The 576,716-nt window shown below is 38.6% G+C and overlaps 1 pseudogene; it reads left to right on the top strand.

Moving 5' to 3' along the window:
* Positions 1-477,869: 477,869 nt before the first annotated feature.
* Positions 477,870-478,715, top strand: LOC118831510 (annotated as a pseudogene).
* Positions 478,716-576,716: the final 98,001 nt, after the last annotated feature.

The following is a 576,716-nucleotide window of genomic DNA, read 5'->3' as shown; positions in this document are numbered from 1 at the left end:
AGTCTATTTTTTAAGGTATTGTTTTCTTCAGTATTTTTTTAGGTCTCCTTTAGCAAGTCATTGACTTGTTTTTCATGGTTTTCTCACATCATTCTCATTTCTCATCCCAATTTGTCCTTTACTTCTCTTACGTGCTTTTCCAACTCCTTTTTGAGCTCTTCCATGACCTGAGACCATTTCATGTTTTCCTTGGAGGCTTTTGATGTAGGCTCTTTGACTTTGTTGACGTCTTCTGGCTGTATGATTTTCGTCTGAGTCTGAATCTGAGTCTGTTTTCACTGCCTGGCCATATTCCCAGCCAACTACTTGACCCTTGAGTTTTTCATCGGGGTATGACTGCTTGTAGAGCAGAGAGTACTTTGTTCCAAGCTTGAGGGGATGCACTGTTCTTTTCAGAGTTATTTCTCACAGCAAGTTCTGCCACACCAGCACTCCTCCTCCCCCAAGAACCACCAACCCGGACCTGACACAGAGCTTAAGCAGGCTCTGCACTCCTGCTCTGATCCACCACTTAATTCCTCCCACCAGGTGGGCCTCGGGCCAGAAGCAACTGCAGCTGTAGTTCTGTAGCTGCACCCCCTGCACTACCCCTAGGGTGGTGGCTGAACCACAAACTCCTTTCACTCTGTACCTCGCAGCTTTTCCCACTAACCTTCTCTGTTGTCTTTGGTGTTTTGGGGTTGAGAAGTCTGGTAACTGCCACAGCTCACTGATTCATGGTGCTAGGGCTTGTTCCACCCGGCTCCCAGTCTGGTTGGTCTGGTCGCAGCCCATGCTATGCTCCCAGCTTCATGCGCGATAGACCTTACCCCATGACTGTCCAGGCAGTCCTGGGCTGGAGCCCTGCTTCCCTCTGCTATTTCGTGGGTTCTTCAGTTCTAGAATTTGTTTAGAGCCATTTTTGTAGGTGTTTGGAGGGACCTGGAGGGGGTAGCTCATGCAAGTCCCTGCTTTCCAGCTGCCATCTCGGCTCCGCTCCCCTGAGTTTGTATTTTGATCTTCCCTGTCACCGTAGTAACTTTCTATGGTCACGATCTTTATTTTTTTGTCATTTGCTCATTTTATATACAATTTCTTGACTTTTAATTTTAAGTTAAAGTTGAACTCTACTCCAGGAGTAGAAAGGGCACTGTCCCAATCTTCAGGGGTTTTTTGTGCAGCTAGTTTCAGAGCTAGTTCAGGGGCTGCAAATTTTCAGTTCTTCTAAGATGGTGTGATCTAAGGAGATGTATGTTAACTATTGTCCTGGTCTGTGCTTTGATCTGTGAGAAACCACAAGCATTCTTTTCAGCCCTAGACCTGTGGCGTGGGTCCCTGCTCCCCTACAGAGGCAAATGCTGGTATGCTAGTGCTCCTTGTCACCCTGGAACTGAGACCGAGGACTGTTACCTGTGAACCACCTCCACATATGAGCAACGCTACAGAGTCCTCTACCCTGTGCCAACAAAGGGAGCCCTGTAATCTCCTTCTGGCCAGTTGTCTGATCTTCTTGCTCTCTATGGGCCTAGAGCTCTGGAAGTTGCTGCTGCTCGTGCTGATTCAGTTATCCACAAACCCCAATGCCATCTTGCTGGGGTGTTGCCTGCACTGGACTATGCTCCACTCTGACCCTGGTGGGATAGACATTTCCTGCCAACCTTTAAAGTTGTCTTGGGCTGGAAAATTGTTTTACCCCATCCTTGTGCCAGTTCTGCTGCTCCAAAACTCATTTTGAGGCATTAATTTTAAAATGTTTGGAAGGGAATTTGGGAGAGCTCAGGTGACTCCCTGTCTTTTCTCCATCATCTTGACTCTACACCCTGAGATTTTTCTAAAGTGTTAGGTTTGACTGTGTCATCCTTCTGCTCAAAGAGCTCCTCTGGCCCTCTACTATGTCCATAATCAAATGCAAACTCTTCTGTTTGTTATTTAAACCTCTTCATAATATTGTTCCTCTCTACCTTTCCAGTCTTCTTTCAATTGACTCCCCGCTATACACTCTACAATTCTGGATCCAACTACATTAGCCTGCTTACTTGTTCTTGAACATGACACTCCATCTCCCAACTCATTTTTCTCTTTTTGTACTGGCTGTCTCCTCTACCTGCAATGCTCTGTTTCTTCTCCATTTGCTCCTGAGTTTCCCTGGATTCCTTCAAGGTTTACTTCAAATCTACCTTCTGCAGGAGGCTTCTTGGTCCTTTTCCCTTCCCAACCCCAGTTCTTTATGCCTTTCCCCTTCAGAATATTTTCCATCAATTTTATATAGTGATCTATAAATATCAGTTCCTAAGTTTCAGATAGATATTCAGATAGATAGTTCCACTATTGGATGTTTGTTCATTTTTTTAAAAGTAAAAACTAAGATGGCTGTGCCTAATCTTGTCTCTACATCTGACTGTGTACCTTTGGTCAAGTTGCTAGCTTGACTTTTTTTGGGGGGATGGGGAGGGTGCAGTGGAGGTGGTGGCAGGGAGCTCTAGACCTGTAATTTCATTGGTGTGAGTCCTTCCCTTTCCTTATGTTAGCAACTTCTCTGTAACTAATAGCTGTAGACAGGTTCCTGGTTTCTGAGTGGCCCATGCTCACACAACTAGTGTTTCTCAGAAGCCCACACTGGTCTTCCTGCCTCCCAGGACTGATTCTATTTGTCTCACCAGACTTCCTCTCACCTCTGGTATAGATAGTTCCCTCCCCTCCTCCCACCTTTTCTACCCATGAGTGAGAGCTGAGATAAAGAGACTACAGACTATTGATATCTTCAAAAAAAAGTTCTTTCTATGCACAGAGTAGTGCTATATTCAACTCTGGGCATTACTATTCCCCGTAACTAGTAAAAATAGCGATGAAAGAACATGTTTTGCTTCCTGACATTCCTGGGCTTGGACTTTCCGACCACATTTGAAAGTTTTGATGTTGGGATTCTTAACTGGCCAGCATTCCAGAGTCTCACAGGGCTCCTGAAATATGAGAACTCTGCTCTCCAAGTGACATGTTGATCAGCTAGCTATGTGAAGTCTGAGCTGGAGGCTCACAGCTGGGGCTGCAACCTGACTGACTGGACCAAACCAGGAGAATCCTGGTACAAAATTGGCATCACAGAATTTAGAGCAGCAAGAGGTGTTAGAGATCACCTCCTATAATCCATTCATTTTACTGATTGGAGGTCTAGACAGAGGAAATAAATGCCTTGGTCAAGGTCACCCAGGTAGAAGGGGGCAGAGCCAGGATTCAAAGCTGAGATTTTAGACTGTAATTCCAGTGTTCCCCTTAATGCAACATGCCACCTCCTCCCATGAACAACACTCCTCACTTTTCTGCCCTTGGTTTCCTGGTCCACTTCAATTCTAGATAATCCTGCCATAATTTGTATCCTCTGAGAAAACTTATGCACCAAGCGAAGTCTCTGATCTCCATTGGATTTTTGTGATGACTGGGCCTAAGGCATCACCAGGGCTGATTCATCTTCTGGGTCCCGGCCCCATGATGGTGGCAGCCATAATAGCAGTTCTTTGACTGTGGAAATCACAGCTGGAGGAAAGACCAGCCTGCAGATAAATCTCTCACAGCTTGCTTATTCTTCTCCACAGCTCTGTGAGGGGAATGATCAATGCAGGCCTGCCAGGGTGTGCTGCTCAGTGAACCACAGAGTGAGAGCTATTACAAAGGGCCCATTTAAATACCCAAATCCCCTCTCCCCATTCCCCCAGAGGCAGGAGAGCCTGGGCTCACTCTTTAATTTTCAACTGGCACATCAACAAGGACCTATCCCGAGTGGGTGTTCAGCCCCCACCGGAAATATTATTACAGATCCAAGATCTGTAATGGAGAAGCTGCCCCAAAGTGGAGAGCTGTGGGCATTTTGGTAAGAGAACCTCTCCCTACATAATTACGTCCATTTCAGTTGTCCTGCTGGATGTGAAGCGTGCACAGGGCCAAACAAAAGAAGAGATTATGAAGGAACAACCATGGATGGCTCTCCACCCTGCCAAGCAAGAGAAAACATCAGAAAAAAAATGCTTTAGCTCAAGATTCCCTTATCCTATTATAGCAGACCCTTGTCTGGCAATAATCATATCTCACCAAGAAGCAGACTATTTTACACAATCTGGAATGCTGGATGACTTTCCTCCCCTCTGGCATTTTCCTCTGCGTCTTTAATTCGCAACCACATTCCAGTAGTCATCCTGTCTCTAAGGCAACTGGTCACTAATCAGGTCTGCCTTTTCTTTGTGGATAGTAGACAGGCCTAGAAGGGAGGGGAGGTGAGTTCCCCATGCATTGCATGCACCCACCAGTTTCTGTATAGCCTCAGAGTAATCTTCTAAGTGGGATTCTCATTATCTAGCCTTTCCATAACCCTGGACAGAATCAGAGTTCCTTTAAATCATTAGATCTATTGTAAACTCCTTGGAGTGGAAATAGCATTAGCTTGGGAATGGAGACACCTTGGTTCTAGTCCTGGAATTGCCAGAGATTAGTTCATGACATTGGCAAGTCTTTCGTAACCCCCCTGGCTCTCAGTAATCTTACCAATGAAAAGAGGGGATAGAGTGAGATCATTTCTATGACCCCTTCCAGGTCCATGGTTCTGTTACCCATGCTCTCTCTGAAGTCCTTGAATCAACACCTCCAAGAACATTAATAGTAACTGAAATAACAAGAACTCTCCATTTAAGTCATGATAGGAAAGGTGACCTTGCATTCTTAAAGGCTACACTGGTCAATACAAGCTCATGCAGGCTCTACCACGTAAAAATCATTTGGAGTAAGTACTCAGGGACAATCCTAGCTAAATTCAGAGGCTCATCCCTTACAAGTTGGCCACCAGGCGATGATTATTTTTAGTTGCTGCAATTCTTAAAGGTTACCTACTAAGGCATGGAGGAGCTGTGTTCTAACAGAGGGACTACCCAGCCTGATGAAATGTATATTCTTAAAGAGCTAGCAAAATTAATAACCACTGAGATTCATCTAATATTTTGCCATTTACAAAAGCGGTTTTCAATTTTTTTGAGCTTTCATACCTTAGAACTTCACTAAGACTTTTGAGATGTCTTATCTATATTAAATGATATAACTATCATTGATGTAGTACTTTAGGGTTTTCGAAGTGTTTTAGAACAGTATTATTAATGTCATTTTATCTTCTTACCAACTCTAGGAGGTAGTTACTAGCATTAACTCCATCTTACAGAAGAGGAAATTGAGGCCAGCAGATGTTAAGGGATTTGCTTATGGTCACACAACTAACAAGTCTATGAGTCAGATCTTCCTTACTCTAACTATACCATTTAGCTAGTACATAATATTTTTATGTGTAAATATAGTATATTCATGTATTATATATTTATATTCACATATAAATATTTAATCTATTATATACTTACATAGAAATATATACTTTCTTATATATCAATATAATATATTGTTTATTATATATTTATACATAAACATATGATTTATTATATATTTACATATACATAAAATTTTTATATAATATATAAACATAAAATTTATGCATTTTTCTGTACAGTCAGCCAAGAAATATTTATTAAGCACCTACTATAAGCAAGATGCTGGAGATGCAAAGAAAGGCAAAAGACAGGCCTTGATCTTAAGAGGCTCACAGTCTAATGGGAGGAGACAACATGCAAACAACTACATTCACCAAAGATATTTATTGAATAAACTGGAAATATAATCAAAAGAAGGAAGACAGGAAAATTAAGGGGCGTCTGGAAAGGCTTCTTTGCATACATATCACATGTGCTTGGTCCAGACTTGCGATTTTACTAGTAGGGGCAACTCCTGGTTAGAAAACTCCCTTTATTCATCAGCAATATGAAAGCTTAATGTCTTCCTTGGAGGCACTAAGTGTTCTGGTGACTTTCCTAAGCTCACACATACATTTTGTGTCAGAAGCTAGATGTGAACCTGGGTTTTCTCACTTTGGGACCAGGACTCCCTGTCCTATGCCATGCTGCTTCTCAATAAATTGATAGATGGTGGCAGCTAGGTGGTGCAGTAGATAGAGCACCAGTCCTGAAGTCAGGAGGATCTGAGTTCAAATCCAGGTTCAGACACTTACTAGCTGTGCGACCCTGGACACCTTCGATAAATCTCCAATAAATAAATAAATAAACATGATCACTGCCAATAAATAAATAAACATAAATTTATAGATGGATTGGTGGATAGGTAGATAGATAGATAGATACAATGAACCAATAGAGATTTATGAATATAATAATTGTTATAAGTATCAGAATTGTTGAATCAAGTTGGTTTATAATTTGGGATGAGAACCTGACCCTGTTGCAGTCAAACAGGAGACTTTGATTTGAGAACTCCTCTCAAGATGACAAAAAGAAGTATTTTTAAATTCTCAGATCACTCCTCTTTCTTGATAACTCACTGATTCATCCACAGGAATTTGTTAGGCATGTCACATCATCTTCTTATGCCTCAAATCTAATCATATCATTCCTCTACTCAATAAAAGTGACTCCCTGTTTCCTCCAAAATCAAACGTGGATTTTTTTTTGGAGGGGAGAAGGCAGGGCAATTGGGGTTAAGTGACTTGCCCAAGGTCACACAGCTAGGCAGAGCATCAAGTGTCTGAGTCCGGATTTAAACTCAGGTCCTGACTCCAGGGCTGGCGCTCTACTCACTGCGCCACCTAGCTGCCCCCAAACATGGAATTTTTGTTAGGCTTTTAAAGTCCTTTATAACCTGACCCTTTCCAGTCTTCTTATAGCTTACTACTATTCTCCCCCAAAGGCTGTGAGATCAAGTGACACTGGTCTTCTTTCTACTTCAGAGACGTGATATGCCATCTTTGGACTCCTGGCATTTTGACTGGCTATCCCCTATGCCTTGAATACTCTTTCCACGTCTCCACCTCCTAGCTTCCCTGTCTTTCTTCAAATCTCACCTGACGGCCTACCTTCTGCAAGAAGTCTCTTCCTAATCTTAGTGCCTTCTCTCTGAGGCTACTCCCGATTTATCCTATATGTATGTTATTTGTGCAAATTGATTGCATGCTGTCTCCCCAATTAGACTGCCAGCTCCTTGAGAGCAGGGACTATTTTTGTTTGTTTGTTTATTTTGCCTTCTTTGTATCCCCAATACTTAGCACAGATATTGGCATGAAGAAGGTGCTTAGTAAATGCTAGCTGACTGTCTCTGTTCAACGGAGCAGGGAGTAGGAGGGAAAGCAAAGTTTAAGAATCACAGTGCTATAGAAATTTTGGAACTGGAAGCAACCTCAAGAGAACATATAGCCCAACATCCTCATATTACATATAAGGAAATTGAGACCCAGATAAAGGCATGGCCCATCCCCTCTAGGACCTTGCCATCTAAATAAACATTCAAGAGTTTAACTGAAAATCAGAATGACTGGAAACTAGCAATGAATCAAGGCAGTATTTTTAATTTCAAAATAAATGAGTTGAAAGACTCCTTTAGTGTTGTCCTCCAATCAGGGGCTGCTTGGGCTATAACTTTATCTGTTTTTGAGACCATGGCCCCCCTTGCTGCTGAAGACAACAAGCTGAGGATTTCTTAGGGCCTTTGAACCCTGTGCGTTGGTCAGTGACCTTGGAATCAGTAGACTTGCTTTCCAAGTCTAGATCTGCTACCTGTGTGACTTTGACAAGTACCTTAATGTCACCGTCTCCATCTTTTCATCTGTAAAATGAGGAGGTTGGACTACGTGATCTCTGAATACCCTTCCAGCTCCAAATTCTTATGCTATGACTTTGTTGCCATGCACGCACCTCCTTCCCTTGAAGACTAGAGGTGTCACATATGCAATAGAACGGATTCTTGCTCAGTTGTAGATTGCACTCTGGATGGCCTCTGAGGGCTTTCTAACTGAAGTTGCTGTGATTCAGGGGATTCTTGAAAAATTCAGATGCATTTTATAAAGTGCAAAGGTTACCCTACTGAGAGTTGCTTGGTGCATGTGCCAAACATCACTAAATGTTTTACTCCCTGAATAGAACCTGGACAAAACCTCTTGCAAAATTTTTGATAGAGGTAAGATGGGAAGTTGACCTAAGTTGTCCTGCTCTATTATATAAAGAACCCTAACTACTATGGGTCAATGGATGATTTTATAAGGAAATTTTATAAAAATTGTATATTAAAAATATGTATCATGCAAAATGTGCCTGTAGATTCACCCTAATGGATATAATGCCCTTGGCAGCTGCCTGTCTTCTCCTAGACCTGGCTTCATTCGTACAGACAAATTTCAAAGATGAAACACAAGTTTTAGAGGAACCTCGTTTAGCTCTACTTTTCTGTAGTCCATTTTGAGACCCACAATTATGTCAGGGCAAAATTGCCTATGGAAATAATTGTGCCTTTAATTAGCTAATTGCAGGTACAATTGGCCACTTGCACCATGAAATGAAGGGCAAGTGGTTAATTGGGTCCACAAGTGACCTATTCAATCATAATTAGCCAATTGTATGTCAAATTAAATGCAGGCCAAATTTTGTGTCTGCAAATAACAGCATGAGTAAAACATGCACACATCATCAGCCAAGTTGCCTTCTGAGCATAATACCCTGGAGATATTAAATATTAGGAAAGAAATCAACATCAGAGAAAGTCCTCAGAGTGCTGTGATCCCTGGGGAACTCAGGAGGGAAGGTGTTATACAGACTAATTCTGATGAAATTATGTTGGCCATGAAGATAGACCACTCCATGCTGTCTCCAACGACACCAACATCTACAGCACCAGCCAGGGAACTTTGAGACTTTTCTCAAAATTCAAGTATTTGTTAACTGTCTATTACGTGTCAGGCACTGTGGTAGATACTGGGCCTACAAAGGCAAAAATAAAATATTCTCTGTTTCAAGGGTCTACCAGATTGTTACAATCAAGAAATTGACCACTTTGGGCCAGTTTTCTCATCTGTGAAATGATGGGATTGAACTCGATTGTGTCCCTTTCAGATCTGACATTCTAGGATTCTGTGAATATGTCAGAAAGGCCTGCTCGCTGTAGCAGGGGTCTTTTGGATAGTATACAAGAAGTATACTTTTCGTCTCGATTCTTTGAAGTTGTTAGCAATCGTCAATCTTGACAACCACCTCTTGTGGCTTACATCTATGAATCAGGGGTAAACTGCCGGGATCACAAGAACAGTTATATTATCCAACATTTGATGTGTGAAACTCTAGAAAGGAACATTGCTCATACTCTCCATATGCGTGTTGAGTCCCGTAATCAGGCTAATCACTTATAATGTCACATAATTTGAAAGATATTTGGTATAATGAAATTTAAATAAATTCCTATATTTTAGTTAAGCAAAATCAATGTAGAATGCAAGCCTTTTGATGGTAGCAAACGCTGCATTTTTGTCTTCATATCACACAGTAATTAATAAGTAGCAAGCATTTAAAATGCGTATTGAATTGAACTGAACTACATGTTTTACTAAAACTCTGTAGCACTGTGTAATGTTAGCATTGGAATTATAATTCTTGTTTTATATATATATGTATATATAATATACATATAGACACATATATGCACACACATACATACATATACATATATGTATATGTATACATATGTGTGTATAATATATACACATATACGCACACACAGACATACATAAATATATACGTATATGTATGTGTGTATATATGTATGTGTGTATATATAATATATATGCACACATATATGCACACACATACATACATAATACATACATATATTTATGTGTGTATATATGTATGTGCGTGTGTATATATAGTATATATACACACACATATTATATCTATATCTATATCTATATAGATATAGATATGAATGAGTGAATTCAACAAGCACTAATTAATTGTGTACAATGTTCCAGACACTGTCCTAGAAAATGGGGATAGAAGGAGAATACCAAACAGACCCTGTCCTCAAGGAGATCATATTCTACTCAGGGAAATGAAAGCTACAAAGATAAATAAATAAAAACACAAAGTAAGGAGAAATCCATTGGTGGGAAATCAGTGGGATTGTTAATAATTGGAACTTTCAGGAAAGCCCTCCTTAAATCCTTAATTGGCAATCTGGATTCCAAAAAATAGAGAGAGGTGAAGGATGAGTGTTCTTTTCCTCCCCCTTTTGCATAGGGTCAGAAGACAGAATGCCAAGTGTAGAAAGTAGCAAGTTTGGCTAGGATGTAGAATATGTGAGGTGGGGAGTAATGGAAAATTTTTTGGAAAGATATAACAATAACAATAACCATATTAAGGATTTTTAAAAATAGTCCCACATTGTAATTACTGAACAGTAATGTTTGCATTTTATCTTAGAAGCAATGAGTAGCCATGGAAGACTCTTGAGTATGATCAGATCTGTGTTTTAGGAGTAAGGATTTTGCAGCTATGTGAAGGATGGAATGGAGAGAAAGTGGGAACAGTTAATAGGCTTTTAAAGTGACCTGGGCAAGAGGTGATGAGGATGTTGCATAAAATGCTAGCTTTGTGAATGGAAAGAAGGAGATGGAGATGGAGATGACAGGCTGTAGAGATAGAATTGACCAGATTTGCCAACTGATTGGATTTGAAGGATGCAGAAGAGGTAAGAATCAAGGATGACTCCCAATTTAAAAACTTGGGTGACTAGTGGAAGTGTTGCCCAAAAAAATTGAAAAGTTAGGGAGAGGGGTAGGTTTTTCAGAAAGCTAATGTTATACGTTGGATATGTTGAGTTCAAGGTATCTATCGAACTTCTAGGAAGAGACCTCTACCAGCCAGTTTACAAGGTAGAATGACAGCTCAGAAGAGAGATGCTGAAATATGTCTATTTAGGGATCATCTTCTCTAAGATGATAATTAAACCAATAGAAGCTGTTGAAATCATCATGAGAAATATTGAGTGGAGAGAGTCCAAGACAGAACCAGTGGGTATACCCACACATAGGGCATACCTGATACATTGACGATGATTCTGCAAAGAAGATGGAGAAGTATTGGACAGATATGGAGGAGGAAAACTGGATAAGACCAATGTCAGGGAAAAAATAGAGAGAAGAAATTATCCAACAAGACTGAGTGGTCAACAGCATCAGAGGTTTCAGAGAGGTCAAGAACAATGAAAACTTAGAAAAGGCCACTGATTTTGTAAATAGGAAATCCCTTATAACCTTAGTGAGCAATTTTAATCAGGTGGTGGTATAGGAAGCTAGAATGCAGGGGGTTGGTTACTTAGTCTGAGGTGAAGAAATGGAAGTAATGAGTACAGAAGGCATTTTCTAGGAGTTTTGCACCTAGAAATAGAGGGCAATAGCTGGAAACAGGATATCTGATATTCCAAAAAAGAAAAAAAAATGAAAGATAAAGGAGAAGGTATTGTGACAGAGGCTTAGGGAATGTCCACAGTGATGAGAGGAAGAAAGTGAATAAGCAAAGAAGACCAAGAATAAAAATATAGGAGGAATCATAAAAGTTAGAGTTGTAAGGGATCTTAGCTATTGAGTCTGACCATTTCATTTTTGATATATGAGAAAATGGAGACCAGAAAGATAAAGACATTTGCCCAAGGTCACACAGCTAAGTAATTGGCAAAGCCAAGAATCAAATAGAGATCTCTATTCTGGGTTTAGGACTCTTGAATATAGCACATTGCATCTCTGCCCCACAGGTAGGAAACAAAAATTCAAAAAACATAAAATGGCAACATTTTTTAAAATTAAGTTTGCTGAGAAATGTAAGTACAGAATGGTGGTTTGGACAAATAATGGAGCAATTGGAAACTATCATTCCAGTAATCAGGCTCAGAAAAGTAATGAGATAAAGTTGCCTCTGGCTCACTTAGCTGGCAGAATGAACCTAGTCTAGTGGTTGGATGCATTTTTCCCCCCTCAGATAAAAACCGCAATTTTTATTGATTGAAAGCACAGAGGTAAAAAGAAGCTTCCAAAGTTCTTGGGAAATGATAGCTAAATGGGCCAACAGTCTAGCATTCACTAATTTACCCTCCCTTGGCCTCTTCCTCCTATTTTCCATCTTTGGCTGCATCATCCCATCACTTCTGTCCTGGGGAGTGTTATGTGAGAGTGAATGGGTGTGTAGGGAGGGGGAGGATGGCCAGTGAATGACACAGTTAAATTATGTGAACACATTTTAGAAGGCATAAAATGGGAGAGGAAGAGATATAGAAGATAGTATGCAATCCAAAAACCAAGAGAGATGAAATGTTGTGTAGAATGCCAAGCAGAGAGCGAGTAGGAGAGAGTCTAGAGAAAGGACATGGTGGTCTGGTGGAAAGGTATTGGATTTAGAATGAAAAAAAATTGGGCTTTGCCTCTTCCTGATTCTGTGACCTTGGGCAAGTCACTTAACTTCTCTGTGCCTCAATTTTCTCATCCATAAGCTAGAGTTACTATTATTTGCATGACCTACCTCATAGTTCTATAGTGAGGATCCAATGAGCTAATAATGTGAAAAGTGCTTTTTAACCTTAAAATGCTATATACACGTAACCTCTTTACAACTCTGTACAATTAAATGGGAATGTGTTCAGCCAGATTCTTGAGAAAATAGGCTGTATCTCCTTTTTCTTTTTTGTCTACCTAAAGCCAAAAAGAGTACTCTACACGTAGTTGGTTGGTTGGTTGCTGTCCAAAATGACATCACTATGTTGGAATCAAGGAAGAGTGTGTCTGATCAAATCAATATGAGCTCACGAGCTCTACTATAGGTTGGGCACAAGCGAAAATTTGGAGTAAAGACGTCTCTAAATTTGTGCTTCTCACATTTCTTTTGAACTCCTTCATTCTGCTTCACTCACAGAGCACAGAACCTTCTTCGATGTGGGCACATCATGTTAGATGGTCTTTTGTCAGCCTCTCCCATGCTACCTAATCAATTCCAAAGTTCTTCAGAGAAACCTTGAAAGTATCTTTGCATCCCTTCTTTTGACCTCCAAGTAAGCTTGCCTCATATGAGTTCTCTGTAAAATAGTCTTTTAGGCAAAGCTATGTTTGACATTTGAGCAACATGGTCAGCCTATTGGAGTTATATTCTCTGCAGTAGTTTGAATGCCTGGCAGTTGAGCATGAGAAAGGACCTCAGTGACTGGTACCTTATCTTGCCAGGTGATCCTCATTACCTTCCTAAGACAATTCAAATGGAAGTGATTTAGTTTCTTGGCATTTCCAAACACTGAGCTGGCTCTGGCAACATGTGCATCAACCATATCATCTATGTGTGCATCCCTGGAAAGTATATTGCCAAGGTAGGTGAACTTATCCACTGTATTCAAAATGTCTAAATTCAGAAAATGTAATAAATGACTTGTTGGACAAATATTTAAATATACAGTATGTTTAAAGTTTATGATGTGTTTTTCCCCCAACAACCTGAGATGTTGTTAGTAAAAATATTAGTAACCCTGTTTGGCAGACAGGGAAACTGAGGGCCTGAGAGAGAAAATGAAAGTAAGCAATGGCAGAATCAAGGTTCATTGACTCCCAGACTAGCATTTTTCCAACTATACCACATTGGTGCGGAAGAGTTAATGAAGTTTGGTCTTTAGGCCTCAAATTGAACTTTTAATTTCAACTTGCTTTCCCTGGCTTATGTTTTCCAGTGCTCCTACCAGATGTAAATACCACTGCTGGCTCTTGATGTGTTTTCCTCTGCACCATATAGAAATCAAGATTGCTAGGTAACTGCATCACATGTTCTTTTCTTAAAATTAACTTATTTTTAGTTTTCAATATTCACTTCCATAAGATTTTGAGTTCCAAATTTTCTCCTCCTCCCTTTCTTTCCTCCTGCCCAAGACAGCATGCAATCTGATATAGGCTCTCCTTATGCATTCATATTAAACATATTTTCACATTAGCCATGATGTAAAGAAGAATTATAATGGGAGGAACCATAAGAAAGAAGAAACAAAACAAAACAACAAAATAAAAGGACAGTAAATAGTATGTTTCCATCTGTATTCAGACTCCAAAGTTCTTTCTCTGAACGTGGATAGCATTTTCCATCATGAGTCTTTTGGAGTTGTCTTAGATTCTTGCATTGCTGAGAAAGCTAAGTCTATCAAAGTCAGTCACCATACAATGTGGCTGCTACTGTGTACAATGCTCTCTTGGTTCTGCTCATTTCACTCAGTATCAGTTCCTATAAGTCTTTCCAGGTTTTTCTGAGGCCCACTTGCTCACTATTTCTTGTAGCACAATGGTATCCTGTGACATTCATATACCATACCTTGTTTAGCCATTCCTCAATTGATGGACATCCTCTCAATTTCCAATTCTTTGCCACAACAAAAAGAGCTGCTATAAATATTTTTGTACACGTGGGTCCTTTCCCTGTTTTTATGATCTCTTTGAGATACAGACCCAGAAGTGGGATTGCTAGGTCAAAAGGTATGCATAGTTTTATAATCCTTTGGGCATAATTCCAAATTACTCTTGAGAATGGTTGGATGGGTTCACAACTCCACCAAAATGCATTAGTGTTTCAATTTTCCCACATCTTTGCCAGTATTTATCATTTTCTTGTTTTGTCATGTTCGCCAATCCAATAGGTGTGATGTGATACCTCAGAGTTGTTTTTATTTGCTTTTCTCTAATCAATATGAGCTTAGAGTATTTTTTTCCTGTGACTATAGATAGTTTTGATTTCTTCATTTGAAAACTGCCTGTTCATATCCTTTGACCATTTATTAATTGGGGAATGCCTTGTATTCTTATAAATTTGCTTCAGTTCTCTGTATGTTTTAGAAATGAGGTCTTTATCAGAGACCCTGTTTGTAAAAATTCTTTCTGAGCTCTCAGCTTCCCTCCTAATCTTGGTTGCATTGGCTTTGTTTGTGCAAAAACTTTTCAATTCAATGTAATCAAAATTATCCATTTTGCATTTCATAATCACATCACATGTTTCTAGAGTGACTCAAGTTTTATAAAGGACTGTGCTCATAACAGTTCTTTCCAATAGGCAAATGGTAGGATAGGTATTATGATCCCTATTTTTCCTATGAAGAAATTGAGGTTCACTCACCAGGACTTTTCAATGGAGGTCTCCTTATACCAGTACAGAGTTCTTTTCATATGTCATGCTTCCCTGCTTACTCAATGCTAGTTTTCAGTAAGTTCCTCCTTGTTGCTGATTCTTAAAATAATTTGATCCATACTTTTAGTTTTTAGTTTCTTGAATTTCAAATTGTAACTTTAATAGAAATATCCTGGGTTAATGTCCCATTGCTATCTCCTATCCCTGATCTAAGGTGTTAAAACTCATTCTCTCTAATTTGTAGCCTGAGCCTGTGGCAAACAAAGGTCATGCAAATCTTGGTTGTCCTAATATGTTACTATTCATATGAAGGGCATATCACTATCCCCCATGTCTGACTTTGAGGATACATTGAATGGGGATGATATCCCTGGGGAGTCACTCTACTTCCGTGAATTTCCATACCCACATCCAAAAATTGGGGATAATCATACTTACAATTCAGGTCAAGTTAACAAACATTTAGTAAGCACCTACTGACTCAATGGAAGCTCTCCATCCTGACACATTATGTTATAGCACCTAATGGCTTCATTTGGGTTCTTATGCCTTGGGCCCATTAGCTGCATTTCCTCAACTTCCAGAGAACTGTTTTCTTCCTTCTTTCAAAGAAGATCATTTCCTTTAATAAAAAGGCATCTATTTCTAGGTAGTAAGTCCAAAAAGAAAAGTCTTTGTAGACACTTGTACAAATTTCACAAACAGTTATTTTTACTAAAAAAAAAAAAAACTGATAGCATAAATACCTGACTCTGCCTACCCATTAATCATAAGTTTTATTTTTATATACAGTATGTATGCACATATAAGGATACACATACATACACACACACACTGTACATATATATATGTATATATATACACACACACACACATACAAATGTGCATATATACAGCACACAAATATTTTGGTGTGTATGTATATAATATGTATATATTTTTGAGTGTATGTATATGTATACAATTCTAGTGCTTGCTCTAACCCTATTTTTTTCTTCCACTTCATAAGACACACAATGAACACAGAGTAGATTAGTCTGACTCCTTTATTGAAGAATAGATGGAAAGATTTCCCCTATGAATACGTTAGGTGCTGGAAATACAAAGACAAAAAGAAAACAATCCCCTCCATCAAGGACCTTCCATTCTCCTGGAAAGAAAAAGCACATATACAGATAAGTTAATACAAAACATATATAAAGTAAACACAAGGTAATTTGAGAAGGGAAGAAGAAATGATTCAGCACTTGAAGGCAACTGGAAATTCCAAGATGGGGAGTTGGGAAGGGAGGTATCCATGTATGGGAGATAGCCAATGCAAAAGTATGGAGATGGGAGATGAATATTATGTATAGGAAAAAGCAAGTAGTCCAGTTTGTTCTAGTTAACTCATAGGGTGGTTGAGAAGATTATCACATTCTAAACTTTGAAGCACTACAAAATTGTAAGTAATTATAATCTGCTTCTCCTTGGCCCAAGAATGGATGGGTGAAATGATGGGTCCATATTTAATTGGGACTTGGGGAAAAAAGCTGGTACAGGAGACAGAGTCCTGATCTCGAGGTCAGGAAGATTTATCCTGTCTCAGACAGTCACTGTGTGACCCTGGGCAAGTCCCTTAACCCCTCTGTGTCAAAGTGTCCTCATCTGTAAGATGGGGGGCTTGTACTCAATGACCTCTAAGGTCTCTTCCAATTCTAAATCTTCAACTTTATTAATGATACAGGCTAAATCAACAGTAGTTCTGATTAAAGTTCAATATACTGATTAAGAGTCCAGGGTAGGTAATAAGATTTCTGAATGTGTAAACATAGCCTGAAGTACATTATTCAAGGGTGAATAGGTGGGGACCGGAATCCAAAAAGTCCATCTGCAACAAGAAATCTATCCAAGAAGGCAAAGAATTAATTTGACGTGAATATCATTGGATAAGCTCCAAAGCAGGATTCATAGTGCCCATCTAAGCAGGGGCAGAACAAGTGATTGGCAGAAGTCCAAAATCCAGAAAAATGGAAAGTGTCCAAGGGTGCAGGTGGTCACTGTTGGGGGATACCTAGCAACAGGTAGTAGGAAAGACCAAGATGGAGGAGCAGATGTCCAGTCACAAAAAAATACAAAGCAGGTAACTCAACTACTAGACACTGGGTATAAGGGGTAATACTAGACACCTCCAGTCACTGGGGAAACAGTTATCCATAACAAAATCAGAGAAAGATCAACAGCAAGGCCAAACTGGTGATTTCTTTACATAAGGTGCCCATAGTCCTTCACTTTCTCTACGGCCAGATTAGTTCTAGAATCTGAGGCTAAACTAAGAACAAATGAAGCCTCAGTTGCCAGGATCAGGGGGCTTTAAAGGCAAGAATCCAGGAAAGCTATTAGATATGCTCCCCGAATGTCTAATAGGAATGGATTTTCAGTTAAAATCTGTTTGAAAGCGAAGGACAAATTTTTTGGTTCCAAAATTTTGGGGTTGGATTGTATTCATATTAAGATTTTCCATGTTTATCTAGCATGTAAGCTAGAGACAACTGTTGTTGGAACTCACAGAGGATTACATGCTCTGTAGGTGTGTACCAGATTCATTGCTAGAGGAGCCTCACTTATCCTGGGGGAGTGGACTCCTCACTCTCACATTCATTGGTTCATCACTTCCACCCTGGCTACTCAGGGGCAATTCTATTTTTAGTTCTAGGTTCTAAGTTCGGTTCTAAGGTTTCCCCCAAAAGGGAGAAAATAAAAGAGGTACTCAACATACAAACATGAATTGGGTAAAGGAAAAGTCATTTATTCTTTCTCAAAAAAAAGCAATGAAAGGCAAAAGAAAATTATAGCACACTTTAAAGAATGACCAGAACAGACTTTAATAGCTCACTTATTACTACTACTTCTACTGGGTTTGCTATAGCTGGCTGGTAGGCCAAATTCCAATCTCAGTTGGACAAAATCAGTTTTTGAAAGGCTTCTCATTAGCCTTGTTATATTTCTACCCTCATTAGCTTTATCTGATCAGTCTGCTGAACTTGACCATTCTGGTCACATCTTTCTCATTCTAACTTCTCCCTTGATATCAGGCCACTCCTGAGCCCCTGCTTAGGTATTCTCTCCTGGTCAAACTCCCTAAGCTGTCAGCTAATGGTACTCCAGGGGATGCCACTCCACTGCCTTGCTAGAGGCCACCACAGATCTTTAGACTTTTTGAGTTTTCAAAAGGCCTTGTACCCATGGAAAGAAGACACATAAGGAAGTTAGCCCTATTCCAGGCATAAGCCTGTGTTAGCAGGACATGTGCTCCCAACTTGAAGCCAGGTGGGTGGAAGGCCACCCCCAATTGACTGCCTGCGTTGGTCAGAGTAATCCTCACACTTTGAATTCAGAAGGAAGAAGAACAGCTGAGGGATAGGTCCTCCCTTTAGTAAGTCCACAGAGTTCCAGTTTCAACAGCCAATTAAGGGTATCAACCCAGTAATGAGTCATACATGGCAGGAAGCCAGCCGCAGAGCTCCCACATGGTCCACTGAACACAGGCAGAGAACAACTGTGCATGTTCTTTGGCAGGAAGAAGGGCCTCGTTACATTTATACAATTTATTACCAAATGATATTTCTTCCATATTTCAAGGATCAATGATTGAATCAACGTGGAAGCTTGAGATACCACTATAGGCTGCAACACTTCCACTACTAAGCAGGTGGTTTAATGAATTGTTGTGACCAAGAAATGCATAACCAAGTGGCTAGGTCTCTGATGATAATCCTCTCTAAACTTATCTAGGCTTTATCTTCAAATGACATACACATCCATCATACATACTGTACTGAATGCTTTTCCAGCTTACTTAAACCTTTTAGATCCTGCATGCCAATGACAGAGCCATCCATAATTGCAAGTATTATTTGGTTCATATCTTTGATTTCATTGGTGTAGGGAGTTTGAAATTTTTGGTGAGGAAGATTCTACTCTCAATATAGCTCAGCAATTCTTTAGCAACTTATCATCCTAGAGAGTTGTTTGGGACCCTGAGCTGTTTCATGTTGCTTATCTCCATAGTTAGGCTTTCTACGGATCATTGGCACTGAGCCAAAATACAATAAGAATTAAGTGGTTTGGCTGGAGTCAGGCAGAAAGTATGTGCCGTAGGTTGGACTTGAACTCAGATCTTTAGGACTCCAAGGTCAAAACTCTATGCATCATTCTGTGTTTACTCTAAACAATAATAAATAGAATTATAATTAGTTAATAATAAATATCAGAATAAGTTATAACACTTTGGAGCAACATAACACTTTGACACACATAACACTTTGAAGAGGTTACATAGTGTATTGGAGAGTGAGTTAGGAAAACTTGAACACAAGCCCTAGCTCAGACAAATGAAGGTTGTATATGAACTTTGGCTAATCACTTAAGCTGTATATGCTCAACTCTCATGCTATAAGTTGTGAAACTGTTACAAAACTGCATTGGTAGAGAGTTTCTTCACTGGCAGCTCCATTACAAACAAAATTACAGATATAAATTGAAAAAAGCATATATAATTCATTAAGATTTGGGAAGCAGATGTATGCATCTATGTATGTGTGTGTGTACATACAAAAGTGAAATTTAACTCTGTGAGAAAAGCGCTACAGTTGGTACTCCCATTTTAATGATGAAGAAACTGAGGCTCAGATATTTGTCCATGGTCACACAGCTGGGAAATATCTAAGGTAGGATTTGAAGCCAAGTCTTCCTGAGTCCAGGCCTGGTGTTCTTATTCGTTATAATGAGGCCTTTTGACCTTAGCACCATGATACAAAAAAAGCATTGGTGGAGGACTTCAGTGAAGGCACCAACTTATAGATTAACTTAAAGAAATTATAAAATAATTTAAACAAATGAATTCTCAGTATGAGATCAAATATGATAGTATAAGTAAAACAAAACATAAAAGCTTTCAGCTCATAGTAGTTGCTATATAAATAATATAAATACTTATTCCCTTCCCCTCAATAAACTAGTTAGTATCTTTCCTGATATGAAGAACTACCAAGGAATGTGCTTTTCTGGAAATTTATATGGAACCTAATAAACTGAGGTCTTGCAGATCACATTTTTATAGACAGAGGAGGTAAAAAGGGAACCAGAATGTTTGTTAATTCACTGATTCTAATCACCACTCCTCTCCTCTAACCACTAGGGTCAGTCTTTTCCAAAGGCAGCCACACGCATGGGCGTTAGGAAGGCTCAGCTACTCACACAGGACCTCTTTTACCTGAAAGCTGCTGCCTAAAATATCTTTTTAAAAATGAAAGACAAAGCCATTTAGAGAGAAAGTTAAGATTACAAATACTTCTAGGAGAGATAACAGGAACTCAAATTCACATAGGTGTAAGTGAATGGCATCTAATCATTTCCTGCAAGTAAATCTGCAAAGAAAAGAAATCAGAAAAAACACACTATGTGAAGAAAGAAGGATATGGAGAGAAGAGCCAAATAAAGACAAAGAAAGAAAAGAAGTCGATAAAGTTCACCTCAGGCAGCTGGGTCATCAAGGTATATAGAGGGCATGGAATCAGGGAGACCTGAGTTCAAATCCAGCCTCTACCACTAGCTGTGTGTCCCTGGGCAAATCACTTAACCCTGTTTGCCTCAGCTTCTTCGTCTGTAAAATGAGCAGGAGAAGGGAATGGCAAATCATTCCAGTATCTCTGCCAAGGAACCCCCACATGGGGTCACAAAGAGCTGAACACGACTGAAATGACTGAGGAACAGCGGCAACTACGGAGTCCACCTACTTCACAACTTCACTTGGGGCCGACATTGCAGTTGGTCTTTCTTTGACCCTTTACAGACTTTAAGAAGGAGAGAGGGCAATTGTAGGGGAAGAAAATAGGGTGGGGGTGGGGAAAGGAAGGAAGAAGAAAGGAGAGGAAACAAACCTTGGCAATCTAGAGCCATTTCTCTCTGTTCAAAAATGAGGGAAAGGGAAAGGAAGGATAGAATTAAAACCAAGAAGAAAAGAGGATAGCACTCCTCTTCTCAGCACCCGGACAGATCACTATGAGTATAAATCTTTGAATCATTAACCCATCAAAATCATTACAGGACTATATATGAAAGTTTTTTTATTGAAATAATGTGGAAAAGGGAATTCTAATGTAGTTCCCTACAACAGAATAATGGTAAAGATGGCTTTATTTCTTTTACCTTATTTATTCCTTTCAATAGTTATATCAACTTTAATGACATCAGATCTTTTTGTAATCTCCTTGCCATGGTCCAGCTCTCTGATCCCCCCTACTTCTAGATCAGCTTTTTGCCATATCTTGCCCAGAACCGGGCCACAAGGCCACCATGCCACTTCACCCAATCTCCTCAAATTCCCTGCGTGCTCCCCCTATGCTTTTACAATCCTCATTTATGTAAGGTTTTTTCCCCATGAGATTATAAGTTCCTTGAGCACTGGGACTGTCTTGTTTGATTTCATTTTTCATTCAAACGTATTTAGTATAGTGCCTGGGACATAGTAAACATTTAGTAAATGCTTTATCTGTCTATGAGTATTTGTTTCTATCTACCTAATACCTACAGACAACTATAATTTTGATTCAAAATTGAGTGGAAGGTGTTAATTACAAGATGACTGAGTCTCTAGTGACAAGCCACAGGGTGATGGATTTGACTTCCCCAGTTCAGCATTTTATCAATGACTTGGATGAAGATATCAGAAGCAAGCTTTTAGCAATTGCGTCGGTAAAATAATATGCCATAGTGAAAAGAGTTTCAATTCAGTTTCAATTCAATTCAAAAGGGTTTGAACTCAGGGGACTTGGTTTTGAGCCAAGGCTCTGACCCTAGCTATATGACCACAGTAAATCATGTCATGTCTGTGTCCCTCAATTTCCTCCCATGTAAAATGAATATAATAATTCTTACTCAATCTACCTCATAGGGGTGTAAGGAGAAAACTGTTTTGTCAGTCTTAAAAACACACTGAAATGTGAGTTATTAGTAACATGATACAAAGCTGGGAAAGAGAGCTAATATGTTGTACAGTATAACACAGTTAAGATTCAAAAGATCTCAGCAGGCTACAACTACAAGATAAAACTAGCTAGATGAAATTTAACAAAGATGAATGTAAAGTGCTCCATTTCAGTTCAACGAATTAATTGAACAAGTACAGAGTGGGAGAGTCCTTGCTTAATAATATTTCATGTGAAAAAGGCATGGAGATTTTAGTGAATTACAATATCAATATATCAAAAGTGTGACATAGCTGTTTAAAAAGTCGATGCAATTTTAGACTACATTAAATATACTGTTAGAAGTGATCAGCTTACATCTGGAATATTGTGCTCAATTCTGGGTTCCACATTTTAGGAAGGATATTAATAATCTAGAGCATGTTCAGAAAGGACAGACAGATTACTGAAAGGTCTGGAAACTGTACGACAGGAGAAGGAGTTAAAAGAGATGGGATGAAGAATAAGACTAGAATAAAGGAAGATGCAGACTTTCTGCCTACCTCTAGTGAGCAGACAAGGACCAGCGCCGGAGAGTTAAGGGAGGAAAATGTCAGCTCAGCTTAAGAAAGAACTTTTTAATCATTAGTACTACCAAAAGATAGAATTGGTTGTACAAGGCAGTCACTGGAAATGTTCAAGTTAGTTGGTTGGTTGTTGTCATTCATTCTGGAAGAGGACCAAAATGACATCGCTATGCTAGAGTCAAGTTACAATGCATCTGACTGCAGCTGATCAGACCCTTATGAGCTTGGAAGGCTCTACCACAGGTTGAGCACAAATAGCCCATGCAAACATTTGGAGTGGATTCTCTAAATTCATGCATCTTGCATTTCTTTTGGCCTACTTCAATTCTGTTTTGCTCATAGAGTACAGCACCTTCTCTGATGGGGGCACCCCATGCTGGGCAATCCTGGGCCAGTGTCTCCCATGTCACACAGTCATTTCCAAAGTGTTTAAGAGAGATCTTGAAAGTGCCCTTGTATTGCTTCTTCTGACCACCATGTGAGTGCTTGCCCTGTGTTAGTTCTACATAAAATAATCTTTTTGGCAAGCATATGTTTGGCATTCGAACAATGTGGCCAGCTTATAAGACTTGCATCCTCCATAGCAGAGTTTGAATGCTTAGCAGTATAGTTTGAGAAAGAACCTCAGTGTCTAGTATTTTATCCTGCCAGGTGATCTTCAGAATCTTCCCAAGACAATTTAAATGGAAATGATTTGATTTCCTGGCAAGGTGCTGGTAGACTGTCCAGGTTTCACAGGTATACAACAACGAGGTCATCATAATGGCTCTGTAGACCTTCAGCTTGGTAATCAGTTTAATACCTCTTCTCTCCCACACTTTCCTTCAGAGCCTCCTAAACACTGAGCTAGGTCTGGCAATCTGTGCATCAGTTTCATTATCAATGTGTACTTCCCCTGGAAGGTATTCTACTAAGGTAAGTGAACTTATCCACAGCATTCAAAACTTCTCCATTTGTTGTAGTTGATGGTTTCGTGTATGGATGGTGTGGTGGTGGTGGGTGGAACACCGGTGTTTTCTTGGTGTTAATTGTTAGGTCAAAATTAGCATGAGCAACAAAGAACCAATCATACTTTGTTGCATATTTTCTTCAGAGGCTGCACTGAGTGTGCAATCATCTGCAAACAAAAAGTCATGCACCAGCACGCCCTCCACTTTGTTCTGGGCTTGTAGCCTTTTAGAGTGTAAGAATTTACCATAGGTGCGAGACCTGATCTTGGTGCCATTTTTGTCCTCTTGTAAAGCATTTAACCACCTGACTGAAAACATTATGCTGAAAAACATGGGAGGAAGCACTTGTTTCACTCCATTGGTGACTGGGAAAACATGAGAGTGTTGTCTATTATCCAGAACCCAGGCAAGCATGCCATCGTGAAATTGACGTACAATGCTGATGAACTTCTCCAGGCAACCAAATTTTGACAAAATTTTCCATAAGCCCTCATGACTGACAGTATCACAATCCTTGGTCAGCTCTATAAACATTGTCTACAGACTTCTGTCCTGCACTTTACATTTCTGCTGGAGTTGCCAGGCAGCAACTACCACATAGACTGTTCCTTGGTATTTTCTGAAGCCACACTGGCTCTCAGGTAGATGACCATCTTCCAGGTAAAGGATCTGCCTATTAAGGAGGACTCTGGTGAGAATTTTTCTAGCAATGACTGAGAGACCCCATGTGATTGTCACAGGACAATCTATTTCCTTTGCCTTTATAGAGATGGACAAGGAAGGCACCCTTGAACTCGTGGGGGATAACCTACACTTGCCACATAACCCAGAAAATTTCGGTCAGCTTTTGTATGAGCAATGGACCTCCTACCTTGTGAATCTCAGATGGAAAAGAATCAGCACCAGGTGCTTTGCCACATGATAGGAGCTTAATGGCATTCAAAAACCTCTTCTTCAGTTGGAATGTCAGTTAGGGAGGGATTGACTTCAATCTGAGGTAAATGGTCAGTGGCTTCAGCATTGATTGATAACACTCTGTTGAACACACTATGGAAGTGTTCAACCCATCTCTCCAGGATCATTTCTCTATCACTAATCAATGTGGCTCCATCAGCACTAAGTTGTTGAGATGCATCATATGTCTTTGGCGTATAAATAGCCTTCAGGACATCATAAAAGCACTTTTAGTTGTTACTATAAGCATAAAATGAAATTTCATCTGCCTTATTACTGAGCCAAGAATCCTACATCTCTCTAAGCTTCACTTTTGCTTTACCTTTGATGGAATTAAATGCTGCCTTCTTAGAGATGGATGAACTATACTGTTGATAAACCCTGTGGAGTTCCCATTTTTCATTTAGCAGTTGCTGAATTTCCCCATCGTTTTCATCACATCAATCCTGATGTTTGTGAGTGTTCTGACTCAGATGAGCAAATTAAGTGCTGTACACAAAATCTCTGAAAGGCACCCACTCCTTTACCGCTCCACTGTTGTCAACTGTATCTTGGCTCGACTTTCCCCCCAAGTTAGCACCAAACTGCTCCCACTCAGAGAAGTGCTCTAACCTGTTGACATTAATTCTTCTGGTAGTCATTTTGCCTTAGAGCTGCTGCTTTTGTTGAATATGAAAATTTAGCTTGGAGAGGATAAGTCTATGATCAGTCCAGCACTCTGAACCCCACATTGCTGTGACTCTCACATCCTGTCTCTTCTCTTTACAATCACATAGTCTATTAAATGGCAACATTTGCTATGAGGGAGCATCCATGAAATTTTGTTGTGTTTAGGTAAGCAAAAGACAGTGTTGGTGATGAGAAGGTGATGAAAAGCACTAATCTTAACAAGTAAGTGACCACCGATGTTGCTGTTTCCAAGTCCATTACTCTCTAGACTCCCTGCCAAGTCTGGCAATTTGAGCCTACTCTAGCATTAAAATCACCCAGAAATATAAGCTTGTCATCTTTTGGCACATTGATAAGGGTCTCCAAGTCTTCATACAATTTTCCTCTGACCTCATCAGGGTTCATCATAGTGGAAGCGTAGGCATTGATGATGGTGCTGTGATATTTTCCCGCAAGTGGCAATCACATTTTCATGAACCTGTCATTCACTCCTTTTGATAGGCATACAAGCTTATTGACTAGATTAGTTTTGATTTCAAAACCTACACCAGTTTCATGGCACTCCTCTGCACTGTGGCAACTCCAGAAAAATGTGTATCCAGTTCCAACTTCAGTAAGCTGGCCTTCACTTGTCAGCCTTATTTCACTCAGGGCTGCTATTTGCATGTAATACCTACTGAGTTCTCTCGCAACAAGAGTTGTTCATCTTTCAGGTCTACTGGATTTTGTATTGTTTATAAGTGTGTACACATTCCATGTATTTATGGTAAGTGGAATTGTCTTTGCAGATATTTTGGTACTTTTTTTTGCATGTTTCAACCACAGGGTGGGATCCCTACCTGCTGTGGTAATCAGGCCAAGGTTGGATAAACAGACAATTTTTAGGGTACCTTTTCTAGCTCCTTACTCACACCAGGAGGTGAGCAGTGCGATCCTTAAAAGGCTACTCCAACACCCAGGGTGCTGCTGAATTCCACTGCTGCTTCCAGTGAGAAGACAACCCTGTGGCCTGGGCTGCCTCTATGCGGGGTTGTGACTAAGGCTACCAGTATAGTCACACCTGCTGCTTTGTCATTTGCCTGTTGCCACAGGACTTTGAGATAGGTAAAATGGTAAAATGGTATGGGTGATTTTTTTTTGATTTATGCATGAATTGGATTTAAGTGAGGCAGAGTTGCACAAAGTTGTTGGCTTCACTGTCTCCTCCAGATTCATCACAGTCCAGTGGCAGGACAGAGTCAAGATGGCGCCAGATGCAGTGGATGACCTTGGTGTCTTTGATGTCTAACCAAGCTCTAAGTGTGCCATAGCATCTAATTCAGGTGCCTCCATGGCCATTGGAACAAATTATTCTCATTCACCCATTCCACCAGGGAAAGTTTTCACATGTTTCAGGGTAGATACCCCCCTAACTCACCAATGGGTTTGAGACCCCTCCATTACCCTCAACCTGGTTTAGCCTACCTGACTAAATTATTTACCAGTATGTATCTGCTGTGTATTTCATAGTTTCTTGGAGCCATAGGTGAGAGTGAGATGGAATAGGTGTATACCAAAAGTGGAAAGTAGCCCTGAAAAGGGCTCAGCAGCCTTGAAACCAGAGGTACCAGTCTTTCCTGAACACACCCTACACCCCAAATGTTCAAGTAGAGCCTGGATGGTCACCTAACACCTACCAGGGCTATTGAGAGGATTTCTAAATTGGAAAAATTTGATCAAAATGATTATGTGTCAATGTATGTATGTATGTGTATGTGCATGTGAATGTGTATGTATACATGTGCGTATATACATATATATGCTCATGTTTATGCATGTACATATGTGAGGGGCCATCTCCAGTCATCCTGATCTATATCTTTCCACTGGACCCAGATGGCTCTGGAGGAGGAAGTGAGGTTGATAACCTTGTACAGCCCTCCCTCATTTAAATCTTGCAAGTTATGGCATCATCTTCCTGATGAATGTAATGGCAAACAAAGTAGGATTTTTTGCTGGATTGAGTTCTAGCCAGTCGGAGACTGGTATGTGGGCTCTAGCCAATCAGATTTGTGTATTGAGTCCTAGCCAATCAGACTTGTGGAGTGAGTTTCAGACAATCAGATGCTGACTAGAACTGTATAAAGAGAGCCAACTTTGAGAGAAGGAAGACGTTGGGAGAGTCAGTATCGAGAGGGTGAGCCAGAGTTGAGAAGAAGAGAATGAAGAGAAGAGACAAAGAAGAAGAAGAATGAGCATTGAGTTGAGAGGAAACCTCTGAGAGCTGGGAGGAGACCTCTAAGAGCAAAGAGAAGACCTTTGATTGCAGAGACTTGCTGAAGGAGCTTCTGAACTGTAAAAGCAAATAGAGCTGCAGGGAAGAAGCCTGCCTATGGGAAGGAGGCTTAGCTTAAACTCCTTTTGAGAGCTGTTAAAGTGAGCTGAGCTGTTATCACAGAGTCTCTGGACTTTGGAGGTGAATTGAGATGGTGGTGCTGGTAGTGTTTGTTGTTGCTCTGTCAAGCTTTGTTTTCCCAGAGGCAGAAGCTATAGGCAGGAGCCCCTGGAGCCTGCTGTTGGGCAGGAGCAGGAAGAGCTTGAAGTGGAGCAGTCCCCATGAGCTGAGACCTGGAGCAGGAGCAGAGGCCTGCCTGCATGTGAATCCAGGTGAGTGTTGGGAGTAGTCAGCCCACAGAGGAAGAGCCCTGGGACTTGGAAATCAACCTCGAGTCAAGATGAAAGAGGACTTTACTTGAATACCTGGTATAGATTAAGAAGATTGTTCTTATTGTGACCTAGGGGTGGATGGTGTGGTATTTTCTGCTACCCCTTAAGGATGTGTCATGCTAGAGAAGACCCTAGCTTGGGACCCCCTGATCGTATAAACAAGTATTTTGGGGAGTGCTATTTAATGCAATGATATATACTATGTGCCATATGATGTACTGAGGGTTGTGATATATATACATATATATGCATATATATTAGATGATCTCTTTTGCTTAAGGATGTTGTTATGAATATTATGCTTTACTTTATTGAACAATGCTTTAGTTTATTGTTGAATAAATAGAGAGGTCATTATATTGTGTGATTAGACCCTTGAAATTATTCACAGCAGCAGTCCTCAGGGGTGCTGCCATGATTGGAGTTATATGTCATGGTCCTCCTCAAGAATGAAGGACAAACAATAACATATATACACAGATACATGTGCATATGAATATATGTGTTGTTGTTCAGTTATTTCAGTCATGTTCAACTCTTTGTGATGCAATTTGGGGTTTTCTTGGCAAAGATACTAGAGTGCTTTTCTATTTCCTTCTCCAGCTCATTTTACAGATGAGAAAACTGAAGCAAACTGTTTAAGTGACTTGCCCAGGGTCACATAGCTGGTAAATATCTGAAGCCAGATTTGAACTCAGGAAAATGGGTCTTCCTAACTCTAGATCCAATACTCTATCAACTTATCCACTGTTCCACCAAGCTGCCCATGAGTATATATACATATATATGTATGTATGTATACATATATTCACATAAATGTGTGTGTTTATGTGTATATGTGTATGCATGTGTATATAAATATATGTGTATGTATGTATAAACAAAGTTTTCCAAAAATCTTAATGCGATTTTATGGTATTAAAGTTTAAAACTGTTCTAAGACTTTTGGTGTTCCCTATACATATCCTAGTCTAGAATCTAAGGATTTGTAGGGATTTTAGAAACCATTTAATTCTAGTTATTTAGAAACCATTTAATTCTAGTTCTTTCATTTCTATATATTTCTCAGTTTTCATATTGATTCTTCAGAAAGAAAAGAATTGGCACATGGTGGTTATTACTCTCAAATACTTAGATGGATCAATAATAATCTCTTTAATGTTAGTTTTCCCTCCAACATTGAAGACTGCATTCTATCCATTCCTGTCCATCCTATGAAACTTTTGTGCATATCATCCATGAAGCTCACTACAGAGAGCGTACCTAATGTGTTAAAGGACTTTCTCAATTTCTTCTGCCAAAGAAACAACCAAAATATACAAGTTGTCTCACCCTTACCACATGACTAACTCATATTTTTCAAGCATGCATTTCTCTGATCAATCAAAAGTCAGTTAATAAACATTTGTAAAGTACCTACTCTGTGCTTAGTACTATGCTAAGTGCTGGAGATACAAAGAAAGGCTAGAGACAATCCCTGTTCTCAAGGAGCCCACAATCTAATGGGGGAGACAATATGCAAACAACTATGTATGAAAAGGTTACACATAGGATAAACTGGAAGTAATCAATATTAGAATTAAGTGGTATTGGAAGAGGGTTCCTGTAGAAGGTAGGACTTTGGTTGGGACTTGTAGGAAGCCTGAGAAAACAGGAAATAGAGATGAGAAGGACAGTATTCTAGGTATGAGAGATGGCCAGTGAAAATTTCCAGAGTTGGGAGATGTATTATCTTGTTCAAGGAACAGCAAGGAGGCCAGTGTCACTGGATAGCAAAGTATATGGAGGGAGGGGAGAGAGAAGAAGATAAGGTATAAAAAGACTGGGAAGGGGTGCAGACAACTTAAGAAGGGTTTTAAATACCAGAGGATTTAAATTTGATAGGAAGCTACTGGAGTTTATTGAGTGTGGGAAGGAGGGATATGGTCATATTTGTGCTTTAGGGAGATTACTCTGACAGCTGAGTGAAGGATGGACTGGAATGGAAAGAGACTTGTGGTAATCAGACCAACCAGGCTATCGCAATAGATAATATGTTGAGAGTCTGTACCGGGGTGCTGGAAGTATCAAAAGAAAGAAAGGAGTGTATGCAAGAGTTGTTATGAAAGTAATGACATACAGATTGGACATGGGGGCGAGAGTGAGGAATGGAGGATGGTGCCCAAATTTCAAGTGTGGGTGACTGGTACCCTCAACAGTAATGGGGAAGTTAGGAAGAAAGGAGGATTGGAGGAAAAGATAATGAGTTCATTTTTGGATATGTTGAGTTTAAGATGTCTTCAGGACAACCACCTTGGGATGTCTAATAGGCAGTAGGAGATGTAAGACTGGAGGTCAGCAAAGAGGTTTGCCCTCTATAAGTATATTTAAGAATTATCAATAAGTACGTAAGTGCATTCACGCTTACCATTGAGATTACAAAATCTCAGGATCTCAGGCCTCAGGATAGAGTGCTGGCATCCTTTGCTCAATTTCTTAATAGTTTCTTGTTTGTTATGTGTTGCAGCCTACTTCCAGTCACCATGTACCTCTCCATTGTCCAGTAGTGTTCCACAACCCGGGTGGTAATTACTACTACTATAAAATATGGTCAAATAGTTTTCTTCTGACTTCTTCCCTTCAGGCTAAAGAAAGTAAATCCTTAGTCTGTTCAAAATGATTTCTCCATCTCTTGAGATCCAGTAGAAGTTATTATCTCTCCCATCCATTTGGCACTTTTCATATACTGCCTTCTGTAATTTGTTACCTCTCTGTCTACAAAAATTTGTCAGTCTAGCTATGTATAAGACTCATATATATGCCAGGAAGATCAAAGTTAAACACCACAAGGGTGACTATTCCAAGAACATTTTTTATGGCCCAAAGTGAAATGATTCAAAAGCTGTCTATCCAGAGAATCATAAAAAAACAGAAGAAACCTCAAATTGCTTTGCTTTCCAAAAGCCACCAAAAAAGGAAGAGAAAACTAAGTCTTAAGAACAGCACTAAGTTTCTTAGCTTATAGAGAAATTGCCCCCAGAGCCTTCTCATAGTTCAGAAAAAAGAAAAAAAAAACATACCTAGGTTCTTCCTGTTCTATAATTGTGTAACTTATTTTGGTATGGTTTGTGGTAGGTACATAGAAGTTATCGATTGACTGATGTCCCAACAACAACAATTCTAACTTTTTAGAATTAAAGAATCTCTAACTTGAAAGTTCTCCTATACAATTTGTATCCAGTCAAGAATCTCTTCTACAACTTTCCAACAAAGGGCCAATTGATATTTACTTAAATGTGTGCGTAAGTGTTTGTGTATGTGTGTGTGTGTGTTGGGTTGGGGGAAACATCTTACAATGTAGTACATTCCACTTTTGAATAATTCTATTTATTAGACTACTCTGAAATAAAATTACTAAATTGTTCAACTATCCCTCATCTCAAAAGATTCTTAGAATTCTGATATTTTCACTATTTATACTTTTTATTGCTAGAAAAAACATGTTGATTGGGTTGAGTAGGAAAGATAAAGTGGCAAAATCTATCCCAATAGGATTAAAAGAGAGCATCAAGGCTAAATCTAAGCTAAAATATTTTGGATCTTAAAAAATACCAATGTTATCACAAATGGAAATTAATACAAAGAGTTTACCTTAGAAAAAAAAAGAACTAAAAGAAAGGAACTAAAAAAAATAAGAAGTGAAAAAAGTGAACACTGCTAGACGGCATTTCTACTTTCCTACTAGCAATGATCAAGTACAAATTTATGTGCAAACCTGTATTACTCTGAGATGGTCTTCATTCTCGAGGCTCTATAGGCACACATGAAAAGATATTCCACAAGCACAGTGGAAATATTGACAACTAAGAAAAGGTCTTGTGTCTCTGCTTTAGGATTTCCCTGATCAAATTATGATTCTATTGAAACCAACACCATTCTTCCTCACTTTTAGGAATATATACTATGACTTTCAAAATACATACTCAAGGAGAAGCCACCCTAAATAGCCACCCAAAACATGATCAGTAAAGAGAGGGTTGACAGCCCTTTCATTCTTCAACCTTCAACTGCTGTAAAGGGGACAAGTATTGTTACATTTCCTGTAACCACCATCAAGTTCTTTCTGTAGGTCATCAGCACTGAGCCAAAACAAAACAAGAAATTGCCAAAGTCAAGTAGCCAGACCAGCTTTGTTGAACTTATAAAAGTTAAACATATTGCTTTGACTCATGAAAATGTTTTCTGAAGTCTAATTGGGAGATGTATAGATTCAGCATGGTATATGGCATAGAGTGCTGGGTTTAGAACCATGAAGACCTGGGTTTAAGCCTAGCTTTGTTACCTACTGTCCATGTGACCCTTGGCAAGTTACCTAACCTCTACGTGTTTGAAGCTATTTCTTAGGACTCATCTGCTAAGTCATAGATGGACTTTGACATGCACTGGTAGAGGAAATTCCTCACACTGACAATTCCTTTGTGTAGTCCCATAATTTGGTGGATATAGGGTTTGGGGGAATCTGTTTCCTATTTTGTTTCTAAGTTGTAGTAATGTCTTCCTGGATGATCAAGGAAAAGATTAGTAGTCACTGGTTAATCTCAGTTCCACTCGTGACAAAATGGAGAAGGTAGTGTATCACAATATAGGGTAAAGAATATTTTGGCCTAACAACAAATACCAAGCAAACTCAGGTACTCCATCAGCCAGCACCACACTACCCATACATGGAAACATTGGTTACAGCAAACGGAGACGTTTCGAATGCTATGGATAAGTTCACTTACCTTGGTAGTGTACTTTCCAGGGATGTACACATTGATAATGAAGTTGACACATGCGTTGCCAGAGCTAGCTCAGTGGGAGGCTCCGAAAGAAAGTGTGGGAAAGAAGAGGTTTTAGACTGACTATCAAACTGGAGATCCACAGAGCTGTTGTGCTGACCTCATTGCTGAATGCCTATGAAACCTGGACAGTCTACCAGTGTCATGCCAGGAAACCGAATTGCTTCCACTTAAATTGTCTTAAGAAGATTCTGAAGATTAGGTGCCAAACACTGAGGTCTTTCCTCCAACCAAAGTGCCAAGCATTCAAACTTTACTGCAGAGAGCACAACTACAATGGGCTGGCCATGTTATTTAAATGCCAAGTGTCTACTTACTTAAAAGACTATTTTATGGAGAACTCACACAGGGCAAGCACTAACGTGGTGGCCAGAAGAAGCAACACAAGGTTACACGCTAGGTCTTTCTCAAGAACTTTGGAATTGATTGCATGATGTGGGAGACACGGCACAGGACTGCCCAGCATGGAATCCCCTTGTCAGAAAAGGTGATGTGCTCTATGAGCAAAGCAAAATTGAAATAGCTCAAAAGAAATGCTAGATGTGCAAATTTAGAGAATCTACCCCACGTGTTCACTTGGACTAATTGTGCCCTACTAGTGGTAGAACATTCCAAGCTTGTATTGGTCAGCCACAGTAGGACGCATTGAAACTTGACTCTAACACAGTGATGTCATTTTGGCCTTCTTTGAAAATTAAGGACAACAAGCAAGCAACAACCATTGGAGGGACAGACGGCATTGACTCTTGTCCAGATTCAACCCTTGTGTGACCTTGAGCAGGTCACAAACATATTTTGGTTATATTTTTCTCAATTATGAAATGAGGAGTTTGGACTAATTTATCTACAGAATGTTAATATTTGATGATCATATTTCACTAAAAAAAACCCATGGTTATTAGTAACTTTTGACAATGATGATACAATCACAGATTTAAAGCTGGATCTATAGAGATCATCTAATCCAACCCCTCATTCTCTCATTTTATAAACAAGGAAACCAAAACCTAAATTAAGTGACTAGCCCAAAGTCATACGACTCATAATTGGCAATACTGGGATTTGAACCCAGATCCACTGACTTCAAATCCAACACTGTCTCCATTGCCCTATGTTTCTATAAAATACACGAGTGTTTATGGGAAGAGCAAAATTAATTCTAAGTACCACTTATATTAAAGTCAAGAAGAATTCAGTTGAATGCAAAGTGACTTAGAAACCCTAAATAAATGTATGCCTGCTTAATGAAATATTGTGTATGCACTTAGCGAGTTCTGAAGATCCTTTAATTAATGCTTCTCAAAATTCTAAAATCTTCAAATGAAAATTATAATTGTGGTTCTATATGTTATCTTACGTTTTATAATGTCAGTGTTTGAAAACAGAAACGACTCTGCCCTACAAATCATTTATACTACATCAGCCTTTTGAATGCCACTCAGATATTTATTAGTCACCTACTGGGTGCAAGGTGTCATGTCTGGTGTTACAAGGACAAAGACAAGAGCAAAACAACCCTTCCCCTCAAGGAGTTAACATTCTTCTGGTGGTTAAAACGATTAGTCAGAGCTGAGAGATGTTCGAACCCGGGTCTCCTGATTCCAAGTCCAGTGTTCTTCTCACTCCACTGGTCTGTCCATCAGAGCAAAGGAGATGAAGAGAGCTTGATCAGGAATGTAGGGGATGGAAGCTAATAGAGATTATTGATGTTTACAAAGCCAGTTGCAACTGTCTTTGACATGTTTACTCAGCTGCATGAGTCTGAGTTGCAGTTATATTTTATATGTATATATACATACAAATATATACATATATGCACAAATAGATATATGTGTGTATGTGTATATGGTATCCCAAAAGTGTTAGTGTTCTGAGACTTTTAGAATACCATGTATATATAAGTTTTATATTTACATATATATTTACCTGAGTGTGAAGCTATAGCATAGGGTACATTTATGTATCCTTTATTATAGTAAAGTGTATCCTTTATGTATAGTAAAAAGTGTAAAGGATACACATGTGTATATATGTGAATATATGCATTTATGCACATATATGTATCCTTTACTATAGCTTCCCACACAGATAGATAAATAGATGTGGGTATACATACATCTACATATATGCATGTTTATAAACGTGTGTCCATATATATACATACATATATTCTTTACTATAGTTCCTTTACTACTACAGTAATATCATATTACTCTCTATATACATATATACCTACAATATATACATGCATACACATATAATATATACACATGTGTGTGTATATATATATATATATATATAATACATATACGTATATGTGCATGTGTGTGTGTGTATCCTATAAGTGTTTAGGAGTTGTAGAAAAGATACCAACCTATATTGGTGCAGTTTCCTCATCTCAGAGTTCCTTATAACAATGAAATCATAGACCTGATCCCTATCCATGATTAATTTGATAAGCCTTCTGGAAGGAGCTATTGTAAAGGACACATATACATACATATACATGTGTAAGATCATACACAATTTATATGTACACATATGTATATGAATATGTGGGTATATGCATTACACACACACACACACAGACACACACACACATATATATATATATATATATATACATCTCCTTCACTATAGCTTCCCTTTTCAGTCTCTTTACAACTAAATTTCATCTGAAAAGCATTCATAAGAATTGTTAGAAAGTCATAATAATTGACATATATAACGCTTTAAGATTTACAAGGCAGTTTACACATATCTCATTTGGTTTTCACAATAAGCAGGGGCATACTGGTTGATATTTAACAATCAGCTCTCTGAAAATGCACGACAAACACACATTTAAGTTTAACCTCCATCGTTGACATTCTCACCATCATTTTTTTAAGTCTAGACAATCAATGAAACAATAAGTCAAGTTCTGATGTGTAGCATTAGCAGGTGCCTGAAGTATATAAATACTCAAACTGAAAACGTAACAAGTAAGCTCTTGGGAGCCTGTATAAACTGGCTCTAGCACGCTTCTGACAGCAGCCTTATGAGATAAGTGTTTACATCTTATAAATATGGAACATGAGGCTGAGAGGTTAGGTGACTTACCCAGGGTCACATAGTTAACAAAGGCCTGAGGTAGAATCCCTGCCCATGTATTTTCCTGATACCTAGTCCAGCACTCTTACCAACAGGCCATGCTGCTTCTCTAACACATTTTATTTCATTTTGTTTTGGCTTATACTTATGATTTCCTCAATGTAGGATTCTACAGATGTGGAAACTCCCTCCACTGATCCATATTTGCACCTTCTAAATAACTTGTAGTTTTAAATAGTTGTTGGGACACTAAGAGGTTAAATGATTTATCCATTGCCCCAATTAGTATGTATCAGAGGCATGACTTGAATCTCGATTATCCTAATGACAAGGGCAGCCCTATGTCCACTACAAAATGCTGCTGACTTATGTTATGTTAGCCAAATCAATTTCCCTCTTTTGATCACTAAATATGGCACTAAGCCCTATTCTTGTGGGCACTGAGCAGTGACTAATGGCCAAGGAGCATTTAGATCAAAACCCTACTGACTTGTGTTCCCAATTGGCTCTTGAAAAACAAGATAATGTTTGTAAAATATTTTAGCTATCCTTGATGTAAGTACTATCTAAATATAATAAATGGTTCAGAAAAAAATCTAGCAGTATTGATTTCACTGTATCTAAAAATAATGGTTCAATTTCATGAACCCTTAGAAAAAGATGTAAGATAAAGTCATTTTCATAGGAGATAGCTGGTCACCTACTCTCCTCCCCAGCTTGGCTTCCTACCAATATCGCCTCTTTCCTCGGTCCTCCATAGCTGAGAACAAGACATTAAAAACCCATCATTTCTTCTTAGGCAATGGACTTTTCCAAATGCTGAAAATCGGTGGCTGCTCATCCTAGCCCTGGCTAGTCAAATCAGAGCAAACCCTGTGCTGTGTCCAAGGAGCATTTGTAAGGTTACCAAAAGTGCTGATTTGTCTAAGAGCTTTTGGACCTTACTGATGGATTGCCTGGGCTCATGGCTGCAAGATGAATTAGCATTCACCCTGGAGTGGAGTGGAACCCCTCTGACAGGCGAATGGTTGTGGTGAGTCCCAGCAGCTCTCTCCATGGAAAAGCTGACCCAAACTTTAAAAGGAAATTGAGCATTTCTACATGAAGGAAATATTCCCTCTAGAATTGCTTTTTCATGTCCTGTGGCAAAATTATTGCTGCTTGGGGAAAACAATAACTTTAACTTCTTCCTTCCTCTCCTCTCCCCCAGACTCACAATATTAATCCATTGTCCAGGATTAAAATGTGGAAAAATGAACTAATATCCAAAGAAACAATTCCAGGATAGGTTTTTATTGCCAACTATGGCCTAGTTCAGTCTTTTACCCACTACAACACAGCCATCTTTTTTTTCAGCAATATTTATAACCTATAAATTCTAGATTCAGTTGTCCCTACTCAAACAGTGAGTAGCAAACGCACATACATATACATGGATATGTATCTATAGGTATGCATATATATATATGTATATATTATACTTACATATGTATAATATGCATATAAGGTGTTTGAGTGTGTGCATGTTCTTAAACACTCAATCATACAAAAATACATTTATATTGAGCTTTGGAATGAATTATATTAATTTTCCAGAAGGTTTATCAAATTAATTAGGTATAGGGACCGGATGTGTGATTTCTTTGGAATAAAGGACTCCCAGGTGAGAAAAGTCTCTCCAGCAATGCAGGTTAAATGGCAGGCTAAGTGGCAGATTTCTGCCACTTATAGTCTCAGAGAGCTACCTGGACCACTTTCTCTTAAGCTCTATCTAGGTAGCTCTCTGAGACTATAAGTCAATTAATTAAGTCAACTAATGGAGCCAGCATGCATCAAAAGTGGGATTTGATCTCAAGTCTTCATGGCCAGCTTTCTATCCACTGTGCCATGGTGTCTTATGATTTATTTAAGTTGCTATTAAAATTAGTCAGCTGGTTCCTAAACACCTGCTAACTGATGAGAGGAAGCAACTTAGCTGTGCGCGAATTGAAATCTACACAGCTGTGACTCTGGGCAAATTATTTAACCTCTTATCTGCCTCAATTTCCCCAACTGTAAAATGGAGATAAGAATAGCATCTACCTCCCAAGGTTGGTGTGAGACTCAAAAGAACTAATGACTGTAAAGTGCTTTGCAAAGCATAAAGAATTACATGAATGCTTGCAATCACTATTATTAAAAATATGTTTCCGTTAATAAGTGCACTGGATACTTTCCATACCGTAAGCTCTTTGAGGACAGGGTCAAAATCTTGACTAAGTTTTGTGTCTCCCCCAGAGTCCATAGCACAATACTCTGCACACGGAGTAGCTGTTTACTCAATTCTAATTCATGTGCTCAATTTTCATTTTTTTTGGATACTTGAGAAGTTATTTTCATTTATTGCAATAAAAGGTCTCGATACTGGTATTTGTCATTCATAGTTCTGGTCAGGCCAAATTAGATTCAGGCTTCTTCTGTCCCTGGAGACTATATAGTGGCATGAAATTCCTGATCTTTGAATTCTAGGAGATTTTTTTCCTACAAGGGAAATCATTCTTAGCAATGAAAGAAAGCATGCAAATGTTTAATATTCTACAATTCTATCATTGCTGAAGACACCATAACTGATTGGTGTCTTCAGCAATGATAGAATTGTAGAATATTAAAGATTGGGGGACTTTGGAATCTAAGAAATCCAACCCTATTTTATACAGGTAGCAACTGAGGCCAAGAGAGGAGAAATGATTTACTCACCCACTTAGTGATAGAACCAGAGCTAACCTGGCTTCCAATTTTTCTTTCCTCCACCTCTCCTGCCCTCACACTAGAGGATTTCACCATACATATTGATTCTCCCTCAAATACCCTAACCACTCAGTTCCTCCACCTATCCTCCTCCCCTAAACTCCTCCTTTACTCACAAAGATGGCTATACCCTTAACCTTGCCATCTCCCACAAATGTATCACTTCCATGTTCAAGAATTCTGAAGTTCCTTATCTGACCATCATCTACTGGTTTTTCACCTCTCCCTCTGCCTTCCCTAACATAACCCTACTCTTCATCCTCACCATGACCTCCAATTCTCTCCCAGGCCATGTCCCTTGCACTATCCACTCTGTCCTCTTCTCTCCATCTTCATTCCTTGGCTAACCAATTCAATTTTATTCTGTCCTCCTCTCTTGAATTCTTAGACCTCTTATCATACTGCCAATTATGCCCAGCCAAACCTCAGTCTTGATCATTCCCACCATTTGTTTCCATCATGCTTACACACGTGCTGCTGAATGAAAGTAGAGAAAATCATACAACAGTTCCGACAGGGTCCAACCCACTACAAATTTATGATTTTTTGTTGTTCAGTCATTTTCAGTCATGTTTGGTGCTTCATGACCCCATTTGGAGTTTTCTTGGCAAAGATAATGGAGTGATTTCCTTCTCTAGTTCATTTTAAAGATGAGGAAACTGAGGCAAACAGGATTGTGACTTGCCCCAGGTCACACAGCTAATTAGTGTCTGAGATCAACTCAGAAGATGAATCTTCTTGAATTCAGTCCTTGCACTCTATCTAATGTGCCACCTAGCTACTCTTACAGATCTATGTTATCCATCTTTGGTGTCCACCTTTCACCTGTCACCTGTGACTCCAAGAAGCTGTAGCATCACCACAGCCACACTCCAGTAAAACCCTCTAGGCAGATGGGCTAAACAGGTTGAGGGTAACCAACAGACCTAAAACTGAGTTAGGGGGATGTCTACCCCAAGCATGTGAAGACTTTCCCCAGTAGAATGGGCAATTGAGAACAATTTGTTCCAACAGCCATAAAGGCAGCTGAAATAAGTGCTGTGGAGTGCTTAGAGCTTGGTCAGACATCAAAGACACCAAGGTCATCCACTGCATGCCAGGCTATCACCAGTCATCTTGACTTTTGTCTTGCCACTAGACTTTCATGACTCTGGAAGAAAGAGGGAGGCTGACAACTTTATCAACTCTTCTTCACTTAAATCTCATTCACATGCAAGTCAACACATCACCTGTAATGTCTCTGGTCCTCTTTGAAAATGAAGGACAAACAACAATACAACCTTAAATCACTGCTGTTAGATAATCCTACTATACCTCCCTTATGACATCATTATCACAACCTCCACAGGTTCCCCACCTTTCCATCCCTTCTCAGATAGGAGCTCTTCTTCCCCCAGATCTCAATTGAGAACCTCACCTCATATTTTACTGAAAAAATTGAGGCCATTCACAATGAGCTCACTTTTCTCTCTTCTTCCTCATCTCCCATCACTCAGACACTTTCTGCCATTCTCTCTTCCTTCACTCCTGTCTCACACAATGAAGGGGTCTCACTCCTTATCAACATTAACCCCTCGACTTATTCAAGTGATCTCATTCCATCCCGTCTCCTCCAACAGATTTTCCCCTCAGCCCTCTCTGCTTTTTACTTATTTTTAATCTCTCCCTCTCTATTGGTTCCTTTCTTACTGCCTACAAACATGCCCATGTCACTCCTATCCTGAAAAAAACCTCACTTGACCCTTTCATCCCTACTAACTATAATCCCATTTCTATTCTGTCCGTCATAGCTGTACTCCCTGAAAGGACCCTTCTCTCCTCTGTCACTGCTACTACTCCAGTGCAGGCTCTCATTTCCTCACACACCTATGGCCTGCTGGTGGATCTGTCTCAAGTCTCTCCCCACTCCAATCAATTCTCCATTTAGCCATTAATGTGTTTTTCCTAAAATGCAGGTCTGACCATGTTATACATACACCCCACCCCTACTCAATAAACTCCAGTCACTCCCAATTGCTTCTGGAAGCACATAAGTCCTTTATAACCTACCTTTCCAGTCTACTTACACCATACTCTCATGCCACTGTATTCTTCAATTCAGTGACACTGGTCTCCTGGCTATTGTGTGAATGAGCAATTCCAACTCCAGGCTCCAGGCATTTCTCTGGCCCTCTCAACCCCCATGCCTTGAATGCTCTTCCTCCTCCATTTTGACTACAGACCTTCCTGGTTTTCTTTAAGTCCCAACTGAAATTTCACCTCTAGAGGAAGCCTTCCTTAGCCTCTCTTAATTCCAGTGCTTTCTTTCTTTTAATTATTTCTTTTACATCATATATATATGTATATACGTATATATATATATATATATATATATGTATATTTGTTTGCATGTTGTCTCCCACATTAGATTATAAACTCCATGAGGGTGGAAACTGTCATTTGACACTTTTTGGATCCCCAGCACTTAGCATAGTGCTTGGCACATAGTAGGCACTTATTATTGAATTGATTTAAAAAACATAGTTCCTGGCACACAGTAGGCATTTAATGAATTTGTTTCCTTCTTTCCTGTTCTCTATTTGTAATAGTTAAAAAAAGAGACAAAGTGGGATATCAGATAGAGAAAAGGTCTAGGAGCTAAAGACCTGGCTTTAAATCCAACCTCTGAAAAACACTGGCTCCGGGATTCTGCGTGAGTCACTTAACTTTTCATTGCCACTGGCAAATTTCTAAGACTATAAATCATGAGGAAGGTACTGATCTGTGTGGTAGAGGGAGTTCCCACATCAAGAATTACCCGTGTCAATGAAATCACAGGTTTGGTAAAAATAAATAAATAAATTTTAAAAAAAATTGAAAGGACATTTCAATCCACAAAAGGACCAAGCCATACAACTTAAATAAGGAAACTCCAAAAAAATTTTAAAGTTAACTCAAAAAAACTCTCTTATGTATAGCTGGTCAGCTGGGTTGGTGCATGATTAACTTATGAAGAAGAAATTTGTTTCTGTTGTCCTGAGCTTTTCCTTGACCTACTATTCAAAGATTCAAAGATTTTGAGTTGGGAGGTGCTTCTAAAGCTATATTGTCAGAGGCAATCTTGTCTATAAGCATTCTGGACAGGCAATGGTCCCAAACTCTCTCCTTCTGTTTAGGTTGAATCTTTTCCCTCTTCTGGGAACACTGGCATTTTTACTAGGTACAAAGCCTAACTCCAAAGGATGAGGATCCAAGGTATTTCAGGCAGCAGCCAAGTTGGGTGGAGAAGATACTTTTTCCAGACCCTGACAACATACCATATAAGCTGCTACTTCCCCTAGGTACAGAGAAGATAGGCCATATTGAGAAGCAGATTGAAATGAAGCATGATATAATTATTTAGGGTTCATTGACTAGATGACTGACTTCAAGAATTTACCATATTTTACCTAAACAGACTGGCAAAGGAACATCTTTTTGCAGTAAGGTTTTAAATTTGTGGACCCAAATAGCTTCTGGTTTAATCTTTTGTTCTCACCTGAAGTTTGCCTCAAATAAAATCATTGAAATAATTAATTGGTCTCCATGTCATCGTACTTGGTGTCTCTCTTATTTCCAGGTTTATGAAAAATAGGCTGAGAAAATGTCCACAATGAAATTTCTTCATTTTAAAAATCCTTTTCCAAGGCTCTAAGTTATCTCAATGTTATAAGCAGAGGGTGGACTAAGTCAAAAGTCAAATGAGGTCATTCTGTAATTGGCATGAGTCATTGGGAATCCAAACTCCAGGTTGAGAAACTAAAATGTAATGCTAAGTGGGCCCTTTTGTAAACATCACAGAAAGGAGAGTTCATTCATTTCCGAGGATACCTTTCTGGTGATGTGCTAATCATTGCATTTCCTGGTGATTATTATAAGAAGGATCAAACTCATTAGGAAGGAAACCTATTCACATGGGTGGAAAGGGCCCTTTTGTTTAGTAAGGTAATGCTGTCACAAGGGAGGTGAGAGTCCTCTTCTATACCACCTCCTCTTTGCGGGTCAAATGAATCAATCAATCACCAGACATTTATAAAGTGGTTCCTATGTGCCATGTCCGGTGCTAAACACTAGGGATACAATTGCAAAAAGTGAAACTTCCTATTCTTAAGAAACTTATGTTTTAACGAGGCTGGATTGGTTGTTTGGGACTTGGAAAGAGGAATAACACTATTTTCCAGTGGCTGGATCCAGATGGCTTCAAAGGTGAGCAGTTTATAGTGAGAAGGCAACGCGATTAACATGAGGAGAGAATTGGACCTGGGGCAGAGATCATAAGGTGGCTTTGTGAGAACTGATAAGGGGGAAGGAGTATAGATTAGGCAAGATAAGACTCCTCTTTGGAGCTGCCCTCTACTAATGGGGAAAGAAAAATCCTGATCTGCACATTTTACCATTCTTTTGAACCACTGGTTTTATTCCCTGACCCCTGAATTTTATTTCACAGTGGCACTGTCTCCATTATACTCAAGCCCTGTAAGCAACATCTGTCTTTGAATGAAAGGGATGAAAAGAAAGGAATTAGGTGAATGGAAGTTCACTTAGTTACAATTCATCAACTCCCTGTATCTGGATATGGGACTCCCCATTTTGACTCACTCTAGAGCCAGTTGGAATATACCAGCCAAAGCCAGTCAAAAGGAAAAAAAAAGAAAAAAGGAAAAGGAAAAATAACAGAGTGGTAGGGCTCAGGTGAGCTCAAGATATCAGAGAATTGCAGAAGACACCAGCTGGGACAGCAGGGGAGAACAAGCTAACTCAGAATCTTAGGCTGGGTAGCCTACAGACCTGATAATGCTAAGGATTTAGGTGTAGCTACAATCCAGGAAGCCTTAGTAAGGCTTGAGGATTCAAAGGCTAAAGGGGCTTTAAGAGACCAGCCCGGAAGTCACAATCCTGAGGTTGTCGGATGAGCTTATGGACTTTGTTCATTCAACAAGGAAATATAAAAAAGGAGCAGGAGGGGTGGCACAGATGATGAATATTCTCTGACCTGAGGAAAGGCATTCTTCCTCTCAGTGCCTCAGTTTCTACATTTGTAATATAAGGCTGTTTCTGTAAGGTTGTTTAGGACGCTTAATGTTTTAGGAGAAGTAGTGTGGCATAGTAAATAGGGGACCTGGAGTCAGGAAGACCTGAGATTCGAATCTTTCCCCAGATATGAACTAGCTATGTGACTTTAGACAAGTCACAACCTATCCAGAGCTCAGTTCCTCATTTATAATCCAAGAGCATTAAATGGGGTCTCTCAGATGTTTTCTAGCTCTAAATATATGATTCTAGGATTTATGAAAAACTGTTAGAGACCGCATATCACTGTATTTATATGTAGTACCCACTTTGGCTAGACTCTCTAAAATCTAATTGTTAAGAAATAACTAATAGATCCAATCTACATGAGAACCAGGGAGATCTCAGCAAGGGAGGTGGCTCTTGCAGCTTTTAATAATTAGTGAAGACCACCTTCACTATTCCATTCCCACAATAAGGAAGATGTGATTGTCTCTTTCTGGTATGTGTATGCGGCACAGGGGTTTTGGAATGTCCATTTTGACTAAATCATAATAGGGCATTCACATTCTCTCTATTTAGCTGCCACACACCTGAAGAGAAATGAAGAAAAAGAATCTACCAAGACCAAGTGGAAAGGGGTAGGGAAGAGGAATGATATTTCTATTTTAAAGGCCTTTCATTTCTTTCCCATGTCTTTTGAATAAGTAAAGATTATTTCAAGGTGCTCCCCACAGCTCTCTCTACCTTCCAGAGTCTGTGGATTTCCTTTCCTTCTCTCCCTCCTCCTTTCTTTCTGAGTCTCAGGCTTACACTATGGAACTGGGGAGCTGGTGGTGGGGAAGCTCAGTGCTGACATCCATGAGAAGGAATATCACAATCTCAAGTTAATTCCTATCCCCCATCACCTCAGCCTGGCATGACAGACCTCCCCAAATTACCTAGCAGAGCAAAGTATTTTTGGTCTTTAATAACTAAGCCTTCTTGGCTAAGATTTAAGGCAGACACTCTCCCCTTCCCCCTTTACCCACCTCTCCCATTCCACTCTGTGGCCAAATAGCATTATATGAGGTTTCAGTGTGTTTATTTCTATTCACTTATCCATAGATAACCACAGACATATGGCATCATTTTCAGTATTCATTCATTCATTCAACAATCATCTATTAAACACTCCTACATAAGGCCTTTGGCTAGAATTTGAGGAAATAAAAATTGAAAATGAAATAGCCCTTAATCTCAGAGAACTTAGAGCTTATTGGGAGTAAAGAAGGTCATGGAAGTCACACCTACGTTCCATCTATGATCACGTCACTAGTCAAAGGAATACTCATTATCCAAACAGAATTGTTCTCCTTTCACTGCCAGACTAGAGCCCTGGCCCATGGCAATCACATTGCACATGGTTTGGTCATCAGTCCAACCTTGACCTAATTCCTCAGGATTTCCTTGGAGTGCAGAATTACTCAGAGTTGAAATTGACTCACTGGAACATACCTGTTACAGCAGATGTATTTATTTTGTCACCTAAAGAAATTCTGCTTGAGCTGCCTGGATAGAGGAGTATACAAAGCATGAAGTACTCACCCACCACAGAAGTGCAAGAAGTCTGACTTCTTTGAGAGAGGCATAACTCCCACCTTTGGCTATGAATTTCCCATAGGATTTCAACAATGGATTGTTCCCGTTTGCCCATTTCACTGATTTCTAATAGCACCTAAAAGGCCCTTGTGAACATTATTATCTGCTCAAAGGTGTCAGCCCAAGGACTTTGAGATGTTCAGACACTGGCTTTTTGAGTAATTTGCTTTGGAAAGCAAATTCTTGAATGGGGATTCAAGGCCAAGTTCCACATGAACCCCAGATCCCCCTACAACTCTCTCAGATTTTGTTCCTGATTCTTTCAGAGTACATTTAACAAAACGGTGACTGTACAGATGATATATTCTAAGGTTCAGTTTTACTTACTCTGGGCTATTCCTCTCTTCCCCCCCCCTCCCTTTTTAAGAAGCATCTTTTAAAAGCTAATTTGGTGGTTCTGAAATATAGTAGTAGCCCTGAAATATAGTAAACCAGCTTCATGGATTTTGAAACCCTGCCAGAATTCCTCCATGGCTTCACAGGCTGAAAATCTGGGCCCTGTACTTGAGGAATTTAATAAAAAACCAAAAAAAGAAATCCCAACTCCAATTCCCCTGCAAATATGATTGGATTTCAAAATGTGCTTGGAAACCTGCGTCTGGGGCTTTGCCAATCCCTTAACATTTGAGACGTTTGCTGAACCCAAAACACAGCCGGGTTCACCCATCCATAATTAAGCCCCTCCCCCCCAAATGAATTCATTGCTTTGTGACACCATCTGCCTCACTACCTTATTTACATAATAGGGATCCCTGCTCGGACTGCAGCAAATGAGAAGCCACAAAAGAATGAAGAGTGAAAGTGAGAAAAAAAAAACTACACATATCATCAAACGCCTTTAATTTTTTTAAGAATTATTTTTTCAAAAGCCTGGACTTTTTTTTTTTGTTATTGTTGTTCATCTGGGCCTCTTCCCATCTCTCAGAACCTCCCTCATCCCTGCTGCCTCGGCAGGTCCCAATAACACTGGTTCTTACAGGCAAACAGTTCATTTGTCACTTTTGATTTTATTAAATATTTTATTTTCCTCTTGTGTGCCCATTAGAATGCCAGTTATGGGGAAGTGATATAAATCAGGAACGTTCGGTCTTCACGGTGGATGCAGGCTAAATAAGCAGATTCACATTAACCTGAAATTGGAAAAGGGGGGAGGGAGTCCAAAACAGGATTTTCTTTGAATCCTTCCCTCTTTCATCCTGGTCTCTCTCCTGGGAAGTTTCTGCCTTAATAATGGTAGCATAAGGAATGATGTGTTGAAAGAAACACAAATGGTTGATATTTAACTTGCCTCAGTCCGTGTTTTGGTCTTTTGTGCTCTGATAATAGTGTTTCCACATGTCAGTGTGGCTGCAGGAGATCGCGGGTGGGCATCAATCCCAGTTCACAGAGAGGCAACAGCTGTAGTGGAAGGAGCCCTGGATCGAGAATCAGGAGACTTGAGTTGAGTCTCTTCAGAGCTCTAACACTAACTGAAAAGTCACTAGTATTCTTCAGATCTCTGTTTTTGCTTCCCTGGTGCTTTCCAGTTTGAGAATCTCATGACTCTAGATTTACTTGTCTTCTATTGTTTGCATTCTCAGGGTGCAACATTTGTATGATTCCTCTAATCTTTTTCACTCCTTCAGGCATCATCCTGTTGGGCTGGTGGCATTGTCACTGCAAGACTATCAGCGATTCTTTCCTATAGAAGCAGAAGTTGAATTGGCCTGTTACGGCTATCTCAGGGAGCTCCTTTGGAAAGTTTGGGGGACTATGGTATTGAGTGACTTAGCATCTGTGCTCATCAGAGGTAAGCAACCCCCAGAATGCTTCTGGCCAGGCGGTGATGCAACACTAAATTTTTGTATGAAGTGATAGTCCCTGAGTGATCCATTGGTCCTCCTCTTTCTCTGTGACAGCAGCAGTATATTGTGCCAGTTAAAATGACTCTCCAGCTGGCATTATGGAACTCTAAGACTTTGAATGAGAGGTGGAGAAAAACCAGCTTTTCCAGCTTCATGGCAGCTAGGCCAGCATGGCAGCTAGAATAGGGGACTCAACTAGGTTATCTTGTCACTGGATGCCTCTTATATTTTTGGATTTCCTTTCCTTAAATTAATAAGTGTCAATTCTAAGCTATAAATGTCCAGGCTTGGCGGTAGTGGTGTTCTAGCATTAGCTCAAATCTGCTTGTGAGAGTTGATTGTTACATTTTCAGTGTAAGCACTTGCATCTCAGAAATTGGCAAATGCTATAAATTGAAGCATAGTTAGCTTATTGTCCATATTTAAGAAAGTGGTGGAAAAATGTTAACAATGTGGATTGAATTTTAAAGTACATTATTTTTTTTTCGGGTGAAAGCCTGTTGTTAAATATTTGTCAGTACACCACTACTTGGTGACACTTTGTAAATTCAATAATTTTTCAGGTCCTGGGTTCTTTTGGTTGGAGCTGAATAGGAGAGTAACAGGGTAATGAGAGGATCCCTTGCCCACTTCTACAGCACTGTTGGAGAAGATGACCACCGATAAGAAAATCAACAAATCTGTTCTGTTTTACCAGAAAGCCCGTACTGGGAGTTGTTTGAAGTACAGAGCTGTGGTGAAATGCAGAACACCTTATCAGGAATTCCTCAAAGCTGCTTTATATTTAGATGTTTTTAAGTGTTAAATCACTTGGCCAAATAAAACAGGAGTTAGCAATACCTATTGGGTAGTCTAAGTCTTGCTGTCAAATATGCACTTCTGGGATTCTGGGTTTTAATATTTCTTTTGTGTGTAGAATATAAATACCTGTCCTATATCTGATTTATGCTCTATTTTGAGAAACTTTCTACTCCTCAGCTCCATTATTGCAGAGGGTGAGAAAGAGAAGGTATTGATGATATATGTTCATGTAATTTTTGTTACAGATTTTTTGATATTGATTATAGATATAACATATAACAATAAAAGCAAATCAGAAACAGTGACTCATGGCCCTAAGATTAAAAAGTTATTTGATCCCAAGGCAAGGAAAAAAAAAGGTACCCAGTCTCCACGGGTCCTCAGGTGTGCCTGTCGCTGTAGCTGAGCAAGATTTCAGGAGGTAGGTGTGTGCCCACCCAGAATCACAAATTCAGAGCTAGACAGCTAGTTATCCGGCATGATCAAACACAGAGTGAAGATGTGGAAGGACAGGCCTTAGCATTTAAACTGGGTAAGGAGACTTGGGGCCAATATAGTGTAGGTGGATTTTTTTTTTCATCAAGGGCTGATCTGACTAAAAAACAGGTTTGTATAATATAGTTCAGCACATCAGTTGGAACAGAAATGATGATAAAAATAACGCTATTGTATGACATTTATAAAGTACATTGAGTTTTGCAAAGAACTTTATGTGATAATATCTAGCATTTATGTAGTGCCTTAAGGTTCACAAAGCCTTTATGTATATATCATTTAACCCTCAAAACAACCCTCTGAGGTAGTTACTATCAATTATCAATATTTTACAGATAAGGAAACTGAGGCTGAGTGATTAAATGGTTTTTCCAGGATTACACAACTTGTAAGTGCCTGAGGCAAGAAGCGAGATTTGAATTCAGGTCTTTCTGACTCCAAGTCTAGGACTCCTTACTCTCTACCTAGCTGCCTGTATCATATCATCTCATTTAAGCCTGTGAACAACTCTGTAAGGACAGGTTCTGCAGATATGATTCTCCCCATTTCACATATAAGTAAACAGTCTTAAGAAGTTGTGACTTGACTGCAGTCCAATAGCTAACAAATTTCAGAGGCAAGATTTCACCCAGGTCTTCCTGGGTGAAATTCTATCGCTTCTGATGTGGTCAGAGCATGGAAGAGGAATCAAGGCCTCAGATCTAGGGAAAGGTGTATTTATAAGCCAGGATAGGGAAGTATTGCATTTAACTAAAATTTAGGTATCAGACAGGCGAAGAATAAGATTTATACCAGACCAGCGAGTCAGAAAATAAAATCTTTAGATGCTAGAGGTGAGGAGAATGTTGGAAGAAAGTCCCTCTCTACATATATCTAGACTTTCATACACCACATGGAAATTCAGAGAATCATATTCCAGACGGCTTCAAAAACAGATCTTGCGGGGGCGGAGCCAAGATGGCGGCTGGTAAGCAGGAACTAGTGTGAGCTCCATACCGAGTCCCTCCAAAAACCTATAAAAAATGGCTCTGAACCAATTCTAGAATGGCAGAACCCACAAAACAGCAGAGGGAAGCGGGGCTCCAGCCCAGGACAGCCTGGATGGTCACTGGGTGAGGTCTATCCCACACGGAGCAGGGAAATGGGAGCTGGGAGCTGGGAACGGAGTGGAGCAGAACCCAGCCTGAACGGCGTGGACCATCCAGACCAGAAGCCGGGCGGAGGGGGCCCTAGCACCCTGGATCAGTGAGCTGCGGCAGTTACCAGACTCCTTAACCCACAAACACCAAAGACTGTGGAGAAGGTTAGTGGGAAAAGCTGCGGGAGTAGAAGGAGTTCGCGGTTCGGCTTCCAGCCCCGGGGGCAGCGGAGGTGGGACAGCTACAGCTGTTGTTACTTCTGGCTCCAGGCCCACCTGGTGGGAGAAATTAAGTGGCAGTTCAGAGCAGGAGTGAACAGCCTACTAAAGATCTAAGCCCAGTCCGGGTTGGTGGTTGGGGAAGGAGCAGTGCTGGTGTGGCAGAGCTGGCACCTCCCCCCCAAACGTGGAACATAGAACTCTCAGTCTACAAGCAGTCATACCCCACTGAAAAATTCAAAGGTCAAGTTAGTTGACTGGGAATATGGCCAGGCAGCGAAAACGCACCGAGATTCAGTCTCAGACTTTACATTCTTTCTTTGGTGACAAAGAAGACCAAAACATACAGCCTAAAGAAGTCAATAAAGTGCAAGAGCCTACACCAACAGCCTCCAAGAAAAACATGAACTAGTCCCAGGCCATGGAAGAGCTCAAAAAGGATTTGGAAAAACAAGTTAGAGAAGTAAAGGAAAAATTGGGAAGAGAAATGAGAAGGATGCGAGAAAACCATGAAAAACAAGTCAATGACTTGCTAAAGGAGACCCAAAAAAATACTGAAAAATAATACACTGAAGAAAACAACACCTTAAAAAATAGATTAACTCAAATGGCAAAAGAGCTCCAAAAAGCCAATGAGGAGAAGAATGCCTTGAAAGGCATAATTAGTCAAATGGAAAAGGAGGTCCAAAAGACCACTGAAGAAAATAGTACTTTAAAAATTAGATTGGAGCAAGTGGAAGCTAGTGATTTGATGAGAAATCAAGATATTATAAAACAGAACCAAAGGAATGAAAAAATGGAACATAATGTGAAATATCTCATTGGAAAAACCACTGACCTAGAAAATGGATCCAGGAGAGATAATTTAAAAATTATTGGACTACCTGAAAGCCATGATCAAAAAAAGAGCCTAGATACCATCTTTCAAGAAATTATCAAGGAGAACTGCCCTGAGATTCTACACCCAAGGGTAAAATAGCAATTGAAAGAATCCATCGATCACCTCCTCAAGTAGATCCCAAAAAGAAATCTCCCAGGAATATTGTTGCCATATTCCAGAGCTCCCAGATCAAGGAGAAAATACTGCAAGCAGCCAGAAAGAAACAATTTGAGTATTGTGGAAACCCAATCAGAATAACCCAAGATCTGGCAGCTTCTACATTAAGAGATCGAAGGGCTTGGAATGCGATATTCTGGAGGTCAATGGAGCTAGGATTAAAACCTAGAATCACCTACCCAGCAAAACTGAGTATCATGCTCCAAGGCAAAATATGGATTTTCAATAAAATAGAGGACTTTCAAGCTTTCTCAGTGAAAAGACCAGAACTGAATAGAAAATTTGACTTTCAAACACAAGAATCAAGAGAAGCATGAAAAGGTAATCAAGAAAAAGAACAAGAAAAAGAAATTGCAAGGGACTTACTAAAGGTGAACTGTTTTGTTGACATTCCTACATGGAAAGATGATGTGTATGATTCATGAGACCTCAGTATTAGGGTAGCTGAAGGGAATATGCATACATATATGTCTATGTATATATATGGGTGAATGTGTATGTATGTATATATCTCTGTGTGTATGTATGTATGTACATATATATATATATATATATATATATAGAGAGAGAGAGAGAGAGAGAGAGAGAGAGAGAGAGAGAGAGGGAGAGAGGGAGAGAGGGAGAGAGCAGACACAGGGTGAGTTGAAGATATCTAAAAGAAGTAAAATCAAATTAAAGGATGAGAGAGGAACATACTAAGAGAGGGAGATAAGGAGAGATAGAATGGGATGGATTATCTCCCATAAAGGTGGCAAGAGGAAGCAGTTCTGTGGGAGGAGGGGAGAGGGCGGATGAGGGGGGAATGAGTGAACATTGCTCTCATCAGATTTGGCCTAAGAAGGGAATACCATACATACCCAATTGGGAATATTACCCCACAGGAAAGAAGAGGGAAGAAGATAAAAAAAATGGGGGGATGATGGAGGGGAGGGCAGATGGGGGTGGAGGTAGTCAAAAACAAACACTTTCGAAAGGGGACAGGGCCAAGGGAGAAAATTCAATAAAAGGGGATGGGTTGGGAAGGAGCAAAATATAGTTAGTCTTTCACAACATGAGTATTGTGGAAGGGTTATACACATGTGGCCTATGTTGAATTGCTTGACTTCTTATGGAGGGTGGGTGGGACGGGAAGAGGGGAGAGAATTTGGAACGCAAAGTTTTAAAAACAGATGTTCAAAAACAAACAAAAATGTTTTTGCATGCAACTAGAAAATAAGATACACAGGCAATGGGGCGTAGAAATTTACCTTGCCCTACAAGAAAGGAAGGGAAAAGGGGATGGGAGGGGAGTGGGGTGACAGAGGGGAGCACTGACTGGGGAATAGGGCAACCAGAATATACGCCATCTTGGAGTGGGGGGGAGGGTAGAAATGGGGAGAAAATTTGTAATCCAAACTCTTGTGAAAATCAATGCTGAAAACTAAATATGTTAAATAAATTTTTAAAAAAAAATGTAAAAAAAAAACAAAAACAATAACAAAAAAAAAAAAACCAGATCTTGCCAGCCAGCTCTATACCCAAAGGATTGAGTTATCTAAGAAAAAGAAATTTAAGCAGGAGACAGGTAAGGAGAGTAGGTGGTTATCCTATATTCTGTAGAATATTATTATTCAATTATAGGGAACTTTATAAATTGAAATATTAACCTTCTTATCTGGTGCCTTACTCATAGGGCTTCATAGTCAATAATCTTTAAATACCTCAGTGGTTAGTATGCTTTTGTCATGGAGAAAGGGAAGCAGGTTGGATGAAGGATAAACTGTGGTCTTCTCTCCAGTTAGGGACCTGAGGTTTAGGAACTCAGTTAAACTAGCAGAAGTGATGGTAGCTTGAAACCTGAAAGGAAACACTGTGCCAAGGCCAAGGCTTGTTGGGGAAGAGGGGATAGTGTACTTAGAGGGAATTATGTGGCACCCATAGTATTGTACCACATGAAAAATGTGGAGACATTCATTCAATAACAAAAATGAATTAAGCACCGACTATAGGCTGATTGTTGTGCCAAGTCTTGGAGTGAGCATAAAGAAAAATAGATTTAGAATTGGAAAGGAAGTAAGAGATCATGTAGTCTAATCTCCTCATTTTATGGATGAGGAAACTGAGGCCCAGAGAGGTTGGGTGATTTGTTCAAGTTTGCACACAATGTAAATGTCATAAAAAATTCAGATTGGACATAACCCCTGTCCTCATGGGGATAAGACATAAATGTAGATAACTATAATGTGAAATGTTAAATGAAAAGGGAATTAAAAATATAAAACAAACTGCTATGTGAGGTCTGTTGATACATGTTGGTTACTGATCAGGGCAGGGGCTGGCAGAGGAGTGGGAGTGCTTTGGGCACTGATCAGAAAAGGCTTCCTAAATGAGGGGGATATTTGAGAGGAGAATTAAATCATAGTTAGGAATTTGATAACTGAAAAGAGAAAGGGAGGACACTATAGTGTGAGCAAAGACACAGAGAAAGGAAGGTATATGATGCCTTTGAGGGACAATGAATAGTCCAATTTGGCTGGAGCACAGAGTTCATGGAAGGGAATAATATAAGGGAAAACTGGAAAAATCAGGTGGCATTACACTTTGGAGAGTTTTGAATTTCAAGAGAAAGAGTTTAACTTCACTTGGGACATGTGAAGTCGGATAATTTTTGCACAAAGGATCGATATGACCAGATCTGTGCACACCAAAGATTATTTGGACAGTAAGGAAACACTAAGTTTCTGTCAGGCACCCACCACTGGTCTAGTTGATGACAATATAGATACTCCCTCCAAGGAATGAATCTTTTTGACTCACTGAGGTTGGCCAGGAGGACCTGATCCAGCTGTTGATGGTGGTGTGTGAGGAATGCACTGGAATGTGAAAATCCTCCAAGAAGGTGGAAGAGCCAAGGAAACCAATACAGGGTAAGCCCATAAAATGGTCATCATGAAACTGTAAAATGATTCTTTTTCTTTTCTTTTCTTTTCTTTCTTTTCCTGGTGGATCTGTTGCTTCTATTTGAGCACTCTTGCATACTTTGTACTCTACATTAGCCACTTTGGCAGACACTTTCTTCTCCACTCCTGTGGGAAGCTGACCAGTTAAACTGTCACTATTTCCAACTGTCATGCTCACCAGGATCCATCAGTGGAGTGAGAGGTTAGTAAGAAGGATGTTGAAGTTTGCAGGTGTCAGAATGCCTTTGCAGAGAAGGAAGCTCATTTATGACTATGATGAGCTAATGGGTACAGCAGTGGGACAGTGATAACTACCCCAAACAATATCCAAAACTAGTGACGGGGAGGAGGAGCAAGAATAATACCCATCTGATGGGCTTTATAAAATAACAAACTGATGGGAAAGAAACCCTATTCTATATATCTCAGTGCATGGAAGGGACAGGATTCCATAGGATTTTGATTTTTAAAGACCTTAGAAGGCATCCAGTTCAACCTCATTACTTTAGAGATAAGGCATCCAATGCCCAGAAAGGATAAATAACTTGGCCAAGCTCACAAAATTTGTAAGCCTGACTGCTTAACTATAGGTCCTCTAATCCTAAATCCAGTGCTCTATGCCAATTTAATTCAATTCTGTAAGCATTTATTAAGCACCTACTATGTACCAAGGAGTATATTAGGAGCTGGGATTTTTTAAATTAAATATATCCTGCACTTAAGGGACCTATGGTTCTGCCATACTACTTATCTCTTAGTCCTGAAGTAATCACTAAAGATAGGCTATGGAATAAGGTATCTCCTAATAAGATTTGACTGCATTTAAGTAATATTAATTTAAATAATTATTATAATTGGTATATATTAAATAGATTGATATATTTAATAAGTGAATATATTATGTTAAATAAATATATTAAGTAAAATAAATTGAATAAATTAGTATATCATATTAAAAATAAATTAATATTTTAAATATAAATAAATGTAATTAAATAAATTCTGCTATAGAAAAAAAATAGCTAATAAACATTTGTTGAAAATTCACTGTGTGCCCAGCATTATACTGTTCAGTGTGGTTATAGAGAAATAAAAGACATAGAGCCAGCAAGAGTATATGTAATCAAAAAAAATATGTAATCCAAAGACCTAGGTTCAAATCCTGCCTCTCTTACTCACTAGCTTGGTGACCTCAGGCAAATAGAGGCAACAAGTTGTGGTTATAGAGAGCTGGACCCAGAGTTTGGAAGACCTGGGTTCAAATCACACCTCATGCACTTACTAACTACTCTATGACACTGGAAAATTACTTAATCTTTCTGAATTTTAATTTCTTCATCCATAAAATGAAGAGGTAGGACTCAGTGGCCTCTAAGGTCCCTTCCTGCTTTAAATCTATGAACCTATAGAGCCTCACAGCCTTAGTTTCATCATCAGGAAAAGGGGAAAAATAAAACTTCCATCACCTACCTGACAACAAGATCATTGTGCAGATCCAATAAAATAATACATGTAAAGCTCTTCATAGATTTGAATTAATATCACTATTATTAGCCTACTAATATTATCCAGCTCCTTATAATTTCTCATCTGTACTACTTTGATAGCCTTCTAATTGGACATTCCACTTCTAATCTCCCCCTACTCGAAACGATCTTTCAGATTGTAGGTAAAAAATATTCTAAGAGCTCAGGTCTAACCACATCGCTGACTTCCTTAAGAATCTTCATTCCTTCTCTACTGCCTGTAGAGAGAAACACACACTCCACAGTTTGGCATTTAAAGCCTTTCACAGTCTGCCTCTGGCCTACCTTTCAAGGCATATCATATTACTCTGCCTTACTCTTTGTTCCAGCCAAGCTGGCCTACTTTACTGTTCCCTGAATTTGGCACTCCATCTCCAAGATCCATGATTTTGCACATGCTGTCTGTTCTCCATGCCCGGAAGGGGTTCTCCCCTCCCTTACCTCCACATCTTTGAATCTTTAGCTACTTTTAAGGCCTAACTCCAGAGCTTCTCCCTATGGGAAGCCTTTTCTGATTCTCTGATTCTTGATACTCTTTCTCTGCACAAATTATGTCTATCTGTCCATATGTTATATAGAGAGGCCATATGGTACACTGGACAGAGTCCTGGACTTGCAGACATGAAGACCTAGGTCGAAGTCCTACTTAGGACACAATGGTTTCTCAGTGCTTCACAGGGCTCTATGCAGACAAGCTTCTGACCTGTATTGGTAAAAGAAGGGTCTTCATCTAGCTTCTTTTTTTCTGGCCATCTCTATACCCTGCTACTTCTACTTTGACCACTGATGAATGTAAGTACTTTGAGAGTAGGAATTATTTTTTATTTTGTCTTTTTATCCCCAGCTTCTGGCACAGTGCTTTGCCCGTGGTAAGATCTCAGTGATTCCTAGTTGAATTGAATTGGCGCTATATCAGTCTTTGCCTTTAAGAACTTTCATTCCACGGGCAGAGCGAAGATGGTGGCTGGAAAACAGGGACTCCCTTAAGCTCTCCCCCAAACCTCTCAAAACACCTGTAAAAAATGGCTCTGAACAAATTCTAGAGCTCTAGAATCCACGAAATAACACAGGGGAACAAGTCTCTAGCCTAAGATGGCCTGGATGGTCACTGGGAAGGGTCTATCACATGGTGCTGGGAGCAGAGTGGAGCCCCATGTGAGATCCACCAGGATAGACCAGACCAGGAGTCGAACAGAGCAGGCCTCAGGGCCATGAATCACTGAGCTGTAGTGGTTACCAGACTTCTTAACCCCCAAAGCCAAAGACAGTGGAGCAGGATAGTGGGAAAACTGCTGGCTCTGGGTGAGAGAAGTGCATGGTCCTGCCCCAGCCCCAGGGGCAGCCGAGGTGGCATGGCAACAGCAGTAGGAAGCTTGGGCAGCTGTTTCCACAGCTCCAGTGGCAGCTTCTTCCGGACTCCTTGGCTCATACAGTGGGATGAATCAAGCAACAGATCAGAGCAGGAGTGCAGAGATTGCTCTGCTGGCACAGAGGCAGGATTCTCTTGCTTCGCCCTGCTTGGATTTGGGTTGTGGTCCTTGTTGGCGGTTCTTGGGGGCGGAGGACCGCTGGTGTGGGAGAGCCTGCAATGACTGTGGAGTAGAAGTAGCTCTGAAAACGGCAATGCAAGACCCCTAAAGCTTGGGACAAAGCACTCTGCACTCTAAAAGCAGTCATACCCTGACACAAACTCAAGCATCAAGTAGTTGGCTGGGAACATGAGCAGACCATGTAAAAGGACTCAGACTCAGACCATAGAATCTTTTGTGGTGACAAAGAAGATCAAAACATACAGCCAGAAGAAGTAAACAAAGTCAAAGAGACTACATCAAAAGCCTCCAAGAAAAATATGAATTGGTCTCAGGCCATGGAAAAGCTCAAAAAGGATTTGGAAGATCAAGTAAGTGAAGTAAAGGAAAAACTGGGAAGAGAAATGAGAGTGATGCAACAAAATCATGAAAAACAAGTCAATGACTTGCTAAAGCAGACCCAAAAAATACTGAAGAAAATAACACCTTAAAAATAGACTAACCCAAATGGCAAAAGAGCTCCAAAAAGGCAATGAGGAGAAGAATGCCTTAAAAGGCAGAATTAGCCAAATGGAAAAGGAGGTCCAAAAGACCACTGAAGAAAATACTACCTTAAAAATTAGAATGGAACAAGTGGAAGCCAGTGACTTTATGAGAAATCAAGAAATTATAAAACAGAAACAAAGGAATGAAAAAATGGAAGACAATGTGAAATATCTAATTGGAAAAACCACTGACCAGGAGAATAGCTCCAGGAGAGATAATTTAAAAATTATTGGACTACCTGAAAGCCATGATCAAAAAAAGAGCCTAGATATTATCTTTCAAGAAATTATCAAGGAGAACTGCGCTGATATTCTAGAGCCAGAGGGTACAATATAATTGAAAGAATCCACCAATTACCTCTTGAAAAATATTCCAAAAAGAAAATTCCTAGGAATATTGTAGCCAAGTTCCAGAGTTCCCAGGTCAAGGAGAAAATATTGCAAGCAGCCAGAAAGAAACAATTTGAGTATTGTGGAGACACAATTAGGATAACACATGATTTAGCAGCTTCTACATTAAGGGATCTAAGGACTTGGAATATGATATTCCAGGGGTCAAGGGAGCTAATATTAAAGCCAAGAATCACCTACCTAGCAAAACTGAGTATAATACTCCAAGGCAAAATATGGATTTTCAATAAAATAGAGGACTTTCAAGCTTTCTCAGTGAAAAGAAGAGAGCTGACTAGAAAATTTGTCTTTCAAGTACAAGAATCAAGAAAAGCATGAAAAGGTAAACAGGAAAGAGAAATCATAAGGGATATACTAAAGGTGAACTGTTTTGTTTGCATTCCTACATGGAAAGACGATATTTGTAACTCATGAGACCTTTCCCAGTATTAGGGTAGTTGAAGGGATTATATATACAGATATATATATATATATATATATATATATATATATATATATGTGTGTGTGTGTGTGTGTGTGTGTGTGTGTGTGTGTGTGTGTACATATATATATATATATATATATATATATATATATATGGAGAGAGAGAGAGAGAGAGAGAGAGAGAGAGAGAGAGAGAGAGAGAGCCCAAGATGAGTTGAATATTAAGGCATCATATCTGAAAAAAAATAAAATTAAGGGGTGAGAGAGGAATATATTGGAAGAATGAGAAAGGGGGAGATAGAATGGGGTAAATTATCTCTCATAAAAGTGGCAAGAAAAAGCAGTTCTATGGGAAGGGAAGAGGGGGCAAGTGAAAGGGAATGAGTGAATCTTGCTTTTATTGGATTCGACTTAAGGAGGGAATAATACATACACTCAATTGGGCATCTTACCCTACAGAAAAATAGGTGGGAAGTAGATAAAAGAAAAGGGATGATAGAAGGGAAGGTGGATTGGGGGGAGGAGGTAATCAAAAGCAAACACTTTTGAAAGGGACAAGGTCAAGGGAGAAAATTGAATAAAGGGGGGCAGGATAGGATGGAGCTAGCCTTTTATAGCATGAATTTTTTCCCTTTTTATATTTTTATTATTTGATATTTTTAGTTTCCAACATTGATTTCCTCAAGATTTGGAGTTACAAATTTTCTCCCCATGTCTACCCTCCCCCCTACTCCAAGATGGCATACATTCTGATTGCCCCTTTTCCCAGTCTGCCCTCCCTTCTTTCCCACCTCTTCCCCCTCTTATCCCCTTTCTGCTTACTTTCTTGTAGGGAAAGCTAGATTTCTATACCCCATTGCCTGTATATCTTATTTCCCAGTTGCATGTAAAAACATCCTTTTCTGAGCATTTGTTTTTGGAATTTGAGTTCCAAACTCTCTTCCTTTTTCCCTCCCCTCCCTGAGAAGGCAAGTAATTCGACATAGGCCACACATGTATCATTATGCAAAACACTTCCATAATAGTCACGTTGTGAAAGACTAGCTATATTTCCCTCCAACCTATCCTGTCCCCTTTTCTTTTCCTTCTCCTCCACAACTGCCCTTCTTTCTATCATCCCCCTTCTCTTAACCCCTTCCTCCCTATTTTCCTGGAGGAATGTCTCCCCAACAAGCGTGAATCAATGTCAGAAATGACTGTTTGATGAGGCTTTACAAATAGATGAGGAAAAGACAATTAAATACAGAATTCCAAAGAACAGTAAGGAGAGATAAGGTTTTCTTAAATGAGCAATGAAAAGAAATAGAAGAAAACAATAGAATAGGAAAAACAGATGTCTTCAAGAAAGCTAGATATATCAAGGAAATATTTCATGCAAAAAAATGGGTGTGATAAAAGACAAAAATGGAAGGAATTTAACAAAAGTACATGACATTAAGAAGAGGTGGAAAGAAGAACTATACAAGCAAGATCTTAACACTAATGATAACCACAATGGTACTGTTACTGATCTAGAGCCAGACATTCTGAAGAATGAGTCAAATCAGCCTTAGGAAGCATTGCTGACAATAAGGCTAGTGGAGGCAGTAGGATTCCAGCTGAGCTATTTATAATCCTAAAAAATGATTCTGTGTTGTATCCAATATGTCAGCAAATTTGGAAAACTTAGCAATGGCCATTACATTGGAAAAGATCAATTTACATCCCAATCCTAAAGAAAGGCAGTGTTCAACTTACCAAACAATTATGCTCATTTCACACGCCAGCAAGCTAGGTATCAGTAATATGTTAACTGAAATCTACCAGAAGTGCATGCTGGGTTTTGAAGAGGCAGAGAAACCAGAGACCAAATTGCCAACATTTGCTTGATTATGGAGAAAGCAAAGGATTTAAAAATAAACCAAACCTGTACTTCTGCTTTGTTGACCACACTAAAGCATTTGATTGTGTAGATCACAACAAAATGTGGCAAGTCCTCAAAGATATGAGATACCAGATCATCTTACTTGTCTTTTTAGGAACCTGTATGCAGGACAGAAAGGAACAGTTAGAACCAAATATGGAACAACTGAATGGTTTAAGAGTGTGAAAAAGTATACTAGGGTTCATATTTTCACTTTATTTATTTAACTTCTATGCAGAGTATATCAAGCAAAATGCCAGGCTGGACAAATCAAAAGCCAGAATTAAGGTTTCCAGGAGAAAAATTAACAATCTCCGATATGCAGACAATACCACTCTGATAACAAGAGTGAAGAAGAATCAAGAAGCCTCTTGAAAAAGAAGAGTGTAAAAGTTGGCTAGAAACTTAACGTTAAAAAATGAAGATCATGGCAACTTGTCCTATTACTTCCTGGCAAATAGAGGGAGGAGCAATATGGAAGCAGTGTCAGATTTTGTATTCTTGGGCTTAAAGATCATTGCAGATGGTGAGTACAGCCATGAAATTAACAGACGCTTGCTCCTTGGAAGGAAAACTATGTCAAATCTGGACAGCATACTAAAAAGCAGAGACATCATCTTGCCGACAAAAATCCATATAGTCAAATCTATGGTATTTCCAGTAGTGATGTATGACTGTGAGAATTGGATTGTAAGGAAAGCTGAGTGCCACAGAATCAATGCTTTTTAATTGTAGTGTTGGAGAAGACTTTTGGGAGTCCTTTGGATAACAAGGAGATTAAATCAGTCAGTATTTAAAAAATTAATTCAGACTATTCATTGGAAGGATAAATGCTGAAGCTGAAGCTGAAATACTTTAACCATATAATGAAAAGATAGGAATCATTGGAAAAATTGGGAAAGATTAAAGGCAAAAGGAGAGGGGGACAGCAGAGAATGAGATGGATAGGTACTGTCATAGAAGCAACAAATATGAGTTTGGAAAGACTTTAAGAGATAGTGTAAGATACAAGGGCCTGGCATGATATGATCCATGGGGTCATGAAGAGTCAGACATGATTGAATGACTCAAAAACAACATTAACAACAGCAAGCCTGATCCTGTTTGACCCAGAGAAGAAAACCATACCAACCAATCAAGATTCATCAGTTTGGTGCATCCTACTGCATTTGGAACTCTAGTGGACCTGACCCATTTTCAGGGTTCATTACTGTCCCTTCTCTGTTTTTGAAGTATTTCCCCTCAACAAAGGGGGCTTGCTTTATTTTCTCATCTCACTCCTATCTTGTGCTGTGTTTTGTCTTGTGTTGCTGCACTCTTCCTAGTACTGCACCTTAGAATCCCAAACCTCATCCAAAGTACATTAAGACAAAGTGATACTAGGCTATAGCCTGGAATGGAGACACAGAACATTAAAATGAAGGGCAATAGTAAAAACTCACAGATTTAGAAACTCTGCATCTATTCATGTAAGCCCAGAAACAACTTGCTTAGTGATGCTCCTCTCATTCTCTCATAAACCTGAGTGTGAGAGTCCCTGCCTCAGTGGCAGTATTATATAATGACCGTGGGCAAGTGCATCCTTTCCCTGGGCCTTAATTTCCTCATCTTGACAAATGAAGGGTTTAGAGCAGCTGTTATCTAAGGACCTTTCTAGGGCTAATATTTCTCAATTCAATGTATCTTCCCTTGTGTAATGGGAGTCCACATAATTCAAATTGAAAACAATGGTATCCATACAGAGTTCTAAACTATCAGAGTCCAGAGGATCATAGATCTGGGCATAAAAGAGACCTTAAAAGAAATGAAATCCAAATCCTTCTTTTACAAAAGAAAAAAACGGAGGCCTCTCCAAGAGAAAATCAAGACTAGGCTTCTCTTAGAGAAGCCTCTCTAGATGTTTAATTGGACTTGTCCAGGGTGATGCAGCTAGTGAGCATCTGAAATAGGTCCAGCACTCTAACCCACACTCCACTGCCTCTAGCTGGATGTGCTCTTGGCTTTCAGATGACTCCAATGGTGGAAGACCTAAAATAGAATATAAGATATTCAAATATTCTAGCAGAGTTAGGGAGCAACAAAAGGAAAAGATTTCTTTTTTTCTTTGGGACAAGTGAGTGAGGGACCAGAGTGGGCCATTAAGATTTTTTTTTAAGTCTGATGGCACTAAACTTGTTTATTTGCCAGGGACTGCTACTAGGGGGACATTTAATGGAAACGCGGATTTCACTTTCTGGGGAATAGGCACTGAAGCGTTCAGAGCAGTGGGTTTCTATTAAACAAGTTAAATGGTATGTCAGACTATAAACCTGCAGTATGACGCATTGACACAGTCTAACTGGGAGCCTCCCATTGCCTTATGAGATTTGGAGAAGCCATAAAAATTCATGGCCTACTCGTGGCCAAGATCTAATAAAGAAATGATCTGAGCTTTAAGAAAGGGGTAATGGGAGGTATGGGCAGGGGTAGGGGGGAGATTTAGTGGAGCAATAAGGTCCCCAGAAAAAGCATAGATTTTTAATACCAATTACACTGACATGGTACAGATTATTGTAGGATAACAGACAATATGTCACTGACATCCTGTTGTAATCCTACTTTGTTGTAAAATGACACTATTCTATTCTCTAGTTATTCTTCCTCACTTTGTTCCAGGAATGAAGAACCTCAAGATTTCACTTATGGTTCAGATTACTAATTTAAATTAACGCCCAGTGATAGGAAGGAAACTCATCCGCTTGCAGGAGTGCCCATATGTTGCCTTTATCTAAGAGGTTCCTTTTCTCCTGTGTAAACCCTGTGGGTTATTTTATCTCTCTTCCTTGCTCTAATCACACTGAAGGCTTTGCAGTGGTCCAGGTATCAGGAATGGCTTCCCTGTGCTATCTAGCACAGAAATTTGCATGGATTCACCAAAATCTCTGAATTTGATGGGTTCCTATTAATTGAATTGCTTTATCAAGCCTACGTGTTTCCTGGTATCCATTCTTGAAGACTCAAATACTTTTCTTTCTTCTTTTTTCACCAATATCTGTAACATATTTCACAATTTTCTTAATCACTTATTGAACTACCTACAGATGCTTTATTGGGAATAGAATATAGTTATCACAGATTATACTAGGAAAACTGTTCATTTGGAGATAGGCGTAATCACATTAGTTCAAAAGAAGTCTTCTCAGATTTAAAGAATCATTTAGGCCAATTGAAATGCAAATATGACTTAAACTAAGCTGACTGCACTAGTGAGTTATGGGTATTTAATGATTTTGCTGAGATAACTTTGAAATGCAAAGGAATCAGTTTCATTTGAATGACAATTTGTGGACAGGGTTGATTTTCCAGGTGGGAAGATGTAAATTCATAAATGTGACCCTGGGTCATGTAACCACTGTCTGGTTCAGTTTCCTTATCTGTAAAATGGGGATAGTAACAACACCTATCTCCCAGGGTTGTAGTCAGGATCAAATGCATGTAATTGTATGTAAGACTAGTATTTATAGTAGCTAATATTTATGTAGAGCTTTAAGGTTTGCAAAGCACTTTACAAATATTTTATCCTCACAACTCTAGGAAGCAGATGCTATCACTAACCCCACTTTGCAGATGACAACACTAAGGCAGATAGAGGGTAAGTGATTTGTCCAGGGCCACATAGCCATTAAGTATCTGAAGCCAGGTTGAACTCATGTTTCTGGCTCCAGGTCTAACTCTCTATGAACTGGTTCCCTTTAGCAGCCTGAAAATACTATATAAAAGACAGCTATTAACTAGAAGCAGCATGACATTTGCATTCCTACCAGCCCTCTTTCAAAGTCTTCCTGTTCAGTTCCTGATTCCAGAAAATGATTCTCCCTTCCCCCAGATGGACTCGAGTTTCCTGGCACAACCGATGCACTTTCCCAGTTTATGATTTTGGCTTCTCCCATTTTCCTCCTCTTGTCTGCATTTTTGGCAGCTCTTCTAGTCTCTTCAACCCAGTTTATCCTCAGCATTGATCTTGGTTACTTCTATATTCCTTAGTACATCATTTCAACCATATCTCAAGTTTCTGGTCCCCCAGTTCCATCTCTTCATATCTGGATCACCTCATAAATTCACTTAGGCATGACCCATCCTATCTAGGGGCTCAGCTTCTGAGTGTTACCACTGTCCTTATTCAGCCTACAGGCAGCACATGACAATGTTGATATAGTGGTTTGTTGTGAATTTGAAACACTTCTCTACGCTTCCATACTTGGAAGATCCTATTTGCCATCTGAACGTGTGCCTATCTGTATTTCATCAGTTTTATACAAAGGGGCCATGAGGCAATTCTTTTGAAATTAGACTAACTTGGGAGGGGAGTTATTGTATTTCATTAATCTTATTTATGCCCTTGGGTTAAAAGAAGAATCATTGTTCTCCATGAGTTTCTGGCACAAAGAAGGTGTTTTATAGCAATACTAAAGAGAGGACTCCACACAACTAAATGTTCTTAGACCATATCATAGCCTTCCTCATGGCTTCCTTTATGTCCCAGCTAAAATTCCACCTTTCACCAAAATGACAACAATAAAAACCTTTCCTGATCCTCCTCAATACCAGTGCCTTTCCTCTATTGATGATCTCCAATTTATCTAGTATATATCTTGTTTGTACATAGGTAGTTGTTTACAGTTTGTCTCCCCCATTAGACTGTAAGTGCCTTGAGAACAGGGGCTGATTTTTACCTTTCTTTGTATCCCCAATTCTTAGCACAGGGTTTGGCACATAGTTGGAATCTAATAAATGTTATTGACACCAATAGTTTTTCTACGTACTCCACACTGCGATAATGGCCATATTGTCATGTGATAGATACCAGTCAATCAATGCCCGGGGAGTGTAGGCTAAGGCACTCTTTTAGGCTAAGGACATTGTGACCTTGGGGTTTGTTCAGAAAGCAAACAGATATAATTTTAAGACTGGGAACAGACTGACAGTGACATAGAGCTATTTTGATTTTATTACTTCCTTGGCTGTAAACACAACTCAACCTCCCCCAATCTTCCCTCCATTCAAGACTCTCCCTTGATCAATGGGCCTTCTGGATGTAGACAGCATAAATGATAGACTCAAATCACTAAAACACTTCAAACAAAATGTCCAGAAAATATTCCCTAGCCTCATTCACATCACTGCCACCCTTAATTCCCCCCTTCCCTAGAAAAACAAATTATTCATTCCATCCTGTATGGATCAAATTGCTTAAGTTTAATTGTACATCAATATATGGAAAGCCATTTTTTCCTGTGACACCCCAACACAGCTATATTTAATAGTACTTATCGTGGAAACAGTCCTGGCTTCAATTGTTCTGAAATTTCAATTTCTTTTTTTTTTAATTTATTTAACATATTTAGTTTTCAGCATTGATTTTCACAAGAGTTTGGATTACAAATTTTCTCCCCATTTCTACCCTCCTCCCCACTCCAAGATGGCATATATTCTGGTTGCCCTGTTTCCCAGTCGGCGCTCCCCTCTGTCACCCCACTCCCATCCCATCCCCTTTTCCCTTCCTTTCTTGTAGGGCAAGATAAATTTTTACGCCCCATTGCCTGTGTATCTTATTTTCTTGTTGCCTGCAAAAACATTTTTGTTTGTTTTTGAACATCTGTTTTTAAAACTTTGAGTTCCAAATTCTCTCCCCTCTTCCCTTCCCACCCACCCTCCCTAAGAAGTCAAGCCATTCAACATAGGCCACATGTGTATCATTATGTATAACCCTTCCACAATACTCATGTTGTGAAAGACTAACTATATTTTGCTCCTTCCCAACCCATCCCCCTTTATTGAATTTTCTCCCTTGACCCTGTCCCCTTTCCAAAGTGTTTGTTTTTGACTACCTCCACCCCCATCTGCCCTCCCCTCCATCATCCCCCCATTTTTTTTATCTTCTTCCCTCTCCTTTCCTGTGGGGTAAGATTCCCAATTGGGTATGTATGGTATTCCCTCCTTAGGCCAAATCTGATGAGAGCAATGTTCACTCATTCCCCCCTCATCCGCCCTCTCCCCTCCTCCCACAGAACTGCTTCCTCTTGCCACCTTTATGGGAGATAATCCATCCCATTCTATCTCTCCTTATCTCCCTCTCTCAGTATGTTCCTCTCTCATCCCTTAATTTGATTTTATTTCTTTTAGATATCTTCCCTTCATCTTCAACTCACCCTGTCTGCTCTCTCCCCTCTCCCTCTCTCTCTCTCTCTCTCTCTCTCTCTCTCTCTCTCTCTCTCTCTATATATATATATATATATATACATATATATATATACACATACACACATAGATGTATACATACATACACATTCACCCATATATATACATAAACATATATGTATGCATATTCCCTTCAGCTACCCTAATACTGAGGTCTCATGAATCATACACATCATCTTTCCATGTAGGAATGTCAACAAAACAGTACACCTTTAGTAAGTCCCTTGCAATTTCTTTTTCTTGTTCTTTTTCTTGATTACCTTTTCATGCTTCTCTTGATTCTTGTGTTGGAAAGTCAGATTTTCTATTCAGTTCTGGTCTTTTCACTGAGAAAGCTTGAAAGTCCTCTATTTTACTGAAAATCCATATTTTACCTTGGAGCATGATACTCAGTTTTGCTGGGTAGGTGATTCTAGGTTTTAATCCTAGCTCCATTGACCTCCGGAATATCGTATTCCAAGCCCTTCAATCTCTTAATGTAGAAGCTGCCAGATCTTGGGTTATTCTGATTGGGTTTCCACAATACTCAAATTGTTTCTTTCTGGCTGCTTGAAGTATTTTCTCCTTGATCTGGGAGCTCTGGAATATGGCGACAATATTCCTGAGAGATTTCTTTTGGGGATCTACTTGAGGAGGTGATCGATGGATTCTTTCAATTGCTATTTTACCCTTGGCTGTAGAATCTCAGGGCAGTTCTCCTTGATGATTTCTTGAAAGATGATATCTAGGCTCTTTTTTTGATCATGGCTTTCAGGTAGTCCAATTATTTTTAAATTATCTCTCCTGGATCTATTTTCCAGGTCAGTGGTTTTTCCAATGAGATATTTCACATTATCTTCCATTTTTTCATCCTTTAGTTTTGTTTTATAATATCTTGATTTCTCATCAAATCACTAGCTTCCACTTGCTCCAATCTAATTTTTAAAGTAGTATTTTCTTCAGTGGTCTTTTGGACCTCCTTTTCCATTTGGCTAATTCTGCCTTTCAAGGCATTCTTCTCCTCATTGGCTTTTTGGAGCTCTTTTGCCGTTTGAGGTAGTCTGTTTTTTAAGGTATTATTTTCTTCAGTATATTTTTCGGTATTTTTTTGGGTCTCCTTTAGCAAGTCATTGACTTGTTTTTCATGGTTTTCTCGCATCCTTCTCATTTCTCTTCCCAATTTTTCCTCTACTTCTCTAACTTGCTTTTCCAAATCCTTTTTGAGCTCTTCCATGGCCTGGGACCAGTTCATGTTTTTTTTGGAGGCTGTTCGTGTAGGCTCTTGCACTTTATTGACTTCTTTAGGCTGTATGTTTTGGTCTTCTTTGTCACCAAAGAAAGAATGCAAAGTCTGAGACTGAATCTCGGTGCGTTTTCGATGCCTGGCCATATTCCCAGTCAACTAACTTGACCTTTGAATTTTTCAGTGGGGTATGACTGCTTGTAGACTAGAGAATTCTATGTTCCACATTTGGGGGGGAGGTGCCAGCTCTGCCACACCAGCACTGCTCCTTCCCCAACCCCCAACCCGGACTGGGCTTAGATCTTCAGCAGGCCGTGCACTCCTGCTCTGATCCGCCACTTAATTCCTCCCACCAGGTGGGCCTGGAGACGGAAATAACAACAGCTGTAGCTGCCCCACCTCTGCTGCCCCTGGGGCTGGAAGCCGAACCACGAACTCTTTCTACTCCCGCAGCTTTTCCCACTAACCTTCTCCACAGTCTTTGGTGTTTGTGGGTTAAGGAGTCTGGTAACTGCCGCAGCTCACTGATTCAGGGCGCTAGGGCCCCCTCGGCCCGGCTTCTGGTCTGGATGGTCCACACCGCCCACGCTGGACTCTGCTCCACTCCGTTCCCAGCTCCCAGCTCCCAACTCCCAGCTCCTTGTGGGATAGACCTCGCCCAGAGACCATCCAGGCTGTCCTGGGCTGGAGCCCTGCTTCTCTCTGCTGTTTTGTGGGTTCTGCCGTTCTAGAATTGGTTCAGAGCCATTTTTTATAGGTTTTTGGAGGGACTCGGTACGGAGCTAATACTAGTTCCTGCTTACCAGCCACCATCTTGGCTCCGCCCAGATCTGAAATTTCAATTTCTAAATAGGTTAGGATTTCAATCCTGTAGGATCGCAGATTAGTAAACGATACAAGGAGTCGCTTACAACATATTTGAAAACAAAATGGTTCTTCCAAGCCCAGATATAGCAAAGTTCTTCATTCAATATAACTGGAAGTTGACTCTCCAGAATTTCTGTACCATAACACAGAAACTTCATAGGGGAAGCTCATCTCATCCCTTCACTGCTCACATTGGAAGCACTCGTCCACCCTTTCCACCTCTCCCTCTGATTGGCTAGTTCCTCAAAGAACTTCCAATTTAAGAGGGCTGCCTAGGCCAACTATGTCTTCATTCCTCTCCAGGCTTCACTCCTGACTCTCTGAACTTCCTCTATGTGCCAACCTCCACTCCCACCCCTCACTTAACTCCCTTTTCAACTTCCTTAATGTCTTCCTCATTAGAATATAAGCTCCTTGGGGACAGGGACTGTCTCTGCTTGTGGTTGTATTTCCATCACATAGCACAGTAGCTGGCACATAGTTTTAATAAACAAACAAATCCTTGTTGACTTAGAGGTCTCTGGATGTTCATATATTTTAGACTGGTGATGTACTGGTAGACTTCCTGCTAAATGTTGTTTGTACTCAGTTCAACAACCAATAATCTGAAGTTTAACACAAACCAGTGATTTGTTTTTCTAGTATAGTCATATTTATTATAATTTCTTTGACTAAACTAATAATAAGCTTATATTACAGAATCATAAAAACTCAGAGTTTGAGGGAACCTATTTGGCTATTTAATCCAATATGTTTCTAAACAAGAATTCCCTCTACAATATAGCTAAGTGGGCATATAGCCTTTATTTGAAGATCTCCAGTGAACTGAAACACGACAAAGGACAACCCACTATTTATGGCAATGCGTTTCACTTTTGGAAGGCATCTAGGTGACTGAGTAGATAGAGCATTGGGCCTGGAATCAGGAAGTTCTGGCTTCAGATTCTTACTAGCTGTGTGACCTTGGGTTAAATCATTTAACTTCTATTTGCCTCAGTTTCCTGAACTGTAAAATGGGAGTAACAATTTGTTTTGAGGATCAAACTAGATATTTGCAATGGGCTTAGCACAATACTTATTCCCTTTCCCCTTCCCCTTCTAATCGTTAGAAAGTTTTCCACAGATTGTTGTTATTTCATTGTTTTTCAGTCGTCTCTGACTCTTCATGACCCCATTTGGGGTTTTCTTCAAGGTTACTGGTGTGGCTTGTCATTTCCTTCTCATTTCTCGGATGAGGAAACTGAGGGTAAGTGACAGATGAGGCAAACAGGCTAAGTGACTTACCCAGGGTCACACAGCTAGTATGTGTCTCCAGCCAGATTTGAACTCTGAAAGATGAGTCTTCCTGATCCCAGACCCAACATTCTGTCCACTTCATCACCTAGTTGCCTTTCCCCTGATACCACGACTAAACTTGCCTTTTTTTGTATTTCCTAACCATTACTTCTACTTCTGACCTGTCTAATACATTTTCAATGTGATAGCCTTTTAAACATTTTAAGACACGGAGCTCCTTCTCCCACAAGTTTTCTCTAAACCAGGGTAAATATGCTTGGTTATATCAACAGATCTTAATGTAGCATGAATTCGAGGCCCTCCATCTTCTTAGTTACTGTCCTCTAGACTTATCATGGTCATTCATAAAGCATGGCACTCCAGATGTGTTCTATTGCCAGGGGCAGAGTAACAGTAGGACTATCTATCACATCCTAGTCCTGGACTTTATGTGTCACTTAAGACAGGCAAAGATTTCTGGTTCTCATATCAGATTATTGAATCATGTCATGCTTCTGGTTCACTAAAATGCTCAAATCTTTTTATTTTTAATGAGTTGTTCCTAGTCATGCCTTCTCCATCTTGTATTTGTAAAGTTGTTCTTTTGAATATATATTTATAATATTTATATTTAACCTCATTAAATGTATCTCATTAGATACAATTCAGTATTCTAACCAATCATATCCATTATGTTAGCTTTCTTAGTCAGCTAGATGGCTCAATGGATAGAGCACTTGGCCTGGAGTCTGGAAGACCATACTTCATACCCCACCTTAGACACTTAGTCATGTAACCTTGTACAAGTCACTTAACAACGGACTGCTTCAGTTTCCTCAACTGTAAAATAGGGGTGATGATAATAGCACCTACCTCTCAGGGTAGTTGGGAGAATAAAATGACATATAATTCATAAAGTGTTTAGCACAGTGCCTGGCTCATGCTTTTTTGTTTTTTAGTTGTGTCTGACTCCTCATGACCCCATTTGGGGTTTTTGTGGCAAAGATACTGGAGTGGTTTTTGATTTAGCTTCTCCAGCTCATTTTACAGATGATGAAACTGAGGCAAACGGGGTTAAGTGACCTGCCCTGGGTCACGCAGCTAGTCTGAGGTCACATTTGAACTCAAGTCTTCCTGACTCCAGACTTAGTGCTCTATCCACTGTTATATCTAGATGCCCTGCCTGGACCATAATAGGTACTTAATAAATATTTATTCCCTTACCTCCTTTCTAGCTTTGTGTCATCTGAAAACATGTTAAACAGCATTGGGTCAATAAAAGAATCCCTAGAGAAATCCACTAGACTTCCTTCAAAGTTTACATCAAAATATTCATGATTACTCTTCAGATCTGGTAATTCAATGACTAAATGCACCTTACTTGCTCTGTCACCTAATACATATCTCTCTATCTTTTCCATAAGCACAGTATGAGACACATTGTGGAAAGCTTTGCCAAAGGTTAGGAAAGGAAAATCACATGCTTTGTTAGTAAGGGTCTTCATATTAGATGGCTGTGATTAACTTTTTTCGAGAGAAATTCATGTAAGGTGTTGATTTAGAAGTGATTTATGTATGAAATTAAAATGTAAAATAAATTTAAATCACCCCTATAGCTTTTCTATGATCTGTTGATCTAGTACTTCTTTAGTTCTTGTGGAGAAAAAAGTTGTGTGAGGAGAATTAGTTTAGTCTGGCAGGAACTGTTGTTAATTGAAACATTCTAACTCTTAACAATGATCACTACTTCTTTTCTAGATATTAGCTAATTTTTCCTTTAGTAATTAGATCTATAATTTTGCCAAGAATAAAAATCAAGCTCACTGGCTTATAGTTGGCAGATTCCATTCTCTTCTCTAAAAAAAGTGAAAAATATTTTATCAGGATTCCAATTTTAAAACTCTGATGAAAACAAAAGAGAGAAATTATTTTTAAGTAGCCTCTTTCTTAGATAAAAAGACTGAATATCAATGTCAATATATCTGCTACAGGGAAAATTCCTTATAACTCAGTTTAATATTGTAGGTTCTTATTATATTCAAGATATACACAACTAAGCACAATTCATGACCAAATGTATTTTAGGATAAAGAGAAAGTAAAAAAATTCTAAGCAAGTTTGGAGGAGAAAATAATACCTTCAATGAAGAGGTAGCAACAAGTGCATTGTCTATCCTTCATTTTTGATGAGGATCAATGACATCATGAGGGTGATGCCTTGACTTGCACATGAATTGGATTTAAGTGAGGCAGGGCTGTGCAAAGTCATCAGCCTCACTCTCTCCTCCGGAGTCATTGGTGTCCAGGGGCAAGATGAAAGTCAAGATGAGTGGTGATGGCCCAGCAGCAACAGGTCTGATACTTATAGGAAAAGATGAAGAGAGAATGCATTCCTGGAATAGGAGATGACTTATATAAATGCACAGAGGTTAAAAAAGGGGAGGGGGGTAGGAATGATTGAGGAGCAACTGTACAGATTATTTCAAATATAGAGTGTATATAGAATGTATGAAGGGAAATGATGTGACTTAAGCCTGGAAAGGCAAACTGCAATCAAATAATGGAGGACTTTAAATACTAGGATCAAGATTCTATTTTGTCCAAGAGATGATGAGGAATGTTTGATGGTATTTGAGTAAAGGGGTTTTAAGGAGATTATCTTGGTTGATGTATGTTGTTGTATCAACAATCCAGCTAGCAGCTTCTGTGGGGGTGTAAGATCCACCAACAACCAGCACCCAGAAAGCTGCCAATAGAGGTCCTTTTGATCTGCTTTCCTTAAGGAAAGCAACTTTAAGGGGTTAACAATCTTACTTTAATCCAGCATACCAATATCATTTGCTTAGTTCAGGGGGAAAAAAACTAGCACCCTGAATTACAGACCGAACATAATTCAACATCTGGGTGTACCTGCTGTGGCTCAGAGCTCCAAGAGAGAACAATAACCTCTGCACTTACATATCCTGTTCAGGGCATGGAGGGCCCTGACCTCACCCAGGCTGGGCATGGAGAAGTTCCCCACCCCCAATATCACATCAGATACAAATCAATTACTCCCAATTGTCTCAGTGCTGAGAAATATGAAAACATCCCACTTTATCTGCCCCATTCAAACAGAGGCCAGAATCATCAAAGGTCAACAGCAAAAAGTCCCACCTTAATTACTATTACATTGTATGGATTGGAGAGTGGATAGATCCAAGGCAAACAATCCATTTAAGGAGTCTGTTGTGACAGGCAAGATGTAATAAAGGACAATATCAAAAAATAAGATTCACAGTGACCAAATTGGATTTAAATAAGCCATTCAAAGATGGTTCAACATTATGAAAGGCAGACTGGACAGTTGCAAGAGTACTAGATTTGGAATCAGAACCAGGATTCAAATTTGAGTTCTGCTACTTCCTATTTGTGTGACCTTAGGCAAGTCACTTCACCTTTCTAGGACCCAATTTCTTCATCTGTAAGATAAGGGATTAGACTCAGTGATTTCACAGCTTTAACTTATGATCCTATTAGGAAAATAGAGGTGTACTAAATAATTTATATAACAAAAAGCTTCATTATATCAGTAAATCCACAACTATTCTTTGATAAACTAGATTAGTTGCATAAGTTAAATGAGTAAAAAAACATAAGAATAAGAAGAAATTCCTTTAATGTAATCTAAATCTAAAGTAATCAAAAAGCTAATATTCAAAATGAATAAACACTGGAACCTTTCTTAATATGAGTAGGAATAAAGCAATGGTGCCCACAGTTTCTTTTTTTATTATTACTGATAGCCATTCTAGCATTATGCTAATCTATTTTTAGATTTTATGATGGTTTATTTAGACAATCAATGAACAAACAGCTTGAAACAACATCTTCAGTAAAGTAATAGGCTATGAAATACATTTGCAAAATACAAACATAAAAATATTACAACATAAAAATTCAGAGAAAAGGAAAAGTTACACATATTACAGTTATGAATAAGATAAAACTTTTTAATTGGGTTAAGCATAAATGAGACCATAAAAGTAATTTTGATTATATAAACTTAAAAGCTTTTATACAAATAAAGTCAATGTGGCCTGAATCAAAAGAAAAGCTTCTGGTTGGAATGAAAGTATTTACATTAAATTTTGCTGATAAAAGTCTGACAGGTAATGACATACATATATGATATTGTAATAATAAGAGCTATTTCCCAATAGGTAAGTGGTCAAAGGATAGTAACTGTTTTCAAAAGAGCAAGTACCAGAATTGGAATTAAATCTCAGTGTTACTATGCAATACCTATTTTAACTCCAGCAAATCATTTAACTGCCTTGGTGCTCAGTTTCCTTATCAGTTTTCCCCTTAAAATAAGGAGATTGGAATAGATGAAATCGAATATCATTTGCAGCTCAAAATCTGTGATCTTAGCAAACTCATCTAAAAAAAAACATTTAGAATCATTAATAACTATATAAATACAAATTCTGATAAAACTGTGGTATCACCTCATGTTCATAAAGTTAGGCTATTGTATAGCTAAAAGATGGTGAAATCCCTTTCTGGAAAGCTATCAGAAAACAGACACACTAAGCCATTGCCTATAGAACAACAACATAGCTGAGTCCTGATGGAAAACAGTCTGGAATTATGGAAGAAAAATTACTAAATTTTTTCATAATTTTTGACTCAGAGATTAAAAAATTTCATGAAAATAACAAAGTACTAATACATGCATATATACGCACACATATATGTATATACACATGCACATATGTATCTAGCAAAGCAAGGTTGTTATGAATGTGTATATATACTTATATATATGCATGTGAACATATGTATATGAATGTGTGTATATTAACTCATACATATATGTATATACACATATGTTTATAGCAGTGCTATTTGTGCTAACAACAACAAATAAAACTAAGCTCAACATGTACCCAACATCTGGGAAATGGCTAAAGATATTTCAAAATTAAATGGAATATTACTGGACCTTAAGGAATTATGAATATAAAGAATTCAAAGAAATGTGAGAAAATGTATTTAAAGCAATATAGAATAATGAAAGCAGAACCAAAAGAACAAGAGGCACAATAAGTACATCTATGTAAATGAAGCCAACATGGAGAGACAACAGAACACTCATCAAATGCAAAGGTTAAATGTTCTAATTCCATGAGAAAGAATTCTGAAATCTTTCATCCATATCTCTCATTGTTCACTCTCTCCTTATATCTCATTCTTCATAAACCTAATTTGATTCTCATCATGACCTCCAACCCCCTTTATCCCTTAGTATTCTCAGTCCATCACCTATCCTCTGGCTTCACTTTCCTTTCTTCCCACTCTCTGCAATGTAGTTAATCAATTCCACGTTACCTTGTCCTCTACTATTGAATCCTTTGCCACCTTCATCCAATTTGCTGCTCATGTTTTATAAAACCCCAGGCTGAGATTGTTAGAATCATCTACCTCCTCTACTTCTGCTCACAAGATGATGAATAGTATTGCAGGAAGTCATATTGTACATCCATGTTGATTGGGTTCACTAAAAATTATATTAGCTAACCTAATATTGGCCATCACTTCATCAAAGCAATCCTTTTGCCCTTCTCTACTTCTCTACCACACACCCCATAGCCACTTATTTGAAACATTTTCTTCTATCTTCAAGACTCAAACATTATCTTTCCCCTTCCCTTTTAGCAAAAGACCTCATCTTATACTTTACTGAGAAAATAAAGGCCGTACACAATGATAGCCTTTCTTCCCTTGATCTTCATCTCAAAACCCCTCAACATTGTCCTATATTCTATACTCCTTTACTCTAGTGTCTGAGGAAGAGGTAAACATTCTTGCCAAGGCCAATCCCTCAACATGCACCCTTTACAACCCACTCTCTTTCTCCCTCTAATATGTAATCTCTACTTTTCTACAAGTTCTTTTCCTGCTTCTTTAAAATATATCCAGGTTCCATTTCCCCATACCCCCCACCATCCTTAATAAAAACTTTATTGACCCTATCAAGCTATCTTCCTATATCTCTACCCTATTTCTCAGCCAAATTTCTAGCAAAAGTTATATATTACCATTGTCTTAAATTCCTCTTTTTTCACTTCTCAGTCTTTTGCAATCTGGTTTCCAATGTCATTGCTCAACTGAAATTGCTCTCTACAGTTACAAATAATCTCCCCAAATTTCTAAATCTAATGACCTTTTCTCAGTATTCCTCTGTGATAGGTTCCACCCATGACAAGGACTAATTTTCCCTAAAAGACAACAAAGTTATTCCAGGCCCTGACTGGTCCCTGACTTCCTTGATATAGCTTCCTGGTAACCTGAAAAGGTGTTGAAGGAGGTGGCTGCAAGCTACTCACAAAACTCCTGAATGTTGTCTGAACCATATAAAAATGTAATTTTTAAATGTTTAATGGAATAAAAATACAGTGCAGCATAGAAAATGTTAATTTGTGGTTTTCTAAGGCTATACTGCTCCTAGGGAACCATTTCTATTTGAATTTGACACCATTGATGGGCTGTAAAAAATCCCATCCACATGTAGTCATGGCCCAGGTATGTTTGAAGGGACTTGGCAACTGGTTAGATGGATATGGTGAGAAGGAAAGTCAAAGAAAACTCCCATATTTTGAGTTAAGTTGAATGGAAGGATAGAGTTGTTATCAATATACATTGGAAATCTTTTTTTAGCATCACTATTGTTAAACTCCTTTTTACTTCCAACTCCCCATCCCACTTCCCAATTGAAAACTTAGATAAAGTATGGAGAATCATGTTACAAATAGTCATAGTCAAGCAAAACAAATCTACAGAGAAATAAGAAAATTTGGAGATGGGTCAAATTGAGGACTGGGGTAATCATGAACTCTATTTTGAACATGTTACATTCCTTTTCTAATTGAAATGAATTTTAGTCATGGTCGATAATGGCCATAAGTACTTTGAGCATGTTGGTTTTTTATCAGTTCAGGATGAACTTTTATGATACTACTAGGGCCTCAGGGATGATATCTGAGCCAGACCAAACCTAAAACATCCTGGTATTGTCACCAAGAGAAAAGAAAACCCTAGTCCATGCTTAATCAGTTTTTCCCTTGAAGTATAAAAAGTGGACTCTTCACTATAGTATGAGTATTCTTGTGCTTCCAAGAGGCAAAATGGCCCATTGATAGTAACAATCATCACATATGGAAGTGCACAAAAAGCTTTTCTCTTTGATATCTTAAGCCTCAAAGCTATAGTTGTGCTTGTTTACAAATTTACCTTCTTCGTAGCCATGGGCCAAATATTCAACTCAGCTAGCAATAGTGTAACACAGTTGCGGAGTGACATACATTGAGAGAGATTTTTTAACTAACAAGTAACTTTATGTTTGAACTATTGCAAAAATTTCTTCTGTCTGATTCTATCATCTTTTCCCTCCAATCTATCCCGTATGCCATTGCCAGATTAATCTTTCTAAAACATCATTTTGAGCCTATAACTCAAAAACACTACGTCAAGCAGACATAAATCTTTAATGGCTCCATATTGCCTACAGAATAAAGACAAAGGAATTCTTCCATGGCTTTCTCTATGTTATACTCTGCTATGGTACACACATCTAGAAAGCTCCCCTCTGTAACCTGTGTTCCCCTAACCAGGGATGGACAACCTGCAGCCTCAGGGCCACCTGTGGCCTTCTAGGTCCTTGGGTACAGCCTTTTGACTGAGTCCAAGTTTTACAGAACAAATAATTTTATTAAGGGGATTTGTTCTGTGAAGTTTGGACTTACTCAAAGGACCACACTTGAGGACCTAGAGGGCCACATGTGGCTTCAAGGCCACAGGTTCTCCACACCTTCAGGCTAAACCCTATCAACTTTTCAAGGCAAAACTCGAAATCCAACTTTTCTATGAACGTTTCCTTAATACTCTGACAAAACAAATCACCTGCTACCTTCTACAACAATTATCTGCATTACATAGTTATCATGTATATGTGTGTGTGTTGTATATGTATATATGCATACATATATGTATATATACATATAATATATATACATATAATATATATATATACATATAATACATATATATATATATATAGTCTTATAATTCTTTTCATTCAATACATTTCTCCCAGTAAATTGTAAGCTTTTTTAAGGAAAGGAGTGAATTTTTTATTCATCTTTGAATTCACCAAAGTTTTCATTGTTGTTGATTAGTCATTTTCAGTCCTGTTCAACTCTTCATGACTCCATTTGGGGTTTTCTTGGCAAAGATACTCAAGTAGTTTGCCATTTCCTTCTCTAATCACCAAAGTACCAAGCATAATTATATTTTGAGTGTACTAAAGTCAATAAATAGTTATGGATAAATCAATTAATTATAGTTGATATTCAATAAATTCTTCTTAACTTGAACACAGAATGCATCTCGCCCTGTTAAGAATGTTGGTATACTCACTTCTTTGTCTGAATCCCAATAAGATAAGAAAAATGGGAAAAGGACCCATGTGTACAAAAATATCTATAGTAGTTCTTTTTGTGGTGGCCAAGAATTGGAAATTGAGGGGATACCCATCAGTTGGGGAACGGCTGAACAAGTTGTGGTATATGAATATAATAGAATACTATTGTTCCATAAGAAAGGATGAGCAGGCAAGCTTCAGAAAAACCTGGACTTATATGAACTGATGCCAAGTGAAGTGAGCAGAACCAGAACATTGTACACAGTATAGACTGAACTCTTCGCAGCAATACAAAGATCACATGAAAGAAAATGCTATCCACATACAAAGAAAGAATGATGGGTTCTGAATGCAGATTGAAGCATTCTCTCTCTCTCTCTCTTTCTTTCTCTCCCTTTCTTGTTTCTTCTTTCTCATGGTTTTTCCCTTTGTTTCTAATTCTTCTTTAAAACATGGCTAATGTGGAAATACATTTAACATGATTATACATGTATAGCCCATTTCAGATTGCACACCATCTTGGGGAGGGGAGAGTGGAGGGAGGGGGAGAAAATTTAGAACTCAAAATCTTATAGAAGTGAATGTTGAAAACTAAAAACAAACAAATAAATAAACAAACAGAATTTTTAAAAAGAATATTGGTATACTTTGACTATCAAGACAAAGGAAATAACCTGATATGTAGCAAATTTGTCAGTTCAACAACTATGATATAATTCAGGTAGAATTATATAGAGCTGAAACAGACCCTAGAGATATCTAGTTGAATTCCCACAATTTTATTGATTATTGAATTTTAAAACTATAAGATGTCTTTGGGATTATCTAACCCATAAGGAAACAGGGCTTAAGGAGGATAATTCACTTGTAAAAAAGCAAAGGAAAAATAGTCAGTTAATGACATTGCTGGGATCAGAATCCTAGGACTACTGCCTTCCAATCCAGTACCTTCTCCACCATATAACAACACTTTTCTTCAAGCTTAGTTGCCCAACCTATCCATAGTATATAATCCCATGTGTGCCCTTAGAGAAATTGATTTAAAAGTTATTTGGGCTGCCACAGAAATTATAAGAGCATTTATAATAAGTATCCCTGGGAAGAGACCTGTGCTACTCCCTACTCCCCTCACACCCCTATATAATACCCAATTCCTCAAAAAAGAACACCCATCTTCTTTTCCAGTCTTTTTACTATATTTTCATCTGCAAAATACTTTAGTCAATTCCACTGGTGCTGCTTGCCTTATATTTTCCTTTTTTCTCTAAACACATGGGAACTTAAGATTAGGCACTGAGTGGTACATTAGTAACAATCTAGTCCAAACACCTTATTTATAAATGAGGAAGCTGAGAAACAGGGCAATTTTTATCAGGTTGAGAAAATGATTGAAAGATAATTGAATATTCATATTGACTTCAATATACGATAAGCACAGTATCCTATTCAATCCATTCATGACAGCTCTCTGTACACGAGTGACCTCAGAAAATTACCATGAAAGTTATCCAGGATACTTTTCCCTCTCACTCTAGAAGATGCATTAGCATTGATCACTTTCCTCAACAGGAGTCAGCTGTTCAATTAATCAACCTTCATTTATCAAGTTCCTAGATTCTATTCAGAAGAATCAAACCAATTTATGTCAGAACACCTTCCAGAAACTGTCTATATATCTGGTATCCAAGCAACAGTCTTTAGAGATGTTTACAACAAATTTGGCCAGAGTAGGATTATTTTTGTGCAATAGCAACTATCAATGATTACTAAGTCATAGAAGAGTTGAAATTTGCATCAATGGGGGAAAGGAGGCAAAAAAATCATGGTCCTTTAAATATTGAAGTACATACAGTATCTGCCTCTTTCCCTCTCCCCACACTAAGGCAAAATGAGGAGAAAATGTATTGTCTTCCTCACACATTGCCCAATGTACCTTCATGTTACATCTGCTTCAGTGACTTCTTAAAATGGAATGTCTTAGCCATTATGAAAATCAATAGCAATTGGAAGCATATGACACTACTTTTTCGGGACTGGGAAGAAAGATGATCTCAAACCATTTCATGACAGCCCAGACAAGCTGTTAAAGAAATAGCAGCAGGCTTCTTTTCACTTCATTAGATGCCCATCCAGTAGAACTTTGTTATTCCTTTGTCCCAGGCAACACTCAAGCAATTGAAAGTTGTTTCACTGATGGTCAGTCCTTGTTGCTTGGTCATGTCTCTGGGAGCCAATGGGCTTTTTTCAGTATAGACCAAGGAATCCTTCGCTTAAAGAATTCTATAAGTTATCATCATTCCATCTCTGACTTTCAGAATCTTTTTGGTGCCCAATTTCTAAAGCATAGGGGAGGAAATAGGGAGAGAGAATAGTAATCACACTTAGAGACTAACTACCCCAGGTAACATGGCCTCTTTTTCTGAAGCAACTCTGATTAAGGATGTTCAAGGAGCTGCACACTCCACTAGGAGTTTCCTTGATTTTAATATGAAGCTTAAGTGGGTTTTTTAAAGCTCCACAGTAAATAGTATCCCAAGCTTTGTATTAAGGGAATGATAAAAGTTTATTTGAACACACCAGTGGAGCTTGAAACAGTGGTTTGGCCAAAAGTTCCTTCTAACAGAGTTGAAGGAAATGCTAGTTCTGTTGACCGAGATATTCTCAATGATTGAATGTTACTAGTGTTTGTAATACCAAGAGTGAGGAAAATCCCTGAGTATACCTACAAAGACATATTTGTGGCAAGATGACATGGAGTTTTGTTTTTCATGAATAAAATCAAGTAGGAGGCACTATAGCTAAAATGGCTTATAATCCCTTTGTCCTCAGAGAGGGAGACCAGAGAAAGGATAATGATCTGGTACAAACACAGAAGCCATGCCTTAGAACTAAGGTCTCTCTTCTCACTGCTTTTAAATTCGGCTCTATTCTATAACTATTTACTAGGTGCCTACTATGTACAAGGTATTAGAGATAGCATAGTGAAAATTAAACAGTACTTATCTTTAAGGAACTTGCATACTACTAGGGGTATATAACATGTACAAAATAAGCAAGTTCAAAGTAATTTGAAGGGGGTTCAAATGAAGGAGGGGGAATCAGGGAAGATTTTGTGTAGCAAGCAGTATCTGAGCTGTGCTTTGAAGGAAATTAAGAATTTTTCAAAAGATGAGTGAGGAGGGGTACATTCTAGGCTTGTGGGACAACTATTCAAAAGAATGGAGTCAGGAGATGGACATTCCCATGCAGAGAATAGTAAGGTCAGTCTGATTAAAATAGAGAGTTTCTGAAGGAGACTAATATGAAATAAAACTGGAAAGATCAGTGGATCCAGATTGTGGAGAGCTTTAAGTGAGGAGTGATTAACTTACATGGGTCAAATTCACATTGCCATTACAAGAGAAGGTTCTGGTTTGAAGAAAAGATAAAAAAGGATCTTTTAGATCATCCCATTGCTTGACAGGTAGATATTACAATGTTTATAAATGTTCTATGTTGAGGAGAATTCTTTTTAGATACAAGCTGTAACTGAACTTATGTATTGCTATGGACACTGATCTTCAAATCAGCCATAAGAAGGCAACTTCCAAGACAAAACATACTGATTATATGCATACAGGGTACATTTCCTCATACTCCATGCTTGGGTTACTGCTGCTTTTTCCTCCTTATCTGGTAGTCCAATATGCCCAGAGCTCTTATGTCATTCCAGTGAGGAATCTTGCAATGCTAGACAAACATTCCTTCTCTCGAGGCATCAGGGTTTTTTTCATCATTTTATTTTATTAGAGAGGAACAATCATAGTCCAGCTTTTTGAGGTGATGCCCCTAGGTATGTAGCCCAAAGGTCACACCAACACTTTCTCTTCTGTTGCATTCAGGGTTCCAATCCAATTTGCTGGACTCTATCACCCCAAGGCCATTTCCTCCCTTATGGCTCTCTATAGACTTACTGGATAGTAGAAAATCAGACAGGCAGGATGAATAAGTAACATCATTCACAGAAATTGCAACTCCAGTGTAATTTTCCCTTTAAAACACTGGGTCTAGGACATGACTATTACTGTCATAGAGGCTAGCTATGTTATAACAAGCTTTTACTGCACATAGTGATGTTTAGGGGACAAGATCAATTTAGAGTATATGTCAGAATCCATCCAGAAAAGTGCAGTGTTACATCAACTTCCTATCATATTTTCTTTTTATTAAATATCTGTATGTCAACTGATCCTTTCGGGTTCCTCAGTTTTATTGAGGCTGATTTTTTTTCCTGTCTGATTTCCAGATCACTTTGCATGGGTCTAGCCCTCAAGCATTTTACAATGTTCTCACCTGTGAATGTAATGAATATCTGTTCTCTCCCCATGTCCCCATCCCCCTTCTAGGTCATTAATCGAATTGCAAAAGGAAACAGGCCAACATCAATCCTGGCAGGTCTTCTTCCTGGGTCGATATACTGCTATTTCTCCTTCCTCCAAGTTCATAATCCTTCATCTGCTCACATGCTCACACCCAAAGTGAGTTGAATTCATTTTTTAAGCAAAATTTCCCAAGGCACTATGTCAAAAGCCCTCCAGTAGCCTGGGGAGATTACATCTACTGTATTCCCTGAATCTTCTCAATCCTGGCACAGCAATGAGGAATTTCACAATTCATCTGAAGGTCATACACCAAATAAAACAGCGAACAGGCTTGAGTTTGAAAGCAGTGGGTGAAGTAGGTCATATTTTGGGTACCATGAATATTTCTAATTATTTTCCAGATACTCGGTGTTGAATAAAACAACAAAAATACCTTATTGGCAAACTTTGCTCAGAAGCTTTGAAATACATCTTCATTTAGAGAAAAATACCTCCAGTTTTGATTCTCCTAAACAAACCATCAAAATAGTATACATTTCTTTGATGTCCTTGAAGGGATAATCTTACTTATACCAGAAGTCACAACTCTGAATGTTTACAACAGAGGCGCCAAAATATTTTAAGGCTCTGCTTAGAATTCTAAACTTCCAAATTGGTATTAGCTCTCAATTTTGGGGGAAAAACTTTCTTTAAAATTTTTCTTCTTATTCCTGTATGCTCAGTCTGTAAGGTAAAGCTGACCTAATATTAATGACATGACAGTCTCCCTTCTTAGTATTTTCTCTACATCACATTGACTTTAAATCAATTACAAATGCAGATTAAAGTCTGATTTTGATGTTCTGATATCATCTCAAACTCAACAATTCCAAAACTGAGTTCATCTTCCTTCTAAAGCCAAGCCAGCTTCTCAATTTCTTTATCTATATAAAAATCACCAGTCACTCAAGCTCAAAACTTGGGAGCCTTGTTCAATTCTTCCCTCTCCTACATTTCCTATAGCTAACACATGAATCAAAGTATTTTGCTTCTTTACAGAATCTGAAATTGTGAACAGTTTTATCCAGGTTTTATCAATGTCCAGAGAGGTCATCCAGTCCAACCTATAAAGAGAACTCCTTTGCGAATTTGCAAAATTCAGAGAGGGAGAACCCACTGTGTCTGATGGAGCTCATTGCTTTTTGGATAACCCTAATTCTTGGGAAGTTTTCTTTACATCCAGTCTATAATTACCTATTCAAAACTTCCATCCATTCTATTAGTTCTGTCCTCTGAGGCCAAGCCAACAGTTTCTCAGAAAACTTGAAGACAGATATCGTGTCCCCTATAATCCTCCACTTCTCCACACCAAGTCCCTTAAACTTGTCCTTATGTTTCATGCTCTAGATGCATTCTACTATCATACTTGTCATCTTCTAGTTAGTCTTTAATTTGCCAATATCCTAAGACATGTCATTGATAGAACTACTCCATATGTGATCAGACCAGGGCAAAATTCTGAGGGACCATCCCCTCATGGTATTCTTTTAGTACAACCTAAATTTTCATTAACTTTTATTGACAATGATTTTAACACAATTAAATTACTTCAAATTCATAATCTACAAAAATTAAGTTAGATTTTATGTAAACAGCTTTATTTGAACAGATCAATTTTAACTGTTTTATACGAGCAGTTGCTCAGTTACAATTTCCCCATGTGAAGTTGGTTTTTTGAACCTCTGCAAGACTTTACATTGAATCCATACTAAATATACAAATATTATCTTATTAGATTTAGCCTAACAGTCTAGCCTGTTGAGATTTTGTTTGATCCTATACCAAACAGATAAAATATCCATCACTACTTTGCTTCTTATCTATATTTGATAAACACATCATCTACACCTTTTTCCAAATCATTAATAGAAATATTAAGCAGCATAAAATGAAGGCTAAATCATTGGGACCTTCCACTGTATACCACCCTCAACCTTATATTGGTCTACCAGTTAGTTCATTTTGGTTCTGTTTATTCAATCTGTTTAAAAACCATCATCCTATACTGTCAACTAGCTGACATATCTTCATGTTGCCCATAAGGATAACACAAGAGATTCTATGAAGAGCTTTGTTGAATTCTACAGTAGAGAACCATCCACAACATTTCCTTGATTTACCCTGTTACTCTGGGAAAAAAAGAATGTAAGTAATTTTGCTTAATCTTCATCTATTGGATCCATGTAAACTCTGATGAATTATGACTTCTCTTTCTAAATGATCAAAAACCACCCCTAAAATTTTGCCAGGAATTGAAGTCAAGGTCTATAGTTCGCAAACTCTCTCTTTCTCCTCTTAACCTTTTTTAAAAAATGGTACAATATTTGCACTTCTCCAGTCCTGCAAAACCTGTCCCATTCTCTATAATCATTTAGACACCACTGGCAAGGCTTCAAAAATCTCAGCACCAGTTTGTTTGTTTGTCTTATGTACCCTAGAACATAATTTTTCCAACCCTGGTTATTTGAATTACCAAGGACAATGAGGTGCTCCCTTACTATCTCATCATTTATATTGGAACTTTACTCCATGTTAGCCAGTTTTGTTGACATTTCCAGTCCTAAGATCATTCTCTTTGTCAACAAAAACCAGGAGCATAGTAAAAATTAATGTCTGTCTTCTCTCAACCATCCATTATCACTATCCCATCCCAAAAAGCACTAAGCCTATCCTTTCTTGATCCTTCTCTTTGAATAAATAGCTTTTTAAAAGCCCAATTTGTTGTTCTAAGCATTCATTGTCAGCCTTACCATATTCTAGTTCTAGTGGTCCTATGACTATTCTTAGAGAACTGTGGCTTTTTTTCTTTTTAGTTCATACTGAATTATTTGTAAGGGAAAATATTCCAGAATATATCTCAATAACTCCTTTGAGTGATGAGTCCTCACAATGAAGAATCTTCAATTCAAATCCTTCCTTTCACAAATTTTCTTTTTAATTTTCCTATTGCACCAAGAATCAATGTGGCGTTGGTGAAAGAAAGTGACATTTAGTATCAAAAGTATTCCAAAGAGTTGAGTTCAAATTCCAGCTCTGATGCTCATGACCCACGTAACCCTAAGCAACTTTTCTCATCTGTTCAAGCCTTCATTTACCCATTTATACAGAATGCAAATCACTAGATACTTCATAACTACTTTAAAGGGCAATTGAGAGAAAAGTATCATGTAAGTGTAAACAAATCTTTGAATTCCTTCTCAAGGATTCAGTAGTTTTCAAAAAAAAGTCTAACCCCAAAATTCTAGCTCTTTATGACACTTCTTTGTTTCTTGATAGTTACAGGTGATATCTTCAGGAGAATTTTCCTTGATGTAAATTCATTTCCAGTGACCTAGATACCTCCATGATATACTGAGAGCTCTCTGAGAGCAAGAGAGCCCATTCCTATAACAGCTAAATATAAAAATAGATTTAGGTAACCCAAGGGCCTCCTTAATTCTGCTCAAAGATTTTCCTATTCTAGCTTCATCTTTCCTCAACTCTCCTCCTGACATCCATAATGGAGGTAAGAGTGACCCCACATCTCAAACTTAAATCTAGTAATTTCTCTTTCTGTTTAACAAATCACTATGAATATTAATCTATAATGTATGGAAAGAATACTAGATTTGGAATCAAAGAATGTGAGTTCAATCCTGACTCAGACACTTCTAGTGTAAGTAAGATTATCCCTTGGGTTGAACACACTGGCCTACTGTGTCCATACACATCTAATTCTTACTTATCTTTTCTGTTCCACCAATACACTTTTCTATTTTTTAAAGAAGAACTAAATAGTTCTGGTGATCATTGCTTTATAGTATACTTTGAGATCTAGCAATGCTGGACCCTCTGAATGAATATTTTTTAATTACATTCCTTAAAATGTTTGCACAATTGTTCTTCCAAATGAATTTTGTTATTATTTTGACTTTCTCTATAAATAACCCATTAGTAGTTTGGCATATTGCTAAATCTATAGGTTAATTTCAGTAGTATAATTTTTATTTTATTAGCATGGTCCAGATATGCAATCTCTTGATTGGCATATAAATCTCTTGAATTGTATTTACATTAAGAATACTTTGCAGTTGTATTTGTATAAGACCTGAGTGGATCTTGGTATGTTAACTCTCAGATATTTTATGAATTTCGTGGTCATTAGAAGTGAAATTTTTATTTCTATAAGATTCTCCTTGTTCTTCTTAGTAATATGCAGACATATTGGTGACTTTATGGATTTATTTTGCGTTTTCCTATTTGACTAAAATAATTAATTATCTCAATTGCTTTTGATTGTTCTTCTCTGCATTTTTCTAAGAAAAACCATCATATCATCTGCAAATAGAGAAAATTGTTTAACCTCTTCCGATATTTATTCTTTGATTTCTTTTGTCTTATTAATATAACTGTCATTTCTAGGAAGATATCAACAATAATGAGAAAGATAGACATCTTGGCTTTATACATGAACTTATTAGAAAAACTTCTAGCATTTCTCCATTGCAAATAATGCTATATCTTAGTGTAAGGTATGTAATTTTGATTACATATAAATCCAATGATAAATTTATACTATTTGATTAATTTTTAATTATTCCATGCTTATGATTTTATTCAGATGTTTAATATAAATAAGTCCTACATTTTTCCAAAGAGTTTTAAGCAATTGGTTGGTATGATCTTATATGATTAAGTATACTAATTACTAAATTTTGTATAAAATATGTAAAAATCCAGTTTCCTCAGAATATTTACATATATATGTAAATATCTATATCTATATCTATCTATCTATCTATCTCACTTGCCAGAAACACAGATTGAAAGCTAGTAGGGGTCTTCAAAATCATATCCACCCCATTACATTATAGATGAGGCAACTGAGTCCCGTAGATTTAGGATTTAAAATAAAAGTGATTTAGAATAAAAGATTTTGAGCTGAAGGTGCCTCAGAGGCCATTAGTTCAATCCCCTTTTTTACAGAGGAGGAGAATGAGATCCGAGGAAGTGACTTGACAAAGCTTACACAGGTACTGTATCAGGAGTGGTACTTGATCCAAGATCTGACTCTGATGAAGCGTTGCTTTATCCATTGTACCCCACTGCCTCCTCAGAGTGCCTAGAAAGAGACTTTTGGCCATCAAGTGGCAGGACTGACCCTTAACCTCTAATCTTCTGAATCCAAGTTCACTGCTGTTTCTATTTCACCTCTCAGGTACATGAAGAGATGGGATAGAATGATGTCAAATGCTGGCTGCTTCAAACAATAGCCAGGAGTGATGCTTAACTGGACCAAGAAGAGTGAGGGCGTGGAGGTTGGTATAATATTCTCCAGTTACACTTCTTTAAAAAAAAGAGCTTTTATTTTCAGCCAGTTTATTGTGCAGTTGGTAAATCCATCCGATGCATCAGGAAAGGCGGTGCTTCTCCTGGTTTCCCTGAGTTATTGCTTTCATTGTAAGCAATGAAATGAGCTGCATGAGATGACCAGGGAGAACACTTGATTCCACACCCAACATCTCCTATGAAGTGGCCACCCTGTTTATATGTCCGTTGAGCCCAGGCATGGTGATGACAGGGAGTCTGGCTGAAAGTCATTATGTTCCCCTTGAGACAAGGGAGATTCAGCAGGTCAAACTTGTTAAGCAACTCGACTTCTGACTCCATAAACTTCAAGTGCATACAAATGCTTCAGTAAATTAAGATAATGATATTGGCTGTTTATTGTAGATAAAACATAAATCTGTAATATAAGCATCTAGGATATTCCAGGGCTCACTGTATCAACATCAGAAAGAGCAGTTATGATTGTTGTCAAGGAAAAAAAAACCTTAGCCTCACTAACATTTAGAGATATAAAGCTTTCATATCCTTCTGTCTTCTTTCCTTTGTGATTTCCACAGGATTTTCATTTCCAGAGATATTATACTACTTGCTTTCAAAGGAATTCAATATTTTCATTCAGAAAAGTAATTTCACAGGAAAGTAACACAGAGTGATGTCCTGGGTATTCATTTTCTGAGCCAATCTTACAAAGTCAATTTGTGCTGGAAGAACCAGGGAAGACTTGAAAAGGTGAAAATCCAGTATATTTGGGTTTCTATGGTCCTCCTCTTCTTTCCTCTTCTCTGTGTGCAGGTTGTGTTAGATATATAAGCATTTGAAAAGAAACGTATGGTGTTGGAAACAGAGCGGGCTGAATTCTTTAATAATGCTGCTGAGTGTCACCCAAAGGCATTGATCCTGAGCCCAGCACTGGATTACGGCTCCATCACTTCTGCCCCGCAGTAAAAGTCATATCACTGCACCCATCACAATAATTTAGTTTATTTTCTCCACGTTGTTTTATAAATTAGAGGAGAAAGCAGAAAGTCTAAGGTGAAAGAAGATGAGATGAGTTACTTGCTTGGGTACTTCTGTGCCGATAAAAAGCTAATCCTGATAAAACCAAGTCTGAAATCCTTCCAACCCGCATAAAGTCAAGGTCAGACAATATTAGCAAATCAAGGTTAAAGCTGAAGAATTTTTTTTGAACCAAAAGAGAGAGGGGGGAGAGAGAGTGTGGAGGTGGGGAAGAGAGAGAGATTGAGAGAGAGAGAGAGAGAGAGAGAGAGAGAGAGAAGAAAAAAGGAAGAAAGAAAAAAAAGGCAGTTTGTCCCTTGTCTATTCATGTTCCTTGACACATTTCAGGATCAAACAGAATCAAAAAATCTTCCAGTTTTTGATGAGGCATGCAGGGTGACTTAAGAACAAGGTCCAGCTGCCAATGGGTGTTTTTCCTAAGTTCCCTGAGTCAGCCACATGCCATAACCTTGAGGACAACAATGTTTGTTCCTGTTGGAAAGATAAGCCAGCCAGTCCCTGCATTTTCCCCGCCACAGAGGCCGAGTAGGCATTGCCTGGTGAACAAAGAAAGAGCACTGTCGGAGCAACAAGCATTTGGTTTAGATTAGAGGACATTCGGGGACTATGCAAGTTCTATTAAAATAAGCACAAAACCATTTTAAAGGCCTTTTTTCTTCCCTTTCTTTTCCCCCCCTAGGTTTATATTGTTAATATTTCTTCCTGGACGGCTTCTCACAAAATGTCTTTTGTTTTCTTCTGTGATTCTACGTGCCAGGACTATAAGAAGGGAGGACTGAGGTCCTTTGCTGGCATGCTTTCAAGTCCATTCCATAGGAGATGTAGACCCTGTTGCTGTGTCTTCAAGGATATAAATTTAGAGGCCGCCAAACCATCCGGAGGTAATTCAAATGCTGGCCAACCTTGGCGTCTACTCTGGGCCCCTGCTTATGTGAATGCTCTGGTACTTACTCCATTCAGAGGAAACGAAAGCAATTTGGGGAAGGAGTGAAGGGAATAAACATGTTAGAATGACCATCTCTCTTGGTTTCTTTGTTTTTTCCTCCTCCCTCTTTAACTTTACATCACATTACACAATGTAATGAGGGAACAGACCCAGATTATTCTAATAATCTATAAAAGAGATGGAGAATGCTGTCATTGTCTACACTGTCTATATTTGCTTTGATTTTGTTTTTCTTTTGGATAAACTTTAAGTAAAGCCATCCTTTCAGAAGAGTAGCTATTTTTATATTGTTTGCAAACCCCTTGCCAGAGTGAACATTACAGAGATGGCATTTTTCTTTCAATTTATCTATCTTCCTCCCTTATACATAGATAGACAAATAAAAATGATTCTTTCCAGAGACAGCACACATGCCAGCTCCATATTTTCTGCAGATAGCTTATTTTTATTCAGCTTAAAGCATAACCTATCATTTTTATTCAAGACTCCAACCTCTCTCGCACTCATTCACTCTTTTTAAAAAATCTCTTCAGTCTGGCAAGTTTTCAAGATGTCCTTCTTTTGTTTCTTGAGTCTCTATATCAGGGTTAGTACATGTTTTAACAAAGTACACCTAAGCTGGTTTGTTTTCCTAGCTAGAAAAAGGTATTCCTAGGATTTAGAGATGGAAGCAATCTTCGAGATGATCAGAGACAAGCCAAATGAGCCTCAGAAAGGTTAATTGACTGGGTTGCGGTCAAACTATGAGGAATTGCTTCTAGAACTGAAACTTAGGCCTCCTGATTCCAAATCCAGATCTACTACATTGCACTGGGGGAACAAAGTAATTGAGAATAAGTACACGTGTGCATATTGTCCCCATGATAGGATATAAGATCCTTTGAGGGCGGACAGTTTTCATATTTGTCTTTACTTTCTCAGGGTTTGTCACAGTGCCTAGCACATAGTAGGCACTTAACAAATACTTGCTGATTAATTAATTGGTTGGGTTTTTATCTAGTTTAGAGTCATATAATCTTAAATTCTTAGATGTGGAGGGAATCTAAACATCATCTAGTCCAAAGGTTCTTATCCTAAATTGTGTCATGGACATAATTTTGGCAATCTGGTAAAACTCATGAACCCCTTCTCACATTAAGGTTTTTTAAATGCATAAAATAAAATACACAAGATTACACAGAAACCTAATTATACTAGAATAAAATTACCAAAATATTTAAAAAAAACACCTTGTGCTGGGACCCTAATTTGAAATCTCTGATCTAGGATAACCATCTACTGCATTCAAACATCAACATTGGTAATCATTTAACATCTGCTTGAACACATCTTCATGGAGAGGTGACACAAAGTAGAAGATTTGATATTTTAGTTTTATTCTTCATAAACTATATTCTGTGAGGTGAGATTCTTAATCTGTAGAGGAACATAACACTACAAACAAACCTCAGGAGTTTTTTTGATGGGGAGCAGGAGGAAGCGGGTAATGGCTACACTTGGCAATGGATCTCAAAACCTCAAAGACAAGTCTTTGAGATCCTTACACTTAGAGATGCTGTTGTCTTCTAGGAATTCTACTGCTCTCCCCATTGCCTTTCATTTCCCTTTGCTCTTTTTCTTCTGAGCACTGCATTAATTTTATACTTTATCAATCTTAAAGCATCTATTACATGTATATTAAACAGGAATGGATTTAATGTCAGAGAAAAATTAAGATATTGATACCTTATGGTGTCCATTTTATTATCATCTGTCCTGGTGAAGAATAGACCCAAGGAATACCAAGGAATACCAAGTAGTCCATGAGCAAATATAAATATTGAAATTTTTAAACTGGCTTAAGACCAAAGTAGTTCTATTCATTAGAAAGTATTTGATAATGTATAAAATAACCTTCATTTTGTTTTCCATCAGCACTGAGTATGCTTTATTTCAGGGCTTTGACAAACAAATATATGACTAAAAATGAACTCCTGATTGTTGCCCTCCCCATTTTTGTCTCTTGGATTTGTCAAGACCCCACCCCACTCCCAGATTAGAACATGCCAGAAGGCATGGGTGCTCATCAATTGTTTAAAAAATAAAATGCCTGATGAAGTCTCCTCACCCTCCCCCATTCCACCCACTCTCCTCATCTCCAGCCCAACTTCACATTCAGTAGCTGAATGGTGCATGCAACCCAGAAACTCTTCTGCTTTATATTCTAAAATCATCTCCCATTCCCAGCTTCCTCCCTCCCTTTCTCCCTCCCTTCCTTCCTTCCTTGCATTTTCCTTTCTAGGTGATGGGTGTTGTTTAGCAGAGCCTTCTGTGTGTTACAAAGCAGAAACAATTACATGGGGGAGGCCAGGAGCATGTTAACTACAAAAAAACAGTTGTCATAAACAGTGTGCATCTTAATGCAGTGCTTCAATCTTTACGTAAGATTAATTAAAGAGCAGATGTTCTGTCATACCCTGCATTAGGTATGGTTATCTTTGAGATTCCAGCTCTTCCATTTGCTGGGTTTTAATTTGCATTATTATGCATTTTGAGCCTGGGGCATGAGTAGTCAAGTGGTAAACATTAGATATACTGCACTGTATTTCCAAATGCACCTTCACTATTAGGCTGACTAATAGAATTCAATTCTATTTTCAGCCAGATCCTCTCCATTTTCATTTGTTTTTGACACGTTACATGGCAGGGAGGATGGAAGGAGAAAGTAAAGAATGAAGCAGTTCAGTGCTGGGTGATTGTTTGTGCATCAGCTCTGGCTATAAGGGCCCTGGGTACAAGCAGACTCATGTGGACCCCAAATTGTGTAGATATGATCACACCTGAAAAATTCTTTCTCTCACATAAGGAAAAAGCTTCTGAGAAATTTCCGCCTCTTTCATTCTAGGGTCATACAGTCCAGTTAGGACAAGGCATCCTTGCTTTTGTTCTGAATTGAAGGCTCTAACCTGGCTTCTCATTTTCTAAATGAAACTGTTGGAAATTGATGCCTGAAAACTTTTCATGCAGTGATCAAAGTCTGATCTGAATTAATTTGTCATCATAACCCAGCACCGCTTGCTAGTCATTTCAGGCCGGGGCTCAGCAAAGGCAAGAGATGTCTATGTTGACAATTTCATTTAAAGGATAGAAAGCCTTCCACTTTTCTTTCATTGGTATCTTGATTTAATGAACATACAAACAGATCTTCGCCATATGCTCTAAATACCAGCTCCGCCGTTCTTAGGGAAGCAGCTTGGAAAAATGCCAAGGTGAGAAGCTTGGAAGAAGCTTGAAAAGGCTTCAAGACATATCTTTGTAACCTGGGGTAGCAAATGCACCAGTGATTAATTACACCAGGATTGTATGTGAATAGGAATGTAAATAAATAGCCAATAAGTAGTTCACAGCTAGGCAATAATGGTGTGTGTTGGCCTGATAACGGAAGCCTTCCTGTTTTGATTTTCCGAGTTTCCTTCATGTTGCTAACACATTCATTCGTGGGTCAGAATTGTACGATGGAAATGTCATTCTGCCTCTCATTATGGGATCATTAGATAAGGTGTTATCATAATCAAAGCTAGGAGTCTCAAAGATGCTGGAACTCCAGTCTTTGTGCCAAGAAAGTCTGTGCTGATGAGTTTCTGTTACTGTTCTCCCCTACTCTAAATCCTCACTTCTCCAACCCATCTTTACCGAAGTAGTTTTGTTTATACTTCTGAGCTGGCTGCAAATGTCCCTTATAGAACATCCCATTGATTAGTAGGACACCTATTTGTATGAAATGACTCACTAACTGAAGGCTTACTGGTGGCATTTTGCTAATCATAACTTTGCTCTTAACACACATACACACACACACACACACACACACACACACACATGCACGCATGCACACACATACGCTCACTCACTCACACATTTATCTCTTATTCTCTCAAAGCAGGAGAGTCACTGAGCCTGGAAAAAAAAGGCAAGTACTCATCTTGATATCAGAACTTCAAGCCAGACTCTCAGAACAAAAGCACCTAATAATAAAGCTATGATTTCAACACTTAGAAGGAAGAAATCAGCAATATATAATTTGCCTTGAAGTTCTACTTTTGATTTCTTTCCTGGGCTCAAACATAGTTACAAGAGCTGGTGACCAGCCCTTCCACAATTCAGCATGCATTTGAAAAAGCGCCTATGAGTTTTAGATAGAGCATAAAAGAAATGGGGTTATACAAGAGTCATAATTCATGAAGAAGAGTTTCATTTCCCATAAGTCCTTGGGATGAGAGGGTTTCACTGGGAAGAATGTCTCAAGACTGCATCTCAAATTAAGGGTGAACCAAGGCTAATGATGTCTCCCAGAGGGCAAAAGAGCATTTTCAGTCCAGGGTAATGTTGTATGAGTACTTTGGCGTAAGTAATTAAAGAACATTATAGAAACTCCTTCTCTAGGGGTTCTTCATTCATCTGAGTTAGTGTAGGGAAGATACTACCTGTGGGCAGAGAAATGGCTTTAGACAATCAGTCAGTAAATAATAAAAGCTCACATTCATATAACGCTTCATGGTTTACAAAGTGATGTACTCACCACAACGCTGTTAGGAAGTTTGTACAAATATTATTATCCTTTTGTGACTGATGAAGAAACCTAAGTGACTTGGTGTCATCTACTACAAAGAAGAGCTCGGATTTAAACCTTTGTTTCTGGATGCCACACTATGATATTTAATTTACAAAATCCTGTGCCAGACCATTGATGTAAAAGATGTAAATGTATATCATTGATGACATAAAAAGTATGAAACACACTCTACCCTGAAGGAACTTACAACTTCCTTGTCAAGACAAGGTATAACTACACAAAAAATTAGGAACACAAGAGTTAAATAATGAAAAAAAACTTACAAAGCCATTATATAATCATTTGCTAAATGAATACAATAAACAATAGCTACCCTGACTTCATAGTGATCTGCAGAGTCCATGGGAGAAGGGAGATTTTAAGCTTGACTTTAAAGACCAGTAGAATAGGAAAAGAGGAGGGAGAATATTTCATAAGCAAAATGCCCCCTCAAAAATGTGAGGTATTTTCCATAGCCATTTTAGCTCTAACAAAGACTTTTTAAAGGTTAGTAGAGGAAGTTGAGGCCAGCAAGTGAAAATGGATTGTGTGGGACCATAGATGCAAGGGTTTAAGAAATGTAGATGTTCTCCTATAGATAGTTGACATCATGGGAGGGAGGGGGGTTGGATTTTGGATTCCAAAAGCTTTTTGTAGTCTATTACAAGAGTCTGAAAGTTATTTCTTATATTACACAGCAAATTTGCATCTAGGACATGCCACCCATTGGTTCTTATTTTATGTTCTAGAGGAATTAAAAAAAGTCTGACCCCTTTTCTACATTACAATCCTTCATATATTTGAAGACAGTTGTCATGTTTACTGTAGTCTTCCTTTTTCTACATTTAATTCCTTTAACTCCTCCTTGTTAGGTGAGCAGATATAGCTCCTTGAAGTCAGGAAGCCCTGGATTCAACTTCTATTTATCATACATCTTGCCTGAGTAACCCTGAATGTGTCCCTTAACAAGATAGCTCTCAGTGCTCTGGGCAACTTGCTAAAACCAAGTTATACAGGAGCTAATCTTCATCACCCAAGGGAGTTTCCTCATTTGAAGTTCAGAATACCAAGAAAATGACATATTGGTATCCAAAAACTATAGTAACAAAAACATTCTTTGTGTTACATGGTGTCCAAATCTTTCTTTATCCTTGATATTCTTCACTGGCCACACCCTAGTTTCATTTTGTTTTGTTTTGTTTTAATGTACCTATAAAAATGTGGCATCCAAGACACGTAGAATAAGCAGAATACAGTAGAAAAATTGCATACTATATAATGACTGCTACAATTCTATTAGTGAATTTATAAATTACATTAACTTTGTTAGCATCTATATTAAGCTATTGTTTCATATTAAGATATAGCAAATTACAATTATTTGGATTTTTCCCTCCCTTCTTTCAACTCGCCACCATACATCATTCCTTTGGCAACATTGCTCGTGCAGGCGACTTATTGAAGCTAAGGATACCACAATGTTGATGTTTGTTAAATTGCATCTTCTTGGTCTTAACATATCATCTCAGTCTTTTAATATTATTTTAATTCTCAGTGCTGCCCTCTGATAAGTTGAAATACATGGTGTCTGTTATCTCTTCCAACTCTAGTTTTATGTTCCTAGTTTTATAAGGTATATTTTCCAATGTAGGTATCAAGAGGCATAGACAAAAAATGTCTAACAGGACAGAGTCTTATGAGACTCAACTGCAAAGATATCTTCAAGTTAGCCACTAATCAACTTGGCTGTGATTATTCAATCAAATGCCAAAACCTAAAAGTAATGTGAAGTCCCTAGTTCACTGTCTTATCCACAGGTATATCATTTGAGATGTTATCCCAATATTTATTGAAATCAAGACATTTCCCCAATTTCCTAAACTAGCAACATTATCAATAAGAGGAAATACGGTAAATTTATCATGACTTTTCTTAATGAACCCAGATTAGCTCCTAGTAATCACTGCATTGTTTTATAAGTTATTAATAAACCATTAACTTAATCTTCCCAAGGATTTTCCTAGTAGTTGTCCTTGGTCTTTCAATACTCTATGGCTATCAAGATCCTTTTCAAGCTATCTCTATTGTAGCTCTTGTTCCCATTACATGACCAATCTACATCCATTTAGGGTCATACACATTCCTGATGATGTCTTTTATGCCACTTCTCAAAAATTCATCTCTGTAACATGCTGCAGCCTAGCTGATACTGTAAGTGACACCTATATTATGCTACATACAGACAGTGTCTTCTTTGAGCTTCACAATAGCCTTGTGAGGTAAGTACTCTAGGTCTCCATTTTATGTATGAGAAATCTGAGGCTCAGACAGAGTAAGTGACTTGCCCATGGACACATAGAGGAGGGATTCTAACCCAGATCTTTCTGGATCTATGGTCTCTATCCACTATATCATCCTGGCTCTCCTCAATTGTATTTCCTGTCCTTTCACTGCTTATTGCAATTTTTATTCTCCTGAGATTGTGAGATGGTGTCCTATGATTAACACTCATATAAAATTTATGGGACCATCCTGGTATTAGAGAAAAACTTTATAATAAGACTAGCTAGCATCATTGACAAGAGTACACAATTTCCCAAATGCAATCCAACTCATCTTCCTTCTTCTATTCAACAATGATACCAGCTTATTTTCCATCTTAGCATTATTAATTATTGTTAGGATTACTATTTCCATCTGTTCAAGATATTCAAGATGTTCCCCAATGATGGGGAAATTCAATGACATTCCCAAACCATTACATGCCATAATTTGAACAACATACATGAGGGAAAGGATGACAATTTGGTAGAGTACTAGACTTGGACTTAGGAAAAACAAAGTTTGAATCTTGCCTCTAAAACTTATGAATTTTGTGTACCTGGACAAGGAATTTAACCTCACAGTGTCTCAGCTTCCTTGTCTATACAAAGGGGATGATAATACTCATAGTTCCTACCTCAAATTTGTTGTGAGGTTCAAATCAGTTAACGTTTGCAAAGTGCTTGAAAAATTTAAAGTGCTATATAAATGTCAGTTGTTATTAATCATTTATTTAGTTTTCTTCCTGCATCATTTACTAGGCTAATCACTTTTGAGCAGCCATTGACTTCAATGATGAGCCCGTATAATATTCTAACCCAATCAATTTGGTAATAATACCATCAATGAGCTTTTTCTTTCTTGAGGAATCATCACCTTACATATCTTGAAAGTCAATGTGTGTCTTTAAAATTGTGGCCTCCAGTATGGGTTTTCCTATATGTATTTGGTGGCATCCAGCTGCTCATCCTGACTTCATCATCTTAATTGCTATTTCCTCTTCCTCATATAGCACATTGGGTATTAATATTTTAGAGTTTAAATGTGGTCATTCCACTGTCATTGATGATGAAAATAGATCATTAGAAAAAATATGGGCAAATATCTTCTATTTAATTTCTATCTGCCCTTCTGAATGTTCCTTTTCAGTCTCTTTTGCTGGTTCATCACCCCTCAATGATGGGCATCCCCTGGGTGTTGGTTTCATCATCTGTAAAATGAGAGGGTTAGACTAGATGGTTTCTAAGGTCCTTTCCAGGTCTAAATATATGTGATCCTTTAATTTTTGACAAAGCTCCACATTGAATCCTCTTTTCTCCTCACTTTGTACTCTCTCACTTGATGATCTCATAAATTACCATGAGTTCAATTATAATATCTATGTAGATGACTTCTAAACCCATATATCCAGCTCTAATATCTCTCCCAACTTCATTCATCCCTGACTCTTCCTTCTCTCTCCCTCTCCACATCCCATCAATTGTCAAGTGTTGTCAATTCTACCTCCATAACATTTCTTGCATCATTACCCTTCTCTCCCCTCATATGGCTACCATCATAGTTCTGTTCCTCATCACATCTCACCCAGACAATTGTAACAGTTTCCTGACTAGTCTTCCATATTCTAGGGTCTTCCTTCCTCACTCCATCACCAACACAACTATTAATAAAATCTTCTTAAGGTACAGAATGGAACATATTCCTCCACTTTTCAGAAGCCTTCAGGACGTCACTATTACTTCTAAGATAAAAAAAGAAACTCCAAGGTCTGGCACTTTTGATTCCCTGTAATCTGGCTCCAACTTACTTTTCCAACCTTGTTTCATATTACAATCTCTTCACATGCTGTTTTAGTAAAATATGATTACTAGACATTTCTGGATTTCAGCATTCCATCTCCTTCCTCTGCACATTTGCACAAATTGCCCCCCTTTCTGTGTGTTTGAGGCAGGGCATACTTAGAATCTTTATTTCCTTTCAAGACCCATCTAAAATCCTGGCATGTATGAGAAAATCCTTTGATTTTCTTTAATGCTAGCTAGTGCCTTCCCTCTGTCGAATTTCTCCAAATTATTACATATGTATATCTATATACCTATATTTATCTCCATCTATCTCTATATCTTGTTTGTACATAGCTTTTTGCACATTCTCTCCCCCATTCCGCTGAGTTCCTTGAGACAAAGGGATTGTCTTTTGACTTTCTTCATATCCCCAGCACTTACAACAGTGCCTGGAACACAGTAGGTGCTTAACAATTGTTTATTGACTAAACGACTGACTTTGTCCATGAAATCTTTCCTTATTCTCTAAGCTGGAAATTAACCTGTATTTACTTATCTGTGAACATGCTTTCACCACCAGCAGAATGTGAGCTCTTTGAGGTTAAAGAATGTTTCATTTTTGTCTTTGCATCACCAGACCTATAATAAAGCCTTTGACAAAGAAAGTGCTTCGTAAATATTTGAGGCATAGAATTCTCTTAACATAGCTTAATTGGATCTCATGTCAATTTTTCCACATATTTAGCATCTCCAATGTTTTTGGTGTGTTACAAGGCAATATTTCTCACATTCTCAAATCATCTTCCTTCATAATGCTTTTTGTAATAAACTCGTGTTTTAAAGTAGTTTTGCCTTTGGCAGTGATGTTTTTCCAGTGAACAAATCATCAGACTTAGAGTCAAGGAGCTATGAGTTCAAATCCTAACACACTCACAAGTTTTGTGGCCTTACTGGTCACTTAATCCTCTCTCAGCCTCAGTTTCTTTGCCTATAAAATGAAGATGATAATAGCACTGACCTCATGAGATTATGGTAAAAATAAAAGGAAATTATATACATATATGCATATATATTATGTATATAACACTTTGCAAACCTTAAAGTTTTACATAACAATAAGATTATTATTGCTATCATATAACAAGGAGAACAAGTGTTGTCTGGCTGTTTCTAGGCTCTTTTGGTCTCCTGATTATGGTAACTATTTTATGTCAGTTAAATTTCTCTTAGAAATTTTGAACATTAGAATAAAAAATTTTGTTTTATTCATTTTCACATTTCAGAATCATCAGATTTGATAATTTATAAGATTACATCTGCTTTTTTGTGGTAAATTTTCACCTCCCCTTTGTGTATTTGGCAGCCTCTTTGTTGTACATATCTGAAAATTCCTGAACACCACTTCCTTCAATTATTTCTTCCTGTATCATAGATATCTTCCATAATATCTGGTTTTGGAGTCATGTCTGAACTTTCAGCATCAAAATTCAGTTTAAAGCCTTCAGGCACAGACTTTGAGAATGAGAAAGAACCTAGATACCAACTAGTCATTTTATAAATTAAATCACTGGAGCAAATAAGGCAGAACTGAATTTCTCAAGGTTGCACAATTAATGAGTTATACAGCAGAAGGGTCTTGAACGCTACTCTGGAGATCTTTCCACTATGGCGAGTAAATGAGTCTCCTTCCAAAGAGACAGAGAGATTCTTCCTGCTCTTTCTTGTCAGGAGCCAACTAGCCTATGAAAACACATTATAGTCCAGGAAACTAAATCTTTCTTGTCAACACCACCTAGGTAAAGAACTGATCATTTCCCAGATTCTCTATTCCCTTCCAAAGCCACAAACATCAACAGAAAGAAGAGATGAAAACAATGCTTGTACTCTCACATCTTTCATTTTCCTACACAAAACTTAAAAGAATCTTTTATTTTGTTTCTTTTGATTTTGATCTCTTGCTCCTACTCAAATCAGCAAAAAAAAAAAAAAAGTAAGTTATGGTCAGTAGGTTTGATGACTCTTGGATGTTCTCTATCACATCTTAAATAAACACTCCAAGAAGATAAAATATCTCTTGATATGCACTCCCTCTTCACCTCCACCTAATGGAATCCTTAGTTTTCTTCAAAGCGCAGCTCATGTAGCACTTCCTATATACGCCTTTCATGGTGTCCCAGTTATTGGTACTCTTTCCCTCTTGAAATTACTTTGTATTACTTCACATATGTTTTTTATTAACCTTACTTCTGTATCTCCTATATTTCCTCAATAGAACATAAATTCCTTGAGTGTATTATGCCTTTGCCTTTGTATATTACCACCTATCCCAGTGTTTTGCACACAGTAAGTGTGCAAATAGGTGACTGTTGAATAGAATAGAATTTAATTTAATTTGTCACATCTCTGCCCATCTGCCTCTCCATCAAGAGCTAACAATTCCCACAACTGTCTTAGAAGAGTCATATCTTTTCTGCAAATTCCTGTAAGTCCTCCTGGTGTTCTATTGGAGATAGTCTTCAGCATGTCTGGAATACCCCTCTATTAAATGGAAGGGCCTTGTATCTGTCTCATGGTTTACATGGTGTATACTTTCTTCTCACTTTCTTTCCACATGCCAACTTTTGATATCAATTTCCTTGCATCCCTTATAAATTTGTTTTCTGAAGGGCAGCTGGGTGACATAGTGGATAGAGCACCAGCCCTGGAATCAGGAGGACCTGAGTTCAAATCTGGCTCAGACATTAGCTGTGTGACCACCTGGGGCAAGTCACTTAACCCCAATTGCCTCAAAAATTGTTATCTGGTTTCCTTTTAGGAGTATTTCTTCAATCTTACTTAAGAAGCTTCCATTCCATCTAAACAGAGAATGATTCCTCAAACCTTTTCCTCTAGTAGGGGGATCAAATTGTTCTTACAGGAGATATAAATTAGCATAATGTGTAGATTGTATATAACTACAATGGTGTCCATGGTGACCATTCTGGAATCTCCCCCAATGAACCACTATGAAAAAAATATGTATATGTGTGTATGTGTGTGTGTATATGTGTGTCTGTGTATGCCTGTTTAAATGCTCCTGAGAAAGCTACTTTTTAAACCTTCTTAGCTTTTACCCTCTACCTGCTGAACATTAGCAGCTAAGGATGTGAAGATATACCAGAATTCTCCAGCCCTCTCTGAACACACATGCACAGAACATAACCAAACTTTTCCTTCATTTCATATTGAATTTTTCATCATATACTGTAATAAGCAGTATAAGCAATATTCCAATAAGCAACATTACCCATAATTTTGCTCATACATTTCTGACTGTTTCTGTATGGTTTCTTCAGTTCAAGAAGAGGCATCTTTTCATTCACTTTTGTGTGTACTCCCTCCACCAAAGCAGGCTGTAGTCTCTCCATGTCTTAGTAGATGTTTATTATTGGTAAAATGTTGACCTGGTGGCCAACATTCTGGTGACAAACTTCTTTGATCTTAACTAGGTTGGTCCTCAGATAACAGACACACAACCTATATACTTAAAGCTTTCACAATCAGGGAAAATCAGGAAATGTTTGTCCTGGAAGAGATATGAGAGATTATCTATTCCTGTCCCCTCATTTTATATACCATTATGAGGAAGAAGAAGGCTTGTGTTTTCTTGGTGTTAAGTACCCAAAGGAATCACAGAACATCATAAAATAACAGGAAATCACAGTTATAAAAGACCTTAGAAATAGCATAGTCCAAACTCTTCATTTTAAACATGAAGAAACAAATCAAAAGAAGAGAAAATTACTCATTCAAGGTCATACAAGTAGCTAGCAGCAGAGTAAGAATTAGAATTCAAGTCTCCTTTAATTAAAAAGAATTGAAGTCATTCCCTTGAGTTTAAAAAATCAACTTTATACCAAAAGCGATAAGTTGGAGGGTGACCAGAATGGTGAAGTCTATGGTACACCACATTTTCAAAAGGACATTGATAAACTGAATGGTGGCCAGAGCAATGAAGTTCCTTGAGATAATGTCATTTGGTAATCTCCTGAGAAGTAATACAGGACATATCAGCTGTTTTTAAAAATTTTAAGGGCTGACACATGGGGAAGGGATTCAATTTGTATTACTTGACTCCAGAGGCCTACATGAAAAGTGGAGGGAGATAAATGTAGGCTTATATAGCTGCATCAGAATAAGAGTGGGTTGCATCATTACAAGGGGATAGTTCTTTTCCCCTTTTTAGAGGTCTTCAAGCAAAGACTGAATGAGAGAGCTAGCACTAGAGGAAACCTTCCAGAAACCATCTAATACAACCCTCTCATTTTACAGACAAGGAAATCAAGAACAAGGAAGGTTGTAACTTGGCCAAGGTCATTCAGAAAAGGAAGAATCTGGGTCACAATTTGATCCCAGGTCCACTAACTTTCACTATCCTATCTATCACTCCTGATTATCGTACATGCTGAGGTAGGGACTCCTAATCAGCTATGGATTAGACTAGGGGGTTTCAGAGGTCCTTTCTCTCTGATTCTATGATTCTATTGTCCAGAGTTCCATAGATTGTAAGTAGCAAATCTGGGATTTGAATTGGGGTCTTCTCATACTAACATTTCTACTTCATCCTCCATTCCCTCAATGAGAATGTATGTGTGGGCGAACATACATCATATATACATGTATATATAGGATGTATCCATGTGTATGTATTTAAATATGTATACTGCATACATGTCTGTATATGTACATATACACATACATAAATATGGAGACATAGATATAAATTATCTAAGACACTTTGAGGCACTCTAGCGAATTTCTCCATTTTAGGAAAATATCTTTAGGGAAAGAACTTCATTAATATCTTCATATAAGGTCTTCATCCTCTATTGAACTGGTTGTTTATTCATTGTAACTAAAATGAACTATCTACATATGTATCAATATATACATATAGAATATAGATATCACATATAGAACAATTATCCACCAAAGTTACATCTATCTTATGGGACCCAAAACAGTTTTTCTCGGTTCTTAGAGAGTAACTTTACTTCCTGGAACTCAATGCACATTCATTATTTTCTGCCCCTAGTTAATCAAAGCCACTTAGAAGTGGTTATGTGACAACCGTTCTCTCTAACGTAAAGCGAAATTGTTACCTGAGTAATGGAAGAATATAGTTGCTTCTTAGAGGTCATGTAGAAAGTTTGGTGGAATCACAAGCAAGAACTCAGATCTCCTAGATAAACTGTCTGATGTACAAGTTTTAACAAATAAGAAAAGCATACATTTGGAAATATCTATTAGGCATATAACAAGTGCTATGCATGGGGAGATGTTTTGTAAAGTATAGTTAAGACTTAGTTCCTACCTTCAAGGAGTTTGTAATCTAGATGGGGATAGGATGCCAACAAAAAGTAATGATGATACGTGATATTAATTGCTGCAGGCATTTATTAGGATCATAGAATCATATATTTAGAACTAGACAGAACCCATCATCTAGTTTAACCTCCCCATTTTACAGATGAGGAAATTGAAGCCCAATGAAATGAAATAATTTACCCAATACATGAAAGTAATTAGTGGCAAAGGCAGGATTTGAAACCAGATTCTCTAACTCCAATCTATCACTCTTTCTATTGATCCACAGCTGCCACTCCATTTGTCTGTTTATCCATGCAGCTGTTGTGGTAGTGAGGGTTTGACACCAAGAATAGAATTGTGGAATGCACAGTGAAAATAAAAGCTATAAGAACATCTGACCTGGAGAAAAAAATTGAAAATAAGTCATTATTATTGGTCTTTCTGATTTTCAGAGAAAGAGACTCTCTCTTTTACAAGTAGTGAAGTGGAACTATATTTGGCCTCAGAGGTCATTGTTGGTGAATCAGTCAAATAATACATTCTTCAACCATTTTTGAGGACTCATGTGTTCAAATCTGAGCAAAGTCCAGAATGAACACAGGGTCTTGACCCTGAGAAGTTTTGCAATCTAGTTGGGGAGAATTGACATAACTGAGACAACTACAGAATAGTTTTAAGGGAAAATGTAAGCAAATGTGTCTGCAAAATATTTAAAGGATGGAAAAATTAAATCAAGAAAATTATTTTTTTTAATCAAGAGACTCAAGAAATTTAGTTTTAGCTTAATTTTTGAATGAAGTGTAGACTTGGGAGCGATAGGAATGAGTGATGGCACAGAAAAATAGGGAAAGCAAATTGAGTTACAGCACAAATATAAGAATGAACTGGGCAGCCAGATGGCACAGTGAATGGAGTGCTGGCCCTGAAATCAGGAGGACTCATCTTCATGAGTTTGAATCCAGCCTCAGATATTTACTAGCAGTGTGACCCTGGGGAAGTCATTTAACCATGTTTGCTGCAATTTTCTCACTTGTAAAATGAGCTAAAGAAGAAAATGGCAAACCACTCCAGTATTCTTTGCCAAGAAAACTCCTAATGGAGTTACAAAGACTCAGACAGGACTGTAACAATTGAAAAACAATAAAAAAAATGAACCAGAGTGGGTAATGAAGCTGGTCAGACTAGACTTGAGAAAGACTTTGTTGAGATAAGAAATGGTTATAGACAAGATGGGGCCAGGTAGTGGTGGCTGACATTGAATTATATTTGATAGCTAATAGGAAGTTATGATTCTTGAGTGATGTGGTAAAAGATTAAGCTTTTAGAGAGATTAATCTGGCAGGAGTGAACAGGATGGATTGGAGACTTGAACAACCTACTAAGTGTTGGTAGCAAACCCAGTACAAGATTCCAAGGGCCTGGCTGTAGAAATGGTGAGAAGATCTAAAATTTTGAAGAGTTTCACCATATGTTGTCAGTACCTAATTTCTATGCCTATCCTTTTCGTTTTTAATGGTTAAAATAGCAAGACTGACATGTATGCCTAAGTAAAGGAATGAGGGGCAGGGCAGCAGTGGTGTCAGAAGCCAGGAAAGCAAACAGAGAAGCAAAGGGAAACAGATAGAGAACAGAATGGTGGTAGGTTCCAATGTTGAACAGAATGGTCAGGAAAAGGACCTAGACAAGTAAGAGGAGCAATACAAGTTTGGCTGTCAAAAGGACATGCAAATAGTCAGCAACGAGGAAGAGCATCAATATTTGTTGATATAGGAAAAGGGATAGGGATAGGGAGGGGAACAGGAACTATGATTTTATTGGTGTGGGGATCTACCAGATAAGGAAACTCACTCTACCAATGAAAGCTATCAATTTCTCTATAATTTATAATCTGAGGGTGCTGCGTAGAGTCCAGAGAAGTTAAGTGATTTGCTCAGGGTCACACAGCAGTGTGCATCAGAACTATTGGAAACAAAGCTTTCTGTTCTCCAAGGATACCTTTCTATCCATGGTACTATGCTGTGTCAATATGTGTGAAAATGCCATAACCATCAGAGAAGGACTGAGTAGGAAAAGTGACTTTCTTATTGATAGCCACTTGTATCTACAGGTTAAAAACTGAAGCACTAGAGAAATATATCTCTCTAGCCATACTGTATCATGTCATTTTCCCAGGCTGCTGCCACAGCACTCTTTTTATTATTAACACCAAATATACCTAAAATAACTCTAAGCAGAGAAAAAAAAGCTCTGGGTTGATTGCTGCTGCATTCACAGGTGGTAGGTGGAAGAGGCATCAATTCACTCACAATGGGCTAGGGACATTAACACTTACTTCAGTTCTTCTAGGACCTATCATTTCATCATTGTAGATGCTCAGGAGACACACCAGTGCTGATCCCCATGATGTCTTATAGTTTGGTTTTTTTAATCACTATCTGATAGGTACCTTTATGGCGATGCACCTCTATGAACTCAGTCAAGCTGGTTCTCAGATGACGGACAGGTATGCAGGACCTGTCCCTAGAAAGACTTGGTAGAATCAGAGAATATTAGATTTGGATGGGACCTGAGAAATATCTGGGGATCAATATATCAAAGCATATTCAATAAGACAGGGCACAGCAGACAGAGCTCAGGAAGACCTCGTTTTAAATCCTGCCTGAGACTTTTAAGAGCTGTATGACCCCAAGTAAATCATTTAACCACTCTGTAGCATCAATTTCTAATGATCTTTAAAATGTGAATAATAATACTGCCTCACAGGATTATCGTGAAGATCAAATCAGAATATATATGAATATATACGTGTACATACATACACACATATGGAGAGACCGAGAAAGAAAGAACCCTTTGTAGGCTATAAAACACTATTGTAGATACAATTACAAAATGATACTTAAAGGAATAAAAAAAACTTAAATAACTAAAGGGAAATTTGATGCTCATAGCTTGCCCATGAGCAAAACAACATAAAATATAGCAATACTACCAAAATTAATTTGTAGATTTCATACTGTATAAAAGAAACTACTAATGGGGATGATTTATAGAGCTAGATAAATAATTTTTAAAAATTATTTGGAGAGAAAAATCTAGAATATCAAGGAAATACAGAAAAAAAGTCAGAATGAAGGGGAAATAGTACTTTCAGATCTTAAAAACATTATGGAGCAGGAATCTGCAAAACTACTTGATAATGGTTTAAAAGAAGGATTGTTGATCCTTGCAATATACGAGACAAGAAAGCATCAGCAGTAAGTTAATTAAATAATCTAGGATTTGATAAACACAAAAATATAAATTTCCCAGGAAAGAATTCCCCATATTAAAGATTATGTCTCATCAATGCAAGATTCAAAGACAGCTCCAAAAGACTCATTATGGAAAAAGCTATGCACATCCAGAGAAAGGATTATGGAGTCTGAATGCAGATTGAGGCAAACTATTCGCTCTCTTTTTTTCCTTCTTTTTTGTCTTCATTTCTTCTTTTTCATGATTCATTCCATTGGTTATAATTCTTCTTTACAACTGGACTACTATGTAAGTAAGTTCAATATGAAGGTATATGTAGAACCTACATTGGATTACATGCTATCTTGGGGGAGGAGGGAAGAAGAGGGAGGGGGAGAAAATTTGGAACCCAAAAACTTGTGGAACTGAATATTGTAAACTAAAAGTAAAAATAAACTTATAATCAAAAAAATAAGCCAAAAGAGTACCAGATCAGGTACTTTTCCCAGCCATGACTAAAAGGTTATTCTTAACCAAACAAGAGACAGAGGAAAATACAAAATCTAAAATAGGTAATTTTGATTGCATGAAAAATTTTTTTAAAAAAGTTTCAGTACAAACAAATTAACGCACCTAGAATCAGAATAAGGAAATTTTTAGGGGGAAACCACATCAATTTTTAAATAAAGATCTAAATATAGATAGATGGATAGATAGATAAAAGATATAGATATAGATAGATATAGATATAGATGTAGATGTAGATATAGATACATACATACACATACATACCAACATTTCTCAGTAGAAAAATTGCACACTGTTAACAATCACATAAATGTTACAATCACTAGTAAGAGCAGAAATACAAGTCAAAACAATGTTGATGTTTCACCTCACACCCAGCAAATTGTCAATGTTTACAAGATTTAGAAATAGTCAGTTTTGGAGGCACTGAGGAAAGACAGACACACTAATGCACGGTTGGCAGAGCTAAGTCTTGGTCCAATCATTCTGAAAAGCAATTTGGAATTATTCTAAGAAATTGACTAAAATATCCATATCCTTTAACCTACAGATCTGACTGCTAGGCTCATGCTCTAAGAAAGTCAGAAAAGGTCTCATATACATCAATACATTTATAGTGGCATTTTTTGTAAAGCAAAGAATTGAAAACAAAATAGATGCCCATTGACTGAGGAATGACAAAAACAAGCTATGATATTTGAATGTAAGTGTATATTACTATGTTATAAGATAAGGTAAATATGATGAATATAGATAAATATAGGAAGGCTTATATGAACTGATATAAAGGGGAGTAAGAAGAACCAGGAAAACAATAAACACAATGACTACAACAGCGTAAGTGGAATGAACAACAACAATAAAACAAGTGAAACTGAGTGCTGTGAAATTATAACTATGATTGGCTTCAAAGAAGAGATAGAAAAAGGCACTTTCTTTGCAAATGTTGGATACTATGTCTATTTAACACTGTAGATAATGTTAGGCTTTTCCAATATGCTGATTAGTTTTCCAGAACTATTTTTCACACTCCTTTTTTATTCTTTGTAATAAGTAATGGTTCTGTGGTAGGGAAAGGCAAGAGAGATATATTGGGAAATGTAATATAAAAACAAAATATACTAATAAAATTTATTTTCAAAACAGTTAAAAAGTGTGAAGAAAATCTAATCTGACCTATCAAGCTGTTGGTAGTTTAAAAAAAGTGAAATCAATCTGTATGTCCTAAGTGCTTAATATGTGCCAGACATTGAGGTTAGCACTGCAGATCCAAACAAAGGAAGTAGTTCCTACCTTCAAGGACTTTATATTCTAATGGATAAAGGATATCAGATACAATAGATAATAGACATAATAGATTAAAAATGAGGCAAACTAATTTCTATTTTTAACAGTTCATCCTATACAAATTAATCATCATAACAAGGTGATGAAAAGAGGCTAGAAACTAACTCAACCAGCAAACATTTATCCCTTTGAAAATGAAGGGATATGTCAGACAAGTGCAAGACCAGTTGAAAATATAAAATCATTTGTAAATATGGTGGAAAGGATGGCAGAAGAGTAAGACTAATGTAGCCTCATCAAATAAAAAGGAGTGAGGGGACATAATAATTTTACCAAAAGCTTAGTGAGAGTCAGTTGGGTCAGATCAATATGAAGGCATTTAAAAATGCAAGGGAGAGGACAAGAAACAGAAAAAAAAATCAGGGAAAAAATCTATCACCAAATCTACCAAAAATTCTTTTTTCCTTTGATGAGAGCACAATCATCACATCACAGTACTCAATATTCTACATGAAGAGGAAATAGAAAGGACATTAAAGTAAACAAAGGTGTGAAGAAAAGCTGGATTGGAGCAAGACACCCAGAGGAAGCCTTTGAGACATGTAATTACTCAAAAGATTTCAATATAATTATTCACTCAAGAAAAATCAAGTGGATGAAGAATAGCTATTGTCAAGGTTATGATATACAATTAGATGGAAAATCCATAGAGACAGTCTATCAGTATCTGTAGTTGAGTTTGGACATATTCTAAAAGTAGATAATGAACTGGGCTTTGAAATTAGTAGAAGAAAAAGCAGACTGGATTGCATCTGGAAAATTCCTCATTGCTTTTAATTAACCCACATTTTTCCCTGAAACAAAAATTAAGGTGGTAAGCATGCAATAAACTACAAGATACTTGAATAATCTTAAAAAAATGAAATTCTTATTAACCAAAACATGCTGCTTCAAATATATAGAAAACGAGTCAAATTTATAAGAATATAAGTCATTCCCCAATTGATAAATGGCCAAAGGATATGAACAGGCAGTTTTCAGATGAAGAAATCAAAGCAATCTGTAGTCATATTTTTAAATGCTCTAAATCATTATTGATTAGAGAGATGCAAATTAAAACAACTCTGAGGTACCACCTCACATCTATTGGATTGGCTGATTTGAAAGAAAAGGAAAATGATAAATACTGAAGGGGATGTGGGAAAATTGGGAAAATTGGAAAGTTGTGTACTGAGCCAATCATTATGTAGAGCAATTTGGAACTATTCTCACAGGGCTACAAAAACAGTCTATACCCTTTGACCTAGCAAAACCACTACTAGGTCTATATCTCAAAGAGACAAAAAGGCCTACTTGTACAAAAATATTTAGAGCAGCTCTTTTCATAGTGAATTGGAAATTGAGGGGTTGCCCATCAATTGGGGAGTGGCTGAACAAGTTTTGGTTTATGATTTTAATGGAACATTATTGTGCTATAAGAAATGATGAGCACGGTGCTGTCAGAAAATCCTGGAAAGACTTATGTGAACCGATGCAAAGTGAAATAAACAAACAAGAGAACCTTGTACACAGTAACAGCAATATTGTACAAAGATCGACCACGAATGATTAAACTATTGTCAGCAATACAATGGTCCATGAGAGTTCCAAAGCACTTATGATTAAAAATGCTATCCACCTCCAGAGAAAGAACTAATGGAGTCTGAATGCAGATTGAAGCATACTATTTTTACTTTATTTTTTTTCATGGTCTGTTTTCTTTCACAACATGACTAATATGGAAATATGTTTTGCATGACTGCACATGTATAACCTATATCAAATTGCTTTTTCAGGAAGAGGGAAGGGAAGACTAAAGAAAATTTAGAACTCAAAATTTTAAAAAACAAATGTTCAAGACTGTTTTACATGTAATTGGATAAAAATAATATGTAAAAAACCACGTTGATCACTTTTCACAGTGTAATGGTTAATCTTAAATATTCACCGAGATGCTTAGTCCATGCCTACTTTTCTATAATGCATATAAACAGCCTTAGAATAGAAGAATTCTTGGCTGGTACTCTTTTTAGGGCTTTAAGGTCCTTCCTCCTTTCTCCATGGAACAACTGTCTTTCATCCTAATTATATAGTAACTTGATACTATCCAGAGTGTAACATTGCTGCAGCCTGATCCCTCCACTATCTACTCCCATAAGAACACAATCCCACTTTCATGTAAACTTTGTGATGTATGTCAGGATCTCCTCATCCATTTCCTCCAACTGGCAGATGGGCAAGCAGGAGTAGGGGCACTGCCTAAAGACACCTTGAAATGTTCAAGAAGGAGAAGGGATTAGTGGATGGTGGCACATTTGCAGGATTAAAATGGACAGCTTACAATTGGACCTAAAGAGAACATACACATAATGGAGAAACTTTTTCCCCTTGGAGTTTTTTCAAGGGTCAGAAAAGGTTCAGAATGAATGGAGAGGCAGAGTGATGGGATATTCTCTAGTGCCAGATTTTCCATCAAGGGATAAAGAAATGATGTTGAAAGCAGTAATCACTGTCCCATGAGTGGTAAACATGATCAAGCATTTGAAGAGAGGGGCTGTTCCAGAGTCTGATGGTTTCACTGCTGAGTTTTTTAATAAGGTTTTTGAGGTTTGCTCAGACAAACCATTGGCAACCATGAAGAAACAGCATGAAGATTCTGAGTTGTGTGATATTTAGAAAAGAAGGGAAGAAGGAATGCTTAAAAAAACTAGAGACCAGTGATGCTGCTCAGTGCAGGTTTTAAGATTTTGGTGGAAATTTATTTATATGGATATTGACAAAGGGAGAAGATAAGACAGCATGAGGAGCATGAAATTTTGTCATGAAAGGAAGGAATTCTAAATATTTGGTTACACTGACTGAGGGAAGTCATACATGTCCAATAAGGGAGATAGGAGGGGCTCTCCCTGCTCAAATTAGTCTCTCCCCTCCTCAATCTGTCATAGCATTTTGTTTGGACCTCTCCTTTGCATGTATCAAATCCAAGTTTGTGTTAATTACTTTAGAACATGTCCGTTTTCCCCTTTTGGACATTACGTTTCTTAAAAGCTTAGGGACCCCATTTCATTAAACTAATTTATCTAGTTATAGGTTTGTTGATAGATATGAAAACAGTAAGGTTTATGCAAAAATGGAAACATGCATAGTTATAGAATTGGCATAAAAGGCCTAAGAGGACCATTTGAGGTGATATGTGGCATACAAAGAAATATAAGCTATAATTCTGTCCTCAGGGAGGGGCATCAGCTATTGAACAACTAAATAACAGTGAAAATACAGATTGGGTTCTTACATGAATGACATAGATAATAAACACTGTAGGAGACAGTAGAAAGAAAAAGCAGTTACCAGGGGAAGAGGGCAGGAGGCTCGAAATTAAGCTGATTTTCCAGGTAGAGACTGAACAGATAAAGAAAAGCAGGGACAGCTTTCCAAGAGAAGGGAATACCAGGAACAGAGTGGTCAGGATGGAAGTGAACTTGACTTGATTGGAAGACAATGACTAGATCTCAATAGCAGGGAAATTTAAGCCATAAGGAGGTGAGTGGAGGCCTGAGGCTCACCAAACCATGCAAGAGGCAGAAATCTGCTAAGAAGCAGGGCAGAATTAAACACAGAGGGCCATGAAACAAAGGATCCAAGATGAGACTTGGTGATAGACAATTTGAGATTGACAGTGCTTGGCTGACACAGCCACATTCTGACAATCCTGCAGAGCTATTCTGAAGGTTCTGGCCCTTGTTGTACTTAAAAAAAGCTGAAGCCCTGATAATTGGCTGGCCCCTAACATCCCATTGTTCCACTATTGCAATCTTCCCTTCCCTGCCAAACTGAAAGGTAACTTGGTGTACTCAGTGAAAAGAACACTGGATCTGGAGTAGGAAGACCTGAGTTCCTGTACTAGCTTTCTTTTACTAGCTGTGTGATATTAGAAAAGTAATTCACCTCTCTGAGCCTCAGTTTCATCACCTGTAGAAGAGAAATAACATTACCTACCCTACCTACCTCACTGTACTGTTGTGATGAAATTGTTTTATCAACTGTAAAGCTTTAAATACAATGACTCCACCCTTGAGAATCCATCTCAGTATAACTATAGCTGATTTTATGGATTGCTTCATATGAATGCATTGAATACAAGCTCTGGGGCTACTCACACAGGCAAGTCACACCCTGTGAACCAGTAAATGCATGTTTGACTGGTTATCGGCCATACATGCATGTATGTACCCTCCAGGGTGCATGTATGACAAGGCCAATATATTGAGAGGTTGGACATTATAACTCTTCCCCTTGCCCCCAGCTACCACCACCAGTAGCAGCCTCTTGCTGGCTTGGCATAGTTTTAAGTTTCCTACCTCCTTACCCCTCTTCCCTCACTCCTTATTGGGCCATTTAGTTCTCATTCCATTATTTCTGGCTATACCATTTATCTTCTCCTGGGAATAACAGGGCAGCCTCCTACTGGTAGCAACTAGCTCTTTATCTAAAACTCAATGTTAGTGAAGTGTTCTTGACCTTCAACTGCAATGAAACACATTGCACCAAAAACCAGCCCACTATGTGCTGTCCTTTGAAGGGAATTAGGGGCAATGGGAACTACACAGAGAAGCTGTTTCCTGATACAACCTCTTCTCCTCCCCTTCTTGTGAGTAGCAATTAAATTTCAATAACTGTTATCCATCTGTGCCTCTGCTATTCTTCATCTAAACTTCCCTGTACAACAGGTCCATAGAACATAGCTGGCTATATCTCTCTTCAGGGTTCTAGAGGAAGTCCTGAGGGTTAGAGGTGTATTTCTAAAATCAGAAGTTCACAAGCCCCCCATTTGGTTACCTCCTATCACAATTAATGGTTTTTATCAACTTACCAGCCAGACCTGATTGACTTTTAGAAAGGATCATTTGCCATGGTGGTATAGTTGGTATCAAATGTTTTCCTTAAAAGTCTGTAACCCACTCCCTCACAAGAACATACAGAATCCAGAGGAAAGTGAGTTCACGCTTAAAGCACACATGGCAAAGAGATAATTCACAACTCCTGGAGGTTCTTTTTGCTGAAGTCCTCAAGATATGTCCCTTAAGAATATGGTTGTTTTCCTTCTGGACTCTGTAGAGACTTGAATCTGCTTTCTTCACCTTGTCCAGTCTGTCTCTACCTCTCAATGAAGACTCTCTTGCCAGCCCCTGCTTGTCCTGGGGATACTGCTAGGACTTTGAGGAAAAAGTCCAAATCTTCTTGACCCTGAGAACTTCCTGAGGTTTCTACAAACAAGGTGGGGAAGAGAAGACTAAGACTGAGTTCTGAGGCTAAGGCCTAAGACTCTGCTCTTCCCTATTTTCTTCTTCCTCCAATTGATTTATTTTCAAATATTTAGCTGGAAAGTTGTTTCATTTTTTTCCTGTTCATGCCTAGTACATAAAATCTCTCATCCCAAAGAGTGCAATGGTTTTCGTGGGCCCCAGAGAGTGTGACAAAGTCCTTCAACCAACAAGAACAGACTTCCCGGTGCAACCAAGCAGCTGTCTAGGACTCATTCGCACCTAGTATGAGTTTTCACATGATAAATATATTTGGCCTAAGCTGTCAAGATGTGTTTTCACTTGATAAATGTGAGATGAATGATAAAACTTATCTTATCATTTACTTTAAATGGGGTGAGATAATGAAATTTATTGTCCCCTCCCCAATTTTATATATGTTTAAAAGTTTCTATAATAGATACTTATATTTATATTTATTTGTTATATCTTTCTTCCCCATTGTATAAAAGTTGAGAGAAACAGTATTCTGTCTTCTGTGTTAGTTACAATATTATTAAGTTTTCCACACAATTTGAGGCAGCTAAGTGGCTCAGTGGATACAGTTCGGGACCTGGAGTCAGGAAGACCTGAGTTCAAATGTGACCTCAGATACTTACTAGCTGTGTGACCCTGGGCAAGTCACTTAACCTCTCTTTGTCTTAATCTACTGGAGAAAGAAATGGCAAATCATTCCAGTATACTGGCCAAGAAAACCCCATGTACACTGTGGTCCAAGGAATCCCAAAGAGTCAGATATGACTGAATGACAAAGTGTAGGTGTGCATTCTACATACCATAGAATTGATTTTATTTAACGAGAGGGAGAAGCTGATATTGGATTCTAATGATATTCAATAGTTTTTGAGATATAGATATTCATTCATTGAAGTTATCACTACTTAGAATGCACTCCCGTCCTAATCTAAGCCATGCTTATTCTAGTTGGAATCACTGTGCCTGGCTCCCAACAGGTGCTTAATAAATGCTTGTTGATTCATCAATCTCCATTTTTCAGAGTGTTTGTCTTCCCTCAAGGTTCAACTAAATTGTCACCTCCTCCATGATGTCTTTTCTGATCATTCTTATTTTTAATGCTCTTTACCTCTAAAAATTAACCTGTATTTATTTATTTGTTCATGTTGTGTCATCTGAGTAGAAGGCAAATCACTTATGGGAAAGGACAGTTTCACTTCTACCTTTGTACCCCCTAGAATATAAGAAAGTGTCTCAAATTTGGTAGGTGCTTAATGTTTGTTGAATTGAACCGAACCCTGGGTAGCCTTCCTAAGGAAATGACTATCATCCTCTAAGCTGACACAATATAGACTCAGTAGAAAATCACAGAATCAGAGCTGTAGAGATAAAAGGAAAAATCCGGGTTGTCCAGTACAATGTTTTCATTTTTAATTGAATAGAACAAGATGAATGGGTTAATAAATGGCAGAGATAGAATTCAAACACAGATCTTCAGATCCCAAATACAATATAATTTCTATTGAGCCATGCTAACTTCAAAGATGAAGATGATGTTAGAATTCCTTTTTGTTTTGTTTTTTTTTAATAGATGCCACTGTCAGGAAGTACAGGGTGTCCCTAAAGTCTGGACATATAGGCAATTGACAACATGTGGCGTTATTGCATTGAGTTCATGTGAATCTTGCAAAGTGCACCAATCTTTGCATCACAAATGGTGGAAATCATACTGAAGATGTTATTTGTTAATATTCCAATTAAATAAAAATTTCATTCATTTCATTTCTTGAAAATATGCATTTTTGCCTATGTGTCTAAACTTTAGGAACACCCTGTAGTTAAACATGCATGTCAGGGAATATTACTGCACTGTGGGAAATGAGTATTCATGGGAAGATCAATATGAACTGATGCAAAGTGAAGCAAGATGAACCAGATACACAATCTATTCAATGACTATACCAGCATAAATGGAAAGAAAACAGAAATGACAAAAATCCAAATGACACATCATATTATTATAATGTCCCCTGTTGGCTCTGAAGAAGAGGTAAGAGAATGGACCTCCACCCCTTCTGTGCAGAGTTAGAGATTCTGGAGATGGGACATAGTAAATACTATTGGATTTGTCTGATGTGTTGGTGAATTTTGTTGAATTTTCCCCCCTCTTTAATATATAGCACTTACTACATACCAGGCCCTGTGCCAAGCACTTTACAATTATCTCATTTGATCCTTAAAATAACCCTGTGAAGTCGGTGCTATTATTTCCTCCATTTTACAGATAAGGAAACCGGGGCAAACGTGGCATTAAGTGACTTGCATACAGTCACACATACTGTCTGAGGCTGGATTTGAACTCAGATCTTTTTGGCTCCAGGACCAGCACTCTCTCCACTGTACCCACCTAACTGTCCTGTCTCTAAGAAATGATTCACAGTAGAATTAACATGGGAAGCAGAAATGAGGAGAGGGGGCTAGCTGGTAGGAAAATTGGTAGGAGGGGCTTGAGGATGAGTTTACTTCATTCAACTCTTTGGTGCTCACTGGGCTCTGAAAAGTAGACAGTCTTAAGCAGGGAAGAGGTGGGGAAAGACTTTCTTCAATGTCCCTTTTGGCTGGGGTCTTCTGTACTTGCTGGGATATTTTTCTCTTGTGGGGATTCGATCACTTCAAACTCATTTTAAGGGGAGCAGCATTGGGATGGGGGTAGAAGAGATCTATACCCAAGAAAACTTACCAAAATTATCAGGTCCCCAAATCCTCTGGTGTCCCACGAAAATGAAAGGGAGAGAGAAGGCATGAAATAAATCCCCTTTCAGAGGTAACCTGAGATCCATGAACTTTAAAAATATATTTTGATAACCACATTTCAAAATGTGTTTGATAACATATTTCAATTGGTTTCCTTTGCAATCCTATGTGTTTTATTTTACATACTTAAATTATTCTGAAAAGAGATCCATAAGCTTCACTAAACTGCCAATGCCACAACCTATTAAGAACCCCTGGCCTAGGTGTAGCCATATTAAGGCCTTGCTATCTACCACAATTCCAGTTGTTCTTACTGTTTTCGTTTTCCAAGTTCTGTATTGACTGTGTGGCGAGCAAAAAGCTGACCGGGCTTTGAGCCACCCGACACTATTTAAGATTAAGAAGGCTGGATTACACGCAGTATACGTTGGCAGATAACATCTCTACCTCCTTCCAGCTTCTAGTCTAAACCCACTATCCAACATTTCATTTCAAAGCAATCTGTTAACAGATCATCAAACTAATTCAGTTAAATTTCTGGAATAAAGAATGTAGTCCAATACTTGTATGGAAGCAAAATAAACACAAGAATAAAAGAGTTCTCCAACTACTCTTTGTGCAAAAAAGCTTTGCTATTTGTTCCTGCTCTTGGTAATGATAAGATCTTATTTTTTCTATAGCATTTCAAGTGTCACAAAGCATTTTTCTCCAAACACTATAATGTAGTTAAAGTGATTTTTATTATTCCATTTTGTGGATGAGTAAACTAAGGCTCAGGTATATTAAATGATTTGCCTAAGGTCACACAGCTAGAAAATGTCAGTCAGAAATAGAACCCAAGTGTTCCATTTCCAAGTCCAATGTGCTTTTCATTATACTGCATTACCTCTCCTGTGAGAGACAAAACCTAACATTAGTGGATGTTGCATTTAAGCTAGTCTCTAATTACATGAATCCGTTGAGCTATTCAAAGTCTTCTCCAACAGGACCTTAGCTTTGCCCTCATGCACCATCTGGACACTTGAGTGACCTGTGTTAGGTGCCTAAAGGCTCACCACATCTAGACTGTCTCTGAATGTGAGGGTTACCTCAACCTTGACTCCCTGCTCGATCTGCCACTGAATCAAATTAAATAAGACATCATGGGAGAAAAAAAAGTCTGGAAATCTGCTGACAGCTCCCAGATCTAAGGCATCTTTGATCTGGTCCTTAATGTGGCAGAGCGGTTGGGCATTGTTATTAAGTTACACGTTGGGCAGCCTCCATCCTCCTCCATCTGTGTTATTGGAGAAACCTTAGCCTGATGCTGAGCTTTTTTCTAGCCCTGATGAATTTTCAAAACTGTTGTTCCAACCCTTTCATCGCTTTGGCCAATGATCTAACAAGGCAATTTCCAGAGCAGGTGAAGCAGAGGAAGCTCCCTCGATTAAAACATTCATGTTGGTAATGAAGCTGGGCAGTTATCTCCAACTGTGAATGCTATCAGAGCTTATTTCCAAAGAGCTTTCAAAATTGAACAGGAGAAATCATTTAACCAGGTCTCAAAATGGTAGGGGAAACCACCCATGGCCATATGATATGCTGAGTAAGGAAGCTCTGTTTTCAAGAACTGTGTGAAAATGACCTTCCAGGGACAGAACGTTATGATTACGATACAAACTGGTGGTATTTCCACATCTGGGGTCAACCTGTGGTTAAATTTTGCCAAAGGCGATTTTGTCTGCTGTGCTCTGTTCTCTACTCCTTATCTTCTCCCAACAATTTTTCCACAAAATCACATTGAGATCTTTTCTGGAAAGTGATTCATTTAGGCATTCTACAAGGATTTATCAAATGACAAAGCTTCAGTCCCCGAAGTTATTCTACACAATTTTGGAACTCAAACCCTACATGGGTTTGAGTAATCTTTATTGGGGACTAAGTATAGAATAGTCTGGCCTCAGGTAAGAAGACCATGCTTCATTTCCCATACAGTAGAGAACCCAGCCCATCTCACCATTTGCCTTGTACCCAATAACTATCTCTCATTCCCACCAACGTCCCACCCCACCCCGCCCCATTCCTCCCACCCCTGGCAACTGTGATCCACATCCACCTTTCTCCTCTGGGCATAGCAATCAAATTGATACTACCTTTGTTTCCAGAAAAGTTGAACTCACCATCCCTGTAACTCTAAAACCAAAAACTTCCTTCTCTGGCTATGACACCTCTGATGAAGGGACCCTGTTCTTGCCTTTCTTTGTATCTGCAGAGCTTACCACAGTGCCAGGAATATAATAAGCCCTTATCAAATGTTTGTTGACTGATTACCTTGTTGACTCCAAATGTATTTCACAGTGTCTTCAGCAGGGATAGTTGTAGTAGTTCTGCTTTTCCTCAGCTACTTGTCGTGTCTTGAGATACCATATACTTTCACATAGATCCTTTACCATAATTCTACATCCCAGCTTTATTCAATAACATAAAATCACAGTTTACCTTCCAGCTATGATTACTTAATCAATCCATTGCTATAAATTTTAGGTTACCAGTAGATTTACTCTTAGCATTTGGTCACAATAATTGGTTCATCAATTACCAGCTTATAATATCCTACAATAACGATACCTCCTTCTACCCACCCCTGCCATTCACACAGACATACTACTAGCACAACCTCCAGGGTAAATGGTGAATTGCACTCTGCCAAGGGTCACATGCCAGCACTTAGTGGCAGGGAGTAGGGAGTTAATGACCAGCCTTAACAGCCTGGCACTGGAACTGCTGTCAGTGAATGTGGGTATTGGTAAAGGGAGTATAGAGATGGGAAATGGGCTGAGGGAGGAAACAGGAAAACAAGGTAAAACCAACAAAACAAAATACACTGAGTAGTAAGGAACCGACACAGAAATGAGTAGTCAGGTTGAAGTGAAATAAACAAAGGCACCAGTAACGCATGTAGGACAAAATGGGAAACAGGGCAGGAATCAACAGCCAGGAACAGGAGGTTCCAATAGAGGTGAACAGAGATTATCCTACAAAGGAGAAAGTGATGGGCCTACAGGCGTACCTCTGGGCAGCTTGATTTTGACTATGAGTTAGGCAGGGCATAGCAACCACACCATACATTTATCTTCCTCTCCCCTCCACTGTGCCTTAAAGGGAATGACAAGATGCTAAGATGATTCAAATTTAAATAACGAAATAAAAAGTTAATGAAGAATCGGTTAATTCTCTGTGAAATGTCATTGTGAAGGGGAGGATAAACTTCTTGGAGAGGTGTCCGAATGTTCAAACAGAATGCTTAATGGGTCATTTTTAGAATTTTTTTAAACCTTCCTAAGAATGTTTTCTCTGGAGAACAGACAAACTCTGAGTGCAGACTGAAGTATACTTTTTAAACTTTCTTTTTCTTGGGGGTGAGGGGGAGTATGTGCATGTGTGTGTGTGTGTATGTGTTCTTTTGTAACATGGCTAATATGGAAATATTCTTTGCATTATGTGTAATAAATATCATGTTGCTTGCCTTCTCAATGGGAGGGGTTATAAGGAATTGAATTTTTAAAAATGAATGTTAATTTTTTTTGCATTTAATTGGGAAATATTTTTTGAAAATAAATTTTTTTAAAAGAATGTTTCCTCTCTGTCAGCCATGGAAAGCAAGGAGGGATAATATATAAGACTTTGCTGGTATTGACCTTTCCAATGAGCTAACAAGTTATAGGATCTTAGTATTAAACCCAGAAAGAGCTTTGGAAATCTCCTAGTTCAACCTTCTCATTTTACAGACGTTAAAACTCAGGTCCACAAAAGTATCAGAGCCAGATTCAAACTCACATCCTCCACATCTAAATCCAGAGCTCTTTCCCCTAGACCATGCCACAACTTCAATAATTACAAAATTGGGATCATTATCGATTTAGAACTAAAGGAATTTTAAAACTAAGGAGTGGGCAAGATACTTGCCCAAGGTCACATTGCTAGTAATCATCAGAAGAGGGATTTGAACCTAGATCCTTTCCAGATTGAATGCACTTTCCACTGTACCACACTGCCTCCCCATCATTACTTTTTTAGGGAGCTGGTCTGAGGGTGCAAAACAATATAGCCTCATATATCTCTTTCTCAATAAAGAAATGAAGTGAAAAGGTTTTCCAAGGCTCTTCACCACTCAGACCTCATCCCTAAAATAGGGATGATAATAAGAGTATTTACCTCCCAGTTTAATTTTGAGGATCAAATGAGATAATATTTGTAAAGTATTTAGCACGGTGCTTTGCATACAGTAAGTGCTATATAAATGCTAGCTATTGTTTTTGTTGTTCAGCCATTTTTTCAGTTGTGTCTTACTCTTCATGACTCAATTTGGGGTTTTCTTGGCAAAGATACTGGAGTTGTTTGCCATTTCCTTCTACAGTTTATTTTACAGATGAGGAAATTGTGCCATGGGTCACAGTTAGTAGGTATCTGAGGCCAGCTTTTAACTCAGGGAGATGAATCTTGCTCACTCCAAGCCTGTCACTCTCTCTACTGTGCCAGCTAGCTGCCCTAGCTATGATGATGATGATGATGATGATATTAGACTCAAGTTTGTCTTTTGTCTTGTTCAATTCCACATTAAGAGAATGCCATTTAAAAACTTCTCTTCCACCTTTCTATTCCCCCATGTCTTCCAGAACAGTAAAGGTATCCAGGGAGGAGCTCACACTGTAGTCAGGCTCTGAGAATGTGCATCTCAGAAGAGAAGAACAGTTTCAACTGCCTCAGGGTATTTACAAAATCTTTAAAATGGTGATCTTCATATATTTGTATACACAGACCACAAAAATGGCTTGAGATAAACCTGAGTGGGCAACCGATATTTTCTCCTAGCCTGGCCACACATGTGGTTATTCCAAAAAATGGGCAAAGCTGGGGTGATTTCAGTCATTTCCTTAATCAAAACAGATGGTAAAGTAATAGGTCTAGTCTCACCCTTAAGGAGGGATAGAATGTCTCCTTAGTCAATGAGGACCTAGGTACAGAGACTGAACATTTTGTTCTCCTTTGGCCTGTCCAAGTGGCTTTTCAGTTGCCTTTTAAACTTTCCCAGGGACCTGAGAATCTCCCTCATATGTGACCAGAGCCAAAGGAACTTTAGCCTACAAAGGCTATGCCTACAAGCATTTGCCATAGTTCAGTGAGCATAGGTTTTTAGAAATTATCAGAGAGAACCATTCAGTACATGTAGATGGAGAAAACTATTCTTTATTATTTATTTTGCATTTCCAATGTGGTATCAGAATCAGAAAGACCTGTGTTAAAATCCTGACTCAGAAAATGACTGGTGGTATAAATCTGAGCCCACTGCTTAAACTTTTTGGGTCCCAGTTTCCTCATCTAAAAATTGGAGATAACATTGACCCCCAGGGTGGTTGTGGCACTTATTTGAGACAATATATAAAAATTTATTTTTTATATCTTAGAGTTATATAAATATTATATATATATATATATTATATATATAAATATCATTATTATACAATATTTTCTATACAAAAATGAATTATTGTTCTCAAAAACAAGTATTTGTTTATTGTTATATATCCTAAAAATTCAAAAAAGTATGAAGCACTCCCTCTCTTAAATTATGCAAATCTTTTCTTACTATGCATGTGGTCTTGGGCAAGTCACTTAATCTCAGGTTCGGTTTTTCTTCTTCAACTAAATGAGAGGTTTGAACAAGAAGACTCAAGTTCATTTCTTGATTTAGATCCTGAGATAATAAACCACACCTAAACTTCAGAGTGCCATCATCACTTTCATCATATCTCCAGGAAATAGAGATTTTTGTGGATGAGGAAACTAATGCCAAAAGAAGCAAAATAACTTGCCTTCAGTAGAAGTCATGTATGCGGAAGCTGGGATTTGAACTCAGTTCTCTTGATTTTAAATGTAGCTCTCTTTCTGCTACATAACTAAATGATGGGACAAAAGTTATGTTAAGTAGATAGGATTGTGCACAAGAAGATAGTGACTGATACCAGGTACTATTTCCTTAGTGTCCAATACGGCATACAGAGAGTTAACACTACCAGGGTACAGAGGACAGAGTAATTACTGGGGGCAGGGCAGAGTAAAGACTCATCAATGAGTCTTGATCTTAACTCTAAAGTAATTATATTAAAAGGTATCTTCTTCTCTATCCAAGATATTTCTTAGTCACATCAAAAAGAGGTAGGGAGGGCAGCTGAAAATAATCTGAACAAAGACACAGGAAACATATAAGGGAGTAGTAAGGAGGCAAGTAGATGGTTTGGGGGAGCACATTGAGGAACTAAAACTTTATTCTATGTCTAACAGGGAACATTAAAAAGATTTTGAGGAAGGTAGTGGAGAAAAGATGCCAAAGAAAAGGCAAAGACTCACCTGAGTTCTCCCAAACTCTCCTCCTCAGCAACTTTAAATAATGCCTCAAAACAAATTCTGGAGCAGTGGAACCCACAAAAGGATTAGGTGAAACAATTTGCTAGGCCAAGACAACCTAGAAGGTCAGCAGGAAAGGCCTGTCACAGGGTACCAGGGCAGTCTGGAATGTCATCCAGCTTGTGCCAGCACAGACAGGGCCCCAGCAAACCAGCAGTAGGTGTTGGGAGCAACTTGGAGCAGCAATTCCCGGACTTCTCAGCCCACAGATGGTAAGGGGATTGGACAACTGGTCAGAAGAAGATTACAGGGGTCCTTTAGCTGGCACTCAGAGCAGGACTCTACTTTATTGCTCAGATGAGGATACAGGTAACAGTCCTTGATCACAGTCCCAAGGTGAGGAGGCACATTAGCTAGCGCACCAGAGCTTATAGCTGCAGTGAAGGAAGAACCATGGTCACAGTTCTAGGGTGGAAAAGGGTGCATATGGTCACTCCCAGACCAGAGCATTGGCCAAGAAAGTAGTAAACACACATCTCCTTAGATCATACCACCTTAGAAGGACTAAAAACTACAGACCCTGAGAACTAGCTCTGAAAATAGTTGCACAAAAACACAGCAAAAAAGACAGAAGCTTGAGACAGCGCCCCCTCAAATCATGGAGCAGAATCCAACTTTAACATAAAGTTTAAAGTGCAGAAATAGACTGGAAAATTGAGCAAACAAAAATGATCCTGACCAAAGAAAGTCACTATGGTGACAGGGAAGATCAAAACAAAACTGAGAAGAAAACAACAGAGTCCAAACTGCTACATCCAAAGCCTCAAAGAAAAATACAAATTGGCTTCAAGCCGCACCCCCCCCCCAAATTCCTGAAAGAGCTTGAAAAGGACATTAAAACATCAAATGAGAGAGGTAGAAGAAAAATTTTGAAAAGAAATGGCAGTGATGCAAGAAAATTAACTTGGTAAAGGAGGCACAAAAATACTGCAGAAAACAACTCCTTAAAAACAGAATAGGTGAAATGGCAAAAAGAGGAAGAAAAATCCACTGAAGAGAAAATGTCTTAAAAGCAGAATGGGCCACATGGAAAAGATCTGCAAAAATTCACTGAAGAAAAGAACTCCTTGTGTTGTAAGCAAAATGGGCCCTTAGCACTCAGTTCAATTAAGTGCCCTTAAAGAGTTTGGCCTTTGTTTCCTTGATTAGATTTGGGCATCCTTGGTCCCTCCTTGCTTCAGGGGAGGGCCTAGTTTACAAATGAGTTTGAGTGACATGTCTGGGACAGCAGAGGCTTTTAGACCACATGGGTTTAAGTCGCCTCTTTGTGACAATTCTAGGTCACATGGGTGTCGCTGTGACGATTATAGGTCATGTGGGTGAGTCACATGTGTGACTCACCCTTGACCCTGAAAAAGATATAAAACCAGGGGTTGGCTTTCTTTTCTTTGGAGCTCTTACCCACAGCAGTGCTGGCGCGAGTGACTCTGGGCCAGCCCTCATTATGAGCTCCCGGGCTGAACCTAGATGTTGGTAACTATGAATCTGTATTTGGTCTGTCTGTCGACATTTGTATTTTGTTTAGGGCTCTCACTTGTGCTGGAGTTTGGAGACTCCGGGCAGCTGTAGCTAAGGGCCCTCCAGCTTGTAACCCGGACGCTGAGACTTTGTTAAACTCTGGTAACAATGTATGGGGATTTGAATCACACAAGGTCTGTCTGTTGATGTTTGTACTTTGTTTGTATTTTGCTCTGAAGTTCAGGGCACTGGTTTTTTCCGCTGAGCTGAGTGAATGATATTTGTATGCTGAATTAAAGTAAGCTTGTCCACCCCTTAACATTGCTTTCCTTACTAAAGCAGATCAAAAGAACCTGTGCTTTTGTAGCATGTTGGCAGCTTTCTGGGTGCTGGTTGTTGGTGGATCTTACACCCTCACAGAAGCTGCTAGCTGGATTGTTGAAACACTCCTTAAAAAGTAGAATTGGCCAAGTGGAAAAAAGAGGGAAAAATCTCACTGAAGAAAATAATTCCTTAAAAATTACAATTGGGCAAGTTGAAGCTAATGACTCCAAGAGACATAAAAAAAAACAATAAAAAAAATCAAAAGAATGGAAAAAAAATTAAATGTGAAATATCTCATGGGAAAAAACAACTAACCTGGAAAATAAAACAAGGAGAGATAATTTAAGAATTATTGGACTATCCGAAAGTCATGATTTAAAAAAAGAGCCTAGACAATTATCTTTTAATAAATTATCAAGGAAAACTTCCCTCTTATTCTAGAACCAGAGGGCAAAATAAAAATTGAAAGAGTCTACACATCATTTCCTGGAAGAAATCCCAAAATAAAATTCACAGGAATATTATAGGAAAATTCCATAGCTTCCAGGTCAAGGAGAAAATATCACAAGCAGCCAGAAAGAAATAATTCAAATATTATGAAGCCACGGTCAGGATAACAAAAGATTTAACAGCATTTACATTAAAGGATCAAAGGCTTGGAATATGATATTCTGGAGGGCAAAGGAACTAGGATTACAACCAAGATTCACCTACTCAGCAAAACACTATAATCCTTCAGGGGGAAAATGTATATTCAATGAAATAGAGGACTTTCAAACATTCCTGATAAAAAAGACCGGAGCTGAATAGAAAATTTTACTTTCAAAAATAAGACTCAAGAGGAGCATAAAAAGGTGAACAGAGAAATCATAAGGGATTCAATGAGGTTAAACTGTTCACATTCCTGCACAGGAAGATGATACTTGTAACTCCTAAAAACTTTCTCATTATCAGGGCAGTTAGATGAAGTATACATAGACAGAAGTTATGAGTGTGAGTTGACTAGGATGGGATGATTATCTAAAAAGATTAACAGGCAAGAAAAAAATTAACTGGGAGAAAGGGAAAGGGAGAGAAAAAATGGGATAAATTATCTCACATAAAAGAGGCATGAATGAGCTTTTACATTGGTGGGGAAGATAGAGGATATGGGTGAAAGTGCATGAACCTTACTTTCATTGAAATTGTCTGAAAGAGGGAATAACATACACACCTGGTTGTGTATGTAAATCTATCTTACCCTACAGGGAAGTAGGAGGGGAAAGGAATAAGTAAATGGCTGCTGATAGAAAAGAGTGCTGATTGGGTGAGATGGTAATCAGAAGCAAAACACTTTTGAAGATGGACAGGGAGAAAGGAGAGAGAGAGTAGGATAAACTGGGGGAAAATAGGATGGAGGAAATACATAATAATCATAACTGTGAAAAAATATATCTGATATAGTCTTCATTTCTCAAATATACAGAGGACTGAGTCACATTTATAAAAATAAAAGCCATTCTCCAATTAACAAATGGTCAAAGGATATGAACAGGCAGTTTGCAGATGAAGTAATCAAAGCTATCTATGGTCATCTGAAAAAAAATGATTGATTTGAGAAATGCAAATCGGAATAACTCTGAAGTACCACTTTACATCTATCAAATTGACTACTATGACAGAAAAAAAGGAATAATAAATGTTGAAGGTCATGCAGGAAAATTGAAACACTAATGCATTGTTGATGGAGTTGTGAACTGATCTTACCATTTTTGGAGCATAATTTAAAACTATGTCCAAAGGGCTATAAAATTATGCATACCCTGTGACCCAGCAATAATACTATGTGATCTGTATCCCAAAGAGATTTTTTAAAAGGAGCTCTTTTAGTGGTAGCAAAGAATTGGAAATTTATGTGATTCCCCTCAATTGGGGAATAGCTGAACAAATTGTGATATATAATTGTGATGGAATGCTATTGTACTATAAGAAATGATGAGCAGGATGATCTCAGAAAAACCTGGAAAGACTTACATGAACTGATGCAAAGTAAAATGAGCTGAACCAGGAGAACATTATACACAGTAACAGCAATACTGTATGATGATCAACTATAAATGACTCAGGTATTCTCAGCAAAACAATGAACCAAGGCAATTCTGAAGGACTTATGATGAAAATGGCTACCACCTCCAGAGAAAGAATTGACGGAATGTGAGTGCAGATTGAAGCATACTATTTTGTATTTATTTTCTTGGGGTTTTTTTGTTCTGCATTTTCTTTTACAACCTGACTAATTGTATTAGCAAGGCAATAATAACAATATAGACAGTAATTGTCAAAATGCCTATGCGGTTCTGTATCACAAAATATGAGACTTTCCACATAGAAGGTAGAAGTAAACCATTTCTTCCTCTAAAGCCCTTCTACCTCCAAATAGATATCGTATACCTTGTGATCCCATTCTCATCACCAAATGTATTAGCGAGGCAATAAACACATCAACAATAATTGTGAATATGCCTAGGTAACTCTGTATTGCAAAATATGAGAGACTCTCCATATAGAAGGTAGAAGAAGTGAAACATTTATTCAAACACCAGAGGACCAAATCTCATAACCAATAAGTCCAGCCCATCCAAGCAGCAACCAACTCCCCAAACCAGTAAGCCCATTTTATCATAACAGCAAGTACCTTAAAACACAATATCACAGCATGGAGCCTCACCATCCCAAAGCCATCCACCCCCCTGCTGGGGCCTTCCCACAATCACTCACAGCACAACCACCACATCTACTCTCTCCCTCAGTTCTAACTGCTCTCTCTCTGCATTTCCTGTGACACACTTTTCTTTTCCTCTCAGCAAGTGCCTCCCACCACATGTGACTTAGGCTTGCTGTGATGTAAGCAGGTCACATGGCTTATTAATGGGTGGGAAAGATCTTCAAATCTAAACTGTCATTACACTAATATAAAAATATGTTTTGCATGACTGTATATGTATAACATATTAAATTTCTTGCCTACTCAATAAAGAGGGACAGAGAGAATTTAGGACTCAAAATTTTTTAAATGAATGTTAAAAAATTATTTCTACATATAATTGGAAAAAATAATATTAAAAAAATTTTAAAAGATTCTTTAGCAAGGTGAGAGGTAGAGTGTTTTAGGAAAATCACATTTTTAAGACATGGCCAATGTGAGAATATATTCTCTTCAACTATCCATATTTACTACAATGGTTTTGTTTTACTTTTTTTTTCCTTGGTGGAAGGGAAAGGAGAGAAAATAAATGCTTGCTAAATGAAAATATAGGAAAAATTCAAAAGAAAATTAATCAGGAAGGAATATATGACAATTACTTAACTACAATTCAGACACAAGCTGATCAGATAAGGCTAATTGTAATGATAATAGAAAGGACAGGACAGGAATGAGCAACATTGCAAAATAATGATTTCATATATGGCCAGAAGAAGAGGAAAAAGTTGAGGATGCTTCCAAGGTAACTAGGAGAATGATGGTGCCATTGGTGAAATATAAGTCTTTGGAGGAGAAGATTTTGAAGAATGCACAGTGATAAATTTGGTTTTAGAACCATTGCTAGAGATGATGGCAGGATACTGAGGTAGAAATATCTAGCCTAGAATTAAAAGTTCAACTAAATTCAGCTCAGGGTTAGAAAAAGACATTGGGAATCTTCTGATCCTGTGAGTCATATGAATGGAAATGATCAATAGAACTATGAGAGTAAAAGGGTTATCTGAGGAAGAGAATATAGAAAAACATTTAGTTTTGGAAAATGTGATTAAATTCCATTATTTTGTTTGGAGAACATTTATAATGAAAATATACATGCTTTATAATTGTCCAGGAGTACCATGCAATTTCCCAATTTTCTACCTAATTCAACCCTGGGCCTAGTTTATTATCTAGCAATTTCTCTGGAGAAATTATTCTCACCAACCGCCATTGACAAGGCAGGCAAGTCAACCTAGCTGAAAAAATAGGGCACCCTGAGAAAGAGAAAGGAGAAAGCACAAGCCAGAAAAGTTAACCTACCATCATCATCTCAGCCACCATCTCCTCTCTGACCTTGATGGAGATGGCTCAAGACCCTGGTCCCAAGAGCCCAGTAAATAGAGATACTTCTGATATAGTGCCCACAGCCATTACTCTAGGAAGTAATCCCAGTAGAGGTGCAATCTGTCACCCACACTAGCAGGTGCTACAGACATAGCTACTGAAGATACAGAAGAGAAACTTCTTACCACTAAATCTTTGCACTGTCAGATAGTTCAACATTATAAATTGATATGATTTTATTAGTAGAAATGACATTAAAAAGACTCATTACCATCCACTTTGTTATTGTACCTTTGTGGTCCTTCCTCCAGTTTCATCTGCGAATGTTCTTAGGATGACATGGCTTAATGGTATCCCATGAGAACAGTTTTGATGGTTTATTTTTGTTTTCACTGTTTTGTGCAATGATAACACCTATATTTTCTGCAGTCCTCTTCTGTAGTGTTTTACCAAAAAAATGCATTTTAAACTAGTGTTCTCCCCTATTATCATTTTTATCTACACAAAAAGAGATGAAGTGTTTGCCATCAAAAATCTATTTCTGGATTCTTTTGGCTTCCTCATCATGACAATTATTTTGTATCCATTAAATTTCCACAGAAAATTGTGATAATCAATTTTTTTCAATATTACTTGCTATTTGGAATGGGCCAGAATGAATTTCAATTGCAGTTGTACACAGTATTTTCTTCCCATATTTATTCTTTCGTCTAACTGATTGTTGAATTTGACCTCTACTCTAAATAGTCAATGGGGGGATTCTGGCAAGGTAGCCAAGTAAAAGGTTATGGGAAAGTTCAGTTCCCATTGATCACCTCATGCATCAAATTAAAGACACGCATCAAATAAAGTAAAAGAACAACAAAAAAGGGAAAAGAAAGAATTCTTCACAGGGATAACCTGACAGAAAAGAAAAACTAAAAGTGAAAAAAAATAATTAAAAAGACCAAAATACAATTAATAATTACAATGGGGTAAAAACAAGTGAGGTGAAAACTCCAAGAATAAAAGATAATCCTGCAATGAAAGCAATTAAATCCTAGACCCAAAGATGTTAAAGTGGAACCGCTGAAAGAATGCCCAGGTCTAAAAGCTCAGGAAAAGAATTTAGAGAAGAAATAAAGATGGAAATTTGACATACATTAAAGCTCATAAAGAGGAAAAATGAGAGAATGAATTTTTAACTAAGTGAGGAATCAAATAAATAGATACTATCAAGAAAAGACTGGTAGATTTCAAAACTCAAAAATGTGGAGGTGAAACAATTATTTTGTAGGATTAGACACATAATTTCATTGGTTTAGAAAAGTTGCTATGAGGAAACTCCCCAACACAGATGATGCTCTACAAATTTGTATAGCTCTTTAAGGTTTTCAGAAAGCTTTAAAAATATCATCTTATTTTATCCTCACGACACTCTTGGAAGGTGGTGGCTGTTGTGCCCATTTTACAGATGAGAAAACTGAGGCAGACAGAATTTAAAGTGAGTTGCCCAAGGTCACACAGCTATTAAGTGTGTGAGAATGGATTTGAACTCAGGTTTTCTTGACTTCAGATCCAGGTACCTATTTTACAGAGTTGCCTAAAGGGAACAAGAGATCAGATGATTTGCTCAGAATCATAAAGTACATATGTGTCAGAAGTGGGGCTTGAACCCAGATGTTTCTAACTGTAAGGCTGGCTCTCTGGTCAGCCTATCATGTCGACATTCCAACTCTCCCACCACCTCACCTCTAGACAAAAACTCAGAACAAAATCAAAAGACAGTAAAATTGAAAGAACACAATGTCTCTCAAAAAACCATCAGGTGACTTTGAAGTCAAAAGTCAGTGAGAAATTTAAAACTAATAAGTCTGGGGCGGGGGGCAGTGAACAAAAAATCAGAATATACCATATTTTAGGAAATCATTGAAGAACATTCTATAGAAGTTTCAGAGAGGGCAAAGTACAAAAATCTTACAAAATTGTCCAGAGAAGACCCTTTACATATCAGAAAAAAAATAGTATAAATCATACAAGACTACTAATTAAACATGAGATATGAAGGAAAGGCTGGCATGTTACAGCTCCTAAAAGCAGAGGAAACTAGTTTATACACCAAAATAACATTTTTTATAAAGCTGAGTAATCATAATTGTCCATTAAAAATTAGGTATTTTCAGCAGAAGACAAGGCTCGTGTCTTTTAACAGCCTCATCCCAAATACCTATTTTTGACTTAAAAAAAGAAAGGAAATAGGGATCTGGACTGGGACCAAGATGGGAAGAAGAGGTAATATTTCTAATTAGGCAATGGTTTGGCTGCACAGATTGCTGATTCTAAAATAAGCACCATCACAGTTAAAAGTCATTACATTATCACTTATTATATAGTCAATTTTATTTTTAATATAGTTCGGCGCTCACCACATTCAGTACATTCCAAGTGTCTTCTTCAAGGAATATCCATGGTCCATAGGTATGAGGATTTAGAGTAATCTGTAAACTTGTGACCTCTTTCGTTTCTTAAACCTGAATCATAATTTCCAATGCATTTTTCACAATTCTTCCCATTTTCTCACTTGTACATTGAAATCATTCAGTTTCAAGGTATCTGTTGACTTGTTTTGATGGGTTTTGTCAGTTCTTTATGCTTCATCTGTATCTCTTCATCTTTTTGACAGATATTGGTAATTAAGTCATGATATGGTTGTCCATGATTTTTACCATAATTTCTATATAAAGCATTCACTTAAGGACTTGGAGGATCAATTTTTTTTTCTTATCTGGGTGGTATCAAAGTTTCATTGACTGGTCCTCTATAATATCAGCAGGTAGCATTTATAGAGCCCTTTAAGATTTACAATGTGATTCACATTTGTTACCTGATTTGGTCCTCAGAAAAACTCTGGGAGGTATTCTCTCTCCTTGAAATATGGTTGGCCAACCTCCCTCCCATACTAGTTATACACAGTTGTGTGACCTTCCAAGGCCAGTTCCCACATTCAAGTCATCATGGATAGCACAGTGTACCTGGTTACAAACAAGGAAAGTTTTTACTGTCCTTTACTACATCAAATAAGGCAGTGTGAAAATAATGCTTGATCCTGGGTTATAGACTATAGGACTCCAGAGAAGGGAGAGATTAATGCAAGTTTCAGTACCAAAGCCTCAGAAAGTAGCAACTCTAAAAGCTAAATCAAGATAGGTTTGAGTATTTAAACTGTCCTCATGAGGGATCCTGATTTTCTTGTTTTAGGGTTTATCATGAAAAGCTGCCTATGGCTTATTGAGTTATCCAAAAAGAGTGGCATTAGTAAAGACGCTATCACAAACTAGGTAACCTCAGAGTTAAGGGGTGTCAGGTGAGGAGCATGGCACCATGAAACAAAAAACAGTGTTTGATCTAGAAAACCTGGATCTAAGTCCTATCTCTGAGATTTCCTAGTTGTGTAACCTTGGAATTTATCTGAATTTAGTTAACTCATTCCTAGAGTGAGGATAATAACTATAATATTACTTGCCTTACAGGATAGTTGTGAGGAAAGTACTCTATGAATATTAAAATGCCATATAAATATTAGCTGTTATTCAGGGATTCAGTCAATAGGTATTTCTTAAATGCCTACAATGATTTAGCACTCTGTTAGGAATTAGAGATCCAAAGAAAAATGCAATATTCCTTCCCTCAAGGAACTTACATTATGTTAGGAGAAACTATATGTCAACTTACAAGGAAATACAAAATATACAAAAAGCAAAGACACAGTAATATTTTGGGTTGTGAATTACAATTCAATCAATTGACATTTATTTAGACCCTACTATGTTCCAGACACTGGGGGAGGTTCCAGCGAAACAAAGATAAAGGCAAAACAGTTCCTGACTTCAAAAAGCTTAAAATCTCATGAGGGAAAACAACACATACATATAAAGGTGTATATACAAAATAGATGAAACTACTGTGTGTCCTTACAACTGTATTGGGAGGCAGGTAATACAGTAGTTATTATCCTCCCACCAGAGATGAGTAAAGATATAGCAATAGGTTTTGGGGGACAAATTACAAAGCAATCAATCAACACGTGCTTATTATCTCTGCTAATTTCAGTTGAATAACAGAATCACAAAGGGTTGAGAAAAGAGTGGGGATAAGAAGTGGAGGCAAGGGGTATAGACAGCATTTTTCTAGAATTTAAAAGAATGATACATATAAAATCATAACTTTGAGGGAACATTACAGCCAAGTGAGCCTTTTTTAAGGATGACAAGATGGGTATCTTCTTAGGAAGCAGACAAGTCATCTATTTCCTCATTTCTTAAAGAAAAACAACATGGAACAACTTATAGGAAGGGATAAAGAGTAAAATAAGCAAACCCAGAGGAACGATTTGTGCATAAAATCAATATTATGAAAATAAACTATTTCAAGGAGTTTTATGAACTGATGAAGGGCAAAGTGAGCAGAACCTGAAGAACAATTTTTACAATAACAATATCACCATAAAAAGAAACAATTCTGAAAGCTACAAGAACTCTGATCAATGAAATGACTATTCATGATTCTAGAGGACACGTGATGAATATACCACCTATTACAAAGACGTCCTGGATTTAAGGTGCAAAATAAGACAAATATTTTTGTATATAGCCATTGAGGAAATTTGTTTTGTTTGACTATACATATTTGTTACAAGGAATTTGTTTTTCTTTTCCAATGCAGTGGGAGAGGGTAAGAGAGTAAATAGATATCTTTAAATTTACAGATGTGGAATGTTGCATGCATTTTCAGAAGAGGTCTGAATTATTGTTTTTTACTTACTTGTTTTCCTCTGTTTCAAGAGACCTCTTCTGGAATGGGGGTAATCTCTAAATATTTATCATATTAAAAATATCAGTTAAATTTTGTTTTAAAGGAAACAGGGAAGGACATAGTAGGAAGAGACTGGTCATTATTGTGTGTGTGTGTGTGTGCGCGCACACGTGCGCATGTGCGTGTGTGAGAGAGAGCAAGAGAGAGACAGAGACAGAGACAGACACAGAAAGAGACAAAAATGGAGAGAAAGGCTGAAAGGCTGATTGTATATGCAATATGCTAGAGAAGCCTGGAGAGGATGGGATCAGTGGTACAGGTAGAGGGGTTTGCCTCAGTGTGATGGCCCACCTCTTCATCAGAGGTATTAGTAAAGGAGGTAAGAATAGGGATAATATCAAGGTATTGTGAGATGTGGCAAAGGAAAGGAGAGGGAGCTCATGGGAAACGATCTCAATGTTCTCAATAAAATATGAGGGAAGGATCCCAGCTGGGATGGGGGTAGTGGTGAAGGCATAGTGTTGGAAGCTTGAGGAGAAAAGAGCAGCTGGGGAGATCAGCTTCTGATGAACCTATAATTGATCCATAAAATGAAATTAGGAGAGTTTTGATTACAATTTTGAAAAATAAACTACCAGGATCTCCTTTGTTGGCACTGATAGAGATTGAATTAATGTGTATTGGCCTTAGTAAGGCATTAGTCTGGGCCAGTATGACAGGAGAGTGGCCAGCAGCCTAAGGGGAAAAAGTATTGTCAGAAATTGAAAACAAATAAAATTGGACATAGTATTCTCCATCTGAAAAGTCAAAGTCTCTCATTTCCAATTCAATCCATTATATATTACTATATTGTGCACTGTTAGTTACTATACAGAGGAATCTGACCCTCAAAGAAAATAGAATCTTGTTTCTATTCATTGACTTAGTTGGGCTCTTTCTGATTCTTCTACCAGCTTCTAGCCTCTCCTTATAATCTGTTGCCTTATTCCCCAGATTTCATCCTGCTGAGAGCCAGCTATTTATCATAATAGGCTGGGTGTCCCCACCTTGTCCTATCAACATATCCCTTCAGTGCGAGATGATGCTTTCCCTTGTCATAACAAATATTCAAGGCATTTTAGTCTTGTTCAGATCCCACATAATACAATACTAAGTCTGCCAAATACCAGCCAGAAAAGCTGCTATGACCTTAAGCTTCATTAAGAGATATAGCTTTAAGAAATACGGAGGCAATATCCTCCATCTGCTTTGTCCTGGTTTGCTCATATCTGGAGTATGGTCCAGAAATATCCTGGGTACTACATTTCTGAAAGTACATCGACAAGTTGGAGAGCCTTTCAAGTCACATAGTCAGAATGAACACCTTTGAGATCATGCTATATGTGGATCAGTTAAATGCCTCCACCTTCACCAGAACTTCATCAGCTCTCAACTAAACTATTACAATAGCTGAATTAGTGTCTCAGCCACAAGTCTCTCTCCTCTCCAATCCGTCCTCTGCACAGCTGTCAAACATTTTCCAAAAGCCCAGGTCTGATCATGTTACTCCTCAACTCAATAAACTCCAGAGGCTCCCTATTTCCTCTTTAGTAAAACACAAAAGTCATTATTTGGCATTTAAAACTCTTGACAACTTGACACAAACCTAGTTTTCTAACCATATTATAGCATCCCTCCCCTCCACACACTCTACACTTCAGCCAAATTGGCTTTCTTTTGCTTTTCCTCACACGTAACATTCCTCCTACGTCCATTACTTGGCATAGCCTGTTCCTCATGCCTAGACTGTATGTCTTCCTTCTGCTGCTTAAAATTCCCAGTTTCCTTCAAAGTTCAAGCATCAGCCTCATCAGTAGACCCTTCCTGATGCAGCTGCTAGTACTCCCTGCCCCCCCAAAATTATATGTATATTTTTATTTGGATAAGCTTATTTCTACATATGTTGTCTACTCTGATAGAATGTAATCTCCTTGAAGATAGGGTCTGGGGTTTTTTTGTATGTTTGGACCCTCTAGAATCTAGTACGGTGCCTGGCTCACCATGGGAATTTAATAAATGCTTTTTGATTGACCAATTAAGGAATGGAGGAAGTTTATCTTGAAGTCAGGAGATTTAAGAGAGACATGAAAAACTACCTTCAAGTACTTTAAAGGCTGTCGTAAGAGGAATTTGACATGTTTTGTTGGGCCCAAGAGGTCACAGCTAGAAGCGATGGGTAGAAGTAGGAAGGAGACCAATTTAGATTTGAATTAATAAAATACTTCCTAATAACTAGAGCTGTCCAGAAGCAGAATAGAGGATACTTTTAAGAGGCAGTAGGTTCCCACTCAAGGCAAGGCAGCTCTTCAGGCCAAGGTTTGAAGACCACTTGCTGGGTATGCCATAGAGAAATTCTTTTTTTTTTTAAGTAGGAGTTGAATTAATTGAACTGTAAAGGTTCTTCCAACTCTGTAATTCTAATTCTGTATAATTCTGTGTAATTCAATGTAATTCTATGATTTTTACTCTGACTTAGGGAAGCAATAACCAAGCCTAGCATATATGGTAGAACTCACAAAGTACCCCACAGCCAAGATGCAGGACCAAGCATACAGAAGCAAGGAAAGGTTATGGGTATGGGAGGGGGTATTTTATTTATCTAATTTTAACTTCCAGTTCATGATAAAACATATTGCTTGAGATATTCTCTTTCTCTCTCCCCTCTTTCTTTCCCCCCCTCTCTCTATGTATATATACATATAGAAATACACAAATATATAAACATATTGCTATTTTATGGCATATAAATATGCGTATATGCATGCATGTATATTTATATATACATATTATATATACATGTATGTTTCTGTGTGTATATATGTGTGTATATGCACAGACATATGAATGTGTATGTGTTCCTACATTTCAACTTTGTGCAGGATATAAACACAGTTTGTTTTCTGAAGAGATGAGATTTGTGGCAGAAAAAAAAAAACAAACTATTGCCCCAAAGGTTAAAAGGAATAGGCTAAGAGTTATTGCCCACTGGTAGTCACGTTTTCAGCCCAAGAGCAATAGTTTTCCCTATTAAGGGTAGGCTTTGGTCTCTCTAATTCATCATACTCCTTTAAAAAGTCTCTTTTCCCTAAATGTGCTGAGGCACTGGGCACTATATCTGACAGTCATTCACTTTTTTCAAGTGAGTGACTCGATAATTCCTCCATTCCGAGCCTCAGCTCCAGTCAATATAAATGAGAGAAGACTTTAAAAAGAAAAAGAGGAGTTATTGCTGTCTTCTGTTCGCCAGTCATAGCCCAGCATCCACCGTCAGTCAAGTAATAAATAAAGCTGCTACTGCCCCAATCTTACCTGAAGCTTGCCAGTAGAAATAACACTCAGCATTTACAAGGGGCTTAGTCTCTTCAAAGTGGTTTATGATCATAAATTAGTTAATATGCTCAACTTCCCTGAAAGATTGTTTAACACACCTTGGTTTGCAGATGAGAAGGGGGTGACATGGATCAAAGTGAATTGGCTCAGGCTTCCCTCCCAGTGGGTGGAGGGGTTTGGGGGCAGCAGAGGGAAACATCTGGAGCAGATGGCGGAGGCAGTGGTACACCTCACTCAGCCAAGGAGGTGTTTTCTCTTGCCCTTTGCTGCTGTCATTTGCAAGCTGGGAAGGTTCTTCTTGATCCACAGCTGTTCCAGGATTCTCAGGTGCCTGCTTTGATCCATCAGCAAGTGGATTAAAGGCAATAACCTCTCTGCCTGGAGGAATCCTTGACTCAAGATGCTGAGACCTTGTAACCTCAGGGCTGCATTTGCTGTACTAAAGGTGATGCCACTGAGGAGTGTATAGAACTCTGAGACTCAATCACTTAACTCTGCTACCAGCATGGAGAGCCTGGGCAAATGCAAAGCTCCAATTTAACTCTGTGCAGCCCTAGAAATATCTGGGTGCCAGAAACTTTATAAATAGCTGCTGTACGCATTTTCATGATAATATTCATTGACTCACTGCCTCATTCATTCATTCATTCATTCAACAAATAATTACTAAGCACTACGTGTAAAGCACTATACTGAGTCAAAGAAATACAAAGTCATAACAGTCCATGCCTTCAAAGAACTTACCTTCTGCTGGGGGTTTATAGTATTTAATCAGGGAAATAAATACAATATAATCTAAGAAAAGAGAGCATTAACAACTAGTCAAATCAGCAAAGGCTTCCCTCAAGAGATAGTAACTTCATTTATATTTTCCTCAATTTGTGTCTAGTACTTGTGGTTTTTGTTAAATTAAGAGGGTTTGTTGGTTTTCCCTTCTCTTTTAACACAGTATTTTGTCCATATGAATATTTTTTCTTAATCTACTTTAAGTTGACCCCATTTCCACAGGGTCTCTTCCTGTAACTTTCAATACCCCTGCCCCTCTTTCCCTAGTTTTAGAGTTTTATTTAATTTGTTGTTTCCTTTTTCTTTTTTAGTTCTTTCTCTCTCTTCTTTACTTTCTCAGGTAAGTGATTAATTCAAAGTGCCTGCTCCTATCCTCCCCCACAGTTCATTTTGTTATGGTTTTTTGATTTCTTCGCTACATCTTTTTTTCTAAAATTGATTCCATTACCCTATTCTCTTCATTAACTCTCTCTTTCAAACATTTATTCTTTGATTCATGGTTTCTATACTTATTTTTCCTTCACTAGTCTCTTTGTAGTCCTCAAAATGTTAAGTCTTCTTAACTACCAAATTTGAGTTCCCTATTCTAAACAATTTCTGTCACTACCTTATAGAGGGACCCCCTTATATCTTTTTGTTCAATTGTGCATCACATGTATAAGTGTCAATTCCATAGGGTAGCAATGAGGAAAAGCCTAGAAATTTCCCTATGTCCCAAACCATGCAGTTCACTTCTACCTCTTGCCCTGCCCATTATCATTTTCTTTCCAATTTGCTATAGGGGATCATGCCCTGCCACCATTCTGGACACCAGTTCTCCCCAACTACTCCAATTTCCCTTCTCCTGAGGCAGGATGTTATCTACAGAGGCATAATACTCTCAGAGGAAGTTGTCTCCCTGTGCATCAAATCTCTGCATTGTAAGGTCTCCATTCTTAACTGAAAAATATATCTCTCCCCACTACAGGAATTTTCTTCAGTGTGCTTTCTTCCCACTATTGACCTGAGTTTTCCTTTCTTTACCCCTGTTTCAATCCCTCCCTTTGCCCCCTCGCCCATTCTCCTGTAGCACCCATTTTTTATTGAGACACTACAAGAGTTTTCCCTACATTGTTTATCATCAACTTGATTAGAGTATACCACATATTCCATTCTACCTTCCATCTCCCATCATCTCCCCTTTTATGAACCCTCTAATTCTGTAATTTAGTTCACCTGTAAAGAGAGAAAGAGTACAGAGTTAATTTCAAAAGTTTTTAGGGCTTTTTCTCTAAATTTTACTTTCAATGTTTTGCTTTGTCTCTTGAACTCTTTTGGAACATCCTGCTGTAACTACCTGCTTTCTTAGGAATCCACAGGATTCTGTATTTCATCAAGTGTTGGTTCAAATTCCCTTATTCTGAAATATTTTAGATTTTTTGCAATTCTCCTCCATTACCTCTTCCTCTCTTTCCTTAAATTCCATTTTCATCTTTATCCCATTTTTATAACTTTAGAAATAAACCTTTTAGGGGTCCTTCTATTCTTCTATGTTTTTAGCCACATAGGTGGCTTTCTCATTCTAGTTTTTATTAGCCTCTAAAGATGAGATAATTTATTCTATTTTTACTTTCCTTTGTAGTTATATTTTCCAACATTTTTATATTTCTGTTGTTTAGGGTATTTGTGGGTCAAATAATTCTCTCACATCTCTTTTTTGTAGGGATGTCTCTCAGTGAACAGTAATCCTTTTCATTTATGATTAAGCTCAGATTTGCAGTGTTTATCATTTTAGGTTGTATCTTGACCTGCTTTGTTTTTTGGAATATATTATTCCCTTCCTTTCTATAGTTTCTGATGGGAGTCGAGTAGTCTTGTGCTGCTTGAATTTCCTTCTCTTAATATTTGAAAGTTTTTCTCCTGGTTTCTGGCAGAATGTGTTTTTTTGTCATCGGACACATTAAGTTTAATCCCTTGATATTTGAAACATTAGTTTCTTTCTATTTTGGAGGCAATGTGTAGATTCTTTCAATTGAGGCTTACTTTGTGTATTCAGGCAACTTACTTCATATATCCAGTTTGCCATGAGAAATATCAACAATCTCAGATATGCAGATGATACCACTCTGATGGCAGAAAGTGAAGAAGAATTGAGAAGCCCCTTGGTGAAGGTAAAATAGGAGAGTATAAATGATGGCTTGAAAGTTAACATTAAAAAAAACAAATATCTTGGCAAATGGTCCCATTATTTTCTGGCAGGTAGAGGAAGAAGAAATGCAAGTGGTGTCATATTTTATATTCTTAGATTCAAAGGTCACTTCAGACAGCAACTGCAGTCATGAAATAAAAAGATGCTTGTTCCATGGAAGGAAAGCTATGGCAAATCTAGAAAGTAGTCTCAAAAGAAGAGACATGACAACCTGACAGACAAAGGTCCACGGAGTCAAAGCTATGGTTTTTCCAGTAGTTATGTATGGCTGTGTGAGAGTTGGATTATAAGGAAAGCTGAGCACCACAGAATCAATGCTTTCAAATTAGGGTAGTAGAGAAAACTTTTGAGAGTCCCTTGGACAGCAAGAAGATCAAATCAGTAAATAAAGAAATTAATTCAGAGTATTCACTAGAAGATCAAATACTGAACCTGAAGCTTCAATGCTTTGGCCACATAATGAAGACAAGACTCGTTGAAAAAAAACCCTAATGCTGGGAAAGATTGAATATAGAAGGAAAAGGGGATGGCAGAGGATGTGATGGATAGATATTGTCATGGAAATAATGATCATGAACTTGGACAGACTTTGAGAGATAGTGGAGGATAGAAGGGTCAGACACACTATGGTCCATGGTCCGCAAAGAGTCAGGTATGACTGAATGACTGAATAACAAAACTTGTATATTAAGAAATGCTGAGAATTTCCTTGTATTGTTTCTTGACTTGACATTCAGGTTTATTGACTTTTCATGTTCTTCTGAGAGGCCTGTGATCTTTAAGTTATCTCTAAGCATACTCTCTTTGAGATCAATATGTTCTGTTTTAATAGAGATCATGTATTCTTTTGATGTTATTGCTTTTTTCTTCTGTTCTTCCCCAATGTCCTTAGACTTAAGTATATTTGTTTTCTCTTCCACTCCCTTGGAGAGGTTAGATACTATAGATTCAAGTTTTTCTATCTACTAAATATTTCTGCTATGAAAGTCATAAATTCTGTTCTGTCTACATCTAAATTCTACTCTCAATGTTCTAATTTGCCTCTTAAACCATTTTGGAATAACCTGCTATCTTGGGAATCCACAGGATTCTGTATATCAGCAGGTATTAGTGCAACTTTCTTTGTCTTGCAATATTTATTTAGAGACTTTGCAATCTTTTAGTTGTCTTGTTACTCATCTTCTCTTCTCATTTTAGCATTTGCCCTATTGATTTGCCCTGAGTGGATCTCAGAACACAAGGCTGGGGTTGAGTTTGCACCCCTTACCAGAACTATGGCAGTGGTGGCAAGGGAGGATTTTAGGGATGAATGTTCTCCACTGTTAATTTATAAGGCTGTTACCTTATCAGACTTTTTTGTTTCTTATCCTACGGAGACAGCTATAATTGCACTACTTTGGGGACATAATTCTTCTTTGTGGGGGCATGTTTTGAAGATGAATGGGGACAAAGAAAATGTCTAGCCCTCCATATTGTTCCCCAGGTATGTTTCTACATTCTTCAGTCACTACTATGATGCTGTACTGGTAACTATTACTGAACTCATGGGCAAATGATCTTGGCTAAAAATCTCAGAGATAATAAGACTGATCCAACCCCAGGTCCCAAAGGAGAATGAATGAAAGTACATGGAGTTTTAGTAAAGTGAAACACTCTGAGATTATTAGGTCAATATGTGGTTAGCATAGTTACATGAAACGTATCTTGCTTTAAGAGCTGGTCAAACCCAAATAGAAAATACATGTTTTCTATTAGTAAGGCAACTCTTTTCACATCCTATTTATCCTATCAAAGCCTCTAACTCTAAATGTTATCTGAAGTCCTTGGAAGAGTTCTATCTGCCATCTACACTTCCTGATGCCTGTTCTCCAGCCTCCATTTCTGTGTGGACTATCAAGCTCCCACCATTTTGACTTAGGTTCAAACTGATGAGCATTCACCTTATCTTTCCTGGTCTTAAGCCTCCCATGGCACTTCTTGGCCATCTCCATGCCATTATGTGAGCACCCCACCTTCCTCTCTCCCTCAAATACCTTCCATACCTTCTCCAGTTTCCTATAGTAGCTCTGAGAATAGTAGTCAAATCAACACTACCACTCCTAGAAAGCATGTTTGAATCAGTTGCCTCCCCTGTAAGTCCAATTACCAATCCCCCAGACTTCCCTATCCAAAACACTACTCCCTGTCCACCATCCCCCTCTATACACAGTATCTTCTCTTAATAGAATGTAAGCTCCTGGAGGAGCTTACTTGTCTTTCTTCCTTGTATTTGTATTCCTATCACTTAGCATAGTGTTTAGCATATAGTAAATATGGTAATTTTTTTTCATTTATTCATTCCTTTGGGATATGGGACATGACACAAGTTCTTGAAAATTAATGTTTAAAGAGTCAAAATACCTAGAATGTATGTACATGGCAATTTCTGTTTCCACTGACCATGTAACTTTATGCCTTCTAGAATTTTCTCTTATCCCCTAAGCAAATAGTTCCTCCAAGACATTGTAATAGTTCTACTATCCATTCACCTCATCTCTTTTTGCCTGGAAACTAATGTAATAACCTCTTAACTATTCTTCCTGCTTCCAGTATAACTCCTCTCCAATTTATTCTTCATATACTGCTTTATGAATGATTTTCTTAATATACAACTCTGATCTTTCCCTGCCTCTACTAAAAATTTTTATTGGCTACCAAAGTAAAGCATAGATTCTTTATCTTGGCATTCAAGGCTTTCCATAATCTGGTTCCAACCTATCTTTATGACCTTATTTCATAGTACTCACTCACACCATGATTTAAAGTTGGAAGGGACTTTAAGAGATAATCTATTCCAATTTCCTCATTTTACAGATGAGGAAACTCTTAAAGTGACACAAGCAGTAAACGGCAGAGTAGGGATTTGAATCCAGACCCTCTGACTTCAAAGCCAGCAGTCTCCTTTATAGCACAACCATGTTCCCTTCTCATACTATTTGGATTATCCAAAATACTGTTCTCTCTTGCTTGTTCTTGCCCTGGCTTCTCATGTTTCATTCCCTCTATCTGCAACAACTTCTCCTAAACTGTATTTCCTTCTACTAAAGAAGAGTTCTTTCTTCACGTTCCAATACAAATGCTACCTCCTCCATGAAACCTTCCCTGTCTTCTGTACTCAGGTGAAAGATCACAAGTATACATTTTAGTACCTCACCCTCAGGGAACACTTAATGGACATTTCTGGAACTAATGAATGGACACAAAAATATGTGTCTGGGCCACCTCACCATTTTCTAAATACATTTGTTATTTCTTGGGTTATTGTTCAATAGTAAATCTGCTATTGGTGATGCAGCATGTGTAGTTGAGCAGTACTGGGGAGCAGGGGGAGACTCTCCACTTGATTGGGGCCAACCTGAGAAAGGAGATAAATAGTTAACACATTACTTAGATCACCGGGTTGTTTGTTTTTAACAAATGCACCCCAGGTATATAAAATAAACTCCAGAACTAAGGTTTCTTTACACTAGTTGATTAGGATTGGGATGGGAGCAGGCTCACTACAACTCTATGCAAGCTATTTTGACAGCCTTACCTCCCCCTAACTTAGTGGATTTCATGTTCCAACTAGAATGGTATGTCATGATTGCACCCCGTGCATGTTTTACATTCCCAAGACACCTCCCCCCAAAACACACACACACACACACACACACACACACACACACACACACACAAAGTTTCTCTATATTTGAAATGGATTGTCAGTGCCCAGCAAGCAAATATGAAACATGAATAGTCAAAACTTGATTTGAATTCCTAAGTGGACTTTTTCCCATCAGTTTTTGGCCATCTTTTTGCTTATATGTCTCCTGGAGATGGATCAGTTTCAAACAGTCATCAGCGGCTACCATAAATGCCTTTCCCATTTTTCTCAATGAAGTTCCTTCCCCAGATTGATTTTTGGTTGTATTTATTCTGTGCTCAGCAGGATATTCCAAGCTTATTCACCTAAAAGAAAGTATCAGTTAGGCATGTATGAAATATGAGATGTGACTATTATCTGTAATCTATGGATAATACAGATTCAACTTTGCTGTACTGTTCGGGCTTTGAATGGAAAATTTTCCATCTTGTTATCCATAGTTAAGTCAGGTCTGCCTATCCATCCAGAAAGTCAGTCTAGATTGCCAAATAGTAGACGTCTGCCTGAATGTGGACACAGCCAGAGTGCTTCGTTCCACTCTCAGAGAGAAGAATATAAACACCACGATATGGTAGAAAGAGCCCTGGATTTAGAGTCAGGAGATGTGAATTCAAATCCTAGTTCTACTAGTTATTACTTCTGTGACTTTGGGCAAATTATTTCACCTCTCTGTACCTGCCTCAGTTTACATATCCGTAAAATGAAGGGGTTAGACTAGATGGTCTCTAAATCCCCTAGTATCTCCAAATTCTATGATCGTAAGGATGATGGCAAAACTCCTCAGAAGACATTTTAGACCCATTCATCAAAAAGCAGTGCCATGTCATTGAAAAAGCCATATATTGGTGAGCCAGTTTAACTCAGAGTCTGGGCTCTACTACTTACCAGCTATGTGACTTTGTGCTTGTCATGTGACTTTTGGGGCCTCAGTTTCTTCAAATATAAAAGTGGAATAATAATTTTCATAAGATTGATATGACTATCAAATGACACATTGAGTAATCAGTAAGCATTTATGAAGAACAGATACAGTGGGAATATAAATTAAAAAACAAGACAGCCCCTGCCCTTAGGGAACTTACATTATGCTTACAGGGAGCTTATAATATGTTCATAGGTAAGTAAATGTGTTATATATATATATATATATATATATATATATATATATATATATATACATATATATATGTGTGTGTGTGTGTGTGTGTATATATATATATACATATATGTGTGTACACATATTTACACACATATACTATACAAAATTGTATATATATACATATGTGCATAATATATACACTATATAGTATGTGTGTTATAGATATGTGTGTATACACATGGGTGTATATGTATGTTTATATATACACATACATATTATATGGGAGAGAAAGGTAATAAAAACTGCAGTAATCAGGAAAGGACTCTTGAAGGTCCCAGCTCTTCTTTGTGATCTTTTACAAATCACTTCACCTCAGTGAGGCTTGATTTCATCTTGAAAATAGAAATAACGCTCATACTGTCTATCTTGTAGTATTATAGTAAGGAAATCAATTTCTGAACCTTAAAGTATTATGTAAACATGAACCATTTTTATTATTATTATGACCATGATAAACATCATCAATATTGTTATTATTATTAATTTTCCCTTTCAATTTCTTATGTTTCCTTTGATTATGAAGGACCATTGTATACTGGAAGACTTGCATAACATGTGGCGTGGAGGTTGCTTGCATCCTGCCAAAGGATCTCGGACAACCCGCAAAAAAATGTAGGGTTGCCACTGCACACTTTCCTGTTTGTCATGTAACCCATGGCAATCAACTATCATTCTTTCACCAGTCTAACCTATCTATCGCCTGAAGAGGTTTAGCCTATTTTAGTTTTGGCCTCTACCTACTGCCAAGTTGTGAAGATCTTCTCCAGAGAATCAATTGATTTTATTTCCAAATATTATGACCTGAACTATGTGTAAGTCACTCCTTCCTCTCACTTAGAGCCTTTCTGATAAGTCTCACAGCAACAGAAAAGGAAGACTGAGGACTGAAATAAAATTAAGGTCCCTAGTATACTCAGAAAAGTCACAAACCCCATAAAGACTCCCAACAGAGCTTCATCTGGAATTGTGAATACCTTTTTAGCTAAAATTCATGATGTGGGGGGTACATCTTTCCAGGAGAGCCATAGGCCAGATGGAGGAAAAACATTAGATAAATCAGCATCTCTTTTGCAATACATCAACATGGCACCATCAGAAGCTCCTATGTTCCAAGCAAAAACTCTTCCCACCTGCCCAACATAACTGGGATCATCACCAGAATGGGACCACAGAATATTCCTAAAGGGTCCCCTTCAAATACACTGTATCAGTCTATCTCTGAAGATGGCTAGGACTCTATCTGGTGTCCAAAGTCCATTTTCCCTATAGGCAGAGGTACTTGGCAATGAGGTTATTATAGATGCTCATGTAGATTTGTCAGTATTAATGTCATGGAGCAAACACTAGCAGGCTGGAACATGATACTGATTGTGGGCACTCTCTGGATAGTGTATTTGCCAAGCCCCCTCAAAGCCACACTGGCAGCTCCTGAAAGCTGCAATCCAGTTCTGTGAATACAGTGCTGAACTAGGGGAATGCTAACCCACGTCTTCTGCTCATGCCAAATCCCAGAGCAGTCCAGGAAATCGTGGTTCAAAAAGCAAGCGAACAGCACTTCCAGTGGAAAGGCTAGGGAACCAATGAAATTATTCACTCTAGACACAGGATGGAGTAGGACTGATGGTGTTCATGACCTATATCCAGCATTTCTGGGTCATATCGAGGAAGGGAGACTATTCAGAATGATGGCACACACTATCAGTGAAATGATCATTTATTGTTCTTGTCCAGGGTTTGTGATTCAGGGACAGAATGGTACTATCCAATTGAGCCATCAGGAATTTCCACAATGGCCTGTGCTATAGGATAAACATACTGACACCCACCCTTCTCTTTTATAAAAAACTGTCCTGGACTGAATTGTGGTACTCCCATGACCTTCAAGGAGATGACTACAGGTGACTCAAGGTTTAGCTTTTTTCATTTGCATGCAGTCATGAACTACTTCTGGGAAAACCACTAAAGTGTCTCTTGTCTCAGTTTCCTCAGCTACAAGATGAGAACAATACCCATTCCTCTAGAAGGAAGTTAAGAGAAATAGGAGGATTGGTAAGTATTGGCAACTTTGGGGTTGGTGTAACCAGGGCATGCTAGGGTTAGTTTTTTGGCACTTGGGAGAACCAACTGGTAAATTTTCAGTATGAGCATTTGCACCTCAGAAATTAACAAATGCTATAAATCAGAGCTTGATTTGTTGGGGGTTTTTTTTAATCTATACTGAAGAAATTGAGAAAATGTTAATCCTGCAGATTAATTTTAAAAGCGTTTCATGAATACTTTTTTTTGAGAGCCAGTTGTTAAACATTTACCAGCCTACTTTTGACGCACACCCACCTCACAATAGTTTTTCCATACCCCATGGCCACATCCATTGTTTCTAGTCAGTCCTGGCTAGCATCATGCCCTTTTTTGGTTTCTTATGGCCACCCTTTCTTCTCTATGGATTGTGTTCCTCCAGAATGATTTCCTTTTCTCCATGGCCCTTGTCACAGGGAAGATCATAGTGATAACAGCTTGCATCAATAAAGCATTTTCAAGTTTGCAAAGAGCTTTACACACAGCACCTCATTTTTCCTTACATTAGCCCTGGGAGGTAGAGAACATTTATTATTCCCGTTTTCAGGTGAAGAAATGGAGTGTAAGAAAAGTTAAGTGAGCCACCCTGGGTACCATAGTTAGAAATCAGCTGGGACAGAATTTAAACTTAGGTGTCTCCTTATTCCAGGTCTGGCACACTAACCATTCGATATACCATCTCTCTGCCTCAAGATGGAACAATGATAAACCCTTTGTACACATGTGTTTGTGTAAGTACTTAGGGTTTGTTTAGGCAAATTTCGTATACAAATATACATGGAATATATGTGTGTGTGTATGTATATGTATTCGTGTATATATAAATATGTGTATATACAAATATATGTGTATGTATACATATATGTATGTATATATACATATACACTATATGTACATATTTGTATACATATGTATATGTATGCATATGGAATAAATAACTGAAAAGAGAGGAATTTCACAAGATCAAGAGCCTTAAGAGTTACTCCTGGTGGCGCTTTGAAGTTCCGAAAAATCCATCATTTCGTTGGTGTAGGTACATGCTGCATTGACACAGACCTCTCAGACTTCTTGTTACTCTTAATTCATAGTGTGATATAATAGAAAGAGCAGAAGACTATAAGTCAAGTGATACATGAGCTCCAATTCTGGGTCTGATACTTAAAGGAAAGAAGACAATAAACATGTATATAGCATCTATGTGTCAGGACTGCGCTAAGTGATTTATTAATATTATCTCATTTAAGATGCTTAGCCACGTGACCCTTAACCCATCACTTCATCTCTCTGAGACTTTTTCCTCATCCATAAAATGGGAATAATAGCATTCACGTTCTTTCTCAAAGATCTGTTTGTAAATCTCAAAGTATTAGAGACATAGGGACTGTTATTATGCTCATCCTGTATAATTTGTATCTCTCTTTTCCCATAAATCCTCCAGAGAACAGCTACAAGTGGAACACTTTTTCCTTGGTCTCTGGATCTTTGGAATCTCAAGGCCACCCACATCCCACTCAGCTCAGGCTGCCTATTTGTTGTCTGTCATGCTGGCTACATGACTAGTCTACCACTATTTCCCAGAATTCACCTCCTCGGAGTAATCTTTTATACCACTTCTTTCACACAAGTTTTTACTGACAGCATGCTACAGCCTGCCTACTCCCATTCTGAGTTTGGCCATTGGCCTTTGGGTTGTTTGTAATATTCCTGGTAGTAGAACTAGGAATTAGGGTTTTCCTGGTTCATCCTTTGTCCTCTGAGAAGCCAATTAGAAAGAAGCCCCACCCAAGGCATGCCATGGCTTTTTATTACCATGCTAGAGATTTCCAGATTGACAGACTCTGTATTCAGTCCTCCAGCTGCTTCAGGCACCACCATCTTGGGGTATTTCTGTACAGAAAATAAAGCATAGGTGAGTGAATTAGGGAGGATGAATCACAGAATCATTGAATCTTAGAGCTGGAAAGCCCTTCAGGAACCATCTAGTCCAGAAATGATGCTCACTGTACTCATTTGTTACCTCCTCAGACTGCTTATATACATCAAGCTAGTTCAAACCTTAGGAAAGAGTTTAAAAGTTCAAGAACACCATTTTACTTCCAGTTCAAAATTTATCTAGAAAGCTAAACACTCTGATGGGGTTTGGTAAGTGATATCTTCCAGGATCAAATATAAAAGGCTTTGTTGGGCATTCAAAGCTCTTCATAGCATAGGCTTCTCTTCCTTTTTCAGTCTTCTTATACCTCACTCCCCAACACATACTCTCCAGTGACACTGGCCTCCTTCAAGAACAAAGAGATTCTATCTCTCTACTCCAGGCATTCCTTCCTTCTCCCTCATGCCTGGAATACTCTTCCCCCTCCACTCTTACTGGCTTCCCTAGCTTCCTTTAAATTCCTATTAAAATCCCACCTTCTACAGAAGCCTTTTCCAACCCCTCTTAATTCCAGTGCTGTCTTCCTGTTAATTATTTCCTATTTATCTTTTATATAGCTCCCCTTGTATGCATATAAATATACATATATATGTGTATATGTCTGTAGGTGTGTAGGTACACACACACACACACACACACACACACACACACACACACACACACATATATATACGTAGTTTGTTTTCATCATGTCTCCCCCATTATACTCTAAACTCCTTGAGGGTAGGGAATATCTTTGGCCTGTTTTTTGTATCCCTACTGCCTAGCATAGTCCCCAGCATATGGTAGGAGCTTAATAAATGTTGATTGATTGTTACATAGTAAGTGCTTAATAAATGCTCAGTGATTGATTGACGGCCTCTGCAAAGGCTTTTGCATTTGAATCTAAAAACAGAAGTCCCAGCAAGAATGTCTTGCCAAATTTTAAACTCCCTTACTTAATTTGGATTTTGCCTTTGGGGAATTACTGCTAGTATGAATAACACATATTAGATTTTCTTTATTCTTTATTTCTCTCTCTGTCTATCTATCTATCTATCTATATCTATTTATCCATCTGTCTATCTGTCTCTCTCTCTTTGCATCTGTCTCTTTATCTCTCTTTCCCTTTCTCTGTCTCTCTTTCCATCTCTCTCTTTCTATCTGTCCTCTTCTACATAGCACTGATTAACTTACATTTATTTGTTTGCTTATTTATTTATATACTTGCTTGTTTATTCATTTATTCATTTTTTATTTAGTAAATTAATTTTTGGAATACATAGAGCCTTTTTTGTTGTTAAAAAACAGCAAACAATTATCAACATCTAGAATCCAGGAAATTCCATCCCTCTCTTCATTTATCCATATCCATCTAGTATCTTTTTTAATCCTCTTAAGATAAAGTCTCTACTCAATGTCCTACTCATGGGCCAGGGGTCCTATGGGGCTCAGAAGTCAAAGTCCTTTGGACCTAGAGGATGAAAAAAAAAAGGGGAGCATAGTTGAGAAACTCAGACTTCAGGCTCTGTTTTGTATTGTGGTAGCCCTTTGGCAACTGCTCATGGTTTGGATCTCTTGCTGGTACTGCTGAATCTTGGAGCTCTTCTAGGGCCAGCTCTTGTGGGTGAAGGGTATATACCAGCCTCCCCTGCACTTGGCTTTCTGCTAATTGTTCTCTGGCACAATTTCTATGATCCTTGTATTTGCCACTCCTTTTAGAAATCTACTTTCTGCCTCATAAAGGTGGATGCACAGGACTATCTTAGCTCTATGGCTAGGCTGATCCTTCAGGCTCAATCCCTTCTTAAACTGTTTGAAATTAAGTAGGTACTGAAATTAAGTAGGTAAGTCCCTGGGCTTGGAGACAGAGGACCGAGAAGTACAATAGCCAGAGGGCCCCAGCTCTAGTAGGCATGGCCATGGGTGAGCATAGCCTGCAAGAGAGGATGTCCTTTGAAACCAATGGGGGTAAAGGAAATAAGGGCCTCCCAAGGAAGAGGGAATGGAAAGGGACAAAGGGGTGGAAAGTCATAGGGGTAATAAGCTGATACAAGGGGAAACCAGTAGCAGCCGTAAGCCGTTATTAAGTTTGTCGTCTAGCTCTTTGCATTTTTTAAAGTTTTATTAATATGTTTTGTTTTTATGTTATAAATGTTTATAGATTACCCCTACTCCACAGGAGATATTTTGCAACAAAAGGAAACAATTAAGTAAGACTAATAATACAATGACCTCAACTGAATTACATACAACATTCCACATCTGTGGCACCCTTCACAACAACTCTATTTTTAAACAAAGATCTATTTTCTTTCCCTCCTAAATTCATTGTAACATTTTTTTCCAAATTCTTTATAACAAATATGCATAGTCAAGCAAAATAAATTCTCTTAATTACTGCATACAAAAATACATACTTCTTATTCTGCACCTTGAATCCAGTGTCTCTCTGTCATGGAAAGCATAATTCATCAGTGATTCTCTAGAATTCTGAATGATCATTGTATTGGTAAGAGTTCTTACAGCTTTCAAAGTTGCTTTTCTTAAAGTTATTGTACAAATTGTTCTCCTGGTTCTGTTCATTTGATTCTTAATCAATTTATAAAAGTCTTCAAAATTGTTTATTTTAACAATACTGACATATAAATTGTTTTTTCTGTTTCTGATTACTTCATTCTGCATCAGTTCATATGAGTCTGTCCATGCTTTTAAAAATCATCTTTCTCCTCACTTCCTACAGCACAATAACATTCCACCACATTCACATACTGCAATGTGTTCAGCAGTTCCTAAAATCATGAACATCCTTTCAGTTTCCAATGACTTTTTTGCCCCCACATAAAAAGCTTCTACAAATATTTTGGTAGAGATAGGATATTTTCCTTTCTTATATCTTTTTTAAGGTGTAGGTCTAGCTGTGGTATAGTCAAGTCGATGGTCATATGTTGACATTTGCACTTACAAAATGCTTTCATAGATAATTTCTTTTGATCTTTACAGCTACTTTATATTAAATACTTATTTTCAGGTGAGAAAACTAAGGCATATGGAAATTAAATGACTTGCCTATGGTCAAACAGCTAGTTGGTGGTAGAGGCAGGGCTAGGACTGTACCTTATAATTCTAAGCCCAGAATACTTTCTATTGCTCCCATGCTGGCTCTTGCATAAAAAGTAGAGTATAAGACCTGGGCATATCCCAGAAGTGTGTCTGCTTTAGTCATGATGTGATTGGAATAACGATTTGCATCATCAACACATCAATGCAATCTTTGTTAAAAGTTACCCTACAAATAGGGAAGGATACCTTTGATTCACAATGTAATTCCTTACTTATGAATGTGAAAGGTATAGTATTCCTTCCAATTTTCAAAAGGGCAGTGTCTTGCAAGAAGAACTAGGAGTATAAGGACTGACTTAACCAGAGGAAGAAGGCAAGTCCTTAAGATACAGTTCTTAGACCTGTAATCAGCTTGACTTTCTCTGTCTCTCTCTGTCTCTGTCTCTCTCTCTGTCTCTGTCTCTGTCTCTCTCTGCCTGTCTCTCTGTCTCTGTCTATCTTTCCATCTCTCTGCCTCTCTCTCTCTCTCTCTCTCTCTCTCCTCTCTCTCTCCATCTCTCTCTCCATCTTTCCCTCTCTCTGTCTCTTCTCTCTCTTCCTACCACTGACTCCTTTTGAGGAAGGGAACAGAGGGCTTGTCCCTGCTCTTCTATATGTCTTTGCTAGGTTGGCAAAGAAGCATTGCTTAGCCCTTCCATCCTTTTCAAATGATGGCAGGTCAGTCCTACTGGGTCTAAAGCAGGTAGTTATGGATGGTCTACTGCCATCCTCCTTTTAGGAATACTTTTGGAAGAGTTTGGCCAAAAAGTAAAGTGTCTGAGTAAGCCTGAGGGAAAAAAGAAACTAGAGACAGATTTGAAGGGCTTTGAATTCCAAACAGAAGAGTTTGTATTTTTTCCCCCCAAGATATAATAGTAATTAAGGTGGGACATTTTGCTGTTGACCTTTAATGATCCTGGCCTTTGTTTGAATGGGGCAGATAAAGTGGGATGTTTTTGTATTTCTCAGCACAGGGACAATTGGGAGTCATTGATTGATTTGTATCTGGGGGTGGGGAACTTTTCCACCCCCAGCCTGAGTGAGGTCCAGGCCCTCCGGGCCATCTGGGCCCTGAACAGGATATATAAGCTCAGAGGTTAGCTTTCTCTCTCTGAGCTCTGCACCACAGCAGGAGTGGCATGTAACTCTGGGCCAGTGCTTGTGAGCTCCTGGGCTGAACACTCAGATGTTGATAACTAGGAATTATATTTGGTCTGTAATTCAGGGCACTGGTTTTTTCCCCTGAACTCAGTAAATTATATTTGTATGCTGGATTAAAGTAAGATTGTTAACCCCTTTGCTTTCCTTAGTAAAGCAGATGAAAAGGACCTGGGCTTACAGCGTTCTGTGAGCTGGTTGTTGTTGGCTTTACACCCCCAAGGCAACTGCTAGCTGGATCGTTGAAACACAAGGCAATTGGCAATCTTGATCAGGGGAGAAAAACAGTTCAAGGTGTGCTTTAGGAAAAATCATTCAACAGTTTTGTGGAAAGTAGAGAATAGACAGGGGAGAAACAGGAGTAAGAAAACCCAATTAGAAAGATATTATAATAGTCCAGGCAATAGAGTATGAAGACATTGACAAATTCAAAATTCAAAGTGGTTTGTAACTCAATGGCTCACAGGAATCAGCCATTCAATTTGTTATAATGGAGTCTAGTTGGATCTTCCCTTGACACAGAACATTACAACAAAACACACACACACACACACACACATGCACACACACATTTATCTGAACATTCTGTGCCCTACTGTGATTGGCATTGCTTATTGTCCCATTTTATGACTGTACTCTATGTCCAATGTGGACACTGGACATGGGCCTGGGTTCAAATCCTAGATCTTCCACTGGCTGGCTGTATAACTTCAGTCAAATCCCTTTCCCTCCCTGAGCCTCAGTTCCCTCATCTGTAACATAAGAGGTTTGGGCAAGATGACCTCTAACTAAGGTTCTTTCCTGGGCTAACACTCCATGATTTCAAATGGAACACATAATAAATTTGGCCCTTAACCTGCAATTTTAAAATGACAATGCTCATTGGGGTTTTTAAAGTCAATATAAACCCCATCTAGGAAAACATTTCAGAAATGGGATGTGCCCAAAAGGATATTACTTTAGTTGCAGCTCATGCTGAAAAGATCAATAGCAGTGAATTGTGGAGAGAGAACTCTTCTCCTAGTCTTCTCCCATTGATTCCACTTGTCATTATGTAGACAAGCTTTCAAGGACACTCCTTTCCCAGACTGGTTCCTGGTAATGTCACATTCCTTTAGCAGTGGCATATTGGGAAAGTGCCCTGTTTTGTTTGTGTGTGGTTTTTTGTTTTTTTTTTTTTTCTTTTTAGTGATCAGCCCATCCTCTGATGGTTGGCTGGTTCATAGAGTTGCTGGGTGATTAAATTCCTTTCCTGCAGGCAGGGGGTGGGAAGGCGGGGCAGAGAACTGGCCTTTGTCTGAGGCTATGGAATGAACAGAGGCAGGGAATGTGTTCCTTCCATTCAAAAGAGGAGAAAAAAACCAGCCCAGACCCAGAGCTCTCAAGAAATGGTTGACTGAGTATGCCTGTGGCCTCAGGGATAGAGAACAGATAATATGTTGTCCCAAGATAGGAAGTTGATGACAAAGGGGAGCAGCAGGAAGGTGTTCATCTCATCATGACTGAGACCTTTGTGGAGCATTCACAGGGGCACATCCTAAGGGAGAAGAAAACAGGCCAAACCTGTTTCCTGAGATGGGAGTAGAGGGAGGAAAGGAGGGAAGCAGAAGATGCAGTCACCCTAGTCCTAGCCTAGAAGACAAAGGATAGGGACATGGCAGAGGGCCAGGGAAAGGGGGTCTCCTCCACAACCCTGTTCACCAACTAGCAGAAGGGAATCATCTTTCATACTCGTAGATCTACTTAGGTCACTCCTCTGGGAAGAAAGAAAGAAAGAAAGAAAGAAAGAAAGAAAGAAAGAAAGAAAGAAAGAAAGAAAGAAAGAAAGAAGGGAAGGAAGAAAGAAAGGAAGGAAGGAGGGAAGGAAGGAAGGAAAGAAGAAAGAAAAAAGGCAGGAAGGAAGGAAGGAAAGAAGGAAAGGAAGGAAGAAAAGGAAGGAAGGAAGGAAGGAAGGAAGGAAGGAAAAGAGAGAGAGAAAAGAAAGTAAGGAAGAAAGGAAGAGGGAAAAAAGAAAGAAATTCTCTACTGCCTTCTGAGTAAAAAGAAAACTCCTTCAACCCTCAGACATTATTTAACTATATACTCCTCTAATGTGTTTTCATGAAATATTGTTTATTATATTTATCTGTGTCTTATTATCCTATTATCCTGAAAGGTCCGTGAAAACAAGGTCTATGTCCTACTTTTGTTTCACATGCCACACAGAGCCTAGAACAGGACTTCATACTCAATGGGCATTTAATGGATGTTTGCTGAATTGTTGAAGGAATGAAAAACTAGGAAGAGTTATTTATAGTAGACACTAGGCACACTAGAGATGCCAGTTGCCACATGATATTGTGCCCACATATGTGGCAATGTCAGCCAGGCTATGTCACATATATTTCCCTGAACCTTTAGGCATTATATTTCCTTTATCTAACCTGACCACATTCCTTAGTTACTTCTACAACAAAGTTCAACACATGGCCTAGATGGAGAGACATAGACTAGACTAGGATACAGTTAAATGGACCCATAACTGGGTAAATGGCCTAAACAGTCGTTAATGGTTCAATAGCAAGTTTAAAGGAGGTTTTCAGTGCGCCCTAGGAACTCTGTTTGGCCCTGTCTTGTTTAACTGTTTTATCAATGACTTAAAGGTAGAGAGGGCAGGTTCATCAAACTTGCAAGGGTTACAAAGTTGGGGGGACAAGGAAAATAGTGGGGACAAATACATACAGCACTGGGTAGAAGTTACAAAGAGGTAAATCTAGGTCTGAAGTAGTAGAAACCTTCCTCACAATTAGATCTGTGCGAAAGCATAACAGGCTGTCATGAGAGGTGAGGGGCCCCCCATCGTCGGAGGTATTTGCCGAGTACTTGTCTGGTATGCTGTGGTAGGGATTCTTTTGTGGGGTAGGTTGAAATACTAGGAGGACTTCCAGCTCTAAAAGTCGATGATTTGGGGGATTCTGTGATTCTGTAAATGCAGAAAGGGCAAGATGGTCATTTAAGCCACCAGAGAGCCATCTTCACAGTGGGAGACAGTAAAATAAGAAGTGGGAAGTCAGGAGATGTGAATTCTAGCCCAGGCTCACTAATTTATTAGATGACCTAGAGAAAGATATTTTACCTCTCTGCGCCTCAGTTTCTCATGTATAAAATGAAAATACTAATACATGCTATGTTCATCTCACAGGATTTTTAAGAGAATCAAATAAGGATTTTAAAGCACTCTGGGAAAAAATCAAAATCATATAGTCTTCAAACTGAGAGGGACCACAGAAGTCAAGCTGTCCAACCTCCTTCCAATGAAGGAATTTTCTTCACATTATACTATTTACCTTACAAGATTATTGTGAGAATCAAACGAGATAACATACGTAAAGTAGTCTTACACATTGTAGAACTTTATAAAAATATGAGAGTGCCACTATTACCACTGATAGAACTGGTCTACACTTGAATATCTCCAATGTCAGGGATTTTACTGCCTCGGAAGGTAGGTTTTTCCATCTTTAGACATTTCTAATTCCAATGGAGATTTCTTTTTTATTAAGTCAAAATGTCAATCAGTAACTTCTACCCATTTTTTTTTCTATTTCTGGCCTCTAGAGGTATACAAAATGCCAATCCTTTTTCTACGTAACTTCCCTGAAAAGATTTGAAGATAGCCATCCTAGGATTTAAAACCAGGAAAGATTTTAGAAGTAATCTAGGCCAACACCTTTATTTTCCAAAGAAGGAAAGTGAGACCTAGTTACATAATTAATATGTGACAGAGCTGGATTTGAACCCAGGTCCTTTGTTTTTTTTTTTTTAAATATAGAGCTTTTCCACTACTTAATTCCACCTTTCAAGACAAGACCTCCTTTTACCTAATAAGTCTTTCATTTTATGGATTAAATTTTTCCAATTCCTTCAACTGTTCCTTATATAACATAGTTTCTAAATGTTCAGATACTTAGGGTCACACTTTTGTAACATTTGCCTAGTTTGCCTAGTATCTTCTTCCTTAAATGTGGTGTCCCAAAATTGCACCCAATATTCTTGATAGAGTCTTCTTTAAAATTTTAGTTCATTATTTATTTATTTTTAAAACACAGGGATATGATGGGTTTGCAGCTTCTCCCCTTGACTGTCAGAAGTTAAATAGGACTATACCAAAAAAGATCAAGGCCCAAGGAAAAGGAAGTTCTTGTCTTAGTCCAAATAGGAAATGATAAGCAGAATGTGGCACTCCTTAATGAATATGCTTGTTTTTGTGCCAAGGAGTTCATTGACCTTGTCTTCTCTGACATGAGAGTCTCCCCCTTCAGGACCAGGATAAGAGCCATATTTCTTAGTGGTAATGCAGAAGTGAGCTTCTTTGAGTTGTCTCATGTTCTGGGGATATGTTTTGTTTGGCCAAACAGAAATCTATCTAAAGGTGAGAAGACTGATGGCCCCAAGAACCTGATTTTCTACTGCTTAAGCCCTGAGAAAAAAGCACAACTAAATTCTCTTCAAAATGGACTTGACTTCTCCTGGAAGAGCTGAATTGAGTAGGCTTGGGGATATAACTGACTCATAGCAATTTTCTTTTTTGATTCAGTAATGTACCCAGAAAGAATGACTTAGATAAGCAACAAAAACCATTTCTTGTCTGTTGAGCGGATATTGCTCATAGATAAAAGGGTTGGCCCTCTTACTTGCTCCTTTAGCAAATTCAAAGACTAATCTAGTCTCCTTGAGTCCACTTCTTTATTTCTACCTCAATGAACAGCAGAAAAAATTATTTAGAATTAGTACTGATTGGACTAGTAATCATGAGACCAATTTTGCCACCAAATAAATCTGTCAAGCAACCAACAGGCACTAACCAGCTGTGTGATCTTGGGAAAATCACTTAACTTTTTGGAATCTCAGGTTTCTTGTTTGTAAATGAGGAGGCTGGACCAGATAATCTCCAGGACTCTTTCCGGCAGTAGGCAATGATAAAACTATAAATTCCTTCTTAAAAAGGATGAAGAAATTCTGTCTAGTTATGTCCAGCAGGCTGGGCAAAGACTCCTGATGATTATTCACTGAGTGATTTCTCTAGGGGGTTAGCTTCAGGGGCTGGTAAGATCTGCCCTCAAAGAGTGATGGGTTAGAGCAAGATGGAAGCAGACACTAATCACATCTTTCCACAGATGAGTAGTGTCAAGGGGTGTGTATGTGGGGGTGTGACATTGGGTCATCCATTTAGGATCCTAGGTGTTCAATCTAGAAGAGACTCCATAAGTCATCTAGTGAAGCCCCTAAATTTTATAGCCCCTTTAAAAAAAAGCTCTTTGTACTTGTATAGCTCATGCAATCTCCAAATGCATTTAGCAAAACAGTAATAGTAGTATTGTTATCTATATATCTAATCTAGCTAGCTATCATTTCAGCCTAAGGGAATTGATGATCCCCTTCTACTGCCTCTCAAGAAGAATTTTTCTATTTCCTTAGTTCCTTTACCTCAGAAGAAGGCGTGATGTTCTATGGATCAGAAAAGAGCTCCTAAAATGATTCTGGAACCTTCAGACTGAAGAGCCAAGGTACAAACGGCAACAGCTTTTAAGACTCTGGATAACCCAGACAAGCATACAGCAATAACATGACAATTTGGGAGATTAAAAATTATTTTTTGTCTTGAGATGCAGCTTGAGATCATTGAAAGAGCTGCGCAGTTTCCTGTTCTTTTTTGTTTTCTACTGGACGTATTATTTCATTGGTGCATTTCATTGGAACTCCCCATGCTTTTGCTTCTACCAGTACAGATCAATACCTTCTCTGCAACTTCAGCTTCTTAGAGAGTTGCCAGAAGAGCAAAGAGGTTCCTTAACTCACCAAAGGTGACAGAACCAGTATGTGTCAGAGGAAGGATCTGAATCTAGAGACCAGCTGTCCCTATCCACAACATCAAAGAACCTCATTATGCTAAACTTTTAAAAGAATACTTTCTTAATTCTAGGACATAGTTCAGAAAATGTTCTAATGCTTTATTTGCATATATGTATATAAGTGTGTGTATGCATATACATTTATATATATATATATGTACATATCTATATATGTGTATATTGTACGTATGTGAGTATATGCATAAATGTGTATCCATGCATGTACATTTTGCCTTTGCTCATGTTGTTCTCTTTCCACCAGAAATGTTCCTGTTCTCTCAGTCCTTTATTCTGTAGGTTAGCGACTCTAAATAAGCTAAGTAGGAGATCAAGTTGGATGACCAGAGTAGGGCACAAGGAAGGTCCCACAAGAGGTGGAATGTGAAAGTTGGGTTGAAAGGTAGGGGAGCCAAGAAAGAGGAAGAAAAAGAAAAAAGAGAGAAGGGGGGGGGAAAGTATTGCCATTCTCTTCTTTCCCCAAGGGTGATACCTTGTATATCACCCTTGTTTTGTGCTGGAGAGGTCGGTGGGCATATAAATAAGTAAAAAATCCTTGGGGGGATTTTGCATGAAGGAACTTGTAACATTGATGCATAGACATTATGATATATTTTTATTACTCTCTTTGTCAAGGACCACGTCTTAATGAAGAATGTGATTGTTATTCATGATTTCCAAATGGTTAACTAGATCTGGAAGATTTGCATACAGCCAAATCATTCACCTTCCCATTGCTTCCATAGCAATGATCGATGGAAAGGCAGGCTCCCATGACATCTGAGCTCACTTTTTATATATCTGTGAATGGGGAATTGGTTTAATGGTTTCTGCTTTGTATCTCCTTACCCCAGATGGGGCTAGTGTCTCTGCTCATGGATCTGATCATCTGCCTGACTTGTTTCAAAGGGCACTTTCAGCCCCTGGGCAATCTTTTTAAAGTGGGCAGCATATTGGTATGCAGAAAATAAAATGTGGGTGATGGCAAATAGGTGATAATGACTATGCCACCTTCAGGGTACATGACAAACACATAACATTTCTTTGTCCAATATGGATTTTTAAACTGGAAGGAGTCAACTAGGTAGTATTCCAACATTCATGACCTCTGCGATCTGTTTCAACCTATTTTTCTAGTCATTTCTCATTATTCCTTAATAAAGATCATATGGCTACAGTTGATAGATTGTTAGCCTTGGAATCAGAAAGACCTGAGTTTTAAACCTGAATCTGACACTTATTAGCTGTGTGACTATGGCCAAGTTACTTAAACCTCCATAAGCTTTTATTTTATCATCTGTAAAATGGGGAGAAGATCCTGTAGTACCTATCTTCATAGAGTTATGAAATAAAAGAAGAATGGAAGGAAGGAAGGAAGGAAGGAAGGAAGGAAGGAAGGAAGGAAAGAAAGAAGGATGTTTATTAAGTATTTAATATGTGCCAGGCACTGTTTTAATGTCTAGGATACAAATACAAAAGGCAAGACAATTCTTACCTTCAAGGAACTTATATCCAACAGAGGAAAACAACAAAAACAAGGGAGTGGTGTCCCAGGAGGGTTATTATGGTCAGGTATGTTTAAGAGACGGTGCACGGAATCATAAGGAGATTGACAGGTACTTTCTGGGAATGATAGTGTGAATTTAAATACTGGTCCCAGAACTGGAAGTAGAAATCTGGAGAAGAGTTGCATGGTGATAAAGATGGCCAGAGAGTAGCAGCAACATGGTCTGTCTGACACAGACTAATTTCACTGAATGCTCACAAATCCAAAACTCTATTGGCCATGATATCAATGTCAGCTCATAATACTACACGTATTCTGTTCTGTGGCAGGTGGAATTAATTACTATTTTCTGAACACAAACTTGTTTTTTTCACACTACCCCATCTACAAGGAATGACACTCTATCGTATCATCCTTTCTCCCATCATTTCTGGCTCTTCAAAAACTAGCCATTCTGCAGATACTATGTTAAATACTATATCCTTCAGGAAACCTTCCCTGGTCCTTCTATCCCCAAGATGAGTGATGTTGCCCAACCATGAGCTTCCATAACACTGACTCTTTCCTATGGCACTTATTAGATTCTATTTTGCATTATGATAATATGTACATTTATATAGCTATATAATGTATAGATGTGTGTATGAGTACATAAACCTACACATGCATACACATATATTATGACCTTGTAAGTCATTTAAGATGAAGATCTATTAATTGTCCACCTTTTATCCCCCATAATACCTAGGACTAGATCTTATTCATACTAATTCCCCAGTAAACATTTGTTGAACTGAACTTAGTTTACTTCAGTATTCAAGAATCCATGATAAAGTATGTGATAAAATCTCTCAACTAATACCAATCATAATCTTGTCCATGCTTTGTTGTTGTTAGTTGTACCTGCTCTTCATGACCCTGTGGACCACAGCACACCAATACTGTTCATAGAGTTTTCTTGGCAAAGATACTAGACTGGTTTGCCATATCTTTCTCTAGTGGATTAAGGCAAACAGAGGTTAAGTGACTTGCCCAGGGTCACACAGTTGGCAAGTGTCTGAGGCCAGATTTGAACTAAGGCCTTCCTGACTCCAGGTTCAACACTCCATCCATTGAGTCACCTAGCTGCCTCTATGCTTTAGGAGGCATTCATGAGTAGCTTTGGCAAAAAAAAATCATCTCCTAGTGACCAACCTGCTTGGGAAGATGCAATTACAAAGAAATGAAGTTGACATTCAGAAGACAAGGTTCCAGTCTTTTGGAGGCCTCATACTTGAGGATGTTTTGCAACTGTGTAGAGCCTACTCAAGGTTCTATCATGCACTCCAATGCCATAACCTTACAGGAATCAGGGTTACCTATGTACCCCCAATAAGGCATAGAAGGATGACTTTAGTGAATGTGAATTTATTTTAATCCTTTTCTTTTACATATGAGGAAATTAAAACTCAGAGAGGTATAGTCAACATTCATGCCATACAACTCAATGTGGATCTACCCATCGACTCCATCCTGGGTGTTTTTCTTTCCATAAACTTTCACTTGCTAACATCATCAGTTCCTCTACATTCCATGCTCATCTCTATGCAGATGACACCCAGATCTATGTATCTAGCTCTAGTCTTTCCCTTAAATTCCAATACTCCTTCATCAACTGCCTATTGAATATTTCAAATTCCTCATCCCACAGGCATCTCAAACTCAAGATGTCCAAAATGGAAATTATCCTTTCCTACAAATGCATCTCTCTTCCAAGCTTCCTTATTTTTGTCAGGGGAATCCTTCTATTCACCTAATTTCCTAATTTTAGTATGATCCTCTCTACTCCTCATTCTCACTCATGTCATACATCTAATCAGTTGCTAAGTCTTCTCATTTCTACCTCTCTAACATCTCTCACCCACATTTCCTTATTCTACTCACACAGCCACCAGCTTCATTCACACCCTCAATACGTCTTGGCTAGAGTACCACAGAAGTCTCCTAATTAGGGTCTGTTCTGCAAGTGCCACTACCCATCCTAACACAATTCACCTCCCACACAGTAGCCAAAGTGATTTTCCTAAATCACAAGTCCGTCCATATCTCCTTTACCCCACTCGGCCAACCCTGCGGGCTCCCTATCACTGCCATATAAAATACAAAACTCTTCACAACCTAACCCAGATTACTTTTCCATGGTTATTACATAATACTCAATTCTATTCACTCCATGGTTCAACCAAACATGCCTTTGCACTGGCAGGAAGCTTTGAATGAACTCTCTCCTCCCCTCTAGCTCATTAACTCCCAAGTTTTCTTCAAAGCTTAACTTAGTCTTCACTTCCTATGTGATACCTTCCTTGATCTCACTTTCTCTTGTCCAGGTTGTTAGTGACTCTTCCCCTCTTATTTATTTTGTTCATATTTTACATGTATTTATATGGGACCATAGAATATAAGTTTCTCAAGTGGCAACTTTTATTTTTGTCTTTGTACCCCAAGGCCAAGTAGTTCCTGATAGATTATAGGCATTTCATAAGGGGCTATTCATTGATTTCAATTTGGGATGTCCTACAACTGTTTTTATTCTCATTTTACAGGTGAGTATACTGAAGCTGTGAGAGGCTAATTGGTTTGCCTGTGGTAACAACTACCAAGGAGCAGAAATGGAATTTGAACTCAGATTTTCCTGAAGGAAAATCTAATCCTCTATAAAATATAACTATATTGCTTCATTTTAGGTCTTTAACATAGGAATCCAGGTTAAAAATTTGAAGTGAATTGAATAACTTTACAAACTGACTAAACATATCACATAATAATAAAATAATAGGAAGGTAAATAAATGAAAGTATAATATTTTTCCAAATACAGAATACATGGGTCTCCATTAAAAAGAGCATTGTCGCATTAGAGCTTCAGAAATAAATGAGGAGAAATGAAGAAAGTAAATTTCTCATAAAGATAAAGCAAATTCTGGGAAGGAAAATAGTAGATAAGAAGGAATGAACCATAGGTTCAACAAAGGAGATGCTCGTCTCATTGTACTTGGTTCGAACCACATATGGAATATTGGGTTCAACTTTGGGCCAATATTTTAAGAAGGATATGGACAAGCTAGAGCAAATCCAAAGGAAGACGACCTTCAGAATAGTGAAGATCTTCATTATCAAGTGGTATGAGGATTGGTTGATAGAAATAGGCGTGGCAACTTGGAGAAGTAAAGCCTCAAAGGGGAATATGACCACTGTTTTCAGACATCTGAAGGTTTAAATGTATTCTTCTTAACTCTAGAAAATAGAGCTAAGACCAAGAGGAAGCAGATTTTAGGCTCAATGTAATGAAGAATATCCTTATGATGAAAGAAAAAGATTTTGTGGAGACTATTCAAGGACATGGACCACGAGGAAAGTTCTTCATTCAATCCAAACATACAAATTAACACTATGTTCTGATGAGCTAAGCAGATACATGGAAATTCCCTTTCGCTAAAGCATGAGGAATTTGGAGGTAACCAGGAGGAAAAATTTCCTGAAGGTGCAAGCTGTGAGATATTGCTTTGCATTTAAAAGTTACCCTGTAGCACTTTCTTCTCAAGATGTTGAGAACATGGTTAGCTCTTGCTTGTGATAGAACATTTATGCAATCCTACCTAGAGGCAGTGTCTATTAACACTGATTTTAGTTTTCTTTCATATAATCTCAGAGCAGTTCCTGTTCGTAGAGTCCAATTCTCAAGCTTTAGTTAAATTCTAGAGACACTTACTAAGCACCTACTGTACTTGATAAGTCATTGTCCTGCTGTGCTACAAAGATTAAAATGTTAATCTCTCAAGAGAATTATACTCACTCGTCAGATAGGATGAGTGCAGGGAATGGAGAGCAGTCCAGTTTGGATGGAATTTATAATGCATGAAGGGAACTTAGATAAGACAAAACCAGAATGTTATCATTGATCTCTTAAAGACAAAATTCCATGTTGGCTTTTCTCAGTCTCTATTTTCTTGACCTCTCTGCAGCATGTGACTTTTGTTTTTGGTGTTTGTTTTTGTCTTAATGCTGGGTCTTATCTTACCAAAACTGTACAGAAGACACTCAGGAGCCTGACCCTACTAATGATTAGCATGAGAACTTTGACCTGTTTCATTTCTAACCTAGGCTTTTTGGCCCCTCATTAGGCAGCCTGGTGGCACTCCACTACTGGGAGTTCCCATATTAGTTCTGGACTTAATGCAGACACCTGATTTGCTTAGCCTACTCTAACTTAGAGCTCCTGAGCTCAAGCAATCCACCATCCTCAAATTCCAACAGTAGCAGGGATTACAGCCTTACACCAATATACTCAGCAAACATTTTACGTTATTGATCACCTTATCCTCCTGGATATTCTCCCTTTTCTAATCTTTCATGATACTGATATCTCTGGATATTCCCACAAATTCTGGCTGTATGATCTCTGTTTCTTTTCGTAGATTTTCATCCAGTCTAGCTAACTAACTACAGGGATTTCTAAATTCTCTGACTTGGAACCTCTTCACTTTTCCCTGTATAACTTGTCACTCTTAGTAGATTTATTGGGCCCCATGGACTCAATTATCATCTCTATGGAAATGATTCTAAGCTCTGTTGATCAAGGCCTGATCTCTCTCCTGAGCTACAACTATAGCTTAGCAACTGCCTTTAGGACATCTTGAACTAGATATCTCATAAGCATCTCAAACACTATACATCCAAAACAGAATCCTCCCTTCTTCCCAAATGTTCTATCACTAGTTCTTTGACCCTTTGATGGCCAGAACTATCTTTTGTCTCTTTTCGTATCCTTAGCATTTAACACAGTGCCCTGGCACATAGTAGGTACTTAATAAGTGTTTACTGACTGAAAAATTGTGGCTTCCAGATTACATAATTAACAAGATGGAGTACTAGACAATTTTTTTCTCACACCTCTCCAACATAGTAAGTTTGTGTATAAGATGATAAATTGAAAACAAGTTGTTCATCTCTGTCAGTAGAGAGAGTTCTTACAAAAAGATTTCCCTGTACTGTTGAGAAATCATGGATGTAGACCCAAAATAAGAGAAGGTTTCCTAATAAAGTATAAGAGCAAGAGCCAGATTCTTCACTGGAAGTTTTTCTTATAATCACAATAATAATAATCACATTTACATAACAACTTTAAAGTTTACAAAATATTTTGCTATTACTTTTTACCCTAGAGTAAAACTGAGAGAAGAAAAGGACATGACTGAGTCACCCGAAACCAATATATGATGTGCGTGTGGAATATCCACCTTTCAAGGGAAGTCAAAACAATCAGGACTTCGTGGACTTTTCCTTACCCTTCAGCCATTTGCAGAAATTTTACTAATGGTGAAGAGTGAGTAAGCATCACTGAATTAAAGTACAAGTTCCTTATTTATCTATTCATGGTGTCTTGGCCTCACCTAATATTTTTCATTTGTTCTGGCCTATGGCAATGTTCATGGTCAAACAAGAGGCATGTGACAGGTGATAGCATGATGTACCCTGAGAGTGTCCCATTCCATAGCAAGTTTCCCATTTCATCCTTAAGTGAAAAAGTCACATCCAAGATGGTAGGACTTGATTACTGAGTGAATAGAGAATGAAGATTGAAGCAGATTTTTTAAAGCCATGCTTGAACTGGGCACGCTCGGATGCATATCAGGCCTCATGAGATGTTTGCAAAACACAGATTTTTATCCATTCAAGTCAGTGTTGCATTTCAAAGGGAGCATATTACTATTGAGCTGGAAAAGGTCGGCTTCATCTCATCAGTCATGGAGCTGTGTGGGTAGGGAAATCTCCAATCTGGCCAACCATCCTGAAGGAGTGTGAATTCCCACCCTCACAGACAGAGCTATCTGCTAGATGTCTGCCAAAAAAATGGATGATTCTCAACCAAATTATCTTACTGTCTGCCAAAATATCTTGTTATGGCAGGATTTTCCAGCAGGAAACATAACCTGAATTGGAAAACATGAATGCAACTTGAAAACAAATAGCTTGAAATATCCCTCTCCTAAAATGAACTGTAGGGCTCTCTGCCTGCAGAACTTAAACCACTTAGCCAAGAGTGGAAAGGGAAAGAAGGAGCAAAGAGTGGGGGAAAATGACCATAATTCTGGAAAAGAGGAAAGTGAGGAGGCTGTCTAGGAAACTGCCCACGAGAGAATATTCCCAAGCTCTTCTGGACGTTCTTTCCATTTGGAAATTTTCCTAGAGAAAATGTCAGGCAGTCTTCTTTGTACAATACCTGTTTATGTGTTATTAACCTATTTCAATTATGAGTTCCTTAAGATCAAGGATTATGTCTTTTTTTGGTCTTTGTGTCCCCAGGACACAATAATGGGTGCATAGAAAACATTTAACATGTTTATTTAGTTGAGTTGAGTGGAATGAAATGGAGTGGAGTGGAGTGCGAACAAAGATCCCAGGGCTTGAGGGCTACCAACCTCCTACCGTAGGTGTGGGAAAAGGCAGTTGGCAATCAGAATCATCTGTCCTAAATGGTTTCTCCTTCCTAACATGTCCTCACTTCTCTCCAGTTTTCTTAATCCTAACTATATATCTCTCAAGATATAATTCAACTCCTATTTTCTCCACAAAGCCATCCTTCATAAATGAGTCCTACACCTACCTCTCTGAGCTCTAGATTTTAATGATATTTATGTTTATTTGACATTTGTCAATTGCTAGATATAATTTTGAGTAGGTGTCTTTTCTCTACTTAAAATTTGTAAGCTTCTTGAGAGCAAAAATTATGTCTTAAAAAAACCTTTGCATCTCCCTCGTTGCCTAACACCAATCCTTATACATGATGGCAAGGCAAGAGAAGACATGGCAAGGCAAGAGAACACCCTTGTCTTATAGGATGAGAAAACTGAGATGCAAAAGCATTAAGTGGCTTGCCCAAGGCCAGGTACTTAGCTAATGCCACAGTCCAATCTAGAACCCCAAAATCATAGCTCTTTGTCATCAGTTTCCTTTTCTAGATAGTGATACTCATAACTAGGATTTATATAATGCTTTAGGATTTGAAAATAACTTTGTAAGTATTTCAACTTTTGATCTTCACAACAATTCTATGATGTACATGCTATGATCCCATTTTGTGGATAAGTAAACTGAGGCTGAGAAAGGCTAAGGGACTTATGAACGTTATAGATCTAGTAAGCATCTGCAGCAGGATTTAAACTGGAGTCTTTTCCCTACAAGTTCAGTGCTATATCCACTTTAACATTTAGATATCTCAGATGTTTGCCAACTATCTAATTATTCACTCCAATTTTTCCTAATATAGATTGGAAAACAATATTTAATCTAATTAAAAGTAACTGCAGTAGAAAATAATAATTAGCAAATTAATCAATCAAGCTTTCATTTAGAGTCTTATTAAGAAAGACAATTTATAAGATCTTGCAATTGATTAGATATGTCAATATATAACAATATTGACTGAACCTGAGCCCCTTGAATAAAATGTATGAATATGAAATTCAAACATGTTTGCCCTTTTCATGGGAATCAAAATATGGAAAGTAAGGGGTTGTCCTTGTATTGGAGAATGATTAAACAAATCATGGTACACGAATATAAGGCAATATTATTGTACCATAAGAAAGGATTAAATTGACTATTTCAGAGGAAACTGGGAAGACCTTTATAATTAATACAGAGCAAAGTGAGCAGAACTAAGAGAACAATTCATACTGCATTCATAGCATTATAGAGAGAAACAACTTTGAAAAGCTTTAAAATTCAGATAAACACAATGATAAACCATGAGTCCGATGGAGTGAAGATAAAATATGCCATTCACCTCCTGACAGGGAGGTGATGAGCTTATGTGGAACAGTTTCAGAAATGACTAATGTGGGAATTTGTCATTCTTTTCTTTTTTTTTCTAAACTATGCAGCTAAGGATTGAGGACTTTGTTTCAGGATTTTTTAAAATTGGCATAATGCAGGGTGGTATGTAAGAGTGATAAGAGTAATAAAATAACTGTTACTCAAAAAATTAAGTATAACAAATGATTCTTAATAGAAAGTCCAGTGTGCTTAAAATTCTCTGGCAGGTGCTTTAAGGATAGCAAAAATCATTAAATGAATGCTTAGACTTTAAAAGAGAATAATAAATAGGATTTTATTGTTCTTTACCATTGTGGATACTTGTGTGGCAGCACTGACTTAATCCATGATACTGACATCACAGACAGATTGAACTTGGACTAATGTCCATAAATAGGAAACTATCCTGTACACTGGAAAGATCACTGGATTTGAAATTTGAGGACCTGTTGGATACATAACAGCTCTATGCTTTGTGATCTACATGACTTTTAGAGTGGAAAAGGCAGAACAAAAATGACTAATAAGATTAAATCCAACCTATATAAGTTAAACATATGACGGTGCGCAGTTCCCTTTATTACAGATGTATAAAACAACATGCCTATTTTGAGAGATAATGGATCAAATGATATAAGACATGTAAAACATTTCACAAACCTCAAAGCACTATATAAATGCTAGCTAGTACTGTATTATAATGAAGGCAATGGGGAGCAATAGAGGCTCCCAGGATATTCACTGTTTATAAGGCAACAGTGAGAAAAGGTGAGGCATGCTTGGCACATAGTAAGTACTTAATCAATGACTTGTTAGATTGAAAAATGTTTGCTGGTGGCCAGTAAAATCTTTCTGCCTAATTCTTCAATGAAACCTGGTTCCCCATGTTCAAAGCAGGAGGTCAACATATGCATTAGCCAGTTTCTCATTTTACGAAATCACTGAGTCTCCATTGGAAGGAACCCCAGAGGACATCTAGTCCAGATTAAGAATCCTCATTATACCATAGCTAAAAAGTAAGCAACCAGTCACTGCTTGAAAACTTCCAGAGACATCCCATTCTACTTTTAGATAGCTCTATTTGATGGGAAGTGGTTTGTTTTATGTTTTTTTACACTGAGCCCAATTTTCCTTTGTTGCACCTTTCACCCATTGTTCCTAGTTCTGCCTTTCAGAACCAGGCAGATCACACTTGAAGAAAGTCATCATGTCCCACCCAACCGCCAGTCTTCTCTTCTTGAGGTTAAAATTCCCAATTCATTCATCCAGTCCTTGTATAGAATGATCTTGAGGCCCTTCGCAGCCTGGTTATCTTTTTATGGATGATGTTTCAAGCTATTGCTTTATACATTTCTTCCCTTTCACAATCAAATTCATGGGGGGAAAAAGTTAAGTTGTCTAGAGTCCTTCCTGGACTCCACTTCCCTTTTCTCACTTACTTTTCAACCTCTTACAACCCTTACAACCTCAACACTCAACTAAAAGTACTCTCTTCAAGGCTAATAAAGATGTCTGCATTGCCAAATCTGATGACCTGTTCTAAGTCTTCATCCTTCTTGACCTTTCAGAAGCATTTTTGATCACCCTTTGTTTTAATAAACCTTTTTGGGTTTTTGTGACACTGCTCTCTCCTGGAGAATTCAGTCATGGCACAATGTAAAAGACTCCAGATTTGGAGTCAGAGGACCTAGATTCAAATCTTGGCTCTGCCCCTTACGATGGTTATGATCTTAGGCAAGCTATATTCCCTCTCTGGGATTCCTTAATTTTAAAATGAGAAAGTTAAATTCAGTGAATGCTAATGTCTCTTTCAACTCTAAAGCTATGATTTTATGATATCACAATCCTCTGGTTCACATCCTGCATCTCTAGCCATTCTTCCTCAATATTTTTTGTTGGATCCTTATTGATGTCTTTACCTATAGGTATAGAGGTAACCCAGGGTTCTATACTGGGTACTCTTCTCTTCCTACACCATCCTGGTTACTGTCTATATTAGTTCCTGAGGTTGAATGATCATCTCTATACAGATGACTACCATATATATATATTTTCAGTCCTAGTCTCTTTACTCAAGTTCTGCATTACTATCTAATTATATCAAGGTGGATCTCCTAAAGGCATTTCAAACCCAACTTTTGTTTTTCCCAAAAAACTTTCTTTCTAACTTCCCTATTTCTGCTGAGGGCACCATTATCTTTCTAATCACTCATTTTCTTAACCACGGTGTCTTCCTCAAGTCTTAACTCTCCCTCAGATCCTAATTGATTGCCATGTCCAGTCAATTATATTTTTGCAACATTTCTTGTATATATCTTCACTCACATGACTATCACCCTAGTTTAGCCCCTCATCACCTCTCAAATGGAGTATTGCCATAACATATTATAGATACCCATGCCTCTATTTTCTATTCTTTCTAATCCATCATTCACACAGCTTTCAAAGTGATACCCCTAAAACTCAGTTATGACTATGTCACCCCCCTCTTCAGGGAGCTCCCTATTTCCTGTAGGATTAAATATAAACTCGTCTGTTTAGTATTTAAAGCCTTTCGCGATTGGTCTTCTACCTACTTTTCCAGGCTGATTATGCATTACTCTTCTTCACATACTCTGCATTCCAGCTAATCTGGTCTACCAGCTGTTCCTCACATGATGTCACATCTCCTATTTCCATATCTTTATGTTGTCTATCATCTTTGTCTGGGATGTACTTTCTCTCCATCTCTGCATCACCACATTTTACTAAACTCCATCATGATTTAAAGTTCAACCACACCATCTCCTACACTAGGCTTATACTGATCTCCCTAGTTGTTAGAACCTTCTCCTTTGTAAATTACTTTTTATTTACTTCCTATTATCTGTGTATATATTATTTACCTTTAATAGAATATAAACTCCTCTAGACAGGGACTGATTTGTTTTTATCCTTGTATCCTTATCAACTAGCATAATAATTTGACCACTCATGGCAGCTGCTTAATAAATGCTTGATGAAGAAATGAATATGAGCCATAGAACCAAATAAAATATTTCAGGTATGGTGTTACCATATATGTGTCTAGTACAACTATCAACTCCCTAATTCCAGGCACTACAACTAACAGTGAAACTTATAATTACATTAGCTTTTATTGGCTGCCCATATTTACCTTGTAGCTCACTAAAACCCCTGGCCTGCTGACTAGACACATCTTCCCAGGTACAAAATGTTACATTTATCCCTGCTCAATTGCATCCCAAAGGATGTCTCAGCCCAGTGTTCCAGACTCTAAAGTTCTTTTGGACCCTAACTCTCTTTGTCATCTAGCATAGAAGTGGCAAACACACAGCCCACTTTAACCAAATGGAGAAATAACTAGCAAAATAAATAAAAATACAATAGAAGATAAGTAATGTTAATATGTGATTTCAAAGATAATTTTTTTTTGTTTTGGTAATATGTGGTCTGCAGGGATCCTTATGTCTAGTTTAGCAGCCCCTATTTCTAATTGAATTAGATACCACTGATCTCACATTTTAACTATTCCTCTCAGCTTTGTGTTACCTGCACATCTTTCAAGCAGACCGTCTATGTCTTTATACAAATCATTTAGAAAAATATTAAATAATACCAAGGTAAACACAAATTTTCTAAGGACCATCCAAACTGACATAGAACCATTCATGGCTAATCTTTGGCTCCAGATACTCAACAGTTCAGAAGCCTCCTACTAGCACACTGTTGTATGACCCTCATCTCTCTTAATCAGCAACAAAAATAGCATGAGACACTTTATCAAATGCTTTGCTAAAATCTAGGTCAAGTATACTGAGAGCATTCCACTGATTTACCTGATTTAGTAATATTTTTAATGGAAACAAAGTCAGTCTGCCATGAAATACTCTTGGTGAAGCCCTTGGCTCTTTCTGATTTTTTTTTCTTTTTCAGATGTTAACTGGCCATCAATTTAATAATATATTGAAGAATTATGGTAAGGACCAATGTCAAGCTCACTGAGCCTAAAGTTTTCAGACTTTATTCTCTTCACTTAAAAACAATTGAGATAACCATTACTATAACCTTTCCAACCAGATTGCACAGTGAATAGAGCAGTGAGCCTGAAGTCAGGAAGACCTGAGTACAAATCTAGCCTCAGACATTTACTTGCCTATGACCCTGGGCAAGCTACTTAACCCCTTTTGTCTTAGTTTCCTCATCTGTAAAATGGGAGTAATTATAGCACCTACCTTGGATCAAATCAGATTATAATTGTAAAGCACTCACCACAGTGCCTGGCACAGTCAGTGCTGCATAAATGTTAGCTATTGTTACCCCAGCCATTCTCCACAATCTTTCAAACGTCACTTCTACTGGCTCAGCAATCATGATTGCCAATCCCTTAAGTATCCCAGTGTTGAAAGGAAAATTCTTTGTTCAGGGTTTCACCTTGATTAATGAGGAAAAATTCAGGACAGAGAATTTAAAAGAGTTTATTAAAGCTATGTCAAGGTAGTAACACATTGATTGGCTCATCGCTGAAGATCAGCAAAAGATTCAAGATGGAGCTAGATTTTATTAATAATTTTTGTGATGAGATAAAGTCAATTCAGATAGGTCCACGTCAGCAAAAGGGGATGGGCCATTGCATCTCAGCACCGCCCCAATTGCCAGCATGTGCAAGCTAACAGATACTGCTACATGATGTTTAAGAGGTAGGGGTACAAGCATCACAGGTAGGGGTATGAGAGGACTAGCAGGTAATACAAAGGCTGCAGACTGGGGGATGCCTCCCTCAACAGAGCTTCCCCCAGTACCGACTTACAAACAGGAATATATATATATATATATATATACATATATATATATATATATACACACATACACACACACACACACACACACATATATATATATATACACACAGATATATATGTATATGTATGTGTAATGTTATACATGTATATTCATGTCTTTCATCATCATTCATGAATAGAAAAATTGGCATCTTCTTCAGAGTATCCAGCTCCCTTCTCTTCAAGAGGAACCCCATACTTGTTGCTTTGTTCTAAGAAGTCAGTGATTCTCATCTTTACCCTTTTGTGTGTCACATTCTTGTATCTTCCAATCTAATGATACGTGTTCATTTCCTGCTGCCTTTTAAGATCCCTTTTTTATTGTTACTGCATTTAAGTCTTTTTTAATGTAACACTTCATTCTTCCACCTTAATCTGGAGGAAGGCAGTTACTGAAGCCCCTTTTACATCTCTTCTAGATGGAAAATCATCATGTACCAACATAGGGTGTAGTCACTTGGTCATGGAAAAAATACAAATCTCATACACTGTAAGCAAGGTACTATGAAATTCTCCCATCTCTCTATATTTCCTGGAATATGAGAAGCTCCATTTTCTCAAAAGCAGCTTCATGAAAATTGTGTGTGTGTGTGTCTGTGTGAATGAGTGTGCCAGTGTGTACAGGTGACCTTTTGGAGAACCAGGAAGTGAAGAGAGAAACAGAGAGAGATAGAGATGGGGAGAGAGCGATAGAAGAGAGCAAAAGAAAAGAGAACAAGAAACAAACACAGAAAAGAGACAGAAAATCAAAGAGGAGACAGACACAAAGAAAGACAGAGAAAGAGAAAGGAGACAGGGAGGGAATAGGAAGAGAAAGAAAGAGATGAGGAAGGGAAAAGAAAGTAGAGAAGAGGAGGAGAGGAAAGAGAGAGAGAGAGAGAGAGAGAGAGAGAGAGAGAGAGAGAGAGAGCAGACAGAGACAGAGTTCTTTGGACATTTGCAAACTTACAGCAGTGTATAGACAGCTGTTCTTGCTGAACTGGAGATCACGGTGTGGATAATGGCATGTCTACTTTGGGGGATGATGGGGATGGGGAGCAATCGGTCAACTGCTGTGTGTACCAATTTCAAATTGCTAGTTACACCCTTAGATAACACCAGTGTTCCATGTTGCAAATCCAGTGTTACCATATAAAATAGTTGGCAAGCACACCTCCTGACAGAGATGGAGTAATTTGTTATCTGCTGGAGTGAGAGCCTGACACAGTTTGCTCTCAGATGTTTTTATTTAGATCTACAGTGTTCCCAATATTAACCATGAATATTCCAGTTGTCCCTAGATATATCCCAATAGATCAACATGCTCAGTGCCTGCTTCCTCCCCAGAGCAAGACAAATGCCATGTTGGCTAATCCAGGGTACATCTCGATCTGCTTATATCGTCATATACCATTAGAACTGGAAGAACTTTTAAGAGATCATGCTATCAAATCCCTTTATTTTACAGGTGAGGAAATTGAGGGCCATAGAGATAAAGGGGATTGCCCAAAGTCATAGAACTAGTAAGGGTCTGGGCTAAGACATGAATGCAGGTCTTCTGACTACATGTGCAGCATTCTTTCCATTGTACTCTGTTGCCAGTCGCTTTCAAAGCAGCAAAATTTAGGGGAGAGGAAAGGAGAATAATTCAAATAAAAATTCCAAGGAATGTGAAATACCAGTGTTCTTTTTTTTCCACATTGTATTGAACAACTAACATCTGGTTCCATTTAATATTTTTCTCTTCATTTCTGCTACTTATCTATCTATATTCTCCAGAATATATACATATATGTGTGTGTGTATATATGTACATATATATGTACATATACATATATATGTATATATACACACATATGTATAGGAGCCAGCTGGAGAAATTCAGGCAACATTGAGTTATAGTTGCCTGGCACACAGTAGGCAAATAGCAAGGCATAGTGTGGTATTCTATATTACATGTAGAGAACATTTAGATATGTTTAGCAGAAGTGATTGAAAACCATCTCTCCCTATGCCTTATCCCTCCTAAATAGTTTTCCTTCTCAGTAGAGCCGTCACCCCTTAAAATCCTCAGGACTTTTTCAGACTATCATCCTTGCTCTGATTTTACTTTCTTCCCCATTAAATCTCAAGTTAACCAGTTCAACTCTATGCTATTTTTTATTCTTTAATCCCTTGCCTTCTTATCCTACTATTGTTCATGCCTTGTTAAAACCCCACCCTGGATTGGTCCAATAATCTACCTCTTCCTATTGAGCTGGAGCAAGTCTTAAAACCCTGTTAATTATATCTACTACAAGTTTATGTTATTTAATCTCACATAGGCCCTCATTGTAGCAAGGCAGTCCTTTACCCCTCCTTAATTGATTCTGCATTTCACTCTGCACAGAGGCTATTCTATGCTTTCTCTCTTTAAACCCCCCATAATTCTTTTCCCTTTTAACTGAAAATGTTGCCTCATTCCTTACAGAGAAAATTGAAGCCATTTGCCATGAGGTCCCTCTTTGTCCCTCCCCTACAACTCAAAACCCCATGGTATACAAATAAGCAATAGATGGATAGATAGATAGATAGATAGATAGTAAGTGTTTAATATGTTAGTCATTGTGCTAATTGCTGAGGATACAGATATAAGCAAACAAGACAGTCCCTGCTCTCAAGGAACTTCTGTATTAATGAGGAAGACAACGCAAAAAGGATTCCAGAAATTGGGGGTTGAAAGGAGAAGGGGGAGAAGAAGATGCCCTTGTGGGGCAATGTGGAGGAGACTGCAAGAAGTTGCTTGACGGTCTGGTTCACAGCATGGTAAGACAAAACATTCACCTACCACAGCCTGGGAAAGCCTAGGAGGGACATCATGTCACTTTCTTTCCATCTTTAGCCCAGGACTTCATAAAGAGGTGGGCCTTCTGTTGGACAAAGCTACCCCTATGCATGTGCCCTTGATCTCATCCCTGATCATCTTCTCTAATGGGATTTCCCCAAAAATGATCATCACTTTCAATCCCTCCTTATCTACTATGTCCTTCCTTACTTCCTATGAACAATTCAAGTCTCTGCCATCCTTGAAATCCATCACTAAACTCTGCTTTGTCCTCGAGATATCATCTTCTATCTCTCTTCCTCTTCACAATCTCTTAGAAAAAGTTATTCCTTTTCCTTTTTTCTCCTTGCTTCACAATTCAACACAATCTGACATCCAACCTCATCACTCATCTGAAACTGATCTCTCTAAAATTAGTAATGACCTCTTTTTAAAAGTTTATTATTTTTGTTTTTCAAATAACAACTATTTTATTCATTGATTCCTTTCAATACTTCCAAATCTTACCCCAGCCATCGAGAAAACAAGGAAAGAAAAAAGAAGAAAGGAAGGAAGGAAGGAAGGAAAGAAAGAAGGAAAGAAGGAAGATCCATTGATTCATAGGTACATAGTCCAGCAAAACAAATTTCCCACATTAGCCTTGTCTGGAAATATATGTCTCTGCATTTTAAGTTTATCACCTCTCTGACAGGAGGTGAGTGGTGTATTTCATCTTCTTTCATTTTATTATTTTAGACATATGATCTGTCGTTGAGTTGATCAGAGTTCTACGGACTTTAAAACTTGTTTTTCTCTATAATGTCAACATTGTATAAATTGCCTAGAACTTCTCATTTTACTCACAATGAAGTTCATAAAAATTTTTCTAGATTTCCCTATAATTATACATTTATTTTCTTATGATATACAATTAAACACAGTAATATTCCATTATATTTATATGTAATATTTTTGTTTATCCATTTCCCAATAAGACGATCCCTTAATTTCCAATGTCTGCTATTATGAAAAGACCTCTTATAAATATTTTTGCACATAGATTCTTCTCATCTTGGTGTGTGATGTTATGTGGTGGTCTAAAACTAATTTCTGCCAGACTGCTAACCAATTTTCCTAACATTTTTAGGGTTCAAATATTGAATCCTTTGCCCAATAACTAATGTGTTTGGGCATATAAAACACTATGGTACTGTGTTTAAACAAGTAACAAATTATTTTAATGACTTCTGCTTTGTAGTACCATTTGAGGATTGGTACTTAAAGAGCCTTTCATTCCCACTTTTAAAATTCTTACCCTTAATATGCTTGACTATGTGTTCCTCCATATGAATTTCATTATTTTTCTAGCTCTATAAAATACCTTTGAGGAGTTAGGTTGTTATAGCACTGGATAAAGGGATAAATTTAGGTAGCATTATTATTTTTATTATATTGACTCAACCTACCCATGAACAATTAATGTTTCTCTGATTCTTTAGGTTGTTATTTCTGTAAAAAATGTCTTATACTTAGACTTATATAATCCTTGACTGAATATGGGTAGATAGACTCTCAATTATTTTAAAACTTCTGTAGCTTATTGTGAGTGGAATTTTTCTTTATAGCTCTTCCTGCTGGGTTTTGTTGGTTAAATATGAAAATTCTGATGATTCATATGGATTTATCTTATATCTTACAACTTTTCTGAAATTACTTCATTTAATTTTAAGCTGATTCCCTAAAGCTTTGTAAGTATGCCATCAGATCATCTTCAAAAAGCAATAATATTGTGGGGAGGTTTTTGTCTATGCTTATTCCCCCAATTTCTTTCTCTTCTCATTATAGATACATTTTAAGCATTATATTAAACAGTTGTGATGATTATGGGGGTCCTTGCTTTACCCATGGACTTATTGGAAAGGCCACTAATTTTTTTCCCTTACCCATAATATTTGCTCTTGGATTTAAATAGATACTATTTACTACATTAAAGAAAAGTACATTTAATACTATGATTCCTATAGTTTATATTATTTATAATTATTCTTGTGTTGACCCAACCCTGCATCCCTGGTATAAACCCAACCAGTGCATAGTGTTTCTGATATGTTGTGATAGTCTATTTGCTAATATTTTATTTAAATATTTGAATCAGTTTTCCTCCAGGATATTGGTATTCATTTTCCTTTGGTTTGCTCATTGAGGTGCCTGTGCTTGGGTAAAGGCCTAAAATTGAATGTGTGGGCAGAACCTGTCCAGTACTGAGTGTAGTGGCCCAGTCTAGTTCCCACTTTTAAGACACTTGGGGTTGCTCCAAGTTCGAGGGCTTCTTGGAGATTCTCTCTTATTATAAGGGTCCAGAGACCTCCCCCTACTATAGGCTCCATCTGGGGTCTTTTGTTTCCTGTCACTGGGCTGTTGTTAATCCTATGGTGGAGCCCCTCCACATGTTTCAGAGACTATATGGGCTGGATTTTGCCTGAAGTCTTTCTTCCATATGTTCACTCTTAATATTGATGCCAAGATATGCCCCTCTTGGAATGCCCTGAAGTTGCTCTCTCTAAAAATTTTGTGAATGCACAAAAATGAGATCAGAGATCATAGGACTATAGACCTAAAGTTAGAAGAGACTTCAGAAGATCTCTATTCCAACCCCCTCATTTTACAGATGTGGAAACTGAGGACCATGGAGATGAAGTGGTTTACCCAAGGTCACACAGACAGTATTGGAGGCTATATTTGAACCTATCTGAATCCAGAGACAGGGATGTCTCCATTGTACTGCAATGTGATCTTGTGTGAAAGGCAATGTAATTTATGCAGGAGGTCATAGGTTCAAGCCTTAGCCTAGTCAAAGGACCTTGGGCAATTCTTTTACACTCCCTGGATTTCTGTTGCCTCATCTGTCAAGTGAGATGTTGGATTAGATGACTTCTGAAAATGCTCTTGGATCTAACACCCTATGATTCTGTTCCCCCTAATTCTACTGGTCTAGTTTTGATGAAAGAAAGAAAGGAAGGGAGGAGGAAGTGAGCAGAATAAACATTCATATAGTGCCTACTATGTGCCAGACACTGTGGTAAGCACTTTTGCAAGTCTCATCTCATTTGATAGTAGGGAACAATGGAAGGAAGGAGAAGGAAAGAAGGAAGGAAGAAAGGAAAAAGAAAGAAATACAATTTTTTGGACATTATGCATTTTTAACAAAGCCATGATAGCACTTCAGACTTCCCTTGTTATTTTGCAAGTAGGTAAGTGATATATAGAAATTTAGTATTTAGAAATTTATCATTCCCATTATACAAATGTGGAAATTTTGTCTCAGAGGTTAAGTGGTTTTCTAGAAATAACACAGCTAATAGTGTCAGAGCTAGGAATTAAATCCAGTTCTTTCTCCAAGTCTGGCTTTCTCTCCAATGCGCTATATTGTTTCTCACAGTAATGATAGATCTATATCAAACATACCAATTTAAATAACACATGTATGTATACACACATGTATGGAGAGAGAGAGAGAGAGAAAGAGAGAGAGAGAGAGAGAGAGAGAGAGAGAGAGAGAGAGAGAGAGAGAGAGAGAGACTTTCCTCTAGTCCAGCAGTATGGCTTTTGTTCTTCACAGTTCCTTAAAATTACTAATAGCAGTCCAGCAATCACATCTAAGATTTTTTTTAGTACCCAGAAATGATGCAATTCATCTAGGCTTGATGACTTAGAGTCATTGAGGACAGCTATGCTCTAACCATCTATATTTTCCCTTATCTTTGGGTTTCAATTTCCTGCTAAGCATTGTTACTCTGTTTTTCCCATCTGAAGATCATTCTCTTTGGTGAGTAAACAGAAATAAAGCAGGATATTTTTAGCTATACTGGGGGCAAGAAGAAGATCAAGCATAAGATAAGACCCTTTGCTTGGCATAGATGGGACAATGATAAATGACAGAGAAGGCAGAACTACTCAACTCCCTCCTTTTTTAATCCTGTAGCATTTATCACAAGCCTGGGTTATTACTCAATTTTAGTCTTCCTAACACTATTTTTAGAGGACTAGGACACTTTTTTAATCATCTCCAATTACCTGTCCTTACTTCCATCTCTCTTAATGTCCTTTATAATGTAAGCTTATTAATGAGCTCTATGTGAAATCTTATTCATCCTTTTAGACCCTTCTTTATTTTCTTTCTCATTGGAATCATTTGTGATTGCATCTTCAGAATTTCTGTCTTAAGAATCTTTCATCTTTCCCATTTCAAATTTGCTTTTACAATGCCAGACCAGGCAGGAGTATGGCATAATGGAAAGAGAATTGGATCTATAATCAGGGGACTTTGGTTTGAATCCAAGCTCTCCTGTTTATTATCTCTGTGACCCTGAGCAAAATGAATTCACTTTTCCAGGTCCCAGTTTCTTCATACATGTTATGAGGGGAGATCCAGAAGATCTCTAAGGATGCTTCTGATTCTAAACGATACAGTCCATGGGTGTTATTTGTCCTGTCTCTCAACTCTGAGACAGGAGAGTTCATAGAGGACCAGTACACAAACATCATTGACAAGTGGTCCACCAGCCACAAACATTTTCAATTATAGGAAGTTCAATCATAAGGCAGCCTCTTACATCTAAAAAAAGTGGCTCTAATCATTAGAAAGTTCATTGTAAACTGAATGGAGTTAAATCAACTTTTAACTTCCACCTGTAAATCCTAATTCTGAATTTTGGAGCAATTCAAAACAAGAATATTTCTCAGTTTAAAGCTACCTTTTATATGTCCCCAGTCCTCCTAAGTAATCTTTCCCCTAGATTAAATATTTCCACTGCCTTCAATTATTTCATTTATAAGATTTCCAGACCACTCACCATCCTGGCAGTCTTCCTCTAAATATATCCAAGTTAGTCAAGAGTCCTCCTGAAAAATGACACATAGAACTAATATATATCTTCTTCTCACTTTTAAAATGAGGAAATTGAATCTCAGAAATCTTCAATTATAGACTAACCCATCCAAATCAAGTGAGCCCATCACCTCTCTGTATCTGTATGCTTCCATTTAGGCAGATTACTATTACATCACTTTTTAAAAAGCAATTACATCACTGCTGGCCCATATTGAGCTTATGTGAACTGAAACCCCCAGTCTTTTTCACCAGAGTTTACATCAAGTCAGCTATCCCCAGGTCTGTATGTAGAGAGCCCTAAATGTAGGACTCTACAGACCTTTTTTCTTTATTTTTTTTTGGATCTCAGTTGCCATTTGATATATTAGTTATGCCTTCCAGCTTTCTGTCATGTAAAAATCTGATAAGCATCCATTGAGATTTGATTGATATGAGGGGAAGAAATTCATGGATGTTTCCAAGGGAGATAGTCTCATTGGGAGAAATAATGATATTGATGATGATGATAATGATGATGATGATGATGATTATAGCTTACACTTGTAGAGCACTATATGCTCCACAAAGCTACATACATACAGTTGAAATCTGTCTCCCTCCACCTTCCACCTACTGATCCTAGTTCTCTTTTCTTGGGTAACATAAAACAAGCAAACTCCCCCCTCTCCCTCTCCCAGATGATGAACTATAAAATGCTACAAGAGAGGGGAGAGAATAACTGACACCATTAGCAAAACTATGTATTTCTTTTCCCCATTAAAGAATGAATGAATGAAGTATTTTAAGTGCCTACTATGTTTAAAACACTGTGCTAAGAACTGGAGATAAACACAGAAATGTAAAACAGCTGTTGTTGTTCATTTATTCTTCAGTCCTATCTGCTCTTCATGACCCTAGTTAGGGTTTTCTTGGCAAAGATACTGGAGTGGTTTACCATTTCCTTCTCCAGCTCATTTTATAGATGAGGAACTGAGGTAAACAGGGTAAAGTGACATGCCCAGGGTCACGCGGCTAGTAAATGTCTGAGGTAGGATTTGAACTCAGGTCTTGCTGGCTCCAGGCCTGGTACTCTATCCACTGTGCCACCTATCTGCCAGCACCTGCTCTCAAAGACCTCATATTCCATTAGGAAAGACAATACATACAGAAGGTTTCAGCTAAAAGTCAAATGGGAAGGTCCCATGGTCCTTAGCGTACAGTAGCAAAATGGATCCTAATTTTTCTTCTTCAAAGTTATTTCAATTGTTAAAAATCAAATCCGTCTCTGGTATTGAATTATTTGACAGTTCCAAGGACTATGGTGGCCAGTATAATTTTTTTGGATCTTCAGTAGCAATGACTATAGCAGCGACAAGAGCAGTTGCCAGACCACATCTCCACAGGGTGCTTCCTAAGATGATGACTGAGGGCACTAGGCTGTAAGCATCATGATTCCCAAAGCTCTTGGGTTCGGAATGTAAGGGAAGATGGGGATCCAGTTTGTCGTAGTGATTTGACTTTCCTGGTACACACTGCCTCCCGTCTGTCTCCCAGGGTGCCTTGCTGCTTCACCTAGGCAAGCTTGCCTGCTCTGTGAGTGGTAGTTGGTTGACTGTTGGTGGGAATGACTGACCCATTCTTCACAGGAGTTGCTTCCCTAATGGCTGGATGTGAGGGCTGGGCTGGAAGCGGACTGTTGGTCTATAGTAGGCTGTCACTCACAGAGTTCCTCTACCCATCTAAAAATCTGTGGCAGTTGTTTTTGGTAGTAGTGAGGAAGGTGGGCACTCTCTCCATAATGGTTTCTCCCCTCAAAGACTGTATGAAATTACCCTGGCATTTGAATGACCATGCAGGTAATTAGCCAACTGAGCCTAAATATGACAGAAGATGTGTCTGGATTGGTTGACAGTCTGTTGCCACTGATACATCTAATTCAGTGTAGGCAAAATGGCACAGCTCTGGATCTTCCATGGAATCTTCCTGTTTCCTAACTTAATCTTCATTTATACAGGTATCATCTATGAGTTACCTCATCACCTGAAAAGAAATGCAAATAAATAAACTGTAGAACTTGGGGTGTGTTCAAATTCTCATAAAGGGAGAGCTTCGTCTGTTCTTGACCTTTAGAAAAAAAAGTCAGCCTAAGTGGCACACGATAAAACCAAGAGATTTAGAATCGAATGACACCCACAGAATTCATTTGAAATCAGTTTTCCTGCCTTTGGACCAAGCATGCCTCCACTCTTCAGTCCTACTACCTTACCCAGGTTAGAAAAATTCCGCCACTATGTGGGGGGGGGGGGGAGCCAAGATGGTGGCTGGAAAGCAGGGACTCACTTAAGCTCTCCCCAGGTACCTCCAAACACCTGGAAAAAATTACTCTGAACAAGTTCTAGAGCTGAAGAACCCACAGAATAGCAGAGGGAAGCAGGTCTCAGACCAGGATAGCCTGGATGGTCACTGGGAAGGGTCTATCACACAGAGCTGGGAGCAGAGCACAGCCCAGCATGAACCATGCCAGGACCAACCAGACTGGGAGTCCAGCAGGGCAGGCCGTAGAGCCCTGAATCATTGAGCTGTGGCAGTTACCAGACTTCTCAACCCACAAATGCCAAAGACAACAGAGCAGGTTAGTGGAAAAACTGCTGGAAGGGAGTGTGAGTGGTTGGCCCCAGGCCCAGGGGACAGGGTGAAAGTGGGACAGAGCTGCGGGTGCCAGTAGCAAGAAACTCCTGTGGCTGCTTCCAGAGTTCTACTTGTGGTTTCTTCCAGTCCCAGGCCCACCTGGCAGGAGGAATTAAGCAACAGATCAGAGTAGGAGGGCAGAGCTTGCTTTGCCCTGCTTGGATATGGGTCACGGTCCTGGTTGGCAGTTCTTGGGGGAGGAGAAGCACTGCTGTGGCAGAGCTTGCTGTGTAGAAGTAGCTCTGAAAACAGCAGTGCAACACCACTGAAGCTTGGGACAAAGTACTCTCTACTCTACAAGCAGTCATAGCCTGACAAAAAGCTCAAGGGACAAGTAGTTGGCTGGGAACATAAACAGGCAGCGAAAAAGGTCACAGACTCAGATTCAGACTCTAATCATTTTTTGGTGACAAAGAAGATCAAAACATACAGCCAGAAAAAGTCAATAAAGTCAAAGAGCCTACATCAAGAGTCTCCAAGAAAAATATGAATTTGTCTCAGGCCATGGAAGAGCTCAAAAAGGATTTGGAAAAGCAAATAAGAAAAGCAGAGGAAAATTGGAAAGAGAAACCAGAGTGATGCAAGAAAATCATGAAAAACAAGTCAATGACTTGCTAAAGGAGACCCAAGTAAATACTGAAGAAAATATCACCTTAAAACATAGAGTAACCCAAATGGCAAAAGAGCTCCAAAAAGCCAATGAAGAGAAGAATGCGTTGAAAGGCAGAATGAGCCAAATGGAAAAGGAGGTCCAAAAGACCACTGAAGAAAATACCACCTTAAAAATTAGATTGGAGCAAGTAGAAGCTAGTGATTTTATGAGAAATCAAGATATTATAAAATACAACCAAAGGAATGAAAAAGTGGAAGACAATGTGAACTATCTCATTGGAAAAACCACTGACCTGGAGGATAGATCCAGGACAGATAATTTAAAAATTATTGGACTACCTGAAAGCCATGATCAAAAAAGAGCTTAGACATCTTATTTCAAGAAATTATCAAGGAAAACTGCCCTGATATTCTAGAACCAAAGGGCAAAATAGAAATTGAAAGAATCCACCAATCACCTCTTGAAAAAGATCGCAAAAAGAAAACTCCTAGGAATATTGTCACCAAATTCCAGAGTTTCCAGGTCAGGGAGAAAATACTGCAAATAGCCAGAAAGAAACAATTTGAGTATTGTGGAAACACAATCAGGATAATACAAGATCTAGCAGCTTCTACATTAAGGACTGAAGGGCTTAGAATAGGATATCCCAGAGGTCAAAGGAGCTAGGATTAAAACCAAGAATCACCTACCCAGCAAAAATGAGTATAGTGCTCCAAGGCAAAATATGGACTTTCAATAAAATAGAGGACTTTCAAGCTTTCTAGGTGAAAAGACCAGAGCTGAATAGAAAAATTGACTTTCAAATACAAGAATCAAGAGAAGCATGAATGGGGAGGACGTAATCAAAAACAAACACTTTTGAAAAGGCACAGGGTCAGGGGAGAAAATTGAATAAAGGAGGACAGGATAGGAAGGAGCAAAATATAGCTAGTCTTTCACAACATGATTATTATGGAAGTGTTTTGCATAATGATACATGTGTGGCCTATATTGAATTGCTTGCCTTCTTAGGGAGAGTAGGGGGGAAGGGAAGAGGGGAGAGAATTTGGAACTCAAAGTTTTAAAAGCAGATGCTCAAAAAAGTTGTTTTTGCATGCAACTGGGAAATAAGATATACAGGCAATGGGGCATAGAAATTTATATTGCCCTACAAGAAAGCAAGGGGACAGGGGATGGCGGGGAGTGGGGTGACAGAAGGGAGGGCTGACTGGGGAATGGGGCAATCAGAATATATGCCATCTTGGGGGGAGGGTAGAAATGGGGAGAAAATTTGTAACTCAAAATCTTGTGAAAATCAATGTTGAAAACTAAAAAATATTAAATAATAAAATATGGAATTCATTAAAAAAAACATTCTGCCCCTATGCCTTTGTATGATGCCTTTGACACCGCCTCCCCACCACAAAGCACTACCCCAGCCATTATCTTATTCTATTCATATAATAGATAAGGCAGATACTTCTTCAACACTTAACATGGACCATGGTTTAATCTGTGTGGAAACACCTTGCCCAGATCTAGACTCAATCCTGCTCATGCCTTAGTTAAGGAATTAAGTTCGATGAGTTACTGTGCCCCTCAATCCAACAAAGCAAAACTAGCCAGTACTAGGAAGCTAACTTCTTGGTATCAAACTTCTTTACAGTTAACAAGTTATGTCCTCAGAAAAACATCACAGAGTTCATCTCAAATTTCATATTGAAAAAAACTTGCCACATTGGTAAGACCTTCCAGACTACAACAATAAGGCCACAAACGTGACTTTTAGTGAAGAAGGTTATTCCCACATTGCAAATGTGAAAAATGAGACACAAAGAACTTAAGAGCCTTTTGCCTAATGTCAATGACAGTGAAAATGTGAGAGTAAAACTTAATAGGGTGGATGCCCTTTGAGAGTTTATTTTTAAAAGAACAAAAAATTTCTCTAAGAAGCAACTGTAGCTTTTGGTAAAAACTGCTGAGAAAACTGGAAAGCGATCTTGTAAAAACTTACCAGTATCTCACACACTATACCAAGTTAAGGTCAAAATGGGTCCATGATTTAAACATAAAGGGAGAATTAACATATTACTTATCAGATTTATGGATAAAAGAAGAATTTATGAATAAACAAGAAATAGGATTATAGTATGGAAAATGGATAATTTTGAATATATTAACTTTTTAAAATTTGTACAAATAAAGCCAATGTAGCCAAGATTAGAGGGACAGCAGAAGACTGACAAAAAATTTAAAGATAGTTTCTCAGATAAAGATCTCATATCTCAAGTATAGAGAACTTTGTTAAATGTATAAAAATATAAGCAACTCCCTAATTGATAAAGGGCCAAATGGTATGAAAAAGTAGTTTTTGGATGAAGAAATCAAAGCTCTATATAATCATATAAAATGTACTAAATCATTATTGATTAGAGAAATGCAAATGAAAACAACTCTGAAATACCATCTCACACATATCAGATTGGCTAAAATGATAGAAGGGAAAATTACAAATGGTGGAGGGGATTTGGAAAAATTAGGACACTAATAGACTTTTGGTGGAATTGTGAACTGCTCCAATCATTTTGGAGAATAATTCTGAATCATGTAAAAAGTATTATAAAACTGTTTATAACCTTTGACCCAATAATACCACTATTAGGTCTGTTTCCTAAGGAAATCAGGGGAAAAGGAAAAAAAAACTTTCATGTTCTAAAATATTTATAGCATCTCTCTATGTGGGGGCAAAGAATTGGAAACTGAGGTGATTCTCATCAATTGGTGAATGGCTGAATAAGTTGTGGCATATGATTGTGATGGGATACTGAAGTACTGTAAGCGATGATGAACAGGTTGGTTTTAGAAAAACTTGAAAAGACTTGCATAAAATAATGCAAAGTGAAATGATAAGAAGCAAGAGAATGTTATATATAATAATAGGAATATTGTTTAAGGAGTAATTGTGATTGACTGAGCTATCCTGAGTAATGTGAACATCCATATCAACTACAAAGGACTTATAAGGGAAGATGCTATCTAATTCCAGAGAAGGAAGTGATATATGTATGGTTCCATAGAAGAAGAAGAAGAAGAAGAAGAAGAAGAAGAAGAAGAAGAAGAAGAAGAAGAAGAAGAAGAAGAAGAAGAAGAAGAAGAAGAAGAAGAGAAGGAGGAAGAAGAGGTGGAGAAGAGAGGAGAAGAGGAGGAGAAGAAGAAGAAGAAGAAGAAGAAGAAGAAGAAGAAGAAGAAGAAAGAAGAAGAAGAAATAGTAACTGAGGGCTATAAGGTAGCCAAAGGTACAGGGTTCAACCTTACAAGTTTTCAAAAAAGCCAGCTTCTTCGGGAACCTTCTAATCTTAATCAAAGGAAGTGCTTTTGTCAGCCATCCCTAATCAACCTGGGGAAAAAAAAAACTATTTGTTTTGAAAAGATTAGGGTATCTCTGGATAAAAATACAGTAGAAAGGAAAGTGACAGATAACACATAGGACCTAATGTTAGAAAGAGATTTCACAGTGCTACTCGAAGTAGAACATCTGCAATTACCTGGTCCAGAACCGTGGTCTTGAGTTTTCTCTCAAACTTATTCTTCCTACAGTACAGAGGAAAGGCTTTTGCATGACACTGAGAAGGCCTTTCCCTTCTTGCCTGACTCAGATTTCTCAACCTTCTAGAACTCATGGGATAAACAAAACAATACCCTGATCCATATGAGAACCTTTACACCCAAACAAACAAACAAAAATAAATCTAACACATGGGAGAATACAGACGTTTGTCTCAATTTCAGCTTGCAAAATCTAGTGAACATGAAAAAAATGAAGCATTCAGAAGAGGCAGAAACTGCTGATGGTGACAGCCCAGAAAATCGTCTTGATTTGATTACATTTGATGTAGTATAGTATCTATTTGGTGAAAGTGGGATTGTTTGCTGGCTTTCGGTCTCTGTTGAAATTAGTCTTTTCCATAACTGTTTCACATGATGGGGGACTCTGAGTTTAGAAAATATTGCAACTTTTTTGCTTACCTGTAAAGTCATTATTTTCTTTTTAAGTCTATTTTTAACTATAGTTCAATAAATAAGCAAAAAAAAATGAAAGTTGATTCTTTAAATTCAAAATTAGGTAACATAGATGAAAAATACTTCAAAGCATGTTTAATTATTATCTTTATATGAAGAACTTGTGCTTCTAAGTTTAATGTACCACACATAAGAAATTACATTCCTGTAGCAATTGATTGTTACTTTCTTCACAACCTCATAATGAAGAGAAAGCAAGTATTACTACCCCCTTTTTACAGATTAAAAAACTGAGACTCGGGAAGGGTAAGTGACTTACCCAGTGTTACACAGCCATTAAGTACCACAACAGGGATTCAAGCTAAGATCCCTTCTAGTCCAATGATCCTTCTACTAATATACTGCTGGCAAAAAAAACGTCAGTACTGCTACCATTAGCAAAGTCAATATAGTATACTAGGTGAATTGTTACCTACAAAGATTATACAGGTTAAAATATAATTGGCTTTAAAAATTACTTAAATAAATGAATAGATATAAAATGTGTGTATCCTTTCCCGTGATTTCAGATTGATCTCCAACACAAAACCCATCTTTTCATCACAAACATTTTTTCAGCGGTGAATCATGAAACACTGCAATTTCCAAAGAATTACAGTTGTGGGTGAGCCAAAGGGCAATGTCCCTTAGCTATATGCAGACTACTGTATGTGATGCAAAATAGCATAAAACATATTCCAGAAATGTATACTCTGGTGCTTCCATATATCAGCAGGTCTGTGATCTTATTCATATGGGTATTCCCTCCAAGGATATACACTGAAATTCATTCATGCCTGTCCATTACATGCAACTTTTTTCCCATATCTACTCCATAAGTTTGCCACAGTGGACCTATCGAAATTGTTTGAGTATTCAATGAATTCTCTTGACATGATGAGGATACAACAGAAAATGTGGGTTGTCCAATGGTTTATGCTTTACTCTCACCCTGTGACCATATTGCCTTCTTTTTTATGCACGAAAATTCCTGTGATCTTATGCCCACAGTGAGCCTCTCTGTCACCCTATGGTAAGAAATCCTCAGCTTCAATTCTGCAAAGACTATAGTATTCTCTATCACAAGAAAAGTACTAATATTTAAAAGATTAATTTTTCTTTCAAGCAGAAACTTGGGATCCCTATTTGTACTTTGCAATTTCCCAAAGACAATTCAAGTCCATTCCCTTCCTGCTTTTCAATTCTGGGCCTAAATTACTGTCTGTTTGCACTCTCTCTCTCTCTCTCTCTCTCTCTCTCTCTCTCTCTCACACACACACACACACACACACACACACACAAACATGTGCACACACACAATGATAGATATTATGAATTGTCTGTCTAATCTCATATCATAATTTAGATAATAGGCAGTCTTCATCCACTTAGTATTATGTGTATGGATAGTTAGGCCAAACTCTTTAGAATGATTATGGGTCTGACTTAAGAGATTCTGCAGTATTCTGGGGCACAATGTAATTAACATATTGTCATCTACAAATGGAAGCATCAAGAAGACCTCACCAAATATAAGGAATTCCATTTTTACTCAGAATTTGCGCTGTATCTAATTTATAGGCCTGCTACACATCTGCAAGCACACATCTGTATTCTATTCCTTGCTTGATAATAATGGTGATCACAAGATAAGATTATCTGTGTTGTTATATTTTTCAAATACTCTTGTATGATTTTAATATGTTCATAGTAGAGAATAGCCTTTAAGGTAAGAATTTACTCTGCCAAACAAAAGACTTTTAATATTTTTTTAAAAAGGCACAGCATTATCTTGTATTCTCTAAATCTTTCAGTCAATTGTGTGATGGTAAATATGTGGCTTACTATGGAATATTACTTGCAAAAGACTGCCTGTTCCCTTCTCTCAGTGATCTCACCAGCTCCCATGGGTTCAATTATCATCTCTATACATATGATTCCTAAATCTGCATATCTAGCCCTCATCTCTCTCCTGAGCTCCATCCTGCATCTCAAACTGCCTGCTGGACATGTCCCATGAGATGTCACAGAGACATCTCAAACTTGACATGTCCAAAACAGAACTCATTATCTTTCCCCCTATCCCCCTTTCCCACTATCTTTTCCCCCCCTTCTCAACTTCCCTATTTCTGTCGAAAGCACCACTGTTTTTAAACCTCAAAGTTATCTTCAACTCTTCCCTCTCTCTAACTACCCCCAACCCCATATGTAATCAATTGCTAAGTCTTGTCAATTGTACCTCTGCAATATTTTCATATCCCTCCCCTTCCTACTACTCACACAACAAACACTCTAGTTCAGATAATCATCTTCTCTCTCCTGAATTATTATAATAACCTCCTAATTGGTCTCCAGTCTCTCCCCTCTTCAATTCACTCACCACTCAGCTGCCAAAATAATCTTCACGAAAACAAAACTCTGACTACATTACTCTGCTACTCAAGAAGCTGCTGTGGTTGTCTATTACCTATAAGATAAAGACTTAATACAAATTCCCCAGAATGGTATTTAAAGCCTTTTCCAATCAGGCTTCAGTCCTTTGCCAAGTATATAATAAATTATTTGTTCTCAAGTCAATCGATCAATTAACATTCCCTAAGTGCTTACTATGTGCCAGGCATGATGCTAAATGTTAGACACTACATTCTAGTCAAACTGTCATACATACTGTTTCCCATTCATAACATTCCATCTCCCTTCTTTTCGTAAGCTCTCCTCCACATCTAAAAGGTTTTCTTTCCTCATTACCTTTGGGAATCCATAGGTCCCTTCAAGGCTCAGCTCAGATACAAACTCCTACAAGAGATTTTCCTTGAGCTTCCCAGTAATTAGAGCTCCTCATTCTGAAATTTTATTTCACCTTTGCAACATTTCTCAAACATACCCCCTTCTCTCCTCTGACAATGCCACCACTCTTGTGCAAGCCCTCATTACCTCAACGTGGACTATTGAAATATCCTGCCAGTGGGTGTGCCTACCTCAGATCTCTCCCCATCTCAAATCTCTCCCCACTGAATTCATCCTCTAGTCATCTACTAGTGATTTTTCTAAAATGCAAGTCTGATTGTCTCATCTCCTTGGTCAATAAACTCCAGTGTCCCCTATTATCTCCAGGAACAAATACAAAAGGCTCTATTTGGCCTTCAAAGCCCCTCATAACTGAGCCCCCTTCTACATTCCAGTCTTCTTATACCTTGCTGTCTGCCACATACTCTTTAATCCACTGACACTGGCCTCTTGGCTGTTCCATGAACGAAACGCTTAGCTCTGGGCATTTCTTCTGGTTGTCCCCCATGCCTGGAATGTTCTCCCTCCTCTGCTCTATCTAACACTTAGCACAGTGCCTGGAATTTAGAGGGCACTTAATAAGTGTTGATTGATTGAAAATTAGTTGACATTATATAGTTGTAATTACACACAACTACTGCTGGGCTCAAGGTGGCTGGTTACTCCCTGTCTTTGTCTTCACTAAAGGCCTCTCTCTATTTTTGAACTATTCTTGTGGGCTCTGAGTGACCCCATTGTCTAAAGAGAGAGGGACCAAGCTCTTTCTCAAACTTTTTGGATTTTTATATCCTCACTCTAGAGCTCTAGGGGAAATTATTTAAATTTCACAATTGATTAATGTCTAGGTGTTCACCAGAAAGGTGGAGCAGAAAGATAATCACCCTACAATGATGTTGTTTGTCTTGCATTTTGAAGAGAACCAATGACATCACAAGTAATGTCTTCATTCATGCATGAATTGGATTTAAGTGAGGCAGAGTTGAACAAAGTCATCAGCCTCCTTCTCTCTTCCAGAGTCATTGAAGTCCAATGGCAAGAATTAAAGTCATGATGACTGGCTATCATCTAGGTTGTAGTAGATGACCTTGGCATCTTGGATGTCTGACCAAACTCTACAGCACCTGCTTTAGCCACCTTCAAGGAATTGGGCCAAATTGTTCTAGTCCATCCATTTCACCAGGGGAAATCTTCACATGCTTGGGGTAGACATCTCCCTAATTCAACCATGGGTTTGAGGCCTATAAGTTAGCCTCAACTTGATTTCACCTAGCTGCCAAGACAGTTTGCTGGGGTGTGGCTGCTGTGCATGCTATAGCTTCTTGGAGTCACAGATGAGAGTTGAGTCCCAGGTAGACACCAAGGTGGATGAACAGTCCTGAAAAAGGCTCAGCAAGCCCTCACCCCAGAGGTGCTAGTTCTCCTTGAACACCCCATACACCATATTGATCAGGTATAGGACAGCTATTTATTTCCTCCAAGAACAGGGAATGAGAATAAGATTTATTAAGGTACCATACTAAATACTTTACAAATACTATTTCATTTGATCCTCAAATCAACCCTGTGAGTTAGATGTTATTATCACTCACATTTTACAGTTGAGGACAGTGAGGTAGGCAGAGGTTAAATGATTTACTCAGGGTCCCACAACTAGTAGGTATCCGATGCTAGATTTGAACTTAAGTCTTCTTGGCTCCAGGCTCACGCCTCTATCCTCTATGCCATCTAGTTGCCTCTCCTCCACCAAAAAAAACCAGAAATGTTAAAACCACAAAAGACTCACAAACCTGCACTGACCTGAAACAAAACAGAAACAAACAAGCAGCAGTAACTTATAATTCATGTTATATTCTCCTGGGAAGTTAATACTTAAAAACATCAAAACATAAAATATTTTGTGAGACTGCTGAATCAGTATTTCACCTTCACCTTATCTCTTCACTGTACAAACAATTCCTTCCAGGTCCCTGTCTTCTGGCAAATCAGGGGCTCCTCCTAAAGTAAATTTGGCATTGACTAAGGACCCAAGAGCCCCCAACCTCTTGAACTCACAAGATAGCCTCCATGGCTAAAAAAGTCTATTTCAGGATCACTTTTCTGTCACCAATCCTTAGAAAAGAAAATCATAACAGAAGAGACAGCCAGGAGTTTGAAATCTAATCTGAAGCTTGTCTGGGATAGCACATGAGCTGGCCTCCATGTGCAAGGAGGGCACCATTATTGCCAAGGTAGGGATGAGCACCAGCCACTCCCCTTTCTCTCCATGGAGAGTTATTTGCTGTAAGTTCTGAAGCAATAAAGAAGAGAGAGAGGAAAAAGTAAAAGTTTTCTCCTCTTTTTGTTTTCTTTTTTTTACTATGCACTTAACAAACATAAACATTTCAATAGTATAAATAAGGATAGAAAAGAGGATGGCCTATAAAAATGTAACAAAACTTCTCTGCATGTCTGTGTCCCATTCTGAACTTCCTTGATGCATCTTTGGTGCTCCTTTCTTTTTTTGCCCTCCCTATAAAGCTACACTATAACCCTGACTCCTTTGGAAGTTCCCAATTTTTTTCTTTTATTAATCTGTACCTCCCACTATTTCTCTCCCATTAATTTAATTTTTAAGAAGCTCTCAATACATATGTGCATAGTCTGGCAAAACCAATTCCCACATTGACTAGGTCCAAAAATTCGTATATATCTACATCTGCATCACCACGTCTCTTTTAAGAGGTGAATGGCGTGCTTTGCCTTCTTTCTTTTTAGATCCATAATTTATTGTTACATTCTTAAAAAGTAGTTCAAAGTTATTTTCTGCTATAATTCTGCTATTGTTTTAAACTTTTCTTCTACTTCTACTCACTTTGCTCTATATCTGTCCATAGCGGTGTTCATATTCTCTTCTGAAACTACCCATTTTTGTAATTTCTTATGATACAATAACACTCTATTATTACATTCATGTATCCTAATTTGTTTAACTGTTCCCCAATAGGATACCTCCTTAGTTTCAAATTTTTAGGTACTGCAAAAAGTTGCTATAAATATTGGGGGGTTTGTACTCATTGGTCCTTTTTCTTTCTTTGATTTCATTAGGTCCATTAACTCTCAGAATGACCATAATGAGTATAATATACTATTGATAATGTTGTATGTTTTATCATTTATTGTGTGTATTTCTGAATCTTTCTCACCTTAAAGATTTTTTGTGGTGGAAGAAATAAATGCCTTATGCCAAATTCCCACATCATACAGTGAGTTCCTTATCTAAAATTGACCCAATTCTGTTACTCATATTTCAGAAAGACCCAAGACACAAGCCATACCTAAACTTTGTTTCAAAAATTTCCCTATAGCTATCCCAAGTAGGGGCAACAGGCATGGATTGAGAGAAATTTGACCCTCATCTTTGGGGTCAGTTCAGGCTGAACAAGGGTCTATGTTTGTACAACGATGGAGCCCTTTAAGGGTTGAAGGGGATGAAGCAATAGCTACAGTGACTCTTTCTAGCAATATATACCGAATTCTAACCCTGTAGCCCACTGCTTCTCTGGGAAAAGGAGATAGAAATGTCCAAGTTTATATTCTCTGGGCACAAGATCATCTACTACAACTGTTCAGAATGTGATTTCCTTTTGATAATCTCATTTGCATTATTGTTATGATTATTTCTATTATTCTTCTGTTCCTGAATATTTTGGACTGCATCAGTTCATACCGATTTCCCTATATGTGTGATATAGATATATATGTATTCTTTTGCACATATATACACACACACGTAATGACTAGCATTATAGCTCTTCTGCTACCTTCCACAGTCTGCTTTTTATTAGAATTACTACATTTATCTGTTTCAGATCTTCCTGAACTAAGAGCTCCATGAAGGTAGAAACCAGTATTATTTCTATCTTTATTCCTCATGAGGCCTTGAACATAGCAGAGATTCAATATTTCTGCAGAATATTGACTAAAATAAAAAACCAATGAAAACTAGTTAACTAGTTTGCAAGTGGGACCTATAATTTGTTTCCTAGGTCTCCATCAGTACCAAGCACATTGCCTTGCACATAGTAGGCATTTAGTAAAATTATTTTCAATTTTTTGTCAAGGTTTTTTCATGTAACTTTACAGAGATAGAGTCAAATATCAGAATGACTGGGAGCAGAACTTTAACTAGGTCAGTGAGTCCAGGATTGCCTCAGGGCTCCAGATTTAGAGGGTGCCTAATTTAGAGAGAGCGGATAGCATTAGCAATTCCTTGGGGGCACTGGGATGAGTTACTCCTATAACTTCCCCCAGCTGACTCTCTACCAGCAGCAGCCATGATGTTCCATGGTTTCCATCTTCCCACTGTGGGGAAGTGACCCACACTTCTCCAGAATGGAAACATTTTGCTTATTGGATTATATCTTGGAAGTATTCTCCTCATTTAATAACACCTTTCTTATCAATTTCTTCAGGAGTGAGGCTTGCCTCAGTTGCAAAAGTTATTACTTACGGTTCTGATTTGGACTGATCCCCATGTTCTAATCCTTGCTTTCTCTCATTCATTCATACTATAAACATTTGCTCAGTACCCTTACTAAGTCCTGGGTAAAAAGATGAATAAGAAGCAGTTATGCTCTTAAAGATATTAAATTTCAAAAGGAAATGTAAGGAAAGCACACAAGTAATTATTGTGCTTGTTGGTTATTGTTCATTCTTCGATCTCGAAGACCACCAATGACAGGAGGGTGATGTCTTGACTTGCAAGTGAACTAGATTTAAGTGAAGCAGGGCTGTGCAAAGATATTAGCCTCACTCTCTCCTCCAGAGTCATTGGAGTCCAGTGGCAAGACATAGATCAGGATGACTGGAGATGGCCCCAGATGCAGTGGGAGACCTTGACCTTTTTAACCTAAGGTCTTTCCAAGGTCTCAGTTTGCCCGAGGCAAAGCCCATTCACTAATTAAAAGCTAGGTAAGAACTGAGACAAAAGATGGCCTAATTCGCCTTCATACAATTACTGTGCTTATACATGTGTTCAATAATCATTTATCAAGCAACTAATCTGTGCCAGGCGCAAAAATTTCATTAGAAACAAATAGCCCACACCTCCAAATAGATTGGATTCTGTTGGAAAAAACAACACATACACGATAAATACAAGCCATATACAAAATAATTTGGAGTGCACACTAGTAACAGATTTGGGGGTCAAGAAAAGCCTCCTCAAAGAGGTGAAACATGAGTTAGACAACAAAGGATATTAAAATCTCTAAGAATCAGTGATGGTGAGGGAAAGGATTCCAGTTATGAGAGATGACTGCCTTACAGAGAGGTAGAGAGATGGAAGATGGAAGGTCATGTGTGAGAAGTAGTGAGCTGGCTGGTTGGTTTGGAATGGAGAGTTGATGTAGCCAAGGGATGTCTAATAAGCCTGGAGGGGGTTTCTGGAGCCTGATTATGAAAGGTTTAAAGTATCAGACAAAAAGGTTTGAATTTTATCCTAGGGTCAGTAGGGAGTCATCAGAGCTTCTGGCAGAGTAACAAGGTCATACCTCTGTTTTAGGAACATCATTTTGGCAGGTGTGTGGAGGATGGATTGGAGGAAAGAAAGGCTCAAAGAAAAGAGACAAAGGAGGCTTTTACAATAGTCCAGACAAGAGATTATGGGAGCCCGAGCTAGGGGTAGTGACCATATTAATGGAAAGAATCAATCAATTGACATTTGTGTGACATAGTAGATAGAGCACTGGGTTTGGGATCAGGAAAACCTGAGGTCAAATCTAGCCCCAGATGTTTACCAGATGCATGATCCTGGCCAAATCATTTTACCCTATTTGTCTCAGTTTCCTCATCTGTAAAGTGAGCTAGGGAAGAAAATGGCAAACCATCCCAGTATCTTTGCAAAGAAAACCCCAAATAGGGTAAAGAAGAGTCAGACACGACTGAAACAACTGAACAACAGCAACATGTGCCAGGCATTGTGATAAGTACAAGGGATACAAAGAAAGAGCACAAAACTTCCTATGCTCAAGAAAGTGACGTTCTAATGAGGAAGACAACATATACACATATGTGCACATATGTATGTATGTATATAAATATACATACATACATACATTATATATACACATATACAAACATATATACATACACACTTATTTGTATATATAAGCACAGTAAATGGAAAATAGCCTTAGAGTAGGAGGTACTCATGGCTAGAGAACAGATGTAACACATGTCATGATGGATTAATCACTAAGAATTGGAAACTAATTGAACATGTAGAATGAAGGAGAGTGAAGAGTCAAAGATGATTCTAAAGTCATGAATATGAATGATTAGAAGAATAGTGATGCTTTCAAGAAAAACAGGGAAGTTAAGAATAGAGGTAAATGATAAATATGTGATATGTGCTCTAATCTATTCATCTGTTAGAGTCTACAAGATGTCCAAAGTGCTAAAGGAATTTAGATGAGGAAGAGATGACCCAGAGAAATACCTCACATCCAATCTCTCTTCAGAGGTTTGCTGCCTACAAATATGCCCATGTCTCCCCAATTTTCCAAAAACCCTCACTTTATCTGTCCTCCCCAGCAGGTATTTGTTCCATATTTCTTCTCCCTTTTGTGGCTAAGTTCCTTGAGAATGATATCCATAATCAATGCCTTCACTGCCTCTCCTCTCATTCTCTTTTTTACTTTCTATAATCTGGTTTCCAACTCCATCATCATTCAATTGAAATTACTCTCTTTAAAGTTGTCAATGATCTCTTAATTGCCAAATCTAATGGCTCATTTGAATTCTCATCCTTCTTGACCTCTCTGTAGCCTTTAATACTGTTAATCAACCACCATTTTTCCTTGATATCTTCTCCTCACTATGTTTCCATGACACTTCTCCATCCTGGTTTTCCTCCTACCTGTCTAACCATTCCTTTTTAGTCTCCTTTGCTCAGTTTTTGGACAGCTCATGCCTACTAAAGTTGTGTGTGCCCCCCCACCAGGATTCTGTCCTGACGCCTCTTCTCTCCTTATAATATTTCACTTGTGAACTCATCAGCTCTTGTGGTTTCAATTATTACCTCTTTCCTAATGATTCTCATATCTACTTATTGAATCTTAACATCTCTGGTAGCCTTCAGCCTCTCATCTCCAACTGCCTATTAGACATCTCCAACTGGATGTACTGTGGAAATCAACTCAACATGTCCATAACTGAACTCATTACCTTTTCCCAAAAACCCTCCCCCACCTCTAAACTTTCCAATTACTGTTGGGACTCAAGATCAGATATAAAATCCTCTATTTGAACTCAAAGCCCTCCATAATCTATTCTCCTCCTACTTTTCTAATTTTGTCATACCTTACTCCCCCACTACACATTCTCTTTGATGCAGTGACATGGCCTCCTTGATGTTCCTTCAACAAGACACTGCATCTCCTGAATACAGACATTTTCCCATGCCTGGAATGTTCTCCCTCCTCATCACCCCTCTTGGTTTCAAAACCCAACTAAAATCCCATTTTCTACAAGAAACCATTATTAGTTCCTCCTTAATTCCAGTGTCTTGACTCTATTATCTCTAATTTTTCTGTTTGTACCCAATTGTTTTCATATTCTCTCCCATTAGACTGTGAGCTATTTGAGAGCAAGGACTGTCTCTCATGTTACTTCGTTACCCCAGCACTTGGCAAAATACCTGGCACATAGTAGGTGCTTAAGAAAGACTTACAGACTATGTAACTATCAGATACCAGTTTAATTTGTGCCTTCATTATCTCTCACATAGATTATTCTTCTCACATAGGTTACTATCCTTCTAACTGATCTTCCTGCCTCATTTCATCCTCATCCAGTCCCCTGCTGCCAAAGTAATCTTTCTTAATCTTAGATCTGATCATGTGATTCTCTTCCTCAGTCAACTCCAGTGGTTTCCTATTTTTGCTAGGATAAAACATAAATACCTTTGTTTAGTTTTTAAAGTCTTATACAGCCTAACCTCAACCAACCTTTCCAGCCTCACTGGCTATTACTCTGTCATGCATCCTCTTTGCTTCTCATGCATGACACTCCATCTTCTATCCTCGTGCTTTTGTACTGACTATCCCACATGCCTTAAATGCATTCTTTTCTTACTTTTGCCTCATAGAGTTCTTTATTTTTCTTTAAGACTTAGCTCAAGATCAAGGGACAAAATGGCCAAGTAAAGGCAGGGACTCACTCACCTGAATTCCCTTCCAAACAACATAACATAATGCCTCAGAATGAATTCTGGAGTAGCAAAACCAACAAAAGGATGGGTTGGAACTATTTTCAACACCAAAATAACTTACAAAGTCAATTGGAAAGCTCTCTTTCACTAGGGTGAGAATAGAGCACTGTCCAGGCCAGGCCATACCCAGCAAGCCTTGGGAGTGACTGAATAGGCAGCAATGGCTGCTTCCCAAGCTCTCAGACCACAGAAGGCAAAGGTTTGACAACTGGTCAGAAGTAGGTTACAGGGAACACTTTTCTGGCACTGGGAGCAGTACTCTGTTGTATTGCCCATATAAGGTTCCCAGTCATAGTCCCACAGCAAGGAATGGCACTAGCAGGAGCTGGGATCTTGGTCACAGTTTGAGGGTACAAAAGAGTGCTTTGGTCACTCAAAGACAAGAGTATGGGACAGGAGAGCAGTGACCACACCTCTCTTTAAATCAGACCACCTTGGAAGAAGTGAAAACTTACAGACCCACAGAACTAGCTCTGAAAACAGCAGCATAAAAAATCTGAAGCTTGCGACAATGCACTCTCTACCTTGGGAATAGAGATTAACTTTAACATGGAGTTAAAAGTAAGAAATAGGTTGAAAAATATGCAAACATCAAAAAAGAACCTGATCATAGAAAGTTACTATAGTAGCAGGGAAAATCAAAACACAAACTCAGAAGAAGACAATGAAATCAAACACCTTCCTGCAAAGTCTTGGCAAAAAAATATGTAAGTTGTTCTCAGGTTCTTGGACAGCTCAAAAAAGATTTTAAAAATCAAATTAAGAGAGGTAGAGGAAAAATTGGGAAAGAAAATTATAATAATGCAAGAAAATCCTGAAAAAATTGTCAAACAGCTTGGTAAAGGAGGCTCACAAAAAAACTAAAGAAAATAACCCCTTAAAAAACAGAGTAGGCTAAATGGTAAAAGAGGCACAAAAATTCACTAAAGAGAATAATTGGTCAAATGAAAAAGGAGGTACAAAAGCTCACTGAAGAAAATAATTATTTAAAAATCTGAATTGGGCAAGTGGAAGCCAATGACTCCATGAGATATCAAGAAACAAAAAAGCCAAAATAATGAAAAAATAGAAGACAATGTGAATTTTTTTTTGTAAAAACAACTGACCTGGAAAATAGATACAGGAGAGATAATTTAAGAATTATTGGACTACCTCAAAGCCATGATCATGAAACGACTTTAGACAAGAACCAGAGGGTAAAATAGAAATTGAAAGAATCCACCAATCACCTCCTGAAAGAGATCCCAAAATGAAAAGTCCCAGGAATATTGTAGTCAAATTTCAGAGTTCCCAGGTAAAGGAGAAAATATTGCAAGTAGCCAAAAAGAAATAATTCAAATATAGTGGAGCCATTGTCAGGATCACACAAGATTTAGTATTTTCCATATTAAAGGAGCAGAGGGTTTGAAATATGATATTGCAGAAGGAGCTAGGATTAGAAGCAAGATATCCATCAAAACTGAGTATAATCTCTTCACATGGAAAAAATGGATATTTAATGAAAAATAGGACTTTTAAGCTTTCCTGATGAAAAGAGTAAAGCTAAACAGAATATTTGACTTTCAAATAAAAAACTCAAGAGAAACATAAAAAGGTAAACAGGAAAGAGAAATCATAAGAGATTCAATAAAGTTAAACTGTTTACATTCCTAGATGGGAATATGATACTTGTAACTCCTAAGAACTTTATCATTATTAGGGCAGTTAGAAGGAGTGTACATAGACAGAAAGCATGGTTGTAAGTTGACTGTGATGGATAAAATAAAGAATAGAATCAAGAGGTAAGCAAATGGGATGCACTGGGAGAAGGGGGAAAGGAGAGGAAGAATGGGGCAAATTGTTTCACATAAAAGAAGTGAGAAAGATCTTTTTATAGTGGAGAGGAAGATGAGGGGGTGAGAAGGCAATGCTTTAATCTTAGTCTCATTAGAATTGACTCAAAGAGGGAACAATATATGCTCTCAGTTGGGTATATAAATCTATCTTATCCTACAAGGAAGTAGGATGGAAAGAGGATAAGAAAAGGGGGCTGACAAAAGGGGAGAATATTGGGGGAGGCAGTAGTCAGAAGTAAAACACATTTGAGGAGGGATAGGGAGAAAGGAGAGAAAAAGAAGAAGAAACAGGAGGAAAAAAGAAGAATGAGGGAAATACACAGTATTCCTAACCATGAATGTGAATGGGATGGACTCACCCATAAAATTGGAGCAGATATCAGAGTGAATTAAAAACTAGAATCCTACAACATATTGTTTAGAGGAAAGACACTTGAAGCAGAGAGACACACACAAAGTAAAGATGAGGCTCTGGAGAAGAATCTATTGTGCTTCAGCTTAACTTAAAAAAAATAGCAGGGGCAGCAAACATGATCTCAGACTAAGCAAAAGCAAAAACATACTTAATTAAAAGAGATAATTAGTAAAACTATATTTTGTTAAAAGGTACTATAGACAATGAAGTAATAGCAATGCTATTGCACCAAATGGTATACCATCCAAATTTTTAAAGAAAAGTTAAATGAGTTATATGACAATATAGAAAGTAAAACTATAATAATGGGGGACCTCAACTTTCCCCTCTTAGAACTAGATAAATCTAACCAAAAAGTAAAAAAGAAAGAAATTAAAGAGATGAATAAAATTTTAGAAAAGTCAGATACAATAAACCACTGGAGAAAAGTGAATGAGAAATAGAAAAGAATAGACCTTTTTCTCAATGGTACATGGTACCTACACAAAAATTGACCATGTATTAGGGCATGAAAACCTCACAACCACATGAAGAATAGCAGAAATATTAAGTGCCTATTTTTCAGATCATAATGCAATTAAATTACATTCAATAAAGAACTGTGGAAACAGAGATTAAAAATTAATTGAAACCTAAATTATCTAAATCATAAAGAATGAGTGGGTCAAAGAGTAAATCAGAGAAATACTCAATCATTTCATTAAAGAGAATAACTATGAGACAACATATCAAAATTTATAGGATGCAGCCAAAGAAATACTTAGATGAAAATTCATATGTCTAAATACCTATATCAATAAAAAACAGAAAGAGCTGATTAATTAATTGGTTATGCAAGTAAAAAAAACAGAAAAAGAACAAATTGAAAATCTTCGATTAAACACCAAATTGGACACCTTAAAAACCAAAGAATAGATTAATAAAATTAAAAGTAATAAAACTATTGAACTAATAAACCAGATTAAGAGTTGTTTATGGGAGAAAACTGATAAATAGATGAACCACTAGTTAATTTTATTTTTAAAATGAAGAAGAAAACCAAATTGTAAGTATCAAAAACGAAAAGAGTCAATTCATCACCAATCAGGGCAAGTGTTAGGAGCTATTTTGTCCAATTATATATGAATAATTCTAACAACTTAAGTGAAATGGATGAATATTTACAAACATATAAATTGCCCAGATTAACAGAAGAGGAAATAGAATACTTAAATAACCATATCTTATAAAAAGAAATTAGACAAGCCATCAATGAGCTCTCTAAAGTAAAATCCCTAGAGCCAGATGGATTCACAAGTGAATTCTATCAAACATTTAAAAATCAATTATTTCCAATACTATATGAACAGTTTGGAAAAATAGGCAAAGAAGGAGTTCTAGCAAATTACCTTTATGACACAAATATAATGCTGATACCTAAACCATGAAGAGCCAAAACAGAGAAAGAAAAATATAGACCAACTTCCCCAATGATGGGGAATTGATGCAAAATTTTTAAATAAAATACTAGCAAGAAGATTACAGCAAAATCACAAAGATGATACAGTATGACCAGGTGTGATTTATACCAGGAATGCAGGGCTGGTTTAATATCAGGAAAACTATCAGCATAACTGACTATATCAAATTTTAAAAATCATACGATTATCTCAACAGATGCAGAAAAAGTTTTTGACAAAATACAACAATCATTCCTATTGAAAACACCAGAAAGCATAAGAATAAAGGGACCTTTCCTTAAAATGATAAGTAGTATCTGTCTAGAACCTTCAGAAACACCTATAGCGGGGGTAATCCAGGAGCCTTCCCAATACAATCAGGAGTGAAGCAAAGATGCACATTATTACCACTATCACTCAATGTTGTACTGGAAATGCTAGCTACAGCAATAAGAGAAGAAAAAGAAATTGAATAAATTAGAATGGGGAATGAGGAAACAAAACTATCACTCTTTGCAGATCATATGATCATATACTTTGAGAATCCTAGAGAATCAACTAAAAAACTAGTTGAAATAATCAGCAACTTTAGCAAAGTGGCAGGATATAAAATAAACCCACACAAATCATTAGCACTTGTATACATTACCAACAAAGTCCAGCAGTAAGGGATAAAAAGATAAATTCCATTTAAAATAATTGTAGACATTATAAAATACTTGCCAGGGTGGGGGGGGAGGTCTATGTTTCAAGACAAACCCAGGATCTATGTGAACACAATTACAAAACATTTTTCACACAAAGTCAGACTAAACCATTGAAAAAATATTAATTGCTCATGGATATGCCAAGCCAAAATAATAAAAATGACAAATCTACCTCAATTAATTTACTTATTCAGTGCCATACCAACAAACTACCAAAAATATTTTATAGAGCCAGAAAAAATAATAACAAAATTCCTCTGGAAAAACAAAAAGTCAAAAATATCAAGGCAATCAATTTAAAAATGTGAAAGAAAGTGGCTCAGCCATACCAGATATCAAACTGTGTTATAAAGCAGTAACCATCAATACAATCTGGTACTGGCTAAGACATATAGTCATGCATCAGTAAAATAGATTAGGTACACAGTAAACAGTAGTAAATGACCATAATAATCTATTGTTTGATAAACCCAAAAGCCAAGTTCTTGGGAAAAGAACTCATTGTTTCACAAAAAGTTCTGGGAAAACTGGAAAGCAATTTGACAGAAACTATGTATAGATCAACATATATGATGTGAACCATAGAGCAAGATGAGGTTAAAATGGGTACGTGATTTAGACATAAAGGATAACACCATAAACAAATTACAGAATGGATAAAGGTAGAATTTATGATCAAATAAGAGAGAACATTGAGAGAGAAGAGAGAACATTACAGTGTATAAAATGGATAATTTTTATTACATTAAATTAAAAAAGAAAACCAATGCAACCAAGATTAGAAGGAAAGCAAAAAAAACCTAGGGGGATTTTTTTTTTACAAGTTTCTCTGATATAGACCCCATTTCTCAACTATATAGGGAACTGAGTCAATTTTTTTTAAAAAAATATAAGTAATTACCCAATTGATAAATGGTCAAAGATGAGTTGTTTGAAGAAATCAAATCTGTCTATAGCCATGTGAAAAAAATTCTCTAAATCAATATTGATTAGAGAAATTCAAATTAAATCATCTCTGAGGTAGAACTTCACATCTTTTGATTGACTAATATGACAGAAAGGAAAATGACAAGTGTTGGAGGGAATATGGAAAAATTAGGACACTAATGCATTGTTGGTGGAGTTGTGAACTGATCTAACCATTCTGGGGAACAATTTAGAATTATAGCCAAAAAGCTATAAAACCATGGGTACCCTTTGATCAAGCATTAGCACTACTAGGTCTGTATTCCAAAGAGATTTAAAAAATAGGAAAGGGACCTATATGTACAAAAATATTTATAGCAGCTCTTTTTGTGGTAGCAAAAGACTGGAAATTGAGGGGATACCCATCAACTGGGGAATGGCTGAACAAGTTGTGGTATATGATTGTAATGGAATATTATTGTGCTATAAGAAATGATAAGCAGAAAGCTCTCAGAAAATCCTGGAAAGACATTCATGAACTGATGCAAAATAAGATGAGTATAACCAGGAAAACATTGTACACAGTAAAAGCAACATTGTACGATAATCAACTGTGAATGACTTAGCTATTCAAAACAATGCAATGATCTAAGAAAATTCCAAAGAACTCAGAATGAAAAAATGCCATTTACCACCAGAGGAAAAAGTGGACGGAATTTGAATGCCTTTTTTTTGCTTTTTAAAATTTTTGTTGGTTTTTTTTGGTCTATATTTTCTTTTGCAACTGACTAATATGGAGACTGGAGACATGTTTTGCATGACTGCACATGTATAACCTATACCAAATTGCTTGGTTTCATAATGAGAAGGGAAGAAAGAAAGGAAGAAAGGAAAGGAAAGGAAGGAAGGAAGGAAGGAAGGAAGGAAGGAAGGAAGGAAGGAAGAAGGAAGGAAGGAAGGAAGGAAGGAAGGAAGGAAGGAAGGAAGAAAGGAAGGAAGAAAGGAAGGAGAAAGAAAGAATGAATGAATAAAAGAAAGGGAGAGAACTTAGAACTAAAAAAATTTTAAATGAATGTTGACATTTTTACATGTGGTTGGAAAAAAATAAAATATTAAAAAATGCTTGACTTCTCACCAAAAGAAAAAAAATTAATCAGTTCAAGTATTATCTTCTGCATAAAGTCTTTCCAAGTTCCTCTAATTACTAGTGCCCTCCTTCCCAACATACCTTATATTCAACTACTTTGTATATATTTGTATTTATTCACCACATGTATGTACATATTTACATGTGTATACGTCAATATGCTACATGTATTATTAGATGTACTTGTCTTCCCCAAAGGAATATAGGCTTCTTGCAAGTAGGGATTATTTCATCATTTCATCTTCAGTACCTAATACACAGTGCCTGGCACACAGTGGACACTTAATAAATAAATACTTGTTGATTGATTTAAGGAGGTGGCATTTGAACTTGAGCTTTTAATGACAGGTAGCATTTTAGTAGGTGGAGATGGACAAATGGAATAGGGAAATTTTCAAAGGCATGAAGTTGAGAGTGCTAAGGCAATTTTTAGGAAAAGTTATGAGTAGAGCAGGGCATTTATTTATTTGTTTGTTTGTTTAGGAATTTGGAGTACACTTAAGGGAATGGTGGGAGAGAAAACCGAAAACAGGAAGATGGTTTGGTGTAAGAACATGGAACACTTTAAGTTCCTAGCTAAAGATTATTAATGTATTCCATGATCTACCTATCTATATTATCTATATCCATTATCTATACTTAATTTATTGCATTGGTCAGATTTCTGTTGGATTTAGGTTTTATGATGACAAAAATAAAACTTGAGGTAGGAAAGGAGAGAAGTACAAAAAGTGTCAGAATTTTAAAAAATCAAAGAAAGGTAGAATTGAGTTCATGGTAAAGAGGAAATTGAAGCAAATAAAAAATTAGGAATGAAAATGAAAAGCATGGCAAATGACATGATATTCCATGACCTTTGTGGGGATATAAACAGAAAAGAAATAAGAAAGAACACACTTTCTTATAAGTGGTGGTAGGTAACCAGAGTCCATGGAATAAGGAGACAAAAGACGTGCTGCAAGGATGTTTTGCATCTGCGATTACAAATGATGAAAGTGGACACTGAGAACTCTCAAGAGTCAGGTTTCTAGAAAGGAAAGATGGGGGTTTGGAGAGATGTGCAGATAATAATTAGTAGTGGTATTAAAAGGCTATGGAAAATAAGAAGACAACAGAGTCTCCAAACAGCAGTCTAACCATGCCAGAAATGAACCCAGGCAGTGGCAAGAGTTTAGAAAACAGACTCATTTAGCAGAGATTCCTAGAACTAAAAGACAGAACATAGAAATAAAAGTCTCCTTTCTGTCCCTCACTCTCTAAAAGGTATGATGTACACAGATTGTATAAAAAAATCACAATTCACATTTTTATAGTTCATCAAGGCTGAAAAATGTCTTTCCCCTTACAACAACCTTGTCACATTAATAGTAAAAAAATCATCACTTACATTTTATAGATGAGGAACTGGGGAACAAAAGATTGGCTTTTCCATGATTCGTGGCAATTAGGTATGTGAGCTAACATTTTAACCGTGGTCTAGCCTAAGGTCTAACCCACCACAAAGTTTCTCAAAGACCAACATAGGCTGGCAGTGACGTGCTTGAATAAAATGACAGCACAGAGATTACGACCATGAAGATTCATGTTCCAAGTTCTTTTCACCTTAGGTGTAAGTGAGGCAAGAGGAATAGGGGGAGGAACTGGCTAGAAAATACAACCATGCTTAGCTTGAACAAAAGTAGCAGTAGAAAATAATGTAATTGGATCAAAACTTAAAATCAACTACCTGTTTGCTCTTTCCTTAGTTCATACTAAATCCCCCTAAAAACACTGAGCCATTCTGAAGGCCATTTTGGCTCCTGCTTTCCACTCATTCTTATGTGATTGATTTTGCTTGTTCTTTACAAAACTTTATTAGATTTTTTTAATCAGTTATCAATCTACTTTTTTCATAAAGACAAAGGAGAAAGAATTGACTTTCTTTACAGAAGTCCTTTCACAAAAGTGGAACCATGATAAAAAACAATATAGGAAAGTAGCAAATAAAATGGATAGCACTTTGTAGAGAAAAAGACCAATTTGAAAAAACCTCTGAGGAAGGGGAAAGTATTATTTAAAAATTCTATAATCCTCACAGGAATGATAATACAAAAGTACCAAAATTATAGGATGATTCTGAAGAGTAAAACAAAATAAAAAAGAATTAAGGGTGAAATGAGAGAATCATAGATGGAATCCAATAGATACAACTCATTTCTTACAAATATGGAGAAAATTAGACCCAGAGAGATTAAGTGTGTCTCTCAAGGATGTACATGTAATAAGTGGTAGAAATTGGCTTTGAAACCAGATCTTCTGACTCAAAATCAAGCTTTCTTTCCTCTATATCATACTTCCTCAAGTTAGGAAGGAAATAGGAATTCTTAAGGATGAAATCAATAAAATAAATAGGAGAGTAAAGAAGTTAGAATGAATGATGAAGGAACTCTATAAAGCAGAACATCCCAAGAGAAGAGCAGGGCTTTAACACTGAAAAAGAGAAAACATTAAATAATAAATAAAATAAAGGATTTTTATGATGCCAGAAGAGAATAACTCAAAAATAAAACCAAAACTTCAACAAAATCTTTCCTATGATATCATTTAGAATTCTTAAAAGAAATTATATGAGTCTGAAAGTGTTTAAAATTATATTATAAATTAAGAGCTGAATTATTATAATTTAATATTGAAATAAAGACTAAATGATCATACTATAGACTGATATTATAAATGAAATAAGAGCAGTACATCTGGTCTAGGAAAGGTAAGAGTCAAAGAGAATAACAATAAAACTAAACTCTAAGACTTTGAAAATTGGGTAATAGGGAAAGATAACAAACAGAAAGAGATGCCTGATACCAATTTAATGTAAGCAAAAGAAATAAGGGACTCAGCATTAATTTTAAAGAAAAATAGAATAAATATAAAATAATTTAATGAAAGAAAACAAAAATGTAACATTCTAGAAATTCATCTAGTCTTTACTCTGCAAATCATCTTACCTTAGTTTTGGGTGTATGCATGTGCATATATATTCATAAGCATATATATATATATATATGTATGTATATATATATGCATGTATGTATAAACATATTATGTCTCCTTGGACTAAACTCTAAGATCAGTTATCACATTTACTTTTGGAAGCCTAGCCCTAGAACACTGCCTGGCATATGCTTAATACGTGTTTGTTGATTATTTTCCTAAACTCTAAATGTGAATGGATCTAACATCACCAATAAAATGAAAGATAACATTAAGACAAAAGATAAGACAAAATCTAAAAGTTCCTTGCACATAAGAAACACATTTGATACTTATAAATATATAGAGAGTGAAAATGAGTAATTGGGATAATTTTTATTATGCTTCAATCAATTCTAAAATAGTGGAAGTTGTAATCAAGGTTTTAGATAAAACACCATTATAAATCAATAATGTTGAGAAGAGATAAACAGGGAACATGTATTACTCTTAAAGTCATTATGAAAACTGAAATATCATTGTTAAATATGCCAATAACAAATAGCATAGCATAACACTAAAAGGGAAACATAGCTAGATTGTAAAAGGCATTAAGAACTGAACAGATTGTTAAGAAAACTTATATTTAATAATCCTGTGGCTGTTTCTGAGTGAGAATATTAAATAAACTAACACCTTTCTCAACATCACAGTGATGATAGCAATTCATCCTGTGCTAGAGCATACCTCAATCATAAATTAATGTAAAAATATTTTTAAATAATTTATAGACCAAAATGAAAAAAAGGAATCAACAAAAGAAAGTAAAAAGCTCTAGAATGGCACCAAATCATGATATAGCAATTATTGTATTTCAATTATGCAGACAATAGAGAAAGGTCTCTCTACTAAGAGCAGAACAGCTAAAAAGTTCTTGACTTTCTTTAATGAACATTCCACCCTTCACAGGACATAGGAACTAGCAAAGGCAAATTATATTATAGATATCATTCTCATTAATGATAGGAAACTTGTTTTTGCTATAAAACTGTGGATGCCTAGTGTAAACTTGACCATTTATTAAATAATTTTGTAATAAAGGAGAAGCAAAGTGGGTATAGTAGGACAGGTAGCCCATATGTTTGGAAAGTATATTTCAAAGACTTTAATTGCTCCAGCAATTAAAATTCTACCAAAAAAGTCAACACGAGAGGAAGTAGAAATAGTCAATAATTAAATTCTGAAAACACAAAAGGGAAACAGTTCCAATGAGTGAGAAAAGGGAATTGTCTGGAAAGGCCATTGCGAATGCGTAGTGAATGCAGCAACCAACTTAATTTTTTTAAAGATCTAGTCAGAGATAAAAGTAAGGGCAGGCCATAGGAAAAGAGCACAAGAGGATGACGTGATCTGGTTTTTCAAAAAGTGTCAAAAATGCTAAATCTCAGAACAAGCTAAGCCTGACAAAGAAAACCAAGGAAAACAAAAATTGGGTTTTGAAGCTATATTGAGAGTAACAGGAGGGTTAAAGATATGGAACTGTGACTTTGGCTGAGTGGAATAGTGAGAGTTGACAGCAAGGCAAAAAAAAAAATGCTAAGTTCTTGTTTTGCTTCTGTTCTTCCCACAAAGGAGAATGAGCTTTCCACAGGAAGGGACAGAACAGAAATAGCTAAGAAGGACTTGATGCCAAAGACCAATCAATAGATAGTGAGAAGGTATCTAGTTTCTTTTGATCAATTCAAGTCTCCTGGCTCAAATGAATGTCCTGCCGGAGTACCAATAGAACAGAAGGGTGTTAAGTCTTAAGCCACTGTCAGTGATATGAACAACTATGGCAGAAGAGAGGGATGATATAGGATTGGAGAAGAAATAAAGGTTGTCTTGATTCAAAAAAAATCAAGGAAGATATATAAAAATGTTTAAAAATTATAGCACTCATTCAAAAACAACAAAAATCATTGAAGATGGGTCATTTTTTAAGTTATATCAAAATACATGTCAAAATTAATGTTGTTGTTCAGTTGTGCCTGATTTTTCATGACCCCTTTTGGGGGTTTTCTTGGCAAACCACTGGAGTGGTTTGTCATTTCCTTCTCCAGCTCATTTTACGGATGAGGAAACCAAAGCAAGCAGAGTTAAGTGATTTGCTTAGGGTCACACAGCTAGTAAGTGTCTGAGGCCAGATTTTAACTCAGCAGGATGAGTCTTCGTAACTCCAGTCCCAGCACTCTATCCACTGTGCCACCTGTCTGCCCCTCAAAATCAATAACTGATATTATTTGCAATAAATATTGAAAGCTTTCCAAGTTATTATAAGGGTGAAGCAAGAATGTTCCTCTTCCCACTATTACACAGCATAATAGTAGAAGTGCTAATCATAGCAATCAAAAATAAGATAGAAATTAAACCAAGACAAAATTATCTCCATTTACAAATATCATGCTTTACTTAGAGACCCCCCAAATCAGCAACAAAATTAACCAAAATGATTAAAAACTGTAATAGATTATCAGTGTAAAAATTAATCCATAAAATTTATCAACATTTTTATAAAGTACTAATAAAAAGTATGAAAGAGGTATCCAATTAAAAATAATTATAAAATCTATCAAACTTTAGGGAATTAATCTATCAAGACATACAAAGATTTATATAAAATGCATATATAAAACACTACAGAAATAAAGGACAACAAATAATTGGAAAAATTTTCATTTAAGCTACACAATGTATTAAAATTACAATATTACTTAAATTAATTTATAGATATAATGCTAAATCAGTCACATTACCAAGGGATTCTTTTATAGATAAAGTGTTGGAAAAATAGGAACAAAATTAATTTTGAGGAATGAGAAATAAAATGTCTACTGTATCTAGGGAAATAATAGGAGGGAAAATAGAAATAAGGGTGCCATAGATATCAAAGCATATTGTGAATTAAGAGTCATCAAAACTATCTGGAAGAGAGAAAAGTAAATCAGATAGAACACATTCAATGAGGCCTAAAGTGAATGAGCACAAGAATCTAGTGCTCTATAAATCTAGAACACTGACCTCTTGGGGAAGGAAGTTCCAATACGACAAGAATTCCTGGGAAAACTGGAATGCAGAAATATCATCAAAGAGGGTGAAGTAGAGAAATGCTATGAAGAACTTAGAAGGACCCTCTAAATTATATTAGTGTTTACTTTGGAACTTGGTGATTTTGTTATAAAGTTAGAACAGTGAGTAATATCCTGGAAATCGTGGGTTACTACTTTTATGAGTAACCTGAGGAGATAGAGATCATTTTCAGTGGGTTGGTATCAAGGTATACTTCATAGAGAAGATACCCTCTGAGTTAAACCCTTTCTGTTTCTATGTCTCTTTCCCATTCCATGAGATTACTCCAGCTACACCACCCCAAAACAAATTCCCTACATGTTAAGTAAGATGAGCAGAAGGTGAAGGAACTACCCTGAGAAGTAGAAATTAATTCAATTATTTAATAAGTTGAAATTATGAAGCTCCTACTATGTACCAGGCACTGGTTTGGGCACAAATGATAGAAGGACAAAAAATAAACAGTCCTTGGCTTCAAGTTTTTTAGATTCTCAGGGAATGTTTTTTCAGTGAGGAGAAATCACTCTAATCATAATCATTTGTATATATGTGATACCAACAAACTGTTTCTAGGAAATTCAGTAGATTCAATGCTTTGTAGTCCATAGTAAACATCACAGTTTCCAGGGCCACCCCCTAAAATGGCAGTGCTTTAGACAAACTCTTAACAACTATATGTAATTTACAGACGAAATACTGATCAGTGTCAGTGGGTTAAGTGGGTATTCCTCTTACCAATAAAATCAGAGATTTCAACTTTGCCCTAAAAAGATCTCAAAATATATTTGATATTTTTTACTGTAAATAATTTACTGTTTGTAAATATTAATTTCATATTCTGATTATCTATGTCAGTGTGTCTACAGGTTTCTATGTGTGCTTAAGAAAGTAAGGCCCTAAAGAGCAGTGACCATGTACAAAGAAATTATTTGGGATATCAACTGGCATTATATAAGTAAATATTATCCTAATGGCTATGAAACTGGCCTTCTAAGCTAAAGAATTATCAATGCAAGCCTCATTTCTGAGAGCAGGTTGTTTTTGAGAAGTTATGTGGTATAATAAGGATGCTGAATTCAAGTCAGAAGACTCAAGTTCAAGGTCTTCCTTTTTTTTCACTTTAAGATCCTAAAGCCTAAAGTCAGCTAACTTCTCTGATCCTATATTCTCATCTATAAAATGGGAATGATAAAAAAAACCTGTACTATTTGCATCACAGAGCTATTGTGAGGAAAGCCTCTTATAAATTACTATGTAAACATGGCCCCTGATAATTATGATAATGATTCACTAGGTAATTAATGAATAATTTTTCATGAACAGAAGGACCAAATGTAATTCCCTATTAGAAATAATGTGTTTTCATCTCTCCTGTCAGATTGTCTAAAATAACAAAACAAGAAAATGATAAATGCTGGAAAGGATGTGGGGAAATTGGAACATTGTTACATTGTTGGTGGAGTTGTGAGCTGATCCAGCCATTTTGGAGAGCAGTTTGGAACTATGCCCAAAGGACTATAAAAATGTTCATGCCCTTTGACCCAGCAATACCACTTCTAGGGTTGTATCCCAAAGAAATCACACAAGCGTGAAAAGGACCCATATGTACAAGGATATTTATAGCGGCTCTTTTTGTGGTAGCCAAGAATTGGAAATCAAAGGGATGCCCATCAATTGGGGACTGGCTGAACAAGCTGTGGTATATGAAGGTAAGGGAATACTATTGTGCCATAAGAAATGGGGATGATATGGACTTCGTAGCAACCTGGAAAAACCTACACGACATAATGCTGAGTGAGCGGAGCAGAGCCAGGAGAACGTTGTGCACAACCACAGATATATGGACTCCGTGAGGACCGACCCTGACAGACTTCGCTCTTCTCAGCAACGTAAGGTGCAAGGACAACTCCAGGGGACTCACGATGCAGAATGCTATCTTCATCCAGAGAAAGAACTGCGAAGTTTGAATACAGATTGAGGCGCACTACATGCTCGCCTTTTTTGCTTCTCTTTTGTTTTTGTTTTTGGCTTTTTTTTTGCTTTGTTTTTTGGTTATGTCTTTTCTTTCTCATGATTCATTCCATTGGTCATAATTCTTCTCCACAACTTGACTAGTGTATAAATTAATTCAATGCGAAGTTATACATGGTAGTTATATGAGATTCCAGGCCGTCTTGGGGAGGGAGTGGGGAAGGAGGGGAGAAAATCTGGAACTCAAAACTATGTAGAACCGTGTGTGGTAAACTAAAAATAAATAAATTAATTAATAAAAAAATGAAAAAAAAAAGAAATAACGTGTTTTGGAAGGAGATATCAAGAGCAAGTCAATAACTGAAATCAATTTAATAATTTTTTTAATAGTTGAACAAATATATATGGAATACCTATGTAAAAGCAGGGCATGGTGCTATGTGCTCTGTGGACCACCACAGACCTTCTTCGAGGAGCACAAGACTCAGAAGAATCTTCACTTAACTATATACAACAGTGGCGATGAAAGTGACCGTGGGAAACTCAGTTTCTTCCCTGTGATTGCTAGTGGGCTTCTGCCTCCCCCTGGAGCCATTTACTGAATTTATAGCTGCAAACCTCATACTTAGTTTGGGCATTGGAAATGAGGAAAAACATAACAACCCACACATAGAGAAGGGTTTCTGCATTTCTTATGTTCCTCACTCAGAAGAGACGGCAGGGGGAGGGGAAGAGAAAGGGCTGCTTTGGGAAAAAGCCTAGCGACCACCCAGACACCTTTGCTAGTGTTACCATAATCAGGAAGGCCAGGCTATTGATCTGTGGGTCAAGAAGGCAACAGATCTAGCCAGTTCTGACAAGAGCACCAAGCCCTCTTCCCTTCTGAAGCTGCCTGTTATCGCTCTATCAAAGCACCCCTAGCCCAGATTTCTCACCTTGGGTTCCTGCATTACTTTTCACTTTCCAGGCCTGAGCCCTGTAGACAAAAAAGAAAGTAGGAGAGCCAGATGACAACTCTCTTGGACAGATCATGACAGCTCTGGGGAGGCTGATTTCTTGAGTAGATTTCCTCGTCCTAGGTTATAAGAGGCTTTTACTATAAAGTGCTGAAAGTCCTTTATAAAAATATCAATCGATCAATATTTATTAAGCATCTAGCCTGTGCTAAGCATAGGAGAGAGCTAGGTGGCTCAGTGGATAGAGTTTTGGGCCTGGGGTCAGGAAGATCTGAGTTCAAATGCAGCCTCAGACACTTACTAGCTGTTTGACCCTGGGCAAGTCACTTAACCTCTGTTTGCTTTAATCCATTAGAGAAGGAAATGGCAGATTATGCCCCTATTTTTGCCAAGGAAACCTCATGGATGGTATGGTCCATGGGGTCTTGAAGAATCAAGGCACAACTAAATGACAGAACAGCAACAACAGCTAAGTGCCAGGGATACAAAAAGGCAAGAGAAAGTCCCTGCCTAATTTCACTGATACCAGGAATTCCCAGTAAAGAAACTCCTTCTACCAATGAAGATGGCATCAACTCTGCAATTTAGAGTTTCCAATAGTTGCCCAGAACACTGCAAGGTTAAGGAATTTGCCGAGGGTCCCATCAAATAACCACAATGTGCCAGAGATATGTCTTCTACCCAGGTCATCCTAATTCTAGTACTGGCTTTCAATTCATCACACCACACTTGCTGCCTAATGCTGTAATCCTTAAGGCATACTATATACTCCTAAGTCTAGAGAATAATGATGCTATGTCCGAGGTCAGTGGTAGCTTCATCTACTAAGCCCTTGCCTGTTCTCCTGAGTATGCTTATGCCAGCGATCAGAGATCAAATGACCCCAGTAGCCAGAGGTCATGGACCCTGACAACCAGAACATGCTTTCTAAGCAGGAACAGAATCCTGAGTCCAGGCCCAGATTCCCATATTCAAATGTGGGGAAATCCACTTTGAGGACTCTAGGGGGTTGTATTTGGGACAGCATGGAAGCCATCAAAGCAGCCCAGCTGGCATCTACCAGCTAACTCTCAGGGCACAGTGACAAATGGCACAGCCCTTCCCGGATGGCTCAATGCAGGGGCAGAAGGAAGATCCAGCAGTCTGTGGCTCCAGTTGGCCTCGCCAAACCTTTGAAGAAGGGCTTCAGAGCCCAGGAAGCTCTGGCTCCCAGGCACCACACTGCCAGCCCAAGTTCGCTGTCTTCTCAAGGCCATATTTCTGAGGATGACATACGATTAGAGACAGTTGGCTACTCCAGAGGGATATCTCCCACACACAAAAGGCTGGATTCATCATTTACCCTTCCCCATTAGTTGTCAGCATTCATGGAGTGATCAGGGTAGCAGGAGCAGCTGACCTTGGCTTTAGACGGCTTTTCTTGTGGGGCCCTATTTCTCAGCTTGCTCAGGACCCAGGGGGAGCTGATTGAAGGCCAAAATTGCCTTTGAAATCAGCAGAAGCTCCACACTGGGATCTGCTCCACAGCTCATGGAGCAAGAGAGGAAACAGGCCCTGCTTGGGTAGGTGGCTTGGGTTTTGGCTCCCCGACTTGGATGGATCCCATCTCATTTAATACCATTCAGACTCAGCACAGCAGTGAGTGGCAATCCTGGCTCTGGCTTTTGAGGATGGCCTGGCTTTTCAAGCAGCCCCTGGTACAGCGTTGAGGGCATCAGGAATGATGTCATGGTATATGGCTCTTAAGCAGCTTTGCAAATAGCCTCTCGCCAACAATGGGGAGTGATTTATACTGGGAAAGTTATAAAGAGTGCTGACTTCATTCACCCCAGTGCTCGTGTACCATTGGGAAGGAAAATTAGGCTGGTAAATGGTTTTTCCATGGGTTGGTAAATGTTTGTCCTTATTTGCTAAGCTACTCAGACATAATGTATGCATTTCGGGAGGCAGTTTACTACCAGACTGTAAACGTACAATCTTCTATTTAGATGGAACCACCCTCTAAGAAGCTCCAAGTGATTTGCAGACAAGCAGGAATAAATATTACAATTATGCACAGCATACTTGTGTGAAAATAGGAGCAGGGAGCTCAGTTGCACCTATACAAGGGGAAAGGAAATTGTAAAGTGAAAAACCCAGTCTGTCACCTAGATCGTTTTGTCTATACCACAACATTGCCAAATAAGCACTTTGCATGTTTTCCCCCTTTGAATTGATGATAATAAGCCTGTGAAGCCATGTAGCTCCATAGGCCAAATGCATACTGTGACCTTCACTTTTTTTTCGTCTACTGGTGTAATAATGGGATAATAACTATCAGCCATAACTAGGACTATTTTCCCCTAGGGCGAATACAGTTGGAGGAAGGTGGCCATACAGAGGACAGTCTGGCTGTGCAGAGGACCATCCGACTCCAGGCAGCAGATGAGAGAGAGAAAATAGGACCCTCACCAGGATAGACAGGTCCCATAGAAAAAGAATCAGAGTGACAGGACTCTAAGGGGTCAGGGAGGGCTGAGATGGTCAGTAGGTGACACAGTAAATAGAATGCTAGATGTGGAGTCAGGAAGAACTGAGTTCAAATCCTGCTTCAGACACTTACTAGCTATGTCACCCTAGACAAGTCACTTAGCTTCTGTTGGCCTCAGTTTCCTCATCCATAAATTGGAGATGATGATAGCACTTACCTCCTAGGGTTGTTGTGAAGATCAAATAAGATAGCTGTGAAACACTTTGAAAGCCTTAAAGCACTATGTAAATGTTAATTGTTGTTATATTTATATTTATTATTTTATTACTATTGGGGGTTGCCTAGTCATAGAGTCATGTGGAGTAAGCCAGCAAAGGAATATCAGATAAATCAAAAGAATGGAAAGTAGGGTAGAGAGAAAGTATTCCCTCCAGAAGAAGACCTGAGACAAAGAAAGCCTCATTCACCTCATTATGTTCCAGCTCTGATCATATTAACTCTGTTTCAGAAGCTCAGAATATTAGAGATAAAAAGGACCTTAGAGATCACCTACTCCAAACTCCCCATTTTACACGTGGAGAAACTGAGTTCTAGCAAAGGAAGAGACTTGCCCAAGATTACACAAATAACTAGTATGTTTCTCCTGCCTGTATCTCTGAAAAGGGTAGGAAAGTGTATTGAAGAAATACTTGGCTTTGAAATGTGCTGACTAGTACCAACCACTGGTCCCCGACACCTGGAATGTTCTCCCTTCCTGGCTTCCTTCAAGACTTAGCCTGAATCCTGCCTTCTTCAGGAGACTTTTACAAGTCAAACCTATTCTAGGACTCTGCTCTGAGATCACCTTCCATTCACACTATATAGAGACATAGATAGACACAGATATACACACATATATAATATTTATGTATATATATATGTATATTATATATGTGTGTATGTATATGTATATGTGGATAGATGATAGCTATATCTATCATAGATAGATAGACAGACAGACAGATAGATGATAGATAGATAGATAGAATCTTTGAATTTGTCTCCCCCCATTAGCATGCCCCCTTCTTAAGGACAGGGACCATGTTTTCATCTTTCTGTGCATCCCCAGTGCTTAGCCTGGCAGATACTAAACACTTAGTGAATGCTTGTTGATTGGCTTTGAAGGGAAATGCATATGCAGTTGATTGGCAGAACAGAGGTAGGATCTCCCTAGCTCCCCAGCACCACATATCTAGGTATATTAGGGCTACAACTACTGAGGACGGAGAGGCCATGCAGCTATCAGCACTTATGCTGCTGCCCAGTTTCAACCTTAGCCCTGGCCTCCGGATCAGAGGTCTTATCACCTCAGGCCTGTTCCAGTGACAGTGGCACATAATTCACCCTGTATCACCATGTGTTTCCCCACCATTGCCATTGGTAAAAATCAATATCTCCTGAGTCTTTAATTACACCAGAGCACAAGTACAAGGGGCTTACTGCCCCAAGGAAGAGAAAAGGTCAACACTATTACTCCGATCTTGGATGGGACCCCGGCGGATCACTGATACTGTGGTGGGGCAGCACAGCCATGTGCTAACCAAAATTATAGGACTCCTTCACTACACAACACCTCCCACTGGTCATCATCAATACTGACTTTTGAAATGCTAACATGAGCGCCTTGAGAGGCAGTGTGGCATAGTGGATAGACTTGGTTTCAAACCCCACCTTAGGTAGTTACTAGTTGTGTATCACTGAGAAAGACACTTTACCCCTTTATGGCCCAGTTCCCTCATCTGTAAAATAAGGTCCCTAAGATCCCTTTCAGCTCTAAATCTCTGATCCTTCTGTATAGCACCAAGGAATAATGGCATCCTTCACCACATGAGCTTCCCCACTACCATTCCCACTGACCGTCTGCTTTGATTAACTAAATGGCCTGACCAACTGGCACTTCTCTTGGTTTTTCTAGCAACAAAAATCTCATCATTCACTCTGCTAATCCTTGTAATTCAGTCACCATCTGTCAACATGAAAGCTCCTCCCTCTCCGGTCACTTCTTGGCCCTTCATCTCTGTCAAGCTCAACCTTATCTCCTCTTCAATCGCTATCCTCTGTCCACTGCCGTTGAGATCCCAAAGCCCTTGATCAATCATCAACAAACTCCCCTTCATCTTAGAACTTTTCTTATCCACTTTGCATCTCTTATTTTCATAGAAATATGGCTTTCTATGGAAGACTTCTCATGCTTTGCTTCACCTTCCAGTTCTGCTTGTGCCTTCTCTCGTGCTCCCTGATACAGAGGGAGACTGGGAGGATATGCTATTCCCCAGACCCCACTACCACCTTCAACCATTCCCTCTAACACCTCCATTCCTCTCCTCCTTTGGGGGTCACTCCATTTGCCTACAATGCCCACTTAGAACTTGCTACTGCCATCTGCTGTTCTCCAGGGATCATAGTGCCACCATCCCAACCTCTGCCCTTATACTTTAGGAATTCAACATGCACAATGCTGTCACTTTGAACACCCTGTTTGCTCCCTTCATCCATTGCCTTCTCAGCTCTCATCTCCAGACAACATCCCAACTATATCTCAGCCACAGACAGAAATGGTACTCTGTTAGACCTTACTATCACCCCAAACTATGATATTTCCATGACCCCGAACTTTGAAATGTCATTTTTCTGATCAAAGTGCTTATTTTTACATCTATTCCTCTATCTCACTCCTCCTCGACAGATCTTTTGTCCTCACTGTGACCTCATCCTTCCCTTTTCTCTCAGTCCATCATCCCTGCTCTGACCTCACTTTGCCCCCTTCAGTTTTCCTGATATAGTTAACTAGTTCAACTTTACACTGTCCCCTGTGATTGAGTCCCTTGATCCCTTGTCTTCCAACTGTTTATGCCCTACCAATCCTGAACCCTCAACACATCCACTCTCTGCCTTCTCCCTCACTATTCCCAGGTTGCCAAACCTTGGAGAAAATCACAATTTGGTTCCACTACAAATAATATGTTATCTAATCTCAGCTAGGCCCTTACTCCAGCATAGCAACCCTTTTATTTTACCTTGATTGACTTTCTACCACAGTCCCTGCACTATTTCAAATCTTCTCCTATCTCCTAAAACCTAAAAGACCACCCACACAGCTCCTGCTCTCAGTACATTATTTTATTTCCTTTTTACTGAGAAAATTGAAGCCATCTGTTATGAGCCCCCTCATTTTCCTTAATCCACTGTGCCACACCTCCACCTCTAAACTACCCTGGCTTCCTTAAATATTCAGCTCAAATCTCACTCTCTGAAGGAAGCCTTTCCCAGTTCTCCCACCAGCTGTTGGTGCTTTCCCTTCTGAGATAGCCTTCCATCTACTCTGTATATATGTCACATGTACCTGGTTAGATAGACATCTTCATTACTAGATGATAATCCTTGATGGCAGGGACTGTTTTTGCCTTTCATTTTATCCCCACTGCTTAACGAAGTGCCCCATATATAGTATGAGCTTAATAAATGCTTGTTGACTGACTGACTGACTGACTGAACCTACTCTCATTCTCTCCATCTCTGATCCAGACTTAGGGGAAGGAGATATCCCTCACTTTGGCAACACTGACACCTCTACTTGTACCTTTGATGACATCTCCTATCTCTTCGAAGAATTAATTCCCTGATCATTCCCTAATCATACCCACCCTCTTCCTTCCTACTGGCTCATCTGTTCTATAAACAAGTTCAGGTCTCCCCAGCTTTAAGGAACCTTATTTGATTCTATCGTTCCCTCAAGCGATTGTCACATATCTCTCCTACTTTTTATTGTAAAACCACTAAAAATAACCCATATATTCATGTTGCCTAAATTTCCTCTCCATTTACTTAATTCTCACCTCCTAGAAATATTCCTCCTAACTCTCCCAACTGCCTAACAAAACTGCTCTTTCAAAGCTTTCCAGTAATTTCCTAACTGCAGAATTCATTGACTTTCTTTAAGTACTTATTTTCCTGACCTTTCTCCTTGACACTGTTAGCCATTCCTTCCTCCTGGATATCCTCCTCTCCTTTTACTTTTCTGACATGATTTTCTACTATTTCTTCTACCTGCCTCCTTTTCTTTGTTGTTGGCCAAGTCATAATCTATCTAAGGTGTTCCCTGAGAACCTGTCCAGGGACCTCTTTTCTTTCCTTTGCATACTTTTTCCATTGATAATTTCACCCACTTTAACAAGTTCATTGGTTAGATATTTCCCTAACCTCCATTCTTGTCAGAAATAGACACGGAAAAGTCCTGTCTGTGTTTTTGGTGCACCATATTAAAAAGACCCTAGCTTACCTAACTTTCAAAGATTCTCTTCTAGGTTTTTACCTCTCTTGAAAACCCTAGACATTTCTTCCTTTATATTGTTGGTGATCTTTGTGGCTCTGGTCCTTAAAAGCTCCCTCTCATAGTTAATTTGCCTATAAATCAGTAAATTCAGTAATATAGATGTAATATCTTGCATTTCTCTTTACACTATCAAAAAGTATTTCAGAAGTTTGACTACAATTTTAAATTATTAAAAGTTGTGTAGAGGCAGTTTTTTTTTTTTATTTGATATAAAGAAAAACTCCCTAACAATTAGTGCTATCAAAAAGTGAAATGGACTGCCTTTGGAGGCTGTAGGGTCTCTTCCATTAGTCATCAAGTGGTGATTGGTTGACCATTGTTGTCATTGTAGAATGGATTTCTATTCAGCTGTGGGCTAGATTCTAAGCATTCTGGTCTCTGGAATTTTGCAAAAATTAGGCTTTGAATGATAAAGTGGTTTGAAATTGTAGAGGTTATAGTGGAATTGAAATTTGAACCAGGACTTCCGTCATTAAATCCAGTGATCTTTCTACTGTATCATGTTCTCTCTCTCTCCTTAAAGCGTTTCTTCTTGACTTAATGTTTTGCTTCCCGCTAAATTACGTGGGCATCACTACTTTGAATTGTCTCTTTATGTATCTCATCTCTTATAGTTTATTAAGACAGAACTGGTGAAGACAATGTAGCACTGGCATCCTGTTGTTTCTTTGTAATTTCTGTTAACTTATTCACTAGTTTCAAATCCTTAATGATTGCCAACAAATAAATCCAAAGGTGAACATAGGAAAAATATAAAAATATAAATATAAATAAATAAAATATCCAAAAAAATCTTTGATGAGATATTTGGAAGGGTTGGGGGATATTCTTACCCCAGCCCAAGCTTTTTTATATTGTTCTTCCAATGTAATCCAACAAATAGGTATTAAGTGCCTACTGTATACAAAGCACTTTTAGGCACTGTACCTACAATAATAAAAACAAAAATCCTAAACACTGGAGACAATAAAGAAAGCAAAAATACATAATCCTTGTCTTCAAGGAGCTCCCATAGAGGTAGGCATAGTGTCTAGAACCAGAAAGTATATACTGTTTCAGTGTACTTTGTCCTCGTCAATCCAGGTCCTAAGTATTAGGTTCAGTTCTAAGTGCCACATTTTAAGACCCTGCTTAAAGTTCTTGGACTTCTAGGAGCTTATACTCTACTGAGTGAAATCAACAAATATGCAAATATAACATGACAAGTTGAGAAGTAAGAGAACTTTAGGATTCTGAGATCAAGAAAGAACCAATAAGTGGTTCATGAATTGAGGCTTGGAGGAATTTATATTGATGAAGAAGAAGTACATTACAGGGCTAGGGGGCAGCCTGTGTGAGGGCATGAAAGCAGAAAATAGAGCCTAAACAAACCCTCCTATTTATTTTCCCTTGCACTAATATGCCATTCACTGTCATCATGCCTTTGTTGAGGTATTCCCATATAGCCAGAGTGAGCTCTTTCTTCTTGGGTCCCTCCAAGATTCAATTCAGACCTGAAGCTTTTCCTGATTCCCTCTCCCCCTAGTTCATAGTGCTTTCTCCACTAAAATTATTTTGTATTCACTTCCCTCTTAAGACAAGGTGTTACAAAAGTTTTAGTGCAATTTTAAACTATTAAAGCTTAAAGCTGCAAATTTGGGACACCCTGTATGTATTCTCTCAGGAGAATGTAAGTTCCTTAAGGGCAAAGACTATTTCACTTTTGTGTTCATATGCCCAATACCAAGCACAATACTGAATATTGTAGTTGCTTAATAAATATTTGTTGAATTTACACAAACTATAGACTATCATCTGTGGTCAATCACATTCAAACAACATTGTGTTAGATGAGGAAGGAAGGAAGGAAGGAAGGAAGGAAGGGAGAGAGGGAGGCAGGAAGGGAGGAAGAAAGGAAGAAAGAAAGGAAAAAGAACGAAAGAGAGGGAGAGAGGGAGGGAAGGGAGGAAGGCAGGCAGTAAGGAAGGAAACAATATTTATGAAATGCCTTCTGTGTTCCAGGCACTGTGTCAAGTGCTTTACAGATATTATCTCATTTGATCCTCATAATAATCATGGGAGGTAAGTTCTATTGTTATCCCCATTTTACAGTTGAGAAAACCACAGATGGAGGAGACTTGAATTCTAATCTGGCCTTAGACACTTAACCAGCTGCATGACTTAGGACAAATCACTTCACCTCCTTTTGCCTCAGTTTCATCAACTTAAAATGAGGATGAAAACAGCACCTACTTCACAAAGTTTTGAGGATCAAATGAGATAATTTTTGTAAAGCATTTAGCACATTGTCTGGTGTGTAGTGAGTGATACACAAATATTTATTAATTTCCCTTTGCTCCCTTCCCTTCCCCTCTCCTCTTCTCCCTTCCTTTCCCTTCCATTCTGTTCCCTTCCCTTCCCTTGTCCCTCCTAAGAGACTGAGATTCGAATTCATATCTTCCAGACTCAGGGCTCAGCATTCTTTCCATTTATTGCACCACCTGACTGCCTTAGAGATCATATAGTTCAAAGTCCTCCTTATACAGGTAAGGAAATTGAAGCTCTGAGATGGAAACCAACTCACCCCTAGTCATACAGAGAAGCAGGATTCAAACCACTCCTCTGATTCCAAATCTAATCAATGCTCTTTCCCCTACACCATAAGGCATATTTTAAGAAGCAGCTGGAAGTCTCTAAGAGGACTCTACTACTACCAGGTCAGGCAGACAGAGCAAAAGATGGCTCCAGTTTTCCAAAGGAGCTGACAAAAAGTTTTGCCCTAGAGGTTAATGACCTAAAGAGACCAGAATTGGAACACAAGAAAAGTTGCCAAGTGAAAATTGACTTCAGGACATAACCCACCAGGAACCTGTAAATATCATTTTTAAGGTGGGAAAGAAGATGGTTCCATCAGAGTAACAAGGGGAATAAATGCTGGGGTCATGCTGGCTAATTGTTTATAGGCAGGGTCCAGAGGGCAATTTGCAGAACTTGGGAGACTTTTCAAGTCTGCAGGTAATATTAAATTGTACTGGATAGCAATACAAGAGAAATAGCACCTCCCAAAAGGGAATGATTGCATGATTGAGTTGTCTTGTCTCCCTTATAAAATGGTTTTACTGCCAGGATCAGGGGCCAACATCATGGACCTATAGAACAAAGTTTTGTTGTGGTGGTGGTTGTTTTTTATTTCATCTCTGAATGGCTCCAACTCTAGCAGCAAAGACATGTTACTTCCACACTGATCCTACATCAATAAGCCTTAAACCTAATTCAGAGTGGAAAGGGTAAAGGTGCCCAAGGGCCCTCCTTACTCATAAACCAAAATGGGTCAGGAATGCACTGAAAGCAAATAATGGCCAGGCACTCCCAGCACCAATAGTTCTGAGGGTACAACAAGCAAATCTCAAGAGGAAAGACACCACGGGAACGATAAATGACTGCTTTGTTTGGCTCTGGCCTCTGATCTTCTGTGTGGATTTGGACAATATCACCCTGTCTATATATCACACTTTCCTGATTTGTGACAAACATAGCAACTTTCAGAGAGGTTATTGAGCTTCTGAAAGAGCAAGGCTTAACTATTGTCTATCCCTAGCATCGACCAAAGAGACAATTTTGTTCTCATGCTTGGCAAAAAACAAGTAGACTGAAGGTAGGCCCATCAGAAAGGGAAAACTGCAAAAAATTTCAATAAGAAGGGGCATAAAATGCTAATTGTTATTACTGCGTAATAAACTAGGTCACAATGTACCAAAATTAAATAAAAGAATTCCTCACTAATGTCATTTCCTATTGCCTGATTATGGCATGGAGGGAAATCTGATTTCTCTTTTCTCACAGCATCAGAGATTTAGATCTAGTTTTACTCCCCCATTTTACAGATAAGGAAAATGAAGCCCAGGAATAAAGTAGTCTTCTCAAAGTCAGCAAGCTAATAGTAAGCATTAAAAGCTGGCTTTAAACCAGGCACTTTAACCCCAGAATTTAAATTATTTAAATAAATAATTTTAATCAAATCTTATAAATCCCACTATCCAGAGGCTGTCTTAGCAAAGCACGTAGAAAAGGTATAAAGATGCGGCCAAGACAATAGCTCATTTAGTTGACTTTAGAGCTGATTGAATGACCATACCCTAAAGAATCATCATTAATGGTTAGATATCAACTTGGAAGGATGGCTCCACTGAAGTGTCTCAGGAATATGTGCCAAATCATATCATATTTAATATTTTTATTAATGATTTGGATAAAACCATTGATGGCATGCTTATCAAATTGGCAGATAACACAAAACTGGAAGGACTAGCTAACACACCGAGTTGTGGTGAGGGTTCGGAAAGTGCTTGAAAGGCTAGACCATTTAATTGTGACAAATGTAAAGTCTTACCTTTGGATCCAAGAAATCAATTCTGTATCATACATGTAGAACTAATTGAAAGGCACTTTAAAGATCATCTAAGTTAAACACCCTCATTTTACAAATGAGGAAACTGAGATCCAGAGAAGTGAAATAGGAACTACAAAGTGGTATGACTAGACAGAAGTTCATGTGAAAAAGACCTATGGGTTTTAATAGATGGCAATGTCAATATATGAGTCAAAAGTGTAATATGGAAGCCAAGGGAGCTAAGAAAATCATCAACCACATTAAGAGAGTATCCAAGACTAGGGAAAGGATTGCCCTGGTCAAATTAAATCTAAAGTACTGTGTTCAATTCTGGGTGGAGAAAGTATTGACCTTAGACCAGGAAGGCTGTATTCAAAGCCCACTTCTGACTTTTATTACCCATGTGAAACCAGGCAAGTTACTTAATTTCACTGAGCCTCAGTTTCCTCATCTATAAAATGGGGGTGGGGCTTAAACTTGACAACTCCTCAGGTCCCTTTCAGATCTAGATCAATGACACTGTTATAAGCTGCAAGGGTCCAAAGGACAACCAGGGAGGTAAAGGGCCTTAGGTTTATGCCAATAAAAATCAGTTGAACTTTAACCTGAAGCATTTAAATTGGGGCATGTAAAGACTATCTTCAAGTATTTGAAGGGTTATCACAGTATAGGGATTATACGTATTGTGCTTGGCTCCCAAGGCAAAACAAATGTGGGAATTATAGAGATATATTCTAGCTTGATATTAGGGGGAAATTACCAACACTCATAGTTATCCAAAAGTATAATGGATTTCCTGACAATGTCGTGATTTCCCCCCATTAGGGGTTTTGAAGCAAATGCTGTCAGCTACATTGTCAAAGGGATTTTGGTTTGGTATGGGTTGGCCTGTGTTCCCTCCTAAATAAGATGTTCTCTAATTCTGTAACTGAAAAGCTCTATAAATGCCCACATTAAGATGGAAGGAGGGGGATGACAAATCAAGTGTGCAAGATAATACAGCTGGGGCTGAGCCCAACATTCAGTTCTCCAGTGGAGGAATGGAACAATGTGAGGGATATACAACCCAAATCTTTGACACTGTCCTGGAGCAGTAGTGATGAATTGGGGGAGGCCACCATGTGAGAGATACAGAGGGTAGCATAAAACCAGGGGAACAAACAAGTAGTTCAAGACGGACATTGATAGAGCTTCAAGTATGGTGAAATTGACCAAGATGTATATTTCCAGATCCTACCACCAAACTTTCTGCTGATGCCCAATCACATTATGGAGATGACCTTGGGTCCTCCAAGGCTATATAGCTCTGGAGTATATACTCTGGCAGACTTTAACAGGCTGGAAGGGCTGGAAGAATGGGACTAGAACTGTCTGCCAGTTATTTGTGGACCAGCCTTGATTGGACCAAAGAGTCCCTTTTAGAAATGGGCTTTAAGGTGAGACTTTTAGACACACAAAAGTTCACAATACAATTGTCTATTGATACATACAGAGATTGTAATGAAGGAAATACCCATATCAACAAAATCACAGATTCAAGAAGTAAACACATATCCAAATATATCTTTGTCTTCCTGAATCTCCAGAAGTTCTTTAAGAGATGAACCTGAGAGCCAATACCATGCAGGTTAAGTCCAAATAGACCCCTCGAGGAAAGAAAGAGGGGGAGAGGGAGGGGAGGAAGGAAGGAAGGAAGGAAGGAGGGAGGGAAGAAGGGAAGGAGGGAAGGAAGGAAGGAAGGAAGGAAGGAAGGAAGGAAGGAAGGAAGGAAGAAGGGAAGGAAGGAAGGGAGGGAGGGAGGGAAGGTGGGAAGAAGGGAAGGAAGGAAAGAAGGAGGGAAGGAAGGAAGGAAGGAAGGAAGGAAGGAAGGAAGGAAGGAAGGAAGGAAGGGAGGGAGGGAGGAAGGGAAGAAGGGAAGGAAGGAAGGAAGGGAGGGAGAGAGGAAGGGAAGGATGGAAGGAAGGAAGGAAGGAAGGAAGGAAGGAAGGAGGGAGGGAAGAAGGGAAGGAGGGAAGGAAGGAAGGAAGGAAGGAAGGAAGGAAGGAAGGAAGAAGGGAAGGAGAGAAGAAGGGAAGAAAGGAAGGAAGGGAGGGAGGGAGGAAGGGAAGGAGGGAAGGAAGGAAGGAAGGAAGGAAGGAAGGAAGGAAGGAAGGAAGGAAGGAAGGAGGGAGGGAGGGAAGAAGGGAAGGAGGGAAGAAGGGAAGGAAGGAAGGGAGGGAGGAAGGGAAGGATGGAAGGAAGGAAGGATGGAAGGAAGGAAGGAGGGAGGGAAGGAGGGAAGGAAGGAAGGAGAAAAGAGATAAATAGAGAAAAAGAAGGGAAGGGAAAGGAAACCTGAGTGAGGAGAAGAAGGGGTAGGACTCTTTAGACTCATTGCAATATCTGCCCCTTGTATTTCAAAAGCTATAACAAGTTTTCACATCTATAGAATTTTCTCCACCCCCCCTTTAATGAGTAGCATTTTTAAAAAACAACTCCAGTGGTGCAGAACTTATTGATCTACAGCAACATTGAACTTCAAAAATTCATACAAAAGAGTCATCTCATTACAGAACCATTTAAAGGACTTGTTTAGTTCGGTATATTCATCGTGAAGTTTATTTGATTTTTTTAAACAGTGAATCTGGGGAGTGTTTCTCTCTGGATTAGGGTTTTGTGGGTGTTTTTCTGGCATGTTCTCTCAGCCATATAAGCCATAACATTTTACTTTGGTAGATCTTACCAGGAAACCACACCCTGGTGGAATTATTTTCCAGGGAAGATTAACAGAAATAAGTCCAGGGCTTTAAATTGTTCAGATTCATGGAAAACAGAGCCCAGCACATCATTATCATGGATGCTGTCTCAGCTACCATTAAGGAACCCAATTTATTTGGCTCCAACCTAGTCCAAAACACTGGCAGAGGACAAAGAAAGGTCAGAAAGAGCAAGCAGATCTCAGGAAATAAGCAAGGATAACCTCCATTGCAAGTTAAACATTTCTAATTTATAACAAATTTACTCAAAGGGAATAGTGAAGCAAAGAGCAGCTCTTTGCTAAGCAGACACAGTGGCTGGAGATAGATGGAAAATAGGTAATAAAGAGCAGACCTCCTTGTAAGGGAAAAAATGAAAAGAGTTTTGTGATAGATTCCAAAATCTTGCCCCTTTCCCTCCTTGTCCTTCATAATATTTAGGGCAAGTAGGACCTTGGAAATTGTTTAGCCCAACTCATTCATTTCACAAATGAGGAAACTGAAACTAAGGATCAGAGAGATGAAGTAATTTGTTTAAGGTCACACAGGTAGTAAGTGGCAAAACAATTATTTGAATCCAGGTCATTCGGCTCCCACTAGACTTCCCGTTTTTCCAGACTTGTATACAAATTTCTGTTCTGGAACATATTGGAACAAGATGGCACCTTCTTTGACTTTATCAGTTAGGCAGATTTTGACTCTATTACAAATCCAAAGACTTTCTAGCATTTAGACCCACTCAGACATGTAACTCATTGCCTTGTGAGGTGATCAGGTTTCTATCAACAGAAGTGTTAAAGCTGCATTGGGCAGGAGGTTAGGCTAGATAACTCTTCCAAATATAAGATTCAGCTAATTTCTCTCTGTAGGAGATGTAACGTATTCTTTTCTTAACTTGCAATTAAGGATGAGAACTATGTAAGAGTTCATGCAAAGTTTTAAAAGGAAGTAGATTGATTCAGATGGCCTGGTATGAATTAGAAATAAATGCAATTGTTGTTATGGAATGCTTTGCTTATGACTTCTTTATCAAGCTTTACTCCATATTTGTTTAAATGGACTCTTGGCCTCTGACCATTGAGAACCACTATATCTATACAATCAAACATCTGTTTTCTTTGGAAAATACAGAGAACTCCAAACCAACATAACACAACCAAAGGACATTTTAAAAGTCTTTCTGGTAGAATGGTCAGCAAAGAGGAGAGTCACCAAATAGGCTTAGATCTTTTTTTTTTCTATTTCCATTTAAACAATTTTTCTACCAAAGGGCTTAATATACCAAACTGCGGAGATTAACACTGATCTCTACTAGGAAAGGACACTTTTACAGGGGTGGACTGCAACTTAATGTTTTGCATAAAAATTCATGAAGCGCAGTATCTATTTCAACTACGTTATAAAGTAGTAAAAGGAAGAGAGAGAAGGGGTGGGGGCAGGGGTAACTTTAGTCCAGCACTCAGATAGGGTTCATTTTGACTGATGATTGCAAGCCATCCCTGAAAATTACAGATGCTACTTGGTTCACTATTATTTTGCAGCATCTCCAGTAATCTTCAGTGATCATTTATAACAGCATGTCTGATGACTTTCAAAATGCAACTGGAAAGGATACTTCTGTGGAGCATGGCTTCTCAAAGGAGAAATCAATCTTTGCTACTGAAGGAGTGAACTCTGCACCACCGTGATTAGACAGTTAAAGATTGCAACATACAAAAAATAGGAGAGCATGGTACACTATATATGTGTCGATGTCTATGTATATATGTGTGTGTATATATATACATGTGTATTTGTGCATATACCTATAGATGTGTGTATATGTATGTATGTATGTGTGTGTATGTGTGTGTATGTATGTGTATATATATATATATATATATATATATATATATATATATATATATATATATATATATATATATATATATATATATAACATTTACTAGATGCCTACTATGTGCAAATCACTATACAAGGTTTTGGGGAGGCAATAAACAAAACTGTCCCTGTTTTCAAGAAACTTATTTTCTGTTGGAGAAGAAATCATACACCCAAGATAGTAAATATAGTGTAGGTACAAAGTAATTTCAAGAAGGAAAAAAAAACACCTGGGGTACAGGATTAGAAAAGTCCTCATTCAGAAAGTGACATTTGAGCTGGTTCTGAAAGCAGCCAAAGAGGTGAGGTGGCAGATATATGTATGTGTATATGTGTGTACATGTATGTGTATGTGCACATATGTATATGTTATGCATGCATTATGTGTATATGCACATACATATTTGTGTTTGTGTATGTTTATATGTGTGTATACATGCATGCATTTGTGTATCATACATATATGCATACATATTTGTACATATATACATACATGCGTGCAATTATATGATATATACATATATTTTTATTCATTTCTCTATATATTTACATACACACTTTGGTATATGTGCATATATGTGTATATAAGCACATGCATTTATGTGTGCACATACATGTATGTTCTGTGACGTATGCCCATGTGTACATATGTAGATGTGTGTGCACATATACTGTATCTTCATATAGACATGAATATATATTTAAGTGTATGTGTGTATATACATATATATGTATATGTATATACACACATACACACATACACACATATACATATATACATATACATACATACATACACATATATATTATATATAGATATAGATATAGATACAGATACAGATATAGATATAGATATAGATATACACCAACTGCTCTAATCACACAACTTTAGTTAAAAGTCCTTTTTTGAAAGCTATGTAAGGCTGGCTAACTAATTCAAAGCTGACCATCTTCAAGGGAAATATATTGGTAGGGGCTTAGGCTATTGTATTAGACACCACCCCTGACTCCATAGAGGGATTTTGGATATACACATATGCATGTATCTATATAAATATATATTCTATATATGTATATATATATATATATATATATATATGTATGTATGTATGTATGTGTGCATGTGCGTGCACAGGGGAGTTGAAGGGAGCTCATGTAAGCACCTTAATATTTATCTCAACTCACAGTCGAATTGACAAGTTGGGTTCTCCAAGCTTGGCTCAGTTTATCTTCCCCTCAAAGTTCTGGGACCACTTCTGTGGCATCTGGAGTGTTCTCTAATATGGTGGTCTAAGGCTCCACCAATATACTTCCCCTGGAGATGATCAGCTGAGAATTATGTAGTCGACCAGATTCCAGTAACTTTTAGAAGAGCATATTTAACTAAAGTGGTATAATAAGAGCAGCAGGTGTAAAACATCCCCCCAAATCTGTGACACTCTCCCACATTATCCAGAGGAAAGTGGGCTCAAGATTAGAGAGCACCTGTGATCAAGAGATAATTCACAGTTCCTGGTTAGTTCTTTTCTCTTATTTGCAGAAGGCTTGTGATGACTTCAAGCATGGTGTAGTCTCTTTGCTGGGCTTCTTTTAGAGCTAAGTTTGTTCTTGATTCTTGAGGATGAAGAGACTACCTTCAGGTGATCTGGGAAGGTTGATTTTTGGGATACCATTTGGAAAATGGGATCCTCGGCTCTCCCCAGAGGGATACAATGCTAGAATGACAAGAAGAGGAGAACTTCCTCTGGATCCTTCCAACTTTCTCTGGAACCTTGGAAAATGTAAGATCCTCCTTGGGTCAAAGGAAGCATAGAAGGGAATGGCAAGATGGAAGGAGATCTGGCCAAAACCAAGGCCTCTCCTTCCCTCCAAAAAGTGATCCTTTCTCAACAGTATGCTAAACAGCCACAGCCCCAATTTCTAGAACCGCCCCCTTCTCAACTTGATTGATTATTTATGAATGATCCCTGGGCCATGGTCAAATTTCCTCAGTCTATTTGAACATGATTCTTGCACAATTTCATTCTAGTTCAAAGACCTTTTTGCACATGGTCTAAGGTCTTTTAATTGACTGATTTTAACATATTATCATCAATTAAGGTATCAGAGCTAAAATCTGGTGGATTGGTTTTGACCCACCTTGATACTAGCATAAGGATAAGTACTGGACCTGAGATATCAATAATACATGGAATGCTGCTATCAGAAACCCTTCTCTACAAATGCAGGTTGGGGCCTTCTCTGCAACTTAGAGTCTCACTGAATCACCTAAACAATCGAGAGGGTAAGTGATTTGCTCATGTTCATGCTGCCAGTATACATCAGAGATAAAACCTGCCTTTGTACATAAAATGAGATATGAAAAGTAGTCTGCTTTAGCTGCAGTGTATTCATTTGAAGGGGAGTAGAAACTGCAAGGACATGTTGGAACCAGGCTGTGGGTGACCTTAGTGCCTGGCTGAACAGTTTGTATTTTATTCACTAGCCAGTAGGGAGCCACTGAAAGTTTTGGAGAGGAGGAGTGATATAGTCAGACATGTACCTCAGTAAGATTTTATGTGTGTTAGGTGGCTATTTTCAGGGTTTAGGTGATAAGGGTCTGGATTAGTCTGGTTCAGTAGGAATGATGAGCAGAGGACGAATGTGAAAAAATGTTGCAGATATAGAATTGACAGGACTTTCCAACTGATTAGATATTGGAGGAAGAATGAGAAAGGAAAGCTAAAGAAGACTCCTTACATTTCAAAGCTCAATGAGGGAGAAGACAGTGGTACTATTAGACAGTTTGCCTTGGATGGTGTTAAGTTTGATATCAGAAATAATGAGTCTGAGAAGCCAACAGAACACCCAAGTAGAGAAATTTACCTGGAGTCTTACAGGATCTCATGTTAAGTGATTGTGAAGAGAGTGGAAATAGTGAAATAAATTTGGGAATTATCTGTATGTAGGTGGTAGATGAAGTCCAAAAAAAAAACACCAATGGAGAGAGTCTAAAGAATGAAAGGAAGAGACTTCATATTTAACAGAGACTTCAAAAATGTCCAAAGATATAGAGAACAAATATAAGCAAAGAAAATAAGAAATTGGTCAAAAAATACTAATTTGGGGGATGCTCTTGACCTTCACCATTTCCTCTAGGAACTCCTGGCTAAGGACCCAAGGTTTATGGTTCAAAGGTCACATTTTTCAAGGTCTTTCCTGATCCCACCAATTGTAAGTGCCTTCCACTGTATATTATATATACATATATATATATATATATATATATATATATATATGTGTGTGTGTGTATGTATGTATCTTAGATTTTCTGTGAACATTTTCTTGATCCCTAGTAGAACATGAACTCATTAAGTAAAGCTTAGTCTCATTTTTATATGTATATCCTCAGTGCCTAACGCAGTGGATGAAGTAAGTACTTAATAACTGCTTGTTATTTGATTGGCTGCTTATGGGGCTTGTCACACAAGTGATAAGGGACAAAACTTGGATTTGAACCTAAATTCTCAGATTTGTTGATCTTCCTACCACACAGTGCTGAAGAATTCAGTAAAAACAGTCTCACAGAAGCCAGGGTAGATGTTATTTGAAGAAAAAAAAGGAAGGGGTGGGTAACAGACTCAAGGCTCCAGAGAGGTCAAAGAAAATGAGTAAATTTAAAAGGGACATTGGATTTAGTAATTGCTGACTTAACAGAGAAAAGTTGCCTTAGAGTGGTAGGGATGGAAGCCAGATTGCTTGAGTCTATGGCAGGAATGGGTAGATAATGAGTAGAGATAATGGGTGTAGATCACTCTTCCTGAGCATTTGGCAGTTTAAGGAAGAGAAGAGAGAACACAGCCTTAATGGCAGTGCAGTATACAGAAAATAAAACTGGATTTTGAGTCAGAACCTGGGCTTGAATCTCTACTCTGTGTGAACTTGGAATAAGTCATTTAACCTCTCTGGGTCTCAGCTTCGTCATCAGTAGCATGAGGAGCTTCGAGTTATCTCTGAGGGTCCATGCAGCTCTAGCCCTTATGACCAGGATCTGTAGGAATCAAGAAAACTGTCATTCACACTACTGTTGTGTGTGTTTGGGGAGGGGTACTTTTAGGAATAAGGGAATTCCTTACTTATGTGGGAAAGGGGCCAATAGAGAGGGAAAGACTGAAGAGAAGTAGTGGAATTAGTGGATGGAGAAATATTGATGAGGGGATGGATGGAAGTGGATCTAAGGAATAGGAACAGGGGTTAGATTTGCCAAGGAAGAGGATCACCTCAGCCTCTGAGATCAGAATGAAGGAGTTGAGAGCATGAAAACATAGAGACTTTTAGGGGAATTGGAGGAGAGTTTTGGGAACTCACATTAGATAACCAGGATCTTCTCAGTAAAAAAAAGGAATGAATGGAAAGGAAGGAAGAAAACAAGGAAGGAAGGAAAGAAGAAAGGAGGAAAAAGGAAAAGGAAGAGAGAGAAAAGAAGCAAAAGGAAGGTAAAAGGGAATGGAAAGAAGGAAGGCAGGAAGGAAGGAACGAAGGAACGAAGGAAGGAAGGAAGGAAAGACATTTATTAAGCACTTGTGCCAAACACTGTGTTTAGTACAAATACAAAAGCAAAAATATACCCTTACTTTAAGTAACTTGCATTCTATTAAGGTAGAAAAGACACAGGGGGAAATGATAACCATGGAAAGGTGCTTTGGTCAGGAAAGTTACTGGGATGGTGAGTGGGACCTTAGGGGAATAGACAGACCCACTTCTTCCAGGAACAATGGAAGGGTTGATGTGATCCTGGTTCACAATTCTAGAATAGAATAGGGGAAGACAAGGTTATTGTGTTGGCTAAGCATCTGTTAAGAGTATAGAGAAGGAGGAGGGAGAAGAATTAGGAGATTGAGAAGAGGAAAAGGTCTGGAACAGTGACCATGAGAAATATGAGAGTGATAAGACATGGAGAAAAGAATTCTGGGAATCAGTAATAGTACAGTTAATATAAGATGGCATATTCCTATTGCCCCTACCATTCTGGAAAGTAATTTGAAATTACACTAAGAAAGAGACTAAAATGTCCATACCCTTTAATTCAGAGACCTCATAGTTAGTCACATGCCCCAAGGAGGGCAACGATTTTTAAGTCTCCATAAATTTACAAATATATACTACACACACACACACACACACACACACACACACATATATATATGTGTGTGTGTGTGTATGTGTATGTATATACATATATACATACATACATATATATCAGCACTTTTTTGTAATACCAAAGACCTGAAAACAAAGCAAATGACCATTGCTTGGGGAATCGCTAAACAGATGGAAGTCATGAATGTAATAACTTCAACGAACTGATACTAAGTGAAGTGAGCAGAACAAGGAAAACTATGTACACAACGTAGAGAGAACTACAACAAAATTTTCCAAACTCAAATGCTGTGAAATTATAATAAGCAATCTCTGCCCAAAAGAAGAGATTTGAGAAAGTATCTCCCTCCCTTCTTCGTAGAGGTGGGAAACTGTAAGCAGGCAACACTGAATATGCTGTAGGATTTGCTTGATAATTGGGTTAGCTTTGCTTAGCTTTTTCTTTCATTGTTTGTTATGAAGGGTAGTTGTACTATAGAGAAAGAGGGGGAAAGATATATAGACAAATGTAGGTAACGTAAATACAAATGATAATAAATTTTTAAAGTTTTTTTTAATGTTAGATTATATATATATATATCTTTAATTGTTATTTTTAGTTTATAACATTTGGTTCCACAGGTTTTGGGGTTCCAAATTTTCTCTCCCTCCCTCTCCTCCCCCTACCCCCAAGATAACATGTAATCCAATGTATGTTCTATATTTACCTTCACATTGAACTTATTTACATAATTGTCCAGTTGTAAGGAAGAATTATAACCAATTATAACCAATCAAGAGAACATAGAAATGAAACCAAAAAGGAAGGAAAAAGAAAAAAAGGGAGAGAGCAAATAGTTTGCCTCCATCTGCATTCAGATTCCATAATTCTCTCTCTGGATGTGCATAGCCTTCTCCATCATGAGTCTTTTGAGGCTGTCTTTGAACCTTGCATTGAGAGGAGTCAAGTCAATCAAAGTTAGTACTTACAGATACCCTGTGTCTGTAATCGTGTAAATTGATCTTCTGGTTCTGCTCCCTTCACTCAGCATCAGTTCATATAAGTCATTCCAGGTTGTAATGAAGTCCGCCTGCTCCTCATTTCTTATAGCACAATAGTATTCCATTACATTCATATATCACAATTTGTTTAGCTGTTCCCCAATTGATGGGCATCCCCTTGATTTCCAATTCTTTGCCACCACAAAAAGAGTGGCTATAAATATTTTTGTGTGTATGGGTCCCTTTCCCACTTGTCTTATCTCTTTGGGATACAGCCCTAGAAGTGGTATTGTTGGGTCAAAGGTATGCACCCACTCCCTCCAGTTTTGGGTACTTCCAACAGCATTCAGTCACAGAATCAGCTGGTCATGCATAGGATATAGCTCAGGGCCTGGAGTCATAAAGAGCAGAGTTCAGATCTGACCTCAGATACTACTTAGGCAGCCCTGAGAAAGTCACTTCACCTCTGTCTCAGTTTCCTCAACTGTAAAATGGGGATAATAATGAAACCTACCTCATAAGAATGTTATGAGGATCAAATGATATAATATTTGCAAAAAGCATTTTTATCTCCATGTTTTATCTCTCCTAATATATTGTGAGTGCCTTGGAAATATTTTAGGGACTATGAATTAGGATCATAGTTTTAGATAGAGAAGAAACCTTGGAGGTCATCTTGTCCATTTCCTCATTTTGAACATAAGAGTGAGACCTAGAAAATTTAAGTGACTTGCCCATAGACAACAGCTAGTAAGTGGCAGAGCCAAGTTCATCTTTGTATCTTCCATCATGTCATAGGCTAAACCAGGGATCTGCAAACTATGACCCAGGTGCACCAGATCTGGCCTATAGCTTGTTATTATAGAGCTCAAGAGCTAAGAATGCTTTTCCCATTTTAATGACGCTTTATTGTATTTTAAAATGCTTTTTAAAATTTTAGCTTGTAGTCCATACAAAAACTGTCAGCAAGCCAGATTTGGCCCCCAGCTGATAGTTTGCCAACCCCTGGACTAATCTAACACATAGTAGGCACTCAGTAAATATTTCTTGAAAGAACAGATGGATGAACAGATGGATGGTTGAATGAAATCCTAACCAAACCAAATGCAGAGAATTCAGAACAGTGAGATATTGTCCCAGTGGTAGACTTCAGTGGGGAAAACCAGCCATCATAATAATGAAAGGATCCACCAATATCTCCAATGAATTTAAGTGCTGTTTCTGATTGATTAGTTAATTCCAGAAGCATGTATGTACACATAACTTATCAGCATATCCAACTAATAACTCAACACCTTTATATTAGCAGGTAAAATAATCTTATCCACTCAACAAAAAACAGAAATAAAATATGTTTTTTAAGGAAGATCATACTCAATCATTCCTCACATTTTAAATAGCTATATTGCTTTTTAACTTGTGACTTCATATTGAAATTTTAAATGACACAAACATGAAAATCATGATTCAATGATGAAGCTTTTGTTAACCTTAAAAAAGGTTTGTCCGTTTGTGCCCTATTATAAATTTCTCCTTCTAAGAGTAAAAAATAACACTTCACTATTCAACAAACATGCGGTATGAAAAAGGTCCTTTAAAACAAAAACTTTAAGCTGTTCAAATCAAAGTTGAAACTTTAGCTCTTGAGATTATTGATTTAAAGCTAGGAAGGGCTACGGAGGCCATCAAGATTATTTCATTTTTACTCATGAGGAAACTGAGGCCCAGAGAATCTAAGTGAATGGTCCAAGATCAAACATTTGGTAGAGTAACTTCTAGGTTGCCCCTTTTACACCACTCCAGACTTGAAGGATCCAATTAGGCTCACAAATCCTGCTGAGTCCAAAGGATGGAATCTTACCACCGGCATCCTCCATAAACACTGATTGAACACTTATTGAATATGTGGCACCCGCCTACCAAAGTTGTAGTGAGTATCAAATGAGATAATATAAATCATTTTGCAAACCCTTAAAGCGTAATATAAAAGCTAGTTATTATTAGGGTACTATTCTACATACTGATACTTCCACTTTAAGGATATATATACACTCTAATGGGGGAAAGAGGACACATAGAAAGATAAAGAAAACTATAAGTTAGCATGTGATTAGAGCCAAATGAGGGGTGCAGATGGCATGAGTACTCAGTCTCATAATTAATGTCTCTCATTGATAGTCTTTTTCCCCTAAAATAATCCTATATATCACTGACATATTAGTTTTCGTAAAGCACCATTTAAAGGGGAGAAATGGGACTAGGGTTTGGAAAGATACATAAGTAAGGGCCTAGTATTAAAAACCTTGAATAAAGGCTATGGAATTCAGACCTTTTCCTATGGCTGGTGTGGAGTATTAAAGATTTTCAAGTAAGCTAGAATATCTTCAAAGTAACAATTCAGGAAAAAAAATCAGCATGGAATAGATTGTGTCAGAGAGAATCTAGGAGTAAGAAGACCTGTTAGGAGACAATTACAAGATGATGTGGAAAGGGTGTTAGTGTCAGAGAACTTGAATTCAAATCCTACCATTCCTACTTTACTATCATTGTGACCCTGGAGAAGACTAAGACTCTATGTAAAATAAAGGGGTTAGACAAGATGATTTCTTAGATCCTTTCCTGGTAAATAGCTTTGATCCTAGGATTCAAGAGACTCTGATGAGAGACAAGCAGAATGACAGCTATGGGAATAAAAAGAAAAACAGGGCAAAGAAATGTAATAAAGGAATAATTAATGCAGTGGGTTCTGAATGGAGATGGAGGGGAAATCAGGAGAAGGAAAAGGAGAAGGTGAAGATGAGGGAGAAGAGGAAAATTACAAAGAAGTTGGAGAGGGAAAAGGAAAGAAAGAAGAATGGGGAGAAGGAAAAGGAGAGGGTAAAGATGAGGAAAAAGAGAATTACAAAGAAGATGGAGAGGGAAAAGAAAAAAGAAGAATGGGGAGAAGGGAAAGGAGAAGGTGAAGATGAGGGAGAAGAGGAAAATTACAAAGAAGTTGGAGAGGGAAAAGGAAAGAAAGAAGAATGGGGAGAAGGAAAAGGAGAAGGTGAAGATGAGGGAGAAGAGGAAAATTACAAAGAAGATAGAGATGGAAAAGGAAAAAAGAAGAATGGGGAGAAGGGAAAGGAGAAAAGAGGAGGAGAGAAAGAGAAGATAGAAAAAGAGAAGGAAACTGTCAAGAATCTGCATGTCAGGAATCTGTGTGCCTGGGTGAATGACTGTGCTGCATCATCAACTAGAGAAAAGATGATTTTTTTTTAGCATTTTGAGTTTGAGGTTCTGGCAAGACAACTAACCAGACGAAGATATCCAGCAAGTAATTGGAGATGTAGATATCACAAAACCTTGGAAAGAGGTCAGAGCTAACGATGTAAATTTAGGAGTCTTTGCCTCTGAGGAAGGAATGTGTAATGTGAGAAAATCAGAAAGACTGAGGACAGAGGGGTGGGATATGCCCACATTTTTGAAGAAGGAAGAGGTTTGGGAGGGGGGAATAATGGCTTAAGAGGTAGAGGGAAGCCAGGACAATATTGTATCATAAAAAAGAATGATCATTTCAAGGCTAGAATAGTTAACAATGTCAGCTTATGTTAAAGGTTGGTCTTAAAAAATCTCTAAAGGAATAAAGTGACTCCCTAGGTAGTAAAAATTCTAGTGTCCAAGACACTAAAGGATCTGTGACAGTTTAGGCATGTATGTGTGATAAAAGACTATCAATCTCAAAAAACATTTAGGGAAATGAAAAGAAAAAAGAAAAGGCAAAATAGTCCATTTAGGGCAGGCCAAAGCAGGCAGAAGGTCCTGGTCATTGGCCTCATAAATTAAAACTGGAGAGTTGGGCATTAGTGGGAAGAAGAGAAAAAATAGAGGCCAATGAAAGCCCAAATGTGTCTTGCCCCAAGCAATTTTAAGAGGAATTTGTATATTAAGGGGAATGGAATCCATATGTTTCAGATTCCTTTACATGCCTCAAAATGTTGGTGCATGAGGCCTCTTTGATGTTCAGAAATCTTTCCAATTCTTTTTTTATGAGTCTTGTTAAGGCATTTCACTTCCACATTGGAAGTTGTGTTTTGCACAGAATAAACAAGCTCAAACACCATAAAGTCCAGGTTTGGGTCAAATTTGAGAAGACATAAGACTCAATAAATTATTCATACAGAAAAGAAGAAAAACACCATTTCCTTCCTTTGCACCCAATGAAAATGCAACTAAGAAAGCTCTGGGAAGTCTTTGAACATTTCTAATGAATGCCCCAAATTAGTATGGCCCTGGGTCAGAACATGGGATTCCTTTTGTATACCCATTCTGCATCTTACTGACAGTGTGACCGTGACCAGAACTCTTAACCTCTCTGACCTTCAATTTCCTGATCTGCAAAATGGGGATAAAACAACATGTACAGCCTACCTCATGAAGTTACTTCAGGCAGAGAACTTTGTAAACTTTAAAGAACTATATAAGTGGGAGGTAGTATTAGCATATATTTCTTTGAGTCCAGACCTGTGATGGTGTCAGTGTAGGGCATTCCATGAAAACATCCTCCACCAAAAATGAACAACAAATCCTCTATATCCTTCTAGTGAGAACTGATTATGAAGGGAGAATGTGTAAGAGGCAGAATTTGAATCCAGGTCTTTCTGGCTCCAAGGACAGAACCCTATTCACTATGGTATCATCATCACTTCTACCTCTTATTTAATTAGTAAGCACTGTGGGTTCCTTGCATCATACCATTGTTATCATTGCCTTCTCCCTCTCTAAAACTGGGTCAGTTATACCTTCCCTGTACCTACCTAAGTACATTAATGAAGGTAATGCTTAGCAAATGTCATGCAAAGGAGATCTATGTTATTAATAAACACTGTTACTGTAATCTTTATGTCAGAGGCACCAGATTTATCAGCAGAAGTGTGAACAGCAAGTAATGATTATGTTGGCCATAGCAACTCCACTAAGACTTAAAGGGGTTCAGAACTATATCAGTGGAAGAATATCCTCATCAATGAAACTGTGGAGATAAGTCAGAGAAACCTACAGCAGAAACAAATGGCCACCTCTCAGTACTATGGTGCTTCCTTTGGCTCGATCTCCCAATCTGGAAATCTGGGGAAAGTTTTCTTTGGACACCCCAGTACTTTGATACCAGGTCTCCCAGCCTATCAGCAACTTATCCATAATGTACCAAAAGAAGGCATTGAAGGAAAATAAAAGAGCAAAGAAAACTGGCAGCAACAGTTAACAATGCAAGAAACAAACCACAACAGTCCTTCAATGCTGTGCAGTAAATAAGTCCACAGTGTCACCATAGGCTCAGAGGAATATGTAGATTTCAATGATGTCCATTTCTGTGGCCTGAATCCTTGTCTCCAGTGATGTCTATGATACTGATCTGTGCTAGAAGGAGTCTTATGTATGGTTCCTAAATTCCCATTTCTGGTTACTATGTCCCTCCAAGACGGACTTCTGGCATCCCATCTTCTCATCTAGTGAAGTTTTCATTTGTGGCATTGTTCCCCCTGGTGTCACTAGTTGTTATATAGAAGGGTTTATGAATTCCACTCAGTTCCACCAATGATTAGCTCTTTCCTCAATGTCTCTCATTATCAACCACATAAATGAAGTTCTGTTGCCTCTCAATGTGCTACATACAGCCAGAGTTCAGAGCTCCAAGAACTGTGCATACTCACCCAAAGAAACATATCCCTTTTATCTAGAATTAAAGTTATTCTTCAGGGGAATGACAGATTAACAGAATTTCAAATTTAGAAGGACCTCCAGAAGGTATCTAGTCCAACCGTATCTAAACAGGAATTCTTTCTGCAATACCTGCAACATTCAGCATCTACTCCAAGATCTATAGTGAGGGAGATCTCACTACTTCCCAAGGCAGCCCACTGTAATTGAGCTGTGATTGCCAGGAAATTTGTTAATGGATCCAAAATTTTACTCTCTGCAACATCTACTCATTACTCTTAGTTCTATCCTCTGGGATCCAAAGAAAATAAGTAGAATCCCTCTTTCACATGACAGCCCTTCAAAAAATTTAAGACAGCTGTCATGTGCCTCCTATCCCACGCCCTGAGCCAAGACTCTCCTCTTTTCCTGGCTTAAAATTCTTTTTGGCCAACAGATTTTATATGGCATGGTCTCTGGTTGCCTTACCATTATGGTGACTCTCCCCGGACGTGTTCCAGTTTCTCAAAACCCTTTCCAAAAATGTAGTCCCCCAAACCTGACACAATTTGACCAATGTGGCCTGCCAGGTCAGAGGACAGTGGGACCATGACTGTCACTGGCTCAGATAGGGTGAAAGATAAAAACAACCTTGTCCTGGAGGCTTTAATGTAGATACCACTATTGTCACCGTTTAGTGAAAATTTCTGCCAGTCAACAGGTTCCTCCATCTGCTCCAATCGATTTTCACTGACTTCATTCTTTTTTCTCCTTTAATTGGATTGGCTGGTGGTTTCAGCATTGTGCAGGCACACTTTAGTACACAATAGCAAGGAATGAAACTTAGAAAAGATGAGCTGGGTAGCTAGTAATTGCTCCATCATGGATGGTGTTCTGGGACAGCTTTTAGCTGGACTATCAAAGAAGAAGAAAGGGCTCTGACTATTACTGATGGAATAATAGGCCACAATCTTACTGCCTTGGATAGTGGATCTGGCTATTAGCCGAATGAGGAGCAGATCCAACCCAGCCTCCAGGACTCAGGAAGGATGCAGCTGCAGAACCTGGCTCTCCATGGGGGTTTGGGGGTAGGGAGAAAGGATTGTCTTGCTGTGGGAATTTCTGTGTGTCCTGCCCAGCCTGCTGATAGGAGAATGAGGCCAGGGGAACCACTGTGTGGTGGCTCTGTCTCCCTGCCTTAAGCATTATATATGCTATGCTTGGCACTTCCCCAGAGAAGAGGGTCAATTGACTCAAAAGAGGGAGTCTGTGATGAAGAGACAAATGTATACAGTCCAGGCTGAATATGAGATAATAAGAATTGTCTCAGACCTCACCTCATTACTAAAGGGACAGTGATGAGAAAAACCATTAAAAACCATGTTACTCTTAATGGTTTTTCTCATCACTGGCTTCTCGTGCTTTCCATCAACATTTATTCTAATGTTGGACAGGCTTTATATGTAAACAGTCAAGGTCAATTTCAAGTCAAGTCAATAAGCATTTTTAAGCACCTACTATAGTGCCAGGCATCACTAAGCACTAGGAATACAATGCAAAGCAAACAAAACAAAAAAGCCAGCCCCTCCTCTCAAGTAGCTCACAGTCCAATGGGGGAAGAGACAATGTACAAACCTCTATGTACAAACAAGATCAATTGAAGGAAAACACTAATATTAAGGGAAACTGGGAAAGGCTTCTTGCAGAAGGTGGAATTTTAGCTAGGACTTGAAGGAAGCCAGGAAAGCCAGGGTACAGGAATGAAGGGGGAGAACATTCCAGGCATGGGGGGCAGCCAATGAAAATTCATGGAGGCAGGAAATGGAATGTCTTGTGAAAGGAATAGCAAGGAAGACAGCGTCACTATGAGATGTGATTTGATTAACAACTGAACCACCTTCCCAAACCCCATTGCCCCTCTTATCCAAAGGATAAGACACCATTAGGATGGTCCAGGTATCTGAAAATGAGCATTAGTCCACATTCTACTGATTTTAAGCCTCTTTGGAAGGTAACTGAAAGGTATAACCAACTCCTATAAACAACTTAGCTCATTTTATTGTACACAAGCTACACCTACTCTGAAGACTCTTGACTATCCCTTTGGAAGTCAGGAAGGACTTTGGTCTGCACAGGTTTCAAGAGCTGTTAGACAACTGACCCTTCAAGCCTAGCAACAATTATCAACCAGCAAATGCATTCTACTTCTAAACTAGAGCTCTTTGACCAGCTCATCCTCCTCATTTCATCACTGGCCACTCAACTCCTATGGTTGTGGACTTCATAGCAACAATTATATCCCTAAACCAGTAAGTCCACTTCATCATAACAGCAAAGACTTCAGTCTCGTGGCAACTCTTACGCCTCTTTATCTACGCATTGCTAAAGTTCTATTTATCTTCTTTTGCTTATTATTCTCACTCACCAGAGCGATTGGTAACTTAATACTTGGACTCTGTGCCCAAACCCGCAGAATTTGGTCTAAGCCTGTAGACATTCCCCCTTATGGCCTAAAGCACCAACACACAATTTCACCAAGGGCTCCCTTTCTTCCCCCTCCCCCCAATCTCCCCTGCTTCTCTGGAACAAAGGATGCAATTAAAATTATTTCAATCATGGCACCTAGTAAGTAGACAAAAAGTAGGAACTTAGGAAATCATTAAATAAACAAGTAAATAAGTAAAGAGACAAATCAAACATGTCTTTGGCTAGCATTGTTCCAGTGTTTTATTATAACACAAGAAAAGTCTCTTATCTTTAACTCTGTACCAGGCTTGGGAAACATCTTGAACCTTGTTATAAACAGTGAATAGTGAATGAAGTCAATTGTAACTTTAAAACTAAATCTACATATACATGGTTATATGTCATAGGCAATAGAGTGAATCTTGGAGCTAGGAAATCCTGTCCTAGGTTCCAGTCCCACTTTTGACACAACCTGACCATGTGACCATGGGCAACTGTGGTGTTAATGTGATTAAAGATTCTCCCCAACTATTAATCCCATTAATAATTCTCAAGTGGAGCTAGTTAAGGAAAGCTTGATTAGGAGAGGCTAGTTTGTAGGGAGGCCCACACCCTTTCATTAATTAGGTCAGAAGACTGTAAAGCTCTCAGGCTCTAAAAAGGGTATATATACTCTGAGGGTAGCCATTAAGCTCTCCCCTGGAACTGCAGGAGGAGAGGATGAAGGCAAGCAAACAGCTAGGATTTGTGAGTGAATGTTTACGGGAAGACCCCAGAAGAGGGGAAGGTTATGTATGGGATGGCTTGGCTCTCTGCTGTCATATTGTGTTTTAAGTTCTTTGCTGTTATGATGAGGTGGACATACTGGTTTAGGGATATAATTGTTGCAATGTTGAATTGGAGTTATTGATTTGGGGATTTGATCCTCTAGTATTTAAATAAATGTTTTACTTCTTCTGCCTTCTGTATGGAGACTCTCTTATATCCTCCAACACAGAACTATACAAGCATATTCATGGTCACCATCAATATTGTGACACTTGCCTTACAGATACAGCAACTCATTAAGAGCTTCCTAAGGGCCCCAAGACAATTCTCAAAGTCTATAAATTGCTGGTATGTATGAATGGAGAGAATTTCTTCATTTGAAGTTCTCTATGTCATTTAAATAATCAAACTGAACACACATATATATGCATATATATGTATGTGTATGTATATATGTGCATCTGTATCTATGTTTATGTATACACACATACACACACACACACATGTACACACACATATTTGTCCTTACCTAAATGGATATGGATTTATGGACATATCTATGGATATGTAGATACATATATTTGTATACAGACATGTATAGAGATTTGTGTATAGATATATGTGTGGTATTTAGAGCTTGAAATTCCTTAGAAATCTTCCAGGTATGTGTGTGCATGTGTGCGTGTGTGTGTGTGTGTGTGTGTGTATACATATACGTATACATATACATATACATATACGAAAAGAAAGGAAAGATAAAAGAGTAGAGAGAATATTCAAAGAGCCCAAGTTGTTTCATCACTAAAGACCAAATCATAAATAGTTGAGGTCATCTTGTAAACAAGCAGACGATATTCATTTAAGTAAAGTCAGCTGGTTGACACAGGCATTAGATCTGGAGACAAGAAGACCCGAGTCCAAATCCTGCCTCAGGCACTTAATTTCCAGGGGACCCAGGGCAAGTCTCTTAATCTCTATCTACCTCAGCTTACTCAACTGTAAAATGGGAATAATCATGGCACCACCTCCCAGGGTAACTGTGAGGCTCAAATGAGATAATATTTGTAAAGCTCTTTACCAACCTTAAAATCCTATCACTATTTAAAGAGATGCGAAGCTTATACAATTATACCTGTAAACTGAATGGGATGAACACCAACACAATTGGCACTTAAACAAAAAACTATTAAAACAGCACAGACTTTTCTATAGCATTTAAAGTACTCACAGGCATTTCCTCACCACCCTGTGGGGTAGGAGGTGAAAGAATTCTAGTCCCACCTCTACCTGAGGCCCTGAGAGGTGGTGAAGGCATATCTCCTAACTCCATGGCCAGCACTTTTCTCATCCCATCATACTATCAAAAATACAACTAAATTCACCTCAATGCGTATTGATGTTTTGTCCAAAAGGGTGAGGAGGATAGTAGAGAAGAGTGATTAAAGACAGATAGTCCCATTAGCCTTTTGTGAATGATCGGGGCTCCTCAAGAACAGGTCACTCATTAATAAGAGAATCCTATTAATGACTACAGAAATAATCAGCTTTTGTAGTTTACCATGAGCCACCTATGGGAATGCAATGGTAAAAAGCATTAGATGGTCAGTGATCCATACTGGAGAACAATATAGATCCATAGGACTCTAGAGCTGAAAGGGCCCTGAGGTAGAAAATCAAAATGGATAGGTAAAGTGGTTGGGGACAGATCAAGGAGGGTCATAAAAACTGGAAGAGTGGTAGGGAACCAGTGTAGATCATGGAGCAGGGGAGTAAGTGACTTAATCAAACATTCAAGATCTTCTTTAATATTGCCTCAACCTAAATTGCTAATCTTATCTCCCACTATTACCTCTAGAACCTTCTGCTCCAACCACACTAATGTTCACACTTTCTGCTTTCCCACTTCTTCTAAAATGCTTGTATTATTCCCCTTCATCTCAAATGTCCTTACATTCCTGTTCATCTTTCTCCAAAGGCCTGCTGAAGTCTCACCATCAGGAAATCTACACATAGACACAAAGAAATGTGTGTTCTGCTGGGTTTAATCATCCCTGACTATTCCAAACACAATGCCCCCTTCCTCTTTTGAAACCCCACAGGATTTATTGTCTGTTATCTACTTAAAATAATTCGAATATATAAAATGAGAAAGTTGGACTAGATTTTAAAGATTCCTTCCAGTTGTGACATTCTTTTGTTGTTGTTCAGTCATTTCAGTCATGTCTGTCTCTTCATGACCGTATTTGGTGTTTTCTTGGCAAAAATACTACAGTGATTTGCCATTTCCTTCAGTTCACTTTACAGATGAGGAAACTGAGGCAAAAAGGATTCAATGACTTGCCCAGTGTCACTCAGCTAGTGTCTGAGGCCAGATTTGAATTCAGGTCTTCCTGACTCCAGGCCTGGCACTCTATTCGCTGTGCCACCTAGCAGTAGCAAAGCTGACATTCTATGACTCTATAAATGATAAAGGCCCAGAAATCCTGTCCCCACCAAGGCTGATTTAATTATCTATGGAGGATAGGAAAGGTCTGGCTTTGTCAACTGAGTCATATTTCATGATCTGTCCACACATGTGACTCCAGTGTAAATGAAGAACACAGGCCTCTGTTCAGGAGAGTTATATTCCATTTCAAAATCTAACAAGTTACGCAGATGCCTACTAGTACCTCAATTTACCATTCTACAAAAAGAAGATAATAATGTCATAATGTGTGGCCCTTCTGGTTTCAAATTCAGGTGATTTTTTTAAAGAGGCTCATCATTTCCATTTCAAGGAAATAAAATATAAAGAGTTTCCTTGTGCTACTGGGAGAAAAAGTAATTTCTAAAACCAGAATATTAGCATTGTGACTGTTCTTGCCATCAGAAGGATTTCTTTTCTATCCTTTGAGTACAACTTTAGGCCGTCTATTCATGCTGACCCCAAAAGCATCAGTGCATAAACGTGGAGCCATTTGAGCTAACCACATAAAATTAATACATTACTCCCTCAATCAGCAATCCATTTGTCCCTAAAATCCCACCTCTTCCATGAAGACTTTCCTGATCCCTTCATTTGGTAATGACCTCTCCCCTTGTACCACATCTGGCAATTTGCTTTCCATTTCTCTAATATACAGTACTTCAGTAATATTGTGTTTTATAGATCTCTCAGTTTGGGACTTAACCCCCTACTGGACTAAGAGCTCCATGTCCTATCTAAATGCTGTATCTCCCTCATCCCCAAGCATAGGGTTCTGCATGCAGAAGGTATTTAATAAATGTTTGTTGTGGTTGCATGCAGTATTACTAGAATTCTATCTGACTCCACGATAGACCTGTTTCTTCACTGGTGTTGCAAAAAAACTATGATGAGGCTGAGAATGAACCTTTAACAAGAAAAATGAAGCTCTTTCAGAATCATGGGGGTACCCAAGAGGAAGCTACGAGCTCAGTGGTGTTCTTGGAAGAGGTCATGGTCATTTATCTCACCTATAATGTGCTCCCTACAGTTTTCTCTACCTCTCTGTTTCTTCATAGCTTGGGACCCTGTGGTGCTTGGAAAAGAACTCATGTCGTGTTAATGAATTCAACCTCAACTCGACTGAGTTCTTATCCCAGCCCAGCCACTGACTTATGGTTACATGACTTTGTCTAAGTCACTTTTCCCATCTTGGCTTCAGTGTCATCTCAATCAATCAACAAATTCTTGGTAAGCATTCACTACATACTAAGCACTGATATGAGGCCAAAAATGAAATGATCTCACCTTTAAGTGAAAAGGAGGAAATGTTTTTGACTATATTTTATTTGGGAAATTATGTAGTGCTTTGAAGAGGATTTAGAATCAGATTAATTGGAATCAAACATTGCCTCTGATACTTGCTTTCTGCCTGTGTAAGCACGGGTAAATTGTTGTTCAGTCAAGTCAGACTCTTCATGACCCTATTTGGGATTTTCTTGGCAAAGATACTGGAGTGATTTGCCATTTTCTTCTCCAGATCATTTTACAAATAAGGAAATTGAGGCAAACAAGGTTAAATGACTTGCCCAAAGTCACACAGCTAGTAAGTGTCTGAAGCCACATTTGAATTCAGGTGTTCCTGACTCCAAGCCCAGATCTTTATCTACTGTGCCACCTAGCTGCCCCTTTATTAAGTTACTTGCCCTCTCTAGAGCTCAGTTTAAGGTGACAGTAGAAAAGAAACCAATCAGGGGACCTGGTTTCAAAATCTGTTTCTGTCACAACTTATGTGACCCTGAGCAATCTCTTTACCATCTGGAATTCAGTTCCCCCAACAATTAAGTGATATAAGACTCAACAATATGTATATAGTTCCCTCCATCCAACACAATGTAAGTTCCTTGAGGGTAAGGATAGTTTCATGTTTGTCTTTATATGCAGTGTCTGGCACATAATAAATACTTAATAAATGCTAACTGATTAATAGACTGATCCATTCTACAATATCTCTGATGCCATGACCCTGGGAGCACCATAACCTTTGTCTTCAGACATCAGCCAGGGGACCATTTCCTTGTCTTCTCTCCCTCCACCTAGGAATAAGGGGTCCTGTTTATGAAGCCCTCTACCATGGAGCTTGACTCAGTCACTGCTGGGATAAGTTGGTGAGATGTGGTGCATCTCTGAGCTGGGTCCTATTATCAGACAAATGAGAGCTTGATCCCCTCTTACACTCCAGAAAAGCCTTCTCCATCTCTGTACCTACATTTCAAATGGCCCACCCCTGCCTCAATACATTTCACACAAGAGGTGGAACAGATGCTGGGGTAATGTTGGCTAAAAATAAAACCAAGAGGGGAAGGGAAAAAACACTATTTTACAATAAATATCTCATCAAAAAATTTATATCCTGAATGGATTCAGCAGCAAAATAGCAGCTGCTGTGTGTTTTGCTTTTCTTCATCTCCTCCCCCCACCACTTTTTTTTAATAACCTGATTAATATGCCAATCAGGTTCTTGTAATCAGGAGCAGGGGACATTAATCTCATAAAACATGTGAACAGTATTTTACATGAATAAAGACGAAAATGTTAGTGAATTGGCACTTTTGCTCTTTTTTTTAAATTGCATTGAGAATTCAGTCTGTGCCAAGGATGACCAAGAGTCTCTCCCATCTGTCGGTCGTTTGGTGCTCTCTAAGAAGCAAGCTGATGTTCTCCATGTAGCCCCAGTGGACTCAGCACTGACATCATGAAAACAGTCATTGTGCTTAGCAACAGTTGGTGCCTTCTGGGGCTGTCTCCAAGGACCTCCAGCCTTGAATGGGTCTGGAGACTGACCAATTTCTTCTGGTCCTTCAGACTAGAGTGAGTAGGCCCTCAGAGAGCTTCACTAGATGGCTCCCTTTGCTCCTGAGAGCATCCATCCTTAATAGAAAAGGTGCCAGATTCTCCATCCAGTAGATAGTTGAGGAAAGCTGTACCTGGACAAGAAGTTGTGGTATTGCAGAGAGAAACCAGTTTGGTTTTGTTTCTTTTGCGGGGAGTCTCATGGTCCTTTGACATCCTACCTTACAGAAAGTTTTAAGGAGCATGGACCAAGAAAGCTCCTTACCTGGGTCTCCAGGACTAATTTCTTATTGTCCTTGTGTAGAAATCCATTCTATTCTTTGTTTCTAAATGGACACTAAATCTATGCTATCCCTTCTTACACTAAGGGCCAGATATGGTGTCCATGCTGTTCTTATAATTATCAATAATTATGATAGCTGACACTTCCAGAATGCTTTAAGGTTTGCACATTGCCTGATCCCTCTAGGATTTTCAGCACACTGAACATTTCGTTGGATTATCATGAAACTCCCTCTGAAGTAAGTTCTACAGATATTACTAGCCTCACTTAACAGATGAAGGAACTGAGGCTCGGGGGGTGAAGTTACTTGCCCAGAGTCACATGGCTCACATCAGAGGCAGCCTTTGAACACAAAGGACCAGGGATTCAGAGCTAGAAGAGACCTGAGAGGGAATCTAGTCTATCTCCTCATTTTACAGATGAGGAAACGGAAGCCCATAAAGATTAATTGACTTGCCCAGGGTCACACCTTCCAGTACAAGAATCAGAACTCTAACCCATACCATCCTAGATTTAGAAACCTGGAAAGGCAATCTAGTCCAGGCCCCCATTTCACAAATTAGGAAATTTAGACCCAAAGATATTTTGATTTACCCAGTCATATAAGGAGCAAGGAGCAAAGCAAGTATCTGGACCTAGACCCTCTGACTCCAAATCCTGTAAGCACTCTCCCTGGGCCCATATTGCAAGTTCCTTCTGGATTCCAAATCCAATGCTGTCTACCAAAACTCACCAGACAACTAAAAGTCACCATGTGCAGGAAGGAAAGATTAAAAGCAGCCTGACATTTGTTCATTTTCACAAGTTGTAGGCACTTCCTACAGAAAGAGAAGAAAAGCAGGGTTATAAATCAGCTTGTTTAGTAAACTGCAATTAGCATTAACTGGCCTTCTCAGCTTATGAAGACAGATATAGATAAATATAGATATAGCTATGTTTGTGGGCAGATCGAGCCCTGAGCATCTGCATTAGAGTCAATCAAGGGATGCATTAAAAACAATGATTACATCAGATCTGGTTCAGACTTACCCAACAGGATTTGTCATCTAATCTACCATGAATAGACCCAGTCACACTGGGTAACTTTAGTGAGGTCAATCAGGCTGAGACGCAGAATGAAACCAACATTCCCAGAGACTGGGCAGCTACCAAGTGCTCAGAGCTTTGCTCAGAAAGGAGGTGGGAACAAGCAGATACTGCAGAGCTTCTCATGGTCACCTGGATTGGGCCCAGGTGGAAGCAGATTGAATGTAATTAGATATTGCCTCTTGTCTTAGTCAGCCAAAGCCATCAATCAATGAGCTAGAGGGGCCATGAGCGGGGGCCCCTCTATGATCCTGACAGCTAATTATTTGGAATAGAGACTGGATATTCATCCCATGCCCCGGGGTTTTCTCCAAGGTGGCCTGAAAATTGTGGGCTCATAAATGGGTTGCCAAAAAGTGGCACTGATCAACTCTTGTCACTGATAAGAGGCACAAATGATGGAGTCCTCCCTTTTCTGCGAGGCGGAAAGGACAGCAGACGAAAACAGGTAGAAGTCTCAGGCCAGCACACAGGGTAATGTCCTGACTATACCCAGGGCCTGAGGCTAAGGCTAGCAGGCTACAGGAGGACTTTAAATCTCCCAAGGACTCATAAAGAGCCTTCCCTGACCCTCACACGGCCTCTACTAACAGCAAAAGAGACAGATGGCCTTTACTCAGAGGAGAGCAAAGCATGATATGAGCTACTGATGCTCCTTCCAAACCCCTCACTGTGGCCACATGACAGCTGCACATGGTAGAGATCATTATTATTTGGAGACAAAGAGAGGGATGAAGGAGATGGAGGGAAGGACTTTGTTTGGGAGAAAGGCAGCCCCTTTTTTTGTAGGCTTCTGGAAGCTGCTGTCTCTAAGCTGTTGGTTGTTCAGCCTATTAGAGGGAATTAGACTCTTCCTCACTTGCACATCTCTCTGTGTGAACTCAGACATTAAAAACAGTTTGCTTCCAATCAAAATGAGAGAGAAAGGTTATTTCAGGTCCATTATAAAGCCCAGGGACTTGATACAAGCCATCTTTTTAATTTATGAAATGGTGGAATTTGATTCTTCATATATAACTGACCGTATGTATCAGCATTCTATTTATCAATAGGGGGAAGTGTATTGTAGCAGGAAGCCTGTCAGACTTAAAGACAGGTAGGCCTAGGTTCAGATGCCACTTTCGATTCTTATCCTGTGACCATGGACAAATCACTTAAATGCCAGACAACTCCAAGACTGCAGATTATAGATGGATTACAATCTTATTTGGTTCATATACTACTGATAAAATCATAGGGTCTGTATATTTATTCTACTGAGATTTTTGAGTACCTGAAATCACTTTGAACTTGGTGCTCTTGTTCTCTTATCCTTCTACTAGATTATAAACTCCTTGAGGGCAGGTACATTGTTGTCTCTAAATTCTGTTAACTCTCCAGTTCCTCACACAGAACTCTGCCAAAGGAAATGCTCAATAAATATTTGTCATGGTGTATATTTTCCTTTCACAAAGTTTATTTTAAATATAAGAAGTCAGCTTATGGTGGTGATATATCTGGGGGAGGGAGCAGAAAGGGGGAGAGAAAGGGAGAGTGAGAGGAGCAGGGGGAGGGTAGAGCTAGGGGGAAAGAGAGAGGGAGAGGGAGAGGGAGAGAGAGGGAGAAGGAGAGAGAGGGAGAGGGAGAGGGGGAAGGAGAGGGAGAGGGGGAAGGAGAGGGAGAGGGGGTAGGAGAGGGAGAGGGGGAAGGAGAGATACTCAGCAAGTGCCTCTATCCTCCAGTGGGGCCTGCCTCTCCCCTCACCCTGCCCCCAACTCCCCAAGGTAGTCATCACTCTCTTGCTAAAAACAAAACAAAAACAAACAAATGAAAAAGGTTTTCACAAAGAAGGAAGTTCCCCAATCATTCAATTCATTGAGCCTGAGATCCCTGCTAAAGTGGATGATGGCTGGGAACCACCAGAACTAGGGATCTGTCCATAACAGGCAGCTTGCTGTCTGTAACATTCAGCCCAGGCAGCCCTATACTTGAGTTGGGGGGTGGGGGCACCACTAGTGGCCGCTTGTGTTTTTTTTTATAGTACTCCTCCCAGGCTTTTGTGTAATCTTGCTGAGGAGGAACACCAGCACTGAGGCTGTTGGTCATTTTTTTTTAGCAATATTCTTCCAAGGCTTTAGTTTAGTCTGATTGTCGACTAGAGGGGAGGAGGTGGGGAAGGGGACTGGGGTGGGGGGTTGCCCCTGGACAGGTGGGGTTATGGGGGCTGCTGGTAGTAGTGTGAGTAGTAGGCAGACCAGGTGGCATTGGGATCTGTTGCTGCAGCTGCTGCTTTGTTTGGGTCATGAGAAACAGGTGGCTGCCCCTTGAGTTGGTACTGGTGTGGACGGGGGGCCCTCCTGCACGAGGAGGAGGTCCTGGAGGACTCTGGCCAAAAAAGATGTGTGAGATATAGTTCCTGTCCTCACCTAACCCACCTGTTCACCACCTAACCTCAATTATGTCATATAATTAGTCTTAAAAATAAGAACACCAAAACACCCAACCCCATCCCTAACTCAAAGGCTAAATAAATTCAAATTGTGTCCTTAATTTTGTGAGGTGATATCGTGTACAGCAGCCCCACCTTTACATCAATATCCGAAGAAAACAGAGCTAAATGAACCTTGGGTCTAACATAGCAGAGCATTTATTTGCTTACTGATACAGTGGAAAGAACACTAGTTAAGTCGATAAACATTTACTAAGTGCCTACTATGTGCCAGGTACTATGCTAAGTGCTAGGGAAACAAAAAAAAAAGGAAAGAAAAAAAGTAGCTCTGCAGAAAACATGGGTTCAGGTCCAACTTCTGACATTTATCTACCCGTGTATAAATAATCAAGTCACTTAACTTCCCTAGGTCTCAACGCCCTTCTATAAAGTAAGAGGGTTGATTTAGATTGCCTCTCAGGTCACTTCCAGCTCCAGAGCCTTTGAACTAAAAATATTAATTAATTCAACATGCACTTATCGAATGTCTACTATGTGCAAAATATCATGCTAGTCACTGGACAGCAGGATAAGGATGGAAAGGAGTGGCTGGGGAAGGAACGGGAAACATAAAGATGAATAAGAAAGCTCTCCTGCCCTCAAAGAACTTATAATCTAGTCAAAAATATAAGACAAGTACATTTACAACCGGCAGCTAGGTGGTGCAGTGGATAGAGCTCTGGAGTCAAGAAGACTCATCTTCCTGAGTTCAAATCCAGTCTCAGACATTTACTAGCTGTGTGACCCTGGGAAAGTCACTTAACCCTGTTTGCCTCAGTTTCCTCATTTGTAAAATGATATGGAGAAGGGAAATGGCACACCACTTCAATATCTTTGCCAGGAAAACCCCAAATCAGGTCACAAAGAGTCAGACATGACTGAAACGACTAAACAACACACACAACTATATTAGTTTTCTCCCTCAAGAATTGTCTACCTCGTTAGATTAAACTTGGAGCTCCTAAAGGACAGGACCAATTTTTTGCCTTTCTTTGTATCACCAGCATTTAGCATAGTGCTGGTACATGGAAGATCCTTAATAAATGTTTATTGACTAACTAAAATTCCATTTTAAAGGAAACAAAGCAGTAGAGGAGTTCAGAGAACGACTGCTTCTGACTAGGGTCAACAGACAAGGTTTCATGGCAGAAGACAAAGATAAGCTGAGCCTTAAAGGATGGATAGAATTTTCATAAGCATAGGAGGAAGGTATTTCAGAATAGCAGGTATTCTATGCTGGAATTCCGAGTATTCCAATATGAGCAAAGGCAATGAAACAAGAAAGTATAGAAGCGCGTCCAGAATCGGTGAGAAATTTGGCTTGACTTTTGTACGGAGTATATGAAGGGGAGGACTCTTAAATAAAGATGAAAATGTAGGCTAAATGCCAAATCATTAGGGGTATTGAATGTTACATGAAGGAGATTGTACCATTCCAGTAAGTAATAGGTAGCAACTGAAGGTTTTTGACAGAATCAGAGAGGTGTTTATGGATGACTAATCTCGTGAAGGTATGGAAGATGGATTGAAATAGGGAGATGGAACAGAGGCAAGAAAATCAAAATATACATCCCAAACTCTTTTGGTGAAAAAATCCATTCTTCTTGACTCACTAGTCTCTACCTTTTACCTTTTCAATAAACCAAAATACTTATCAGCTCTGCAGGGGATGTCATTCTGTCTCAGACTAGAACACAAAGTGGTTAGAAACCATTCTTATAAGACAGAAGGAGGTCACATTATGGCCTAAATACAGCACAATTCATTTGTGGTCACTGAAGGGCATTCACAGTTGAAGACCCCAGTCTGAGTTAGGAATTAAAACATCCAAGATTTCAAAGAGATTTTTTTAAAATGTAAAAATATTAAAAATATTTCACTGGCCTATCAATCATAATGACATAGCCTTTAATTATTCAAAAAGAAATTTTATTTCTGGTAACAAAAATTTGGCTCCTTCCTCATGAGGTCTGCCTTACAGACAGTTACTTGGTTGAATATTCCATAAGACATCTTAGCGGTTTATTGGTACTTGACAGCCACTCAGATCAGATCTTTTAACTTAGGGTACTGTGACCTAGAATGAGTGAGACCAGGTACAAGAAGCTACTGGTTTCTCTTCAGTCTGATCATTGTTTCTTAAATTTGCAGTACTTCATCCTTCCCCTAGCCTCACCTTCCCAATGGCAGTGAGTTCTTAATAACATTGGCTCTTTAGAACCTGACCCTTCCTACTTTGTCAGCCATCGTACCCTTTACTCTATGATCCAGCTAAAATTACCCCACACTCCATTTCCCACCTCTGTACTTTTGTCCTGGATATCCCCCATGCCTGGAGTGGTCTCCCTCCTCACCTCCCCCTCCTCACTTTCTTCAAGATTGACTTCATAGTCTACCTTCCACAGGAAAACATTCCCACAGATGCCAGCGCTTGCTTCTCTGAGATTGCCTTTCATCTAACAGAGGTGGGGAACCTGCGACCTTCAAGGCCACGTGTGACCTTCTAGGTCCTTGGGTGCAGCCTTTTGACTGAGTCCAAGTTTTACAGAACAAATTCTCTTATTTAAGGGGATTTGTTCTGTGCAGTTCGGGGCTTCAATGCTCCAGGTTCCCCACTCCTGATAGCATACACCTAGTGTTTTACGTGTTGTCTCCTTCATTAGATTGTGAGCTCCTTGAGGGAAATGGTGCTGTTTTGGCCCTTATTTGTGTCTCCTGAGGTTAGCACAGCATCTGGCACACATTTAAGATCATAAATGCCTATTGACTGGCAATGAGGTAAGAGTTAGCGGCCTAGATAACAGGCACATCAGAAATTGGAGATAAATTGCTAGCATTTGGCTTAAAGAATATGAATCTGATTTGATTGCATACAAAGGCTATTTCTCCATCTCCACTAAAGACATAGCCTCAGTTGTCTTCTATAAAATAAATGATTTAAACCTGATTAAACCTGGATTATTTTCCAGCTCTACATCTTATGTTCCTATCGCTAGGCTTTGAAATATACCAAGAAACTAAGACCCAGAGGAGGGAGTGACTTACTCAGGGTCGCTAAGCTAGAAAGTGACAGGGTCGAGACTCAACCCCATGTCTTTTGACTCCAATCAGTGGTCTTTGTGCTACACTGAGATATATCTGTCTGTGATGTTTTAAGCCTTTTCCTTATAGGAGACAAACTATATGATCACAAGGATCCCCTTGAGCTATGAAAACTGTGACCCTGTGATCTATAGGGAGGGGTGTGCTGTCCTATACACTGTGGTGGAGGTGGGGGGAGGGGGAGACATATGGCATGCTTTTAAGTTTAATCTGTATTATTAATGTTTTCTCCATCACTTTCTCAAGTCTAGACTATCAACAATAAATCAAGCCCTGAGGTGATTTCTTAGGTGTAGACTCACACTGAAAATTTAACAATCATCTCTCATGAGCCTGTTTGAACTGGCTTCAGCATGCCCCTGAATTTTATCTTTTTTCCTTCTAATTTTATTATTAGTGGGCATACATATATTATGATAATTGCTAAAAAATAAGTTCCCACCTATTAAAGTCACATTGCACAATGGAAAAGCACTGGACCAGAAGTAAAGGAATATGGATGAAGGAGGCTAATCCCCCCACATTTAGCATAAGGGTGTCATTGAGTGGCTTGAAGGGAGACAGAACAGACATCTTTAGCCTCTCCCCAACCCTTCTCTTTTTCCAAGGCAGAATTTAATTATTCCCAGGAGGACAAACAGGAGATTAGAGCCAGGAGCTTGGCCAGAAGAGATACCAGGCTAGAATTAAATCTATCTGTTCCCTTAAATATTATTAGTCTAGGATATGGGGTTTTAGGTTCAAGCTAAACTTCTGATAACTGTTCATTAATTGAGGGGGAAGAAGGACCCCCAGATTTGTATTCAAGGTTTCACCGTCTTCCCACCAAATACCAGTTCCACAATAAAACACGAAACAAATAGCAAAGAAACCCATTTATCCAAGTCAATAACAAAGCAAAAATCGTAGAAAATAAACATGGGAAAATGTATACCAGATAATACAGAATGAAGAATCTCTTCTGTTGGAAGTGAGGTAACTCAACCTAACCAAGAGAGAGAGTCCCAGATCTCACCCAAGGGGAAGCTCCCAGAAGTCTCAATTGCAGCAAGCTGGGGGTAGAGACATAGTGAAGAATCTGATTTCCTCTCAGCTCACCTTCTTCTCAGAGTCTTACTTTCCCCTCAGCAACATGAAGTGGAGTTGGCATCATCCATCTTCTCTTTCAAAGCTGAGAACCAGAAGTACCCAAGGCAACTGTGGAACCCAAAGAAGCTGAAGAAGTACAAAGAAACTGAAGAGATTGGAGCTCCCATCTGTCCTGCTCTCACCATCTCTTCCCTGCCCCCCACACAAGTGCAGGGCATTGATCTCTGTCAATGAGGAGAGAATCGCAAACCAATGGGCTTTGAGACTGAGGTGACATGGAAATATTGCTGTCCTGCTCATCTGCTAGTCATTTCACTTTCCTGTATATGTTGTCTCCTGTTATTTAGAATATAAGTTTCTTGAAGGCAGAGATTGTCTTGCTTTTTTTTGGTATTTGTATCCCTAGTGCTTAGGAAGGTGCTGGGCACATAGCAAGTTCTTAATAACTAACTTTTCATTCATTCATGGATTCTAGAGACAGATCTGATGGTTACTAGTTGTGTATCTTTAAAGAGCACCGGATTTGGAGTCAGAGGAACTGAGTTCAAATCCTGTTTCTGCCACTGGCTACATGTGATCTTATGCAATTTGCATAATTTCTCTGAGTCTCTGTTCTTCATATAAAATGAAGGGGTTAAACAACAATCTCTGAGGTCCTTTCCAGCTCTAAATCTGTGATTTCAGCCCTAAGTAACAAATTCTCTGATCACTAGCTCCCTAAACTATAAAATGAGGGTGTTGGACTAGATGACCTCTAAGCACTCTTTGTGATATCAAATTATTTAATACCCTCTCCAGAGCTACTTCTCAAACCTCACTCAAAGTCACAGGTTGGTCCACAGGGGGTGGCAGCTACTAATACACAGGGTTCTAAGGTTAATTCTGAAGGGCTAGATTTCTAGCATTGCTCACAGGTCCCCACCAATGGTGTTTCACTCCCATTGACAATTAGCCAGTCCAACTTCAATTAGCTTTTAGAAAGGGTATTACTAAGATGGTATAGAGTAAGAACAGCTGGTAAAAAATAACATTTCTTTCCCCCCCAAAGTTCTGGGGTACATTCTTCTCCAAATCCATGTAGAACCCAAAGGAAGAGTATGTAAAACTTAGAGTATGGTGGTGGTAATATATATGTGTAGAGAATACATGTGACCAAAGGATAAAGTTAGAACTTCTAGAAGTCCTTTCTAGAGTCCTCAGCTAGCATCTTCTCTGACACAAGGAGTCACATTTTCTGAAATTGCTTCTATATCCATCCACTATATCCGGTGTTTATCTGGTTTTTTTTATTCATCACATCTCTCCACTCTCGACTGGTTGTGCTGTCTCCTGCTGGTCCAGTTGTTTTAATACCATAAACAATACGGTGGGGTGGAAGAGACCATTTCTCCTCTCATCTCACCCTTCAGAGTCATTCCCTCTCAGAGGCTTAAATCAAGTCCTCAACTACTGGATTCGAATCTTCCATCACTGCACTGGACTCCTCTAGAGTTAGGGAGCTGCTGAAATACTCTGCTATTTCAACTGAATGATTAGCTTACTTGGTTAGCCATCAAACTTTCCCCTCCTTGGCCCCATCAAAGAAATTCACACTTCAGGGTATAGAGCACCTTATTGATAAGTCATGTCCCTTGATTCATTCATTGACTGATTTTTGTGACTCAAAGGCATTCTTACCTAATAAAGACATTGAGTAGAGGATCTTGCTAATTGACCTAAGTGAGTGGTATCCAAACCCTTACAATTGCATGATTCCACGACATATTACAACTCAAGGTTACAACATGCTGATACATATATCCCCACTTAGCTCCAAATAAACAATTAACAAATATTAAGTGCCTGTCGGGCTTCAAACACTTGCATGAATTAGGAGGATATCTACCCCAAGCATGTGAAGACTTCCCAAGGCAGAATGGATGGATGAGAATAATTCATTCCAAACTCCGTGAAGGAGGCTGAAGTAGGCATTGTGGCGCACTTAGATCTTGGTCAGACATCAAAGACATCAAGGCCATCGAGGGCACCCCAGGCCATCAGCAGCCATTTTGGCTGTTGATGTGTCACTGCATTTTGGTGACTCTGGAGGAAAGAGTGAAGCTGACACCTTCGTCCAACTCTGCCTCACTAAAATCCAATTCATGCACTAGAAAAGACCACTCCTTGATGTCATTGGTCCTCTTAGAAAATGAAGGACAAACATTAAGCGTTTACTGTTTTCCAGGTACTGTGTCAGGTGCTGGGAATAGAAATATAAAAAACAAAAACATATATCTAACTCACTAAGAACTTATATTCTAATAGGAGATGGTAAGTGAATATATGAATATATAGTATAAATATAAAGTGAGTAAAATACAAATATATACAAGGTAGTTTGGGGGGGAGGGCAGTGTTTGTTGGGGGGATCAGAACAGATTTCATGCAGAAAATATTATTTGAGCTTAATCTTAAATGAAGATAGGAACTGTATGAGGTGGAGGCATGGAGGGGTGCATTCCTAAAAAATGGAACAGTCAACGCAAAAGCACAGAAATAGGAGCAGAAGTGTCTTGTATGAATAAAACAGAGAAATGGCCAGTTTTCTAGATCACAAAAGAAGATTGCAATAGATGAATAATGGCTGATAAGACTGGAAAGATGGGCCTGAGCCAGACTGTGTCTGGCTTTAAAAGCTGAACACCCCACCCAAACAAAGTCTAGCTAATCTGTTGAAGGGATTGTTTAGCCAGAAGGAAAGACAAAGAAGAGACATGATAGGTATCTTCAAGTATTTGAAGGGCTGCCATGCAGAGAAGGGTTCAGATGTATTCTTTTTGGTCCCTGAGGCAGAACCAGAAGAAATGGGCAGAAGGTGCAAGGAGTCCAGTTTAGGCTTGATTTCTGGAGAAACTTCCTAACAATTAGAGCTGTTGAAAAGCAGACTCTGGTGCCTTATAAGGGTTATGGGTTCTCTCTCAGAGTTCATTAAGCTGAGGTTGGAAGACCCCTTGACTGGTACGTTATAATGGAGATTCCTTTTGTGGATGGGTTGGACCAGATGGTCACAGAATTCCCTTCCAACTCTCAAATTTGATGATTTTAAGTCATATCTCAGTATTCTGTAACAGGGACTCTACCTCTCCAATTCAATTCAATTAATGTGTATTAAGTGCCTATTTATGCTAGTTACCAGAGATACAAAGACAAAAAAAAATGACGGTCCTTGAATCAAGATGGTTACAATCTGCAGAACTGGGCAATACAATGTATACACATATTTCTACAATATAGAGAAAAGTCTTACTTAATGCTAAGAAGCACTTAATATCCCTCTCTCTATTCGATTTATCAGGGTCTCTGTTGGCTGTGACATGCAGTTATCAGGCTTTTATCTAAACTGAATGGTATAAAATGACCAAGGTGTGTGTGTGTGTGTGTGTGTGTGTGTGTGTGTGTGTGTGTGTGTGTGTGTGAAAGAGAGAGAGAGACAGAGAGAGAGAGAGAGAGAGAGACAGAGACAGAGACAGAGACAGAGACACAGAGACACAGATAGAGACACAGAGAAATGGCAGAAATTAGGAAGAGGAAGAAATAAAAACAAAGAAGCCAATTTTGTTTTGTTTAACCAGGATAGAGATATTGAAGAAGCAGATGAGCAGTAACCAGAAAGATATGAAATTATAAAGATTTTTTAAGCAGTTGATCTCCAGGAAAGGAAAGAGGAAGCTGACTTAATTGAGGAGGGAAATGAAATTAATCATCATGACTATTAAATGTTTGACATTGCACTAATTTTTTAAAATGTCACTGAAAAGAGAAAAGCAAAGTTCTGGGAAAGCATCACCACAAACATTCATTAATACCAACTAACATTTTTATTGTGCTTTATGCTTTTTAAAATATTTTCACAATATCATCTCACATGGTCTTAAAGCATCGAGAGCCGAATGTGACCTCAGAATTACCAAACATTTTTTTTGAAAAATTTATTTATTTTTAATATGTGGAATAAAACAAGCATTTCCACAATATAGTATAATAAAACAATGATTGCACATGAAATGGCAAATCTATTATACACAACTTGTTATTTTTAAAAAATATATAATGTTATCATGTAGATTTCTTTTTTTCTCCCCCCCATCCTAGAGATGGCTACCATTAGACACAAATATGTTTATACACGTAAAATCATTCTATACATAGTTCTGTTTATCAGTTCTTTCTCTAGTTGCATATAGCATCTTCCTTCATATGTTCTTTGTAGTTAATTTGGGTATTTGTAATAGTCAAAATGGCTCAGTCACTCAAAGTTGTTCTTAAAACAGTATTGCTGTTACAGTATACAATGTTCTCTTGGTCCTTTACAACCATCCATGACATAGGTAAGGCAGACATTATCATACTAATTTGACAGATGAGTAAACTGAGACACTTGTGTGCATATGAGATGATTTTCAATCCTGAGAATAATGAATTTCAGACCTAGGAGCTCTCCCCTCTTTTCCTTAAGGCTCCCGACTTGATATTTGCTAGGAAATTGGAAGCAAAAGCCTTTTCCTTTCTGGTAACTCATCTCTTCTCCATAGTGACTACAATCTCCCTTGACCAAGTCTTGTTGCAGCTATAGTCCCTTAACATCCTGTTCTCCTAGTCTGGACACACAAATTCAGGCCTTTTCTTAAATGCTAAAATTTAGACAGGGTGGACAGCCCTACCATCAGGTACTCATATAAAATATAAGGAGGCTTCAGGACCTGTAAAATTTGCAGAATGGTGCTGCTGCAAATACTGGTCTAGCTGTGACAACCCTCCCTCTCATACAACTGATAATCTTCACCATCTAGCCTTCCTATCTTTCCAATCTGCTAATTCTTGCTCCCCTCCATACCTTCTACCATTGAGCTACACTGGTCCATTTGCTCTCATCATTGGATGCTCCATCTCCCCACTCTGTCCCTTTGTGCTGGCTCTCCTGCCTAGAATGCTCTCTTTCCCACCTCTACCACTTAGTTACTCTAGCTGCTAGTGTCTTACCCTCTGAGAGTACTTCCCCTCTATTCTGTGTGTAGCTCCGTGAGTGCATGGAGTGTTTTTGTCTTTCTTTGAAATCTCCAGTGCATATCACAGTGCTTGGCAAAAGTAACCACTTAATGTATGCTTGTTGATTGACTGAATGACTGACCAGCCCTGCCCAAATACTCTACTATGAAAGGGAAAGGATACCCAAGGGGCACGTTTAAAGAGTTTAGACATTTGTAGTTATCAGGAAATAACCACTGACGACTCTTGAACAGGGGAAGGACCTGATCAGCAAAGTGTTTGGGGGAGATGAATCTGGTAGCAGTGTGTAGGATAAAAATGCATGGCCAAACGGCTGAAGGCAGGAAGGGAAGCAAAAGAATTAATTAATCCATAAGAACTGTTGTCACAGAGAGAATATGAGGTAATATGGCACAATTGCTCATTTTTTCCCTCTGTATGCTTTAGTGTAGTGGTGGAACTCCTCCCCTACCACACCATGTCAATTGACAATTCATCTAATATTTAAGTTAAATGACTTTCTCTTGGCCACAGAGCTCGTATGTATCTGAGGCAGGACTTGAACCCAGATCTTCCTTTTTTGTCTACCGTCAGGCTACCTTTCCGGGTCTTTCAATAGCAGCCTTAAAATCTTGACCATCTGACTTTTTTGAATTGAATTAAGTTGAATTGATTTTAAGGGCCTAATTTACCACATGACGTATTCCAATGCTTTACTCTGCACAAACACCACAATCCTAGGTGTGGGGATTTCACTCTTGGATTTGCTTTGCTGTTGTTGACAAATAGAAGATCCAAGACACCTAAGAAATTTGGCATGCAAACGATGACCTTCGATACTGTGTGCAGCCGCCAAGGCTTTCCTTATTGTGATGGATTCACTCCCTTCCCAAAGCACTACACTCTCATTAGCCTCCGGGGTGGTGAAGGACACTTTCCCTTTATTTAGCGAGCCTGCAAAAAGGCTGAAGGGCTGAGGACACAGGCTTATCAACCCAGTTCTTATGGGCTCACACAAAAAGGTTAAAGATTATTTATCATGAAAAGTCAATTGTAACTTGGGCAGCAGGTTCACCCTACACAAAACAGCCTCCAGCATTCTCCCAGAGGCCCCTGTACTGCGTTGGAAAGAGCCCTGTCTCTGAAATCAGAAGACCTGACTAATCCTGTCTTGGTCTTTTATAATCTACGAGACCTGGGCAAGTTACTTGGACTCTCTGGGCAGCACTTTTTTTTTAATCCGTAAAGTGGGGATCATAAAACCTGTATTACTAAGGTTTGTTGTAAGGATCAAACAAGATCTTACAAGGGCAAAGTATCATCTAAGTGGTATTTAGAATTATTTCTACACGATATCTATGTCCATGGAATCATAAGATACAGAACCGGAAAAAATTTACTTGGTCACCAAAGCCAACCCTTTTATTTTACAAACAAGGAAACTGATGACCAGAGGGTGATTCCCCCAAGGTCAAACCGTTAATAATCACAAAGTCAGAAGTTAGAATTCAAATCTACTGCATTCAAGTTGGCCCTCTTTCCAATAACCAAAGGGCCAAAAATGTACATAAATCTGATTGTTTTTGTCCCTCTGAATAGCTTTTAAATGTGCTCAGGAAGTACTCTAGTTAGAGGGAGGCTGGGATTAATCCGTTTTTAAACCAAAGAATGGTTTGTTAAGCAAGCAAATACTTCCTAATGTATCTGCTTTGTAAATTGGAATTTTCATATATCCAATTTGCTTAAAGTAAATGCCATCCTTAGAATCTCCTAAGTGCTAGTGACAGGGCTGCAATGCTCAATGCCTCAGCTCTTCTCAAGATTTTGTCACAACAAGCACAGTGGGGGACGCATGTAGGAACTCCTGGTTGGTTCTGGATCATGCTTTACATTGTACGCAGAAATCCAGAGAGAACAGACAGTGGAGAGCCGAGAGGCACAGAGACTGCAGGAGAGGAGAGATTACATATGGCCCATGGACAAGGCTTAGTCAGCCAAGGCAAGCACAGAAGCTTATGGCTTGGCAGTCAAATGTTTAGCAAGAGCACAATGAGCTGGAGAGGGTAATGGCTGTGCCGACTCCAGGCTAGACAGGCAATAGGCCAAATAGGCAGCTCTTTTCCCTAACATCCTTTCATTTGCTCAAGAGATCATGGAAAATAAATTGGGCAATAACAGGGCTGGAATTCCCCACCCTTGAGGACAGGTGCCATATCTTCCTCATTAGCTCAGATCATAAACTCCAGGGGAAAGTAGAGAAAAGGCTAGTGAAAGAGAGAGACATAGAAAGGGTGCCCATGATGGAAAAGAAGGTGGTTGTAAAATGGGCGGGGAGCAAGCAAGAGAGTTAATAGCTAAGCACCGGTGTCATAGAACTGAATCATGGATAATTTCCATGCCAGGCATCCTTGTTCTGTCCTGATATAGAAATAACCCAATATGGAAGTTCATGCTGTATAGCGAGGTGTATTCATGGTGTATACATGTATGTATTAATTCCCATTGGGATGAACTACCTGTTGGTTTTGTTGTTTGTCCTTCATTTTTGAAGAGGATCAATGACATCACAGAGTTGTCTTGACATGAACATGAATCGTATTTAAGTGAGGCAAAGTTGCCCTAAGTCTTCAGCCTCACTCTCTATTTCAGAGTCATTGAAGTCCAGTGGCAAGACAAAACTCAGGATGATTGGCAACGTCCCGGGATGCAGGGGATGACCTTGACATCTTTGATGTCTGACTAAGCTCTAAGTGCTCTACAGTGCCTGCTTCAGCCAGCTTCTTGGCTATTGGAACAAATCATTCTCATCTGTCCTTTCTGCCTTGGGAAGTCTTCACATGCTTGGGGTAGACATTGCCCTAAATCATCAAATCACCAATGGGTTTGAGGCCTACTTGTTGCCCTCAACCTGATTTAGCCTATCTGCCAAAATAGTTTACCAGGAAAATAACAGTCTAGATTGATAACAATCTTATTCCCATTGGGATAAACTAACTGTTGGTTTTACTGGAACTGTGAAGTGTATCATTAAAGAAGTTAGACTAGTCACATAGTGAGAATAAGCTCACATTACAAAGCGGGGGGAGAAGGAGATAATGTGCAACCACCTGTGTACCAATGGACAATCTGTGAGCTCCATTGTTATACTTGCTACGTGAAGAGAACAGAGGATGTCTCCCAGTACACTGAGTAAACCCTTCCCCATGCCTTGGTGAAATTATGGGAGGTCATGACCAAAAGTAGCACAGGATGGAAGGACAGTCAGCACCGACAGTTGTGGTCTGCATCATTCAGGAGTACATCCAAAATGATGAAATCTTCACAACTCCATTCAAGTATTAGAGATCCCGGATTATCACTAGAATGCAGGTTGTATCTTTACCTTAAATATTTCCCTAGGGAATATCCACAGCTGTTTCTAGAATTTTATTTACATATTTTCCCTGGTGCCCAATGAGAATCAGGGGGAGTTTTTTACAAAGAGAAACTTGGGGCTGTTACTAAGTCCTCTAAATACTGGAGTTCAGACAGTGCTAGTAGAGATAGTTTGGTCCTATGCTATAAAAGCTTGGGAAGGGACCCATGGTTAGGGAGCGCAAGCAAGTTCTCTGTCAAAGAAGAAGCCTAACCCCCCTCCCCCCTGCTGTACAGTATAATGACAGAAAGGAAATGAGGGTATGGCCTCAAGCAGTGTGACATTAACTTGCTTCCCTAATGCAAATTGAGTTTATATAATTTGCTAAAGAATTTTTTGTTGTAAGAGTTGGCTAGTGTGTTAGCCATCATTTAGATTAAAATGCGGAGACCCTACTTGAAACAACCACAAGAAATGGTGATAAGACTCTTCAACACCAAATATGTTGCTCAGATGAAATACCTTGCTATGAAGAGGAAAGAGAACAATCCACGATTCCACAGTTAGCTTACTGCATGAGCCCAGGCAAGTGACTTACAGGCTCCAGTCAGTCAACAAGCATTTGTTAAGCTCTTCCTCTACACCAGGTACCGTATTAAGCACTAGGGATACAAATGACAGTGAACACATGATTGTTGTCCTCAAAGAGCTCACATCCTAAAGCAAAAGGCAGCATGCCGACAACTACATGCAAACAGGATATAGACAGTATATTACAGAGGCAATCTCAGAGGGAAGGAATTAGAATGAAGGGTGATAGGGAGAAGTTTCTTACAGAAAGTGGAATTTTAGTTGAGACTTGAAGGAAGCCAGGTGGAGGTGAGGAGGGAAAGCATTCCAGGAACAAGGAACAGACAGGGAAAATGCACAGTCAGGAGATGGAGTGTTTTGTTTGAGGCATATCAAGGAGTATCAGTGGGTCACAGGTATAAAAAGACTGAAAAGAGAGGAAATAGCCAGACTGTGAAGGACTTTAAAGCCAAATAGAAGATTTTTCATTTGATCCTGGATCAGTTTCCTCAGCTATAAAATGGGAAGGTTTTTCTAGATCAGGAATTCTCAGCCTAGAGTCCATAGACCTCCAAAGCATCCATGATAGATTTCAGGGATCCTGTGAACTTACATGAGAAAACAAATATTTCAGTATAATTGGTTTCCTTTGTAATCATATGCATTTTATTTTGTACATTTAAAAACATTTTTCTGAGATAGAATTCATAGGCTTCACCAGACTGCCAAAGAGGTCCAGGACAAAAAAAAAGTTGGGAAACCCTGTTCTAAGAGACATCTAAGGCCATTTCAGTTCTAAGAATCCATGAGACATTGGGCACCCTCCAGGAGCAGCTAGAGTGGGCACTAACTAGAATCGTGGCCCAGCACCAACAAGAAGAGGTACTACCTGAAGGCAGCTGCCTTTTGTGTTAGAAATTTGAAAGAAATCCCCTTAGAACTAAAAAGGAGCAAGCATGTTACAAGAAAATGCAGAATCCCCTTAGAACATGGTGGGCAAGCTAGCTATCAATGAATCCTTTCTTAAGAACCCCCAGTGAATAAGCCTCTAGAGCAGGGACTAGCCATGGCAGATAGACAATTTGCCACCTCAGACAATCACAGGAAGCTAGTCACAAGAGCTATCAACAAAAATAAAGAACTGCTTGCTTCACTTCCAGTGAGTATAGAGGTCAAGAAGATTTTTCCAGTAACCCACAGAGAGAACATTTATATTTATGTTTCTTCTAGGTTCAAGCAATAGGTATGTGTCTTCAAAGTGCAGATTGGTGTCCCTACACAGCAGGAAGTGAATGGACTTAAGGAGTATCTCTACTCTCCAGGGTATCAAGGAGAATAAAGTATTTCTCAAAAGAATGGAAGAAGTGTTTTCTAAGGGAAAACAAAGAAGAAAATAGATCTGAAGTAGCAGATGGGAGAATCCTAACCTGTATTTGGTTGAAGGGTGAAAATAGGTGCTAAACAGATATAAGAGAAGAAGCTCACAGAACTTTGGAAGTTATTTATTCTATATGAGACTCTTCCTATAGCAGGTGGAGCTGCCAGTTCTGAGGGCACATCGGCCTCTTGTTTGTTGAGGAATAAAGCCACACAAAGGTGCCATGAAAAGATGGCTTGTGGAAAACAACATGGTAGCATTCATGAATAGCAGCTCAACGGTGTGACACAGCAGACAAAAAAAATGTAATATCAAGTTGCTTTAAGAGAGAACTAATATCTAGAACTAGACACTGTTTATATTCTGTCCTGCTCAGGCCACATCTGAAGTACAGTTTTCAGTTTGGGCCATAACATTTTAGACTACCTTGAGAATAGTTCAAGTCAGGGGAAAAAAAGTCTGCTCACTTGATTCGGTATCAGTTCATAGAGGTCTTCCCAGCTTTCCCTTTAAAGTAAAGTGACCAGGATGTTATAGGATGCTTGGCTAAAAGATGTAAGAGTATGTATCCTGGAGGTTAGATCACCATATGACAGGGTGACAGACATTTACAGATATTTGAGAAAAGGTGTTGAGACCTGTTCTGCTTGGTCTCAAGGGCTAGAATTTGAAGTGTAGAAGCTGCAAGGAGCAGATTTTTACCTAATATAAGGCAAATCTTCCCAATAATTCTCCACTGATCAACTTGAAATTAGAGAGTATTTTTTTCATTGTGCTGTGTGGTTTTTTTTTTTTTGCCTTAAATCCTCAGTATCTACCATAGTTCCTAGAGCATAGTAGGAACTTAATAAAGATTGATTAATTAATTAATTGATTGATTGGTTGGTTGGTTGAAATAGAGCTAGCCAAAGGTAAAATGGGAGTGCTTTCATGAGAACAGAGATTAGAGACTTTCAAAATGATGGAACTTCCTGTGGAGATTTAGGTGGGGCTACATGGCTTCTAAAGCATCTCCCATTTCTGAGATTCTGTGATTTGCATCTTGGCCAAGTCCCTTCACATTTCTGGAATTTTCCTCACTTGTCAAAGCATGGGATTGGGCCAGATTGTCTCCGAGATCTTTCCAGTTCCATATCCTATTATCCAATTCTTGGATAATTGTAGATTTTGCAGGATAGATAATTTTTTTAATGAGACCTAGAGAGGTAAAATTTCTTGACCAAGAACATTCAGCTAATAAGTATCAGATTCAGGATTTGAACTCAGATCTCTCTCCAAGGACGGTGATCTTTCTACTCCATCACACCGATTCTTATTCTCTACCAGAAAACTTATGAAGATTGGCACTGCAGAAATCCCGGGGATGGATTCAAGCTGAGTTTTGAGTTGTTTGGGCCATATATACCAGCTCCTTTTTTTCTACACCAAGAACAAAAACATAGCTGAAAAAAAGGACTACTGGAGTTTTGTATATTGATTAAAGTGAGTGAGCTAACAACTAGGATTTGGAAATCATTTTACTTCAGAAGGACTTTTGTTGTTATGATAAATATGGAAATAAAATTAAAGTCATGTCAAAAGTCAGGCTCTCATAACCTGGAACAATCTCTTTACCTCAATTTGGTTAGGGAAAAATGCCTACAAACCATAAAGGAGGGATAGAGCAGCAAATTATGGACTGTGAGAAGACAAATAACTCTAGACCCACAAAGAATCGTAGAATCTGAAATCTAGAAAACACCTCCAAAGGAATAACAAGTTGTACATGATAGATTTGCATGTACAATCATCTTTTTTATTATACTATGCGATGGAAATGCTTGTTTTAGTATATAAAATAAGAATAAAATAAATTTAAAATTAAATTTTATGAAAAAGAAAAAACCTCCAAGGTCATGTTAGTCAACCTCCACCTGAAGCAGGTGTCTCAGCTACAACATTTCCATTGAAAATCTCAAGAGATGGAGAATTCATTAACTCATAATAATACATTCCACTTTTGGAAAACTCTCAGCATTAGGAAGCTTTTCCTTGTATCAAGCTGAAATCTGCCCTCTCAAATCTTCCATTCATTGGCCTCACTTCAACCAAGTAAAACGAAGATAATCTCCCTTCCATGTGACACAGAGAAGGAGAAAGTTGAGAGAAGGAGGAAAAGAAGGAAAAAAAGGAAGAAAGATAATTACACAATACTTTATGGCTTAGAATAAATCTTAATACATGATCTCATTTTATTCTCACAAAAGCACTGCAAGATAAATAATGCAAACTTTATCACCACCATTTTATAGATGAAGAAATTGAGAGTTAGATTAGGTTCAATGACTTGTCCAAGATCACAGAGATAGAAAGTGGAAGAACAGGAACAATAAGTTCAGGCCTTCTGATTCCAAAGCCAATCCTCTCTATAATAAAGTAGAGTTGCCTGAAATCTAGCCATAAAGACAAATTTTATATATTGAACCATATTTTTTGCCATGGACTCATGTTATAAAATTGCTAGTTCCTCAGGGTTTTCTAGAAGGCAACAAAGAAAATTAAAAGTTAAGTAGTGCCTGATAGCAGCCGAGGCTTCATCAAGAAGACTTGTAGTCAGGGTTATGAGAGTCATAACTGGGACACAACAATTGGGATTTTGCTCTCAGGAACCAAAATTTAGTGACTGCCAACAGTATTTGCATTCTTTCAGCAATATAGAAACAACTGAGCTTAGCACCTAGATAACAAAAATAATTAGTTAAACTAGGAAGAGACCAGATGGTGCTTCTTCCCCACAAGGGAAACATGTCAGGTGATAACCTCCCCATCCCGAATCTGCTGAGGAACCTGCCCCAAATGGCAGCCCCCTCAGATAGTGCCTCTGGGTATCCAAAGGTCTATCTTCTCCAGCCATTGGGCACTGTCCCAGGGTTTCTCTCTGCCTCCCTCCAACTGAATTTGTCTTCAAAAGTTTATTTTAAAGCATATTTTGTGCTAGATGTTCCAAGTGCCAAAATTGCAATTTATGGATCTGAGCATTATATTTCTTACTCCTTGCTATGTCTATTAGGATATATGCTTCTTAAATAATGTGCATATTCATAATGTATATGTTATAAATGTTGCAATGGATATGTTTCTACATGCACATTTCATAATTTATATTAATTTGGGGCAGGGACCTAAAATTGCATCAGTGTAAGGAAATCCAAGTCTATAAATTCCTTCTACATATACGTAACTTACATGTAATTTAGAGTCTTACTGAGTTGCCTAGGGCTTTGACAGTTTAAGTGGCCTAATCTGTCCTTGGTCACATAGCTAATATGAGACAAAGGCAAGATTTGAACCCAGGCCTTTTTGACTCCGAGGATAGCCCTCTGGTCACTATGTCACAGTGTCCTTTTAGTTTTTCATAAGACACAGGGGGAAGCTAGTGGACAGAGCACCAGCCCTAGAATTACGAGGACCTGAGTTCAAATCAGCCTGAGACTCCTAGTTGCTGTGTGACCCAGGGAAAGTCAGTTAACCCTGACTGCCTCCAAAAATACAATGAGACATAGACCTAAAATTGGAAGGGATTTCAAAGACCATCTAGTCCAACCCTCTTGTTTTACAGGTGATAAAAATGAGACCCAAGAAAGTTGTGACTTTCACAAAGGTAGGTTCATGAGAGACAGGATTTGAACACAGGTCTTCTAACTCTACGGCAAGTAGTCTTTCCATTATACCATCTACCACAACCTACATATAGATAGCTACCGATTTAACCTTTGATACAAAGATAGAATTATGAGTATTAAAGCATATCCCCTTAGTATACATGTCATTCCTTATTTCTTAGCATATAATTGTAATAGAGAGTAATTTTCTAACTTGCAATGCCATTTTAACAAAGTACTCTACAGAAAAAAGTAAGTTTTAACTGTATTGGCTACTAAATGTCACAGATTCTGTTATCTACATCTGGATGGATAATTTACCCACCTGGGCTGTGTAACACAAATCAGGTGCCGTCATGAACTTGGTAGTGGCTGTCCAGATTGAAGCCTTAAGCTGAAATTTAGCACGCTTTCTCACCCAATCTTGTCACAATGAACACCAGCAGACTGTCCTAGTTCCCAATTCTCTAATTGTATTGAAATTTTCCCATATGTCATCCTATTTGGAGTAAGTGGGCTTTCACTTAAAGTTTGGATTTTAAGGGGAAGAGCTTTTGTTGGCCAAGAAAATATCTGTTCAGTCTCAATCAATTCAATTCACAAGTATGCTAAGTACCTACTATGTATAAGTCATTGTGCTAGGTGTTAGGAAGAAAAAGATAAAAATAAAAATGGTATTTTGCAATGAATGGGATTGAACCTGTAGATGGCACTTATGATGCACCAATTGCTTTACAATTATTATCACCTTTAAGGCTCACAACAATCCTGGGAGGTAGGTTCTATTATTATCCCCATTTTACAGGTGAGAAAACTGAGGTTAAGTGACTTGCACAGGGTCACATAGCTAGTAAATGTCTAAGGCCACATTTGAATTCAGGTCTTCCTGTTTCCAGGTCTAGGCCTCTATCTACTGTACCACCTAGCTATATAACGCTAGCATTCTGGAGCCTTCATAAATAAGCCAATTTGCCCATGGCTGAACAAAAGGTGGAGATGTCTTTGGAAGGCTTTCAAGTAACCCTTTTTCTGGTGTAGTTTCTAACTGGATGAGGAAATCTCTAACCCAGAGTTCTTAACCATTTTTTGGCATGAATCTCTTTGGATATCAGATGGAGCCTGTAAACCTCTGTTAGAAGTATGTTTTTAATTGTATAAAATAAATAAGATTACAAAGGAAAACAATTACATTGAAATAAAAAGCTATTTTTCCTATCTAAATTCATAGACCCCCCCCCATATCTATTCATTGGCCCCAAGTTAAGAATCTTAGCTCTTGATGTCCCTTCCATTCCTACAAATGAATTTACAATTTTACTGAGGGAGTTAGATTGAGTAGGGTCAGGCATATTGGATCTGTGTGCTCAGATAGAAGCGCCATGATTATAAACTTGATGTGGTTGCATCCATACTGAAGATGAAGGAAGCCAGTCCATAGAAGGATGAGACATCTATTTAGCCTTCTCATGCCTAACCCTTCTGAAGTTAATTTTCCCTGGACAATACTATATCTGGCACCCCAAACCAAGTCACTCACCTTTCTTTTGACTCAGGTTTTAAACTCCCAGAGAGTGGGATCCATGTGTATGCAAAGAATCTCTTAATGCCCTAATATAAACCCCACATGCTTAAATAAATTCCTTTTGATTATGTTAATCCATAGTATGAGAAATAAATCTCCTACTCACAGGAATCCATGAGGATAAGTGAGACAAATATATATGAGAATACCTTGATTTTTGAGAAGAGAGCTTCTTTATGTACCTGATACCATTTTATAAATAATTAATAATGTTAGTAACAAGAATAAATTTAGTATAAGAGAAATCAAAATTAATTATATTTGGATCCTTAAAGAAATCTTCTGAAGCTGATTTTGATGACCCAGTAACAGCCGTTACTTGAGGTTTCAGACTACAGAAATATGATAGTGGAGAAAAACAAGAGGAACTCTGAAGCCTCACTGTCCCTAATTGTTCTACAATTATGAGTGGCAATGGATCTCAAGTTGTTTGCTGCTTTGATTATTCTAACCATAAAATACACCACACAGATTGCTTTCCCTGTTGACCCAGCCCTATTTTTGAGATGAAATTTGTCTTCCAAGTGACATGATTCTGACATTTATATCCAAGTAGACGGCATCCCTGATCATATTAGAGGGATCATTTGTGAAACATCCAGCTACTTTGCCCTCTTCCTCTTCCACCACCATGATACTTCAGGATAAATGTCCCAATTCTCACCTTTATCAGTTTCTTTAAACAGTCACTTTCTCTCCATTTCCAAATGCTTAGATCAGCTCTGCTCAAAGAAGAAACATATTAATAGCAAGTTCTCTATTCCCTCTAGGATGCTTTCAAGTCCTCTCTGTTTTTAATCTTTGCCCAGCTCCAAAACTAACTGCACTGAGTGATGTGAATACCAGGTTTCTCGTTTCAGTATGGAGATGGCCAGATTGAGTTCTGCAAAGATGAAAAATAAAATAAAGTACAATAAAACTCATCTTCTGTAAAACTGTGGATTTGAAAAAGTGCATCATGATAAAGATTAAAAAAGGATTCCAAAAAAGGGAAGATATAAAATATTCCCATCTTATCTATAGAGAGGTGAGAAACTCTAGCATAAACAGAGTGATGCTGACCTGCTCCTTAATAACACAGAAAGATAAAGAACACCGAGACAGAATTTGGAGTGCATCTGAAGAAAAATACAAGGTTGGGGGTTTGGGATTCACATCACACAGTGAAAAGGGGCTGTTGATTTAAGTGGTGTGAGAAAATGGAGAAGATACTGCTTAAAGCGGTAACCAATGTTGTTTATTTTGGATACAAGCTGGAGAATAATATTATGGCAGAGAAAAAGAAGTTATCTCTTGTGAATTGTCTTGAATTATGGGGGGAGCAAGAGAGGCTTACAGCATATGACATTTAGAATTGCAATTTCTAAGCAGAGCGCCATGTCTGATATATCATTTATTGTCTCTGTCTCCATCCTTCTCGGGCTGCATTAAGGACAGATTCAAACCTCTCTTCTCCGGGTCTCGGTTTTCATGTTGATTTGGAGGGCATTTCCCCCCCTCTCCTTTCAGCAGAGACATATTTTTCTCCCCCTCTGAATGTTTATTGCTTCACTAAATATTCAGGTCTAGGAAGCGATTTCCTTTGCTTTTTGTATGAGTCCTACCCACCCTCTTTCTGGAATTGTGCATCTTTTTTTGAGAGCAAGAAATTGCCCAGGAAAAGGTCACTAGTAGAGCGGTGGGTCGTCCAACATGTGGTGATTGAAATTGGTGCCTAACTATTCTGGTGGTAGTTGTTTCTACTGGGCCAGTGAAAGAAAGCATGCCAGATCATACATCACACCATGCTGGTTCAGAAGATCAAAAAGACGGTTTCAATTACCACACAGTGTTCTCATCTACTTCCTGTTGTAAAAGTGTACTTCTTCTAAAGTGCCACTGTTTGTAAATGTTTCCTTCCCCCTCCTAAGTACTGTATTTCAGTGCCAGGCAGAGGATATGTCTATATTTAAGATTGCCACATAACATGAGCATGTATGTATAATCACATGTTATAATAAGAATAATGAATCTGATAAAGCATATTAAGATTTGTGAAGTGTTTTAAGAACATAGTTCCTCACTGGATCTTCATAACAACCCTGTGAGATAGGAACCAAAGGTAGGAAGGAAATAAGCATTTATTAAGCACCTACTATGTGTCAAGCACTGTGCTGGGCACTTCACAATTATCTCGTTTTATCCTCACAATAGATTTGGAAGATAGTGACTATTATTATCCCCAATTTACAGTTGAGGAAACTGAAGTAAATAGAAACTAAGTGACTTGCCCAGGGTCACACAGCTACTAAGTGTCTGAAACCAGATTAAACTCGGGTCTTCCTGACTCCAGGCTGAGTGATAGAGATATCTCTATCCACTATGCCACCTAGCTGCCTCATACTGTAGGTATAATTTATCCTTATGCTAGTAACAGGTAAATAGAAATCATATAACTTGCCAATAGTTGCACAGCTAATATACGTCAGAGGTGAAATTGAATCCCAGGTCTTCCACATTCTTTACACTAAACCATTTTTATGTAGCCATTCTTATTTAAAAAAAAAAGCTTCCCATTCACAAATTGATGATAGTACTTAACTTTGTGCAGAGAAAAGATTGATTCAATGAAGAAAATTAAATCCATTTAAAAAAAAATACTGCCCAAATTTAATTACAGTGAATTCTAAAATGACTCCTAATGTCAAAAGCACTTTTTTTGGAATTATCTATATTGAAAAAGATAAAATAATTAGATAAGCTTTCATTAAGATCAAAAGACCCAAGAATTTTAAAAAATATATGTTTGATATGTTGTTTTTGTTGTTTTGTCCATTAGTCATGTCTGATCTTCATGACTCCATTGGGATTTTCTTGGCAAAGATACTGGAGCGATTTTCCATTTCCTTCTCCAGATCATTTTACAGCCAAGGAAGCTGAGGCAAATAGCATTAAGTGACTTGCCCAGAATCACACAGCTAATAAGTATCTGAGGTAAGATTTGAACTTAGCTCCTCCTGACTCCAGGGCCAACACTATCTGCTGCACCACCTACCTGCTCATCTTTGATATAGAATTCATTTGGTTTTTTTAAACCTGATAAAAGTTGAGGAGGACATATTTTTACAAACTTCATTATGCTTTTATTAAGGTTTTCCTGAACTTTGGCAGGTCTCATCTTCCAATCTGCAGATGGGCTAGTTTCTGAATGTGGGCATTATAGGCTGAATACACAGAATCTTTTCTCTAACATTGCCTACAATCAAGTGAAATTCAGTGAAAAGTGAATCTACTTAGATAACTATTACAAGCCCCTCATCAAAAATAATGCTGTCTCTCCTGGAAAAGGTTTCATGAATTGATCCCAAGGACAGAGTACTTACAAAGCTTCCATCTAAACACATGGCATAACTATAAAGTCAGCATGGTTATTTTAAATTTTATATGTGTGTGTATGTATATGCATGTGTATGTGTGAGTGGGTGTGTTTATATGTATATGCAGCCCTGGCTCCAAGCCTATACCATTTGCATAAGATTTTCCTCCTTGGAAAAAAGAACCTCTCTCCTCTCTAGAGGCCAAGATTAAATGTATGTATGAGTGAATATACACACACACACACACACAACACGCACACATATACACACACATACATCTTACACAAACAAGTTTTATCCCTCAAGACAACCTTATTACAAGGCTATAGCATAATGACATTTTTATGACTTGAAAGTCATATGTCATCTCTGATTAAAAAAATATTCTTTAACTTTTTTAAGCAACAACAACTAGAAATTCCCTGTTTTGGACATAAACTGTATTTATCAGTCTTAGTTCTAAATAATTTTTGGCCACTGTAAAAATTCAACTGTAACTTCAAAGGTCAGAATTTGCTAGTATTGAAGATATCCAAACAAACACATCATGGACACAGTAGCCAATGATAGCACTGTTGGCAGAAGATTATATAGACTTCCGAGGGGAGAACATATTGAACATATTTCCTCACAGTCATATTACACATACACATATGCATATTCACACACATTTAGAAACAGGGGAAAGAGTACCAGACCTGTGATTTTAATGTTGTACAGAATTCTAAGTGTAGACCACTCCCTCCAGTAATACAGATTGCCAACTCATCTGGAACTTATGGCCTAAAGAGTTGGCTTAGGTACTAAAAGGTTAGGTCATTTACTTTGGGTTCCACACCTAATCTTTGTCTGAGCCAGGACATGAACAATTCTTTTCTTGACTCCAAGGCCAGTCCACTAAAAGTCATGCTGCTAAACACATGTCTATGTCTGTATATGTAATATATGTCTAGGTGTATGGCTACTTCAACAAACATTTATTGGGTGCCTACTCCGTGCCACACTCTATGAATAAATGCATGAAAAAGTATTTGTTGGGGGGCGGAGAAAAGATGGCAGCTGGAAAGCAGGGACTTGTTTAAGCTTCCCCCAAATCCCTCAAAACACCTGTAAAAATGGATCTGAACAAATTCTAGGACTGCAGAACCCACAAAATAGCAGAGGGAAGCAGGTTTCCAGCCCAGGACAGCTGGGATGGTCACTGGGAAGGGTCTATTGCACAGTGCTGGGAGTGGAGTGCAGCCCAGCGTGGGCTGCACCAGGACCAACAAGACAGGGAGTCAGCCTGGACCTGGCCTTAGGGCCATGAATCAGTTTGCTGTGGCAGTTACCAGAATTCTCAACCCACAAATGCCAAAGACCACGGAGCAGGTTAATGAGAAAACTGCTAGATTGGGTTAGAAAGCGGTCTGGCCCCAGCCCTGGGGGTAGCAGAGATGGTACAGTGGTGGAGCTCCAGTGGCAGCTGCTTCCAGAGTCCCTGGCTCACACAGTTGGAGGAATCAGGAGGCAGACCATAGCTGGAGTGCAGGGATTGCTTTGCCCTGCTTGGATCTGGGTCACAATCCTGGTTGATAGTTCTTGGGGGAGAAGGAGCACTGGTATGGCAGAGCTTGTGGTGACAGTAGAGTAGAAGTAGCTCTGGAAACAGCAGCTCATCCCCTAAATCTTGGGACAAAGCACTCTCTACTTTACAAGCAGTCATACCCTGACAAAGAGCTCAAAGGTCAAGTAGTTGGCTAGGAACATGGCCAGGCAGCGAGATAGGAAGCAGACTCAGACTCTAGAATCTTTTTTTGGTGACAAAGAAGATCAAAACATACAGCCAGAAGAAGTCAACAAACTCAAAGAGCGTACATCAAAAGCCTCCAAGAAAAATATGAATTGGTCTGAGGCCATAGAAGAGCTCAGAAAGGATTTGGAAAAGGAAGTAAGAGAAGTAGAGGAAAAATTGGGAAGAGATAGGAGAGTGATGCGAAAAAACCATGAGAAACAAGTCAATGACTTGCTAAAGGAAACCCAAAAAATACTGAAGAAAATAACACCTTAAAAATAGACTAACCCAAATGTTAAAAGAGCTCCAAAAAGCCAATGAGGAGAAGAATGCCTAAAAAAGCCAGAATTAGCCAAATGGAAAAGGAGGTCCAAAAGACCACTGAAGAAAATACCACCTTAAAAATTAGATTGGAGCAAGTGGAAGCTAGTGACTTGATGAGAAATCAAGATATTATAAAACAGAATCAAAGGAATGAAAAAGTAGAAGACAATGTGAAATATCTCATTGGAAAAACCACTGACCTGGAAAATAGATCCAGGGGAGAGAATTTAAAACTTATTGGACTACCTGAAAGCCATGATCAAAAAAAGAGCCTAGATATCATCTTTCAAGATATTATCAGGGAAAACTGCCCTGATATTCTCAAGCCACAGGGCAAAATAGAAATTGAAAGAATCACAAATTGCCTCTTGAAAAAGATCCCAAAAAGAAAACTCCTAGGAATATTGTCACCAAATTCCAGAGCTGCCAGACCAAGGAGAAAATATTGCAAGCAGCCAGAAAAAAAAAACAATTTGAGTGTTGTGGAAACACAATCAGAATAATACAAGATCTAGCAGCTTCTACATTAAGGGATCAAAGGGCTTGGAATATCATATTCTGGAGGTCAAAGGAGCTAGGATTAAAACCAAGAATCACTACCCAGCAAAACTGAGTATCATGCTCCAAGGCAAAATATGGATTTTCAATAAAATAGAGGACTTTCAAGCTTTCTCAGTGAAAAGACCAGAGCTGAATAGAAAATTTGACTTTCAAACACAAGAATCAAGAGAAGCATGAAAAGGTAAACAAGAAAGAGAAATCACAGGGGACTTACTAAAGTTGAACTGTTTTGTTTACATTTCTACATGGAAAGATGATGTGTGTAATTCATAAGACCTTTCTCACTATTAGGGTAGTTGAAGGGAATACACATATATAGGGACAGAGGGTACAGGGTGAGCTGAATATGAAGGGATGATATCTAAAAAAACTAAATTAAGAGATGAGAGAGGAATATATTGAGAGAGGGAGAAATGGAGAGATAGAATGGGGTAAATTATCTCACATTAAAGTGGCAAGAAAAAGCAGTTCTATACGAAGGGAAGAGGGGGCAGGTGAGGGGGAATGAGTGAATCTTGCTCTCATCGGATTTGACTTGAGGAGGGAATGACATACACACTCAATTTGGTATCTTATACCACAGGAAAGTAGAGGGGAGGAGATAAAAAGGGGGGTATGATAGAAGGGTGGGCAGACAGGGGGTGCAGGTAATCAAAAGCAAACACTTTTGAAAAGGGAAGGAGTCAAGGGAAAAAATTGAATAAAGGGGGACACGATAGGATGGAAGGAAATATAGTTAGTCTTTCACAACATGAGTATTGTGGAATGGTTTTACATGATGATACATGTGTGACCTATGTTGAATTGCTTGCTTTCTTAGGGACAGTAAGTGGGGAGGGAAGAGGGGAGAGAATTTATAATTCAAAGTTTTGAAATCAGGTATTCAAAAGAAAAAGTTGTTTTTGCATGCGACTGGGAAATAAGATATACAGGCAATGGGGCATAGAAATCTATCTTGCCCTACAAGAAAGTAGGGGGAAAGGAGGTGGGGAGGAGGGGGTGACAGAAGGGAGGGATGACTGGGGAACGGGGCAATCAGAATATATGCCATCTTGAGGTGGGGCAGAGGGTAGAAATAGGGAGAAAATTTGTAATTCAAAATCTTGGAAATCAGTGTTGAAAAATGAAATACTAAACAGTAAAATAATTGTTAAGAGAAAAAAAAAGTATTTGTTAAGCACTTACTTTACTATGCACTAGGCATTGTACTAAGTCTCTGACCTTCAGTAGATTATACTCTTTTGGGAGGAAACAGCATGTACATAGATAAGTAAGTACTGTATATACATATATATGTAAGTTTACATGTGTGTATGTGTACATATATGTGTGTGTTGTTGCTGTTGTTGTCTCTGACTTTTCATGACCTCATTTGGGGTTTTCAGAAAAGACACTGGACTGGTTTGCCATTTCCTTCTCCAGCTCATTTTATAGATGAGGAAACTGAGGAAAACAGGGTAAGTGACTTGCCCACGGTCACACAATTAGTAAGTATCTGAGACCAGATTTTAACTCAGGTTTTCCTGACTCTAGGCCCAGTGTTCTATCCATTGTGCTACCTAGGTGTCCTGCATATGTATGCATATATGCATACATTTACATACAAGAAATATAAAGTATTATAGCAGGAGTGAGGCTCTAATCATTGTGAGGATCAGGAAGACCCATGTGTAGGAGATGTCATGTGAGCTGATTCTTGAAGAAAATCAAAGATTGTAAAAGGCAGAAAGAAACAGGAAGTGTATTCCAAACATGGGGAGCAGTCTGGGGCACAGAGAAGGAAGATAGAATGTTGTGTACAGAGAACATCAAATCAGCCAATTTGGCTGGAATATAGAGTTCCGCGAAAGGGAGTCAGTACAATAAGCCATAAAAAAAAGACTAGAACCAGACTGTGAAAGGTTTCAAATGTCAACCATGGAATTTTGTATTTTATCCTAGAAGAAAGAGGGAGTCACTGGGACCTCTTAAGCAGAGGAGTAAAAAGGTCAGATTTTTGCTCTAGGAATATCTATTTGTTAACTGAGTGAAGGATGGACTGGAGAGAGGAGAGGCTGGATCCAGAGAACCCAATTAGGATCCTATTATAATAGTGACCCAGGGGGATGTCCATGTGAGTAGAGAGAAGGGAATAGGTACATGAGATGTTATGGAGGTAGAACTGCTAAGACTTCTGTATGTGAAGAGTGAAAAGAGGAGGTGACAAACCTGGGTAAATATGGTGCCATCTATAGAAACAGAAAATTTAGGGAAAGAAGTCAAGTTTTTTTTTGGGGGGGGGTGGAGAATATTGGTATATGTATATATGTGTGTATACACACATGAATATTTATGTGTACATATGTACTTGAAAATACATGCACACACTGCCTAACCTCATTCATTTTTTCTATTACAACACTATGATAGGTAACACAATGATAGAGAGATCACTTGCATCTCTATGACCATCTGATTTACATCCTGGATAACTGACTGTACGATGTCTCAAGAGGGATTCACACCATTATCAAGTGGTTTGGTGTTGTAAGTTAATGATATTGAAAAGTAATTTAGAAGATAATTCTGGAGTATGTGTATGTGTGTTCTACCATATACATAGGCTTATTCACATGTTTGTGCACATATATCACATAAACAATTATATGCATATTTTAAATGTTCATGCTAAACATTATGACAAACTATAACTAAAAAGGCATATTCATGTCACTTATGGAAAATTCTATTTTCTGCGGTTCCATATTATGTGATGAGCTTCCTACCTCAACACATCTCTGTCTCTACAACCATGCCTTTTCCTCTGAGAAAGAGGGAAAGACATCTGTCTTCTTCTTTAGTCCCTCAATTTCTATGACTTAGATAAGTGGCTACCAACCTATTGATTGAAGATCCCCAAAGGTGACCAAAGAGTTATTGCAAAGAATCATACCTTACCCACCAAGCACTACCATTTTTATCTTGATTCTGTTCTAATATAATATACAACAAGAATACAACTACTACCAAGCAGAGGTCTGTAAAACATTTTTAAGTTCTGCTACTTAGAAAGTTTAGAAACTACTGCATCAATCTCTTTCTTAAGATATCCCCTCCCTCATCAATCTTCTCCTTCCTTCTTTCCTTTCTTTTTCTTTCTCCCTCTGTCCCTCCTTCCCTCTCTCCTTTCTCTGTGTCCTTCTGCCTTTACCTCTTTCTTCTCTATCTCTGTCTCTCTTTCCCACCCCCACCCCAACCCACTGACTCCTTTCCTTCTGTTTCCAAACCTAATGTCATCCCTTTCTTAAAATGCCTTCATTTGAACCTTCCTTTTTAAAATGGTGTTTCTTTCCTTAAATATCCAGTATCCACCATTCTACTAAACCTGCATTTTGAAATTCACCTCTTTTTTGGCATATCCAATAACCTGTTCTCTTTCTTTATTTTCTCCATAGCAGTCCACATTGCTCATCACCTCTTCCTTTGAACTCTCTCCCCTTATTTAGCTTTTATGGTCCTACAATATCTTGAACTTCCTTCCACTCTTCTGATTGTTCCTCCTCTAGTTATGTTACTGCTTCCTCCCCTTCCTTCTACTCCCTAACTATAAGCATTCTTCCAGTTGCCTAAGACCAAAATAATTGAGCTATTATCAGTTCATTTTTCCCCATTGTCCTATACACAGTAATAAATAACTACCAATTTTTCCTCCAAGACATTTCTAATAGTGTTCTTTCCTCTCTGTGTTCACTACCATTGACCCAGTCCAAGTTCTCATTACTTGCCCCTTGTTTATTTTAATAGCCCCCCCAACTGGTGTCTCTGCTTCCAGGTTCTTTTTTTCCTGCTTCCAGGTTCTAAACACTTCCATCTATTCTTCAATCCTCTCTAAGATGGTGACCTCTCCAGCAAGAGCCTGTCAGTTTCCTAGAGCATCACACACACACACACACACACACACACACACACACACACACACACATCAGTTGTTTTGAAAGTCAATTTACTCCTGCTTGTTTGTGGTCCCAAAATTATTACTTATAGCTCCTCTTGAAAGCTTGCCTGATCCAATAACCTTTCTCCAAACAAAACTCTACTTAAACTTACTCTGAAAATTAGCATACACCCATAAGCCCAAGACCTGAAGGGCTATGTAAAATTGTTCATGAGAATTAAACAATTAAAACAGCTAATCAGAATTACAACAGGACCAACAATGCTAGGATGAGACTTCTTCAGCCTAATGCTCTCATACTGTCATTATCACCTACCTTCATACATTTAATCTTCTTTAAAATAATAGGAACTCACATCTCTACAGTTTTTTGAGGTTTTCAAAATGTTTTCTGCACAATAGCCTGTGAGGTGAATAACACAAGTATTATTGTCTTGTATTTTGTAGATGAGGAAGCTGAATCTCAGACAGATTAGGTATCTTGTTTACAATCACATAGCTAATAAGGGATGGGACCAGGACTTGAACTCAAGTCTTCTTGTTCCAAGACCAGAGAACTTTCTGCTAACCATGTTGCGGTACTTTTCCTCTTCAATCTTATACATCTCTGTGTTTCTCTAAACTCTCCTCAAGTCCTTATAAATGTCTGGCAGGTTCTTTGGTTTCCATCTAACTGAAATATCCAAGTATTTTATAACTAAGATTACTTTATCATTTAACATAGCTATCTCCTTTCAACAGTCTTCATTCAGTGATTAAGTCCAAATCTATTGATGAATTGTACTTTACATTAAAGGCAAAATTATGGCGATGTGCTTTTACACTGCAGGATAAAACTCCCTTGTTTTTCGACAGCTTTAATCTTCCTATCTTCTCTCTTCACTAGCACTAAGAGCCACATCCCCATATATTAGCTGAAATGATATATTATTCCATACTCAACCCACCAGAAGCACTAATACATTGCAAATGTTTCCTCTTATTGCTGATATACTACACAATAATTTATTAGAATGCAATATCCTCTTCAGACATGTACCTTTCATTGTCATTTTGTCACAGAGATGTTTAGGTTGTGGTTATGTTTTAAGTGGTTTTCTGTTTAAATCTTGTACAAGCTTGTGACTTTCCACAGAATCATAGGATGTTAGACCTGGAAGAGACATAAAGGTTTATTTAATTTAATCCATCTCATTTTACAGATAAGGAAACTGAAGAAGCTTAAAAGGGGAAGTGATTTGGCCATAGTCACATGGGAGGTGATATTCAGAGTCAGGGCTATGGGGAGACTTAAAGAGAGAGATGGGGATAGGGAATAGACCTTTTATTTCATAAGTACCTGTGAATAGGTGTATGGGAAATTCCCAAGTGGGTAAATTCTGTGCAGGTCAGCATCTTCTCTACAACATATAGTTTTAGAGCTGCCTAGAACACTGACAAGTTAAATGTCTCACCCAAGGTCATCCAGCTAATATGTGTTAGAGATGGAACTTGAATCCAGGTCTTTGGGGTTTCACAGATCACTCTCCATTTGCTATGCCATAAATACAAACAAATTCAGTTTCCTGGAATGTCTGAATGGAAAGGATCAAGATGAAAACTAGAAAAAAGTTTTAGAAGAGATGAAGTTTGTCTTAGGGATCATATTATTGTCCCTTTATATGTCCTTTTCACATCTGATGTCCCTCCCCTAAATGTTGTTGGATAATCCAACTGTCATGATCCACATAAATACAATTCCTCATATTCTGGATCTTCCCTGGTGTTCTACATCATCTCTCCTGATATTTTCTTATCAAGCACCCCATGTCCTTGGTGTCTCTTTTGCTGTCTGAAACCCACATGAGCATCTAATTCATGCAAAACTGCTAATAACTGACAATATGCCCAAACTTCACTAGGCTGGTCCTCAGACCACAACTGCTGATCTAATAATGAAAGACTTTCTATCTTGGTAGATAACCTGTCAAAGCTTTTGTTCCACTAGTACAGTCTGAAAATTCTGGATCATTTCTCTTCTTTCCCTTCGTTCTTGCTCAACACCACCAAGGCTGTATGAAGTTGGCCAGGTAGCCTACATTTCCTTTAGTCTACATGTAAGAAAAATGATAGCTAATGTGTAAAGTCATTGATCAGAACAGGACTTTGGTTAATGGTTCATTCCATGGTGTGAGGACGTATGTTGCGCCATTCAAATGTATGCAACTCACAGACTTTATCCTTGAGTTTCTACTAAGCATTTGTCAGAGTATGGTTACAAGATAAGGCAAAAAGATTGAAGCTAGAGAAAGGAAATTAAAAGTCAGAGGTTATGACCATCCTGAAGGCTAAAACAGTGAGAAATCAAGTTTTCAAACATGAGATAAAGAAGCTTCTAAAGGCATCTCCTACAAGAGGAGCTTCCCTAAAGATGGCACCTGCTTGAGAAGTCCTTGTTAAAAGAGCCCTACTAAAAAGGGCAAAACTTAGAAGCTTCAGAAAGCCCATGCCGTAGGGGGTCAGACCAGAAGAGACTAACTCTGAAAGCACCAGCCAAGAAAGCTGCTGCATCAAAGCTCAAAAACTAAGAGGCTGTCAAAAATCAAATAAAGATAATCTTTGACACATACACACACACACACACACACACACACACACACACACACACACGCCAAACAAAACACATCTCCACAAATATCAGAAGTATGAAAGGAGGACCTTAGTAGAGGGTCACATATCTTACCTTTGCTATAGAATCTTCACCTTTATCTATCTGATGTTACTTTTTTGCAATCTCTGTTTTGTTTCTAGAGTAATGCTGGAAGTACCTTTCTTCTTTCCCTATTAAAGTCTTCTTATCTTTTTACCTACCTACAGTTCCATGACTCCATTGTCTTTCTTCTCTCTTAATCCTCGTTCTTTCTTTGCTTTAAGTTTTCTTCACTCCTATTATTGCTTCCAACTCAATCTCAAGAACAAGTCAGAAGACTGTGTGACTTGAGAAGGCCAATGAAAGCACCTAAACAAGTACTCAGTAATTCCAGACCAAGAAATGTCACTATGCACCCAACATGATTCTGAACTGATGATCAACCCATTATAGAAGATAAGACATGCTCTAAGGGGTGGATTCTTTCTCCTCTTCCCAGAGGTTCACACAGAAGCAGCTGGTCCAAAATTAATATCAATTTTAAGATAAGTGAAAGGCATCCAATAATAAGTGAAGGTATTTTTAAAAAGAACTCAAGCAAAGGGTTATTAGCTTGGTGTCATAGGTTACTTTGGCAGCCTGGTGATGGCTACAAACCCCTTTTCAGAAAAATTGTTTCTGCCAAATGCATAAAATAAAATACATAGGTTATAAAAACTGTTATATTAAAATACAGTTGTCAATGAAAAAAAGGTACATGGACCCCATATTAAGAATTCTGAATTACACTTTTATTTGATACACAAAAGTTTTCTTTTTCTTTAGAGATTCCCACTTGTGAGAATTAAAATTTTAAATATATAAAATCAAGACAACCATAACAGCATTTTCATCACCCTTAGAAACATGCCAGCCAGAGGGTAGAGCCAAGATAACCTAGCATAGTCAGTAACCTAGATGAACACTCCCAATATTTCCCTCAAAACAACTTTATAATAACTCCTCAAATTGAAGTTTGAAGTGGTAGAGTGAACAAAGATGAGATTGAGACATTTCTCTAGCCCAAGATAACATAGGAGGTCAGCATGAGAGGTCTGTGACACCCAGGTCGGACCAAGCATAAAGCAGCATGGCAGCAGCATGAGTGGTGAGGCTTGGAGGTAGCTGCAACTGTCAGCAGAAGCAGCTTTAAGAGATCTTAGCCAAGAAATGCTAAGGGGGTTGAACAACTGGTCAGAAAGAAATTATGGAGGACCTTTTGCTGACACTGGGTGCAGATGACACTAACCGGCAACTCTATTGCAAAGACCTAGTTCTAAGTTACAGTTTCAGGGTGAAGAAGAAGACTGATGGTCAGTAACAAGAGAATGGGAGCCCTGGTCACAATTCCATGTACAAGAGGAAAACTAGTTTTTGTGGCTGCAGAGGACCAAGTTCCCTTCCTGGGTAAAGATTAGACCACAGACCAAGAGAGCAGGGAGTATATCTGTCCCCAACCATACCACATTGGAAGAACCAAAAATTCACAGACCCCCCCCCCCCCGAACTAGCTCTGAAAACAGCAGCATGAAAAAGGCTGAATCTTGGGAAAGTGCCTCTCCACCATCAGGTGACCAGAGCTCAACTCTAACATAAAGTTCGAAGACAAGAAATAGGCTGGAAAAATAAGAAAACAACAAAAAAGAACTTGGCTTAAAAAAAAAAAAGCTATTACAGTCGCAGGGAAGACCAAGACATAAACCCAGAAGACAACAATGTGAAGAGAGCTAGAAGCAAAGCCTCAAAAAAATGCTAATTAGACCCAAGCCCCACAAGAATTGCTGGAAGACTTAAAGAAAGAGATAGAATAGTAGAAGAAAAATTGGGAAAAGAAATGAAAATGATGCAAGAACATTATGAAAAAAAGATTAACAGCTTGTTAAAAAGAGCACAAAAAACTACTGAAGAAAATACCTTTAAAAGCAGAATTGGCCTAATGGCAAAAGAGGCACAAAAATTAACTGAGGAGAAGAACTCATTAAAAAGAACTCATAATTAGCCAAATGGAAAAAGTACAAAAGCTCACTGAAGAAAATAATGACTTAATTAGAATTGGACAAATGGAAGCTAATGACTCCATGCAACATCTGGAAACAACAAAACAAAATCAAAAGAATTTTAAAAATAAAAAATGGGAAATATTGGAAAAAACAACTGACGTGGAAAATAAAAAAAGGAGAGATAATTTAAGAAGTATCGGACTGCCTGAAAGCAATGATTAAAGAAAGACTCTAAGCAGCTTTCAAGAAATTATCAGGGAAAACTGCCCTGATATCTTAGATGCAGAGGGTAAAATAGAAATCAAAAGAATCTACTGATCACCTCCTAAAAGAGATCCCAAAATGAAAACTCCCAGGAATGTTATGGCCAAATTCCGGAGCTCCCAGACCAAAGAGAAAACACTGCAAGCAGCCAGAAAGAAACAATTTAAATACCATGGATCCAGAGTCAGGTTAACACAAGGTTTAGCAGCTTCCAACTTGAAGGAGTAGAGGATTTTAAATATATTCCAGAAGGCCAGAGAGCTAATATTACAACCAAGGATCCCCTCCCCAGCAAAACTGAGTATAATCCTTCAGGGAGGAAATAGATATTTAATTTAATAGAGGACTTTTAAGCATTCTTGATGGGAAAAACAGAGCTAAATAATTTGACATTCAAACATAAAACTCAAGAGAAGCATAAAAAGGTAAACATGAAAAAGTAATCATAAGGCACTCAGCAAAGTTAAACTGCTTACATTCCTACTTAGGAAGATGGTACAGGAAGCTTCTAAGAACACTATCATTAGAAGGAATCTACATAGACAGAGATTACAAACGTGATTCAATTATATTGGCATGATCTCAAAAAAATGAAGGGATGAGAAAGAGGGATGTACTTGGAGAACTGAGAAGCAGGAGGCAAAATACAGAAAATTCTCTTACACAGAAAAGGCATGCAAGGAAGAGCTGTTATAGTGGAGGGAATAATATGGGTGTGGTAGGCAATGCTTGAACCTCACATTGGAATTGGTTCAAAGAGGGAACAGTATATATATAAATTTACATTGTTGGGTATAGAAATCTATCTTACATAATAGGGAAATAGAAGGCAAAGGAGGTAAGAGATATGGGGGAGGATAATAAAAGTAAGGGTGGATTAAGGGAGTAAGTGATCAGAAGCAAAAGAGAGAAAGAAAAGGACAAATAGAAGAAAATGAGATAGAAGGAAGTATACAGTTAGTAATCATAACTGTGAATGTGAATGGGATGAGCTCACCCATAAAATGGAAGCAGATAGCAGAATAGATTAGAAGACAGAATCCAATGATATATTGTTAACAAGAAGCACACTTGAAACAGAAAGACGCATACGGAGTTAAAAAATAAAAGGCTGGTACAGAATCTATTATGCTTCAGCTGAAGTAGAGATGGCAGGGGTGGCAATCATGATCTCAGACAAAAAAAAGCAAAGATAGACCTAATTAAAATAGATAATCAAGGAAACTACCTTTTGCTCAAAGGTACCACAGATAATGAAGTAATATCAAAGAATTTTACAAGAATTTCCTCTGATAAAGGTCTCATTTCTCAAATATGTAGGGAACTTAGTCAACTTTATAAAAATAAGAGACATTCCCCAATTAATAAATGGTCAAAGCATCTGAATAGACAGTTTTCAGAAGAAGAAATATAATCTATCTATAGTCATATGAGGAAATGTTCTAAAATCACTATTTACTAGAAAAAGAAAATTAAAACAACACTGAGGTACCACCTCACACCTAACAGAAATGACAAATGTTGAAGAGGATGAGGGAAAATAGATACAGTAATGAATGGTTTGTGAAATTTTAAGCTATTCCAATAATCCTGGAAAACAATTTGGAATTATGCCTAAAAGGATATAAAACTGTGCATACTCTTTGGCCCAGTAATACCACTACTAGGTCTGTACACCAAAGAGATCAAAGAAAAAGGAATGGAACCTATATGTAAACAAATATTTATTGCAATTCTTTTTTGTAGTGGCAAAGAATTGGAAATTAAGGAGATTCTCATTACTTGGGGAATGGCTAAACAAGTTATGAGTATATGATTGTGATGGAGTACTATTGTGCTATAAAAAGTGATGGGGAGGAGGGTGGTTTCAGAAAAATCATGGTAAAACTTCTATGAACTGATGCAGAGTGAAGTAAGAAGAAATGGGAGACCATTATGTACAGTGAATGTGCAGTGCCCAGTAAATAGCAATGTTATAATGATGATAGACTAGGTTACTCTGATCAATGTAATGATCCAAGATAATTCCAAAGGACTCATGATGAAAAAAAATGCTATCCACCTCCAAAGAGAAACTTGGAAATAAATGTACATATTCCTTTGTTCTTAGGCTGGAAAATTCCCTCCCTTTCATACTTATTATTTATTTATTTTGAACATTCTTTTCTTTTTAAATTTTTGAACTACAAATCCTTCCTTCTATCCTACTCCTCCCCTACTTACTGAAAAGGCAAACAAAATGTCATTGATTATACATGTGAAATCATGCAAACATATTTCAATATTAGCCATATTTAAAAAATAGTGAGAAAAATTATACCTCAATTTGTGTTCAGAGTTCATTTCCAAGAAAGTAGCCTTTTGACTTGTCAAATTAGAATGAAATATAGATTTCCAAAAGTAGAAGTCCTCCACTGAAAAGGACCGTAATTGATTTTGTAAAATGCAAAGCAGAACATTTTGGGAGAGGTCCAGACTCAGTCTCTCCCATCTTCACACCACCCCCCACATAGCTACTAAATTGATATTCCTAAAGTATTTATCTAAAGATGAGATTGCCCTGCTCGTGAAGCTTCAGTGGCTCCCTATTGTCTCTAGGATAAAATAAAAATTAATCAGTTTGGCACTGAAAATTCTTCATAACCAAACCATCTGGTCCAATTCTCTCCAATTTAGGGGATATGACTTTGTTGGGGACCAGAGAATGACTCTCAAGGGTACATATTAACCAATAAAAGTATAGGAAGATAGATCACATCCTGTTCTCCCTATGATAGTCAATCATGGAGAAAAAATTCACAGTTCTCCACTATCACAAGATTACCTCCACCCAACAGTGTCTGATGCTCACTCATTCTGTTCCCTCCCACTCTCCTTCCATGGCTGGGCCAATCAAAGCAGTGATAGCTTTGCAGGCAACATACCTCCACCATATTACCCCCCCTTCCCCTCAAATAGCTGTGTTTGACTCCTCACAATGGATATTGACTTTGTGCTTAGGATATCTTTCCCTGCAAGCCCAGTACTCTTTTGAACTTTCCTATTTCTATTAAGAAAATAGAGCCTGGCCGCTAAGGGGCACAGTGGATAGAGTGCTGGGCCTGAAGTCAGGAAGACTCATCTTCAAAGTTCAAATCCAGCTTTAGACACTTCCTAGCTGTGTGACCCTGGGCAAGTCACTTTACCCTTTTTGCCTCAGTTTCCTCATCTGTAAAATGAGCTAGAGAAGGAAATGGCAAACCACTCCTGTATCTTTGCCAAGAAAACTCCAAATGGGATCACAAAGAGTCAGACACAGCTAAACAGCAACAGATTTCTATTAAGAGTAATATATTCCCACCCAGGTTCACAATCTTGTATCATGGTACCATTTTGGCCTAATGATTTTCATTAATCCTGCATAAGCCTTTTAGACTCTGAGCTTTTTGAGAACTAGGGTTAAATTTTTTTTAACCTTTCTTTGTATCTCCAGGACTTAGCTCAGTGCCTGGCATGGACTAGGTACTTAATAAAATTCTAATTGACTGACTGAAATTTATAATCAGTTGAAAACAAAATCTATCTCTTTAACTTTTCTTATATACATCCGCTTCTCTTTCCTCACGTACCCACACATCTTTTATAAAGGCAGTCATCACCTTTTACCTGGGCTTTTGCAATAGCTTCCTAATTGATCTCCCTTTTGCAAGTCTCTCCTTTCTCCAATCCAGCACTCATAAAGCTAACAAAGTAATTTTCCTAAAGTTCAAACCTGACAGGGTCACCCCCCCACCCCATTCAATGAACCACAGTGGCTCCCTAGTGACTCTAGGATAAAATATCATTTTATCATTATCACACCCTTTTGAATTTTTATTTGGGTGTAAATTTTATAATGTACATAATTATTAGTACTGTAGCATATGTATATAATTTTAAATAAGTAAAAATGGATATTTGGGAGTATATGTTTAATTTTTTTTAATGTTCATTCAGAAAACTTCAGAGAGCCCTATTCTAGACCAATCTTATATTAATGTCCTGCACACATTCCTTCACAGCCGAATTGGTCTACTTGCTGTATATTCCATATTCCACCTCTTTGCCTTTTTTAAAATCAATGTCCTCAATGCCTAGCATACTTTGCCCCCTTCCCTCCCTCTCCTGGAGTCCCTAGCTTCCTTCAAGTCTCAGTTCAAGTGTTGCCATTTACATGAGGCCCTTCCTGATCACCACAGTTGTCACTGTTCTTCCATCTCTCTGAAATTACTTTGTATTTGTTTTTTTGCACATTTTAACATTGACTTATGAGTGTCCATCTTGTTTCCCAAATAAAGAATCTAAGCTTCTTGAGCACACAGACTATTCAATATCTGTGTTTGTATCCCCCAACATCTAGTCCTGAGCACCCTCAGTAACAGTAGCTGCTAAATAAATGCTTCTCACTTGAACCCAATCAAAAGTTCACAGATCAGATTCCATTATCGTGGCAGGAAAAAAGAGACAAATTAAAATAAAAACAAGGTCCCTACTGAAATGGTCTTCTTAAGGGTCAAACCCAGGGCTAGCTCAATGTTGATTACAAAGCTGTGGCACCCTATGTTCAAAGACAGACTTAGCAAAGTTCAGTACTAACTGAAGTACAGCCAGAAAATCTGTTTTCCTAGAAAAGAGATTCCTGGGCCAGAGAAATTGTCCCCTGACCATCAAAAGTCAATATAAATAAACATTTGTCTAATGCCTGCTCAGCCCATGTAGGAATATTAAAAAGTGGAGGAAGGATTTAGGAAATTTCATTTCATATGATAAACTCTAATGAGCCTGAGCCCCATTGTTGAGCCATTCAATTTTCATGCTTCTGCCTGCCATTTGGGGACTCCTGAGTCAGAGTCCAGTTCACAGAATAAATAAATGATACTAAGGAAGGATCTGGAAACAAAGTAAACTTTGGGATCTAATAGAACTTCAAAATGAGATAGGGGTGAACTCTATGAATAGGTAAAGGATCCTTGAGGAATGATTTCAACCAAAGCCATAGAATGAGGAGAGAGATTGAAGAAAAAGTAGAAAGTTATGATTAAGATGACAGAGGCAAAGCCATTGAACCCAGTTCCACTGGTTCCCCTTATTTCCAGAAAGCAAAATGATACCTTGAAGCAACTGTATGAAGCTGAGGTTCACTGAGGAAAGGGACCTGGGACAATAGGGGCCAGAGAGGGGGAAAGTATGAAGAAAGGTATTACATATACTCTAGACTTAATTATCCATTTCTAGACTTTTGCTGGGACAACATCATATTTGAAGTCAGACTGAAAATAGTTATTATGAACTATCCTCCAATGGCTTATATTAAGGAGAGGATCCTCAGACTCTTTTATAAACCTGGGGGGGTGGGGAAGGGAAGGGTGCTTTGCAACAACAGAAAGTCGTTAGGATTCATTGTAATCTGTAATCTGAAAAACCTATGATCCTCTAGGCCTAGCATTTTTTGCAACAGACCTCCTGAGCTTTAAACGAGCCTTTTCAGAGCCTGTTACCCCTGCCTGCCCCTTCTCCGAAAGAGGATCATTATGCCTTGCCTTTTGTCCTGCTAATGTCCCCTAAGGAACTCTGGGCCTTCTGATCTTCCCTAGAGCTAACTGCTAGACTTCACTGCTTGCCCCATTCTTTCACCTAAGTACCACCCAGCCTTTCCTTACATCCTGTGTTTGAACCCTCCTCTATGTGTTTCTCCCACTATTGGATTATGAGTTCCTTGAGACCAGCCATTGTGGTTTTTCTATTTGTGTACCTAGTACTTAGCATAGTCTTTGGCACATAGTAAGCTCTTAAATATTTTTTCTTTCATTCTTCTTTTCTTATATTCATTCATTTCTTCACCTATTCATTTTTTCTGCAAACTTTTATCTTCCTAGCTAATTGACACTTATGCCTATGACATCAGAGATGGGAAACTAATCAAATACACATTAGTGAGACCTCATTCGTCTCTACAAAACACCTGGCCTTCTTCTAAATCTCAGATTAATCCTATTATATGGAAAAAGAAAACACCTCATATGTGCCTTCACCAAACCAGAAGGAACATTGAAAGTTTCTTATAACCTTGGCCCTGGATCCAGAGGGAGCCACTCACACGATCATCAGTCCCCTTTCCTCCATCTTTTCTAGATTTAATTTCCTAGATTTATCTCTCAGAGGGCCCAGACCTTCTCGCTGGCTGTCACAGACATGCCCTGCCCTTCTTTAGACCCAATTGTATCTTTGTCTCTTAGGTAACTGGGATCCCTATGTATATTTGCTTCTTTTTCCATTCTCTGCCTCCTTATTAATACTTTGGTATCTCAAGTTAAGTGCTTTCCCTCATATTAGGTAAAATGTACTGACTGTTTTCTTTTCTGGAAATCGCTAGGTCCCTCTAGAAGCCATTGCAGTGGCTTGGGACAGTCATTAAGGCCAAATAACAAAGCATTATTGGTGTGTGGATTTAAAAACATGGAGGGGATGCTGTTTGAATTTGCCCTTTTTTCTTAACCCGAGAAGTGTGCTATGGGGGACAGATACAAGGGATGCAGGATATACTTTCTATTAAGGTTCTAAAAGGAGAAGACCAAATTGACATTAATCAGTTCCTTCTCACTAAATCTGAGAACACAAGGTCACAGATAAAAGTTATGGAAGATACCAACCCATAAACAATCCAGGCAGAATGTTCTCTGAACAGAGACTATCAGTGCTGCAGGACAAATTACTAATGGCAAAAACAGGAGTTTGTGGTAAATCAGTGCTCACAGGGAGCTAGACATCTATTTGAGAAGGGAAAGAAAGTGGATGCAACCATGACATAGGCTTCTTGGTGAAAGGGAAGGTTGAATTCTGCTTTTTAAATTTAAAATAACATTTCTCCTTGGGTACAGGGATCATTGATTCAAGGGCCAACTAAGGTACCACTTCTGCCTCTCCTCCTCCAAGTAGCCTTCTCCAGTCCCTTCAAGGTGAAGGATCTTCTTCTGGCTTTCTGAGATCTCTCCCTCTTCCTCTTCTATGAGAGAGATCTCACTCTCCCTAGTAGCACAGTGATTTGTGTCTGTATATTCTTTTTTGTTAGGCAACTCCTAGAGTCTTTGTGCCACATCCATCTTTATTTTTCTCCCAACACCTTACTAGGATAGTGTTCTGCACACAGCATGGGCTTAATATATGTTTGTGCATTGCTGTCACCAGTTCAGTCCCTGGGTGACCCATTGAGCTTTGGTCTATCCCATGGTCACAAACTGAACTCTCAAACATATCCAAATGACCCTTTTGTTCCCTAGGGAAGTTTCTCACTACTTTTGTGCTTTAATCACAAGACCACTCTCCCCTGGGACTTTGTGTATGCAAGGAATGAGTTTGCCCTTTATTTGGGGATCTTTTTTATAACTTCTGTCCTTGCTATGCTTCTTTAGTAAATAACATTTCTGAAATCTAATAAAGTCTGGGTAATAATCAATGGGGAGCACATCAGTGATGGCTCATGAGGACCAGTACTAGAATCCCAAGCCCTTTGTGGTTACCATGAAAACATTAAAGAAAGAATTAGTAAGCTGTCCTCTGGGGACTTAGCCTTCATACCAATGGAGTAAGAGTTGGGGAAGTAGCCCAAGAGTGGATGCTGTACTTGAGCATATATATATGTTGACCCTCCCAAAGGAATGAAAGTGCCTTGTTCCATTTTTGGTTTTGTATCCCCAGTGTTTAGCACAATCCTGGCACACAGTAGATGCTTATTCCTTGATTAATTGATTGAGACCATCCTCAGGTTCTGTACTCTGGTACTATAAGAATGATGGTGATGATGATGATGACGATGATGATGATGATGATTTATATTAATAACATATTTATACAGTGCTTTGTCATTTATAAAGCATTCTACATACTTTATCTCAGTTGAGCCACACAACAATCCTGTGAGGTAGGTAGTGCAAGCTTTTTACATGTGAGGAAACTAATTCCAAGAAGTTAAGTACATGACTAATGCAGTAATGTGTTTTGCAGGACTCCATATGCATAATGGGCATCATATTTCTTGCCTTCTCAATGGGTAGGGGAGAGACTAGAAGAAAAAAAAACTTAGAACTGAAAATAAAAATTTAATTTAATTTTTTTTAAATGAAGGTAAGTGATTTGATCAAAGTTACATAGGCATCAATGACAGAACTGGGCTTTAAACCTACTAGGTCTTCTGATTTTCAGTCTAACATCTTTTAGCAATATCCTAAAAGACCAACACATCTGAATATTAGTTAGCCATCCTCCTTACAGTTTACAAAAAAATTCCCTAATTTTCTTCACTACCCAAGTAAGCTTGTGATGTTAGTAGCTACTGCCCAACTGCTTTCCAGTAAAAACCCCCTTGTTATAGCCACCATCTTGGATTATCCACATTGATGCTTCCCTAAGAGTTAACGCTAAAGAACTGATTATAGGTAAACCTTTAGGATTACAATATATGTTATCTGCATCTATTTAGTCTAAATAGGGTCGTGTATTCTTTTCTCTTGTTTTTTTTTTCTCTTGAATTATATCCCAGCTTCATTTCTAGAAGTAAGAAAAGGTTAAGTGAGTTGAGTGCTCAGAAAGAACCGGCAGCCTGTCACCCTCCCAGTCTAACGCTGTGTTTGTTCTCAGTTCACTTCCTAGAGTGCTCTTCAGCCTTGGCTCCTAATAGCACCCAGCATTTAACTATCCATTTGATATCCTCTCCCATCATCCCTCTTCCCCTCTTCTTCCCTGCCCTGAGCTCCATTTCTGCTTTCTCAGGGTGCCCTCGAAGGTTTCACCTCCTGAAGCTCCTTTTATATGTTAAATATCAGGCTCCATTTCTGAGCTGGATGAAACTTGGTTAAAAAACAAAAGGTTAAGCAGAGAGCAGCTTTATTGATTAAACATCCATTTTCTTCCCTTTTGTTTTTGTAAGAGCCCTTGATGTTACCTCAGATTGACAGCCCCACCTGGGCACCTCTGGCCCCTATCCCCTCAGTAATGTCACTGAGAGATACGAGCACCTCACCCACTCCACACAAGCTGCATCGCCTTCATGTTTAGCTTTCAAAGGAGGGAAAAAAAGAAAAAAAGTGGGGAGGAGGATATAGCCTCTCTCTCTTTATCTCTCCCTAGTCCTTGGACATATTTTTCTGACATTCCTGGTTGAATGAGGAGAAAGAAAAGAAGGGGAAGAAAGAGAATGCTTTAAGCAATGATCCCTCCCCTTTATTCGAATTTCTCAGGCTCTCAAGCCATTGAATACACTTTAGAGAAGGTGACAACCTTGTTAAATTAGCTTTTCCTTCCAGTGCAAATGACCTAAAGAATTCTTACTGCAGGACTAACTAAATTACACCCATTAAGGAGCTCAGCATGATAGACATCATACACTGGTGACTTTGCCCTGTTGTCTGATCATGATAATGACTACATCTACTGGCTTTGACTCTTCCCCACTCATCTCTACAAGTGTAATACTGCAAATAATAGGAAAAAGAATCACCATTATAGGACAGGATAAGCCTTTCAAGTATGTAAGCCAAATGTCCAGTTACTATTATGTAGCTGACAATAAATGAGGTCGAATAATTCCAGGAATTCATTCCCTTGAAGCTCTATTTACACAAGCAAGCAAAGCAAAATCCTCATTGCACTAGTGGCAGAGTTACAGACAATTGGGCACAATCCTTCCAAGAGTGGGCAGGACTAGGCAGGCGGTGCAATGGTGAGGACCTCCATTCATTTGGTGCCAATTTGTGGCTCCTTCTCTGTGTTTGTTTTTTTGATGGCATGCAAGTAGCAATGGAGCTTTCTGAGTACCATGTTACATGAAGAAATACTCAAACTGGATTATGTCGGGAGGAAGACAACAATACCTAGGAAGGCACTAGGGACTATATTTATGAGGGTCTAGTAAGAAAACTTAGTGAAGGGTGACATGATCACTGTCTTTCTCTAAAAAGCTGTCCTGTGGGATTCAATTCAATTCAACCAACATTATAAAGGACCTCTGATGTAAGGATGGGAGTAGCCCTGCTCTCAGGGAGTTGATACTCTGTTGATCAAAAAGAATAGTTTTGTTCTGATTGACCCAAAAGATAAAAGAGCTGTAACTCTCAAAGAAACATAAAGGCAGGTTTCAATTCAACTTAAGGACAAATTTTCCAAAGATTATCACTATCCCAAAGGAAAATGAACCTCCCGGTGAGATACTGAATCCCCCCTTTTTAAAGGTCTTTGGGTGGAGGCTGGAGCATCATTTGCCTTGGTTGTAATTGAGGGAATTTCCTCACCACTTAGGATAGGGGGTGAACTAGATGGTGGAGGCAACATTACACAATGGGAAAGAGTATTAGATGTGGAGTCCAAGTACTTGGGCTCAACTTCTACTTCATCTCACCTGGTGATTTCATCACTTCCCACGGGTTCAATTACTATTTCTATGTCTGTATCTCCAGCCCTGTTATCACCTCCTGTCTCTTGGAAATCTCAGACTTCATGTTCCATAGATGTCTCAAACTGAATATGTCCAAAACAGAACTTAGTATCTTCCTCCAGACCCTTCTCTCTTCTAAATTTCTTTATTATTATTGAGGGCACTCAATATCCTCCCAGTCACCTAGGCTCAAAACTTTAGTCTCATTTTTAAGTTTTATTGATGTATTTTGTTTCAATATTAGAAAAATTTACAGATTATACAACTCCATGAGAGGACAAAGGAAAACAATTAAGTAAAACTAATAGTGACCTCTTCTGAAAGTAGATGCAAAATTTCACATCTATATCACCCCTCCAATTTATCTACATTTTATAAACAAATAAAAATCTATTTTTTCTTCTTCCCACCCACCACACAATTTCCTCTGATAAGGGAGGAAAAAGAAAAACAAATATCTTGTAATAAATATGACACTTTTTTCATAATCGAACAAAACATATTCCCTCAATGGCTATATACAAATATATATGGGTATAGATAGATAGCACATCTGTATGTATATATCTATATGTACATATGTATGTCTCATTCTGCATTCTAAATCCATTACCTCTCTGTCATGGGCAGCATGTTTTATCATCGGTCCTCTGGAATCATGGATATTAATTATATTGATTATAGTTTTTACACCTTTCAAAGTTATTTTTATAGTGTTGTTGCTATTACATAAATTGTTTTTTCTGGTTCTGCTTATTTCATTTTTATAAGTTTATAAAAGTCTTCAAAAATGTTTATTTTTATAACAATGTTATAGTATAAATTGTTCTTAACTCCTCACTTTCCCTATTCCAATATCTAACCAATTTCTAAATTTTGTCGTTTCTAGCTTCACATCTCCCACATATATCCCCTTTTCTCTATTCGCACAACCACTACAACATTTCAGGCCCTTATCACCTCTCACCTGGACTATCAGGCAGCTAGTTGGCACAGCAGGTAGGCTGCTGTACCCGGATTCAGGAAGATCTGAGTTCAAATCCCACCTCAGACAATTACTAGCTATGTGACTCTAGGCAAGTCATTTAACCTATGTCTGCTTCAGTTTCCTCAACTGAAAAATTAGAATACTAACAGCACCCATGTCACAGGGTTGTTATGAGGAGCAAATGAGATAGGTGTAAAGAGCTTAGCACAGTGCGTGGCACCTAACAGGCACTTGATAAATACTTTTTCCTTTACCCCTTGGTATTCCCACTTCATGTCTCTTCCCATTCCAATCCATCCTCCATTTAGCTGCTAATGTGTGTTTCCTAAAGTACAAATTTCACCCTTCAGCATCACTAAAATTTAGAGAAATGTGAAGCTTCTTATAAAAACCTTTTGCTCATAGGGGTCGGAGCCAAGATGGCAGCTGGAAAGCAGGGACTAGCGTAAGCTCCCCACCAAGTCCCTCCAAACACCTATAAAAAATGGCTCTGAACCAATTTTAGAACTGCAGAACCCACAAAACAGCAGAGGGAAGCAGGACTCCAGCCCAGGACAGCCTGGATGGTCTCTGGGTGAGGTCTATCTCGCACGGAGCTGGGAGCTGGGAGTGGAGCGAAGCAGAGTCCAGCATGAGCACGAGGACCAACCAGACCAGGAGCCAGGCAGAGTGGGCCCTAGCGCCCTGAATCAGTGAGCTGCAGCAGTTACCAGACTTCTCAACCCACAAACACCAAAGACAGCAGAGAAGGTTAGTGGGAAAAGCTGCAGGAGTGGAAGGAGTTCTTGGTTCGGCCACCGCCCCTGGGGCAGCGGAGGTGGGGCAGCTACAGCTGCAGTGGCTTCCAGCCCTAGGCCCACCTGGTGGGAAGAATTAAGTGGCGGATCAGAGCAGGAGTGCACAGCCTGCTGAAGATCTAAGCCCAGTCTGGGTTGGGTGTTCTTGGGGAAGGAGTAGTGCTGGTGTGGCAGAGCTGGTGCATCCCCCGCAAACGTGGAACATAGAACTCTTTAGTCTACAAGCAGTCATACCCCACTGAAAAACTCAAGGGTCAAGTTAGTTGGTTGGGAATATGGCCAGGCTGCAAAAACTCACCCAGATTCAGTCTCAGACTTTGGATTCTTTCTTTGGCGACAAAGAAGACCAAAACATACAGCCTAAAGAAGTCAACAAAGTGCAAGAGCCTACACCAAAAGCCTCCAAGAAAAACATGATCTGGTCCCAGGCCATGGAAGAGCTCAAAAAGGATTGGGAAAAGCAATTTAGAGAAGTAGAGGAAAAATTGGAAAGGGAAATGAGAAGGATGCGAGAAAACCATGAAAAACAAGTCAATGACTTGCTAAAGGAGACCCAAAAAATACTGAAAAATACACTGAAGAAAACAACACCTTAAAAAACAGACTAACTCAAATGGCAAAAGAACTCCAAAAAGCCAATGAGGAGAAGAATGCCTTGAAAGGCAGAATTAGCCAAATGGAATAGGAGGTCCAAAAGACCACTGAAGAAAATACTACCTTAAAAATTAGATTGGAGCAATTGGAAGCTAGTGACTTGATGAGAAATCAAGATATTATAAAACAGAACCAAAGGAATGAAAAAATGGAAGACAATGTGAAATATCTCATTGGAAAAACCACTGACCTGGAAAATAGATCCAGGAGAGAGAATTTAAAAATTATTGGACTACCTGAAAGCCATGATCAAAAAAAGAGCCTAGATATCATCTTTCAAGAAATTATCAAGGAGAACTGCCCTGATATTCTCGAGCCACAGGGCAAAATAGAAATTGAAAGAATCCACCAATTGCCTCCTCAAATAGATCCCAAAAAGAAATCTCCTAGGAATATTGTCGCTAAATTCCAGAGCTCCCAGATCAAGGAGAAAATACCCCAAGCAGCCAGAAAGAAACAATTTGAGTATTGTGGAAACATAATCAGAATAATCCAAGATCTGTCTGGTAGCTTCTACATTAAGAGATCGAAGGGCTTGGAATATGATATCCCGGAGGTCAATGGAGCTAGGATTAAAACCTAGAATCACCTACCCAGCAAAGGTGAGTATAATGCTCCAAGGCAAAATATATATTTTCAATAAAACAGAGGATTTTCAAGCTCTCTCAGTGAAAAGACCAGAGCTGAATAGAAAATTTGACTTTCAAGCACAAGAATCAAGAGAAGCATGAAAAGGTAATCAAGAAAAAGAACAAGAAAAAGAAATTGCAAGGGACTTACTAAAGTTGAACTGTTTTGCTTACATTCCTACATGGAAAGATGACATGTATGATTCATGAGACCTCAGTATTAGGGTAGCTGAAGGAAATATGCATATATATATTATATATATATATATATATATATATATATGTGTGTGTGTGTGTGTGTGTGTATTATATATATAAGTGAATGTGCATGTATATATATATAAGTGAATGTGTATGTATGTATGTATATATGTATGTGTGTGTGTATATGTGTGTATATGTATATATATATATATATATATATATATATATATATATATATATATATATATATATAAAGAGAGAGAGAGAGTGGACACAGGGTGAGTTGAAGATGAAGGGAAGATATCTAAAAGAAACAAAATCAAATTAAGGGATGAGAGAGGAATATATTGAGAGAGGGAGATAGGGAGAGATAGAATGGCGTGGATTATCTCGCATAAAGGTGGCAAGAGGAAGCAGTTCTGTGGGAGGAGGGGAGAGGGCAGGTGAGAGGGGAATGAGTGAATCATGCTCTCATCAAATTTGGCCTGAGGAGGGAATACCATACCTACTCAATTGGGCATCTTACCCCACAGGAAAGAAGAGGGAGGAAGATAAAAAAGGGGGGATGATTGAGAGGAGGGCAGATGGGGGTGGAGGTAATCAAAAACAAGCACTTTGGAAAGGGGACAGGGTCAAGGGAGAAAATTCAATAAAGGGGGATGGGTTGGGAAGGGGCAAAATATAGTTAGTCTTACACAATATGAGTATTGTGGAAGGGCTATATATAATGATACACATGTGGCCTATGTTGAATTGCTTGACTTCTTGGGGAGGGTGGGTGGGAAGGGAAGAGGGGAGAGAATTTGGAACTCAAAGTTTTAAAAACAGATGTTCAAAAACAAAAAAAAGTTTTTGCATGCAACTAGAAAATAAGATACACAGGCAATGGGGCGTAGAAATTTATCTTGCCCTACAAGAAAGGAAGTGAAAAGGGGATGGGAGGGGAGTGGGATGACAGAAGGGAGGGCTGACTGGGTAACAGGGCAACCAGAATGTACACCATCTTAGAGTGGGGGGGGGAGGGTAGAAATGGGGAGAAAATTTGTGACTCAAACTCTTGTGAAAATCAATGCTGAAAACTAAATATATTAAATAAATAAATTTAAAATAAAAAAAAAAACCTTTTGCTCTCTACTGCTAACTCTGGTTTGAGAGGAAAAATCAGAGAGGCCCTTTGCAGGCTTTACAGCATTGTAATTTGTTGGCTAGCTTTGTTTGCCACAATTAAAAGAGTCAACCTGAGCGACGTTGCTAGGACCTCTGATATGATTGAACAATGAGTTATTTGAGTAAGTGATAATTTGCTGGGTAGGTTTGTGCAGCACAGAGATCACCAGCTGGATGAGCTTTGCTCTTGGCTGGCTTAAAGGCGGAGGAGGAATGCCAGCTTTTATTAAGCACCTACTATGTGCTAGGCACTATGCTAAGGACTTTACAAATATTGTCTCATTTGATCCTCACAAAAACCCTGAGCCGTAGATCAATAATCCTTCGATGATAGATGCAATTCAGTTCTCTATCTCCTGATACTCACTTTGGGTCACTTAATAGTGCCTCAAACCAATCTTAGCTACAGGGATTGAAACTTACAATCCTCCTCTTACCAGAAAGCCAGTGAACTGTGTGTGCTAAATAAGGTATACATTACCATATATGCCAAATATGTTGTTCTATTTCATCTAACAACTTTATTATGAGGAAGGGCTCTGTCTGGACTGAGTGAGGTTATTTGGAACTGAGAGTGATATAAAAAACAGGAACTAACAAAGAATTTTTTTAATGAAGTCACTTTGTTGGTATATATTCATTGCTTGCAACATGTGTTGAAAACAAGTTCAAATGTGTAATATGCTATGTTTTTGGCATGCAGCCGGAAAAAAAGGGAGTAACATGATTGTCCAATTTTTTAATACAGTATTAGAGAGAATGGCTACTCACACTAAGAGATAACACTTTCTAAATACCCTTTTTAAAGGTGATTATAAATTGAACTAGATTGTAATACTATCACCCAGTAGAGACAAAATGAGGATATGCCCAGCTGAAGTGTGGTTGAGGACCAACACTCAAGCAGTGGGCAGATCATCAGTTTTGTGTAATATAAATGTTGCCAAATAAATGACATCAAAACCTGCAGTCCAAAATTTTTAGTTACACTAAGCATATGGGTATTCCTCCCTTGTGTGCTTCCTTGTCCACTCTTCCCCACTGATACTAAGTTCATTAGAGGGAGAGTGTGGTCCAGGTTTATATATGTATTCTGATGTATTTTACATTTATGCAGTAACTTTAATATATTTGCCTCTTTGATTTTATTATTTCCTTTGCCTTACTGCTCCGTAAATATTTATAATTAAGATCTAAAATTGTCATTACCGTGAGTGACTGGTTGCATTGGATAGAGGCTCAAAATCTAAAGCAATGAGTAGGAGATCATATTTCCCCTAAACACAGTTGACTCTAGGATACTGATAGGGTTTGAGTGTAACTGTGAGCTGACAGTCTATTTCTGAGAATCTAGATCTGCCTTGGTGAAGGTAGGTTGAAGTGAACGAGCCAGCCTTGAGAGTAGTGGGTATCAATATGCCTCATGCAGTGATACACTGTATTTCATATATGGAAATAGCAAACCACATCATAGCACCCACTCATCACACATTACATCACTATACCATGAAAACCACAACTGCCATTACAGGCAGCAAACTTATGGTAGGATGTGGACTAGAAACTTACCTGACAGGCAAGCATGGATGGGGTGTGATCAGTGTCACTGCATGATTGATCGAATAACGATTCCATTTGAGCACATGAGTGTTCAGTTTGTTCTATAAGGCTCATATACTACAGAGTATATAAAAATTTATTGCGTTGAGTATTTGTAGTTATGAATTTTTCTATGAATGTACATGTAACTACAAACATTTTAAGCACTAAAGAAATTTATTTTCCAGCATTGCTTCACAATTTCAGTGAATCTATAATTTCATCAATATCCAGACTCCCACCAATGGTACAGCTCACAATCTATCCACAACTTCTAAACCAATGTTGTCTTATTCATGTCCTCCCATAAATTCTACACAAGGGAACTATCAAATCATCTAGGAGCCTTCATCGAGGTTTTAGCAGGGAAACTCATAGGCCATTCCTCTGTTGCCTCTTATTCTCACTTCATGACCACCCTACCTCCTTTTCTGTTCCTACATCTGTTTATAATGTATTTACTCAAATTTCTCCATGAAATATTGGGTTGGAAATATAGCATAGCTTACTTATGATCACCATGATTCTCTCAATTGTCTTTTGGGTAACTTGTCATTTTAGTCCCATAGAGGCTGTAGTATTGTATGATTTTTCAGTCATATAAAATTACCGGAAAATGCTGGTGTTAAAAAGAGAGTTTTCAGAATTACTCAGCCAAAATTATCTATTGGGTCAAGCTCTGAGTCATTCTTTAAAATAGTTAAAATATTTTAAATAGTCATACAAAGTTATCAACAGTCCTCAGGATTCCTGAGTTTCTCCTTGCCCTTCAGCAACTGAGTAACTCAAAGGCCGTATTAATTTTAGCTTAAAGGGAGATGATTCTGCATCTGAAGGTGCAGAGTTACCTCATGATTTATCCACAGGCCCAGTTCATCCCAGGCCATATAAATGACCAACATCTTCAGAGGTAGAGGAATAAAATTGGAATATTCCAATTTGGTTACATGAGGAGGAAGGGAGAGAGATAAAGCCCAGTCATTAACACTCAGGAGACCAATCAACCAACCAGTTTAAGAGGGACATGGAGAAAAGACACTTGTACATGCTTTACTAAGAATTATACCCCTCATTTGTTAATGAAAAATTTTGTACAAAGTACTTTACTTTCTACATTGCCAACTTGCCTTGTAGGGACAACATGACATAGGATTTGTAGTCAGAGAACATGGAGTCTAATTGGGCAGGTCATATAACTTTTCTGAGCCTCAGGTTGTTCCCTGTAAAATAAAGAGGCCGGACAAGATGATTTTGGGTGGTCCCTTCCAACTCTATGTCTATGATCCTTTAATCTTATAAGTGCAATTCAATTTGTTCTCTGACAAGGACTTAGAGTCACTCTTGACATCCTCTTCACAGAAAGGTGGCAGACTATAGGTGTGGAATAAGACATACACTGTCATATATGACCTATTATACTTCCTTGTTATGTGGGAGGGTTCTATCTGTACTGGCAGGAGGTTATTAGGAAATGAGATATTTTTTAAAAGACACCAACAAGGCATTTATTTTTCAAAATTGCATTCACTATGTTGTTATATATATCCATTGCTTGCAATATGTGTTGAAAACCAATTGGATTTTGTAATATGCTTTATTTTCAGCATGCATTCTGGGGGAGAAATGAGAGCAAAGTGATTATCCAGATAAAAAAAGCAATATTACAAAGTATAACATAGACACTTTCTAACAGAGCTAATACAACCTTAACTCACCACCATGTCAAGCTTTGCAGGTGAGCTGAATTAAAATGAGACCTCTTCGTAACAAAATAAGAAAGTTGTGGGTGATGATAGCATTCCATGTGGCATTTGGATTTCAAGTGACACAAAATGAAACACATGATTAGGAGCACTCTTGAAGTAGGGAAATAGCTCCCTAGTATGCTACAATTTGGAGGATGGGGGGTGGGAGGTTGAGGCACAGCCCTGAGGCACATGTGGTAGTAATAGGGAAGAGGCAATTTTTCTTGGCCCCGTTTCAGACTCCATTTTGATAATTTGTTGGTTTTTTTTTTACTTTGAAAACTTCTCCCAGGACTGGACTGATTCTAAGATGAGTATGAGCACTGAACTGTGCCAACAGGAAAAAAAACTGGCTGGGTCTGACATTCATTTCCTTCAGCTGTGTGTGTGCAGCAGTTGCTAAGGACAAATCTGCTCCCTCCCAAATCAACTCTTTTTTCACAGGGAACAAGCTCAGCACTCTACCACACATCAGTTTAAGTCATTCTTTTTCAGGATGAAGGATCTACAAAGATCTTTCCAAATAAAGTTCTGGTGATCTTTTGTCAGTATGTCAAGTAATGTGATGGTGATGGTGATCTTGCTCTTTCAGGAAATAATCATTTGAAGTTGTCGATACTTCATACAATGAATGCCAAGTGATGTCTATTTCTGCTTCCAAACAACAAATCTGACTACCTTGGTCCCTATGTTCAGCCACCATGAGCAGAGTAAATTTAAAGAATTAAAATGGACTCTTTTCTCAAACCTCCATAAGTCTGCAAAGATTGCATCATCACACACTAAAGGACAACTCAGCTGAGCTCTGTGCCTTTGCATAGGTGGTTTCCTTGTGCCCAGTATTCATTTCCTTCTCTCTGAAAATCCCTGGCTTCCTTCAAGACTAACCTCAGGTGCCATCTCCTACAGGATGTTTTTTCCTGATCCTTGTATTTCTTAGTGCTTCTTCCTTCTCAAATTATCATGTGCATACTTATGGGTTTAAATATTGCATATTCTCCTCTACCCTCCCTGAAGAGAGGGACAGTTTTATGTTTTGTCTCCATATCCCTAGACCCTAGCATGGTGCCTTGTATATAATAACCAGTTATTAAATGCTTATTGTCCTAGGGTAGTTGATTGGATTACAATCAACTGGATTTGATAGAGTTCAATAAAATTGCTTGAAAAAGAATATGAAAGAGAGCCAAAATAGACTGGAGAAAGCACTACAGCCAAATTCTCCCAACATTTCCCTTCAAACAACTTTAAAATAACACCTCAAATCAAATTCTGGAGCAGCAGAGCCAACAAAAGTTCGGGGTAAGACATTATTCCAGCCCAAGACAACTTAGGAGGTTGAAAGGAAATATCTGTGATGCAGAGATGGAAGCTGGCCAGTAGCCCACATGGATGCAACACCAGTGGTGGGACTTGGTGGTGGCAACAGCAGCAGCAGCAGCAGCAGCTTCAGGAGCTCTGGAGCCAGAGATGGTAAAATAATCAGACAGCTGGTCAGAAAGAGACTAGAGAAGATGCCTGTGCTAGCACTGAGCACAGGACCAGATGCTGTTTGGTAACTCCATTACATATACCCACTTCTAGGTCACAGTTCAAGGGCAGAGAGAAGTACTTTTGGTCATAAAGGATCAGGGACCCTAAAACTGGAAAAAATATACAAACAACAGAAAAAAAGAACCTGACCACAAAAAGCTATGATAGTGACAAGGAAGATCAAGACACAAACTCAAAAGAAGACAGTGCTATCAAAACAACTATAGACAACGACTCAAAGAAAAAAATGTGAATTGGAAACAATTCCAACGAGAATTCCTGGAAAAATTAAAAATGGTTTTCAAAATCAAGTAAGAGTGATAGAGTAAAATTAGGAAAAGAAATGAAAGTAAGGGAAGAAAATTATGAAAAGAAAACAGCTTGGTAAAAGAGGATCAAAAAATGTTAAATAACATCTTTAAAAATGGTAAAAACTCACTGATGAGATAACTTCTTCAAAAGCAGAAATGGTCAAATAGAAAAAGAGGTAGAAAAGATCCTAAAGAATATAATCCCTTAAAAATTAGAATTGGGCAAGTAGATGCTAATGACTTCATGAGACACTAAAAAACAATAAACAAGATCAAGAGAATTTAAAAATAGAAGAAAATGTGAAATATCTCATTGAAAAACAACTGACCCAGAAAATAGATCAGGAAGAGATGGTTTAAGAATTATTGAGCTATCCGAAAGCCACAATCAAAAAAAGAGCCTAAATGGTATATTTCAAGAAATTATCATGGAAAACTGCCCTAATATCCTATAAACAGAGGATCACATAGAAAATAAAATAATCCATGTGCCACCACCTGAAAGAGATCCTAACATGAAAAACAATAGTATTATAATGAAGTTCCAAAGCTCCCAAGTCAAAGAGAAAATACTTCAGGTAGACAGATATCATGGAGCCACAGTCAGAATCACACAAGACTTAGGAGCTTCTACTTTAAAACAAGAGGAGGACTCAGAATATGATATTCTGGAAGGCAAAAGAGCTAGAATTACAACCAACAATAACCACAGCAAAATTGAGCACAATCCTTCAGGGGGGAAATGGATATTTACTCTTTTTTTCTTATTTAAAATTTTTCATTTTCAGCATTGATTTCCCCATGATTTTGAATTACAAATTTTCTCCCCATTTCTACCCTCCCCCACTCCAAGACAGCATATATTCTGATTGCCCCGTTCAACAGTCAGCCTTCCCTTCTGTCACCCACTCCCCCCCCCATACCCTGTCCCCTTACTTTCTTGTGGGGCAAGATAGATTTCTATGACCCATTGCCTGTATATCTTATTTACCAGATGCATGCAAAAACAACTTTTTTTAACATCTGCTTTTAAAATTCTGAGTTCCAAATTCTCTCCCCTCTTCCCTCCCTAAAAAGGCAAGCAATTCAACATAGGTTATATGTGTATCATTATGTAAAACCCTTCCACAATACTCATGTTGTGAAAAACTAACTATATTTTGCTCCCTCCTGGCCAGTCCCCCTTTATTCAATTTTCTCCCTTGACCATGTCACTTTTTGAAAGTGTTTGCTTTTGATTACCTCCTCCCCCTATCTGCCCTCCCTTCTATCGTCCCCTCTTTTTTATCCCCTTCCTTCTTCTTTCCTGTGGGGTAAGATACCCAATTGAGTGTGTATGTTATTCCCTCCTCAAGTCAAATCCAATAAAAGCAAGATTCACTCATTCCCCCTCACCTGCCCCCTCTTTCCTTCTTGCCACTTTTATGTAAGATAATTTACCCCATTTGATCTCTCCCTTTCTCCCTCTCTCATCCCTTAATTTGATTTTATTTTTTAAGATATCATCCCTTCATATTCAACTCACCCTGTGTCCTCTGTCTATATATATATATATATATATATATATATATATATATATATATACACACATATATGTGTGTGTATATATATGCATATACATATATGTATATTCCCTTCAGCTACCCTAATACTGAGGTCTCATGAATTGCTCACATCATCTTTCCATGTAGTAATGTAAACAGTTCAGCTTTAGCAAGTCCCGTATGATTTCCCTTTCTTGTTTACCTTTTCATGCTTCTCTTGATTCTTGTGTTTAAAAGTCATATTTGCTATTTAGCCCTGGTCTTTTCACTGGGAAAGCTTGAAAGTCCTCTATTTTATTGAAAATCCATATTTTGCCTTGGAGCATTATACTCACCTTTGCTGGGTAGGTGATTCTTGGTTTTAATCCTAGCTCCATTGACCTCCAGAATATCATATTCCAAGCCCTTCGATCCCTTAATATAGAAGCTGCTAGATCTTGTATTATCTTGATTGTGTTTCCACAATGCTCAAATTGTTTCTTTCTGGCTGCTTGCAGTATTTTCTCCTTGATCTGGGAGCTCTGGAATTTGGTAACAATATTCCTAGGAGTTTTCTTTTTGGGATCTTTTTCAAGAGGCAATTTGTGGATTCTTTCAATTTCTATTTTGCCCTGTGGCTCTAGAATATCAGGGCAGTTTTCCCTGATAATTTATTGAAAGATGATGTCTAGGCTATTTTTTGATCATGGCTTTCAGGTAGCCTAATAATTTTTAAATTCTCTCTCCTGGATCTATTTTCCAAGTCAGTGGTTTTTCCAATGAGAAATTTCACATTGTCTTCCATTTTTTCATTCCTTTGATTCTGTTCTATAATATCTTGATTTCTCATAAAGTCACTAGCTTCCACTTGCTCCAATCTAATTTTTAAGGTGGTATTTTCTTTGATGGTCTTTTGGACCTCCTTTACCATTTGGCTAATTCTGCCTTTCATGGCATTCTTCTCTTCATTGGCTTTTTGGAACCCTTTTGACATTTGGGTTAGTCTATTTTTTAAGGTGGTATTTTCTTCAGTATTTTTTTGGGTCAGCTTTAGCAAGTCATTGACTTGTTTCTCATGGTTTTCTCACATCACTCTCCTATCTCTTTCCAATTTTTCCTCTACTTCTCTTACTTGCTTTTCCAAATCCTTTTTGAGATCTTCCATGGCCTGAGACCTATTCATATTTTTCTTGGAGGCTTTTGATGTAGGTTCTTTGATTTTGTTGACTTCTTCTGGCTGTATGTTTTGATCTTCTTTGTCACCAAAAAAATGATTCCAAAATCTGAGTCTGAATCTGAGGCCATTTTCACTGCCTGTTCATGTTCCCAGCCAACTACTTGACCCTTGAGGTTTTTGTCAAAGTATGACTGCTTTTAGAGTAGAGAGTACTTTGTCCCAAGCTTGAGGGGCTGTGCTGCTATTTTTGAACTACTTCTATACAGCAAGCTGTGCCACACCAGCGCTCCTTCTCCCCCAAGAACCGCCAACCAGGATTGCAACCCATATCCAGGCAGGGCAAAGCAGACTTTGCACTCCCGCTCTAATACATGGCTTAATACCTCCCACCAGGTGGGCCTGGGGCCAAAAGCAACTGCAGCTGTAGCTCTGGAAGCAGCCTTAGAGCTGTACCACCTCTGCCGCCCCTAGGTCGATGGCCAACCGCGAATTCCTTTCACTCTGCCTCTGAAGCTTTTCCCACTAACCTTCTCTGTTGCCTTTGGTGTTTGTGGGTCGAGAAATCTGGTAACTGCCACAGCTCACTGATTCAGAGCACTATGCCTGTTCCATCTGGCTCCTAGTCTGGTTGGTCCTGGCACAGCCCACGCTGGGCTCTGTTCCACTCCGTTCCCAGCTCTGATAGACCCTTCCCAGTGACCATCCAGGCTGTCCTGGGCTGAAGCCCTGCTTCCCTTTGCTATTCCGTGGGTTCTGCAGCTCTATAATTTGTTCAGAGCCATTTTTATAGGTGTTTGGAGGGACCTGGGGGAGAGCTTAAGCAAGTCCCTGCCTTCCAGCCACCATCTTGGCTCCACCACTCCCCACCCCCCAGGACTGGAAATGGATATTTAATGACATAAAAGACTTTCAAGCATTTCTGATGAAAGACCAGGGCTAAAGAGAAAAGTTGACTTTTAAATACAGGACTCAAGAGAAGCATAAAAAGACAAACATGAAAAAAAGTCATAAGGGACTCAATAAGGTTAAATTGTTTACATTTCTATATGGCAAGAAGATACATGTAACTCCTAAGATTTTCATTTCATTATTAGGACAGATAGAAGGACTCCACATAGAGGGCACAAGAGTGAGTAAATTATGACTGAAATGAGATAAAAATATATGGGTGAGAAAGAAGGATCCAAAGAGGGAAGGGGGAGGAATAATGGGGAAAATTATCAAACATAAAAGAGGCACACAAGGAAGAGTTTTTACAATGGAAGGTAAAAGGGGTGGGAGAAAGCTTGAAGCTTACTCTTATATACATTGGTTGAACAAGAAAAATACATATATACACTCAGTTGGGAGTAGAAATTTGATCTCATTCAACAGGAAACTGGGAAGGGAAGAGGATAAGAGAATCAAGAGGTGATAAAAGGGAGGGTAGATAAAGAAAGGCAGTGGTCAGAAACAAAACAGATTTTGAGGGAGGACTGTATAAAAAGAGAGAGAAGAATAAACAGAAGAATAGGGTGGAGGAAATGAACAGCAAGTAATTGTAACTGTTAATGTGAATGCAATTAATTCACCCATAAAATGGAAGCAGATAGCAGAATTGATTAGCAACCAGAATCTAATAATATTTTGTTTATAAGAAACATACATGAAACAGAGATACATGGTGAATTAAAATAAGATTTTGCAGCAGACTCTATTATATTTCAGCTGAAATAATAAAAAGGCAGAGGTAGTGATCATGCTTTCAGACAAAGCAAAAGCAAAAAATAGACTTAATTAAAAGACAGAAGTAGAGAAAGATCATCTTGCTAACAAGCACCACAGGCAACAAAGTAATATCAAATTTAAAAATAATATGCACCAAATGGCATAGTACAGCATTAGATAGGCAATAAAATATCATAGCGGTAGAACTATACTAGTGGGGTCCTCAATTTTCCCCTCTCAGAGCTAGATAAATCTAACCATAAAATAAATAGGAAAGAAGTTAAGAAGAGAATAGAATTTTAGAAAAGTTAAATCTGCCAGACCTCTGGAGAAAATTGAATAGAAATAGAAAGGAGTATACCTTTTTATAAGTTGTACATGACACCATAACAAAAATTGACCATGCATTAGAACATAAAACCTTCACAAATTCAAGAAAACAGAAATATTAAAACCAAATTTTTGAGACCATAATTCAATAAAAATTATATTTAATAAAGGGTTGTAGAAACATAGATTAAAATTAATTGGAAACTAAACAATATAATCCTAAAGGATGCATGCATCAAAAAATCATAGAAACAATGAATAATCTCTTTAAAGAGAATGACAAGAATGAGACAATATACCAAAATTTGTAGAATGCAGCCAACACAATACTTAGGGGAAAATTTTTATGTCTAAACACATACATAAATAAAAGAGAGAAAAAAAGATCAATGAATTAGGCATGCAACTAAAAATAACTAGAAGAAAAAAACATGAAGGCCCAGTAAAGGACCTATCACAAACATTCAAGGTTCAAATCTAGAGATTTTCTAGAAGAACTCTTTGCATATATCAGCATCTAGATGAAGTGTCTGGGGAGAGAAGTGATGAATCAAGCAATAAACAAAACAATTATTTACTAAGCACCTACTATGTGCCAGGTATTCTGATAGGTCCTCAGAATAGAAATGTCAAGAATGAAACAATCCCAATTGACAATGACCTTGAATTCTAAAGAGGGAGAGGGAAAGAAGAATGTATATAAGTGTGTGTATGCATGTATATACATAAAAAGAATAAATACAAATAAATACAAAATAATCAAATACAAGGTAGTTTTTGTGTGAGGGAAAGAGAAATTGGCAGAGAACCAGAAAAATCTTCATGTACAAGTTGGTGCTTAATCTGTTTCTTGAACCAAGATAGGGATTCTATCAAACAGAGGTAAGGAGGAACGTATTCCAGGAATCAGAGAAACCAACGCAAAGATGTGGAGAAGGGTGATGGAGTGCTGAGAGGGAGGAATAGAGAGGACAGTTTGGCCAAGTCACAGAATATGGGAAAGAGAGTAATATCTGATTAGGCTAGAACGATGGGCTGGGAACAGATTGTGAAAGACTTGAAAAGCTAAATAGAGTTTATATTTATCCGAGGGACTCTAGGAAACCACTGGAGTTTACTGAGCAGGAGAGTAAGATGGTCAGATCTGTGATTCAAGAAAATCACTTCAGTGTCTACTTGGAAGAGAGACTAGATTAAGGACAGACTTGAGGTAAGGAAAATCTCCTGGGAGGATCCAGATGGGGAATCAGTTAGGGAAGAATAAAAGGACTGTCTGGTTTCAATGATGGTCCAGTTGAAATGGAAAGGGATGATTTTTATTGGCCTACAATAGATAAAATCTTTAAAATCTAAAATATCAGGGAAGGAAAGAATCTTAGAAACTATTGTGTCCAACACTGATTCAGAGCAGTGAAGTGATTTGTTCATGGTCACACAGCAAGTTAATGACAGACCTAGGACAGAAAGTCAACTCTCTTAGATTTGTAGGTGGTGCAGTGAAAACAGAACTGGACCTGGAGTCAGGAAGACCTGAGTTCAAAATCAGCCTCAAAAACTCACTAGCTATGTGGTGCTGGGAACTTATCCTCTGTCTACCTTTGCTTCTTCAATTATAAGATGGGATAATACTGGCACTTCCCTTACAGGTCTGTCATGAAGAACGAATGAAATAATATCCATAAAAGTAGACAGCACAACCTGGCACTTGGCAGGAACTTAATAAATGCTTTCCCTCTTCTTTCTCCTAATTCCAACTTCAGTGCAATTTCTACTTTACCAATTAGCCTCTTCAGTTAAATTAGGCAACACTGAAGTCCTTTTAAATATTCAGGTTGATGCAGGAATTCTTTACAACAATAGAGACCACCCATTCACATCTGTCTATTTTCTCTCTGGTCCATATCCTCATGTGTTTGCCACAAGATGTAACCAGCATGCTGAAGGCCTTCCTCACTTTCTCTTAACTTCAGAGGATAACATTGGGGCCCATGTCTGTAAAACTGTTATCCCCATCTCTTTCCTTAAAACCAGTTCATCTTTTTCACTCATAACCTTTTTGTAGATACATCTCTACTCAACTTCTCCTTTGTAATTCCTTGTTTATAATAAGTTGCACCCTACTCACTCCCACCATTTAGCTCTCCATTGTCTTTTGTGTGACTAAATTTCAATTTTTCAGACTATAATGTTCTGTGACTTGTAGCTACACAATATTGGAAATTTGGAGAAATAGATTTGGTGGATATGAAGGGAGATCAAGGTAAAGGAACCTAACCTGTGATTTTACTGGCATGTAGAACTCCCAAGCAGGAAACTCCCTTTACCAAAGATGATCAGTGCCTACTCTACTATTTAGAATCTTAAGGATTTTCCCGAGTCACTACGAGTTTAAAAGACTGGCCCAAGGTCACAAAGCCAACATGTGTCAGAGATAGTACCCAAACACAGTTCTTCCTGACTCCAAGGTCTGCTATCTATTAAAAATGTCATGCTGCCTCTCCATCAGAAGAATATTAGTATTAAGAAACTGGGGTTTTTGTTTAAGGGAGAAGCTTTTGGTCTTTAAATAACTTTGCATTTCTCAAAGGAATTCAGTCCATTACCCTCGTCTTGTGCCCAACTAATTATCCATTTACAATACCTGTCCAAGACATATACTGATAAGCAAGCTCTGTAGGTTGCCCATCCAAATGAATACTGTAGTCTAAGTTCCCTTCCAGTTCTGTTATTATTTTAACTTTCTCTTTGTTCGCCATGCTGACTTAAAATCTCTTGTACCATGTTCTGTCATTCATATTCATATTTAAATCTGTCTTTACTCATCAAAATTTAAGAACAGATTTATTGAACATACAAAACTATTATATCATTATTCCATTTTCATCTTTGTTGATACAACATTATTAAATCCTATTAAGTATACAGCTAGCATTATATGGTATTTTATGCTTTACAATGGGAAAATTTGGACCCAAAGAAATGACCTGCCCAACATCACAACAATTTGGTCAATGAATGAGCTTATAATAAAACCTGGGATACAGTTTTACAAGTCTGAAAATGCCTCATCCCATCACCATAAATGGTTGGAGGTAGTAATAAAGAAAAGCAGTACAAAAATTAGAAAGAGCATTGAATTTGTGGGGAGGAGGGAAGACTAGATTTGAATCTTGGCTCCATAATTTATTATATTTGGGGTCAGGAGCTATAAAATCAGGATAATAATACTTATCATATATATCTCAGAAGGTTGTTCTAAGGCTTTCATGAGATAATGTGTGTAAAGTGCTGTGTAAATATCAAGTATTATTATTACCAAACCAAGTGCTTTTGTAGCCAAAAACAGTATGTACAGTGGGATCATTCATTCTCTGAAACCTTCAGTCAATTAAGTGATTGTAAATGTGTGGTCTAACACAGAACATTACTTGCAAAAGTCTTACCTGTTGCTTCCTTGTAATTTTTACTGAGGATGCTCTCAATATGTATGTATATAATTTACATAATTTGAGGGAGGGGAAATGAGGAAATAGTCACATGGGTAAATTTATTGATATATTATAGATCACCTTTTATTTTTAGTTCATCTGTGACTTTTCCCAGTCATTCTGTATCTTTCCCTCTTTCAGATCTCTTGAAAACCAATCTTTCAACATCCTCTTAACTATGTCCCCTTCAACACGACTTCTTCTATGTGTACAGTTATTCTTCATATCTTTGTTTTCTTTAGTGCTATTTGTTTCCTAATAAGCGCATTGCAAACTATGATACTGGAACCTCAATGTGAGTATAATGTCATTGATGTAGAACCTAGATTGTTATAGAAATGTTGGCAGATATTTTCTAGTTTTCCTTGCTTGTTTTCTGTCTTCCACTTTCATCCATACATGTCTTTGAGATGATCTGCAGTAATTGTCTCATACCACACATTCTGAAAACTTATTTTTACCCTTCATTCCTTCTATTTTATGAAATGATACTACTGATTATCTTCCACCATCCTCATGCAAAATATTTTATAAATGAATTTATATGCTAAATCAGCACCGTCCTTGGCAACGTGTCCAAATATAGACTGCTCAATAAGATTTTCAGCCTCTTTTGGCTTCCTCTGTATAGTGTTTGTTTTGTGTCAGTTAAATGTTCAATGGACATGGGAAATGGTGAAAGTCTATGCCGATGTCTCTTCCTTTATTCTTTTTTTTATTTTAGCGCATTAAGAACGTTTGAATAATCAGATTGGAGTTGTTTTAATTACCCATAGTATTTTCTTCTCATGCTTGTTCACTCAATAATATTTTTTAAATACCTTTTATGTGCCAGGCACTGTGCTAAGCACTAAGGATGCAAAAAGAGACAAAAGACAAAAGTCCCTACCCTCAAGGAGCTTACAATCTAATGGGGAAGACACCATCCAAACAAATATATGCAAAATAAGCTATATATGGGATAAATAGGAAATAATTTAAAGAGGGAAAGCACTCAAATTAAGAGGAATTAGGGAAGGCTTCCTGTAGAATGTGGGATAGTACTTAGGCATTAATTTCTGTAAAATGAAATCAAGTGCTTTCTTCTTGTTTTATTTTCTACTCACAACATTTGGGGTGTTTCAACTCACTTCTTGAAAGTATTTTTGGTATACATGCATGAAGTTTTGATGCAGTCTCAAAGCCTTTGGTCCCTTTTGTTCCTCAACCCAGAGACATATTTTCCAGCATATTTTTTGCCATCCTTCCATGTTCTCATCTTTGCACTTATGTTACCACTATTTAAACTATACTTTGATTTAATATGAATGGTCTTGTTCACTTCTTCATGGAATTTTTCTACCTCCTCATCTTCTGCAACAGATGTTGGTAGATAAGCTGCAATTATCTTCATGGTGGTCTTTTTGCTTGGGCTCATCCTAAGTTCTGCAAGACAAGATGACCAAATGTGCCACAAAAATGATGTTTCTTATTGTATTTGGAAGCATGACAAAACCAGCTCTATCAGCTCTTCTATTTGCTTTGCAAGGATATGAGCCATCTTTAAATTTAGCTGAAACTTCCTTATACCTTCTGGTTTCATTTATACCAAGAATGTTAATATTGCTATGATTCCATTCCTTCAACAATATGTCAACTCATTGGTGACTGAAAAATGATCTTACAATCACAGTACCAACAGCCAATATTCATGAATGATCTAGAAACTTCATGACAACTTAAGAAGTTGGAGGGGACCACACAGTACTTAGTAGATTCAGTGGATAGAGTGCTGGACCCAGAGTCAGGAAGACTTGAGTTCAAATGTGAACTTGAGTATTCACTATCTGATCTTTGGCAAGACACTTAACCACTATTTGCCTCAATTTCCTCAACTGTAAAATAAGGTCAATAATAGATCCTATCTCCCAAGATTATTGTGAGGTTCAAAGGAGATAATATTTATAAAGAACTTAATTTAGTGCCTGGTACAAAATAGATTTAATAAACACTTGTTCCTTCCTCCCCTCCCCTTTGTTTCTTGGGTTACTATGGCCAAAGAAAGGAATAATCAGTCAATAATAGTAATAATACCTTACATTTTTATAATATTTTATGATGAAAAGGCACTTTTACATATACTATCTGATTAAATCCTTGTTCTAACATTCTAGTGTCTGTAGATCAGATGCTACTATCCCCATTTTACAGATGAGCAAACCGAGGCTTGGTCACACTAGGAGGAGAAAGGGAGAAGGGACAGCATGTCAGTACAGGGAGCAGGAGGAGAGGAGGGTAAATAGGAGGGATAAGCAATTTGTTCAAAGTCACAGAGATGGTATATGTCATTGCAAGGACTAAAACCCGAGTCTTCTGAGTATAAATAAAATGTTCTTTCCAAACTGTTAGTGACGATTGAAATCATTCTACACTTATTTTCTTATAAAGTTCTTGTCGATGTCTTTATAAAGCCTACGTGGAGGTCATTGGGCTCAGAGTCAAAACAATCTTCATTCTAAATCACCTCAGATATGAATTAGCTATATGCTATAGGCTTTCCTCTGTTATTTTTCACATATGACACCAATATAACACATAAACTGTTCATTGATTATACCTCATCTCACTACAATATAAGCTCCCTTTCCCCTACCAGTTCCCAATGATGCATTTTATACTACCTTTTTGTCAAAAGGCCTCACTGATGATATGTTGCAACTTCCTTTATTCCCCATGCCCTTTTGTGAGTACAGTGGAGAAAATTATTTGGGTGTGACCAGACACAAATATATGTAATGAATTAACTCACCAGGAAAATAACTGCCTTAAGTTTAGGAAATACTTGGAACAGCAAGACTACGAGATTCAGTGGATTAATTTTGGATTAATTTCCTCATTACCAACCATAGGCAGATAAATTAAGCTAAATGCCTAGACCAGCTTTCCTGAACTTAAGAAACTAGAAAACAAGAAGAGTCTCAAAGGAGGCATAAACGAGTCACTTTGCAATGCAGTTTGTAACATGGCATTTATTACTTTGCTCTGTCTATACCAACTGAGACTATGTAAAATGGAGTGAGGCAAATAGCCAACATAGTTTGCACTCCTTCGTTGGAGATCAGACCAAGCCCTGGAGTTCCCTTGGCTCATATCCTCTCAAGGATACCGGCGATAATTTGGGGGATAAATCAAAGTCTGACCACATCAATAAAGCAACACTGATGCCAAGGTGGAATGAGCCCCTCTAACCAAGTGATAACTGGAATGGAGCTGATCTCTCCCAATATTTTGGATTGGGGCTAAACCAAGGGTGGCTCCAAACTGAAATTAACCCTCTGCCTGCCTCAAGACCCAAAGCCCAATGAGTAGGGAATAGAAATTGACCAGCCTCCAAGAACAAGAAAAGTGGGACAATATAGAATGAGCAACCATCTGTCTTATTCCATGTCTTTGCTGTCAGATTTTCTTCAGATTTCAAAGCAGTATAGCCCCACAACCTGAAGACCAAATACTTGTTTAGTGTAATTTAAATGTTCGTGAGAACATCATGATAGAAATTCTACTAGCATGGTATAGCAAGGGTAGTAACGGTTAGTGGAGAGTGTACCTCCACAAACTTGGATTCTTGTCACAGAGCAGTGACTCTTTAACTTTGTAATTTTTGGACAGTTACTCAACCTTTCTGAGACACTATTTCCTTATCAGCAAAAAGAGCATAATCACCCCACCCCCTACCCTGCTCTGCCTATTTCACTGGGTTGCTACAAAAATCCATTCAATTAAGCAGACATTTATTGAGAACCTCTGTAACAAATTATTGGGATATAAAAACAAGATAATTCTTGCATTCAGCGAGTATATGGTCTTGTGACATTGACATACTGAATTTGAAAAATTGATATAAACTATGAAACAGTAGACTAATGAAATATAACTAAGGTGAAGCAATAACTATGGATAGCTATTAAAAACAACACTTATTTTTCATTGGATTGCGAGCTTCTTGAGGGCAGGGACTGTCTTTTGCCTTTGTGCTTAGCAGAGTATCTGGCACATAGTAATCATTTATTAAATGTTTATTTACTAACTGAAAAAGGAAGAAAAGGATTGAACAGAACACATGATAAGTTAAAAAACAACAGAAATGCTTTTCTGAACAATCCTCATTTGACAACACAAAATTAAAAGCTGAGAACCCTAGGATGTTTTAATATGGAACCAAAAAATTTTATCTTCAGACAGAGCTACCAAGATCCATAATTTCAAAAGGTGCTTAATGACCAAATTAACTAAACCAATAATGTGTCAACAAAAAAAAAATCAAAAAATGTCCATGTTATGCAGATTTTAAGGAAATGGGAAATTTTATGACAATAATTCAGAATCAGAATAATTGTCACCAAAAATTATAGATACTCTTTAAAGATCCTCAGTTTATTCATTTATATAGATTGTACAATAAAGCAGTGGAAACTGTATACCATAGTCTTATAGGTTGCAAAAATCTGGCATGTACCAGATACTTAGAAAGACATTATCAAGTGTCTAGAACTATCTACCAGATCTTGCTATGCTTTATAAATTAGAAGACAATGAATCCCTTCTACACAGATAACTCCAAAATAACTTTGAGAATTCAGTAAATAAAGTAATAAAGTATACTTCAATAGAAGGACCACTTTAAGTAGAAATGATATCTACATATGTCAAGACATAACAGTAATCAATGAACATTGGAAAAACATTTTAAGAAAAATTAATTTTAAAATTATTATTAAAATTAATTTTTAAAATTGTTAATCATGATGCTAAATACCCAAAGTACACTGAGTGAAAAGCTCACAAAATACCCTCACTGTAAGAAATGACAATGTGGGAGTAGGACATGGTACATGTCATCCTGTCATGTTGCTGTTATTAGAGTTCTCCAGAACATGCTTTCAGTCATACTACAGATGATGAACTTACATTTTGACCTCTAATACAATTGCAAAAGGGAGTCATTCTATCTGCCTACACAATGACTCACAGAACATTAACTATAAAAGCATAATAGCAGGATAGCAATTCATCTTCTGCACATTTCTATCTGAACATTATCCAAAAAAAGAATGATAGCAATTAAATTTTAAAGTGACAAAATAAAATTTTAAATGTAAATAAAAACTTTACTATAGAAACCTGATAAGCAAAGAAATCAGAGCATGAGAACCTTCAAAGATTAGGGAAATGGAAATTGTCTATTCATCTATTTGGTCAAAAGAAGTCCAATAAAATTAAAATGCAAGTTGGATTAAATGTAAAATAGCAAATTTTGACATTGTTAATAAAATGAACAAAATAACAAAGCAAGGTGATAAAAGCTCAGTTTTGTGCAAAACTGGAATACGCCAGGGCCAGATAAGGTCCATAATTATTGTTTCAATTGCTTCCAGCATCACATGAACTAATGTACTAGGAAAACAGTTTACCAGCTTCCTCTCCAACACAAGCTTGACCCTGCATTTCTTAACAGAAAGTAGCACATATGTACTACTAAAAGATGAAAATACCAGTGACTCATCTAAATATAGACTTTTATAATGATTTCATGTTTATCTACTTGACACAAAGCATTCCTCTCTCTCTCACACATACACACACACACATACACGCAAACATTTGTTGTTCAGTTGTGTCCAATTTTTTGTGACCCCATATGGAGTTTTCTTGGCAAAGATACTAGAGTGAGTTGCCATTTCCCTCTCCAGTGGATTTAGGCAAACAGCGGTTAGGTGACTTGCTCAGTGTCACACAGCTAGTAAGTGTCAGATGCTGGATTTGAACTCAGGTCTCCCTGACTTCAGGCCCATTATTCTATTCACTGAGCCACCTAGCTGCCTCCAATGTATTATTTTTTTGTGTTTACACACACACACACACACACTAAATACAAAAAAAATCAACACATTGGCTGAGGAGCAAATATAATATGTCAAAAAGTCCCAGAGGGAATAAAATATAACTTCATAGTTGATGTTGGAAATTATTGAGCCAGTTGTCAGAAAGCACAATAATATTCATACTGCCCACAGAGAATTGATTCAGTTCTATATTCATGGCTTATTATTCATGGCAAATATATGGTTCAATGAGTCACAAACATTTAATAAGCATTTATTATGTGTCAGGCACTATACTGAACACTGGTGAGAGAGAGAAAAGTGCAAACAGTCCATGCCCTCAAGAAGCTCACTATGTGATTTCCACATGAAAAACTTCTCTATTTAGAAAACACTACCAATAGTGTAAGGTCAAGAACAGTGTATATTAAACATCACATCTTTGGGGAAGATAGTTTGAGCTCCTTATGATTCTTCCTAGCTCTCCCAAATAGAATAAAGTATACCTTCCAAGTTTAAAAATGAGTGATACCAAAACACTATATTAATCACTTAATGTACTCAAATGACATTAAATTATATAGCTCCACTGAAAAAATAAAAACAGCTTTTCCTTATTAGGAAGTCTTTCTCTAATGATATCAATATGTCATTTGGACTTGATCACTATAAAATTAAAATGCACAGCAAAAAGAAAAGATAGGGACTAAAGTCTTCAAGCATAAATCTAGAGGTCATGTTATAAAAATAGTTCTAAAGTGATACTAACAAGAACTTGTTGGAGTTGAGCAAAGATAGTGGAGTAGAAAAAGCTGAGCTCTCCCAACATTCCCCTCCAAACAACTTTAAAATAAAGTATCAAATCAAATTGTGGAGCAGCACAGCCAACAATAAAGTCAGAGTGAGACATTCTTCCAGCCCAACATAACATAGGAGGTCAGAGAGATCTGTAACATGGGAGGAGGAGGTTAGCCAGGAAACCATGTGGATGAAATACCAGTGGTGGGAGTAGGTGGTGGTGATAGAAGCAACAGCAGCATCAGGAGGTTTCAAGCCAGAGATAGTGAGGGCATCTGGAAACTGGTCAGAAAGAGATTACAATATGTTACCCCTGTGCTAGCACTGGACACATGCCTAGATACTATTTGGCAATTCCACTGCCTATACCAACTTCTGGGTCATAATTCAAAGGCAGAGAGGGGCATTTTCTATCAAGAAGGAGTGGGAGATCTGTGGGGCAACTGTCTGACAACTCCATTGCCTATGCTCACTTCTAGATTATAGTGCAAGGGTGAAAAGAAGCATTTTCAGTCAAGAGGGAAAGGAAGCCCTGAGTGGCAGCAATATTTTCAGCTCCAAGAGATCATGAACCTTGAGGAAGAGTATCTTTTCTAGTCCCAGGGAAGGAGGGGCCCTGAAGAGAAGTATTAATTTCAATTCAAAGAGATCAGGATCCCGTCCTGGGTAAGGACCACATTATCAACCAAGAGTGCCACCACCAGGATCACACAAGATCTAGTAAATACCACATCAAAGGAGTGAAGGACTCAGAATATATCCTGAAAGGCAAAAGAGATGGGATTACAATCAAGAATAACCAACTCAAGAAAACTGATCATCTTTCAATGGAAAAATGGATATCTCATGAAATAGAGGATCTTCAAGCATTTCTGATGAAAAGGCCAGAGCTGAATATAAATTTTGACTTTCAAATTGAAGACTCAAGAGAAAGATAAAAAGGTAAACATGATAGAGAAATCATAAGGAATTCAATAATGTTAAATTGTTGACTTTATCATTATTAGGGCACTCAGAAGGATTCTGCATAGAAAGAGAGTACAGGAGAGAGTTGGTTGTGTTGGGATAATGTAAAAAATGGAAAGATGAGAAAGAGGCATACCCTAAGACAACAAGGAAGGGAGAGGAAAAAATAGAGAAAATTACCTTACGTAAAAGAAGCGAGAAAGGAAGAACTTTTACAGAAGAATGGAAAGGGAGGGGCAACCTCACCCACATCTAATTGGTTCAAAAAAAGGAAATATATACATATACTCAATTGGTAACAGAAATCTATCCTAACCAATAGACAGATTGGAGTAAAAGGGGATGAGGGAAAGGGAGGGTGATAAAAAGAGGACAGATAAAAAGAGGAAAGTGTTCAAAAGCAGAATATAGACATTAGAGGAGGAACAGGAAAAAGGGAGAGAGAAAAAGTTAAACAGAAGGAAATAAGATGGAGGTAAATCCATAGTTAGTAATCATAACTGTGAATGTAAATGGGATGGACTCATCCATAAAACAGAAATGGATAGCTGAATGCATTAGAAACCAGAACCCGACAATATGTTGCTTAAAAGAAACACGCTTGAAATAGACACACAGGGAGTTGAAATAAGGGGCTGGAGTGGCTGTTATGCTCTAGCTGAAGTTAAAAAAAAGGCAGGGGTAGCAATCATGTTTTCAGATAAAACAAAAGGAAAAATAGACCTAATTAAAAGAGATAAATAGGGAAACTACATTTTGATAAAAGAAATCACGAACAATGAAGTAATATCAATACTAAACCTATATAAACCAAATGGCATAGTATCCAAATTCTTAAAGAAAAAATAGATTAATTACTAGAGGAAATATACAGTAAAACTATATTGGGGGGACTTCAACTTTCTCCTCTCAGAGTTAGATAAATCTAACCACAAAATAAATATTAAAAAGTCAAGGAGATGAGTAGAATCTTTAAAAAGTTACATATGATAAAACTCTGGAGAAAACTAAATGGGAATAGAATGCATTCTTTTTTCTCAATTTTACATGGCACCTTCACAAAAATTGACCATGTAGTAGGACATAAAACCTCACAAGCAAGTGTAGAAAAGAAGAAATATTAAATGTACGATTTTCAGATAATAATGCAATAAAAATTACATTTAATAAAGGGTCATGGAAGCATAGAATAAAATTAATTAGAAACTAAATCATCTAATCCTAAAGAATGAGTGGGTAAAAGATCAAATCATAGAAATAATCAATAATTTCATTAAACAGACAAGAATTAAGCAACTATCAAAAATGTGTGGGATATGGCCAAAGCAGTATTTAAGGGAAATTTTACATCTCCAACTGCTTATATCAATAAAATAAAGAGCAGATCAACAAATTGGGCACACAACAAAAAAAACAACAAAAAAAAAAACTAGACAAAAAATTTAAATCCTCAATTAAATACCACATTAGAAACCTTGAAAATTTAAGTAGAGATTAATAAAATTGAGGCCAGGTCCCTCAAAAAAAAACCTATAAAAATGGCTCTGAACAAATTCTAGAACTGCAGAACCTACAAAGTAGCAGAGGGAAACAGGGATCCAGCCCAGGACAACCTGGATGGTAGCTGGGTGAGGTCTATTGCGAATGGAGCTGGGAGCAGAGAGGAGTGGAGCCCAACGTGGGTGGCAGCAGGACCAACCAGACTAGGAGCCAGGTGGAACAGGCCCTAGAACCCTGAATCAGTAAGCTGTGGCAGTTACCAGACTTTTCAACCCACAAACACCAAAAACAACAGAGAAAGTTAGTGGGAAAAGCTGCTGGGACAGAGTGAAAGAAGGAGTTCCTGGTTCGGCCACCACCCCAGGGGCAGTGGAGGAGGTGCAGATACAGAACTACAGCTGCAGTTGCTTCTGGCCCCAGGCCAACCTGGTGGAAGGAATTAAGTGGTGGATCAGAGTAGGAGTGCAGAGCCTGCTTAAGATCTGAGTCAGGTCCGGGTTGGTGGTTCCTGGGGAAGGAGGACCTCCAGTGTGGCAGAGCTGGCTGTATAGAAATAGCTCTGAAAACAACAGCAAATCCCCTCAAGCTTGGAACAAAGTACTCTTTACTCTATAAGCAGTCCTACCCTGATGAAAAACTCAAGGGTCAAGTAATTTGGCTGGGAACATGGCCAGGCAGCGAAAATGTACTCAGATTCAGTCTCAGACTTTGGAATCTTTCTTTGATGACAAAGAAGATGAAAACATACAGCCAGAAGAAGTCAACAAAGTCAAAGAGCCTATATCAAAAGCCTCCAAGAAAAACATGAACTGGTCTCAGGCCATGGAAGAGCTCAAAAAGGATTGGGAAAAGCAAGTTAGAGAAGTAGAGGAAAAATTGGGAAGAGAAATGAGAATGATGCAAGAAAATCATGAAAAACAAGTCAATGACTTGCTAAAGGAGACACAAAACTACTGAAAAAATACTGAACAACAACTTAAAAACTAGACTAACTCAAATGGCAAAAGAACTCCAAAAAGCCAATGAGGAGAAGAATGCCTTGAAAGGCAGAATTAGCCAAATGGAAAAGGAGGTCCAAAAGACCACTGAAGAAAATACTACCTTAAAAATGAGATTGGAGCAAGTGGAAGTTAGTGACTTGATGAGAAATCAAGATATTATAAAACAGAACCAAAGGAATGAAAAAGTGGAAGACAATGTGAAATATCTCATTGGAAAAACCACTGACTTGGAAAATAGATCCAGGAGACATAATTTAAAAATTATTGGACTACCTGAAATCCATGATCAAAATAAGAGCTTAGACATCATCTTTCAATAAATTGTCAAGGAAAATTGCCCTGATATTCTAGAGCCAGAGGATAAAATAGAAATTGAAAGAATCCACAGATTACCTCCTTAAAAAGATCCCAAAAAGAAAACTCCTAGGAATATTGTCGCCAAATTCCAGAGCTCCCAGATCAAGGAGAAAATACCCCAAGCAGCCAGAAAGAAACAATTTGAGTGTTGTGGAAACACAATCAGAATAACACAGGATCTAGCAACTTCTACATTAAGGGATCAAAGGGTTTGGAATATGACATTCCGGAGGTCAATGGAGCTAGGATTAAAACCAAGAATCACCTACCCAGCAAAACTGAGTATCATGCTCCAAGGCAAAATATGGACTTTCAATAAAATAGAGGACTTTCAAGCTTTCTCAGTGAAAAGACCAGAGCTGAATAGAAAATTTGACTTTTAAACACAAGAATCAAGAGAAGCATGAAAAGGTAAACAAGAAAGAGAAATCACAAGGGACTTACTAAAGTTGAACCATTTTGTTTACATTCCTACATGGAAAGATGATGAGTATGATTCATGAGACCTCAGTATCAGGGTAGCTGAAGGGAATATGCATATATATAAATATGTATGTGTATGTATGTATATATTATGTGTGTGTGTGTGTGTGTGTGTGTGTGTGTGTGTGTATGTATATATATATAGACAGAGGGCACAGGGTTAGTTGAATATGAAGGGACGATGTCTAAAAAAATAAAATCAAATTAAGGGATGAGAGAGGAATATATTGAGAGAGGGAGAAAGGGAGAGATAGAATGGCATAAATTATCTCTCACAAAAGTGGCAAGAAAAAGCTGTTTGTTGGAAGGGAAGAGGGGGCAGGTGAGGGGGAATGAGTGAATCTTGCTCTTATCGGATTTGACCTGAGGTGGGAATACCATACACACTCAATAGGGCATCTTACCCCACAGGAAAGAAGGAGGAAGAAGATTAAAAGGGGGGATGATAGAAGAGAGGGCAGATGGGGGAGGAGGTAATTAAAAACAAACACTTTCAAAAAGGGACAGGGTCATGGGAGAAAATTCAATAAAGGGAGATAGGTTAGGATGGAGGGAAATATATTTAGTCTTTCACAACATGAGTATTGTAGAAGGGTTTTACATAATGATACTCATGTGGCCTATGTTGAATTGCTTGACTTCTTAGGGAGGGTGGGTAGGGAGGGAAGGGAGGAGAGAATTTGGAACTCAAAGTTTTAAAAGCAGATGTTCAAAAACATGTTTTTGCATGCAGCTAGGAAATAAGATACACAGGCAATGGGGCATAGAAATTTATCTTGCCCTACAAGAAAGGAAGGGAAAAGGGGATGGGAGTGGAGTGGGGTGACAGAAGGGAGAGCTGACTGGGGAATGGGGCAATCAGAATATATGCCATCTTGGAGTGGGTGGGAGGGTAGAAATAGGGAGAAAATTTGTAATTCAAACTTGTGAAAATCAATGCTGAAAATTAAATATATTACATTTTTTAATGTAAATAAATAAATAAATGAATTTAAAAATAAATAAAAATATAATAGAACTTAAAAAAATTGAAAGTAAGAAAACCATTGAACTAATGAATAAAACTAAGAGTGTTTTTATGGGGGAAAAACAATAAAATACATAAACCATTTGTTAATTTGATTTGTTAAAGAAATAAGAAAACTCAATTGCCAGTATCAAAAATTAAAGGGAATTCATTCACCAATGAAGAGGAAATTAAAACAATTATTAAGAGTTTTTTGCCCAGTTGTATGCCAATAAATATGATGATCTAAGTTGTATGGATGAATATTTACAAAAATGTGAATTGCTCAGATTAACAGAAGAGGAAATAGAATAGTTAAATAACCCAATCTAAGAAAAGACATTGATCATGCCATCAATGAACTCCCTAAGAAAAAATCCCCAGGGCCAGATAAATTCACAAGTGAATTCTACCAAACATTTAAAGAAAAATTTATCTCAACATTACATAAACTATGTGGGAAAATAAATGAGGGAGTCTTACAAAATTCCTTCTACAGCACAAATATGTTGCTGATACCTAAACCAGAAACAGCAAAAACATAAAAAGAAAACCATAGATCAATTTCCCTTATGAATACTGATGCAAAATTTTCAAATAAAACACTAACTAGGTGATTACAACAACATATCACAAGGATTTTACACTTTAACCAGGTGGGGTTTATATCAGGAATGCAGGACTGATTTAATATTAGGAAAACTATCAGCATAATTGACCATATCAATGACAAAATCACCAGAAATGAGAAATGATATGAATATCGCAACAGATGCAGAAAAAGCTTTTGAGAAAGTATAGCACCCTTTCATATTAAAAACACCAGATAGCATAGGAATAAATGTAGCTTACCTTAAAATGATAATTAGTATTGACCTAAACCCATCAGCAAGCATTATCAATAATGGAGATAAGCTAGAAACTTCCTAATAAAATCAGAGGTGAAGCAAGAATGTTCATTATCACCACTACTGTTCAATTTTGTATAGACATGTCAGCTATAGCAATAAGAGAAAAAGAAATTGAAGGAATTAGAATAGACAATGAGGAAATAAACCTATCATTATTTGTACATAATATGATGGAATTCTTAGAGAATCAACTAAAAAACTAGTTGAAATAATTAACAACTATAGCAAAATTGCAGGATACTACATAAACCCATATAAATCATCAGCATTTCTATAAATTGCCAATAAAGTCCAGCAGCAAGAAATAGAAAGAAAAATCCATTTAAAATAACTGTGGATAATATAAAATAATTGGAGGTCTACCTGCCAAGAGAAACCCAGTAACTCTACAAACACAATTACAAAGCACTTTTCACACAAATAAAGTCAGATTTAAACAATTGGGAAAATATCAATTGCTCATGGTTAGGCCAAGCCAATATAATAAAAATGACAATTCTGTCCAAATTAATGTACCTATTCAGCATCATAGCAATCAAATTATAAAAAAAATACTTTATAAAGCTATAGAAAGTAGTAACAACATTGGTGGAGTTGTGAACAGATCCAGCCATTTTGGAGAGCAATTTGGAACTATGCCCAAAGGGCTATAAAAATGTGCATACCCTTTGACCCAGTAATACCACTCCTAGGGCTGTATCCCAAAGTACAAAAATATTTGTATCTGCTCTTTTTATGGTGGCAAAGAATTGGAAATCAAGGGGATGCCCATCAATCGGGGAATGGCTGAATAAGTTGTAATATATGAATGTAATGGAATACTATTGTGCTATAAGAAATGAGGAAGATACAGACTTCATAATAACCTCGAAAGACCTACGTGATCTGATGCTGAGTGAGAGGAGCAGAAACAGGAGAACATTATACACAACTACAGACATATTGATTCTGTGATGACTAACTTTGAGAGACTTGCCTTTCCTCAGCAATACAAGGCTCAAAGACAGCTCCAAAAGACTCATGATGGAAAAAGCTAGCTACATCCAGAGAAAGAACTGTGGAATCTGAATGCAGACTGAGGCAAACTATTTGCTCTCTCTTTTTTTCCTCTTTTTTTGGTTTTGTTTCTTCTCTCTCATGATTCATTCCATTGGTCATAAATCTTCTTTGCAACTTGACTATTGTGTAAATAGTCAATCTATATAGGACTGCATGTTGTCTTGGCGGGGAGGGAGGATGGGAGGGCAGGGAAGAAAAATTGAAACTCAAGAACATGTAAAAATAAGTGTTGTAAACTAAAAATAGAAAAATATAATTTAAAAAATAAATCAGTAGGTATCACAAAAAAAGAAAGTACTAACAACAAAATTGTAAGGATTATCAACTTGAGAGAGAGCTATTCTGATCAAGAGAATGACTCCAGACAATTCCAATGGACCCATGATCAAAAATACTATCCACCTCCAGAGAGAGAACTGATCAACTCTGAATGCAGATTGAAGCATACTTTTTAAAATGTCTTTATTTTTTTGTTTTATTTCTTTGTGTTTTCTTTTGCAACATGGCTAATATGGAAACATGGTTTTCATGACTTCTAATGTATAATCAACTTCAAATTGCTTGCCTTCTCAAGAAAGGGGGAGAAGGACAAGAGAGATGGAGAAAATTTGGAACTCCAAATTATAAAAAATGATCATCAAAAGTTGTTACATGTAATTGAGACATAATTAACAAAATAAATTAAAGCAATTTAAAAAATAAAGTGATATCAACATATACCTTGGTCCATTCCAGACAAGGCACTTTGAGCATAAAGCTATCAAGGAGAAAGCTATGTCCACATTTGTCAAGAGATTTTTGTCATCCTGAAATGAAAGCTCAACAGAAAGGAAACATTTAAAGCAATTTAACCCTACACAGCACCAATCTTAATATATGCTTTTGGAAATAGCAAGTAGAATATAAATGATTTGGAAAGGACTCTACAAAAACTCACATGATATTAAAAATAAATAAATAAACAGAGCTTATAAGCCTAATGCAATGGAAAGATCAGAGCTTCATCAGAAACAAGAAAAGGAATGGATAATAATTCTCAAAATATATGACTGAAACATTGTAACTTCACAGAATTACTTTTGGAACAAGCAGATGACACTCCACTAAGTGTTAATCAAAATTGACAATAGGTCTTCACCATAAGATATGTCAAATGTAACTAAAAATGCTTTAGCTCTGAATCAGGCATAAGAAAAAGCTAAGATTCCAGAGTGGCATCAAAAGACCCTCCATGGGTGACAACTGTATGAACTCAGCCAACAGTATATCCATAAAGAAGTGTCAAACAAAAGGCTGAGTCGTGCAAATCACTTTATGTAGTCCAATCATGGCTACAATCAACATGTAACCAACATGGCAGCTATATTTCCCCTTCTTTCTCTCTGATCTGGCTTACTTATCCCCAATTTTGATTTGGAATTTTCCCCAAAGCTGGTAGTGAGATAGCAGGGGTACAATGTGGTTATGGCCATAATCACATAGCTACTACTCCTCAGAGTTCTAGGGATAACCCTGGTGTGGGGAGAAATATTCCATTACTAGCCCAGTAACTCCTAAGCCCCCACCAGTATGCCTCTGAGTCACAATAAGTGACTCTTTTTTTAAAATTGACTTTATTGATATTTTGATTTTATATTATGATTACTATTTTGTTTTTACATCACCTACATTATCTCCCTGTATGCCATCACTCTCCCTCTCAGAACTTATTTTCAAAAAGAATAATGGGGGGATCTATAAAACCAATTGATATATATTTTACCACATTCTATTCAATGTCCCACACCTATAGAAACCTACCTCTACAAAGAGGTTGACGTGGGAGGCGGCTTAGACTTCCAGGAACCAAGATGGCAGAGTAAGCAGTAAATCACTGTAACTCTCTCATATACAACCATAAAACAACCATAAAATAGAGCCCCAAAACAAATCCTGGAACAGTAGATCCAGCAAAAAGATGAGATAAAACAATCTTTTAGCCCAAGGAACTTGGAAGATCAGCAAGAAAAGTCCACCTCATTGAGGTGAAAGCGGAGTGAAGTCCAGGACAGGCAGCATCCCAGCAATCCAGCAGCAAGCCACCCCTCAGCAAACTAGTAAGAGATCCTGAGCTCCAGTGTGGTGGGGCAGGCAAATGCCAGCAGTAGGACCCCCCACATGCCTTAGCATAGCCAAGGGAATTGGTAAACTCCAGCTCCAAGATCCACCACATGCTTCAGTGGGACCCTAGGCAGACAGGTGTCCTTCTCTGGCCAGACCTCCACTTGCTTCAGTGTAACCTTGGGCAAACAGGCAACCTCCAGAGACCAAACCACCACATGCTTCAGTGTAGCCCTGGGAAAATGCAGAAACATGCCACTGGGCTTCAGCATACACTAGACACCACCACTAGGACCCCCAGCTCAGCACCAGATAAGCTGCCAGACCCCCCACAACCTCCAGAAGCACTAGCACCCCCCACAGCCTCAGCACAACACCAGACACAAGGGTCCCACATGGGCCTCAGGGCAACATCAGTGTAGCACCAGATAAATAGCACTACCTGCAGCCACTAGCACAAGGAGCCCTGAGACAATGCCCCTTTCACCCTGGGAGCAGAGCTCAAATTTAAAAGAAAGGAAAAAGCACCACCACCCAAAAAAATGAGCAAAAAACAAAAAAAAAAGTTGACCATAGAAAGTTGTGACAGGGTGACAGAGAAGACCAAGACACAAACTCAGAAGATGACAACAATGTCAAAACACCAAAGAAAAATAAGAAGTGGTCTCAAGCCTAGAAAGAACTCATGAAAGAGCTCAAAAAGGAATTTAAAAATCATATAAGAGAGGTAGAAGAAAAATTGGGAAAAGAAATGAGATTGATGCAAGAGAATTATGAAAAAAGAGTCAACAGCTTAGAAAACTGCTTAAAAAGTAGAATTGCCCAAATAGAAAAGGAGATACAAAAATCCACTGAAGAAAACAACTCCTTAAAGAGTGCAATTGTCCACGTGGAAAAGAAAATACAAAAGCTGTCTTGCATAACTACACATGTATAACGTATATTGAATTTCTTGTCTTCTCAATGTGGGGGCAGGGGAGGAAGGAAGGGAGAGGATTTGGAACTCAAAGTTTTGAAAATGAATATTAAAAATTATTTTTACATGTAAATGGGGAAAAATAAAATACTAATTTTTTAAAAGTCCAGATTAAAAAAGAAAGAAAGAAAGTACAAAAACTAATTGAGGAAAACAACCCCTTAAAAGTTAGAGTTGGACAAGTGAAAGCTAATGACTCTATGGGACATTAAGAATCAATCAAACAAATTCAAAAGAATGAAAAAATGAAAGAAAATGTAAAATGCCTCATGGGAAAAACAACTGACATACAACATAGATCCAGGAGAGAAAACATCAGAATCATTGGACCACCTGAAAGCCATAATCAAAAGGAGAACCTGGGCAGCATCTTCCAAGAAATTATTCAGGAAAATTGACCTGATGTTCTGAAAACAAAATAGGCATTGAATTAATTCATTCAAAATAGCCATTGAAAGTATCCACGGATCACCTCAGGAAAGAGATCCCAAAATGAAAATCCCAAGGAATTTTATAGTCAAATTTCAGGGCTATCAGGTAAAGGAAAAAATTACTATGGGTGCCCAGAAAGAATTCAAATATCAGGGAATCACAATGAGGATCACATAGGATTTGGCAGCCATAATACACAAAGAAGCTTTGGGATGCATCTTCTCATATCAATTCCTTGGAGCCAAGCTTGGTCATTTTAATTTTCTAACACTCAGTTCTGTTGGTTTGTTGTTGTTGATCTTTTCATTTACATTATTTTAGTCAATTTATACATTTTTTACTAACTCTGCTTTTCCACTTTTATCAGTTCATAGAAGTTTTTCCATATTTCCTTGTATTCATATTCATCATTTCTTGCTGAACAGTAATATTCCATTACATCTGTGTGTTATAATATATTTCCTCATCCTCAATTGGTGATCGTCAACTTTGTTTCCAGTCCTTTGCTGCCACACACCCAAAAAAAAACCCTGCCATAAATATTCTGGTTTATATGGAGTCTTTATTTTTTCCACTGATCTCTTTAAATTGTATGTGTTTGGATATTTTGATTGTCCACACAGAGTCTATGTCTGCACAGAGTGTGTCTTTCCACAATCCCTCCAACATTGACCATCCCCATTTATCTTTTCCAATTTGCTGGGTGTAAAGTTTTACTTCAGGGTTATTAATAGCTCATAAATCTTATTTTAAGAACTTTGTTCATATCCTTTGACTATTTATCTCTTGGAGATTCCTCTTTGGTCTGATGTATTTGTACTAGCTCTATGTATTTCTATAGGTTTGTATGTATACATGTATTCATGTATATGTATATGTGTGTGCATGTGTAAATTATCATGAAACATTTATTAAACAAAGAGACAGAAGCAATAATACTCATGCCACTTACTCAATAGGAGATATAGATATATAGATATGAATACACACAAACACATACACACATATACATATATATATATATATATATATATATATATAATCAGTCCTCATATAAATCTGAGTCACACGCTCCTGCCAATACATGTAGTATATGTGGTAAAGAGTTGGTAACCACTTACAAAAACTTAGTAGAGATGCGCATAAGTAGGGGAACTCATGGGCAACTCATAACTCTGGATGATGGGCCTTGGTCTCTTTAGAGAACAATCTATATCACATAAAGTTAAGGGAAAACTGCTTCTCTGCCATTGTCTCCCCTTCTGGTGCTCACAACTTTCCTTCTGGGCAAAGCCACTTCTCTGCTACTTTTGAGCTACAGAGACTGGCTCAAGCTCTTTTAGTGCCCAAATACCCTTGATAGGGTGCTATGGAAGTGTTACACTCCTTTAGCAAAGTATATACATGCATGTGTATGTATATATATGTGTGTGTAAAATATGTGTGTGTGTGTGTGTGTGTGTGTGTGTGTGTGTGTGTAATCAGCATGCTCTGAGTAAAATAGCTACCAAGTATTTTCCCTTATCTTCACAGTTCTTTTAAGCTATAGGGGTCACTAAAGAGTAATACAGCCCTCTTCAAACCCCACATACACAACCCACTCCACAACCCTGCGAAGAGATCTCCCCTCTCTCAGGCTGTAGATGGTAATAATAAGCAATAAACCCAGATAGAACTTCAAATGGCAAAGGATTTTGCTTTGCTTTGGTCAGGTTTCAGAAGCTAGAACACATTTCTCCAGACTCTCTCCAATCTCTCGTGAGCCACAAAGCTTGCCCGTCAGTGTCTGTATTCAGCCTACTCAGAACAGCTTCCTATCACCTAGGGTGTCTTCTCTTCACGACTTCTTCCAGCTCCTTTAGCACTCAGTTTCTGCCCTTCACCTGTCTTCATCTGATCTTGGACCTAGTGACTCATCTTTCACTTATGATGTGGAAACTCACAAAAAATCCACCTTTATGACAGGTGTGACCCCAAGAGTCCTTTTGTGATCATCCCATAATGCCTAAGCAGTTATCTGATTGATAATTTCTCAGTTCTAACCTGGAAACTTAGGAAATAGTCATATGTTAATAGGCTTATTGTCCACAATGACCTGCAGCCATTCTGACCTCGGTGAGTGCTCTGTTTTCAAATAGGTCCCCTCAGCACATTTATCTTAGGAGCAGTTTTCTTTCCAGTCCTCAGAACATTCTGTGTTTCTCCTCAAGAATTTTCTTTCTTCCTCACCAGATTTTATCAAGGTTCTTCCAATAACCAAAATGGCCACATAGCAAAGGAACAGCACTATATATTTATAGAATCAGAGTGGTTTATGATGTCAGTTCAGGACAAAGTCGTTGCCACCAAAAATTATAGAGAAATTGTCCTCTAATGATCCTTAATTTATTGGTAAATATTTTGTCCATAAAGTTAAAATTATGCAATATATCACTGCAAGATACAGTACTGAATACTAAATTAGTATTGAATACCTAGGAAGACATGATTAGGTAGTTAGAACTACACATCAGCAGGTATCTATCTTTCAAAAACTATCATACAACAAATCTTCATACTACAAACATAGACATTAAAATATCTTTGAGATTCAACAAATAAACTTTCCTGTAACCAGACCATTACACAGAGATCACTGTTGCCTACGATTACCCCCAGTATAACATTGATCCATAAAAATTTGAGAACATCATTCTTAATAGAAGTCATTATGCCAAGTATGAATAAGGTACAAAGGATGGAAATATGTCTAAATATAAAGAATTAGTAGAAGAAATCAAAATCATATGGGAAAAGAATAAGGAGCATATCACCCCCATCATTCTGTCTACTACAGGAGGATAGCAACTTATCTCAAAACAGTTTCTTTATAATTTCAATGAAAAAGATAAAAATGAAATTAATGATGACAATTATTATTAATTTTTGTGTAGTGGAGGAGACAATAAGGAGAGGTCTATGTATTCTAATCTCTTCGAGTTGATTATGGGATTCATCCATTCCTTGATCAGGAGGTCCTCTGATCAACCCCCTTTACAAATGCCATTTTTAGATTTGCAAAGCCCTTTACATACTTTATCTCATTTTAATCTCACAATAACCATATGAGGTAGGTACTATTATTATCCCTGGTTTTCACACTGGGTAAACAGGCTCAGAATGGTAAATGACTTGCCCAGTATCACACAAGTATCAAATGTCAGAGACAAAATTCAAACCCAGGACTTCTTGACTTCTTGTTCAGCACTCTATCCATTACATCAAGCTGGTTGTATGTATTAAATAAACATAAAGAAAGTTTGCCAGAGGATAAAAGTAAGGCAGGCAGCTTTGTGTTATAAAGCTTTAAAAAAATCTAAAAATACAAATAAAACACTATTGCTCTAAATATGATAAATAATGTTCTTCCTTATTTCAAGAGACTGTGTTACAAGACCATTCAATTTCTATTTGCAATGCACTGTATCCAACTGTACCCAGGGTCAGTCGAATGTCCCATTCTCCTATGTGGATGAATGGTGTGTTTATGAGCAGTTAAACCATCCTCATGGTGCTCTTCACAGATGATTGCATTACTGGGAAAGATGGATAAAGCTCTAAACTCCAGTTGGACAGGATGGAGTCTGAGGAATCAGCTTGTAAAAGCATGTGCTTTCATTTCCAACCTTTTTCTCCTACACAGTTCCTTCCTTCCTTGATTTAGAAATTAATTTGAAACAAAACCAAAAAATTAGTTTCTAGAGTATCCTAAAAGGGACACATTAGAATATTCTTTGGCATCCCAGAACATAGAATTTATGTAACCCAGTTACTATTATAACAGGAATAGATATGGGAATCCTTGTTCCCGAGAGGGAAGCCTTGAAAACATATCAGAATATTCCTAAACATGGCCTCAGTCCATGCTCACTCTTGCTTGTGTAAAATCTGTTTGTATAGGCATGTATGTGTGTGTGTGTGTGTGTGTTTTGTACCCACTCTTACGACACATCATTGGCTACCTTCCCCATAGGTTTATAACCTAAAATCCTAACAAACTCTTTCTTCAGGGCATCCCTAGAACCAAAGTTTAAGCTATCTTCTCTTACCACCAAATAACTGGAGCTCAGTGTAACATGGGTTCAAATCCTGGACCTACCACTCCCTAACTATGTATTATTGAGCAAGCCCCTTTTCCTTCTCTAGGCCTTAATTTCATAATCTGTAAAAGGAAGGGGTAGGACTATATACTCCCTTAGATCTCATTCAGTTCCAACATAATATCAGCCTAGGCAGCACAGATTGTCCCCTCTGATAATAATCCTTCTTAGGATTTTGGGTCAGGTCAGGCCAAGGTCCAAAAAACTGAGAGAATCCTCAGCACTACAACACAGTAGGAAGAAATAAAGGCAGGGCAGGTATAATCAGGTGCAAGAATTTGTCCTTTTTTCTCATCCTTCCTCATTCTTCCTATCTCAGCAGCCTCCTTTGGTTGGAGTAGAAACAGCAGCATTCATCACTGAGTTATGAGGAGGGCTATCAAAGAAACGTTGGAGCTCGGCTCTTGCTCATTTTGAACACTGGGTCAGGTGAATTACCTCAAATATGTGTGAGTCCCTTCTGTTGCCATGGCAACTGCTCTTGGAACCGTAACAACGTCAATCATAGCAACAGTGAAATCATAACTTGAACCCATATTGCTGACAAAGACATCATGGAAAGTCACCACTGTTAAATATCAGAGCTCTAGCTCCTCTTTGAGTGAATAAAGGAGTGTTTCATGTTTTGCTTCCAATCAGATGTGGCTTTATGTTAAATGATGTTTAGATTTTTGTCCTGCTTCATTGGTCCTCCCTATATCTACCAAGCAAGATTTTCCTCAACATATTTTAATGGTATGCTTATAACTCATTAGCTCCGCTTGCAATTAAAGAAGACACAATTCTTGAATCTCTCTTTTCTGCACAGGTGTTTACCAATAAGTACTGTAAAGAAAAAATATTGATTGCTATGTGCTTGTGATATTTTAAAATGGCTTGTTCTTTTTAATTACATTGCACCAGTTGTTTTAATTTCTTCCTGAACACTTGGAGACAACAACTTCAAGATAGCTAGAGATGAAGTTCTAATCCTGATGACATGAAAAAATAGGATCCAGTTGCTTTTGGCTGCCCTGAGGAATGGAAGAGTAAGAAATTACTTATTTGAAAGAATTCTGCAACAAAAGAAGGAATGTGAAGGCCACTCTCACTTCCTTTTCCCTGTTAATTCAAAGGGTATATTCTGGCCTCCAAAATTACCTTCCATCTAAATGGAACTGTATCTTCCCAATGCCTAGAGCCTACATAGTAATTTGCACCAACAAGGTACTACAAAAAGGTCTGTTAGCAGAGCCCATGATGGGTTTTGCTTTTGCTTTTCTTTTTTAAAGGGGAGAGATACAGGGTTTATTTCATTTTTAATGTAAATTGCAGGAAGGGCTTTTCCTAGATAATATTTTTATCTCCATTCTATACTCTAAGGAACTTTTAAGCAAGAGCACTTTTGTGAGTTTATTAGAGTCTTCAGTTTGGATACTGAATTGTTACAAAACCAATATTTTTTTTACATTTTTCTTCTTAATAACATTCTTTGACCCAGAGAGAACTGGAAAATAAGCTATTTGATGTCTAAAATTGCAGAGATAAACTGACATTGTGTTCTGAAGGTGTCTTTTCATGAGAAAAATGGAATTTTTAAAAAATGTAATCAAGTTATACACAGCCTCTCACCCCCAGGTCATCAGTTCAAATTTGTCTGAGGTTGGAAGTTACAAAAAGTTTTTTTTTCAATCAAGGGGCTTTTTAGTGTCCTCTTGGAAATGAGGTAGTGGTCTATGGCGAGATTCTGCTTTGTTCTGATGAAAATGTATACTGATAGATTGCTTTGAGGATGGTCACAGAAAGGAGTCCAAAGCTCTGACTTAGAGACCATTTTAGAACAAAAAAAAAACCTTGAGAACCATTTTAGACTGAAAAGAGACCATTTTTAGAAGAAAAAAGGTACTTCAAGATGTGTGTCAGGTAAGCCTAATACAAATCACAAAACTGTAATAGATTTCTGATCTCATTGATATGGGTTCTTCAAGAATGGAGATAACAAGCCATCCATACCTGCATATCCTGTGTGACTTGGAAGAACATAACAAATGATAGTGAATAATGGCAATCTATGATTCATATTGAGAGGTAGTGGGATGACAATGATGATGACGATGAAGATGAGGATGATAATGGATTATAGATGGTGATGAGTGAGAAAGTGAAGGACTAAAGTAGAAGAAAAAGCATAATATGGTTTGGTGGCAAAAAATGAGACTGCTTCTGTACTTTTTGCATCAATATAGTAGTTCTCTGAGCAAAAGCCTTCTGTTTGTTTTTTAATCAACTATTGGTCAATCACTTTTTTATGAACATTCAGTTCACTAGAAAGGGCAGTTAGGAGCAGAGTGGATATAGTGCCAGACCTGGAATCAGGAAGACTTACCTTCCTGAGTTCAAGTCTGGCCTCATACACTTATTAGTTGTGTGACCCTGGGCAAGTCACTTGACCTTGTTCGCCTCATCTGTAAAAATGAACTAGAGAAGGAAATAGCACACCACTATAGTATCTTTGCCAAGAAAACCCCAAATGGAGTCACAAAGAGTCAGACACAACTGAAAACAACTAAACAACAATTAAACTAGAAAGTCAACTTTTATAAGTAAATAAAGCAAAAAAAAGTAATGTAACATAGCATAAAAATAAATAACATTCCAAAGTAAAGAAGTCATTGCAACTGGTTCTTTTCTTCTTTCCATTTCTGGGTGTCTCTCCCACATGCAAAATACTTCTTGTCCTCATATCGGAACAGTACAAGGATCCATGCCTTGACTCATTGAAGAGTGAGATTTATTCCAAGAAAGGAAACATCGCATCACTACAATGAGGTTGCCTCTCTTTCCCTGGTTACCAAATGACAGTTCCACAAACAATACTTCAAGTTTAGAAAGCAGAAGTCCAGAAAAGGGTTTTGGAGTCTGCCTTGGTTTGGCTTGGCTATTCTGTTTGTCTGTTACGATGTATTTTCACCCTGTGGTTAATTTGAATGAATCATTGTGGGAATAAAATCTTCCTTCGTTATATCTTTCAGTTGGGTAGGAAATGCTTACAGAAATCATTTCATCAGCCTTTTGCCTGAAAATAGGGCACAGAATAAGTGTAATAAAATTAGAAATGCCATGCAAGAAAAACTAACAGAGGCACCAAGTAATATTTGTGGGATATCATGAGGGTTTCTTCAGAGTTTCAGCTTAAAACGACGAAAATGTTCACCCAAATACCCATAAGTTCTCTTTAAAAAGCACTGTGAATCTAGCACCTACAAATACATCTAAACTTTTTTTGAAACTATTTCTATTTTCAATCTACACAACTTCCCAAAGCATGTACATATATGCACATATGTGTAGATACACATAGATACATATTATAGTAACAAATATTATATAATTATGTATGTGCATCTATATATGTGCGTATACATATATACATATGTGTTCCATGTATTTGCTTTAATCAAAATATTGGGATCATAGCCTTCATTGGATTTGGCATCAAGAAATAAAACAATAAGAAGACAATAAGTTTATAGCTCCACAGAATGTCAGTATATGTATTAGAGAACATAAAATAAGTCTTGGTAGTATACTAAAAGCCAGTTATTAACAAAAATCATACTCAAAGTAATAACTAAGATGGAGCAACTGGGTCTTCCCTTTGAAATTTAGAAGGTTCTGATAGTATTTTCAGTTCTTCAGAAGCATAGAAACAACAAAGTTTACTACTTACTAAGTAAGAATAATTAGTTGAGATAAAAATCAACCTTATAGCCCTACTGCTTTCCCAGAAGTTGTTCTATAAATCAGTTTTTCCCCAGCCCTGTTCCACCATGCCCCCTTACCCAACAGTGGCTTTAGAATAGTGTTTTCAGAGTCTCCACCATCCCTCCCTCAATTGAATTGGAGATATATTTTATGCTGATCATCCTGGACTCAAAACATTTCCAGTTATAGGCTAACCAATTGAATAAATTGAGTCATAGTCACACTAATGAAGGTTTTCCCTTTTTTACATTTCATGGGTTCAACATTTGAGCTGCTAACTTTTGTTCTTTGTATATAACTGTACCAACTCCTTCTCCAATCATATATATCTTGAATGATTTACATTTTTATAGCTGGTGATTTTAAGCATATTAGCTTTTTTAGCTCTTTAAGATAGATAGACAGATAATGATAGATAGATAGATAGATAGATAGATAGATAGATAGATAGATAGATAGATATTTTAAACTGGATAGTATGAAATAAGGGTTTATATCCTGTATCTGTGGGAAAAGTTTAGAGGGAAAGAAGTGAGAAGACAGAAGGACTTGAATCAAACAAAAGGTAGAAAGAAATGAAGTAGGCAACTCAGAGGGGTTTAAAATAATGAAGTAGGTCAAAGATTGAACGTGGGAAGGAGAAATTTGGTGAAATATGAGAGATAATAAGGAAAAGAGGAAAATAATTTCTGAGGCCAAGAGGGTGTTTAAGATTCCACCTTCTGATTGAAGAAGACACAAGATACAGACAATTAACGGCATTACAAAAAGACCAAGAAGAATCTGAAAGGGAAGTGGAGTTGTTGAGAAAAAGAAAAGTATGCAAATTTAAAATGCGAATTAAAACAACTTTTAGATATCATCTCATACCTATCAGATTGGCTAAAATGATAAAAGTGGAAAATAACAAATGTTGGAGGGGATGTGGGAAATTTGAGGGACACACACTGTTGGTGAAATATAACGCCAATCATGGAAGCACACATGAGGACTGCTGCTATGAATAATTTTAAGGGTCTAAATGCATAGTATAATGAACTCTCTATTCAGAACTAAACATTGTTCAAGAAACTAAATCATAACATATAGCAACATCCTTAAGCAAAACATATCATTCCATATATTATATATATATGCACACATATATGTATATATATAAAATAACATAACACTCCATGTCATATGGCACATAGCATATATCATTGCATTCAGTATCATTCCCCAAAACACTTGTTTGCACAAGTGGGGGTACCAGGCTAGGTTATTCCCTAGCACAACACATTACACAATGTATATCATTGCATCCCCAAAATGAAGGGATCCCAGATCAGGGTCCCTAGTACAACGGATCCTTAAGGGATAGCAGAAAATAACACACCATCCACCCCTAGGTCACAGTAAGAACAATCTCCTTAATCAATGCCAAGTGTCCAAGTAAAGTCCTCTTTTATCTTAACTCGAGGTTGACTTTCAAGTCCCATGGCTATTCCTCTGTGGGCTGACCACTCCTGGCTCTTGCCTGGATTCACACATAGGCAGCTCTGCACTCCTGTCGCATGTCTCAGCTCACAGGAACTGCTCCACTCCATGCTCTCCCTGCTCCTGCCTGACAGCAGGCTCCAGGGGCTCCTGCCCACAGCTTCTGCCCCTAGGAAAAGAAAGCTTAATGGGGCAACAACAATATTGGCACACACCACTAGCACCCGTTGTCTCAATTTGCCTCCCAAGTCCAGAGGCTCTGTGATAACAGCTCAGTTCACTTTAACAGCTCTCCAAAGAGGCTTAAGCTAAGCCTCCTTCCCATGGGCAGATTTCTGCCCCATAGCTTTATTCACCTTCAAAGTTCAGAGGCTCCTTCAGCAAGTCTCTGCCACCAGAGGTCTCCTCTCTACATTCTCTTCTTCTCAACATTGGCTCACCCCTTCAATGCCAGCTCTCTTAATGTCTGCTTTCTCAACACTGGTTCTCTATATATACAGTTCTACTTGGTATCTGATTACCTAGAGTCCACATATACATGTCTGATTGGCTAGAGCCAACATGTACATGTCTGATTGGTACAGCACAGAGGCATGTAAGACTGAGACTGGGAAATTGAATAATACAAACAGAAAAAAAATAAAAAAATCCCACTTTGCTTGCCATTACATGGAACTATGAACTGAACCTACCATTTTGGAGAGCAAGGTGGAATTATGCCCACAGTTATAAAACTCTGTATACCCTTTGATCCAGCAATACAACTATTAGGTCTGTTTCCCAAGGTGATCAGGGAAAATGGAAAAGAACCTATATTTTATAAAATGTTTATAGCAGCTCTCTTTGTGGAAGCAAAGAATTGGAAATTGAGGGGATACCATCAATTGGGGAATGGCTGAACAAGTTGTGTTATATGATCATGATAGAATACTACTGTGCTATAAGAAATGATAAGCTAGGTGATTTTAGAAAAACACAGAAACACTTAAATGAAATAATGAAGAGTGAAATGAGCAGAACCAAAAGAATGTTGTATTCTCTAACAACAATATTGTTTGAAGAATGACTGTGAACAGCTAAATTATTTGGAGTACTATAAATGCTCAAATCAACTACAAAGGACCTGTGAAGGAAGATGCTATCCACCTCCAGAGAAATAATTGATAATAGAAGTATAGTATGATTTTACATAAAAACATACATATCTGTGTCTAATGGTGGCCTTCTCTAGTACAAGATGGAGAGAGGAAGAAAAAAAGGGCTCAACAGAGAACAAGAAATAACTCAGAAGGAAGCACAGAAAAGCAGGGTAGTTTTGAAAATGATGTTTAATATTCATTACATCGTTTTTCAAAAATAAGTTAACAGTGTGAAATGATTCACATTATCATTTTGAATATCCTTTTTGTGCTATGCTCTGTACATGGAAATAAGTTTTTTTGTCTTTTTATATCTAAGTTAAAAATGAATAAAAAGTTTTAAAAAAAGAAAAGATTAAATGGAATGGTTAGAGAGTAATACAAGTTGATAGAGTGGTGTATCACTAAAGCAATAATAACAGTGTAGATGATAATGGTCAAAATGCCTATGTGGTTCTGTATCACAAAGTATACGAGACTCTCCACATAAAAGGTGGAAGAAGTAAACCATTTATTCAGACACCAGAGAACCAGATCCCGTATCCCATAAGTCATCTACCCAATCTATCACAGCAGTAAAGCATTTAATACATAATATCATAACATGGAGCCTCGCCATCCCAAAATCTCTCTGACCCTGTGCTGGGGTCTTCCCAAAAACAAACTCACAATACAGCTAAGCAGCTAAGTCAGTCTGTTCAGCTCTAATTATCACGACAGCCATTAGCAGCCATAACAGCTCGCTCTCTTTCTCGATCTCTCTCTCTCTCTCTCTCTCTCTCTCTCTCTCTCTCTCCATTTCCTGTGACATAACTTCCTTTTCCTGTCAGGAAGCTCCTCCCACCACATGTGACTTAGGCTTCCTGTGATGTAAGCAGGTCACATGGCCTATTGATGGGTGGGAAAGATCTTCAAATCTAAATTGCTACTACAAGTGAATTTGTGGGTGGAACAAATTTGTGAAACCTACAGGAGGTTGGGGCAAAATTAGAAAGTCGGGTGTAACTGGGGAGTTCTTATTTATATCAAAGGAAGGAAACTGACTAGTATTGTCAAGTTATTCAGAGATCATAATCGTCTGTAAAAGTTTTAGCCAAGTGCTTGAAGTGGAGGTATAATATCCACAAGTAGCGTAAGGAGAAAAAGAAAAAGTTGAAGATTTCAAGCAGTATGGAAACCAGGGGAAATTTTGCTGTGCTGACTTGCATCAAGTGTGCGATATCTGTATTTCTTCCTCAGAAATACAACCTTTTCTGTTATCTATTTCCATGCATAGGCTGATGGATTCCCTTCTGGAGGAGAAAGTGAAGGGACTCAAAAATATCTTTTCACAGTGCAATTGGTAGGGATAATGAAGTGTTCCTATGAAAAACAGAAGTGGGATTTCAAGTGGCAGAAAAAGGATCTGAAATGGTCAAGGAGGGGAGACTTGACCCTAGTAGAGGGTAGAAGAAGATTACACAGGAATAGATGACAGAGAGAGAGAGAGAGACAGAGAGACAGACAGACAGACAGATGGACAGACAGACAGAGACAGAGACACAGAGAAACAGAGACAGAGACAGAGACACAGAGAGACAGAGAGAACGCATTTATTATGTATTTACAGTGTGTCAGGGATAAAGATACAAACAAGCAAAACAGTCCCTACTTTCAAGTAGCTGACATTCTAATTATCTAATAAAGAATACATGGAGGTGGTGGGGTGGGACACACCTGTGTATCCCTTCTAGATTCCACTGCTGAGTCATCTAAACAAAGCCAAGGCTCCTGGGAAGGTTGTAAAATCTGCAGAGTGAGTTGAGTTTGGGGGAGAAAAAAGGACAGCTGTTGGATTAATTTTAGCTTAAGAATAGATTTGTGGCTCTTTCTGAGATGGAAAAAGAAGCTGATTATCCTCAAAAGAATGATATAACAATAATCTATACTAACACATATAGTTCTTTAATGTTTGCAAAATAGTGCATATAGCATTTCAGTTTCTCCCCACCACAAGTTTATAAGGTACAAATGCTGTTGTTATCTCTGTTTTACATGTGGGGACACTGAGGCTGAGAGAGATTATGTAACTGGAGGAAACAGCAAACCACTCCAGTATCTTTGTCAAGAAAACCCCAAATGGGGTCACAAAGAGTGGAACATGACTGAAATGACTGAACAACGATAGGATCACGTGGCTAGTAAATGTCTGAGCCAGGATTTGAACTCAGGTTCTCTTGCCTCTAAGTCTTGTACTCTATCTACTACACCACATTGTTCTAAAGCCACAGAAGAGCAAGTGAGAGATCATCCAGTAATGCTGAAAAGAAGAGAAGCAGTAGTTCGTGATTTCCTACCCAAAAATACAAGGGCAGCTATTGGTTGATGGGCTAACAGTAGAAAGTTCTGTTGTCTTCCAGGGGCATGTATTCGAGTCATAACAGATGACCTCCAAAAACTTATCAAAACCTACTTCTGGTGATTCAGAGGAGCATGAATAAGAACACCAGAAGGAGCTTCAAAATATTGCCAACAATTATAAAGTTTTGTACAAGAAACTTGAGATCATACGTGCATAGATTGTGGTTTTTCTCACTGTTGACCTTTGAAAGCAAGGGACAAAGAAGAGAAAAATTAATTTAGAAAGTGACATGAATATCTGAGAATGGGTTTGTACTTCTGGACCACTGAATGAATGAATAAATATAAATGAATGCATGATGAAGCATTTATTAAATGTTTACTATGTGGGTGTCTGGCACTGTGCTAAGATCTGGGGATAAAAATTTAAGAAATCCAGATAAAACCTGCCCTGAAAGAGCTTACATTCTAGAATCAAAATGACAACAAAAAGGAAAGCTAGAAAGTAGAGGCAAGGGAGAGAGAGATCACACAAATGCCTGGAAATTTATGCAGAGGCCTGGTTCTAGGCAAGATAATGTAGAGCTCACCCCTCAGAGCCCAGGACCCCAGGGACAGAGTCCAGGATGAAATATGGGAGAGGCATGAGGAGGATGACCAAAGTCTAGGCAACATGTTAAGAACTGGCTGAAAAGTCACATGAAAGTTAGGTTCTGAAAAAAAATCATATAATTACCTATCAAGTTCAGGTTCCTTCAACAGATTCAAAGGGAATAAGGAAGATAAGAAAGGGGGTCAGAGTGCAAGTGATATGCCCTAGAAAGGGCTAAGAAAAATTGAAAATAACTGATTAATAGGCAGAGATAGAGTACACCTAAGAAAGGTTGGATCTATTTTTCAGATACCCACAGGAGAGAGACTATCAATACCCCCAGTTAGATGCCACAGAGTAGCTATAAGAAAGGAAGAAGAATCATATCCAGAAATTCATAGAAAACAAGCTCCAAGAAAGGAGTCAGTATTAAAACTTATGCCTGGGAATGTATATACACAAGTGCCCAAAGTTTAGACATCAACCTAGAAGAAGTAAAGATTTCGATGCAAGAGGCAAATTTGACCTCACAGGTATCATTTCAAAACTTGGTGAGATGAAACCCATGACTTGTCCTGGGTCTGGATAAATATTCCTTACTTAAAAGGAAAATGGATAGGTAAAACGTGAGAACTAGAGTAGTGATATAAAAAAGAAGGTATACTAAATTAACAAAATTCAGGAAATAGATGAGGCAAGCATGACAGAAAATATTTGGCTAAGGTCAATGGAGAGAGAAATCGAAGTGATTTTGTTTGTCATTTTTAAATACTACAGACCACCTGGACAAAAAGGAGAAATAGATGAGAAGTTTGGGAAACAGATCACAAGTCTGGGACACAGGCTTGTTCTAATAGTGATAGGAGACTTTAATTATTTAGACCTCTGCTGAAACTTTCTCTTTGTCAAAAGCATAGCAGCTGATAACTTTTTAACACATCAGTGATGCTTTTATCATCACTAAGATAGAGACATCAACAAGGGGAAATTCTATTTTGAACCTGAATCGCATAAGTAGAGAAAAATTGATTGCTGGGATGAACATGATGGGAACTCTAGGGGAAAGTGACCATTCCCTTCTAGGGTTTGACAGAGAGGAGGGGAAATCTGAACATAGTCTAATATATGCCTGATATCTAGGAGAAGCGTATTTGAAAGAGTCCAGAGGGAAGATAGATAGGATCACAACAATTAAAGTGCTCCAGGGAAAGTCAACCCAGAAGGGATGAGAGATGCTCAAGAATAAAATTATGAAGACAAAAAAGAAAACCATTCCAGTGAGGAGGAGAAATGGAATTTGCCTGAAATAACTACTCTAGATGCACAGTGACCTCACCTACCAACTTATATTTAAAAGGAAGACAGAAACAAAGCCAGAAAACAAAAGATGAATTTGAGAATAGGCCCCAGTCCTATAAAAAATGTATTGCCATTTATGCTAAAATCTCAGAATGAACTAAACCTAGCAAAGCAGATTACAGAGAACAAAACAAAGGGCTTTAAAAAAAACTTTATTTGGATAAAAACGAGGATCAAAGAAAGAATAGTGCCATTGCTTGAGGTTTATGGAATGGTGATAACTGACCACAAAGAAAGGGTAGAAGTGCTCAATTCTTACTTGCCTATTATTCTCTTAGTCAAGAAGAATGGCCTTTCCCTGGAAATACATGAGAACAAAGCTATTAGGAAGTTAATACTCAAGATAAGTAAGGAAATGGAAAGAACACCTAGTTGCCTTTGAGGAATCCAAGTCACCTGGCCTATATGAACTATATTCTCAGGTGCTGTAAGAATAGCAGATGTGGTTGTTAAGTGACTGCTGGTGATATCCAAAAGATCATGGGAGATGGGAGATGCAGCATAAGATTGGAGCATGACAAGTGTCCCCATTTTCAAAAAGAGGTAGGAAACAATGTGCAAACTATAGATCATTGAGCTTGGCTTTGATTCCTGGAAAAATTTGGACATAGCAAGGCTGAATGAGCCTATGAGGTCATCACAGGGAGCAAGCATCTGTAGTTCACATAGTTCAGGGACTCCAGTGATAAGGGGATTCTTTGCTTGGGATTTCTGGAATGATAAATTTCCTGAATGCTCTTGGGCATGTGTTGGCCCATTTCTTTTTTAAAATTCATTTATTTTTAGTTTTCAACGTTCACTTCCACAAGATTTTGAGTTCTAAATTTTCTTCCCATCTCTCCCCTCCCCCCACCCCAAGATGATGTGCATTCTGATAACCACTTCCTCCAATCTCCCCTCCCTTCTATCACCCCCACCCCTTCTCTTATCTCCTTCCCTTCCGATTTCCTGTAGGGCAAGATAGATTTGTATATCCCATGGCCTGTATATCCTATTTCCCAGTTGCATGTAAAAACAATTTTTAACATTCATTTTTAAAACTTTGAGTTCCAAATTCCCTTCCTCCCTCCTCACCCACCCTCATTGAGAAGGCAAGCAACCTGATATAGATTATACATGTGTAGTCATGCAAAACACTTCCATAATAGCCATGTTGTGAAAGACTAACTATATTTCCCTCCATTCTATCCCACCCCCCATTTATTCTATTCTGTCTTTTGACCCTATCACTCCTCAAGAGTGTTTGCTTCTGATTATCCCCTCCCCTAGTCTGCCTTCCCTTATATAATCCCCCTCTCTTATCTCCTTCCCCCTATTTTACTGTAGGGTAAGATACCCAATAGTTTGTATGTTATTCCCTCCTTAAGCCAAATCTGATAAGAGTAAGGTTCACTCATTCCTTCTCACCTTCCCCCTCTTCCCCTCCACTGTAAAAGCTTTTTCTTGCCTCTTTTATGAAAGATAATTTACCCCATTCTACCTCTCCCTTTCTCCCTCTCCTAGTACATTCCTCTCTCGCCCCTTAATTATGTTTTTTTAGATATCATGCCTTCATATTCAACTCACCCTGTGTGCTTTCTCTCTCTGTCATATGTGTATATATATGTGTATATATATATATATATATATATATATATACGTGTGTATTTATGTATGTATATGTGTATATGTGTATGTGTGTATGTATGTATATGCATATACACATACACATACACATGTACATGTACATATACATATATATATATATATATATATATATATATATATATATATATATATATATATATATATATATATATATACACATTCCCTCCAACTACCCTAATACTGAGAAAGGTCTCATGAGTTACAAATATCATCTTTCCATGTAGGAATGTAAACAGTTCAACTTTAATAAGCCTCTTGTGATTTCTGTTTCTTGTTTACCTTTTCATGTTTCCCTTAATTCTTGTATTTGAAAGTCAAATTTTCTATTCAGCTCTGCTCTTTTCATCAAAAATGCTTGAAAGTCCTCTATTTCATCAAATATCCATTTTTTCTCCTGAAGGATTATACTCAGTTTTTCTGGGTACATGATTCTTGGTTTTAATCCTAACTCTTTGGACCTCTGGAATATCATATGTCAAGCCCTCTGATCCCTTAATGTAGAAGCTGCTAAATCTTCTGTTATCCTGATTGTATTCCCACAAAACTTGAATTGTTTCTTTCTGGCTGCTTGCAATATTTTCTCCTTGACCTGGAAACTCTGGAATTTGGCCACAATATTCCTAGGAGTCTTCTTTCTGTGATCTCTTTCAGGAGGTGATCAGTGGACTCCCTCAATTTCTATTTTGCCCTCTGGTTCCAGAACATCAGGACAATTTCCTTGACAGTTTCTTGAAAGATGATGTCCAGGCTTTTTTTTAAATCATAGCTTTCAAGTAGTCCAATAATTTTAAAATCATCTCTCCTCCATCTATTTTCCAGGTCAGTTTTTTTCCAATGAGATATTTCATATTGTCTTCTATTTTTTTCATTCTTTTGGTTTTGTTTTATAGTTTCTTGAGTTCTCATAGAGTCATTAGCTTCCATTTGCTCCATTCTAATTTTTAAACAATTATTTTGTTCAGCGAGCCTTTGGACCTCCTTTTCCATTTGGCCAATTCTGCTTTTTAAGGCATTCTTCTCCTCATTATCTGTTTGGACCTCTTTTGCTATTTGGGTTAGTCTATTTTTAAGGTGTTAACGGTCTTAATTTTTTTGGGTCTCCTTTAGCAAGCTATTGACTCGTTTTTCATGATTTTCTTGCATCACTCTCATTCTCTTCCCAATTTTTCCTCTACTTCTCTTACTTGATTTTCAAAATCCTTTTTGGGCTTTGCCAAGCCTGAAACCAATATATATTTTTCTTGGAGGCTTTGGATGTAGGAGCTTTGGCTTTGTTGTCTTCTTCTGGCTCTATGTTTTGATCTTTGTCACCAAAGTAAGATTATATAGTCTGAATTTTTTCCACTGTTTGCTCATTTTTCCAGCCAATTACTTGACTTTTTAATTCTTTGTTAAGGTAGGACTCTGCTTCCAGTGTGGAAGGTGTACTGTCCCAAGCTTCAGAGGGCTTGTGAAGCTGTTTTCAGATATACTTGCAGGGACCTGTAAATATTTAGTTCTTCCAAGATAGTATGATCAAAGGAGATGTGTTTACTCCTCTCTTGGCTTGTGGTCTGGTCTGTAAGTAATGACAAGCACTCTTTTCTGCCTTGGAACTGTGTGGAGGATTCCCTCTCTGCCACCGCCACAAGCTCTACCACACTATCACACCTCCTTGACCCAGGACTGCCACCCAGGACTGCAACCCAAATCCAAGCAACTCAAAGCAACAAAATACTGCCTCAACACCAGCAAAGAGATCCCTGCAATGCCCCTCTGATCAGATGCTCAATCCGCCACCATCAGTTGCCTGAGTGCAAAGCTGCAGCTACCACTGCTGCTGCCTCTGCCACCACCCCCACCATCACAGCCACCCCAGTACTGGGGCTGAACTGTGCTCTTCTTTCCCCCAGGTCTGACAGACTTTTCCTACTAACTTTTGAGGTTGTCTTTGGAGTTTGTGAGTTGAGAAGTCTGGAAACTGCCACAGCTGCCAGTGATTCAGTCTCCTGAGGGCTGTTCTGATATGCTGGATTGTACTCCTCTCTCAGCCTGGTGCAACAGACCATTCCTGTCAACCTTCTAGGTTGTCTTGGGCTGAAAATCTGTTTCACTCTGTCATTTGTGGGTTCTGCTGCTCTAGAATTTATTTAGAGTCATTTTGCTGGTATTTGGAGGGGTTTGGGAGAGAGCTCAAGTGAGTCACACACACACACACACACACACACACACACACACACACCCGCCTACTTTTGAATGCTTTAGAATGATGGAACAGATATTGAGCAGTCTTGGTCATTCTACACCCCACTCCCCATGTCATCACAAAGTGCATAAAGTGCTGCATCCGATAAAATAAGAGGCTTCTGCTTTGCAGCCCTCTTTGGCTCCAGCTCCCCAGATATTGAGATGTTTTGCCAGTGAAGGATGGGGAGATTCAAGGTCTTTCTCTATCGTAGGATAATAGTGATTTCTTCTACATCTCATCTTGGACTTGGGGGCTTAACTAGGTGAGCCTGCACAGGAGCCTAACGCTGCCTTTATCTCCCTCTTTGTATTTCTTTTCCTCTAGTAGGGCTGTGGTGTCAGCAGTGGTAGGAGCAGGATGGCACCAAAGATAATGGTTACCTGAGTGATCCCAGTTTCTGAAGCAGTGGAAACAGACTAGTGGCAAGGAAAGAGTCAGCATCAGAGAGAATGAGGTGACAACAGAATAAAGATGCCACTTGGAGTTTGATTGTGCTGTGCTCAGTGGAGGTGAAGTGTAAACTAGCTAATTGGCAGTCTTACAAAAACTGTTGATGTCCCAATGAGGCTTGAATATTAGCCTCTCTGCGTGGTTGTACTTTGTACTTGTAATGATGAGTTAATCATTCTGTAATACAAACTACGATTCTTTTATGTTCAGCAATCCACTTTCTATGTGGGAATAAACCTGCTCTAAATATGATTCATATTTATATATTGAGTACCTTTTTTTGCTTCCCCTTCTTTCTTCTTTGAGGAAGCCCTAAACTAGAGTCAAAGGTAACAAAACTGTAATTGTGAACTTTACTCTGAAAGCGTAGGTGGGAGTGATAGGCCCAATGAATTGTAAGAAATAGGGAGCCAACCTCACTCACTGAGAAGTCAGGCTTTTCTCCAGAGTTGAACCCCGGAGAAAACTTGATGACAGGAAAAGGACAAAGACTGGCATGGCTCAACAGCCCTGTGGCCTCAGCTGAGTGTTGTCTAGCTCACAACTATATGAGATCAGAATGGATCATTAAAAATTTGGATGGTGAACATCTGAAAATGGAACTGGTGATTAGTTGTTAATGACTCAGTGTCAACAAGGCAAGTCTTCTGCAGAGTACTACAGAGATCTATGCTTGGTCCTATGTTGTTTAACATTTTTATTAATGATTTGGATAAAGGCATAGATTTGAACTTGTCACATTTGAACACAAATCCAAGAAAGTCAGCTAACATATTGGATGGAAGAATGATCTAAATGGATCTTAGCAGGCTAGAGTATTGGACCAAACACAAAAAATAATAGAGATAAAAGTAAAGTGTTATTCTTGGGTATAAAAAGCATCTTTGCTGGGACAAAGATGAAGAAGGAATAATTAGACAGCAGTTATTCAGAAAAAGATCTGGGGGGAGTTGCATCAACATGTGGTGAGGTAACTCTACCCCACCCCCAAAAAAGCTGATGCAATCTTGAGCTGCTAGAAAAACATAGTTTTGAGGAATAGGGGAGTCAGATTTCTTGTACTCTGCCCTCATCAGACCTCATTTGGAATACTTTGTTCAATTCTGGGGACCTGGTTCAAGATGGCCATTCATAAACCTGAGTACATACGGAGAATAATCAGGTTAATGAAGGACTTTGAGTCCATACCATATAATGATCAGCTGAAAGAACTGAGAGTATTTAGCCTGGAGAAGAGAGGGTGGTGTACATGTTGTGTGTAGTTAAATATTTGAAGGACTATCAAGTGGAAGAAATATTAGATTTGCTCTATCTGGCCCCAGAGGACAGAACATGAAGCAATGTGCAAAGAGACAAATTTAGGCTAGATGTCAGAAAAAAAAATCTTCCAACAATTTGAGCTGTCCAAAAGTGGAATTGACTGCTTTAAGAGATGATGGGTTTCCCCTCCTTGGAGGTCTTCAAATAGAAACTAGATGATTACTTGTCAGGTATAATAGAGTAGGGATTCTTTTCATGTGTGGGTTGGATTAAATGGACACTAAGGTCCTCCCAAATGTCATGTTGTGTTATTCTGTAAAATAAGAAAAACTGTACAATCTCTTTACCCATCTTTTAGTAGTGCTGTGTCAGTTTAATGATGGCATAGTTTCATGGGTCCTGGGTAATGGACATTGCTCTCATGCTTTCCCAGTAACGAGTGGACTGAAGCAGGGATGTGTGTTTACTCCCACGCTTTCTAGCATGATGTTGTCAGTGATGTTACTGGTCACCTTCAACAGAAAATTATTTAAACTGAAAGGGCCATAAGCCAAGACTAAAACAGAGGGAGAGTTGGTGCAAGACATTTTATTCTCAGATGATGGTGTACTCAATGCAGCCTCTAAGGCTACACACTCTGCAACAGAGTATGGATCAGTTCTCTGCTGCTTGTGCTAATTTCACTTGTGCTTGTGCTAAATTCATTAACCTTGGCAGTATACTTTCCAGGGATGTACACATAGATGATGAAGTTGATGCATGCATTGCCAGAGCCAGCTCAACATTGAAGAGGCTTTGGAGGAAAGTGTGGGAAAGAAGAGGTGTCAGAGTGTCTACCAAACTGAAGCTTTACAGAGCCATTGTGCTGACCTCATTTCATATGCCTGTGAAACCTGAACAATATACCTGCCCCATTCCAGGAAACTCAATCACTTTCATTTGAATTGTCTTAGGAAGATTCTGAAGATCACCTGGCCAGATAAGACACCAGACACTGAGATCCTTTCTCAAGTTGAATTGCCAAGAATTTAAACTTATTGCAGAGAACACAGCTCCAAGGGGCTGGCCATGTTGTTCTAACATCAAAAGTACATTTGCTTAAAAGACTATTTTATGGTGAACTCACACAATGCAAGTGCTCACTTAAAGCTTAGAAGAAGCTCAGTGTCAGAAGACACTCTCAAGGTCTCTCTGAAGAACTTTGGAATTGATTGTGAGACATGAGAAACACTGGCACAGGACTATCCAGCATGACATGCCTATACCAAAAGAGGCACTGTACTCTAAGCAAAGTAGAATTGCAACAGCTCAAAAGAAATGTGAGATGTGCAAATTTAGAGACATCTCTTCTCCATATATTAATATGGGCTATTTGGGCCCAACCTGTGATAGAGTCTTCTAACTTCATTGGCCTGATCAGTCACAGTTGGACGCAATGTACCTTGACCCCAAAATAGTGATGTCATTTTGGTCCTCTTTGAGAATGAAGTGCAACGACTAACCAATAGTGCTGTGACCACAAAATACATAGTTCTCCTCTTCTGAAAAGGGTGTGAGGTATATGTATCATAGAGTGGGATATGGTGGAAAGGTGCACACATTTCTAATGGTATTATTCCACGAAATTCATTCATTCCAACTGTATTAAGAACTTAATGAATGTGAATTTCCAAATAGTGTCTAAGCAGAGTTAATTTATTTAAATAGTAAATACACTAGAATTATAAAATGGTAGGATTGGGAAGGAGCATTAAAAGTTTTCTAGCCCAAACCCTTCCTTTGAAGTGTTCATAAAAAATGCTAAATAAATGCAAAATTACATTAGCAAGTTCAATAATTGTTACTATTAAGGATATACACTTAAGCAATTTGAATACCTGAAACACACAAGAGTTATGGTTAAATATAGGTATGTCTTGCTTTAAGAAAACTCAACATATAAAAACCCAACTTTCAAAGCATAAATTCACATTATAAAAGGAGTCTTTGTTTTATAAAATGATCCCCTAGAATCTTGTTTTACAGAGTGATCTTCTTTGATTTCCATGTAACCCTTCCAGAATCCATTGTTGCATCAAGTGAGGGATATGCCTATACTCAGAATGAGACTGAAAGTTGCCTTGACACCTACTATCAAATTACTCAGAGGCTGTGTTTATGGCAAAAGTCCTCTATCACAGTAGTTCCTCCTACTCGGAGTTCTCCCTGTGGCTACAGTGTCCTGGCTAGAGGAAGAGATGCAGAGCTTAGTAAATAGATGACCTCTGCCAACTTCTAAAGTACAGACAAGTCTTCCTTGGCTAGTGAAGACAGGATTTCCATGATAACATTCAGGAAGCAAAAGAGCAGCTTTCTGAGGACAGTTCAGGTGATAACTGGTAACTTCAATTAAAATTATCCAAAGTTGTATGTTGTGTGCGAGATGAGGCTTCTCCCTTCCTTCGTTTAGACAAATGATAGGTAACTGAAAAATCCAGTATGCCTTCCCTAGAAGTACAGCTCTGCAAGACTGCACATCTCCCAAAGGACTGTTGGCTCCTCCTTAGCCAAGGCAGGCAATTAAGCATGCTGGAACTTGTGGGCTCTAGTCCTCATTTCCATAGGTTAGAATTCAGCATAGGGTCACCTTGTCTTAGATCTTGTGTCCAAAGAAGTTCAAGTAACTACATTATCCAAGGGATTATGTTATAACACATCTACACATGAAGGACAAAAGAAATCTCATCTAATGCCTGGACCTGATGGATTCATGGGAGAACTCTATTAAACTTTCAAAGAACAGTTATTACACATACTTGAAAAAATATTCTCAAAAGTTAAGAAAAGAAAGAACTCTACCAGAATCTTTTTATGTGACAAATGTCCCAATACCTTTATCAGGGAAAGACAAACTAGATAAAGAAAACCGTAGGTCAATATCATTAATGAATATTGACTTAAAATGTTTCAACAAAACCCTAGTAAAACACATCTAGTCTAGCCACCACCTGTTTCTAAGCAGGATTGTACCAAGTCTTCCCAAACAGACTTTTCCCCGCATTGTCAAATTCTCCAGATAAAAATATTCAATAACCTCCTTTAGTTGTTTGTTGTCAAGTCCGCAGCCTCAGTAGTTCAGATGTCTCTTGTTTGTTAGGTTATCAGGGGAAATACAGCATCTATTCCTTACCACTCGTTGTTGACAAAATGAAATGACTTTCAGATCAGTTGTTTAGCATTTCATTTTTATCTTTCTACCTATTTGTTCCAGAAGTTCTTTCAAATGAGTTGACTAATTTTTATAAAATTGTGACTCCACCCTTTTTTGGCCAGGGTGAGAAGTTCTGGGGATGAAGAAGTATCCAGACCTGTTTCCAGTGTTGATGCTTTCTCCACCAAGGGAAATAGGCAACCCATCTGTACTTATGTACCAGTCACAAATTTACCCCAGATCTTTCTGACTTCAATACTGGTCCCCTCTCTCCAACATCATACTGCCTTTTAAAACTGGAGCTTACTTTGAAAAAAAATTAAAATGACCAGAGCAGGCTTGAGTTACCTGAATACTTCATCTTGTAAAATATACCGAACATCGGTGGTATGCTCATAAATGTTCAACAACAGCTTTCCCCAAAAAAAAACACACAACACACTTTTAAGTCTAATCTGTATATTAACATTTTCTCCACTGCTTTCTTAAGCCCAAACAATCAACCAAGCCCTAAACTACAGCATTTGCCAAATTCCAAGGGGGTAAATGTTCACACTAAAAATTTAACAATCAGTTAAAGTGACTCCTGCACATTCCAACCTAAGACTAACTTACATCTCATTGGACATCATAGAATGAGGTGTTTATCAACTGAAATTTTCAAACAGGCATAATATCTATAATTTGTGATCAATTTAAGCAAAATTTGGCATAAACAGAGAAGTTACAGAAATTCATTTCAATCCTACAAACATATTAAACAGTCATAATGGGAAAGATACTATGCTAAAGGGTAGGGATATGATGATCAACATGAAGTATTCAAAGTTACCCTCATGTTGCTTATATTCTAATAAAGAGGTCCAACAACTACACAAATACATTTCATGCAATGGTGGCTTTAAGCTCATTTCTGCTCACTCTACAGAAACAAAAGAGCAGGTTAGTGTAGAAGAAAGAGCCTTAGACTAGGAGTCAAGGGGGTCTGGGTTTGAGTTTCAGCTCTGTCATTTCTAAATTGTATGACCTTGGGCAGGTAACTTCATCTCACCTCTCTAAGCCTTAGTTTCCTCATTTGTAAAATGAGGAGGTTATGCTCATTGATCTCTAAATTCCAAGTCTAATAAAAGTTCACATTTTATGGTGCTTTATAGTTACAAAGATATTGTTCTATTAGTTCATAGAATCATAGAATTTTAGAGTTGGAAGGGAGCTTGGCAGTTATCAAGTCTAACCTATACCTGAAAAAAAATAATATCACCAAGAAGTAGTCATAAAATTTCTTCTTAAAGACCTCCCAGGAAGGAGAACTCACTGCCTCCCATTCCTCTCTTAGATGTCTCTAGTTATTACCAAGTTTGTTTGTTTTTTACTTCAAGCTTAAATTTGCCTCTTTGCAACTTCCACCAACTGTCATTGGTCCTGGTCCTATCCTCTGGGGCCCCTTCAACAAGGCAGCCTTTCAGATATTTCTACACAGTTATCATGTTCCTCCTTAGCCTTCTCCCCTCCTAACTAACCAACTCCTCCCCAGTTTCTTCAGAGGATCCCCATATGACCTGGGCTCATCTCTTTTCTGTTCTGATTGCCCTCCACTGGCTCAGTGTCCTTCTTAAATAGTTTCATATTCAAAACGACCCTGAAAATTTGATGGCGCAAGTTTTATTACCCCCATTTTAGAGATGAGGAAACTAAGGCTCAGACTAAATGACTTTGCTCAATGTTGCACAGCTAAGATATGGTGGAGCTAGTACTCAAACCCAGCCTAGGAGTCTTTTCTACCACGTCTTAGCCTTTTCTTGTGTCTTTTCATAACGTTTCTGTCCGAGAGTAGGAGCAACTAAATTATTGCTTGACATGTGCAAAGCTGAGGAAGGGTCTCAATTCTCCATCAGGTGCTCATCCCTACCTCAACACATCCCAAGGTAAAAATCCCCCTGTGAATACAGCTGGTAGCAATAAGAAATGGTTCTTGTCAGTCTTTTTGTGCCTGCAATTCCCTTTACCAACTTCTGCCAGGCCATGTTTGTTGCTATTGAGAACTGGCTTTCTTGGCATCTTTTCCCACTTTCTCCCTTTGCTCAGTTAGCACCCATCCCTCACAGTCTTTTCTGGGAGCTTTTCATGTGCCCGGGAGGGCATTCTGTGTTGGATGTATGCTTTTCTCCCACTTGTCGTCAACACATTTTTCAAATTAGCGCTTGGTAGCTTTTAGGGAAACCCAGACATTGTTGGGAAAAGAGTGAGAGGCCAACTCAAAAAGAGGTCTGTTTTTTTCTCAGCTTGTTATAAATTTGCAATACAAGCAAAGAAAAATAAACACCCAGATTCTGCAACTGATATAAAAGTTCCATGGCTTGATATGGTACCAATTTTGGTCTTCCCCCAGATTCTCTGTTATTTACAAGCAGGGAGCTGTTTCTCATTCTGAGGAATGCATGGCACAGTCAGGCAACTCGACCCGACCCTCTTCTCCCCTCCCTTGCCTCTTATTAAATTATTACAGTATTTCCCAGGACACATGGCATATAAAATATAGGGACTCCTATTTCCTTGGCATGGGATGAGAAGGCACCTTTAAAGCTGCACTTTCACTCCGGAAGATGCCTTCCTTGACCCTGGCAAATGGAGCCACAAGGGTGAATAGCAGCTGATTTTCATTTGCATGTGAGAAGATCAGGGCTCTTGCCAGGGAGTCTTTCATGGCCCCTTCCCTGCCCTTTGTGTTGGCGGTGCAGCTCTTGGATGAGGACCTGAGAAGAGGAACTGGGGGAAGGAAAAGAACAAGACCAAAGCCCTCTGGGAAAAGAGTTTGGGATGGCTACAGGAGAAGCTCATGTTTTCACGCTCAGGGATAAAGCCAGAACTTGGAGGACACAAGCTGATCCCCCCAACACAATCCTAATAATTGATATAATTCTACTGGAAACTTACTTTTTAATGACCTGGAAAGCCCTCTCTCCCTCTCTTCACCAACTGAATTCTTTTAATGGCCAAATGCCACCTCCTCCATGAAGCCTTCTCTAATTCCACCTCAGACTTACCATATCCCCTTGTCTTTCCCCTCTCTAATGCCTGATATAGGCAAGAAGGACTTCTGGAACCAGGCTCAGGAATTTATTTGCTTCCAATTCTTCATCAGACAGACTGCCTTAATTCATTCCAAGGTTAGATCTGTCTGGGGCCCTGGTGGCGAGCCAAGATGGTTCTTCTCAGGCTTTTTCTGTCTGCATTTCCCTTTCAGGATTTTTGCCTGGCCATATTTATGGCATGTAAAAAGTATGCATCATAATGATCTGTGTTTATGCCTTATAACCTTATATCTAGACTATGGAAGCTTGATGAAGGCATGAACCTAAACTTTCTCCCCTAAAACTAAACAAAGCGTTTCCCAAAAGTAGGCATTTAATATTTATTGATGACTCTTCCAAATTCCATATAACACCAACTCTCTCTTCCAAATTCCATATAAATATTTGCTGCCTGAATCACTAGCACTTTGTACTTCTTTTATGGTGCTTTCTCCTACTTTTCATCTACACAGGTGGTCCCCTGTGTCTGGAATGTCCTCCTTCCTCACCTCCGCTGTACCTTAGAATCCCTAGCTTCTTTTAAGGCACAGATCAAATGCCACCCAGTACACGAGGTCTTCCCTGCTTCTCCAAGTTATTAGTTCTTTTTTCCTCTTGAAATTACTACACATTGTCTTGCATATGTTTTGTATTTATTGGCCTGTGTATTATAATCTCTCTCCACCTCTACCATAGAATTTAAGCTCCTTGAGGCCAAAGACTTTAATTTTTTGGCTTTGTCTTCCTAGCACCAAACACAATGCCTAGATCATAGAAAACCTTTAATATATGTTCGCTAATTTGAATTAAAATTTAATTTTAATAGGTATTTTACAGCTTATGTGTGGATTTGGTTTACATAATCAAGTATACTTTTTATACTTGGCTACTGGATTATAAACTTATGAGGGCTGAGATCTTGTGTTGGTCATCTCTGTATCCTTCATGGCATCAACCACCACAATTCTTAATCAATATTCGTTAGTTGAATGACTGAATGAATGAATGTCACCTCTTTTATGGCACTTGATAAATTATATTGCATATCAATAGTGTTTATGTATGGTTTATCCAAGGCTATTCCTGCTCTTGTGGTATGAAAAGTCAGCATTCATGTTAATATTCCATCAAACTCCTTACTCTCCCAGTTCTTCAGTCTCCTTAAATCCTATGACCTACTCCTTCACTCTGCCCTAGTTGTGCATGGGGTAAATTGACATTGGATCTCACCATTCCTTGATTAAAAATCTGACATTCCTACATTTGACCATATCCTCTTATCATTCTACATTTTTTTCCTGTGCCTCACTCCTCCTAAACCTATTCTCCCTCATTGAGAGCTCTAATTCCCCTATCCCTTGGTACTTCCTCAGGTTCACCCCTGCTCTTATTTCACTTTTCTCTTTGCCAAGACCAACCCTACTATAAGTACCCTTGATACAGTCTCTTCCTTTCTTCTCCAGCAGGTTGTAAATTCAGTCATCCTCTCTCTGACCCTCTGTTTCTGATGCTCTCTGTCTCTGTCTTTGTCTCCGTCTCTCTCTCTCTCTCTCTCTCTCTCTCTCTCTCTCTCTCTCTCTCTCTCTCTCTCTCTCTCTCTCTCTCTCTCTCTCTCTCTCTCTATCTCTCTCTGTATCTCTCTGTCTCTCTGTCTCTCTTTGTATATCTCACTCACTCTCTCCCTTCCCTCCCCTGCCCCTTCTGATCTTGTTGCTAACTGATAGTTCATGTAGACCAGGGCTCAAAAAAGAGGGAGAGCAAATAGCCTGCTTCGATCTGCATTCAGACTCCATAATTCTTTCTCTGGGTGTGGATAGCATTTCTCCATCACGAGTCTTTTGGAGTTTAGACCAGGGCTTCTTAACCTTTTTCCACTGGTGACCCCTTTTCCCTATTTGGCAGCACATGCTCAGTGCAAAGTGCACATGCTTTGTGTTCAGAACCAAGGGAACTGTGAAGTTGCGCATGTAACTCAGGCAAGCGTTGCCAGAAACACCTCAGGTTCATGATGCTTGATTGTTTAATTCATTTTTGGTTGTTTCATGTTCAGAAATCTTTTATTGTTGCCAAATTTTTCATGACCCCATATGGGGGTTCTTGGGTTCCATCATTTCAAAATTCCTTCCTATCACTCTTATCTTACAATAGCTCGCCTATTAAACTGTAAGTTGCTTGTGGGCAGAAATTGGGTTTTACATCTCTTAACATCCTCTCTTAACAACTGGCCCAGTGCTTTATACATAAAAGGTACTCAGTAAATGTTTGTTGAATTGAAAGGTGAGTGAATAAATGAATTTACTAATGAATGCCTTTGGCCCAGCTCCCTTAACCAGTAGCAGTCTGTGAGTCATTTAATTCAATTCCCATTGCCTAAGTCAAAGCCAAAAGGGTCTTAAGAATATAGAATGCATTTGCTTAGTCCAGGCACCTCATTTTATACATAAGACCATCAAAGTGACTTGCACAAAATTACATAAGTAACTTGCAGCAAAGAGAAGAAAGTGGCCAGATTTGACTTCTGACCTACACTTCAGGTTTCTTGACTAAGTCCTAATTCCTCTTTATCTCATCCGTGTATTCAAGCAGGAAACTACGATGCCTCACTTGTAATTTTACCATAAAGGGAGACTCTACATGATGGTATAATATACATTTAATAGGTGAAGATAGCCCCTGACCTCATGGAGCTCACATAGTCTAGGAGGGTTATTAGGTGCGATATATTTGTAGCAGAGAATTGGACCAGAAAAAAAGAGAAATCTGAGTTGCAATCACACCTCTAGCATTTACTACGTGACTATGGGAAAGTCCCTTAATGATGATGAAATGGAAAGAGCCCTGACTCTGGAGTCAGAGGACTTTGGTTCAATTTCCACCTTTCACAAGAAGCTTTCCTCAACCCAACCCTCCTTAATACCAGTGCCTTCCCTCTTTTAATTATTTCCTACTGTTTATAGCTTGCTTTGTATATATCTGTTTGCAGGTTGTCTAACCCATTAGACTGTAAATTCCTTGAGGGCAGGTTTTGCCCTTTTTGTATTCTTAGCAATTAGCATGGATACTACCTGGCACATAGTTGGTACTTAATAAAGATTTATTGATTTATTAAAGTTACTTAACATCAGGGGTTACTTTTAGGCCTCAGTTTTCTCATATGTAATATTAAGGTGAGAGCCTAGATGATGAGGTCTCTTTTAAATTTAAATCTATGATCCTATTAAGCTCTCTGAAACTTCATCTCTAAAATGGGGGAAGAGGGCCTCATAGGGCTGTTTTGAAAATCAAGTGAAATTATGTAAGTAAAGGGTTTCATCAACCTTAAGAGTATTAGTCATGCTTATAATCAGTTAGTGGTGGTGGTGCTATGCATCATAGAAAACCCAGATCTTGACTAGTGAGATACCCACCACTCAATTCTGGCCTCATAACTAGATTCAGTTCTAAACAATTACCATCCTTCTTTACCTTCTAGGGTATCTTGTACAGTGTTGCCTTTTAGGGGATCTCTTAGAGACATATGATACCTTTCTTCCTGTGGGCAATGATCCTTTTCCTTTTCAGCCTATCTCTACCCAGCACTGTATCTACTAATATACATGGTACAGAGATAGGCAATATTTACATACAGTAGTTTGAGCTTCCTTTCTGTCCTTGCCTCTATTTATATCCCTACCACCACCACCTCCTTTTCTATACTCCCCCATATTTATTACAGAGCTTTGTCTCAGCACTTAGGCTCCACCCCAGGGGCACATTTGATCCATATGCAGAGAAATCTGTCAGATGAAATAAGCCAGAAGCACAGTTTGCCCCCTCACAACCTCCCATGTCAATGGGGCTGTGCTCTCTTTGAAATCTTCCAGGGCCTCGAAGTAGCTAGGTGACATAGAGGTGGAGAAGGAAGCCCTTGCCTGCATGACCCTGGATGAAATTTTTTCATATGGAATACAAGGCAAGCAGAAGCCTTTCTGGCTAGATGTCAGTTTCATGACCCTGGACTCCTGGACTTTACTAGGAGAGAGAGAGAGAGGGAGAGAGAGAGAGACAGAGAGAGAGAGAGAGAGAGAGAGAGAGACAGAGAGAGACAGAGAGAGAGACAGAGAGACAGAGAGAGAGACAGAGACACAGAGACACAGATAGAGACAGAGAGACAGAGAGACAGAGAGAGACAGAGAGACAGAGAGAGACAGAGAGAAGGAGTTCCCCCAAGGTACTGTTTTCTCTACAAGGAGCTCAACACAGGTTTGTACATAACTGTGTCTCCTTTGAAAGAGAGTATATTTTAGTGACCCCTGTTTATGTTTTTATCCAAAAGTGGTCAGATGTCAGCATTGACCACTTAAACTCACTTCACGTTTGGGGCTGATCTCTGTTTTGTAATTTTGTTTAGTTTTAAGGGCTGGTCTTTTTATATCACAAAACAAATACGGACCTGAATGTTAGGAAACTCTATTTGGAAGATTCTTCTCCTATCATTGTCACTGCCATGACCTTCAGCAGTTATTGTGGTATCTCAGATATTACAATATATCCATCACCCAACAACACTCCATAACCAAAACCTTATATCTAGTCATGGTTTGTAACAGGACCTACAATCATGAATGCAGGAATAAACAATTGTGCTTACAAAATTTGGATTGATTAATATGATTTCATTGCTAAGGATATATGTGGTTGTGTATCTAGACATCTCAAAGGCACCTCAGGTCAGAAGGCCCTCCGCTTGCACCAGTAGCAGCTGGTATTGCAACCACAGAACTTAAAAGTCAGATCAACAATCATTTTTATAAAGTGCCTACTATGTAGCAGGTACTGTGCTAAGCAATGGAAATACAAAGGCAAAATACTGTTCCTTCTCTCAAGGAGCTTACTGAAAGTCAACATGCAAACAACTATGTACAAACAAGATACATACAGGATAAATTAGAAAGAACCTCAGAGGGAATTCACAGGCATTAGAGAGGCTCAGGAAAGGCTACTTGCGGCAGATGGGATTTTAACTGAGACCCGAAGGAAGCCAGGAAAACTTTGAGGCACAGATGAGGAGAGAAAGAATTCCAAGTATGGAAGAGAACCAGTAAGATAGAGCGTCTCGGAGTTAACAGAATTTCTGAGTCAGAATTTACAATCAAAGAGTTTTATTAAAGTTCCTACTGTGTGCCAGTGCGCGCGCGTGCGCGTGCGCGCACACACACACACACACACACACACACATACACACACATTTTCATCAGGACCCATGCATTTAATCTCCATGCCGATGATTCTCAAATCTACATATCCTGACCTAACCTTGCTGCTGACCTCCAGTCTTACATCTCCAACCGCTTTTCAGACATCTCAAACTGGATATCCAGTAGACTTCTTTAACTAAACATGTACAAAACTGAACTCATTGTCTTTCCCTTTAAAATCTTCCCATTGACAAATTTGCTCATTACTGTCAAGGATACCACCATCCTCCCAGTCCCCTAGACTTTCAACCTAGGCATCATGCTCAACTGCTCACTATCTCTCACCACCACCCCATATCCAATCTATTGCCAAGGCCTGTCAATTTCACCTTTGCAATCTCTTGAACATGTCTCCTTCTCTGATACTTCTACCACTCTGATATAAGCCCTCATTACTTCGTGCTTAGACTTTTGCAATAGCCTGTTGGTGGGTCTGCCTGCCACAACTCTCTCCCTACTTTAATTCATCTTCCAGGCACAAAACTGATTTTCCTAAAGCAAAGGTCTGATCATGTCACCCTGCCCCCTACTCAATAAACCAGGATAAAATACAAAATTCTGCTTCACGTTCATAACCCTTCATAATCAACACCCACATCCACCAACTACCTTTCTAGTCTTACTCCCTGCTGGACAATCTTTGAACCAGTGACACTGATCTCCTCGTTGTTCCATGAACACTTCATCTCTTGGCTCTGTGTATTTTCTCTGGCCATCCACCACGTCTGGAATGCTCTCTCTCCTTATCTCTACCTCCCAGATTCCCTAGTTTCCTTCAAGTCCCAACTAAAATTCTGCCTTCTATATATAGGAAGCTTTTCCCAATTCCTCTTAATTCTAGTACATTTTCTCTACTACTTCCTACTTTTCCTGTTCATACCTTATTTGTACATATTTATTCAATTATTGTCTCTTGCTTAGATTGTAAACTTCTTGAGGGCAGAGGCTGTCTTTTGCCTCTCATTTTTTGTGTCCCCAGCTCTTAGCACAGTGCCTGGCACATAGTAGGCACTTTAAAAATGCTTGTTAACTGACTGACATGCACATGCATGCACGCACATGCACACACACACATACACATACACACACGCATACCTGCACGCACGCACACACACAGAGATGACCCTCAGTGGACATCTAGTCCAACCCATACCCCAAAAAATAATCCCCACACAACATACTTGAAAAGTGAGTATCTATCCTTTTCTTGAAGGCCTATGATAAGTAGGAACCTACTATTTTCTAAGGCAGCATATTCCACATTAAAAGAGCTAGAATTGTTAGGAAGTTGTTCCTTTCTTCAAACCTAAATTTATATCTTTGCAACTTCTACCAAAAAACTCCTCATAACTCTTTCAGCTGTGTCCCATTAAAAATCATAAGATCACAGATTTAGAGGTATAAATTATCTTGGAGGCTGTTGAGTCTAACCTTCTCATTTTGCAGACAGGAAACTGAGACACAGAGAGGTTAAGGGAATTGGCCAGGGTCACACAACTAGTAAGAGTTTGTAAGCAAAATTTGAACTCTAGTCTTCCTGACTCTAAGTCCAGTGCTATCCACCAGGCCAACTATCATCTAAATCCAACCCTCTCATCATACAGAGGAAGTAATGTCTTAAAGCCGCAAGTGCTGAGTGCAGGGATGTAATAAGGAGTTAATGGTAGACCTACGGCTGTTGGTCACCCAGGGCTCCTGACTCGTAGTCTGGACCATTTCCTTACCACCATCACACAGGTCACCAATATTTTAGAAAGGCTAAGTAAAGAGTCAAGGCTGTGTGGTTTCCTCTAAACACTTCCTCAACCTTGGAATGCCTGACATGCAAATGCAGCTGTACACACAGCATCACCAGCCAACAGCCTTTCTTTCCTTGGCACAGGGTACAGGCTATGCCACTTTCTTACTGTGACATTTTAATGCAAACCCAAACTCTGGAAAACCCTGCATGACCTTCCCAAAGTCAGCAACCTCTCATTCATTTGAACCTCTTCCAAGATTAGTATGCCAGTTTCAACACTGCAAGAATTGGAACAGGGCAGGCTGAGAATTGCATTTTCCAGAAAAATATAAGACAGTAGACTGTTCAGGTCCCTTTTCAGATGGGGCGGTTCTTTGGCACAGTATATTCACTGAGTGGAGAATACTAGTGCCTGTAATATCTTGTCCTAATCCTCTTAGGAGAGAGATGATGTATGCTTCAGAAAAGAGTTGGATCAGGTGACCTCTAAGCCTCTAAGGTCCTTCCAGCCCTGAGAGCCTGGGATCCTGAGCTAATCTGAAAAAAAATAATATTATGCTCAAGTACCTATCTTCAGATTTGGCATCATGAAGATATGTATCATATAATAATTAGCAATATTTACTAAGCGTCCTTACAAGATGGCAATATGCCAGGCACCATATCACACATGGTCCCTGCCTTAGAGGACCTTAAATACTTGGTCCTTGAATAGAAATGTTTATCTCCAGATTTTTTAAAATGTAATTCTACCCAGGTGACCAATGCAAGTATATAAACAAACATATCCTCACAGCACCCCCTAGTGTAAGAGGGTGTTACAAAGTAGCCAGTTCATTCTACCAACATACTGAGACAAAGGGAGAAAATAAAGGAAGGGAGAGCAGCATGCCACACTTCTGAAACAGTATCAAGACTTTTACTATGGAACTATTGTGTCTTAAGCCACTAACTTCCTAAACACCAGATTATACTCTTCTCCCAAATTGAAAAAAGAGTAAAACTTTATTTCGGATTATTTGATTTTGGAAAGGAATTTCAAAACAAAGACCCATGGAGTCAGAGGACTTAGAGATGCAAAGGACATTAAAGGCCATCTAATCCAACCCCTCGTCTGAAGAAGTTGGGACCCCAGAAAAGGGAATTGACTTGCCTAAGGTCACTGATAAAATAAGTAGCAGAGACAAGATTTCAGGCCAGGTCTTCAGGCTCCAAAGCCAGCATTCTTTCCACTATACCAGATGGGTGCCTCTATGAATTTAACCGAGCCATGAAAAATAATGAGGGTTAGCTTGAAAAATCAACGAATAACCTTTCTCCCTATCTTACAATGTCAGAAAGAAACAAGGAAATGCTGGATAAAACTGAGAAGCAGTAAACTTCAGAAAAATAAAGGGGCAAAGAGCTCTTTATAATAATTCCATTCAACCTGTGGAATTCACTGGCATGGGACATTATTGAGGTAAATAGTCTAACAAGATTTTTAAAAGGCACGGGATAATTTTACGAACGTTTATAACATCTGAGCCACTCAAGCCGACTTGCAGGCCTGGTAATCAAACCTCTGACTTCAGAAAGTAACCTGATCCCTTGCTGGATATAGGCGGAGAAATGTTTCTCCTCATGTTAAGGCCTTCCATAATTAGCTAAGTGAAGTATCAGGTAGTAGATACTGCTGGAGGGAACTCTCCAAAAGAGGTTTACCAAGGTTTGTCCTAATGCTCTGATGGAACAACTCTGGAATTTTCAAAGACAGAGAGAGAAGAGAGGAAAAATCATTGAAAAAAAAAAAAGCACGCCATTCTGTTTTCTCAGCCTCCATGAATCTCAGGGAGATAAACTATGACTGAAACTGTGTTACTTAGATGGCTTTGTAGATCAAAGAACTCTTTTCATGTGCATAGCCTATCGGTTAAGCAAAAACTACAGGTTTGGGCTGAGACACAGTGGAAAAAGTGAGCCCTCTTTGACACAGGAAAAGATAATTATCAGACAATTACTGCTCTGAGTCATTCACAAAATTTGCTTCTTCTGGGTGAGAAAGCCTATTATGGCCCTTCTCCCACTTCTTCCTATTTCTTAGCAAAAACTCAGTGCTTGGGGGAATTATGATTCAACTCCCCTTAGGTAGCTGCTAACTGACCACTGACCAGGTTAGAGTCTCCCTTGTCCTTAAGGGTAATCTTCTTCTCCATGAAAGGATTAGAAATAGAGCAGCTTCCTCTTTTTCACTCCCTCTCACCACTCGTTATATCATTTTTTCTTAATTAACCTTCAGTCTTGCCACTTAAAACATCACTATCCTCCTCATTCTTCTCTTAAATGCCTGACAAGATTTAAGATTTGTCCTTGGCAATTCCATTCATCCCCTTGCTTGACTGCAGTCAAAGGCATATCACATCACCAACCATGCTACCATTCAATATATACGATTCGAGGAAAAGAAAGAAGCAATGGAAGGTGTCAGCCCTAGCAAAACCTTAAAAGTTGGGTGGTTCTATCTCCCTTCTTGAATATAAAAATACGACAGGTGAGGTTGCAAAATGGTGAACAACTAAACCTGATCCATATTGTGAGTTTTTTACACACCCAGTTCTCCAACTCTGCATCATTTTCCCATTCCTTGTGTCATCACATTCGTTGTTCTTAATTCTAAAGATCCTTGGGCTGAGTCCAAGACATGAATTTTGAAATATATTTCAGTTCTGTTCAACCCAAGCTTTTTTCTCTAGTGCATAACTATTGATCCCTCAATGATAGTCAATAACATTCAATAACCATTTATTGAGCTCTACTATGTATAAGATGTTGTGTTTGACCCTGAAGCAGATCATATGAAAAAGAAAGTCTCAGAGGTGCCTGAGTTTCAACACGTTTATGCATAAGCTTTGGAGAATGACCATATGATAGCATTCTTAGACTATATGGAAGTGACCTACTGATAATGAGAAACTGAGGTTGAAGGATTGTATACTGTATTTACAGTAATTTGCTTAGGCATATTGGAAAGAGGAAACTCCATGTATGGCTTGTGGTAATATGCATATTTGAACAAAATAGAACACTCTCTGGCAATGATGAAGAAATTACCAGTATAAGCATTTAGCATGATTTAGCATGATTCTTATGGCTTGTTCTGTCAGAGATTATTAGGGTGCATGTGATCGACACTGTTACTACTACCATCCAGTCGCAAGTTGCACAGTGGTTATGTTAATGTATTTTAGAGCTTAAGAGGGAAGTATAAATTCTGTTCTGGGCTCACTCCCGCTCTGACAAGTAAGAAGGTAATAAAGCATCATTATCTGCATGCTATGCTATGCGTCCCAGGGGATTCTCATGTAGCACCAAGCAGCTGGAGCTGCTCGGATGGGAAGGCAGGTTCTATCAGCCATAGCAGAAGGGCAGATACCAAATGGCCAGGCACTCTCTTTTCTACAGGGATCTGTGAATCCCCCTCTGGGAGAGCTCTTCTGGGAAATCCTTGGGGGATAAAGAGAGGGTGGGATGGGGCGTGGTAACTGCTAATTCCTAGAATAAGACTTACTTTGGGACCTAACCCTCTGGGGAACCTTCAGTTCATTCCAACAAATAATTATTAAGAACCTACTCTGTATTAGGTACTGGAGATACAAAGAGGAAAAATTCTGCCCTCCAAGAGGACATCATCCTGGAATGATGGAACATGCAAACAATAATAATAGCTAATATTCACATAGCATTCACTATATGCCATGCACTGTTCTAAGCATTTCACAATTATTATTTTATTTGATCCTCACAACAATCCTGTGAAGTGGGTTATTATCTCCATTTTATAGATGAGGAAACTGAGGCAAACAGAGATTAAAGACTTGCCCAGGATGACCCAGTTAACAAGTGTCTAGGGCCAGATTTGAACTCAGGTCTTCCTGATTACAGGCTCTGTGCTCTATCCCTTGAGCCACCTAACTTTCCCAAGTTACTTACAAAAGTAACTGAACACAAACTATGTGTGAATTTACAAAGCAATTGGGAGATAGGGCACAGATAACTAGAAGGATCAAGAAAGGACTCATGGAGATGGTGATACCCTAGCAATGCTTTGAAAGAGCCCAGGAACTCTTTGAGGTAAAAATTAGGAAGGAAAGAGTTCCAGAAATGCAGAACCACTTGCACAGAGATGGGAGATGTATAGGGAATACCCAGCAGATCAATTTGACTAGAACAGAGATTGAATGAAGGGCAGCAATGTGTGAAATAACACTAGAAAAGTAGGTGGGAGCTATATTGTACCTTTGAGTAGGATATGGCCTCTGAATGATTTCCCTCCTTGGGGCAATGAGGCAGGGGTCTAGAATGATGCTGCTACTATAAAACATGGACAAGACTAGCCCTGTGGGAGCCATGTGCCCAATAGCAGGCAAGGCTTTCCTTGGAAAGATGCACTCCATCTATTTACACAAGTTTTCTTGTATTTCACATGGGAAGAGAGAGCCGGAGCCCTTGAACTCTGGTTTCCTGACCCCACAGGCCAACTCCCAAAAGCCTAACTGACATTTAGCCAAGCTGATCAAATAAGTACTTTGGGGGGTGGGGGAAGCACTTCATCACAAAAACTTGTCTCTCCCTCATGATGAGCAAATGAATCCCTTCTGTCTGTTCCAGAGGCGGTGGAATTGAATTCCTAACAGAGTTTCTGAAATGCAACCTTTTTTTCCCCACACAGCCAACTTCTACAGATAGTGTAACTCTGGTGATAAATTCACCTTCAGGAACTTATTCCAGACAGGTCAAAGCAGGAGCAGAGGGATGGGCTTTCACATGCACAGCACTCACAGAATACAAGAAACTCAACAGTATCATAGTTTTCTCTTGTTAATAGTAATAAAGTTAATAGCTAATAGTTTCTCTTGCTAACAGTAATAAAGTTGCCTGTGCTTTCACGAGTATGACACAATTTGAAGAAAAGAAAATTTCAGATAAACATAGGGAAACATTTCCTAACAATCAGAACTGATCCAAAGAAAAATAATCTACCTTCAGGAAAAGTGAGCTCTTCCATTCCCTAATTGCTAAATAGCCAGAGGATATGAATAGGCAATTTTCAGATGAAGAAATCAAAGCTCTCTATAGTCATATTTTAAATGCTCTAAATCACTATTGATTAGAGAAATACAAATTGAAACAATTCTGAGGTATCACTCCACGCCTATCAGATTGGCTACTATGTAGGGGATGTGGAAGAATTGGGACACTAATGCACTGTTGGTAGAATTGTGAACTAATTCAACCATTCTGGAGAGCAATTGGAACTATGCCCAAAGGGCTACAAAATTATGTTTACCCTTTGACCCAAATATACCACTACTAGATCTGTATCACAGGGAGATTAAAAACAAAAAGGAAAAGGACCTCTATGTACAAAAATATTGATGGCAGCTCTTTTTGTGGTGGCAAAGAATTAGAAATTGAGGGGATGCCCATCAATTAGAGAATGGTGGAACAATTTATGGTATATGATTGTACTGGAATACAATTGTACTAAAGGAAATGGTGAGCAGGATACTCTCAGAAAAACCTAGAAAGACTTATGTCAACTGATACAAAGTGAAATGAGCAGAACCAGGAGAATATTGTATACAATAATAGCAATATCATAAGGCTGATCAACTGTGAAAGACAGCTATTCTCAGCAATACAATGATCCAAGACAATTCTGAAGGACTTCTGATGAAAAATGCTACCCATCTCCAGAGAAAGAACTGATGAAGTTTGAATGCAGATTGAAGCATACTTTTTTTTACTTTGTTTTTCTTGGGGCTTTTTGTCTGTATTTTCTTACACAACAGGATTAATATGGAAATGTGTTTTGTATGACTGCACATATATAACCTATATCAAATTGCTTGCCTTCTCAATGAGGGGAGAGGGGAAGAAGGGAGGGAATTTGGAACTCAATTTTTTAAATGAATGCCAAAAATTGTTTTACATGTAATTGGGAAAAATAAAATATTAAATAAAAATAAGAGTGAGTTCTCCATCACCGTTGATGTTCAAGTGAATAATAGATGAACATTTGTTAGAGTATTCTGATCAGGTATGAACTGAAGATCCCTTCTAACTCTGAGATACAGCAGTTCTTGCCAATGTTTATCTATTAATCTTGGTACTGATTGCCTTTGTCTCAAAGGTTCTGGACATAAGGCTTTTTGAAGGTCAGAACATTGCCAAGCTCCATGGAGCTCCCTTCGTAAAAGACTCTTTAAATCCTGCCTCTTCCAGCCAATGGATTCCTGTTGAATCTCCAAAAAGGGGTAGAAACAATTCAAATTCCAATTAAAGCAATTTGCTATTATCCCTTGTCTTTTGTGATCTAGCTCTGCCATACTTGATGTCCTGAGCTTGATTGTGAAACCAAGCCCTGGATTTTCCTACCTCCAACTTATAGACCTGGTTTTGATCTGAAGCTTCGTAAACCATTGATTACAGGGTAATGGGTCTGACATTGATTTATTCAAAACTTCGGGAATTCTAGGATATGTTATTAAGTGAAAGGTCTAGGGGAAAAATTGTTATCTTGATGAGTCAATAATCAAAGATAAATCAACCCAAATGAGACTCATTTCATTTTCTAGCCGGATCATTTTACTGGAAGATCAGGAAAACAGTGAAGAGTTTACCAACATTTCAGCAAAGCATCTGATAAAACTTCTTGTGCCATCCTTGGAGATAATATGTGGGCATGAGATAGATGATAGAACAATTAGGAAGATTCAGAACTGGGTGAATGACTGGATCCAAAGAGTAGTCACTAATGGTTCAAATGTCACTTTGAAGGAGGTCTCTGGTGAATTATCCCAAGAAACTGTGCTTGATCCTGTACTACTTAACATTTTTGTCAATGACTTAAAGTCATAAGGAAATGCTTATTAAATTTACAAATGACACAAGGCTAGGAGGGAGTGTCTACTAACTACCAACCCAGTGAATGAGATAGTTTAAATCCAAAAATATCTCGCCAGGCTGGAAATGAGGATCTAGTTGAAATGTAATAAGGACAAATGTAAATAAAATCTTACACTTAGAATCAAAAAATCAACCTCACAAGTACAAGGTAGAGAAGGCATGACTAGAGAAAAATACCCAAGGAGTTTCAATAAACGTCCAAATTAATATGAGTCAGCAGTGTGATATGGTAGCCCAAAAAATCCCTAAAACTATATTAGGCTACATTAAAAGAAGCATAGCATTCAGGAATTGGGAAGTGAGAGTCCTGCCATCATCTTCCCTGGTCACACCAAATCTGGAATTTTTTATTCAGATGAGGGTGCCACATTTAAAGAAAGGCATTCATAAGCTGAAAGTATCTAGAGAAGGTCGATCAACACAGTGAATGAAGAACCTTGAGATTATGATATATCGGTTTTGATTGAAGGAACTAGGGAATGTATAATCTGGAGATGAGAACTGTCTTCAAGCTTTTGAAGAGCTTGTCATGTGAAAAAGGTAGCTAGTTGATGCAGTAGATAAAGAGCTAAAGTCAGGAAGACCTGAGTTCAAATCCAGTTTCTGACACTTACTAGCTTTACAAGCCTGGACAAGTCAGTTCATTGTCTCAGTTTCCACAACTGTAAAATGGGGGAAGGGGTAATAATAACACCTACCTCCCAGGATGGTTGTGAAGATCAAATGAGATAAATTTGTGAAGTGCCTGGCACAGAGTAGGCACTTAATAAATTCTTATTTCCTTCCTACTAGTTCTTCTTTCCTCCATAGAACAGAATTAAGAACAATGAATGGGATGGGAATTGAAGGACTCTGCCACACAAACCACGACTGTTGTGATATTATTCACTTCTGGTTCTGGTTCTCCTCCAGCCTAAGTGCTCATTTTCAGTATCCTTTGAAAGATTATCATCCATTTTGAAGTGTGGGATTCCCCAAAGCTCTATCTAAGATAGTCTTCCCTTGTTTCTCTTCCCTAGCAATATCATTTGCTTCTTTGGTTTCTACTACTTCTGCACAAATAAATGGATCTCTAGTCAGCACCCCAAATTTAGCTTGTCAAAAACTGAACTTAATCACCCAAATTCACTCCTCCTCTAAAATTTCTTACTTCTGGTAAGGGCATCAACATCCTCCCAGTCACACAGAATCTTTTTTTAAAATCTTTCTGTCCCTTAGCTCCCATATCCAATCAGCTAGAGCATTCTAGCTGTTCTATTTTCATATCTCTTGCATCTGCCTCTTCTCTCCACTCATATAACCACTACCCCAGTTCTCCTCCTATCTAGATTAATGTTCTTATTGGTGCTTCTGCCCTCATTTTTGCTCCTCTCCAATATTTACTTCATACAGCCACCAAAATAATTTTCCTAAGGCATAGTACTATGCACATTACTCTCCTTCTCTAAAACCTTCAGTAGCTCTCTATTTCCTTTAGGATAATTGACAAATTTCCTCCATGTGGCAATTTAGGTCTTCCCCAGTCTGGCTCCAACCTACCATTACAGGTTTATTTCATCTCTAATATTTATTTACCTTCACATACCCTATGTTCTCACCAAAACTACTTTGTTCTAATTAAAACTACTTCTTGTTCCCTGAACTTGACATTTCATCACCTGCCTCAAAGCTTCACACAAGTTGTCCCCTAACAAGTTGTCTGGGCTTGGAGTCAGAAAGATCCGAATTTAAATCTGGCCTCAGATGCGTACTAGCTGTGTGACCCTGGGCAAGTCACTTAACCCTGTTTGCCTCCATTTCCTCATCTGCAAAATGAGCCAGAGAAAGAAATATCAAAACACTCAAGTATTTCTACCCAGAAAACCTCAAATGTAGTCACAGAGTCAGATATGACTAAAAATGACTGAACAAAATAACAGCACAGTGCTTGGTATATAGTAGGTACTACATAAAATGCTAATTCCCTCTCTTCCCTCCCCAATGCCTGGAAATGCACTTTTCATCTCCCTTAAGAATTCTTCCATTCCTTTAAATCTAATTCCAAATGCCACCTCCTCCTGGATTGTTACTTGATCCTCCCAGCTGAAAGTGATTTGGGTGTCTCCAAATTTTCCTGAAGTGTTTTCTCGTAACCTTTTCTTTGCTCATATCACATTTTACTTTGCATCATGTTCATTCATATGCATGACATTGACCCCTTCATTGACCATAAACTCCATGAAGGCAGGAACTACATAATTCTTCATATTTACATCTCCAGCAGAGCCCCAAACATATTTTCTAAACCTAGTACAGGATTAATAAATATTTTTAATTGACTTGAACTGTGGAGAGGCATTAGGTGCTATAAAGGAAGCTGGAAGAGGTAAAAGTGAACCATAGGAAAGATACAGGAAGGCTTCAGGAAGGAGGTAGCTTTGGAGAATGGACTTCAAAAGATAAGAAGCAGAGAGAGTGATAGTTCAATATTGGGGGAATAGCACTGGAAGCAAAATAAAGTTGAATCTCCCCTCTCCCTTCTGATTGAAGGCGGGGAGGGCATTGACCCAATAACATTGACTGAGAACACTACTGAGTGTTTTGGTGAATAGTCCATAGAATAAATCTATTCCACTCTATCTCTGGCACTAGGGATGCTTAAGAATAAATTTACCTTGAATAAAGGATAAAAAGATAAAACAAATGGTGTTGAAGCTTATAGCTCATAAACTTCAATAGCAACAGGGTCTTAAGCTGGAGACTGATGGGGTTTGGAGAAGAGAAGAACAGGCCTATTGGAATCCCTGAGGGGGTCAACCTCTACACATGACTCATACCCCACCCCCATCTCTGATTCACCCTCCTCCCAGAAGAATATCCATTTCTCTGCTGGCCATTTGTTTAAAATGGTACAATTGAAATGCATGAAATGTTGCCCCCTCTGACACAGTGTAGGTTTCTCTGTAGTGAGCTACTGGCAGGAGTTTGAGGTTATAATACTTTAGAGGCCTCATGATCAAATATGTGGAGTATTAGACTTGCAGTCGGGAGGACCTCAGTTCAAATACTTTGACTCTAACTGTGTAACCTAGATAGAACTAGTTGCTTAACCTCTCTTAACCTCTAAGTACCTCAGGCAACTTGTAGGACTTAGTTAATGAGTCAGTCAACAAACATTTGTTAGGTACTTACTATGTGCCACATAATGTGATAAGTGCTGGGGACAAAAAGAAAAGTAAAATATTATCCCTGACCTCAAAAAGCTTACATTATAATAAGGAAGAAGCCATGTAAACAACTATGTACATGCAGAATACACAAGAAGGATAAAAAGTTTATTAAGCTTTATTTACTACACATTTACATTATTTGTTTATTTACTATCTGTCAGGAGCTATGCTAATTGATGGGATTCAAATACAAAGGAAAAGATAGTCCCTGCCTCCAAGGAGCTGACATTCTAATAGAAGATGACAATATACAAAAAGAAGCTGAAAAGTAGGGGAGGGGGAAAGAGGGAAGGTATCTGTACAAAGCACAATGTCCAATTTCAGAAAGTCAAAACAAAGGGACCCAACATAGCAGAGCAGAGGCTGAACTCAGCTGAACTTTCCCTCAAAATAACTTGAAAATAACACCCCAAATCAAATTCTAAAGAGGCAGAGCCAACAAAAGGTCAAGAAGAGATATTTTTCTAGCCCAAGACAACTTAGGTCAGTAGGAATGGTCTGTGACACTGGGGTGAGGGTTGGTCCAGAGCTTAGCACAAGCATTGGCAACACCACAATCAGCAGCATCTTTCAGAGCTCTTAGCCCAGAGATGATAAGGGTGTTGGACGAATGGTCAGAAAAAGTTTACAGGGGATCCTTTGCTGGCCCTGGATACAAGACCCAGTTGCATCACTTATATACTGTTCTGGGTCCAAGGTTCAGGGTGAAGAAGGATACTAGCAATGGTAACCAATGAGGAGTCAGAGACCTGATCACAGTTCCAGGTCCAAAAGGAGTGTTAGCATTTGTTGCTACAGGGGAACAAAGTCTCTTCCTGGGTAAAGACCAGAGCAAAGGCAAGGAAGAGCAGTGACCTCACCTCTCTTGGAACATACCATCTTATAAAGCATCCAAAACTTACAGACCCCTAGAACTAGCTCTGAAAACAGTAGCTTAGAATGGTACCTCCTTCACCCTAGGAGCAGATCCCAACTTTAATTCAAACTTAAAAGTCAAGAAATAGACTGGGAAAACGAGCAAACAACAACAAAAATAACTGACCATGAAAAGTTACTACCATGTCCAGGAAGATCAAGACACAAACTCAGAAGAAGATATTGAGATCAAAACAGCTATAAGCAAAAACTCAGAAAAAAGAAATATGAATTGGACACAAACCCAGCAAGAATTCTGGGAACGGCCCAAAAAGGATTTTTAAAATCAAATCAGAGAGGTAGAGAAAAAAAAGGGGAAAGAAATGAGAGCAATACAAGAAAATCATATAAAAGAGAGTCAATAGTTTGGTAAAAAAAAAAAAAAGGCAAAAAAAAAACTACTGAAGAAAATAAGACTTTAAAAAGCAGACTCAGTCAAGTGGTAAAAGAGGCACAAAAACTGACTGGAGAAGAACTCATTAAAAAGTAGAATTGGCCAAAAGTAAAAAGAGGCACAAAAGCTCACTGAAGAAGATAATTCTTTAAAAATTAGAATTGAGCAAGTGGAATCTAATGACTCTATGAGACATCAAGTAACAATAAAACAAAGTCAAAAGAATGAAAAATAGAAGAAAACATGAAATAACTCATTAGAAAAACAACTGATCTGGAATATGGATTGAGGAGAGAGAATTTAAAATTATTAGATTGCCTAAAAGCCATGATCAAAAAAGAAAGAGCTCAGGCATTATATTTCAGAAATTAATGAGGAAAACTGCCCTGATATGTTAGAACCAGAGGGTAACATAGAAATTGAAAGAACCCAATAATCACTCCCTGAAAGAGATCTCAAAATGAAAACTCCCTGGAACATATAGCCAAATTCCAGAGTTTCCGGGTCAAGGAGAAAATACTTCAAGCAATCTGAAAGAAAGCAGCCCTAATCTCTCTCCTGAGCCTCTGTTGCACGTTTCCAACTGCCAGTTGGATCTTTCAAATTCAATGTCCTGTAGTCCTCAAACTCAACATGTCCAAGACAGACTCATTATCTTTCCCCAAAAAAACAAATTCCTCTTCTAAATTTACCTATTTCTATTAAGGATGTCATCATACTTTCAGGCACCCATGTTTCCAGCTTCATCATCATCTTTGAATCTCCAATCCATCCTTCATACAATCCGTAAAGTGGTTTTCCTAAAGCGTAGATCTGACCACATCACTCCTCTACTCAATAAAATCCTGCAGTCTTTTATTGCTTCTATCAAATACAAGCTCCTATATTTGACATTTAAAGCTCTGTACAATCTAGCTCCATCCTGGTTTTTTTTCAGCCTTGTTAGATTTTGTTCCCCTCCATACTCTCTATGGATCCATTCATGTGAACTTCTTCCTGCTCCTCACAAACAATACTCTGTCTGTGCCTTTAACATGGGCCATCCCCAATATCTGGAATAAAATCTGTCTTCACCTCCACCTCAAGGATGCAAATTCAGGGCTAGTATAAGAAAGTTCATCCTAACTATTAGAGCCATCTGAAAGTGGAAGGGGCTGACTTTGGAAGTATCGTGTTCCTCTTTCCTAGAGGTTTCCAAGCGAAGACTGAATGATCACTGTCATTTTTATTCTAGAGGGGTTTCCTTTTCAGGTAGGGTTTAGACTAAATGGTCACTGAGATCACTGCCAACTCTGACATTCCATGATTCTTATCTCCCTTAGACTTGGAAATCATTTGCCTCATTTTTTTTTAAGATCTCGCAGATTAAAAGTACAGTGAACACTCATAGCCCAGCACTATTGCTGGTCAGCATGAAAGTTGTGACCTACTCCATTTCTGATCTGGGCCATTTCATCCTTGAGTAGCCTGGGGGGCTCCCTGTTCGCAGAGGCTCACTATACTGATGCTAGACTTGGTGAGGACACCCGATCTGCTTCAGTCCTAAAGCAGCTCAGATCTCTGAGTGATTTCACCAGGCCTCAGCCTCCCCATGAACAGAGAGTATAGGCATGTGCCACCAAGCCCAGCCACAATTTATTTTAAACCAAGTGATAATCATTAGCAGTGATCACACATGGAACAAAAAGGACTTTAGTAAGGAGAACTGAGCAATATCATGTGTATTAAGAATCTAAACCATGGCTGCCCATGGAATATCAGCAGCTCATCAATGCTAAACTTTCATAACCAACAACAATGAAATTTTCAAGAGAAAGAAAACATCATGGCAAGCTGGAGAAGCCCCTTTGAATGAAAGCATGTGTTTGATGAAGATAACATTATTACTGTGTTTTGTTAACCTAGGACTCTGTACTTGGACGTTCAGAGAAGTGTGCATGTGAAGCTAGGGGTGGACAGGCAGTGTGGATCTAAGAATAATTGGGATAACCAGGGGGCATAGGTGGTGTTTTTAAAAAGGCTATCTTTACCCATTTTATTTTATTTTTTGCCAGCTAGTCCAGAAGGAAGGGAAGGAGAGGGAGGGAGAGAGGAAGAAAGGGAGGAAGGCTACAAGGCTACAAGGAAGAGAGAGAGGGGAGATTGAAAATTATTGGCAAAATTATAATGTCTATCTTTTCTTTTCTAAAAAGTATTTGGAAAGCATTTTATAATGGTCCCTGTTCCTTTTTAAGTATCCATGCATATAAATTTTTTTGTGCAGTGAAAAGAGCCCAAGTCCTGGGTTCAAATCCCAGCTCTGCCACATCATAGCTGTTTCATCGTTGGGTAGTTTGCTTGACCTCTCTAAACCTCACTTTCCTCATCTATAAAAGTGGAGACTGTGGGAATAAAGTGCTCTGTGAAATTAGAAATATGAGTACAAGCTATTGTGAAAGTGTTTGCACTTGATAGTAGGTGTAGGGGAAGAAGAGAGATATGAGGTCATGCAAGGAAATATGATGAGATTTAGGGGACAAATTCATGAAAAGAGAGCGATATCCCCCAAAGCTGTGGCAGATTAGCCACATATAACCTGTTACTGTTGCTTCTTAGGATCTTAGCTGGCCTACAAACAACATGGGGGATAAAATATCAGTAGTGAATTCTCCAGTTCATCTTCCTCTTCACTGCATACAATGGAGACTTGGCTTTTGGTGACCAATATAAACCAAGCCAGTTAGACATGAGGAAATCATGCAGAATATTAATCTTGGCTCATCCTCTAGAGATAGAAGAGACCTCAAGGGCTATTTAGTCCTACCCCCTAATTTTACAGATGAGGAAACTAAGGCTCTAGGAAGATTAACTGATTGGCCCAAGGTCATTCAGGAAGTAAGAGTCATATGCAGGATTTGGACCCGGATTCTTGGATTCCATATCTAGTGCTCCTTTCACTCTTACATGCTTCCCCTTATTCCCCAAAATGGCCACGTCTTCTTCTTCTTCAGTTTTCTCCAACTGTAAAATACATATAATTGCTATTCATAAAAATTTCTCAGAAAAGTTCATTCAATCAAATTAGAATGATTTGGCATTCCACCTTGCATACATGCTTATCTATAAGTCTCTCTAAACAGACTCTTCTCTGGTTGTCTTTTTTACTAGGCATCCCCCACTGGCTCATCAGCAAGAGCACAAAAGCCAGTTAACTACATTGAGAAAGACAGAGGATAGGAGGGGGAGGGAGAGAAAGATTAATTTCCCTTAATTAACATTAGCAATGAAAGACAATGGAATTATGGTTAGCTGGGGATGAGAAGGAAGAGCATAAAACATACTTCTTTGTAGTAAGAGAAACAAGCTATAGAGAGAGCATCAAAGAATGTGAGAATTGAAAGCGTTCTTAGCGATCACCAGCATATTATGTTATAAAGAATAATAGAGTAAGGAATCTCGAGACTTATAGTCCATTTATGCACATGCCATTCAAGAGCTATGTAACTTGGAGGAAATCATTTTACCTTTCTGGGTCTTGACTTCCTCCCTTGTTAAAAAAAAAAAAAGTTGGAGAGGGGTGGACTGGATAATTACTAAGGTCCCTTCAAACTCTGATATCCATTCATTCAACAACCATTTATTCTATAACTCTTTGATTTAGTCAAGCAGTTTTCTAATCACGTTGTAAGAAGCTAATTTAATTTCCACAAAATTTTAGATCATTGGAGTGTAGTAAGGGTGTTATTAACTGTAAAGTTCCTGAAAGGAGAAAAATAGTAGTGTGGCTATTGATTTGGTTTCCCTCTCTACTGATAATTGCACAGAGTTTCGAGGGTGGGATGTGGCAAAGACTGAAAGATGGTGACAGCAACTGAGAAAAGGCTTCACAGGGTGGGTTACCCAAAGAATAGCTACATCAGGTTCAAAATATTCCGTGAGTCTGCATTCCCTAAAATAATTGCTTGTGAGCCCCCACTGAGGCCCTTACTTTTAAAAATCAATTAGAGGACACAATTAGTTCAAAGCAAAGACATTTAATGAAATGGAATAGTTAGAAAATTAGCAACAAAACATTTTCCCCATAAACCTGAGGCACATTCTCTCAGAAATTCAAATTACATCATGGGAAGAGCAGACACAGGGAGGGAGGAATTGAGGAAAATCACATCTATAAACAACATATGTGGCCAGGGAACATGTAATCTTCTAGACTAGTCCTCTCACTGGATCTAATCCTTATTCATCTCATGGTCTCTACTCAACACTGGGCCACTGAACAGAAACTCAGCTGAACACACAGACCCTGCCACTGTTTGACCAGGCACTAATCCATGAACACCACCGCAAGACGGATGATTTCTACTAGGTACTGTTTACCCACTGTTACTAGGTAAAACCACTGGCTACCCCTTCCTCAAGGGAAAAGCAGGTGCTTTCTCTCTTCTCCCTCTCCTTGTCCCTCTCCTCCTTCCATTCTAGCTACTAACACCTTTTTCTTTGTTTTCTTGTATATATTTTGTGTGTGTTTTGTATGTTGCTATGTATTTACATTTTGTTTCCTGCAATAGACGGTTAGTTCCTTGAGGGAAGAGACTGTTAACTTTGTATTCCCTGTGTCTAGCCTGGCACTCTTAATAAGTTCTTGCTGGTTGATTTCCTTTCTCTTCATGCTCTCTAACTGGTTGGTGGCATTCTTAAAATGTGGTGCCCAGAATTATACATGATACTTCAGTTGTGCTCCAAATGTGGACTGACTAGAGGAGAGGACAGAAGAATTGCCATCTCCCTAGTTTTGGATAGTTTGCCTCTTGTAATCTCATTAAATTTTTTACTTCCATGTCACATTGAACTTATAGTCTACTAAAACGCACAGATTTTTCTGAGATAGACTTGTATCTAGCCATGTGCTTCTCTCTTATTTTATACTTGCAAAATAGACTTCCTGAATTCAAATACTGGACTTCACATTTATTTCTATTAAATATCATATTATTAAATTTGGCCCCTTGCCCAGGGAGATAGATATAGATATATCCTCCCGGGGCCTCCACTTTGTGGAGTGGCCCAGGCCAGCCTATTTTCATTCCCCTCTTGACTCTGCTTCTGACTTTCTCTGGACTTCGATAGCATCCTCTTTGCAGGTGCCTTCCTCCCCCTTCCACCTCTTTTCAGCTCCAATACAATGTAAGCTACATGAGAACAGGAACTATCTCTCTTTTTGCTTGCATTTGAATTCCCAGAGCTTAGCACAGTATCTAGACCATAGCAAGCATCTAAATGCTTGGTGCCTTGCCTCCCCATTTCTATAGCATGTTGAGATTTTAAAATACTTTCCTCAAAAAAAAGCAAGCTGAGGTAGCTAGTGCATGAATTATATTCCTATTTTATATATAAGGAAACTGCAGCTGAGAAAGGTGAATTTGAATAGACAGCTAGTAGAGCTGGGCCTAAAGTTAGGAAGACCAGTGCAAATGGTACCTTAGATGCTAACTAGCTATGTGACCCTAGTTATTATCTCAGTTTCCTCAACAATAAAATGGGGATAAAAATAGCACCTACCTTCCAGGGTTGTTGTGAAGATAAAATGAGATATAAAAAGCACTTACACAGAGTCTGGCACATAGTAGGTGCTTAATAAATGCTTTTCCTTTCCCCATGGTCACACTAGTATCTGAGCCAAATTTACACCCAGGTTTCATGGTTACTAGTACAGTTCTCTTTTCTTTCCATCACACTTTTCTGGCTTCCTCCATACTGGAGGTATTCAATTATAAACTGGACCACCCTCTGGGGATTTTGTGGAAAGGAATAGTTCTGAAGTATGGGTTGAACTAGATTCTCAATGAGTTTTCCACCCTTTGTATTACATGCTTCTACTATACTCCATATTGTCCCATTCTGTATCATGTGCTAATATTGTACATGCTTTGTAGTATGCCCCACAACACAGTACAGCCTCCACAAAGATCAGTAGCGGATTGTATTTTTTTAATACCCAGAACATTTTGGCTGAGCCAGAGACACTGAACCTGGTCATTAAAACTATACGAGCAACAACACTCTTGGAACTCTTCTAATTATCTCAAGTGGTGCTATGAAATTCTTTTTTAAAAATTAACTTCCAAAATAAAATTAATGTTTATTCCTGTTCATTTTTTTAAAAAATTGATATGTGCCTAGTAATAATTTGAGAAAGACTGATTCTGTGGATCCAAACAAAAATGAGCTGGTAATTTTTGATTTAAACAATTCCAGCTTCAGGAATCCTCACACTTAACTCATCCTTAGCCTCTAGTCCTTGGGTTTGGGCAAACGTAGTTCAGATGCCCTTATATTTTTCTACCTTGATTATAATGGAGGATAAATATACTAATGGTGGCCAAGTACTGTGCTTGAAAATCTGGGAGAATGCTGCCTCATCAGAGCTGTAACACGGACTTTGGGCACCTAGCCCAACATAAGAAAGGGAGTAAGAGAATCCAGAGAGCAAAAGATACATGAGACTTGAGGGGCCATTGCAGCTCATCTAGGGTAGGTCTCCAGGCTAGGCACTGTGCTGACCATCTGCCAAACTCTGTATTGGTAGTAAAGGAAGGAAAAGGAGAAATAGAGACCCCCGGACACCCCAAGCAAAGATAGCCCACATCTCCATCACCACCACTTTGGCATCCTAAGCTGAGTAGCCTGTGGATGGGAGGCTGGGGAAGACAGTGTAGGGAAGAGGATAAAACAGAGATACCAGAATACCCTGCCTCCAAGGCCCATATTAAACTGCTTGAATCACTGACAGGGGAGGGGGGAGGAGAGGAAGAGTTAACTATAATCAGCCAGTGGGAGATGATGTGGCTAGGGAGAGGGGGAAGAGCAAGGGCAATTAAATGAAGGAAGGGAGGACTTACTGCTTTCTCCTCTAAGTCCCGCCCCCCTCCCCAAGTCCTCCCCTAAATCTATCTTGGCTAGAACCAACTACTGCAAAAGACCCACGTGATCACCCTAGGCCAAAGCCCCTGTCAGCTCATGCTAATTACAGCACTGTGCCACACATATAAAACACACATTATTAAAGCTCACATTCATTGGTTACCAAAGAACCATTCTGTCACTTGTGCTAGTCAACACATTCCATTGGGAACCTATGCTATTCAGAATGCCTTTTATTAGTGCCTTACACCCAAATGGAAATAGTTTTCTGAACTTAACAAGACCACCCTGCTCTTTTCCCAACATCTCAACTTATAAGTATATTTATAGGTCAGAGGACCTAAGATGTCTAGGGTACAATTGGTGGGTTAAGATAATGATAAAGTTCTACTTAAACACATATCGCTACCCATAGAATCATAGGGCTATGAGGGTCCTGAGAAACCAGCCAATCCGTTCATTTTGTAACATACAGTTCAGAACTCTTGACTCCCAGACCAGTGTTCTTCCTACCACACAGCTAGAGAGGTTGGCTAATGGCACTTACATCCACCAGCTTAAATACTGGAAAACAAACACTTCTATTTTCCGGCTTAAAAGCAAAAGATAAGAAGATGCTGGGCCCCATGTTACAGAGAAATAAGGGGGTATGTTCCAAGATAAACTAAAAGCATTTTGAAGGCATAAAAGGATCCAGAAATTGGAAGCCAAGCCATTATATAATAAAAGCTAGATGAAATGGGAAAAAAATATTAGATTAACCAAAATACTCTTAAGTATCAGTAATGCAATACCTCAATTAACAATAAATAGCATTATTTAGAATATATTCACAGTAGACAAATGGTAAGTGAAAACATTAGATCTCTTGGGAAAGCTTGGAGAGAATTAGAGATGGAGGATAAGGAAATGGAAAAAAAGATATGAAACAATTATGTGTCTCTGTTTCTTACACATCAGTGCTGTGTACTTTTACTACATCCAGGCTGTAGTCAGTGAAATAGAAGATGAGGAATTATTCGACAGTATGCAGATAATGCCTGAAATTTTTTAGGAAACACTTGTATCTTCTGAAAATCCACAAGAATCACAGAATTGGAGAATAGGAAGGGACTTTGGTGGCCATCTAGTCCAATCATACCCCTCCCCCATACAGAAATAATCCCAACTATAATATACCTAAAAAGTGGTCATCCGGCCTCTGATTGAAGACCTCTAAGAAAGAGGAGCCCATCCAGCACCTCTCAAGGCAGCCCCTCCCACTCATGGACAGCTTATTTGTTAAAAAGTTTTTCCTGACATCAATAGTGAATTTGATTCTTTTCATTTTTCAGCTACTACTCCTGACTTTGCCCTAAGGGATTGAACAGAACCAGTCTGTTCCATCCCCCAACATGGCACCCCTTCTAATACTAGAATATCCAAGTCTTCTTTTCTCCAGGCTAAACATCTTCATTTCTTTTAACTGAGCTTCATATAATAAATTTCAGGCTCTTCAAACTAGTTAATCAACACCCTTCTTAAATAATGGCACACAGAACTGAGGATAATACCCCAGATCAGATCTAACAAGGGTAGAATACAGCGGGACTATCACTGAGGCAACTCCTAGCACAGTGGATAGAGTGCTATGCCTAGCGTCAGGGAGACCTAAGTTCAAATCTAGCCTCAAGAGGCAGCTAGGTGGTACAGTGGATAGAGCACTAGACCTGGAATCAGGAGAACCTGAGTTCAAATCCAGCCTCACATACCTGACACTTACTAGCTATGTGACCCTGGGCAAGTCACTTGACCACAAGGCAATTGGCCATGCAAACAAAAAAAAATCTGGCCTACAAACACTTAGACTGGCAAGTCACAACTTCTGTTTGTCTGTTCTGTTAGTTTCTTCAACCATAAAATAGCAACATAAAATCATATTTTCTTTAAAAAAAAACACCTGGCACATAATAGGCAGTTTTTAGGGGCTTGTTCCCTCCTTCCCTCCCCCTTCCTTATTCCTTATACAACCCAATTCTTATTAATTCTAATTATTCTTAATGCAACCCAAGATCACATTAGCTCTTTCAGCTTCTATATCATACTGCTGATTCTACTGAGCTTACTGCTAAAATCTCAAGTTTATTTTTCTGAACAACTGTTATTTAACCATGTCCTCCCCATCTTAGACTTGTGAGGTTTATTTTCTGTACCTTTGTGCAAGACTCTATTTGGAATCGCATCATTTTAGATTCAGCACAATGGTAGTCTGTCAAAATCCTTCTGCTTCTTGTTTCTGTCTTCCTGCTCTCCCTCCAAGCTAAGTATCAAGTGCAAATTTAATAAGTATAACATCTATAACCTCTACCCAAGTCATTGATTTAAAAAAATGCTAAGTAACACAGGGCTAGGCATAGATACCCCACTAGAGACCTCCTTCCATGTTGACATTGAATCATTAACAACCATTCCTCATAAAGTCAATTCTGAATCCATCTGGTTATACTATCATCTAATCCATATCTCTCAATCTTCTCCATAAGAACAGCAGCAGTTGTTCTATCAAAAACTTTGCAAAGCATTCCCATCACCTATTAGTTTAGTAATCTTTTCAACAAAGAAAATGAGGTCCATCTGGCATGACCTGTTCTTGAGGAAGCCACGCTCGTTCTTTGTAATCACCACTTCCCTTTAGAGACATACACCAACTCTCTGTTTAATGATCCCTTCATTGGAGGGGAGAGATTAAAGGCTGGGAGACCAATTAGGAGGCTTTTTTAAGAGTCATGGTAAGATTGTAGATTATATGTCATAGATTTAGAGCTTAAACTACCAACTTCCCTGCATTGCTTCAAGATTCAGTTCCCATCCCACCTTTTTCAGGAGGCTTTTTCTACTTGGTCTCCCTCTCTTCCACTGTTAGTGCCTTCCTTCAGTTTACTTTGAGCTTACAGTGTGTGTATATTTGTAAGTAGACACACACATCTATCTATATATACATATGTATATGTCTTGTATGTACACAGAATTTGCTTGTTATCTCTCTCATGATAATGTAAGTTTGTTGGAATCAGGGACCATATTTTTATATTTCTTTGTATCCCTAGCACTTAATAGGATATCTGGCATAATTAAGCATTTAATAAACTCTTGGGGTGACTGATTGAATTTTAGGTGGAAGAAGGAATATTGGTGAGAGGAGATAATAGTTGTATTTTAGGCATGTTGAATTTAAAATGTCAATTTGGAAATGGCTACTAGGTAGTGATGCACGTTTAGGAGAGATATCAGATCCAGATACATAGATCTAAAAGTCATCTTCATATTGATGGTGCTTGAACCTTTGGAAGAGGATGTGATAAACAAGGAAGAGAGTATAAAGAGAGAGAAGCAAGAGAAACAAGGGACAGAGGCATACCCACATATAGAAGACAGAACATGGACAATGATATAGAAAAAGAGACAGAGAAGGAAGGGCCATATTGGTAGGAGAATAAGGAGAGGAGCATCATAAAAACCCAGAGAGGAGAGAGTATATAAGGGGAGAGGGTAGTCTACAATGTCAAATTCTATAGAGAAGTCAAGAAAGATGACAGTTGAAAAGATTGCCACTGGGTCTGATAATTCATTATTAACCTAAGGGTGAATAATTTGATTTTAATAATAAAGTTAGAAAGAGATTCCAAGGATTTGAAGTGACTTAGAGAAGTAAGAACAATGGGTATAGATATTACTAGCAATTGGCTGTGGGAAGGGAGGAAAGGAATGATAGTTTGAGAAGATGGATAGTATGGTCAAGTACTGGTATTTAAGGATGAAAGAGACTTGGATATGTTCAAATGTAACACATAGAGAGTCAGTAGATAGAGACTGAATATTAGATAAAAGGAAGAAATAATTGTGGAAACAACTCTCAGAAGACACAGGAGGGGATGAGATCAAGAACACAAGTAGAGGAGTTGGACTTTGATCAGAAGCTGAAGAAAAGAAGTACAAGGTGTGGGATGATATCAAAGGTTTTTAAGTCAATACCACTACTAGGTCTATATCCCAAAGAAATTATATAAAAGGGAAAGACCCACACATACAAACATATTTATAGCAGCTCTTTTTGTCATGGCAAAGAATTGGAAATTGAGGGGATGCCCATCAATTGGGGAATAGCTGAGCAAGTTGTGGCATACAAATGTAATGGAATACTGTTGTTCCATAAGAAATGGTGAGCAAATGGACTTCAGAAAAACCTGGAAAGATTTGCGTGAACTGATGCTGAGTGAAGTGGTCAGAACCAGGAGAACACTGTACAAAGTAAAAGCAACATTGTGCAATGACCGATTCTGTTAGACTTTGCTCTTCTGAGGATTGCAATAATCTAAGACAATTCCAAGAGATGCATAATTGGAAAGTGCCATCCACATCCAGAGAAAGAACTATGGAATTTGAATGAAGATTGAAGCAAACTATTTTCTCTTTCTTTTTTTGTTTTTTGTTTTTTCTTTCTCATGGTTTTTCCCTTTTGTTCTGATTCTTCTTCCATAACACAACGAATGTGGAAATATTTAATATGATCATACATGTATAGCCTACATCAGATTGCATGCCATCTTGGGGAAGGGGGAAAAATTTAGAATTCAAAATCTTATAAAAGTGAATGTAGGAAACTAAAAATTAATTAATTTAAAGTTTTAAAAATAATGTTTAAAAAGTTTTTTTAAGTTATAGAATAGGGAAGAAGAGGAAACTCTCAACAAACAGCCTTTATTTTCTCAGCAACAGTAATGACGGGTCTTATGCCTTGAGAAATAAGAAATGAGGATTTGAACCAGGGTCTTTTGGCTCCAAATTCAATCATCTTTCCACTACATTGGGCTGATGCATTTTACAAGTTTCCCAAAGCTAAGGGAATCCAAATTGAGAGAAATGGTAGGTGAGGTGCATGCAGGTTCATTCTGTAAAAATCTCTCTGAGGACTGAAAGCAATAATCCCTTACATTGGTATAGTGTGTTACAGTTTACAAAGCACTTTCATATACACTCTTTCATTTGATTCTTACAACTACCCTGTGAAATAGGTAGGGTTGGCATTATTATCTTGGTTTTATAGACGAGAAAGTCAGAACACAAAGGAAGTCTCAGAAAGGCTATGTTTTACTCAAGACCTGGTACACAAACCAAGGTCTCTGACTCATAGTTCAGGCTCTCTCCACTCCACTAAGTCTCATGAAAAAGGGCTGTGCTTACACACACACACACACACACACACACACACACACACACACACACACACGCGCATGCAAACATACACACGATGTGATGGAAAGAGATTTGAAGTCAGAGGATCTGGGTGTGAATTTCATTTCTGCTATGACTTTTTAACTTTGCGATATTGGGCAAATCAATCTCTAGACTTTGGTTACCTCATCGGAAAAATGAGAAGGTAACACACACCAAAACATAACTTTTGGCTTAGTATCAGCGACCCCAAAGACAGGCTGGGAAACAGTTTCAGGAGCTGAGATGGGAAAGTGATTAGAGGAATACAACCCAATTAAGATTAGGGAGAGCATTGATCTGGAGAAAAAAGGTCACAGTTAAGTTTTCACCCATGCCACATTGAAACCCTTAGAGGAATAGCACCTCCCCCTTTCTAATCAGAGAGAATTTCCATTTAAATGACAAAGGATTTCAGGGTTGTATTCATTCTGAGTTCCAAATAAAAGGGCCTTTAGTGAATCTTTGGGTCCTGGGCTCAATTTGAGATGTCTCCTGATTTGTTCAGGGAGAAGCATCATCACTCAAAACCTCTGCACAAACCTAGAGAAAAAGAGCTCATAGAGATGGAATGAAGGCTTTCCAGAAGATTAAATTCTAGTTTTTGTTCCTACTTCCCACATTATGTCTTGTATTTGGATGGACACCCTGTAGAGCATGTCCATCAGTATGTATAATTGGGACAGACAGTACAGATGGACAATGAATCGGTCCCAGAATTGAACAGAAGGAGAGTGGGATGGTTTGCCTTCAAGAAACTGCAAAGCTTCTTTAATGACATCAAGCTTCACATAGAAACAAAAGTCCTTTTTTCTAACTGTTCTATCAGTATTGCTATATGACTATGAGATACGGAGGTACACTCATCTCTGAAGAACTAAAAGTCAGTATAACAGAGCGGGAAAAGGAAAGGATGTGAGCAGGCTTTAACATAAGCAATGCAGAACATGAAGAAGAACAGGCATAAAAAAGACATCATAAACTAAGATAGAATTGGGCTGGTCACAGAGTGAGGTTAAGGAGTGACAAATAAATGATCAAAATGTCACATTGGTACCCTCACAGTCGAGAGAATGCAAGGAAGACTTGGAGCAAATTGAGTGAAGCCCCTGCAGTAAGACTACGGGAGGACATGGACGAGTCACACAAGATAGGCAGGCACAGATGGGTTGAGAATTACATCATGAGAGGGACCTACCAAGTCAATAACATCACTGATCCATTTGAGTATGAGCCCATGTATTACTGATCTCTTCAAAGGATCACAAAACAGTAATTCTAGCTGAAAAGAATTAGGAAGTGGAACTGGGCTATGTGTGAAATAGGAAGAACAAACACTACTTCTGAATGAAAAGAAATGACCAAAAGTGACTGTACAGGCAACTCTTCCAAGTAATTCCAAAGTCTAATCTTGGAGTCAGTGAGATGGCATGGAGAGAGGCTGTACTTTAAATCAGAAGATCTGGGTATTATTATCCATGTTTTCATTGGCTCTGCCACTCATAGTCGTTTGGCCATAAAGAAATCTCAGCTCAGTTTCCTCACCTATAAAATGAGAAAATCCTTTTTTTTCCTCCCTTTTTTATAAAGGCAGTATTGTGAAGTAGGGCAGCTAAGTGGTACAGTGGATAGAATGCTAGGCTGGGAGTAAGGAAGACTCATCTTCTGGAGTTCAAATCTGGCCTCAGCCACTTGGGCAAGTCACTTAACCTTGTTTGCCTCAGTTCCTCATCCATAAAAAGAAGCTGGAGAAGGAAATGACAAACCACTCCAGTATCTTTGCCAAGAAAACTCCAAAGAGAGTCACAAAGAATCAGACATGACTGAAATGACTGAACAAGAACAACGCTGAAGAGGAAAGAGAACTGGACTTGGAATCAGGAAATCAGAGTTCGTGTCCCAAGCTCTGCTGTGACCTTGAGTGAATCACTTTGCTTTTTGTCTCATTTTCCATTTCTGTGAAAGGGGGTAAAAAAATACTTGCACTGGACTCTAGATAGCAGTTGTCATGAGGAAAGCACTTTCAAAATGGTGGAGTCATCATGTCATTATCATTGTTGTGTTTCCATGGAAATAGAAGAAGTATCTACAGCAGCAACATCCATTTGTCCTCTTATAGTAAACGAAACTGGAGATGTTAAAGAAAGAAAGGAGCGAAGGACCAGTTGGACTCAGTGTTGAGAATCCTATATATGGGGAGGAGACATATACGCATACATGTACACACATATATGTATGTACATATGTATATGCATGCATACACATGCACATGTATGTATATATGTATTATTATTATCCCCTACAAAAAGGATCCAACTCTTTTCATTCTGTCTCCCAAATATGGGATGCACACAAAATGGTAATTTTCTCTTATCATTGTAGACCTACAACATTAATTCCACCTTTGAAGCTTAGATCCCTGGGAGGATCAAATGAGATAATATCTGTAAAGGGCTTAGCACAGCTCCTGACACATAGTAGGCACTTAGTAAATTCTCATTCCTGCCCTCCCTCCTCCTTCCAAGCCTGGAACCAATTTATCTATGCCTCAACTTCTCCATTAATAATAGGGGAGTTGACAATAGCTACAGAACTGAAAAGAACCTTAGAGATCAACTGATCCAACCTCCTGGTTTTGTAGATGGCTAACCTTGGGCCTAGAGTGGGAATATACCTTAACTGTAAGTCACTGAATTAAATAAAATAAATGTTTTGTGACAAAAATATGTCTAGAACTCAGGTTTCTTGTTTTCTTGTCTTAGAATGTCTTTATGCCAGAAGACTTGCCACCATCATTTCCCACAGGATAATGAACTCTCTTATATGTAACTATACGCCCCACCCCCCAGAAAAAGTACTAGATTTTCAGTTAGTCTTGCTGCTGCTGCTGCTGCTGCTGTTACTGTTGTTGTTGTTTGTCATTCATTCTCGAAGAGGACCATGACATCAGGGAGGTGATGCCATGATATGGAAGTGAACCGGATTTAAGTGAGGAAAGACTGTGCGAAATAGCCAGCCTCACTTTTTCCTCTGGAGCCATCTGGGTCCAGTGGCAAGATATAGATTAGAAAGACTGGAAATAGCACCCTGTATGCAGTGGGAGACCTTGGCGTTTTTAAGGTAAAGTCTTTAACAGGTCTCAGTTTGACTGAGGCAATGCCCATTCAGTGATTAAGACTAGGTAAGAAATGAGGCAGAGAATGACCTCTTTTACCTAGTCCCCTGGGAGGGGAAGACTGGAAAGGAAGGGAAGGGAAGAAGGATGGAAGAAAGGAAGGAAGGAAGGAAGGGAGGGGAAGAGAGAGAGAGAGAGAGAGAGAGAGAGAGAGAGAGAGAGAGAGAGAGAAGAAAGAAAGAAAGACAAGAAGGAAGGAAGAAAGAAAGGAAGGAAGGAAGGAAGGAAGGAAGGGAGGGAGGGAGGGAGGAAGGGAGGGGAAGAGAGAGAGAGAAAAGAAAGAAAGAAAGAAAGAAAGAAAGAAAGAAAGAAAGAAAGAAAGAACAAGAAGACAGAGAAGGAAGGAAGGAAAGCGAAAGGAGCAGAATGAGGAGAAAGAAAAGAAAGAAAAGACCAACGAAATGGGAGGGATGGGAGAAAGGAGGAAAGCAAAGTAATGGAAGGGAAGGAAGGGAGAAAAGAGAGAAAGAGAGAAAAGAAGAAAGAGGAAGGGAGGAAGGGAAAGAAAGAAAGAAAGAAAGAAAAGAAAGACAAGAAAGAAAGGAAAGAAGAAAGAAAGGAAGAAGAAGGCCAAGGAAGGAAGGAAGGAAGGAAGGAAGGAAGGAAAGGAGGAAGGAAAGGAAAGAAAGAAAGAAGGAAGGAAAGGAAAGAAGGAAGGAAGGAAGAAAGGAAGGGAGGGAGGGAGGGAGGAAGGAAGGAAGGAAGGGAGGGAGGAAGGAAAGAAGAAAGGAATTGTATTGCCCAATTGGCCAGTTCTAGTTGGATCCCCAGTGGGGCAGCTCTTATTACTCACAGGCTGTTGTTTGTCCTTTGCTCTCAAAGAGGACCATGATATTAGGGGCGATGCGATACCATGCAAGTGAATTGGATTTAAGTGGTTGAGTTAGTCCTGGATCAACAAAAAACCTAAACAGCCTAGTGAATAGTAGAATGGATTTAACAGAGTAACTTAGGGTGAGACTCTAGCCTATTGTTACACATATTAATTGTATGACTAAGCAAGCCTCAGGTACTGTTTGATCAAAGTCATGTAGAATTATCTAGGAGAGAAATTTCCCCAGTCTTCAAACGTTTGATGATAACTTCGAATAAACACCAGTTCATTGGACTACAAATTAACATACAGGGAGGAAATAAGGGGAGCAAAAATTATTTGCAAAAATACTCATATTCAGGGGGCAGCTAGGTGGCTCAGTGAGTAGAGCACCGGCCCTGGAGTCAAGAGGACCTGAGTTCAAATCCGGCCTCAGACACTTGACACATGTACTAGCTGTGTGACCTTGGGCAAGTCACTTAACCCCAATTGCCCTGCCAAAAAGCAAAAAAAGAAAAAAATATTCATATTCAACAAAAACTTATTAAGCTTGTACTATGTGCAAGTTCTGAGGCTAGGCTCTAGGGAGACAAAGAAAGTTATTTGGTGGAAGGAAGATGGATTGAGAGTGAGAAGATCTGGGTGTGAATACTGGTTTTTACTGGCTATCAGAGCCCACCTTCTGGGCCTTCGAGATCTCCTTGGTAAAATGAAGGAACTGGGCCAGATGATCTCCAAACCTTCTTTTAACTCCAAATCTTGTATCTCTACAATTTGATGAAAAATGGAATAGTTCATCCCTCTAGGAATTTGTGATCTGACCTGGAAATGGTTATAAAAAGGCAAGATCAGACTCAATGGCCCAAGGCTCTTTAACTATTACTGGGATAACCAGAGGAGAGCCAGAACTAGGGTTAGACAAAATAAGGCAGTTGCCTAGGCAGTGATGTCAAACTCAAATGGAAATAGGCCACTAAACTGGGAAAAAAAGAGATCTGTGAAGGCTGCTGGGATCCTTAACCTAACCCAATATTAACATTATTTATGTTCGATCATACTTTTATTTCTTTTGTTAAATATTTCCCAATTGTATTTTAATCTGGTTTCCTGACTCATGGCGTGTTTGACACTTCTGACCCAGGGCATAACACATAAAGGAGAGCATAATGAGTGTCACTTCTAAATATGATAGTTTTATGATAGCATTTGCTAGATAACTCTGCTCTCCACAGTACAGAAATATGAATTCTGCGGTGGATCATCTCATATGTCATTGTGAAGGGCTAATGCACATAAGTATACACACATGGTCCAAACTTTGCTTACTGTACACAAATGCCTTGTCCTAAACCCATGAGAGGGACCATCCCTTCTTCATAATTGTATCCCTAGCACTTAGCACAGTCCTGGCACATAGTAGGCACTTAAATGTTCATCAGCTGACTAATCCAATAAAATCTTGAAACCACTGAAATATTGAAGAAAATATATTTTTAGTGTTTTGGAGTTTATAATAAATGCACCTTCAGACATACTGCCCTACCTTAGACCTCAAAAGCCTGGAAGTAGTCAACAATTTAACAAGCGGTTGTTAAGCCCTGTGATATGCTAGGTGCTGAGGACACAAAGATATAAGAAAAAGCATACCCTCGAGGTACGAACATGATTTCTTTTCCCCGACGAACTAACATTCTAGTAGTAATCAAAAAAAAGTACCATTATGCCTTTTTAAAAATGTGGAATTAGTCATAGATGCTTGTTCAATGTCAGAACCAGAACTATGACCTAAGTCAATTAGAACAATTATTGTCAGTAATAAGTTTACAAGTATTACCGTATTTATTGTTTTAGTTTCGCCTCCTGATGTGGAAATGGTTTCATGAAAATGATAGAAACAGAGCATAAACCCAGGCAATTTTTACCAAGTCAGAAATGTTTAGAGTGCAGGACTAGTCTGTTGTTTAAGAACCAAACCCAGCTTATCTGGTGACATGAATGTCAAATGTTACAGAGAGTTCAAGAAGGGTGAGGACTGAGTTCAGCTAAGTTCATAGAGATCCATTACTGGGTTGGTTGCAAGATGATGAATTTTTTTACATCAGTAACTTTGGCCAGAAACCAACTACAAATTTGTGGGAGATTTGCGATCTTCATCCATGAAGGTATTAGTCCTACTGATGAAATTACAGAAATTTGATATATTGACCTATATAGATTACATAGCACTTTCACATACATTATCTCATTTGACCATCATAACAACCCTTTGAGATAAGTAGTGCAAATATTATCACCATTTTACACTCCAAAGAAAAACAGTTCAGACTGGTTGAAATCCTTCTTCCTCCTTTAAGGCCTAAATCAATTCATATATCTTCCATGAAGCTCTCCCTCATCCACCCTTGCCATAAATTATCTCTCCCTCCTTAAAATTTTTTACTGTACTTTGTCTAGCTCTGCCCTTTGTCCTATCAAATGAGTTAATATTTGTAAAGTGCTTAGCATAGTGCCTAGAATACAGTAAATGTTTAATAAATGCTAGTTCTCTCCCTCTATCACATCACACCTTGCATAATACTTATTTGTGTGTGTATATGTGTGTGTGTGTTATATCTGCCTATTAGGGTTCCTTAAGAGCAAAGACTATGTCATTTTTTGAAAAATTTCCATTCCTGTTATGAAAAATAATGCATTAGAAATGCTTCAATAGTTTGATGGGTCTTTCTTCTCATTAATGAAAGCATTCTTTCCATTGGTACAGTTTGAGATCCATATGAACCTTCTTACCATGTGTAACTCACGTGTTTTTCCCCAGATCATACAGGGAAACTTCATTCAATTGATAAGAGATCTTCTTCTAAGACTCTTTTTTTTCTGTTTCACGAGTACCACTGGAAGCCTCTAGCTATCCATCTGTCATTCCTCACTCTTGCCTCTTAATCAGACCCCTTCTTTTTCTTATTCATTTCCTTAGTGAAATCCTTGCATTCCTTGACCATAGGATACCATTGTACATATACTGCAGCTTCCTTGCTCCCATTGCACATTTTTCCATTGCCCTTTGAGTCACCCACAAGTTTGATTGTATTATTTCAAAATTCACAACCATCGAGCATCAATGGAGGAACATGGGTGTCCGGAGGATATAAAGCAGTTGCCACAGGGAAAATTCAAAAAGAGCCCAGAAACAACCTGAAACAGAAAACACTTTACCTTCCTGCCAAGTGTAAAAAGATGGAAGCCAAGGACAGCAATGACTTAGAATGCAAATTCATTTGTAAAAGGCTATAGAGGAGGAGGGTGGTATGTAAGAGACTACAAGCAGTATCACCTTAAAAAACAGTGAATACACATTTAAAGAAAGCCTGGCACAGGACATAAATGGGCCACATCACCTCAAGAGCTTTCATAGATGAAAGTGATGAGAGGACCACAAACGGATATGAAATGGAACAAAACTGTCATTCCTTCCATATAATGATCTATTTTCATCAGCAGCGACAAAGGAACCAACACATTTGGACTCGAATTCCTCAATCCCCAAATTGCTATACAAAGAAGCAGAAACGGCACTAAGGAAAATGAATTCAGGAAGAACAGATGGACTAAACCAAGCGCATACTGAGAAAATCCACCATCTTGATATAATCATGAAATTATTATGGGTCTGCTTTAAAGTACATCTCATGGAAGGTAAGATACTAAAAGAACAGGAAAAATCACTGATGACTAGATCTCCCAAAAAGTGATCAAGAGAATATCAGAAAGTGGCCCATAATCCTACTTTCTCATCTTTATAAAATCTTTGAGAATAATATATATCAGTGGTCAGCACACTATGGCCCCAGAGCCAAATCCAGTCATTGACCTCTTTTTGTACCATACGAAGCTAAGAATGGTTTTGTATTTTTAAATACAATAAAACTTTTACAAAAAGGTAAAAAAAAGACGGGCTACTGATCATATTTGGTCATTTGCAGTATTTGACCCTGATCTATATCTATATCTATATCTATGTATATATCTATATCCGCATCAGTATCCATATCTATATCCATATCTATATCTATATCTATCTGATAGATATAGATATCAAAAAGATCCTCTTATTAAAATATGAGAAAAGAATAGACAGGCTTTCACAAATAGTTCTGTAGAATAGATTACCCTGTTAGAGTCACACACAATTGAAATGCAACAACTACAAGATGAAATTGTACTTTTTTTGTTAATTATCAAAAATAATAACAATGGTAATAAACTCTAGAACAAAACACTACCTTAAGTCTTTCTTCCAACAAAGACAGTCTCATGTTAGAAGTATAAAAGATTCTTTGATAAATGCAAACCTGGATGTTTGCGTTCAACCGTCAACTATTCAATAACCTTCTAGTTCTTGGTTTTGTCATAAGACAGCATAGTCATTTACCACTGTCACGTGGTCTTGTACAAGGTGCTCCTGGAATGGGGATCAGCACAGGAAGTTAATATCCTAGAGGAGCAGAGGTTAAACTTATACCCCTCAGGGCTCATACAGCCTGCAAAATTCCAAAGGGCAACATGCATCAGATTAAAAAGTAATGGGAAAATGTTTAATAAAATGAATAAAACTACAATGCAATATAGATAATGTTAATATGTGGTTTTCTGAGCCAATATGCTGCTGGCAGTGATCATTTCTTTTTGGGTTTGATTGACACTTCTGTTCTAGATACCCACCTTAGTATGATTTTGTACTGATGCATCAAAACATAAGACATCATAGGGTCTTCTCAATGAGATTCATGATTAGTCAAAAGAGGTAGGCCTAACAATCCATAACTTAAAAACTAAATGGATGAAAATGTATATTGTCCAGGTTATCACATACCAGTTCATTTAGTAAGTAGGTCAGTACATATATTTGGTCCAGACCCAGAACTGAATAAGGTAAAGACAGCAGGGTAGATTATGTTTGTGCTTGTATGATCCTAAGTGTGTATGCAGTGCTTGTAAGGATCTTAAGGTACTGTAGTCTATAGACAATTCAATTTGATTCAAAAGGTATTGATTGGGTGGTGTCCATGAAAAGGCCTACTCCAAAGCATCATTGTGACTTGGAGGTGACTTTGAGCTCTCAAAGGACTTTTTAATAGAATACGATCCCTGATAGTAAAACCTTCAAGTATAGACCTAGCAACAGACAGTACACCTATGGCCAAAGGATGAACAGCACGACACTTGGCAGGTCCCACGACCAAAGTGTTGCTCACTACTGGCAATGAATTTATTTTAGGCCACAGCTCATGAAGACCATTTTGGTACAGAGTAGAAGGGCTTGTGATCCATATAGATAGGGAAATAGCCCAACAAATGAAATCATAAGATCACAGACTTAGAGCTGGGAGAGACTGTAAGAGTTCATCTAGTCCTACATTTTTAAAAAGAAGAAATTGAGACCCAAAGAGATTAAGCTACTTGCTCAAAGTGATATAGTTGGTAAATAGCTGAATCAGGATCAAAACCCAAGTTCTGGTTCCAAATGCACCAGACTGCTATTTCTTGCAGTAGAGAAGACTATCTATGGTAAGGCAGGCAAAGTGTAGCTATTTTGTGATAGGCTTTGAAAACCATCCCAGGAAGCCTGGATTTTAAACTTTTGGCAGTGGGGAATCATTGCATTTGATTGTGACTCTCTTTACCTCTGTGACATACATAATTTCAAGAGCTTGATCCTTCAAGAATATGCATAACCTTCTTTACCTGATTTTCACATTCTTGGTGAATGACATTAAATATAATCTGGACATAGTACACTTCCATTCAAACAAGTTTTCTGGGGTTCACATTAAAAGATTAAGTGGCATCAAATACATTGACCAAGAAAAGTGAGCTGGAAAATACTGTAGAAAATTGCCTAAGCAAATTTCTGACAGATTTTTGCTGTGTCCTTTGCCCTTTCTTTTCAAATAAGTTTTGATTCACTGAGTGTTTTGTTTTTCAAGTCTAAGCTCAAAACATTTTAAACAGCACAGAAGATACGGTGGTACAAGCCATGCTAGAGCACAGAGAATGCCACGAAGCAGTTAGCCTGATTGCTAATGACATTAGGTCTCATTTGGAATCTAGGAATTTGCACTAAGACAAGGAGCAGGTTCTTTCTAGGAAAAAACAAATATTCTCTGAGGATATTCCCCTTGCTGGGTTCACTGCCTATTTTTCCAAAATGAACTGGTGAGAAGCAAAAACAAAATAGTATTCTGGTGACAGTCTACTTTGGGTTTCTCATTGAGAAGATTAATAATTTTGTGGTATAACTTCTGACAAGGAACCCAGGAAGAAATTGATTGTTTCATTCATTCATTCAACAACCATTTTCATTCAAATGACAAGTATTTATTATCAGTTATGTGCCAGATGCTGTGCTAGGTGCTGGGGATACAAATACAAAAGCAAGATAATCCCTTCCCCCAAAGATCTTCAGTGATAAGCACCTACTGTATACAGAGCTCTGTGCTAGCTAGATGCTGGAGGAGACACAAAGTTTAAATAAGATGGCCTCTGATTCATGGATCTTGTAGACCCAGACAGGGATAACACACAAGCAGGGGAAAAAATATAATACAGAATATAAAATTCAAAATGAGAAGTCAGATGAAAAAGAAAAAAAAAAGAGGTTGAAACAAAGCAATGTTAATGGCAATAAAAGCTCCTGATGATATAATTCACAGGAGGGCCCAGTGATGGTTCCCAAAGAAAAATTGATGAAGCCCTTTCTGGGACAGCCCCTTGGGGTTATTCTGAGCAAACCAAAGAAATTAGCATTCAAATGAACAAAAGCACAGAGGGAGCCCCATCTATAAATGTATGTCCTTCCTCATTTCTCATCCCAGTATTGCTTGAGACAAACATAGATGACTTTACCAAAAATTATCTGATTTTTGGTTTTTGATTGGACTTGTTTTCTTCTTCATTGGGGTTGAAAATAAATCCATGCTTGGATGGATATTTGGGCAGAATATGATCCTGCACATAAACACACATTTGTTGTCAGAACTTTTCTTTTTCCCTTTCTTTTAATACAAGTTTGGATTCCACTGAGTGCTCTTCCACTAGAAGCTCTAGACATTTCAAACAGCACAAAAGATATGACAAGATGAAAGAAAGTGTCCACAAATAGACAGCTCGACAACTAGTTAGCAGCTGTCTGCTTTTTCTTTGGGGTTGTGGGGTTTTTTTTCTGCAGGGGGGGAAAGTTTATTTTTCATTCTTGCAGGAGCCGACTACAGACTCTCGTATGCTGGCCATTTTCCAAGGCTGTTTAGTGTTGGAAGAGAGGAAAATACTTACGGGGCCATGTGTGCAGCCCTGACGTCGAGAACGCATTGTCCTTCTGGAGCACCACCGGTACAGCTGCCGTGCTTTGAGTGGCGTGGCCCTTTCTCCATCCTTTATCGTCTACTGTTTGCAATTTAATGAGGTTTTGGTGTTCCATCAAGTCAGGGCATTTCTTTGACAAAGAGAACCTGAAGAGCAGGTTTTGATTAAAAAATCTGCACGGGCTTTGGGGAACTGGTTTAAATCTATTTCAGATCTGGAGCAACTGAGTCCTGATTTGAAGTTATTCATCTTCTCCCCTGACAGGTCTGGCAAGGGCATTGCTTTTTAATACTTGATTTTTAATTGTGCTACATTTGTGAGTTTCACTCCTTCTCGCCTCCCTCTTCTCCAATACCCCTCCCCCCTCCTTTTTTTTTTTTTTTGCTTAAGCAGACAATGAATCCATGGATGTAAAGGCCCATCTTTTTTGGCAAAGTGTAACATAAAACAAAGCCCCAGCACACAGATGAAGAGGAAATGTCACCACTAATTAGAATCTTCTCATAGGCCTCTGAAATTTCTGGCGAGAAAAGCAGCAAGGACTTCCCTACCACAATTAATAGCAGGCTAAAAGAAAGAAGGAATCAATTCTCCTTACCCGGTGGAAAAGGTTAAAATATGTTAGGTGAACAAGGTCAAGGATTCCTCCACCATCCATGATCATGAACCTCAACATTTTCCTCTGTGTGGAGGGAAAAAAAACACATCAAACTAGATCTCAGAAAACTGTGCTTCTAGACCTAACTCTACCATTAATTTACTGTATTAATTTGGGCAATTCTTTGGGAAATTTCTTTCTAGGTCTCAGTTTCCTTATCTGTAAAATTGGGGAGGAGGAATTAAATGATCCCCAACATCCCTCTCAGCTCCAATTATCTATATTCTTTAAGTGGACAGCCACTTCAAACTGAGCAACAGGAAGCGAGGCTGCCTAATTCTTTTAAACAATTCAATTTAACAAATACTTGTTGAACATTTAGGATATGTAAAGGCACCGGGGATGATGGAAGGTCTTGAATCACCTCCTATATGTGCCCTTCCTCCATTAGAATGTGAACTCCTTAAGAACAGAGACTGTCTCCACTTTTCTATTTGTAGCCTTAGCAATTAGCAAAATGTTTTCACAAAGTGTGTGCTTAATACGGACTTTTTTTAAAATTTCATTCATTCTTTCATCCTGATCCTGGTCTGGAAGAACAAAAATGTTTCAAATGTCCTGGAGGCATGTTGGCTGTAGCCATCTCATTCTGAAAAAGCTACAACAATGGAAAGTTGGCATTAATGGGGCTTGATCAACAAGGCCAAAATGCAAAGAGCAGCAAGAACAACCAGGGTAGTAAGTGAGGAGGAATTTCTGTGGTGATCCTCTGTGGGAGGCGGAGCCGCTTTGCAGCGGAGAGATGGAGCAATGATAAGAAAGATCAGGGAAAGAACAATATGGCAGGTACCTAGTTCAGAGAAGGGGATGGACAGCCAATCAACAGTGGTGAGATGGAGAATCAATAGGAGAGAGCCTGGTGGCAGAGCAACAAGGGAGATGGAATGGAGGCGAGCCACTGGACAAGAGTAATTCACATGAGGAACAAAGAATTGAGCACCAAGGGGGAGAAGCAAAACCCAAAATCCTTTTCTTTTTGCAAGCTCTATCCAGAGTGTAAGTCCCTTCGATCTCCAGCATCTATAAAGGTCCTTATGGAGTTCCCCTCCCCTCTCCCCCCACCCCACTCCCCAGAAGAAGGCTGATCTCTGAACTCTCTAGCAAACCTCAGATTCTTTCCGCTTGAGGAGGGGATGATACCCAGGGTGGAATTCTAAGTCATGAAGACTGTACAGGTTTGCAAGAAAGGACTGAGACCAGGTAGAAAGAGAGGAATTGTTTCACTCTTTAATAGGCTCTAAGTTTTCTCTTAAAGATGAAAAGGAGAAACAAAGTAGTAGCATGACTTAGTAGCTTAGTAGTAGCAAGAACCACGCAGGTCCCTTGAGAAGAATAGTGGAGCACCAGAGAGGATAAGATGTGGGCCCATTCTATGCTCTTTATTGTATAAATAAAACCTGTTCTGTGTTTAATTCCTGGTGACACTGAGGTCTTTAAGGGGAACTGATGGCCTCCCTTTAGGGAAGTATCATGCTCTGGTGTTTCCAGGATTCATTTGGGTGGAGGTAGACGATCCAAATTAGTGTTAATTTAACACTAATCTGATTTCAGTGAGCTATTGGCAACCATTTGGACTGTGCCTGCCTCTGACTTTCCCAAGTTTCATCTAAATGGCAACAGACAAGCCAGAGAGAAGAAGTAAGATATCTTCTAAATGTGTTTTATGTCAGTAGGGACTTTCTGACATGAGGGTCATGTGGTAACAAAGGGATTGTTTATATGCATTTAGAAAGGGAAGCCATGATAATTACAAGTCAGCATGGTCTCATCAAACACAAGCCATGCTAACCTCATTTCCTTTTATGACATACTAAATCAAGGGAATTCTATAGACCTAAGGCATCTAGATTTCAGCAAATCACTTGACCAAGGCTCCCATGCTATTCTGTAGATAAGATGAAGAAACATAGACTGGAAGATAACTAGTTGGGTGACCAGACCCACAGAGTATTGATTTATGGCTCAATGTCAATGTGTAGACAGGTCATAGCGAACAGTTCCGGAGAGCTGTCCTTGGCTCTATCATGTTGAATGTTTTTATCAATGACTTGGATGAAATCATAGATGGTATGCTTGTCAAATTTGCATGGGACATGAAGGTGGCAGGGATGGAAAGCACATTGGATGATACAATAAGACATCTCAAAAGATCTTTTGACAGCCTAGAATAATGGTCTGAATATATTAATATGCTTTTTAATAGAGATTACTAGAAAGTTCAGTTCTTGGCTTCCAAATATCTGCTTCACAAATATAGAGTGGGGGAAGCATGGCTTGTGAAAAAGAGCTGGGGGTTTCAGTAGACTGAAATGACAATATAAATCAACGGTATGATGTGGCAGCTAAAACTTAAAGTTTTACAAGGTTCTGTTAAGATAGGTACAGTGTACTGAGAGAAGAAAGTAAGAATTTCACCACACTTTCCCCAAGTTTGACTATATCTAAAGTATTGTGGTCAGTTTTAGGTACTAACTCTAAGATTCTGTAATTCATATCACAGAAATTATAGACTGAGATGGAAGAGATAATAGAGGTCATCTAATCTAACCTCTCTTTTTAAAAGTTGAGGAAACTGTGAACTCAACAGGCTAATTGACTTACTGTAGATTTGAACCCAAGTTGTCTCATTCCAGTTCCAGTAACTCTTTCCGGTACACCACACTGTGTCCTTTTTAAAATGTACCCAGGTTGTTGTTAGCCAGTGTTTACAACTGTGAGCAGCTCCACAGTTACTAACACTATAAAAGAGCCTAAACTGACAAACAAAAGTCAGGTAAAGAGCAGTAAGATGAGAATGAATGATGAAGAGCTATTAAAAAAGAGCAACCACTGGGAAGCAGTGACCAGAGGAAAGGTCAAGCTGAGGAACAAAAAGCCCAGAGATGCACGATTGAGATATTTTTTCCAAAACCCCATATTCAATTTAATCTTCTATTATTCACTTTGTTAATGCTTGCCATTGAGGTGTAGATATCTCCTTGTACTTCCTAGATCACTTGCCCTGTTGGTTGATATACAATTTTTTTTATAAAACAAACCCTAGTGATAGAAATTTTGCCTCATCTCCAACATAGAGATATATAAGGAAATCAGGCTGAGCCATCAAGAAACCAGACCAAGAGAAAGATCACAGCCCTTAGAAGCCACTACTCCAGACAACAAAACTCACCTGCAGAAGGTAATACAAGACTCAGCAGTATAGATACTGTGCTTCATGTAACTAATAAAACCAAATACAAAAAAGTAATCAAGTTGGTAAGAATTTTTTCTGAAACATAGATTTTTAAAAATTCGTCTACTAAACAAACATTTACTAAGGATCTATCATACATGAAATGCTTTGCAAGGCACTAATAGAAATATATATATATATGTATGTATGTATACATATATATGACAGAGTTTCTATACTCACAAAGCATACAACCTATGGGGGGGAGATAGACATAAACAAATTACAAAATATAAATCAGAATATTATGAGTGCATAATAAAATCACTGATGATGGAGAGAGATCACTATCAGCTGGAAATCGGAGAAGGCTTCATAGAGGAAGTATCTGAGATGGGCCTTGAAGGATGGGGGACAACAAGTACTGTTTGGCTAGAGTATAAAGTGCAGAAGAAGAAGACTGGAAACATAGGTTGGAGTCAGATTGTGGAGGATTCTGAAAACCAGGAAAAAGTATGTGGATTTCATGCTGTAGGCAATGGGGAGCCAATGACAGTTTTTAAAAAGGAGAAGGGCATAACCAGAACTGTGCATTAGGAAGATGTTAAGACTTATCTTCAAGGATGTGATCATCATTGGCATCGTTCAAGTATGTGGGGAATAGAAACATTTAGGAAAATGAATGGAGTAGACAATGTTGACTGATGAATCTGCATCAGCAGCAATAAATTAAAAGCACTCTCACTGAGAAATGCTACTTGCTCTGTAAGCCTACTTGCCCTAAAATGTCTAATCTATATGACATTTAAAATTTTAAAGGAACCTTACTAATACCCCCATTACTTATTTTTTACAAGAGGCTTCCTAATCTAATGCTACATGCACACCCAAAGTGTCGCCCCAGAAAAAACAATGATGAAATGATATCTTTCTTTGTTAAAATGCCAATTTGCATTTTTACCCACATATGAATTCCACTGGGTGCAAACTATTCTCTCTAGGGAGGAGGGGGAAAAAGAGGTAATCATGACAAATTATCCTTTTTCCAAGTTATCATCATCTTGCTCTGTCTCTGTCAGATTGTTCCTCAAACACAGCAGTCTGCAAGCCACCCTTTCCCCCCTCTCTCTTTGTGCTATTTATACCTTTAGGATTCAGCATGCACTTTTGCATATCTCAGCCATTTCAAGGGCTGAGATGATGAACTGTTTTTAGTCCTTGCCATCAGAGAGTGATGGTCACATCCCTGATTATCTTTAAGGATAATGCATCCAATAATCGCTCCCACCCAAATCTATCCATAATTATGATAAAGGGTGATATGCTAAATGTTCAAGGGGAAGAGATTGCTCATTTTTCAAGCATATATGTTGCTAAGTGGATTATCCCAGTTCTTACACAACCCCAATCTACAACTTCCCCGAGAAGTGAATGTGACTTTTTTCCACACAAAACAGACCCCAATTTCTCATATGGAAAGTGAATGTTTTCCATCTCACTTCTAACAGCCATTTTGGTCTTGTTTTCTTTCATTCACGCCCATTCATGTATTCCTTTAGAGCAAAGATGGTATTGAGAGTGGTATGGGATTGAAGATGAGGTGACAAGGGCATGAGGAGATATAAGGGAGGGAGTAAGGAGAGGACACGTTGCACAAGAGAGAAATGAAGTAGAAGGGAAAGGAAAGGAATGGATGATGTTTGGATATGTAATAATGTTTTTACTTTTTGACTTAACTCTACACAAAACTGTCAGCTAAGCAGGACTCAGAAAAAATCTTTCTCCAACTATTTCTCTGGACAGAATTCAACAGAGAATTGCAACAGAATTTCCTAACTCCTCCAAAATGGTCTACATGGCTCCCATTCCCAAAATCACACACATATACACCCACAGAGACATGTGTGTATATATATATATGCATATACGTGTGTATATGTGTCTGTGCCTGTGTATATATACACATATATATTCCCATTATATATTGTGTCCCCCATTTTATATAGATATATGCATATATATTATGTGTATACATATGCTTACAAAATTCTAAGTGGCAAAATTCAAAACCAACAATTTCTCAACTCCTCACTCTTTCTCACCTCACATATCAAATCTGTTGCCAAATCTTGCCATTTCTACCACCACAAAATCTCTTGCATTCTTCTCCTCTCTACTCACACAGCCACCTAACTTAATTCAGGACTTCATCACCTCTTCTCCTAATGAGTGTTCTCCCTGCCTCAAATCTCTCCCCACTCCAAGAATATCCTCCATACCACATCACAAGGGATTTTCTTTAAGCATAGATCTGATTATGTTATGCTCCCAAATGGTTTCCTATTGCCTCTAGGATAAAATACTGTAAAAATTCCTATTTGGCCTTTATCACAACTTGGACTCAGACTATATTTCTAGCTTCACTGTGTATTACTCCCCTTCCTGAAGTCTGTGATCCATACAAACTGGCCTTCTTTCTGTTCCTCACACATGGAACTCCAAATTTGTCTCATTGCCTTTGCGCTGGTCAACCCCCATGCCTAGAATGCACTCCTCCTCATGTCCAGCTCATAGAATCCCTCACTTCCTCTGAAACACAGCCCAAACATAGCCTTCTACATGAATTTTTCCTTCCCCCCCACCAGCTGCTAGAGCCCTCTGTATCAGTGAGGCAAATGTCACAGTATCAATAGTGACCATTATGTCTGTATAGTTCTGCATCGTAGAATATGAGACTCTCCAAATAGAAGGCAGAAGAAGTAAAACATTTATTCGGACACCAGAGGATCAAATCCCCAATAACTCCAATTCAACATAGCAGCAATTATATCCCAAAACCAGTAAGTCCACTTCCTCATAACAGCAAAGAACTTAAAACACAATATCAGCAGGGAACCAAGCCATCCCATAACCTTCCTCTCTGCTGAGGCCTTCCGGTAAACACTCACTGACAAATCCTAGCCATCTGCTTGTCTTCATCCTCTCCTCCCATAGTTTTGAGAGAGAACTTAATGGCTACCCTCAGAGTGTGTGTGTGTGTGTGTGTGTGTGTGTGTGTGTGTGTGTGTAAATATATATATATCTTTTAGAGCTCCAGGGCTTTGTAAGCCTTGTGAGCCTTCCTACAAAAAAGCCTCCCCTAATCAAGCTTCCCTTAACTAGCTTCAGCTGAGACCTATTAATGGGATTAATGGGCAGGGAAGAACTTTAATCACATTAACACCACACCTTCTCTCCCAAACTCCCTCATATATACTTAGAGGCAGTTAGGTAGCATGGTGGATAGAATACTGGGCCTGGAGTCAAGACTACCTGAAATCAAATCAAGTCTCTGACATTTATTAGCTATATCATCTTGGGCAAGTTAATTAATTTGTTTGCCTCAGTTTCCTCATCTGCAAAATGGAATAATGATAGTGTATACCTCTCTGTGTTGTTCTGAGGATCAAATGAAATAACATTTGCAAAGTGCCTGACGCATAGTAGGTACTATATAAATGCTGGCCATTATTATTATTGTTGTGGTAATTGTCACTGTCATATATGGACATCAAGTTATCTGCAAGCCTTTGGTTTCTTTTAATCTTTGACCTCAGAATATGTTTCATATCATAATTTTCACCATCTTGGGCATGCCCAACTTCATACTAAAGCCACCAAATGGACTAAATGTTGCCTCAGTTTGAAAGATCTTGTCAAGTTCTTCAAATATCTCTCCATCTTCTAAAATGTTGGTCCAAAAACTACAATTATGATCATAGTGGTCCATTTTTTGATAAGTTCTACAACTGGTACTACTTCCCACCAATTCATGTAAATTTTTCACATATTGATAGGTTTTAGCATTTTTGCAATTCCAATGAGTCTTGATCTCCTAATTATTCTTGGCTCTTCTTTTTTCACTTCTTTTAATAAAACTATAAATACTCTGTGACTACAACTTGTCTATTCCATCCTCCTTTCTACCCCCAACTCTGATTGCTAGCCTTAAACAGCAACCTCCAAAACTCTATTGCTATGGGTTTTTTTCAAGGTTTATATTATCTCTAACCAGCAGTTTGAAACAATCCAAATAACACTTTGGTTTTGTCCTAATTCTTCTATATCCTGAGGACTCTCAAAGATCTTAATATTCTCATGTTCAATGCCATCAAGTTCTGTTGTATACATCTATACCTACTTTGATATTTCTTTGTAAATAATTTTCTCCTGGCTTTTCTTTTTTCTGAGCTCACTCTTTATCCTAAGGTCTGCTTCACTATGTCCTTTTCTTAAGCTGCTACTTACTATTTTCAAAAATCTTTTTTCTTCAGCAGAGCACTCACCTCCTACCAGTCTTTCATTGAGGACTTGTGGTTTTTGAAGCTTGCAGCCTAATTGTTATCTCTTGCCTTCACACTGAAATATGGATTGAGGGCAGGGGGCAGAGAATTGACCATACCAAGCCCTCCTTCTGCCAAGGAAAGACATCTTGTAAATTCATTCTGCTTAACTCTAAAATTGTCTCCATTAATAATGCTACAGATTCCATAAGTGGGGAAGTCAAAATAGTTTACATTCAAATTTAACTTCCTAGTAGTAGGAAGTTAAAGTTCACCAAAAAGGACAAAGGAGGGGCAAGGGAAAAGTTCACAGTCAATCCGGTGGATTTTGCATATTCTACTAGATGTAGTACCAAGTACCAAAACATCTATGTTCCTGGTGATGCCAACTCACTGTCATGAAGTGTGTGTGTGTGTGTGTGTGTGTGTGTCTGTGTGTCTGTGTGTGTGTGTGTGTGTCTGTGTGTAGGTGTTAGAAATTAGCCCTGAGGGCGGAGCAGGCACTTGCTTAAGCTTCCCCCTAGGTCCCTCCAAACACCTATAAAAAACAGCTCTGAACAAATTCTAGAGCTGCAGAACCCATGAAATAGCAAAAGGGAAGCAGGGCTCCAGCCCAGGACAGCCTGGATGGTCACTGGGAAGGGTCTATCGCACAGAGCTGGGAGCAGAGCCAGGTGGAAGAGTCATAGTGCCCTGAATCAGTGAGCTGTGGCAGTTACCAGACTTCTCAACCCACAAACACCAAAGGCAACAGAGAAGGTTAGTGGGAAAAATTGCAGGGGATGGAGTGAAAGGAGTTAGCAGTTGGTTACCGCCCAAGGGGAGCAGGGGAGGTGGTGCACCTCTGAGGCTACTTACAGAGCTACAGCTGCAGTTGCTTCCACCCCAGGCCCACCTGGTGGGAGGAATTAAGTGGCAGATTAAAGTGGGAGGGCAGAGCCTGCTTAGATCTGAGTCACAGTCCCAGTAGGTGGTTCTTGGGGGAGGAGGAGCACTGGTGTGGCAGAGCATGCTGTGTAGAAATAGCTCTGAAAACAACAGCACAGCTCCTCAAGCTTGGGACAAAGTACTCTCTACTATACAAGTAGTCATACCCCGACAAAAAGCTCAAAGGTCAAGTAGTTGGCTAGGAACATGGCCAGGCAGCTAAAACAGACTCAGATTCAGACTCAGACTTTGGAATCTTTCTCTGGAGACAAAGAAGACCAAAACATACAGCCAGAAGACGTCAAGAAAGTCAAAGAGCTTACATCAAAAGCCTCCAAGAAAAACATGAACAGGTCTCAGGCCGTGGAAGAGCTCAAAAAGGATTGGGAAAAGCAAGTAAGAGAAGTAGAGGAAAAATTGGGAAGGGAAATGAGAGTGATGCAAGAAAATCATGAAAAACAAGTCAATGACTTGGTAAAGGAGACCCAAAAACATACTGAAAAAACAGCACCTTAAAAAATAGACTAACTCAAATGGCAAAAGAGCTCCAAAAAGCCAATGAGGAGAAGAATGCCTTGAAAGGCAGAATTAGCCAAATGGAAAAGGAGGTCCAAAAGACCACTGAAGAAAATACTACTTTAAAAAGTAGATTAGAGCAAGTGGAAGCTACTGACTTTATGAGAAATCAAGATATTACAAAACAGAACCAAAGGAATGGAAAAATGGAAGAAAATATGAAATATCTCATTGGAAAACCCACTGACCTGGAAAATAGATCCAGGAGAGATAATTTAAAAATTATTGCACTACCTGAAAGCCATGATCAAAAGAAGAGCCTAGATATCATCTTTCAAGAAATTATCAAGGAAAATTTCCCTGATATTCTAGAGCCAGAGGGTTAAATAGAAATTGAAAGAATCCACCCATCGCCTCCTGAAAAAGATCCCAAAAAGAAAACTCCTAGGAATATTGTCACTAAATTCCAGAGCTCCCAGATCAAGGAGAAAATACTACAAGCAGCCAGAAAGAAACAATTTGAGTTTTGTGGAAACACAATGAGGATAACACAAGATGTAGCAGCTTCTACATTAAAGGATTGAAGGGCTTGGAATATGATATTCTGGAGGTCAATGGAGCTAGGATTAAAACCAAGAATCACCTATGCAGCAAAGCTGAGTATAATGCTCCAAGGCAAAATATAGATTTTCAATTAAATAGAGGACTTTCAAACTTTCTCAGTGAAAAGACCAGAGCTGAATAGAAAATTTGATTTTCAAACACAAAAATCAAGAGAAGCATGAAAAGGTAAACAAGAAAGAGAAATCATAAGGGACTTACTAAAGTTGAAATGTTTTGTTTACATTCCTACATGGAAAGATGATGTGTATAATTCATGAGACCTCAGTATTAGGGTAGCTGAAGGGAATATATAGAGAGAGAGATACAGAAGGCACAGGGTGAGTTGAATATGAAGGGACAATATCTAAAAAAATAAAATCAATTTAAGGGATGAGAGAGGAATATATTGAGAGAGGAAGAAAGGGAGAGATAGAATGGGGTAAATTATCTCACATAAAAATGGCAAGAAAAAGCAGTTCTGCAGGAAGGGAAGAGGGGGTAGGTGAGGGGGAATGGGTGAATCTTGCTCTCATCAGAATTGACCTGAGGAGGGAATACCATACACATTCAATTGGGTGTCTTACCCCACAGGAAAGAAGAAGGAAGGGGATAAAAAGGGGGGGGGTGATGGAAGGGAGGGCAGATAGGGGGAGGAGGTAATCAAAAGCCAACACTTTCAAAAAGGGACAGGGTCAAGGGAGAAAATTGAATAAAGGGGATAGGATAGGAAGGAGCAAAATACAGTTAGTCCTTCACAACATGAATATTGTGGAAGGGTTTTACATAATGATACACATGTGGCCTATGTTGAATTGCTTGTCTTCTTAGGGAGGGTGGGTGGGGAGGGAAGACAGGACAGAATTTGGAACTCAAAGTTTTAAAAGCAGAGGTTCAAAAAAAAAAGTTTTTGCATGCAACTAGGAAATAAGATATACAGGCAATGGGGCATAGAAATCTATTTTGCCCTACAAGAAAGTAAGGGAAAAGGGGATGGGGGTAGTGGTGTGACAAAAGGGAAGGCTGACTGGGGGATGGGGCAATCAGAATATATGCCATCCTTGGAGTGGGGGGGGGGAGGGTAGAAATAGGGAGAAAATTTGTAATTCAAACTCTTGTGGAAATCAATGCTGAAAACTAAAAATATTAAATAAATAAATAAATGATTTTTCTAAAAAAAGAAATTAGCCCTGAGCCCCCAGCTATCTATTGTTCAAGCCTCTTGCTTGAACTAACTACATATTTCAATGAGAACTAGTCACATGACATTAGCTTAACAAAGTTGAGAAGCAGAGAGGCAGGATTAGATACAGCATAAAATTGTTTTTACTCAACATAGACTTAGTAAGCAAATAAAAGGAATACGATGAAGAAAGAAGGACTAACATCTATCAAGTACTTCAAGGATACCACTCTCTTAAATCTCAGTTCTCAAAGACATACGACCGAAATGAACCCATTAGTTCTAGGAAATGGAAAGTTTGAGTCCTTCTTTAAACTGGCAAATGAGTGTAAACAATAACAGTTTCCAAAGGGGCTTTCATCCACGCTTATCCATGAGGACTAGTTGTTAGGTAGAAAAACTCTGGATTTAAGATCATGGCTCAGCCCAGGGTGTGGTGCTAGGAATCCTGTACAAAATCCATGAGGCTTTGTTCTTCCACTAGTCCTGCCTACTTGGTCACTGGCTAGAACTTCTGACCACCCCTGGCCATGGTTAGTCCATTTCAGAGCAGGGTCAGGAGACTTAGTAGACAACCCCAATGAGGAGAAGCCTGCTATTGTCACGACTGCCCACCTGGAATTCCACCATCTATCCATACCTTGGTTACCACCATCTTTTAGCTCCTTCATCTTTCCAACCCTAAAGCCTCTACCAATCCACATGGGGCAGGAGGAGTAGAAGAGGAGATACACAGGAACAACTACAGAGTGAGGGGTGTTACACAAGAAAATCAGCCCCAGAAACTTCTTAATGACTCTTACTCTCTTTTACAATAAAAATTTTTTAAATCCAAACTCATTCACTTTAATTTTGACTTCCTTTATATTCATTTCCAAGTTTCTTTTGCAGCATCTGCTACAGCAGTCTCTGGCCATGCATCAGATACCTGTTTTTTCCCCTGAATTTTCCATATCTTTAGGCACCAAAGAGAGATGAAAGTGACAAGCTGAATAGCCCCAGCTGTCAGAGGTGGTGCTGTTGCATTCGATAGCACTTTTAAAGAGGGCCAGATGTAGTGTTTTATAGCTACCTCTTGTTTTCCTGGCAATGTGTGCTCTTCAGGCATTTACTCCTGCTGAATGAGACTCCCAGGAACACAGCTGATAAAATAACCAGCAGCCCATAGGGCACCAAGTCTAGTTACATATTTACGTAGTGGGCAGCTAAGAGTTAAATCCAGTTTATACAACAGCAAGTTTCACCTGACTCCTGGTCAGGAAGTGATGGTTGTCTATTGCAATTGAAAAAGGTAAGGGAAATGGTCACTGGCTTGAACTCTGACTACCACTGATTTGGCTAGCACATCATAGAATAGCTAGTTGTGGATTTTGTATTTCTCCCAATGATATCAATATCAGAAATTCCTGAAAACACTCCCCTAGATCTTCTGGTGCATCATTCTCCTCCTTCCCTGTAAGAGTAATGAGGCATGACATAGAAGAAAATGGAAGAGTTGGAGATTTACATGTTACCACAAGCAGCTGGGAGCAGCTAGATGGCACAGTGAATGAATAGACCATGGGGCCTGAAGTCAGGAAGACCTGAGTTCAAATCCAGTCTCAGACACCCTTACTAGCTGTGTGATCCTGGGCAAATTACTTACCCCTAGTTGCTTCAGTTTCTTCATATATAAAATGAGCTGAAGAAAGAAATGGCAAATCACTCTAGTATCTTTGCCAAGAAAAACCCAAATGAAGGCATGAAGAGCTGGACACAGCTGAACAACAACAACACCACAAGCAAGTGGGGCTACTCCCACAACTTGGATGTCAGTGCTTCACTTTTGTTTTCAGTGTAGTTAATTCAATTTAACTGATAATACTGATCAAGGGAGGAGGGAAAGTTAATTTGGAGAACCAAATGAGAATAAGGGCTCAAGCTATTTGATTAGTTAGGATTTTGAGGGAATTAAGTCATATGCCTTGATTTCAGTGTTAGGGAATACTTGGGAAGGATGTGGTCTGAGTATGCCCAGTTGATAGTGACAGTCTGGTAGGGTACACAGCAAGATGCATTTGTACACGCTCCAGTTGAGTAAACTGGTACAATTCAAGCTTCTGGCCCCATTTATATCTGATGGGTGTCAAATAGGACATCCCAAACAACTACCCAAGCCAAACTCTTAGTGTTTGTTGAAGTACTGTCTGGTGAGGGGGATAGAAGGGCTTCACTTTTTTTTCATTTTTTCCATTCATCCATCCAAAGTATATATAAAGAAATCCTATGGAACCATCTTTCACTTTATCATCTCCAATAATATATCAGAACACCTTTTTTCCTCTTTCTCAAAACTTAACACTTGTCCTGATGGCTCTTATTCCAATTTCTCAGTCTCCTTTGCTCTAAGTCTCATCCCTCCAAACACAGCTTTTCCATAAAGCTCTCTCCTGGGACTTCCTGTTGTTTTTCTCTTCTCTTCTCTTCTCTTTTCCTCTTCTCTTCTCTTCTCTTCTCTTCTCTTCTTCTCCTATCCTCTTTTCTTTTTATCACCTCCCTTCATCTCTGTAGGTGAACCCAATTCTATATATCTAACCTCAGTATGTCTTCTAAATTCTAATCCCACATCACCAACTGCCAATTAGACCTCTCCAATGAGATGTTCTATAGGTATCTCACACGCAATAGGTCCAAAAATGGAATGTATATCTTCTCCCCAATCTAACTTCTCAAAATGTTCTTGTTGCTGCTGAGGGGACCACTATTATTCTAGTTACCCAGTTTCTCAACCTCAAAGCCATCTTTGATTCTTTCTTCTTTCTCACCTCTACTATCTGATCAGTTGTCAAGTCTTGTTAATCATTCCTCCATATAATCTCTCTGATCTGTCTCCTTCTATTTACATGGTTATTTCCCTGGTTCAGGCCCTCCTCACCTTTCACCTAGACTATTGCAACAGTCTAATTGGTTTCCCTATAGCCAATCTCTAATCTATCCTCTACATAGCTCCCAAAATAATCTTCCAGTAGTACCTATCTAATTATGTCACTCTTAGACTCAAAAACCTCCTTAAGGCCTCTAGAATATCATAAAAATGATTCAGTTTTGCACTTAATGACCTGAAAAGAGAGGATCCAGTCCATACTTCCAGCTTTACTGTATATTATTCCCATTTGTACACTCTATATTCCAATCAAACTGTTTCCCGAACTTGATATCATATCTTCTATTTCCATGTCTTTCCATAAGCTGCTCCCATGCCTCCAGTGTTCTCCCTCCTTATCTTTACCAGTTAAAATCCCAGTTTCCTAAGCTCAGCTCATCTATTTAGTGCCTTATCTATGTATTTATTTATCTATCATCATTTATCTTATCTACTATAAGAAGTCTTTCCTGATTCCCCTAGTTACTAGTTCTCTCTCTCTCTCTCTTTCTTTTTCTCTCTTCCTACCCACTTTGGAGGCAATCAGGGTTAAGCGACTTGCCCAGAGTCACACAACTAGTATGTGTCTGAGGCCAAATTTGAACTCAGATCCTTAGGACTGGTGCTCTATATCCACTGCAACACCTAACTGCCTATTCTCTCTCTCTTTCTCAAATTATCATTCATATAACTATCTTTTATTTATAGTGAGTCCCCCAATAGAATCCAAACTCCTTGAAGATGGGTATTATTTTTTTTTCTGTCTTTGTATCCCAAGAACCTGGCACTAATCCTTACATACATAAGGTGCTCAATTAATGTTAGTTGGATTGGTTTGGATTAGTTTGATTGGTTAAATTATTGCTATCTATTTTCTCTTGTTGCAGGACAATATCATCTGTTTGTTTTATGGCTGACCTTACCTTGCCTATTGCCCTTCATTTTTTATCTTTTGACTTCACTCTCAAATTTGACGTATATTTTTCTTCTGAGCAGCTCCACAGTTGGCATCTACAGCAAGAAAATTTATTGCAGCTATTTCTCCCTCCCCTTTTCACTTTCATACCTTTCCCCCACCACCCATTGAGCATAGAGATGATGCTCATGTTAGACTATAATGCCTTCACCTACCTCACAGCAGCATGACTGGTTCACTGTAATTTTATGTGGTCTTTGAGAGAAAATCATGGTTTATACCATCAAAAGGTTTTTCTTGATCTAAACATAATAAATAGCTTTCTTGCCTCTGTCCTTTGGTGTGTTCCAATCAAACAGTCAGATTTTTTCCAACCTTTTATGACCACACTGCTACTCCGTGGGTAACATGCCCTCTGCTAGTCTCACCAGCTCCTGCAGTAGGATTCCTGCAGAAACTGCTAGTCAGTATTTAGGAATGTCAGTGGCCTCTAGTCTCTAGTCTCCTCCCTCTCTCCTTGGTGCAATGTCATCATTAGTGATCCTTGTCTCCTTGTACTGGTCATCTCACCTTCCTCCCACATCTATTGAAAACTATAGCCAGGGGTTTCTCAGGCTTCAGTCCTCAAAGACTTGTAGAGTTCAGTAGAATGTTCTTTTTAAAAAGAAGTCATAGGTATCACCTATAATGCTTTAATATGTTTGCACAGATATTTGAATCTCTAGCTTCCGATAGCTCCAGTCACCAATTGCTACAAAATGATTTTTAATAATAGACACCCGTCTCTGGAAAAGAGGAAAAGCATTCCTCTTGACCTAATTAATATTAAATACTTCAAGGCTCCAGTCTTTGTCTCCCTTTTGGTATCCATTTAAGATAGACTCACAAAAATATGTAAAACCATTTACAACTTCACAAGTCAGAAATGCATCAATCTCTTTTAATTTTAACCCCCTGAGATTCTCCAGAGAACTGTATTTTCTTCCTGCTTTTTTTAACAACTTAACAAACTTAACAAATTTGCAGAAGACACAAAGCTAGGAAGGATAGCTTATGTATTGGATGACAGAATCAAGGTCCCAAAAGATCTTGACAGGCTGAAGGATGGGCTGAAAATAACAAGATGAAATTTAGTAGGAATAAATGTAAAATCCTTCACACAGGTTAAAAAAAAATCAACAGAACAAGTACAGAATGAGGTAGGGAGGGGAGGGGGGAAGGAGACTTGGCTGAACTCCAGTTCATATGAGAAAAGACCTGGGGATTTTTAGGGAACTATAAGCTCAGTATCAGCTAACACTTTGTCATGGCTGCCAACAAAAAGTGAATATGCTTTCAGTCTGCATTAAAAGAAGTACAGGATCCAAAAGGAGGGAGATGATCATCCCATCCTACTCTGTGCTAGTCAGTTAGACCACAACTGGGATATTGTGTTCCCCTATAGATACCACATTTTAAGTAGGATGTTGACAAGCTGGAACATGTCCAAGGAAAAATGGAAAGGACCTTCTAGATCCTCTAGTCCTATCCCTTCATTTTACAAACAAGCAAACTGAAGTCCTAGAAGAAAAAAATTACTTGCTCAAGATCTCCCAGCATGGTAAAGGGTTTTACAACCCTACGTGACTGGCTGAAAGATCAGACTTCTGGGGAACAAGATAGTCGGCATGAAATATTTAAAAAGTAATTGTGTGGATAAAGAATTAGGCTTATTTTGCTCAGCCTTAAAGACCAGAAGTAAGACCAATGGGTGGAGATTCTTTCTCTCTTTTCTTCCTCTGTGGACCTCATTAGATGAGTCAGACTGGATCCTGTTAAGAGCTGGCTGCGGGTAACTAGGGTAGGAATCTCCCAAGATAACAGATAGTACTTTCACTTGAATAAGTACTGGATCATACTCTTAGCCAAGAGAATATTCTCTAGTCCTTGCATTCACTTTTAAAAGCTAGAAGGGCTAAAATTCTATATAATTCAACCTAGTACATTTATATATTCATGGAGGTCGGAAGGAAGAAGAGGGTAGGGAGAGGAAGAAGTTTTGAAAAGAAGAGATGCCACACAATGCCAAAAAGGAAAGAGGAGGGGAAGGGCGAGGAAGAGGAGGATGAGAGAGACAGAAAGTCAGAAAGACACAGAGAGAAACATAGAGAGAAAGGCAGTGACAGAGAGAGAGAAGTATTAGATCAATTTTTGACAAAACTCCAATTTATACATGGAAGAGTTCAACATGAAAGAAAACTTTTAATAGAGTTCAGTAAAGTAGGCATTCCTGCTCCCCATGAAAATGAAAATAAAATTCCTAAAATACACTGAATATAAAAGGCTGACAAATATGATCAATAAAACTATGACATTCTCCATACTATAGAGTTCATGAAAATGATCAGTGTTTACGTGTAAAATGTTCATAGTTTGGGAATGAAGAAACTGACATAAAGGCTCTAGAAATGTAGCTACAATCAAGCAGCAGTGTCTGATTCTCCACTTTGCAGACAGAATCATGGACTTATGGGATGTTAAAATGGCTAGAGGCCTCAGTGGCATGATCTGGACCAATCTCCTCATTTTGCAGATGGGGAAATTCATGTTCAGAGGTTAAGCAACTTGTCCAAGTTAAACTAGCCAGAGGCCAAGCTGAGATTGGAGGAGACCAGGTCTGCAAAAATCCATCCTTGATTTGTCCTTTCTCTTGTCTCTTTATGTGTGCACATCCTCCTCCCCCTCTATTCTTTCTCCATGAGGAAGTAAGGAAAGGATGGAGACAAGCTTATTGTTATTGAGTGCCTACTATGCGCCAGCCACTGTGCTAAATGCTTTCTAAATATTATCTCAATTGATCCTCATAACCAAACTAGGAAGTAGGTACTATTATTATTCTCATTTTTAGTTGAGGGAACTGAGGAAAACAGAAGGTAAGTGACTTCCTCAGGGTCACTCAACAGATCAGATTTGAACTCAGATGTTCCTGACTCCCGCACTAGTGCTCCAACCATTGTACCACCTAGCTGCTTTATGAGGTTCAAATCTTCTGGAGGACAAAAATGGGGTTCTCTGCTTTCTTTGTAACATTTCTCATCTACACACACACACACTCACACACACACATGCACACACATGCACACACACAAACACACACACACACACACACACACACGCACATGCACACAAATACACACAATGCCAAAAAGTGGTGCCCAATCCATGGCTCAGACTCACTGCCTCTCTCTTACTTACACAGTGCTACTTAGATACACAAAGATGAATTCAGCTATGTCCTCACTGAATGTGAAAAACCCTAAATTCTCAGGCCTCAATAGTACACACATACGTGCCAAGAAGCAACAAGTTGACCAAGCAAAAGTGGTTTCCATTAGTTACTTTCTGTGCAAAGCTATGGGACATTGTCTTTGTTTCAGAGTTCATGCTTTTTAAGTTCTGTCATTCCACTGAGGTCCTAAGAGCATCAGAAAGCTGTGTCTCCTTGTTCAAATGCTCCACTGGAGCCTACTGAGTTAAATAAATGTGAAAGAGGGCAGGGGCTATATATTACTTATTCAGAGGAAAATGTTCAGTCTTGTCTTTATCATCAGCTGGATTTAGAGAGGTGTCTGGTGTGAATAGATATAGGTATAGATATAGACATAGATATAGGTAGACAAGGAGAGAGAGACAGAGATGGAGGGAGAGTTATAGAGAGATAAAGATGATAGAAATTTAGATATAAGATATAGATTGGTATAGGGAGGCATAGGTTTAAAGAGATAGAGATTTTTTCCAGACTTTTCCCAGATCCTCTTATAGCTTGGATTAAATGTCTACAATTAATTTGTCCATCGTGAAAGGAAATAAAAATGAAATCTCATTAGTAATAACTGAATCAGAGGATCTCAGAATCAGCAAGAACCTCAGAGGTCACCTAATCAAACTATACCCGAAGCAAGAATCCACATCTACAACATCACCAAAAGGTGGTCTTCCAACTTCTACCTAATGCCTGGCGGTGAAGAGGAATTCATAAGAAATTGGTCTAAAAATTACATTTCACTTTTGAGAACTCTTATTGTTTCTAGGGACAGCTAAGAGGCTCTACTTCAGAGAGCTGGTTCTGGAGTCAGGAAGACTCATCTTCCTAAGTTGAAATTTGGCATCAGACACTTACTAGCCATGTGATCCTGGGCAAGTCACTTAACCCTATTTGCCTCAGTTTCCTCATCTACAAAATGAGCTAGAGAAGGAAATGGCATATCATTCCAATAACTTTGCCAAGAAAACACCAAATAGGACCACAAAGAGTCATACAGGACTGAAAACAACTAAACAACAAAAAATTGTTACTAAGCTTTTCCTTACATTGTAAATTCAGCAAGCATTTAAGTTCTTACTAAGTGTCAGGCACTACACTGAGCTCTGGAGCTACAAAGAAAAGTAAAAATAGTCCCTGCCCTCAAGGAGCTCACCATCTAAGGGAGGGGGAGACAACATGTAAACAACTATGTACAAACAAGAGAGATAAAGGATAAATCACAGATAATCACAAAGGGATGACATTAGTACTAAAGAGGATCAGTAAAGGCATCTTGCAGAAGGTTGGATTTTAGCTGACTAGAAGGAAGCCAGGGGGCAGAGGTGAGGAGGAAGAGAAATCCAGGCATGGGACACAGCTAGTGAAAACGCAAAGCTGGGAGAATTATTGCCATGTTCAAGGAACAGCACTGGACTGTAGGAAGGAACTGGATTGTAATACACGTAAGGTAAGGTCTAAGAAAGCTGGAAACATAGGAAGCATTCAGGTCATCAATGGTGTTTAAATGCAAATGGATGATTTTATATGTAATTCTGGACATAACAGGAAGAAACTGGAGTTTACTGAATGGGGACTAGAGTGGAGTAGGGAGGGATAATATGATCAGACCTACCCCTAAATCTAGTTCTGTAGAATGTCCACTCATTGCCCTCTGGACAAAGCAGAAAAAGTGTGAACTTGTTTAAATAGCAATGGACTTATTTAAGCCTTAGCTATACCACTAGACATCTGTGTGCCATTGAGCAAGACACTTTATTTTTCTAAACCTCAGTTTCCTGGGGAAAACAAAAAAGATGAGGAGGCTGACTTGATAATTTCTAAGGTTCCTTCCAGTACTAACAATCTGTGCATATTATCCTAATTCCTCTTTGACACAACAGCCTCCAAATACTTGAATACAACAATTATGTTCCCCCTGAAGTCATCCTTTTCTCTGCATTGAACCTTGGTTCCTGCCACCAATTATCATTGTACTCTGTAATCTTTTATACTGGAGATGAAACCTTCCTGGCCTTACTTGTCAATGTGCATCTCTTTCACTATGACACCAAAAGCCTAATCGCAGAGATGATCCTTGTCTACCAGTACCCATGTAATAACTATGTGTATTAAATTTGGACCCACAACAGTAATTGCGTCCTTCTTAGTAACTAATCCTTTCAAATTTATATGATATCTAGGATCTTTATGAAACCCTAAATATCCCAATCAAAATGAGTCAAGAATTCATTTTACTAACCAGGCAAAAAGAGATAAGGTAGCTAGTTGGAAGGAGAGTCAGAGAGAGGATTTATCACTGTTGTTATTACTTAGATAGGTTCATAATTTCTAAGTGAAGGTTTTCTCTCCAATAGTTCAGATGTCAAGTTGCCTATACCGTCTCGTCTTTTGCAGTTCTTACCAGTGACTTTCAATAAAGCACCTTTGGATGATCCACGTGATGTGCTAAAGAAAGTCTTCCCCCTGCTAAGTTTAATATTTCATGGATGCCAGTGCAGCACTGGGCTGGCCATCTTTAATTACTCACTCTTGCCACATGACCAGCTCTGCTTATACATGCCATTACAGATAGAGTTTACACTACTTCACCGTGAAATCTCTGAAAGTAACAGAAACACAGAAATTTAGAGATAGAAAAGATGTCACTGGCCATCTAGTAAAATCTATCCCCAAACACGAATCCTTACTACAATATACTCACCAAGTGGACATGCAGAATTTTTTGGCTTGGAGATCTCCAACAAGGGGGAAATCTATGACTTTCTGAGGTCACCCATTCCATTTTTGCAGAACTAATTCCAATTTTGCAGAACTTTTTCCTTCTATCAAGTCTAAATTTGCAGCTTAATCACAGAGATGATCCTTGTCCCCTAGTACCCATGTAATAACTATATGTATTAAACTTGGACCAGCAACACTAATCACCTTCTTGTTAGTAACTAATCCTTTCAAATTGATATGCTATCTAGGATCTTTATGAAACCCTAAATATCCAAATCGAAATAAGTCAGGAATTCATTTTGCTAAGCTAACAAAAAGAGATAAGGGGGCTGTCTTAGCTTTCAACCATTGTTCCTAGTTCTGACTTGTAGAACCACACAGAATAAATCTGATACCTCTTCTAGGTCTCAATCCTCCAATTACTTGATGATAATTAATTAACTCCTCTGAGTCTTGTCTTCCCAAGCTCAACATTCCCATTTCCTTCAATCGGTCCTTAAATGGCATGAAGTTGAGGCACTTGGAGGCATTCTGGTCACCCTCCTCTGGAGCCTCTCCAGATCGCCAGTGTCCTTTCTAGATTGCGGTATCCAAAACCGAACATGATAATCAAGAGGTGGTCCAACGAGAGCACAGTATGGCGGCTTGTGACTTTCTTACACCTGGAAGCTATGCAGCCAGGTGCCATTAGTTTTGCTTTGCTTCACTGCCTTATCACACAGTTTACTCATATCAACATTGAAGTTCACTAAAAACTATAGTATCTTTTAAAGACAACAAAAATAATAGCTAAGACCTAACATTTATATAGCACCTAATGTGTACCAGGCACTATGCTAAGTGATTTACAAATATGTCTCATTTCATCCTCACAACAACCCTGGGAGGTAGGTATTACTCTCCCATTTTATAGATGAGGAAACTGAGGCAAACAGAGGTTAAATACTTGCCCAGGGTCATATAGCTAGTAAGTATCTGAGGTTGGATTTGAACTCAGGATCTCTCTGACTCCAAGGCAGTTAGGTGATTCAGCAAGACCTGAGTTCTAATCCAGCCTCAGATACTTACTAACTGTGTGACCCCAGGCAAGTGACTTAACCCTGTTTGCCTCAGTTTCCTCATCTGCAAAATGAGCTAGAGAAGGAAATGGCAAAACACTCCAGTATCTTTGCCTAGAAAACTTCAAAATGAGTCATGAAGAGTCAGACATGACTGAAAACAACTAAACAACAACTTGCTGACTTCAGGCCCCGTGCCCTATCTGTGCCATCTAGGTGCCCAAACTTGTGAGCTACAAACTTGTATTCCACCATTTCTCCCCAATGTATTATTCTAATTGGCATGAAACTTTCCTCTCTCCTTTGACTTATTTACAATTTTTATTTTCTTGAAAACATGTTTCCTGATTTATAGCCATGTAATATTCCCTGGTAGAATATTGGTGTAAAAAAAGATTAGCTGTTGTGGCAGGGAGTAGCCAGAGATCACTGTAACCTTTGTACATATCCCAAATGCGATCCAGTTTGATACCCTACTATTGCTCAAAACTGGGTCTACCCACTGAAAGCCAACCAGTCAATCCATAAGTATTTATGAAACATGTCCCATGTGTTGCATACTAGGATAAGCACTAGAGATATAAAGTCAAAAATAAAACTCTCCCTGCCCTCAAGGAGTCTAGGTTCTACTGGGAGAAGGAATATGTGTATATAAATATATATATGGATATATGCAAAATACATACAATGCAATAGATTTCCAAGCATGTCTCATACTATTCTCCTTTATGCTTCAGTCATACTGGACTGCTTGTCATCTCCTGAAAGCCCTGTGTCTTGCTCAAGTCAATTTTCTGTATGGGCAATGCCCTCCCACCCATCTCTGCTCTATGAAATCCTTCAAAGCTCTGACTACTCCATGTGAGCTGTTGAAAAACGGTTTCACTGGTAGAGCCCCAGCTCCTCAAGGTATATGTATACTAAGATCAATAAACTCAGAACCCCGGCCTCATCCACCCCAATCCTAGCCATTTGTTTGCATGGCACAATCAGAATTAAATTTGCTCAGTCCCCACCCCTGATTCCTCATTCCTTATTAGGCTATTCATTAAATAACCTCATTTAATTGGACCAGATTACGCTACTACTTTCCCCCAGGAATGATGACATAGTTTCCTATTAGTGCCTCATCAGCTCTCTGTCTAAAACTCTATAACAAACTTGAATCCTGAGGGGCTATTTGGTGACCCAACGGATGGAGTGCTACACCAAGAGTCAGGAAGACCTGAGTTCAAATTCAGTCTCAGAAACCTACTAGGCGTGTGATCCTAGTCAAATCACTTAACCTCTATTTGTCTCCATTTCCTCAACCATAAAACGAAAACAATATCATCTCCCTTGAGGGGTTGTTATGAAGGTCAAATGAGATATTTGTAAAAGTACTTAGCACAGTGCCTGGCACATGGTATAGCAATTTATAAATACCTATTCTCTTCTCTTTCCCTTCCCTTTGGCCAGAGTACAGATCACAATGCATATCTGGAATTATGCATACTAACTAAGGGCAATGGAGGTTGTATATAGAAGCTGTTCCCCATTTGCATCTGTAACCAATGAAATACAATAAAGTTATGTTAGCTGCTGTCCCTGTTTGGCGCTATTATCTTCAAACTACCCCCTTGCCTTTTGTACCACACACCTCTTTCATAAAGCTCCCCAGTCAGTAGCGATCCCTCCCTCATCCAAACTCAGCATTGCGTCTGTACCTCTTTCACGCGCTTGTCATACTCTATTTTGCCTCGTAATCATTTGTGTACATGTCTTATTACTCCTGTTAAATGATAATCTTCTTGAGGAACCATATCTTTTAGCCTGGAATTCAAGACCCTCCACAATCTATCTCCCACTTCTCCTAGTTTCTCCCATGCTACTCCCTTTCACATAGTCTACGTTCCAATGAAACTAGGCTCTTCTTTGTCACCCATTGTCTTCCTAACCCCTCGCGTCTCCATGCTATGCTTTCACTATTTCCCATGCTTGGAAAAGACTCCCTTTAGCTGATGAAATTCCTCCCTTCCTTCATTGCCCAAATATGTACTTATCTTATTATAATGTGAGTTCCTTGAGAATAGGGTACATCTATCTTCATATCCCCAGTGCCTATCACTGTGCCTTATACTAGGTACTTAATAATGTCTTGAAACTGTTGTTGAGTTTTATGTCGATACATTCATCAGTCCCTAGCATGGTGCATTTTACATAGGGTATGCTTAATAAATAGATACTGGATGAATAAATGAATAAATGAATGCTCAATAGCCACCAATCAACATTTTCCATCAGATGCTGCCTGCATCCCCAAGCAGCTTACCTGAAAGTTTAGATTAGAGACCCAACATGCATTGTCATTCGCTTCAGGGTGATGGCTGCTATATAATGTTTACTGAGCAACCATGATGCTCTAGGACCTGGACCAAAAACACACAGGACATAGACTTTGACCTTTAAAAGTTCACCTCCAAGTTGGAATAAAAATAATAGCTGACATTTATATAGCTCTTTAAAGTTTACAAAGTATTTTGCATATGTGATCAGATTTGATCCTCAAAACAACTCTGTGAGATAAATGTAGATACAATTACCTCCATTGTACAGATGAGGAAACAGAAGCTTACAATGATTAAATAACTTTCCCACAGCCTCAACTATTAAGTGTCAAGAGGCAAAAGGCAAATCAAATGCCCTTTCCGCTACAAAATACTGCCTCTATGATAACATACTTCTCACATTCCTCAAATATGAGACAACCCAACAAAGAAGAGACGAAGGGATAAGCATGATTTTAGATGTTTGCAGAAGTTTTGTTAGTAGGTACGATGGTTCAATAGTTGTATAACTCTTTTAGTGAATAATATAAATGAATGAATGAAATAAAATAAGATAAAACAACTCAATAACTGTATTTAGTTAGTAGGTTGAATAGTTGTATAGAAACCCTAAGGACACACTTGTCACATCCCTCAAATTTGACAGACCAACAAAGGGACAAAGGAGTGTGACTGTCAATGTTTGTGGGAGCTTTGTTAGAAGGTATTGTCCACTAGCTCAATAGTTGCAGAGAAACCATTTTAGTGAATATGATTGTATGACGGTTGTATAGCAGCTGTGATGGCAGTGGGTTTATGTGGTAGCAGTATAGCAATTGTTGGGATTGTGTAGTATCTGTGTGGTGGCTATGTTCCTCTCCATGATTACTGTGGTAACTATGGCAGTGGGTGTGAATGCATGGTAGTTGTCTGGTAGCAGAGACAGTGGGTGTGACTGTAATGGTAGCTGCTACCAGTGTATAAGTAGGCCAGTTCAGAACCATGTTTCATATTTCGCTCAACAAAAATGTTAGGCCACAATCAGAATTTGCAAAGGCTTGCATCATCCAGTCATCCGTCCATTACTGAGTTTTCTATCAGTCCATGTCAACTACTCCAAAACACACAAACTACTTTCGTACTCCAATTTGTAAATGAGATCCACATTGATAGGTAGGACATATTATCACTGCTAAGGATCCTTTTTGTGGGGGGAAAGATCCTATCCATACCGAGGTATCCATCAGTCCATGTTAACTGCTCCACGCAAACAAACTAATTTCATACCGAATTTGTAAATGAGATCTACATTGACAGATAGAACATATTATCAGTGCTGAGGATTCTTTGATTGGGGGAAAAGAAAAGAAATTCAAATTCAGTCTTTGGCCAAGAGGCTCATGAGAGCACTTTGTCTTCAGAATTTCAGAAACAGACAGGCAAGAGTGCCTTTATAAATGCACCAGGAAAAAAAAGCCAGCACTTCTGCCTAATTGTCTTAAATAGACACTCAGAATGACAAGAACAAAGTCAATAGAAGTCTGTAAAGTCCACTCTCTCTCCACATACACAGAATGCCCTGGACCTGTCCCTCCCCCAGCCCCCTGAACTTATCAGAGGATGGCCACATTGAAATCACATTACTCCTTTCAAAGTATTTACAATATGGGAACAGTCGAGCAAAAGTGATTTATTAATTTTAATAGTTAGATGTATAAATAAGGAGAGTGATTCTTTTCTGTCTTTTTAAGTACATTTTTTTGGGTTGGAAGGGAGAAGGAAAATAAACAGCAGTCCCTGCACAAGCTTTTCAAGCAGCCTTATCAACAAAAGATCTTCTGAATCAATGCACTACCAGTAAAGAAATGCAGGCAGTTCTCAGAATTTGCTCACAAAAGAAATACAGAGAAAGAAATCTCCTGGGAAAGGAGGAGTTCTTCTATAGTGGAGATTGTTGATGCTGATAAGTTTGGCCATGTTCTGTAACTATCTGTATGCAACTGCTATTCCTGGGGTCTTCCAAACCCCATGAGGCCACTGAAAAGTCTATCAGGTACCCCCTTCAGAAAGGACCAACACACCTCTTGAAGACTCCGATTCTTCCTTCCTATCTAAATTTTCATTCCTGTAATAAAACTCAGACTCACTAACCATGACAACCATGCTTTAATGACCCTGAAATTCATCAAGGGAGATGAGTGACATTGGTTGGGGAAACCACTTTATAAATCTTAAGTTTGTTTCAGAATTCAAAAATCTGTGGTCTCATCTATCAGGATACTCCATCTCAGCCGATCATAGAACCTCTCCATTCTTTGGAAGACATTTGACCATATTTTAACGGCTGTGGTCAAAATATCTATCACATGGAGGTCAAATATTTGAACTGAGGGTGGAACTGGTGTAATGAGTGGAGTGCTTGAACTGTAGTCAGAAAAACCTGGGTTAAAATCTTACTTCTGACTGTAGACAAGTCCCTCATCATCTCTGGATCTGCATTTCCTCACCTGCAAAATAACATGGTTGGACTTAATGGTTTCTATCGGATTCTATGATCTAAGATCACCAACCTAGGATTTACCATTCTTCTAACCTAGTAGGCCATGCCAGAGCTTGTATAGTCTTTGAGAATCTATTTCTATGACAGAATGAGTCATTAGAAGTGGCCTTGCCTAGAGGGAATCTTAAAAAAGAATGTCTCAGTGTCTCAGACTAAGAATATAGGTCCAGCTTTATACAGCGGCAATGCAGAAGGCCAATCTCTCCCACTAATAGAGAAAACACTGAGAGACCAGGTTATGATCACTGTCCTAACAGCAAAAAACAAGAGGTACATTCCTTTGATTTGAGGAAGATAGGCTACCTAGTAGGCATCTGCACCAGGGGAAGATAGGCCAGGGGCCAATGAAGAATGGCCAGAGGTACCAATAGAGATTCTGAGGAGTCTCAAAGTCTGTGACCCAGTCCTGAAGCACTCGCCATTAGGCCCATAGAAGGAAGGGCCCAGGCATCCAAGACCACAGCAAAATTTACTTCAGGCAGGGAGTCCAAGAGCTTCTGGGGCCTAGAAGGAGAACTAGGATTATTTAATTTAGAGCTAGAACTGATCTTATCAGTTATCTAGTCAAATCTCCTCATTTCAAAGATGAGAAAGTTGAGGCCCAGAAAGGTTAGCCAAACCTAGTACTCGTGCCACATACTTTTCATTTCCTCTTTTCTTTCTCTTCCTCTCAAGAACTTCCTCTTTCTGCTTTTCTTTATGCCTCATTTCCCCAGTGTTATCCTCCACCAACATCCATCCTGCTTTTTTTATTTACACTCTCACACTTCGCCTCACTTTGTGAACCACAGATCCATATCTATAAGGCTTGTAAAATTGATTCATTACTATTTCAACTCAGCATTGACAATGTAGATATGCCCCCATTCTAAGAGTAGAATGTGAATTTATAAATTGCGTAAATTTGGAAGGAGTAGGTATCCACATTTTCATTAATAAAGGATTCTTTGTAAAAGTGTGAGATCAAAAGGTTTCCTCCCCAGGATATAATCACAGAGGAAGAGTTAATGTGTTAACTAGGTATTAGTACCCTGTTATCCCATTATGAAGTGTTAATATTTTTCTCTGATTGAATTGGAAGAGTCAATACCAACAGCAAGAATGAAAATTAGCCAAGGCTATGGGGGCCCTTAAGTAATTAAGCCTGGAAGTCAGTAAAGTTAGTTCTGGTAGGGAGTAACCTTGTGTGGGATACTCCTGTGCCTATGGTAGAGGGTAGTAAATTGGAGAAGAGGATTATTTTTATCCCCTAGACCCCATCATCCATGATGTCTTACAGGTCTTACGCCAGAGTCCTGCAAAGACCCCGACCCTCAGAGGGGAGCTTTCAGAGAACTCCACGTGAAGAGAAAGGACATTGAGGCTAGAAGAATTGAAGGGATGAGTTGTCCTTATATGCTCACTCTTCCCACCAACTCTGTCTATATTTGTGGGAGAGTGTGCTCCAGGTTTATGAGGGAAATACTTTGTAGTTACTATTCTTAGTATGCATTTTAGTAAATGCTATTGCTTTGAGCTAATTGTGCTCATTTGTTAACTATTGATGGAAAGTATACAAGTGAGAGCTGATGAGCTATAGTTTTAAAAAAAAATAGTGTCCCACAAGCTAATTGTTGAACCTTCAAGAATACTTGCTTCCTAGGGAACCTAACCAATGAACGCAAGCTGAGAGAGTAGCTCAGAGGGGTGGCTATATTTGCATTTCAAAAAGATTAAACATTGAATCTTTGAGCTCCCACACTGAATTTTAAAATGTTATTTTCATTGCATAAGGGCACTGTATACAAATGTGTTTCTAAAAAAAATATTTGTGTACATTGAAGCAAGCTTACATGAAGGGACAAAGAGTAGTACTTTCCGAAGAGCAGAAAACAGGGTTTTTTTCTGTCGGAGGGAAGCAGTGAGCTGGAATGGGAAAAGCCCTGTGTGATCCAAATAATTGGGAAATAATAATTGAGTTTTTTGTGTATATACATACATACATATATATATATACATATATATATTTCATATGCCTATATTTATATATCTATATATGTATGTGGGGCAGCTACCTGGTACAGTAAATAGAGCACTGGACTTGGAGTCAAGAAGATGAGTTCAAATACAGCCTCAGACACTTTCTATGCTGTGTGACCTTGGGCAAGTCAATTTGTTTGCCTCAGTTTCCTCATCTGTAAAATGAACTATCAAAGAAAATGGCAAACTACTACAGTATCTTTGCCAAGAAAACCTCAAAAGGAGTCACAAAGAGTCGGATGTGACTGAACCAAGTGAACAACAACAACAAAAATATATGTATATGCTGTCACCTCCAATAAAATGTATGCTCTTCGAGGGCAAAGACTGATTTATTTCTGTCTTGATATCTGAAGCATCTAGCGCAGTGCATGATCCATAAATGGATATTGATTGATTGATCAGTGTACCTGAGAGTGTGCTGTAAACTATAGAACACTCTCAAAAATAAAAGAGGTTTAATGGGTAAATAAGAGGGGGTGGGAGGAGGCTAGTTTACTGCCATATCTGAGCTCCTTTGTTCTGCACATTTCACTTCTTCAGGGCTTAAAATGAATCAGTCACTCTTTCCATTAGTATATAAGCAACTCATTCCTGGCTTCCTATTTTGTATGATTCTTGCAATGTTTTACTATAAGCCCTCCACTGAAGGTCCCCCATATAATGTATGCATCCTCCATGTGTTTTAACATTTCATGGATACTTCGTTAAAAGCAAGAAAAAAAATGAAAGTTTAGGGGATCAAGTTGCTAAAATATAATGTGTATCACATTTTGAGGACTCAGCTGTTTGCCCTAGCTCCTTAAGGACTACTAAGAGAAGAGAACTTTGTATCAATGAATTTAAAACTATGGGTGTTGAGAGGGAATTTCAACAATCTAAATACAAATACAAACATTTATTGAGCATCGAATGTACTTAGTATTGGGGAATCAAAACCAAAACAAACCCTGTTCTCAATGAACTAATATTTTATGGGGTAGGCAGAATAAGCATATGCATAAATGAATATGTGTTTATGTACACCCTCCTAGTAGATCATAAGCTTCTCAAGGCAAGGCAGTGCCTTGCATTCAGTAAGCACTTAATAATCATTTATTCAATTGAATAGGTACAAGGAGGCATGGGATGGGGGAAAGGAGGGCCCTGCCCCATAAAAGGAGAAAATTAAGGATTTATGTGAAATTTGCTTATGTTACTGGAGACAATTGGACTTAGGAGTGGAGCGTAGTTAGAGTAAGTTGATAGCGTTTACCGCTTCCAGTCTGATGCATTGCCCAGTCTGCCCTTGGACAGAGACAGATTGAAGAGAGATTGTCCTAGAGAGGATTCAAAGGAGTGGTGAACCTGTAGGGTGTCTTATAGGATTACTAGATTTTTCTTCCAGATGTTCCTTGCATCCTCTTTGCCCAACCCAGTCTCTCCACATTAATCCCTCCACTACCTTATACCTCTCCACTTTGCAGAGTCTTCATACCATCCCACTTATGGCTAGGCCTTTGAAGAGAGTACAAGTCTGGTATTTGTAACTTTGAGTGACAGATTCAGCTGTCACTGAAAGCCTTAGATAACAGAGGAGGAAATCTTTTGCCCAAAATTTATCTAAGTTGTTGTTACTGTGAACTTGATCTCATCTTCTCTACCTCTAATGTGTTTTTTTATCCTTGGCTTGATATGATTTAAGAACTTTTTTTTTTTACCTAGGAGGGGTGACTTGTACATGTCTATCCACGTCATTGTTGTCTGGCTAAACTCACACGCTCTGAAAAGGCCATATTACAGTGGTTGGGCCTTGTTATAGTGGCTAAGGGCTTAAATTAGATAGAGAGGACTGCGGTGAAGGGGTAGCTGGGCACTAATCTGGCCAAGATCCAAGAACTATTCCAACCCTTCTTGGGAAACTTGCAAGCTAACCATCCACCTTGAGATGTTGGATCTGTCAAAGAGATTGGCTAGAGGGGGAGATATTGGGTTAAGAATATACCAGGGCCTTTCCTCTTGACATACAGAGATACCATTATCCTCATTTAGATCAAGAGTTTGTGTGGTAAGAGGGAAAGCACACACTGAGGGGGAGGGCGACAAATCGGGAGAATCAAGTACAACCTCCACCATACCCCAATTCTTCCCATAATCTATATATGGCAACTACTTTGCAGGGCTGTTGTTAGAAGATCAAATGAGATAACACTTGTAAAGCACTTAGAAAGTGTTATATAAATACTAAATCTTTTCCCCTATGAAGGATGTTCTCAGGCAAAAGAGTCAAGGATTACATAGGCTAATGTTTTGTAATATATGATAATGAGCCTTTCTCCAGGCTTGGCCAGTAGAGGAAGGGGTTACAGTGTAATTGTGGACCTAGGGAAGAGATAATAAGCTCCATAAGGAACAGGATGATATCATATCTTAACTTTTTGTCCCTCCCATGTCTGGTATGGTACATTCAGGGAAATTAAGCTCTTAATAAATGTTTTTCATTTATTCGTTCATACCATGAATTCTGTCTTTCAAAGGTTATAGTATCTTGAAAATGGAAGCGTTTGCCAAATTCACCCCAGCAGTCAGTCCAAGCTCTGTCCACCACAGGTAACATGGATTTGCCTTGAACCCCTAAGAATCTTCTTAAGAGAACCATGACTAAAGTCAAGCAGTAGAGGCTTTGTTCCCTCAGAGCTTAATTTACAGGGTACTAACAGCATTCAGCAACATAGAAATAAGAGAACTAAAAAACTAATTAGCAACAATAGTTAATTAAAATTGGAAGCTACCAAATGTACAGATGGATCACTGGAGTAAACTCCTCTCTGACCCTTATATTTCTCCCTATCCCTTTCTCTGGTCAACTGTCATTTGTCCTGAGCACAGTTTATAATATTTGCCTCAGATTCAAAAATTTCTTTTTGCAAGCTCTATTTCTCACTTGCTAAAACTCAGGGACGGTTAAATCTTATCAGCCACATTCATGGACAAACCAACCAGTTAAGCTGGGGGCAAGGAAGAGAAGAGAGCATGAGGGGAGAGTCAGAGGTGGTTACTGCTACACACATACCACACAGTGCAAGTGACCTGTGATTAGCCTGAGCTCATGACCAACCTGAGTAGAAACAAGCCCTGTGAACTTTGGTGCGGGATCTTATACAGTTTTTGTCCCAGTTTGGCTGTGTCAGCCATCAGCCTCGCTACCTAAGCCTTAGCTTTCGCAGGGGTCATAGAGAATTTAGAGAATTGTAGGCACCTTTACCACTGCTGAGAGTAATTGGGCAATAGCCTCACAGCTGGATGAGGCTCGATGTGTTCCTCAGGAAATTATATACTTTTAACCTCAAAAAAATATATAATTTGGAGGTGAATGTATTTTTCTTCAATAGTTACAGTGGCTTTTATTTCCTCTAAAGGACTGAGACTGAAGAATACGTTCCCGCCCATCCATATTTGAGAAGAAACCTACAATAGATTCACCTCCAAATGTAAGTTTTGTGGAGAGACATTTGTGACGTTTCTGAAAATAAGAATTTTTTGTACAGGATTACATTTCCAATTAACTCAGCTTTTTAAAGGAAATCAATTGTGGCTTTGTGGAGAAATTTAACATTTTGACAATTTCTCTCTCTTCCTCTCTCCCTTTTTACCCCAATTTGGAAGAAGATAAGATCACCTTAGGTCATGGAACCAATGAAAACGTTGTCACAATATTTCTTCTCTAACTTAAATCTCTATATCCAGTGGGCCTCCTTTTGAAGGAAGAAATTCAACCAGGCAAACTATGACATAAATATTAACTTTCTCCTCACCTAACTGAATGATGATATATATCAGTGTTGCAAGTGAAAATACAGAAGAATAATTTAGATTCTCGGTTCAATGTAACATGTAAAATTTAGAAAAGGTAAAAAAAATCTGCTTGTTGGTCTTGTCTATTACTTAATTTGATTCAGCAAATATTGGTTGTGGTCCTACTATGTACACTATGCTATATCCCCTGCAATCTACGCTCCAGACAAACTGGCCTAGTTGTCGTTTCTAATACATGACATTGCATCACTCCCGCACTCAGTGCATTTAAATGAACTATATTCTCCATATATAATATATATGCATTGATTGCTCTACCCCCTGACCTCCACAACCTGGAGCTAGTTTTCTTTCTTTCATTCTTTCTTTCTTCTTTCCTTCCTTCCTTCCTGGCGGCAGAGGCAATAGGAGTTAAGTGACTTGCCCAGCATCACACAGCTAGAAAGTGTCTGAGGCCAGATTTGAATTAAGGTCCATCTGACTCCAGGGCCTATGCTCTATTTACTATACCACTTAGCTGCCCCAGAACCCTAGCTTTCTTGAAAGCTTGGCTCAGATACTGTCTCCTACATGAGGCCTTTCCTAATACCTGGTCCACCCACCTCTACTACACAGTTTCAGTGCTCTCCCCCCTACCAAAAATACATACACACACACACACAGCTTTGTGTATAAAGTAGATTTGAAAGGCAGAATGGCTTAGTGGTTATAGGGACTACCTTATGATCAGGAAGACTAGCATTCAAGGTCAGTTCTGCTCCTAACACATTCAAGCTGTGCATCCATGGGCAAGTCACTTAACCTCCCACTGTCCATCAGCAAGTTTCTTTTGAATATAAATTACTGATCAAATGCTGATCTGCAAGGGCAAGAGAGTTTCCTCATCAGCAATTACCCTCTCTGATGAAATCAGAAGTCTGGCAAAAGAATAAAAAGTAAAAAATTGATTATTTTAAATTTAGTTATCTGTGTACACACTGTTATTGCTCCAATATGTAAGCTGCTTGACAGTAGGGATGATGATGATGATGATGATGATGATGATGATGATGATGATGATTTGTGTGTGTGTATTTCATATGTGTGTCCCCAGAGCCTATCACAATGTCTTAGACACTCAGGTTAATTTGAAGTGGAGATATCCATAAGGATGGTTACTATCTAATCAGAGGTATGAAGAACATCAGCGAAGAAGTTTATATTCAGTTCCCCACTAATATATTATATTAATTATAATATTATGTTATTATAATATATATTATTTTTATATTATATATGGTTATATGGTGTTATATATTGTATTAATTATATAATAATATTATTATAATATATTAATATGTATTATATTAAAATATGTTATAGCCTATCTTGCATTATTGTGTTATGTAATGCCTAGTACAATATTGGGCATAGCTGAAGCCATGAGAATGGATAAGCTCTTTGAGGTAACCCAGATAGTGATACACTAGAGTTTTAGAGACTTTCCATACTCTTATTGTGTCTTTAAGGAGGGATGGAATCTTAAACACTTAAAAGTCTTCTGTGGCAAAAAGCTATTGAAGTTGATGTTATGAGGAAAAGAACTGAGGAACCAGATTAGGGAAGACGTTGAATGCTACTAATCACAATTTCTTTCTTCAAATGATAAAGCATTAAACCAACCCCTCAAACCTATTTTCAATAAGGAGTCCTCATTCATGAAACTGTCAGAGGTATGTTCTCTTTATTGAAGAATGATGGAGTTCATATGGAAATCCTAGGAGATACCAATTCTAAAGGCATTATCTTAACTCTTCTGATTTACTTTCCATATCATAACATAACAGGGTTTAGAGTTAGAAGGGACCGTACCAATCATTTGCCCTTAACTTTCCTCAAGGATCCATTATTTGGTCTATATAGATGCTTACTCAACCTCTTATTAGAGAGTTTTATGAGTTGCTATGCCTGAAAGCATTCAAACTCTAGTGTCAACTTTTGGATAACCACCTTCTCTGTACTTAGTAGGCTGGGCCTCAAACAAACATATAGTCCACTGCCAACAACACATACTTGAAGTCTTTTCAGCTCGACACTTTCAACAGCCTGCATTCTGCTACTGTAGACTTTATATTTCAGTGAATCAACAAGAATCAAAGATCACTTCCGCTCTAAGAGGAAGTATCAAAGTAGGACTCGATTTTGTGTTTAACTGGACATACTCTTATTTCCATGGAATGCCTCTGGCTATGGGTTTTAAGGTCTATTACACCATTTCTGGCCCTCTTTCCTTCACATTAACACATTTGATGGAAATATGTGTTAGGTGGAAAACATAACGCTTCCAACTGAACTTCACTATCAAATCTCCAGTAGAGTAGTTTAGAGATTTTGGAAAAAAAGGATCGTTTGGATGCATGGATGTGAATATGATTTATGGATCACTTCCTGAAACATTATTGTTGCTTATCATTCAAACTGCTGTAAGTAAAGACTGTGGAAAGTCATTCAAGAGGTACATTGCCTATAGAATGAGAAAAATATTAAATCACAAAGTGGCTGATGCAGCAATTAATATTACAACTTCCATTGCTTATGCGAGGAAAAAAAGAGTAAGATTGCATAGACATCAGATTCCCATGAATAAGTGATTTTCAACTTAGAGGGAAACAACTAATCATATATTAGAAATCTAAATCCCTCTGGCATTAATGGTTCATTTTAAAAAATGCTAGAAAGAATTAGTCACTAAGGCTAAAATAGAACCAGATAATCATAGATGCATACAGTTTACAGCTTTGTTTCTGCAAAGGTTTCACAACTAACAACTGTAGTTGGCTAAATTGGGGATAATAATGCTTGTACTACCTTCCTACCAAGGCTGGTGAGGGAAAAGTTCTTTGTACACCTGAGAAATGGTAAGTGTTATTGTTCTGCTAGATTGTGAACTCAACAAGGGCAGAGATAGTCTCTTATCTAACCTTTGGACTTTTTTGTTTGTTTGTTTGTTTTTTAATCTCCTCCAGAGCCTAGAATTGTGTTCATTGGAGCTTAATAACAAACACTGGCTCTGGAGTCAGAAGATCTGGATTTAATTGTTACCTCTGATGCTTGCTACCTGTGTGATGCTGGGCAAGTTATTTATCCTACCTGGGTCTCCAGTTTTCTTATCTTAGAGGGCTGGACTACATGACCTCTTCTAAGATCTATGATCCTTTTGAATTGAATTATAGCATATTTATCCAGAGAGAAAAAGAAAATGACATTCATTCAATGCCTTTGTTCACATAGGCTTTTATATTCCAGTGAACCAAGAATTTGTTCCCTTTCCTTCCCTTCCCTTCCCTTCCCTTCCCTTCCCTTCCCTTCCCTTCCTTCCCTTCCCTCCCTTCCCTTCCCTCCCTTCCCTTCCCTTCCCCTCCCTTCCCTTCCCCTCCCTTCCCTTCCCTTCCCTTCCCTTCCCTTCCCTCCCTTCCCTTCCCTTCCCTTCCCTTCCCTTCCCTTCCCTCCCTTCCCTTCCCTTCCCCTCCCTTCCCTTCCCTTCCCCTCCCTTCCCTTCCCTCCCTTCCCTTCCCTTCCCTTCCCTTCCCTTCCCCTCCCTTCCCTTCCCTTCCCTTCCCTTCCCTTCCCTTTCCTTCCCTTCCCTTCCCTTCCCCTCCCTTCCCTTCCCTTCCCTTCCCTTCCCTTCTCCTCCCCTCCCTTCCCCTCCCTTCCCTTCCCCTCCCTTCCCTTCCCTTCCCTTCCCTTCCCTTCCCTCCCTCCCTTCCCTTCCCTTCCCTTCCCTTCCCTTCCCTTCCCTTCCCCTCCCTTCCCTTCCCTTCCCTTCCCTTCCCTTCCCTTCCCTTCCCTTCCCCTCCCCTCCCTTCCCTTCCCTTCCCTTCCCTTCCCTTCCCTTCCCTTCCCTTCCCTTCCCTCCCTTCCCTTCCCTTCCCTTCCCTTCCCTTCCCTCCCTCCCTTCCCTTCCCTTCCCTTCCCTTCCCCTCCCTTCCCTTCCCTTCCCATGCCCTCCCCTCCCTTCCCTTCCCTTCCCTTCCCCTCCCTTCCCTTCCCTTCCCTTCCCTTCTCCTCCCCTCCCTTCCCCTCCCTTCCCTTCCCTTCCCTTCCCTTCCCTTCCCTTCCCTTCCCTTCCCTTCCCTTCCCTTCCCTTCCCTCCCTTCCCTTCCCTTCCCTTCCCTTCCCTTCCCTTCCCTTCCCTTCCCTTCCCTTCCCTCCCTTCCCTTCCCTTCCCTTCCCTTCCCTCCCTTCCCTTCCCTTCCCTCCCTTCCCTTCCCTTCCCTTCCCTTCCCTCCCTTCCCTTCCCTTCCCTTCCCTTCCCTTCCCTTCCCTCCCTTCCCTTCCCTTCCCTTCCCTTCCCTTCCCTTCCCTTCCCTTCCCTTCCCTTCCCTCCCTTCCCTCCCTTCCCTTCCCTTCCCTTCCCTTCCCTTCCCTTCCCTTCCCTTCCCTTCCCTTCCCTTCCCTTCCCTTCCCTTCCCTTCCCTTCCCTTCCCTTCCCTTCCCTTCCCTTCCCTTCCCTTCCCTTCCCTTCCCTTCCCTTCCCTTCCCTTCCCTTCCCTTCCCTTCCCTCCCTTCCCTTCCCTTCCCTTCCCTTCCCTTCCCTTCCCTTCCCTTCCCTTCCCTCCCTCCTTCCCTTCCCTTCCTTCCCTTCCCTCCCTTCCCTTCCCTTCCCTTCCCTCCCCTCCCTTCCCTTCCCTTCCCTTCCCTTCCCTTCCCTTCCCTTCCCTTCCCTTCCCTTCCTTCCCCTCCCTTCCCTTCCCTTCCCTTCCCCTCCCTTCCCTTCGCTTCCCCCCGTTTCGTTTTCTTCCCTTCCCTTCCCTTCCCTTCCCTTCCCTTCCCTTCCCTTCCCTTCCCTTCCCTTCCCTTCCCTACCTTCCCTTCCCTTCCCTTCCCTTCCCTTCCCCTCCCTTCCCTTCCCTTCCCTTCCCTTCCCTTCCCTTCCCTTCCCTTCCCTTCCCTTCCCTCCCTTCCCTTCCCTTCCCTTCCCTTCCCTTCCCTTCCCTTCCCTCCCTTCCCTTCCCTTCCCTTCCCTTCCCTCCCTCCCTCCCTTCCTTTCCTCCCTCCCTCCCTTCCCTTCCCTTCCCTTCCCTTCCCTTCCCTTCCCTGCCCGTCCCTTCCCTTCCCTTCCCTTCCCTTCCCTTCCCTTCCCTTCCCTTCCCCTTCCCTTCCCTTCCCTTCCCTTCCCTTCCCTTCCCTTCCCTTCCCTTCCCTTCCCTCCCTTCCTTCCCTTCCCTTCCCTTCCCTCCTTCCCTTCCCTTCCCTTCCCTCCCTTCCCTTCCCATCCTTCCCTTCCCTTCCCTTCCCTTCCCTTCCCTTCCCTTCCCTTCCCTTCCCTTCCCTTCCCTTCCCTTCCCTTCCCTTCCCTTCCCTTCCCTTCCCTTCCCTTCCCTTCCCTTCCTTCCCTTCCCTTCCCTTCCCTTCCCTTCCCTTCCCTTCCCTTCCCTTCCCTTCCCTTCCCTCCCTTCCCTTCCCTCCCTTCCCTTCCCTTCCCTTCCCTTCCCTTCCCTTCCCTTCCCTTCCCTTCCCTTCCCCTCCCTTCTCTTCCCTTCCCTTCCCTTCCCCTCCCTTCCCTTCCCCCCCCTTCCCTTCCGTTCCCTCCCCTCCCCTCCCCTCCCTTCCCTGCCCTGCCCTTCCCTGCCCTCCCCCCCCCTTCCCTGCCCTTCCCGTCCCCTCCCTTCCCTTCCCTTCCCCTTCCTTCCCTTCCCTTCCCTTCCCTTCCCTTCCCCTCCCTTCTCTTCCCTTCCCTTCCCTTCCCCTCCCTTCCCTTCCCCTCCCTTCCCTTCCCCTCCCTTCCCTTCCCCTCCCCTCCCTTCCCTTCCCTTTCCTTCCCTTCCCCAAATTCAACAATTTATCTTCTGCTTTTATTCCTTTGTATAGGTCAATCTCTATGGCTGAACTATACTGCCTCCTTAACTCTGTCTCTTAGAATCTCTTGTTTCCTTTATAGCTAATCTTGCATAGCATCCTTTGCAGATCTTCTCCCTACCTCCCCGGCATGCATATTCTCTTACCCTGATATGTTCAACTTCCCTCAGAAGATACAAGCTCCTCGTGGGAAGAGGCTATTGGATACGTATCTTCGTATCTCTAGTGCCTTGAACATCTGTTCTTCAGTTGTTTCGGTGTCAGACTCTTTTTGACCTCATTTGGGGTTTTCTTAGCAAAGATAATGAAGTGATTTGCCATTTCTTTCTCCAGCTCATTTTACATATGAGGAAACTGAGGCAAACAGGGTTAAGTGACTTGCCCAGGGTCACATAGCTACTAAGTGTCTGAGGCCAGATTTGAACTCATGAGAATGAGTCTTTCTGATTCCAAGCCAGTGTTCTGTCCACTGCCCCACCTAACTGCCTGGATCATAGTAAGTATGTAATATAAGTGCTTATTGAATTGGGCTGAATTGATTTGAATAGGCTAACAGAAAGTCATGAATATCTGAAACTATTCTTCAGTTAACTGCATTCATGGCTTCCTCCAGATTCAGGATCACAGCTTAATTAGGAAAACTCATGGAACAAATCACAAGGGAACAATGAAGTGTTAATATAGACGGTGCTAATTGTGAGTGCAAAGTAAGGGAGGAAGTAGAACAGGGTGGACTAAAACAATAAGAAAAGGTTTTATGGAGGAATTAAATTTGAGCCAAGCCTTGAAGAATGGCTGAGAACTTTCCATTTTTTCACTAGGTTTTTATTTCAAAAAAAAATTTTATTATCCCTATCATTTGAAAAATCAATGAAAAGTTCATATTCTACTGACCACGGGCATCCTTTGACTGTGAAGAAAAACTTATCATACTACCTGTAAAATATTACTCTACTACATTATGGAAATGTTTGTTTTATTTCATAAAATAAAAATGAAATAAATAAAATTTCAAAAATTAATTTAAAAGCCCCAAAAAGAAAACCACATATTAACATTATCTGTGTTTTATTGCATTTTTATTTATTTTGCTAAATATTTCCTAAACATATTTTGATCAGTTCCAGGCTGTAAATAAAAATATACTTATTATTTATTAATATTTATTAACTAATGTTAAATAACATTTATTAAGCACCTGCTATGTGCCAGGCAGTCTTCTAAGTACTTCACTATAGACATTCTTTTTAGTTGACTCTTTGAGTCTAATTATTCAATTGTTTCTGAATATACACACATATACACACATGTATCATATGACTATATAGTCACATATGTCTGTGTGCATATGTATTTATGTGTGTGTATCTTACAGATTGTGTGTATGCTACTAATCACAATTTCTTTCTTCAAATGATAAAGCATTAAACCAACCCCTCAAACCTATTTTCAATAAGGAGTCCTCATTCATGAAACTGTCAGAGGTATGTTCTCTTTATTGAAGAATGATGGAGTTCATATGGAAATCCCAGGAGATACCAATTCTAAAGGCATTATCCTAACTCTTCTGATTTACTTTCCATATCATAACATGACAGGGTTTAGAGTTAGAAGGGATCATCATCACCAATCACCAATCACCAATCATTTGCCCTTACAAAATTCAACTAGTTTTGAACCTACTACATATATGTACACATACACATAGATTGTTGGTGTTGTTCAATCATCCAACTCTTCATGACCCCATTGGGGTTTTCTTGGCAAAGATACTGGAATATTTTGTCATTTCCTTCTCCAGCTCATTTTACAGATGAGGCAATTGAGGCAAACAGGTTAAGTGAATTGCCCAGGGTCACACAGCTAGGAAGTATCTGAGGCCAGATTTGAACTCCTGACTGCAGGCCTCATGCTCTATCCACTGTGGCACCTAGTTACCTCATATACATATGCGTGAATGTATATATGTATGTATGTGTATATGTATGTATATGTGTATGTGTATATATGCATACATACACACACATGTATATATTGCGTGACTGTATTTATGCATACATGAAATTCAGCTAGTTCTGAACCCACCTGACTATATGTCTGTGTATATAACCTATGTGTTTACAAAGAAGTGCTAGTAAATGTTTAACAATCAACTGTCTGATTTAAAAACACATTACAACACACTTTTACATTTAACCTGCATTATTACCATTTTCTCCATCATTTTCTTAAGTATAGAAGTCAGCAGAACAATAAATCCAGATCTGATTTGTAGATTTGCCAGTTTCCAAGGTATCAGCACTCACGCTAAAAATTTACAAATCGGCCCTCACAAGAAACTTCAAGTTGGATCCAGCACAGCCCTGAATATCATCCCATCTGGGTAGCAGAGTAGAAAGTATCCTGTCTCAAGAAAGAGCTCGGTTCAAATCCTAGCTTAGCTGATGAGTAGCTAATGCAACAAATTACTTACCCCTCCTTCGTCTCAATTTCTTTTTTTAATTAGATTTTTTAATTTTAGTTTACAACACTTAGTTTTACATGTTCTTGAGTTTCAAATTTTCTTCCCCTCCCTCCCCTCCCACTACCTGTCAAGACGGCATGCAGTCCAATATAGATTCTACATAAACCTTTGCATTAAACTTATTTACACAACAGTCAAGTTGCAAAGAAGATTTATGACCAATGGAATGAATCATGAGAGAGAAGAAACAAAACCAAAAAAAGAGGAAAAATAAGGGAGAGCAAATAGTTTATCTCAATCTGCATTCAGATTCCACAGTTCTTTCTCTGAGTCCTTTGGGGCTGTCTTTGAGCCTTGTATTGCTGAGGAGAGCCAAGTCTATCAAAGTTAATCATCACAGAATCAATATGTCTGTGGTTGTGTATAATGTTCTCCTGGTTCTGCTCCTCTCACTCAGCATCAGATCATGTAGGTCTTTCCAGGATAAAACTGGACCTAACTATTTCACAGAGTTGCTATGAATAACATACTTTATGAACTTTAAAACTCCATATAAATATGAATTATAATTACTATCCAGTCCACACATCTCCACAAAGACATCATAAAAGATTATTAAATTCCTTGCTGAAATTCAGATAGACCATGAGTCCCTCTGTCTAATAACCCCATCAGAAACAGTCTGGCAAACCATGTTTTAAATAAACTCATGCCGTATAAAAAAAAATGCATGTATATTAGACTCATAGGTTTGGAGCTTGTCAGGACCTTAGAGGTCTTCTGATACAGACCCCTTATTTTGCATATGAGAAAACTGAAAAAAGGGAAGTTTGAGAGAAACAAAATCACATAGGTAGTAAAGGACAGAAATGGGATTTGAACCCACGTCCTCTGACTTAATATCTGATGCTCTTTCTACTATATTATGATTAAATTACATTAGGTAATGATATTAATCACTGCTATAAAATAGGACCTCTTAACATTCTCCCTTAAATAATTAAAATATTCTATGTATACTAAATTAAACACAACAAAATAATCCATACTGTTTGTGATTACTTATTCACTTTCTGTGTGCTCAGAAATTATACCTTTACAAATATGGTTTAGAATTTTATCAATGCTCGCTGCCATACTTTCCTGTAGAGAGAAAAAATCTATCTTCCTTTCTGGAATATGAAGATGATCATGTTGACCATTTTACCATTGACCACTTCCTTCATGGTCCTAGTGACAAATGTATTTTTGGTGATGACAGGCTAGCTTTCTGAACAGTATAAAAAAGATAATTAAAGTAGGACAATTGTAAAATGCAATACCCCTATAGTAATTAGGGGAAGGTGGGTTGACCCTATAGTTCCTATGAGAAATCAGCAGTGGTATACTAGTAAGTCCCTGCCTGTGCACACACAAAAAAAGTACTTCAGCCTACAGAATTGTCAACCCTTTATCCTTGACTGGTACACTGGAGGCTGACATTTAATACCCTAAGGATATAGATGTTTGAAAGCTGGTTATTGTAACAAAGGAAGCCATCCAAACTCTTCAAGACCGAATGGATCAGATAAAGCTGACACAGAGATAAATCTGTTTTACATCTATTCTTGCACAAGTTTTGCTAATCTATGTAGTTATAGCTTTCACACTGAAGAAAAAAAATAACCCACTGCATTTCAGCAAGTCAACATCTTGTCCCTATTTTTAATCTCCAAAGTTATAACATTCTAGGCAAAGACCACTTTTATGCAGACTTTCAGATGAACTGCATTAAATATGGACTGACAGGAAAGAGAAATTAGAAAAGAGAAAATGAGAGAGAAAGAAGAAAAAAGGGGAAAGGGAAAATTCTTCTTGAATGGCTGTATAAATGTAGATTTGTGTTTAAATGATTGAATTTTATGCTTTTGTTGACATAGGCTAGCTTATCTTGCAGTCAGTCAAACAACTACTCTTCATTAGCCAGTATTTATGCTGCCAGATTGGACTTTCATATGGAAGCCTGAAGCAGGGATGGTCCAGATGGCAGGAAGACTCTCATGAGATTGATGACTATGAAGAAAGATGCAGTATTAAGTCAGAAGGTGCCATTGTTAGAGTAGATGATTCCTGGGTGAGTACTCATTTCTAGGACTATTCTTTTCCTCCCTTATATTGATACTGCTCCCCACCCAAGGAGTATTTTGTCCTATCCACTTACTTTAATTTCTACTATGTATCAATTGATTTTGTCTTGGGCACTTAACCTTGGTCTTTAGAAATGTGGTTGATATCCTAGCTATGGGAGTAGCAAGAGAAAGAGAGGGGGGAATGAAAATGGTATTTTAGTAAATGTTTCCTTTAACAAAGGCATCAGTAGGAGAAAGTCCAGTGGTAAAAATCTGAATGGTATTTATTTGTTTCAGATTTCAGGGCTTCCTTACATCTGCTGCCCGTCAAAGGCAAACGCTGTGCTCATAAAACAAGTGGCCTGCCTGAAAAGTTTTCTGGGAGGTTCAGCCTCTGGGGTGCAGAATCGTTGGTTTCCTAAAGGAAATGTTCCTATTAACTGCGAGGCTAAGCAGCATGAGCGGTTCTCTGTATTCAGTGGAGGGGAAGAACGAGGAGCAAAGTACACCTCTCAGAAAGAGAAAATGTGAATCATTTGTATGTCTCGTAGCTGGCTAAGTAAGTTATTTCAAGGAAAATACAAGTCCTGCTAGCTGATTCCATCTGGCCAGGCATCTTTCTTTGGGTTCAAAGCAGGGAATTTGGTCCCTCATTCCTCATGATATCATGGCCCCTCTTGACAGTAACCTGATGCCATATCAGGAAACAAGAGAAGGTGAAAAGTTCTCTGGCAAGGATGAAACCTGAGAAGGAAATCTTTTCTACTAGTTAGAAGAGAGACCAAGAAACCCAGCCTAGGAGTAGATGACACAATAGGACTTAGAAACAAAAGCACAATCAGAGAATTTGATTTTTCAAGCCCGAGTAATTTATTATCAGGAACAGCCTATAAAAAACGGGCTGTGGAAAACACACAAAAAGGGGGGTAGGTGGAGGTGGAGTCTACCTCCGTGCCTCCTTAGTGGTAATCAAAAATTTATTTTGGAATGTGAGTACTTAATTAGCCCCGATCCTATTGCAGGAACTTCCGGCATGTTAAAACTCCAGACAAACCCAAACCTGACAAACCCTTACAAAACTCAGAACCTCGAATGCCTTAGAAAGGATTTTGGAAGTGTTTTAATTGAAGGGAATTCCTATTTTTATGTCTATTTGATGTACCATCAACAATTTTTTCCCCACATATGTACACAGAGCAAAAACTAGTCCAAGTAACTGATTTAAATCAGTAAATTACAGTAATGCTTCAAGGAACTTTGAAGGTCATTTTGTGTCTACAGAAAGATCATCATAAAATTTTTGGAGCTAATCTCATCCTTATAACTGGAATTCATTGCAACAAACAAGCCATGATGAGGGGCCTGCCCCCTTCTTCTTATGCTCAGGTCTCCAGTTTTCACGACTCCTCAGATAGCAGGAGGATCATGAGTAGTCCATAGGAGAGTTCTGTCTCTGCACCCACCTCTTCATCTGACTCACTTCAGGGAGTCCACACAGCAAACCAGCCACAATGGGAAGAAAAGGGCATTGCTAAGTACAGTTAATTTCTGAATTGATTGTATTTATATTCTGGACACTAATCCCCTTCTCCACCTCCTGTGCTTCTTTCTTCTCCGAGATCCTGCCATTGGGACCTCCTCACCACATTTCATTAAATGCCCTCAGCTTCAGTAAATTACAATACTTTGAAGCTATTGAGTTTAGCATAAAAAAAAAAAGTAAGAGTTTCTGTACACTGCCCTGGGATAAGGTGTGATGAAAATCCTGTACAAGCTGAACTGTACTTCCTAATCAAATGGGTGTAACAGATGGCTGCTGGAGCAAGCCATCACAATGGAAATATCTGCCGTTCTCATGGTAACGGAATCTGCCAGGTCTGAGGGATTTGCTGTTTTCCAGGACATCTGAGCTGCAATCTCTTTCGAGCTGTCTAGCAGTCTCAGTCTCGCTCTCTCTCACTCTCTCAGCATGATGGAGATAGAGTTGAAAGGTGGAGCCTGATTTTGCATTCCAGCTGTGATTAAAGACACCCGCAGCACGGGTGCGCGCACAGAGGCGCGCACCCGTGCACACACGCATATACACACGGAGGGAGATAACAGCGCTGCATATTCATTATGCTATCTAGAACCTCTTTTAGCTGTTGGGGCAGAACTGCCAGAAAATTACAATATGTCTTCTCCAGGACAAAGGGAGGGGGAGACTGGGTGGGAAGGGAGAAGAACAACAGAGAAAGAGCATGAGGAATTAAGATGCATGAGAGGTACCTTGTAATAAAGATATGGAGCAATATTAAAACTAGCAGTTGTTTCCATTTCATGGCAGGATGTCAAGATGACTTAACATAGCAGGGTAAAACATCTGGCCTGAAAAAAAAAAACCATGATGTTGAATTTCCAAAGTATAATATAGACTTGGGGAGGTGGGGGGGGGACCAATAGATAAGCAACTATGTGCTTTTTAACACTTAGTGAAGCTTGTGGCAGCTTTCTTTTTTACTCTGCAATCAGAAAGATGAGACTTCTCCTAAGGTGTACGTTAGTATATAGACAGTGAGCTTTAATTATAAATCTTAAGGTTTGGGTTTAGACCCATAGGACTACATTAGGAAGGGTTTTTTTTTCTATATTTCCCCATGCTATTCATAACCTTCTGATTTTGTAGCAGTCCTCAAAAAGGGGGAAAAATAATCAGTCACAATTCTATTTTATTAAAGTCTTTTCCTCCAAATCCCTATCGATTTAAAGAAATAAGGAAAAGTATACTGTCTTCTTTGCTATAGTACCTGCCAGAAAGCACACAGAGAGTTGATTCACGGCTGCCTATTCTCTTGGGTATTTGAGCTTGAAGATCAGACAACATATAAGAATTCAGCCATGACTCAAAATGGAAACAAAGAGGACCATTCTTAGCAAACTAGGCAAGGAGAAATGAAAAACTACAGGCTGTAGGCAGTCACCCTCTAGCATGCTGATCCACCACATTGTCCTTGAGGGCACTACTGTTAAATACATATGACAGCCAAAGAGATGAGGAGAATGGTTTCCAGAATAAAATGATTGGATCTCCCTTTTCATGAGGTAGAATAGGCAGGGGCTATGTAAGCCTCCAAAGTACCACTCAAGAACAGGTTCTGTAAGATGCCATTGTCTAGCCCTCATGGGGCCAGTGAAGAACATATTATGTTATATAACCTTTTTTTCCCCAAAAAGCTTACCTTGCTTTGGCTGGGGCTCTTGTGCCTTTGAATCAAGTTAATGGCAACTTCTGGGTGACAATTTCATTCTTAACCCTTTGGATTAGTTAGTTTAAATCAATGAACTGAGGCCTTTTATGCTGACATGAGGAAGGGGGGTTGGAGGGGGAAGTGGGGAAGACCCACATGCTTCCATTTTGTGGAAACAGAGAGGTACATGTTTTAGGGCTTCTTCTGTGTGCCACTGCTCAAAGACATATGGAGGTCTTGGGGGTCAGGAGGTTATTAAAGCTACAGAAGAGAGCTTTCTATTGGGCTGATAGCATGCAGCTATAATTATAAAAGGGCAGCCAGCAGGAAACAATGTCAGTAGCTCTGTCTTTCTTGAAACTGTTTTTGATTCTCCCCCCCAATTATGGCTTTAATATTCAGGTAGCAGTTAACTTAATGAGAAGGTTGAGAAATGTCAAGTAACAGGAATCAAATGAATAAAGCCCTCAAATATATAATTGTCTTTTCCCCACTTCTCCTCTCCTCCCCCCCCCAAAATGACATTAAGCATAAGAGGGGACATGTTTAGAAGGGAGCCTTTTATTTTAAAGGATGACTGCCAGTAGTTATCAAAGTCCAATCATGACTGACTTTTTAAAAAATTTTACTCCACTGATGGAATGAGCTTATAACATCAAAAAAGAGATAGACACAAAAACCCTGCCATTTCATCAGTTTGTCTAGGATTTTTTTCCCTCCATACCACAATTAGGAAATTGACTCACAGTGAAAGGAATGTTTGATTTTCTTTTAAATAGTAAGAGAAAAACACCCCAGGACTCGTGTTTCATAAGAGCCCATATGTGCATCGATAGAAGAGAGAGAGGGCATAAAAGAAGGTAGGAGAAACAAATAGTGATGATAGTTCACAATTGTACTGTGTGTTAAGCTTTGAAAAGAACTTTACATATATTATTACATTGATTCCCACAATAACTCTCTCTGGTCCTGAGCAAGTGACAACCTTCTTCAGCCTGTTTCTTCAACTATAAAATTGGGTCATAACAACACCTACCTCATGGGTTGTTGTGAAGGTCAAATGAGATAACTCATATAAAGCACTTTATAAAACTTAAATCACTATATAAATACTGGCTATTATGATTATCCTCATTTTACAGAGAAGAAAATGAGGTTCAAAGTGGTTAAGTGACTTTACCAGGGTCACACAGTGGGATTTGAATACACAGTCCAAAGTGGGATTTGAATACAGACAGATCTTCCAAACTCCAAGTATTAGGCTCTATCTACTGTACTATGATGCTTCCAACAATGAAAGAGAGAAGAAACAATGAGAATTTGATGAAGATGTAGAAAGAGTGCTGGCTTTGATGCAGAGGACTTGGATTCAAATCTTATCTGTGTCACTTAGAGCTTTGTAAAAAAAAATCTCTCTGGGTCTTTTTCTTCATCTGTAAAATGAAGTTGAGATAAATGACTCCTAAGGTCACTTCTAGCTATAAAATCCTATGAACACCCAATAAAGAGAATGTACAAAACATGCAGGTGCCCACACACACACACACATACACACACACACACACTCAAAAACTTCCATCAGCTTTACAAATTATAATTGCCCTACACAGAACGCACTGTAATTTAAGGTGATTCCCTAAAATTAAATTTTCTGAAATGTTGGTCCCTTACAAAAAAGCTCAAAAATTTCTCATGAGATGACCTAGGTGGAAAAAGTTGATAGGTTGTTAACAAAGTAGGTCAAAGAGTTTAAGTTTGGGGTAGCTCTATATTAATTTTTAAACAGAACATAGTTTCCCACTGAGTCAGCCTAATGGTCCATCTCTGCCAGTCTGCTTTTGACAGTGGTCAACCACAGGACATTTTGAAAATTTCCACTAATTAATATTATTAACATTTTGTCGATAAACCAAAAAAAAACAGAAATGCTGATTCTGATAATAAATTCAATTTTGGATCTAATCTAATTAGCATGTATTAAGAACTTATGTTTATGGCACTGAATCAGGTTCTGGGGATACAAAGATTAAACAAAACACAGTCCTAACCTAAAAGGAGCTTACATTCTACTGGATTAATTATAATAATAATAATAATAAGGTAATCCCATAAATTCACCACAGAGCACCCACCCAATATTCCAGGGTCTTTATCTCTTTCTCCCAATATCATAAGGATGCCAATGGATTATGCAATCTATCAATTATCCCTCACTCTTTTTTCATTATTCTTTATTTAGTATTTTATTTTCCCCCATTACATGTAAAAACAGTTTTTAACATTCATTTTTAAAATTTTGAGTTCCAAATTCTCTCCCTCCTTCCCCACCCCCCTCACTGAAAAGGCAAGTAATTCAATATAGGTTATACATATGTAGTCATGCAAAATATATTACCATATTAGTCATGTTGTAAAATGCAGACAAAAGCACAGAAAAATAAAGTTTAAAAAAGGAGCATGTTTCAATCTGTATTCAGATTCCATCAGTTCTTTCTCTGGGAATGAATAGGAGTTTTCATCACATCCTTCAGAGTCATCTTGGATCAGTATATTGCTGAGAATAGTTAAGTCATTCATAGTTGATCATTTTACAATATTGCTATTACTGTGTGCAATGTTCTGGTTCTACTCATTTCACTTCGCATCAGTTCATATGAGTCTTTCCAGGTTTTTCTGAAAGCATTCTGCTCATCATTTCTTATAGCACAATAGTATTCCATCACAATCATATCCCATAGCTTGTTTGGCCATTCCCCAATTTATGGGCATCCCTTTCCAAATGCCAATTCTCTGTCAGCAGAAAAGAGCAGTTATAAATATTTTCATACATATAGATTCTTTTCCTTTTGGTTTTTTATCCCTTTTGTATCCTTCACTCTTGTCAGCTGGCCAGTCCACCATCTTTTATACATTAATTTTATGACATCCATCACATTGCTTCTCCTGTATTATTCCTTGTTTGTGATATGTGTTTGTGATTGCCTTTCCATACCCTTTTGGGTGATTCTCAACTTATATTCTGCAGAGACTGTTGTATTCCATGATTCACAGCTATACATCTGCCTTGGAAGGATAATGATATTTAAAAAGATGGACCTTTATATTTGATGGAAAATTTGAGATCATTCAAGAACTTTGAAATTTCCCAAAGGCAATTCATCCTGCTCTATTCTTCCTGTTCAATTCTGGGCCAACTCATTATCCATTTGCTGAGTCTGCCCAAGAGAAATACAATGGTAGACAAATTGTGCACTCAGCTACATGTTACAGACTGGACAATAAGCATTCTTGACCTACTTGGCTTTTCTGATGTGAATGGTTATGGATCTCATCCTACAGAATCCTGAATCTTATAGGATTTGACCCAAACAATGTCATTGGGAAACAAAAGTATCTAGATAATTTCACTGTCCATAAGGAATCCTCTTTAATTTTAATTCTGCCATGGATCTTTTCTATGACAGTAACAAACATCTTTAGTGATCTTTCATCTCCCCATTTAATGTTTTTTTTTCCTGCTATTAATTATCAGAGGGTCACTGAACAAGGTTACCTCGATTGTTATGACTCTCAAAGAATCTTGGGTAATTTTGACACGGGAGCTACCTTATTACAGGAGCACTTTTAAATAGCATTTTGCTCTCCTAAATCCAATGCTTTCTCATATAGTTGACAAAAAATATGTACAATAGGATCTTGTATTCTTTACATTTTTCAGTCAACTGGAATATAGTAAAGATTCGATCTACTGTGGAATATAACCTAGAAAAGGTCACCTGTTTCATTTCCTATCCCTTATGAAGGATGTCCCAGATGTGCATATAGATATTTTACATATGAAGTTTGTGTAGATAAGAAAGAAGTCATTTGCTGATATCTGTTAAATTGGTTCTGTTTAGTCATTGTTTTGTTTGGAGATTGTTTTGACAATAAGATCTGAGACATTTTCTGTATCCAGATATCTTGAAAATTGATTACTGATGTCTTCAAAATTGTGTTGCTCCAGCACAGACCTCCTTTGGGTATATTTGGCCTAGTCCAGTTGCTTTTCTCATCTTTGTTTCCTTCGTGACCATTTCCATTTCTCCTATAAACATACAAAGTAACGTAATGGTATGATCCAAATGTAGATTGCTAGTTCCATTGTCTTCGATAATGAAACAAAAGTAAGAATGGAGGGTTGAATGAATAAGTCAATCAGTCACCAGAGCCCACTTAAAGCAAGTGAAAAAATACCCTGATACCTTAAGACAATGAGAATTTCTCAACCAATGAATCAAAAATTTCAGAATAAGTGCAAAATGTCTCATAAAAACATGGGTGGTGTTGACAGGAAGAGAGTTGGGATGGGCAGACAAAACTTAGACACACCTACAGGGCATCTATGAAACAGCAGATCGGTGAAAAAGCAAGAGATAGAGTTTTGGAGTCAGGAGGGATTACAAAATTTTGGAAACAAAAAGGAAGAAGTGGGGACCTCCAGAGCTGAACCAGAAAGAACTAGCAGAGCATGGGCAAGCAGAGAAAAAATTAGGAAGTAAGATTGAGCTCTGGAAGAGAAGAAAACTATTAAATGAGCCATCAACCCTACAGGCACCTAGGAGCAGAAGACTCAAGCTTAGAACACTAGTTGTACCCAACTCCTCAAGGACTAAGAGAAGTACTAAGAAAAGGTTTGCTCTTCCCTCTAACTTCCCTCCCTGTTATTTGTCTACCAATAGACATAGCAATATAATATGTTGTTTCCTTACCCAAAATTTTGCCTCGATCACAACAAGGCCAGAGGTTACCTAGTGATAGATATAAATGGCAATTAAGACAAATAACTAAACCCTCTGCCCCAGTCCTAGATATCTTCCTAACTGGGAACTTGAAGCAATTTAGATTATTCTCTTAGTTTTTCATCTAATATAAAGTCCCTAAAAAAGGAAAGGGAACCACATGGACCTGACAAGCCATTGTATTACTATAGGCTTAAAATGAGCTTACTATTGTAAGAATGTCACACTTAATAGCTGTGACCCTGAGAAATTAACATATCTCAGACTCAGTTGCCTTGTCTGTAAACTAAGAATAATAGTACTTCACAGAGTTGTTGTGAGGATCAAATGAAATAACATATAAAAAAGCACTTTTGCAAACCCTGACATTCTATATAAATGCTAGCTATTGTTGTTGTTATACAGAGAAGAATAGGAAGATTTATATGAACTAATTCAAAGCAAAGAAAGCAGCTAGGTGGTATAGTGAATAGAACATGGTCCCTGGAGTCAGAAAGACTTAATTTAGACTCCTGACTCAGACACACCCTGTTTTGAATCTAGGAAAGTCATTCCATTTCTCTCAGCTTCAATTTCCAAACTGGTAAAATGGAGATATTAACATTACATATAGAGTTATTTTATATACATATATATATATATATATATATATATAGAGAGAGAGAGAGAGAGAGAGAGAGATACAGAGAGAGAGAGAGAGAGAGAGAGATACAGAGAGAGAGAGAGACAGAGACAGAGAGAGTGAGTTGTGGTGAGAATTAAATGAGTGTTTTCCAAATCCTAAAGTGTTATCTATGCTTTTATTATCTTTATGAAGAATACAGAAAGGGATGGGAAGACTTATATGAAGTGATTCAAAATGAATAATGTACAACCAAGGAAAGCAATATATATAATGATTCAAATATTCTAATGGATGTCTGATCTCATTGATGTGGGGTTAAAGATGCAAATAAAAGCTCATCTATGCCTACCCATCTTGTGTCCTCCTCTAAGTTCACCAGGGCTTCCTTACTCTTCTGATATTTCAAGAGTACCACCAAAGCATTCAGGCTGTCTGCCTGTCATCTTTTACTCTTGCCACATGGCCAGTCTGTCTTCTCTTTCTATCATACATTTCCTCAATCACATCTTTTATTCATGTTTTTCTTTGAAAATTCTCCTTAGTTAGAAACAACATTCTGTTTACACATTCCATGCATATCTCCATTGTCTTATGTGTGATTTTTTTTAAATTTTTCAGAGACTATTGTATTCCATCTCTTGCTGCCATATGGTAATACAGATAGAATATTGGTGGTTTTTTAAATGGACCTTTGTTACTCTGGAAAGCTAGGTATCATTAAAGGGTCTTTGGAATTTCCCAAAAGCAAACAAACTTTATGGCTCCCGTTCAAATCCAGGGAGAACTCATTATCCATTCGTATTTTCTGTTGGACAGACCCTACAAGATATCCATCTATATGCATGTTGTAATCTGTGAAATAGGCATTCTTCATCCACTTGGCCTTTCATATGTAGATTATCAAGCCAAGTATGTTTAAATATTAGATACAAATCCATTTTCTTGAACTTCATGCAAACTATGCAATGAGAATTCCTCTCACTTCGGACTTTGCCCTGGATCTCCTCAATCACAAAACTGAAGACCATGAAACTCTCTGTTTTATGCCTCACATGATGTTTATGATCAGAGGGTCATTGAATATGTTTATTTCAGTTGTTGCATCTCTTAAGGATGCATGAATGATTTTGACGTATGGATGGAAGATACTGTTGGAAAACAGCCTTTAAGACACCACTGTGATCTAGCAAATCAAATGATTTTTCCATAATCAATAAACAGTAAGCTCAATGAGATCCTCTATTCTGTAAATCTTTCAGTAAATTGCAAAATAGTAAAGGTGTGGTTGTTTATTGAATATCACTTGTGAAAGTTTGCTTGTTCCTTCCTAATACTCCCTATGAAGATGCCTTCAAATTCTGTTTAGATGATTGAAATAAAGATGGTATATCATGCATGGAAAAGTAGGTATAATGGACAATATATGTTGATGCCTTCTTGGTCTCTGGTATTAATGAAGTGCAAATTTTACCCATGCCTTCAGTTTATTCTCCTGATTCAGATACCTTCCATATATAGCCTCACAACTCTATCTTTTCAAAAAAAGATCTATTACAAATACATTTGGTACAATCTGTTTGCTTTTCCCATCTTTGTTTTTCTTTAGTGTCATTTCTAGTCTCCTATAAGTGCATCCAGCTCTGTAGTGTCAGGGTCCAAGTGTGCTGGTTCCACTGTGCTTGATATTAAAAATAGTTTGCTATAATAATCTTTACAAATCTTTAAAATGTTTTTCTATTTGTTGCCCTCTCATGTTGGTCCTTAAATGGCCTTGGAATGTCTTCCCTAGGGGAATATCTTGTTAAGATTTCTTTAAGTTGTTTCTTACCATCTACTGTTTCTCTCTATTTTATGAGATAATAGTGTTATTAACTATCTAGTATCCTTCATGTAAGATTTTATAAATAAGTTTATACTCTAAACTGATATTGTTTTCTTTTTCCATTCCTCTCTGCTTGACAAGTAAGTAAATTTTTCCTGACTAAGGTGCTTTTGAGTCTTCTTGTCGGGGTAATAGATTTACATTAGTTAAATTTCACTACGAAGTGGTTATAACAGATGTCAATGTCACTTCTAATGTCCATTTCCCACTTTTCATGGATAATTACTTGTTTAAATTGTTCAAATTTGAAAATAAATGGTTCAAATTTAAGTTGTTTAGTTATACATGATATCCTTTTCTTATTACTATCCTTTTGTTCTATAGATCTTTTTCTTCATAAATTGGTGATCTTACTATACTCAGCCTATTATGGGATTACTCCCACATCAATAACAAGGCTTTTCTTGTCTTCTAAAATATAATTTCTTTCCATGTTGTGATGGTATTTGTTGCTCATCATATCTAGTGCTTACAAACTTTTTTTAAAGAAACCGTTCAAGATATAAAGCAAAGGTTCTTACTCTTTGTCAGTCTGGTGAAACTTATGGACCCTTCTCTGAATCTTGTTTTTAAATACATAAAATACACATAATTGCAAAGGAAATCAATTATACTGGTGGTTTTTTAATTTTTTAGCATTTTTATTTAAACATTTGAGTTCCAAATTTTATCCCTCCCTTCTCTCTTCTCTGAGATGGTAAGCAATCAGACATAGGTCATACATGTGCAATCATGTGAAGCATTTCCATGTTAGTCATTTTGTACAAGAAGACCCAAACAAAGGAAAAAATGAAAGAAATAAAGTGAAAAATAGCATGCTTCAGTCTGTATTCAAATAATATCAGTTCTTTCTCTGGAGGCAGAAAGTATGTTTCATCATTACTATTGGATCATTGTATTGCTGAGAAAAGCTAAGTCACAGTTCTTCATCAAACAATATTGCTGTTACTGTGTAGAACATTCTCCTGGTTCTGTTCACTTCACTATGAATCAGTTCATGTAAGTTTTTCCAAGTTTTTATGAAATCGTCCTGCTTGTCATTTCTTATAATACAATAATATTCCATTACAATCATATATCACAGCTTGTTTAGCCATTCCCCAATTGATGGGCCTACCTTCAACTTCCAATTCTTAGCGAACACAAAAAGAGTTGCTATAAATATTTTTGTATAAATAGGTCTTTTTACCTTTTTTGATGTCTTTGGGATATAGGCCTAGCATATATTGATATTAAGATCTAATTTTTACAACCTCTTCCACAGACTATCAGAAATCTACCCACAGGCCCCTTGGGGATCCATGGACCCCAGGTGAAGAAGCTCAGGTATAAAGGCATAGTGTTTCTATGGAATCTATAAGTCATCAGGCACTCTCATTGCTTTGTCCTGAATGATGCTTTCCTCTACCTTTCTTGACATCTTCACCTTTTCCTTCCATTGCAATGTCATCACAATCAGAGTGTATGCTTATTCAATTTGAAGGGCATTATTGAGTTCTTTGAAGAATTTCTCTATCTCTTCATTCTCAGAAACCAAGGTTAGTACATCAAATGGTCATTAGAGAAGATCTCACATTTAAATCACCAAAAACTTAATATTTACTGGTAATCTAAAAACTCGGATTCTTTACCCCCATGCTTTCCCACCATGAACTCCAACCCTCCATTTAAGAAGAGAGCCCAGCTAAAACAATTTCTTCATCTCTCACTTGACTGCACTACATTGGGACTGACTTCTCCTCCCTACTGTATCCTGACTTTTCAATTTCCTTTTGTACATTGTTTTCTCCCATTAGATTATAAGATTTTTGATGTTAAGGACCGTCTTTTTTTCTATATTTGTATCTCCAGTGCTTAGCACAGTGCCTGGTACATAGTAGCTGCTTAATAATGTTTATTGATTAATATACTGCCACTATCAATGCAGAAGCTGAAGTAGACTGCATGTGACTGATAGCCATGTTGTGTTTTGCTTTGTTTCATGAGTTGCCACAAGTAAAGAATTCATCACTCAATGGCCAGCCTATTGGTGATGAGTCTTTCCATTCTTAGCTAAGCTGGTCCTTGAAAAGCAAACCTTCTGTTGATGAGACCACCACTCAAAGTCATTCCCACATGGTAGAACCTACCAAAGCTTAACTTCCACTGGCATTATTTTTTGAGAACACTTTTTCACTTCACAGCAAAATGAAGAATCAGAGCAGAAAAATGTGGAAGACTTTGTGTGCATGTATGAAGTGCTATCCACAATAGATGTTAGAACTCGGCTGTTATTTCAGACCTTACCCAATGCCCTGAAATGTAGACATCGAAGATGAAATGGGATAACCTATCCCTACAGTTGCTGCATTGTGCCCACAGGTCAGACCTGAACCTGAGAAGGTTCTTTTCTCTCCCTTGTTCTAGGTCATGTAACCTCTGTGGGGCTCTGTTTGTTCACCTGTAAAATGAAGAAGTTGGACTAGGCGACCTCCAATCTTCCTTCCAGGTATAAATATATAATCCTATGATCCTGTGATGAAGCAGCATGTGTAGTGGAAGGATTAAATTTGGAGTTAAGGGAGGCAGCTTGGTAGAGCGAACATAGCATTTTCCTTGGAGCCAGGAATACCTGTGTTCAAATGCTGCACCCTGACACTTACTAACTATGTGATCCCAAGTGAGTCAATTATTCTTTCCAAGCTTCAGTTTCCGCATCTGTAAAATGAGAAGGTTGAACTTGATGGACTCTAAGGTCCCTTCCAGTTCTAAATCTGTAGTTAATTCGATTGTCTTATAACCTGGGTTCAAGTCCCAGTCCTGCTATTAATCAGTTATGTGACCTTGGACAAGTCACTTCAACCTTTCTGGTCTCAGTTTCCTCACTTGTACAATGAAAGTTTTGAACTGGATGATCTCTAAACTCTCTTCTAGTTTTAGTGATCTAATGAGCTCGTTGGACCTCTGTTTCCTCATCTTTATAATCATGTAATCTATAAGGTACCTCCTGGCTCTAATCTCCTATAAATCTCTGATGCTTCATATTTCTAATGGTTGATGCCAAAATGTAGCTTCATTAAAAGCCATTGCTTTGTTCTCAAGGTCTATGAGGATGTCCAACAAAAGGTCACAGAAAGAAGGGCCTATATCCCCCCAGGAAATTCGTAGGAATCTCTCTCCCCTAAAAAAACAGTACTACCTTTCAAAGACACTGAATGTTAAGGAGCCCTAAGCTGCAAGTTGAAAACCATGTCCTATTTTTGCATCTCCTTTGTGATAAATAAAAAAAACCTTTCTATTTCAATATTTGGCATTGTGACAGGGCCTAAGAGGAACTGGAGAGATAATTAATAAGGGCAGGAGGGGAAAGTGCAATTAAAAATGGCAAAGACTACTCCATAAATAAGTACTTCATACTGAGCAAGATTATTACAGAGACCTCCAGACTTCAAACCTGAAATCAAATCACTCTGAATGGATAATTTGAGCTTTATTAGTGGGGGAAGCCATCATGGTTGCTAGCCCCTAAATTACAGGAAAAACAAGATTTTATTCTGACCTCACCTTTGTGTCAGTTTAAATCAACAGAATAATCATGGCTTAGTCCCAGTAGGTCCAACCTTCCATAACCTCGAGATTTAATGTTCTTCATCAGAGCTCTTAACCAGAAGAGAATGTAAGAGCTCAGGTTCATGAATGATCCAGTCCAGAAGGAGTCTTTTCCAGGTGTTCTCTTCTACCATCCTAGACAACAGGGAGGGCAACATTCCCTGGCTTTTCTTTCTTTCTTTTTTTTCATCTGAATAAGCTTCTTTAAAGGAAGCAAAAACTAGTTTGTGCACGTCTGAAAACCCAAGCCCCACCAGGACTGGAGCTGTCTGCACTTCTGGACCAATTTACCGAGCCCACTAAAGTATTTATGTTTCTTTCCATCTGAAAAGCCGTCCACATGGTTGTCACTCATAGGAGAGCTTTTGGCTCCTGCCAGCTTAAATGGAATGATTCAAAACTGAATCATTTCCTGCAATTTAATTTCATAGCTGAATGCAAAATATAGAGAGATAAGGTCACAAGGACACAGATCTATCTCCAAAAAGCTATCAACCTCCCCAAGCTGCTTTAAGGAGAGACTTAATTGGACACAGTAGGCTTGGCTATTGTTACCACATGAAAATGAGGGATGTAAGAGGATGGCTAGTGACCACCACCAGCTGACCCAGCCCAGTGGTGATAAGCGTGCCTGGTTGTCATACATTCATAAAGATGAAAAGGACATTCCATACCACTTTTAGCTGTTTTGAGTAAGTGGCACTACTGTGTGGATAGATAAACAACCAGAGAGACGGGAAAACTATTGGTGTATACCACACTAGGGCTTCAGGAAGATCATCACATCTAGATCTGGAAGGGACCTTGGAGGCAATATAATCTAACCCCTTCATTTTACAGAAGGGGAAAACTGAGACCTGAAGAAGGCAAATGACTTGCCTGAGTTATTACTGCAGCAAGTAACAGACCCAGGATGTTGGGGGAGGGGTACGGTTTCCTACTCCATCTCTTCCAGAAGCCCTAACAAAATAAGAGGCCAGAGAGGTTAAGTGACTTACCCAAAATCAAACAGTGGCAAATGGGATTTAAATCTTTGGCTCTTTTCCTGAGCACAGGGCAGTAGTCAAGTTCAAATTCAGCCTCAGACATTTACTAGCTGTGTGATCCTGGGCAACTAAATTGTTGTCTGCATCAGTTCCTCAATTGTAAAATGGGTTCATAATAAAATGAGGTTGTTGTGAGAATCAAAAGAGATAATATTTATAAAGCGCTTAGTACAATAGGCACATAATAAATGTTTATTTCCTATTTTTCCTTCCCTCTCTACTCCCTTCCTTCTTTTCTTCTTTCCTTCCATTGAAAACAAATGGGCATATCCTAAGCCACATATATTTGTTTACCATTTATGGCCTACCAACTTTCAAAGCACATGTTATTTGGAGTTATGGGTCTCTTTTGGAAAACAATGGCGGTACCTGCTACATGTGCTAAGAATAACCTGAGTTCTCCGGGAGAGATGCAGACATCATGTTGGCTACATCATATAGAATCATAGATTTTAGAGACTAAAGCAATATTAGGGCATCTTTTCTCACACATGGCAAAAATGAGGTCGAAAGAGAGAAACTGATTTGCCCAAGGCCTCAAAGATAGAAAGTGGTTGATCCATGACATTCAAAGAAAGGTCTTTTGACTGATAGTCTGGTCCAATTTAAACTAGATCACACTGCCCCCTTTAAAGCCATGGGTAAGAAAGAATTTATGCCTTCAATGGTGCAAAAGCTGGGAATTCTATGTTCTCTGTCCCTAGCGAGAGCATGACAAGAGGAAATAACCCTAACCTGAGGGATTTGGCAAGATATAAGGAAACAAATGCAAGAGATGTTGAGCACTCTAGTGGTTGGAGAATTTCATTGTCTGTCTATGGATTCTTATTCATCCAGGATGGAAATGCAGAAACTAAAGAAAATCAAAGAAGGGCCAGTTAATATCATCAATTGTACCCCTAACTGAACTAGGAGTCTATCAACTTTTTTGTAATCCATTTTAAAAGCTAGACCTTCTAGATACTTATCCCCATCAAGATATTTCTAAGCTAATAATGGATTATTGTCATATGCTTTAAAAACTAGGTGGGTACCGTTTGCAAAAAAAAAAGTCAGTACTGCTTAATAACACAAGCTACAGCTATGATTAGTTGGAATAACAAAAAAGCCTTGTTTCATGTAGAGTTTTCTCATCTATTCAATTATGGGAGGAAAGGTGGATAGGGCATTGTATCCCCATTTTAAAGATAGAAAAACACAGAGCTGGAACTTCATTGCTATGCAGTGGTTCCTCTGATGAGGAACTTCCTCGAACAGTACAGTACCTTCTATGTGCCTTGTAGTCTTAGAAAGTTGCCTAGAGGTAAACAGAACTGTCCTTAGAGTCAGGAATACCTAAATTCACTAAGCTATATGGAGAGAAAAAAAAACTTCTCCAATTCTTCTAAGAGGATATAAGCTCCTCAGTAGAACATGTTTCTTGAGGACAGAACTATTTTATATTTGTATACCCAGAATCTAGTGCAATCCTCTACACATAGTAGGTACATAATAAATGCTTGTTGAATTAAATTAAAATTCCCTTCCAGCCTGAAGATAAAATGAAATGCAGAAATCAATACTAGGGAAGAGAAGGGAAAAAAGGAATAAGCATTTATATAGTACCTACTATGTGCCAGGCACTGTGCTAAACACTCTACAAATATCTCTCATTTGATTTGCACAACAAACCTATGAGGTAGGTGTTATTATTATCCTCATTATATATAGTTTATAGGAAACTGAGGCAAACGGAGGTTAAGTGACTTGCCCAGGATCACCCAGCTAATAAGTGAATGAGACAGAATGACATGAAGCAGGGAATGGAGAATGACAAAGAGACAATGTGGTAGAGAAAAAGAAGCCAATGTCAGAAAGCAAGCAAAGAAACAATATGACTCTAAACCTGTCAGAAGGGTGAAGCTTCAGTCCAATGTAGTGTGCCTTTAAAAAGTACCATGTCTACACTGCTGTATTGCTTACTATCTGACGCTAAGCCAGAGGGATGTACATAGTAAGATCTTTGTCTCATTTCAGAGAGGATACAGGATAAAGATTCTGTGCCAGTAATCTTCCTTGGATTAATGGTTTCTCTTTTATCTGCTGTATTTCTGCTCAGATGTCTTTGCTCTGAATGAGTCACTGGAATGCAAATGATGGGTACAGTCACTCTGAAATATTTAAATCTAGCTTTGCAATGCACTGCAGGTTTGGAGGAAAAATATATATATATATATATAAATATACATGCTGAAGGAAGGGTAGATGAGAATTATAGATATATTAGTAATACAAAAATGTGGTGTTCCAATTTGACAATAAATTCATTTTTCTTTCCCCTTGCTTCTTTTTTCCCTTGAGTTCAACATTTAGATGCTTGATCTAAATAGAAGGACTGTGCAACATTCTTTTGTGAGCCCCAGAATCTCATCAAGACTGTATCTGACTACATGGAAAACTGATTTTATTTTGGCTCCTAAATGACAAATCTTCATTATACAATGAACATGTCCCTAGAGAAGGCATTCTCTACGTCCTGATGAAGAAGCTGGGCAGACTGGGGATGATTTGTTTGGACTTTCCTCATTTCTTCTTTCATTGATACACTTCTCATTCGTTCTCTCTGCCTGTAGAATTTCTGGCAGTGTCTCACGATGGGGGCTAACAGGATGCCTTCTAAAAGGAATATGGAATGGCATTAATATTCAAATCCTTTGGTTGGATCAGCAGTCACTGCTAGATTGATCCAGCACAGTGTCTGAATAGAACAAGCTGAACGACTATATCCAGCTTGCAAGGAGATCTCCCAAATGATAATAGGGTAAATTCGAATTTTGCTTCCCTTGCCCAGATGCTGCATTTCACCAGAAAGCCTTGTGATGAAAGCTCTCCTCCACAGAGCAGTGATTGCTTCAAGAATGAGCTCCTGCCATGGGATCCCAGGAGTATTGGTTAGCTCTTTCTCATTCTCCTTTTCACCTCACACAAGAATGGCTTCATGCTTTTGTCACTGTGGCTTCTTTAGACAATAAAGGAGAACACTCTAAACATCCACAAACATGGCCCGACCTCAGGACTACTGTTCATAGATTAATAAGAAAAAGCATGGTCAGGCATGAGAAATTGGTCAATATTGGCATTCTCTAAGCACATACACACACACACGCACGCACGCACACACACACACGCACACGCACTCACAGAGTGAAATTCAGGCAGCCTAAGTATGAAATGTGAAACTATCCCTTGCTCCTGTTATGTTATGATTGATGAGTTCCTGGTGATGTTTAAAACTTCCTTCGACTTCACTTGAATGATTTATGACTACTGTTCATGCAGTGATTTCTGAAATTTCTACAAACATTCACCTGAACCAAGAACTGAGAGAGCTCTTGGCAGGAGAGCTTGAAGGCATACCTATGTTTTGCAAAGTGCTTCCATAAACAGTCTTCTGAAGGTCTGGGGAAAGTCTCCTATGGCATTGTCCTGATCCTTCCTTGATCTCCTAATTACATATGAAATTGTAGTTACCAAAGGGCATGCCAAAAATCTCAAGGTTATATGCACAAAGACATAATGATTTCTGGTGTCCATTTGCCAGGATTTGGGGGTTTGCTCTGTTGACCAAAGGCCTGTCTCTGAAAGGTGTGTACTGTTAGTAAAACCGGATTAGGATCTCCAGAGGGAATTGTTCATGGTCTCAGACCTTGCCCTGGGGAAGTTAGCCCTTCACCACCATTGGCTTTCCAGAAAACCATGTGAGAAATTTAGCTAACATAAAGCAAGAGACATGAAGAACTTTCTTTCTTCAGTTTTCCTTGGGCTATCAGTTGCCTGATGGACAATTTTGGGAACCAAAGAATTAAGAAACTGAGGGAATCTGGGAAAGGAGAAAGAGGGTAAGACTCAGAAGCTCTTGGATTAAATAATAAATAATAGCTGGTATTGAAAGGTTTGCATAGCACTTTGCAGACATGATAGCAATTGAGCCTCACAACGACCCTACAAGGTAAATGTTATTATCATCCCCATTTTGCAGATGAGAAAATTTTTCTCCAGCAAGGCTAAGTGCCTTCCTCTTTACCTCCACCTCTCACAATCCCTAGTTTTTTTCAAAGTCCAGCACATACACAACATTCTACATTATCCATGCCACTTTCCCTCCAAGGTGACATGGTATTTATTTTGAAGATACATATGATCTCTCTAATGGAATATTAGCTCCCTGAGGGCAGAAATTTTTTCTTTCTTTCTTCCTTCCTTTCTTTTGTCTCCCTAGCACCTATTAGAGCACCTGGCATACTTAATAGAGATAAATAAGTAAATGAATGAATGAATAAGTAAGCAAATAAATGAATGAATGGATGGATGGATGGATGGATGGATAGATAGATGGATGAATGGGTCCCATAGCTACTAAACGTCTGAGGCAGGATTCTAACCCAGATCTTCCAGACTCCAGGTGTAGCACTCTACTATACTACTCTGCCTCTTAACTAGGAAGGAAGGACAGAAGGAGGGAAAGAAGGAAGGAAGAAAAGGAGGAAGGTATAGCGCCACTGCGATACCCACAGTGGCTATGGCTGCTATGAATATGCCGGCATAGCTCTGAATCACAAATATAACAGACTCTCTTCATTGAAGGCAGAACCAAAACATTTATTCGAACACCAGAAAGCCAAATCCATCATAGCAACAAAGCAATCTATACACATTAGCAATGCAAGGGGTCAGCGCCATCCCCAAGCTTCTCCCTCTGTTAGGGCCTTCCCACAACAAGAGCAAATGCACGCCGCCCTCTCTCCCTCACTCACACTAGCTGCTGCTCTGTGTGTCTCTCTCCCAGCTCTGACTGCTCTGTCTCACTTCCTCTCAGCTCTGCTCTACCCCCTCCTGCTCCATCCATTCAGCAATCTGCTCCCACCGCAGGCTCATGTGACTCAGACTTCCATGTGATTCAGGCAGGTCACATGGGCCTATTAATGGATGGGAAAGATGTTTGAATTGTATTAACAATTCATTAACAATATAGGAGGGAGGGAAGTAAGGGAAAGAGGGTGGGAAGGAGGGAAGAAAGAAAGGAGGGAAAGGAGGGAAGGAAGGAAGGGAGGGAGGGAGGGAGGAAATGAGCATTTATTAAGTGCCTACTATGTGCCAGGCACTGTGCTAAACTCTTTACAAGTAATATCTCATTTTATCCTTACAACAATCCTTCAATGTAGGTCCTATTATTATCACCATTTCATAGTTGAGAAACTGAGGCAGATAGCGATGAAGCACCTTGCCTCGGGCTCATGTAGCTAGTAAGTGTCTAAGACCCAGTTTGGACTCGGCTTTTCCTGACTCCAGACTCGGAGCTCCACCAATGTGGCCACCTAGCTGACTCGGACTAAAGGTATTCAAGCAAGCATTTAAATAGGGACATGTGTCCCTTTAGAAGAATTTCAGGTCTTTCTGGAGGTATAACCATGTTCTCCAGATAATGAGGTTATCACCTTAAGGATATGACATTTCTATTAGGCGTAAAACCCATGATTTGAGTGGGTTTGCCTTGACCACAGGGGCCTATGGAAGAACCAAAGTGTTTTCTCCAAACATCTCTCTCCCCTTCATTGAGCAAGGTAATCACCCACAGAAATAGAATTATATATATTATACATCTATAATATATATAAATATAGATATAGATAAATAGAATTAATAAAATTTAAGCCATTGGAGATTTGTTGCTAGAACAGCCATCCCAACAAAGCAAATTCACTTTGCATGACCAGGTGAGCAGCTTCTGAGAACAGTTTTAAGTGTGATTGCTTAGCTGATATGGAAGCTAATTCACTAAAAAGATCTCACAACCCTGGGTCTCACAATGTGAAAAATGAATAAGACCCTTCATGCATCAGACAGGATAATTCTGGTAAAGTTGGTGCTGACAGGATTGAAGAACAATGATGGAGGAGTCTGGCCTTGTTGTCGTCATTCCAATTGTCACCCTGAGTGACGAAAAATGTGTTTCCTTTTCTGGCATCACTTATCTTTCAGCTCTGTAATAACTAAACTGTATTCTTGTGACTTCTGAGTCTGATAAAAATTAAAAAGGAGGAAAGAATGCATGCGTATGTGTATGTGAGGGAGAAAGAGAGGAAGAGTGAGAAGCTGCTGGACAAACACACCGACAAGCCATGATTGTTTGGGATAGATCTTTCCACAGCCCTAATAGGGAAAGCTGTTTGTAATTATATGGAGAAAGCTAGGTTTTGTACCAAATCGAGAAACAGGCAATGTTTCCAAGATCCACCCTGAATCTTTAAGCAAGATAGCCCAGAATTTCTTGTTAAAAGCTTAAGGGCTCAATTTATGCTAAGCATTCAAGGAAATGTCTCATCCAAACAGGATATCATTTTTCATATTAAAGAAGCAAACTGATCTCAGTGCATAAATGTTATTATTCACAGTGGCAAAGGAAAATAGCATTTATTTCACTCCTTTCATATGGATGGGAAGGAGGGAGAGAGAGGTCCTACCTCCTTTGAGGCTAAAGGAAGGCTTAGAAACAGAATTCCTCTTTCATGGGGGAATGAGTACATGTGTGTATATATGTGTATGGTATATGTTTACAAATCAGATAGGTAACTCCATACACCTTCCGTGGTTTACTTTTATTTATTGCTTTGAAGGGTCAGTATACAAGATGTGTATGTTGCCTTTTAAACATTTTTCAGTGAAAGAATCAAAGCTAATTTCAGTATGTGAAAAGCAAGCAGATTTCATTACTGATTATAACTTTACTTCAAAATGATAAGCTGTGGGATGAAGGTTCTCAAAACTGAATGTCCAAATGGGAATTTATGATGTGAAACTTCATGTTTATCACTCACAGACTTCAACACAAAAAGAACTATACGTATATGCAATATATACATATACATATATATATACATATAAATTTTAAAGGAGCATCAAATGAACCTCATTTGATGGCTGATACAGAATTCCATAATTAATTCAAGTTGGGCCATGTTACAACTGTACCACTTCCCCAACTTTCATGCACAAGAGTTGGTCAATAAACATTGATGAAGCACCTATTATGTACTAGACACTATGCTAGGTGCTGGGGATCACAAAAAAGGCAAAAGACAGTCCCTGTCCTTTACAATCACAACAAACAAACAAAAAATGTAAAAAGTATCTATATACAGCATAAATGGGAAATAATTAAGAGAGAGGAGGCATTAGAATTAAGAGGGGGTGGAAAAGGCTTCCAATAGAAGTTGGAATTTTGCTTGAGACCTAAAATCAAAGAAGCCAGTAAGCCAAGATAAAGACAGAGAGCATTCCAGGCATAGGGACCAAAGAGCATGTGGTGGGGAGTAATGTGTATGAAGACCAGAAAAGTAGAAGGGGGCTAAGTTATAAAGGACTTTGAACACCAAACAGAGGATTTTTTTTATTTGATCCTAGAGGTGGTAGGGAGCCACTGGGACTTCTTGGGTAGGTGGCATCACATGATTGGATCTGAACTTCAGGAAAATCCCATTGGTCACTGAATGAAGGATAAATTGAAGTAGAGGGAGACATGAGCCTGGCAGATCCACCAGCAGGCTACTGCAATAATCCAAGCATGAAGCGATAAGAGTCAGTACCAGAATGATAGCAGGATCAGAGAAAAGAAGGGGATATATTCAAGAGATGTTGCAAAGGTGAGATCAACAGGCCCTGGTGACAGCTTGGATATAGGAGGTGAGGGGGGATAAAAAAAGAGGGAGAAATCCAGGATGATTGTAGGTGGAAAGCCTGAGGGACTGAGCAGATGGTATGGCCCTCTCCAGTAATAAGGAAAGTAGGAGGTGTGGATGGTCTGGGGAAAAGATAATGAGCTTGGTTTTGGACATGTTGAGTTTCCTTCATGAGTTCAAATCTGACCTCACAACACTTACTAGCTATGTGACCCCGGGTAAGTCACTTAATCCTGTTTGCCTCAGTTCTTCATCTGTAAAAGGAGCTGGAGAAGGAAATGACAAACCACTCCAGTATCTTTGCCAAGAAAATCCCAAAATGGGGTCATGAAGAATTGGACATGACTGAACAACAACAACAACACACACACACACACACACACACACACGCACACACACAAACTAATATTCAAAAACATTCTGTGGATCCTCTTTTTAAAGTATATCACATGAACCCTACTGGTGTACTTACTTTTAATAGTTTGCCAGTAGATGCATTAGCTCAAAGAAAAAGCACAGTAAGGACAGTAGCTACATAACATTCTTTCCCATAAATCTGGAAGTGCATGCTCCCAAAAACACATGCATGTAGGGAGTGCATGTGACTAAAACAACTCATGTCTCCAGTACTGCTGAGCACCAGTGTCTTTTCTCTTCTTGTAGAGTTCTTATGCTACTCCCCTCCTGGGCAAGCTGCTCAGCTGGGCTCCATGAATCTTCTCCTCTCCAGAGCACGACTCTCAATTGCTCAATTTCCAAATTATTGCTAAGGGCCAGCAGGCTTGTCTTTTAAGGGCCACCTGGGACATGGCCAATCTTTTCCCATCTAGTGACCAGGATCTCCTTCCAAATCAACCAGAGAACTTCTTAATACTCTATCAAAGTATGACAGGGCACAGCCACTATCTTTGCTCAATACCTCGATTGTCTGCCCCTCATTTAAAGAGATAGCTGAAGGCAGGCAGGTTGTGAAGGAACCAAAGCTCCACCTCCAACTACATAAAGTACATCCAATTTCTCTGAGTCTTCTCTACGAGCATCCCTCCCTAGCGTATTCTGATAGTGTGTCCCCAAATCCCAGGAAGGCCATATGATATCTGTCTTTATACTTAATATTTAACGACTTTTCTTTTGGCTTTTAAAAAGACAGGGACTGAGAACAAGAAAGGGGCTAGTTTTAGTATTTAGGAGGTATGTTTGCAAGGTCCTATTCAACTTGGTCAAGTCATTAACTTTTTCTTTCTGCCTCTAGTGGGGGGAGGGTGGGAATGGTTTGTTACATTTACTTTTAAGGCCTTTTCCAGATCTAAATCTATGATTCACCAGAATTTAAACCTCTTTTGTCTTAGTATTTCCAGCACTTAGCTCTGTCTTTCACACAGTAGGCACTTATATTTGCAACATTTAGCTCTGTCTTTCACGCAGTAGACACTTAAATTCTTGCTGATTGGTTGGCAGATCCATGTGGCATTAGTCAAGTGTGGGTTTAACCTTTCTGAGCCTTGGTTTAACATTCTGCAAAGCAGAAATGTTAATATCTGTCTTGCAGTATTGTAAGAAATGTCATTTATAAAGTGCCATAAAAAACTTAGCTCTTTTTATTTAATGTGTATGCAGTACATGATTTTACTGCATTTGAGTTGCACTGAGAGCAGAAAATATAGATATACAGTAATTACTCTTGCAGGTGACCCCAAAGGCAATGGAAAGATGCATGATGGGTATAAACAGGCTGCAATATATTACAAATAATGACTTGTATGTGAAAAGTGGAATGAAAAACATCACAAAGAACAGGTTTGACTGACAAAAGATGTGGCTCAGTCAGGTAGCAAAAGTGAGAAAAAACAAACAGCCTTAACGTTGCAACAGTATCCACAAAATATTAAAAGAACCAAGGGAAGGCCTCTATTGTATTGGATGGATTGTCTATGGAAGGTTAATGGAAAGCCATAGAAAATACAGAGGCAGGCAACACAAGAAGGCAGGATAGATTGAGTTGCAAAGGTAGAGGGACTATCCATATGGATGAGATCATAGAGACATCAATGAGTCAAAATACAGCCCTTTGGGGGGAAAAACATGGAAAAAAGGAATGATATAATTCCTAGATGGCCTGATTAATCAGTAATCATCTGGGTTAGTCAATAAACCACTCTACACTAGTTTAGCCTCTGGTATGGAATAATAAAATGTTATCTATAGTGAATAAACTTTTCATTTGTCTCCAGGCTATTCTCCAGACTCTCTGGACTTTCTCGACCTTGATATAGAAACCTCTTCACCCTGGAATCTCACTCTTCTCCTGGGCTTCTCACATTGGAAATACCCTATGCCTTGGGGCCGTTCCCTCCGATTGACTGGTCCCTTCCAGAATCTCCATTCCAAGGAGGTCACCCGGGCCAGCCATGCCATTATTCCTCTCCAGGCTATACTGAGTCTCTGGATTTTCTCTACTCCCCCTTTAGCTTCCTTTTATGGGTTTTCTTCCCCATGAACACAGAAGGTCCTTGAGAGCAGACCTGTCTTTCTGCTTGTATCTATATACCTCACCCTTGGTATAGTGTCTAGCATACAGTAAACACTTCGTAAATGCTTGTCGGCTTGACTTGTTTACTCTCATTTAGAATCACAGAACTTTAGGATTAAAAGTGCTTGAGAAACCATTTACTCCAAGCAGGTTGGTTAATGAGGAAGTACACTAGATGAGAGGCAGTGTATTGAGTAGTGGCTGGAGAACTGACCTCAGGACCGGGAATACCCAGGTTCAAGAGATGCCTCTGACACATACTATGTGACCCTAGGCAAGTCACCTAACTTCTTAGTACTCTGGACAACTAACTTTTAAAAGGGAAGTGCCAACTTGCACTCATCTAGGAATTCCCTATACCAATAAGACCAGTCCTTTTACCTCTCAATTTAGGACTAGAAGATGCCTAGAAGGTCAAAGAGTATCTAAACCGCACCCCACTCCCCATTTCACAGATGAGGAAACTGAGCTCTCTAGAGCTTACATAATAATAACTAGCATTTATATGTGCTTAGAGCATTACAAAAATGTATTTGATCCTCACAACAACCCTGTGAAGTGGGTGCTATTATTGACCCCATTTTACAGATGGGGAAACTGAGGCACAGACCCTTACCCAGGACCACATAGCTACTAAGCAACTGGGGCCAGGTTTGAACTCAGGTCTTCCCAACTCCAGTCCCAGCGCCATTTACATACTACACCACCTACCTGCCTCCCCGAGGTCACACCCAAATATAAAGAGCAGGACTGAACCTCAAAACAGTCTTCTGACTTCAAAACCTCCGCTATTTTTTTCACTAAAATTCACTGCCTCCTTCCATAACTATCAAAAAACCCACCTAATTCTGGTGTTCTATAATTCCATCGGCCCTTTCATCTTATAGATGAGGAAGCTGAGGCTTGTTTTGCCCAAGATCTCATTAATCAACAGCAGAACACACCAGGTTCCTGACTCCAAGTCTTATGTTCTTTCCATTAGGACAGAGTAGACCTTCTTTTTTTTAATTTTGTCTTTGCACCTCCAGCACCTAGCATGGTACTTCGCAAACAGCAGGCCATTAATAAATGCTTGTTTAATATTAATAGCTTATACGGCTGATACGTGTTGGGCATCTGATCTTGGGACTAATCACCTCAGCTGTTACACAACACCTAAGTGGATGAGCTCTCCCTCACCCTACCTGCCTTCTCTTTCTTCCATCCCCCTCCCCTCCATCATTCTCCCTTTCCCCCGGTATATACGTGTGAGCACATACACGCATACACATGCACACCATTCATCCCTCCATTTAAAAAGGGAACAGCAAAGAGAAATGGCCATCCTGATTTCCCTAGTGGTTCTAGTCTGCTAGGAGCCACTCCATTCAACAACTCCTGCAAAAACCAAACAGTGTGAAAGACAATGCGAGTGAGCTGTTGACACAACAGCCCATCTCCTCTTTGTTTGTTTTTTCTTCCTTTAAAGCTCTCACAATACTCCTAGCATAGTACCATCTGCTGGAGCGCGCTGAACAGGTAGCTTTAAAATGATGATAGCTCTGGGAAATGATAATCACTGGGTCATAGAAAGCAGCACTGCAGTGTATAAATAAGATAAGTAAAACTGCTGAGGAGTGCATGTTTGCTTTAATAAAATGTGTTTTCCCCTTTTTGTGTAGAATGCCTCTCTTGAATGCCTGGGGAGCACAGCTGAACTGCATACCAGAAGCATCCAGGCAGTTCCAGAATCTGGAAATGAGGGTGGGATTAGAGAGGAGAGGAATGAAATATTACAAACTGAGACCCAGAAAAAAAGAAGAGGAGGGAACCCAAAAGGGTCAAATCAGCATTTTGCTGATGCTATGCATCCATCCGTCAGTCAATCAACAAGCACGTGTTAAGTACCCAATAAATGCCAGGTACTGAGCTAAGCGCTTGGAGAGAGACAAAGACCAAAAAAAAAATTATAATATGCTGGGTGTTTACAACATAACCACAGATAAGTAAATAGAATATACAAAATAAGTCAGAGTAATTTGGGAGGAAGGGGAACACTGGCAAACATGGGAAATCAAGAAAGCCGCTTCTAGTATGTGTCACATTAGTTAAGAGACAGAGGTAAGGAAAGAAAAGGAATCTAGGCCCGGCCTAATGCATACATGGAGACTTCACACAATGGCCTGAGTTACCTGGGAATGTATGTTACATTTTAAGGAAACAGAATCTATTTATTCCCAGAGAAAAGCAGCGTCCTGTGAGTTATCCTAGGGTAAGGTTAACTTCCAGTCAAAAGCTTCTCTGCATTGAGACTTTGAAAAGCACTCCCATGGTGATCAGCCCTGGATAATGCAATTGGTTTAAGTCAGGGGTGGGAAACCTTCAGCCTCAAGGCCACACGTGGCCCTATAGGTCTTCAAGTGAGGCCCTTAGACAGAATCCAAACTTCACTGTGAAGTCTGGATTCTGTCAAAGGGCCACACTTCTGGATTTGTTCTGTGAAGTTTGGATTCAGTGAGAGAGCCGCACTTGAGACCCTAGAGGGCCATGCGTGGCCTCGAGGCCACAGGTTCCCTGCTCCTGCTTTAAACGAACAAGAACACTTACCGAATGTTTATGAAAAACAAAAACAAAAAGAAATGAATGTACTGTCCTTTAGCCAAGGTAGAGGTTTCTAACCTTTGTCTCCATAGATGACTCCGATTCAAAGAGAATTCTCCTCATTCACTTTAATTTTAGTAATGAATAAATGCCACAACAAAGTTGCTGTGGAGTCTAGCATTAAACTGAACGGATCACAAGAGAGTATCACATTTCCCTAAAGGATGAGAATGTCAAGTCTGTGAGATCCTAAATCTCCCCAAAGGCTCCCATGGTCCTTAAAATTAGAGATGAAGCATCATCCACCTCTATCTTTTCGTTTTAATTTGAGAGACAGCATGAAGTCATGGAACCTGACTCCAAATCATGCCTACCACCTACTACTTTACTAGGTAAGTCACCTAACCTTTCTAATCCTCAGTTTCCTCATCTTTAAAAAGAGGGAGTTGAACTAGGTGGCATCTGAGGTCCCTTCTAGATTTAAATCTATGATTCTAATGATCTTATGGTGTTTTATCCATTATCTTACTCCTCTCTCAGGCATCTAAAGCCCTTCTCAACAAAGTTCTGGTTTGAACTTACCTTCCCAGGATTATTATACATCATTCCCCTTTGCTCACTCTATGGACCAGCCAAATTGGGTGGTCTTACTATTCCTCACACATAACAGCTTGTCTCCCACAGTTATTCCCATTACATGCCTGTAATGCCCACCTTCCTCACCTCCATGTCTCAAAATCCCTACTTTCCTTTGAAACTCAGCTCAACTGCCACCTCCTATATGAGACCTGTTCTGATCCCCCTAGCCAGTGAGCTGGTGGTCCCTTCCCCAAAACTGCTCTATATTTATGGTGTATATTACACTTATAATGTGTACATAATGTCTCTCCAGATAGAATGCAAGCTGTTTGAGGGCAGGGAACATTTGATTTTTGTCTCTATTCCCAGTGCCTGACATTCTATTAGTTTTTCTAATGAATATCCCAAAGTATAAAACCTAATTAAAAGCTCCTTGTGTCAATATTTTCTATCTTTGTATCCCCAGTATTGAGCACAAAACTTTATATGTTTAATAATATGTATAATTTTATAATAAATGTTTAATAAATAAATTTTTATTGAAATAAATTAATTATAAATTGAAATAAAATGAATGTATTAAACATAAATGTTTAATAAATGTTTATTGAAATAAATTAGATGGATTTGAATTGAACTGGATCAGTCTTCAAACTGAAGGCCAATCAAAACCTAGGTTGATCAGAAAAGTGTATTAATTACATAAGATTTGAGGGAATGCAGGTGTGATGTCAAATAAATAATAGAATCATACATCACACAACTCTAAAGAGTCTTAGAGCTCATCTGAACCAACTCCTTCATTTTACAGGTGAAGAAACTGAGGCCCAAGAGCTCAAGTGATGTGTCCAGTATCACAATGGTAACCCTTATCAAAAGATTTAATCCAGCAGGGATTTGTAATCTACCAATCAAAATGAAGCACCATTTTCAGTTTCTGAACCAATTCCATGGAACCGCCAATCCACACCAGTCTTTTTGATTCATCCTCTCTATTTGGAAGTCTACTCTGAATATGACCCTGGATCAATGACCAAATTCAGTTTTACAATATTCATCTGTCCCATGGTCTCAAAGAAGGATAGTGTTGTAGTTCCATATGTGAATGATTACCCCAGAAATGAAATGTCTGGAATTATTAGGATTCATAAAGTCTCTATCCAGGAAGAACTGTGGCAACTTCATTTCCAGTATAGTCCCAACCAAACTATGGATTTAGCACCTATAGGGTCCCAAACAGAACCTTGAACAATGAGAATGAGTGACAGGAACCATAGCTCAAGGAAATGGGAGGGTGGAGAAAAGAGCTGAGATAGCTAGTTATAAGTGCTCAAGAAAGAAATGACCAGGTACACCTGAATTGGTGATAGCCCACACCTGGACCCCAGCAGCAATGACATACTTGAGAAATCATTTTAAAAATCTACCTGTTTGAACCAGGACAACATTGCACACAGTAACAGCAACACTGTACGATGATCAACTATGATTGACTTAGCTCTTCTCAGCAATGCAAGGACCTAAGACAATTCCAAAAGACTCATGATGGAAAATGCTATCCACATCCAGAGAAAAACTATGGAGTCTGAATGCAGATTGAAGCATACTATTCTCCCTCCCTCTCTCTCTCTCCCTCCCTCCATCCCTCCCTCTCTCTCTTTCCCTCCCTCCCTCTCTCTCTTTCCCTCCCTCCCCCCCCCCTTTCTGTCTTGTTTTTTTTTCTTTCTTGTGGTTTTCCCCTTTTGTTCTGATTCTTCTTTCACAACAGGAGTAATGTGGAAATATGTTTAATATGATTGTACATGTGTAGCCTTATCAGATTGCATGCCATCTTTGGGACAGTGGAGGGGGGGAGCTTAGAACTCAAAATCTTATAAAAGTGAATGTTGAAAACTACAAATACGTACATACATACATATATACATAAAAATTAAAATTGTTTTTAAGAAGTCTACGTTCGTCTTTCCCCTAGCTCAAGATGGCGGACAAAAAGTCTCCAAAGGAACCAAAGGAAAAGAAGGTCAAAAAGGAAAAAAAAAGAGAACAAAAAGGAAGATGTGGCTGAAAAGGTGGTGAAAAAGCCTCGAAAGCATTGCAGTCGGAACCCAGTCCTAGCCCGAGGGATTGGCAGATACTCTAGGTCTGCAATGTATTCCCGGAGAGCCATGCACAAGCAGAAATATGCTGCACCAAAAACCCGGATTGAAAGGAAAAAGAAAGAGAAGGTGCCTGCTACTGTCTCAAAGCCAGTTGGTGGTGATAAGAATGAAGGAACCCGTGTGGTAAAGATTCGCAAAATGCCTCAGTATTACCCTACTGAGGATGTGCCTAGAAAGCTGCTAAGTCATAGCAAAAAGCCCTTCAGGAGACTTCGAGCTAGCATCAAGCCAGGCACTGTTCTGATCATGCTCACTGGCCGCCACAGGGGCAAGCGAGTGGTTTTCCTGAAGCAGCTGGCTAGTGGCTTGCTACTGGTGACTGGACCTTTGACCATCAACCATGTTCCTCTGAGAAGGACCCATCAGAAATTTGTCATTGCCACCTCTACCAGGGTTAACCTTTCAGGTGCAAAAATTCCAAATAATCTTACTGATGCTTACTTCAAGAAGAAGAGGTTCCGTAAACCTAGACACCAAGAAGGAGAGATTTTTGACACAGAAAAAGAGAAATACGAGATTACAGAGCAGCGCAAGGCTGATCAGAAAACAGTGGACTCTCAGATCCTGCCCCAAATCAAGAAAATTCCTCAGCTCCGTGGCTACCTGCGTTCTGTATTCTCTCTCTCCAATGGAGTTTATCCGCACAAACCGGTGTTTTAAATGCCTTCCAGAGAACTCTTATTAAAATATGTGGAATAGTTAAAAAAAAGAAGTCTACAATTCTCCTAAATTTCTGTGGTAGGTGCCATGCAGCAAAAAAGAACAATGACCTTCAAGTTAGAGGGCATGGGTTCAAATCCTGTTTCTAATACTTTGTGCCCATTTGACCTTAAGCAATTTGTATAATCTCCAGGGGACTCATTTTTCTCATCTATAAATGAAGGGTTGTATTATAATGGCCTCTGAGATCCATTCTGGTCCTAGACCTATGATCCAATGATCCTAATATTCATTAACGTTATCTTCACAGCTACTGTGGTTGTTCAGTCATGTCTGACTCTTCATGACTCCATTTGGGGTTTTCTTGTCAGAGATACTAGGGTGGTTTGTCATTTTCTTCTCTAGCTCATTCCACAGATGAGGAAACTGAGGCAAACAGGGTTAAGGGACTTGCTCAGGGTCACAGAGCTGGTCAGTGTCTGAGACCAGATTTGAACTCAGGAAGATGAGTCTTCCTGACTTCATGGCCCAGCACCCTATCCACTGTGCCACTTAACTGCCCTATCTTCACGGTACACTTAAATTTATAATCAAAGCCAGGTGATGGGAGGAATGCTGTATTTAGACTCTGTCAAGTACTAGTTGTGTGACCCTGGACAAAATCACTTAATCTCTTAAACCTTTCAGTTTCTTCATCTGTAAAATATGCATGATAACACAGATTCTGGTGGCACAGTGGGTAAAGCATTGGGCCTGGAGTCAGGAAGACATGAGTTCAAATGTGACCGCAGACATTTACTAGCTGTGTGACTCCAGGCAAGTCACTTCACCTTCTTCTTCCTCAGTTTTCTCATCTGCAAAATGGGGTGTAATAATAGTGCCTACCTCACAGGGTTATTCTGAAAATCAAATAAGATAATAATTATAAAGCACTCAGTGCTTGGCCCGTGGAAGCATTACATAAATGTCAGCTATTAGTAGCAGAATCAACACTTTCAAACTGTGGTTCTGGAGAAGACTTTTAAGAATCCTTTGGACAGCAAGATTAAATCAGTTAATACTTAAAGAAATTAATTCAGGCTATTTACTGGAAGGTCAAATACTGAAGCTGAAACTTAAATACTTTGACCACAGAATGGGAAGATGGAACTCATTGGAAAAGACCCTGATGTTGGAAAATATTGAAGGCAAAAGGAAAAGGGGACAGCAGAGGATGTGATGGATGGATAGCATCATGTAAACAATGAACATGAACTTAGATTTCGAGAGATAGCGGAGGAGAGAAAGCCTGGTGTGACCGAGCAACAACAATAATTGTATCATCATCTTCTTCATCATCATCATCATCATCATCATCAGTGCCTATACAGCCTACCTCAAGGGATTATGGGAAGGAGAGTGCTTTGTAAATCTTAAAATATTATGTGGATTGTTACAACCATTATTATTAATCTTTCAGGCAAGGCTCTTTTAAGTGTGCATCAAATCATAGATTACTGTATCTTTCATGTGTACTCAAACCAGAAAAGTTTCACTCATTGGACCTAGGGTTTTTTTGCCTTTTGATTGTGATATCTTCATAATTAATGAAAACTTCCCAATGAAGAAATGTTGATATAAGTCTGAAGGTTTCCCCTGATGTAGAGAAGTCAGCGCCTTAGGCAAAGTTGCAATCTGGATCTGTGATGAATCAATCCATATAATAAAAGCATCTTCCATCTTTGCTTGTATAATACTTTATGCTCTTTTTTAACATCATAATGATTTCCCAATCACTCCTTTTCTCCCCCCAAAGATCCCTCCATTATAACAAAGACGTACAGTTAAAGAGGATAAATCAATACACTGGTAATGTCTGCCAACATATGTCTCATTCTACAGGAGAAGAGGGAGGCTTGCTTCCCTGTCACTCCTCTGAAGTCCTCACCAATCAATGTATTGATCAGGCTTCTGATATATTTCAATGTTTTCCTTAAAATTGTTTCGGTCATTGTGTAAATTGTTCTTTGGCTTCTGCTTACTTGGCTCTGCATCAGTTCATACAAGTCTTTGCAAGTTCATCTGAATTCTTCATATTTATCATTTCATATGACACAATAATATTCAAAAAATATCGATGTACAATTCATTCAGCCATTCCCCTATGGATGAGCATGATTGTTACCAGTTCTTTGCTACTGCAAAAAAATTACCACCATAAATATTTTCCTGCTCTTCCTTCCATCTTCTGTACATATATATATATGCACATATATATGTACATATTTGAAACCTAAATAGGATGATGAATTGTCTGCGTATCCACATCAGTCTCCTTAGATGATTATCCTTTCTCCCCAGCATCATAATTATTTGTGTGTGTGTATATCTTCGGAATTTCATTCTTGAGAGTTTTTAATCTCTCCTAAGTTCATTTCCCCTGTAGAATTTTGGGTCATAGGATTATAACTAATTTTCCCTGGATTCTTTGAAATATGCTCTCCCCCAACCCATGTATATATATATATATATATATATATATATATATATATATATGTGTGTGTGTGTGTGTGTGTATGTGTATGTGTATGTATATGTATATGTGTATATGTATGTGTGTATGTATCTGTATATATGTATGTATGTATATACATACACATATACACTCATGTGTGTATGTATGTATATATATATATTATTCTTTTTTCTTTACTATATGGCAAATTCTAAGATAAAAAAGGTCCCCTTCCACCATCATTTCAATCCCAGCAAACAATCCCATTTTGTAAGTGAATGAAGTCTCCTGTTGTTGATTTCTCCTCCTTGTGAAGAATGAAATTATCATTAAAACAAGTCAAGAAGTGTTCAGTTCAGCTGTTGGTAGAGAGTTCTAGCAGACATCCGGATGACTGAAGTCTCCCATTGATTCTACATCATTCATCTGTACCAGAATTCTTTTCTGTTTCTGGAGCTTCTCTTTTCTTTCTTCTTTCTGTCCTGATACTTTATAGTATATAATGATGTATAAACTGCTTCAGTTTTCTGCTCCCATTGATCTTCCCCAAAATGCTTCCTACCAAACTCTAATAATAAATAACATTTCTTTAGTACCCACTTTGTTTCAGGTACTGTGCTAAGTGCTTTAAATTTATCTCATTTGATCCTCACAACAACCCTATGAGGTAGGTGCTAATTATTATCAAGTTTTACAGATAGAGAAACTGAGGCAAACAGCAATGAAGTGACTTGCCCAGAGTCCCACAACTAGTAAGTATCTATGGTCACATTAGAACTCAGGTCTTCCTGACTCCAGGCCTAGTGCTGTACCCACTGTGACATCTATAATCCTCTCCTCACTTCCAGTTTTTGGAATCTTTAGCTCCCTTCAAGGATCAGCTCAAGTACTGACCTCTGTAAGAAGTCTTTTCTGATTCCCCACCTTATTAGTGCTTCCCTGTCTTTAGATCCCTGCTCCAAAATTACTTTGTATTCAATTACATTTTGTATTCACTTATCTGTTTCTCTCTCTCTGTGTGTGTGTGTGTGTGTGTGTGTGTGTGTGTGTGTGTTGATTCTTCCATGTACATGGAAGCTCCATGAGGGCAGGGACTGTTTAATGGTTTTTGTCTTTGTATTCTCATTGTCTAGTATGGTGTTTGGTACATAGGAGTTTAATAAATACTTGTTGAGTTGAAATAAATTGAATTGAATATATTTGGGAACTTTCCCTCTGATTTTTACCTTTGAGCTATATGCCTAGTAGTGGTATGACTAGGTCAAAGTATTTACTGACTTTTTCAGTCTAACTCCAAACTGTTTTCCATAATGGTTGGACCAATTCATAGCTACATAGAGGCTACTTGACCTGTTTTCTCACAACATTTACCATTTTCATCTTTTGTTCATCTCTGCCAGTCTGATGGGCCTGAGGTAGAACTTGAGAGATTAGTCCATTTCCCTGGACTCTCCTTTTCCTAATAGTGCCAAAGTAATTTCATGGTTGCCACCCTGGTGGGCAGATGACATTAACAAACAGCTTAGACTGCATAATTGTGTCTACATTTATTCCTCTTTCTTAGACTGAGGTAGGTTCTACCTGGTTTCCTACAGATTTGTTCTAAACTGCATTTGACTTTTTTATCATTTTTTATTACATTTTCCTTCTCTTGTGTTCTTTGCCTCTATTTTATCTTGTCTCTCTTTGTACCTTCTCTTTCTCTCTTCTCTCCTTTTTTCTTCTATCTCTCTTCTTCTCTTCTTTCCCTCTCTCTTCTCTATCTCTCCTTTTCTGTCTTTGTATCTGTCTCTCTGTGTCTCCCTTCTTGTCTCTGTCTCTCTGTCTCTGTATCTGTTTTTCTCCGTGTCTGTCTCTTTTTCTGTCTCTCTGTCTCCGTGCCTGTCTCTCTCTGTGTCTCTCTGTCTCTCTCTCCTTGCTAGATTTATTATTTTGCATTTTCATACATTAAATGCTTGTTTCTATTTATTTCATTGGTGACATGGAACATCAAGTAATCTACTGATGACTTTAATTGGATGATTCTTCATATTCCTAAATTGTCTTGTCCATGTGATTTAGGAAATCCCCAGTCATGTGCTCTAATCTATTGTACAGTACCAAGTAGTGTTGATACTCAACAACTAAAGGATAATGACTGTTATTATCTGCTATAAATAAACTCAGCATCATTAGCAAATGTTAGCTTATAGTCGTCACTTGTATCTAGAGCATTTCTTTACGTTATAAGCTGCATCTTAAATCTCCTTCACTGGTAAATTCTCTGGCTAAAGAAATCACATCTTGAATTTCATGGTACTTTATTGTGCTGAGACATCTCAAGTGACATAAAAGTAGCACTGAAGTTCAAAGTTAATTCTTCCTACTGAGTTAATAATTAGGTAAAAAGCAGCTAAAAACCAAGGAAAATAAGTACATCTAGAGTTTAGAATGAATGGACAAAGAGAGAAGCAGTATCAACAGGCAACAAAGAATTCAGAAAAATTGATGTATAATTGCTTACATATGAGTGTGTATGTATGTACATACATACATACACACATATACACAACTAGACTGCTACACTAGAGGAAAGAAAAATGTAAAGAAATACTTTTTCTGACCATAACTGTTAACCAGCAAAGAGCCCCCAACTCAAAACCAGTCTGTAATCAACAAGGGAATTTGAGAGCCACTCTATATAACTATAACTAATATGAATTTTGACAGATAACCAATGAGACAAGTTAACACATGACTGAACTTCTATGTGCCAATCAGCCTCTAAAGTTTACCCCAACTGAAGTTTATTAATCAAATGAGTTGGCACCCCTATGAGCCCAACCAAAAAAAAATCAATTCAGGAAAACAGAGAAGCACAGGCACAAATTTCTCGGCTGGAGAAATAAAGGCTAAATTCTCAGAGACATGCACCATTTGATTTTGATTATTCTTTCAGTCTACTAATATTCCAGAAGATCTCCTGTAAGTGTATGCTCTTCATTTTGTATTCCTGCAAAGTGTAAGCTAGCAGGTCACAAGTAAAAATCTAGGAAAAAATCTATCTTTCAAAGACCATTTATTTGGAGTTAAATGGGATGTCAGATAATAATAATGATCATCATCATAATAATAATAGTATTTATACAATATTTGTGGTTTGCAAAATGCACTACATATACACGATCTCATTTGATCCTCACAACAGCTTTGGGGAGGTAAATGCTATTCTTATCCCTATTTTATGATGAGGAAACTGAGGCTAAAAGAAGTTGAGTGCCTTGCCCAGGGTCATGCACCTAATAAAAGTCTGAGACAGGATTTGAACTCAATTCCTCCTGACTCCAAATCCAACACTCTCTCCATTATGGCATCTAGTTCCCTTTGGAGATCATTTAAGCAAAACCCTTCATTTTATAGGAAAAGAATCTGAGTCTCAGAGAAGTGATATCACTTACCCAAGGTCCCACCGGTAGCAAGCAGCTATGTGAGGATTTGAATTCAGGTTTTCTGATTCTAAAACCATAAAACTTGAACCATGATATGATATGAATGTAAAGTCCAAGCCCTGCTCTGGGGTCCATGTGAGGAGGACCTTTGGGTTCCAGGTACAAAGATCTTTCTTTATGGCAAATGAATCGTGTTTTCATTTGCATATCTAATACCATTCTGCCAAACTCCATGGCAACTTCAAATAAGCTCAAATGCTTTCCAAGTTTCATTAACCTGCCATCAAAAACATAATCAGCATCTAGTGAATCAAGAAGACAAATAAAGTGTGCAAAGGAGAGGGGTAGGAAGGGAATAAGCATATAATACCTACTAGATTCCAAGCACCGTGCTAAGCACATTTACAAATATTATTTCATTCAATCCTCAGAACAACCCTGAGGAGGAGTTATTATTCATCTCCATTTTATAGTTAAAGAAACTGCAGCAAACAGAGGTTAAATGACTTGTGTAAGGTCACACAGCTAGTAAGATGATTCTAAAAGGAGTGGATAGTTAGACAGTTTGCCGCTGTAGAAATTAGCCCCCACCATAAAGCCTCCTAGGAAAATGAATGTAGGGTAGTATGGAGCCAAGATGGTTCAGTAAAGGCTGGTACTCACCTGACCTCTCCCAAATTCTGCTCCAAACAACCTTAAAATGATGCCTCAAAATGAATTCTGGAATAACAGAACCAATGAAAGGACAGGTGAAACAGTATTCCAGACCAAGACAACTTAAAAGGTCAGTAGGAAAGGTCTGTCCCACGGAGTGAAAGTAAAGCATAGTCCAATAAAGGCCACCCTGCCAAGCCAGCAGCAGGCCTTGGCAGCAACTGCAGTTTCCAGAGCTCTCAGCCCATAGATTGTAAAGGGGTCAGACAACTGGTCAGAAGGAAATTATGGGAGACATTTTGTTGCCAAACTCTGCTGCATTGCCTATATACAATTCTGGGTCACAGTCCCCGGGTGAAGAGTAGCACTAGCACACTAAGAGCATGTGGCCACAGGTTAGCAGGAACCCTGGTCACAGTTTCAGGGAGAAAAAGAGCATTGCTGGTCACTCACAAACCAGAGCACAGACCAGGAGAGCAACGACCACACCTTTCCTTAGATCATACCACTTTGGAAGAACTAAAAATTTACAGACTCCCAGAACTAGCTCTGAAAACAGAAGCACAAAAACACTGAAGCTTGGGACCGTGCCCCCTCCACTCTAGGAACACAGCCCAACTACACCATAAAGTTAAGTCAAGAAATAGGCTGGGAAAATGAACAAACAACAAAAAAGTACCTAACTATAGAAAGTTACTATGGTAACAGGGCATAATGAAACAAAAACTCAGAAGACAACAAAGTCAAAGTACCTACATCCAAAGCCTCATAAGAAATGTGAATTGATCTCTAACCCAACAAGAATTCCTGGAAGAACTCAAAAAGGATTTTAGAGTAAAATAAAAAAGCTACAGAAAAAAAATCAGGAAAAGAAATGAGAGTGATGCAAGAAAAATCATAATTAAAGAGTCAACAGTTTGGTAATGGAGGCACAAAAAATCACTGAAGAAAATAACACCTTAAGAAACAGAATAGGTCAAATGGTAAAAGAAGCACAAAAATCCATTGAAGAGAAGAACTCCTTAAAAAGAAGAATTGGACAAATGGAAAAAGAGGTGCAAAAATTCATTGAAGAAAATAACTCCATAAAAAGTAGGATTGGCAAATTGGAAAAGGATGTACAAAAGCTCACTGAAGAAAACAATTGCTTAAAAATTAGAATTGAACAAGTGGAAGCAAATGACTCCATAACACATCAAGAAATGGTAAAACAAAATCAAAGAAATGAAAAAAATAGAGGAAAATGTGAAATATCTCATTGAAAAAACAACTGAAATAGAAAACTAGATTGAGGAGAGAAACAATTATTGGACTACTCAAAAGCCATGATCTAAAAAAAGCACTTAAACATCATATTTCAAAAAATTATCAAGGAAAACTGCCCTCATATCCTAGAACCAGAGAGTAAAATAGACATTGAAAGAATCCATTGATCACCTCCTGAAAAATATTCCAAAATTAAAACTCCCAGGAATCCCATAGCCAAATTCCAGAGTTCCCAGGTCAAGGAGAAAATATTGCAAGCAGTGAGAAAGAAACAATTCAAATATCATGGAGCCCTAGTCAGAATAACACAAGATTTAGCAGCTTCTACATTTAAGAATTGGAGAACTTGTGATATGAAATTCCAGAGGGCAAAGGAGCTAGGATTACAACCAAGAATCACCTACCGAGTAAAACTGAGCATATTGCTTCGGGGTGGGCAGCCAGGAAATGGACACAATGAAATAGAGGACTTTCAAGTATTCCTGATGAAATGATCAGAGCTGAATAGAACATTTTACTCTCAAATATAAGACTCAAGAGAAGCATTAAAAAGGTAAATAGGAAAGAGAAATCATAAGGGATTCAATAAAGTTAAACTGTTAGTATTCCTACATGAGATGATGATACTTGTAACTCTTAAAAATGTTATCATTACTGGGGCAGTTAAAAGGTATATACATAGACAGAAGACACAGGTATGAGTTGACCATGATGGGATAATAGCTAAAAAATAAAATAAGGAAGGAGAAAGAGAGATGACAATAATAGGATAATATTTAAAAAATTAAGGGGTGAGCTATCTATAGTCATATGAAAAAATGCTCTAAATCACTATTGATTTAAAAAGTGAGAATCAAAACAACTCTGAGGTACCTCCTCACACTTGTCAGGTTGGTTAAGTCACAGGAAAGGAAAATAACAAATGTTGGAGGGAATGTGGGAAGATCAATTTGGAACTATGCCCAAAGGGCTATAAAACTTTGACTCCTTGACCCAGAAATACCACTTCTAGGTCTGTATCCCAAAGCGATCCCCCCAAATAGAAAAGGAAATATATGTACAAAAATATTGATGGCAGCTTTTTTTATCGTGACAAAGAATGGAAATGGAGGTAATACCTATCAGTTGGTGAATGGCTTAACAAGTTGTGGTATATTGGGGCAGCTAGGTGGTGCAGTGAGTAAAGCACCAGTCCTGGAGTCAGGAGGACCTGAGTTCAAATCCGGCCTCAGACACTTGACACACTTTCTAGCTGTGTGACCTTTGGCAAGTCATCTAACCCTAATTGCCCTGCCTTCCCCCCTTCAAAAAGAAAAGAAAAAGAAAAGCCTCGAAAGACTTATATGAACTCAGGCAAAGTGAAGTGAGCAGAACCAGGAAACAATTGTACACAGTAACAATGTTATAGGATGATCAACTGTGAATGACTTGGATACTCTCATCAATACAGTGATCCAAGACAATTCCAAAGGATTTATGTAGAAAAGTGCTAATCACCTCTAGAAAAAAAGAACTTATGGAATCTTAATGCAGATTGAAGCATAATTTTTTTTTTACTTAATTTATTTTTTGGTCTGTTTTCTTCCACAACATGACCATATGAAAATATGCTTTGCATGACTGCACATGTATAAACTATATCAAATTGCTTGCTGTCTCAACGAGGGGGAAATGGAAGGAAGAACGGAAAGAATCTGATAGTGAAATGGGGGAGGAATTGTAGGGACAAGGCGGTAAATGAAAGAAGACCTACTAAGAGAATGTTGAACTAGTACTAGTAGGTGAAAATGAGGACCTGTGCTGGGTAGTGGCCATGGTAATAATGAGGATAAAACAGAGGCGAGAAAGGTCATGGAGATGGAGTTGAAAGGACTTGTGAGTGATTAGAGGAGAGACATCAGAGCAGAGACCCTGTGAGGAAGAAGATTCCAGGACACTATTCCATGGAGAGATATAGACTAATGCTGGAAAGGCTTTAAGGGGGATCAGGGGAGGGGAAAATGGGGAGAAATTCACCTGGAATATGGCTGCTGAAGGGGTAGAAATCTGCCATCTGGTAACTTCCTATTTTAACTAATTATTCTATGTGCTAAGCTCAGTTCTTTCTATGCTGCTGAATTAATATTAGTGCCATCAATACCCTCGAAATTTCAGAGACGAAATGCTGAGTTCTGAGAATAGCAAAAAGGCCAGTTGGGGTAGAATGCAAAGTTCTTGAAGGGGAACAGGCTGAAATAAATTTGGAAAGGAAGGATGGAGAATGACTGTTAAGGGCTTTAAATGCCAAGCTTAGGAATTTTTGTTTTGTCCTACAGGCAATAGACAATGTTTGAACCATTCTCGAGCAAGGTAGTGACATAGTCAGACCTATGCTTTAGGGAAGCTATTTTTGGAGAGGAAAGAGACTAGAAGCATGGAGACCAATGTGAAGGATCTTAAAATAGTCCAGATGGAAGGTGATGAGGTCTTGAACTACAGTGAGGGCCACACAAGTGTGACAAGGGAACTGATGCGAGAGACGGTGTGGAGAATGAATAAAATAAACTTGGTGATTGATTTTATACAGGGGGAGGGATAGAAATAATAAGGAAAAGGGAAGAGCCAAGGGTAACTCTGAGGTTATGAATCTGAGTGATTAAGGGAATAGTGGCACCCTCAATAGAAATGTGTGTATACATGGGTTAGGGTATAAGAGCTTATGGGAGTATACTGAGTTTAAAATGCTGATGGGAAATATACGTAGATGTTCAGCAGGAGGTAACTGACAAAGACAGTCTAGTATATAGGACAGATATTAGGGCTAGATATATAGATTTGGGAGTCATTTAAATCGAGAGAATCGTTGAATCCATGAGACCCGAAGCAGAGAAAGAGGTCGTAAAAAGAGAAGAAAACAAGACCCAGAACAAAACTTTGGGTGACATCCATGATCTGGATCATGGATGATTATTAAACAAATGAGAATGAAAAATAAGAGTCAGACAGGTAGGAAAACTAGAGAACAGTACCACAAGAGGAAGAGAATATTCGGAGAGAGGAGATGGCCAGCAGTATCAACAGATGCAGAGAGGTTAAGAAAGACACCATTTTTTTTTAAAAAAGGTGATTATGTTTATCAATTAGGAACCTTGGAAAAAGCAGTTTCAGTCAAATGCTGACATCTGGAGAGGATGAAAAATAAGTGGTAGGTGAGGAAGGATAGATGGCTTTTATAGGAATTTGGCTGAGAAAGGGAAGAAACATGATTGCTGGAAGAGATGTCAGGGTCATGTCAGGATTTTTTGTTTGTTTATTTTTTTTAAAGATCAGGAAGTCCAAAGTATGTTTATAGGTATCAGGGAAGTAGCCATGAGATAAGAACTTAAAGGGAGAGGGAGAGAAGGAGCAAGCCCCCGAAGGAGATGGAAAGAGATGAGATTAATGGTACAAATAGAGGGATGAGGCTTAGCAAGAAAACCAGACACCTCTTCCACTGGAACAAAGCAGAAGAAAATGAGTTTGGTGTGGAGAGAAAGCATATTCAATTAAATATTTGTAAGACACCATTCTAGGCACTGGGAATACAAAGAAAAGATGAAATAGTCTATGAATTTAATGATTTTACCATCTATTCTCCACCAAATTCCTATAAAAGTAGGTACTGAGCTCCTTGAGAAAGGAGGAAATATGTCATGGCACCTGATAAATGACTGCAACAAGGATTTGTCTAGCATGACATATTCAGATGGAGTAAAACTCAGAAGGAAAAGAGGTTACTCAGTGATGGGTCCACTGAGAAAGCATGGAAGGGCTATTGAAGAACAAGAAATGTGTGTCCTCTTTTTCCCCAACTGTTGGGGGGAGCAGAGCATGAGAAAAGGCACACCCAGTACTAGAGAAAGTGGCTAAACATTTATTGTCTTCTACTAAAAGTTAGACTTCAAAAGGAGGTCAGTGTGGTATAGTGCAGCTCTGTATTAAAAGAGCCCAGGTTCATAACCAACCTCAGATTCTTATTACCTATGTGACCTTAGCCAAATAACTTAACTTCCATGGGCTTATTTCCTCATCTGTAAAATGTGGGGGTTTGATTAAACAGCCCCTAAAGCCACTTCCAGCTCTGGATCTATGATCCTATGAATGTAAGAAGATGGAAGGAGAGTGAGAGGAAGAGGTCTAAAATGAAGGGAAATTTGCATAAAATTGCAGGATTTAACATAACACAAGAAGAGTAAAGAGCAGCATAAAGACTTAGAAGGTGGTTGAGATGGAGCCAATATGGAGTAATAGGAGGAGACAGGGTTGTTGTTGTTGTTGTCCTTGGTTGTGTTTTGTTTCATTTTTCCTAGACGAATGACTGGAATCAGGCAGGTATGAGGTTGGGGGGGGGGCTCATCTTTGATTCATCCTCTTTGCCTCAACCCAAGATAGTGAGATGATATAGTCAGAAGGTCCATGGAACACACAGCTGGCTCCACCCTCCCTGGATGGGTAGCTAGGGTACAGAATCCTAAGTACCCATTGATCCAAGGGCAAAATAAGATTGTGACCCAGCCATCAAAATTCAGCAATTTCACTAATCATCTTAGAGGCAAGTGGTTAACCTATGTATCATTTCCTCAGGCATGTTGGAAGGCTCAAATAAGATAATGGATGTAAAGCATTTGTCAAAACTTAAAGTGCTATATAAATGTCAGTTATTATTATTAACCTACAATGACCCACCAGTCTGACAATGACTTCATTCTCTGAGCCTTCTATTGTACTCCTGCTGAGCCAAGTACTGTTTATGGAGCAATACAAGGATGCACAAGCAAACATTTAATAACCGATCTCTCTAGGAAAAAAATTATGGAATACTTTTTTAGTTTAATTGATATTTTTAATACTTTTTAAAGTCTGAAAATCAATAAAACAATAAATCAAGCCCTGATTTGTAGTGTTTTCCCATTTGTGATTTTTAAATATTCACACTGAAAATATAACAATCAGCTTGCCAATGAGAGCTAGCTGTAGCACAACCCTGCATTTCTCCACTCCTAGATAGAATGCCAAGCAGATGACAGCATCATAGAGCAGGGGCAGCCTAGACTTGGAACTTAAATCTCCAAAATTTGGGAAGCTGTTTGGGAAATGGTGAGAGAAAGTATTTCCTGTTTATTGTTTGTTCCTGATTATTTTACTCTGGGTTTCTATTTTAAATAAACTGTCCTGGATATTATGTGATGACATGTGATTAATATTGGTTCATCTCAGGAGGGGGAAGGAATTCAGAAAAGGAAAATGGGCATTCAGAACAGTGGTTGAATAGATGACAATCTTGATCCAGGTTATAGAGATCTGGACGTAACATTAGTGGTATTAAATGACAGGTCACATTTTGGAAAAACCTCTAGGAAACAGAAGTACCTTTGGCAGCCCCCAGCTGAAGAGGGGATTCCCTGGGCCTCTCCTTAGAATCATTTGTCACCTGACTAACTACTCTCTAACCTTACTTTCAAATAGCATTATAGTGGATGTTTAACAAACTCCTTAAGAAGAAGAAAAAAAATCAAACAAGTTCATGTCTAAATCCTGATCACCCCCTGCCAGCCACTCAGCTCAGCTTTGACTATAAGTGTTCAAAGAAGATCAGAACCTCTTGCACAAGGGCTTGCTTAGCCCTTTTCAGGGCTGCTCATCTACCTGTCATCCAGCTCCCACCTGCGGTTCTAAGAAGCTGTAGTATGAGAGTAGTGCCACATCCAGGTAAGACATCTTAGCAGATGGGCTAAACCAGGTTGAGGGTAACGACAGGCCTCAAACCCATTGGGTGAGTTAGGGGGATTTCTATCCCAAGCATGCAAAGCCTTCCCCCGAAGGAATGGATGGATAAAAACAATTTGTTCCAGTGTCCATGAAGGCAACTGAAGCAGGCACCCTGGAGTGCTTAGAGGTTGGCCAGACATCAAGGATGCCAAGTTCATCTAATGCATCCCGGGCCATCCCTCATCTCGACATTCATCCTGCCACTGAATGACTCAGAAAAGAGAGAAAGGCTGAAGATTTTGTGCCATTCTGCCTCACTAAAATCCAATTCACACTCAAATCCAGACATCACCCTGTGATGTCATCGGTCCTCTTTGAAAACATAAGATTTGCAACAATACCTTGACAAGTTTTCCATTTTGACATCTCTGAGTTAGCTGTGTCAGGAAAACTAAAGACTGCTAACAGTTTAATTATATTCAATTCAACAAACACTATTAAACACCAACTATGTCCCAGGCATTGTACCATGTCCTGAGCTAGATACAAGGGTGAAAAGACCTCATAATATCAAATTGCTGTAGAAATAGTTGCTATTATCATCATTGTGCCATAATGGACAGAGAGGTACCTTCAAGAGCAGAAAAACCTGAGTTCAGGTCCCACCTATAACACACACTGACTATGTGACTGTTAGCAATTCACATAAAGTCTTAGTGTTCTAGTCAACTCTCAAAGATTTAGTTGCAGAAAAGATGGAGACCTGCATTGGTAGAGGGAGTTTGCTTACCTAGGAGTTCCCTAGGCCAATGAAATGATGACTCCAATCCCTATCTCTATATTATTAGGAGGAAGAGGAGGAGGAGGAAGGGGAAGAGAAAGAGGAAAAGGAGGAGGAAGAGGAGAAGGAGGAGGAGGAGGAGAAAGAAGAGGAATAATTACAATCATATACATGATGTGACTTGCACACAGATATATATAGAAGGTAAAGCACAAAAGGGGCAAAGGAGAAAATCAGGGCATTTTATAAACATTTGAGGATAGAGAGCATATTTAGCTGGGGATAATTCACAAGGCTCAGACACACACACACATTCAGCTGCCAAAATTTATCCTCAACATTCTACATTAGAGGCTTAGACTTTTCCTTTCCAAGCTCAAATGAAACGAGACTAGTTCACTTGGTCCCAGAGAGCAAAACCAGGAACAATGGGTGGAAGTCAAAGAGAGTCAAGTTTAGCTTTGATACCAGGCAAATTTTCCTAATGATTAGAGGCTAATCAAAAGTAGAATGGACTCCCTCAATAAGCTAGGGGATCCCAGCTCCTTAGTGATCTTCAAGCATAGTCTGGGTGACCACTTGTCAGGAATATCACAGTAAGCATTCCTTTCAGGTATGGGTTGTAGTAGACCACTGGACCTTCCTACTCTCAAGTGGCAGTCTGTGATCTCCCTATGAGATAGCTTTCATTTTTGCACCTTATTGTTCCTCGTTACCCATTGGATCATGCCCACCTTCCTCAAACCAGTTGGATCATGCCCACCCTCCTCAAAGAGTGATATTCAAAACCTTCCACAGTCTGGCTCCATTTTACCATATCAGCCTCATTTTCTACCACTTCCAACCAGGGTGACCTCCATTCTAAACCAACAGGTCTCCTGAAGTTATAACCTCAGCAGAAAAGAAAATTTTTGAAGAAGTGAGAAAAAGCATTTATTAAGAGCCTATGCTAAGTGCTGTGGATACAATTACAAAAGTGAGAACAGTCCTTGCCCTAATGTTCTAGGAAAGCCAGAAAATGGGGTGTGATGATCAGTTAGGTTTTAGACATGTTGTAATGAATTGTCCATTGTCACACAAATGGGCCACACACATTCCTGCTATTCACCTTACCTGAAATGTCCTCTCCCCCTGATCAAATGTGGCCCACCTCTTATAATCTGACACAAAGATGCTAACCACTAGGTGATCTTCCCCAGTGATGGGAGATTAAGTGAAGTCATAAAGAACCGAGCATGCAGCTCCAAAACTAAATTTAAGGCTGTAACACCACATGCATAAGGGTACAGAGAATTGACTAGATATGCAAATACACCGTAAGAAAGTGGAAGTGGAAGAGACAATTGCAACATTCCCCGGAGGTGTGTCAGTATACCCAGCTCTCTGGCATACCTATGCCACTCAGCTGACCTAATGAAGGTAACCTGTATCCTAGGCAGTGTAGGACCTGACCACAGCTCATCCAGGGAAACAGATATACTCCATGCAAGCTTATTATGGATAGCCTTGTCTAAAGGTAGAATAATCAGGACCACCTACAACACAATCAGGGAAAATAGGAAGAGGAGGTAAAACTTCAGAGCAAAGGTGCTACAGGCTTGTCAAAGGGATAGTTGTATTCTCTCTCATATAATGCTCTGTAACTTGAACAAGGGTTACACTGATCTGACCAGGATATACCATAACTACAAACAATTGCAAGGCTGGCTTCAATACATGTTCCTACCCAAATGGAGGTTACATGATTTAGCATGAGGAGTTAGGAATCTCACTTCTGTTTCCAGCACCTCTGCTTACCAGAAGTCTGACCATAGCTAAGTTACTTCAACACTTCCAATGTGCAGCTCACTTTCTTCCCTCCTCCTAACTTCCCTTTTTCAGTTGAAGGCACTACACTCCCCCCAGCCATCCAGATCTGTAACTTTGGTGTCCTCAATGACGTTTTCCTTCCTCTTGTTAATTCATATTATTCCTATTCCATTCTATTATTCCAATTAATTCCTATTCCTGTTGATCCCACCTGCCTAGCATTTCTTACATACAGGGCAGCTAGAGTACACAATGCAAAGAGCACCAGACCTGGAGTTAAGTTCATGACACTGAGTGAAGTGAGCAGAACCAGGAGAGCATTGTACACAGTAACGGCCACAGTGTGCGATGACCGACTTTGATGGACTTAGCCCTTCTCAGCAATGCAAGGACCTAAAACAATTCCAAAGGACTCATGATGGAAAATACCATCCACATCCAGAGAAAGAACTACGGAGTCTGAACGCAGATCGAAGCAGACTATTTTCTTTTTTTAATTTTTGGTTGTTTTGCTTTGTTTTTTTTCTTTCTCATGGTTCCTCCCATTCATTCTAATTCTTCTATACAATATGATTAATGTGAAAATATGGTTAATAGAAATGTATATGTAGAGCCTATATCAGATTGCATGCCATCTTGGGGAGGGGAAGGAAGGGGAGAAAATTATGGAAGTGAATGTTGAAAACTAAAAATAAATAAATTAACTTTAAAAAAAAAAGAAGTCCAGAGTTCAAATCCAGCCTCAAACACTTCCTGGCTTTATGACCTAGGGTAAGTCACTTAAGCTCTGTTTGCCTCAGTTTCCTCAATTATATATTATAGATAATAATAGCACCTACCTCTCAGGGTTTTGTGTGAAGACCAAATGAGATAATATTTCTAAAGTGCCAGGCACATAGGAGGCACTATGCAAGTGTGAAGTATTATTATTATTACTCATGCCCTTGTATCTAGATTCACAGTCACCACCTTTATCACCTTTGGACTATTGTAATAACCTGCTCATTACTGGTCTCCCTGCTTCCAGTCTCTTCCATCTCTAATCCATCTTTAATATAATTGCCAGAATGCTTTTTTTAAACATAAGATCATAGACCTGAAGGGATCTAAGAAGCCATCTAAACCAAGCACTTCATTCAACACATGAGGACACCAAGTGCCAAGGAGGTTAAGTGATTTTTCCAAGCTAACACATATAGCAAATATAAAGCACAGGTGTGAATTATGTCTATTTCCCTGCTCAAAAACCTTCAGTGGCTCCCTATTTCCTTTAATATTCTAAAGGAGAAAGCAAGTACATAAATAAGTTTTAAAAGTAGAATATACACAAAGCAATTACATATAAGGAACCTTGGGGAGGAAGTCTCTAAGCAATTAAATGGATTAGAAAAGACTTCATGTAAAAAGGCAGTGCTTAAGCTGGATGGTGAAGTAAGAGAGAGATTCTATTAGGTAGAGGTAGGGAGAGAGTGCATTCCAGGCATGAGGACAGCCACTGCAAGGTATAGATATGGAATATGGAGTGTTGTTAAGTAACAGAGAGAATGCAAGTTTGGCTAGATTTTAGAGTGCAGGAGGAGAAATAATGAGTTTATATTATTTCCTAGAAGCAATAGGGAACCACTAAGTAGAAAAATGACATGATTAAACATACACTTAAGAAAAATCACTTTGGCAACCACAGGTAGGGTAGATTGGAGTACTGGATACCTGTACCAAGGATACTCTTCAGGATGCCAATACAATAATCCAAGCAAGAGGTAATGAGGGTCTGAACTAAGACAGTAGTTGTTTGAGTAGATTGAAGGGGTCAGATGTAAGAGTTAATGTGAAAGTAGAAACGGCAAGATTTGGCAACAGATTAAATATTGGAGATCAGAGAGATCAAGGAGACAAGGATCATGCCAGTGTTACAAAGCTGGGGGACTGAAATGATAATGTGACCTTTGAAAGTAATAGGGAAGTGCGGAAGAGGGAAGGATTACAGGGAGGAGAGTTCAGTTTTGGACAGCTCAAGTTCAAGGTGGCTCTTATAGGGATGGGGAACCAAATTTTACAGAACAAATCCCCTTAATAAAAGGATTAGACTAGAGCCTAGGACATTCAGCTTGAAATGTTCAAAAAGCAACTGGCAATGTGAAACTAGAGCTCAGGGTAGAGACTGGGTATAGATGGGAATCATCTGCATAGATGTGATAGTTAAACCTATAGGAGCTGATGAGGTTACCAAAAAAGAGAGTGTAGAGGGGAAAGAAAAAATGATCTTAGAAAATATCCACAGTTGAGGGACATTGTATGGATGATGAGACAATACAGAAAATGTAGAAATAGCAATTATGAAAACCCAGAAAGGCAATAATATTCAGGAGAGGGTGGTCAGTAATGCCATATGTAACAGAGAGGATGAAAAGGATGAGGACTGAGAAGAAACCATTCGGTGGAATTAATTAGAGCATTGTTAACTTGGGAGAGAGCTACTTCATCTGAGTGATGAGGTCATGAGCCAAAGGGTTAAGCAGTGAGTGATAGAAGAAATCAATGAAGGGAGTGTAGGTAGCTTTTTTCTAGGAATTAATCTAAGAAAATGATGAGAGATATAGGATAATAGCTTGAAGGTATAGTAGGGTCTAGTAAAAGATTTTTGTTATTGATGTTAAGGATGGGAAGACTGGTGCACATTTCAAGACAGTGTGGAAGGAACTTGTGGATACAGAAAGGCTGAAGATTCACAAAAAGAGGGGATGCTTAAGGTTGCAGTCTTCTGGAGAAGTTGAAAGGGGATGGGATCAAACATGACATATGTAGAGGGGCTGCCCTTGGCCAATTGTCAATGTTCTCCTATCTTCAATTTCATTGTATTGACTTCATGGAATCATAGAATTGAGGAGGGGGTGCAGAGTATGGGAGGAGTGAGAAAAACACCCCACTCTCTTTATAGGCACTGACCTAAGGGCATAGCAGATCCCGAGCAGTGACTGCTGGCCAAGCATAGGCCGTGGTGGCACAGAGCCATCAAGGCCATCTGGCAGGGCTGGGAAGTACGAGGTGACCTGTGCAGAAACCCATCAAGCCCCTAGTGCTGGCCAATCAGGTCAGATTGAGAGAAGGCACCAGGAGCTGGGGAAGCAACCTGTACAACAGAGATGTCCCTGATGCTGTTTTGCTGGGAGCAGAATGAATTTAGTGACAGGATTAGTGTCAAGGACATTAAGAACTCTGGAGGCTAAGGCAGAGCAAAAACAGAAGGCAAAACAGGAGTTTCTGTGCCCCTCTGGAAATTTGTCTTCGAAGCAAATGAATAAATTTCTGGGGAGGATTCCTAACATATCTTACATTATCTGAAGGTGTTATGTGGCTTTTCAAAGACTAGACTCATGGAAGTAAGTTGGTGGTGTTTGGATTGAATAGCAGAGGACATCCATATGGGGCTACGGTCTGGATGGGAGATCTGCATTACTCTTAAACAAAATCTTCCAAAGAGAAAAAAAATGTAATAAGTGCTATAAGGGACCTCGGTGACCAGTTAGTCAAATCCATATCCAAAACTGGTCTCCCACATGGTGGGTTCTTCCTCTTGAAACAAAACATTCCACATTTCGTTAATTCTAAGTGCAAGGAAGATTTTTTTTTTCCTTTCAACAAATCTGAATTTTCAATTTGCGCTCACTGCTCCTAGTTCTGCCTTCTGGGACCAAACAAGTCCAAGCCTTCTTCCATATGACACCCCTTCAAATATTTAAAGACAGCTATCATGTCACTTTTCATCAGCCTTCTGACACTCTACAAAGAGCTCTGCAACTCAGACCAATCTGCTCAGAGAACTTTCCCCTGCCAAAACTGTGCTCATGCCAAGACCATGAGGCATGCTAGTGACTCGAAACATTCTACTTACCTGCCATCATCAGAAGAGATGCCCCCATCTACTGATTTTCTGCTTGGAGTCATTCCCAAGTAGTTAGCAATTTCACTTTCCCAATCCCAGTGATACTGAATTCCTGGCTGCCTAAGAGTAAGCTACTTTCCTCCTCTCCCCCTGCTGTCCATTGGCTCAACCCCATCCATGTCAACTTTCTTTCTCTAAAGTCACACTTCAGAACTCCCCATCCTTTCCATTGTGCCCTCTGTGTTCCATAATTACTAAAGAACCCTTTTAGATCTCTTCCTCCCATGTTCCTTCCTTCCATTTTCTGACACTCAAAGAGACTTCGCTCTCCCTCCTCACTGAGATGATGGCCAATATTGCTTGCACTTTCTCTCATACCTCTCAACACACTGGTCCTAGTGGGGGATTCACAATATTCCTTGCTTCTCATTGGAAATTTGATACTCTCTCTCTGCCAGCAACCTCTCTTCTTTTGAAGTTCACTCTATGAAAATATATCACCCTATCCACATCCCGGGGCTGTTATTTACCAACCACCTAGGCATTTTCCTCCTTTCCCAAAGAGTTCAGTGCCTGATTCCCAGTTTACCTCTTCATCCTAACTCCAGCATTTTTAATAGAGTCCATAAATATAAATATAGATGTAGACAGAAATGAGATAGAGGTAGATGCTCCTTCAAACACCCTAATTACCCAGCTATTCAGTCTACTCAACTCACAAGCTACTCCTCCACCACAGCTACACAAAGGGAAGATCACCTCATTGATCTTGCTACCACCAATACATGTACCACTTCCAAAATCAAGAATTCTGAAATTCTTTTTATCCAATTATAATCTCCCATCATTCCATCTGTCCTTATGCCTTACTCTTCCTAAACCTATACTTTCTTCTACCTCCAAGTACTTTCCCAGGCCATCATCTCTGCTTTGAGTACACTCTCTTCCCTTCCCAATCCTGAACTCTAGTTTACATTATCCTTTATTCTCAAATCCCTTTCTCCCCTGATCTACCATCACTTATAGTTTGTTAAACCCAAACTCTGACTCTGCTACCATCCACTTCCTCCATTCCTACTCAGATGTTGCTGAACTTAATGTGCAAGGAACTGTGCTGACTGGGTCCACTACAAATTTATGTTATCATGTCTCAACTTGAGCCTTTGTGCAGAAAGGCAATACTTTTACTTCTCCCTAATTAATTCTATATCCCATTCACCATAGCTGCCACAGCAAATTTTCCCTCCTCTCCTCAAGCCTCCCTTGGCATCCATATCACCACCTACCTCTCTCTAATCTTCAATATCCCTTTTTCTACTGGTTCCTTCTCTGCTGCCTACAAACACTCTTAAGCCTCCTCCTCCAAAAATTCTTACTAGACTCTATCTTTGCTGTTAGTTATTACCTATGTCCTTCCTCCTTTTCTTAGCCAAATTTGTAGAAAAGACTCTCTCCTCCTTACCTCACTTTCTCTCCTCTCACTCTTTTCTAAACCCTCTGCAATCCAACTTCCAAGCTAATCAGTTAGTTCATAACACTCTTTCCAAAGTTACCAGAGACTTCATAATTGTCAACTCTGATTACTTTTTGTCAATAATTTTTCTTGGACCTCCCTCAGGTATTAGATCTTATTGACTACCCTCTCCTTCCTGATACTCTCTCTTCTGTTTCTAGGTTTTCATGACATTTTTTTCTCTTGATTCTCCCCCTCCTTATATATCAACTTCTTGTCAGTCTCCTTTCTTCAGTCATCATCCATATCATACCACCTAACTGTGGCTGCACTCCATGGATCTGTCCTAGGGCCTCTCCCCTTCTCTCTACATTCTTTTTCTTGGTGATCTCATCATATCATCTCTTTGCAATGACTAGCAAATCTATATAACCAGCTCTGATCTTTCTCCTGAAATCCAGTTCTGCATTACCAACTGCCTATTATACATTTTGAGTAGGATGTCCTATAGGCATCTCAAAGTCACTCTGTCCAAAGCAGAATTCATCATCTTTCCCCCAAAATGTATCCATCTTCCAAACTTCTCTACTTCTGTAAAGGGAAATGTCATCATTATAGTCATCCACCTTCAAAACTTCAGAGTTATCAACACCTCACACTGTCTCATCCATCAAATCCAGTTAGTTGCTAAATCCTTCATTTTTACTTCCACAATCTCTCGTATCTATCCCCTTCTTGCTACTCGCTCGATCATCACTCTAGTTCAGGCTCTTCTATCTTCTTGTCTAGACTATTTCAGTAGCCTCCTTAATTGGTCTCCCTGCCTCTAGTCCTCCACATAGATGCCAAAGTTATTTTCCTAAAACACAGGCTTGACCCTTTCACATATACACCCCTATTCAATTCACTTCAGTAGATCCCCATTATTTATGGGTTGATATATATGTTTGTAATTTAAAGCTCTTCCCAACATACCCCCATTCTGCCTTTCCAGATTTATTTCACATTACTCCTGCTCGTGCACAACTTGATTTGAATTAGCGCAAATTCACACTGCATATTTCCATTGGGCTAGAACCAATTATCCTATTTTATATAATTATAAATTTGAATAATGCAAATTTGAATACATTCAACTATTTAAAGGGATTCATTATCCACACTTATCAGGGTTTATCTATACTCTATAGTCCAGTCAAACAGGCCTCTTTTGTTCCTAATACACATAAAATAACAATTGATTTTCCATTTCCTTGCCTTTGTACTGACTGGAATGGAGTCCCTCCCCACCTCCACCTAGGAATATCTTGTTTCCTTCAAAACTCAGTTGAAGCACTACTTTCCAGGTGAAACCTTTCCTGGTTCCTCTAGCTGCTTTATTTAAAAGGTTACCTTGAATTTCTTTTTTTGTGTGTTTTGCATATGAATACACATTACAATCACGTTGTGTCCATTAGAATATAAGCTGCTGAAAGGCAGGGCATATAATAGTTGCTTAATAAATGCTTAATGATTGCTTGATTTCTCAAAAACCAGAACATTGAACAATATTACTCCGCAGCAAAATTTTACTGCCCTGCAAAGCTCTTACTAATAAAAGTGTTTAATTCTTAAATCATATGAACTTTCAAATCATATAAAATTTCAAAATTAACTTTTAGTGGACAAGGTGACACACCGTAATTGATAATCAATGTGGAAAAGGCCTGATTTGTGATGAATTTCTTAGGAAGAAGGTAGAGACTATGTACCCTCATAAGATCATAAATTTAGACCCATATAAAAGTATGTAGTTTCTACTTTTCACCTAAGAAATGTGTAATATCCCCTGCTTAGTGATGTCACATGGTGACTTTAGTTCTAGATTTGTTCTTTAAAGTTTTATTAAGTGTATTCTTTTCATCCACATAAATATTAACAAAACATGGGGTAATTAAAATAAATTGGCTTGATTAAACAATGGCTTGATTTGATAAATTAAATACTTCAGATCCCCCAACGCTGAAAAAAAAATAAAGAATAACTTGAAAATTTTTCAAAAAGAAGAAAAGATTAAGTTCTGTCTAGAGATGTAATCCTGATTATTTAATAATTAGGCTCTTTGTTTGGCCTGGTTCAGAGGTGAGTTCACCAAGACTGTAGGGTAACATGTTAATGTCATAGGATTATAGTTTTAGAACTGGGAGGGACTTTGGAGCTCATTTGATTCAAACCTCTCTTTTTGTACGAGAAGAAAAGGTACAGTGAATTTGTATCAATTGCCCATCATCTTAAGGTGGTAAGTACCAGGGCCAGAATCTGAACCTCTCACTCCAATCCCAGCATACTTTTCATTACACTACAGTGACTCCTCATATTTTTTGTCTAGGGGAAGAATAAAGCCAATATAAGTGATTCAACATTTAGAGATAAAATATTTAGAATTTGAAGGAAAAATGCTTTTTTTCCAGTGAAAATCTCATGAAATCAAATGTCAAAGGAGTACTTTTAAAGAGTGTTTATTCATCAAAAAATCATTTGTGAAAGCTTCTTATTTAATTGCTTTTAGAAGTGCTGGCAGCAACAAACCATTGTATTATATAATTAAAGCAAAGGACGCCAATCATGTCTGGCCCTGCTCCATATCTTGCACTCCCATCCTTAAATCCAAGGATAGAAAAATCAGTGTGTGAGAAAGAACAGCATTTACACTGATTATCTTCAATTTATGTGTCCTTTTCTTCTACGCAACTCATATGACATTTCTAAATATAATTTTAACACAGATTAGTTTTATTTCAGTAACAAATGAATTAAAAGAAAATTTTTGAAGTATTTCATTTCATTTAGTAATTCATTATATAATTATATGATTTTAGTGGCCTACAGTAGATATTTCAATGTTGTAAACAATTTCTGACATGATAACCAGGTAAGACCCTCCAAAATGAATCAGTGTAGACTTTGACACTCAGAGACTCCATGCTAAGGTGGGAATAGGTAAGAGTGCTGAGAAATATATTGGAAAATATGGTCCAGGAATAAAGAATGGCAGAGGCTAAAGAAATGCAGACTATCCTAAAGCCATGCACCTATATATCATTAAAATTTTCATTGAAGAAAAAGTCAATAGGCCCTGGACATAGCACCAAATAAGACCAGAAAAATGAAAATGATCATATTTTAACAAATAGTAAACAACTTATTACTAATGTGGAAGTCATTTCTGAACCAACTGTATGTGTACAATCAGACTGCCAACTTGCTCAACAAAAGTTCAACATTATTACAAAACCAAAAAAAAAAGAAAAATATTTTTAAAAGTATAGCATGCATTTGAAATAACCCTAACCAATTCAAATAAATTAATAATAACAAAAATGAGTAGCAGACAGAAGAAAAGACAATGACAGAAAGAAATAATTTTATATAGAAATGTATCTTATGTAACTTCAGTGCCATAAAAAAAGGACCAATGCAACTACTCGAATGGATCTATGATCTCACAGATTTGGATTTTCCCTCCAGTGGTGATAATTACAACCTATCCATGCCCTTGTCCAACCTTAGCAACTCTTGTCCATGTTCTCCCATAAGTTTGTCAAAAAAGATGCACCCAAAAGGATGCACCCAAGAGGATGCACTACTGAAACCCTTGCGATGTCCATCAATTATCCCTTGCCCTCACTAAATGGCTAGCCCTATTTCTTATCCTATATACATCTCCATGATAACATCTTATTGTTCTTAAATGTGCCTCATTAGTTCTATGTTGTGGCCTATTCACACGGACCTTGTACCTATCCATTGCCCTCAGTGTAATATTTATTGTCATCACTACTTTGAAAGATGGGTCTTTGTTTCTTGAAGAAATGTGTAATCATCAAAGAAGCTTTACTGAAAACAATCCAGGTTGGTCTCCAAAATAGGATACCAAAAAAGCCTACCTAGATAGTGCCTTCATCTGCAAATACTTGACTTACTTGCCAAGCAGACAGAGATGTTGACCAAGGGCAAGACTAGTTGAGAATATATGCTCACATGTAAAATATCATAAAGAAGGATGATGAAATATCATGGGTAGCTGTATGGTTGTTCAGTTGTTTTCAACCATGTCTAATTCTTCCTGATCCATTTGGGATCCATTTTCCTGGCAAAGATAATGAAATAGTTTGCCATTTCATTCTCCAGCTCATTTTACAGAGGAGAAAATTGAGGCAAATGAGGTTAAGTGACTTGCCCAGGGTCACACAGCTAGCAAGTGTCTGAGGCCAAATTTGAACTCAGGAAGATGAGTTTTCCTGACTCCAGGCTCAGAACTCTATCCACGGAGCCACTTAACTGTCCCATCATGAGTCATATTTGCTTGTAAAACATAAAGAAGCAATGGAAAGTAAGGCCAGTTCAAAGAAAGTGTGATGAAACAGCCAACTAAATAAAAGATATATAAGGATGAAAAGAATAAGAGGGAAGAAAAATTGAAAAGATCTTCAAATAATTTAGAAAACAAATTTTTTCATCAAGGAACATTGGGTTTTGTCTTTCATTTTTAAATAGGACCAACAACATCACAGGTGATGTCTTGACTTGTCTGTGAATTGAATTCAGAGGTGCACAAAGTCAACAGCCTCACTCTCTCTTCATGAGTCACCAAAGCCCAGTGGCAGGACAAAGGTCAGGATGACTGGCCCAGGTTGCAGTGGATAATTTTTGGCATCTTCAGTGTCTGACTAAGCTGTAAACTCTCCACAGTGCCTGCTTCAGCCACTTTCATGGTCATTGAAAAAAATTGACCCCATCCAACCATTCTCTCGAGGAAAGTCTTCACATGCTTGGAGCAGACATCAGGAGCCCATCAGTTACTCTCAGCCTGGTTTAGCCCCTCTGCCAAGACAGTTTTACTGAGGTATGACCTCTGAGCATACTACAGTATCTTGGAGCCATAGGTGAGAACTGAGCAGCAAGTCAACACCAAAGATGGATGAGCATCCCTGAAATGCTTCAATAATTTCTCACACCAGAGGAGCTTGTCCTCCTGGTACATTCTATAGAGGTACCACATATGGACCATCACATCATAGTTCCTGTTTTGCTTACAGAGGTAGAAATGACACTAAAGAGAAATGAAAAGCAATTGGATTAGACAAAGTATACATAGAGGAGATCTTTGCTGAAGGCAGAGCAATTGTTGGAGCTTGAAGAAACTCATTCACAAGATTTCTGAAGGAAGTAAGGGACCAAAGATAGAAAAAATATCAGACATCATTAATATTTTTAAAAGGCTACCAAGAGAACATCAACCACTATCAACCAATTTGCCTACTTTCCCATCTATAAAATTTTATCAGAAGCATCTACATGCACAATGAAAATATCCTCAATGAAAGTATTCAGAGGAAATGAGCAAATTTTCAAGCAATATTCCATAGTAGAACACATCTATACTATCACATAATTGAGTAAAAGATGTAAAGCATATAAGATGCCATTGTGCTTGTTTTTTTAATATAAAAAGCACTTAATTTGGTAGGGCAAGATGAAATTTTAAAGTCTCCCCAAAAGGCATCTTTCATCCATATATCACACACCAAGATTTCTTGAAGGTTAGACTGTTGGGTCTGGAGTCAGAAAGACTTGTCTTCCTGAGTTCAAATCTGGCTTCAAATACTTACTAGTACTACCCTGGGTAAGTCACTTAACCCTGTTTACCTCAGTTTCCTCATCTGTAAAATGAACTGGAGAAAGAAATGGCTAACTGTTCTACTATCTTTGCCTAGAAAACTCCAAATTGTGTCATAGTCAAACACAATTAAACACCAACAACAACTGATCCCAAATCTCAAACCGAATATAAAAGAGGAAAAAGTCATTTACTACTATCATGGAAGAGACCCAGCATAGAATTCAAGTTAAAGAGAGATTCTATATGGATGGTGAAGTTCTCCAAATATTCTGGTTTGTAAATGATATCATACTGCTTGGACTAAGGCCCTAGAGAAATGAAGATGCTCCAAGAAGAAATCTGTAACCACTCAGAAGAGTTTGGCTTCTTCATCCACAGGTAAAACTAAGCAGAAAAAAAAAATGTCTTTTCCTAAGATTATAATAAAGGAATTAGATGGAAAACCTATAAAGCAAGCCCATAGGTATAGACACGCAAATACACATACATATGTGTGTATATATAAATAGACATGTGTGTATGTATATATATACACACATATGTGCATATATATTTGATACGGACAGTCTAAATGAACAATAAGTTGGACCCAGAATTAAACAAAAAGAAAGACAAATGAGCTGGATTACATTTAAGAAATTGCAAGGCTTCTTTCAATGACAACAACTTGTCCATGGAACAATGTCAAATTTTTTTTAAATTAAGATTTTTTATTTTTAGTTTACAACACTCAGCTCCGCATGATTTTGAGTTCCAGATTTTCTTCCCCCCCTCTCCCCGCTTCCCTCCCCAAGACGGGATGGAATCCAATATATCTTCTACGTACAACTTCGCATTGAACTTATTTACACAATAGTCAAGTTGTAAAGAAGTATGACCAATGCAGTGAATCATGAGAAAGAAGAAACAAAACAAAAAAAAAAGGAGAGCAAATAGTTTGCCTCAATCTGCATTCAGACTCCATAGTTCTTTCTCTGGATGTAGATAGCTCTCTCCATCACGAGTCCTTTGGAGTTGTCTTCAAACCTTGTATTGCTGAGAAGAGCGAGATCTATCAAGGTTAGTCATACAGAATCAATATATCTGTGGTTGTGTACAATGTTCTCCTAGTTCTGCTCTGCTCACTCAGTATTATCTCATGTAGGTTTTTCCAGGTTATTATGAAGTTCATATCTTCCCCATTTCTTATAGCACAATAGTATTCTATTACATTCATAGACCACAACTTATTCAGCCATTCCCCAATTGACAGGCATCCTGTTGATTTCCAATTCTCAAATTTTTTTAAACCAATGTTCAACCAATGTTATTATACAGTTTCAAGTCTTGGAACATTTCAATCTCTGAAGAATTACATATGAGTATAACACAGAGAGCAATGGAAAGCCTTGTGGTAGACTGAATGGGCTTCAACATATATCAAATAAGGAACTTCAAATAACTGAAGTAAAAGACATTATCAGGGAAATGTATAAGCAAAAAAGAAAAGACAAAAGAGAAGAATGGATAATGGAAAATGAACAAGTCCCCAGCACATTGGACAGATTTCCTGTGGTAAACTTATGGATTTATGGGAGGACATAGATAAGAATCTTATATGATGGGCGTGGATGAGTTGCCGTAGTATCATTATAGAAACACCCAAACTGATGCAGTCACAGATACACTTGAGTATCTGATAATCAATACCTGGCATGGAAACCACATTCGTGGATCTAATCATACCCTTTCTTGACTTGTTCTCTGATTGTTTTATGTTTAAATACTTTGTCTCTATAATGAGAGTATAAATTCATGGAAGACAGGGACCATGTCATATCTCCTTACCTTCCGCAGGAGGCTATGATAAGAATATAGCATTTGATTGATATCTATCTACTTATCACTTCACACTCTCCAAATTAGTAAAGATGATTAAAAAATAGTAAATGTTGAAGGAGCTACAAGAAGATGGTAAAACGAATATACTACTGGTGGAGTTATTAATTGGTCAACTATTTGGGGAGTGTTTGAAGTTGTGCAAGAAAATTTTGTGCCATTTAACATAGTGCTCCTACTATTCAAAAAGGTCAGTGACAGAATGAAAGGTCCCATTTACAGTCAAATATTCATAACACCTTTTGCATAGAGAAAAAATGGAAGTGAAATGAGTACCCACAAATTGTGAAATAGTAAAACAAAGAGTGGTATATGAATGGGATAGAATACTATTGTGTCATGTTCCTCAAGAATTTGGAGAAACATGAGGAAACCTAAATGAAGTGAGTCTAAATAAAGAAAACAGAGGCAGAAGAACAATTCAGACAATGATTATATCAAAGAAGACAACAGAGAAATACAAGTTAAATACAGTGATCAGTGTCAGTTTCAAATGATCAATGTTGAAACACTCAACCTTCATAGAAGAGATAGAAATAGAAAGATGGTACAGCTACAGGTATGGAAGGTTACCAGTTCTGCCAGTCATGGCCATCAGTTGGTTTTGCTTAACTGATTTTTCTATTTTAGGGGAGATACTATGAGAGGGTGCTTATTGGAAAATGAATATGGTAAAAATAAATGCAGCAATAAAGCATTTTAAAACAAATACAGCACCTTCTGTGAATTCAGTTGAGTTTATCAAGTTGGTTTAAAATGTAACTTTCTGGAAGAGTAGAGCCAAGATTGCAGAGTAAATGCAGGAACTCACCTGAGCTCTCCCCCAAATCCCTCCAAATACCTTTAAATAATGACTCCGAACAAGTTTTAGAGTGGTAAAACCCATAAAAAGACAGAGTGAAACAATTTTCTACCCCAAGACAATTTAGAAGATCAGCAGGAAAGCTCTGTGGCACCAAGATAAGAGAGGAGCACAATCCTGCTCAGGCCACACCAGCACAGACTAGACCCGAATAAACCAGGAGCAGACTTCAGGGTAACTGAATCAGTGGCAGCAGTGGCATTTCCAGACCTCTTAGCCCACAGATGGTAAAGGGAATGGACAACAGGTCAGAAGGAGATTTATAGGAGACCTTTTGCTGGCACTGAGGCATTGCCTACACTTGGATCTAGATTGAAGTCCTGGGTCTTAGTCCTATTACAAGGAAACACACTAGCACAGCAGAGCTTGTGGCCTCAAGGGAGCAGGGACTCTGGTCACAGGGTTGAAAAGAGTGCTCAAATACCATGGAGCCACAGTCAGGATAACACAAGATTTAGCAGAGAGCTTGGAATATGATATTCTGGAGGGAAAAGGAACTAGGATTACAACCAAGAATCACCTACCCAGAAAAACTGAGTATAATCCTTCAGGGGGAAAAATGGATACTCAATGAAATAGAGGACTTTTAAGCATTCCCAATGAAAAGACGAGAGCTGAATGGGAAATTTGACTTTCAAACACAAGATGCAAAAGAAGTCTTTTTGTAGACTACATTCCTCTCTTACCCAGGCTGGAAGTACAGCAGCCTCTAACAAGCCAGACCCCATTGCTAATCATCACAGAAGCTTTGACCTGCTGTGCTTCTGACTTGGGCCAGTTCACCCCTCCTTAGGCAGCCTGTGGCCCCTCGAACATGAGGTTTCACCATATTGATGTCAGACTTCGTGTGGACACTTGATCTTCTTTAAACCTCCTGCAGGTTGGAACTCCTGAACTCAAGCATCCAATAGCCTCAGCCTCCCCTCAGCTCCATCACACTTGGCTGATTCCATGTTTGTAATCTCAATCAGTTAATATTTAAACTACCTCTTGAGGATAACACAACTTAAAATTGCTTTAAAATATTCTAATTAATTCTGTCCAACAAACAAGCACTTATTAAGTGTTTGCTATCTTCCAAACAAAATGTAACTTTGTGGTCATCTTTTTTGCACCAATCTCTGCTGGTGCAAAAAAGGTTTGCCTTAATTTTTTTTTTGACAAAAGAGGTAAACATTTTTTGCACTGGGATTCTCAGAAGAGAGAGGTCTACCCTGACCTATCTCATCCATTTATACAAAAAAAGTCATGCCCTTTTTCCACGATGTCTCAAATCTGTAGCACTGTGCCTGCATATGCGATCATTCCTCAGATCAAAGGCCAGTATCTTTAGCTGTCTAAAGGAGCCAACTTGGAAGGTCTGCCCAGGAATCCAACTGATTTGAAGAAATAAGATATAGAACCTTTTGAGCTATGGAATTTAGAAAAGCAAAGTCCCTCATTTTAACAATGAGCAAACTGAAATCTTAGGTTATCTCTTACTCAAAGTCACATTTTGAGTCAATCACAAAGCCAAGATTAGAACACACTATTCTATTGTCTTCTACGATGTTGAGAGTTGGGGGTACATCATGGTACAGGGGACATAGTGCTCAATTTGTAGTCAGAAAATCTGGGTTCAAATCCTAGCCCTGCTACTTTCCAAGTGATCATGGTTCAGTTGTTTCACATCTCTGAACCTCAGTTTCTTCATCTATAAAGTGAAGGGATTAGACTGGACAACCTCTACAACTCCTCTCAGTTCTAAACTCATGGAGAAGAAATTACGATTCAGTTAAAGGAACATTGAATTATGTAATCATATATATGATATATATTTAAAAGCCATCACTTTGGTCCAAGTCCATCACATAGTGGAATAACAAAACAACTCATTTAATTAGTAGTTGACTTGAGGAGGAAGCAGTTGTCATCATGATCACCATCATCAGCAAACACTTATGAGCCACACATAGAGCATTAATCCTAGTCACTCTAACATGCCCTTCAGAAATCTTTTCCTATATCACATCTTGTCCCCTGTTGTATTTTCATTATTAGGGCAGCTAGGCAGTAGAGTGGGTAGAGTATTAGGCCTGGAGTCAGGAAGACTCATCTTCTTGAGTTCAAATCTGGCCTCTGACACTTGCTAGCTGTATGACCCTATTTGCCTCAGTTTCATCATCTGTCAAATGAGCTGGAGAAGGAAATGATAAACCACTGCAGCATTTTTGCCAAGAAAACCCCAAATGGGGTCACAATGAATCAGACACAACTGAAAACAACTAGACAACAAAATTAAACCCTATGTCATCTGCCAACTGACAATGCCTTATATGTTCTATTCTACTCCCCCCACTTCTATACTCGTAATAGATCCTTAATAACTATTTGATTATGATGATGAAATCTCCTAAGGGGAAATTTCCCAACCTATTTTTCAATGCAGTTCTTTTGGCCAGAACTCCAAATTTGCTTTTGTCACTGCCTTCTGATCAGGCCAACAGCCTTCAAGATCCTTTTATTGTCTACAAATGTTGGTATAATTAAATCCAAGTGGCGGCTGTGAGTTATCATCACATAACCCTCCACAGCCATTAGTCAGATTTCCAGGGCTGTAGGTTTCATCTAAAGAGGTCACTCACTCTTTCCTTTCCCCTGGCTATCACAGAGGCATTTTCTTTCCATTTCTTGGGTATGGAATTTTAAAGCAATGCTCATTTCAGGCAGTCAGCCAACCTTTCCATTTATCCTAGTGGCCTTACAGCATCCAAATAGTCTTTTGCAAGAATTGCTGCTGAGCTGGAGCACCAGGTTATGAAAATATCTCAAGTACCAAAGCGTCTTCATCAACCTTGCACAACAAGCCAAGGATGAAGGGCTATTACTAATGGTTTCTAAGACAGGCATTCAGGAAAAGAGTGACAGATCCTTCTAAATTACTTTCAACAAAGAATGAATTTTCAAGTACCAACTTCCCTGGTCTGGTGTTTTCAGAGGCCTTAAGGAGTAGTTTGCAGTGAGGTCACTACCACCTAAAGCCTCCCTCACTCCCCCTACCCCCATATCCATGGATTGACCTAAATGGAATTATTCCCTGTGGCTTCTATATCATGAATTTCATTAATAAATGATGGCATGGAAATCCTCTTTGCCTTATTTCCTCCTACACTGCTATCTAATTCTTTAAAAGAACAACTCAAAAAAGATGCAAATGAAACCTAGCCACTATTTGGATTGCACACTACCTAATGGAAAGCAGCTTATTTCTGATCAGGGGCATCTATTCTGGTATTTTCTTGCTGTTCCATACATACACACACACACACACACACACACACACACACACACACACACCTCACCACCACCACCACTACCCCAGTGACTTTTAGTCAGAGTCGCCCATTTAAAATAGGCTCCAGAATGTGTAGAATAAAGGAAAATAGAAATGTATGTAATAAGGAGGAAGCAGATTCTCCCCTAATCCCTCAAATAATAATAATGGTACTATTTTATTGCTTTTAATCAGATTTTTGAAGGGAAAAATTATTGAAACTATGGCAGTGAGGAGGGTAGGAGTTGGCACAGGAGCAGAATTCCCAATAATGGCAACCATGCCTTATTTCATATAATACTTATGTGATAGTGATAAGGTTTCTCAGTGAAGTCAATAGCATTACTTAACTCCCCAATAAATGTTTAATCTATATTTTTGCTACTTAGTCATAAGAGTCTATATGGGTTAAATCAAAACTTATAAATACAAAAAAAATTTTGAATGGAATTACTATCACAGGAGTAGCATATGAATTAAAAATTCAAAGAATCCATTGCAAGTTTTCAGCTGTTTTATCACACTATTATCTATGATTTGAGGACATTCAGAATGTAAAAATTGCCTAGCCCTTATCACAGCCAAAAGATGAAACTGTTCTTACTGTAAACATATCAATCTCACTGTGTGCAGTAACGTGTCAAATACTAATAATCCTAAGAAGAATGTTATAAGTTTAAGGTCAGACCACAGATATTATTAAGCAAAAAAAAAATTCTTGTTAATTAACACCAGTCTTCTCCAGAAGTCTCATCATCTTGAAAGGTCTCAAAGGCTAACGTCATCAGAGCAAAAACCCTGGCAGGTCCATTCAACAAGAGAAGCGTTGGAGTAGCTAACTGCGTATATATCCTTCAAGCATAGCTAAATTCAAGATGTTCATCACCAAAAGGGTGGCCACCAGGTGCTGGCTTGTTTGTTTTATCCTTAATAATTCATGAAACATCTACTAAGTTGTAGAAGGGTGACATGAAATCTTTACCAAGAAAGGAGCACCCACACTAACAAAATCATAGATTCCTAAAGTATTAGAATATTGAAGTGCTTACACATAGCACATGGCTTTTGGTCATTTTCTCTCTGACACAAATGCAAGTGTGTTACATCTAAGGAAAAACACAGGGGCAGAGCCAAGACGGTGGAGTAAAAGCAGGGTCTTGCTTGAGCTCTCCCCCAAACCCTGTCAAATACCTCTAGAAAATGACTCTAAACAAACTCTAGAGCAGCAGAACCCATAAAATGACAGCGTGAAACAAATTTCCAGCCCAAGACCACTTGCGAGGTTGACAGGAAAGATCTGCTGCACCAGTCTGAGAAAAAAGCAACAGAGCAGGCCTCAGGGGACTGAATCACTGGCAGCTGTGGCAGTTTCCAGATTTCTCAACCCACAAACACCAAAGACAACTTAAAAGGTGAGTAGGAAAGGTCTGTCAGAACTGGGTGAGAGAGGAGCGCAGTCTGGCTCCATCCTTGGGGCAGCAGCAGCAGCTGCTTCCAGAGCTCTTGGCCCACAGATGGTGGGGGGGTTTGAGCAGTTGATCACAGGGGCATTGCAGGGATCGCTTCACTGGTGCTGAGGCAGGATTCTCTTGCTTTGCCCATGCCTGGATCTGGTTCACAGTCCTGGGTGGTGGTCCTGGGAAAAGGAGGAGCACTGGCATGTAGGGGCTTGTGGTGGTAGTGGAGAGGGAATCCTCCTCACAGTTCCAAGGCAGAAAAGAGTGCTTGTGGTCACTCACAGACTGGAGTAAACACCTCTCCTTTGATCATACAAACTTGGAAAAACTGAAAATGTACAGGTCCCTAGAAATGTCTCTGAAAACAGCTTCACAAAACCCTTGAAGCTTAGGACAGTACACCCTCCACCCTGGAAGCAGAGACCTACCTTTAAAAAGAGCTAAAAAGTCAAGTAATTGGCTGGGGAAATGAGCAAACAGTGGGAGGGGAAATCAGACTATAGAATCTTACTTTGGTGACAAGGAAGATCAAAATATACAACCAAAAGAAGACCATAAAGTCAAAGCTGCTACATCCAAAGCCTCCAAGAAAAATACGAATTGGTCTCAGGCCAGGGAACAGCTCAAAAAAGATTTTGAAAATCATATAAGAAAAGTAGAGGAAAAATGGGAAGAGAAATGAGAGTGATGCATGGAAATCTCAAAAAACAAGTCAACAGCTTGCTAAAGGAGATGCAAAAAAAAATGCTGAAGAAAATAACATCTTAAAAAATAGATTAACCCAAATGGCAAAAGAGGTCCAAAAAGGCAATGAGGATAAGAGTGCCTTAAAAAGCAGAATTGGCCCAATGGAAAAGGAGGTCCAAAAGCTCATTGAAGAAAATAATTCCTTAAAAGTTAGAATGGAGCAAATGAAAGCTAATGACTTTATGAGAAATCAAAAAATTATAAAAGAAAACCAAAAGAATTAAAAAATAGAAGACAATGTAAAATATCTCATTAGAAAAACAACTGACCTGGAAAATAGATCCAGGAGAGATAATTTTGAAATTATTGGACTACCTGAAAGCCATGATCAAGAAAAGACCCTAGACATCATTTTTCAAGAAATTATCAAGGAAAACTGCCCTGATATTCTAGGACCAGAGGGGAAAATAGATATTGGGAAAACACACTGATCACCTCCTGAAAGAGATCCCAAAAGGAAAACTGCTAGGAATATTGTAGCCAAATTCCAGAGTTTCCAAGTCAAGAAGAAAATATTGCAAGCAGCCAGAAAAAAAAAATACAATTCAAGTATTGTGGAAACGCAATCAGGATAACATAAGATTAGCAGCTTCTACATTAAGGGACTGGAGGGTTTAGAATATGATCTTCCAGAGGTCAAAGGAGCTAGGATTAAAACCAGGAATCACCCACCCAGAAAACTGAGTATAATCCTTTAGGGGGAAAAATGGACATTCAAGGAAAAATATATACCTAGGATGCTTTTTTTTCAAGTTTGCTATTAAAATCACTGTGTCATAATTAGCACGCATACATATGCCACACAAATAAATTAGATGAACGTTAACTTTAGAAGACAAACTCCAATAAATGAAGAAAAAAGAAAGAGTTGGAATAAACAATACAGTAAAGCTACAGGATATTGATGTCAGAGAACAGGACTAACTCACTACATCTGCTTTTATTGCCCATCATTGTTACATTAGATTCACACATTGTTGCTGTTGGAAGGTCCAACCCTCTTTGTTCTATATAAGAGGAAATTTGGGCCTAGAAAGTGAAACTGACCCATGATTTTACCAATAGAACATCTGAATCTATATAATAATGAACCAAATTATTATAAGGTTTCACTGAATCTGGTCAAGGCAAGGCACAGAATAAATAGGCAGGATACTTTCCCCCTGTAAATAAAAATAACACACATTACTTTCGCTTATTGTTCAGTTGTGTCCAACTCTCTGGAATTGTTTGCCATTCTCTGTTCCAGTGGATTAATGCAAATAGCACTGAAGTGACTTGCCCAGGGTCACATAGCTAATAAATGTCCAAGGCCAGATTTAAATTCAAGTCTTCCTGAGGCCTTCAGACCTGAGCACTCTACCCGCTGAGCCACCCAGTTGCCTCTTACATTTGGTTAGTGCTTCACAATTTTTGAATCATTTTCATGCACATTACCTTATTAGAGAAACAACAGGGTTTCCCATTGTCATACCCCTTTGAGAATTACACAACAATACCAGCATGACCTTAAAAAAAAGTATCTTTCAACAGCTTTCATGTTCTTCCTTCAGTATGGCCACATAGAATTGTACATGAAGAGAGATTAGATTGCTAACGAGAACAATAGGCTCTAAAAATGGAGGGAGAGACTCATGGCAGAGCTTCTAGCCTTCCCTACAAAGAAGGTTAATAAGAGGAACCTGAAAAAACCTGAGGAGCTTAAATGAATGAGAGGTGAGGACATCATTTGGGACATTGATTGAAACTCCCTGTTGATGCTGTGTACATGCCCATTAATACCTCATAGAAAAGACTGGTGACAGCTCCTAGGTTTGAGAACTTGTTGATACCTTGAGTCATGAGGCTGAAGGAGTCTTGCCTGAGGATGTTTTAATTGGTTCAGGCCATTGTGGATCCAGAGGAGTCCCTCTATACCAGGCCTATAAAGAGAAGGAAACCTTCAGATGAAGAGTCTGAGAGTCAGAAGACTTTGGAGAAGGAGGCACTGTAGAGCTAGGAACAGCCCTGGGTCAGCTCCCCTGAAAAATCCTTTACATCAGGATGTGGCGATGTGCCTATGGCCTACATATAGAAACATGATTCTCAAGTCACAAAATGGCAGAAAGAGACTGCAGGGTGTGTGCAAACCCTGGAGCAAACTTCCTCCAAGAGAGCGTGATAGCATGCAAGCTGAAACTGGAACTTCCTAGGGAAAGATAGATAGATAAATAGATAGATGGATAAATGGATAGATAGATAGATGGACGGATGGATAGATGGATAGTTGGATAATTGGATAAATGGATAGATAGATAGATAGATAGTTGGATAGATAGATAGATAGATAGATAGATAGATAGATAGATAGATAGATAGATGGATGGATGGATAGATAGATGGACAGATTTGCTGATCTCATGAATGAAGGCAATTTAGCATCACCTTCGCAATCACCTTTCCCCAGACCAGAAGCCTAACTTGAGGTTATGTGATGACTTACTCCAAGGTCTCAGAAAAAAAATCCTCTGACTTAAAAATCCCTAGATGCCAGTGACTTTATATACTCATGTGTATTAAATGCAATGTACATTATACTTAATGACATAGAACAGTAACTTTCATTATAAAATCTAATCCACCATTATATTACTCATCTCCATTTAACCTACTGTGTGTTCCAGACAAATTGAACTATTCACCACTTCTGTTTCTAATGTTTCCTACAAACCCTTATTGCAGACCATAATGTAAATGAAAACAACAGCTGAACTCAGATTAAATGTAACGACTATTTTAATTATAAAGGAAAGATGATAAAACAAATCTCCTCCTTCTCAGAAGAGAGGGAGGGTACTACAGATGCCAAGTACTGTATACACTTGCAGACAGGATTGCTGTGTGGGTTGGTTTGGCTTAATTGTTTTCCTTTATTATCAGGGAGGGGTTGGGGTGAGGTAACATTTTGGGAAATGATTGCAGTTTTGAAAACAGGAAGTATCAACAAAATTTTAATAATAAAATTGAAATAAGAGACTCTGCCATAACCTGTTAGCAAACTTTAGACTAAAGAACCTAAAGGGAAAAGTAAAGACCTTCTGCTTTCAAATGTCTCCAGCCCCTAGGAGATGATCTATGATACATTGTGAGGGCAGGAAGGAACTATTTTACCGTCAAAGGAGGTAGAGAGAAGAAAGTTTCTCTAAATTGGTGATTCTTAAAGAGCTGCCCTGAGTTCCCACTAGGTGTACCAAGAATTGAATGGAATTAATGTTTGCAATCACGCACCCAGGTGTGAATCTCCTGGCTCTCCCTTAGCCTTTAGGGATTCCTCACAGCAAAGAATAATACTGTGCTATAAGCAAAATAAAGTTTGAGAACCACTGCTTTAAGCTATGCCGATGAATCGTGCACTCTGGGTGCATGTAAGCACAGGTTACAGGGAGAAAGAATAAAATGGCAATAAACATGTTCTTCTACAAGAGGTCAAAATCCAACTAAACCATCAAATTTTCTTTTATTTTTCTCCTGTTGTTTTGCCTACATGCTTTTTTTGCAGACATATCAAGTGGGAATTGCAAGATACAGTGCAAGGAACGTTCTCTTTAAGCTGTGAGAATTAAAGACAAGCACAGATATGCATTATTCAGCACAGGTCTATTCTCAATACTTCCTTGTTCATCCTGGCTCGGATGTTGCAAAAGGCAAACAGGTTTCTACCCATAATCTTGTTGGCCGCAAGCAATAAAATTCATCTGCCTCTTATTTGCCATATTGTCTGGAGGTGTGTTTTCTACCCAGATGACACCATTAGACACACTTTTAACACCTCCGAAGAGTCTCTAAAGATAGAAGAAACACTAGCTTCACCTAAATAAATTTGCAGACACAGTTTCAAGATAAAAACATAGTGACATAAGTAACCCGAGCTATAAGTAAAGTTCCTTCAGGGGGACAACATTTGGGGAAACGAAGCTGGCACCAAATTTTTGAGAAGGCAGTGCCTGCAAGGTTTTCATACTTAAAGAACCAAGCATTTGATAGATTTCAGTATTCCATTGGGTTTATGACCATGTCCCATTGAGTATTCCCTCTGACGATGAAAATTATGACCCATTCATGCCGGCCCAAGAGCAACTCTAAGCCGTTAGCCCCACAAATCCATCAGAGGGTGTCTGCCCTACATGCTAGAGATCTTGCTCACATTCTCTTGACATTGTGTGGATACCAATAGACCATGGCCCCTAGTCATGCTATGTGACCAGCCCATATGTATTTCTCTGATGATATCCATATGCCATTTATGCTGCATAATTCCTCCCTTGCAACATGTTGCAGCCTTCTCATACCCACCATGCACCTCTCTTCACTGTGGTATAAGTGATCCTTAACTTCAGTTCTTCAGGCAATAATTAACAATTGATACGATAATTCAACAATAATTATTTACCAACACTGGTGTTACTCTTGACAAGGGGAAGGCCCTAAAATGATGACTCTTATTCCTGAACTACTTTGGGATCTGATGTAATTCTAGCAAGACTTTTTTTAGTGTCCATTTTCAAGATGGTGCTGAAAACTTTTCAGCTATCTAATCTTTGCGGGGGAAGCAATTTCCAATATGGAGAAATAAGATAGAATCACTTCATCATTAGTTAATAGTATGAAACCAATGTGTTGGAGTGGTGGTAGAGTTGATTTTTTTCCTTCATAACTCAGTAACTGTTTTCAACTCCATGCAAGTAATTCTAGTACTTATTTCAGTTGACTGAAAAATGAGTTATTTTAGTAAAAATTTAGTTCATTCTAATAAAGGTTTAAATATATTTCTTCATGAGATGATCAGGAATTCCAAAGGAAAGAAGAATTAATTGTGTCCTAATCAAGTCACCAATGGCTTTCTACTAAATTCCTCATTGCCTTTATGCTTCACCTTCTACAGAAAGAAAATGATAGCCATGTGGTTGAGATCTTTCTGAATACTATGAAAGGAACCACAAGGAAAGTTACTATGGCCATGCATCTGATGGAAGTTGGCTCAACTACCAAACTGGTGTTCTCCTATTCAAATACACATGAGATCTATGACTTTTCTCAGTGTTAAAGAACTTCTGCCATGGGGACTCCCTCCACTAATGTATATCTCAACCAGCATAAGACTATTAAATAAGTCCTAGGGAGTTGCCTGAAGTGCATAGAGACTAAGTGGATTGCCCAGAGTCATATACTTATTGAGGGTGAAAAGTTGTAATTCAAATTGAAGTCTTCCTGAATCCAGGACCAGCATTCTATCCACTATGTCCTCACTATCTCTATATGATGTGTCCCCAAATAGTGTAATGTACTTTTTTCCCCAACATTAAAGTCAGGTAAATGACTGGAACCTCTAGAGAAAATATTTTAGCTTCACAAAGTTATTTTTTCCTTTGAAATGCAAAGTATTACATTGAAAGGTAGTAACCAAGAAGGGGAGGGTGGAATATACAAATATGAATATATATATACACATATATGCAAACATATATGTGGTTTTATATCATATGGGTCTATATATTGTGACTGTAAATAGATATATGGGTAATACATACATATAGACATGTGTGCGTGTATATCCATTTTATATCCACATATGTTTATATATGTATGTGTGTGTATATATATATATATATACACACATACATACGTGTATCCACATATAGATCCTTAGCAGTGAACATTCCTGAAGCTGGCTTGTTGTACAAGTGCCTAGTTGATCACACTGGCCATTTCAGCAGAAACCTTCCTTAGCAGCATCCTTCCTTAGCCAGCTCTTGAGCTTGGCACTTTGCCTGCCACCAGGGAGATGGTATGCATGCCAGGTAATATGCTTACCCAGCATTTCATATGGAAAGCTATCTGGAGAATTCACTCTTTCTGTTGTTTTTAAAATAAGAATAGTTTCATGAGTAGCACATGGCCTTGGGTTCTACATTAATACCAGTGAAAGCCCAGAAATAGGAATGGAGAGGAGCATAAAAATGGAGAGGAGACCACTATCTCTCCCTCTTTCTACCAGTGTCCCTGAATAGCTGAGTTACTATTCAGCAACAGATCAGCCAGTGGTGGCTTTAATTGGTCATTATGCCAGCTCAGTGCTGTTGGAGAGTTCATCCGGTCAGGGACAGCCAACGCAGGAACACTGGCCTTCATTGAATTTGTCTTCGCCCTTTCCTCCTACCTTGCTGACATGATCCAGGAAGAGTAAGCCAACAGCAAACATTTATCAGGGACTTTCTGTGTTTATCCTTCTCTGTAGCCTCATCACTTAGCACAATGCCTGGCTTGTAGTAGTCATTTAATAAATGTTAATTAACTAACTGGGTTGCAGGACTCTGGGCTTAATGCTGAAAGAGGTATAGAGTCTAGATAAGAGATCATTGCTGTCCTCATGGAGTTTCCAGTATAGACAAGGGACATCCAAGATAAAATGGCATGATATGTGCTCTAGAGGTACAGAACAGAGAGGTACAAGGTAGCAGAAAGAGAATAGCATTACCAGTTGGGAGGTAATGTAAGACAACTTCAACAATCATTTACAGGGATACCTGGGCTCATTGGAGTGATGCAGTGTAGTTAGAACATTAGACACTTCCACAAAGACCAAGAATCATTGTACCCCTTATTCGGGTAACTCATCCTCTAACATATCTAGGGCTATTTCTGTTGTGAAGACTGAAATAGAAGTACTAGTCCTTGCTTTTCTCAAAGGGATTACATATAAACTACTAATGTCAATTAATTTTTTTAAAAGAATCAGGAAGAACTATAATTCAAGTGATATCAGGATGGCTTTCCCCCACCAGCCAAAAATATCTCCCCTGCTCCTAATGTTAATTTTGAAAATCCCATCATCAGAAATATATTCTTCTGGGTTAAAGCACCACCCCCTGTTAAAATTCAGTTTTGATGAAAGGATAAGGGCTGATCCGGAGCACTACCTGGAGAGGCTACACAGGCTGACCCATGCAGCTAGGTAACAACATGAAAGTTGTGGTATGGGGGCCTCCGTGATGAGACATCAGAGCAGGGGAGAGAAAGGTACCAAAAGGATAGGTGAACTAGCATCAAAGATAAACAAATGTTACCCATTTCATAATAGCATCTAAAAAGTAGAGTATGTAAATCTTAGCCTTCCCCTTGTTGGTTTTCCCCCTCGATGCTACATTATTTAATCCCAGTTGGAATATTACTTGCTTCCTGGTTATTTACCTTCTGAAGAAGTCTATATATATATTGGAGTGGACAGGCCAGAAATAAATCCTGAAGATATCCTGCCTGGATTTAAGAAAATTATCTACAAGTTGCTGCAACCTTTGACTCAGAAGTTGGAATAATAAATTCAACAGCAGTAAATTACTTTATAATTTTACTTAAGTATCTAAAATACAATGATTTGTTAATCACTACTTAGAAATTGCCTAATGTTTTTATTACTACTACTAATATAATAATAATAGTGATAGTAATAATAAATAGCATTTACATAGCTCTTTAAAGTTTACTTAGTGCTTTACAAATGTTATCCTCCTAAAAACCCTAGGAGGTAGGTGCTTCTATTATCCCCATTTTACTGATAAGGAAGTGACTTGTCCAGGGTCTGTATCAGTAAGGCAAGATTCACGATATCCATGATGACCATGAATATGCCTGTATAGTTTGGAATCACAAAATATAAGAGACTCTCTATGCAGAAGGCAGAAGAAGTAAAACATTTATTTTGACACCAGAGGATCAAATCCCAAAACCAATAACCCCAATTTGACATAGCAGTAATCATATCCCAAAACCAGTAAGTCCACTTTATCATAATAGCAAGGAAATTAAAACACAATATCATAGCAAGGAGCCAAGCCATCCTGTAACGTTGCCCCGTTAGAGCCTTCCTGTACACACTCACTCATGAATCCTGTCTGCTTGCCTGGGTCCTCTCCTCCCACAGTTCTGAGAGCCCTTGCAGTTTTCTCTCTCCTTGCAGTTCTCTCTCTCTCTGTGTCTCTCCCAGCTCTCTTCTCTGGAAGTTCTATCTTCTCATATGTGTATATATGTGTGTGTGTATATATATGTATATATATATATACACATACATACATATATATATATATATAGGCTCATTACCTCAGCTATGAACCAAAGTGTCGTTAACTTGCCCTTACCAGAGAGAGGTTTTCTGATCATTGCACTTTAGCAGCAGAAGCCTGGAGACTAGTAGAAGAATCTGAAGAATTAAAGCTCATAACATGGTAGCAGAGAAAAAAACTTGTTAACTTCAAGACCAGTGGAGATGCCCAACAGACATGGCATAACCAGTAGAAAGCAACAGAAAGCAATATGGTAATATTAGTATCTGGCAGCAAGAGCCCAAAAGTATAGGAAATGTGTGCTGTCTTGGACATGAATCTGCCCTGACCACATGCGTAGCCTCCATGATGGTATCCTGAAAACATGGATTCCTAGAATGTGTCTCTTTAAGCATATCCCTTAGCCACATGTGTTCCCTAGGTGTGTGTCCTATATATGTGGATAATGGTTAGTTGTGTCCTCTGTGTGAATTCCCCGCCCCCCCCCAATAATGTTCTGGTAGCCTGAGTAAAGTAGCCCTTGTGTCCCTGGGGTTTGGAGAGGGCGGAGCATTTTTCTCACTTTATTTGCTATGCTATTTGAGTCTATGTCTTTTGTTTTGAACTCACTTGTCCACCAGCTAGCTGGTAAAAAGTAAATCCACAGGGGTTCATGAGCTATGGTTTTGAGAAGGTGCTGACCAATAGAGTGCTTCAGACCTGGGGTAGTTTTTCAGAGAGCCCAAAAGTGTGGGTTCTATATTTCTATCCTATCAAGCAAATGGTTGTACAATAACCTCAAAACATTGAAAAGGATCATTTATTAATGATCCCTCACATTTCTAGAGTAATTTAAAATTCACAAAGCACTTTGCTCACGACAACTCAGGAAGATAGGTAGCCCAAGCATGGTTACCTCCATTTTGTAGATGAGGAAACTTAGGGTTAATCAAATGAAAAGACTTGCCTAGTGTGAGAGCTGGAACTTGAGCTCACATCTTCTGGCTCCAAGACAATGCTCCTCAAACCACTGAATGAAAAACTTGGCTGCAAGCTACCTTCAGGATTTATTGCAAGGCAGTGTTGCATAGTGGATACAGCCCTGAAGTTGGAGTCAAGAAAACCTGGATTCACCATCCTACTGCACAACTTTATTAGGTGTGTGACCACAGACAAGTCACCTAAATTCTCAGCCTCAGTTTCCTCATCTGAAAAAAATGGGCACCTATCTCACAGGTCTTAGAAGGATCAAAGGAGATCATGTATATTAAGTGTCATGTAAACCTATATATATATACATATATACACACATACATGCATATATATACATAAATGTGAATTATTATTATTAGTAAACTTCTTTTATGAACTTAAATCCCATTAGAATGAAATTAACCCAACCAAGATCTGTTCCAATGCCTCTTTGTGGCATGGGAGTGATCATGGGTTCTCAAAGACCAGTGGAGCATAAGCACTGGCAGAGTCTACTGCGCCAACCTGGAAAGACTTCAAGTCCAGGCCAGGCAACAGACTGGATGCCAGTTGTCTGAGTATCAGCCTAGCTTCCTGAGGAGAGACTTATCACCAGCATGTTGGTGATGATTCTTCCTGGCTACAACGACTCATGAAAGCCACTGTGATCTGTACTGGTAGAAAGAATACCTATAATGATGCAACCAGAGGTGCTTGAAATATTGATGTGAGAATTAAATTTATTCTCCAATATAAAATATAAAAGCATCAATGTATTCCTTAGTTGAGATATCTATCTGTTTTTCAAATTTTATAAAAATTCAATTTCACAGAACTTTCTACAACTAGATAAAACAAGGCACACCATAGGTCATGAAGTAGCTATATGTATGCTATTAATCTTATTTGCATGTGAAAAGTTGTGCATGGCAATAAACTGCTAATAGCTAAAGAAGGCACTGTTCTAAGAGAACATGGTAGGCATAATGTTACTAAGATTTAATATCTCCTCTCATAGTGACTGCCATTTAAATTCCCAACTAGCAAAGGAATTTTTATGGAAGGTTAATGCTTCCTGTAACATTTATCCCGGGTGGTGGAGCTTCTCAGATAATTCTGTGGGCTTTATTCTCTCACTGCTATAGAGCTTTATCTACCCTGTAATAGCTTTCCAAATATCACATGGCCTCTGCATGGAAAGACAGTAGTGATTTCTCAGTTCTAGTAATGCCATTAATTAAATTCCAAATCTATGCTAAAGTAAGATTCAGGTTGAGACATAAACACCCAAAGCAAGGCCCTGGCAGAGTGAATGCTGGCATGACTGTGGCAATTTTTAGGACACCTTCCTGGGATCAGACTTTGTGAGCTATCCCCATGTAAATTTGCACACAAATATACAACTTGTAGGCTTCCTCAAAGAGCATGGTTTGTTGAGGTGAACTAAGGATGGCATAGTTCATTTAATGTTTCCCTTTTAAATTAAACACATGTGCCCATCATAGTGTTTTCACAGTTTTTCTTTACATTGTTGACATTTATCCTGGTATTTAGACCATGGTTTTCCTTCAGTTCCCAATCCACATTTCTTCCTCCACCCAACAAAGGAACAATGAAGCTGATAGTAAAGCATCATAACTATTTATACTATCATGTTTTTTAAAAAAGTTATTGTTTCAGAAACGTAATTACGACCTCTCATCCTCCAGGCCTATTTCATCCTGCTCCTTCTACCCATCCATACCCCTCTAGCTGTTTATTATGATTATTATTGCTGTAGTTTTATAATCATCATTATTATCATTATTATTATTATTATTAGGGGGAGGGACTACAATCTATTGTTTTGCCCATGCAGGGAATTTCCTCTACTGATGCATTTTAGCATCTGTTTTGCAATTGATTAATTTAAACTTTTAAAGAGTGGACCAGGACACTGAGAAGGTAAGTGACTTGCCTATGGTCGCACAGCTAGTATACATCAGGGGCAAGACTTAAATCCAGGCCTTCCTTATTCCAAGGCTTGCCCTTTCTCTAGTATACCATGTCACATAATGTATGTTATACATTATGTAACAAATATTATTCCCATCATAACCACTCACATTCCTAAAGTTCTTTGCAATTTAAAAAGTGCTTTCCTCCATATAATCTTGCAAGGAAAGTAGTCAAAGTATTATTAACCACATTTTTCGGATGAGGAAGCTATGACTCAAAGGGGTTCAATTGCTTGCTAAAAGCATGCCTTTTCCAGAAGACCTCTTTTACTCACTCAGACCCACTTGTCCCCCTCATAGCATTCCAGTGTTCTCAACCTACCACTCATTCAACATTAAGCAAGCACTAATTAAGTCCTTTCTATTACACATAGGATCCCATCAAAGGTCTTTTTTTAGTCCATATACTATTCCATCTATGCGATGCTGTCTTCTCTCCCATTTAGATTCAAAATTCCTTGAAATTAAGGATTGCCTGATACAAACTGGGACAATCTTGTAGCACTTCGTACAATGTCCTGGTCCCTAAGGCTCACCAGGGCCATATGGATCTATTGCTACTAAATCAGCCTTAGGATGGCTGATTTAGTGTTTTCAGTTATATTCAAAACCAGTCAATTGCCCAGCACATTGAACCAGTGAATGAATACACTATTGCCTATGCCTATAATATTCTGCTTCCTTATATCTGTTTCTTGGAATCCCCAGCTCCCTTAAAAGTCCATCATTATCGCCATCTCCTATAAGAGGCCTCTTCTAATCTTTCCAGTTATTGTCACTCTCCTCGCATCCCAGAGATTTAATTACATATATTTTGCATTTCCTTTTCTGTGTACATATCATTCTCCACCAGTGGATTATAAGGTTCTTGAAGGCAGGGCTATATTCCTTTTGTGACTGTAGACCCAGTGCCTAGCCTAGTGCTATTAATAATATTACACATTTGCTATACTGAATTGAATTGAAACTATCAGACCTACCATGATCCTATTACTTCAATTCAGCTACTCGTATTTAGCCTGGGTATTTGATGATGCTAAGGGCATAAATGCTAAAGCCCCATGATAATGGCATGGCCCTTTTCAAAATTAACATAAATCATTTTAACATCTTCTCTAGGAGGCATGTATTAACAGTCCCATTCCAGAGCTGAGGAAACTGGAAGAAAGATTTGCCCCCTGCTAGACAAGTCAGGGTCAGAGCCAGGACCATAACTCAGAGCCCAGAGCTTCACACAGACCAAGGGGACATATGCAAAACCATTTAGACTTAGCATCTGCCAAAACACCCTTTGCATATTCATCCACATATCACCATTTGCAGAATGAAAACTCTTTGAGATCATGGAGTTTATCCTCTGAAATGTTCTGTGGTACTTTAGAATGCTTTATAGACATCTAATAAATGCTAAATAACTAATGAATGATAATAATAATACCTCTTCCTGTCATCTTTTTGCTGCAAAGTCAGTCAGGAAGGAAGATGGGTGGTAAGGAAACGACACTATTTCTTCAGATATTTGTATTTGAATAAAAGCACAAGGATTATAGAAAATTGCTGGCAACATAAATTGCTCCTTATAAAATTATTTTCTTTCTTCAATTTCTCCCCAGTGTGGAACACTCTTTAACTCAAAATTACCTTGCTTTAGCAAGTCTCTGTCTTTAGCTTAAAATTATTTCAATGTGGTTAGTTGTCTGTATTTAATTTCTTTTGTTATTTCAATGGCAATATAACTTGCACTGATGTTGATTTATGTTAGTGTTAGCACCATAATGGGAGGTCTCTATGGACCTGCAAGAATGCAATCTTGCCATCATAACCTCGAAACATAATGGCCCTACAGGCATTTAGGATGAAAACACTAACAGAAACTAGGTATGCTCATGTAATTAAGAGGAGGGATTGTCCACTTTCTAACACCATCTTTTCAGCAGCCAAAGATTCTTCAGACTAGAATAAGACAGCATTTGTGGATTAGCAATGCCCCAATAATAAAACCTGTGAGATTTATATATCCAAAGTACCTCAAAATCATTATAGCTACAGTATGATCTCCTTCCACAAACTGGGAGGTTAAAGGAGAGCCTACATCAGAGATGGAATTAGATCTCATGCTGTTATTTTCACCCATGACAGCCCAACACTTAAGAGATAATAATATTCTTCAAGAAGCTTTCATGGACTTGGTTATGACATCATCTTCCCAATTAGCAATGACACCAAAGCTCAAACATAATCAAGACTTCACAAAGCAATTTTAACCTCTTTCTAATATATTTATCTGTAACATTGTACATTATAATTATCTGTGTCTGTGTTTCATGCCCCTACTAAATGGGAAGTTCCATGAGGGCAGGGACCAGATCTTACCTAAACATTGTATCTCTCCCAGCATAGTTCTCTGCATACTGGAATAGCTTAGCCAGTGATTGCTAAATGAATGGTAGAGTGGTCAGTTTTTAAACTGTATCTTCTTTTTAGTGCCTTCTCTTTGTTCTTTGGTTGTATTTTTTTTAATTATCAAGCATCTATTTTTTATCCATCCCACTTTACCCTCAGTAAAATAAAAAGAAAATCCTTGTAAGAAATATGCATAGTCGAACAAAACAAATTTCCATAGGCCATGTCTAATATTGTGTGCCTCATTCTGCATATTAGTCTATCACCACTCTGTCAGGAGGTAGGTAGCTTTCTTCATCATTAGTCATCTGGAATCGTGGTTGACCATCACGGTGATCAGTTTTTACATCTTTCAAAGTTGTTATTTTTCATAATGTTGTTATAGTATAAATTATTCTCCTAGTTCTGTTCATTTCACTCTATGTCTTGTGCCTTCTCTTTGAAAAGTTCTTTGGAAAAAAAAAACATGTTAGGTATTGTCTCCAATCCTTCACACAGAAAATAGATGCCTTGACAGGCAAATGTCATCAAAAAAAGATCACCTCCTTGCTCAAAACAAAAAAACAAAGATTAAAAACAATCAACTCTCACACAAATGTAAAGGAACTCAACGAAATCAAATATATAATAGATGCTAACAGAAGGTTCTATGCCATCCAATCTGTGGATCTAAGCTTTTTCTTCTTTCTTTTTCACTCTGATATTTCCAAATAAGAGCTGCAAAGTAAAGCTAGAAAGCAAGTCTCAGAGCTCACATCTCAGGAATGAGATTCTTTTCACTGGAAGCCTGCATTCCTGGAATTCCCAACATTTCCAGTCCCCCTTCTCTTCACATTGTGAAAATTAGAATCTGATTGCGATGGGGGTGGGGGGTGGGGATAGCAAAGGAAAGGTTCACAGGATCTTTTCATAGCCATCTCTTTAATAACTGAAATTGGCAAAGACTTCCCAAATTTGGCCTCATGCTCAGCTTTGATTAATTCAAGGATGTCACACTGCCAGGAAGCCTCCTTTGACCCAATTTCCATCCCATGTTACAGCAACCTATGCTGGTTAAAGTCAAACTACCAAGAGGTGATTGTGTGAAGAGTGAAACATTCCCAGCTTAGTGATTAGAATGGTCAGGAATAGTGTACAATGCACCACAGATTCCGTACAAATGACCAGCCTCATTGTAGCTGGAACCAACTTCAGTGGAGGATCTTCTCAATTTGCCTCCTTAACGGGGCCAAAGCCTTTGGTGGGGGAGGAGGCTTTTCTTTGGTGGGAAGGGGGGGATGTGCTACAAAGTCAGCTTTACTGCCACCGCCTTTATGCCAACAATATAAAGCAACTCCCACAACACAGTGAAGATAAGCTCTTTAAAGAAAATATAAAAGCATTAGCTTGGCAATTCATCCGAACCTCATCATGCACCGTAGACATTTTTGAAGTTTAACAAAGAAAAGCACATCATTAAAGAATACTGCTCTATCACCATTCTTATGCAAATCCTTCCAGATAGTTGGGTGGAAAATTCCATCTAACACGCAGCAAGAAATAAATGTTGCAGGGTGGAAATTTCAGCTATACTGAGTGCATCTATCACTTGTATAATCCAAACTACTGTATGTGCCCTGACTACAGAATTAGTATTGATCCATTCACCATGTAAACATCAAGTACTTTCTATTATTACTTGAAATAGCATGCTATCACAATTTCTATTTCCTCCTTCTATCTTAAATAGAAGTAGTGCACATTAGCTCTTTCCTTCATGTACTCTTTTGCACAGCTATCTGACTACAGTGTTCAGGGCTGTGCTAAGTTTCCTGCCGACATCTGCAGTATCAGCATTACTGCACTTTATTTTCAAGTCATTTCTGATGGAAAGCAATACAATGCTCATTTACCCAGAAACCTGTTACTGGGACTTGTCTTGGAAATGAGCCTGTGTGTACATGCACACACAAACACATAAAGAATGCTTTGTTTTAAGATTTCTCCAGCTAGAACCAGCATGACAAGTGTATACATCCAAAGACTCCCCAACATGACTTAGAGCACTCTGGAGAGGACCACTAGGGGAAGAGACGTTTTCCAGGGCTGCAACTGTTATTTTGTTTGGGAATACCTAGCTGGGGAAGTTCATGGGTTGGCTTCATACTCTGTTGCTCAAAATTCCGGATGTATGAAGAAATATTGCTTTGGCAAATAAATTCTGATGTCTGAAATCACAGAAACTTGTAAGATGTGGTGATTCTTCCTCCCCCCTTTCTCCACTTTCCTCTATTCTACAGCTCAACAGCATGAGGAAATTTGGAGTAGGTTCCAGACCCCGGAGGGTCAATTTTAGCTAAAATAACTTTTGAGCTACATATCACATAATTCTTATACCCTAGTGCATGTAGTATTCCCTGCACACCATATGTATCCTGACCTATTGCATACTGTTTCTTGTTATTTGTACCATGATAAGAATGGTATGCACTGCATGTTATTTAACTTGATTTCAAGTGCCTTTAGACCCCTACAGCTGTTCCAGTCAGAACACATAAAGCTTCATTTATGTCGATGGGAATCCATGCATTACAACCTAACCTTGCCACAGAGACCAGTTTTACAGATTTACTCTGGTGCACTTATCTATAGGTCTGTCCAAACTGTACATCACCACTGCTTTCTGCATGTTCAGACACATAGAACCTATAAGACCTTTCCTGGAAAAACCAAAGTTATGGCTCCAAGGAATGGAAAATATCTGTGACTAGCTGAAGCCCCTTTCTTTGGACTTTCTCCATCTGTTTCAGTGTTCAAAACTCTTAAAATTAGCCTAAAAAATAAAAATTTTCAGACTAGTAACAGATACGGAACATGTTGCCATACTCTCACCTGAAGGAAATTTTAACAACAGATGAGTTTTCTAAAAATGGAAACTCCAAAAGGAAAATATTTAGCAAAGGGAGTTCATGGGCAGTAATACAGAAACAAGACCATGATGATTTGAGAAATATCACCTCTGGGCTTCTTAACACAAACAACCGAGTCTCTTGGAGGCACAGATAAAATGACTGATGTCTCAGCAACAGACTTCATTTCACCTTCACATCCAGGAGCATTTCAAGTAGTAAGATGAGATCCAATATCTATACCCTCTTCCTTATGCATCAATGCACTAACATTGATAAATGCCCCATAAGATATTCCAATACCCTTACAGCCACTGTGTTCAGACAATAGGTGCCGTAGGAGATGCGAAAAAGCAATTCCACCACAGATACCAGATAACCAAAAACTATTCTCTGCCACCAATAAATGTACATACTGTATTTGCACACATGTTAGTAGTGGTGGTCATTGTGGGAGTCCACTAAAAGAACCATTTATCAAATTCATCCACCTAATTTTTGCTTCTCCTACCAAAGCTTTTCTGTTTTATCTACTAGTGGTTCTTATAAATAGTGGGTGTTTCTCTTGGGCCCTGGTGACCGTGGGACATGGGGCTGTTAATATGGGCCATGAGTTAAAAGATCTGCAAATTTGCTTCAAACAGACATACACACTCATATATACCTTTTGGGGAGGGGGGGCGGGGAGAGGTCCCTTACTTCCTTCCCCCTCAGGTCCCTATCTCTTGTTGGAAGCCTGTTTAACCTGTCAGACGACTGTCAAAATTGTAGCAGAGATATCCTGGGGCAAGGTTTCTCTGGAAGGAGCTGAGATTACTTCCCTCCTCTTTGTTCTCCTCATCCAGGCTGTGGAACAGCTTTAGACTTCTGGTTTTTTATCTCCTCACAGGCACCATCTAGGGGCAAAGAGCAGACACAGCTTCTGACTGACTCACAATAGCAAGGCTAACACCTCATGCCCAGTCACACGATTCTGGACAATTTTCTTGCATGTTCTGTTCAAAAGTCTGAAGGCATGTTCTCTAATAGAAATAGGCTTGGGAAATCCATATCCATGCAGTCTTTTAAAAGAAAAAAAAACTGTAAGCAACACCGTGGGTAAATACTACTCCTAATAGAATCATAGAATGTCAGAAATGGAAGGAATCTTGTAACAAAGAACCTGAAACGTCAGAGGCAGGAGAAACCATCTTGTTTCCTTCTTTGATTTTTTTTTCAGATAGGAAACCTGAGACACAGAGTTGAAGTGACTTACTCTCAGTTGCTCAGTCACTTACTAAGTATCAGTCAGGACCTGAAGCCAGATCTTCTCCTCCCAATGTATGGTATGGATACCATCCAGTGTCCTTTTCTTATATTCTAGCACATGGGTGCGTGCACCAAGACACACACACATGAAGAATTCTTCATTGTAAGATGGTAAAGTTGCTAGTACTTCAAAAATTGTTATTCTGGTATTGATACCTACCACCCCATCTTAATTTTGAATATTTCTTGAGATTCTCAACTTTGATTCCTCTCTCTCTCTCTCTCTCTCTCTCTCTCTCTCTCTATATATATATATATATATATATATATATATATATATATATATATATATATATATATATATATATATATATAAAAATTACTTATATGTACATGGAGAGAGTGAGAGAGGTGGGAGAGAACCCATAATTTCATTATTATAGGGAACTCCCAATAAGAAAACCCCCTCTATTAGTCCAAATTATCACTTATTCTATCATTTTTATTCTTAGACAGTTGTCTAGGGCACTGGGAGGTTAAATGACTTGCCCTAGTCTCACAGCTGGAATATGTCAGAGATAGGACTTCAACCCAGGTCTTCTAAACTCCTATTAGGCTAGCTCTTTATCCACTATGCACAATGCCCCAACTCCTCATGTTCTCATTCTCTCTCATTCTCCCTCTCCATATATATATGTGTGTGTGTGTGTGTGTGTGTGTGTGTGTGCGCACACGCGTGTGTGTGTGTATACATATACATATATGTATATATACACACGTACAATCTCCTTCTATATAATTTATGTATGTGCATAAATAAATATGTGTAAATAGATATATACAACTATCTGTTTTCTCTCTCCATATGTGTATGTGTTTAAAGATATTCATATATGTAAATATATATATTTGTGTATTTGTACGTACAGACACTTGTATGTATATATAACACCTAGTTAGCATAGTGAATAGAGTATAGGATCTGGCATCAGAAAGACCTGCGTTTAAATCTTGCTTCAAACACTTTCTACATGTGTGATCTTGGGTAAATCGCATGACCTCTCTCAGTCCTAGTATCCTCATCTCTGAAATATGAATAACACCTACCTTCAAGGTTTTTGTGAAGACAAAAGGAGATAATATTTATGAAGTACTTTGTAAACCCTAAAGTGCTACATAAATGCTAGGTACTACTACTACAGATATATATATATATATATAAAATAATATGTATTATATGTGTGTAAAATGGTTATATATAATATAGTGTATTTGTGTATATAAAACTTTGACATATATAGAAAGATATATTTTATATTCAAGTAGCTGTTTTGCAAAGTCAATACCATTTAAGAATTTAAGAATCTCAAGAAATATCTTGAATTTAAATAAAGGTGCTGTTGGGTTGAAATATTAAAACAGCATCCTCTCAAAGCACCTAAATACAATAGTTAATAAAGATCCCTGTGACAGATTATCCAAAGCCAGGCTACTGCATGGTATTCTGGAGAAGATTTGCTTCAGGTCTCTACCACTTAGTAACTACGAGACTGTGAATAAGTCACTTTAACTCTCTGTGCCTCATGTTCCCCATCTTAAAAATGAAGGAGGTTGATTAGATGGTGACTAAAGTCTTTTCCAGCTTTGACATTTCACATTGTATGTTACAAGGTTCCTTCCATTTCTGACATTCTGTGACACTGCTAATAGTAATATTACCCATGGAGTTGGTGGTGGTTTTTTATTTGTTTATTTTTTTAAAGTACTACTTGGATATGAATTTCCCAAGCCTATTTTCGTTTGATACAAAAAGACCTTCAGATGTTTGAATAAAACACCCAGGAAAATTGTCCAGAATTGTGTGTCTGGGCATAAGGTGTTAGCCTTGTCAATGTTAATCAGTCATAAACTGTGTCTGCTCTTTGCCTCTAGATGGTGCCTGTGAGGAGATAAAAATATCAGGTCTAAAGCTGTGTATGTCACCAGGATGAGCAGAACAAAGGACAGGGGAAGTGATCTTAGCTTCTTCCAAAGAAACCTTGCCCCCAGGATATTTCTGCTATACTTTTGACATGTGTCTGACAGGTTAAACCACCTTCCAAAAAGATTTAGAGGTCCAAGGGAGAAGAAAGTGGGGGATCATAGTCTGAGCCCCATTATTTTTTTAAAAGATGAAAGTGTGTGTGTGTGTGTGTGTGTGTGTGTGTGTGCTTGAAGCAAAGTTCCTTTCAGAAGATATCCCAACCCATGGTCCATATAACTAGCCTAAAGCCCCTCAACCACCAGAACCCAAGAGACATATATATGTACATATATATATATATATACATATATATGTACCAAGTCTATAAGAAGCTCTTGCCTACAGATAAGAAGGAATGACCTTGATGGGAAAGATTAGAAATAGGAGGGGTGGGGAGGGTCTGATACATGGTTCTAACACAGAGAAGGAGCATGACTTCCATCACACCACATGTGTACTTTTCTCTTCCATAGCAAGAGAGAGAGAGAGAGAGAGAGAGAGAGAGAGAGAGAGAGAGAGAGAGAGAGAGTTATTTCCACATAATTTAAGCCCCAGCCTGAGCACAGACACAAGCTGTTTTACTAGTTGTTAGGTGGAGGTTCTGCCCAGCCCCCAACTCCCTGCTGTGAGACTCACAAGTCTCAGCCCTCTCTGCTGCTCCTGCTATGAGCGAGTGTGTCCTGCTAAGCCCCCTGTGGCTACAGGGACCAAAAGGGCATCACCCCAAGGTTGCTCCTGCCACGTCAGCTGGCAGACAGAGTCAGCCCCATACCCTCACTCACCTATCTGACTCTCCTTCTCCCCCGCCCTCAGCCTCAGCCACAGCTTAGAGATGGAAGTGCTTGCTTGTACACCCTGCTGGGTTTGATCGGGGCCAACTTTACATGACACCAACAAGCAGCTTTTTCTGAGTCACCAGATAGTCTGTCCCTGGGAGCCTCCTAAAGGCAGAGTCCAGAAGGGTTTAGTTAAGCGTACTGTTCACTCATCCACAGCTGAGCAGGAAGCCCAGCTGAGAGCCAGCAACCAGTGAGCTAAGCTTGCCCATTTAGGGCTGGAGTGGCATCTCCCCAGGCTGAGACCTCTGGGCAAGAACATCTCACTAGTGACCAGATTGGCCACCTTTGCTGATCCTCTTGGCCCTTCCAGAAATCGACAACACAAAGGTCCTGCAGCACCAAAGCAAAGCCCCAGCTATTACAAGGAAAAGACCCCGGAGAAGTGTAGGAAAGATGGAAGAACAAGGAAGGGAGAGGAGATGAAGGAGAAGGAAGAGAGAAAAGGAGATAAAGAAGGGAGAAAGAAGTCAGGAGGAGGGAAGTAAATAAGGAGGGAGGGAAGGGGAGAAGAAAGAGGCAGAAAAGTAAGTGAGGAGGGAGGAGGAGAGAAGAAAGATGGATTAAGGGAAGGAGAGGACATAGTGAAAGTATCAGTAACACGTATTAGAACATCCCTTGAGCATAGCAAACAGTGTGCAGGAGCCACCTGGTGGCAGATGAAGGTCATATCGAGCTAGGGGGAGGGGCTGCTCAGGCATATGGCTCTTAGAGAAGAGTCCCTCCCCAGGGCGCACAGGCCACAGAGCCTTCAACATTCCTGGAGGCCCAGACTGAGCACCAGTGAGAGGTGGAGGCTCTGGCCAGCCCCCAGCTCCCTGCAGTCAGATTACACCAGTCCCAGACCTCTGTGCTACTCTCGCTAAGAGTCATTGTGTTTTGCTAAGCCTCCTGATGCTACAGGGACCCAAGAGGCACCATTCCAAGCTTGCTCCTATCCTGTTGGCTGGCAGACAGAGGCAGCCCCCAACAGGCTGACTCCTCCCCACCACCCTTGAGCCTCAGCCACAGCCCAGGAATCCCAGTCCTTGCTGGAAAATACCTCCCAGCCCTGCTGTGTATGATCCAGGCCAGCTTTGCCTGACACCGAGAAGCTTCCCCTGAGCCTCCCGACGTTAATTCCCTGGGAGCCTCCTAAAGGCAGAGCCTATGAAGGCTTGGTTAAAGTGTAAGGCTGGCTCTGAGCTGAGGGTGTTTACAATGGAAACAAAGCCGAGATGGCAGCCAGGGGCCTGGCCACTTGGAGCTGGAGTGACATCTCCCCAGGCTGCAATCCCTCCCCACAGTAAGAAGCATCTATCCCACTGGCAACCAAACCCAATAGCCTCAGCTACTGAGGATGACTAAATCTCTAATGAAAGGATGCATTTAAAGTGCTTTGCAAACCTTAAAGCTCAATATAAAGGGTAACAATCATTGTTATGGCTGTCTCCAAAGAAAGGAAGATACAGGGTCAGGTATTGAAGGGAATGGGAACCAGGTAAGAAGGAGGCTGGAGAGAAGAGAAGGAAGACACTAGTCTGGCAACTCCCTTCACGATTTTCCCAGCCCAACTCATATAGTATTCTCTTCTAAAACCCTTTAACACACTTATTGTGTAATTGTGTGTTATAGTTTTCTGTCTTGTATTATAGCTCCCTATTAGATTGGAATTTCTTGAAGGCAAAGACTCTGACTTAGGTAAATTTTATGTCTATCGCTAGATAGTACAGGGTTCTGTATACAGGAAGTCCTTAGTAAATGCTGAATGAAGAACAAATTCGGGAAGAAATCTAGAACTTGAATCAGTGTGGTACAATGCATAGAGCACAGGGCTTGGGTCATTCTCTGATGCTGTCTCCACATGTCTTAAACAGGTCTAATAATTCTTAGCCTAGCTACTTCACAGAGTTTGGGGTACAAATGAGTTACAATTGCCAGTATTTTTCTGAATCCTTCTCTCTCTGATTATTTGAGAGAGTCTGTTCCAGGGCTGACTTGGACAGGGAAGCCACATAGTATGGTAGAAATAGAAAAGACCCTACATGGAGAATTAGGAGACCATGGTTTTAGTGCTGGCTAAAACTTGGGTATTACACGTCCTTGTAGCTTTGAGCAAATCTTTCTACCTCTCAGAGTCTCAGTTTGCTTACCTATTAAATAAAGAGTTTGGAGTAGATGAACTCTCAGGTCCCTTCCAGATTTAATATTTGTTAAGAATCTTTCTGCCTATATCTTTCTCACATATGGTACTCCTAGTATTGTAATTCAAAACTGATTAATATTTAAAAACTATTTGTGTGTAATTTCCTTGAGGATATCCTTGAAAAACTAAGTGATTAGCAAAAGCCATGGCTACTTCGGAACTCCTTGTGGAAGGATGAACACTAAAATAAATATGTTATACCATGAGGCTTAGGAACATATCACTACATAATGATGAGCCTTGTAGTCCCGTTTTGTCAAAAAGTCTTGCCGGTTTCAAGGGAATTCTCTCTACAAAGAGACATACAGGGAATGGCAGGACCAGACTCCAGGCATGACCAAGGTCCAGAAATATAATCTGAAAGAATAGTCAGTTATGATGGCTGAAGAGTTTTTTAGGTTGATCACTGCCTCCATGTAAATGGAAGATACTAGAATCCCCCCCCCCAAATCTGAATATGGCTATGGCACAAAGCACAACATTGATGCTCCTTTCAATTACACAAAGGAGTCTTTATGGGCCTGTTTGAGGCTATACAGAATCCACCCTGTGCAGGGCATATGAGGTGCTAAATAAATACTTATTAAATAATAAATGGTTAGAGTTGAAAGAGACCTTAGGCATCACCTAGTTCCAACAGAAGAGAAATCTGTGACCCAGAGGAAAGAAGCAAACTGCAGATGCAGCAAGAGAGGAAGATGTTGGTGAACTCAAATCTAGATTTCTTGATGATAGTCTCTTCAAGGTATATGACTGCACATGGCCTTCTCCCTCCACCTCGGACTTCACACAGTAAGTAGCCAGGCACTTCAGTTCCTTGAAATTGGTCTCTTCCTTTCCAGGATCAGAGCTCCTCTGGTCTCTAATGCAAAGGGGAAAAGTGGATGATCTGCAGCTGCAAGCTGACTCACTGTATTTTGTTCCTGACAGACTTAGTAAGAGGAAACGGAGTAGTTCACATCACAAATTCCAGTCCACCTCCACCACCAACCTTACTCATTCTACCAATTATCGATTCATTCAGATTTAACAAACTCTTTTCTAAAATGCAAATACCCCTAGAGAAAAGTAAGGCTCATTGACACCTCAGTGTAAATTACTTTAGTCTGCTAATCTCCAGACACCTAGTCAGTGCTATTTAGCACTGTATGAGCCGAGTGTGAGCCAAGAGGGGAAATTTTGAAAAGTGGGCTGCCAGTTTGGGAAATGAGACTTGGGGACTTGGTATAGCCAAAGGGGAACATGAGAGCCCTAAGTGTCTTAGAATCAGGGCAGAGCAGGCAGGAAGTAGAAGATGAGTTCAGAAAAGGAAATAGAAAACAGAAAAGCCTACAAAGAAAAACTTTGTCTATTTTGCTTTGTTGGTTGGACAGTTCTTGCTATATTCCAGTGATTCCTAATGTGTGGGGACCTACCTTTTATGGATAGACAGTTATTACAAAGGTTTCCCCAGTGCAGAACCTGACTGCTATGATCTATTGGCCTCCAGTTTACACTCCCTGATTTCTTTGGGGTTCTGTATGACAGCTCATAGTCTTTTTCTCTGAACCAACCCCTTCCCTCTTACTTGGGAACCTCAATATATTCACTAATATCCCCTCAAAAAGCCATGGCTTCCCAGTTCTACAATCTCCTCCTCCTCAGTTCCCATGACCCAGAGCTTCCCTCCATTCTGGCCACCCATAGGGATTGTCATTCATAACTTACATCACATTAGCCCACTCATAACTGCCAGATCCATGACTTTGAACTCCAATCACAACTCCTACTAGGAGATTGTGAACTAATCACAATCTCCTGCTGCTCCACCTCATCACTTATTCCTCCTAAACCCATTCTTTGTCTTCACCTCAATTCTATTCCTTCCATTTTCACACAGTCCACCACTCCTCCTCCGGCCTTACTTGTCACCCTTAACAGTCTGGACCTTACAGTTAGCCAATTTCCCCTTAATTTATCATGCTGTCTTGACTACCTTGGCCCCACCCTCCTACAGGTATTTATGTCTTCAACCCTGGATCACCCCAACTATATGCCTTTTCTGTTTATATTTCCAAACAATAGAACCCTGTTGGAAGAATTCCATTCAATCTAGCAATTTATTAAGTATCTAATAGGTGCTAGGGGTATAAAGACAAATATGAGTCATTCCTTAGCCTCAAGAAGCTTGCATTCTACTACAAATCATAACACTATGCAGACAGGGTCCGCTAAAAAACATGCTATCTAATCTCAACTGCGCCCTTGATGCCACACAAAATTGTTCTCTTCCTTGCTTGCCTCTCTATCCCACTTCACTAATTTGATGTTCAAAACCGTTTCCTCTCTCAATTCCCCAAAGATTCCCCCAGTCGACTTTTTATTAGAGACAGCTTCTCCTGCTTTACTGAAAATAGAGGCCATTCATCATGTTTCCTCATGTCCCCTACTATACCACCTCAAAACCCCTCTGCATGTTCATCTCTTATATCCTCCTTTACTCTTATCATAACAAATACAAATACACATAAAAAGAAAAACAGTCCTTTCCCTCAAAAGCTCATATTGTGAATGGAGAATTCTGGGGTTTGAGAGAAGGGAGCAGGGGTGGGGAACCTGTGGCCTTGAGGCCATATGGGGCCCTCTAGATCCTCAAGTGCAGCCCTTTGACTGAATCCAAACTTCACAGAACAAATCTGATTTGTTCTTTGAAGTTTGGATTCAGTCAAAAAACTGTACTTGAGGACCTAGAGGGGCCACATGTGGCTTGAGGTCCCAGGTTCCCCATCCCTGCTAGGTCCTTAAATATTCTATAGGTATTTGTACAATACTCAGAACATGGCAATCTTTGTTTTCGCTATATGACTGACCCACCTCATTTTCTGCTCATACATTTCCTGAACATCTTTCACATCACTACTCTTATAGAAGTTGATATTAGTAATACGCTATGGACTATTTATACCCCATCGTGTTTCTTCACACTGACCTTTACATCAGACACAATTTTGCTTCTTTGGAGGTTAATGTTCCATTATTTATATTATTAGCAATACCAGAATAAAATCAATGTTAAAACAATGGAGATTTGTGTCAGAAAAGAGTTGGAGACTATTGAAAGTGTTGCACAATTCCCAAATAAATTCACCCTCACTGTTTGCTTCTTTGTAGTGATTAGCAGAATGCCTGGAACATAATAGGAGCTTAATAAATGCTTGTTAACTTGACTTGCACATCCAAAATATACATACTAATAGACTAACTCCATGGGCTTTCCAATCAATTAGATATCATAGCATGAGCAATTGTCATGTTCATCCATCTGGTCTTTCCTGAGTTGATTGTTTTGCTTACCTCTTCTGAGGAGCCATAGATCTCATTAAGGAGGTCCTGTAATATTGTGGGATTTGGTGCAACATAATATACTCCACAAACAAAAATATCTGTAAGGTCTCACCACCATCATCTCACTACCACCTTCTTCAATTGGGCTCTCTGGAGATTAACATAGATGTCCTATGTTATGTTCACTTGGTATTCATGAACAGAGAACCATGAAACAAAGTTAGCTCTAAGGTTGCATCCATCAAGGATTCTTAGGTCATCTTAAATGCTAGGAAGACATCTTTTTGTAGGTAGCATCTATGACTTCCTTTTGTTCTGAAATGTGGTTCAAAATTAAGAAATATAAGAGGCCAAGGGTATGTGGATTACTCAGAAACTTTACGCTTGCATGTAGTAAATATTTTCTTCATAGAGACAGAAAGTATTGGAAATAATAAACACTGAATGTTATCACACAAAAGATGAAATTGATTATATATGAACTGACATGATCATTTATGAATCATTTATTTGTGTAAGACTATAGACTATTTGGAGCAAAAGGCAAAAGTCAAAAATCAACACTAAATTAGGGGAAGGGATGAAGACAAGAACTGCATGCAATTATAACTTATTCAAATCAAACTATTTAATGTGATTTTTCTTAATTAATAAAAATTAATTTTCTCTCCCTTCTACCTCTACTGCCATTGGAAAAGAAAAAGAAAAACAAGACCCTTGTAACAAATATCAAGCCAAATGAATTCCTACATTGACCATGCCCCAAAATGTATGTGTCTTTCTACATACTGAATCTATTACCTCTCTTGTTAGGAGGTGGGTAGCGTATTTCATCAGTTGTCCTCCAGAATTGTTATTGGTCATTGTGTTGATCAGTGTTTGCAAAGTTGTTTGTCTTTGCAACATTATTGCTGTTGTATAAATGGTTCCCCTGGTTCTACTCACTTTACTCTGCATTCATTCATAACAAGTCTTCCATTGGTTCTCTGAAATTATCTATTTTTTCATTTCTTATAGCCCAATGGTATTCCATTGCTTTCATGTGCCATATTTTTTCAAACATTCCCCATTTTTTCCAGTTATTTGCTACTACAAAAAATATCAGAAATATTTTGTGCATATGGGTCTTTTTTCTTTGATCTCTTTGGGATATAGGCCAAGTAGTAGCATAGCTGGGTCAAAGGGAATGCACGGTTTAGTAATTCTCTGCAACCCAAACTATTTAAACAAGCCATTGATTCTGAAAAATTGGAATTGGATAAAGGCAAAGATATTGATTCTGAGGAAACTAGGTGGCACAGTGGATAGACCACCAGACCTGGAGTAAAGAAGACTGAGTTCAAATCTGGCCTCAGACACTTGTTAGCTGTGTGATGGTGGGCAAGTCATTTAACTTCTGTCTGCTTCAGTGTCCTCATTTATAAAATGGGGATGATAATAGCACCTACCTTCCAGGGTTGTTGTGAATATTAAATGACATAATAATTGTAAAGCACTTAAAATAGTGCCTGGCACATAGTAAGTGTTATATAAATGTTACCTATTATAATTATCTTCCTTTCTTAGGGAAGTTTAGCTGATGTAAAGCAGTTGCTATCACTGTGAGGCTAAAAGAACATACAAACCACTTCAGTAAATATTTAATCTCCTTACTAAGAAGCTAGCTGCTCTGGCTATGACTATGGATATAGATGGCATGGGCGATATTGTTTTAGAATGCAACCTCATTTGCAAAATATGACATTAAGCCTGCAATACAAAGCATGAGCAGCATCACCTTCCAAAATAGTGAAAAGGAGTATCATCACTATACCAAATAGCAAAGGAAGAGAAAAACAAGTCTGCAGAAAAATTATCATGAGAAGCAACTAAGCAAGATCATCCCAACAACATTTAAAGATGACACTGGTAAGGAGAACAATAACCAAAAGGATAAAGGAATATATTTTTCAGCATTTCTATGATTATCTGCTCACATAATTTATGGCAACAGAACCACCACTTTTAGATTTTCCAAGTGAATACCTGATGTGCTATATGAGGAAACAGAAACAGCCTTCAAGGAAATGAAGTTATGAAAAGCAGTTAGGTCCAACAAAAATACAAAGAGAAAAAAATTCATACTATAGGTGACACAATTTTGAAGGTAAGTAGGGATAGATTTTCAAGATAGCTCAAAGAGGGGTAGATACCAAAAGAATGAGGAAAATTGCAAATATTATTATTATCAGAAAAAAATACATCAGCAACCAACCTATATTACTACTTTCTCAACTGTATAAGATATTAGAAATATTATGAAATATTTATAGGAAGGGAATATAGGGACATGCAAGGCCATCATTATTCAAAAATTTGAGAAAAGAATAGGCATATTTACAGAAACAATTTTATACAGAAGACCTTACCTTCACAGTCAAATAATTAACCAAGAAGTGAAGAAAACATGATATACCAATGAGTTTGTTGATTACCAAAAGAAAAAAAAATCAATTAGAAGAGCAAAATGCAGCCTTAAAGTCTCTCCAAAACAAGGTGCAAATGCTAATATCACATATGTTTTCTTGACATAGCCAACCCATAGAAATCACTTAATTCAATGATCCTCTCATTATTCGTAACTGAGACAAAGAACCAGGAAATATATGTAACCAGTGGTATTCATCACAGTGATGGAGGAGATCCTTAAGATTCAAATAAAGCATTTATAAATCTCCAAATGCTCCATTTTGCAAATAACATTAGCTTATAACTTCAAACCCTAAAATAATTAAGGTGCCTCAGTGATCTCCATATTCATTCAAAAGTATTAATACATAGGGGAAAAACAAGTAGGTGAAGAATACCTATTGTCCAAATTTGAGAATACATTTGTATGGAAAGCCCATTGGGTTCATTTATCAGTACTTATGTTTTCAGCAAACACTACAGATACATGCATGTATATGTGTACATATACATATATATGCATACATATGTGTGTATATACATATATGTGTGTGTATTGATTGGGCATAAAATCGAATCAGTGAAACAAGCAAGATAGCATTTAAAAATTGTTCAGTTCTCTTTTTTCTAACATGTGCACTTTTATTTGAACTGATTTAAAGTCAGTATTACAGGTAAAGTTCCGCTTCCCTGGATACTGGAACCAGTTGCATTGAACTTCCGGGGATACTACAAAAAGATTTCATCCACATCTATGTTGGCGGCAAGGAGGAATATTAGGGGGTTAATAATGGCTCTGACAATTAAAAAAAGGAACAACTATTAAGGCAGAAGATACAAAAAGTTTTGGGGTTTTAGTTTGGTTTTGAGTTGGTTTGGTTCTTTTGTAAGCAATACTAGTGCCTCCTCTCCTCCCCCTCCCTTGTCTGGATTATGTTAAGTAGCTCCTTTTTGTAGAGTTGGGCATCCTTGATAGAGGCAAGTAACTCCCTGTAACAATGAATTATACAATATTTAGAATGACTATTTTTTAAAAAGTACAATTAAGAGTGCTGAAGACACACTGTAGAACTTTGAGCGTGTTTGCCTCCAATATACTTAGACTGGTCGTCACCCTTTACCATTCCAATTTTTAAATCTTGATTCAAGAGCCAAGAAAAATAAAAATAAAGCCATGACAATCTCATCTCTTTGGGGTATGGGGATGAGGGGCAACTATCATGTCACACTTTTGACAAAAAAAAACCACTAAGTCCATTTAGAAGTATTTTGTGGTGGACAATGGAGAACTCAGATTCGTTATACTCCTGCTTGCTGATCCACATCTCCTGAAAGGTGAAGAGAGAGGCTCCAATCCAGATACAGTATTTATACTCAGTTGGAGCAATGATCTCTATTTTCATCGTCCTGGGGGTTAGGGCTATAACCTCCTTCTGCATCCTGTCAGCAACGCCTGAGTACATGGTAGTACTACCTGATAATGCAGCGTTGGTGTATAAATCCTTACAGATTTGTCGATATCATATATCACAGTTGAGTTGAAGGTAGTTTGTGGATTCCATACCTAAGAAAAATGGTTAGAAAAGAGCTTCTGGGCACCTGAGCCTCTCATTGCAAAAGGTGATAACCTGCCCATCAGGGAGCTCATAGATCTTTTCCAGCTAGATGCAGCGCTGGCCATCTCTGGGTTTAAGTCTAGGGCTACATTACCCAGCTTCTTCTTGATATCACGCATGATTTCCCTCTCAGCTGTGGTAGTAAAATTGTGCCCTCTTTCCGTCAGAATCATCATGAAATAGTCCATCAGGTCACACCCGGCCAGATGCAGATGGAGGTTGGCATAAGGAAGGGCATAGCTTCATAGATGGGCACAGTATGGGTCACACTATCACCAGAGCCCATCACAATGCCATTGGTACTACCAGAGGCATACAAGAACATCACAGCCTGGATGGCAATGTACATGGCTGGGGTGTTGAAAGTCTCAACATAATTTGTGTCATCTTTTCTCTGTTGGTTTTAGCGTTCGGGGGGCTTCTGTGAGCAGTAAGGTGCTCTTTAGGGGCCACAGAGAGCTTAATGTAGAAAGTATGGTGCCAGATCTTCTCATGTCATCCGAGGTGGAGACAGTACCATGTTCAATAGGGAACCTCAGGGTCAGAATACCTCTCTTGCTCTGGGCCTCATCCTCCATGTTTTTCTGGCCCCATACCCATCACCACACCCTAATGTTTGAGGAGTCCAAAAAGGGAAAGGAAGTAGCCCAAGGACATGGTGTCCTGCAAAGCCAGCTTTGCACATTTTGGAACTATTGATGACAACAGCAATATCATCATCCTTGGTGAACGTTAAAATTGCAAGTTTAAACTCTAAAGAAAGGGAAGCAATGGTGCTGCACCTGGAGACAGAGGGGAGGCACACATGCTCGGTGGAAGAGCTTACAGCTATTGCTCAATACTTTCAATATTTCAAACTGTTCCCCAAAACACACACACACACACACACACACATACCTCATTTTAAACATAAATATTCTATTAATGAGAAGCAATATAGAGCCCTGGCCTTGGAGTCAGAGAAACCCGGCATTCAAATCCTGCCTCTAATAGATATTAGCAATGAGACCCTGAGCACATTATTTAAACTTTCAGTGTCCCCAAGGAGACTCTATAAAAACTATAAATTACAATGAAGGTGCTAACCTGCAGGTTTGTATTGGCATTGAGAGGTTGTTCCCTATACCAACAAAATCACAGGTTTAGTTCACAGATTGGTGATACTCTAAAGTTGCAAATTACAACCAATCAAAGATTCATGGTTATCAACAAGTCAATCAAATCTGTGAGTTATAGAAAGGGCAATGAAGAGAGGCATGGTGGGTATAAGTGATATGACTGCAGGACATAACAATAAAAACTTACATGCAAAGAGTGGCATTAGACATCATCTAAAAAGTTTATAATTGGAAAGGTCAATGTAGTAAGACCATGGTTGTGTAGTGAGACCAAGGAATATCAGACGGGCAGACCAAATTCCAAGTCTCTAACTCATTGGGTAGGCCTTCCATGTGGGAATTATGAGAATACATGGACATTTCTCACATGTGATCTCTTCTCTCCCCTCACATCATTACCATCTTTGTTCTGGCCCTCCGAACCTCTCCCCTAGATACTGTAACAGTTTCTTAATTGGTCGCTCTACCCCAGATCTATCCCTGTCCCAGTCCATTCTACATACTGCTGCCAAGGTAGTTTTACTCTGAGACTGACGTGATCATGTGATTCCCCTACACAATCAACTCTGATAGTTCCTATGGGCTCTACGATAAAATGGAAATTCATCCATTTAGCTTTAAAGCCCTATCCAGGAGTAGGGAACCTGTGACCTCAAGGCCACACATGGCCTTCTAGGTCCTCAAGTGTGGCCCTTTGACTGAATCCAAACTTCACAGAACAAATCCCCTTAATAAAAGGAGGTTCCCCACCCTTGGACCTCAACCTATCTTTCTAGCCTTGATGGACATTAGGCCTCATTCTGCACTCTACAATCCATGCAAACTGACCTTTCTGTTCCTCACACATCACTCTCCATGTCTCATCTCCGTCCTTGGTGCTATCCATCTCACTTGCCTGAAATGCATTCTCTCCTCACCTCTGCTTCATACAGTCCTTCTATTGCTCTGAGACACAGCTCCATGAAGCCTGTTCTGATTCCAACTGGCAGTGTTCTCCCTATAAAACTACCTTGTATTTAACTATTGTGTATATATTTGTATTTGTTCATTTTATATTTATGCTGTGTATGTTCTTATATGTACTTATCATGTCCTCCATTAGAACATAAGCTCCTTGCAAAAGGGATTGTTTCATTCTTTGTACTTGTATCCCCAGTGACTAGCACAGTGCATGGCACATAGTAGCTGCTTAGTAAATATAGGCTGTACCAAAAGTCTTAGTGCAGTTTTAAGCTTTGATAGCTGAAAACATCATTAAGACTTTTGGGACATCTAATACTTGTTATTGATTGATTAACTGAAGATACAGGTAGGAAGAGATAGCATGGACATAATCAGTACCAGTAGAGAGAATGCCCACATCAATGAAATCAGAAGTACACTAAAGTATCAACATATAAATGGATATAATTATTGAGCCCGTGTAAATGTATGCAAAATACTCTGGATTTCAAAACAAAATGGGAAATGTGGTTTCAAGGATTTTCCATCTTTTATAACATCCTGCATCTCTCTCACTGCCTTAGAAAAAAAAAGCCACTGAGTTACTAAACCATAAGAATATCCAGGTCACGTTCCTGTGACCTGACCGCAATCATCTTGATTCAGCGATAGAATGGAAATGTACCTCCATGATCTACAGACCAAGTGAGTCCTTCTATAATACTCTGCTGATCTAGCTGGGCACTGTATTAAAATTGAGTTCAGCCGCCGTTTTCTTTTTATTATTATTATGACTAAAGTGTTTTGTCTCCCCATAGACAATGATCCACAGAATTTCATTTTTGAAAAATGAAGTCTTCTACTTAAAATACCTCAAAAGAATACCCAAATCCCTTCAAACCACATATATACAAACTTTGAACTTAAAAGTTTGCTGGAATCATTTTATTCAAGATTTATTAAAAATGCTTTGTTCCCAAGCTGATAAAAAATGTATGTCAAGTCCACACGCTCGAACTGTGAACAGTAGTTGGAATTATATACCAAGTCTCTGGAATAATTGTTCCAAAACTTTAGGAGTGTAGTCATGTTAAATTAAGTCCACTGGCACCTTTTAAAGCCTAAAGAAATCAACCCAGTGTTTCTTTAATGCATTATGCCTTTCTAGTGTTGATAGAGATCTCAAAATGCAAACCTTAAAAACCACCATGTCTTTGAATGCTAGTGTACATCACTATTCATTACCTAAAACACTTCTTTGTCATTACTGCTCAATTTAGTCATGAAAGGATGTAAGAAAATATATTCCTGCCACCAAAATCCCTGAGTTTTATTGGCAAAGAGCAATCACAAGGAAATTTCTAAATGGCTAGTCGCAGAACATCTTTCAAGATGTTACTCAACAAATGTAGAGTTGTTTATTTCCTGGTTTTGCAAAATTAGTCTTAGTTAAAGCCCTCTCACTCCAGTTTTTACATCCTTCATCAAAAGTGTGGTATAGTAGAAAGAACACTGAGATGCCTAGAATATTCACTCTGCTACCTATTAATTGTACAATCTTGGGCAAGTAATCTCCCACCTATAGAATGAGGCTCATAATATCTGCTTCATCTACCTCACAACATGTGTATATGTTTCTGGCCCTATGTTTGGTGCATGAATCCCAATGCTAATCAATACAAGCACTGTATGCAGGAATGCAAATTTCAACCGATCCATATCTTTTCATCCTGGGTGATTCTCATCCATGTCCTCCCAAGATTCCTCCACAGAGGATTTACCCAATGCAGCAGAAGCCTTCGTTTGATTCATTTCATTTTTTTGTGGGTAGTCCTACAGCACTCAAATTGCCAATATCTCGTCGCTTATTCTCATGGTATTGACTGGCCTACCTCCTTTTCCTATCACACACATCCTTGGTGAGACGGGTATGTTGTAATGGAAAAAAGCATTTGATCTGGAGTCCAAAAGAGTCTGACTGCCAGCCAGCTATGCTACTTAGTACATTTGTGACCATAGGCAAGTCAACCTCATTGGGCCTCAATCCACTCATCTGTAAAATGAGAAGGCTGTTCTGCTAGGCATGAGTCAAAATAGAAAGAAAGGTCCTATGTACCCAAAAGTAGTTACGATAGCAGCTTTTATACTTGCAAACAACTTAGTTTAACTTAATGTTTTTCCTTTTTTTCTGCTTTGTCTTTGAGTGAGAAAGAGAGCAGGAGGGATATATTAAAAAATTAAAGTGTAAAAATAAAAGATAGAAATTTTTTAATTAGAGGTCTGATATTTAAGGTCTTTTCCAACTTTAAAATCCCATGGTATTTTATGCCACTTCTCATGGGCAAGTTATCATCAATATGCTATAACGTACTTAAAACTTCCACGTATCTTTCCTTTACTCTTTGAGATATATGCAGCTTTGAGCCTTCTGAGATCATTATATTCAATAATTCACAGCCATATCCTATCACTAGGAAAAAACGGTGTCCAAAAAAAGCCTATTCCAATTGGAAGCGGTTTGAGATCACCAAAAGTGCTATGCAACTTTATAAATACAACCCAGCCCAATTTCATCTTCCAATTTAAATCAAGGCCCAGCCCACTCTTCTTCTGTAAATCCTGTCCAAGAGAGATGTACTGCTGCTGGATTAACTCAATTAACTATCCAGTTACATGATAATCTTAACAATGTCCAAGTCTTATCCAATTGGCTTTTCCTCCATAGATTTCAAGCCTCTTCTCGTCTGAGTGGATATGATTTTCATTGAGGACGTTCTTTAGTCTTCTGAAGATAAATGCAGTAAGTTCAATGTCACCTGTATAAGGAACACCTAGAGAATGTCACAACCTATAACACGTATTCTTAACCTTTCTGTGTCATGAACTCCTATAGCAGTCTAGTGAAGCCTATGTATCCCTTCTCAGAATAATGTTTTAAAATGCATAAGATGAAGTACATAAGATTGTAAGGAAAACAAATTATATTAAGACATAGTTATCAAAAATTTTTAAATAAAAAGTCGACAGACCTCAGGTTAAGGAAGCACTATTCTAGTTCAGACTTTTTACAGGACATTTTTAATGACAATGGGTAACAACACTGGCCAGCACTCTTCTCCTTGGTTTGTTTGTTTTGGGGTGGGGTGTTGCTCAAGTGGGGACTGATACTTAGAGGCTCATTGAACAAAGTTATCTCAGTGGTTGCATCTCTCTTGTAATCTTTTGTGATCTTAACCTTTGAGGAGAGTGCCAAAGGCTGTACTTTGGTTCACAGAGTCAATTTTTTTTTTAATCAACAAACAAGCACAGCAGGATCTTGTATTCTTGACACCTCTAAGTCAGCTGTGTAACTATGAAGACGAGGCTTGCAAAAGAAAGTCTTTTGAGAAAACCTGCCCATTTCATTCTCATGTTTTTCATCAAGAATTCCTTTTATGCATGTTTACACCATTGCTGTAAAGAGTTTATAGAGATGAGAAAGCTGGCATGTGACTCAGTAGTTGCTGATATCTTCTCAGTCACCTTCTGAAAGGAAGAAGAAGGAAGGAATAATGATATGTTTGTGTTTCTTTCCATTCTTTGGGAAACTTTGAAATATCTCAAATATCAATCACTAAATTCCTTTAAAATTGTGACACCTACCATTGATTTACTATATGTGTATAGCAAAGGATGAAAGGGCATGGATGGGATAAAATCTTTAACATTGCATGGAGTACCTATATTCATGAGATCACACATCCATCAAAGTATCAATTTTTTTGGTCATTTCTAGCTGCTCTTCCTGACTTCATCTTACTGAATGTCATTTCCACTTCACATACAGAAAATTGGGAATTAAGATGGTAGAGTCCAATTTCCAATGTTCATCAATTAGAAGAATAGATTGTTCTAGAAATGCTACTGTATCTATTATACTTCTTGTTTATTTTTGTCCCATTTTTTCCATAAATTATCTAGATCATTTAGCTGTTTCATGCCAAGTTTTTCGTAAGCTCATTTTCCCTTCCACTATTTTAAACTGCTTTATGCAGTAATATTGTTCATAATATTCCCTCATCCTCCCCCACAAGGCTTTGCAATGGATTTATATTCTAAACTAACGATGGCCTTGACTACTATGTCTTTCTACTAAGCCAGGAGAGCAAGAAATTGTTTGGCAGCTTAGGAAGTACATATAATCCTCTGACCTCCTCATTATGCTGTTGCTATTCAGCCATTTTTTTTAGTTTGGACCAATTCTCCACGACCCCATGTTTTCGGACTCCAGCCTCTAACGGGTAGACAGTACACACAGGAAGGCTGCTAGCAGGTGTTCCAGCACTAGCACTAGTTCACTCTTGATCTGGGCAGACTGGAAGACAGGAATAGAGACACAGTAAGGGGTTAAATAAGCTAGCTTACTTTATTCCAGTCTATTCTTCTCAAGACGGTAGCCAATAATGGAAGAACCAACTCCTACAGCTTCCCCTAATCACCCTTCTCACAGGGGCAGGCAAGAAGAGGGGGCAGCTACCCCTATATCTCCTTGGGGTCAATCAAGACAAGCACAGCATTCCAGCTTGGGCACTCCCCTAAATCCTCTCAAGCCTCAGTGGGGGCTGGTTGAAACAGGTACATGCATGCCTCTATGCATTACCCAAATCCCAAATCCCCTATGGGTTCCCCACTCACTGACCAGTGCCTACTTGCTTTATAGGGCAACAGACAAAGAAGGCATCTTTCCAACGTTACATTCACAGTTTAACTTTAGCAATATTGTCATTCAGTGCAGGCATAGTAAATATTACTTATGTCATCCCATATCTCATGGCACAGTCACAGTAGAACTGTCTATCACTATGATTTTAGGAACGCTATCTAGGATCCTTGGAGCTATTCTGGGAGTTATTATCTAGCACCTGGGAACTAGAGATTTTTATGGCCATGGATCCTGAGAGCTAAACTCTAAGAAAGAGTAACAAAATCCTGCTTACTTATACCCCATTTGGGGTTTTCTTTGCAAAGATACTGACGTAGTTTGCCATTTCCTTCTCCAGCTCATTTACAAATCAGGAAACTGAGGAAAACAGGGTTAAGTGACTTGCCCAGGATCATGCAGCTAGCAAATGTCTGAGGCCAGATTTGTACTCAAAAAGACTCATCTTCCTCATCTTCCTCATTCCAGGCCCAGTCTTCTATCCAAAAACTACCCCAGGCACAAATTGTTTATTGACTGACTGATAGATGGATTCCTATCTCCTGCTTTCTTCTTGCCAGAACTCTATATGAACCAATCCCAATCACCTACAGAGAGCGAGAGAGAGAGAGAGAAAGCATGAGAGAGAGAGAGACAGAGAGATGCTTAAACTTACAAAGCAGGAACACATAGCCATATCCCATTTTTCAGAGTCAGGTTTGAGGTATTATTGTCAATAATGTTTTCTCATCTTTATCATTTCTCCTAATTTAGAGGGTTTTCTCCAACCCTTGTTTAACCAGTCAGGGACCTAACTAGACAGACTGCAGCTTTCAAAATGTTGTCCACATCATCAGCTAGTCATTTCCTGACTATTACAATACAGCCAATTTCATTTCCTGATGATGTGGTCCTGTGCTCGTTATATCTAGCACCAAGAAAAGTGTACAGTATACAAAGCATAAGGAATCTGAATCATCTACAGACCTTTGGGTTCTATCGCCAAAACCATATTTTACCACCCGTCCTCCCTGACTCCATATCTAACTTCACATTTGAATCACTAAGCGTCAAGACTGACTTTGTTTGGATTATGTTGTCAAGACCTTTCCAGAATGTTTCTGCTCTTTTACCTTATTTAGGAGATGTTTGTACTCACACTATACTGATCTCTATGTTTTGTTTGTTTATTCATCCTCAACATGAACACTGCAAGGTGAGATGACCACATTTCCCATTAGATGATGTTTCTTGTTGCCTTGAGGCACTGACGTCTCCAACACCTTCATTCACTGACCTAAGGAGAAGCTCTATTCTTCAACTAAGCTATAATGTCTTTGTGTTATATGGTTTTATTAATTTAACTGTGGGTGCCATCTGGACAGTCATGGACTCAGGATCATATTGTGGAGAATTTCAATGGTAACTTTCCCAATCTTGTCTCCTTTGCCTCCATCCAGTTTGAAACTGGGAACTTCTGAAGACAGTTTTGGCCTCGGTGTTCAGTTGTTTCTCCATACTAATAGATCCAGGTAAGAAGTAGCATTGAAACAGTTTTCATCAGGACAGACATACACAGAATGAGAACCATATCACCCCATATTCTTGAATGAGCTCAGGGGCCTTCCATCTCCTTCATTCCTACCCTTCATAAATAAGTTGGGAAATTAGGTCCTACAGAAGACATATACTCTAGGAGAACAAAGTGTGGAGCTGCCCCTCTGCTACCACAGGGAAAGGCAGGAAATTTCAATGAGGACAGGCTTGGTGTTACTTCATGGAAGTGGCCAGTATAGGCTTCCAAATTACTGGTTATTGGCTAAGGATCCCAAATTGTGCACCAATAGTTAAATTAATGTTTGAAGATGATTTAAAAACTATGGGATTTTCAACCACTCTGCCACCATCATTGCAGAATTAGAAAAGGGGTACATCCTGATATACATCCTGAAGGTCATTCTGTAGTTTTGTTTCATAAATCACTATATTCAAATAATTCATCCCCTGACAGCTAGCCTTCTGGCGATGAGCTTCCCTTTGCTTATACAGGCTAATCTTCAGACAGCAGAAACAATCTGTTGCAAGACCGTATTAAAGTGTTTTAGTTCACCTCTAAGATACTCAGTTTTCTTATCTATGAAATGGAGATATTAACACACTACTTGCCTCCCAAAGGTATTATGAGAATGAAATTAAATAATAAAAATAAAGCTCTTTGTCACTATATATATAAATGTAAGTCATGATCATTATGGTTTTAAGCCCAACCCTACAAAAAACAAACTACCATAGAGAGAAAGAAAAGTCCTCCAAAGTTTGGTCCTGGACCACAGATGGGGAACCTGCAGCCTTGAGGCCACCTGAGCTCAGTATGCGAGTCCACAGCTATTCCATTTTGAGACTCATTCCATTTTGTTCACACATATATGTCTGTTCTCTCCTATTAGAACTTGCAACACAAGTAACCCATAATCGGATTGCTGTGGTATCCTGTTGTGCAATATGTTCTGAGAAACAGCCTAGCCCCAAAAGGGTTACTGCACCAGGTTTCTTAAGTCTACCTTGACCAATCAACTTTTGCTCCATCTCCTAACCTGCTCCTCACTCCTTAAAACCTATATAAACCCTGTGTTTAGTTCATTAAGGAAGTCATTGCTCCTTTGGGTAAGACTCCCCTGCTGGTGAACTCAATAAAACCCTAGTTGGTATAAATTATGCTTCTTGGACAGTCTGTTGTTGTTCTCCATTCTCAATCTCAACAAGTAGAAAGGGAGGCAGCTCATAGATTCTTGTCTTTAACATCTTCTCCCACCCCCTTAATTTACACATGAGGAAATTCAAGCCTTGACAGAGAGAATGATTAGTCCAAGGTTACAAGGTTACTACCCAATATAGTCAAAATTGAAACCCAGGTCCACTGACTCCAAATCCATTGGTCTTTTCTACCCCACTAACATAGAAAGACTCAAGGGGAAAAGGTATTTAAGCTAGGCTTGAACATTGGATAGGATTTTCATTACCTGACATGAGAGAAGGTGGCTGTCAATTTCAGCCCATTTACAAAAGAAAAACTATCTTATAATATCTTGCCCAGTGAGAGAAAACTTTGTTTCTATATACTCTGCCAAGAGTCCAAAACCCAAAGCAACCATTAGGCAAAGAAAATTTTCTGATATTCTGAAATCAGAAATATTGCCATGGCAGAACAGAACCTTTGAAGAAAAGAGATGACAAAATGTCTCATGAGGTATGGTTTCAATAACCTGAGCATGAAAGATGTGTGCACTCTGTACCCTCACATGCTACCTGTGGATGATTGTACTTTGCAATAAGAGAAACTTTCACACCTGGTTATTGATTGCACAGATTTTAAAAACAAGACTCTGACACTTCATAGCTTTGTGGCCAGGGGCAAGTCACTTTCCCACTCAAAGCCTCAATTTGCCCATCTTAAAAATATATGCCTAGCTCACAGAGTTGTTTATAACCAATGTTTTATAAACCTTAGAACTAATAAATTATGTGGTTTGCAACATATGTTCCATATGTGTACTTATGTATGGAGGTATGCATATATATTTCTCTCTCTCTCTCTCTCTCTCTATATATATATATATATATATATATATATATATGTATATATATATATGAGATAATATATGTAAAGTATTATATAAATGTTAGCTATTATATATACGTGTGTACATGTAAAATACATATATGTGTGTGCATACCTCCAAAGAGCATATTTACTCATGTATTTCCCCTTCTTATATCCATGCACATACATATCTTGAGCAAAAAATTAAGACATGTTTCCTTGGGTAATTCTATCAAAAATATTTTTTCCTTTGAAATATCAAGAGCTCTGTAACAGAAACATATCTAAGCAGAGAGTGCCTAGACCTTTCCAGGGAAGACAAAGAGTTCAATTAGAGGAACCAGTAGAGAGCTGCTTGCCCCCTTCTCCACTTAGCTTCCTTTTACCGCCACTGACTCTGTCCTTCCTTAAAGTTAGCTCAGTCCTACTTAAGGGGCACTTCCTCTTCACTTCCTGCCTCTTAGAATCTTTAGTCTCCTTCAAGACTCAGGTCAATATCTATCTTTGCTTATTCCACCTTCTGCTTGTTGCCTCCTCCCCAAATCACTTGTATCTGTTTTATACCTATCTATATATGGACAAGTTGTCTCCGTGATAGAATGTGATCTTCTTGAAGGCAGAGACCATTTCACTTCTGTCTTTGTATACCAAGTGCCTTGCATACTTGGCAGATAGTAAGCACTTAGAAATGCTTTTTTTAATCCATTCGAGGTAGAGATAAACTGGAGTACATTCCAAGAATTGAACCTGGCATGATGTGAGAGCCTCTTCCTTCTCTATACATTCTATCTTGGTGATCTTATACTCTTTTATATAAATAGGGAAGAGAAGAAGATTTAATTAAATCAAAGGGCGCTTAGCCATTGGCTGACTAGAGGATCAACCATGTCCCTAATGGCCTTTAAAAAGCATGACATGTTCTCTAAAGAATCAGTTGACACAGGCAAGAGCCCTAGGAAATGTGAGCTCTGGCAACTGAGATAAAAACCAGCTATGGAAGAAGAATACAGCTCTTGAGAAAGAATAGCTCCTCACCTCTTGGAGAATATTTCTCTCTCTTTGCCCTCCCCCTTTCCCATGAACCATGAAGTCTTGTACTGAAGGTCTTGCACTAGGAAGGAACACCGTATCCAACATATGCCCAGGGAGACCAATGGAGTGAAATTGCAGCATAAATAATATGCCCAGGAGGGATAACATGAGGATACTATGAGATGAGGCAAGACATTAGGATTGTGAAACATAGAAACTATAAGTCACCTATGACATGTGTTTTATGTATACCTACTAGTGTGTTCTCTCTCTCCATATACATAAATACATATATTTATGTATATACACACACACACAATGTATGTATGTATATACACACATACATATATACACGTGTATATGTATAACCATATATGTGTGTGTATATATATATATATATATATATATGCGCACCTACTAGTGTACTCTACATTTTCACCCATTCTTCTCACTGATGTTCCATATAGCTGTGCCAGAACGCCCAACTTCTTTAAAAATAGTCTCCCCATCCCCTTAATTCGGATGTCTTTCCCTTGTTGATTATCTCCAATTTACTCTGAATATATCTTGTTTGAATATAGTTATTTTCATGTTGTCTTATCCATTAAGTTGAGAGTTCCTTGAGAGCAGGGACTTTCTTTTACCTTTCTTTGTTTCTCCAACACTTAGCAGAGTGTCTGACACATAGTAAGCACTTAATAAATGCCTGCCTGTTGATTGACTGACAGACTTTGTGATCATGGACAAATCACTTAACTTCTCTGAACCTTGGTCACCCAAAATATAAAATGAGACTAAATAACACTTAGACTTCCTCCCACATGAAGTTGTTTTCAGGATCAAATGAGATAAACTTCAAAGCACTGTATAAACATCAGCTTTTCTTATTACAAATTAAGCCCAACTTCAGCTTCCTCATTTTATATATGAGGAAACTGAGACCTCAAGAGGATAAGCAAGTGACTTGTCCAAGGTCATACAAACAGTTCATAACAGAGCCAGAATTAAGGGTCCTCTGACTCAAACCCAGAGTCTTTTCATTACACAATACTTGCTTCCAGCCTGATACAACTCCCTAGAAGGATTCTTTGGTCTATGTTCATTAGCTAGAGAAAGAGATTACAAAATCCAAATGTGATTATAATTCATTAATATCTTTGAAGCACTGGGGAAATGTGAAGTGTTAAATAAAAAGAACTAAGCATCATTTATTAAACAATACAGAAATATATCTTCAAATAGCCTAGAAATAAAAGCATTGTTTGAGATACAGTGAAACTTGACCTTAAGAAACAAGTGTTTCTGGGGATTTGTCTGAAGGAAACCCTGAGCATTTGAGTCAGGAAGCCTCTCATCAGGCAACGCTTACACAAGCCTCCAGAAGTAATGGCACTCTCCAATCACTTGGGGAAAAATTTATGAATCTTTGAGATTTGGGATTTACATTTAGATCTGGAAGGGACCTCAGAGGCCAACTGATCCAACCTTCTCATTTTACAGAGAATGAAAATGAGCCCCCAAGTTAAGTGACTTGCCTAAGGTCACACAGCCATTAAGAGATATCCCAGATTGAACCAAAATGCTCTGACTCAATAGCCTTTATTAGCTCAATTAGATTAGCTCAATAGCAATAATCCACTGCCTGGTGAAGCCACACAAAAGGCCCCAAACACTATCTCCCACACTTGCTAGCACAAATAGCAGAAGACTCACTTCCTGGTGCTGCTCACAGAAGGGCCCAAGTCCCCTGAAGGAGTCACAAATAATACTATTTTTTTGCCACATTTGCAAGTGTTTGTTTTGCACTCAAACATGAATTCGAAACTGAAAGAAAGAAGGTCTTTTAAAAAGATACATTCTTGGGTGACTTCAATTTTGCATGGGAAACCTGAGGGACCCTCAGTGACAATGCTTTAAGACCCACTGGTCAAGCCATGTGTACTCCAAGGGTACAACTTTTTTTTTAAATTACTAACATGCTAAGTGAGTACCCTTAAGTGAGGCATTTTGATGTAGTGGAAAGAACATGGGCCTGGGAATCAGGAATTCTAGCTCTGCCATGGACTGACTGAGTAACTGTGGACAAGTCACAGCTCTGGACCTCAGTTTTCTTCATCCATAAAATGAAAGCTTGGACTAGGAAACCTATAAAATCTTAGCCAGTCCTATGAATCTCCTATACAAGTTTAAGAAGGAAGTATATGCCAATATATCTATCTATCAGGGACCTGTGACTTTGTCATATGGGGAATCCCAGTGTGGGGATGGCCTTAACTGATAAAGATCACAACTTACCTATAATATAATCTACATAACAAATCTACTTCGTGAAATGGCTAAAGACTAGAGTGGATTTTCTTTAATATGTCCATTTAAGAGGTAGCCAACCTATTTCTACCTGTAGTTTTTGTTACCTTTATAGTTCTATCAGTTCCTTTTATAGCTTCCCAGGGTTGGTCTATATTCTTTGTTAAAGGAAACACAGTAAAACCTTATTACAAAGAGCCTCCGTGCATCACAGATTTGATTAGAGTGTGCATGGATAATCAAACTAAGTCCCTGGTGTGCGGGCTCATTATCTATAATGCTCTGCTGGCACTGTGGCTGGGAAAACCTATAGGAAAGGCATGGTCTAGTGTAATTCAGGTTTCATTTTGCCTTGTTTGGAGAAGGTAGCAATATTTAGATGTAATACTATCCAAAATAAAGGTTAAGATGTCAAATGATTTGCCCTTTGAAGTATTTTCAGAATAGGAGTGGATGCCTTTTCTTCCTCTTAGCCACTCAGTGCCCCTGGGCAATTATTTACATACACACATACACACACACACACACACACACACACACACACACACACACACTTACAATTTCATCCACAAGAGGGCTTTTACTATTTTGCATCAGTGAAAGAAGTCTTTAAAAATCAAAGCCAGTTCATAGCATTTAGAGCTGGAAGAGAACTTGTAGGGGTCATCTAGTCCAACCCTTTCATTGCATAGAAGAGGAAACTGAGGCCCAAGAGATTATATAACTTACCCAAGGTCATGCAGTAATTAGCTAGATTTAAATTCAAACTTTGCTACCTCGCTTATAAATAGGAGTTAGATCTGAAGACCTCTAAGATCCCTTCCAGCTCAAAATCTGTGAATAACCTAGATCGATTCCCAAGCCATTGCTATCCCACTATCCCACATGAGTCTCTAGGTATGGAGAACATAAGACCTTTTAGGCTACGTTACTTTGTCTTTTAAAAAGTATCTGTTAAGAGATTCTAATTAAGTCCTTCAAGACAAATTCTGCCCTCAAATCAAGGAAATCTTTATATCAGGAAGACAGAAAACAGACTCTGAGGAATAGTGCTAGGATCTGAAGTTGCTAATATCTCCAGGAGAAGATCAAGAAAACAAATCGGACTGTGAAACTCTAGCGATTCATATGGCATTAGGGAATTTACAGCAATATTTTTATTACAGATAAAAAACATTGAGTTGCAGCTGTAGCTCTGGAGTAAATTTCATGAAGTCTAAAGGTGACATGTAGGAGAAAATAGGAGTAAAGGAATTACGTGAATGAGTTCTCTTCTTTAATTCCCAGATTTAAGTGTAGAGCACTTGTTATTAGACATCATGGACATGTCTCATTCCTACATCTGTTTATTGGAGGTATTGGTATATTTGGATACCATTTTACAAGCCCCATGGCTAGCCTGAAACATTAGTGAGCAGATGGGCAGCTGGCAGTGATTGCAAAATGAAGCGGACACGCATTTTGAAAATGGGGCTCTGCTTCTTCCAATTGGAGGAATTTCCTTGGGTTTGCAACCATTCCCCTGAGGTGGGAAAGATGTTGCTTAGCCAATTTCATGTCCCCTTCTCTTGTAAGTCTAAAATCTTGAGATCTATCCTCTTTTGTATTTCTTCCTACGAGACCTCATAAACGACAACTACAAACAAACTGACAAAGGCTATGTCTACTGATGCCAATACGATTGGTTGAAAAAAATAAAAATAAGAACGCTGTCAAACACCCAGGTCCACCTCATGCCAAATGACCATTTCGATTAATTCTCACTGCCTTAACTATTTGTTTGACCGATGGAATGAATTCTCTTGAGCTCCTTTAGGCATAGATATGAACGATAAAGCCATTTTTGAAAGTTATCTTTAAAATTTCATCACATAAAATGTTCATTTAGGGGAATGTCCCCCATATTTCCAAATACTTCTTGTGAAATTCTACCTGTTAAGGGTTCTCAGTAGCTGAGATTATTCAAACTTTGCATGTTAAAAGGATTTTATGCAATTCTCTACTGAAGAGAAAAAGGTGATTAGAACAGACGGGACGAGATGACATAACAGAATTGAACTGAAGTATTCTAGTCTTAACTGAACCTGAGTAGGAACCGCCTCTACCACATTCCAAGTGAGCATCTGGACAGTAAACGGTTGGTTAAAAAAAGATGGTTGGTGAAAAAAAGGATTTGGATTTCTGAAACATGTAAGACATCAGAATAGTAGGTTGCTGGCCAGGAATGGAGTGTTTCTAATAGGAATTGTTAAGAATGCCATTTCCTGGAGTCTTGCAGAAACTAATTAAAAGGGTTTTAAACTAAAAAAGGAGATGAAAGAACAAATTTATGGTCTCTCAACTAGACCCTCATTGCAAGCAAAACAATCTTTCCATTCCTCCCTAATTGATTCTCTATCCCATATTCCTAAATGACTGCCTCCTGCAGCACCTCCTCCTCTGACCCTCTCAGCTGAGGTCCTTGACTCATACATGACCAAGAAAAAAAAATGAGGTCATTCACCAAGAGCCCCTTTCTCTTTTCCTCATTTCACAACCCCTCATTCTTATTTTACCAATATTACCCCCCCAAAATATTTCCTCCTTAAACTCCAGTCTCCTAGTTCTTCCTGAGTCCACCACCCCCAGGGGTATCAAACTCAAATAGAAATGGATCACTGTGAGCTGTGTATTGACTTTAAAAAATTAACATTATCTATGTTGTATTATATTTTTATATTTTTTGTTAAATGTTTTCCAGTTACATCTGATTCACGTGGCATGCCTGAGTTTGAAACCTCTACTCTACATGTCCTCTTGATACCAGCCCTTCCAATCTTTTCCAGCTGAATGCCCCCCTGTTATCCTATCATCTCTTCTATCTCTCATCTTTACTCTCTCCCTTTCTACTGGTTCTTTACCTGATATCAACAAATATATTCTAGTCTCCATCATTCTTGAAAAATTCTCCCTACATCCTACCATTGCAGCTATCATATTGTATCTTTCCTCATTTCTCAGACGAACTCCTTGAAAAAGTCATCTATACTCAGTCCCTCTAATTCATTTCGTCTCATTTTCTTCTAAATTTTGGCTTCTGATCTCATCATCACTCAACTGAAAATTATCTCTTCCTAATTACCAATGGTCCTCTTTTCAATACTCATTTTTGGAGCATTTGATACTGTAAATCAACCTCTCCTCCTGGATATGCTCTTCTCTCTAGTTTCGCATAACATTGCTCTCTGCTGGTTCTCCTCCTATACGAACACTCCTTCTTAGTCTCATTTGCTAAATCATTATCCAAATCATGCCCACAAAGCAAGTGCATACCTCGGAGGTCTGTGCTGGGCCATCTCCTTATCTTTCCTTCCTTACACTCTAAAATTTTGTGGCCCCATCAGCTCCCATGGATTCAAATAGCATCTTCATGAAAATAATTCCCAGGACAGACCATTGAGGTGTATCCACAGTATCCATATGCAGAGGTTCACAGGTGATAAAACCCTAGAAAGGACCACAGAGATCATCTAATCAAATGTCCTCAGTTTGCAGATGAAGAAGCTGGGGCCTTAAAGGTGAAATGACAGAGCTGAGACTCCAATCCAGATCTCTAGACTCCACATTTAGGAATTTTGCTAGCACTATACTCAGCACTGTTTTTTCCAACCTAGGTATTTGTCCCAAGAAGTTTGGAGAGAACAAACTAATTTTAAGACCAACTCGTGTCCTTGGATTTGCTCCAGGACAGGCATTTTGTCCAGGGCAAAAGTCCAAGCCCACCCTAAATTGATCAGAATTCTCACATCAGCTGCCATGGCCCTATTACTTTTTCTTCCCTTCCACCATCTGGTTTTCTAGGGTTCTTGAGACTAATAATACTCTTGGTCCTCACTGGATCCTTCCCTACCAACAGACAAAATGACATTAACAATAATCCTATAGCAGGCAAGACATCATGCTTGGCACTGGAAATAGAAATGCCCTTACCCTCTAATGAAAAGTTACAGATGATCCAAGACACTTGCATTCACACCACGCAAGAGACGTACATTCACATTTAGTTCTTTTATCTAAGATTACTTGTGTGATCGCTTCACTTCTCTGACACCTGCCCTTTCTGTAAAGTGAGACCTAACATATTTTATTACTTTTAATGCTTGGGGTTATTGGGAGAAAAGTGTCTTGGTAAATCTTAAAGCACCACATAAATTAGTTGTTACTATTTTTATTATTATTAGATATTTAGATTGTTCCATGTTTGTTTGTTTTTTTAGGGTAAAAATTCTCTCCACCTATGCAGTGGGATCATCTCTCTCCACCCCTTTATTTTAGAGATGAAGAAACTGAGACTGAGGAGGTTAAATGTTTTTGTCCAATGTTACACACAGCTAGAAAATAGAAAAGTTAGAACTAGAAAACAGGTCTCCTAACTCCAAATCTCCTGCTCTTTTCACTATAACATTTTGGTTCTCATACTGCTGCTGTCCAAGAAACCAATTTGTTACAGATCTAAAAAATTCTCCTCGTAAAGCTGACTGTATCCAAGGCGGCTTGAAAAAAAAGTCCTGGTTGCTAAGGGAAAATGTAAGAGACTTTAGCTTAGTCTTGAAGGATGACTAGAATTTAGCTAAGTGGAGGACAAGAGAAGGGCATTCTTCCTTCTGCCTGGCCAAATCTTCCTCATCTTTCAAGGCCCAGCTCAAAAAATAGCACCTTCATGAAACCTTCTTCAACTATTCTAGCCCACTGATTTCTGTATTCTGCAAAAGCAGAGAATACTAAAAAATGTAATCAATTTTTGTTACTTGACTGATTAATTGATAGGTATTCAATAAGCATTAATAATTTGGTTAAAATTTTAATCAATTATTAATTTCTACAAATCCTGATCTATAAGTATATTATATTCTATATGTTATGTTCCTATGTTATCATATGGCTTCTTTAATGGAGTTATAGTTTTCATTTAAAATACTTTGATTTTTTTATTTTTTTAAAAAATGAATAGAAGTAGGTTTTCTTTCTCAATTAACCATGCCTTTGGGCTCAAGGCACCCTGGTTTTTGAGTCTATGTGGACATAATCCGTGTTTAGCTACGTATTTTCTGACAGCCTACTTTAATTACAAATTACCTGAAAGGAAACAGCCTTATGAGAGCTAGTGTCAAGCTTAAATTTAAAGTCATATTGACAATAAATAAAATGGCCTATACATGGTGTAGTAGAGAGAGCCGTGAATGTGGGGTCAGAAGACTTCAATTTTGGTCCCTGCTGACATTTCATAATCCTCTGTTTCACATCCCATCCAATGGTATACCCCTGCCATTATAACCTTCAGACCTCCAAGGTCTATACTCTAGAGATTCAATTTACTCACCTTTACAATGACCACTATAGGACTAAGCTGGTCTAATTAGTGAGTACATTCCCTAAATTCGCTTAGCCCATCATAGTTAGGCATCCCCCAGAAGAACCAGTGGGGTGGCACAGTGGATAGAGCGTGGGGCCTGGAGTCAGGAAGAACCACTTCCTGTCTTACTTACTAGCTATGTGATGCTGAGCAAGTCACTTACCCCTGTTTGCCTGAGTTTCCTCATCAATAAAATGAGCTAGAGAAGGAAATGGCAAACAACTCCAGTATCTCTGCCAAGAAAACCCCAAATGGAGCCATGAAGAGCCAGACACAACTGAAGAACGACTGAACAACAGAACCAGACTATGCTTCACATGGGCATCAAGGCATCCACTCTTACCGTTTTCTTGCCATCTGCCCTGACCCAAAGCACCACTACTACCACCACCCTCCCACTCCATTTAACTCTTCCTCAAGAAACTATAATCAAACTAATGCTACTATTGCTTTTGAGAAGAGTGTGTCAATTGACTCATTTATAGTTCCACTCACCATCCTAATGAATTTCCAAGCAAAACACCCTTCCCTTTGCAGCTCCCTTTTATGTCACCTCTCCTATTCAAATAGAAGGTGACTTCTAGTTAAGAAGGTAATGTGAAAGATTGTAGAGGAGCCCAGCTCTCCTATAGGTACTCTAGCAAATTTCTAAAAACTGGTATATGATTAGCTAGTAAACAAAATATAGTGGAAGTTGAATTGGCCTGCAAGGGCCATCCCTACTTAGCCTTCCTGGTTCTAGCCTATCACACGTATGACTCAGCACCTGGACACACTGGAGATGAGGAATCCTTGCCTGCTTCTGGCAGATCAAATGAGCTAACTCAGTGCTGAGAGGGGCTTTGCATCCTGAGATGATGAAGTAGTCAGTCCCCCTTCTTGGCCATTAAGCACAAATGGCTGATGACCCAACAAATGTTAAAAAGGGAGTTTCCCACCATCAATGCTTCCTTTCCTTCTATTAGTAATAACAAAACCAATAAAGATCACACAATCATAGTAATAGTTGCAGAAAAGATTTTGAATAAAATGTGACATCCAGTTCTATTAAAATGTACAAATACACATACACACAAACATAAGAAAAACAGCGCTCTCTCTCATAAACACACACACACACACACACACACACACACACACACTAAAATAGCACCTACATTCCAGGGTTGTTGTGAAGATAAAATGAGATGATGACCGTAAAGTATTTTTAAATTTTATGTAAATGTTAGTTATTAAAACAGTAAACGATATCTCTCTAAAACCAAGGAGTCAGAATTATCTATAATGGAGGGAAGCTAGAAGCTTTCCCATTATGATCAGTGGTAAAGGGGCAGCTAGGTGATACAGTGTAGATAGAGCACTGGCCCTGGAGTCAGGAGGACCTGAGTACAAATCTTACCTCAGACAGCTACTAGCTGTGTGGCCCTGAACAAGTCACTTAACCTAGATTGCCTCCAAAAAGAAAAGAAAAAAAGATCGGAGTAAAAAAAAAGTGTCCATTATTTGATATGGTCCTAGAAGTAATAGATCGAGCAATAAGACAAGAAAAAGAAATTGAGGGGAGCATAAGGAAAAAAGAAACAAATTCTTTTTTAGATGACATGATATAAGAGCCTACTTAGAGGACCCTAAAGAGTCAATTAAAATTTAAATGAAACAATAACTTCAGCAAAGTAGCAGGTTCTATAAATCATTAGCCTACATAGTTATGTATGTATATATAGGTATACATACACACATACGTATAGTTGTGTGTATGTGTATATATATATATACATATATATACATACATGCATATACACACATATATATTTCATTACTCCTATATCCAATCTATTTCTAAGGTCTGTAGATTTTACCTTCATTACAATCTCTCACAAACAGGCATACCTTGGAGATATTGCAGATTTGGTTCCAGATCACCACAATAAAGCAAATAATGTAATACAGCCAGTCACATGAATCTTTTTGGTTTCCCAATGGATATAAAAGTTATGTTTACAGTATACTATAGTCTATTAAGTATGCAATAGTATTATATATTTTTTAAAATATACATACCTTAATTAAAAACACTTTATTACTTTAAAAATGTTATTATCTGAGACTTCAGAGGATTATAATCTTTTTGCTGGCAGAGGGTCTTGTCTCAGTGTTGATGACTGCTACTGATCAGGGTCATGGTTGCTTAAGGTTGGGGTGACTGGCAATTTCTTAAGACAACAGTGAAGCTTTCTACAGGGATTGACTCTGCCTTTCACTTGAACACTTGGAGGCCATTGCAGGGTTATTAATTGGCCTAAACTCAATATTGTCATGGCTCAGGGAATGGGGAGGCCCAAGGAGAGGGAGAGGGAGAAGGAGAGAGGGAAAGAGGGAGAGGGGGAGAGAGAGAGAGAGAGAGAGGGTAGAGCAGTCAAAACACATACAACATTTATTGATTAAGGTCACCATCTTATACGGGCAGTGTTCCTGGCACCCCAAAACAATTACAACAGTAACATCAAAGATCACCAATCACAGATCACCAGAACAGATTTAATAATAACAAAAAAGTTTGAAATATTTTGTGAGAAATATCAAAATGTTATAGAGACAAAATGTGAGCACATGCTGTTGGGAAAATGGCACCTATAGACTTGTTCAACACAGGGTAGCCACAAACCTTCAATTTATAAAAAATGCAGTATCTGGGAAGTGCAATAAAGTGAAGTTCAATAAAATGAGATATGTCTATACATCTCCTTTTCTCCTCTGACACTACCACCACCCTGGCTGTTGGTCCTCATAGCATCAATACCCTGCTGGTTGGTCTGACTGCCATATTGCCAAACTCTCCCCACTCCCCAATCTCCATTCAGCTGTCAAAAGTGATCTTCCTAAAACACATATATCATTTCCCTAATCAATAAAGTCCAAGGGCTCCATATCACCTCCAGGATCGAATCTAAAATCTTCTGTCTGGTGTGTAAAGTCCTTTATAACCTGCTTCCACTTAAATTTCCACCAGTCTTACACTTTATAGCCTCCCCCCAACCCCCACCATGTATTCTTCAATCCTCACTAGTTTCCTCACTATTTCTCAAACCTTTTCTCCCATGCAGTCCTCACTAGTTTCCTCACTATTCCTCAAACAAGAAATTCCATCTCTCAACTCTACATATTTTGACTGGCTGTCCCCCATGCATGGAATTCTCTACCTCTTCATCTCTATCTCTTGACTTCCTTCAAGTCCCAGCTGAAATCTTGCCTTTTACAGGAAGTCTGTTCCCATCCCCTCCTAATTCCAGTGCCTTCTTTCCACTGATTATTTCCAATTGAACCTATATATTATTTGTTTGTACATAGTTGTTAGCATGTTATCCACCCACTAGCTATTAACTTCATGATAAGGACTGTTCTTTTTTTTTACTTTTTTCATATCAACAGCACCTAGCACAATACCTGTGGTAAACACATAGTAGGTATGTAATAAATTTTTATTGACTGACTGAAAAAAATCAGGAAGAAATAGAGCACTTTCATTCAAAATAACTACAGAATGTATACAACATTTAAGAGTCTTACCTACAAAGGCACCCATAAGGACTACATGAATGCAAGTACAAAATACTCTATAGAAATCAAACCAGACAAACTAGAGAGATATTAATTGTATGTGGTTGGGGCATGTCAATATGGAAAAAAGTGACAATACTACCAAAATCAATTTACTTAGACATAACAATAAAATTATTAAAGGGTTAATTTAAAGAGTGATAACAAATTTTTAAAATCCATCCAGAGGAACAAAAGAGCTAGACTCTCAAAGAAATAATGAAAAAGTAGAAAGGAAGAGGGCCTAATGGTAGGTGATATTTACTAAACTATATCTACAAAAAAGCAATTATCAAAAAAAAATTGGCACTAGTTAAAAATGGAAAAGTTGAACAGTTAAACAGATGAGATATACAACATCCAGGAGCTAAGGAACATATCAGAACAGTTTTCAATAAACTTAGAAACCCTAACAACTGGGATAAAGACTTGTTTTTAAAAAATGTTTTAAGTCTGGGAAAAATGGAAAACAATCAGGCAGAATTGAGTTTAAGTAACAGGTTGGCAAACCACAGGTAGTATGCTGGATTTGTTCCAGCATCCCAACTTTGCCAACCCCTGATCTAGACTAATATCTCACAGCATATACCATATCAAACTCCAAATGAATATATGACCTAATATGAAAAGTCAGATCATTAGAGATTAGGAGAGCAGGGAAGGAGATACATTTCACAACTGTTCACCAAGAGTTCTTGACTAAGCAGGAGACAGAGAGGCCCACGGTAGATAAAACAGATGATTTTAATTATATAAAATTGAAAAGGTTTTGCACAAACAAAAATCAATACAGTTAATATTAAGAGGGAAACAGTTAACTGAGGATCAATCTTTGCTGCACATTTTTCTGATAAAGATGTTATATATAAGACATATAGGAAACTGATTCAAATATATAACAAGAGTCAAACCTACAATAGATGAATGGTTAAAGGATATGAATAGGAAGTTCTTAAGGGAATAGATCCAAGCTATCATCCATCAAGGAAAAAAGAAAAAAAGCTCCAATGCAATAATAATAAGAGAATTGCAAAGTAAAACAAGTCTGAGACTCAACCTCACACCCAAAAATGAAAAGAAAAATTGCTAGAGGAGATGTAGGGGTACAAGAAGACTAATCCAGTGTTGGCAGGGCTGCAAAATGATTCAGCCATTCTGGAAAACAATTTGTGATCATATCCCAAAAGTTGCTAAATTGTGTGTATTCTTTGATGCTGAGATACCACTACTAAGCATATACTTCAATATGATACAAGAATGAAATAACCAATATGTACAAAGATATTTATAGCAGTATTTTTGTTGTTGCAAATAATTGGTTGCCAAGAGGATGTCCACCAATTGGGGAGTGAGTGGTTGAATGAATGGAATATCATTGGACCATAAGAAATGACAAGGGCCATATTCAAGAAAAATCTGAGAAATTTTGTATGAATTGATGAAAATTGAAATGAGCAAAACCAGGAGAATAATACTCTGACCATAACAATGTTAAAAAAAAAAACCTTGAGAAATGCCCTGATATTCTAGAGCCAGAGGGTAAAATAGAAATTGAAAGAATCCACAGATCACCTCCTCAAAAAGATCCCAAAAAGAAAACTCCTAGGAATATTGTCACTAAATTCCAGAGCTCCCAGATGAAGGAGAAAATACTACAAGCAGCCAGAAAGAAACAATTTGACTATTGTGGAAACATAATCAGAATAACGCAAGATCTAGCAGCTTCTACATTAAGGGATCAAAGGACTTGGAAGTTAATATTCCAGAGGTCAATGGAGCTAGGATTAAAACCAACAATCACCTACCCAGAAAAACTGAGTATCATGCTTCAAGGCAAAATATGGACTTTCAATAAAATAGAGGACTTTCAAGCTTTCTCAGTGAAAAGACCAGAGCTGAATAGAAAATCTGACTTTCAAACACAAGAATCAAGAGAAGCATGAAAAGGTAAACAAGAAAGAGAAATCATAAGGGACTTACTAAAGTTGAACTGTTTTGTTTACATTCCTATATGGAAAGATGATGTGTGTAACTCATGAGGCTTCAGTATTAGGGTAGCTGAAGGGAATATATGTGTGTATATATATATATATATATATATATATATATATATATATTACACACATATGCATGTATGTATATAGACAGAGGGCACAGGGTGAGTTGAATATGAAGGGATGGTATCCAAAAAAATTAAATTAAATTAAAGGATGGGAGAGGAATATATTGAGAGAGGGAGAAAGGGAGAGACAGAATGGAGTAAATTATCTCACATAAAAGTGGCAAGAAAAAAGCAGTTCATTGGAAGGGAAGAGGGGGCAGGTGAGGGGGAATGAGTGAATCTTGCTCTCATCGGATTTGACTTGAGGAGGGAATAACATACACACTCAATCGGGTATCTTACCCCACAGGAAAAAAGGAGGAAAGGGATAAAAAAGGGGGGATGATAGAAGGGAGGGCAGATGGGGGAGGAGGTAACCAAAAGCAAACACTTTCAAAAAGGGACAGGGTCAAGGGAGAAAATTGAATAAAGGGGGACAGGATAGGAGTGAGCAAAATATAGTTAGTCTTTCACAACATGAGTATTGTGGAAGGGTTTTACATAATTATACATGTGTGACCAATGTTGAATTGCTTGCCTTCTTAGGGAGGGTGGGTGAGGAGGGAAGAGGGGAAAGAATTTGGAACTCAAAGTTTTAAAAGTAGATATTCAAAAAAGGGGTTTTTTGCATGTAACTGGGAAATAAGATATACAGGCAATGGGGCATAGAAATCTATCTTGCCCTACAAGAAATTAAGGGAAAAAGGGGATGGGGGGGGGAATGGGGTGACAGAAGGAAGGGCTGACTGTGGGATGGGGCAATCAGAATATATGCCATCTTGGAGCAGGGGGAGGGTAGAAATGGGGAGAAAATTTGTAATTCAAAATCTTGTGGAAATCAATGCTGAAAACTAAAAACATTAAACAAATTTTAAAAAAACCTTTGAACAAAAGGGGCACTAATCGTTGTAATGAACAATGATGACTCCAGAAGATTCCAGAAGGTAAAGCATGCCTTCCACCAGCTAAGTGACACAATGGATAAAGCACTTCCTCTGGAGTCAGGAAGACTTGAGGTCAAATCCAGTCTTTGACACTTACTAATTGAGTATCTCTGAGCAAGTAACTTAATCTCTGTTTGTCTCAGTTTCCTCAACTGTAAAATTTGGGTAATAACAGCACCTACCTACTGGGATTATTGTGGGGAAGAAATAAGATCAAGAGTAAAGTGTGTAGAACAGTGCCTAGCACATAGTAGGCACTTAACAAATGCTTATTTCCTTCTTTCTTGACAGGTTTTGGACTAGAGATGCAGAATGAGAGAAAAAATTTCTGACAGCCAATGTATGGATTTATTTTCCTTGACTATGCATAACTGTTACAGGAGAAGGTTAGGGTTTTTTTGAGAGGAGAAATTGGAGAGAGGAGAGCAGAGGAGAGGAGAGGAGAGGAGAGGAGAGGAGAGGAGAGGAGAGGAGAGGAGAGGAGAGGAGAGGAGAGGAGAGGAGAGGAGAGGAGAGGAGAGGAGAGGAGAGGGGTCATGATAGTGTTGCCAAAAAATGAAAAGAGCATCGATGTGATGTTGTTTTTTAAATGCACATTAAGTGAAGACAGAAATATGACAACTTTCAAACTAATTATTGAATTTATAATATTTTAAATAATCTATAAGTAATAGATATTTTCAGTTTCATATACAATTCTCTTTTTCTATTTGTATATGGAAATAGTCATGTTTGTCAATGCTTGTCAAGTTCAGAATAACAAAAAAATTTAAATCCTAGAGGAAAAAAAGGTAAGATCTTTGAGCAAAAGAACTGTCTCACTTTTGAATTTGTATCTCTAGTGCTTCGCACATAGTACTCTCTTGCTATGTGCTTTTCATTCATTCATACGCTCCATTCATTATTAGCTTCATTTTCATCTGGGAAGTACTACACAACCTCCCTCACAGAATTGTGTGAACTGTGACCTCCCTGAGGGCAGGAAGCTTGACTCATACAGTCACTGTATCTCTCCCCTCCACCAGAGAAGAAAAGAGTTCAGCTAAATCTTGACTGACGGCACAATGATTGTGGTTCTCTATGCTTGTGAAACAACAGACAAGACATCCTGGCAGAATCATCTGCTACAGCAGGAAATGAATGACATAGAACACTTACAGAAAGTAGCAAAAATATTTACCTCATCCCTCATTAAGGGTAACTCCTTCATATCATACAGAGTTTTGTAACAGACAATGCTATAGACCAGAGATTCTTAACCTGAAGTTTGAAAACTTTTTTTTTAAGATTTTGATAATGGTATTTCAATATAATTGGTTTCCTTTGAAATCTTATGTATTTTATTTTTTGAATTTAAAAACAATTTTCTAGAAGGCTTAGGCTTCACTAAAACACAAAATGGGTTAAAGACCCCTGCTATAAACATATGACGTTAAGAGAAACCTGGAAGAAAGCAACAAAAGATTCAAGCTTATGGATAATAGAAGGTTTCAATATGATTGGTTATACCTCTACAGAGTTCAGAAATAAGGAAGGATTTGCAACTTCAGTGACTTTCATTTTAATGGCCACTCTGCAATGGTGGCTCTAAAGAAAGAATGAATAAAATATGACATGTGTCTCTGCAGTGGCCTTTTGAAGCATTACACTCAGAGCTGACCTAATTAGAGGATAATTTTTTTAATGAAATGATGATAAAGGAATCAATGGCACTGCATTAGCCAAAGTTCTCAATATTGCACTAAGAAGAAATGAACAACACACACTAGCTATGCTGAAGACCACTTCCATAACCATGAGTACAGTGCAGGAAAGATGCGGCCTAATCACTGATGCTTTTAAAATACTGCAGGAAGTATTACAATATGGAGGAAGGAAGAGGAGAGAAACCTTGAAAAGAAGATATGGACTCATAAAGTATTAGCTCGAGAAGGCATAACATCTAGTCAAACCCCCTTATTTTACAAATGAGAGAGCTAAGAGCCAGAGTGTTACTGTGAGTTGTCCATGGGCAGAAAGACAACCAGTGACAGAACCAGGGTTAGACCTCAGGTCTCCAGCTTCTCGGGCTAGGGCTCTTTTTCTTGTACCATATAAAAATGATTGTGTTTAGTCCTAGGTGAAGAGCCTTGATTAGGATGGAAAACATCACATATAATACTAGATGTGGTTGATGTGTTGGTTAGTTTTTGTTAATATGTAGGGTTTTTCTCTTTCTTTATTCTGGTATTAACAGGCGGCGCTCTAGGTGCGGGAGAAAGGAGGGGAAAAGGAGAAGGATAGGAACTGGCCCTGTGATTTAATTAGTATAGGGAGCTACATATGCAGAAACTGCCTCTACCAATGTGGGTCAACATCTTTTCCACAACTTCTAGTCATTGGGAGCTGCCTAGACTAGAGCACTGAGTGGTTAAGTGACTTGGCCAGGGTCAAATGGACAGTATGTGTCAGAGGGGAGACTTTGATACATGTCTTCCTGGCTTCAAAGCAAATACTCTGCACATGGTACCATAATTACTCTCCAGAATGAAATACTGGGAAATGTAAATAACAAAAACGAAACTTATTGATAGAATTTTTAAAAATAATAAAATTGGAATACTATAACTTGAGGGGAGCGGGAGAACACATTAGTGCCTTTGTTCCAAGGCACCCATTAATGTGTTCCTGCATGGAACATTGCCCCTCTCCCCTACACACACACACACACATACATACATACACACATACACACACACACACACACACACACACACACACACACACACACACGTCTTTGGTCTCAGAATCTTTCCAGAAAAGGAAAAAAAAAAAGAGCAAAAGGAGCCAAAAGAAATTTATTAGATCCCTCTTAAAGAGCAGCCCAAAGGTTAACACCTCCCATAAAAAACAAACCAAAGCCACCAACTCATTCTCAATACAAAGGGAAAGCTCCTTTCACAATATCCATCCCCCTGGAGTATGAATTAACCAACATATCCCTAGACTGTGAAACCACACAACCCTCCAGAAGATGCCAAGGAGCCTGGCCATACACTCCTCAGAGAAGTGCTTTCAAAAGTCCTGAACAAAAGCTCAGTTGTCACTAAGGGCAAAAAATTGTTAAAGGGACTCCCTTGACCAATCCTTCTATAAAATAAATCATTACAACAATACTTATTTATTAACCTATCATTTGTGAGCCACTGAGCTAGGCCTGGGAATACAAATACAAAAAATGTAAAACAGCCTTTGCCCTCAAAGAGTTTACATTCTAATTTGTAGAAGGAATGAGAGGGATCATCTCTGTTAAGGCCTAGAAACTCAGGCTATCTGTAGTGCAGCCACCTATGATGATGACATTAATAAAATGATGGCAAAGAAATCAATGACACTGTTATAGCCAAAGTTCTGGATAGGGCAGGTTCAACAAAGGACATGTTCATTTGGGAGCACACATTTTTGCCCTTTGGTTTTTACAGTTCCCCCTCAGTTTGCTGCAAGCCAAGGGGCCCAACTTGGCGCTGTCATGTCAATTAGACAATCAGGATCAAGGTTTGAGCTGACGACAGCAGAGCTTCTCTTGCTCACAAGGCCTCGAGCCAATGGCCCCATTTCTGCTGGCTTCACATATTAGTAACGTGGATTGAAATGCCTGTCAATGAGTCAGATTCTCCACATGCCTGAGCTACGCCTCCACTGTAATTCAAGCACTTGTGGAAACCGTGGTAATTCTTTCAGATCCATGGGGTGTGATTATTATACCGAAGCAATATAAAAACTCTTCCAAAAGAACACTCTAGAGGCCTGAAATAGTTAATGCAACTGCCAGATGAGCTAAATCTGCACCAGGGCCAGATTAGGCACTGAAAAGAGACACACAGATTATTGTGGGGTGACAAGCAAATGGGAATGTCCAAATAACCTAGCAGTATCTCTTGGTCACAACCCCTCCTCCTTTCAAAAACCAATTTGGGTGTGGCACCTACTGCCTGGGGCAGTTAGGAGGCACAGTGGATAGAGTGCAGGGAAGACCTGAGTTCAAATCTGAACTCAGACAATTAATTACTAGCTCCATGATTCTGGGCAAATCACTTAACTCTCTTTGCCTCAGTTTCCTCATGTGTAAAATAAACTGGAGAAGGAAATGGCAAACCACTCCAGTATCTTTACCAAGAAAATCCCAAAACGGGGTCATGAAGAGTGGGACATGACTAAAAAATGACCAAACAACAAAAGCTTACTGCCTGAAACTCCCTTTAATGCCTGCTAGGTGAAAGGGCTCTTTCCCTCTTCAAATTTTCAGACTGAATTCCAACATTCCTTTATACAACTCATACTCGATTTTGTATCATACTTATTTGTTTCCTTGGTATATTCTCCCTATTAGATTACAAACTCCTTGAGGAAAGGGATGCTGTTTTATTTCATCTTTAGGTAACTGGTACAGAGCATAGTTCTCTATATCTTCTTGGTACTTAACAAATGTTTCTAGATTGAATTGAAGCAAGATTTCTGTTCTCTCTCTCTCTCTCTCTCTCTCTCTCTCTCTCTCTCTCTCTCTCATTTTCTCTTTCTGTTCTTTTTGTTCTCTCTGTTCTTCCTCTTGTCTTTCTTCTCTTTCCCTCTCCCTCCCTTTCTCCCCTCCCTCTCCGTCTCCACCACCCTGCCTCTCTTTCTTCTTGTCTCACTCTTCTCTCTGTTCTGTCTCACAGAACGCTGCTAGCCCAGGTCCTTTTCATCTGCTCTATTAAGGTAAGCAACGTTAAAGGGTTAACAATCTTACTTTAATCCAGCATACAAATATCATTTACTTAGTTCAGGGGAAAAAAACCAGCACCCTGAATTACAGACCAAATACAACTCGTAGTTATCAACATCTGAGTGTTCAGCCGGGGAGCTCATTACAACGGCTGGCCCAGAGTCATGCACCACTCCTGCTATGGCTCAGAGCTCCAAGAGACAATGCTGTGCTTATATATCCTGTTCAGAGGCCAGAGGGCCCCAACCTCACCCAGGCTGGGTGTGAAAAAGTTCCCCACCCCCCGATATCACATCAGATACAAATCAATGACTCCCAATTGTCTTAGTGCTGAGAAATACAAAAACATCCCACTTTAACTGCCCCATTCGAACAAAGGTCAGAATCATTAAAGGTCAACAACAAAAAATCCCACCTTAATTACTATTACACTCTCTCACTTTCATTCTCTCTCTTTTCTCTCTTGTCTGTCTCTCCTTTCTCTCTCATTTTCTTTTTCTTTCTGTTCTTTCTCTCTCTCTCTCTCTGGTTCTCCCTCTCTCTCTCTCTCTCTCTCTCTCTCTCTCTCACACATACACACACACACACACACACACACACACACACACACACATCATTCAAGTGAAAACTGATGCACAACCATGAAGATTTGAATTTTTAGTCTAGCAAGCCCCAAAATGCTGCCATCCCAAAGTCTTGTTTAATGTGGCACACAGATTGCCCATTACCATACACTGCTTTGGGTCAATGTGTCTGTTTTCATTTTATTACACATATGTGGCCCATAGTATAGCAGCAGACATCTGCTTTAATAGATCAGTCTATCAATCAGTCCATCTGATTCACCCATTCCTTTGGTATCCCTCCAGACCACATAACTCAAAAAAGGTTAGGGAGAAACATGGCAGCCTAGGAAAAACATATCTACTACAGAATCTAATTAAGGACTACTGGACTTTGCTATGAAAGAGGGTAATCATAACAGCATATTTAAATATTCAATATATTAATTAAAAACTCACCTTCTTAATAACTACTCAGGTCCCTTCCAGTTCAAAATCTATGATTATAAAGAGGATAATTGAGCTGTGTCTTGAGGAAATGGAGAGCTCCAAAAGGCAAAGGGGAAAAGGGAGTGCATTCCAGGTGTGGGAGACAGCCAGTGAAAACCCAAAGTGAGATGAGACAATTTTGTATTACTAACAAAAGTCCAAAGGGTTAAAAAGAGGTCGTTACCTCCATTTTACAGATAAGAAAACAGATTCAAAAAAGTTGAGATGGACTCATCCAAACTCACAAAGCTAATAAGTAACAGACCCTGGACTGTTTAGTTTATCCTGAGAGTCCATATTAAGACTTTGTTATTTATATAGCACTTTTCTAAAGATAATTTTACTTAACATCTTTTATTTTTAAATCATTTGCATTTTTGTAACTCCTCCTAGAGAAGCAATCTTATAAGCAAGAAAAAAACTCAGCAAAACAAAACAGTATTTCAAAAAGTGGGGGTAAGATTCTTCTCACACATCTTCCTAGGAGTCAAGTTTAGTATTATAATTATTCAGTCTTCAGTTTCAAATTTGGTAGTTCTTTCAATTTACACTAACACTTCAATTTACACAAGTATTGTAATTATTGCATATGTCGTTATCCTGGTTCTGCTTACTTCACTTTGCATCAGTTCAGTTCATATAAGTCGTTCTATGCTTATTAATCACATTCATCATTTTTACATTACAATAATATTCATTTACATTCATATACCATAATTTGTTTACCTATTCTCCAATCTATGAGTTTCTATTTGGTTTCTAGTTTTTTGCTCCCACAAAAAAAGTGCTGATATAAAAATATTGCTGTCTATGGGGGACCTTTCTTTTTGTCATTGATCTTTATGGAGTATATGCCTAAAAATGGAATCTCTGGGTCAGAAAGGATGAACTTTATATTCATTTTCTTGACATGACTCCAAACTGCTTTCCAGAATGGCTTGACAAAACATTTAGTGTAATCAGCTTTCCGAATTGGTAAGTCCTATCTTTGGTCACCTTTGACAATTTTCGAGATGTGAGGTACAACTTCAGGTTGTTTCATTTTGCATTTCTCTTACTACTAGAGATTTGA

This window comes from Trichosurus vulpecula, chromosome 9 (assembly GCF_011100635.1).
Source record: "Trichosurus vulpecula isolate mTriVul1 chromosome 9, mTriVul1.pri, whole genome shotgun sequence".
NCBI classification, from domain to species: domain Eukaryota; kingdom Metazoa; phylum Chordata; class Mammalia; order Diprotodontia; family Phalangeridae; genus Trichosurus; species Trichosurus vulpecula.
Note: the sequence above shows the minus strand (reverse complement) of the source record. Positions and strands in the feature narration are given on the sequence as shown.